At 41.6% G+C, this 561,347-nt stretch overlaps 7 protein-coding genes and 3 pseudogenes across 22 annotated transcripts; 5 read left to right on the top strand and 5 right to left on the bottom strand.

The window, feature by feature from the left end:
* Nucleotides 1-2,112: 2,112 nt before the first annotated feature.
* Nucleotides 2,113-100,016, bottom strand: SP100 (SP100 nuclear antigen). Of its 5 annotated transcripts, none has more exons than XM_079132617.1 (26): nucleotides 99,788-100,016; nucleotides 62,542-62,701; nucleotides 61,504-61,672; nucleotides 59,413-59,475; nucleotides 56,070-56,138; nucleotides 53,183-53,332; nucleotides 52,842-52,925; nucleotides 52,032-52,172; nucleotides 44,830-44,913; nucleotides 42,789-42,872; nucleotides 41,889-41,942; nucleotides 41,115-41,192; nucleotides 40,701-40,745; nucleotides 40,014-40,085; nucleotides 36,830-36,950; nucleotides 22,002-22,072; nucleotides 17,732-17,779; nucleotides 16,395-16,499; nucleotides 14,139-14,281; nucleotides 12,762-12,800; nucleotides 10,024-10,068; nucleotides 5,940-6,055; nucleotides 4,437-4,554; nucleotides 4,095-4,166; nucleotides 3,488-3,619; nucleotides 2,113-2,417 (listed from the first exon to the last, which is right to left on the bottom strand). In XM_079132617.1, exons 1-26 carry the CDS (start codon nucleotides 99,817-99,819, stop codon nucleotides 2,295-2,297), a joined length of 2,418 nt encoding a protein of 805 aa, XP_078988743.1. In that variant the 5' UTR covers nucleotides 99,820-100,016; the 3' UTR covers nucleotides 2,113-2,294. The 5 variants fall into 5 exon arrangements, 4 of the variants coding, with proteins under 4 accessions (XP_078988743.1, XP_078988742.1, XP_078988744.1 ...); XM_079132616.1 differs by having other exon boundaries at nucleotides 52,032-52,178; nucleotides 99,788-99,974; XM_079132618.1 differs by lacking the exon at nucleotides 10,024-10,068 and having other exon boundaries at nucleotides 52,032-52,178; nucleotides 99,788-99,973.
* LOC306658339 (nucleosome assembly protein 1-like 1) lies at nucleotides 45,178-47,576 on the top strand (annotated as a pseudogene). Its single transcript has 2 exons — nucleotides 45,178-45,200; nucleotides 45,415-47,576. The product of its transcript is annotated as a nucleosome assembly protein 1-like 1 (transcript).
* Nucleotides 100,017-108,503: 8,487 nt separating the features above from the next.
* LOC306656974 (nuclear body protein SP140-like) lies at nucleotides 108,504-176,563 on the bottom strand. 4 transcript variants are annotated; one of them, XM_079132620.1, is made up of 25 exons: nucleotides 176,311-176,563; nucleotides 175,610-175,716; nucleotides 166,554-166,731; nucleotides 165,466-165,634; nucleotides 163,668-163,751; nucleotides 162,650-162,730; nucleotides 158,504-158,581; nucleotides 156,567-156,647; nucleotides 149,390-149,473; nucleotides 148,869-149,006; nucleotides 143,902-143,988; nucleotides 143,375-143,491; nucleotides 142,538-142,591; nucleotides 132,328-132,393; nucleotides 130,480-130,599; nucleotides 126,747-126,821; nucleotides 125,456-125,560; nucleotides 124,133-124,275; nucleotides 122,862-122,909; nucleotides 120,268-120,309; nucleotides 117,467-117,582; nucleotides 111,477-111,582; nucleotides 111,115-111,192; nucleotides 110,773-110,919; nucleotides 108,505-110,016 (listed from the first exon to the last, which is right to left on the bottom strand). In XM_079132620.1, the coding sequence occupies exons 2-25, from the start codon at nucleotides 175,639-175,641 to the stop codon at nucleotides 109,918-109,920; spliced, it is 2,328 nt and encodes a 775-aa protein (XP_078988746.1). In that variant the 5' UTR covers nucleotides 175,642-175,716; nucleotides 176,311-176,563; the 3' UTR covers nucleotides 108,505-109,917. The 4 variants fall into 4 exon arrangements, with proteins under 4 accessions (XP_078988748.1, XP_078988746.1, XP_078988747.1 ...); XM_079132621.1 differs by lacking the exon at nucleotides 176,311-176,563 and having other exon boundaries at nucleotides 110,773-110,916; nucleotides 175,610-176,037; XM_079132622.1 differs by lacking the exons at nucleotides 120,268-120,309; nucleotides 176,311-176,563 and having other exon boundaries at nucleotides 108,504-110,016; nucleotides 175,610-176,038.
* Nucleotides 176,564-179,814: 3,251 nt separating this feature from the next.
* SP110 (SP110 nuclear body protein) lies at nucleotides 179,815-206,248 on the top strand. The gene is made up of 11 exons (XM_079132637.1): nucleotides 179,815-179,986; nucleotides 182,178-182,325; nucleotides 183,451-183,619; nucleotides 185,813-186,070; nucleotides 186,375-186,458; nucleotides 188,615-188,692; nucleotides 190,860-190,928; nucleotides 191,800-191,949; nucleotides 203,465-203,551; nucleotides 204,010-204,178; nucleotides 204,917-206,248. The coding sequence occupies exons 2-11, from the start codon at nucleotides 182,179-182,181 to the stop codon at nucleotides 204,945-204,947; spliced, it is 1,242 nt and encodes a 413-aa protein (XP_078988763.1). The 5' UTR covers nucleotides 179,815-179,986; nucleotide 182,178; the 3' UTR covers nucleotides 204,948-206,248.
* A 26,208-nt stretch (nucleotides 206,249-232,456) lies between these two features.
* LOC306657385 (uncharacterized protein) lies at nucleotides 232,457-246,591 on the bottom strand. Of its 2 annotated transcripts, none has more exons than XM_079133321.1 (3): nucleotides 246,348-246,591; nucleotides 235,568-235,768; nucleotides 232,457-233,676 (listed from the first exon to the last, which is right to left on the bottom strand). In XM_079133321.1, exon 3 carries the CDS (start codon nucleotides 233,651-233,653, stop codon nucleotides 232,739-232,741), a length of 915 nt encoding a protein of 304 aa, XP_078989447.1. In that variant the 5' UTR covers nucleotides 233,654-233,676; nucleotides 235,568-235,768; nucleotides 246,348-246,591; the 3' UTR covers nucleotides 232,457-232,738. The 2 variants fall into 2 exon arrangements, with proteins under 2 accessions (XP_078989447.1, XP_078989448.1); XM_079133322.1 differs by lacking the exon at nucleotides 246,348-246,591 and adding an exon at nucleotides 238,475-238,605.
* Nucleotides 246,592-282,401: 35,810 nt separating this feature from the next.
* SLC16A14 (solute carrier family 16 member 14) lies at nucleotides 282,402-306,517 on the top strand. 3 transcript variants are annotated; one of them, XM_079132634.1, is made up of 6 exons: nucleotides 283,048-283,600; nucleotides 286,553-286,909; nucleotides 289,861-290,132; nucleotides 296,201-296,344; nucleotides 298,346-299,323; nucleotides 306,314-306,517. In XM_079132634.1, the coding sequence occupies exons 3-6, from the start codon at nucleotides 289,874-289,876 to the stop codon at nucleotides 306,463-306,465; spliced, it is 1,533 nt and encodes a 510-aa protein (XP_078988760.1). In that variant the 5' UTR covers nucleotides 283,048-283,600; nucleotides 286,553-286,909; nucleotides 289,861-289,873; the 3' UTR covers nucleotides 306,466-306,517. The 3 variants fall into 3 exon arrangements, with proteins under 3 accessions (XP_078988758.1, XP_078988760.1, XP_078988759.1); XM_079132632.1 differs by lacking the exons at nucleotides 283,048-283,600; nucleotides 286,553-286,909 and adding an exon at nucleotides 282,402-282,768; XM_079132633.1 differs by lacking the exon at nucleotides 283,048-283,600 and having other exon boundaries at nucleotides 285,831-286,909.
* A 12,947-nt stretch (nucleotides 306,518-319,464) lies between these two features.
* LOC306657035 lies at nucleotides 319,465-320,606 on the top strand (annotated as a pseudogene). Its single transcript has one exon. The product of its transcript is annotated as an uncharacterized misc_RNA (transcript).
* Nucleotides 320,607-320,724: 118 nt separating this feature from the next.
* Nucleotides 320,725-410,979, bottom strand: FBXO36 (F-box protein 36). 2 transcript variants are annotated; one of them, XM_079132656.1, is made up of 5 exons: nucleotides 372,810-373,059; nucleotides 363,123-363,231; nucleotides 343,412-343,584; nucleotides 327,319-327,528; nucleotides 320,725-321,484 (listed from the first exon to the last, which is right to left on the bottom strand). In XM_079132656.1, exons 1-4 carry the CDS (start codon nucleotides 372,810-372,812, stop codon nucleotides 327,337-327,339), a joined length of 477 nt encoding a protein of 158 aa, XP_078988782.1. In that variant the 5' UTR covers nucleotides 372,813-373,059; the 3' UTR covers nucleotides 320,725-321,484; nucleotides 327,319-327,336. The 2 variants fall into 2 exon arrangements, with proteins under 2 accessions (XP_078988782.1, XP_078988781.1); XM_079132655.1 differs by lacking the exon at nucleotides 372,810-373,059 and adding an exon at nucleotides 410,756-410,979 and having other exon boundaries at nucleotides 320,739-321,484.
* LOC306657384 (large ribosomal subunit protein uL22-like) lies at nucleotides 371,375-372,723 on the bottom strand (annotated as a pseudogene). The gene has a single exon. The product of its transcript is annotated as a large ribosomal subunit protein uL22-like (transcript).
* Nucleotides 410,980-411,331: 352 nt separating the features above from the next.
* On the top strand, nucleotides 411,332-560,701 carry TRIP12 (thyroid hormone receptor interactor 12). Of its 2 annotated transcripts, XM_079132604.1 has the most exons (43): nucleotides 411,333-411,491; nucleotides 448,546-448,692; nucleotides 468,267-468,392; nucleotides 469,215-469,870; nucleotides 469,958-470,017; nucleotides 486,595-486,700; nucleotides 489,835-489,971; nucleotides 495,282-495,365; nucleotides 496,473-496,568; nucleotides 504,613-504,761; nucleotides 510,396-510,431; nucleotides 510,510-510,605; nucleotides 511,499-511,591; nucleotides 511,791-511,952; nucleotides 514,007-514,075; nucleotides 514,168-514,333; nucleotides 516,723-516,840; nucleotides 516,962-517,118; nucleotides 519,012-519,165; nucleotides 520,269-520,497; nucleotides 520,800-520,918; nucleotides 525,173-525,380; nucleotides 527,809-527,909; nucleotides 528,095-528,269; nucleotides 529,315-529,456; nucleotides 530,544-530,735; nucleotides 531,957-532,108; nucleotides 533,546-533,703; nucleotides 534,190-534,263; nucleotides 534,566-534,765; nucleotides 535,384-535,511; nucleotides 536,803-536,954; nucleotides 537,641-537,783; nucleotides 539,018-539,174; nucleotides 540,436-540,534; nucleotides 547,832-547,946; nucleotides 548,235-548,389; nucleotides 549,378-549,542; nucleotides 552,435-552,599; nucleotides 554,081-554,194; nucleotides 555,823-555,917; nucleotides 556,194-556,297; nucleotides 556,837-560,701. In XM_079132604.1, the coding sequence occupies exons 2-43, from the start codon at nucleotides 448,595-448,597 to the stop codon at nucleotides 557,031-557,033; spliced, it is 6,102 nt and encodes a 2,033-aa protein (XP_078988730.1). In that variant the 5' UTR covers nucleotides 411,333-411,491; nucleotides 448,546-448,594; the 3' UTR covers nucleotides 557,034-560,701. The 2 variants fall into 2 exon arrangements, with proteins under 2 accessions (XP_078988731.1, XP_078988730.1); XM_079132605.1 differs by lacking the exons at nucleotides 495,282-495,365; nucleotides 496,473-496,568; nucleotides 504,613-504,761; ... (31 more) ...; nucleotides 556,194-556,297; nucleotides 556,837-560,701 and adding an exon at nucleotides 493,677-495,275 and having other exon boundaries at nucleotides 411,332-411,491; nucleotides 469,215-470,017.
* Nucleotides 560,702-561,347: the final 646 nt, after the last annotated feature.

Here is a 561,347-nt window from a genome sequence, read left to right as displayed (position 1 = left end):
GGGGGGTCTGTTACTGGAGATTGAACCATTAAACCATAATGATTCAATGATTATTAAACCATAATCCCAGGTCTTTTAATTTTTTATTTCAAGATGAGCTCTTTCTAAGTTGCTTAGGGCCTCACTAAATTGCTGAGGCTGGCCTTGAATTTATGATCCTCCTCCCTCAGCCTCCCCAGCTGCTGGGATTACAGGTATGCACCACCACACCTAGCTTAAGTACAGAATCCTGACTATGTGTAGCTATGATACATTCATATGTTTCTGACATGATTTAAAAATCTACATTCATACACTCATTTAATTTTCAAAATTACATATTCCAGTGATGAAATTTCATTATTCAAAAGGTGAAATGGTGTGTTGGGGACTTTATTTTGGCACTAACTGAGGTTGGGGTTCTTGCCTGAAGGCTCTGAACCAGCAGCTAATAGGAATACACGGTGCTCTGGTCCGTAGCTAGAAGACAGCGGATCTGGGAAGCTGTTGGCCAGGCTGACAGATTGTCTGGTAGAGAAACATGGAGCTACCTAGGATTCAGTTTATTACTTGTATAAATAGCAAAATCAAGAAAAAGCAAAGGTGCCAGCTCCCCATGTCCTTTGTCCTCCGTGGACGTGGGTAGCAGTAAAATCAAAGGAGGTGTGTGTGTGTGTGTGTGTGTGTGTGTGTGTGTGTGTGTGTGTGGTGCGCATGTGTGATTGCCACATTCGTGTCCCTGCTAAGCAGTGACCCCTGCAGCTCTGCCCCGTTGGGGGCGAGACAAGCGCCTCAGACCTCCAGGAGCTGGCGGGAAGCTGCCTGCAGAGGGCCAGCGGTGAGCGGAGAGTGACCTCAGCAGCTCCCCTCCGGCAGCCCAGGCTGTCCCGCTGCGGGTCCCGAGGCGCCGGCAGGACCCGCGTCCCAGCGGGTGCAGTCGTGCGTTCAGCTCCCGCGGTCTACAGGGACGTTGGGAGGCCAGAATAGGTCACCCTCAGAGAGGCCTCTGGCATGAGGATTGTTTCGAGCCGATTGATTTGAAAAACAGCAGGCGGAGGAGAAGACCCACAGACGGAGGTGCTGCCGCGAGCCGCCCTCGCTGTCCCAGAGCGGGTGACTACACCACGAGAGGCTCGTCACTGGGGAAGACGTCGAAGGGCTTCTAACAAATCTTGCTCTTGTTTACTACACTTTTCCTAGACACCCCATAACTGGCCCTTCGCCACCCCCCTTCTGGTCTTGGCTGGAGTTGGGGTCTTATTGCCTCTGGGCAAGATGCTCGTTTCCCTGGGAATCTCCCATGTGGAAAAGTCAAGTTCGTATGACGCTACTTATCATGATTTTAGAGTGTACTCCTGCGTATATAAAAAAACAAAGTTCACTCTAAGACAGTGTGCCGATGCAGGGCGTGGTGGTGCTCACCTATCATCCCAGCTACCTGAGAGGCCGAGGCAGGAGGAGCCCAAGTTTGAGGCCAGCCTCAGCAACTTAGCAAGATCCTGTCTCAAAATAAAAAATAAAAAGGGTTGGGGATGGAGTTAGTGTACTTGTCTAGCATGTGTGAGGCCCTTGGTTCAATGGCTAGTACTGCAAAAGAAAATAAATAAATAAACAAATAAACAAATAAATAAAACCTGCCAGCAGCAGCCTCACATCTCATATTTATGGTCTCACTGGATTGCACCAAGAGGCTATGTCATGTGATCAACCCACACCATCTAGCTTTGCTGAAGTACAAAGATGCTCCCACAGAGACAAAATTGCCCGATGATGCAGTTCTTAGAGTATATCTCTGCTATTAAATGACACATGACTGTACATACATGTTAATAAACTGTTTTTCTTTTCTCTTGTTAACCTGTCCATTGTTAACAGGAGACCCAGACAAGTACATCTAAGGGTAGAGGGAAGTTATTTTTTCCTTCCCTTATGCAAGCATACAAGAGCCAGTCCCTAAGAGCCAAGAATTGTCAGAGGCTTCAAACCCTGGAAACTGAAAAAAAAAAAAAATCACTGAAGGACTTAATACAAGATTTGAATCAACGAAAAGACATGATGTGATCCTTTATAGAAAGACTGGATATTTTCAATCATGATTTTCACTCCAAATTACTCAATAAGAAACTTGGATAAGACAGTTTTAAGTTTTATTTAAAAAAATAAATGAGCAATAAGGATAATGAAAAAATTTTGAAAAAGAACGACATGATGTTATTTGCACAGGAGCAGGCAGAGTGATTAGAGGACCCGGAGAGCACCATGTCACTTGTAACATAGCCAGCGGGTCCCCAGGGCGACACAGACAATGGACTATGTTAACAAAACAATGGGCTCAAACTGACGTCGCTCTTGCTTGTTTCTTGGATTGAAAAAATGTTTTTGAATTCCTTCTCGAACAACTCCTCTATGTCAAGTACCAGTGTAAGAAATTTATGGTTCTGGAAAAGCGAAGACAAAGACATGACTAGCCATGTTCAGTGAGCCTAGACTCCCAGCGTCTCAGGTACTCCAGAGCCTGTGTAGACTATTCCAGATGTTCAGTGAGAATCAACCCAGTCAAGAGGAGTTAATATTCCCTGAAAGCTTGATTATTTCTCTTTATTGGGAAGACTGAGAAAAATTGCTCTAGAGGTTGACTTTCCTTCATCTGCTTGGGATCAGAAGTGTTTCAGATTTTTTTTTTTTCAGATTTTGGAATATTTGCATGTACATAAGGAGATATCTTGGGGATGGGACTCAAGCCTAAACACAAACTTCATTTGTGTTCCTTATAAACCTGCTATGGATAGCTCAAAGGTAATTTTATGCAACATATGTACTAACTTTACACATGAAACAAGTTTCATGCTGTGGGATTTTTTGCCTATGCTGTCATGGTGTCCCTCAAAACATTTCAAATTTTGGAGTATTTCATATTTTGAATTTTGATGTTCAACCTGTAGATCATGCTCCAATTCCTGTTCAGAAAGTTGTCAATTTAAGTTTTTAAAAAATTCTTGCTATTTGATTTTTAAAGACAGAAAGTATTATTCATAACAGCACAATAGTGCAGAAATATCCAAGACCACTTAATGGTGTCTTTCTGTTTCCTTCACTGTTATTCTTTGGAAATCCTTGTTAGCTTTTTGATATGGCACCAGAAAACTCTGATGTCAAGAAATCCAAGACTTTGAAATTTGGGAGATTTGATTTGGTATCTTCAATCAGAGAAGAGCAGCCTTTAAAAGGCACTTCCACTTCCTGTGGAAGTTAATAGATCTGCAGCTGCTACTCTTCCGGGACGAGGGTCCACAGTCTGGAAGTGAGCAGACTGGGAGTGCTAGGGTAGTGTTTGCAGTGACATCTGCTGGTTTGTTGTTCTTTCCCCACCGGTGCCACAGGGCTCGTAGAATATCTCCAGAATTTTTGCTGCGACAGGCTTGGCCCAGGAGAGTGCAGCTGTGACTTTACCTGATATAAAATGAAAGGTCAAGTGACCTAAAGAAAACGGTGAGCAGGGACCACTCACTTTGTAGAAGGCCTTGCTGTTCCTGAAGATGAGGCGCATGTCCCGCACGAACCCCTCCACTCGGGGGTACTTCTTCTTAATCAGCCTCTCCTTGACTTTGTTTAACCACATGTGATCCTGGGGGTCTTGAGCCTGTGGAGGACAGCATGGGGGGGAGGGCCACTGGCATGGTCCACGCCTGCCTTCCTCACTTCCCCAATGGTATGGCCTCAATGTTCCTGTCCCCACTTTCTCCAATTTTTGTTTCAAAATGCTAATCCCAGTGTGATGGTGTCAGGAGGTGGGTCTTTGGAAGCTAATTAGGTCACGAAGGCGGAGCCCTCAAGAGTGGGATTCGTGTCCTTATTGAGACTCTGGGAGGCCCTCCCCCTCCTTTCCACTGCGTGGCCATCTGTCATCTCACCAGAACCCCACCAGGCCGGCACCCTGGTCTCAGATTTCCAGGTAAATTTCCGTTGCTCCTAAACCCCTAGTCTGTGGCAATTTGTTATGGTGGCCTGAACAAAGACATCTATCAACAGGGCAGAGATAATGGGAGCTTGGGTTCATGGGATTCAGATCACAAATTCGACAAATTCAAGTTTCTGACTTTGTTGCTGTTACTTACATTATGTGGTTCTGGGACAAAAAAGGCACTTTTTGGATGACAATAGACCTTCAATAGGATCAGCTCACATCTCTGTAAAAGACAAGATTTTAAGGAAAAAGTAACATAGAGAGAAAGAACCAGATGCGTATCTAGAGAAAAGGCATGACTGAAATGATTGAAAGGTCTTTGAAATAAACCTGGAATGGGGATTTTTTCAGGAATATTAATTTTGGTGTGAGGTCAAGTAATCAAGCACATGGTGGGCCAGTGGTTGCCACGGGGCACCATTTCTCCCACCTCTGCCGATCTGGGCTCCTCTGTGTGAACAGAAAGGAGGGGCTTCAGTTCACACTGACTCACCAGCTGTTCCTCAGGCAGTACTGGTCTCTTCAGAACCTCAGATTCCAGATGACGTGGCTGGCTTTCCTGGTTACCTTCCCAGGACTTTGTCCTGCACAGGATGCAACTCCACTGCTTCCTGAGAGGTCAGGTGGAAAGTGAACAAGGTCTGTGAACCAGCCACTGTTCCCACAGCTGCTAAAGTCTTCTGCTCAAGAGTGTTCAGCGGTTTCTGTCATGTACCCAATGACCATAGCCAAAGACATCCCCTTCCGCCAATAGCAAGTGATGGACTCTTATCCACCTGAGAACTTGGAATTCCCATCTGAGCGACTGTGAACTTGATTCTGAGCCTTAATCAACTATTGGAATTTAGTACTTTAAGCACAGAAGGCCTGGAACTTGATGAGTCAATCATAGTTAAAATCAGGAAACCAGCTCTCATTTCTCAATTTGGCCAAGCAAGCACAGAGCTTAAGCTAAGGCAGCCTCTCCTCTCTCTGTACCAGAGTTGTACCTAGAATCTGTGCGGCAGAAACTTCTTGGAAGGGAAATCTACCCACAGGGTGTCACATTTGCCCCAGGATTCATTCTCTAATCTCTTCCAGCTTCTCTGCACTGTGAGGGTCTTGGACACAATGACCCATCCTAGTGATGTCAACCTCTTCTTGGCCACCCAGTGCTTACTCAAGGGGCCCCTTCTGTGCCCATGGTGAAGAGATGGGAGCTACACATGGGTTGGACAGAAGAGCATCTCTATTTTTCTGCCTCTGCAGTTTGCCCAACTGGTTAAAAGCAGAGGTCTACACTGATCCTCTGAGATGTTGCCCTTGGAACAGATGGATCACATCAGTCTCCTCCCACAATAGAAGGGTGGTGCTCTGTCCCCACAGGGACAGTCACATTCCTGGTAAAGATCATTCTCCTGGCCACTGTAATTCTGCCCACAAAACCACTCACAGAACACCTTACCAAACTCTGTGGAGTTATGCACACCATCACCTCTGTCCAAAGACAAGCTTACAGCAAAAGAAGCACATCAGGGGGTTAGCACCCACAGAATTCACAGGTCTTACTAATGTGCCCTGTGACCCAGAATCAATTGGCTTGATAGACTGCTGGGGTGGATTTCTGAAGGTTCTTTACAGAACCAGCTTTATCAACTTTGCAACGTTCCCACAGCAGGTGATACATGCCTAAAATCAGCGGGTAGTTTCTGATGTTACTACCACGTCAGAGTGCACGGTCTGGGAACCAAGTAGACGAGGTGGGAGTGAGAGCCAGCTCTTACTATTATACCTGATAACCACGTGAAGCACTTTTGCTCTCCATGAAATCTACTGTTGCCAGCACCATCTGATACCTCTGGATGATGCTTTTGGATCTCGCTGCTAAGGATCCTGTTCCCTCTGCATCAAGGTGCACCCTACCAGAGACAGAAGCACCCCAGGAGGGTCTGCATGGTGAAAGGAGCTGTAGTGCAGGAGGAAGGGCGAGGGTTGGGGGAGGGTGGGCTTTACCAACCTCTGAGCTTCTATGGGTGGGATGTGGCAGTTCTGGTGATAGGAGTATGGACAAGTACTGCAGAAGATCAGCTGCTCCCCTTGGAGGCATACGTGACATTCATCTGAGTTCTTTTGCTAGAAAGGAAATGGTGTAGACATCACTGGGATCGGTGAGACCCAGAAAGTTGCCATGTTGGGATTCTAGAGTGTTGGCCTTTCCATGTACCATGGTGACACTTGTAAATCTCTCTTCAAACTATTAAGAAACAATATTAAGTGGAGATTTCATAAGAAGACATTCTGGTCTGCCACAAAGTTCAGGAGACAGTTGCTGTGTGTCAAACCAGAAATTTTTTCTTTATGAAAACAGTGATTCTGACCTGGAACGGCTAGCAACAACATCAAGAAAGAATGAATTAAAAATAATCTGATAAACTTATTATGGGTCTGGGAAAAGCTTGTCTGGGAATACAGTGTCTTATCTTGTTGTCTATTTTTAAACTGACTCAAGGTGATTTACTGAGAATTTAATTAGATGGAATAAACTTTTGAGATATCATTGCATCACATGGTCTTGTCCATAAGCGCCTTATGAGTTGAAGAAAGGGCCTGGCGAGAAGGCTCTGGATTGTGGGTTATGTGCCTGCAGGGCCCTGGGCCTGTGGGTCCACTGGGTACAGATGACCAGGTGGCTGCCAGGGAGGACAGAGTTCTTCAGCTCTGGGAGCCTGAGGGCAGGTCCCCCATGACTCAGCCAACTTGACACGTGACGGGTGGAGCACCATTTCTAATGTCCAAGGAGTGTGGTCATGGTAACTGCCCAGGGTTGAAGCCATCCTCTGTGCCCAGGAAAGGATGTTAAACTTGTTCTATAAGAGGAAGATGGCAGGTCCTGGAAAATTGGTCAATACTGAATTTCAGACCAATACCAATATGTATGACTTTTAGCCAGATTTAGTTTCATTTAGTTAAGTGAAAAATTTGGCGGTATTTGTCAGGATTGTGGAGAAACTCACCCATGTTAAAAATGACAGAATTTGTAGGTCATGAAAAGAATTGGCTAAGGAAGGGGCCCACTGACAGGCAGGGAAATCACATTGCCCGTCTCTTTTTTGGTGAAAATGAATGTAGCGATAACACGTGGAGCTTTGCACACTGCAGTTTCTGTGTATGAGGGCCATGTGTCTACGTAGAGGAACACCCAGGATGGCCCCTGCCTCCTCTCCCGGAACCAGCTGAACAGAAATGGAACCGTTTGAGGAGAACTGTGAGCTGGAGCGATGTTTCATCCAATGGTGGTGGCTCTACCCGGTGGAAATACCCACTGTGCCATGGGCTGCAAGGAGGCGCTCACATGAGCATGTGGCATCTAGAGCTGAGACTGGGGCTGGGATTCTGTGGGTGGGGAGGAGGTGGGGAGGCGGCAGGGAGCACCTGTTCACCTCCTCCTTGTAGAAGCACTCTCTCCTTCACTCCATGATACCCCACCCTTGGATTTTTCTCTGAAACTCTGTCTCCCTTCATATTCTGCGCTTCAAATGTGGGAATTCCTTGGGGCTCTGTCCTATGTCCTGTGTTCATTTCAGTCTTCTCAGTGACCAGCTCCTTCCATGACCAAATTACTATGGATCTCCCAGGACTTTGAGGCCTATATTCATCTGATTTGAGCCTCCAAACATTAAAACTTGGCTCTTCATCCTAATGGAAAGTCTTTTGTCATGTCTAAAACCCACCCTGGCACAATTTCCATCCTTATCTTCTGTCTCCAATTTGCTCCTCTTTTACGCTCTTCATCTTCCTCAGCACCCACCACGCACTCAGAAGCCTGGAAGAGAACCCTGATGCCTCCCAGTCTCCATCTCAGGTACAAGTCCCATACTTGGAGTTTCATGGTATAGGAAGCCTGCAGAATCAAGTCTTTCTTTCTTTCTTTCTTTCTTTCTTTCTTTCTTTCTTTCTTTCTTTCTTTCTTTCTTTCTTTCTTTCTTTCTTTCTTTCTTTCTTTCTTCCTTCCTTCCTTCCTTCCTTCCTTCCTTCCTTCCTTCCTTCCTTCCTTCCTTCCTCCCTCCCTCCCTCCCTCCTTCCCTCTTTCTCTCTCTCTCTCTTTCTTTTTTCTTCTTTCTTTCTTTTTGTTATGATAATGATAGAATCCAGGGCCTAGAGTGTGCCAGGCAAGTGCTCTACCATTAAGTTGCATCCCTGCCCCTATCTTTAATCTTTTTAGCAAGAAAATTATGTTCTTTTGTTGAGCAATGGTTTCTGACCTGCTGTAGAATAGAATTGCCAGGAAGTTTTTAAAAAAAATTTAGGGCTGGGGGTGTGGCTCAGTGGTAGAGTACTGGACTAGTACATGAAAGTCTCTGGGTTAGATCCCCAGCAACACACACACACGTTTAGATGGCCTGGGGCTCCATGACCAGAGATTTCAATTCAGAGCATCCGGGTTGGTGGTCGGGACCACATGCTTCAAATGTCTCCAACTGGTTCTATTTGAGTCATCAGGTGAGACCTCTGTCTGAAGCAGTGGTCTCTGGACTGGCGGCAACAGCATCACCTAGACTTGTTAGAGATGCACATTCTTGGGTTCCTCCACCCAGGTGCTGAATCAGGGCCCAGCATGCGACCCAGCCAGCTGTGGCCTGTAGAACTCCAGTGGATCTCACGTGCCCTACAGATGGAGCATCCCCAATCCACAGCCACTCACAACGGGGGCTGTGCTAGGAAACTACCAGGGGAACTTTGGAAAGTCTCCATTCTTGGGCAGCACATTAAACCAATGACATTAGAATCTTGGGGGTGACCCCCACCCCCACCCCCGTGATTGCCATGTGCAGCCAAGGTCCAGAGCCCATGTTCTAAAAGGTTTTCTTCTGGGCAAGGGCTGGGGAGTCCTAGGTAATAGCATTGTGATCAGTCTACATGTTTGGCAGAGGAAAGGGCATGAAGAAGAGCGAGGACATCCTCCCTGCAGCACTGTCTTCTTATCTTCACAGAGGCTTGACCGTGGGCTACGAAAACCATGACCTGCTGTCAGACAAGTTTTCCAGACTCCAGAGATGAGAGCTCTTCAACCACGGAAAGGTCCCTGCTCCAGTGGAGGAACACAGCAGCGTGGGTGAGCCTAGATCTTGCCAAGGCAGTGCATTTGCCAGCAAACCAGAGGGCACAGCAACCCCCTTTTCATCCCTCTCTGTTGGTGTCCTGTGTCAGTTCAGCTGCACAGCATTCTATAACGACAGGTGCCCCCATAGTTGTGCAAAAAGCCGACCTACCTAAAAGGTACATCTTATTGGCATGAGAAGAATCCCCGTGTGATTTGGCTTAGAAAGAGGAGTCATCTATAATTTTGGGAGGTTCTAAAGCAGGCAGTGTTATGGCAAACAGAAAATGGACAGGACCCATGGGATCAGAATAATTTGCACATTATTAAGCACCAGACAAGCAGTTTGAATAAAAGTGCCCTGTGATTTGCTAAGTGGTGATGGTTTCAGTTCTAACCAGCTATAGTACCTCCTGATGGCTCCTTTGAGACTGGCCACAGGGGTTCCAAGAGGGACCTACTTGCTTGTGTGCATTTCTATGCAGGACTAAGGACAGGGTTCAGGTCCACACCTTGAACTTGCCAGTTGGGCCCAGCCTGCTCACTCAGGATGATGCTGAAGGCCATCTTGAGCTCTGACTGCATCTGAGTAGATGTTGCATATTTTCCTTTCCATCCCCCCGCCTTCTTGAAGGTGCCGTTTCCTCTCACACTTGCTACACCCCCTCATCTTCAGGTCAGACCTGTCCTTTCCCACTCAAGCTCTACCCCTAGAGACCCCAGTGGTCTAGTGCTCAGCCTCCCATACCCACTTTTGAGGGGAGATGAGGGCACCAGAAGTTTTCCATTTAAACAGATGGAAAGGATGCTTTCGATGGAGACGCCCAGCCTCAGTCCCATGTTCCTGGCTGGGGGACACACCAGATATTCTTTGTTCATTACACACAGCAACATACTCCAACAGAGAGTAAGCACATTTTAAGGAGAAGCAGACACGATACAGGACATGTACCTGGGCAAAGGTCTGGGCTGTGCTGGGATAGAGCTGGGAATTGGTACTTACATAGGGGTCAACTAAGACATTGTTGTGAGACTCCAGTGCTTTCTTCTGAAAGAGAGAAAGTTGGAGTGAAAATATTGAATGTGATGTTTTACTAACCACATAGTTGAATAGACTTCTTTATTTAAGGGATTTAGGCCATATCCCTCCATTTGCTTTGTTTTGTACCTGATTTATGGGATATTTACATAACTCAAGAATGAGAACACAGTAAATTATGTGTCAGTGATAATTTGGTCCAGTGACAATTCCCCTTCCTGGCTCCAAGACTCAAGGTGAGTTTTTGTGAAGTAGTGCAGGGAATCTGGCGCTCCTTTCCAGGTTGCTCCTGCTTGGAACCTCAAGCATTTTCCATATATCACTAGGTGTCATCCCACCCGGGGGAGCTGCAATGAGAATCAGGCTGAGGACTCATCCTTCAAGGCCGGCACTGACCGCAGGGCCCAGAGTCCTGGAGACCATGCAGGTATTCCACAGAAGGACTCTATTTCCTCCCGCAGCTCTCCAGGAGAACAGTCCTGAAGATAGAATGTGTCCAAGGTCCCCAGGGCTGCATCTCTTCTTCCTGAAGAGAAGGCCTTTCCACTTCTCCGGAAACCTCAGAGCTGGTTGGGTATCTGTGAAATGACTTGTCGTCCTTCCAATCTGGAGCAATGGCGACCTCGACATTTGCCTTCAGCCTGGAGCGGAGAGGCCATGGGCAGAGCACCCAATGTGAAGCAATGACTGAAGAGGGGACCATCTCACTGCCCCTCTGAGTGGCCTGGAATCTGCCCCCCACTGGATTAGTTATTCCCTCAGGAGGACACAGTCCTTGAGGCCAGCTGTCTGGGCCCCCTGACTGCCTTTGGCCCAGCACATTGCCTGGCATCTAGTATTGCTCCACAGGTGACTGGTGCATGAATTCTCAAGAGCATGAACAAATGAACATGGTTATAACTCAGGAGAAGAGGCTTCTTAGTAGCCACTAAGTGATCATCTTGGACTTTTATGTCTTATCAACCCAAAGCGTCTTAGCTATCACCAGCAGGTTGAAACAGGAAATGTATGAGTAGAGAAGATGCCAACAGTAGCACCTGCTGCGTGGTGCAGAGAGTGACACAAGCATCAGAAGCCAAGGGCGGTAGAAGGAAGGCCCTTGGAGACAGAAGCGATGTGGAGGGATCCACTCAACTAATTGTCCCAGACTGAGTTACCCTTGGCTCTCTCAGGCTGGGTAGACAAGTTCAGTCATAATAAATAGATCAAATAATGTCTCTTTCTCCAGAAAACCCAGTCACTGAGTCACTAGGATACAGAACCTAGTCACTGAGTCTGTAGTCATGAAGCCAGTGGAGCAAATGTTCCAGAAGTCAGCCTTGTGGAGACTGAATGCTTGCTGCGGCAGAGATATACAAGGCCACCCATGACGGGGGCTAGGGAGGTGGGAGTTCTTCCATCTCCTTGCTTCACCAGGTTCTCTGGTACATCCAGCCTCAGAGAGGCCATGGGCCTTCCCCAGAGTTCGCACAGCAAGCAAACTCCTGCTCGAACTCCACGGACTACTTCCAGGGAAGAAGAATTCACCTTTATGGGTTGAAATGAGGTCTGCACAGCCCTTCTGGCAGGGTCAAAGCGCCTCTCCACAAAGGACAAGGTTTTCCATGTCCGCAGCTATAGTAGTCCATATCGTCTTACTATAACAAAAAGTCCAAGTCTGCTTTTCTAATAAAGAAAAGAGGTTCTGGGAATTTAAGAGCCTGCATCTGATGATGACCTTGCTGCGGCATCCAAAGGTGGTGCAGGACATCACATGGCCAAAGACGGGGAGTGCCTATGTGTGTATATCATCTGCTCTCTCTCTCCCTGTTCTTATAAAGCCACCTGTACTCAATCCTGCAGGCCCCACCCTGGTGATCTTATCCAATCCTAATCACTTTCTAAGAGTCCCTTCTCTAGACACCACAGTTGGATTCAGTTTCTGTCCTCTTAATACCTCACAATGGGGATTAAATTTCAATACTTGAGCCCTTGGGGAACACACTCAAATGACATCCAAACACAACAGCAGAGTTGCAGGATACTTCTGCCTTCAATCACTATATTCTCAAGTATGTCATAAAGGAAGAAAATTCTCTTGAAGAAGCATGTGTGTGTGTGTGTGTGTGTGTGTGTGTGTGTGTGTGTGTGTGTGTGTGTGTGAGAGGAAAGACAGAACAGAAAGGGAATCTGGTTTCTGCTTCCCTGGTGACATACATTCCAAGGGGAAGTTTATAATAGATCACCTGGAGTGATCATGGGATGTATCTCAGGAAACTTTTGCTCCATTCTTATTTCATTAAAGATACAGTCCCCAAACAACAAAAAACAGTGCTTAAGATGAGATTGCAGAAACAATGGCCATTAGAAGTATTGTTTGGTACATTTCTAATTATGTTTGTTTTTCCAATTCCAGCCCTGTTTTTTCATGTTTAATCCTAATATGGCACTCAGACCTTTTACTCACATACATGTACAAGGTTAGCTTTGCTTTATTGTCTATTTTTAAGGGTTGTTCCCACCTCCATTCATCTTACATGTTCTAATGCTCACAGAAGTTCTAGCCTCTTAGGCCGAGAAATGTTTGAAAACCGCAACCACAACAACACCCTTTAAAAGTCAGATTTTATCATTACGGATCAATTTAAAACCTATAAGGTACAGAGATGGAAAATCAACAATTTGATAGTAGAGACATTGGCAGGAGGTCATGGGATAATCACCTTTTTTCTTGTTACTGGTGGGTTTGGTAGATGCCCTTTCTGAAAGAGAGAAAAGATCAATCAACGATTTGATGGTCCTTGTTTTTGATTTGTGAGCTTGGTATTTCTGACTGCCTTCCAGATATTTCTGCCTGGGTGTCCCACTGTCCACTCAAATTCAGGGTGTTTTGGTGGAGGTTTTTTCCCACGCTTTCCCAGTGATTGAGGGAGGGGTTAGCCTCCTTCTTCTGGCCACACAACCTCTACAACCAGCCCGATGACTGTTGAGCCTCATTGCTTCCAACTTCTCGACACACACAGGAGCAGGATTTCGGGCCCACCTCTTCCCGTTTCTGGATTGCCCCTTTCTACACTGTTCTTGTCAGAGCTGATCTCCTTGAAGACCAGGCTCTGTGCAAACTTTTCTGTGGAAGTGTCCGCGACCTCAGAGCTTTCTAGAAATGACCATTCCATCCCCCAACTACCGTAGCTGTCCCTGCTGGTGCCTCTTGTTATAGCAGCCGCACACCACAGTCCTGCTCTCGTCGTGCGACCCTATCCTGGCTAAGGGCTCACAGGTCGGATGCCCCTGTAGCTTTATATGTTGCTCATTAAATATTTGCTGAGAGAAGACCTTTTCCTTTTTGTTAGAGTGCTACAAGGAAGGGCCACCTGGGATGATGCAGAGTAGGCAGAGTCGAAAGATGTGTTCATCTGCAAGACCTGTCCCTGTTTCCTCCTGATGTAAAGAGGAAAAGTTATCTGAAAGTGCACTCTATTTATGTTCGTTTTTCAAGAGTAAATTTGAGGGGACTGGACTGTCTTGTTCACTGGTGGAGTGTGTGTCTTCCTTCCTCAAAGGCCCTGGTTTTGATTTCCAGCACCAAACACACACACACACACACACACACACACACACACACACACACACCACACAAAGATTGTTAAAGAATCAATTTGAGGTGGCTTAGCAAAAGAAATATTGTTGAAATATTCCATAACCCAGGAACCACCCACACAGATGCATTATTTTCGGGTATGTTATTGTATGATGCTACTTTTAACATTGACCTTCAAACTTCAAGGACTCTTTCCCGCCTCCAATTTAAGTGACTTTCACGTGACCAGATCTCACAGTTAATGAGGGGCAGAGTCCCAGCCACAATTTGCCACCCTGCCTTCAAGGATATGAGCAACTGTGCTGAGAGGACTGGGCTGTAACATAACCAGCCAGGCTACCACCTGAGGGGCACATCAGTAAGAGCACAGGAGCCAAGACCCGAGTAAGGGGAATCACGACGGATTTCGGGACACCCATCTGGAAACTCTGCTGAAGCCTGGTGTTGATGTGGTGGACCGTGCAGCTGAATCTTGATGGCACCATCCATCACAGAATACCTTTATCAGATCTCTGAGGGGCCATCCGTAGCAGCGCACGCTTAGCTTCCAGTTCTTGGACGCTGCGCGGTTTCCTTGGATCTCAAACTCTCTGGGGGTGAACCACTTTCCGTCCTTGGTCTTTATACTTTCCATCTGGATTCCTGCAAGACCAAGGCAAGCTGAGCTCCTGGCTGGGAAACGCTGCAGCGGACCTCCCTTCACCCTGGGCCTGGGGCTGATTTTGGTCTCAGGAAACGGATCCCTCTCAGGTGTCAGGGGCCCTACATCCAGCCTGGAAGGCAAGGACAGAGGGGGACCCCCAATCCTGCCATGCGTGTGCCTTTCTTTGACCTTCGTGCAATGAGAAGGAGAATAATTGCCACCAACACTACCTTCTTAAAGTATTTTGTTCTATCAAAAAAGTAAAAAAAGGAATGTTCTTAATTAATGAGCAAGATTCTTTCTCCTCCTTTCTCTGCACCTCAGGACGGAACCATCCTGGGTTTCAGAAAGTCAGAGGAAGACCCAAAGCCACCTGCTGGGTTCCTGTGAACCCAGGTGTCATGTTGAAGTTGTCACTACAGCCACATCTGCCTCATCCTGTGTAATGCTGTTCTTCCCACTAATGACAACCGATTATATCTCATATTTTGAATTCATGGCTTTGATGTTAAAAGTAATTATGGAAGTGTTATGAAGGGAAAAGCTAAATTACCCATAGGCAGCAGTAAAGTCCCAGCAAACATTTGTGCTTGGTACCCACAGAACTATATTGTGGGAGGGAGGATCAATCATGGGAGATGAACATTGGTGCTACACTTTAATAATTATAATTGGCAAAGTATTTCTGCCTGTTATCTCTTTTTTCCCTCTTAATAATATGGTGAGGAAAATTTTTTTATTCTCATGTTGTAGAGGAGGAAGCTCAGGGTCAGAGAGACTGACCATGCCTTGTTGCCATCCATGCCTTCCTGCAAATGATACAGATACTGTCTGCCATGGTTGGCGGAGACACATTTTAAGTGTGTCTCCCAAGGATTCAGGTGTTGAAGACCTGGTCCTTAATGTGGTGATGTCAGAGATGGTGAGACCTCTGGGAGGTGAGGCTGCTGGGAGGCCCTTAGGGTATTGAGGCCACTGCCTGGGAGGACTTAAAGTAGTTGTTATGGGACCCCAATCATGCTCTGGTTTCCCATCTTGCCATGTGATCTCTTTCCCAACTAGAGGCTCCCATTAAGATGCCATCTACAATTAGGCCATCACCAAGGGCCAAACACATGAGGCTGTCAGATCTTGAACTTTCAGAGTCTAAAACTGTGTGCTTAAATAAACCTCTTTTCCTTATAAACTATCCTGCCTTGGGTATTTCATTATAGTAATGAAAAATGAACTAATACACTGTTGGTACAGCTGAAGATTGAATGCAGGTCTTCTTCTAAGTTCTGTGCTCTTCCTGCTTAAAGTTGAACAAATGTTACGGGAAACAGGCCTGTGAAGGTTGATGTTGAATTTCTCTGATGTGTACATTTTCCACCAGGTGTTGAAATGTTAGTCATTATACAGGGTGCTGGATGGGCATCCTGTGGGCTTTTTCCATGGGTGATAGGGGAGATGACTTGGTAGAATCATGTTTTATGAATTTTAAAAGTGTGAAAATGCCATGTTACCACAGCCTGTCTCAGATGTTGTGCAGTACAGACTTAATATCACAGAAGATCCTTCTCTTCTTAGAAAGGCTTACTTGCAAGTTTGACCCTTGGTTGGTGTCTGGGAACAGGCATTGTGGAAGCAATTCTGCCATTCCCAGGACTGAAAAGGGTGACTCACCAGGTCTAAACTGTCCAAGCAACATGGTTCATGTAGAAAACCTGTTTTCCTTCTGGGAGTTGGAATTTTGGAATGTGCTAGGTGGAGGGTGCCTATGAAATTTACCTCTGGGAAAAAATTCCAGACTCTTAGGCTCAGGCCAGCTGCCCCGGTAGAAGATGCTTCACCTGTGTTGTCACAGTTTGTTGGTGGGAAATGAAGGGCACCCTGTGTGACTCCCCCAAGGAGGGACTCTTGGAAGCTTGCCTTGACTTCCTCTGGGTTTTGCCCAAATGCCTCTTTTCTTCACTGGCTTCACTTTTGTCCTTCCACTTAATAAACCCAGGGGTGGAATGACAACCTGAGCGCTGGAGTCCTCCTGGTGGGTCACCAAACCTGGAGCTGAACCCAGAGACCCCAACACTGGTGCCTATTTCCTGAATGAAAATTGAAGACCATGAAACTCACCTTTCTTGAATTTCTTTGTATATAGAGTCCCCTTCGCCTTACCACAGGTCACAGGAAGTTTGGGAAGGTTGAAATTCACATTGTTTTCTCTGGGAATTCTTGGACCTGGAAAGAAGTCATTTAAAAAAAAAAAAAATTCATCTTCCTCTAATCCTGTGCACTCTGTCTCCCCAACCATCTTGAGGTCCCTCTTTCATAACTCAAAATGTGTTGGATTTCTCCCACAAAGTAGTTGTCAAGGTCCTTCCTTTATGGCAGAGTAGATGCCCAAAGAGACTGTCATCCTCCACTCCCACCTTCTGAATTACTACAGGAAACCTTGTGAGACAGAAGCTGGGCCCACAAACTTGCTGACCACAACTCTAACGCACAGTGACTTTCCTCCTGATGTCTTGGAGGTATATTTCTAATCATATTATGGCTTCAAAGTTCTATATACGGAAAAAATAACTCAAATTTTAGCCTAGTCTCCCGCATTTAAGGCATCACCTGGAGAACACAGCAGGATGGCAAAGGGCACCTAATGGGGTGGCCTCTGTCTGTCTCTCTGCCCTCTGCTCTGCTCCACTTATCCTTCACTTGGGTTTCCTCAGTGGCTCAGGGTGGGGGCTCTAGAAGAAAATTCAAATTGCTCAGGGAGACCTACAGTCCACACTTGGGGTCACTGAAGGTTTGAATCCACTGGCACCAGTATTAAAGGTCTTAAAATGAACTTCCGCCTTTCCAGCCAAGATTTGGGAGATCCATCAAACACACAGCCAGGACTTCTCTCTGGGATGGGGATAGTGGGCTGTCCCTGGTTTTTCCTGAGTCATTTCAGAGATACAGACTATCAGAGTTGGGGTAGCCCTAGTAGGGCCCTTGATCTAATTTACCAAACACACCTTCCCACATCTTTACAAATGAGGAAACGGAGTCCTCAAATGGTACATGACAGGCCAAAGCCACACAGTCAAAGAAGTCTAGGAGTTAGAACGTGGGTCTCATATTACCTTCTGTGCAGTCTACAAGGCAAGAGAAGGGTCCACTGAGTGTCATGCCAATCATACATTTTACGTTTCTTCTTTATATTTCTCTCCTCAAATGTTATTGGCATAGTGAAAGGAGATGCAGGCGGGTGGGGGGCAGCCTGGGGTCTCTCAGATCAACTGACTGAGTGATGGAAGGTGAGTGCACACCAATCTGTCTTGTGGGTGAAACTGACCACCAGCAAAGATCCTGGCATGGGCATGGGCTCCACAAGCCAAGGAGGGAAATTGATTTGTCACTCAGAACAGAGTATAGAATAAGAATTTAGTTGTTCAATTATTAAAAGTCTTTGAATCGCATCTTTTTACCTCTTTTTCTGCCTCTTTTCAAGGGTCTAGAGTTGTTTCTTTTTCTCCCTGAGAAAGATGACAAGCAGCATGAGTCTCACTTGTTTATAACATTGCATCACAAATAACAGTATTTTACAAAAATGCCATTTAAATGTAATTTTACAAGAGACTGTCTAGTACTTAAAGAAAAACATCAAATGCCAAGATCAGAAGTCAGGACCCTTTCTCTGTAAAGGTACAGATAGATGGTAAATATTTAACGTTTCATGGTCCATGATCTCCATTGCAACTCCTTGATTCTGGAGTTGTGTCAGGAAAGCATTCATGGACAATATGTAAATGAAAGAATGTGAATTTATTTAAATAAACATTATTACAAACATCTGGAGTGCTGGATTTGCCCTGCAGGCCAGAGTTTGCTGACACTTGCCTACACTTAGTTATAAAAGTAATGCTGCCAGGTGTGGTGACACTCATCTCTAATCCCAGTGTTTGGGAGTCTGAGGCAGGAGGATTGTGAGTTCAAAGCAAACCTCAGCAATTTAATGAGGTCCTAAGCAATTGTGAGTGATCCTGTCTAAAATGATATATTAAAAAAGGGCTAGGGATGTAGCTCAGTGGTTAAGTGTCCCTGGGTTCGATTTCTGCTACCAATAAAATAAAATAGAAAGTAAAAGTAATACTTCCCTGAGATTCACCTTGTGTTTCTTTATTAGTATCCACAGTTCATCTCAAACACACATGAAACACTGTTTTATGTTGTTTCCCAAGCAGGGTGAGAACAGTAATAAAGTAGACCTTTGCCCCTACTAACTCCTTAGAACAAATCTACTGAACAGGTACTAAAACTATCCTCACTTTAAAGATGAGGAAACTGATGCTCAGAGATTTGAAAAACCAAATTAAATAAAGATAGTGAAGATTTCCTTTGGGAAAGTGAGAAAAAACAGCCATTCAAGGTCTTGGGAAGACCTCAAGGCAGACTTTACCAGTCACATGCCCAAACTTAAACCTGAAAGATTTTTCTACTGAAAATGCTAGAGAAAATGGCCAGGGACTTCAAAATTAAGCCAGTGGAGGGCTGTTCAAGGGGTAATTTGTAGAAATCAAGGCTCAAAGTCTAAGAGTTGTAGAACTGAAGATAGCACAAAAAAATTGACCTAAAAGATATCTCAGAAGAATGTAGAATCTGATTTTATGTGTTGACCTGATGTGCAAAAAAAAAAAAAAAAAAAAAAAAAAAAGAAAAAGAAAATAAATAAAGAAAGAAAAATTGAGTCACTCCATATGCATGTTTAGGTCTGTATCATTCAGATGCATGTGGCTGTTAAAGTCAGGGACACGAGTGACTGCTCGCACTTCCTCAAAGCCTGTGCCTGTATTCTATGTCCTTGGCTGTCATTGTGGGGTACTGATTTGGGCACTATAGACCTTGGAGAAAAACCTCCTTCATACACAATCATAAATATTCTTTCCTATGAGCAGATTGTGACCAGATTAGGCTGGAAAGAGGTCTTTCCTTCAATCTTGCACAAGGAAGCCTTGGGGTGGATGTTATGTTTTATTTTCTGAGCCTTTGTCATAAGAGTTACCCAGAGGCTTTGTTTTTTCAAACCTCATCAAGATAAAAAATGGCCTCAGATGACATTTATGGATAACTCACATCCCAAAATCAAGTTTGTCTTGTCTCATAAGGCATCACCCTTAGGAACTTAATTAAGATATTACAGAAAAATACTGAGTGAGAGATCAGTAACCTTGAATGAAAGAATAACCAACTTGGCTGTTGATACTAAAGGTTTTTAAGAAGAACAAATAAAATGGGAAAATTGGGGTCCTCAAGGAGGTAGATGAACCTTTTTTAACACTCCTTGATTGTGCCTCAGAATCAATCGCTCTCATTTGATCAGTTTCAAAGAATATGATTGGGCCAAATGTGATAGTTCCTGTGGTGGCCAGAGGTGAAAGGTCATCCACATAGGTGTGGTTCTCTGTAGGACTCTCTCCCTGTCACTCATGATGCTGCAGCAACACCCAGTTCTTCCTCTCTGTTTCTCCACCCCTGGTTCCATGAGATGACACCTGATCTCTGTCTGCTCTCTCCTTTCCCATCAGGTGGCCAGACTGGAGCTCCAGCCTTGAATGCAAACTGGATCTTTCCCGCAACAGCAATTATTAGCCTGCATGTATTTTCTTCCTCTTAGTCTCTCTTTGTTTAAATCCTTCTGGGGCTAGTGGGTTGGCTAATCTCTAAGTCAAAACCTATCAAGGGCAAACAACAAGGGCAGGGAAACAAAAGATTACTGTGCTCCCTCTTAGTTTTTGGCATGGAGGAATGTGGACAGAAGACCAGATTGTATGTGATAAAGTGCTGCAGAACTTGACTTGACAATGGACCTTTATGTGTTAGCTTGCTCTAGTACCTTCTTACTATCTTATAGTCAGGAAGGAAAACACCTGGACAAAGTAGGATTTAAATGTTCTTGTGTCTTCCAGTCATAATAACCATTTTATTATTACTATAACTACTACCAGTACTACTACTACTACTATTGTTAAAACTCTATGTCAACTTTTAAAAATAACAATGGAAATAACAGGAAAAAACTATAAGTTATTAAAATAATTTTGTTGATAGATAGGACTAATAATTCTGAGCAGATGATAGGATGTTTTGGTTACTCTTGTTTTCTCTGAGTTCCAACAGATGTCTCAGGATCCAGGAAAGGTGCAGTGGGAACCCAGCACTCCTAAATCCTAGAGCAGAGTGCTAGTCTAACCCTGTTTCACAGCCTGGTTCTGCCAGCATCAGCCTTCCCCACCCCCAGGTCTTATGAAAGAGCCTACATTTCTTTGGAGAGAGTTGTCAGACACCTCCTTCATGTCAAGTGAGAAGTCTTTAAGACATTACTGCATCTGGCCAAGGGGATGTCAGGGAAGTAGACATGATTGGACTCACTCCTAAGAATTGTAAGGGTGAAAGTTATGGCTAGAGGAGTCAGTAGTGGCTGAGGACTGGGCTGAGGGTTTACAAAGGAATCAGGGAAGAAAAGTGATTCCTATGACCTGGTGGAGACCCTGTAGATGGGAGCAGGACTAGAGAGTTTTGAGAAGTACTCTGCCCAAAGTAACTGCAGCAGAGGTGTGGACCTTCTAGAAGGACCATTCAACACTTTAATTTTAAAGCAAGTTGGTCACGATAAAGCATGGACAGGCAGTAAAAACACTGCTTTTGTTATACTAGTGAGAAATTTATAACCATCTATGTATTTATATTTATAAACATGTATCCATATGTTTCTATATACATATATCTATTTGTATACATATTATATATATAAATACACACACACACATACACACACAAATATATATACATATCCAAAGAAAGTTACTTTTAGACTGGCTGAATCACAATGGAGTGACCTAGAAGTCAGACAGATAAATGTCTGTCTTCTTTGTTTCTTTCATTATCCCTTTGCTGCAGCTTTCTCTTGGCTGAAAGAGAAGCTCAGTAGAGTTGTAGAATCATCGGCAATCATTGCACAGGGAGAAAGGGGGCTTTGCATCTTGGAACCTCTATAGATGGGGTGGAAGTGGAAAGACTGAGGATCTGGTTCAGTAGAAACAGATGTGAAGATGTGCAGGTCAGGATGACGAGTTGCTGTTTCCACCCTTCCAGCCAGCAACCTTGGGGAACCTTGGAAGACACTCCACAGGGGCTCCATGTTCCCAGCTTGCCCGAGAGGCAGCTGTCCATGGTGCTTGCCGGGGTGGTGGGAGATTCACAAGTGCAGCCACATACGAACTTGGAACTTGGATGAGCCTTGGAGGGCAGCCAGTCTGACTCCTATTTTTAGGAGTAAACTCAGGCAGAGGGGTGAAGTGACAGACCCAAGTCTACACAATTACCACAGGGTGTCAGGGAAGTGGGGAATGGCTACATCACTTGTGAGTTACAGGTGTGTGTGTATGCATGCGTGCGTGTGTGTGTGTGTGTGTGTGTGTGTGTGATGGCTATTTTGAGCCTCTGAAGTTATCAGCTCAGCAAAGTTATCAGCTCGGTGAGAAGGCTTGGGGGAGGGGTGACAGATTCAACACTAAGGTTTTGTTCATAGTGCTATATCTTTCCTTCTCTGACACATTTTGGAAATTGATAGTATCTTATCCATTTCTTAACAGCACATCTACATAAAGCAGTGAGTGAAAGAAAGAGGTTTGCTACTAAAAATCAAAATAAAGCATGAGAATTTAAATGTTTCTTGAAAATATTTTCTTTTTTTCTTACCTTTTGGCCAACCACTTTTCCTTAGCGGGGCCTTCCTCTGAGTTGAGAGGAATCTGGGTATCTCTCTGTTTCTTCCTGAGAAAAAAGAAAAATGTAACAACAGATATTGTCAAAAAGTTGCATTGTATATAATAGTGTTTTTCAAAAATTCTACTTTAGGGTAATTTTTCAAGTGCCTAATACTTAATGAAGGATACATAGTCCATAGCCTTGCAATCACTAAGCCTGTAACAGTGACCTAGGTTCATCCTAGACTCCTTTTTCTTTACCTTGACATTGATCCTAATTAATTTATTCCCACATTAATTTAAAAAATGACAGAATTTCATTTATATACCAAAGAACAGTGTGAGAATAATAATAATAATAATAATAATAATATCTAACATTAAGGGATTATTATAATGCTAGATCTTAATACAAGATCTTTATTTTTATTTATATGTTTATTTCTTGGCGCCAGGGATTGAACCCACTGAGCCATATCCCCAGCCCTATTAATTTTTTTTTTTTTGAGAAATAAACACTAAGTTGCTTAGGGTCTTGCTATATTGCTGAGGCTGGCCTTGAACTTGGGATCCTCCTGCCTCTGTCTCCTGAGCCACTGGGATTACAGGTGGGCACAACCAAGAGAGAGAGAGAGAGAGAGAGAGAGAGAGAGAGAGAGAAAGAGAGAAAATTTTAACCCCCATTACCAATAAAGAAACTTAAGCATACAAAAATTTTAAAACAAAGTGAAACATTGTAGATTTCCTTCGATTGAGAGGCAGATCAATGGTAGCAACATAAGAATCTGGGTTGTCCAGACCCAGAGAAAGGAGGGTGAGCTACACATATGAGACACTGGCCATCATCTTAGCCCTGGATGAAGGATTTGGGCTGAAAACAAAATGAAAGTCAACAAAGACCTTATTTACATGGGTTTGGGCAAATAGTTAGCATCTAAGAAACTAATCAAAAGGACATCACCCCAGAGGTATTGTAGAGATAAATGTTAAAGTACTAGAAAACCTTAAGGTTAAAGACAGCAAAAAAGGGTTCACTGAAACCCTGTCTCAGGGAAACAGACTTTTGGATTCAGTAGTTAGTGGAGTGTGCGTGGAAAGACAGGTGTGTGCAGGCACATCTCATGGTGCTGTAATCCCTCTTCCTCTCTCCTGGTTCAGCTGTGAACACCTTAGGTGAACATAGACATTCTCTCTCTCTCTCTTTCTCTCCCTCTTTTTATTTCTCTGTGTCTTTCTCTAGTACTGCTGTTCTCATCTTTCACCAAAATATGTTGAGGTCAAACATATTAAAGACATACAAATTGTCTGGTTCAGTTGACCCCAGGTCTCCTCATTAAGAGATTTAGGGCTTAAGACCTGCCAATCCCATAGAGCACCTAGACTTTCCTTTATAGTTGTTCCTACTACATTTTCTTGCTCAAATGCAATTAAGTACATAGTGCCATTGATTGACACCCTACACTTGCTATAGACGTGAGTTAAGTGCTCCCCTCTCCTCAAGTGAAAAGGCTTTATCTTCAAGGTAAATAGCCTGCATCTCCAGGAATTTGGAGGAGCAGAAATATTTACAGACTCAACCCTGGGACATCTACAGGGAGACCATGCTAGGAGCCAGCCACAGGCCCACTGACAGTAGAGCTGTGAAGAAGCACAGTTCTCATGGGCCTCCTGGGGAAAGGAGAAGTTCAGTTAGTTCTTCTCGAAAGATACTCTGTCCAGGAAGATCACTTTGATGGTGACCCCAGCAGGAGTGTGGATCTCCACAGCCAGTTGAAGTTTCTGCATTAAAGGAACTTCAATTGAAAACTTTCCTCTAAATTGGATCTCTAAAGAACTAAAAATGAATGTGGCCCATTCATCTACCATGTCTGGGAGACATCAAGGATTTATCAAAAAAAGGGCCATAGAAACCAGTAGAAGCTCAAAGGAAAAATCTTAGACTTGGATAAGTATAAATTTGGATGTGATGAACATGATAAAGATAGGGATGGAGATGAAAATAATAGAGATATTAGAAGTAATGGAAAGAAAACAAAATACATTCAAAGATGCTTTAACTCTAGAGAAAAAAAGCCCTGCCACCACCACCTATAAATACACTAGAAGTTATTTTATCTGATGCAAATAATGAGCAAAAAAAAAAAAAAAAATGAAGCATGAGAAAGAAACATAAATGGAATGAGGGAGAGAAGGAGAAAGGAAGAGACAAGAAAAGGAGGAATGTCCTAGAAACAAAGAGCTATATACTATGCTGCAGAGAATAGAGCATCACACATCTTCTTCCTCCAACACCCACGCACAACATGGTGTGTGCTCTGAGTCTGGTTTAAGTAACTGTTTCCCAGGCTTAGATTCAATATGGTTCCAGGGCTCTAGCTTCTGCTTCGATGATTTCAGTTCCCACTGACTGTTCCTTCTTCCTCCACCATGCTGCATCCATTAGTTACTATACACCTTCCAAAACTTTCTCCTCTCCTCTCATTTCCTAATCAGGGATGGCACATCTCCGGCCATGTAATTCTGTGCTGCAACCCAGGTTCCAGCTCACACTCATGCCAAAGTTCTCAGAGGTCGAGAAGGCTTAATTCGAACCAATGGAGAGTCTGTTTTCCTCATTTGAAGGAACCACTGACTTTGGATGCAAACATGAAGGGTAAGTAGGCAGGTTGCTACTCGTCACCTACAATCATTCTCTTTCTTCCAAAAGAAGAGAGTTATGGCTGCACTTGTGGCTGCCTGGTGAGAGATTACATTCTCAACCTCACTTTCAGCAAGCTCTGGCCATGTGACCAAGTTTTGGCTGATGGGATTTGAGTAGAAGATTTCTTTCCAAGAAACAAATAGAGGTTCTCCTGTTCCCTTCTCCCATTCCCACTGGTTGGGGGACAGCAACAACTAGGTCAGCCTCGTTGGACCCAGGAATGGTAACCACATGTCAAGAAAGGCAGATTCTTCCTACCGCCCACCCCTGAACTGTTAGATGAAAGAGATACACATTGTTTGGCTTAAGCCTGCATTTGGGGATCTCCTTGTTGCATTTACAGCCTGTATTATAAATAACCCAACAGTTATGCAGTTGTCATGGCTCAGAGGAGACTTAGGGGCTGCAGCAAAGGTGGTAACTGGAAGAAAGATCAGGGCTACTAAAAGTTCAAAAGAGTGAATGCTAACATGTCTTCTTAGCTTTTTGGAGATGGTTTACTGTATGATATCGCCTTTGCCCTTCAAACAGAAAAAAGAGAAAATAAGTCTTTAGAGCTATAAACAGAGCTTTACAAGTTTTATATGTCAGTAACTTTCAAGTATTTTACTTTTAGTCTTCATTCCACTAAGCTTTTGTGAGGCTAAATTCCCAGCTACAAATACCCCAGCTTGGTTGTCATCCCACAGACAAAATTACCACAATGATTTACTCTTTTTTAAAAAAAACATACTCACATGAGGTTTTAACACTCATCATAAAGAAAAATTTTGCATGTTGCTAAACACCATGCAGAAGCTGACAACAGAAGAGGAATGTCAAACAAATACACATGAGATTTCAGACAATGCCAGCACACTTACTGGAATTGAAAATCCAGAGTTATAATTCATATTTAGAGCATGCAGAAATTCAGAAATAAGCAGAATAAAAAACTCATCAGAGCAATGAAGTCAACTTTAGGAGGAAAATAAAGGAGAAGGGACAATTCAGAAATTAAAAAGGACCTAGCTTATAGAATTCAGAAAAGGAAACAAGGATGTTTAATAACAATTAAGAAAAATTAGTGAAAAGAAAAGAGTAAGCAGAAGACCATAAAGAAATCAATGGCATTTCTGAAGGGGGAAAAAAAATAGAATAAATACTTGATGAGAGTCAAGTAAAAGGTATCACATGGAATGTATGTATCACAAGCACATGTATTTTCAACTTGTAGCAGAGATGTGCTACAGACAGTCAATGCTGAGACATATTCCAGAAAATTGATCACACTTCAAAGTTTCAGGAAGAACTGAATGAGCAGCCTAGGCAAAAAGATCAAGGGAGGGGATCTTATCAACAACAGAATTTTCCACAGTAACACTTAATGCCATAGAAAAGTGGACAAAAATCGACAAGATATTTCTAGAAATAATGGGCAAATTGTTTTCCATGTATAATTAGCATAGATAACTAATTTCAAACCAGAGAATCCTGGGAATGTTGTTCCTTTGATCCATTTTTGAGAAAATCACATAGATCAGTAAAGCAAGGCAGCACTGGAAGAACGTTGGCAAAAGGACTAAAATATAAGGAGTGGGGTGATGGCCTAGAATGTTTTCATCTGATGAAATAGAAATATTACAATAATAATAATATCACCAGCAAACAATGTGAGCAGGGGAAATGGGCGGTGGAGCAAGTTTCTTATTTACAGCTAGGAGTCAAAGGGTATTATCTGGACAAAACCAAGAGTAACCGTGAAGCATTTTTAACAGCTGAAAGGCAATAATTATGGTCTAGAATTGAATGGGTGAGAAGAGATGAACAACATGCTGATTTTACAGATCTGGGTGGGAAACTAATGGGTACCATGTAGAAGAGAGAACCAAGCGTGTCATAAAAAGGCAGATCTAAGAGTAGAGACAAGAGCAGAAACAATCCTTCAATATCAAATGTATGTGCTCCTACCAGAGCAAGTAGAGGAAACGGAGGGTCTCAACCATCGTCCCTTTCTAGGCAAAGATCTGAAAGTGGCTCACATTCCTTCTTTTCTTGTACCACTGGCCAGAACTTAGCCACAAGGCCAGAGGCGACTGTAAGAAAGGCAGCAAAGTAGAGTCTCTGCTCAGTGGCCATGTGTCCAGTGGAACAAAAGGCAAACCTTCTTAAGTATCTGAGTAGATGCCAAACCCACACACAATTCATACAGAATGCAGAGTGATAATGCTTCAAAAGTCCCAAAGCACATCTATGAACACACGACCAGTGTGACTCCACATCATGTACAACCACAAGAATGGAAGTTCTACTCCATGCATGTATGACATGTCAGAATGCATCCTACTGCCATGTATTACTAAAAAGAACAAAACAACAACAAGTCCAGAACCCTAGAATTCATATCATAATTCAATGGGACCAACACAAGATCAAGTATCTTGGTGTCAATAAGAGCAAATGTGCTTAACTCATTTTAAAAAGAAAATTTCAGTTTGAATTACAAAATTAAAACCAACCTTTCACTAAATACAAGAGACTTAAACATATATTTAAAAATAATGAAAATAAATATGCAGGCAACAATACATTGAGCATATCTCCACAAGAAATTGGGCTTATGGCTCAAAGAAAGTGTAATTCAGGCCAAAAAGTGTTAAGCAAGGAGAAATCATAGGAGGCACAAAAAGAAACAGAAATATACTATTAGAAGGCTTCAATTTCATTTCCTTAAGCCCATAAGACATCACTGGACAAGACAGAGAAGACTATGAAAGACCCAAGTCACACATTTAACAAGGCAGATGTGATCCCTACGCAAGGAACTCTATAGACAGAAAATAGAGCACATGCACTTTCTTCCCCTCCTCTTACATGTCTCCTGAGACAAATCCAAACTCTAGGATGTCTAGAAAATAATAATATTGGAGACACTACCTTTAAGAACCTATTGAAGATTGTTAATAGAGTGCCTTAAATAATTAGTGATAAAAATGACAGCCATTGAATTAAGCACTTGCCTCAGAAAGGTTAGAAAATATACAAGATATTAGATGATATAATTATATACTCAGAAACCTCCAAAGAAGCAATTAATAATATAACAAGAAGAAAAATCAGAAGATTTCAAAATTATGAATAGCTTTCATATATAGGAGTGGTGACCAGTTAAAAGATATACTGGAAGTAAAGACTGCATTTACAGCAGCAGCAACAAACCTCAGACTAGACAGAAAGACTGCACCATGCATAGGAAGCACCGCTGAAGGCGGGAAGGGTCTGAGCAGGTGGGCCACCTTGCTGTGATCTTGATAGGTAGTCTCAGCATCACAAGGACACTGAGATGACCTGTGAGATCTACAGAACCCTGACAAACCACTTCCCCCAACTCCTGTCTCTCCAGCCGGTGGCCTCCACTGTCATTCTGTAAAGGATGGGTGGAGTCCTGTCTTAGGTCTTTGCAGTGAATGATTCTGCCTTGCTCCATGGCTTAGTCCCTCACCTCATTAAGATCTCATACATAGTCTGGTATGAGGTCCTCCTTATCCCCATGCCTAAAACAAAATGTTTTTATCACTCTATGCCTGCATTCCTCTTTTCCTTTATAGTATTGTCATCGTGTAAAATACTATGTGTTGAGTAAGGAATGTGGCTCAGTGGTAGAGGGCCTGCCTAGCATGCCGGAGGCCCTTGGTTTGATCCCCAGCACTACAAAAACATAAAATATTACATATTTATATGTGTATTTTCTACATATCCACAATTGGAATGTAAGGTTGATGAGATATTTGTTCATAGCTTTATCTCCATTGAGCGTCTTTGGAATATTTGTTGAATGAATAAATGAAGGTTCTAAAAAGGAAAGGATAAATAGTGAGATTGCTCATGTTCATGAATAAGAAGACTCAATACTTTAGAAACATCGATTCTCCATTCCATGTGATTTTGATAAAAATTAAACAGGGCTTTTAAGGGTCAGCAAAATGATATTAAAACTCATGAGGAAAGAGAAAGTGGCCATAAGAGTCAAAACAATTTTGAAAAAGAAAACAGTTTGGAGAATATTAAGATATTAAATACAATTAGAGTCCTTAATAGAGTATGATATGTATTGACACAGAATAGAGTAATGGATCAGGTTTGAAAGCCCAAAAAACAAATCTGTCTGTCTGTCTATCTGTCTATCTATCTATCTATCTATCTATCTATCTATCTATCTATCTATCTATCTATCTATATTCTACCTCTGAGCTACAACCCAAGCTCAATACCTATATGGCTGCTTGATGTAGGCCATGTGTGATGCTACATACCATTGAAGAAGCAGGGACAATTGGTTGCCCATGTTGGGAAAAAATTAGGCCCCTACCTTATGTCACACTAAAAAGAAATCAATTCCAAAAGGACTAAATATCTAAGTGAGAAAATAAATAAGCATGTCTTAGTCTTGTACTCTCAAAAGCAGATCTTGTTTGGTAAGTTGACTTTTGAAATAATCCCAAGGAGCAGCAGTGAGGAACACGGAAGTGGAAAGTGAAGGAAAGCCAATTTGTTTCATCACCCATGTGGCCGACTTATCCTCAGTCTTGCTGGGAACCTTCTGAGAACTACAAATAATGGCTCTCAGAGGAGCTGGGGATGTAGCTCCATGGTAGAGCACTGGCCTAACATGCAAGAAGAAAAGTAAAGAATGACCTTCACACTGTCCGTCTGGGTCTGACTTTATTGATCAAGACACCCAGTAAAGTAGGAAAGGTAGAAAAGCTCTCAGGGAACAACACTTAGACCATGATTTCTTAAATAAGATTGGAAAGCATAATCATAAGGGATAATATAGACAGATAAACACTAAGAAATCATCCTCCGTACATCAAAAGCAAGATAAATGAGGTGAAAGACAGAAAAAAAGGGAGATGTAAAATAGTGTGGAGGAGTTTTAAGAAATGAAGATCAGGCAAGGTCTCTCTGAGGAGGACACTCTGGAGCTAAAACATGAACAAGGAGCCAACTGCCCCAGGGAAGAGCATTTTATTTATCAACAGAGGCTTTGAGGCAGAAAATTGCTTGGTGTGTTAAAGGAAGGCCAGAGTGGTAACCGGGGTGGGGGGTGATAAGATTTATAAGGTGATCAGGTCTGCTTATGTAATGGCAGGGAATTTAAACTTTTTTCTTGATTCAACTGGAAACCATTGAGAGGGTATAGGCAGTTGGGTGGCAGGTTGTTGAGTGAATTATACATAGGTAAGAAGAGGAGCGGGCTCATGGTGGGGAGGACTCTGGTTTTCCACATGCGAGATAATGGCACTTAACCTGGGGGAGGGGCAAGGAGATAAAGAGTGAGAAAACGTGAACTATAGTTTTGAAACTTGATGAGGGATTGAATGTGGAGGGTTAGGAAAAGGGGGAAAGCAGCACATGCCCTACATTTTTTTTTGGCTCCAGCAACTGAAGATATGTATCATTTACTGAGATGAGGATAACTAGATGGCGGATGATAGGTTTGCAAGTAAAAATCAGGAAGTCTGTTGAGCATGCAAAATTTGAGACACCTGTAAAATTCAAGTGGATATTTGGAGAAGAAGTTGAATTTATGACTTGGAAGTTCAAAATAAAAAAAGGGGGAAATATAATTGGCAGTCATTAACATGAAATTTAAAGAACAAGATGGTTATAATGGAGAGAGTATTGTAGAGATGGGAAAGAACCTGGGTCTTCCTATCATGTAGACATCAGCAAGTTGAGCCAACAAACGGCCAGAGAGGACTGTTAGACACTAAGAGATTTTGGGTCCCAGAGGATGAAAGAAGAAAGTGCATTTTTACCCACACGACTTGAAGGGACTATGTTCCCTAGTCACCTGATCATGGTGATGCCAAGGCCTGCCAGATGTTAGAAGGCAAAAGGCAGACAACAACCCCAGCCCTTAAGACCATGATCAGGTAACCAGCACAAGCCACACCAGCTTCATCCTCTTGACTGGAGAACCAGCTTTCTGAGGCCCCAAGCTCCTGGGAGAAGGTCTGTCTCCCCTCACACTATTACCCTCCACACCTGCTGCCTTCCTTCTGCCTCACTTGTGAGACCAAGTAGGGTCACTCACCTATGGCCATTCTGTACATTCATCCTTGGAAGAAGCCCACTGAGACTATGCAGTCTAGACGCAACCTCGCCCCGCAATGAGATCTGCAGAGATCTCATTAGACTGCAGCATTGATTTCTATATCATTATCTATGACAGAGAATGTAGATAATGATGTAGAAAATGGATAACAATAGAGAAATAGATAATGTGGTGAAAAATCACCAGTTTTCTAGTGCGGTAGTTTCCTGACACTTCTGATACATCTTTTTATATTTTCGTTTGTTTTTAAGTGTGTATTTTGTACAATCATATATTTGGATTAAACTTCCACAAACTGGTAGAATTAATTTATTCATGAAAATATTTCATCCAATAGCTATTTATTGGGCACTTATAGCAAATTAACTCCAGGAGCTGAGGATAAAGTTGTGAACAACATAAGGTTCTTACTACATGGAGTTTACATTCTGGTGGGGAGACAAATAATGAAGAAATAAATACATAAGATGACAGAGTGCTATAATGAAAAATAAATCCAAATGAAGGGATCAGAGAGTGGTGGATGAGGCTCTGTGTGTGTGTGTGTGTGTGTGTGTGTGTGCGCGTGTGCACGCGCACTAATTTATATAGGAGGACTGGAGAAGAATCTCTAATAAGTTAACTTTTGAGCAGAGATTTGAAGGAGGTGAGAGAGTAATTAATAGATCCTGTCCTGCATTGGTCAAGATGCCCAGATCATGCCCCTAGGAAAACCATTATAGACTCTGAGTTTACCACCTTATCCTGTGGAAGTAAAGGTCACTGTGACTTGCTCTGCCATGTCTGCAGGCTGACCTGTGGTGACATCTTCTGTGACCAGTGAGACGCTAACCAGTCTTCAGTGTGAACATAAGCTTGAACAAAAGCTTCTGAAGTCTTGGCCTCTCCGCTGAAGACTTTCAAACCTGTTTGGGGAATGCTCTGGTCCTCCCAATTTGGCTCTTCCTTCAGTATCACCAAATTATCTGTCTTATACCAGTAACGATGGGCAATTTTGAAGACCATCTTCACCCCAAAACAGGTACTTTAAATGGAGACCGAGTTTTGGCAATCTTTGGAATATATGTGGTCTGATTTTCCAGGAAAGGAAAGTTGTGGAAGTGTCGAGAATGTGAAATGGGAATAGGACAATAAAGAGGGAGGTGTAACGAGGCCCATAGGAAACTACATTTTGAAAGTTCATCAGTATTTGGAGAAAAAAGAAAGAGTGTAGAAAGTATTTTAATGATGCCAGAAATAATAATTAGCCTATAAATATCTGTGATGATTATAAAATATTATATGATACAGTATTAAAAACATAATAATCATCCTCCCACTTGAATACTGAAATAGTTGTTCACATTCTGTTTTTAGATGAAGACAAGAAAGGAAATGTAAAAATAAAAAGATAAGGGGTCTCAGGCTGGTCCAGATTTAAGCAGCAAGAATGGGGGCCATAGCATAAAAATCTACCTACATCCTTAACTCCTATTTTTAGGTAAAATCCTTTTCAGGCCTTTCTCTTTTTCTGCCAATAAAATTGAGCTCTATGGATCTCCTTTTCTTATAAGACTAACAAATTTCTAGAGACTGATTTTTAAGTCTATGTAACAAATAAAAAGAATTCCAGAAAGAGATGAAAGAAAAATCTCTCAACACAGTTGTAGAAGGAGAGAGAACTTCTGCACCATAAAACTAATAGGATCTGATTCAATGAAGTTTGGGAGAAGTTTTGTAAGAGTCTTCTTCTCTGGTAAAATATAGGAACATGTGTCTACTTATAATTATTATCAGGCTGGGGCTGCAGCTCAGTGGTAGAGCACTTGCCTCAAACGTGTGAGGCACTGGGTTCGATCCTCAGCACCACATAAAAATAAATAAATAAATAATTATTATAAGTTCATTCTGTCCTCTGTTAATATAAATTTGTCATTGAAAGAGTTATTTGAATGTGTACAGTGATGTTCTTCCAAGTTAGAATTATTGACATTTCTGATGAAACCAATTTCCAAAGGAATCTGTAATTCTGATTCATCATGTTACCTGATAGTTTGGAATCATACTATTGTAAGTTACATCTGGATCCCTAAACTGCATAAATATTGTAAGATTTTATATCAAGTCAGGGACTTTCTGATTCCCTCACATGTGAGTAGGTAATAAAATGACTGGATTTTCTATTTAAATTAAGATTTCGAGAGTCTTGTCCTATTTAACTTCATTTTGGTTATTATACAGATGGAAAAATATATGTGTGGTAACATTTATATAATATACACAAAAGAGCAGGAGTTATTTTAAGAAATTTCTTATTGAAAGAATATTAAGTAAATATGAATAAATGGGGAAAAGTATGTCTCATTCCCAAGTTAATCTGCATTTCTAAGGTCAATGCATTTCTAATTAGAGGTTCTGGTGGATTTGTGAAGGGGTGGGGGAAGATTTCTTGAAGTTAATCTAAAATTCACCTCCAGTAAGACATCAGGACGGTTCTGAGTTCCTCTTTCTCTTCTCTAGTGCCTTCTGTTACAAAAGAAAAACTAATATATGAATTGTTAAAGGCACTCTGTGGTCTAAGCAGCAACTTAGATCACAGTGCAATAGTGTAGGCAGTATTATTTAAATTCCCAGCTCACAGATACACAAAGAGGTGAATCCCTCTTTGTGGATTGTAGACAAGACGAAAAATGATCAAGTGTTTCACAAATATAGCACAGAATTTTTAAAATCTTGAGGTAAAAGTGGCTATTGTAAATATGATATGAAACTCAGAAACCAGAGAAAAAGGCTGATAAATTTGACTAGCAAATTCTTAACCTTCTCTAGGATAAAAGATTCCATTAACAAGCCTAAAAGAAAAACAATGAATTGTACAAACTATTAGCAACACACATGACAAAGATTTCGTGTCTATGACTTAGGAGCCTGTCCATGATCATTCAGCACTGGAAGAAAACAAACCAACAGCATCTACAGAAAAGAGATCTGGGAAGTGATCAAGAGCAAATAAAATGAACAAAATGAAGAGCAAAAAAATGAACTTCCTGTTTAGGAAGTCAGTCCTAAGCCAACATGGGGGAGATCAGGGCCTACTTTTTCTTCTATTAGGTGCAGGTCTTGGTTCTAGTGCCTAAGTCTTTGATCCACTTTGGGTTGAGTTTGTGCAGGATGAGAGACAGGAGTTTAATTTCATTCTGCTGCATATGGATTTTCAGTTTTCCCAGACCCATTTGTTGAAGAGGCTGTCTTTTCTCCAATGTATGTTTATGGCATCTTTGTCTAGTATGAGATAACTGTATTTATGTGGGTTTGTCTGTCTTCTATTCTGTACCATTGGTCTACCTGTCTATTTTGGTGCCAGTGCCATGCTGTTTTTGTTATGCTCTGTAGAATAGGTTAAGGTCTGGTAATGTGATGCCTCCTGCTTCACTATTCTTGTTAAGAATTGCTTTGGCTATTCTGGGTCTCTTATTTAATGGGATGGATTCAAAGTAAAAAGCTTCTTCTCAGCAAGGGAAACAATCAATAACATGAAGAGAAAGGCTACAGAATAGGAGAAAATCTTTACCACACATACCTCAGATAGAGCACTAATCTCCAGGATATGTAAAGAACTCAAAATAAATAACCCAATCAATAAATGGGCTAAGGACCTGAACAGACACTTCACAGAAGAAGAAATATGAATGGTTAATAAATATATGAAAAAATGTTCAACATCTCTAGCAATTAGAGAAATGCAAATCAAAACGACTCTAAGATTTCATCTCACTCCAGTCAGAATGGCAATTATCACCAATACAAGCAACATTAAGTGTTGGCAAGGATGTGGGGAAAAAGGCACACTCATACATTGCTGGTGGGACTGCAAATTAGTGAAGCCACTCTGGAAAGCAGTATGAAAGCACTCAGAAAACTTGGAATGGACCCACCATTTGACCCAGCTATCCCGTTCCTCGGTTTATACCCAAAGGACTTAAAATCAGCATACTACAGTGAGGCAGTCACATCAATGTTTATAGCAGCTTAATTCAAAATAGTTAAGCTATGGAATCAACCTAGGTGCCCTTCAACAGATGAATAAAGAAAATGTGATATATATATAAAATATATATTATATATGTATATATATTATATATATTTATATATATTATATATATTATATATCTACATATATGTATATAAAATACACACATGCAATGGAATATTACTCAACCTTAAATAAGAATGAAATTACAGCATTTTCAGGTAAGTGGATAGAGCTGGAGAATACCATGCTAAGTGAAATAAGCCAATCCCCAAACCCAAAGGCTGAATGTTTTCTCTGACAGGAGCATGCTGATCCACAATGGGGTTGGGGAGCTAGGGGAAGAACGGAGGAACTCTGGATTGAGCAGAGGGGAGTGAGGGTAGGGGAGAGGGTGTGAGGGTGGGAAGAATGGTGGAATGAGACAGACATCATTACATGTATGTACATCATTACATGTATGTAATCATACATATGTACATGTATGACTGCACAACTGGTGTGACTACATTGTGTAGTCAGAGGAATGAGAAGTTGTGCTCCATTTGTGTACAATATGTCAAGTGCATTCATGTATAACTTATTAGAACAAATTAAAAAACAAATAAAATAAATTTTAAAAAGAGCAAATGAAAAATTCCAGCTATACTGAAGGTGGGAAAAGGCATGTTGAAGCAGCCCTGAGATGTGATTTTCATAGTTCAATTAAAGATGCTAAATCTTCTTATTGTCTAGCTATGATATTTTAGTTTAAAAAGCAAGAAAAGAATATATTGAATTGCATCATTTAAACAAATAAAATATCCCAAAACATTTATACATGCATAGAAATATTCTTGAAAGATATACATGAACATTTACAAGACATTTAAAATTCAGAACAAAAAACATGAAGATATGAATCTTTTTGAAAAATAGTTACTTTAAAAAGCATCCATTTTTGTCTTATGAAAGGAATAAAAATGATGATAACAAACCTTAGCATTAAAAAAATAGTTCATTAGTAACATAAAAATCAAGTAAATGCTTATTTGTTCTTACTTCTTTCCCCACTGACTTTTCCCAAAGTAGAATTGTTTCCATCATCCACGGTATCTAGAAAGTGAAGGTGGTGGTCAGAGAACTGTGATTTATAAATGAAGTTTAACATTTTTGGCAGTTGACCCTGCGTGGAAGACTGGGGTTGATAATGATGTTCTGGGCATCATTTCTCTTTTCATTCTAAGGAATGGAATGGAGATCTAAGGTCTTCCTCTAGTTCCCTGAGACTTGGAGAAAGCTCTTAATTACTATGTGTACCTGTTTCCTTATTTTTGAAACAGGCATAGCAATGGTAATCCTGTTCAGGTTTTTAATTTTTTTTGAAGATTAGATGATCTCATTGGCCACTTAATTGAAAATCACTATATAAATCAATAGCATATTGGAAGATGATTTTGAAACTAAACATTTTTAGTTTAAGAATAGTTATGTGAGGTCTTTTTCCTGACAGGTAACAGGGTTATTTGTCTTCTTAGGCTCTCCTAAGGCTGTAGCAAAGCTATTCTATTATCTCCCAGATCTACCAGCAGAAGCACACTGTTTTCTTTGTTCTACAGGTAAGGGTGGAAGCCATATAAATCCAACACTTCAGTATTGATATAATATAATAAATAATACACTGCCATTTTTACCAACGTACTTGTATTACACAAACCATGTGTAACCCATAGACCTCGTCCTGTTGAACATCCCTTTCTAATGCTCTCTTGCCTTTCTGCAGTTCCCAAAGGGTCAGGTCAAGCAGTTGGAGAGAACAGGGTTCTGGCATGCTGGACCTGCTCCTTGTCAAGTGCAGCAGGAAATGGGAAATCTGATTCTGGATTCCTGCAGCCTAGGGCCTGGGGCCCACCTCCTGTTGGTGAGCCAGAGTCTTCCTAATGTTCTCCTTGAACTTGATCCCCTACCACAGTACTGCCCAACAGCTGTGGTATTTCTGAGCCACCTCCACCCTGAGACCCTTGAGCAGACTTGCCTGTTAGGTGAGACACTTGGCCATTTTCCATCATTGCTTCTTGGCCTCTTGGCACACATTTTGGGGAACACAGGACACAGGAACACTTCTTATTTCCAGTCCCTTGTGGCCCTGCTCCTAAATCATGATTAGTAAAATAATTTTCATCCATGCTCCTTCCGCTCCCCAAATTTTCTTTTCCCCCAACATTGGTGACTCCTCCTCCTGACTCCTACATCAAAGGATGACTTTACCTCTAAAATCTCTCTTTTTTCTCAGTGCATATATATATATATATATATATATATATATATATATATACATTTTACAGATGACCCCAATAATTTCCTCTTGAAAGAAGGGATTAATCAATAGTGTGTTTTAGAGACAGAAAACACTGGAGGAGGGGAGACTGGTTTTGGGGCAAAAGATGACGTGTTCGGTTTTGGAAGCATCGAGTTTGGAGTGTAAAGGCCTTGAAGACATACAAGGGAAGACTAGAGCCTTCAGGACCTTGGACAGAGGACATTCTCCAACTCACTTTGGAAGACAGTTTGGCTTGAGAAACCACGGGGTGGATGGAATGCCTGAAGCAAGGCTTCTTATTATCTGGGGAGTAAGAAAGGCCACCTGGATACCTGGGCACACCTTACTCTGAAGACTCACTGCTACTGTGAACCATGCCTTGTGCCAAGTTGCTCTTGTCTCATGATCATCTCAGATCCCACGATTTCTGTGTCTCTCTCCTCTTCCCCTTCAAAGTGCCCATCACCATTTTTCTCTCACCTTTCACAGCTTCCTCTCCATGGTGCCCCATCCGTCCTGCCCTTCCTTTATTGTCCTATGTCTATCTCATTCCACATGCTTTGCTGGGCTCATGTCTCTGGATCTAGTTTTACTATTGAGGTGACTGTTTTCTGCATTCAGTTCCCTTTTAGTTCTCTATTTGACTCTAGCTCTGTTTCTCTCCATCTTGATGTTTTTATCTAGATTAACTGTTTTTGCAATGTCAACCTTTGGCTTTATCTATATTTCCTTCTTCTAGGTTCATTTTCATCTCAAGATACTACTTTTATTATCACCAAATGCCAGTCCTTCGACACTGACCAAACAGCCATCCCTATTCCCTTGGCAGTTCCATCTGAGATTCCTATGTTGCAAGTCTTTCAATCAGTCATGGACTTTCATTCCCATGTTTCTGGTATAACTTCTGAGAGGTATCTTGCAGATCATCTCTTTTCTCCCCAAAATTCCCCAACCTGGGATACTTGGATCCATGTCCACTTAGAAAAACTTGAACTTATTCAGCTCTCTTTTCATTTGGTGGCCAAGACTCCCCTTCCCACTTTTTCTCTCAACATTTTCCACTCAGTGACACCTCCCTCCATCCAAGAACCAGTTCTTCTTTCTCTCTCGGTCCTCTCAGACCTGTTGAAAACACTAAGTCTGTGCACAAGTCTGCATGGGTGTGTGTGTATGTGTGTGTGTGTGTGTGTGTGCATGCGTGTGTGCATGCATGAGTTTGTGCATGTTGGGGAGGGAAAGAATGGCTTTTCCCCCATGTAGGCAGGTAAACAAAGGTAATTGGTGATATCATAATTGGCTCCTCCATCGTGTGTCCCTTCTGACTCTTCCACTATGCATTTGAAGAACTCTGCCCCAAGATACTGAAGAGAAATAAGGAAATGACCAGGGAACAAACTTCAGTGTGGTCACAGGGAACTATGTTTAACATTCAGATGAGCTGAGAAAAAAATATACCCACCCCATGACTGTTCTTCAGGTCCAACAGGGCCGCAGTCTCCTCTTCTGCCTGGCCACACCTCATCCTCCTCTCCCTTATTTCCTGCCTGTTGCCCTGACTCTATTCTTTCCTGGCTCCATCTCTGATCCATGAGCCTGTCACTCTGATTTTGCTGGCCTCCTCTGCTGCACTCTCTTCGTCAGTGTTGCTCTTGATCTCTGTTTCCCTTTATTTCTCTATTAATCCTTTCTGAGCTAACTTGATTTTTTTTTTTTTTTTTGGTGAAACTGAGGATCAAACCCAAGGCCTTGTGCATGCAAGGAAAGTACTCTACCAACCGAGCTATATCCCCAGCCCCTCTCTATTAATCCTTTCTGGAGTGATCCTTCTAGGTTATTTTGCATACAGAATATCAGGCTGTATTCCTGTCCTCATTGTCTATCTGTAATTTTGATTTTTCACTCTCCATGGGTATGTCTATATATCTATATATATATATATATCTCAACCTCTCTCTCTCTCTCTCTATATATATATATATATGTAAAAATGTATATGTGCTAATCTGTGCATGTATGTGTACATACACAGCACACATTTTATATATATATAATATATATTATATATCCTATATTATAAAATACAAAGTGTATTTTACATATTATATTTTGATTTGTTATTGTTGTTAAATAAGTTTGCTTTCTTTCATCAGCTACTAACATTTTTCCCTGTGAATATTATGGGTTCCTTATACTGTCTTTTTAAACTCTGATCATGTAACACATGTCTTTTCCTCATGCCTGTTACATACAGTAGTCAATCATGGTTGCTAGGTCCTACTGTTACTTTAGTTTTTTGATTCTTACACATTTGTACATCTGTTTTCTTGTCCCAAAATAGGCATAGTAAAGGTTAACCTGTCCAAGTCTTAAGGCTTTTGTGATGATAAAAACAGGTCTTATTTGTCAAAATACATGGAAACAATACAATATAATCCTATTCCATGGTGAAGAATATCTGTCAAAAACTACAAAAACTATACTAAACTTTGAAAGTGATTGATCTGAAGCTTTTATTTCTGACTATAATTACACAACAGGACCAGTTGTCTTTTTAAGCTTCTACAATTGCAAGTGACACATGACCAATATATGGCTAGAAATCTAGAATCTTTGTGTTAGTAGGCATAACAAATACCATTGTTTTGCTATTTATTTCTTCTGCTACAGCAAAATATATTTACATACATTTAGTTGACAGGACTCATGCTGTTAAACATGAGTTGGTAATAATTTCCTGCCTCCTTCCATTTTCTAAAGTATTGAAAAGAAGTTTCCAGGATAACTGGATGCAAGTCAGTCAGGTTGTTCAAAATAAAAGGCATCTGGACTCAGTGGCTTTTAGTTCAGAGTCCTGACATCCTGCGGGCCAAGGCGTGGCGTCCTAATCTTCTTTACCTGATCCACTTCTCAGGGATTCCTGAGGTTCCTCTTCATGATTCAGCTCTAAAGAGCTGTCACTGTTGAGCCCTGCAGAAAGAAAGAAAGTTCTTTGACAGTCCTAGTCTGTGCCTTAGGATCCAGTCTGATCTTTAAAAGGAAAACTGGCAAGGGGAAGCTTGCATAAGGGGAAGGGATATTCCTGCCACCAGGCCACCCTTTGGCTGCATCTGACCTGTTGGACAAGGCTTCTCCAGGAGCCATCCCAAGGCTGGGACTGGGGCCAGCTTTGCCATGGGAAGCAGCTCTTCTGTCACCATTTCTTACACGTCTTACCTTCCCACGGGTTTGCATGCAGGTCTCTTCCACCTCTGTTTCTTATTGGGGGCATTGGACACAACACTTGAAAGACATCAGCACCCCCACTAGCTGGGCCCCTAAGACCCTGTGAGGGGGAGTGCGTGCTTCATCTGGGGGCTCCTGATTCAAGTGAGTGAGGAAGGACCTTGCATGGAGCTGGCGCCATTGCTATTTGAGGCCTCCGTGTTACACCAATTAATCTGACTCACTGATTATCACAGTATCATGTGAATCATCTAAAATCTCAAAAAAATTTATTTTTATTTTAAAAGATATAAAAACCAAATGAAGCTTTGGTAGCAAATAAAGACATTTATTGCACCAAGAGTTTTTAGTTGCTCTTACTTTGTCTCTGACTGTGTATCCTCCAAGTAGACATGCTGCCAGAAGCTAGAAAGAAATGGAAAACAAAACCAGTGATCGATAACTACTGAGAAAGGATTTGGTCTATAAAGATGCTGTGATGATTATTTCTGTCTCTTCCTTTCTAAAGAAGAGTTCCCTACCAAATGGTTCAGAGACACACATCTTTTAGCTCTAATTATAAAATCAAAGGAGTTGAGAAACTGGTATTTTTTTCCCATAGGTTTGCAGCTAAGTAACTTAACAGTGAATCTGGGCTCCCCGGTTGCCTAACCATGCTGTGGTGTGTGCTCAGAGTAAAACACACCAGGGAACAGGGCTCTGCACTCACACCCTGGATGTCCTGGAGCCCAGGTGGTAGGCTTTACCCTTGGCACCTCTTGGTGCCAAGCTCACCTCTTGGTGTTGAGATATAGGGTGCTGGGGACAACTCCTCCTCACTGGATTCTGAAGAGCCGTAGTCATGTCCTCTCACTGCAGAAAGGAGCAAATGTCCCTTAAGGGCTCAGTGCACGTAAAGGGAACCAAGACAGGAGAATTATATAGAAAGGACACAAGGAAAAACTTGGAAAGCTCTGAAATTCCAGGACAAGAATGTTCCTCCCCTCAGACTTCCATCATCTGCCTTTCAAATTCGTGTGACTTATTGTCACCTAACCTGAAGCTAAGAAAATTTGACCCTTGCTGGGCATCTTGCTTTGCCTTGACCCTGTTTTCTTACATTGCATCTTTCTTCTTTTACTTGTGCTTTATGGATTTATTGTTGGCTTTATATCTGCATTTATAGTGATCCACAACTTTGCCTCTCTTTCAGTACAATCATGGAAGAATGGTAATGAAGACGGGGAATCTTCTATTTGGCTATTTCTCTGACAACCACCAAGAACAGGATCACACCTCTCTCCCCTCTAAAATTCCATGGAATGTTTGCTTGAGAAAAAATATTAAATTTCTATTAAATTTTAAAAAACTTCTATTATGTTTGAGTTATTGATTTCTTTAGGTCCGTACATTACAGTAGTTAGCTTATCTAACTAATATGAGTTGAAAATGAATCATCAGAAATTAAATTTGTCTTTTACTTTGCAGGATAGAACAAAGATCTAGAATGAACCTCATGTAGAGAATATGGTCCATTAATAACCACAAAGAGCTCTTATTTTCTCTTACCTCTTTTCCTAACCACTTTTCTGAATGTAGGTGAGTCTCTGAAATCCACAAATTCTATAAAGAAAAAGGGAATACGATAATTATTCATGCGCACAAGGCTTACAAGTTCTTTGCCTACTCACCTGGCAAGCGGGCTTGCAGCATAAGGACATTTCGTGAGAACTTTCCTCTTGTGCCTTCTACTGAATCTAGTTCTGGCAGCTCAGGGTCGCCATGCTGGGATCAAGCCTGGCTTTCTCTTTAATTCTTAACTAAATTTGTGAATGACTCTTAACAGTTACTGGCTCCAGTTTTCTCCTGTATAATGCTGGGATAACCTAGCTAAAATACATCCTTATTAAGATTTTCGTGATGACAAAATGAAGCGTTATTTACAAAAGTCCTATGAAAAATCACAATGTATACTGATATCTTAACTATAATTTGGGTTAAATATAATTGATGGATGCCATTTTGATCTTATTGATATTGAAACAGCAGCACAAACCATTCTTGGAAGACTTTCTAAACTTGAGACTAATGACAATATTAATGAATAGAAGAACACTTTGCTTACTATGCTTTATAAAATAAAAATGGTGGGATGGAGAATAAGTACAATATTTCAACTCTTTATCAGTAACAGGCATAACGATATGCAGTCAAATAGACTCATTTTATTGGCACATTTTTGCTATGTTTTCACTGTATCAGTCAATTGAGTTTTTTCAGTTAAACAATTGTCTAAAATGCTTTCTTGACACCTTCTATTTCCCATCCAGACCAGGTTGAACCAAAAGAAATTCTAGAAGTGACAGAATCCAGGCATATGGAGAACACTCAGAATAAAATCAACCAGGAAAACAGCTCTGGACTCAGACCCTGCCTTCTGAAGTCCTGAAGGTGCAATTCTAATCCTACCTTGTGTCACCTGGTGCCGTGAGCAAGTGGCTTCCTGGGCCCCTTCTCCATCTCTCAAGTCTAATGGGTCATGGTTATTGATCACTGCACAAAAGAATATAAGTCTGTAGGACTGATGTTGTGACCAAGGAATCGACTCAGTAGAAAATTCCCTAATTAGAAAATTCAGAAAAACCTTAGGAAAAAAGGTAAGCCCACTGTGGTCTGCTCTTCTGATTACCTGCCTAGTAGGTTAGTGACACTCCATACTTATCCCCGAAGTCACAACGCTTTCCTGGCTGGGGCCATCTTTGCACGGCTTGGCCTTTTCCTACACCTCTCCATTTTACTTTCCCCTCCGTTCTTTTTTTTTTCTTTTTTGCAGTACTGGGGATCGAACTCAGGGCCTTGTGCTTGCAAGGCAAGCACTCTACCAGCTGAGCTACCTCCCCAGCCCCTCCCCTCCGTTCTTGTTTCCATCTTCTCTGCCTGTTCTTCATGCAGGGAGACCTTGAAAATCTTATGCTGAAGATGACAAGCCACCTTGATCCACACCCACCTGGTGCTTCCTTAAACCATTTACAAGGTAAAGAAATAATCTTCTCTTGGGTGTGAGTCACAGATGTGTCTGGAAACTTTTTTTTTTTTTTTGCAGCAGTTTGCCCGTATTTGGATAAAAGTTAGAGATATACAGTCTACTGAAGCAAACTCACTTTTTTCTTTAGAAGTTATCATGAGCAATTAGAATGAACATATGGTTTAAAACATTGTTCTTTTGTGATCTCAAGGCCAAATAACATCTCAATTTGCTCATTTTCTAGTATGTTTCCCCTAAAAAGGCATGTTTGTAAAATCCTCTGGATATAGAAAATTAAAAGGAAAAACAAATCATCAATTTGTGCACTACAGAGTTATTGTTTTTTGGAACTAGGTAATGAACCCAAGGGTGCTCTACCACTGAGCTATATCCCAGCCCTTTTTAAAATTTTTATTTTGAGACAGGGTCTCACAAAGTCGCAGAGTTTGGTCTTGAACTCGTGACCCTCCCACCCCGGTCTCCTAAGTAGTTGGAACCACAGAAGTGCATTACTACCCTTGGCCACTACAGAGTTATAAATCTGTGAAAGTACACCTGAGATGATACAACATTTTGATAATCATTTTTATCTTGTATTTTATAAAGGACATAACTCCAAATGCAGGATGCTAGTTTTGTCTTTCCTTTAATTCCCCACGAGAGTCTGGAGAAGACCTTGGCACGTTTCTGGGATTGTGTTGTCTCTTCTGGGAAACAAAGATGGCAATGCCTGCTAACCCTTGAAGTTATTGGAGGGGAAAAATACTATATTATTTGCAAAGGCCACTTGAGAAATCATTCCAAATGCCATGGTTTGCTGAAGAATTTTGTCAAAAAGCATCACTTTGGGTTTCAGAATACATTATTTCAAGTCTGTATTTCTGCTCACATGAGATAGCTGAATGAATTGTCTTTTGACACTACTCAGAGTTTGTGATCAGATGACAATATAAACTTTTAAGAAAGGAATATTCAATGTGAATATAAACTTTTTTTAAAATATATTTTTTAGTTGTATGTGGACTCAATGCCTTTATTTTATTTTTATGTGGTGCTGAGGATTGAACCCAGGGCCTCACGTGTGGAGGCGAGCGCCCGATCAGTGAGTCACAACACCAGCCCCAATATAAACTTTTAATAAAGGAATATTTAGCTTTCTGTTCTGTATAGAAATTACCGGATAAGTCTAAAATTTTGTGTTCATGGCAATTAGTTATTAAAACAAACTCATTACTTTGCTAGCCTATTTCTACTACATATTCAATGCATGAGTGTATATTCTATCTATTCATAATTTCAATCATCAAAAATAATTGTCTGATGATTTCTTGTGTCCCTGTATTTCCCAAAAGGGTCAAATCAATGCAGAGATGGGGGTCTCAGGATAAACTAGATCTACCCCATAGAATGGGTTCAGAAAACAGTGCATCAGAAAACAGTAGCTCCGACTCCTGCAGCCCCGCCGGCTGTGCCGGCCTTCCTTACCAGGACGGCTTCTCAGGGCTGAGCTGGAGGCTGCTGCCGGCTCTTCTGCATCGCTGGGACCTTCAGAGTCCTCACTGCTGATGACTGCACAAAGGAGCAAACCCCTTATGAGTCTCGGGGGTGACCAGGAGCCCATACAGCCAGGTCCCCACAAGAGCACTAGGAAGACCTGGGAAGCTAAGGTAACCCAGGCCCTCTGCATGTGTGTGGCCTGAGGGTTAATCCAGGGCTAACCCCAAACAGAAAACTGACTCTCCCAGTCCACCCACGCTCTGACTCCATCCCGGCTCCACTCTTCGCTTTCCGCTGGGCTCTGCCCACCACCCCTGCTTCTGCCTCTTTCTGGCGATGGTTCCTCTCGATAACCCTTTGTCTTGATGTGTTCCTTTCTCCAGCTCCTCTTGAGAATATCCTGGTTCCCCGAATTTTTCCCTTTTCTTTAATTGCTACTGTCTTCCTTTTTCTCTTCCTTCAAAAAGAGTCCCTCTGGCTCCTTTTTAGCGTCATCCACTCTCAGTGCTGCCTTCTGCTCCTCCCGGCACCACCTGCGGCCTGGCTCCCCAGAATAGAAGCCGATATTTGAAGTTCTTACAACACGGCAGATATTGACAACAAAGAACAGTCTGATTTGATCAAGATTTGGATGAGGTAGAAGAAGTAGAAGAGGAAGCTGGTGAAGAAACAAAAATCAAAGTGCTCAGCTGACTGTTCAGATGATACAAAATCCTCAGATTTTTGCAGCTCTTCAAGAAAGACTTGAGGGTCTGGGAGAAACACCAACAGGATACATGGAAAGCTTGCCTAGGGCAGTTTAAAAAGGAGTGGATGCTCTCAAAAGCCTTCAAGTTAAATGTGCACAGATAGAAGCCCAATTCTATGAGGAAGTTCGTGATCTTAGGACTATGCTGTTCTCTGTCAGCCTCTATTTGATATGCGATGAGGTCATTAATGCTATTAATGAACCTACAGAAGAAGAATGTCAATAGGAACCAGAAGAAGAAGAGGAAACTTCAGAGGAGCTAAAAGAAAAGTCCAAGATAGAAGATGCAAGAAAAGAAGACGATAAAGAAGACCCTAAATGTTCTCCTGAATTTTGGTTCACTGTTTTAAGAACGTTGACTTGTTCAGTGACGTGGTTCAGGAGCATGATGAACCCATTCTGAAGCACTTGAAAGATAGTTAAGTGATATTCTCAGATGCTGGCCAGCCTGTGAGTTTTATCTTAGAATTTCACTTTGAACCCAATGAATATTTCACAAATGAAGTGTTGACAAAGACAGAGATTGAGGTCAGAACTAGATGATTCTGATCCCTTTTCTTTTCATGGACCAGAAATTATGGGTTGCCTCTCAATAACTCTCGATGTGCCAGATAGATTGGAAAAAATGAAAGAATGTCACTTTGAAAACTATCAAGAAGCAGAAACAAGGGATGCGGGACAGTTTGTATTGTAACTAAAACAGTTTCCAAGGATTCTTTCTTTAATTTTTTTGCCCCTCCTGAAGTTCCTGACAGTGGAGATTTGGATGCTGCTGCTGAAGCTATTCTTGCTGCAGACTTTGAAATTGGTCACTTTTTATGTGAGCATATAATCCCAAGATCAGTGTTATACTTCCCTGGAGAGGTTTTGAAGGTGATTATGGTGATAATGAAGAAGAAGGCGAAGAAGCAGATGAGGGCTGTCAGCTCTTTGGAGAAGTCCAAAGCTGCTGTAAACTCAATGTAGGCTGCATAAATCTTTTCAATAAAAGTCGTCTGGATATCTTGAGCTGTGTTGGGAAATTTTTCATAATAGAAGCTTTGTTATCACCAAATTCTGGATTCTTGAAAAATCTGCTGACCCATAGAGTAACTTGTATTAAAATTGCCCTGCGTTATGAGTCATTGCTTCCTACTATGTACCTAATTCATGGATGCATTTTGAACTCTAACAAAGGAAAGGGAAGAGGAAAGAAATGAGGAGAATGACCCAGACCCAGATGCGAAGAAGGATCCAAACCGAGCAGAGTCAAGCAACAGTGAAGCAGGATGGATGTGACCTTGAGGAGAATCTGCACTGTGATAGCCTAGACACAACTATCATTTACACACAGCCTTACGTTTTGGTCTTTTCTTGGTATTCTCAGTCATTTTTTTAAAAGGAAAGGAATTGGTATTTTAAAGACAAATTTGTTCTACCTAGCATTTTAACTATAGCTTTTCTGTCCTATCTGTTGAATGCACAAATTCTCTAACACGTGTTCATTCATTGCTACAGTTTGGTTCTTCTGGAATATTTGCATCATGTAGCTATTGGAGTACAACTATAAAAATTAACTGTTAAATAACTAAATTTTTTTTTTTTTTTTTTTTGCTAATCTTTTTCCTGAAGAGCCAAAGTACTTTTCAGCTGGTAGTAGAGTGAAATTAAGTCTGCTTGCATAGTTGTGCTTTTAATTTATTTGTTACAGAAATGCAGTGATTTTTTTTTTTTAACTAATGTAACTCATCATTTGAGGGATAGAAAAAAACAACCTGTAACAAACATGGTTAAGAATTTCTAATAACTGGAGTAGAGGAGGTCGCTTTCCTGGCTGCTCCGTGGTGTGAAACCAAGAAAGCAGACAGGCAGCTTCTCCACAAGGTGGGTGAACAACAAGAAAAAAAGGTGGTGGAGGGGGACTTTACTAGAACCTGAACTGGACATTCAAAGCAGATTGAGGACTCAGGAGATTGGATATAATAAAATAAGGAAGAAATTCACAGCAACACAGCCACTGCTGCAGCCAGGCCAACAGCACCAGCCAGAGCAGTCTGAAGGGGATGTAGGGGACTAAGAATTGGGTCCCCATCACCGGTGGGACCCAAGGGAACTCCCTGGGTTAAAGTCCTCCAGCATGGACCAGGAAGTACTGGGCACCAGAGGTGTGCTGCTTTAAAATCTCCAGACCAAGTGGCATTCAGCAAAGAGCTTGGAGCACAACTAAGCCTACACCCTGCCTCCAGGAGCTCTGCCCACGGATTCGCCTGTCTCACTCCAGCAGTCCAGAAGATCCCGCCGAAAGCTGCTGAAAAGAGAAACTGAGAATATTCTGAACTTCGACAGAAAAAAATTCTTTAAATTTTCATCTAGACTTTTTGAATTCTTTTTTACTGTTTAATTTTGACCATAATGGTACATGGACATTTATACAGTTTCCTTTTTTTTCCTTCTCATCTCTAGCATTTTTGAAGCTACTTATTTTACATGGATTAGTTTTTGTGAACTAGGATATTTGATTAGAATATTTTAGCTTTGTTTTATATTCTTTTGTTTTTTATTTTTAATTTTTTAATGTAAATTTTTGTTATATATATATATATATATATATATATATATATATATATATTCCCACCTGTTTCCCTTGATTCTCTCTTTTCTTCTGCTAACAGCCAATCTCTATTGTTCTCTTTCACTCTTCCTTTAATCTTTTACTTCTGTCTTCTGTCCTCCTCTCTCATAACCATCACATGCTATATCACTTCTGTTCTCTCCCTGTCCACCCTTTGAAAATGTAAACCTTTTGCAAATTTTCTGTTTTTATTACAGGCATAACTGATCATATCATTTCTGCTTATTGTGATAACTAACATTGTAGGTAACATAGTAGGAAATATTTGGTTTAATGCTATAAATTGTTTGCATTGGTTGTTATTATTTATCTCCCCCTAAACAGTGAGGTACTGGAAACCTTTGGGTACACTATAAATCCACAAGGAAGAAACTCTGTTGCTTCAGATCCATTCTGTTAGATGGGTAGACACACAAACAACATGAACAAGCAAGGGAATAAGCAAATCAAGATACTCTAATAACAGAATCCAATGACACCACAGTGGAATAAATATCAGAGAAGGAGTTTAGAATGTACATAGTTAAAGTGATTAGCAAAATAAAGGATGATGTAAGAGAGCAAATATAGGTAGCAAAAGATCACTTCAATAAAGAGATAGAGATTCTGGAAAAAAAAAAACCAGAAATCCTTGAAATGAAGGAAACAATAAAACAAATTAAAAAAAAATTCAATAGAAAGCATCACCTAAAGACTAGACCACCTGGAAGACAGAACCTCAGGCAACAAAGACAAAAAAGTATATAATCTTGAAAATAGAATTGACCACAGAGAGAGGATGTTAAGAAACCATGAACAGAACTTCCAAGAACTGTGGGATAACATGAAAAGATCAAATTTAAGATTTATCAGGATGGATGAAGGTGTGGAGTTAGGAACCAAAGTAATGCACAATCTTTTCAATGAAATAATATCAGAAAATTTCCCAAAGCTAAAGAATAAAATGGAAAATCAAATACAAGAGGCATACAGAACCCCAAATGTGCACAACAGACTCACATCAAGGCACATCATAATGAAAATGCCTAGCATACAGAATAAGGATAAAATTTTAAAGGCTGTGAGAGGAAAAATATCTGATTACATATAGGGGGAAAGCAATTTGGATCTCAGCTGATTTCTCAACCCAGACCCTCAAAGCTAGGAGGTCCTGGAATAACATATATCAAGTTCTGAAAGAACATGGATGCCAACTAAGAATCCTATATCCAGCAAAATTAAACTTCAGATTTGAAGACAAAATAAAAACCTTCCATGATAAACAAAAATTAAAAGAATTTGCAACCAGAAAGACTGCACTTCAGAATATTCTCAACAAAATATTCCATGAAGATGAAATGAAAAAAAAAAAAAGTGAAAACCAGCAGAGAGAGGGACTATACTAAAGGAATAGTCAACCAAAGAGAAATGAATTCAAATTAAAAACTAGAAATAAACCAAAATGACTGGGAACACAAATCACATCTCAATAATAACCTGAACATTAATGGCCTAAATTCATCAATCAAAAGACACAAACTGACAGATTGGATCAAAAAACAAGACCCAACAATTTGCTCTCTCCAAGAGACTCACCTCATAGGCAAAGAGATCCACAGACTGAAGGTGAAAGGATGGGAAAAAACATTTCACTCACCTGGATTGCTTAAACAAGTAGGGGTTTCTATCCTCTAAAATAGACCAAGCTATGTAAGCTATATAATTGTAATTATATGATAGTGATATTACCTTAATACATTTTTAGCATACGTAAGGTTGTTTTGATAGCTCCCTTTTCATTGATTCTTTTTCTTGATTAGTTTTGTTAGATTTTATCAACTTTTAGCTGTATTATTTCTTTTCTATTTCATATATTTCTGCTCCTACTCATTTTTCCTTTATACTACCTAACTTCAAAATAATTTTATTGTTAATATAGCTTCTTTCTGATACAAATACTATAAGTGTTCATCTGAGTAATATTTCATCCCGAGATTCTGACAGTTTAAGTTTTTATTATCACTCTTTATTTACTTCTCTTGTGCTTTCTTCTTTGATCTGTGAGATATTTATAAGCGTGCCATTTAATTTTGAAGTAGTTGAGACATGGGGGTGGGGGTCTATGTATCTTAAGGTGATTGATTTCTAATGTAATAAATCATGCAGGAAACAGTCTGCAGGATTTCAAATTTTTAAAAAAATTTCTCAAAGCCTATTTTATGACAGAATATAGGCTATCCTTAATAGGTCAAGGTTACTGATAATGTTGTTAAGCCTTCTATATCATTAATCCTTTCAGCAAAGAAGGAGGCTTAAAATCTCCAGATATGATTGTGGATTCGCCTTTCCAGTTCTATTAATTTTTACTTGGTTGTAGTTTGAAATTTTTTTATTAGGCACATACACATTTAGGATTGTTACACTTTCTTGAAGAAGTTACTCTACTATGGTTATGAAATGTTCCCCTTTATCTCTGAAAGTACTTTCTCTTGAAATTTATTTTACATTAATAGCTCTACTTCAGATATCCCATACTTATTTTCCCCTTCTTTTGCTTTTAACCTATTGGTATATTGATATTTAAATGTAACATATGTATAGAGTATATAGTTATTGTTTGCTTTTGCACATGTTGAACATTTATACCTTTTAATTACAATGTTCATATAATTTATATTTAAATTAATTATCAATATTGTTGGGAAAAAAAGAACACCTGACATCATGAGGGTCATTGGAAAATTGGGTAAATGATAGGTTTTGATGATGTAATATTTTGGGAAAAGGGTCAAATAGTCCTGCTGTCAGGCTCAGAGAGAAGATTGTTGGAATGTTTTTGTTGCAATTGTTCATTCTCTCTCATTTATCACATGGTACACGGCAACAGGTTTATATTATTGTTTGTTAACAATTTTTATTTTGCAAATAAAATAATATATATGAATATATATATGTATTATCTCTATATATAGAACATATATATATGAGATTACCTATGGTTATTTATATATATATATATTTATGTAGGCAATCTCTTAGATATCACATTATGGTTTTAATGTGAAGTTCTTTAACAATAAGTAATGCTGGGTATTTTTTTCATATGTTTATTTGCCATTTGATTATCTTCTTCAATGAAATATCTGTTATGTGCTTTGTTAGTTTTTAATTGCATTATTTGCTGATTGTCAAGTTTTCTAGTCTTTGTGTATTTTGTAAACAAGCATGTATATTACAAAAATAAAATAAAATTTAAAAAAATAAAGAAAGAAAGAATTTCCAAACCCAATAACTGTTAGGAATATTAATGGAATATAGTTGTTATAAGAAAGCCTAACTCATGATATTGGTTACCACAGGGAGGTGAAGAAAGCAATTTTCAGAAGGTTATTGACCTGATACAAACATACTTTTAAATTCAGCCTCCATTAAGCACCTCTGTGTGGTAGGGTCTACCTTCTGCTTTCCTGGAAAGGATGAATTTACATCATTTGACAAGCCTATTTCTTATTTTTGTTGTTTATTTGTTTGCTTGTTTTTGTTTTTTGCAGCCTAAAATAAAAATGTCAAATATAATTTTAGTACTCACACACAAAAAGAAAAAGGAAAGAAAAAGCGAGAGTCCCGCTGACCTCAATGCCCATTATTGCCACCATTCCTGCCAGAGCTTCCCAGTCCCTAAGGACCTTTGCTAAGCCAGCTCACTTTGGCTTATCCAGGCACTGGCCTCTTCCCCTAGCTGCCTCCAACGAGGCCACCTGGACTGCCTCAGTGGGCCTTGTGACATGCCTGAGCCCTTCGCCTGGGAACCTGTTACCCGGGAACAGTCACAGATCCTTCGGTCAGCCTTACCTATTACTTCGGATGGCTGGTAGTGGTTAGTCCTGACTGCAGCTCCTTGCTCAACTTTCGTGCCAAAAAATGGCTTTTCCTTCTTTATATCCACCAGACGCACAGAACAGGAAGGCATGTGGATTCCAGGACTGGAGAGCGCTGCTCCTGGCCAAATTGTAATGAATAAGAAAGTTCCTTCTCCTCCCCCAGCAGGACCCTTCCCTGCCATTGATAATCATCTCTTTCAAATGCCAGCCCTCTTCTTCCTGCCGCTTAGTTCTGTACCTCCCTTTGTGCCTCTCTTGATGGTGTTTTGTTTTTAACTATTTTTTTCATTTTTTGGTGGATAATTTTTTTCTTTTTTCTTTTTTAAAAAAAGAGTTATAATCACAGTACATATTAAAGCAGGTTTTGAATGATCACAAAGTATGTCACCTTGGACAAGACACAGATTGCCAACACCCCAGAAGCCCGTTAGGGACATCTCCCAGTAACTGTTCCCACCATCTTTCTCAAAGTCAACAGCCTTCTTGACTTCCAACACTCCCATTAGTTTTGCCTCTTAAGTACTTTTATATAAATGGAATCACTCGCTCTTTCATTCATATATATATACATCCCTGAAGAAGCCAAATAGCCCCAAATTCATATGTGTGTGTACATGTTTATATATACACACACATTAACATGTTTGTGAGACTCATCCATACTCACTTTTGTATAATATGTCAGTTTAAAAAATGATTAAGAAGGTTTAAAAGGCAACTAATAACCAAACAAGGTTGAAGATATGGGAAAAAACAAAATGGTAAAGTAAGTGACCATTACTTTCTCCACTGCAGGGCAATGGGCTGGGTGTCTCCACGCTGGCCTCTCCATTGTCCACTGGGACAGCTACACGTTCACAGGACTCTGAAGGTTGAAAAAGACCACAGTTGAGAACCCGGAGAACCTTGCTCTGCTCTGCATTTTGTATGTTTCACTCTGCTTCTCCTTCCTTCTCATGTTTCTATTTATAGCCCCTTTTGCATACATCGCCCCCTTTGGTTGTGAAGGTGTCTGTGCTTCACTGATTCAGTGACCAGTCCCCCTCTGCCTGCTTTTGCCCTTCATTTCTGTAGGGCCTCTGAGCCCTCCACACGCATGCAGATGAAGTTAGCAAGGCCTACCTCCTGGCGCAGACTCTTGAGCACGTGGTTCATTTGCTTGGTGGCTTCTTCCTGCACCATTTTGGTCTCTGGCCAGCTCTCTTCTATTCTCATTTCTCTGTTCTGCTTCCCAGTGGAGCTCTGAGAGTTCATTTTCAGGTAGGTTTACACCTAAACCACATTTTGATTCACAGGTTTTTTATTTGCCCCTTGCATCAATCAGGATCAAATAGGAAGATACAAATCACACTATGATCTCAATGCAGAGAGAATTTAATCCAGTTGAGAAAAGAGCTGAGCAGTCCAAGTGGAAGAATGTGGCAACCAGAAGAGTCAGCAGTAGGCTGGAGGGGGGCCTGAAGGGGGCCTAGACTGGGAGGTCGGCCTTGCCACGTTGGATAGCACAGGCTGCACCCTGCATGGTGGAAGGTGGCGGGAGCCCCAGGGGCTGCTCCCCCAGGTCATGATGGGGTATACCTCCTCCAACCGCCCAAACTTTTTCTAACGTATGTCATGCTGAATCAAGGAGAGTTGGCCAAGAAAACAGCAGAGGCCAGAAGCTAGAGACAGAGGGCAGCGTGGAGCAGGAGGAGGGCAAAGAACAAACCCAGGATGGGAACACCTCCGTGCCCCTGGCGAGCCTCCCCCGCCCACTACTGATTTCATCTACCCAGGCCATTCTGTTCCCATGAACCTCAATAGTATGTCAGTGGTTAAATATATTTTTGGCAGTTGCAATTTTTTAATTTAGTGCTGCTTTTCTAAACAAAGCGAGTTATGGAAAAATTACTTTAAAAGTTTTTAAGGAAGTTGTAATATGGAATGTGGACCAGGTGCATGTTTTGTGCCACCATCCATAGCTCCTTGGAACTGCCTCTTTGTGTTGTGGGCCTGAGACCAGCCTTTATCCGCCCCCCCACCGCCCCGCCCCGTGCATGTCACCGTCAGTGTCCTCCTGGGTCACTGCTGGACACACTCGGTCACTTATTGTGCTATTTGTGCAACATCTGGGATTCAGGTTGAAATTTCTCTTCATAGCCATCTGGTTCTCATTGCTGAGATGCTCTAAGATGCCATCTCCAGGTAGGGCTGCCCCAGGCTAGATGGAGAGTTATGAAGAATTGTCTTGTCTCTCCAACACTCTCATTGCCCGACTAAATCCCTTCTCCTCTGCTCATTATTAATCACAATTCCATCCATCCATTCCTTCCTGTTCCCGCTATCTGCACTAGTAGGTGAACAATTAAGAACAGAGTGCGTGTTGTATATTTTTATAATTTAAATGTCAATTTTTTGAAAAAAAGTGATTTCTAAGAGTATAATTATGCTTTCAAAAGTCACTCTGAAAGTATTTTCTTTTGTAACAATGTATTATTAATTTTAAAAATTTTTTCTTAAATAACATATCCCATTTGGAAGCTACATAGTAAGAGCCTTCCTCAATTCTGGACATTCCCTGGAGACTTATTTCCAAAGAAGAGTCATGGAATAAAGATTTAAGTTATTCTGTACACATCAGTGTACTATAGGGGTGGGGGGGCTCGATTTCCTAGTCTGAGGTTGGTATTGCTTTGTTCATCATTTCTCCACAATAAACATATATGTCAGACATATAGACAGAGAATATATCAAAATTTGCTGTCATGGTTGGCCTGGTGTGGTGGCGCATGCCTGTAATCCCAGCGGCTCAGGAGGCTGAGGCAGGAGGATCTCGAGTTCAAAGCCAGTCTCAGCAACAGTGAGGCGCTAAGCAAGTCAGTGAGACCCTGGGCTGTGGGGGATGTGGCTCAATGGTTGGGTGCCCCTGAGTTCAATCTCGGGTATCCCCCCTGACAAATTTACTGTCATGGTTAAAAAGTTTAGACTCTGGAGGCAGGTACAAATAGTAATGATAATTAAATTAGTAACAATAACACAGATGAAGTTCCAAGCATGATTGTGAAAGTTTTTCATGGTGCAACTTGTTTACATACATCAACCCTACAAGGTAGGTACTACTATGGCGCCCATCTGTAAGCAATGACAAGGGGATGGGGTCCTTGCCCCCCTCACAGAGGCAGGATTCAAACACAGGAAGCAGGGCACCAGAATTCCTGCTCTGACACTGTTTTACAGCAGAGTTAAATCCCAACTCTTGGTTGGGTGAAAGTACATCAAAAATCAAATTCTCTAAACCAACTCTTTCTCCTCTGAAAAAGAGAGATGATAAACCATCATTTTAAAGTATTTGAGAAGATGAGTGAAGTGTTACCTGTATGAATATATAGGATATTATAACTGATCAGAAAAACAAAATCATGATAATTACTGTCTTCAATGTATAATGTTTTGAATAATTAGATGATATCTTATTAAGAGCATTTTGGATTACAGGAAGGTCAATAGTTATTAAAGTACCAAATGGCTTTTGAAGTGACCCACCTGGTGTCTGCAGCCACAGGGATGATGAGTGAAGGTGTCGTATGAGAGGCACCTTGGGGTCACAGTCTTGTGTGGTGGACCCAAGTGGGAAGAGAGACTCCCCATGGAAGAAACAGGCTCATCACGCCCCTCCAACCACCACTGCACGGGACCCACTGGACACGAGAGCAAAGCACCGCGGCATGAGCCAGATTTAAGCAAGACAGAAAACTGAAGCCAGGGGTTGGGCCAGGTGCCCAGACCCAGAGCTGGTAACAGGACTGGCAGCAAGCATGTGCAAGGGGGTGGGAAGAAGAATCCCTCCAAGGCAATCCAGAGGGTCTTTAATTTAACTCAAGACCTCTGTATTTAATTTCCAAACTTGGAGAAGCTACAGATGCAAAGACTGAAAGTTCTGGGCGATCAGTAACACAGGAAGCAGCCTCATAGCACATTCCAGAAGGGAGTAAGACAGCAAAGGGCCCCCCAGGAGGCAACAGCCACAGACCGTTGGAAGACCAGGGATCTGAGTGTTGTGGCCAGGTCAGTCTTCGTAGGAAAGAGTTCTCACCACTTCCTAGGGGAAGAAATCAGAAGTTCATTTCAGAAACTGAAGGATAGGGGCTGGGGAGATAGCCCGGCTGGTAGAGTGCTTGTCTCGCGAGCACAAGGCCCTGAGTTCAATCCCCAGTACCAAAAAAAAAAAAAAAAAAAAAAAAAAAAAAAAACTGAAGGATAGGTTTTGCCATTCTCACTTTTGTCTCGACAATGCATATGTGAAAGACCCCACCCAAGTGTCAATCCAGGCTCACCTGGAGTTGACAGGTTCCACCTTGAAGTTAGACTTCAGTCCCTAGAGTGGCATCTGGGTCAGCTGCACCCCTGGTGGAGGGTCTCCCTGGACCACCTCACTAGTGTCCTCTGTGAGGCACTCTGGCACCTGGAGATGGCCTACCTGAGTTCCTAGGAGCCCTGGCCGCCTGGTTCCCTCCCCATTTTACACTGCGTCCTCATCTGCACGGCCGAGGCTCTTCCTCGGTGGCCTCCATGAGGATCAGTGCCTGGTCTGCCTCCACTTCCTTTATCGCTTGGCATCCTTCGTTTCCTTTATCTTCCTCTCTGCGTATATTTCCCTATCTTTGTTTCATGTTGCTGCCTTGTTCGTTAGACGCCCTGGGCAGCAGTACGGAGCTAAGCTCCCAGGTTCTGGGTTCAGAATGCCTGGGTTCCCCCTTGCCCATTTGACCCCAGGCAAGTGCCATAACAGTCTCTCCAGACTTCAATGTCGTCCTCTGCAAAAAGGGCATACAAGTGCTACTACTCTCTAATGACAACAGGAGCGTGGAGGCTGCTTTTTCTAAAAGCACTGACTCTTCTCCGAGGCCTGCAGATGCCCAACAGGTAACTAAAAGCAGGGTGGAAGTTTGGCATGTGAGCCTTCCTTTTGTATCTGTCTCCTTTTGTTACCTTGACCTTGGAGTCAGACTCCTGGTCAACTCTGCATATAAGCATGGTAATCGTTTCAGGAGTGTTCAACTAAAACTGGTATTCCTCCCTCTTGACGGCTGAAGGCACCAAGACTAACTCGGATATTTTCAAAATCTGAAACCTTTTTAATCAACAGATGGGCAAGTGCCAGCTTTTAGAGTGTTCTCTTCCAGACTGCCAGAGCCAGGCCCAGAACTCTCCAGTCACTGCCCTAACCCTCCCAGAAATAGCAAGTCTTGCAGGCACATCACTCCCCTAGGAGACTCCACAACTAACTAGGGCGAGAATGTCAGCTGCCCTCTAAGCCAGAGCAATCACCTTTGGATGGAAACTGAACTGCCCCTAAGCAACCATGACTTCCCCAGAGAGCCACAGAACAGTTCTAATCCCATGACCGACCAGACCCTGGCCTGACCTGGACCAGCAGCTGCCTTACTAGCTCTGCGGGCTCCGGCACTGCAGACCCTGCACCCTACAGAAAGCCACCGCGTTCTTATCAGCCAGACCTTTCTGTTCTTCCAAGCGGGGCCACACTGATTAAAGCTCATATCTTTGATCAGCAGCTTGGGCTGGGTGACTGAACCTAGTCCTTTGGGGCCCCCAGAGCCAAGGCCTTTGCCCTAATTCCAGTAACCCAGCGACAGCGTGACGCTGAATCACCACAGTCAGAGCAGACACTCGAGGTGCTTGTTGGTTTTTATTCTTGTCCTCTGGCCTTTCTGCCTCAGGGCCCCTCCTTCCAGCCTCTATGCAGGCACCTGCGTTTTTACCACTTCCTCTCTGCGTCTATGTCTGTTTTCCTCCTCAAATATTCCTGCTCTTGAACAAGTCACTGCACTTAAACCAGCCCCTGCTCCTGCTGTCATGACGTGTGAGACCGTGACAGAATGAGAAGTTGATATTTTGGTCTTCATCCTGGCCTGAGTCCTAAAATCCTTAGTCATTTCCTACGTGACAAAGCGGAGCATTTTTGTTATTCATGACTGGGCCCCTTCATTAGCACCTGCGTTTGTGCTAAGGAGGCGAGACATGGAAAGTTCCTAAGGATGGAAGGCTGGTCGCAGGCGGAACTGATAATGAGACGTGAAGCCCCCGACCTCCAGGGAGTTGACTTAATCACCAGGGGTCAGTGATTCCATCCATCATGGCTGTATAATGGGTTTTCTAGAAAGAAAAATAAAATCCCTATGTGACGGGGTTCAGAGAACTTCTGGGTTGGCAACCACAGTGGCGGGAGAGTGGGGCGCTCGAGCGAGCTCCTGCCCCTGCATTACGTACTCTCTATGTCTCTTCCACTTGACTGGGTTGGGTCCTTCATGATGAGTGGGTGACACAAGTAGAAACTTCCCTGAGTTCTGTGATCCATACTAACAAACCATCCCACCCAAGGAGGGGTCGTGAGACCCTCCAATGTATAGTCAGTTGGCCAGAAACACAGGTCACACCCTGGAACTGGTGACTGTCACCTCAGGTGAGAGAGTCTCATGGGACAGAGTCTCACCGTGGGCCTGCTGACCCTGGCGCAGGAAGGCCTGAATTCATCCCACCACAGGACAGAGAGGAGAGCTGGCGGCGTGAGGTGGACCTCCGCCTCAGGGGTTGGTGCTGTCAGTGTGAAGACGCAGATGAAACAGCCGCTTTTCTCTTGCTAAGCGTCATGCTGGCTGTGGGTCATTGTCCTTAGTTCTTCACGGCTACCTGCTCATCTTCTCCCACGGGGACCTTTCTAAATCACAATTGCTTCCTGGTAGTCAGTCTCCTTAATCTGTTTTACTGGCCTGCTGGGCTCTGGTTCTTCATCTTGGGTCCTGGGCTGGATGTCTCTTGCCATGGCTGCTCCCCCAGCATCCCACATCCTGTTAGGGGCTCCTTAGGGTTTTGATTGTCATTATTCCCCAAAGGCTCCTGAGTTGAAGGATTGGACCCCAGTTGATGACATTGTCGGGGGGATAGTGGAACCTTTTAAGAGGCGGGGCCTGGTGGGAGGAAGTCAGGTCACTGGGACACGTGCCCCTTTTCTCTCTCCCTTGCTCTCTGGCCATCATGAGTTGAGCAGCTACGTTCCACTCCCTCCCTGATGTTCTGCCTCACCAGAGGCCCACAACAATGGAGCCAAGAAACTGTGGACTGACACCTCTGAAACCATGCACCACAATAAATCTTTCCTCCTTTAAGTTGATTTTTCTCACGTGTTTTGTCACAGTGACGGAAAGTTGACTAACACACGGCTCATACATATCTCCCCTCCTTCCATCACCATGTTCCTTCCACATTTCTTCCCTGACTCACAGCCTCTGCTACATGACGCCCTTGTTTCTTTTTCCTCTGAGCAGAGGAGAGACTTTTTATCCACTTGTGATTACCTTGTTGAAGCCTCTCCTCCCTTTCTTCTTCAGTATCTTCTTGGAAACATAGTATTCTCACCTCTGTAAAAGGGGAGGGAGAAGAAGGAAATTAGAGATCTTCATCAGGGATCACAGACAACACCTAAAATTTTAAATTAAAATTTCCAGTCCTCCAGTTACTCAGTTCAGTGAATCCCACATAACACAGTTCACCCTTCACACCCTGGGACAAAGAAGAGGAGACTCCTATGAAGGAGACACTCAGTGGGAGGGGATATTCATCTAAAAAATGTTCAGAGGATAGCAAGGCAGATTTCAAAATAAATAATAAAAGCGAAATGTCTTTTCTGAACTGTTTGAACTGTAGGAATAAATGAAAGTTTAGGATCTTAGAGAGACCTGTATATAAAAGAGAACTTTAAAGATAGGGCCAGAAACAAGGAGGGCTTGGGCTTAATAGGGTCAGGGAGGATAAAGTTTCCAAAGGAGTACATGAGATACAGGGACAGCTGGAATGGACATCAGGGTCCCGGGGGTGGCAGCATGTTCCCTGGGACAAGTGTGCTGGCTGTGCTGGGGGTCGGCCAGTGCTGCCACCCTGGGCCATGAACTTCAGGCTTGGGTCACCCAAACACAGAGAGCGCTAGACATGAACATTGGAGATGTGTGTACTAAGGCCAGGCAGGGGTGTCTGCAGGCCAGGAAGAGGACCAAGCCCCTGAGAAGTGGGCAGTAAGGGTAACACTGTTCCCCTTGTACCTTCAGCCTGGAGCGCATCCTGTCACAAACAGAATATTGACTTGCAATTGGGTGCCTAGGTGTTTTATTTCCTTTGTGACTTGCTATAGAAATTATTTTGTTCTTTATTAAATAAGGTACCTATTGACACAGGTCTACAAACCACAGGTACCTGCCACCTGCTTTTACATTTCCCCCCTTGTTTATAAGTCTGCAGTATCTCTCACTGTCTAGTAAATAAACTTCAACTTCCTCAGCCTTCAGTGGCAGACACTTCAGTCTCTGATTTATCTGAGTTGGTTCCTACACTGCTTCTCATGCTCAAATTCAGCCAAATCTAATTTGTCAGCTCCACAGACATACTTGTGCACATCTATTCCCTCTTCTCCTCAGGGAATGTGTCTGTTTTACTTGTGATATTTCTATCTGGTATTTTGAGAACTTGGATGAGAACAAACTGTTGGAATAAAAAGTTTTCTAAGCAAGTAAAAAAAAAAAAATTAAGAGAGTGTCCTTTTTACTGCATACCAATAGAAGAGTATGAATCATACCTTCTAGGAAAAAGTCAAGAAACAAATCTTTAGATTTGTATAGCACCAAAAAACATTTGTGTTGATTATTTGATGAATGTATGTTTCACCCTTTTTGATTAGAGAGCTAACAAAAATATTTCTTATTCTTTAAAGAAAAAATTGACCTAGAGCTATCTTTCTAACTCATTACTCTGGAAACCTAATAAAGGTGGTCTTTTTACTGGGTACTAGGCAAACACTGGGCTTAGAGTTAAAAAAGACCCATGACTGGTTGACTGAGAGAGACTCCTAAACCTGTAGAAAGCTGTAACTGCAACTTTATGAAGGTCTTCCTTCAGTGGTCACTCATTACTTGGCTTGTTTCTTGTGGACCACCTGAAAGCTAGAACTTTGGAACGCCAGGAGATCTTGACTTCCGTGGGCATGTGGTGCTAACCCAGGGTGAGTCCTGCAGTCAAAGCTAAGGTGTCACTCAAGGTGTGTAGTAGTCAACTTGGTGGACTTCTATGTAGACCACTATGAGGATGTCCAATGAAGAGAAGCAATGATGCTGCCTTGTTGGGAAACTGATTTTAGTTCTATGCTTTTCTAAATAAACCTCGTACTGATATGACTCTGGTGGTCCTGTGAGTCTAAAAGCTGCTGAGTAGACCTCCAGCAGTGCTTACTTACAGCCATTGTATCATTAGCTTCATGATAGCACCTGACGTCTGACTTATTAACCACCATATCCTCATTGCCCAGCACATGACCCATTGGCATGTGGTGGAAGCTCCATATATGCTCATTGAAAAAAAATTGGCCCTGGACGTCAAAATGTGGTAATATACCTAATTACCATTTTCAATGGTTTTACGAACATGAATTAAATCAGGGTATTCCTCCAGGTTGACTTCACTGAACAATGCTTCCATTAACTCCAAGCTGAATGTTTTCTCCGATTCACTGAGAACGTTGTACACCACTTTTTGTACAGGGACCAGGTTTCTACAAGACTCTTGAGAATCCTTTAAAAAAAATTGAATGGAGAAGATTTAAATACAGACTTCCACATTACAGAACAGTCCTAGAAAGTAATTTTAGAATTAATGAATTTTAATTTCTTTACATGGGTATCATCTCATAAGAAGTTTCAGAATTTTTATACTTTTGGATAGCTACTAAAGGAAACACATAAATCCTACCCCCTTAGAAGTACCCAGTGGTAAGCTGAACTCGTCCTTATTTACATTAGATGTAAGGAAAAGCAAAGATGAAAGTGGGCTCATAGTTAACTGACATGGAGCCCCCTAAGAGCCTGGCCAAGGTGCTTTGCGAATAGACTCAGCAGGTGATGAGGGCTGATATTGACAGGACAACCCTGCACTTCCTCCAGTACTGACCTGGCCTGAAGGGCTCAAGGAAATCAGGTGACCATTCCTCCTCACTATGAACTTGGCCATGAGAAAATATATTCATAGGGCAAAAGAAAGACTCAGTGCTCTATCTGCAGCATGACCTACTGGTAAAGTTAAACCCAATTCCAAGACTCCAGAAGTACTCTTATCTGCTTCCCCAAAAAGGGAAGTAAAAGAAAACTGAAAGATGTTGCAGATATAATAGCAAGCATCTACTCTTAAATTCATCCTAACATGACACCAATTTCCTCTGGGTTTTAATATTCTCAGAGCTAGGTAGTTTAAGTTGATATTAGTTGAAAGAAAATGCTGTGCTTATTACTATTTCAATAAATTCAATAAAATCAATCATCAATTAATTACATTTTTACTTACATTTTTACTTCATGTTATTTAATATGAATTATATTGCATGAAAGTTAAGCATCACTTAATTTGGGGCTTGTTTACCAGGTTGTGACATAATAAACTTCACTTACTTCAAATAATTTTTCGGTGATGAGTTCACAGTCACGGAGGCCCTCGAGGAAAGGAAATGACTTTTTTATTGCATTTGAAATATCCACTTTATGTCTTCTGAAGGAATGGAATGCAGCCTCATAAATCCTCTCTTTTCTGTTTTGCTCTTCTGTGGACATCCTAGGGAAAAAAGATACCATAGGAAAATGGTCATCAAGATTCTGAGATGCTTGTAGAGGATATTATGTGTGAAGATTGAGCTATGAAGAACCAACATAAATAAAATAGGTGGTCTGGAGCAGAGTTACCCAGGTAAAGGGAATTGAAGCAATAGAAGAAAGCATGGAGATGTATAAAGCTTTATATAAAAGGATTAAAAAGTCCTGTCTGTCCGGACCAAAGCCTTTGTAAAGATAGAATATTTCTAAAATAAAAAGTTAAATTTCTACAAAATTGAAAAGTAAGCAGGTCATCCATAGAGAAATGAAAAATAATGGAAATAAATGAAATCCAACCTTGAAAATACATCTTAATTAACAACTAAGAGAAAATAAATCTCAGAAAGATAAAAATAGATGTTCCCTCTCTGATCAATAGCTGTTAAGGGAGAAATATTATCCTATACCACAAATTAATTCATAAACGTGATCATGATAATAATAATGATAATATGGTAAGTTGGGAATTCCCAAGAATACCAAAGCTCTTTTCTGGGATATCTGGTTCTGCTTTGTTTTATTATAAATCTGTCTATACTATTGTTATAAATGTTGAACCTTATTAGGAAACTTGAATTTCAAAAATTGTTCATTCCCTATGAAAATAATTTAAAATCTAATTCTGTAATTCTGATTCATAGTTGATGATCTTTTTTTCTCTAATAAAAACGTTTCAATCAACATCTCTGCATTTCTAAATGTTATGAAAACCCAAAGCTTTCTTTGTCAAACTGGAAGAGACCTGTGCACACTTCCCAGGACCCAACACGCAGGGGGAATAAGAATACCACACCCTTGTTTGAAATTCCTGTGAACAAAGTTTCTGATTAAAAGTTGTAGATTGAAGAGAAATTTCATCTTCTCATTTATTAAAACTAAGATACTTAAATGATGAGATACACAAGGCAAAGAGAATGGCAGAGGACGATGAAACAACGAGAGATTTCAGGCAGAATCTGTAAGACAAAAACTAGACAGAGGCGTGTTCCTTGCTGGTGCAGGTGGAAGATGCCCCCAGAGCTCAATCCATCAGTGCGTCCCCCGAGCCCTGAAGAAGAGGCAGCGGAGACTGAGAAGGAGACACTGGGTGATATGTGTTGTTTGAGAGGTCAACACAGAAGAGCATGCCTCACCCCTCCAACCGTGAGCTAACCACAGTCAGCCGCAGCTTCCCAGGCAAGCACTGCTGGTGTGTCTACCGCCACGTGCTCATTTTGCCTGTTTGGGATTCCACAGAAATGGAAAGCCGCACTGTGTCTGCCTCAGTGCCCACTGTCTGGTGCTCATCATTGTGCTGTTCTGTTTAGCAGTAGTTTGCTTCTGTTTATTGTCGCATGGTTGTCCATCGTGTGAATCCACCAACCTGCTCATTATAATTCTTATTTTGGGCTCACGGTTTCTATCGGAAAAGCCTTTTGGATTTTTATTGGGTTTGCAGTGAACCTATTAACATATTTGCAAGAATGACATCTTAACAACATTGAGTCTCCAGTCTGTTCACATTGTATAGCACTCCACTTATTTTTCCTTAATTTTCCCCAGCACTGTTCAGTTTGCAGTATAACAGTCATGCACTTCTTTCATTTAATTATTTCTAGCTATTTTTATTCTTTTTGAGCTACTTTATGTGATATTATTTTTAAATTTAAGTTACTTGTATTTTATGGAAATAGCACTGGTTGGAAAATATTAGACATTTGTTTATGTCCTTGCTAAATTCAGATATTAGCTCTACTAAAGGACTTATAGATTTCCTTTGAATTTTATAGAAAATAGTCATGCCATCAGTAAATAAAAACCATTTTACTTCTTTTCCAACAATTATTTCTTTATTCTTATCTGACTGCACTATTTGTGAGTTGAAATATAATGTGCAAGGGGTGAAAGTGAACTTCCTTTTCTTGTTTTTAATCTTAGGGAGAAGCACTCAGTATTGCCATGAAGTATGTATGATATTTTCACACACACGGAGTCCCGTATCACACAGTGACATTTTGGTCAATAATGAATACACATATGACAGTGGCCCTAGGAGGTTGTGTCTCCAATGGCCAAGCAAAATTCAGAAGACAGAGCTTGGGACCCATGTTTCATGGACATTGGAAAACAGTTCACCTTTCATTTTTCACTCTTCGCACATGCAAAAAATGGACAAAATAAACATACTCTGGATAAATTAGTAAGAATGAGTTATTATTTAATTGTGTGACTTAATAACAGAACTCATCATTCTTTCCCATATGCTTGAAATACGTTATCAATACAGGTCATAATCTTGGCTCATAAGAAGTGTCAGTAAGTTTTAATCTATAGGAGTTACACGGATTTCATATTAAATGAAACCAATTACTTGAGGTTTTGTAGAAGAAAACACTACGTTAGGTCAAAGATGAAATTAAACTTGCAGTTAGAACTTATCTAAAAGAAATAGGAAGAAAATGATGCAGATGAGGACGAGTGAAGCAAAGATCTCAAAATAATCTTACATCAACAAATAGAAGAGAGGAAGTGTGTGATCAAGTCCTTAATGATTTTCAGAGGGAATCCGACAGAACTTGGGAGCTTTCTTTAGTAAAACATCTACACAAAATGAAACCAACCTCATATAACTTCTCCCAAATCAGCAAATATTATAGTAGATATGAAACAGTGAAATCATTTAAACAGGAGAAAAGACAGAGCTGCCTGTCATTACCACCATTATTTTAAATGTATTTTTAGAAGTTTAACAAATGCAGCAGGATATGAAAATGAAGCAGTTTGTGTAACACACAACATGATGTGCCTGTGATTATATTAATAGAAACATTAGAAATCCAGTCAAAACCCATGCAACTAGAAAAAGACTTTGCCAAGGATCATGAATAAAGAATAGATCTATAAAAGTCACAGATTTTTAAAATTAGAAACAACATAAATTGAAAAGAAGGCACAGTAGCAAATATCCACGTATTTATAAACAAACACCTGAAAGATATGAGACCTACATGAAGAAACCAACAATATCTTATTGAAGGAAATGAAACAAGATCTAGTAAATGGAGATATATAAATGCTCCCAGTCAGGAAAACCATAACTTTTTTTTTTTTTTTTTTTCCATTTCTGAGAATTGAACCCATGGCCTTGAGCATCCTAGGCAAACACACTGGGCTGCTTCCTAGTCACAAACAAAGTGATCTTAGAACACTGATCCTCCTGAATGTGTGGTGCTTTTATGATCTGAAATTCAGTGAGAATTGGATAGAACAATGTAGCCAGTTTTATGATGAAGAAATAAGTAAGTCGGACGAGAAAAAGGTAAAGAGAAAATAGCTGGAGGAAGATTCTCCTGCATAAATTGAAATGTTTATAAAAGATATTAAAAGACACTGTAGCAAATATTTTCGACACATTTGACAAAGAACTACTATATCTGATAGATAAAGACATCAGAGTATTAGTAAAAATGGTAACTCAAAATAAATGGATCTGAACAGGCAGTTTAGAGAAAAGAAAATTAAAACATCTAGCAAACATACAAATACTTGAAAACTGAACTATCAGCGGCAAACCCATTAGGCTAGCAAACATAATCTCATTAGGGACCCAATGTTGTGTGGGACAAAATTCAGAGAAGCAGACATTCGAGTCAGTGTGAATGTGAATGACTACAGACTTCAGAAAGTACCTGGCCATGTCTACTAAATGTTCCCTTTGCCCCCTTCAGGTCCGTGTTCCTCTGTCCCTTCAGGGAGGTTTACTTTGACCAACCTACCCAGAGTCACTACCTCAGATCCCCATCCTGCCCTGTACTCCAACCCCCTAATCCAGCTCTGGGTCCTCTTCCCATGTTCTCAGCACTCCCTAACATACTCAGTTAATTACTCATTTAACTTATTATTTATTGTCTCATTCATTGTCTCTCTTCTTCCAAAAATACATATGTCAATGGGCAGGAATTTTGTCTTTCTACATCTATTTGATTTTGATACGTATGAGGTGCTCAATGCACATTGTTGATTAGATGCCCCATAATACACAATTAGGTACTGAAGCATAGTTTTAGTAGTAATGACAACACTGATTCCCAAGGCTGACAACAACCTGGTTGCCCATTCAGCTGAATAGTTAAGAATATTCTGGTAAACACACACTGTTCAAATATTACAGTTATTTATTTGTAGTATTTGGTTGGAAGGTAATAGTTTTTGTTGTTGAATAAAAACATGAAGTTCAGGTTAACATAACATGATTTCATTTTTATATAAATCAAACTAATAAATTCTTTCATTTGTGTGTAAATTCTTAGAATGAATGAATGTTACCACCCAAGGTTGTTGACAGAGGCTTAGTGAACAATGCCAGGGTTCCATCTAGCAACATATCCTTTACTATTTTTTCATTATAGATAAAAAGAGAGATAATAGAAACATTAGAGCAAAAAGAACAAGACTTTAAGTGTATTTCATACTCTCACATCTTTGAGATGATATTGTTTCTTTAACAGAATTACATTAGTCAGCTTTCCATTGCTGTGACAAAATACCTGAAGTTGCCAACTTATAATGAGGAAAGGTTTATTTGGGCTCATGGTTTCAGCAGTGCCAGCCTCTGGTCACTTGGCCCTGTGGCTTTTGGTCCTGTGCTGAGGTGGCATATCACAGCAAGGAGAAAGTGATGGAGCAAAGCTGCTCAATTCATGACTGCCAGGAAGCAAATGTAAGAGGAAGAGACCAGCAGCCCCAGGTCCCCTCCAATGACACACTCCCAGTGACCTAACTTCCTTTCACTGAACCCCATCTTCTCTCAACATTGGCATCAACTATGGACCAACACATGAGCCTTTGAGGGACATTAAAGATCCAAACCATAATAACAATTGACTAGGAAACTTACACATTTAAGAGTTGAGTTTTTAAATCCAAAAATAAAGGGAGACAAAAGAATAAAACTTTAAGGAATGAATTCTATGAATAAGAACTGTATGCTGAAAACTATAAAACATTGCTAAGATAAAATAAGGCTCTGAATAAATGATACATTCATGTTCATGAACTGGAAGAGTCAATGTTTTTAAGATGGCAATTTTCCTCAAATTGACCTATAAACTCAATGCAATTCCTATGAAATTTTCTTAGAGGCTTTTTGCAAGAATTGAGAGGTTGCTCCTAAAGTTTATGTTGACATGCAAAGGACCAAGAACAACAGAGAGAATCTTGAAAAAGAGCAAAGTCGGAGGACTTGTACTTTATGAGTTCAATATTAACTTTAAAGCTACATGAATCAAGACAGTTTTAGGATTGATGTAAAGGCAGATAAAAATCAATGGAACAGAATTGACATTGCAGCTATAAACCCTTATTTCTAATGAAATGATTTTCAGAAAAAGCTCTACAGCATTTCATGAGGAAAAGATAGTTCTTTCAACAAATCATTCTAGGACAATTAAATATCCACGTGTGAAAAAGGTTAATTTAGACCTTGACCTCATATTGTACATGTAACTCAATTCAAAATGGATCATAGACCTAAATGTAAGAGCAGAGTCAGCTCCACATGTATGCATCGTATGCAGTCACACGAAGTCCTGTGTTTGGTTTCATGCTCTGCTGTCAATGTTTTGAAATCCTTAGTAATTTGTAGACAAGGACATCCCTCTTAGTATTCTTCCCTGGAACCCACAAACTATGTAGCTGGTTCCTATGGAAGAATGAAATGACAAATCATTTAGAAGAAAATATAGGACAAAATCTTAGCGACTTTGGTTTAGATATAAAATTAACTACAACACCAAAAGCATGGTCCAAAGAAGAATAAATTGATAAATTGGAATTCAATAAAATTTAAATATTTTGTGCTTCAAAGACACCACAGGAAAAAATGAAAGGCTACACATGGTCTGGGAGAAAATAGCAGTCAATTATATTTCAAATAAACAACATATCCAGATATGCAAAGAATTCTTACAACTAACAAGAAGACAAACAATGCAATTTTAAAATGGTTAATGATTTGAAAGATAGTCTTCCAAAAATATAAATGGGAGGTGATACAATTGTGAAAAGATGTTCAACATCATTAGTCATTAGGAAAAAAAAAAAATTAAAACTATAATAAGACACGAATACACATGACAGAATGGCTACACTCACAGACATACAATCACAAGTGTTGGCAAGGCTGTAGGGCTTACCTAGTGCTGGTGAGAATGTAAAATGGTCCTTTGAAAATGTGGTAAGGTAATTTTTTAAATGTGAGATATAATGTTACTGAAAGATTTGACAATTCCACTCCTTTGTATCCTCCTAGAAATGAAAATATAGATTCAGACACAGACTTGCATACAAATATTCATGGAAGCTTCATCAACAGCCAAAAAGTGAAAACAACCCAAATATCCATCAACTGGCAAAGGGATAAATAAACTTGGTAGAGCCATACAATGAAATACTATTCAGCAACAAAAAGTAACAAAATACAATTATATTCTACATGATAGATGAGCCTCAGAAATGTTATGATCATCAGAAGGCTGAGGCAGGAGGATCATGAGTTCAAAACCAGCCTCCGCAATAGGGACGTACTCAGCAACTCAGTGAGATTCTGTTTTTAAATAAAATACAAAAATGGGCCGGGATGTTGCTCAGTGGTTGAGGGCCCCTGAGTTCAATCCCTGGCATCCAAAAAACTTCAGATTCAGAAAACCACACCATGTATGATTTCAATGTCCAAAAAAGAAAATGTATAGAGACAGAAAGTATATTACTGGTTGCCTAGGGTCAGGGGAAAGGAGTGAGAATTGACTGCAAATAACTGTGAGTGAATTTGGGGGGTGGATGATAATGAAAATGTTCTAAACTTGGGCTGTGCTGACGGTTGCACGTTTATCTGTACGTTTACAAAAAACAATGGATCGTACACTTAAAACAGGTGAATTTTACAGCATGTAAACCAGACCTCAGGAAAGCTGCTAAAAAATAAAAGTGGATGTGCTAATAGCCGAATAGACTCAGCAGATGAATAGTTCAGTGAGCCACATTTTTCTTTCTGGAATAGGGAAAACATGAAGGACAAAGATATACTGCTAAAGACGTTCCAACATTCTACAAACAGGAATCTCAGGAGCGCATAGAAAGTACAAGAATAAAGAAATCAGATAAAACGAAGAAAAATTTTCCAGAATGAAAAGCTAGACCCAAGACCAATGGAGGACTTGACATCAGCCAGGTGATGGAACAGGAAGTCTCTGGCTGCAGTTACCCTCACAGGAAAATCACCAGCAACTCTCCACGGGAAAGAACTGGGATATGAGGCCGAACCGACTCCCTCAGGCCACAGGAAGAAAAGAAAAGTCACACCAGAGGGTTGGGGGGAGCAGCTTCACGCGGACCACGTGCCCCTTCCCCAGGCTGCCTTAGTCCCGTCCAACAAGGGACTCCTGGGGCTAAGAGTTCTTCAGTGGGGGAACAAAACAGAGCCTGAGGGGGACATCTAGCTCCCCAGAAGGCTGAGGTACTTTCTGGAAGGTCCTCTCCTTTCTTGCCCAATGGGGATTCTGCGGGAATCGGCAGGCTAGACCACTGGGGTCCTCCAGAAACAGAGGGTCCAGGCATCACATTTTGGTGACGGCACTGTGTCCCTGCCATCGGAGGCACTCTGCCAGGAAGCCCGGTCAGCGGCTCTGGCCACCTGTAAAGCCACTCTTGTGACTGTCTGTCCAGGGAGCATGCTCAGCAGTTCTCCCAGATCAGTTCCTAGCCAGCCAGAGCCCAGCTACTGACCTCCCCCGCAGGCAGCCAGGCTTGGGACCCTGCCTAACTTAAGAAGGTAGCCTCTGGTTCCACCCACCGACGCAGGCCAGTGACAGCCCCGTCCAGCCCCGGGGCACAGCCCACGGCATCCCTGGGCAGGGAGCCACGCTGGCAACCCGCCTACCTACGAAGTAGACCAGAGAACCCAACCGGTGACCATGCCTGGTCCCGTGACCCAGCCTGCGACCCTGCCTGGACAAGCAAACAAACCAACGACTGTGCCCAAGAGCCTCTCATCCCCGCGGCCAGAGAGAACCAACGGTGAACTTGTCCATCCTCAGAGGCCAGCCTACGAACTACGCGGACAAGAAACCAACCCAGCAACTCTTTCCAGTGTGCGCCAAGCCTCCAGCCCCGCCTGAAGGCCAAGCACAGCCGCAGCCACGCCTAGGCAGGGAGCCTCGCCTGCCATCCTGCCCACAGTCCCGCTCGATGACGTGGCCCAGCACTCACCCCACACAAATGCTGGGCAAAGCTTTCAGCACCATCTGACTAGGAAGCCAGGAGAGTGACACCATCTGGCTAAGGAGCCCAGCCTGCAGCAAGCCAAGTTGTGGGTGCTCCCAGTTGGGGCCCGAGCAATCCCAGCTGACCCTGGAGCACAGCCAGCCACCCCACTGCAGAGGGGAGCCCGTCAGCAACTCCAGCCACGTGTGGAGCTAGACCGCAAAGGTGCCTGACCACAGGGCCCAGCCTGGGGCCCTTCCCACACCAGAGCCCGTCCAGAGGCCTTGCACCATCACAGGGCCCAGGATCCCTGCCCACCTGCAGGGGTCAGTCAATAGCCATCTGAGCTCGGAGCACAGGCCACGACTCTACCAAACTAAAGAGCCTAACAGCAAGCCAGGTGAAGAAGGTCCCTGCCAGAGCAAACCTGTAAAGACCAAGAGGCTCCCGCTTCCTTAAATGACAGACACATACGTAAGGATCTGAGGACAGAAGGCTTGTGAATAATCAGAGGAAATGACAGCACCTAAGGAAACCAATAATCGCCAATAACTGGCTTAAGAGTCATAGACACCTGTGAACCGACTGACCAAGAATTCCGAATAATCTTCAGGGACCTAAAAGAAAGCACAGAAAGAAAACCATATACGAACAAGACGAGAACTTCAACAAAGAACTAGAAGTCATTTTTACAAAATCCTAGAGCTAAAGAATGCAGCGACTGAAATTAAAAACAAAATGTCTGAAGAGCTTCAACAGCAGACTCAATTGAACAAATGAAAGAATCAGTGCATTTCAAGACAGGTCACTTGAAGTTGCACAGTGAGAGGAACATAAAGAAAAAATAATAAAAATAGAGTTATTTTATATTAGATAGAGGGGAGTGCAGGAGGGGAAAGGGAATGGGGGAAGGAATGATAGTAAAGCAGACATTATTACCTCATGTACCTGTATGACTGTGTGACCCATGTGACCCTGCAATATGTATAATCAGAAAAATGAGAGCTCACACTCTGTTTATGTATGACCTATCAAAATGCATAAATGCACTCTACTGATGTACAACTAATTAGAACAAATAAATTTTTAAAAAAATTTTTAAATGAGTGAATAAATCTTATTGGACTTATGAAACACCATCAGGTGAAACAATATACACATCATGGGAAGTTCAGAAGGAGGAGAGAGAAAGAAGAGCACAGAAATCTATTTTAAAAAATAATCATTTCACAATGTATACAAATATCATAGCATCACATGGTACCCCATAAATACATACAATGATTTGTCAACTTAAAATAAATAGTAAATAATGACTTGAAATTTCCTAAATTTGGGGAGAGAAATGCACATCCAGACTCAAGAGGTCCAAAGGTCCCAAAATAGGTAGAACCCAAACTGTCTACACCAAAGAACACTACCATAAAACTGTCAAAATCCATAGAATCGTGACGGCAGCAAGGCCAAAGAAGCCAAAAGGAAAACCAAAACTTTGGGCTGGTGGGGGATGGGGTCTCGCTATGTTGCCCAGGCTGGTCTCCAACTCAGAGGCTCCAGTGGTCGATCCTCCCCCCTCAGACTCCCTCGTGGCTTGCTGGAGCTGTGCCACCACACCTGGCTCAAAATACCTTGAGACAAACGAAAATGGAAACACAACAGACTGAAGCTTGTGTGACACAGTGAAAGTGGTCCTGAGAGAAGCATTTATAGAAAGACTTTCAGTAGGACAAAAAAAAAAAATCTCAAATGAGCAAACTACTTTATACTGCAAGGGAGTAAAACATCGTTCAAAGTTACCAGAAGAAAGAAAAAAAAAAAAAAATACAGATTAGACCAGAAATAATTTAAAAAACAAGCCAACCTGAGTTGGTTCTTTGAGAAGATACACACAATTGACATTTAGCTAAAGTAACACAAAACAGAGATGAGTGAAATAATGTATAAATAATAGAAGCAACATCACAGCTGATAGCACAGGCACACAGAGGATCAGGAGCCTACCAGGGCTGGACCGTAGTTCAGTGGTAGAAGGCTTGCCTACCATGCGTGGGCCCTGAGTGATCTCCGGCCCATCAAAAACAACAGCAGCAACAAAACGAGGATGAACAGTAATTACATACCAACAAATTAGCTTATTAGAAGAAAAAGATAAATTGCTAGAAATAAATAACCTATAGTACATGAATCATGAGGAAATGGAAAATCTGAGTGGACCCATAAAGGTAGGGACATTGAATCTGTAACCAAACTCTCCCATCAAAACAAAACAAAAAACCAAAATAATACTAACACCACCACCCAAGGTCCAGATAACTTTACTGGAGAATCCTACCAACCTTTTAAAGGAAAACGTAATACCAATTCTTCTAAAATGCTGAAAAAAAAAAAAAAAAATGAAGTGGGAGACAACACTTCCTACAAAGATCAGCTTTGCCCTGATACCAAACCCAGATAAATACTACAAGAAAAGAAAACCACAGGCTAATTCTCTGATGAAAACTGGTTAAAAAATCTCAACAAAACACTAGCGAATCAAATTCAAAAGCGCACGGAGAGGACCAGTCACCATCAAGTGGCATTTATTCCAGGGAGGCAGGAAACATGAGTAAGATTCCGAACATGCAGATCTATAAATGGGATGCCCCGGCTGACGCACGGCAGGGCAGAACTCACACCGTCCGCTCGGCAGGTGCAGAAACAGCTTCCCACGAAATTCAATGGCCTTTCATGATAGAAATCCTCAAACGCTGAGGATAGGAGGACGCATCTCAATATAAGAAGGATCATGTACGGCAAGTCCACACGAGCATCCTCAGGAGCACAGGGCCAAAGTCTTCTTCCCTGAGGCCAGGAGCGAGAAAAGGTGTTCACGCTCGCCTAGCCTCCTCAGAGGGATCAGGGCACGGAAAGAAAGGAAAGCATGCAAACGAGAAGAGAAGGAAAACTGTCTATTTGCAGATATTGGGATTGTATATGTAGAAAATCCTGATGATTCCAGAAAAAAAGGAATTCAGTAAATTTACAGGATACAAAATCAGTATATGAAAATCAGTTGTGTTTCTATACTCCAGCAATGCACTATCTGGAAAGGAAATTAAGAAGGCAATCTCTTTTACAATAGCAAAAAAATAAAACTCTTAAGAGTAAATTAAACCAAAAAATGAAAGATCTGTACTGAAATCTATGATTTATAAAATAAGCTGAAGAAGATACTAATAAACTTTTTAAAAAAAAATCCTGGGTTCATGGTTGGAAGAATAAATATCGGTAAAATGTCCATACTACCCAAAGTGATCTATGGATTCAAAGCAATCCTGATCAAAATCCCAAGGGCATTTTGTGGAAATGGAAAAACAATTCTAAGATTTGTATGGAACCACAGAAGTCAGCACGAAACCAAAGCGATCTTGAGAAAGAGCAAAGCCAGAGGCATCTCATCCCCTGATCTCAAACTGTATCATAAACGCATGGCGGGCAAAAAGCACGTTGCTGGCATAACACCAGGGACACAGACCAGAGGATGAGAACCCAGAGGTGGTGCCAGAAATGTCCAGACCACTGACACTACACAGCATTTCCACCAACACACTTCAGGGAAAGATAGTCTCCTCCACAGAGGCGCTGGGAACGCTGGAGAGCCGCGTGCAAAGAAAAGAAAGAAAAAGAAAATGAAGTAGGACCTTTATCTTATGCCACTCACAAAAATCAACCTAAAATGGATTAAAATCATGAATGTAAGACCTGAAGGCATAAGAATCCTAGAAGAAAATATAGAAAAGCAACTCCTTGGCACTGTTCTTAGCAATGAGAGTTTTGTGCATGATACCAAAAGCATAAACAAAAAAAAAAAAAAAAAAAGAAAGAAAGAAAGAAAAAGAAACAAAACAAAACAAACAAAACAAAACAAAACAAAAAAAGTGGGATTGCACCAAACTGGAACCTTCTATAAAGCAAAGAAAACAATAAAGATGAAAAGGCAACCTGCAGAATGAGAGAAAATACTGCAAACCCTGTGTCTGATAAAGGGCTCACATCCAAAGTCAGTGAGGACCTCGTACAATGTGATAGCAATAAAACAAATGATCACACTTTAAGGTATGCAAAGAACCCCAAGAGGCATTTTCCCAAAGAAGACATACAAATGGTCAACAGCTATATGAAAAATGCTCCCCATCAGTAAGCATCAAATCAGACCACAGTGCAGTACCACCTCACACCTGTTAGATGGCTAGTGTCAAAAAATGTGACGTACATATACATATACAGATATATAATGGAATATTACTCAGCCTTAAAGAAGAAATTGTGGCATTTGCCAGTAAATGGATGGGACTAGAGAATATCATCCTAAGTGAAATAAGTCAGTCCCAAAATAACAAAGGCCAAATGTTTTCTCTGACACAGGGATATTAATTCACAATAAGTGGGGTGGGTGGCTAGGGAAGAATAGAGTTACTTTAAATTAGGTAGAGGAGAGTGAAGGAAGGGGAGGGGGTATGGCGGTAGGAAAAATAGAATGAATCAAACATAATTACCCTGTGTTCATATATGATTATATGACTAGTGGGGTTCTACATCTTGTTCAACCAAAAGAATGAGAAAGTATATGCCATTTATATATGAGGTGTTGCAGTGCATTCTACTGTCATGCATAACTAATTAGAACAAATAAAAAATTTAAAAAATCGTGAGACATGCTCTATGAAATAAAAGAAAGGATTGGGATGATTAAATGGCTCCAAAAAAAATAAAATCACCCAAATATGTACTCCCCATTTGCTGTCATACAAAAAACATACAAAAAGTTCCTGTATCATTAGAAAAAATGTTAGAAATAATTTTAAAATTTAAAAATTTAAATTAAAAATTTAAAAATTTAAAAATTAATTTAAATTTAATTTTAAAATTTTAAAATTTAATTCAAATCTATCACAGAAGATTTAACACATACCTTTGATGTCATAAGATGTTATTAAATAAATGCAAATAGCAAGTTTGACAGGAGATAAGCCATCAATTTAGTGACTCCATTGCAGGATATGCAAAAGAAACAGCATTATAATAGAATGTGTATATTGTTGGTAAAATGAACCTAGCACTAAAATGAGTTTAGGTCATTTCTTCTCAGTAGACATTTATTGGAAAATAAATGAAAATTCTGACTCATAACCATTAAAATGTATATCTCGAGGGTAAGAAATAACTGTGATAAAGAAAATATATTCTTGTCAAGTTCTCATGGAATATGTAAAACTTTTCTACTTATCGGGAAAAAAATTTAATAAATTACACACACACACACACACACACACACACACACACAAAGATAAGAGATGCTGGGCGCAGTGGCACACACCTGTAACTCCAGGGGCTCCGGAGACTGAGGCAGGAGGATCACAGTTCAAAGCCAGCCTCAGCAACGATGAGATGCTAAGCAACTCAGTGAGACCCTGTCTCTAAATAAAATACAAAATAGGCTGGGAATGTGGCTTAGTGGTTGAGTGCCCCTGAATTCAATCCCCGGTATCCCCACCCCACACCTGGCAAAAAAAGACAAGAGATAAGTAGTGTTGGCAGGATTTGGAGAAGAGGGGGCCCTTGTTCACTGCTGGTGGGAATGTAAATTCATGCAGCCATCATGGAAAGCATGAGTGGAGTTTCCCACAAAAGTTTAAAATATAACTGTCATAGGATCCAGCAACCAACCCATATCTGGATATACACGGGAAGGAAATTAAAGCTGTATGTTAGAGAGGTTCCAGACTCCATGTGCATTGCAGTATTAATCACAATAGCAACAACATAGAAAGGAAACACCTTTGTCCATCGACAAAGGGATTTAAAAATATATATATACTGGGGGGGGGGGATGTAGATCAAAGGAAATGCAACCAATCCAAAGACAGGCAAGAAATAGTATGAGAGAGCAATAGAAATTCTTGTAAAAATCAAACGAAAGATGAGAGCAAGGATAAAAGCAGAGACTACAGTGATCAAAATAAATGTTGGTGGGACAAATTGATTTATAAAATGTAGAGCTACTTGAGTTGGCTAGGATACACAATTCAGCTCTTCTCTATTTATAAAAGGCACGTAAAAATAAAACAACTCAAGATTAAAAATAAAGGGATTAGAAAAGACAGGCAAATGCGAAGTGAAAGGGGGTTCCGTAGCAAAACTCACCCAGGAATAGGTAGGATTTAGACTGAAATAGAGACAGGGCGGCGCCCACTCAGAGCTGCTATAAGGTGCCTGCTTCCAGATGAGGCAGCAGAAATCATGAGCTGTAAGAAACTGCTTTCAAATATTGAGAGGAAAGTCTAACAGAGGTGCAGGAAAAGTTAAAACTCACAATTGTAGTATAAAATGGTAACATGGTGCTGTTAGAAATTGGCAAACCTAGTGAGCGAAAATCAAATCGAATGGAAGATTTGAAAAAAATCGTGAGCATTCTGGATTCAACAGATGTGTGCACAGAGGTCAAAATTTGTTGCAGCACATTTAAAAATATCTGACATTTTTTCAGTTGTAGGGGCAAAAGGAACTTCCCCTACTTCCTCTGAAAGTTCAATAATTAAGCCTTTGAATCTGTAAGGTTCCATATGCAGTCCGATCCACACCAAAGATGGCCCCTGAGCGGCTTCTTCTTCCCATAAGTCTCGGCTTCCCGCCACCTATTTTCCCGCCGGCGGCAAGCTGGACCAATCAGAAACCCACACGCCACTTTCTCCCTTAACCCGGAAGCCCCAAGAGTATATATGTAAGCCTCATCTTGTAATAAAGCGGACTTCTCCGGTGACTTGCCAACCGTCTCCATCTTTATTGGTGCCGAAACCCAGGACGGAGTTAGCCTTCAACGGCACTCCGTTCCTCTGTTGGCAGGCCACCCTCGTCCTCTTGCTCCGGCGCTAGCTCTCGACACTCAACACCGGCTTCGAAAATTCGTAAGTTTCCCCCTGGAAGAGCACACCTTACCTCAGCTATACGCAGGAGTACTAGCCATGACCGTCCGGTAGCCTCCCGACGCTGAGTTAAGGGGGGACAACCTCCCACCACGACCTTCATGGTCACAGTGGACCCCTGTGCCCTTCCATCAGAACACAAAAGAGGCCAATAGAAGACACTTTATGAGGAGTGAGGAGCTTAATCTACCCCTGGGGAACCCCAGTCACCTTTCCTCTCCAACTGCCTAAATCCAGTACTGGTAACCTCGTGGCCATCCGGGTTCCTTACCCCTTTGGGAATAGCGATCGAGGTGACGATCTCCATCGCGCTTTCCCTTCCGTTCCGTCTCCGGAACCTCCGGATCCTTCTCAAGGCATTGGGGACGCCCTTTACCTTGTAGATTGATCCCCCTTCGGGTCTCTCTCGAGGCATTGGGGACGCCCTTTACCTCGCAGACTGCTCCCTCCTCGCCCAAGGTCTTCCGCTCCCTACACCCTTCTTCCCTCTAACCATGGGGACCTCCCCATCTTCCCCGGTGGCAGACACGCCCCTCCAGCGTCTCCTCAAAAATTTAGGACCTCTTTCCCTTAAGCCTGACATCAAACCCAAATTATTGACAAAATTCTGCACTCAGGATTGGCCCCATTACCCTCTAGATAACCAGAACAAATGGCCCCCTGAAGGCTCTTTAGATCCAAATCTTTTAAGGGACCTTTTCAACTATTGCCAGCACCTGAACAAGTGGAAGGAGATCCCTTATGTCGAAGCTTTTAGGTTACTATCCCAAAACCCCTCACTTTGCACTACTTGCTCTCCCTCCCAGGCTCTTCTGGCATGTAAGATTGCTTCCCCATTGTCCTCCCCTCCCCCATCCTCCTTCCTTGATTCTTTTGACCCGACCGATGAGCCTCCCCCTTATAGGGCCCCTCCTCTCAACCTGATACTCCCGGAGCCACCTTCCTCCCCTCCCCCCCCCCCCCGCCTTGGCTCCCGCGCCCATAGCTCCTACACCCACCGCTCTGCCTATTTCCTTCAGCCCGCTGCTCACGAGCTCCCATGGACCCCCTCCGGTCCCTCCCACTTTTATGGCCCCATTAAGGGAGGTAGCTGGAGCTGAAGGTATTGTCCGTGTCCACGCCCCCTTCTCCCTGGCTGATTTATCTCAGATGGAGCGCAAATTGGGCTCCTATTCCTCCGATCCTACCACTTACATAAAGGAATTTCAATGGATTTTACAAGCCTACAGCTTAACTTTTAAAGATATATTTATGCTCCTCGCCAACACCCTCCTGACCGAGGAACGGCGACGAGTTTGGGATGCAGCTCAAACTCATGCTAATGTAACACATTGCATAGACCCTACTTTCCCTCTAGGGCCTGAAGCGGTCCCAGAAATCGATCCACAATGGGACTACAATACAAATCAAGGCATACAAGCCCGAGATCGGTTTGCCTCGTGTCTCGTTGTGCAGCCCGCAAAGTAGTTAATTTTCAGAAGGTCCAGGAAATTATCCAAAAAAAGGATGAAACCCCCACTGAGTTTCTAGAGAGGCTTACTCAGGCCCTCAGGCAATATACCACACTGGACCCGGACACAGATGAGGGCCGTCATATCCTTATGACCAGTTTCCTAGCTCAGTCCTACCCCGACATTAAGGCCAAATTAAAAAAATTGGAACATGGACCGGCAACTCCTCAAAGTGAGATTCTGTCGCTGGCCTTTAAGGTTTTCCATGGACGAGATGACGAAAAAGAACGCCTAAGGCATAAGGCCAGGCAAACTGATTTACTAATGGTTGCTCAAATGATCAGGGGGACTCCTCATCCTGTTCCCCATTCACAGAAATTCCCGATCCCTACAAGGGCCCCTCCTGGAGCTTGCTTTAAATGTGGAAAAGAGGGTCATTGGTCATGCTCCTGTCCTCAGCCGCGGCCCCCCAATAAACCCTGTCCCAAATGTAAACAAACAGGACATTGGGGCTCCGATTGCCCCTTCTCCCGAAGGGGTGAAGGGCCAATCGCTAGAATGCCCCCCTCTTGTCCTCCGATAGTGGGATTGGCTGAAGAGGACTGACGGAGCCCTGGGCCACACCTGACCCTCAATATCACCACTCGCGAGCCTAGGGTAACCCTTGTAGTGGATGGCCGGTCTGTCACCTTTTTATTAGATACAGGAGCAACCTTCTCACTTTTGACAGAGTTCCATGGTGCCACCACTCCTAGTTCCACTCCTATTGTCGGGGTAGGAGGGAAACGCATATATCCACTCAGAACTCCCCCACTTCTGTGTCGCCTTAAGAATTCCTCTTCACATTTTATCCACTCCTTTTTAGTCATGCCTCAATGTCCAATCCCCTTGTTGGGACGGGACATTCTTCCCAATTCAAGGCGTCTATTTCCTTCCCACTTTTCGATGCCTCTACTTCCTTTTTTATGGCCCTATTGCAGGATCCTACCTCCTCACATCCACGCATCTCCCACCCTGTTAACCCCTCAGTTTGGGACACGGACAATCCCTCCATAGCTCAGTGCCCCCCAGTCTCCATCCAATTACGGGACCCTACCAAATTTACTCATCAGCCTCAGTATCCCTTAACCACCTCGACCCTTCTCGGACTTTCTCCCATTATTTCTGACCTTCTTCGCAAAGGATATCTACGTCCCACTCAGTCCCCCTATAACACCCCCATTCTGGGTATAAAAGAACCCAATGGTTCCTACCGTTTGGTACAGGACCTCCGCTCCATAAATGCCGCTGTCATACCCATCCACCCTCTTGTTCCCAATCCCTACACTCTACTCTCTCTCATCCCAGCTTCTTCCACTCACTTCTCAGTTCTGGACTTGAAGGATGCCTTCTTTTCCGTACCTCTAGACCCTTCCTCACAGGACCTTTTTGCCTTCACATGGACCGACCCCCACACACGACACTCCGAACAGCTCACTTGGACGGTTCTTCCTCAGGGTTTTAGGGACAGCCCACATCTATTTGGACAGACCCTCTCCCATGACCTCAAAAATTTCTACCCCACTTGTCCTCTCTCCACACTTTTGCAGTATGTTGATGATCTCCTTCTCTGTAGCCCTTCTTGGGATATCTCTCAACGGGACACGGCTGCCTTGCTTAACTTTTTGGCCCAACATGGATACAAAGTGACACCTTCTAAAGCTCAAATCTCAGCCTCCCAAGTCACTTACCTAGGGTTCTTACTCACACCACAACATAAATCCATTACTGACAGGAAACAAGCCCTTTCATCCTGGCCCGTACCTAAAACCAAGGCTGAAATTCTCTCTTTTTTGGGCTTAGTAGGGTATTTCCGTGCTTGGATCCCTAACTTTTCTCTTTTAGCCAAACCCCTTTACAATCTCTCTAAAGGAGACCCAAATGAACCACTCCCCTCCTCCCCTAAAACGCCTTTTAATAACCTACGTCTCAAACTCCTATCCGCCCCTGCATTACACTTACCAGATTTAACAAGGTCCTTTCTTCTCTATGTTCATGAAAATCAGGGACAGGCCCTAGGGGTACTGGGACAAATGCAGGGCCCCACATTTGCCCCAGTAGCCTATTTATCAAAACAACTTGACCCCACAGTAAGGGGATGGGCCCCTTGTCTCAGGGTCCTTGCAGCTGCCCAAAAACTACAGCAGGAAACTTTTAAACTTACTTTTGGAGCCCCCTTAACTATATGCTCTCCACACCATCTAAAGGATCTCCTAGCTTACAAGTCCCTGCATACTTTACCCCCCTCACGAGTTTTAGCCCTAATTACTTCCTTTTTAGAAAACCCTTCTATATCCTTCCAATCCTGTTCTCCTCTCAACCCAGCCACTCTTCTTCCTGTTCACCCTACCCCAGAGCCTCCACTTCACAACTGTCTAGAACAATCCTTAGCTCATTCTCCCTCTACCATTGTCGAGGGCCCCTTACCCCATGCGGATCACAATTGGTTCACGGATGGATCCTCATATAGAAGTCCAACAGCCCCCAAAGCTGGTTATGCCATAGTCTCCCTAACAGCCACTGTAGAAGCCCAACCTCTCCCTCCGGGTACCACCAATCAGCAAGCTGAACTTATCGCGGCAACCCGAGCATGCATTCTGGCCGAAGGGAAAACCCTAAACTTATACACCGACTCTAAATATGTGTTCCACACACTCCTCTCCCATTCGGCAATATGGAAAGAGAGAGGATTTATGACAACTCGTGGGAACACCATTACCAATTCTGACCTAATTCACAAGCTATTACAAGCGTCCCAACTACCCACGCGGCTCGGAATTATCCACTGTAAAGCCCATAAGAAGGACAACTCTCCTTCTACACAAGGAAACCGATTAGCTGCTGCTGCTGCCAAGAACGCGGCATTTAGCAAGTCATCTGAGACCCCACCCCCCATTCTTCACTTGTCCTCTCCCAGTCCAATCCCGGACAAGAAACTTCTCTTTCAAATGCTGCATGACCTGTTTCACTCCAGTCCTCAAAGCCTGTCTCGTTTCTTACAATCCTTCTTTCCTCTCACATCCCAAGATAGAGAAATGCTAAAACAACTTTCTCAAACTTGTGTTATATGCCAAAGAACCAACCCTAACAGCACTACAGTTCCTTACCCATATCCCTCACATCAAGCCCGCGGTTCCATTCCGGCGGCAGACTGGCAAGTTGATTTCACACACATGCCTCCTGTTCGCCGACACCGGTACCTCCTAGTTTTCCTAGATACCTTTAGTGGCTGGATTGAGGCATTTCCTACTACCAATAAAGGAGCCTCCACTGTCGCCAATCACCTCCTTACCTCCATCATCCCACGCTTTGGGATGCCTACCTCCCTTCAATCGGACAACGGACCGGAATTCACAGCTCAAGTAATCCAATCTCTCTCTCAACCTCTAGCCTTACCCTGGCATCTACACTGCCCATATCGTCCCCAGGCCTCAGGTAAGGTTGAGAGAGCAAATCGGTCCATAAAGGAGACTCTCACCAAACTTTCCCTAGAACTCCACTTAGACTGGATTCGCCTCCTCCCTCTGGCACTCTTTAAACTACGCTTACTTCCAAAGAAACCTACCAATTTGTCCCCTTTTGAGGTGATGTATGGAAGATCTCCTGTACCCCCCGGAATCGTTCCTACCTCCCTAAACATCCCAAATACCCTCAGCCTTCCTCTCCTTTCTCACCTTAGAGCTGAACTTTTGAAACATCAAGACTGGTTACTTCCCCGTCCTCTTGCAACCTCCCCTCCTCCCTCCTTGAACCCAGGGGATCTTGCCTATTATACTCCACCAACCACACCTGAACCCTTATCTCCTAAATGGCTGGGACCATACCCAGTAATCCTTAGTACCCCCACCGCAGCTAAACTCATCCTACCTTCTAACGAGACCACTCCTTGGATCCATATTTCCAGGTTAAAACCCTGCCCGGCTGACCAAGGAGACTCACCCCCTACTCCTCTGGATCCTGACCCTATAAATACGGGCAAGCCGAACATCTACACCAGTTCCGTGGATCCCTCTAATCCTTTGAAACTCCGTCTCTCGCGCCTCTCACCCATTCAGGAGGAATGATAACTTCCTACCTTTCTGCTTTTTTCCCCTTCTTTTCCCTGACCCTAGCTGGATTTGGTCCACCTGTCAACAAACTGGAACTCATTAAAACCCTATATGGACAACCCTGTGCAACTTGCAAAGGGGCCTCAACCCCGGGAGCAGTGACCACCACAGGGAAAAATTATGTAGTTGCCTCCCTCTATTAGGTCCACTTATTGGAGTTCTTTGCATCATTTTCTTCCTCCCCTGTCTCATAAGGTTCGTTAGAGACCAAGTACAAAAAAATTTCTAACCAAGCCTTTAACCAGCTTCTCCTCAGGAACTATCAACTGCTACCTACTGGGAACAACGCCTGGTGACGTCCTGCTATGATGGACTTCCCCCAACTTCTTCCAAGGCTAATATCCTTTCTACGGACCTTGGACACTGATGCATGGCTCCTCCCCCGACTAATGACTACAATGAATTCCTAGACCAAATTGAGGACTTATGGCTCCAAGGGAGTTTTATGGACTTTACGGGGGACGAAGTAATATATTACTCTGATCTGACATGGCTTATTATACAATATAATAGCCAACGCTTTGTTCTCCCCTCACAACCAACCCCCCTGCCCTGGGCCCCTTGACGACGCCCCTGATCAGCAGGAAGCAGCCAGATTGAAAATCAACGTCCCGAATTCCCATAAACCAAAGAGGGGGGAATGTAAGGTTTCATATGCAGTCCGATCCACACCAAAGATGGCCCCTGAGCGGCTTCTTCTTCCCATAAGTCTCGGCTTCCCGCCACCTATTTTCCCGCTGGCGGCAAGCCGGACCAATCAGAAACCCACACACCACTTTCTCCCTTAACCCGGAAGCCCCAAGAGTATATATGTAAGCCTCATCTTGTAATAAAGCGGACTTCTCCGGTGACTTGCCAACCGTCTCCATCTTTAGAATCAACTGACAAGAGACAGACTAATAGGGATTCAACAATAGCAAATTTATTGCATATTAAACACAGAGCCATGTGCATTTGAAATGAGAGTCAAAGAAGGTCAAGAGGGTTGACCTTACAAAATGCTGCTCAGAGGGACAGGCACTCAGGTCTCTGGGAAGGGGGAACAATCTATGGAGGGTTGGGGGTGGGGGAGTTTCACAGGGTCTTGTTTTGCAAACGAATTTTCCCGGGTAATAGCCACCTGCACTCATCTCTGCTGGGCCAGGTGTCGGATCCCCAATCTCTCCAAAAGGTCTTTTTGGTAGAAAGAAGGACATCAGATGGATAGGCCTAGAACTGCACCTGCTCTATATTGGGGCAGACGGGTGCCAGTTTCATTATGTAAAAGAACAAAGTTCGGGAGGAGCACCTGTGTCTGCAGAGCTCTGCAGTCTCTCCAAATAACTAACTTGAAATATGACAAAACAATTTATTTCAGGGTGGCATACCCTGGGGTTCCACAGAGAGCTCGCTCAGCATCGCTCGCTCCTCTCAGTCTTGATACCTGGTTTAACTCATGCCTTCCCCCTATTCCCTTTAGGACATGGGTCTCACTCTTTTTTATTGCTGGGAATTGACCCCAGGGCCTTGCACATGCTAACCATGTGCTCTGCCACTGAGCTACACCCCTAGGGGCAATGGACACAAATGCTGTGACCACCACTTTACAGGTACCACACAAGGCTGGCCCAGTGTCACCTCTGTGTGGTAGTAGAACTGGAATTCAGATGCCCTCTTCCCAGTCCTCCCACTTGGCCTCTCCACACCTGCTCCCTGCCTCCTCGCTGGCATTGGCTGCCGCGCTGTTAATCATTACACTACTGCCTTCCAGACATGGAGGAGCCTCAACAATGGCCACGCACTCGCCACCAGAGAAACAGGAGGAGGCCTTCAAAACTGGGAAGCCTAAGGAACACATCTTCTACCAAGTGTGAAGAATGATGAAAGTCAAAAGAAGGCCTCCGGGAGACGGTGAAGGTTTCTTAGGCTGGAGAGCAAATCAAATTAGAAATAGCAAGTGGCCCAGAAACCAACGCCAACGAAGACACCACGTATAAAAACCCAGACATTTCCAAAGTGGCACAGAGACATGAACATTCACAGCCTAAAAGGTGTACACTGGTGTATCAGTCAGCATTCTCTAGAGGAACAGAATCAACAGGAAGTATGATTATAAAAGGGGATTTATTAGGTTGGCTTCCATGACCAGAATCTGGATAGTCCACAATGGCCATCTGCCGGCTGGAGAGCTGGAAGAACCAGCAGCTGCGTGATCCAAGGACGGAAGACCAAGAACAAGAAGGGTCAAAAGTGCTACCCTAGTCCAAGACCAAGGTGGAGAGTGAAGAAGCAAGAGTCCGATATCCTCAGACAAGGGAAGCAGCCATCAAGAACCCGGTCAAGAAGAGTTGAGCTTGCATCTGCATCTGCTTCCTTGTTCTTCCAACTTTTATTCCATCCAAGCCACCTATTGGGCAGGGTTGCCCATGTTTAGAGAGGGTGTCCACTTCAGTTCACTATCCCACATTCCAATCATTCCTGGACACATCCTCCTGGACACACCCAGAAGCCTCTTCCTCATCAGCATCTCTTAATCCAATCAAGTCGACAAATCAAATTAACCATTACAATTGGAAAACAAGGAACACAGACAACAAAATTAAGTTTTCAATAAGGCATCAGGAGACAAAAACAAGGTCATCCCCCAACAAGTTTGAAGTAAGGAATTAGGAAAAAAAAAATAAGTAGAAAAATATAATAAAGAAAAGCAGAATTTAATTAAATCTCAAACAAAAAAAAGAGTAGTAGAACTATAAAACCAAAATGTGGTTCACTGAAAAGACCAACCAAATGGAAAGACTGGTCAAGAGAACAAAAGAAAAGGTAAACCAGGGCAGGAACAAGGAAGAGGGTATGTCTCCAGAGAAGCACAAGATTACAACTTTATGAAAGAAATTCTTGCACAACTTTCTACCAAGAAGTGTGACAATCCAGGAAAAATGTTACCTTTGAGGAAAATGTAAACCAACAGAACTGTCTCAAAAGTCAACACAGGGGGCTGGGGTTGTGGCTCAGTGGTGGAGCGCTTGCCTAGCACCCCTGAGGCACTGGATTCCATCCTCAGCACCACGTAGAAATAAATGAATAAAATAAATGCATTGTGTTCATCTACAACTAAAAAAATATTTTTTTAAAAAAAGAATCAACATAGGAAGTAAATATAATTAAAAATAATGAGAAAATGTGTAAAATACTTCCAGACCTACCTGACCCTGACCTCTCCACACATCACACAGTTTCCCACAGTTTTAGGGACAATCGCCAGAACCCCAGCAAAGAGCATGCCTGGATTGAATAAATCATTCTAAAACTTTTAAAAAATTTTCAGATGGCCCCAAATCATTTCATGAGGTGACTTTTGTTCTGCTATCAAAACCAGACAAATACAACATTTGAAGTACAAATTTTAAGTCCAAGCTCCTAATAAATACGTCAGTTAAATCCCATAAAAAAGTAACTGTAAATCCAACCCAGGAATGGATATAAAAGTAGTGGACATGATCAAGTAGGTATTAGCTCAGGAATTCTGAGATAGGTCACATCTGAAAACCTAAGCATGCTTTTGGACAAGCCTGGCAGATTAAACACAACTGCATTTACTGTTGTTCCCTGTGAATGACCACAAAGATGAATAATAACAAGTGTCGTTAAGCAAGTGGGGAAAAGGGCGTGGTGGCACACACCTGTGATCCCAGTGACTTGGGAGGCTGAGGCAAGAGGTTTGCAAGTTCAAAGCCAGCCTCAGCAATTTAGAGAGGCCCTAAGCAACTTAGTGACACCCTGCATCAAAAGAAAATGAAAATTAGCATAAGAATTATGGAAAATAGTGGCAGGGACTTCAATAAATTAAAAATAGAACTACCCCACGATCCATCCAGCCTGCTACTGGCTTATATGTGTATATATTTATATATGTGTGTGTGTGTGTGTGTGTGTGTGTGTGTGTGTGTGTGTATACTCAAAGAAATTGAGACCATTGTAAAGAGATACCTATATTTCCATGTAGACTGCAGCATTATTCACAATAGTTAAGATATGAAAACAACCCTAAGTATCCACAACGAATGAATAGACAAAGAAAATGCAGCAAACCCTGGGCAGGGTGGCCTGCTCCTGTGATCCCAGTGACTTGGGAAGCTGAGGCAGGAGGATCGCGAGTTTGAGGACAGCCTGGGCAAATTAAAGAGATCCGTCTCAAAAAAAACGGAAATAAAAATGGCTGAAGACGTTGGCTCAATGTTAGAGCACCCCCTCTGTGTTCAATTCCAGTTATCCCCACTCCACACAAATAGAAAGAAAATGTAGTGGATATACACACAATGGTATGCTACTTAGCTTTTTTAAAGAAAGAAATCGTGTTATTTGCAACAGCATAGATGAATCAAGAGGACATTATTTTAAGTGAAACAAGCCAGGTACAGAAAGACAAATACTGTGTGATCTCACTTATACATATGTGGAAACTAAAGAAGGGAGACTCGGAGAAGCAAAGCAGGATGACTTTCCATCTCCTGCACACAGGTGCTGAGGGCTGGCAGGTGGGTGGGGAAGGGGGACATGCTGGTCGAAAGGTACTAGGTTTGAGTCGAGAGAAGTAAGTTCTGGTGAGCTTTTGCACAGTATGGGAATTACGGTGAATAATAATGTACTGTGTGTTTCAAATTTACAAATTCAATGCCCCACAGGAACTCAAGGGTTGAAAGTGTGGTCCCCAGTGGAGCAAGGTTCAGTGGCTTTAGGCAATGACTGGGTCGCAAGGGCTCTGAGCTCATCGGTGGATTAGTCCATAGCTGAATGCACCACCAGGAGACAGGACCTCATGGGAGGAGGAGGGTCACTGGGGGACGTGCTCTTGGGGTGGGGATTTCTCGTATTCCTTGCTGTGGTTGTTGGTGGTAGTAGTGTTTTTGGCACGCTGGGGCTTGAAGCCAGGGCTTCGCGCATGCTAGGCAAGTGCTGTACCGTGAGCTACACCAGCGGTTCTTGGAAGGCATTCTTAAACAAGGCACAAGGGGGGAAATACTGACAAACTTGAGTTTGTAACACAGATATTTTGCATGTAATTTGGGGTAAAGATGGGAGAGCAAAAGCAGAATGTAGAATCATCCTTTCTTACCACCCGTTCAAGATAATCTAGGTGGAAATTCATCAGGGGTTTGAGTGATCTGAGGCAGGTCAAAAGCACAATCTAGAACAACTAGAAAACTAAATTTAAAAGTATTTTATTCCCACTGTTTTTTAAAGGCGTTAGAGAGCTAGAGAAGCAACCCAGACTAGAGAGACTGAGATTCCAGAGGCAGAACTTCTCAGAGGCAGCTGAGGAGCGGCGGCTGTTCTCCGCCTGGGACATCTGTTCATTGTGGGAAGAGAGCTGAGTACCCACCTGGGCGAGGCAAGACTGAGGAGTGCGCCCGGGCAGGGAAAGCAGAGCCTGGCGATCATGCAGCGGGGGGAGACTGGAGGAGCCTCACACACACGACTAGGTGCCCCTCCAGGTATGCGGAGAAGTTAATCAAGGAAAGAGGCTAGACAACTGTATCAAATGTCCCTAAAAAGCGAAGCAGAATTACCTGCCGGCCCACCATGCTAAAAAGGCAAGACCATGATGGTAAGGGACAGAGGACATGGAGAGGGCATCGAGAGCCCTGGAGGGACCTGGATCTAGCCCAGAACTCTGCAGGTCCTTTGTCCTCTGTGGGTACTTGTTGATTCCAGACACGGCTGGAGGCTGAGAGTCTGGGCTTGTCACAGTCAGGGGGCTGTGGCCAAAAGTAGAAACACTATGTTTGAAAGTCTTATGGGGCTGGAGTGCCCAGTCTTAGAGACTTCAAGAAACCTAACAACTTGGTTTCCTGTCGAGAACTTTTCTCAGTTCTAAAGCTGCTTGAACCAAGAGACTAAAAATATGACAAAACCTTTGAAGAGCAGAGAAGACCTCACTGCTCAGTCTCCACTGAAATTCCTGAAGATTCTTACCTAGGAGCAGAGAAAACTAAAGATATGCTAAATTTTATTTTTAAAATGCAAACCAATCTTGATTCATTTCATGCCCTGATTTGCTTGAAGTAATCAGACCATTACTTTATCTGCCTAGCATAGAAAAGGGGGAATCATTCTTATGTGGAGGATACTATCTAGAGACTTCATGTCTTTTATACATAATGTCTTCTGACATTCAATAAAAAATTAATAGGAATGTCAAAACATAAGTCCATAAGATCAAAGAGAAAATTAATAGAATCATAGACACAGATGATCTGGAGATGGGAGTTCTCACACACAGTGATAAAAGTGCTTAAGAAAATGGATGAAAAGATGGAGAAAATATATGGTTAGAAAATTCCAACGGAAAGTTGAACTCCACAGAAATAAAATCAAATGGACATTGCAGGCTAGAAAAACACAATTTCTTGAACTAAACTTAATAGAAGGCTTTCACAGAAGATTCAACAGAATAAAACCAACATTAGTGAAGTAGCAATTGCAAGATAGATCAATAGAAAATGCCCAACTAAAGCATGGAAAGTTTAAGAATGGAAAAAAATTTAGAAAGGAGTATAAGAGACATGTGAGACACAGTGTAAATGTCTAACATAGCTTGCACTTCCAGTTCTAGAAAAAGAAAGGAGGAAATAAAGAGAAGGGAAGAAGAAACATTTAAAGAGATGACAGTACTTTTCAGAACAGAAGAAAGAAATCAATTTATGAACTTAAACTGAAAACTCCAACTGGAAAAAATAAGAAAAAAAAAATTGGACACATCACAATAAATCTGAAAGAGAAAAATCTTAGAAGCAGTCAGAGAAAACCTTCTTAAGCTGCCACCAAACCTCAAACCATGAACTTTGAAAAATAAGTCAATCAATCAGTGACCCTGAATCTGTTGAGGGACAGAACTAACCCAACCCAAGGCCCCCACCCATGCTGAAAAAAAACTTTAAAAAGCATTATAAATGTAAATGTTATTAAATCCCTGAAGAAATGAAGATACAGCAAGGATTTACCAGGCAAAATTAAAAGAACTGAAGAAACCCAGGAGATGCCCAAGTGCAGAAGCCACTTTCGAAGGGAGGGTGTTGGTGGCTTCCAGAGAATCAGATCTTAGGTTTGATAGCCTGAAGGTGAGGGGTCAGAAATGAAGTCCAGTCATTATTATGCTATGTGCATGTATTACTCAGGGTTCTCTAGAGGAACAGAATCAACAGGAAGTAGGACTATAAAAAGGGGATTTATTAGATTGGCTTACATGACCAGAAGCTGGATAGTCCACAATGGCCGTCTGCTGGCTGGAGAGCTGGAAGAACCAGTAGCTGTGCAGTCCAAGAGGTGGAAGCTCCAGAACAAGAGGGATCAACAGTGCTACCCTAGTCCAAGAACAAGGCTTCTGGAAACTCCCTGGAGAATCACTGGCAGAGTGAAGAAGTGAGAGTCCAATATCCTCAGACCATCGAAGCAGCAATCAAGAACCCATTCAAGAAGAGGAGCTTGCACCTGCATCTGCTTCCTTGTTCTTCCAACTTTTATTCCATCCAAGCCACCATCCTATAGGACAGTGCTGCCCACACTTAGGGAGGGGCTCCACTTCAGTTCCCTATCCCACATGCCAATCATTCCTAGACATGCCCTCATAGACACACCCAGAGGCCTCTTAATCATCGGCATTTCTTAATCCAATCAAGTTGACAATTCAAAGTGACCATTACAGTGTATATATGATTACATGACCTGTGTAACTCTACATCATGTATATTCAGAGGATGAAAGTTATATTCCACTTATGTATGATGTGTCAAAATGCATTCTACTGTCTTCATAACTAATTAGAATATATATACATCCATACATATATATACATGAAATGAAGTCCCGAGGCCACACAGGGAAGAGAGTCTAATGTAGTCCAGCCCCATTACAGCCAGGGGTGACACACATCCCATCTCACAGTAAGAATAAAGAGGGCTGTGGAGATAGCTCAGCTGGTAGAGTGCTTGCCTTGCAAGCACAAGGCCCTGAGTTTGATCCCCAGTTCCGCAAAAAAAGAAAAAAAAAAAAAAAAAAAGAATAAAAAGAGGGACAGGCCTGGCCTGGAATTGCTTCTCAGTAAATCACTGTGAACTTGATTTTAAGAGTTTCTTGCTGGTGTGCCCAGCCACCTGGATGTAGCAAACAAAAATTCTTTACAAATGTTGTACCTTAACTCTAGGCCTAAATTTTATCTCTAAGTGATTTTTCCAAAGAAATGGTAGAACACAGTCAAAGATAACTAGCAACATCAGTAAAGCAATTCATGAATAGAGTACAGATAAGAGGGTATTTTATTCAGCTTTTTTGCTGCTATGACTAAAAGACCCAACCAGAACAATTGTAGGGGAGGAGAAGTTTACTGAGGGGTTCACAGTTTCAGGTCTCAGTTCATAGAAGGCCAGCTCCATTCCTCAGGGCTCAAGGTGAGGCAGAACCTCACAGCAGAAGAGTATGGCAGAGAGAGGTGACTCACTTGATGATCAGGAAGCAGAGTCTACTTGCCAGATACAAATTTATATCCCAAAGGCACATCCCTGATGCCCACCTCCTCCAGCCACAACCTACCTGCCCTCAGTTACTACTCAGTTAATCCCACCAGGGGATTAATTCACTGTTGGGGTAAGACTCTCATAACCCAATCATTTCTTCTCTAAACCTTCTTGCATTGTCTCACACATGAACTTTTGGGGGACACCTCACATCCAAACCATAACAGGGGGAAATGCTAACTGTATGGCAGAGATGCCCAGGAAACACCACCTCAAGGTCAAGGTTAACAGCACTGGTGAGGGGCCCCTCCTTCCCCCACTGTCTTTCCTTGTCCTGACCAAGAGCTCAGAATACCTTCACTGCTCTGTGGCCAGGACAGTTGCAAAGTTTTCTAAGTTTGAACCCAAACCAGGGTATTGAACATTCCCAGGCTCTGATGGACTTGTTTACCTCTTTGCTAGGGACTGTGAACAAGTCCCAGCCTGAAACAAATTCCTAAACCTTCATATAAACTCCATACCCAACCCAACCTCCTCCTCTTGGGCAAACCTGAGTTGAACACCTCTTACTGCCGGTATGGGGACCACACAGCTCCATGTCTGCAGGTTACCCTAACTGTGGTGTTGGGGGCTTCTTCGATTGGATTCCCAGCTGGCCCCCACCTCAGGACAACTTGAGGCAGTCCCCTGCCTCTGGTTTTGGGATGACTCTAGTGGCAAGTTCAGGTGGACAGTACAACCCATGACAAGTCACACTGATATCAGATATCCCCCCGACAGAGCTGAAGAGAAGGGCACTTCACCTTCAGGGTATTCTTTCATAAAACTCCAAACCCCAGGGTGACTGGGAGAAAAACATAAAGTCAAACCCAAAATGAAAGACTTCCTACAAAAGGCCTGATCGGTACCCTTCAAATGTCAAAGTCACAGAAGGCAAGGAAAGACTTAAGGACACACCCAGAAGAGAACAAGGCAACCTACAGGTGAAACACAGTGTGGAATCCTGCACTGAGGAAGAGGATATTAGTGGGAAGACTGGTGGAGCTGAGAAGCCCTGGGTCCAGTCAGCAGTGATGTACTAGCGTCGGCTGCTTCATTTCGCCAAAAGCACCACAAAAATGCAAGAAGGTGAAATTTCAGGCAATTGAAACTGGTGCAGACACATAGCAGTGCTCTATGTTGCCTGGGTACTTTTCCTGTGAATATAAAGTTATTCCAAAATAAAAAGCTTATTTAAAAAAGTTCCAAGGCTGGATGTAACTCAGTGGCAGAGCATTTGCCTTGCATGCCCAAGGTCCTGGGTTTGACCCCGGAGTGCCACATTAAAAAAAAAAAAGAGAGAGAAGAAAATCTGTGAGAACAAGGATAAACTGCAGAAAACAAGGCCACCAATACTTCCTATTGAAAAATATCAGATGCCAACTATAAAATTTCTTTCATTTGAACAGTGCTTTTTATTTGAAAAGAAGCCAACAGTGGGCATCATCCACAGTAACACAGCGATGAAAGCTTTCCCTCAGTGGGGGATGGAGGCTGCTATCATGACTTCTACTTCACATGACACTGGAAGTCCTAGCCAATGCGACAAGGTCAGAAAAAGAAATAGTACGTGTAGGACTCCACTCATCATTACAGACTATGTAAGTTCATAAACATGCTCTACATCTGTATGTACATCATTAGGACAGCATAAGTTCAATGTCTTTTTAAATCTTAGTGAAAAACAGGTAGCGAATTAATTTAAAATCTGTAGTTAACTATAGCACACATATATCAAATATTTATGAAGAAATCTAGAAGAAGCACAAACCCCCAAAGAGAAAAATATACATCTTATTAGAAAATATTTTGGGAAGTTGGAGGTATAGCCTGGTGGTTCAATATTCACCTAACACATATAGAGTCCTGGGTTTGATCCCCCAAGTTGGGTAAAAACAGATATTTTGTATTTTTGTTTTTACCCAGCGCGGGGGATCAAAGCCAGGCCCTTGCGTGTGTGTGTGTGTGTGTGTGTATGCATGTGTATTTGTTATGGTTTGGATCTGGAATGTCCCTCAAAGTCTCAGGTAGAAAGCATGGTCCCCAGTGCAGCAAGGTATAGAGGTCAGGCTTTTAGGCAATAATTTGATCATGTGGATTCATCCATTTGACTGACAACTGAATGGACTACTAGGAGGTGGGTCTTAGTTGGAGGAAGTAGATCACTAGGGATGTGCCTTCTGGGGCACCTTCCAGCCCCTTCACACCTCTCTCTCTCTCTCTCTCTCTCTCTCTCTCTCTCTCTCTCTCTCTCTCTCTCTCTCTCTCTCTCTCTCCTTCCTGGCTGCCATGAGCTTAGCAGTTTTTCTTAACCACACCCTTCTGCCATGATGTTCTACCTCATCTCAGGCCCAAAGGAATGGAACTGTTTGGCCGTGGACTTAATCCTCTGAATCCATGAGTCAAATAAATCTTTTTCCCTCTAAGTTGTTCCTGTTAAGTACTTAGGTCACAGTGACAAAAAGCTGACTAATACGATTTTTAAAGAATAATACACATACACCGTATTCATGAGATTGAGGACACAATATTGTAAACATATCAATTCTTTTCAAATAAACCCATAGATCAATGCAATCCCCACAAGATTTTGACAAGTTGAATCAGAAATGCAAAGACCTGACACACTTTGAAAGAAGAGAAGATTCATTCTACCAAGCATTAAAAGTCATGGGGCAGCTGGCATCTCTGTGCCAGGTGGTGCTGGCACAGGAGAGGCCACACAGGACAAAGCAGGGAAGTGAGGACACCCAAACACACCTGTTTTAGTCAGCGTCGGCATCACTGTGACCAAAATACCTGACAATAACAACGTAGAGAAGGAAGAGTTTGTTTGGGGTTCACAGTTTCAGAGGACTCCGTCTACAGATTGAGACTCCATTGCTCTGGGCTCCAGGGGAGGCAGTACCTCATGGCAGAAGAGCCCAGCAGAGGAAAGCTTCTCAGCTCATAGTGGGAACAGGAAGCAGGGGAGAGAGGAGGGAGGGACTACAGGAGAAACTACCTTCCCAGAACATACCCCCAGGGACCCACCTCCTTCAGCTCTGTTCCACCTGCCCACAGTTGCCACCCAGTCATCAACACTAGGACAGATGAATTAGGTTAAAGGTCTCACAATGTAATTATGAGACTATTCCTGCAGTAGCAGGAGTTTTTGGGGGACACTTCATATCCAAACCATAACATTCCACTCCTTACCCCCGAAAGCTCATGTTCATATCATAGTGCAAAATGCATGTAATCAATCTCTAAGAGTACCAGGTCTTAATAGTTTCAGTGCTTCCCGGAAGTCCACGTCCAAAGTCTCATCTAAGACTCAAGGCAAACTCTTGGTTGTGAACCCCTGTAAAAGTCAAAAGGAACTTCCATATATCCAATACACAGTGGCACAGAGTAAACATCATGCTTCTAAAAGCGAGGAACAGAGGCATAGGAAGAAGAGATGTGGCCAAAGCAAGACCCAAACCCAGATGGACAAACAGGTCCTCTAACTCCACCTGTAATTCCTCATACGGCATCTAGGACACTTGGCTCTGAGGTGCTATTTCCAAAAGACTTGGGCAAGCTGGGCACAGGGTGCATGCCTGCAAACCCAGTGGATCTGGAGGCTAAGACAGGAGGATTGCAAGTTCAAAGCCAGCCTCAGCAACTTAATGAGGCCCTAAGAGACTCTGCAAGATACTGTCTCTAAATAAAATATTAAAAAGGGCTGGGAATGTGTCTCAGTGGTTAAGTGCCCCTGGGTTCAATCCCTAGTGAAAAAAAAAAAAAAGTCTTGGGCAGCCCTGCCCCTTTGGCCTTGCCAGTGGCAATCCATGTGGCCTCTCTTTTAGCCTGGCTCTCTGCAGCCATGGCTTTTCTTGTCAGATAGTACACGTATTGGCATCTCTTAATTCCTGGGGTCTCCATTCCAGCTTCAACTTCACCTTCACAGCTTCATGAGTCGCCCCCAGCAGTACTCCACAGAGACTGACCTCCAAGACCTTCCTCTGAAATCTCAGCAGAAGACTCCATGACCCCTAACTGTAGCATTCTGCATTCCTGTGGAACCAGCACCACGGGGATGACACCAAGATCTCCTGCCAGCTCACATGACACCTGGACCTCCAGAGCCATGGCTGCGGTGACCTCTGAGTGTCTGTGCAGTTCACAGTGTGAAACAACTTCCCAGGGCCCCCTGCATGAGTAGGATGCCCCCATGATCTCGAAGGAATTTCCCCTTCCAGACCCTTGATCCTGAAATCGGTGTGGTCTAAAATTCCTGAGATACCCTCAAGGTATGTTTCCCTTTGTCTCTGCAAAGTACTTAGAATTTCTTTAGGGGTTATCATCTCTAACAAGCACCGCTTCCTTGACACAGCTTCATTTTTCTCGTCAAAATGCAAGTTTTTCATATCCTTTCGCTCTGCTTTCTGCCTCCCGTTCTCACAGTAAACCTGACCCCAAACTGCCAGCAATATTCATACTACTGACTGTGTTGCCTAGAAATTTCCTCTGCCAAATTAATTAGTCCATTACCTTTAAATGTGGCTTTCCCAAAGTTTCAGGACATGAGCAAAATGTAGGAACATTCCTTGCCAGAATACATCGTGAGTGGCTTCTAGTCAATCCCCAGCAGAGTTTCCACCTTCCTCTAAAACCTCCGAACACAGTCTGCATTCCTCTGGGAATTCTGGCTCCCCCCAGAGTGGCCATCAAGTTCCACCTATAACACTCTGAAGTGTTTCCAGTCTATAAACTTATGAAATTACTCCCACAAACCAGCAGCAAATGTTTCTGAATCACATGGTCAGGTTACTCACAACAACGACCCTACTTCTCAGTCCCAGCTTCTGCTTTCATTAGCTTTTGCATCACTGTGACCAAAATACCTGACAAGAACAACTTAGTGGAGGAAACGTTTATTGGGGCACATGGTTTCAGACATCTTAATCCATAGACAGCCGACTTCATTGCTCTGGGTCCCAGGAAAGGCAGCACATCCTGAGGAAGAGCCTAGTGGAGGAGAGCTGCTCAGCTCATGGTGGGGTCAGGAAGTGGGGGGCGGGCCCAGGAAGACCAGCCCACCTAGGACACACTCCAGTGACCCACCTCCTTCAGCCACACCCCACCTGCCTACAGTTATCACACAGTCAGTCCATTTGATCCAGGATGGATTAGGTTAAGGGTCTCACAGTCTAATCGTTTCATCTCTGAATATTCCTGCATTAACAGGAGCTGTGAGAGGACATCCCATATCCAAACCCTAACAACCCTCCTGCCTATGTGGCCACTCAGTGATCAGTCAATGGTGTCCTCAGAAAGACAGGTGAGCACAAAGCAGAAACTTCAAGTAACTTAGGTGGGAAATGATTCAGTCTCACATAAGACAGGAAATGTGAAAAAAAAAAAAAAAAATTCACTCAGGTTATATCCGAGCAAGCAGGAAGTTTGGGTGACTTGGGACAAACATCAGTGAGATGTCCTACAAAGCCACAGCCAGCACGTGAAAAATGAAGGAGCACAGAATGCAAAATTCAGGCAGAATCAACCTGGAAGAATGACTCACGGAAGACCAGGAGAACATCCCGCAACTGCTTGACACCACAGGAAAACCCAAAAAAACCGACATCGGATGAGGCGTGATGGATTTACAGATCCAGCTTCAAGTGCAGCTTGTAGCGCTGCGGGAGCCAATTAAGATGCCCTCCAGGCACACACACGTGCGTGCGCGCACACACACACACTCAGTTACACACACAGAATATTTTTTTAAATTAGAAATTACAAGAAATAAACCTACTAAAAACCAAGTCATTGTCATGGAGGAAAAGTTGAAGGTAACCACTAGACACAGGAAGTATAAACATCAGAGAGAGGAAAGTATATGGCCCATAAAGGATGTGAAGGCTGAAGTTACTCCAGTGTAAGTATCATTTTGCTTAAAAGGAATAAGTTGTCAGAAATATTCAAAAAGGAACTCCCCCCACCTTTTATTTTTTTGCCCATAAAGGTAGACTTGAATCTGCAGCCAAAAAGGAACCTAAGAACCATCATTAAACACTGAGTGCTCATGGAATTCATCAGTAACTGTCCACACCACTTAATTTATATTGTATAAAATCAATGCCATCATAGGTTTATACCTTAAAATTTAAGTTTTTTTTTTTTTTAATTTAAGTTTTCATAAGACAAAAGTCACCACACAGAGTTAGGACAAGGAAACTGTATTTATACTTTTTCAGAACATCCAGCTAAGTCTCCCATATCATGAAAGAAAGGACAGACACCCAAATAATATCGGCAAAAAAGTAAACCTGCAAGAGGAAAGGGAATTTAACAGTCAACAAACAAGGAAAACTGATCAACCTCCTATTTAATCAGGAAAACACAAGTGAAACAACCTTCGCTCTTTATCTATCACTTTTACAAAGTTTGGCTGGGCGTAGGGAGATGGCCCTTCTCATTTGCTTTTAAAAACATTCATATTTAGTCCCTTACAAAGGCATTTGGCAAAGCTTATGAACAAGTACATATCAATTCCCTTTGCCTCAATGATTCTACTTTTTGGGGTTGTGATACAATAGTGTAGAATTCCAACATGAAGTATATAATCATTATGACAGTTTCCTGAGAAAAGTAAACAATTGAAATAACCTAAATGTTCATCAAAAGGGGACTGGTTTAAAAATTATGGTACATATATCAACCTCATGGAGTAGCACGAAACTGCTTTAAAAAACAAAGTTTAGGTACATATATTAAGGTGAAAAGATCTCTAAGGTTTCCACTCTTAAAATAAGTGGCAAGGTGGAATGCAGAACAATGTACAGTATCATCTCATTTATTACAAAATGAAAACACAAGTCATGTTTTATGATAACAAGTTGTATAGATAAATGCACAGAAAAAGAGAAGACTGAGACCAGACTTCTAGACCCGGAACTGGAGGCCGAAGATGAGTGAGTGGTGGGGGGAATTTATTCCCATTATATACTTCTGTGTTGTCTGGAATTTTATGAACAAGATTGTATAATGCATTCCTTTTGTATAAAAAAAATAATTAAGCCATGTTATTTCTGAGCCCACTACAGGGGAAAAGACACTTTCCGTAGTTTCTCTTGTGGGAGGTGTGACCTACCCTGGAACAAACCGAAGTGAAGAGGCTCAGTCTGCACGAGCCTCTTACCCCCACCGGCCTTTCTCTTTTTTCTTTCTTTGATCAGAGTCAGCAGAGAAGGAGCCCAGACCCGGCCAGTCCTGGGAGAGCCCGGAGCTGACAGCTGACACTTGTCCCATGCAGGTGCCGGACCACAGCACCTCATGCTCAAAAAGAGGCCAGATGTTTACCCTGGAGCTTCTGTGGCCCAAACTCCCCGCTTTGGGGTGACCTGTGAACAGTGCAGGAAGGCGGGGGAGGCCTGGGAGCATCCAGAGGTCACAGGGAAGTAGCCAATCCCTGCCTCCAGGACGGCTGCCGCCAGAGGCCCTGCCCTGAGAGGTCACTGCAGAACAAGAAGCTCATGTCCTGCGGGGCGAGCTGGACTCCCACCAAGAGCCGCCCTGCTTGATTTTAAAGCCCCACTTCCTCTTCCCAGACTCTCACTTTATCACAGTGCAGCCCCTGCTCCCGCGAAGCAGGGCTGAGCCACCGTGACACATCAGATGCCAGCTGGACTCCGGACACTGAAGCAGCAATACTGCCAGAGACAGGAGTTAAAGGAGGAGCGGGGACTCACCTGGTGCTCGGGTCTCCAGCCGTCTCTGCCATCCTCCCACCCTGGACCTGCCTGGGCCTGGGAGGGTGGCCGCTTGTCCCTCAGTGTCCCCTGCCTGTGTCCAGGGTGGCTGCCGACCCTGAGCAGGAAGTCAGCCCTTGGATCAACTCACCAAATAGAGCTCCGCCCAGAAGGGGAAAAGAGAAGTGAAAGTATTTATTCGGTCTCCGATGTGCCCCTGCCAAGATAATTCTCCCTCCTCCCTCAGCCCAGGGGTCCCAGCTCTCCTGAAATGTGCCAGTAGGGATGGAGAGGCCCAGGGGGCAGGGCAGAGGGGCCCCACGGACACGCAGGGCCAGCCCCCAGGTGCCCTCTTGTTTATGCAAAGACTGCAAAAAAACCCACTCAGAGCAAAATTGCTCTCAGCTCCGGCAGCCTTCCAAGAGGGTGGCATAATGCAGGTGGGGTGGGGACCTCCGTGTTCGCCCACTCCCCTAAATGGGATGGGGGCCGGAATAGGGAATTGGAGGGAAAGCTGGAAATTTCTAGTCTTCTCTCAGGCCAGTGGGAGAGACTGGACTAAACTCAGGTAGGTCCACATTCAGACCAGAGCTGGAGAGAGGTAAGGGAGGACTCTCCAAGCCCCTGGACCAGAGGCTGAGCCAGGTTAGGGACAAGGCTGACATTTTAGGTGCCGGGGTTTAAGGTGCCTTGACCACAGCACAACGGCAAGGGCTGAGGAAGAGACACCTGAGTACCAAAGAAGCCCTGGTCTCCTCAGCGGAGGAGGAAGGAGCCCAGGGGGTCTAGACGTGAACGGGCCGCTGGCTCCAGTTACCCTTTTGCCACAGCCGGGGTGCAGCTGGGAGCCAGGGTCTGCAGACTCCAGGGCCAGCGTGGGATGAGCAAAGGGTGGAAGCAGGTGAGGGTTCAGGGGCTGGAAGCGGCCAGAGCTCTGAAGTGACCGCTTCACATCACAGTCCACAGATCTGACATCTGGCGAGAGCAAGGGTGCTCACCCCGTTATGCTGAACCTGCGGGGCGGGGGGTTTCTACCCCTGCTCCACGAATCTGTCTTTCCCCAGAGGAGTGAGCACCAAACTGATGGGCAGATGCCAGGCACTGGTGAGGACATCTTCTCAGTGGGCAGGGTCACTGTGCCGACAGGTACTACATACATGAGAGGGGCTCTCTCTCTCTCTCTCTCTCTCTCTCTCTCTCTCTCTCTCTCTCTCTCTCTCTCTCTCGGGTAGAGGGGCTGGTGAGCCTTGCCTCGCTGGGCACAGCTGTCCTCTGTCCAGCCTTTATGGGGCATGGAGGGCCACACAGACCCCGGCACAGACTTCACCAGCACCATCTGGCGATTCCCCTCTCTGTCCCTGTGTAGCAGGCTGACCGGGGCCAGTGCAGAGCTGGGCACTGACGTCAGCATGCCCGGCTTCCTGTGGGTCTACACAAGCCCCAGGAGCCTGGAAACCGGGGGGCAGGGGGCAGCTTTTGAGGAGGATCTTGGGAACCTCACAAGAGCAGCTGGGGTTCAGAGTGCAGGAGCAAGGAGTGGGGGTGATTCTCCCATCCGGACACCCTTGGGGACAAGAGGTCTCTCTGTGAGACAAAAGCGGGCATCCCAGCCTGGATTGGAGGGCAGGAGTGGCCACCCTGGGCACTGGGGCCACTGGGGCCCAAGTACGGAGACTGGCCTCCCTCGGGTGGGTGTGCACATGGAGAGTGACGGCGGCGGCCTCCCATGTCTCCTGGGAGGCAGCTCACAGGTCAGCATGACACCCGTCCCCTCCCTTCTCCTGGGAGAGACCTCACGGACTAGGTCTTGGTGGACGGGGCGAGTCTCCCCTTGTCAGATCTCTCCATGGTCATCTACCCACAGAGACTGGGGCTCTGTCCACGCCTCCAAGCTGGGTGCACGAGGACAGGGGCAAGCCCGGGGCTGGGCCCTGTGGTTGACTGGCGCAGCTGAGGCCAGGTTGAGAAGGCCACTGCTGAGATGCAGCTTGGGGCTCTCTCTAGTGCCACACACCTGGGCAAGGTCCCCCATCCGCTTTCATCAGGAACAAAGCAGGGTGCTGACCTCCTTTCTGACCATCCCTCAGTTGGGTTAGAACTCGGGTGGGGAAAATGGACGGCACACTGGGGGCCTCCCGCCCCTGACCCTGTGCCTCTCCCCACAATTCTCTTCTCCCTGAGACCAACGTGGGTGAGAAGGCTGGGTCGGAGCCCCCGGAACTGTGTCATCAGGATGCAATTACGCCCCAGGCTTAGCAGCTCCTTGGTGGCACTACGGGGCCTTTACAGGCTGTGGGGAGGCTGAGGCTGACTCCTTCCTGCCCCTGCCCTCTGCCTGGCCGAATGTCAGTGACTGGGCCACCAGCGTGGAGCTCGGAACACCCCAACGGCAAAGTCTGCCAGACGCTGCAGGGATGCGCAGAGGGGGAAAGGGTTGTTTCTATGGGAAGAAGAGAATTTATGGACAACGGATGAATAGGAAGAGAATCCATGGCCCGAAAGGAAGGGGTGGAGGGCAAGGGGTTCTGGGGGTGCAGAAGGGAAGGGAAGTGCTGGAGAATATGGAGGTCCATCTGGTCACCTTATGCGGGCCTGGGGGCCAGCCATGAGAAACACCCCTACAGAAGCCTTCAGCCCTTGTGCAACAGAAGGGAGGAGGGTGGCCCAGAGCCACACCTCCGGTCCCCACCGCCAGTCTGCCTCCTCACCCGTGGACTGCAGGTTAGCCACTGTTGTAGCCTCGAGTGAACAAGGACAGCTATATCCAGGATTCCTGGAGCCCAGTGACACCACTCGTGCCTCTTTCCCATGGTCCCCAGCCAGCAAGGCTGGGCACAGACTGGCCGGGAGCACACAGCAAGGAAGGAGTGGAGACATCCCTCTCATTTTAGCAGAGGACAGTCCCCCTGACCGCAGCCCACAGCACACCTTCCTCCTGAACTTGGCTCCACACTTCCCTCTAGTGGCCTAACTCAGTATTACAGCCTCCTTACACCTGGGTTCTTTTGTCCTCTGGTGGAAGCAGAAACTGGAAATCCTTCTCTTTTCAAAAACTATGCAAGCACTGTTATTTCATTCTAAATGAAGGTGAACCAATTAAGGGATTGAGTTCGGGGACAATTTTAATATTTGGCAGTTCATGAGCATATCCAGGCTTGTGGCCTAGACAGAGACCTCTTGATGCAAATCCTTCCCAGAAAGCTGCATTCCACCTGGGAGCACCGGGCAGCCCTTCCTTCTCCACCTCCCTGAAGGCTGGAGCCCTCAAACCTGCCCACCTCCCTCACCCGGAGGCCCTGCAGCACAGTCCTGAGATCCTTTCCAAGCACGCAGATCTTGTTAGTAATTTAAAACATGTATAAAAAATTCAATAAACTGCAAAACAAATGGCATAGAATGAGCTTTTCAAGGAAGGCATGAAACGTCAAGGAGTGTGTTATGCTAAGGGTTCAGGAAATGCCCTTGCCTAGCCCTGCCTCGTGCACCCCAGTCTCCCTTGGGGTGGCCCTCACCTACTACCATTCAGTGTCCTCAGACTCCCGAAGGGATGGAAGCAAGAGGTCTTAGCTTCACCCAACTGATACTAGCTTAGGGCCCAACCTTTCAGACTGAAAAAGAGCCACCTGCTACAGAGTTCATGATTTTTAAGGTTCTGGGGATTCCCAGTGGAATCTTGCTGTGGTCGTGGGTGAGCGCCAGCTAGCACTCACTGCCAACTCCGAGGTCTGGAACCGGATGGCTCTACACCATTCATACCTGCCAAGATGGACCTAGGCCTGCAGGTTATCTGACCTGCCCTCAGAGAGGGCCGGAGAGACTTCGTCCCACCTATGGTGTCTCCTGGGGAGCCTCAGAGTGTCTGCGGGGCTGGGAGCCACAGGAGCAGAGGAAATGGCATGGCAGGGGGAGCTGGAGGAGGTGGCAGTTGGGGCAGGCAACCACTGGAATGAAGAACGAAGCCTTTTGCAGAATGGCCATGGCTAATATTTCTGGAACGTCCTCCAAGTGTCCATTACTAATGATGGTGAGCTGGACGTTCCGGGATCTTGGGAGAGCCAGGTGAGGCATGCGTGGTCAGAGCCAGGTGAGGCATGCGTGGTGAGAGATGCCTCCACCCAGCCCAAGGAAGGAGACAGCTGGGAATGCCTTCCACTTGTTCTGGCTCCCAAGCGGGTGCTTTTCTCAAGTGGAGAGACCATGGAGGGAGCTCAGTGCTGCCAAACAGAGTAAAGATATGGTGGGGAAGGGAAGGGCGGCTTCATGAGGACTTAGTGGTAGGAGGCGGGAAATGCACTATCCTGTGGAGACTCAGCCATGGAAGAGGATCGATCCAATTGGCCCTACACAGAGGACTGGCATCTTAAGAATGTTTATCCTAAGTATATTTCTAATAAGCGCCAGTGCACTCCTGCTGGCCAGTGTCTGAGAAAAAGGTACAGGGAAGGGGCAGAGGCTGCCTTATCCACGGAAGCACTTGCTAGAAAATGTGGTGGGGAGCTGGCCAGTTGGAACACCTGAACTCTCCCAGGGGCCTGTGTCCAGGGCCAAGAAAGTCCTGCACAGAGAGTAAACCAGCCTTTGTATCCCATGACCCACAGCAGTTCTGACTTGGGGGAACTCCAAAACAGAAGCCAATGAGCTCTCCCCAGGTCATGGAGGACTCTGAAACTACAGTACGGAGCCCCTGCCTGGGCATGTGCTCCTCACGGGTACGATGCTGCGCTTGTGAAGCAGGTGGGCATCCAGACGGGCCCAGCACAGGCTAGCCACTGGGTCTGGCCAGGTTGTGAAGTGGCCCAAGGTCCTGGAAGGCCATGCTGGGGCCCTGCTTTCTGAGCGTCCTTGTCTCGCCTTGCAATTAGGCTTTCAGGTAAGGCGGCTCCAAACCCAACAGGTGGCAAGTTCTTCAGGAGCAGGTGGCCTCCGAGGTCTGCTGGCACTGTGGCTGTGGGGGAAAACACTTGGTGTGGTCGTGTTGGTTCTTGAAACAATGACATTGAAATTGAAAACTCACCATCTCACTTGATATGGACCCATGTTCTTGGAGTACTAAGGAGACAAACAAGAAGTTCTCTGTGATCAGGAGCCATTTCTCAGCCACAAACCAGCTGAGAATGGTCGGTGGTCTCGGTTGACTTGGTGACTTGCTTCCTCCAGAGAGAACGGAGACCCTCTGTACACTCTCACACATACTGCCAATGGCCTGTGGCTCCCTCTCTGAGTAAATCTAGGAGCTGTTTATCCCATTGAACGTGGAGCCATGGCGAATGAGGGGCACACATGTATCTAAGGACTCTGGGTTCAGCTAAAATGACAACAGGGTACCCTTGAACTGTGCCTACCAGAACCAAGCACTGGGAGTCTGGTTCTTACCCACGAAGATGCTTTAGCAGGAGGAACCTGGATTTACCATTTATCACTCAGACAATGTACCATGCAGGAACCATGCTATTTCTTGTATTTCCCAAATAAATACAAAGTAGACAACGGGGGCGGGGGGGTGGGGGGGCTCCTATACAGAACTCCATGCCACACAAGGTTTTACAAAAACTTCTAAGAGCAGACACATCCAGCGGCATACAGAGCATGTCTGCATGCTACGTGCATCTGCTGCAGGCTCAGTCCCAACTGATTGCCATTTCTTGCTTGAACCAAAACAGGTACTCTTGTTTTAGTAGGTAATTCTGGTGGTTAGGCTCAAACTGCAATCTCCATCTGCAGTGGCCAAGCTCAGCCCCCACGTCAAACAGATTTCAGTTTGCCCCAGGTATTAGCCAGAGACTTGGGAGTGTTTATACACATACTTCCTATGACTCTGTCTTTTTTAGCATTTCCCCCTCACTCCCTGGAAAGCCTGGTAACTTTGGGCTATTTCCCTGGCTCTCCCAAGCATAAATTTTTATTTTTTATTCTTACAGACTGCATTTTGATTCATTGTAAACAAATAGGGTACTTTTCATTTCTATGGTTGTACACAATGTAGATTCACACCATTCATGTAATCATACATGTACATAGGGTAATGAAGTCTGTTTCATTCCACTATCTTTCCTACCCCTGCCCCTCCCCGCTCATTTCCCTCTACACAATCCAAAGTTCCTCAACCCCCAAATCCCTTGTGTATTATCATTCACTTATCAGTGAAAACATTCGGCCTTTGGTTTTTTGGGATTGGCTTATTTCACTTAGCATGATATTCTCCATCTTCATCCATTTACCTGCAAATGTCATAATTTTATTCTTCTTTATGGCTGAACAGTATTCCATCATGTATATATACCACAGTTTCTTTATCCATTCATCTATTGAAGGGCATCTAGGTTGGTTCTACAATCTATTGTGAATTGAGCTGCTATAAACATTGATGTGGCTGTGCTACTATAGTATGCTGATTTTAACAAGACTCCCAGAGTGCAAAAAATGAATGCAAGAATCAATAAATGGAATGGATTCAAACTAAAAAGCTTTTTCTTAGCAAAGGAAACAATCAATAATGTGAAAAGAGAGCCCATAGAGTGGGAGAAAATCTTTTTCACATGTACTTCAGACAGAGCACTCATCTCCAAATTCATAAAGAACTTAAAAAACTTTACACCAAAAATACAAAGAACCCAATCAATAAATGGGCCAAGGAACTGGACAGACACTTCACAGAAGAAATACAAAACAAATATATGAAAGTGTTCATCATCTCTAGTAATTAGAGAAATGCAAATTAAAACCACCCTAAGATTTCATCTCATTCCAATTAGAATGGCTATTATCAAGAACACAGCAATAATGTGTTGGTGTGGATGTGGGGAAAAAGACACATTCATACATTGCTGGTGGAGTTGCAAATTGGTGCAGCCACTCTGGAAAGCAGTATGGAGATTCCTCAGAAAACTTGGAATGGAACTACCATTTGACCCAGTTATCCCACTCCTCGGTTTATACTGAAAGGAGAGATTTCCATCAAAGTTTTAGGCCACTGGAGCAAGACTGTTTGCTCTCAGGGTCAGAAGATAGGGAAGAGGAAGTGGATCCCCCACTGGCTACTTCCTCTGAGTTTTGATTTCTCCCCAAAGCCTGCCTACTTGTGTTCATTTTGCAGAAGCCTCAGGCAACTGGTTTTTGAATAGAGTGAGTTTCTAGCTAGTTTGGAACTTTGGAGGGGAAATCCTAGCATGCTCCAAATCCTTGAGTCCCTGAGACTTACCTACATGGCATGTCTCTGGATCTTTGTAAGGTTTATCTGTCACCACCCACTGTAGCTCTGATTTACCAAGGCATTCAGAATACTCAACACTTCTTGCTCATCAGATCCATGAACACACCATCAATACAGTAGACCAATGTAATGAATTGCAGCATCCAGATTATGAGCTATATTGTAATAGAAAGCAGAATTTCTTTTGCCCTAGGGTAAGACTGTACAAGTATACTGTACATATAACTGCTGTGTGTGTTCTGATCGCACATTCAGCAGCTGGGGAAATGATTGCCAGCTTGCTCTTGGACTCAGCACACCCATTACCTCACATCCGTACACTCTAACAGGGGCCATGATTGTGCTTTGTGTCCCCAAATATTTGCATCAACTTCAACCCTTTGTTCAACACACTAGAAAGACCTAAGTGTTTTCCTTTCCTGGCATGTGTTTATTTGGACATGTGGCCACAGATCCCTCTGGGGAATCCCTACTACTTACCCTCTCAAGGCCCTTCCTTCTGAAAACCTTCCTTGACTTCCATTGGAAAAGGGTCTCACTGAGAACTGACTCAGATTTGGAAACTAGACAGGGGATCTAGACTTTTTATTGAGGTGGCTGCCCACAATCTTCTGCTCCTCTATTTCAAGTTGCTTTTGATGATGTATATGAAGCAATATCCTCTTTGGCTGAGATCCCTGAGGAACACAGTTGCTTCAGGCTGGGTCTTGGCACTGTAGAGAGTAGAGCTGTGCTAACATGCCAGCTTCCCTGGGCTTTTGTCCCCCAGAGCCTGCTGTGATAGTTCAGGCATCTCTACTTCCACTTCATCTAATATGTACCACAGTTCTCCTAAGCCTGTAATAGCCACCTGGGGCATACAGAATCACCACCATCCTCCCTGCCAGGTCGATTAAACTCTGTGGCACAGAAGAGCTCTCCTGTATCGACAATTCACCTTACCCAAGGTATCTTACCTTTCTCGTTCCAGGATCTACCACCAAACATCACCTCCTAGCTCCTGCTGGTAATGTTGGCCAGCCCTCCCTCTCCTTGGAAATATAAACCCTCTCTCAACAGCAGCCCCACCCATGGCTTGTCCAGTTGTATCATGCAGAAAGACCTATGCATGGTCTTCATTTAAGCAAGATGGGGGTAGTCATAGTCCCCTCTTACACAAGGGGAAGGGGGATTCTTTTTCATGACCAGCATTTCAGAGGGTATACCAGATCAAAATTCTCATAGCCCCATTTTGAGTTTCAGGGCCTTGACTCTGGCATAGGAGACCACCTGAGATGAGATTAGAATTCAGTCTTTTCTGGAGTTCTGCCATTCTTAAAATTAGAACCCACAATAGGCTGGCCTTTCTCTCTGCTTTCCAGATGCAGATATAAGGGTCTCTTGGCTTTAAGCTGGTGATTACTCTGGGTGTTATTTACTCTGATCCATATATTAGCAATAGCCACCAAACCCCACAGTACTTATTTTCCCCTTCTTAAATGCCAGTGTACATCTTTGCCTGTAGCTCATCTGGCTTTTTACAGTAGAAAGTTCGGCATCCCAGGGACAGGTCAATATCCCACCTATCACCTTTTGGCTAGACAGTGACCCAATTCCAGAATCACATTCTTAAGAGTTTGCTTTCCAGGACCATTATCTTAGGGTGGGTCCCTGTTGTGGTTTGGATTTGGAAAGTCCCCCAAGGCACATGCTTTGAAGGTTTGGTCCACAATGAAGCAGTGTTCAGAGGGAATCACTGTGGGGAAGTGACTGGCTCATGAGGGCTCTGATCTCATCAGAGGATCAATCAGTTGGTAGCTGAATGGACTACTGGGAGGTGGTGGAAACTGTAGGCAGCAGAGTATGGCTGGAGGGAGTAGGTCACTGGGGGTGTGGCTTAGAGGGGTATTCCTTGTTCCTGGCCCTGTTCTCTTTCCTCCTCCTCTCTCTGCTTCTGGGTTTCCACGAGTTGAGCAGTTTTCCTCTGCCACGTTCTTCTACCATGATGTTCTGCCTCACCTCAGTCCCAAAGCAATAGTGTCAGCCAACCATCAACTGAAACTTCTGAAACTGTGGACCAAAATAAATCTTTGCTCCTCTAAGTTGTTTTTCTCAGTGTTATGGTTGAGATGTGGAGTCCCCCAAAACCTCAAGTGCAAGACAAAGCAAGAAGGTTCAGAGAAGAAATGATTGGGTTATCAGAGCCTTAACCCAATCAGTGAATTAATCCCCTGATAGGGATTAACTGAGTGGTAACTGAAGTGGTAGGTGTGGCTGGAGGAGGTGGAATTGGGGCATGGCTTTGGGTATACATTGGTATTGGGTGAGTAGATTCTCTCTCTCGCTTTCTGATCATGATGTGAGCTGCTTCCCTCTGCCACTTCCCTCCTCCATGATCTTCTGCCTCACCTTGAGCCCAAAGGAATGGAGCTGGCCTTCTATGGACTAAGTCCTCTGAAACCATGAGCCATCAAAAACACGTTTCCTCCTCTATAGTTGTGCTGGTCAGGTCCTTTAGTCATAACAGCAAAAAAGCGGACTAAAACACTCAGGTGTTTGTTACAGTGATGAGAAACTGACAACGCAGTCCCCTAGAAGCAGAGTCCGAGGTAAAGTCTCTTAAGACACTGATTTACTGTGAAGATCTCTCAGGAGAAGGGCCAGGGCAGGAACATAATGTGGTGGGGAAAGCTGAGCCAGCTGGAGACTAGCTTCAGCCTGATTCCTTGGGAGCAGAGGCACACCACATTCCTGGTTCTACCTTAAGGCAAGGGAACTAGCTCTCAGGCCGGGAGGTACCTCCAGCTGAAGCTGGCTTTCTGTGGTACAGGAAAATTTGGGATACTGGACTTAGCAAATGACACTCACTACAGCGGGGGGTGGGCAGACCTTGCCAGAAAAAGAGATTGAGCCCAGACACCAAGAGCATTTCCTGCACCAGTTAACTATTCTCATTTGTTTCCTGAATAGCAAACACTCCTTTGAAATTCTTCTCGAATTCGGTCTCCAGTCTCAGTCCCATTTGGCCAAATTCATGGTACTGGAAAAAAAAAAAAAATAAAGACAACAATGAAAATGCTCATCATCAGTGTTGTTAGACACCTTGCCATTGGGAATGATCAGGACACTTGTTAAACATGCTAAGTTACACCAGCCAGTTCAAACTTGAAAACTCATATAGCTGGGAGCAACTTCTGTATCCTGCTAGCATAATTAGAAAGAAATGTGAAATCATTGCCATGCTTGGGGACCATTACTTGTCTGACTTGGATGTTTATCAGAGTTCAATAAGAATTAGAAAAGAAATCTGTGTTCTTTGTAACAATTCAAAGAAAAGAATTGTTGTAAGGTGAGATCAATGGTCTCTTCCCTCCTCATGGCCCCTATGCCTCTATTGGAGTCCCTGTTAATTATATGGTCCTTGAACATATAGTGTGGAGTTTGGGATTCCTGAGAAGTGTGAAGGAAGTCTGGGGGAAGATAAGAAGCACAAACTGACTTGAATATAAGTTCTCTAAGGATGGGAAGAGGGAGGACTTGGCTGTTCTCTATGTGCTTCTGTTGGAGGGATGGCAAATGAGCTCTTGAGAGTCTAGGGCTTTTTTTTGGTTATAGGGACACCTTCTGATTTCCTGTTACATAAGCCTTAAACTGAAAGAATCACTCCCCTCCAGAGCCTTCCTCGTGCAACCTTGTTAGAGGAAATCAAGGGAAACTAAACTTTCCAGGCGCCAGAAAATGAGTCAGAGCCAGTCACAGGGAGGAGATAGAAGTGGAAGCAGAGAGAGCCACCTACCTTGTATGAGGCCCTGTGGTTCTGAAAGATGAGGCGCATGTCCTGCACAAACTCCTCCACCTGGGAGTAGCCCTGTTGGTTCAGTCTTTTCCTGATTTTGTCTAACCACATGGGTTTCTTCAGCCCTTGAGAAGTCTCCTTCATCTGCTGACAAAAACACCAACGTGAGGGCTGGCAGCAGAGTCTAGTGTCGACCTGCTATGGATTCCTACAGAGTCCAGCAGAAATGCGACCAGCTCAAGACCGTCTCACTCCCCAGGGTTGAGCTCACAAGGCCACAGTGCCCACGCCAGTCACCTCGCATCACAGGGCCTGTGATCATGGCTCTCTGCTGTTACTTACATAATAATAATACGGAATCTTGGCAAAAAAGGAGCTCTCAGAACAGCAATAGACCTTCAAGAGGAGGAACTCACATCTCTGCAAGAGAAGCGGGCGGTCAGTGAAAAGCAGTTTGAAAAGGAGGAGCCCGTTCGTGCACCCCACAGATGCATGGCTCCTGGCCCCAGCTTCAGGAAGTCTCTCCAAATGTGTGTCAGGCCTGAGTCAGTCCTTTCTGTACACATGTTCTGGTGTGAGGTCAGCACCACAGAAGTGTCACTCAGAAGAGAAGGCCCCCTTTCGGGTCCATCCTCTGACCCCAGGCCTGCTGTGTTTCTCACAAGAGAGGAAATGAGAAGCCTTAGGGATTTCTGTTGACTCACCAGCTGTTCCTCGGGCTGCATCTGCCTCTTCAGGATCTCGGATTCCTGATGACTCTGTTGGCTTTCTAAGGAGCCCATCCTGCAGAAGCTGCAACTCCATGGGGTCCTGAGAGATTGAGCATAAAGTGAGCAGAGAGCAAGGTCCCTGGAAATAGCTACCGTTCCTATGGCTGCCATGTCCTCCTTTAAGAAATGGCTCATCCACCAGGCTGTGGGTAGAGAGGACACTCCCAGAGGGTACAAGACCCCCACCTGGGATCTTGAGCTGTCAACTCCCCTTTCCATCTGTAGCAAAAACAGGGTGTCAGTTCTTGGAAAGTGGTGTCATACTGACTAATAGGATCTCCTTTCCCCTACAGGGAACACAAGGAGACCCAACGTCGAGGCTCAAGTATAAGAAACTGGGTTTTAACTCCTAAGGATCTTGGGCCTCCATCAGCCCATTAAAGCCTAATAAAATGTGGGAACCAGCCATGTTTATTTCTTTCCTGAATAAGCACAGAAGGAAAAAAACTGGCATTTCCCATTCCTAATCCCTTGGACATGAGTCTCTGCTGCAATACTTTGAGGGAAAGACAATTATAGTATGTAGGCTAAAGGCCCCAGTCACCAGGCAGCCTCTGTGTCCCAGGGGAGGTATTTTTTTTAAATTTAATTTATTTTTACAGACTGCATTTTGATTCATTGTACACAAAGGAGTACAACTTTTCATTTCTATGGTTGTGCACAATGTAGATTCACACCATTCATGTAAATCATACATTTACCTAGGGTAATACTGTCTCATTCTACTATCTTTCCTTCCCCCTCCTGCCTCATTGTCCTCTACACCATCCAAAGTTCCTTCATTCTTCTCCTCCCCTGCCCCACCACCCCGCCTCGTTATGTATTGTCATTCACTCATCAGAGAAAACATTTGGCCTTTGGTTTTTTGGGTTTGGTCTATTTCACTTAGCATGATATTCTCCAATTTCATCCATTTGCCAGCAAATGCCGTAATTTTATTCTTCTTTATGGCTGAGTAATATTCAACTGTATATATATATATATATATATATATATATATATATATATATATATACACACCACAGTTTCTTTATCCATTCATCAATTGAAGGGCATCTAGGTTGGTTCCACAATCTAGCTATTGTGACTTGAGCAGCTATGAACATTGATGTGGCTGTATCTCTGTAGTATGCTGGTTTTAAGTCCTTTGGGTATGAACCGAGGAGTGGGATAGCTGGGTCAAATTGTGGGTCCATTCCAAGTTTTCTGAGGAATCTCCACACTGCTTTCCAGAGTGTCTGCACCAATTGGCACTCCACCAGCAATGTATGAGTGTGCCTTTTTCCCCACATCCACGTCAACACTTATTATTGCTTGTATTCTTGATAATAGCCATTCTAATTGGAGTTAGATAATCTTAGGGTGGTTTTAATTTGCATTTCTCTAAATACTAGAATGATGAGCACTATTTCATGTATTTCTTGATCACCTGTATATCTTCTTCTGTGAAGTGTCTGCCCAGTTCCTTAGCCCATTTATTGATTGGGTTATTTGTATTTTTGATGTAAAGTTTTTTAAGTTCTTTATAAATTTTGGAGATGAGTGTCTGTCTTGAAGTGTGTGTGGAAAAGATTTTCTCCCACTCTGTAGGCTCTCTCTTCACATTATTTTTTCCTTTACTGAGAAAAACTTTTTAGTTTGAATCTGTCCCATTTATTGATTCTTGCTTTTATTTCTTGCCCTATAAGGGCCTTGTTAAGGAAGTCTGGTCCTAAGCCAACGTGTTGGAGATTAGGGCCTACTTTTTCTTCTATTTGGTGAAGGGTCTCAGGACTAATTCCTAGATCCTTGATCCATTTTGAGTGGAGTTTTGAACAGGGTGAGAGATAAGGGTTTAATTTCATTTTACTGCATATGGATTTCCAGTTTTCCCAGCACCATTTGTTGAAGAGGCCATCTTTTCTCCACTGTAAGTTTTTGGCACCTTTGTCTAGTATGTTGGTATGTCTCCATGCCTTCTATCCTCTACCTTTGGTCTACCTGTCTATTTTGGTGCCAATACCATGACATTTTTATTACTATTGCTCTATAGTAGAGTTTGAGGTCTGGTATTGTAATACCCCCTGCATCACTCTTCCTGCCCAGGATTGCTTTGTTTATTCTGGGTCTTTTGTTCTTCCAGATGAATTTCATGATTGCCTTCTCTATTTCTATGAGAAATGTCATTGGGATTTTAATTGGAATTGCGTTAAATCTGTATAGTGCCTTTGGAAGTATGGCCATTTTGATAATATTAATTCTGCCTATCCAAGAACATGGGAGACCTCTCCATCTTCTAAGGTCTTCCTCAATTTCTTTCTTTAATGTTCTGTAGTTTTCATTGTAGAGATCTTTCACCTCTTTGGTAAGATTGATTCCCAAGGTTTTTTTTTTTTTTTTTTTTTTTTTTTTTTTTTTTGAGGTTATTGTGAATGGAGTTGTTTTCCTCATTTCCCTTTCAGATGATTCATCATTTATGAATAAAAATGCTTTAGACTTATGGGTGTTGATTTTATATCCTGCTATTTTGCTGAATTCATTTATTAGGTCTTGAAGTTTTCTGGTGGAGTTTTTTTTTTTTTTTTTTTTTTGATTCTCTAAATACAGAATTATGTCATAGGCAAATAGTGACAGTTTAAGTTCTTCTTTTTCTATTCATACCCCTTCAATTTCTTTTATCTACCTAATTGCTCTGGGGAGTATTTCAAAGATGATGTTGAATAGAAGTGGTGAAAGAGGCTATCCCTGTCTTGTTCCAGTTTTTAAAGGGAATGCTTTCAGTTTTTCTCCATTAAGAATGATATTGATAAGAAACCCAGAATAGCTAAAGCAATCCTTAGCAGGAAGAATGAAGCAGGGAGTGTCACAGTACCAGAACTTCAACTATACTACAAAGCAATAGTAACAAAAACAGCATGGTATTGGTACCAAAATAGACAGGTAGACCAATGGTACAGAATAGAGGACAAGGACACAAGCCCAAATAAATACAATTTTCTCATACTAGACAAAGGGGCCAAAAATATGCCATGGAGAAAAGATAGCCTCTTCAACAAATGGTGCTGGGAAAACTGGAAATCCATATGCAACAGAATGAAACTAAAACCCTATCTCTCACCCTGCACAAAACTCAACTCAAAATGGATAAAGGACCTTGGAATCAGACCAGACACCCTGCATCTTATAGAAGAAAAAGTAGGTCCAAATCTTCACCTTGTTGGCTTAGAATCTAGACTTCCTTAACAGGACTCCCCATAGCACAAGAAATGAAAGCAAGAATCAATAACTGGGATAGATTCAAACTAAAAAGCTTTCTCTCACCAAAGGAAACTATCAGCAATGCGAAGAGAGAGCCTACAGAGTGGGAGAAAATCTTTACCACTCAATACTTCAGATAGAACACTAATTTCCAGAATCTATAAAGAACTCAAAAAACTCTACACCAAGAATACAAATAACCCAATCAACAAATGGGCTAAGGAAATGAACAGACACTTCACAGAAGAAGATCTACAAGCAATCAACAGACATATGAAAAAATGTTCCACATCTCTAGAATAAGAGAAATGCAAATCAAAACTACCCTAAGATTCCCTTTCACCCCAATTAGAATGGCAATTATCAAGAATACTAGCAGGCTGGGGATATAGCTCAGTTGTGGGTTCAATCCCCAGTACCACAAAAAAAAAAAAAAAAAAAAAAAAAGAATACTAGCAACAATAGGTGTTGGCGAGGATGTGGGGGAAAAGGTACACTCATACATTGCTGGTGGGGTTGCAAATTAGTGCAGCCACTCTGGAAAGCACTGTGGAGATTCCTTAGAAAACTTGGAATGGAACCACCATTTGACCCAGCTATCCCACTCCTTGGCCTGTACCCAAACGACTTAAAATCAGCATACTACACAGATACAGACACATCAATGTTCATAGCTGCTCAATTCACAATAGCCAGAATTGTGGAACCAACCTAGATGCCCTTCAATTGATGAATGAATAAAGAAACTGTGGTAAATATATACAATTGAATATTACTCAGCCATAAAGAATAATAAAATTATGACATTTACAGGCAAATGGATGAAATTGGAGAATATCATGCTAAATGAGATAAGCCAATCTCAAAAAAACAAAGGACGAATGATCTCGCTGATAAGCAGACGATGACACATAACGGGGGGTGGGAAGGGGGCAAGAATGGAGGAAGGAGGGCCTGTATAGAGGGAAAAAGGGGTGGGAGGAGTGGGGGAAAGGAAAAAATAACAGAATGAATCAAACGCCATCACCCTATGTAAATGTATGATTGTACAATGGTGTGCCTCTACTTCATGTACAAACAGAAACAAGATGTATCCCATTTGTTTACAATAAAAAAAAAAAAAAAGAATGATGCTGGCCGTGGGCTCAGCATAAATGGCCTTTACAATGTTGAGGTGTGTTCCCACTATCCCTATTTTTTCTAGTGTTTTGAGCATGAAGGGGTGCTGTGTTTTGTCAAATACTATCTTTGCATCTATTAAAATAATCATGTGATTCTTGACTTTAAGTCTATTGATATGGTGAATGACATTTATTGATTTCCAGATGTTGAGCCAACCTTGCATCCCTGGGATGAACTCCACTTGATCATGGTGCACTATCTTCTTAATATGTTTTTGTATGCGATTTGCCAGAATTTCGTTAAGGATTTTTGCATCTATATTCATCAGAGATATAGATCTAAAGTTTTCTTTCCTTGATGTGTCTTTTCCTGGTTTGGGTATGAGGGTGATATTAGCTTCACAGGATGGATTTGGTAGGGTTCCCTCCTTTTCTATTTCCTGGAATACTTTGAGAAGTATTGGAATGATTTCTTCTTTGAAGGTCTTGTAGAACTCAGCTGAGAATCTGTCTGGTCCTGGGATTTTCTTGGTTGGTAGGCTTTTGATGGCTTCTTCTATTTCATTGATTGAAATTGAATTGTTTAAATTTTTTTTTTTTTTTTTTTTTTTTTTGACATACTGAGGATCGAACTCAGGGCCTTGTGCTTGCAAGGCAAGCACTCTACCAGCTGAGCTATCTCCCCAGCCCGATCTGTTAATGTGTATGTCCTCCTGGTTCAGTTTGGGAGGATCATATGTCTAGAAATTTGTCAATGTCTTTGAGATTTTCTATTTTGTTGGAGTATAGATTTTCAAAGTAGCTTCTCATTATGTTATGTATTTCAGTGGTACCTGTTGTGATATTTCCTTTTTCTTTTTTTTTTTTTTTTTTTTTTTTTTTTGCGGTGCTGGGGATTGAACCCACAGCTTTGTGCTAGCGAGGCAGGCACTCTACCAACTGAGCTATCTCCCCCGCCCCATACTTCCTTTTTCATCACAAATTTTAGTAATTTGAGTTTTCTCCTTCTCTTTGTTAGTGAGGCCAAGGTTTTATCTATTTTGCTTACTTTTTCAAAGAACCAACTTTTAGTTTTGGTAATTTTTTGAATTGTTTCTTTTGTTTCAATTTCATTGATTTCAGTTCTGATTTTAATTATCTCCTGTCTTCTACTTTTAGTGTTCTTCTGTTCTTCTTTTTCTATCTAGGGCTTCGAGATGTAATGTTAGGTCATTTAGTTGTTAACTTTTTATTCTTTTCTTAAATGTGCTCCATGCAATGATTTTTCCTCTTAGTACTGCTTTCATAGTGTCCCAGAGATTTTGATAGGTTGTATTGTCATTCTCATTTACCCCTAAGAATTTTTTTTATCTCCTCCAGGGGAGGCATCTTTGATAGCACAGAGAATACTGATAGTCCGCTGAAGCATCTTTCAACAGTCCTCCGCATCACGCTGCTAGATCCTGGTCCCTAAGGCCCCTGCTTACTCCCCGCATCAAGACCCAAAAGGGACACTGCAGGGGGAGCATGCATGGCAGGAGGAAGGGTTCCTAATAGGAGAGAGAGAAGGAATCACTTCTCACTCACATCTCGGGTTTCACTGGTGGAATGTGACAGTCCCCATGGAAGGCTCTGGAGCACGTATCACAGCAGAACAGCAGTCCCCAGCGCCGGCACACCTCACACACATCCGAGTTTCCCAGCTAGAAGAGAAAACAACCACATCATCACTGGGATTGGCAGGACCCCACAAAGTCACTGCTATGGGAATTCAGACACATGGTCTCTATGTGAGCCCACAGGGACACATACGCTTCTCCCTGGGATATTAAGGAACAGCTTGAAGAGATTTCAGACAAGACATCTTCAGTTAAGTTCAGGAAGAGGGGACCACGTGCCAGACCCAAAAACATTTCCTTATGAAATCAGAGATCTAACACAGAAAAACTAACAATAAAACAACATGATGATTTTGAGGGAATCTGTATAATTGTATTATTAACTTGCGGATAAAAGTTCCTAAAACAAAATGTTGAATCCCCTTGCTTGTACAACACTGATGAAATTGACTCATCAAAGTGTGATTTACTAAAAAATGTATATATGAGGGAATAAACTTTTGAAATATCACTACATCCCATAATCGTGGACATAAGCTCCCCAGGAGCTGAAGAAAGGGCCTGGGGAGGTTTTGGATTGTGGATTCTGAATATGGAAAATAATCAAAAATAAAAAGATGCTAATAATCAGTTTGAGGTTCGTTTTGAGCTTTGGGGTGAAAACACTTGTTGGGGGTATTGGGGTCTTGGTCATTTCTTTTTCTTTTAAACATGGTCATATGTGAAAGCGCACAGGGCCCCAAAGGCTCCTGCTTGCTGTCACAGGGGATCCTTAAGCACATCCCCAACTGGAGACGGGGACTGCTATGACTTGGAGCCTTGGACCCATTATTCTTATCAGTACAGACTCATGGGTCACTGTCAAGAAATTGATGACTCCTCTCCCCAAAAGAGGAGGAAATAATGGAGGCAACAAATGTTTCAGAATCTTCCAACCACAATCCTTTTAACAAGATATTTGCTTCCTTGACAGTCCATTAGAATCCTCAGTGAAGAGCACGTAAACTACCGATGTCCTGGAAGAACGAACCATTTGGTCTGTTTTTCTTTAAGTCACAGAATAAGTGTTTCTGTGCATCAGAGGCATTTGGAGCCTTTGAACAAGTCAAAGTTCAAGCCAGTTCAGAATGTCCTCTGGGGGCGGGATCCAGGCAACAATACCTTTCAGACCTTTTTGTGTGATTCTGATGTGCAGCCAAAATTGAGATTCAGCCTGAGCCGAGTCTGGCTATTGAGGCATGGAGATGCATAGGTCAGTGTTGTTCGGCCTCAATATCTATCCCAGGAACGTTAATTTGGGAGAGGATCCCTTTGCTGGGTAGCGTCCCTCTCCTCCTGCCTATGACCCCTGGCTGTGGACTGTGTCCCCAACAAGCCACATAAGTACTGGACTCCAGGGCTATTTTGACTATTGAAGACCCCCCCCCCCCCCATAGAACAAAGGTAAAAACCAGTGTGGATAAGATCTAAATCTGGTTGGAGGATTGCTCTGGAGGTGTGTAAAGCTACTTCTACTGGGAGTCATGACTGCAAGACATCCTTTGCCAGTATTGACCCACAATTGAGTGAAAAGCTGACATGACCAAAAACCTGCATCTCATCACCATGAAAGGAATCCAGGTATGATTCAGCTTATAGAGGGGAGTCATCCATGATTTTGGCAGACCCCAAAGCAGGCAGCCTCATGGCTGAAGAGTGAACAGGGCCCATTGGATCAAAATGGTTTGTGCGTTATTAAGCATCAGTCAGTTTGAAAAAAAGTTCCCTCTGATTTGCTAAGTGGTGATGGTTTCAGTACTAACCAGCTCAGCCTCCTAATGACTCCCTTGAGATTGGCTACCTGGTCTCCAAGAAGGAGGATCCATTTGCTCTGTGTACATTTCTTTCTTTCTTTCTTTTCTTTTTTTTTTTTTTTTGTACTGGGTATTGAACCTAGGGCACTTAACCACTGAGCCACATCCCCAGTCTTTGTTGCATTTTATTTAGAGATAGGGTCTTACTGAGTTGCTTAGAGCATCACTAAGTTGCTGAGGCTGGCTTTCAACTCGAGATCCTCCTGCCTCAGCCTCCAGAGCTGCTGAGATTACAGGCATGTGCCACGGGGCCAGGCATTCTGTGTGCATTTCTATGCAGGAATAAGGACAGGGTCTGTATCTTGAGCTTGCCAGTTGAGCCCAGTCTGCTCCCTCAGGATGATGCTGAAGACTATCTTGAGCTCTGCCTGCATCTAAGTGGATGTCACATATTTTCCTTTCCATCCCCACTAACTTAAAAAAAAAAAAAACTTTATTTATTTTATTTTATTTTTCTGTGGTGCTGAGGATGGAACCCAGTGCCTCACACATGCTAAGCAAGCGCTCTACCTCTGAGCCACAACCATCCTCCCGCCACTGACTTCTTGAAAGTGGTGTTTTCCTCTCAAACGTGCTGCATACCTCTCATCCTCAGGCCACCCCTGACCATCCCCACTTCAAATTCTGCCTCTAGAGACCCCAGTGGTCTACAGCTCTGCCTCCCACACCCACTTTGGAGGAGAAATGGGACAAGGGAAGTTTTCCACTGAAATAGAAGGAAAGGATGCTTTCAATGGAGATGCCCAGCCTCAGACCCATCTCCCTGGCATGGGGACACACCTGATACTCTTTGTCCATCACACACGGCAACATACTACAGAGAGTGAGTGCACTTCAGGGAAAAGCAATCACAACACAGGAAATGTGCTTGGAAATAGGTCTGAGTTTTTGGACCTGGCTGGGAGTCAGTACTTACATAGGGGTCAACAAAGACATTGTTGTGAGTCTCCAGTGTTCTCTGTTGAAAGAAAAATATTGAGTGTGATGTTTGAATCTATCACTTATTTAAACAATCACGTTTCAAGGGATTCAAGGAACAGTTATTTTAAAAATAAATTAATTAGGAAGTCAGGAGGCTGGGTTGGCTTCAGGACCTTAAGTTTCCACATAAATGTGGGGAGCCCAATGTAAACAGTAAGAAGAAATTTTAATAATAAAAAAACTACCAGCTAACCTTTAACCAGTGTCTTTCCACCCTAACCAATTAAATGTACCTTCTTTGTCCTACTTCCACCTTAGACCATGAAGGCTCCCTGCTCAATGCTGCTGTATCGGAGCTCAATGACGCCTTCTCACTTAATTCCTTCATCACTCAAATGAGCTCCCAAATTATTTTGTCTAAAGGTTTTCTCAACACAATATACACTTTATTTCATACCTCTTTATATTGACCTACATATCCATTAGGAGAATAAGAAGTGCCAAACAAGCCCTGTGCAACTAATGAAAATTCCCTTCCCTAGCTCTTAGATTCAAGGAGGGCCTTTGTGTAGCCAAGAAGGGACTCAGGACTTGGTTTCCACAGACTGAGTTGGAGAAATTCTACCTGTCCTGTTGCTTCAAGGGGTCCTCAGCCACTTTCCTTCAACTCGGCTGCCTAGGATCTGTCAGCCTACCCCAGGAGATGCAGTGAGAATCAGGCTGAGGACTCATCGGTCACAGCCCTTGACAACCATAGGACCTAGAGTCCTGGGTCCAAGGAAGCCCCCAGAGACCTCTACCACCTTCTGCAGCTCTCCTAGAGATACATTGCTAAAGATAAAATAGATACAAGGTCCCCAGGACTGAAGCTCTTCTCCCGAAGTTCTATCCAAGTCCCAAGATGTCAGTTGACTGACTTCAGAGGTAATTTTATAGTGCCTTTCCACATCTAGTACAATGAACTGGCATTCTTCCCTTCAGAGATATATGCAAACTCTTACCTCCAGCCCAGGGCAGAGAGACCCAAGGGACAAGACCTGAGAGGTGGCCAGGTCACTGCCCACTTTTGACTGGCCTAGTATCTTCTACCTCACCCCATTATTTACACTAGTTACTCTTCCATGTTTACAGTGAAATTGACACAATCCTTAAGGTCAGGAATAGGGTCTCAATCTTCTCTAGTGACCACTGGACGTGTACAACATGTTCAATAATTATGTGTCATGTACTGGAAAGCTGTCATGTGGTGCTGATGGTGACACTAAAGTTTTCAGAAGCCAAGTGACTCTGAAAGCAAGAGAGTCTCAAGAGGCACTGAAGACCCATCGAGGTAGAAGTGGATCCTGGGATCTGTCGCTTTGGAGAGCATCTGCTCTTACCAACAAGGGATGCAACTGCAGCTTGTAGACCAAGCACTGCACCATGATGAGGGGAGATGGTGTTGGCTGGAAATTTCCAGCTCACTCTCATAATCTGGTCTGAGTTACTCCTGACACCTGGGGAAAGTTAGAGCCACTGGTTTTTAAAGCATTCACTAACTAAGTCAAAACCAGTTTCCTTCTAGGAAACCTACTGGATGAAATGATTGCAAGTTCAAACCAGCGAGACCACTGATATTGCAAAGCTGGGATCTCAAATTTTCATATGAAGTCCAGAGGCCAGTGATGTGTGACCTGTCTTAGAAGTCTGTGAATGTCTTGGGTGGACCTTTCTGCCTACTCTCCCCTCCTCCTTCTCTTCTCGGGTTATCATTCATACTCACTGTCAGAAAAACTGTCACCTGGCCCTGAGTCTACACCACACTAGACCTATTTGTTTGTTGCCTTCTTTCATAGAAGGATAAATCGCTTCTGCCCAGTTCATGGAGCAAAAATGGTAGTGCCATGTAGAAAATTTTCCAGGTCAGCACATGCTATATAGAGATACCTACCTCCTGAGGACTCCGTCTCCAACAGCACTGTCCTTATTTATGAAAGGCAAATAATTTCCCCTTGAGAAAGATTTCTGTGTGCCTGTGCGTGCATTTGGTTGGAAAGTGGAAGACGATGTGAAGGACCAGAAAAGGAATATGTCTCGCTCATAAAATGATATGTGATTTCATATCTATTCAAAAACTATTAGTCCAGGATCATCAAAATGACTATGAGCAAACTTCTGCTCTGTCAGATTTTAGTAAAACTAGAAAAGTGTAAAAATCAATGAAAAAGTCTAGGTTTGAGTTGAAGATGATTCCATTACCTTATTATGAGATGTTTTATGTATTCCATAATCATGTTTGCCTTTCCAACTTTGATACCCTTAAAACAACTGCATATATTGCTAAAATACGTCCATGAGGTCTATTTGGATGACTATCATTTCCACCTCACGGATTAACTTTCAAAGAACACCTAGCTTTATATAAAGCATTGTGTTCAAAGTAGCAACTCTGAAGGTACATGCCCCCCTCAAATGAAATAAAAAATAAAGGAAGGGGTGAAGGAAGTAGAATATTAATTATGGTCACCCAATTGAGATATCATAAAATAAGAAACTGTACATGCAAAGTCAGATGTGGTAAGAACTTGTAGAAAGTTATATAATAATTACCTTTTTTTTCCTGTGATATATTCTTGGAGGATGAGGCAGAAATCCTTCCTGAAAGATAAAAAGATTCAACTACATGGTTAATCTGTATCTGTTTTGTGAGTCTGGTGTAGCCAAGCTTTTCCCAAATATTTCCACCTGGAAACTCTCCTGCCACTTGAGCTTCAAGATGTCTAAATGAGAATCTCTCTCTCTTTCCTCACCTGCCTCTTCTAGATTTCAAAAAATGGTGGTTGGAAAGTCATCTGTATAAACTTTTCCCTTTCTCTTGTCCTCTTTTCTAAGTCCTGAGAGGTGTTCCTTAGACAGCGATTACCTATTTCCATTCCCACAGTATATTCAAGCTTTAATTCCTACACCAGGCTATCCCAGCCGCACACAAATATTGCACAACTTCTGGGTGTCAGAACCTCTAATCGATATTGGGCACACGAGAGGACAAACCCTGAAGGGGTCTAGAGAAGAAAAGAAAACTCAAGGAAATGCAAAGCTGAAACAGTTGGAGAAGAGTCTTAGGGTGGGCACAGAGAGCCCTGGGAAGGAATGAGGAGGGGCTGGGACATTCGGGAGGGGTGACACATTTTAACCGAGCATTCTACGTTCAGTATAGGTTGCTGAGTGCAGAGACAGTGAAGTTGCTTCATAGCTCAAAGGTAAGCGTGCATGCTTAGCGTGCACAATGTCGGGTTCAACCCCAGCACCAAAAACAAGATAAAACTGTTTTAAATGTTATTTCCAATTACAGAAGATTTTGTTGAATCCCTGTTGTCTAAATTACAAATTTGAACTAATTAGCATGGCATTAGAGTCCTCCACAAACGATCCCCAAAATATTATTATTTATTATTATATTTATTATATTTATAATTATTTATATTATTGCACACACCCCACCAATCTAAATCCACAGTGCTACTTCAGTAACGGTTGTGGTTCTCATGCCTTTCTCTGGAGTTGCTTCTTGAAACTCTTCTTGAAAAATCAAGCATTTGCTTGACTATAGATTCCTTTTTTTAATGCGTGAAGTTTCTGCATTCACCCTAATTGGAATGGCCACTCCCTCCTCTGAAGTCCTGCGTCTACCCCTTTGCAACATTGATGTGCTGTACTGTGCTGGAGTTACAAATGTGGGTCCACTCACTTCTGAGTCAAAGGAAAAACACAGTGGCATCTGAACTGTATCCACAACTCACAAACAGTTGATGATGAAAGTGACCTTATTATTACAGTGCAACAATGAGGGGTACATCTCTTGCCCCTTGTCACCAGAATACCTCCAGCAGCCATCGTAGGGGTCGCCCGCCACAGTACACGCTCAGTTTCCAGTTCTTTGATCTTGCGTAGCCTCCTTCAATTTCAAATTCGCGGGGCGTGAACCAGTTTCCAGCCTCATTCTGTATACACTTTATGGAGACTCCTGTAAGAGCAGGGTAAGTTGATCCCTGTCCCTATTTGTCTCCAAAGCTTAGACTATAGCCTCCCACCACACTGAATCTGGAACCATCCAAATTGGGCTCATGGTCCATAGCAGGAGTCTCAACTCTCAGATTTAGGGGACCCAAACCCAGCCCGAAAGTTCCCTGAAAGATTTCCTGCAGGGTGTGTACATTTCTTTGATCTTCATCATGCATGAAGAAAGTAATGATTACCAAAGCAGTCTTTTAAAAATATCTAGGAATCACCTACAAGAGGAAAAGCAAGTGATTCCCAAGAATAAGAGGATTTCAATTTGTTGTTGGGTTCTGGAGACAGAGAACATTGATTATGCTCTAAATAGTGAGTTGAATTATATGTGAATATTTCAGTAAAGCTGTTTAAAAAATGGTCACAATGCAAACATTTATGTTAAATTAACATCCAAAGACCCGTATTAAGAGGGGTCTGACCGGTGTACCTCTACATCATGTGCAATTGCGAGAATTGGAAGTTAAACTCCATGTATGTATGATATGTCAAAATACATTCATTGTCATGTATAACTAAAAAGAACAAATTTTTAAAATTTTAAAAAGGAGAGGTCTGAGATGAAGTCCATCATCATGAACTATTTTTGAAAATCCTTAGAATCTATGATCACAAAATATGTTATGTCAATTCTACACATTAATTCTCACGGCAATACCAGGAGGCAGGTTTTTAATTATTCTCCCCTTTTGTAGATAAGAAATTTCAGGCTCAGAAAGGCCCCCTTCTCTATTGCAAAATAGTCACTCTTGGCACAGCTGAGACAGTAACTTGCATTTCCTGATCCAAACCTAAATCCTGTGAACTTCTCACTAGGTTAAGCATCCTGCCCTGTGATGATGATCCAGCAGGAGGAGGGTATAAAGGTAGAGGCTGAGGTCTCTTCCCTTTTATCTCTAGTTATAAGTAAAATATTTTATTTCCCACCTCTGGGTGGAAGTTCCCTGCACTTCCTTTTGGCTCTTCTGGTATTGCCGTGGACAAGTCCATGTGAGAGTATCTCTTCCTCCTTCTCTCAAGCCAAAATGGAGACCCAACTCCTTGAATGCTGACTAATTCACATGGCTGATTCCCTTTCTTCCTGTGACTCCTTCAGATAGAAGTTACAAATTCAAGAAGATTATGAAACTCACCTTTTTTCAATTTCTTCTTATGTAAAATCCCTTTCAGTTCACCACAGCTCACAGGAAGTAATTGAGCACAAAAATTCATCGTTTCATCTCTGTACTTTCTTGAACCTGAAAGAGAAGAGTCTTCAACTCTGTTTTAGTTTGCAATTGCACATGCCCCCTCCACCCTTATTGAGGTCATTCCTATAGCAGCAGGAGGTACCTAAGGAAATTCAACTCCACAAATCTCAAGAGGTAACATCCTTTTTCAAGTGATATTTTGGCTACCTAATAATGGAATGTCTTCCCCACTTTTGCCTCTCAACTTTCACACAAAATGGAATGCTTTCACAGAGAAACAAGGCTTCAATGAAACTGTCTTGATTCTCAATCTAGTAAGTTCCACCGATTCTTACATGAGCATGAAATATACGGTGACGGTCACTGTTCTGGTGAGAACAACGGCAGTGATATTTTGCCACAGCTGGTAGCCAGAGACGGAGCCAGGGTTGGTGATCCTACCTTCGCATCTAAGCACTGACCACAAAAGTAGGGGGAGGAGAAGGAGGGAGATGGTGTCTGCTTCCTGTTGTTCTCTGCTTCACTTATACTTCATTTTTACTTTTCTCTGTAGCTTAGCAAGGATCTCAGGGAACTCTAGAATAACTTGAAAATTATAGAGGGAGGGGAAATGGAGACCTGACTCCACTGAAGTGTGGGTGAAAGGTCTTGAAACAAATTCTGGGAGGATGAAGAGCTGATCTAGATTCTGACCAATGTTGAGGGGCCATGGTGGGAGGTGGGAGCTGTCCTTGGTCCTAAGACTGAGTTTGGGACAGGGAGATGTTTAATCAGGACTGGAATAGACTGAGAAGGAAGACTGGCCCAATTCGCTCTTTTGCTTAACACATGAGGAAACTGAGACAAAAGATGCCAAGTGTTACACCAAGTCTACACAGTCAAGGGACATGAAAGCCTTGGACACAGTCCTCTGACCGCCACTCTGGCCATGTTGGTGAGCACTCTCAAGCTGTTGCCTTGACATGGCATGATGACCTCCAGCCTTGACTGCTGTCTGTCAGGTGGAGACAGAACTACAGCAGCCCAGGGCCTCTGGAGTCTGGTTTCAGATATAGCATCAAGTTTGTCGTTTCTCTCCCAAACACGATGACCAAATGGGATACGCTGCTCAGTAGTTACTTCAGCTACATGAAGCAACTGGGGAAATGGGTTTATTACAAAAAAAGGCAGAGTCAAGAACTGGAAACCAGACATTTAGCTATTGAAAATATATCACATTCCTCTCCTCCTTTACCTCTCGATCCGACTCTCTTCCGTGCAACTCTCACATTCTGAGTCAAGTGGATTCTAGACCTGCCTCTCCTTCCCCCTGAGAAAACAGAAAAATGAATCACAGCCAGCCAGTCACTGCCCTGACTATGCTAGCTAGCACTTTTCAAGAGTCCTATTTAAATGCAGCTTCCCCAAAACCTGTTAAAAAAAAAAAAAAAAAAAGAATCGTTATCAAGAATCAAATGACTAATCTTAGGCTCATCTTACATTTCATTTTCATATCCTTACATTAATTAAAAAACTTATCAAAATCAGTGTTTCACTTATATCTCAAGCAGCAGTGTGTTAAGTCTCAGTACATAATCTTTATTCTACTAATTTATTTAATATTTGCAACAAATACATGAGATAGAGGTGAGGACTATCTCACCTAGTTTCCCATTACAGAAACTAAAATATTCAAGAAAATTGAGACAAAACTAAAAGCTTGTGAAGGCGTTGTAGGTTTCTCTTAGAGGAGAGACAGGAGCAAATGGAATTCTGTGAGTTAAGGGAAATCTTAGAAGGCGTGCCAGGTGAGATACTTGCTGCATATGACCTTCAATGAAGATGTGTGTACTTTTGTGCTGAAAGTGACAGTAAATGGAACCAAGGGCTTTGCTCATTTGGGTTTGGACAGAGATATTTGGATCCAAGAAACTAACCAGGCGACAGTCAAGAAAATTGAGTCTTCTGAAAAAATTGTTTCAAATAGTAATTAAATGTTAACTTGGTAGGTGCTTCAGAAAGAATATTCTTCCATTTGCAAGTTAATTGGCTGTGGATGGGCATATCAATATATTCTATCACTCAAATTGAGTTTTATTTGCTGAAGAAGCAATATGATTTTTTCTTCTTTCTTATATCTCCCAAGTTCACCACTCACTGACCACCATGTAGTGGTGCTAGTTGGAGTCACGTAGACCCCATGAGAAAATGTTCTCCTGAATATACAGTCTTATGTGCTGTCAACTCGCACATTAGGCTGCAAAATAAAAAGGATCTTTATTTCATTCAAACCCAAAGTGGACCTGGTGCTTGGTAATATAATCCCACTTTCTGTTCTTCAGACTGAACAATTACTGTTATTTAAATCCATAATGGTTCATGGGACAAATATTGGTAATTGGACAGCCTTATCCCAAGACCAAACAAGTTTCATCCTTACCAACTACAACTCCATTAATATTTAATCAAAATAATGGGAGCTCAAACAAGAGTTCTAGGAGAGTTGAATACACTCGTGTAAGAAAGTAGGGTACTGCCAGCTGAGGGTTAAGGAACACCAATACAATGATGGAAGAGCACTCCTCAGGAAGGATACTAATCTGCTTGTTCCGTCTTGCTTCCCCCCTTCGGTCAGCAGGTTCACAAGGCTCTCCCAGGGGCTCTACCCTCCTCTCTCCCCCAAGACACCCCAGGACTCTGGGTGGCAAGGACAATCTCTGGGTGTTCCTCCCACCTTCCTCCTCCTCCTCTAAGGATCCACACCCACAGCCCAGTGAAAAGAGATGCAGACATCTTATTCTTGCTGCTCTTTCTCCTACGTTCTAGCTAGACTTGACATTAAAGCTCTGGCCACAGCCTTGGACAGTCTGGCAAATACAGGGTTCTTTCTTGCTTTCTGTCTCCATCTGGTTACCTCTTTTCTGAGACTGGTAGGTATGCTGGGTTTACCTTTCATCAAACCTGCTTAAGCCTAATACTTGTAGGGGAGAAAAGGCACACAGAGTGAAGTCTACTGTTGCCCTTGGAGCCTTTGGTATAAGGAGATTTGGAGCTTACATCGGCTAATCCATAATATGGCACTATTTATTTTCTCTCAAAACAAAGTGGCCGAGGTGGGCAAGATTCAACTATCATTGTGCCCCTAGGTTGCAATACCCACTTAATAACACTAAAATCCCATCACAAATCCTAATAAATACTATGGTGATCAGAATATAATTTTAAATTATCTTAAAATGATTGTTATGGATGGTATTGATTAAACTCTAGAAGTAAGTGTGAACCAGTTGTCAATTTCCTCCTGTTTCCTCAAAATTTTAGTAGAAGTCCCAATAGTTGGGAACAATTCAATAGGTGCCAAGTAGGGTGTGGGGGCATCCGGAATTCCATCCAGTGCTTGACAAAGATCCTCTGGAGGATGTTTGCAAAGGCTCATCCTAAAGGGAATTGCCGGATGTTTTGCTCCGGAGCATGGTGTTTTTTCTGCTGTGTTTTTCTGATAATATATTACTCATTTCAGTCTGAACAGATTGCTTAAGGGGACGAGGGAAATACAACAAAAATTCCAGAAGATATTACCTACAATCTGAAAGACAATGGGTCTTTACCACTAACAAAGTCAAAAATAATTTTGCAACCGTACAATGAGTCCCTGAAAGCCTCTGGAGAAAATAGATATAGATCTGCCTTTGTCTCCAACAGGCTGGTTAAATTCTAATGATGGTTTTGTTTATGTGTGGTGGTGAGGTAAGAGAATAAGGTCTCACAGCATTCCTTCCTTCCTACAAAGAATAGGTCACCCCTGTAATAAACGTTGGTGCACTATGCCCTGTTCTGGAAAAAAGAGCTACATAAGACAAGGTAATCTATTCAGTAAAAAAAAAAACTTGGTCATGAGAACCACTGTGACCACTGCCCTCCTGGAGCCCTGAACTCAGCAATTTAGATATTAACCAGATGGACCTAGTAGAGATGGTCACATGAGATTACTTGTCTATCACTTTAACCATGAGAATAATAAGAATAGTCTTAGATCACATAGAATTTAGATATTAAGGAAATAAACATTGTATTAGCTCATTGACATAATTAGATATTCTTAAAACAATTGTGATTAGGTAAGGATAATCTGTAAGGTTGCTGTTTTCTGCCTATGCTTTGGAAAACTTCTTTAATTTCATTAACCACAAGACTGCCATTATAGCCTGAAGAAAAATGTATATAAACCCAGCCTTCCCCAGAATAAAGTGGGAGTGATCGCACCAGAACTAGAGTCTGTGTCTTTCATTCTCCACCCATCGCCAACGCTGTCTCCCTGCGCCCCGTTTACCTGTGTGGAACCCATGGACTCCTGCTAGGGCTGGACCCCGGCAGTAGGGTGACCCATTGTCCTGATCTGCTCAGGACTAAGAAAGTGCCCAGGACACAGGAGTTTCAGGGGAAAACCTGGAAAATACAGGCAACCAGAGTGAGTTGGTCACTCCACTTCCAAGCACCTATATCCCAAGACAATGCACCGGCTCATCTGCACAGTGCTGGCAGAACTGGTTGTGCCAACTCATATCCAGGTGGCAGAAGAAAGACTGCATTTCTTTTGAAAGAAGTCAAGTTGTGCCGGAAAGCGTCTCATGCTCCATTGCCAATGCCATTTCAGAGCTGTGCCCGCCACGCAAGGCACTTCCTTACTCAGCTCTCCTGTCTTCCTCCTCCCTAATCCTGGATGGGCCCAAACCAGCAGCGATTGAACAGGGGTAGAGTCCAGAGAGAATAGGAGAAGACACACACTGGCCACCCCTGCTTGGCAGTCAGAGGGGAGGAAAGGTCAGGTCGCAGGGAGGTGAGAATAGAAACACGAACGGTGTGCAGCTCTGGCTCCAAGTGGGTTTGCTTTTGAGATTTCGCTGCTCTCAAATCAACTAGTGAGTTTGACTGCTCAAAAATTAAGGAGGATTTGCATTTCTCAGAACCTTAGCAAAATCTGTACTGACCTGCAAAGCAGAGGGAACGTGCTCCCAATTTCGGCCTGCCCCTGACCTTGGCAGGGCCTTGCAGATTCGTTTCCACCTCCTCTTTGCTGGAGGCCCTGTGGTCATTAGCTGTGCTGTTATCTGTGGGCAGATACGGGAAAGGTAGAGTCCGGCAGAAGGACAATTGACAGGTGGGAACAAAAGGAAGCCAGAGTGTCCTGGGTTTGCTTCAGGATCCCTGTATTCCACACACTCGGACAAGCAAGCAAATGGCAAGGAAACTCAAGCAGGGGTTCAGGACATTTTCTCTATTAGGAGGGTCCACTGTTAAATGGCGTGCAAGATTTTTTTTTTTTTTTTTTGCTACTGGGGATTGAACTCAGGGGCACTCGACCACTGAGTCACATCCCCAGCCCTATTTTGTATTTTATTTAGAGACAGGGTCTTACCAAGTTGCTTAGCACCTTGCTTTTGCTGAGGCTGGTTTTGAACTCACAGTCCTCCTGCCTCAGCCTCCCAAGCTGCTGGGATTACAGGTGTGCGTCACCACACCGGCAACATGCAAGATTTAATCATGCTTTGGAAAGAAGTCTCTTAGAATTTGTCTACATGCACATATACTTAAGTGAAAATGTTGTAATGACTTAGTCCAAATAATTTATTGTTTTGAAAATATCCATTTATAAAATGGATGCAACCATTTTTTTTTCCAAACAAAAATGTACACATCCACCTACAGGACATCCGTGTAATCATCCAGAACATAAGATACATAGTGATGAAAATTTAAAATTCTTAATAAATTTTTTTAAATTTCCTGTTTCAAAATTGACGGTCATCTGGAAAACAAGGGTAAGCCTTCATTATCTAGGAGAAAGGGATTCCTTAGACCTTTTATAAAATATTTGGGGGCTGGTTATGGTAGTGCATGTCTATAATACCAGCAATTTGGGAGCCTGTAAGTTCAAGGCCAGTCTCGACAACTTAGTGAGACCCTCAGCAACTTAGTGAGACCCTGTCTCAAAATAAAAAATAAAAAGGACTGAGATTAAATCAGTAGTAGAAAAGTACCCCTGGATTCAATCTACCGTACAAAAAAACCCACAAACAAAATAAAAAAACCTTCAAAATAATAAGATTTTAGGGATCTGTTTATAAATAATATATACATTGAAGGAAATGCAGAAAACAAAATTGTATAAATGTCCTCCTAGACTTCTCTTTGCATGTATTAAACATTTTTGCATTACAGAAGGTGAGCCTGTAAACACTTTGCCATACACAAATACACTTAAAAACTACAAATAAAAATATAAACACCGCTATTCCATTGACCAAGTGTAACCAGTACATATATTTTTATGGTTGAACTGCCATTGATTTTTCTATATGTTCACATCTATGTCCCTATATATAGATAAATACATATGTACAGATCTGGATTTATAGATTTATAAGTACATACTTTCATAAATATATAGGTTTACACATATGTATTTTTTACAATGCACATACATGCCCACATGCATATGCATACACACAACCTGCTTTGTTCACTAAAGCTTCTTTGGAACATCTTTCCTTATAAGAATTTTTCAAATTAGGAAAGAAAGCCACACACAGAGAATGAAAGCTCCTCCCTATTAACTGTGAACCATTTACTGCTGAACAAGTAATAACATGTATGAGAAATAAATCATTTTGTGAAAGCCATTATATTTGTGGGCTTCTTTGTTACAGCATCTTATCCTACCAATACAGTAGCTAGGAAACTATCCTAGTCTTTGGGAGATTCCAGGCCTCCAAGAATACAATGAGCAGTGCCTTAATAAACTCATAGGATGTATCTACTTCACTTTGCCTGCTTACCTTTTTGATGTATGTTTTGTGGCCTTTTCCTTCTTATTCTTGACCAGTTATGTCCTTTCTTTTTCCCTTCAAAAGATAATGAAGTTAATTAGTCAGAGCTATAAAAAGAAGTCTCCAAGCCTTATTTGTCAGCAGCGTTCAAGAATTGTTTGCAATGGGGAAAAACTCTCAACATCCAATGTAGCAAAGTGAATGTTGATTAGAGAGTAAAATTTTAATTCTGCCTGTGCATTGGGTCCCAAGCGTGGGAGACTATCAGAGAGGATGTTTCTTTGAAAGACCCACAAAGCAGAAAATTAGCTCTTCCCTTCCACTAGATGACAATTGTCATGGTTATTTACCAATGTTTCCTTTTCAAGCGTTTTTGTGTGAATTCAAATGTGCAAGTAGCTCAAGGCTGACGACGTGATGGGTGACAGACTGCTCGGAAGTTGAGGGACGTTCTCAACTTGATGTGGAGCGTCTCTCTCTACTTTTGCCGTTGCGACACAGACCCTGTCACATCTTTGATCTAGCTAGCTCCAGAAGTACCTGAAGCACTTTCAGGGCTTTGTTTTGCTTTTTTTTTTTTTTTGAACTATTTGAATGTGCGTGAATGCATGAAGTCCTCTGGACTGAGCAAAAGGAGGCTGTATGGGATTGTTAGCAACGACAGTGACAACCATCTACTCGAGTTTCATTTGCTAGAATTGAAGGCGTGACTGGTGGAGAGAGGCCTTGTGACTGTCCTGCCTGAGAAGCCCGTTTTGGGTGGGTCAACTCAGGCTCCAGAACTGACAAGGAAAGGTCTAAAAGCACTTTGCTCTTCAGATGGAAATGGTATAGTCAAGAATGCAGGGACTTTGCTCAGTGGCACCTCTGCTTTGAGCCTAAAGCAAACCTCTGGGTCGGTGGGGTCCTCAGCTCACTGAGATTCTCGTGAGGCCTGGGCCTGCTTTACTGACCCTTGGCTAGGCTGATGTCATGTCCACTGGGCTGCCATGGCTGTTCAGCCTCAGACACAGCTATGCAGAGCTAAGAGTGGACATGGTCACCCCTCCTGCCTGGCAGAACTCAATTGGGTTTTGCTTCAATGGCCTAGTTATTTGGTCAACCACATGGGAAACTACAGACTGGCAGATTAAGGACACACTTCTCTGGGGCCATGAGCAATCTCCAGTGACTGAAAGGCCTGGTGGGTCTCTCATGGAAGTGCCAAGTACTGCCTGGTCTCTGCTATCAGCAGCTGATGCGGAGGCTACTGACGCATACTACCTTCTGACTCCTGCTGGAAGTTGACCCATTGTCCCTTAAGGGGGAAGCCAAGGTGCTTTGACTGCTCCTGGGACATTGATCAGGCCCTCGAGCCCCTCTTGGGGCTGTTGACAGTGCTTCAACACCTGCCCCTCAGGTTGCAGGCCAGCTGGCTTTGGTCACACCCTTGCAACCACAGAAACTCAGTGTCCTGCCTGGCTGCAGGGACGATCTGCAGCCTGATAATGACGTGCCCCTATCCGAACAGGTATTCCACAGTGTGCTCACTGCCTGACTCTGCATCCCTCGTTCATATACTGTTCAGGGCAGTTTGTTCACTGAAGTCCCCAGAAAGGAACCATTGCCTTCCTGGATGATGATCAGGACAAAAATGAGGGCTGGGGTCTTTACAGGTGATCTGCGGACCTATTTTGAAAATCCAGGCCTCTGTTCTGACCATTCCTCATTCTTTCCTCTATTAACTTAGTGTTTGCAGCTTTCAGAGTGTCCAGGGGATCCTGATTTAAATCCAGTTACATTAAAAAAAATGCTTTTGCCCTGCTTGTATTAGACCCTTGTGGATGGAAGGTCTTGGTGAGAAAAGGAGATGACTGGGGCAAAAGATGAAGTGACAGCCAGTGGAATGGCAGGCACGGGTCGCATGGCAGTGAAGTAGGAGCCAAACTCCAGGCACCCGGGAAAGGACATGGCAAACCCTAGGAGGTATGCAACGAAGAGGAGTGCTGATAATGTCTGCCTCTCAGAACTGCCACTCGGTCCTTTGTCCCTTGGAAAACACCCTGGTGCGGTTCTCACCGCTGGGATGCAGAGATAAATGCCACCTGGTCACCATCATGGACAGAGGGCAGATTGGAGGGACTCCCAAATCTGTGAATGAACTGGAAACTGAGGCTTACAGTTGTCCAGAGGCCACGGCAGAGACACTGTCCACCTCCCCTCTGCCTAACACGGAGGAGCTCAGTACTTGCAAACACTTCTTTTCCAGGGGACCATGTGTGCCCTGGGGTCGTGCGAAAACCAGGCATTAACCTGTCCCCCTCATGCAAGTATGGTGACTTGTGCTTTAGAGGTGGCTGTCAGAGACCTGTGGTTATGACATTTGTTAAATACTGAAGAAACAAATACAGTGTGCTCTCAGTCGCCTTTGAAAGCTGGGAGTCTCCTGTGCACTGTGTTCCTCAGCTGCCACAGACCTGGGTGTGCGTCACCCAGAGGCCTGCTCCACGTGTGGCCTTTGGTGGATCTGGGATGGGAGGTGGAGAGATTCAACATGTCTATCCTGTATCAGAGCATTTCTCTCCTATGTGTCTATGCAAGAGGCGGGAGAGTGCCTGACCCCGGAAAGACTTCTATGGTTCATTCATAGATGCTTTCCACCACAGCTCAAACTGGAAACTTAAGGCATCTGCAAATTGGAAGCTGCATAGACAAGCTTGGTGAATTAGACCATGCACACCATTTATCAAAAGAAACTACTGCTACACTCTCAACGTGGGCGAACCTCAAAAGCTTTATGCTGAGTGGAGGAACTCTCATGCTAATGAGAATGTGCTGTGAAACCTTCACTACAAAAGAAGTTTTAAAACAACCCAAATTAAATTATCCTGGAAAAAAAAAAAATAAGAGCAGTTGCTCTGATAGGCATGGGGTAGAAAGGGCATTTGGAAGCTTTCCAGGGTGATGTCGTTTTCTGCATCTTGAGAAGGATTTAGATTGTACAGATTATCAGGATTCATCAGATGGTAAACTTGATATTTGTGTTTCATCATACATTTTTTAAAAAGGACTGCAAAAATACTGAACTCCAGGTAGTGACATGAGTGTTGAGTGTATGCGGGAAGGTGTACTGATTTCTGCAATTCTGAGGAGTTAATGGACACAGAAACAGATAGAAATGTGATAAAGCAAAAAAGCAGGAATAATACAATAGCAACTGTGAATTCATGTGAAAGGACACTCACGTTCACCAAAAAATTCTCCCAGGTTCTCTGGATGTTTAAAAATTTCATGACTCAATATTCAACCAAAATGTATTTGGAAAGAACAGATTACTTGCCAAGAATTAACAGTTATAATAAAAAGTATTTTCATCAGGTACACAGTGAAGTTCTGAAGGCAAAGGAGTAATCACTTTACTGAGAAGAAATACATGTCAACCTCAAATGGCCAACTTAGATTTTAAAAAACTATAAAAATAAAGACAATTTGCACATACAAGACTTGGAAAAAAAAACTTACTACTTAGAGATCACTCTCCAAAAGAACTGAAGGATTTACTTCAGGTAGATAAAGAGAGGAGCCCAAGGAAAATAATTATGAGTACACAAAATAATTTTTAAAATTTGATCTAAGTAAATATCAACCACAAAATAATGCTTCCAAATTCATAAATTAAAATTTTAAAAGGTAAAATATTAAATAATGACAGCTAAGTGGTAGAGATGGAATGTTCAATTTCTAGTGAAACCATGGTAAGATCTTTGCCATCTTCTAGAATTGGCATGGTTGATAGATTACAGAAAATTTATCTCTAATTTCCAAATAGCAGGGGAAGCATATAATTCTATATCCAAGCTGTCAGATATATAAACGCGTGCGTGCACACACACACACATGCACACAGAAAAAGAATGGTCAGAAAGATTACAGAGGGCGTGGATCCATGTGCATCAGAAATCTAAATCAGTGTAAACAAAAGAAACTACGATGACCATGGACAATTACAAGAGCTAAGTGTTGTTACAAGGGACACAAAACTGCACTAGAGGGCTTAACACAAGGGAAGTGAGAAGCATAAAAACCCACAATACCAGCCCTCACAAGAGATGTTAAGTATTAAGATAACACAGAACACAGTTAATTGCAAAAGAAAAATTTCACTTAGAAGTTATAACTGTAATGGCAAGCCTCCAAGTATTTAAAATAAACCAACAGAATAAATAGGAGTTGGAAAACAAAAACCAGGTGGGTAAATTTGACACATCTATGTGAATCTGGTGGAAGAACCTAACTTACTATGGATAAAGATTTAAATAAGATTGTGCTTAATAGAGGAGAAGTATATGAAGAAAAGTCATAGCTCAACATAGAGCTCAATTGTGTATTATGTTCAAGTCGTTCAACAATTTTAAAGACTCCATGACCAAGTCTTCATACTGGCCTTCATATACCCATTCATAATTACCTAACAAGACACCTTCATTATTGGAGAGATGGATGTGTCCAAAGAAGACTCCACAGCTCATAGCCTCTCTCGCAGCTGGTGTGGCTACCAGCTTAAATCTGGCCAGTAAGACCATAGCAAAATATCATTGTGGAAGGAGGGGAAACTTCTGGAAAAAGGAATAGACCTCTGAGGAAGATAGCTTTTGCTCTCCATCCTTTCTGCTGGTGGCTGGAACATGGGTACTATGGCTGAAGTTCAGCAGGCACCTGGTACCATGATGTGAACTCATGAGTTGCTGAGCCGAGAGGTGGAAGAAGCTTCAAAATACTCAGGGCTGAAAATACCCATAACAATTTTGAAAAAAACCTCACAAAACTTATGCTACCTGATTTCAGGTATTATTGTTATTATTATGATGATGATGATGTATATATATGATATGATAGCATACATATCATAATATATATAGATATATGTATGTCAAGGTCAGAAATAGACCCACACACATGACCAACTGACTTTCAACAAGGATATCAAAGCAATTAATTTAACTCAGAAAGAATACTTTTTTCAACAAATAGTTCATACGGATATTCATATGCCAGAACAATCAATCCTTCAATCCTTGCCTCATATACCAACAAAAACTAACTCAAAAAAGATCATAGATCTAATACCATATAACTTCTTGGACAGAAATGAAATCTTGAGTTATACAAAGACTTCTTATATAGTACCCTAAAATCACAGACTATAAAAGGAGTTATAAAAGGAGACCTCATCAAAATTTTAAAATTTTGCTCTTTAACAGACAATGCTAAGAAAATTAAAAAGAAAAGTCACAGACTGTAAGACCTAAAGCCAACAAAAAGTTATCAGGAGTATCCAGGTAGCACATTCATGAATTACTAGTGGGGATGTAAAAAGGCACAATCATTCTTTAAAAAGATGTTTTCCTTGACTCCATGTATAAACAGAGAAACAACACGTATCCCATTTGTTTACAATAAAAATTTTTAAAAAAAAGATGTTTTGGCAGATTCTTAAAATAACAAACCTGTATTTACTTTCATGTGACCCAACAGTACCACTCCTGGGCATCTAATCAAGAAAAATGAGATCATATATCGACTCAATGATCTGCATATATTCATAGAGCTTTATTTGTGATAGATGAAACTGGAAACAGCTTGGTGATTATCAACAAGTAAAGAGATAATCTATTTGTGAGCATCCACATAAGGAATGCTTCCTGGCAATAAAAACATGTAACTACTGACACATACAGCGAGATGAGTCTCAAAAGCATTATGTTAAGTGAAATGAGTCAGACATACATAATCTATGTATTGTATGAATCCATTTATATGAAATTTCATAAAAGAAAAACTAATGGATAAAAAGAGATTGCCTCTTGTCAAGGCCAGAGGTGGGGAGATGGACACAAGACAGACTTTGGGGGTAATGGAAATCTATGTTGTGATTGTGGAGGTATTTATATGACTACACATTTGTTAAAATTCATTCCGTTTTACCGTAAGATGATGCATTTCATTGAATGTAAATTACATCTCAATAAAACTGATAAAGAAACTAAAAATGTACAAGATCTACATAAAGAAAACTATACCCTTAGTACCCTTATCAAAGATTATTTGGCCATACATGCATGCCTAGATTTCTGGGCTCTCTATTCTGTTCCACTGGTCTAGGTATTTGCTTGTATGACAGTGCTATATTGTTTTGATTATTAGAACTTCATAGTAAAATGTGTCAAAGAGTGTGATGGCTCCAGCTTTGTTCATCTTTCTCAAGATTACTTGACTGATTTTGGGTCTTTTGTGGTTCCATACACATTTTAGGATCACTTTTCTCAATTTCTATGGAAAACACCAATGAAATTTTAATAGAGATTGCCTTGAATCTGTAGATCACGTTAGATAATATTGACATTTTAATGGTATTAACTCCTCCCATCCCTGTACATGAGATATCTTTCCATTAATTTCTGCATTGTTCATTTTCTTTCATCAATGTCCTGTAATTTTCTGCATATAAGTATTTCACCTCCTTGGATGAAGTCATTCCTAAGTATTTTATTCTTTTTGATGCTATATATAGGGGATTTTCTGGATAGTTTGTAGTTAAAGTATAGAAACACTACTTGGTTTTGTATGTTTATTTATTTTTTATTTTATTTTATTTTTTACTAATTAATTAATTAATTTATTTATTTATTTTTGCAGTACTGGGGATCGACCTCAGGGCCTTGTGCTTGCGAGGCAAGCACTCTACCAGCTGAGCTATCTCCCCAGCCCGTATGTTGATTTTTGTATCCTGTAACTTTATTGAATTCATTTATTGGTTCTAATGATCTTGGGGTAGACTCATTAGGGGTTTCTATTAATAAGATCACATTATCTGAAAATAGTTTACTACTTGCTTTCTGATTTGTATACTTTTTATTTTTTTCTTGCCTAATTCCTCTGGCTAGCACTTCCAGAGGTGTGTTGAAAGGATAAGATGAGATGAGCACCCTTTTCTTGCTTCTGATCTTAGAAGAAAAGATTTCAGTTTCTTGTTTTTGAATATAAGGTTAGCTTAAATAATAGACTACTGTTTCAGAGTTGATTCCAGACACAGATTTGTGTATAATGGGAAAAGTACATTAAATGACATTTGGAAATGTAACCAAAAAGTGTTGGAGTTATTTCTTGTAAATACTATCTCACATCAGACACAAAAGGATGGGTCCTGTTATGTTATCGACTTAAACATTGAAACATACTAAGTACTTCAACTATTCTAGAAGCAAATAAAAATATTTCTAAAGCCTTGAGTTGGAAAATATCCCTGTAAAGTTTATATAAAACCTGAAAACCATAAAGAAACAGAGATTTGACTACATAAAATTTTCAAACTTCTCTAGGATAAAGGTGCAATAAACAAACCTAAAAGAATAACATTTAATGAAACAAAATACAGCAACATATGCGTGTAAAATATACAAGTAGTTCTAGAGTTATTCAGCCATGTTGAAAAAAACAAAAAGGCAAAAACATAACAAAAACACTATCAAGGCATATGTTCCAGATATTTGTAGAAAAGGAAACCAAATGGTTATATCAAATGAAAAATGAACCAAAAATGAAAGCAATGCAAATTAAAACAGGAATGAAATAAAACTAAGAGTTAAGCCAGCAAAGTATTAAATGTTTATTAGGTCTAGTATATGATATACTGGTTTAAAGTGAGGGAAACATAGCAGTATGAATAGATTTATTAGACATACAGAATTATATCTAAATGTGTTAATACAAATATTAAAAAAGATATAGGAAAATATACACCAAAGTGTGTGTGCATTAAAATCAGAAAAATGTAAAGATCTAACCATTTTAAAAACACCAATTTATATTTTTAAAAATCTAATATATCCTGGCAACCACCACTCTTCTTGTCTCTATAATTTTAACTAAATATTTCATATAAATGAAATCATATAGTAAAAAATGTTTAAATCTAATATGACCATATATGGTGTTTTTTTGTTTTAGTTTTTTGTTTTATGAATATACTGGTTTTCTGCTGCTGCCATAATAAATTGCCATAAACTTAGTGGCTTCAAACAACATGATCTTGTTGACTTACAGTTCTGCAGGTCAGAAATCAGCTGCGGGTCCCACAGGCCTAAAACCCAGGTATCCACAGGTTCCTCTTTCCTCCTTGAGGTGCTATGGAGAACCCATTTCTTTGCCCTTTCCAGCTTCTGGCAGCTGCCTACATTCTTTGGTTCACGGACCCTGCTTAATCTTCAAAGCCAGCTACACGGTGCTTTCCTGGTCGTTCTGTGGTCACATACCCTTATGCACTCCTCTTTCCAAAGGAGAAAAGGATCTCTGATTTTAAAACCCCATGTGATTTGACTGGACCATTCAAATAATCCAGAATAATCTCCCTACCTCAAGAACCTTAATTTAATACTATCTTCATTTTTTTTTTTCAACGCTAGGGATTGAACCCAGAGTCTCTTGATTGCAGTGGGGGGAGCACTCTACTACTGAGCCACATCTCCAGTCCTTAATCCTATCTTCAAATTCCCTTTTGCTTCCTACAGTAACAGACTCTAGGTTCTACAGGATGTGGACAACATTGTTTCTCTTGCTTATGAATCTTATGATTCTCCTACATACATTGTAGGCATTCCATTATATGACAGGCACCCCGCAAATCTTCCCTAAGTACCCACATAGTCATGGGCATTACGTTAGACCAGGGGCACCCCACAAATCTTCCCTAGATATTCACAGACATTTTGACTTCTGTTAAAATGACTGAATGGATCTATGAGTCCTGTGCTTCCTCTCTCTCTTCATAGAACCTATTTTCGAATGAACACCCCAATCTCACATGGCTTTCCAGGCACTGGTAAAAAGCCACACACCACAAGCTAGGTCACCCCGCAAAGCACTTTCCTGACAGTGGGGCTCCTAATCTGAGCATCTTTTGCAACCTGGACAGGATGAGAACTTTCCAACAAGCCTTCTTTTCTCTGAGCAGTTCTTCCCTCAATTCATCCCTTTCCTCTTAAACTTTACTATAATTAATTGGCAAAGACAGCAGGATGCACCTTCAAACGGCTTTCCACAGAGTGGCAGGACAGGGTTTCACTGGGCCTTCTGCCGCCACGTAGTGAAGAGCCCCTTCCTTCCAGTCTCCAAAGACACGCTCTAATTCCCTTCTGGGCCTCGCAGTGACACCGGGAATCTTCACATTTTCTCTAGCAGTCTGTTCAGGATGATTTAGGCATTCTCTAGACAACACAGAATTTGTCTTCCACGTTCCTCACTCCCCCTGAGGCCTCTCCAGCAGAGCCCTCAGCATCCATGTCTCTACTAATGAGGTGCCCAAGACATTCTAAGCCTTTCTGTCATGCTGTCCACAGCCTTCCATTCTCTCCACACTGCCTAAATCCAAACTCACTGCCACATTTTCAGGAAAGTGTGATGGTTGTACCCCACTTCCAAGGAGAGTCATACATTACTAAACAGTACAGACACACTCTGAGAAAATCGTTGCAGGTTGTTTGTCTACGCAAACACTGCAAAGTGTGCTTAGGCTAACCAAGAGAGCTACGACGTCAGTAGGTAATGCGGTCGTATGGGACCATCACGTCTGTGCAGAAATCCATTGTGCAGAGCCTGTCTGTACCCAAACCTGATTTGTTCTTAATTGCTTCCATAACAATTACCACACATTTAGAGACTTAAAACAACACAAAATTATTATATGACAGTTATGTCAGTTAGAAATCTAAGGAGGGTGTCACTGGGCTAAAATTAAGGTGCTAACAGGCCTTCATCTCCTTCTGGTGGCTGTAGGGAGAATCTATTTCCCTGAGGTTTCCAGCTTCAAGAGGCCACTCCCACGCCTTGGTCCCTTCTTCCACCTTCAAAACTAGTAGCACTGCCTCCTTCCCTCCATTCCTCCGAAATCACACCTTCCTCTCTCCACAGTCGGGAAAGCTTCTCCACTTCCTGAGGCCCATAAAATTAGATAGAACCCACCCAGATGATTCAAATAATTTCTCCATCTCAAGGGCCCTTGCTTAACTCTATCTGTACACACGTGAGAAAACAGACTACAAATTCCAAGGATTAAGACATGGACATCTTTGGGAGCCTATCATTCTGTCTACCATGACATTGTAATAATAACAGTAATAATAACAATAGGCATTAACAACACATTTGCAAAATTCAGAGCAAGTAAAGTCTCATTTATTCTTACTTCTTTTACGCTTGGGTTTTCCTAAGGTAGCGTTGTTTCCAGTATTCACAGTGTCTAGAAAATAACAAGTGATAAGAAATAGAAATTAATAAATAAAAGTAACAAGTCTTAAGACAATTGCTGACGCAGAAGGCTTACACTGCAAAGATGTCTGGATTATCATTCCTTTCTTCCTTGTGAAAGAATCCAAAAACCTACTGAACTGAGGACTAGGAGTCCAGGATCCATGCTGACTCTTCTTTTTTTCCCCCAATAGGACTTTGAAAAATTGTTTCTTTGGGAACAGAAACAGTTGCCCTACTTTTCTTAGACCTTCAGCTCTTTCTACAGATTCAATAAAGATTTTATGTGCAAAATTTTATAGGCAATGCCTGTGTAAATCAGTGACATGCTGGAGGATGTCAGTAAAAATGCACTGGATGGAGAACAGCTGGTCTGAGGCCTTTCCTCCTGCCAGCTAAACAGCAGGACTCTGCCTGTGGACAGAGACCTTTCGAAGGTTGTGATGAGGTGAGACACAGTAGTCTCCCAGCAGAAGTTCACTTGGCTCCCTCGGGTTCCTGGGAAAATTGGTTTTGGCTACAGTCAAGAATGTACCTGCCATTTTAAAGAGTGCGGTTTTATAGCATGCATACATTCTCAACAGAATCCGACTTGTTAAATGTGACTTTACGAAGATTCCTTGCTTCCCTGCTGTTTCCAAAAGTCTCAGGCCAAGCAAAGGCAGCCAGAGGGATTCTGGGATGGACGGCACCACCTGTCACTACTCCACCGGGGCCTGTGGTACCCACTAAGCCATCCCGAAGCCCTCCCCAAACCATGTCCCCGCAGCCTTACCTGTCATGTCCTGGGCTTGGCTGCTGTCCGCCCTTGCTCCTGGGCCTTCTGGCACATTGTTTGAGAAACACATGACACAGGAACACGTCTCATTTCCCTGTGCCGTTTGATCTGCTCCTGGACCAAAATCAGGATTTCTGAAGACATTCCGTTTGCCCTGTAGTCCTTCTTCCCACACCCTTTTGGTTCCCTTCTCTATTTCTTCCTCTGAAAATTTTCCTTCCGCTGTTTCCCTCTATCTGACACTTCCTTTCAGTCTTGCTTTTTGTCCTCCCTGTCTTTTCCTCTTTCTTTTTTTTTTTTTTTTTTAACCTGTGCTTATGTAAAAGGGCCCAAAATGTTCAGTAAATTCTGAGTAGAAAATAGTTAGGGTTGGAGGGTAAGAATGTTTAAGCAGAAACCATTTTCCTTTCTTAACTTCTGTACCTTAAACACCAGGTAAAACTCAAAACTGTCAGAAGTTAAATAATGTCTCTTCCTCTTTATCAGAACTGTGTCTGTTTTAATTATTTTTAAGTCTTAATTACCTTGTCCATCATAGCAGAGCAAGTTGGGAGTAAGCTCCTCCGACTCTCCTTCTTTATTCGTTTGGTGATCTTCTAATTCGCCGGATACTAATGAGAAACAAAAGAAGGACTGTCCACGGATCCTCAGACAGTGACCAGAGGAGAGTGCCAGGGCTCCCAGGACCCACCCTGACGTTCTAGGCTAAGAGGAACTGCTCTGTTCTAGAGCAAAAGCCCCGCTCCAGTTATCACACCTGAGAGCAGCAGGACCACGCTCTTTCATCTTACACCGGGTTCACCTTTTCTAAAACTTCTCTCTTTCTACTTGTAGCCCAGAAAATTAAAAAAAAAAAAAAAAAAAAAAAAAAAGTTATTTTCTTCCAGAAAAAAAAAAAAAAAAAAAAAAACTAGGTTTTCTTTGGAAATAGAAACCAGCAGAACCAGTTTCAAACTCATCCCAAATGACCAATGACAAACTTACTTCACTAACCACATTTCTGAAAGTCCACCAATCAGAGGCAGCCAGCTCTGCAGAACTGAAGCCAAGTTCATCAGCAATACCCTCTAAAAAGGTGAACCCCAGCTAAACGCCAGCCTATTCATAAACACTCCTGCTTCTACAAGTACCAGGCCCTGAGCTCCTTGCCTTCAAAAACTCTATATAAACCAGCAGTTTCCTGTGTCATAGGGACCTTGCCACACAAGCACAGAGTCACCTCCCACCAGGAACTTTGCTTAGCGAGTTCAGAGAGTGAGCACAGATATTGAGTGGTGGTCTCTCCCTTCAATATTTGGAGTCCCCACCAAGATCTCTGGAAGACTTGCTTAAGAAGATCCAATGGGACCCCTGGACCAGTAGGTGTCAATTCCAGACTTCTTGGGCTTGGGCCCAGCTCAGATGGTCTTCCTGATCCACTACCAAATGAATCAGCCTCAACAACAACTTGAGCTCTGTATTGTTTCACTGGGCTCTGATTTTTGAATGTATCCGATTTAAAGATGGGTATGCACTTAGACATGAAGTAATTAGATATTTTAGTTTGGAGGTACAATATTTAGCAATTATTCCCTCCATTTATGTACTTATTTTTCATTATTTCATTTATTCTCACTCTTGTCTATTTTTAAAAGTCTTGTATTGTCTGTTTCTGATTTTTCTGTATTTTCAGAATATTAGAAGAATGTGATCCAAAGCAAACACATGGAGACAAATGTCTAATAAGTCCTTAATCTAGACAGCCCCCAAACTGATGGATGTGGGTTCATAGACAATAGCCAAATTGAGCAAAGATGTTTGGTCACACCTTGTCTTGGGTTCCTCAGCACAACTTCAAGAGGGCAACTTGGTATCTTGTCAATTTGTAAAACAAAATCATTTCGGTCGTATGTAAACTGGGTTAAATTATTCTCATGTACTTGGTCATGTGTCTCCTTTTGGGTCTCTGGTTGGTGATCCCCGACTCCACACCTGGGCCACACACCATCCATACTCTTAACTGAGAGCAGAGGCCTCATTGCTATTTGTCATGGGACTGTCTTCCTCAAAGCCATAAGTGCCCCAGACAGAACCTGCACTTCCTTTATAGACTCTAACTCCTGCACAAATCTAAATAAAAGGCAAGAAAAGGTAACTGGATTACAAGGAGGGACTTTTGACCTGTCAAAAGTAACACATTTGGGCCAGGCGTGGTGACTCACGCCTGTAATCCCAGCAGTTCATGAGGCTGAGGCAGGAGAATCAAGAGTTCAAGGCCAGCCTCAGCAAATTAGCGAGGCCCTGAGCAATTCAGTGAGACCCTGTCTCTAAATAAAATACAAAACGGGCTGGGGATGTGGCTCAGTGGTTAAGTGCCCTGGGTTCAATCCCCAGTACCTAAAAAAAGGTAACATATTTGGTAAGTACTTCTGTAAAGGAAGGGGGACATCTCCAGACATTCCCATATCGCAACCAGAAACTTACTTTCAGGCCATTATCTTTCTTTTCTTTAGTAACACCCCTAACAAAGGTACTAGGTGGAGATCTATTCTGCAAATGGAACTACCAGATTTAAAAAATGTACACAAGGACTAATTTTAGAAATTCCAAAAAAATTCTCCTATGCACAGTTTATAGTTGATCTGAACATTCATATAGCTAATGTGTGATTCAAGATCTGCAAGCAATAAACAAAATAGCTACATTTCACTTCCATGTAGCACCTAAACCATTTACTATAATCTCTTCAGTCTCATCTAAAGACATTCTTTTCTTTGATGCATTTATGCTCAACTTTCATTTGATGTCCCATTTAATATTATTTGCCTGGGAAAATCAATGGCTCATGGAGACAATTATTTTCTATGGGTTTTGTTGCACACTGTTGTGATAGGCAGAATTCTACGGTGGTTCCTGAGGATTTTCCTCCCTAATCTAAGGAACTATGAACATGAGGTATTATTCCCATGATTAAGTCATGTTATACTGCAGAGTTGGAAAGGGGAGGATATCAGGGTGGGCCTGGTCTAGTCACATGAGCCCAGCTAGCAGCAGAAGAGGAAATCAGAAGTTCAAAGAGTGAGCAGGACTCCACACACTATTGCTCCCTGGAAGATGTAGGGGCCCTGTGTCAGGGAATGTGAGTGGTCTCTGTGGGCAGAGTGAGCGCTATCCAAGAACCAGTTCCAAAGCTGTGACCTCAGCCCTACAACCCGAGGACCTGGATTCTGTCAACAACCTGGATTAACTTGGTCGTGATATTTTCCCCAGAACCTTTGGTTAAGTGCTCAGCCTGGCTGACTCGCCACCTTCTGTCTTGTAAGACTCTGAACAGAAAATAAACTGAGCCCGCCCAGAATTCTGACCTGTGGATCTAGGAGATAATAGACAGGTGTTGAGTTAGACACTAGATTGTGGCAACTTATTATTCAGCAACAAAAACCAAAGATAATCATTCTCTCCCCAATTTTAAATAAGACCCAAGAGACTTAAAGTTCATATGTGCATCCTCTTTGATCGGGTGCATAGGCCATCCCTCTTCAAATCTGTGGATCTAGATACGACCTCACCTAATTATTGAGCTGGCCAAACAAAGAAATGAAACTCGTAATAAAAAATTCCAATTTTGTAAAAACAAAAGGGGGAAGCTATTTTCTTAGTCATACTCCATTTGCTTGAAAAGATGACAATATATGAAGAAATACTGCAAAGTACCTAGAGTTACCCAATTGCTCTAGGCACGCTGATTCAAAACATGACCGACATCAGAGCCCGCGCTCCAGGACACAGCCCATCTAGTTGCCTCAAAGTGACGGCCAATGTCCCTATTAGTCCAGGTGTCTTGAGATTTTGTACTACAATTGCCTTTACATATAATGGGACTGCATTCAGCAATATTCTACTGCTACTTAAAACGTTTCCCCACCTTTTGATCAACTAATTACTAAATATCACTGCTTCTCTTTCCTCCTCTTCTTCCATAGGCATAGCACTCAATCCAGCAGCACCATAACTCTTCATGGGGGAGAATCCTACGAGTTTCATTTCCAGTGTCCTCTTCCAGAAGATGTTTGGCTATGGACAATACTAAATGGCCTTTCTCGCATCTTCTTATTAGGGACTTCCTCATGGGGAAACATTAAAAGTTTCTACAGTCCTAGGAAACTCATTATTCTTTGGCCACATGAACAAATAAAGCCAGAATCTTCCCAACTAGTCAATGATAGCGTCCCTCCAGGACACAGGCCTCTGAAAGCCAGTCAATCACCACATCCCCACGCTCTGACAGTCAGCAGAGCAGTAACAGCCAGGGTCCCGTTAACCTGCCCTCACTGCTGAAGGTCAGCTAGTCCCCAAGCAAGCCCGTTCTGAAAGGTCCTCCAATCCCTGAGCTCCACACTTCCCCAAACATCCTACAGTAGGAGTGCTATTCAGAGAAACTGGACTTATAAGCACACGCTTCCTCAATTAAAAATCAAAGAATTCAGGCTTTGGTTAAACATTAAATGGTTCCCTCTTCTTTTAACAGTATACACATTTTCATAAAGGCCTCCATGCTTCTCCTTGACTTTCTGGATTCTCCCTGACACTTCAGTCTCCATGATTACCTGCCTTTTTCTCCTTCAGTGATGCTGTATGTCTATGTTTTCACATTGCCTCTGCATTCACCTCCTCTGGCTCTATTCTTCTGGGTGTCTCCTATCTCATATAGTGCATTAGAGTCACATATTTTCTGTCTGTGATTTTTCCCCTCTTGTCTCCCTAAGCATTCTTTATTTGCTAAATAAAAATCTCTGTACTTTGCATCCTAGTGGATTCCTGGGTATCCAAAAGCCCCTTGGACTGCCACTTTGGACACTTAACATGACCCAACTCATGCCAGCTTTGCAGAACCCAAAGCCCACGTAGATCTCTGCTCTGCTTTTCTTTCTTGGGACATAGCTTCTTTGCGTCTTATATACATTTGTATTTCTAGTTCCTAAAAACAACAACAATAAATTTCCCACCTGTGTGTTAAGGTTTTTTGAGGATGAAAGAATAGCATAATTATCAAAGTATACCGAGAAAGCACTGTACGGCCCAATGGCATAATGGAGAACTCTGATCCAAAAGAGCATTCGGTTTTATAAATAGCTCATCTGAATTCTATCAACTAGATACTATGTTACTATTTCTTTGAAGGCCTTGTCAAGTTTGTGACAAAACCATAATAAAGATCAACCAGCAGAGACATGCTAAGCTTTTTTATTTCCAGAGAAGATAGGAGTGAGTTGTTATATGAATTCAAATAATAGTAATAATAGTTGTGAAAACATGAAGGCAAAAGAGCAACTCTATTCTAGTGTAATTTTGACGGTAAGTAATATACGAATACCTAATAACAAACAAAAGACTCCTGAATCATGGAGTTCCTGGAGATTTCCTGTCTCCCTGGATTTCCCCAAAAGGCCCTGGGTAAACACGAGGCGTGACTGGATCATTCCATAGAAAAGTGCATTCAGAGTAAACGCACCAGGAAACACCAGCTCCGAATCCGCTCCCGACAGACAGCAGCCAGCATCTTCCTTGCCTCCATTTCCGGGCTCCCACTCTGGGAAGTCTCCCTGGGACTCTTCTCCATCAGACATTGGTAAGTAGGAACTGTTATCTTCTGCAGAAGAGAATGAAATCCCTTAGAGGACTCGGCGTGCAAACCATGGCAGGAGAGCCCAGGCCGAGATGGCGGGAAGCCCAAGGCAGTTCGAGTGACTCACAGTCACGATGTCCCTGGCCTCAGACCCTCCCGCTTTCGCACCCCCCACCCCCTGCCACCAGCATGGAGGCTAAAGTAGCTCCTGTCACTCTTACCAGAGACAAAGGACAGTCTTCTCACCTTGCTCCCTCCCTGAACAGCTCATTCTCTTATTTTTGACCCTTTCCTTTGGCTCTACACATCTCCTTCGTCTAAATGTGTGCAAGCAGCAGGGCGGAATGGGAGACAAGAGGGGAGGAACAAAGATTCCGCAGTTGCTTAGGAGCTGACAACACAATTACCTCCCCCGTCACACGGTGGCTGGCTGACCACCTCCTCTGGCTCTTCCTCAGGAGTCATCTGGGTAGTAACCGGATCACAGGATACTGAAGAGACACAAGGACACAACAGACCATGCAGAGGGACCCAGAAATACACCTTTGTGTGCTCAGATGGCACTAGAAGATTCAGAGAAAAGTACTGGATGTGCAGGGATCCGAATAACTTGTTGAATTTTTAGCATAAATAGACAGAAAGTGAAGAGGGAAGGTCTAACTGGTTAAGGATTGTATGTTTTCTCTCATGTGCAGAAACTAGAGAGGAAAAAGGAAAATAAAGGTGGGGTGGATTCCCTAAAAATCAAAGGGAAGAAATCAGTTGAAGAAAAGAATCAAGGGGTGGATTTTCAAGATGGTGGACTAGAGGGTGGCTGCATTACATGTTGCTCCAGGACTCAGGATTCAAGAAGAGGAGATATTGAGAGACTTGGGACCAACTCAAAGCTGCCGGGTGAGTCCTTCCCATTGGGAAGGCATCCCGGATGGGGCGGTAGTCCCGGAACCAGGGAACTTTGTGAAGTAGAGCTGCCCGGCGAGACACCCCTCCCGCCACTGGAGCAGTGAACGCGGACAACTGGGAGCGTCGGAGAGGAGGCCACTCAACATGACGCTGGGACTCGGAGTGACCCACTGGGACACCGGGAGGCTGCCCAGAGGAGGAGGTGCGCAGCAAGCTGTTTGGACTCAGAGTGACCGCTCCTGAACACCGGGGGCTGCCCGGAGAAGGAGGAGGAGTGCGGCTGGTCGCTTGGACTTGGAGCGGTTGCACCAGGGCTACGGTCGGCTGTCAGGAGGAGGAGGTGCACAGTGAGTTACTTGGACTCAGAGTGACCACACGGAACACCGGGCTGCTGCCCGGAGGAAGAGGCATGTGGCGGGTCGCTGGGACTCAGAGCAACTGTACAGGGCTCCAGGTGGCTGCTCAGAGGAGGGGTGCATAGCCAGGCAATTAGGTGTGGAGCAGGGCCCCAGGACCTAGGCGGCTTCTTGGTGGAAGAGCCGCACAGAGACAAGCTGAGGGGCGGAGCGAAGGTTCCAGGACTGCGGGCAGAATTCTCTGAGGAGAGGCAGCCTAAGGAGACTCATCTGCGAAGGATGAGGCTCCCAGGCCCAGGAGGTAGGGCCGGGCCCCTGGGAACATTGCAGAGGAAGGCTGCCCAGCCCAGGCGGTAGTTGTGGATTGAGGGGAACCTCTAGGAGGGGAACTGACCAGTGAGACCTCCCCACTGGGTGAGTCTTCCCTGCCGGGTGAGGTTTTCCCACAAGGACGGTAAAACCAGAGACACAGGCCCAAACATGCCTTGCCTCAGCCCGCAGCCTAGTTCCCCTATGGATGACCATTGGTCAACAAGTGGAGGCACCTCTGCCCACTAGCAGGGAATATACCCCACCTGAAGGCCACCACCCCTAGAGAGGCAGCTTCCTTGTGGAGCACAGCATTATCAACTTCCTCCAAGACTTCAGGCTGCTGAAGGATAAGAGGGAATATACTAGAAATCTTCAGGGACATTATAAGTCAATAGAGGAAATCTGCAATATCTCAGTGGTCCACTGATACCTGAACGATATGAGAAAACAAGGAAAGAAAATGCTGCAAACAAATCTAGATGTTACATCAATAAAACCCAATGACAGCATGGCAGAAGACATGACAGAAAGGGAGTTCAGAATGTACATAATTAAAATGATCAGGGAAGCAAACGATGAGATGAAAGAGCAAATGCAGGCACTGAATGATCGCACCAATCAGCAGTTAAAAGAGCAAATACAGGAAGCAAAAGATCATTTCGATAAAGAGTTAGAGATATTGAAAACAAACAAACAGAAATCCTTGAAATGAAGGAAACAATAAGCCAAATTAAGAACTCCATAGAAAGCATAACCAATAGGATAGAACACCTGGAAGACAGAACCTCAGATATGGAAGACAAAATATTTAACCTTGAAAACAAAGTTGAACAAACAGAGAAGATGGTAAGAAATCATGAACAGAATCTCCAAGAACTATGGGATATCATGAAAAGGCCAAATTTAAGAATTTTTGGGATTGAGGAAGGCTTAGAGAAATAAACCAAAGGAATGAACAACGTATTCAATGAAATAATATCAGAAAATTTCCCAAATATGAAGAATGAAATGGAAAATCAAGTACAAGAGGCTTATAGGACTCCAAATGCACAAAATTACAACAGACCCACACCAAGGCACATTATAATGAAAATACCTAACATACAAAATAAAGACAGAATTTTAAAAGCTGTGAGAGAAAAGAACCAAATTACATTCAGGGGGATATCCAATATGAATATCAGCAGATTTTTCAATCCAGACCTTAAAAGCTAGAAGGGCCTGGAACAACATTTTTCAAGCCCTGAAAGAAAATGGATGCCAACCAAGAATCTTATACCCAGCAAAACTTACCTTCAAATTTGACGATGAAATAAAATCCTTCCATGATAAACAAAAGCTAAAAGAATTTACAAAAAGAAAGCCAGCATTACAGAACATTCTCAGCAAAATATTCCATGAGGAAGAGATGAAAAACAAAGAAGCAAATCAGCAAAGGGAGGAACTATCCTAAAGGAATTGTCAAATAAAGGAGGAACCAAGTTGTGTCAAAAAATAATAATAAAAAAAATGAGCCAAATGACCGGGAATACAAATCATATCTCAATAATAACCCTGAATATTAATGGCCTGAACTCATCAATCAAAAGACAGACTGGCAGATTGGATTAAAAAGAAAGATCCAACAATATGTTGCCTGCAAGAGACTCACCTCATAGAAAGAGCTACCCATAGACTAAAGGTGAAAGGATGGGGAAAAACATACCATGCACATGGACTCAGCAAAAAAGTTGGGGTATCCATCCTCATTTCCGATAATGTGGACTTCAAGCCAAAGTTAGTCAGAAGGGATAAAGAAGGACATTTCATACTGCTTAAGGGAAGCATAAATCAGCAAGACATAACAATCATAAACCTCTATGCCCCAAACAGTGGCTCATCCATGTATGTCAAACAAATCCTTCTCAATTTCAGAAACCAAATAGACCATAACACAAAAATACTAGGTGATTTTAACACACCTCTCTCACCACTGGACAGATCTTCCAAACAAAAATTGAACAAAGAAACCATAGATCTCAATAACACAATAATTTAGACTTAACGGACATTTATAGAATATACCATCCAACCAAGAGCAAATACACTTTCTTCTCAGCAGCACACGGATCCTTCTCTAAAATAGACCATATATTATTCCACAACACTAATGTTAGCAAATACAAGAAGATAGAGACACTACCTTGTATTCTATCAGATCATAAAGGATTGAAGTTAGAAATAAATAAAAGAGTAAAAAATAGAAACTACTCCAATACCTGGAGATTAAACAATATGCTATTATATGATGAATGGATAACAGAAGATATTAGGAAGGAAATTTAAAAATTCTTAGAGGTAAATGAGAACAAAGAAACATATCAAAATCTCTGGGACACTATGAAAGCAGTACTTAGAGGAAAATTTATTTCATGGAGTGCATTCAATAAAAGAAGTAAAAATCAACAAATAAACAACCTAACACTACAGTTCAAAGCCCTAGAAAAAGAACAGACCAACACCAAAAGTAGTAGAAGACAGGAAATAGTTAAAATCAGAGCCGAAATCAACAAAATTGAAACAAAAGAAACAATACAAAAAATTGACAAAATAAGTAGTTGGTTCTTTGAAAAAATAAAGAAAATTGATAAACTCTTAGCCACACTAACAAAGAGAAGACGAGAGAAAACCCAAATCACTAATAATTCGGAATGAACAAGGAAATATCACAACAGACACGATTGAAATACAAAACATAATTAGAAGCTATTTTGAAAATCTATACGCCAACAAAATAGAAAATTTCAAAGACATCAACAGGTTTCTAGAGACATATGAATTGCCTAAACTGAACGAGGAGGACATAAACAATTTAAATAGACCAATTTCAAATAATGAAATAGAAGAAGTCATCAAAAGCCTACCAACAAAGAAAAGTCCAGGACCAGATGGGTTCTCAGCCGAGTTATACAAAACCTTTAAAGAGCTCATTCCAATACTTCTTAAAGTATACCATGAAATAGAAGAGGAGGGAACCCTCCCAAACTCATTCTATGAAGCCAATATCACCCTGATACCTAAACCAGACAGAGACACATCGAGGAAAGAACATTTCAGACCAATATCCTTAATGAACATCGACGCAAAAATTCTCAACAAAATTTTAGCAAATCGCATACAAAAATATATTAAAAAGATAGTGCACCACAATCAAGTGGGTTTCATCCCAGGGATGCAAGGTTGGTTCAATATCCGGAAATCAATAAATGTAATTCACCATATCAATTGACTTAAAGTCAAGAATCACATGATTATTTCAATAGATGCAGAAAAAGCATTTGATAAAATACAGCATCCCTTCATGTTCAAAACATTAGAATAAATAGGGATAGTGGGAACATTCCTTAACATTGTAAAGGCCATCTATGCTAAGCCTATGGATAATATTAAATGGTGAAAAACTGAAAGCATTCCCCCTAAAAATTGAAACAAGGCAGGGATGCCCCCTTTCACCACTTCTATTCAATATCGTCCTTGAAACTCTAGCCAGAGCAATTAGACAGACCAAAGAAATTAAAGGGATACGAATAGGAAAAGAAGAACTCAAATTATCCCTATTTGCTGATGATATGATTATGTACTTAGAGGAACCAGAAAATTGCACCAGAAAACTTTTAGAACGCATAAGTGAATTAAGTAAAGTAGCAGGATATAAGATCAATATTCATAAATCTAGTGCATTTTTATACATAAGTGATGAATCTTTGGAAAGAAAAATTAGGAAAACTACCCCATTCACAATAGCTTTGAAAAAAATAAAATACTTGGGAATCAATCTCACAAAAGAGGTGAAAGACCTCTACAATGAGAACTACAGAACACTAAAGAAAGAAATTAAAGTAAACTTTAGAAGATGGAAAGATCTCCCATGTTCTTGGATAGGCAGAATTAATATTGTCAAAATGGCCATACTACCAAAAGTGCTATACAGATTCAATGCAATTCCAATTAAAATCCCAATGACGTACCTTACAGAAATAGAGCAAGCAATCATGAAATTCATCTGGAAGAATAAGAAACCCAGAATAGCTAAAGCAATCCTTCACAGGTAAAATGAAGCAGGGGGTATCGCAATACCAGAACTTCAACTCTACTACAAAGCAATAGTAACAAAAACGGCATGGTATTGGCACCAAAATAGACAGGTCGATGAATGGTACAGAAGAGAGGACATGGACACAAACCCAAATTAATACAATTTTCTCATACTAGACAAAGATGTCAAAGATATGCAATGGAGAAAAGATAGCCTCTTCAACAAATGGTGCTGGGAAAATTGGAAATCCATATGCAACAGAATGAAACTAAACCCATATCTCTCACCCTGCACAAAAATCAACTCAAAATGGATTGAGGACCTCAGAATCAGACCAGAGACCCTGCATCTTATAGAAGAAAAAGTAGGTCCAGATCTTCTACATGTCGGCTTAGGACCAGACTTCCTCAACAGGACTCCCATAGCACAAGAAATAAAAGCAAGAATCAATAACTGGAATAGATTCAAACTAAAAAGCTTTCTCTCAGCAAAGGAAACTATCAGCAATGTGAAGAGAGAGCCTACAGAGTGGGAGAAAATCTTTGCCAATCATACTTCAGATAGAGCACTGATCTCCAGAATCTACAAAGAACTCAAAAAACTCTACACCAAGAATACAAATAACCCAATCGACAAATGGGCTAAGGAAATGAATAGACACTTCACAGAAGAAGATCTACAAGCAATCAACAGACATATGAAAAAATGTTCACCATCTCTAGTAATAAGAGAAATGCAAATCAAAACCACCCTAAGATTCCATCTCACCCCAATTAGAATGGCGATTATCAAGAATACGAGCAACAACAGGTGTTGGCGAGGATGTGGGGAGAAAGGTACACTCATACATTGCTGGTGGGGTTGCAAATTAGTGCAGCCACTCTGGAAAGCCCTGTGGAGATTCCTTAGAAAACTTGGAATGGAACCACCATTTGACCCAGCTATCCCACTCCTTGGTCTATACCCAAACAACTTAAAATCAGCATACTACACAGATACAGACACATCAATGTTCATAGCTGCTCAATTCACAATAGCCAGAATTGTGGAACCAACCTAGATGCCCTTCAATTGATGAATGGATAAAGAAACTGTGATACACACACACACACACACACACAATGGAATATTACTGAGCCATAAAAAATGATAAAATTATGGCATTTGCAGGCAAATGGATGAAATTGGAGAATATCATGCTAAGTGAGATAAGCCAATCTCAAAAAACCAAAGGACGAATGATCTTGCTGATAAGTAGATGATGACACAATAATGGGGGGTGGGAGGGGTTAGAGTTAGGTTAGGGAGGGAGGCAAGAATGGAGGAAGGAAGGCCTGTATAGAGGGAAAAGAGGGGTGGGATGGGTGGGGGGAAGGAAAAAATAACAATGAATCAAACAACATTACCCTATGTAAATTTATGATTACACAAATGGTATGCCTTACTCCATGTACAGAGAAACAACATGTATCCCATTTGTTTACAATAAAAAAAGACCCCCCCCAAAAAAAATCAAGAACATAAAAAAAAAAAAAAAAAAGAACCAAGGGGTGGGAATTAGGGAGGGCAGGGGAAGAGCTGGGGAGATATTGGCCAAATTCTGGTGTTACATTGCTTGTGTGAAAATGGAACAGCAAAGCCCGTCAATACAGACAGCTATGATGCACCAATAAAATAATGAGGAAAAGAAAGGGAAAGACAGTCTTCCTTGGAACTTATCACTTTGACCTGAGTGGGGAATGCACATATTCTACCAAGGGTCATACTGTTCCAAACAGAATTCACAAGAATTTCTCCTTGTGTTTCCCACAGAAGTCCAGGAAGTCTCCATGCAAAGAATCCCATCTGAGGACTAGCAGGAGAGGGCTCAGAGTGCACCCAACAGCAGACACCTGGTTCAGCCACCACCACCCGGGGCTGGGCACGCTTCCTCCTGACCTGGTGCACGTGCTGGGGACGGGCAGGAAGCTTCCTCAGGCTCTTCTTTCCCATTCATCTCCCAGCAGGCATCGCTGCCCTCTGCGGAAAAGAAGCGAGACCGTAAGTGGTCTCAGGATACAATGGAAGGGGAGTTGTGGAGGAAAACCTTGCAGCAAAGGCGTGGGAAGCTCCAGCATCTCCTGGGTGGGACGATCCCCATCCAAGACCCTCCCGGTCTGAGCTTTAGGTCTACCTGGCCTGTAGGCAGACCTACTCCTGTCACCACCACCAAGGCCGAGAAACCTGCTGCTCCCTCTCCCTGGCACACCTGCTTCTCTCCCCGCCTCCCCTCCCCATTCCTCAGCACGCGGCCCATCTCCGCCCTTGTTCCAGGGTCTCCGTTGCTTGTCTTTGGATGCACTCCTGTCTCCTCCTCTGCCCCGTCTTTGATTGCACCCTGATTTTTGCTGACCTTCCCCATCTCACGTGGATGGGCAAGATGGATGGGCACACGAGGAAACGCTCATCCCTGTACCAAGAAAATGAGGCCTGGAGAGGCAGGAATTCCAGCGTCAAAAAGAACGTGTTGGTCCCGGGTGGGGAATGTTCAGTTCCAGCCGAGAACCATGGAAGGATGAGCTGGCGAGACAGACCTGCCCGGCAGACACGCCCTCAGGAATGTTCTGTCACCTGAGAGCCGGTGACATTGCTGGAGAGAGGATCGTTTCTCCGAGTGTATCTCTGGGCCACTGCACCTGCGGAGACCTGCATCTGAGGACTCACTCTGGAGGCCCCTCTCCCGAAGGCCCTGTGCTGCGACCCTTATTCCTGCTCAGGCTGCCACTTCCGCCTTCCCCCCCTTGGACAGTTCTCACGCTTCACGACGTTGGCTTGGGTTGACCTCCTCCTCGCCACGTGGCTGTGATCTGTGTCCACTCCCCTCTCGATCTTATTTCTCGTGGAGCTTGCCCGGCCCTTGGTCTCTCACTTCCTCCTCTTCTGTTTCCCTGGGTTTTACCTTGACCTCCTGGACGCCTGCAAGTTTTCTATCATTTGCGGTATTTGCCTCATTGAAGCTCTCTTCTCCCAGCTTGATCAAAGCCCTTTGTTTTCACGAGGACCCCAACACCAGGGACCCTGCCCTCCTCCTAAAGCTCCCTGTCGTGACGTGGTGGACGAACTGAACCCCTCTGATGATGCAGCTCACAAGGCACCACACAGCCCTTCAAGCCTGTTCCTAAGCTGTTCTCCTAGTGCCCACCCCAGAGCACGCTGGCCATCGTCTCAGTCCAGGAGCTGTAGCCAGCTCCTCTGCGTGGTGGGCATCGCAGGGGGGGCAGCGTCAGGGGTTCTTTCTGGTTGTCGGGTTCTGCTCCAGTTCTGCTGCTCCACGGGCTCGGCGCTTCGTGCCGGCTGGAAGTCCTGGCTGTGGGTTCCATCTTGGTCTGTGGGTCTCCACCCCCTGGTGCTCCAGGTGTGCCTGGCAGGTCGGTTGGGCCATGGTGTGCTTGTCCAGCTGTGCCTACACTTCACACTTCTTTACGTCCCCCACGCGACTTTGCTAAATCACAAGATTGCGACCAGTCACAAAACGCAGGTCCTTGCACCTGGTATTTCCAGAAGGAGCTGAAGCAGCATGCCCCCACTCACCGGCCACAACCTGCTATTTGGGTTTGACAGGTACATCATCCAATGCCCCTGGCGCTTCCTCCTTGGCACCCAGCCTGACTCTGACACACTGAGTCCCCCTAAGTTCTCAGCACAAGGGCACTGTCTCTCCTCGTCCCTCTGACAGTTTTGAAATGAAACGGAAGATGCACACAATGCCACCTGTACATAAGCAAAACGAAGAGGAGACAGGCCGCCAGGGAGAAGGGGGAGGCGTTTTCCATTCAGACTAGAAAGCAGAGCTCTACGGAGGTCACTGGGACTAAGCCCACTGCCCAGGGCCTCACCTGCTTGCAGAGGGAGCCCCTCCTCCGGTCCTCCTCCTGCGCTGCGAGTCACCCGGGGAACCTGGGGATCGCGGGTCTCTGTAGAGAACAAGAGAATGATGAGCCTCTGGTGGCTGGACGCAGCCCAGGGTGCTGGGACCTCCTGTGGCGGTCCCAGAGAGGCTTCAGAGAGGCTATGCTTTCAGAGGTCTACTGCTTCTTAGAGGTGGGTCGCTCCTTGGAGGTGTGGGGTGCCGGGTGCAGCGCATGGCTTGCGTCCTGTGACCTGCAACCTGCGACCCCGCCCAGGTGCAGAGAATGTCCTATATACCTAAGGCAGCCAATCAGCTTAGGATCAGCACGATTGGAGCACGCGCCACGGTACCAATCAAGAAAGAATGAGGAACATCTGTTGACCACTAGCGCAGAGGAGACATTAACCATCAGGCAAAAGGTCATGAGAGATCTCGCCGTGTTAACACTAACTATGCGCCACCTCTTGGCCCAATGACAGTCGCCATCTTAGAGCTACTTAAACATGTCTCTACAACCGCTGCCTCCTCTCCCTTCTCAGCCTCTCTCCTCCTCTCTCCCTGCCGCCACGGGGTCCCACCTGACCACCTCTCTTCCCTGCTGTGCTCCTCTTCGACTGTCCGGGCTGCCCTTCCCCTGCCTTCTCCTGCCTCTGCCACCCTGTGCCCCTTTCCTGTCACCTGTTTTGCTCTCTTGCACTGGACCTCAGCTATCCCAGTGGGTGGCTCCAGTCCTGTGCTCTCTGTGCCTGGGATCTCCTCCCCCCCCCACCAACAATATTTTACTTTTTCTTCAAAGTCCTTTTTTTTATTTTTTTTTGACTGATACATACATACATAGTAATGGGGTAGCAGGAAATGTCCAGGCATTGTGTCATGTTTCAGTCCAGTTAGGCATACTGATCTCCCCAGACATTTATCATTTCTTTTTTTAAAAAATATTTTTTAATTTTTAAATTTTGTACAGACTGCACTTTGACTCATTGTATGCAAATGGGGTGCATCATTTTGTTTCTATGGTTGTGCACAATGTAGTTTCATGCCATCTGTGTGATCATGCTTGTAATGATGTCTGTCTCACTCCACCATCTTTCATACCCCCCTCCCTCTCATTTCTTTCTACATAATCTAAAGTTCCCCCATTCTTCTCTCACTCCCCACCCCTCCACCCCCATTATATATCATCATCCACTTATAAGGGAAAACATTCAGCCTTTGGTTTTTTGGGATAGATGTTGGCGTGGATGTGGGGAAAAAGACACACTCTTACATTGCTGGTGGAGATGTAAATTGGTGCAGCCACTCTGGAAAGCAGTATGGAGATTTCTCAGAAAACTTGAAATGGACCCACCTCTTGACCCAGTTACCCCACTCCTCAGTTTATACCCCAAGGGCTTAAAATTAGCATACTACAGAAACTCAGGCACATCAATGTTTATAGCAGCTCAATTCACAATAGCTAGATTGTGGAACCAACCTAGATGCCCTTCAACAGACGAATGGATAAAGAAACTGTGGTATATATACACAATGGAATATTATTCAGTCATAAAGAAGAATAATATCATGGCATTTGCAGGTAAATGGATGGAGTTGGAGAATGCCATGCTGAGTGAAATAAGCCAATTCCAAAAAACCAAAGGCCAAATGTTTTCCCTGATAAGTGGATGATGATATCATTTCTTTATGGTGAAATCTCTCAAAATCCCTTCTTCTAGCTTTTTGAAATTTACCATATGTTGTTATGACAGTCACCACCCCAGGCGATGGCACACCAGAGCTTCTTGCTCCTATTTAACTGTAACTTAGTAGTACAGACTGACATGCGGCCCTGGTCCATTCATCTAGAACTGGAGTTTCCTCTTTCCATGCTGACTCCATGACAGGCCCCTGACACCCGCTAACATCCCAAGATGCTGTGCCCACTCTTCCTTTTGCACCCTGCCCTTACAGAAACAACCTGCACACTGTGCACTGTTTTTCCATCTCCAAGAGAGGTTACACGGTACGCGTGGCCGTGTCTGAAGGCTCTGTGGGAAAGGAGGTCTAGCATGATTCTGACGGCGATTATCAGAAGTCTCGCCCAGCTGTCTCCACCCCTGTCCTCCTCTCATTTTCACCCCTTCCACTTGTCTCTGCCTCTTCTCTTTCCTCCTCTGGGCCTTGCTGATGAGGTCCACTGCGACCTCTCTGTCTTTCCCAGCTTGTTCCCACCTCCCTTTCTTCCCTGGTGCTGGGTTTCCTGCTCTTCCCCCATCTCTTGTCCCATTGCTTTCTGGAACCAAGGATCAGAAAAGGCATCTTGGAGATCATCATGTAGCCTCATGCGCTTTCACCAGCTCAGGGAGCAGGACGGAGAGTGGGAGGGGCCCAGAAGACCAATCTGGATGCAAGGCTAAGCATGTGTAGAGGCTCAGAGGAGCAGGAATCAGAAAATTAAAATCACCCAAGAAGTTTTATACACACTGAAGTAAGAGCAGGAGAGGCAGAAACGAAGCTGGAGATTTGGGGAGGAAAATGGATTTCACCCTTATGACAGCAAGAAGTGATTGACCTCAAGCAGGAAAGCAAAGTTCTGCCAACTGGGATTTTTCTTAGAGTCATCTCATTGGGTTCCACCAAATGGATGTGATGGGACAAGACGGGAGAGGAAATCTGAGACTGGAAGCCACTTCTATAGTCTCAGAGAGAGGGGGAGATGTAGACTAGGGTTTCCGTGTTGGGGGTGGAAAGCCATGGACAGGTGGGAGGTATGTGAGAGGTAGACTCAACCAGACTGGATAAGCTGGGTTGAGGCAGAGGAACCAGTCATGAGCAGCTCCCAGGTTGACAGAGAAACAGTGCTCCATCCTGAGACAGTGAACTCCCAGACAGCAGGCAGGTCAGTGTCAGGAAGGATCGCAGAAACAATTCCTGCAGTGTCTCCTACAAACCCTCTCAGGAGAGGCAGCTGTCACATTGTCCGCATGAACGACGCAGGCACGCGGGTGACAGAGGTCAGAAGCCTGGAGGTGTGTTTGGGGGTCATTAGTTCACAGGTGGGAGTAGCTAAGAACACCTGGGGAAGGCCAGTTGCCTCTGAGGACACTGTGCCACATTAACAGCTGCAGACACAGCAATCTGAAAACTCGCTGCTCATGTAAACACCCTTGCGCCAGAAGCTGGTTCCGTCCCGTGACTTCCAAGCCCTTGGATGCCTCACACTGTCTCTTCTCCTGTGCAGACAATGTTCGCTCTCTGCTAACTTTTCATTCATTGTCCCTTCTCATCACCTCTGTGTTAATCTTGGTGCCCTTCCCCCACAGGCTGTGTCTTAGCATCCTCCCTCTGCTTCTCCCTTAATACAATTTTCTCCATCTTTGAAACTCAGCACTTTGTTTGATGATTGAACTTATCTCCTTTTTTCCATGGTGGGGAAATGAAATTTAAATATAAAAATTTAAATGTCAGTTTTTCTGTCTTCTTTCTCCCATATCATCAAAGGTCTCATCTTTTGCCGTTGACACTGGAGCATGGCACATTGAAAAGGGACACGTCTCCTTGCCAGGTCCATTTCAAAAGTCTTTCTCGAGAGTTTTTTTACATTGCAATTATACCCATTATGTCCAAGTCCCTGACACAACCAAAAAAAAAAATAGGTTGAAAATCATCTCCTTCCCTGATAACCTGTACCCTAACATGGTGACAGATGAATTGCGTGACCGTTTAGGTAAAATTGACAATCATTTGGGAGCTTAATGGTTCCATGTGTATTTTCCATTCTCCCTCTCTTTATGTTCTGTACACAAGAAAACCTCACCAAGTCTGAGCTCTTCCTTCTTTGGCTGTTTGTGTTTTACAAAAGCAGTCCAGAGCTGTGCATAGTTCGTCTATCTGTGTGCACGGCGTGTGAGGACAGTGAATGGTTGGATAAATAGAAGGATAGATGGATTGGTGGATGGGTGGATGGACAGATGGACAAATGGGTGGGCGGATGGATGGATAAATGGGTGAATGGATGGATGGATTGGTAAATGGATAAATGGACAGATGGACAAATGGGTGGGTGGATGGGAGCACAGGAAAGGAAAGAATAGGTATTTATGTTGACAGAAAAATGGAACTTTAGATAATAGGTCATTTAAATTCTTATTACCTTCTGTATCATAAGGTAACAACCTGGGCATGTCTTCTGATTCTCTTCCTTCATCCATTTGTAGAGAAAACTTCTGGGACTCTAAAGAGAGAAACAGGAACATGACAGAGAGTTGACAGTGACCTGGGCACCTACTTGGAAATGGTCATGCAGAACTGCTGCTGGGAGGAAGGTTTGCTGCACGAACCCAGCTCTGTTTCACTTCCTTTAGCACTTTCTAGGCCCCCTGGCCCTTTCTCCTCGCTACCTCTCCGTTTTCTGCCTCTAACCTGTCTTCACACACTACTACATCTGCACCATGAAGCTATTTGTGTCTGGACTTCCTCTTTCTGACTTTAGCCATCTCTTTGCATTTCTCTCTTTCTTCCTCTGTGACAGTCTTAACCTCTTGGCTCTGTTATCTCCCTATTTGTTCTTTGAACTTACTTCCATTTCGTCTCCCTACACTATGTCATTACTCCTAACACTCCCTGCAAGTTAGTTTAAATCATTTCTTTCTTCTCAAACTGCATCCTGCTAGTAGTTGCTCAACACCCGTTGACATTTCAGTCGAGGATGCACCACATGGAAGACAGTGAGTCCATAATATTATGCTGCCTAGTGACATTGCAGCTACCTTCATTCCTGATGTTCATTCACTTCCTGATGTTCTTACAAGGAAGAAATCACCTAAAATTAAATTTCTCAGAAAGTATCCCCATCATTAAGTGACACCTGACTGCATTTATCTTCTCTATTTGTTTAGATGAAAAGGGGCTCCCTTGGGAAACTCCACTGGGTACCCGGATCTCCATTCTTATTACTGTGTGTCCTTAGGTCCTCCTCTCAGAAGCCCCTCTGTTAAGCGACTTACTGTCCGTCCCCAGCTTGCCTCCCACTCACCTGGGAACAAAGCCACGGCTGAACACAGTGTGGGTTTGTGTGAGGGGTGGTGGGGAGGGAAGGGACAGAGACGTCCCTTTCGTACAGACAGGCAAACACCATCAATGAGTTAGTTGGTGGTTCAGATCATAATTACCTCCCCCGCCATTTGGTAGCTGTTTGGTGGCGGCTTCAGCCTCTCCTCCACTCCAGCTCGGGGGGGCCTTGTGCTCACAGGAAACTGAAGAGAAACATGGAAATAACCAGCCAGACCCAGCGAGGAGGGACGAGGCCCAGGACCTTCCTGCTGGTTCTGGCGTTCAGTGTACAGGGGAGCTTCTCCTGGGGGACAGTGACTCCAAGGACCTGACCTGAGGCCCCCAAAGCCCTACTCTCCCCGTTTCCCTTCCGCTCACCCCTGTTGCCTTCCTTCTTCTCACTTTCCTGCCACCGCTGCTATCGCTTCCATGCCGTGAAGACTGATACCCCCGCCCTTGTTCCTGGCTGCTCTTCGGTGCCGCTTGTCCCTGTCCCACTGTGCCTCAGATCTCCTTCAGGTTCTCTTCTTCTAGAGCTCCTGCACCCCACGTGGCAGGTTCCCACCCTACTGTCTCTCTCTGGTTTTTCTTGATCTTGCAACTGAATCCTCTTTCGAACGAGAGGCTCTCTACCTTAGACCCTGATCCACTCCCCGCACACCTGCAGAGCCCTGGGGTCTCCCTGCAGACTCTGCTCAGGGATCCCAGCCACCCCAGCCCGCTGCCACCTTCACACAGCCACCCAGTGAGTCATCAGGGATGCTGAGCCCTTGCTTGACGACCTTGACCTGAGACATGTGAGGCCTAGGCACAGGGGTTAGGGAAGGGGCTCCCCACAGTCCATGGAGAGTATGATGGCTTGACTCTTAAGTGTCCCCCCAAGGCCATGAGTTGGAGACTTGGTCACCAGCCTGTGGTGTGACAGGAGGTGGTGGGACTTTTAGGAGGTGGGACCTGGTAGAAGGGAGTTAGGTCAGCGGGGGGCATGAACATGGCCTCTCTCTCTCTCCCCCACCCCTTTCTGCGTCCCAGCCACCCTGAGGTAAGCAGTTTTTTGCTCTCCAACAAACTCCCCACCATGATGTTCTGCCTTACCAAAGGCCAAAGGCACAGTGCTGAGCAACAATGGGCTGAAACCATGAGTCAAGATAAACATTTCTCTTTGTTTATCTCAGGTGTTTTGTCACAGTGACGGGAAAACTCACACAGAGAAGATCAGAGCCCAGAGACATGCACAGTTCCCTCTGCGCCTGTGAACTGAGGGGTTCCTGGTCGTAAATAGAATATTGACTTAAAGTGAGTGCCTATGCATTCAGTTTCCTTGATCCCTTTCACAGACTTGGATATCACAGTATGGAAATGCCGTAGCTCTTATTGTAAATCAAGGTATAGTTTTCACAAACCAACACACTCTGTTCTTCATACTGACTTCTTCTTTATTCTACTTAAAAATCCTTTATTGTTTTTTTGATTTCCAAATGAAAATCAACAAACTTCAAATTCCTCAACACAGGGTGTCAGGCCCTCCAAAATCAGCTTCCAAACCCATGCTCACAATCCAGCCTCCCAGTTCTGAAAGCACAACCTCCCTGCCACGCTGTGGCTTTCCCCAGCTGTCCTTTGTGACTTCTCCTCTCTCGGGAGAAGCAAGTGACACAGGACTGTGTGTCTGAACGAATCAGAGAGGGCTTTCTCCTTCCCATAAAAGGGCATCACTGAAACCCTATGCTGCACAGCACCCAAGCCAGGTCCTAGGGTTACGGCCTGCGTGCGCTCAGTGAGGCCGCAGGTCACGGACGCTCTTCACGGCTGTGTTCATGCCACGATTCCTCAGCCATGATCTGTCAAGTACTCAGGAAGAGTGAATGGATGAACGAACGGACTTGAACCCCAAACACCACTGAGAGCTTTGGTTACCATTTAGGAAGCTTTCGAGAATTTCCACTAAGTCTGGATAGGCTGTCAGATTAGTGCTGCTGAACAGCACCTTCAGAAGGGACAGGCTGAAGGTCTTCTCCAGCTCCACGAGGACAGAGTACGCCACTCTCGGCACTGGGACCAGGTTTCCACATGCTTCTTGAAATTGCTGGAAAACATTGAATGGAGAATTATGTCACTATGGATTTGTGGGTTATAGAAGACTCTTAGGTGGGCGCTGAGACCATTCCTCCTCTTGTGAAATGTTAGAATTTTGCATGTTTGGGTGACTTCCTAAATGTTCTCTGTGATAAAAATAGACTCTTAGCTTTGTGAACCTGGCTTTCTGAAAAGTTGACAGTTATTTTGAAGATAAAAATGTGTTCAAAGTCAAATGTTGTGTGGGACTCTAAGAGCCAGGCCAGGGTATTTCAGGGAAGGTCCTACAGACAATGAGAGGATGTGCAGGTGACTGGACAGTGACCGCTGCTCTGCCCCCAGGACTGGCCTGGTCTGCAGGGCTCCAGGAAATAGTGACCACCCTCCCCATTATGATCCTAGCCAAAGGACAAAGACCATTCCTAAAGACAAAGAAGCAGCTTGTCCTCAGTATCCCCAGAGAGACCCACTGCTAACCAGTCCCTACATCCTAGAACTCCAGAAATGTCTAAAGAACAGGAAGTGACTTGGAGAGAGAACAGCAAGCATCCATTTCCAAATTTATCCTAAAGTCACAAATTTATCCTAAAGTTGCCCTGTGAGTTCTGAAAGTCTCATGGTCAAGGGTTTAAAGTAAGAGGGTCTGTAATGAAGCACTGCTGGACTCGCTTAACTTACCTTTAGTGTCCGTTAGTATGTTGCATAAAGTAGCTCAGACGCTCTGGGCCTGGGAAGCATTCCTGCACCCAGCACACCCGCCTCCGACGCCCCCCACTAACAGTTACCACAGAAAAAGCAATGTTTTCTATGAGGCCTGCTTCTCCCACCGCCTCCTGACAGGAAGGCAAAGGGCCCCACTCCCACCCTGAAATTTGGCATGATACAGCATGGGGCTGGTTTCCCATCCTGAGGAAATTCTCCTCACTTACATCAAACATCTGCTCGGAGATGAAGGCGCGGTCTCGGAGGCTCATGAGGAAAGGAAACGGCCTCGTTATTGCACTTGCAATCTCCACCTTGTTTCTTCTGAAATGCCTGAAAAGGTGTTTGTGCAAAACCTGTTCCTCTACGCTCTCAAGCTCTGTGTTCTGGAGCTCTGTGGCCACCCTAAGAAATAGGGATACAACAGACACTGAGTTTCCAAGGGGCTGGTGATGACTTTAGAGCTGCGGTAAGGTCAGTGGAGGGCCAACGCATAAAACAAGGGCCCTTGGGGGGACCAGAATGAATGGAATGTTTCAATTCAGCGAATGATCCAGGATGCCAGGGAAGAAAATTGGGATCTTAGGAAAGACCTGGAGGTGGCAAAAAGATTCACCCTGTTCTAACCAACACTAACCTAGGCTCTTTAGGAAAGCATTTCATTTAAAAATGTTAAAACCTTCACAGGTATTGACATGATACTGTGCTGGTTGATTTCACATGTCAACTTAGGGGCAGCTGTTTTTAAATAAGATTTAACATTTAAATTAATGAACTAAGAGTAAGACAGTTTGCCTTCTGGGACGTGGGTGGGCCTCGTTCAGTCAAAGACCTAAATAGAACAAAAAGACCAAGTGAAAGAGACTGAAACGCACCCTCCTGCCGGCCCACACTACAGACTCTGGGCTTGCCAACCTCCATGATTGTGGGAGCCAACTCCTTGCCACAAATTCCTTTCTCTATATACACATCTTAGTGCTTCTAGTTCTCACAGAACTCTAGTACAGTACATGTTTCAGACCAGAGAATTTTTTGAAATGAGGTATCATAGGACCTAACACTGAAAAGCAAGACTTATTAGTTAACAACAAAGAGAGAGAGAGATCAGAAAGATGTAAAGGAACTGCACCTTGCCCATCTGTACCTTCTGAGAGATTCTGCATCATGGAACAGGTTCAGAGATTCTTCTCTGGGGAAGTTTGGACAGTCCCAAGGATATCACTCCATTTCCCTGGTTCAATATGGAGACTTGTACAAACATTCAAAATGAGGACACATTGTTCCGCATCCCACCCATCCGTGGAGGTGATATGATGGAGACCTCTAAGACCGCTGGATTTCAGACTGTAAGACCACGCCGGGAAAAGGTCATTTTTGAACTCAGAAAGGCTTGTAACTCAGTCTCACTGGATCTCTTATTCCCCTTACCTATAATTTCTTAATAGACTTCCCTGTATTCTAAATGATGTCGAGGCTTGTAGCATGTTTGTTTTCAGTCCCACCATAAGAGGGTATTGGGGTTTTCTGTTCTCCAAACATCTGCTAGAATTAAAATGAAGTCCTATTTCTCTGTTGAATTCCCTAAAAAGAAGACTTCTGGTTAAAGACGGTTGATTGAAGACACTCGTTTTTCTCCTCTTCACTCGAGTGTCCCCTAAGATGACAGTCAAAGAACTAAAATCACAATGACACAGAAGGGAATTAGACAAGAAATTAAAGTCTGAAAGAGGAAAAGTGTCTGCAGAGCCCCGATGCTATGTGGGTGCAGGACGCTCCTCTCTGTCAGAAAAGGGTCCTGCAGACTGCCGGAGAGGCGACGGTGGGAGACGGTGGGAGCTGGCTTTCTGGGACCCACCCTCGAGTGTGGGTGAAGATCAGAGCACTGGGGTCTGTGGAAACCTCCAACATGAAGGACCAGAATCAAGATGAGCAAAGGGTGAAACCCGCCCAGCAGAAACAGCAACGTGAGAGTCTCTAAACACCAACTACTGCCACACAGACATGAGAATACCTTGTGCCCACGATGCCACGCAGGAGACAGCTATCTGGAAAATAAGACAGAGGGCCTGGAAATTTGAAATGATGGTTGAATTTTTTTAAAAAAATTAACTAGAATGGCAGTAAAATGAGGCGGCGGGCATTTCCTGGGACAAAAGGGAAGTGCCCTAAAGGGGGAATTAAGAGTAAATTTGAAACCTTAAATGTCAAAAAATACTTATGAAAGTCTATGCATCTAGAGGTGGAAGGAAATGACAAAAAAATGTCACACCTTGTTCCGTTGTGCATGTGTGAAAACAAAATCGATATTTAGCTGTGCCAGGAGCAGCTTGCACCCCCACCTCGCCGGCTTTGAAATGCCTGGTAATGTGTTTGCGCAAACCAGAGAGAAAACATCCCACTCGGGCCCTTGCTGCGGCTCACCCGTCTCACCATGTACTGTCCTCCCAGGAAGAGGAAAGATGGCCCCCCTCTGCCCCGCTCCAGAGAAGGTGCCCTGGCCGCAGCGTTCAGGCCAGCGTCTGGTCAGACACACTCTCCAGTCCTCTACCAGAGCCACAGACGGGGAGACACTTGAGTGGTCAGTCTGGTGGACTGCCGGAGGCTGAGGATGGAGTAGCAGCAGGAGAATGAGAAGTTCCTGGGCCAGAGTCTTAGGGCAGCCCCCAGCTTTTTGTGGGGTTTCCCTCCAGGAACTGCATCGGGTTCTCATTGTGAAGAGCCAAGAAAAATCCCTGGAGGCAGGGGAGGGGGAAGGAGAGAATATCCTCAAATAACCCAAGCTTCCACCCAGGTGCCGTGGTCCCAGGGAAGGGTGGCTGTATATCCAGCCCCTTCTAGCCTTCTCGTGGCTCCTAAATGGGCCAGGGAGAGGGGAATAACTAAGAAATCCTTGGGTGAGTTACAGTCCAGGGAGACGGTCCACTAAAAGGTTGAGACTGAATCATGAGATTACAGATGGCTTCCCCTCTGCCACCTTCTCTACCCACGGACCTCCAGTGTGGACTAAAGCAGAAAGAGCCACAAGGCAGAGATTATTTAGGAAGGAGCTCTTAGGGAAACCCAGAGAAAACAGGAAATGAGAACAAGAACTCCGGAGGACTCTGAAACTTCTGCCACCGACAGGTGGAACAAACATTAAGTATAGCCCATCTGCCAGCCCAGTATGCATAAAACCTCATGTTAAAGGTTTATTTGCCTCCATTCCTATTACTCAGTTCATGGTGTCTAATGGTCTTTGAACAAAAAAAAAGATGAAACATGCCAAACAGCAAGAAAAAAAAAATAGTCTGAAGAGACAAAGCAACCATCAAAACCAGGTTTATATATGCTTTTTTTGAATTATTAGATAGAAATTTAAAATTATGATAGTAATTGATGTGTTAAGGGCTCTAAAGAAAAAAGCAGACAAATGAAAGAATAAATGGTTAAGTAAATAGAGAGATGAAAAATGAAAAATGAAATGGTAGAAATCAAAAACACTCTAACGAAATTAGGAATCCTTTTGATGGGTTTACCAGAAGACTAGACATGGCCAGAAAAAGAATCAGTGAGTTGAACTACGTCAGTAGAAACGTTTCAAACTGAAATTCAAAGAGGGGAAAAAATGAGAAAAGAAAACAGAACACAATATCCAAGAAGGTTGGGTTAATTTCAAGTTATATTTTTGGAATATCAGAGGAGAAGAAAGAGAAAGCAGAGCAGAGGACAACTTCGAAGTGATAATGGTGAAGAAGTTTCTAAAATTAATGAGACCAAAAAAATAAAGATTCAGGGGCTGGGGTTGTAGCTCAGGGGTAGAACACTTGCCTAGCTGTGTGAGATCCTGGGTTTGATTCTCAGCACTGCATATAAATTAATTAAATAAATAAAGGTCCATCAGCAACTAAAAAAATACTTAAAAAAGAAAGATTCAGGAAGCTCAGCAAACATCAAGCTGGATAAACATCAAATAATCTATACCTAGACATACCATATTTAAACCGCAGAAAGCCTAAGACAGAGAAAATGTTGAACGTAGCCAGAGGGGGAGAACCCTTATCCATGAAGGAACAAGACTAAAAGTGACATCTGATTTCTCTTTGGCAATTGATACTGGAGTCCTAGGCTGGGGATCCCTCCCTCTGGGGTTCTCAACAGACCAGGTACAATCACTCAGCCTGGAAACCAAACAAAGGGATGGAGAAAGAGAAAAGGAGTTTATTCAGTGTAGCCAGACTGGAAAGGACAGGGGAGACCAAGTGTCCTCGGTCCTGTGTTTGGAACTGACACGGTCTCTAGGACTGTACAGGAAAGGAGCAAAATGGGGGAGGGTGAAGAAGTATGCCTGGTCACGCAGTCCTTGTCAAACTGTGACCTGGTGGGTCATTATCTCAGCATCAGCCATGCGGGACCTTGTCACCTCAGCGATGAGAAAGTTGCTGCCTTCTGCAGGTAGTTTCAACCCTTGCCATAGATACTTGCTTTTCCTCTTTTTTTTTTTTGGCAGTACTCCGGATAGAACCCAGGGCCGCTCTACCACTGAGCTACACCCTCAGCTACACCCTCAGCCCTTCTTATTTTATTTTGAGACAGGATGTTCCAGGAGAGAATGACTCAGAGAAAAAATAAGTGAGAAAGGTGAGATGATGTTCATTAAGACAATGATTGAGTCCACCTTTAGGTTTAGGGCAATAACAGAATGATTTTAGGCACCAGTCCAGTGGTCTGGAACAGGATGTTGTACAGGTGGTAGCCGACAATCACGCCCCTGCAAATCTTGAAACTATCTTGGTCTCTCTTTTCTTACTGCCTTCAGCCTTGAAGGCACAGGAGCATCGGCTTTAAATGAACACTCTTGAAATGATTAACAATGTCTACCAGCAGAGTTGAGCAGCAATCTAACCCAAAGTAGCAAAGGAGATAGATGCAAAAGGAAGGCAGAGATACCAAGCTTGATCCTGCTTTTAGTTACCCACTGGACATCAGTGAGCCCAGCTGAAGAGTCAGTGCTTTAGCAAATATACCCTCAAAGTCCTGTTACAAAGCCACATAACCCAAAAGTGAAAAATAATTATAATGGTGAAAAAGAAAACCACCAATCTAGACTTCCATTTCCTCTGAAAGCAACTTTCTAAGTGACAGAGAAATAAACAAAAACTGAGGGAATTCATTACCACACGATCTACCTTGCAAGAAATGTTAAAAGAAATTCTTCGGAAAATGATGGGCTGGTCTGTGGCCTGGCACATGTGAGGCCCTGATTTTGATCCTCAGCACCACATAAAAATAAATAAAGGTATTTTTAAAAAAAAGGAAAATGAGATGAGTCAGAAACACAGATTTACTTAAAGCAAAGAGCATCAGAAAAGGAATAAACACTGATACAAGTCATTATTTTTCTTATTCTAACATGACCTAAGAAACAGTGATTTGTTCAAGGAAGTAACAGCAAGTGTGTACTGGATGATTCTAGCATATGGATAAGTGAAATAATTGGGAGAAAGTTAAAAAGGATAGCAAGAAGTTTGTAATTTCAAGTGGGCATGATTAGTGTAAAAATTGTATTGCTAAATGCTACAAATAATTGAAGCAATCTCGTTGGAAGGTAGTATCTATTAAATTCTATCTAGCTTTTTTTACATAATCTATATGTTAAAATAGTTGTCAAAAATTTAATTACCCAAGAGCAACTATGGAAGAATTTAAAGCAAATGTAACTAATATTTGTTTCTTCCTATAAGGTGAAAGATGGTAAAAAGTCCTAAGCAGAAGCTAAACATCTTAGTATGATTTCACGATTATAGAAAAGTTGCAAATAGCAACATTTGCCTTAGCATATTCTTTAATCTCTATTTGTCTGTCTGTACATTTTGTTTCCTGAATTATTGGTGAATAGGTTGTACCTACTGCTCATCCTTATCCCTCAATATTTCCTTGTGTATTTCCTAAGGACCAGGATCTTTTCTGATGTACTATAATATCAAAATCTGGAAATTTAACATTGATAAAGAATGATTTTCTAATCTATGATCCTTAACTATATTTTCTCAACTGTTCACAATATAATATCCAACCCAGGATCAAAAAAAAATTGCAAATGCCAGAGAAAGCATTAAATATGTTTAAAGAGAAGCTCAATTGGTGTGCTAAGAAAAGGAGAGACAATAGAATCATAAAATGCTTAATTAAAACCAGAAAGAGGGGCTGGGGTTGTGGCTCAGTGGTAGAGCACTTGCCTCACATGTGTGAGGCACTAGGTTCAATCCTCGGTACCACATAAAAAAATGAAATAAGTCAATATAATAAAGATATTATTTTAAAAACCAGAAAGGGCAGGAAAAGAAAAGAAGAAATATAAACAGTAAGTACAATGAGAAACTTTACAGACCTTGGTAGATAGGAACCTACCTATATTAATAACCACTCTAAATGTGAATGGTTGAAATACACCACTCAAAAGACAGAGTACATTTTAAAATTCCAACTCTATGTTGTGTATAAGAAAAGTCCCTTTAAATGTAAAAACATACAGGGAGATGAAGAAACATAAGCCTCACCAACACTAATCAAAGGAAGCTGCAGGGCCTGCAACGAGTTCATATAAAGCAGACTTTAGAACAAGGAAACTCGCCAGGGATAAAAGGAGCTCTATGTGATCCTAAAGGCGTCAATTCTCCGAGGAAGCACATGCTGTCTAATGCAAAGAAACTAACAAAGTAGCATCAGAACAGGTGAGGCATAAAGAAGAATGAAATTATGGCATTTACCAGTAAATGAATAAAATCGGAGACTATCATGCTAAGTGAAATAAACCAATCCCCAAAATCTAAGGCTGAATGTTCTCTGTGATTTGCAGATGTTAATACATAAACGGGGGATGGGGGTAGAAGTTCATCGGATTAGACAAAGGGAAATGAAGGGAACAGAGTGGGAGGGGAATGGGAAATACAGTAGAATGAATCAGACATAACTTTCCTATGTTCATATATGAATACATGACAGTGTAACTCCACATCATGTAAAATCACAAGAAAGGGAAATTATACTCTGTGTATATATAATATGTCAAAGTACACTCTACTGTCACATATATCTAAAAAGAAAGACTTTTTTAAAAGTTTTTTAAAAACATGGAAGGCAAAAATTGATTGAAGACAGTGAGAAATAGATAAACTCACTACTGTTGGTGATGTTAATATTTCTTAGGATGCAGTTGACGGGAACAGGAATATCAATCAACGTGAGCTAAGTGCCATTTATGTAATACTCCATTCAGTGACAGAATACATGTACTCTTCAAATTCACATGGAATATTTTCCAAGATTTACCATGTTTTAGTCACAAATAGTACCTTAGCAAATTTAAAAGGATAGAAATCATAAGACGTGTGCTGTTTAACTGCAACGAAATTAAACTAGAAAGCAAAAACAGAAAGATAGTGAGAAAATCCCAAACTATTTAGAGAAAACAACACAGTTCTAGGGTCCAAGGAAAAGTCTCAAGAGAAGTTTTAAGATATTTTGAACTAAGCAAAATGAGAACATAACTAATCAAAATTTATGGGTGGCAGTACAGACAGTGGTTAGTGGGAAATGTACAGCCCTGAATACATATATTAGAAAGGAGGAGGCTGGCGTGGTGGCCACATGCCTGGAATCCCAGCTGCTTAGAAGGCTGAGGCAGGAGGATTCCGTGTTGAAGGCCAACCTGGGCAATTTAGCGAACCTCTATTTCAAAATAAAATGAAAAGGGCTGAAAACGCAGCTCAGCAGTAGAGCAGCTGCCGGAATGAAGGGTTCGATCCCCAGTATTGCAAAAAGAAAAAGAAAAGAAGAACGCTCTCAATCAATAATCTCTGCTTCCATCTGAGGAAACTGAAGAAAAACAGAGCAACTGAAGCCTAATGCAAACAGAAGAAAACAAGCAAGAAAAATTAAAGTAGAAAGTAATGAAGTTGAAGTTAGGCAAAGTGACGCACACCTATAATCCCAGCAACTCGGAAGGCTGAGGCAGGAGGATCCCAAGTTCAGGCCAGACTCAGCAACCTATCAAGGACCGGTCTCAATGTACAAAATAAAAAGGACTGGGGATGTAGCTCCGTGGTAAAGCCCCCCTGAGTTCAATCCCCAATGTAAAAAAAAAGAAAAGAAAAGAAAAGAAAAATTAATGAAGTAGAAATAGGAGGGTATTAGAGGAACCCAGTGAAACCAAAGCAACTTTTTGAAAAGATCAATAAAATTGAAAAACTAAAAAAAGACATGAATTCCTATTGCAGGAAATAAAAGAAGGGACATCACTATGTGTCCTGTGGACATTAAAAGGACAATAAAGAAATACTATGGGAAACCCTCTGCCTACGGATTTGATAACAGAGGAAATGGACAAATTCCTTAAGTCATAAACTACCAAAACTCACAAACTCACAAAACTCCTCTCTCTAGGCGTTCTCTCACTCCTAGAGAGAACAGAACTCTGTCAAAGAAATTGAATCCGTAATGAATAGCCCTGTAAGAGAAATCCCAGGCCCAGGTGTTATCACTGGTGGATTCTATCAAATATTTAAAGAGGAAATGATTTTTTTCTCGGGGTTCCACAGTGCCAGAAGCGGCCCTGGCAGAGTCCCCGTGCAGGGGTTTCCATACACCATCTCAGGTTCTACCAACGAGATGGCCCTGCTGCGTTTGCCTTTCCTTGTGTGTTTAAAAGATCATTTCCATCCTTCTCTAACCAGATGTGTAACCGAGTCTCTTAAAAACAAAACAAAACAACAACAGAAAGCAACACTCTCCCCAGCTCCTCACGTGGGTTGTCGGGGCTCATCTTCTGATTCCCCCAGTCAAGGGTTCAAAGGTCCTGCACCCACTCCAAGGGCTCACGGCCACCCAGAGCAGAGCTGGGCCCAACCATGCAGGCTGGAAAAGCTGAACAACAAATAGCCACTTGATTTGGATTTTAATTTTTCTAAAAAGACTTTTCGCGGAAACAGAGGTATCTTCTGGGTGGGGATAAGGGAAGCGGGGGCTGATGAGAGGGTGCGCAGGTCACGAGGAACCTTCAGGAGGGACCGTGAAGTTCCCACATCGCCAGCCCGGCTGCGTGGACATGGCAAGGAGATGAGGCCATGTGACTCAGTGGCTTTCAGTTTTCCTGAGCCAACCTGCAGCCGTCCACACCTGCTTTCCCAGTTTTTTATTTGTTTGTAGTCTCACTCTGTTATAGATCTGTGGGGTGGGGCTGGGAGACACAGGTAACAACTGCAGAGGTTGACCTCACCAGACACAAGGAGCCGGGGCTGGGACTTACCTGAAGCTGAGATCGCGGCCCCCATCTGCCATCCCCTACCGCTGGCCCCCTGGGCAGGCTCCTGGCTTAGCAGCAGCCGGGTTAGGTTTCCACCGCCTCTGTGCCTCCTAGAGCTCAGCAGAGAAACTCGTTAATTGGTCAACCCCTCCATCCCTCGGGGCTTGCATCAAAAGGGGAAGAGAAAAGTGAAATTGCCCAACCGTGTGACGTGGCTGCACCAACACACTAGCCTTTTGTTATGGCATGATCGCAATAAATCACTGAGTCGATCTTAAAGCAGGAGACAGAACCATCTTTATTCATCAGCCAGTGGGCCCCCAGCTGGTGGGACAAGGACAGACTGCAAGTCTACACCCTTCGACCCCCTCCAAGGGTTAGAGTCCACCTTAATAGTCCAAACCCACATTAATCATAAGTGGCTGTTGCTGTGATTCAGAACTACAAACATCATGAGATCTAAAATCATAAGCAGAAGGGGAAGTGGGTCAAAATGACCAGTTGAGTTCAAGTTAAAGAATGGTTACTAACGTCTAGACAGTCATTCTCTGACAGGGTACATTGTCCAAGAAAAATGGAAACCAAAAAGAGAACAATTTTACATTGTACAAGAAGAACAGAAACATCCGAGCTTCTAAGCAAGGTGTGCTGAACAGGATCAGGGGACAGAGGCGGAGTTTTCTCAGGGGAGAAGCATTCCTTACCTGACCAGGAGTCTCAGGGTAAAATGAAGTCTGTCTGGTCATTGCCCATATAGCCTGGCCCATGACACTCTGCCCTGGGGAGGGGGAGCAGGGCCAACCCCAGGAGTTCCTGGAACACAGGGGACCCCTTTCTCATGCCGAGGAAGGTGGGTGGAAAAGTCCACCCAGTTAAGATGGCCCACTGAGGTGAGATGCACAGTTCACATGGGGGAGTAAATGCCACGCCTGCCCCTTCCCCTTGCCATGGTGGCTGGAACACAGACAAGGGGGAGTCAGGCTTTGAGAATGTTCTCTCAGGCCCTTGGCTGACCAGTCACCTTAGGGAGCCGGGGGGAGGAGCTGGACCTAGTAGTCTGAGGTGGAGCTAGAAGGAGCCCGCTCATGGCATTATAAAGTTCTTAGCCTTTCTGGAAAGCAGCCAGAGGTACGGAAGAACTCTGCCCACTCTTTCCACCAAAGGCAGATGCAGAGAATTGGAGCAGAGAAGCCTGAAGTGGATTCTAAGTGGCTTGTATATCCAGGCACTTCACAACTGCAGCCAGCGTGACTGGGAAAATCAGCTTCAACCATTTCACCCGAAGGAGGGCAGCAGGCCTCTCGTGGGGGGGTTCGGAGCTGATTACCTAGACCTTCAAAGACTCGTGGTGCGGAAGGACAGGCGCATCACATTTATGTTTATGCAGGTGTTCATTTGTTTGCTTGTTTTCCTATAGCTAACCCTCAGTCTATAAAGGATCTAAAACAACTTTCAAAAACAACTACATGGTTATAAAGTTGAAATACAAAGAAATTGGAGTGAAAGACAAATGAAATAAATAAACAAAACCAGAAGACTAGAAACCCAGGCAGGACAATGGGTCTGAGTCAGGGGTGGAAGGGAGCCAGGGTGCGGGTGGGACACGGGCTGAGACAGCTGGGCAGAACTGCCTCTGTGCCTCCATGTGACAGTGGGGCCCAGAGACCCAGCCCGCCTCCTTGCTCCCACCCAGATTTAGGCCAAGTCAGTGGTGATCCCTACGGGCAAGTCGATGGCCTGGAAGAGTCCTCTCCGTGTTTCTGAGAACAGTAGAATTCACACTTGGAATGAGGAGTCACCACAATCTAGCACTCTAACAGAACTTGCCCACTTCAGGCAAAGCTACCAAATTCCAGCTGGTGAACACAAATAGGGTGTTCACTGCCTGTACGTCCAGTTACATCAGGTTACAATCCCAGAGAGACTGCATATCCTTGAAGAAGGCACGTGGCTCACAATTCATTCCCCGGTGCCCAATTTTTTAATCAGTCAGGATTTGGGACACAAGTAATCAAACGGACTCTGGCTAACTGGGGTAGAAAATCAATTTCTTAGAAGCATATAGGGTCACTCAGAATTTATAAGAAAGCTGGGGGAGTGGGCCAAGGAGAGAGGTAGGCTGCAAGGTCTCCAGCCCAGGTCCTTTCACAGGTGACACGGTATGGGCTTGCAGGCATGATTCAGTAATGTTTCCTTTCAGATTAGAAAGGAGGATCTGAGACAGTTTGCATTTACAGGCAACATATAAGAATATTAACTATAATTTTGTTTCAGAGTTCAATGAGCTCACCTGCCCTTTGTCATAATAGATTCAAAAAGATCTGGATCGCCTGACATCCCATAGACCGTGACACTGATGCCTCACCTTGGTGACATACTAACCAGACAGGATGAGCTAGAGGTGGCCAGCACATCAGCTAAAGAGCAGGAAGGAGTCTCAAAAGTACTATGATAAGTCAGAAAAGCCATGCACCCACCCTATGTTTTCACTGACGCAAAACTTTGGTGCAGGTAAAACTAATCTGCAGTCATACACGATCCCTGGTTGCCTGGTGCTGGAGTTGAGGAGGGAATTTTCGGCAAAGGATACAGGAGAACGCTCTGGGGTATTGGAGATGGAATACACCTTCATTGTGGTGGTGCTAGCATTTGCTAAACTTCATCACAAAGTTCACTTAAGATGGGTCCATTTTATATGCCCATAAAATTGAGCTAAAAAGAATTATACATGCCAGGCACGGTGGCACACGCCTGTAATCCCAGCGGCTGGGGGGGGCTGAGGCAGGAGGATCACAAGTTAAAAGCCAGTCTCAGCAACTTAGCACGGCAACTCAGTGAGACCCTGCCTCTAAATAAAATACAAAATAGGGCTGGGGATGTGGCTTAGGGATCGAGTGCCCCTGAGTTCAATCCCCAGTAACAAAAAAAAAGGAATCACACATGATTTTAATAAGCCCTCACTACATAGATCGCTTGCATATGAATTAACAGGCAAGTTTTCCCCCTTAAGATTGTATTCTTGAGCCTGTGTTGCTTAGAATAAACATCTTTTGTCCTTATTCACTCTTTCTCATATAATAATGTTGGCCTGATCTGACATTTTGACATCATTTCCCCCCTTCCTTCACTCCCTGCCTTTTGCCTGTGCCTGCTGTGTCTCTGAAGGAGTCTGAGGAAGTCCTGGGTGCTGGCCTCACCCTCCATGAAAGGTTTTCCAGGTGAAGTGGAGGCTTGAGGCAATGAAGTGTGACATTTAATAAAACAGTTTACTCCCCACCGCCCCGATGCCCCTGCATCTCACAGCTCAGCACACTCCTTCCTGTTGCCCCTGCGTTACTCCGGGCTTGCTGTGGCTTCCGCCTCAGCCCTTCCCACTGCTGTGACTGACAGCACCCCGCCTGTTGCTCTGACTGTCCCTGGTGGCAGGTCTTGCTCACACCTCCATGGGCGGCAGAGACTGCTCTCTGTCCTGCAGGTCAGCCTTGGGTTCAAGTGTTCTTACACCCTAAAATCATATTGCCCATCTTTTTTCCTGAGGGTTTTGTGGGTTACCTGGAATGAGGAACTCATGGGTCAAGGACATTTAAAGTTAATGCTCTAAACAGAGATAGATTTCTAAATTTTAGGGCTTCTCACAGACCTCCATGCCCGTGCACACTGCGAATCTTTAAAAGGCGTGTGCAGAAGCAGCCCGCTCCCTCCTCACCTTGCTGTTCTGGGGTCCTCTCCTGGCCTGGCTCTGCCTCTGGACCCAGCTTCCGAGCACCCTCCTGGCTCCGACAGCCGGGGCTGGGCCTCCTCTGCACCATTTCAGCTGGTGTTTGGGGCCCTTTTACTGTAATCTTCTCATATAATCATCTCATCCTGACAAACTCTAGGCGTTTCTGCCACATCTTTAGCTGTTGGTGTTTTAAAGTAAATTTATTCAATTTAGAACATTTCCATCACCCAAGAAAGTACAGAAGAGGACAAGTCGCAGAGGAATGGAAATGGGTAAGGAAGGGGACAGATTCCCAGTTCCCATGGCTCAGGTCTGGTCCCCTGGCCCCCTCCCCTTGTCCCCCACTTCAGGCTGATTGACGGCAGCCCCTCCCCCACTGGCATGCTGTCCGAGGGGCCTCCCAAGCCCCGAGGTGTGGGAGGATGCAAGCCCTGGGCCTGCTTTTGGCTTCCTGCCTGACGTGCTGGGACACTTTCACTTTCCTTTCCTCCTTAGCCCGCCCGGCCCTGCCGCGGGGCGTGACTAGCCAGGCCGGGCAGGGACTTGCTGTTTCTCCCTGGCGTCTGTCTCCCTGCAGTTCTCCCAGGCCTCCAGGAGGGAACCCTGGCCCAGCCCTGGAACCTGGGAAGGGCCGCGAGCCGGCGGCAGCCAGCACCCAGGTCAGTCTCTGCCTCGCCTCTGCTGCTGTGCTCTCCAGGCTTGGTGACCGGGCGCTTATAACCCGTCTCCTGGCAGTCGCTCCAGGGTGGAACTCAAGTGTTTGAAATCTGAGGTCTTTCTTTGTAAAGGAGTGCTTTCCAGAGGGGTGGGAAGGCATGGGGACTTATCAGGAGATTGGTAAAAGGGAGACACAGTGACGCTGACACACACCTCAACTTTCTTCCCTAAATGCCAGCCTGTTCCTGTGGGTGGAGCGGAGACTCGTCCTCTCCCAGACTCTGATCCTGCGCTCCACCTGCCTGGCAGGCTCACTCATTATCCACTCTGCAAGGGGCTAGCAGAGAAGCTGGTGGAAAAGAGAAAATAAGGAGAGAACATTTCATCTCCTCTCTGACGTCTCATGAACTTTTTATATAGTTTCTTTAAGCATGTTCATCATTATTTCTTTGAAACAAATTCCTAGACGTGGAAATTTGAAAGACTGCTCCTCTTAGGACGTTAGATACTGGTTACCAAATTAGCCTCGGAGGATCTGAGCCTGTTTGCATTTCCGTCCACAGTGTTTGGGATTGTTGCTGTTATGGCTGCTATTATTTTCTATCTTGTCACATTGTCTTTCTTTGCATTTTTCTAAGACTAGCAAGTTCAGCTTTTCACAGATCCATTGCACACGTGGCTTATTCTCGATTGCCTGCTCAAGACTTTTGTTTATTTATTTATTACTTAGATGTTTGTTTGCCTTTTGCTCATTTATTTGCAAGGTCCCTATACATATTACGAATTTGAACATAGTCATCTATGAGATGCAGCATCTTTCGTAGCAAGGAACAGGACGCTGGAGTCAGACAAACTCTGCTTCGCCACTGGATACCTTGGGCTGATTACTTAACCTCTCTGTGCCTCATTCTCATCTTTTAGGATGAGCAGCCTGGTGAGGTTGTTCTGAACGCTGTCGTGTGATGAAGGGTCTTAAGGGAAGCCCTGGGGCCTTGCTCTGCCAGTCAAGCTGTCCTTCCGGCTCCCCTTGACTCTGCACTTGCCCTCACACTGTCCTTCTCGTGGGCGCTGTGGGTCACCCGGCCTCTATCTTCTAGGATTGCTTCATGAAGCCTGCCATCTGTTCTTATTCCCCACTGCTGTTGTGGATTATCCCTTTTTGTAATTTTTTTTCTGCCAAATTTAAAGGAACTGGGAGTGAGGGGAGTCGAGGCAGGCTCTCCACGTGCCACCGTTGTGAATCGCAGTTTACTCCTCTAATGCAAAATGAAGCTGGAGACAGGCTCTTTGTCGCCTTGTCTTTTAAAAATCTCAAGGTGACTGAATCTTCGTTAGTGCTTCCCTGTTTGTGACAACTGGTCAAGAAGGTCAGCTGCGGATTTTCTGCCTGTTGTAACTTACTGGTAATGTCCTTGATCCTAAACGGCTGGTTTTGCACGTGTCTCCGTTGAGACGCGAGTGGTCGGGTAAAATGAATCAGTGAGGTCATCCTTGCTAATCATACTTTCACATCCTTCGTGGTTTTATTTATTTGTTTTATCTGCTTATGACAAAATGTCCTGAGCTGCTTATGAGAGTTCGTAAATACTATCAGGTTTCCATCTACCCATTTCCACCTGGTCCCTTCTCCATGACCTTGGCTGATGGACAGCTCAGGCTGCAGCCCAGGCCATCCGGTTTAACCCGGCTCCGTGTGGCTGTGAGTACAGACCTACACCTCAAAACCAGCAGCCAGCAAGCTGCGATGGTTCCCAGCTCTGCCCCTGCCAAGCCGCACTACCTAGGGCGAGGGTCATTGATTCCTGTGTGTCACTGTGCTCAAAAACCAAGTGGTCAAAACCAGAGTAGCCATCTTGCAAGTGTTGTGAAGATCCAATAAGCTACTGCTTACGAAATGCTTAGAACAAAGTGGTGCGCAGGAAACACTCAGTAATGCCAGCTGTTTTTAATATCCACCATGAGTTGACAGGAGCCCCATGGGGACTTGGGCGTCCTCTCGTCAGACCCTCTCAGCCTCGATTGTTGCTGGGCGCTGCCTTTCCCGCCGTCTCTTAGGCAGACATTGCTTGTGGACGGCTCAGGGGTACCTTGGGAACCAGGATGTCTATCTTGGGTGCCTGTTTCGTGGAGAGCAGCTCCCCAGGCCCCTCAGAGCCTCTCTCCCCTGGGTTCTCACCCTGCCTCTTTCTGCAGGATGTTCACTATCACCAGGGCCATGGAAGAGGCTCTTCTTCAGCATTTCATATGCCGGAAGTTGGAGATTGCCTATGCCATACAGAAGCCATTTCCCTTCTTCGAAGGCCTCCGAGACAAATCCTTCATCACTGATAAAATGTACAGGGTGAGTGGGGTGGGCCCTTCCGCCAAGTGCCCTGCTCCTGAGATCTCACACCACCCACCCCCGCGAGGCCTGGCAAGCATGTCCAAGACCACAGGAGGGGTGGTCGGGAGAGAGGGTGTCAAGGGGCTGCCTTAGTTTTAGGGTGCCACCATGGCAAATCACCACAAACCAGGCGGCTTGAAACGACAGAAACTTATTCTCTCACAGTTCCGGAAACCACAGGGCCAAAATGAAGGTGCTGACAGGGTTGTTCCTTCCAGAGCTTCTGAGAAGAACCCGTTGCCTGCCTCTGCCCTCGCTTCTGGTGGCTGGCTGCCGGTGCGTCCTGATGTTCCTTGCCTTGTGGACACATCACTCCAGTCCGTTCCCATCTCTGGTCACCTTCTCTCTTCTGTGTCTTCTTCCCTTTTCTTTTCTCCTAAGGATTTAGGGCATGTGGAGCCCACCCTAATCCAGGATAATCTCATCTCAAGATCTGTATCTGAATTACAGTCTGCAAAGACACTTTTTGCAAATAAGTTCACATTCGTTCACATCCACAGGTTCCAGATGGAGATCTCTCTTTTGGGGTGGGGGGGTGCTGTTCAGCCCACTGCATGATCCCTATTTATAGGAGCTTGTTGTTCACAGCGCCTGCTGATGTCAGGCAGGTGTGTCCACATATGACAAAAGAGGCCCCAGGTCCAGGTAAATGGCAGCAGTGCTGGACCCTCTTCCCCTCCTCGGCCGGGGTGGCTCCAGCCTGACACACTCCTCAGAGGGGGCTCCTCCGCCCACACGTCCCGCCTTGCACCTTGAAGGGTCAGCTACGGTGGCACCCTTGACTCCACTTTCCTTCTGGAAAATTCTCCCTTCCATTGAAAGTTCCTGAAAGCTAGGTTCACAAGACAGACTTATTTTCAAGAAGGCTAAATTATTTATTTCTACAACTAGGCGCCCAGACATCTGAAGTGACTGAGCAAGACTGCGACCTCTTTACCAGAGAGGATTGGGCTCTATCTTTTACACTAAACTTCTTAAAAGAGTAAACTTGCTTTCCTATAACTTAGAAGACCGCAAATGTATGATGACTCTCCATTCAGTTCCAATCCTCCATACTAATCCTTCACTCCGTTGTCTTTAAAGGAATCACTGGAAGCTTGCACCAATTTGGTCCCTGTGTCCAGAGTGGCGTACAACATTCTCACCAAACTGGAGAAGAGTTTTAACCTGTCACTTCTGGTGACGTTGTTCAGCCAAATTAACCTGCGTGAATACCCCAACCTGATGGAGATTTGGGGAAGCTTCAGAAGCGGTAATGTGGTTGCTTGAATACTTTGTGCACATGAGGGGTTGCTATGCTGGGATTTCAGGCTTGTTTCCAGGGTTGGATGTCACCTCAACCCCTGCTTCCCTCTGGCATGACTGGAGGGCAGCCCTTCCTGCCTCTGTCCCCAACTCTCTAAGATGAATTTCTGGAGGAGATAGGCCATTCTGCCTAACCTGTTCTATGCATTTGGAGGATTGCCCAGTGTCCTGGACAATCTCTAAGGAATGCCTAAGGTGACAGAAAGCAAAGTCAGAGAGACCAAGACCAGTAGAAAGATAAGGAAAGCCATATCGAAAGAGAAAAGGACAGGGACAGATAAGAAGAAGTATCTCTCTTTTGTTAGTGCATTACCCCACATATGACTCTATCATGTGATCTTTAAAAACCCTGTGAAGTCATTATTAGCTGCCCTTGACACACAAGATAATCAAATCTCAGGGGCAACTTTCTCAAGGTTTCTCATCTGTTTAGAAACAGAACCAGAAGTCCTGTTTGGGTTTCCTAATGCCAGGGCTCAAGACTGTAACCACGGTTCTAAACAAGACCAGCAGGACGGCATATTATAAAACTGGAGAATGGAAGAAAGGTAACTGGAGAGGAAGAGAAGGAACATGGAGAGAGTGTGAGAAAGAATGGAGCTTGAAGTATGCTGAGAAAGAGGGAGAGCTGGTGTGTTCTTCAGCTCCCCATCACTACAACAAAATGCCAGAGATAATTAACTTATAAAGAGAGAAGGTTGATTTGGGCTCACAGTTTTGCAGGGGTCCAACCCGTGATCAGCTGGTCCTATGGCTTTGGGACTGTGGCAAGGCAGCACGCATGACTGAATGTGTGGCAGAACAAAGCCACTCACCTCACGGCCAGAAAATGAAGAAAGGAGGAGAGACCAGAGTCCTTCAAGGTCATGCCCCCTGGGACCTAGAGCCCTCCCACTAGGCCCCAGCTCCTAAGGTTCTCACCATCTCCCTACCACCCCACCCTGGGGACCCAACCCTTCACACCTGGGCTTTGGGGAGACCTCGAACACCCAAACGACAGCATCTCAATAAACAAAGGAAAAACAAAAAGAGAAAGGAGCAGGAGTAAGAGAGCCAGGCAGGGGAAGTGGCCAGCTGGAGGGAAATGCTCTGGCCAACCACGTGGTGCTCTTAGGAGAGAATGGTAAGGAAGGGCCACCTGATCACGCTTGACTGTGACCTCGTCATCCCTGGGGTCACCACTGTGCACGGCTGCTGCTCCCTGACACTCCGCCTCCAGGGACCCCTCCCTAAAGGACAGATCCCTTGATCTAAGCGGCAGCCAGAGGAAAGGCCCTCCAGGGACGTGCAGCTGCCCAGGAGGGCAGGGCCAGGAGAGCCCAGAGAGCCACCAGCCTTGGGCTGGGCTCCCATGTCCTCCCAGATCTGCAACTCTCTGATTTGTTCTAGGTCCCTTTTGAAAATGTATTCCTTTTTCTCTTCACTGGTTGAGGTCATTTTACTTCTGAAATAAATAATAGAGAAAAATTGTAACCAAAACCCATCACAAGCCATTCAGAGGAAGAGCATGGGAAGCTGAGAGCCTGGGCTGCTGGGGTCAGGAGGGAAGGTTGATGTGGCCACGTCCTCGCGTATTCGGCTCAGAAGCTGATTCTTCAGGAATGAGCAGAAACCAGAATATGGAGATGCGGATCCATCCTGCCAAGGATTTTTCATTTTATCTTACTTGCTCCAAGGGGGTATATTTATTAAAACAGAGACTTCTGTTAAAATTCTGGCATTTATATCATTGACTAAATTCTATAAAACCAAAATTAAAGAAAGTCAAATCCTTGGGCACAAAGTCAAACTCCTCTTTATGTGTGAAACCTTTCTGGTGGCAGATCAGGGGTTAAGTGCAGCGGTCATAACACTGAATACCAGCATCAAATAAATAAGAGAGAGGGGCCACAAATGGACCAATATGACCACAGATGGGTCCTGTGCCCTTGGGGGAGAATGAAAACCTCCGCGTCCTGCCCTCCCGGAGGTCTTATGTTAAGAAATCCCCTGGGGGGCAGGGATGAAGCTCCACGCAGACCACTTGCCTCCTGTGCTGGAGGCCTCAGGTTCACTCCTCAGCACCAGGAAAAAAGAAAGGAAAAAGAAGTTCTTCCCCAGATATTCCGGGTCCTGATGTGTTCTCCTTCGTCAATCCCAGTGGGTACTTCCTGTGGAGAGAGCAGCAGAGCCACACCCCTGCCACTCAGAGCCCCAGCAGAAGGGAGCAGCCTGCAGACCCTGCTGGCGCTGACCCCTCCCGACCCTCCCTCACCGAGTCATCTGTCCTGTGCGCCCAGAGTCAGAGAGCCCAGAGCGTCCTTGCAGCAAATCCATGTGGCACTGGACGACCTGCCCAGCACTTCTGACCCTGCGGTGACTCTGCCTGACCCAGTCCAGGAAGGAAGAAGCACTCCAGGTGAGAAACAGACCCTGTCCAACACCCTTGATCCCCAGCCTAGACCGCCCATGCCAGGGTGCCTAACCCAAGCCCTGCCCTTTCCATGCACCCCCTACCCACACAGTCCTTCCCAAAAGGATCCCAAGCACTGCCAGGGACCAGGATAAGACCTGGAGCCCAGAATGCCTGCTCCCCGTTCCTGGACATCCCAGTTTCCTGCCCCTGGGCCTGGGTGCTCCATCTACCCTGGGCATTTTGATCACTCAGCGACCTCCTGACACCTAGTCCCTGTAACCTCTAATGATTTTTCTTCCTCCTTCAGTGGCTACTGACAACTTACCACCTGAAATAAAGGAGGAAGAAGACTCACAAGAGACACCCAGCCCCCGCCCTGGCGCTGTGCAAGGTAACAGTGACTGGGGCTGGCTTGGCTGAGCTCCTGGTGGCTGTGAAGGGAGAGCAGGCACCTGTCAACTGAGAGGCTGTGGTAGGACAAAAGAGCTGGGTAAGACAGAAAAGGAAACAGAAGGGCGGGTGGTCCACCAGCCTCAGTGCAAAAAAACGACGACAATCAAATCTCTTCCGAACCGACGTACAACTTGTGCAGCACCCTCCTGGGAGAGACACCCTGGTTCCTCACCCCACCTGAGTACGGGGACCTGCCTCTGCATTTCAACCTTGTTCATTCTCCTTTGGGTTGGATTATAAGAGCAAGGTTATTGAAATTATTAGAAAATATTATTAAATAATCTAAAGGGCCATTGGACCAAAGTTAGCTTCTAAAATTGGGTCCCTTGTCCTCCCCGAATCAAGTCATTTCTATAACGGGGTTTGGTTACATTAAATTTAACTGTGGTCTATTACTATTATTAACTTTATTGTTGTCAAGAATGATATTGTGATTCTGAGCTCTCTGGTACTGATAAGAAAGGGTCCTGTTTGATACAAATCAAGCTTCCTGTGCTCCATGCCCATAAGGTTAACATAATCATCAGGAAGCTCACAACAATGGATGATTCCATCTCGGAGATTTTCAAAAGAAAACAGATACTGTTATTACACTAAAAAGTGTCTAACTGAGAGTAAATGATTGCTCGCGTCTTCACTCTGTCCCAGCCTTGCCAAGGCCTTGGTCACCCATAATTTTTGCTAGTTGGAATCAATGATTCTCTTCTTCCTTTCTCTGGTCCTCACTTGCTGCTCCTGGAATCTAGAATTCTTTTGCCCCCCTCTGGTCAGTGTCCTCCAATGACAAACACACCCCTGAAATAAATGGAAAGGAAGGTGTCATGAAGCACCACACACCCCTCCAGGCCCTATTCCAGGTTATTCTCATTTGGTGACTTAGGTTTGCCTTTGTTTTATGTCCACCAAGAGGGCAAGCCATTTGCATCGTCTTGGGATGGGGCTCTCTGCTCTTCTATGAGCCGCCATCTTGGCCCCTTTCCAGCTACTCATCCAGTGCTTAGGACAGGCAGAAGACTGGAGCTCCTGAATGGAGACAGAGTCCCTGGGGAGGGCCAGGAGGCAAGTCTGGAAGAGGTGGACATGGAGGGGACTATCAATCACGAGGTCAGAAGCCCCACTTAGTATCTGCTAAACTCGGACTCCAAATGCCATATGACATGTGAGTCCATACTACATTTGAACACGTGTCTCTGCCACAAGGGATTGTGGCAGAACCGCAGGGGAGAAGGCCAAAGAACAGAGACTGAGGCACTTCGATTAGGGAATGCTCAAAACCGCCCTGCTAAGATGCAAAGCAAACAGAACACAGTGTAGCCTGAATGGTGAGTGGCAGGGCAATGCAGACCATCCCTTCTCACCTTCACCCTGACTGGGGAATCCTACCCTCAACCCTAGGCATTTCTGTATTATTTGGATTTTTAAGAGTGGATACTATTAAACCAATGTGAAAAGTAATGAATTGTTTCAAAAGTTCAACAGTTGCTTATCAACTCAGCCATATGCTGCTATGCAGGTGGGAATTGGAGACAGATCTCGTAGTATTGTGTAGAAGAGAAGAAAGGCAACCTTATGTGAGCTGGACCTTCATTTATTATCGTTTCAAGTCCTCTGCCTTACTGCTGCAAACCCAGCAGCACTTTGTACATATTTGCTGTCAGCAGGGTGAGCAAGGACAGCCCGCCCCTGCCTTTCCCAACATCGCCCTCCACGGAACTGCACCGAGCCTTCCTGTGCTGTTTCTCAAGGTGAAATGGTCACCAGTAGAGCAGTCAGTGAACATCCATACACAGACACCTACGCAGTAACGTGTTCCTGTGGCCATTAGAACCCAATGTCACCAGTTCCCGCCACTCTCAGCTGAGTTCCCTGAGTAAGGGCTGCTGAGGCTTGACCTTCTCTTCCACCCAGAGGAGGATTCTCTTAAGTGGGTCTGACAATAACCACAAGTTGGCAAAGTCCAGGAAGAACCCTTTGGGCTGCAGATTCCAAGGCCTGCGGAACATGCGCTCTCTCCCGTACAGGTTCTTCCTCTGACTGGGCGCTTTCTCTTCAGTCTCTTCTGAGCTCTGAAAAGAATTATGTTTCTTTTATCAGTGGTACAAGATGATTCTCCAGAGTCAAATGATCCAGAAGAACCCCGGGAGGCACCTAGCACACCTCCAAAGAAGAAAGGTAAGGATGTCCTTTCCCCTGTAGGTGTCAAGAGAGTGAATTTGGAGCTGCTTTCTGTGGTTCTGATCACATTTTGTCAATAGCAACCACATGTCCCTAGTCCTGATGGCCACACTCCACCTTCCTCCAAGGCTTGTATGGAAACTGTAAGAAACAAGAAGACGTTTAGAGATGCTAAAATAAGCATCTGTCAGAATCTACGGTTCTATCCAGGTGCAGTAGCACACACTTGTAATCCCAGCGCCTTGGGAGGCTGAGGCAAGAGGATCACAAGTTCAAAGCCAGTCTCAGCAACTTAATGAGACCCTAAGCAACTCAGTGAGACCCTGTCTCTAAGTAAAATATTAAAACCAAAGGCCGAATGTTTTCCCTGATAAGTTGATGATGATATATAATGGGGTTGGGGAGGTGGGGGTGAGAGAAGAAGGGAGGAACTTTAGATTGTAGAGGGAAATCAGAGGGAGAGGGTATGAAAAATGGTGGAATGAGACCGACATCATTACCTATGTACATGTATGATCACACGAATGGTATGACTCTACATCGTGCACAACCATAGAATCAAAGAAATGTACCCCATTCGTGTGCAATGAATCAAAATGCAATCTGTAAAAAAATTTTTTTGTTAAAGAAAGGGCTAGGGATGGGGCTCAGTGGTTAGGTGCTTCTGGGTTCAAGCCCCAGTACCCAAAAAATTAAAAATAACAGTAAAAAAATTGCCTGTTCTGAAATCATCAGAGGCCTGCATCCACGCCTTCTTGATTTCTTAGCACGTTGGTGGCACCAGTTTCTGGAACTGAAGGTCGTTCCCCGAGCAGAACTGCTTCCTCGTAAGACGTGGCCAGCCCTTCTCTGCGCGCCCCCACCCACACCTGTGGTCCCCACCTCGCAGCCCACTGCCCCATCCAGTCTTGCTCCCCGTCCTCAACCATTCAGTAAACCCCCTTCTCTCCGGCACTGTTTCTGTCGCTCCCCCGTCCCTCCTTGGCTGACCTGGGACTCCTTCTCTCAACTTGGGCCCCACCCTCGTCCTGGACGCCTGCGGCACCCATGAGGACGGCAGACAGGCCACCCAAGGCCCTGGCCTCTCCACCCTTCGTCTGCTCATTTCCAGTGACTTTTCCCTCAGATTCTCGGCCTCCTGTGCCCAGATGCAAGGCGTCGGCCTTACCATCACCCCACAGCCTAATTTCCCAGTGTTGCGAATTCCTTTTCTGATGCCTGTTCTTCACGTTTCTCGTCTGCAGCTATCACTCCACTCCTGGTCTCTCCTTCTCAGCCCGATACTAACATAGTAATGGTAATCTTAAAAGTCCCTGTTCTCTTCCTCACGATTTGTCCCCTCTGCGTCTGTCTGGTGCTTTTGAATGACCTGTCTGCTGGCCTTTCCCTCCTGCAGTCCTTCCTCTGCCTGTCCTCACACGCCTCCTCACCCGCTGGAATCCAAGTCGGCCTGCGCTGTCTGCCCCGCCTGCCTTACCGCTCTGTCTTTCCCTAGAACTCTCTGGCCAGTCTTGGAAGAACTCGCTTATCTGCGTCTGCACACCGCATCTGAAAGCAGGCTCTGCCGGAGAGTCACAGGACCGGCCGCGGGTCCCTGCTGGTCTTCCTGTGTAAATGACCTCACGCTGCGTGACAGCTCCTCTTCCTGCTGTGACCCTTCAAACCTTGAGCTTCTTCAGCTTCTCCTCCTGTGACGCTGACCTACTAAGTAGAAGAGGAGGGTCCCCCCCACTGCCCACAGCTGGCCCTGCCAGGCACCCACATCTTCCTCTGCCCTCCAGTCCTTCTCCTGCTCACGTACCTGTTGTCCCTCCACTTGGCTGACATTCAGGTCTCTTTCACACCAGGACCTGCCTGCAGCCGGTGCTCAGGCCCAGCCTGGCTTCCCAAAGGAACGTCAGCTGCCGCCATAGCTTCCTCTTCATCTCACAGCCAGACTTCTAGAAATGAATTGCCTCAACCTCCTGTCTCCGTTTCTTTTCTTCTCTTTCCTTTGCCTCTTTAGAGTTTTTTCTACTCCATAAAGCAGTATCACCTAAGGTCACCAACGGTCCCCCGGCCACTGTGATTTTAAGACCAAAAGTAAAAACTAAATATCGTTGACATATAAGGTTGGCAGATCTGTATTTATAACTATAAAAGATTCTTTATCCTTTCTTTTTAGGAAAAAAAATTAAAAGGAATAACTGGTCAACTCCAAAAAAGAGAAGTCAGAAAAAAAGCTGCCCAAGAGGTAATATGAGGAACAAAAGGAGGCGGGACCCCACAAGAGCTCACTCAGGGCTGTAGGTCACGCTGGGAAAGAGGGCTGAATTTTATTCTAAAAGCAATGGGAAGTCATTGAAGAGATCTCAGCAGTCAAGTGACCTGACCTGATTTTAAATTTGACAAGACCAATTTTGCTGCTCTGTATGAAATGAACTAGAGATGAACAGGAATCTTTCCATTCAAGTGACAGATTACGTCCCACAGGCAAGGAATGGAGAATGGAGGATTTTAGTTTATATATATGAGGGGGACTACCAACCTTTTCCCTACTAAAGGGAGAATTAAAAAAAAAAAAAAAAAAAAAAGCCAGGCACGGTGCACACCTGTAATCCCAGAGACTCAGGAGGCTGAGGCAGGAGGATCACAAGTTTAAGGCCAGTCTCAGCAACTTAAGTAGGCCCTAGACCCTATCTCAAAAAAAAAAAAAAACAAACAAAAACAAAAAACTAAAAATGAACTGGGGATGTGGCTCAGTGGTAGCCCCCCTGAGTTCAATCCCTGGTACCAAAAACAAAAACTTCGCTACTTTGAGATAAGATGGACAAGATCCTGGGTCCTCCTCACCCTAACCTTGTGAGATTTCCAAAGGACAAAGAAACTACCACCTTTGAGTTTTAGAGCCTAAAGATGTCTTCAAGTCCTGGGCTTCATGGCTCTGCACACGCGAATTCCCAGGAGGAAACTGCTCCGGTTTTCCTGGCACGTTGAGACTTAACCTCGTCTTCACTGCTAAGGGGCCGCGGGGAGAGGGCAGGAAGGAAGGTCGCTAGCCAGGGGAAGAGGCCGCTCCCTGTGGACCCCAATTTAAACTAGTCACAAATCACTGCTTGGCCCAGAGGCAGCCTCACCGGGGCAAGGAGTCCAAAAGAAGCTCCCATGGCTGGATCAGGGGACTCAGAGGAAGGACGGCTCAACCTGGAACTCGAGGGTGGTGACAAGGGCCCGAAGGGCACGGCTGACAGGGGCCCTGGCGTCGGGATCTGAGGGTAAGCCCGGGGGAATGGCCTGTCGTGGGAGGGGCTGTCGTGGAGCAGGTACGGGAGACAGGTAGGGAAGGAGAGAAAGGGCAGGTCCCGGGAAGGACCACCCAGCAAGGACGTTGGCCTGCGTGGGTGACGGACAAGAGCGGCTCAGCCCGGCCTCCGGCTCACCTCCCCGAGCCACTGTTCTGTTGTGATTGGCGGAGGCGCCAGTACTCCACGCAGTGTGACGAGCGGCCAGCTCCTGCCCACCCCTGTTGGGCTCAGGATGGGCCCGAGCACGGGGTTATTTCTTAATGGTTCACTTCTAGAAGTGAAATTGCTTGGTCAAGTCTGCGCATCTTAAATCAACACGTGTGGATCGCGCAGTTGCCCAAATTATTCACACTCCTGTTGGCCTCACAGAGATCCCCTTGACCCTGCCCCTTCACCAGCACTACAAATAGCACAAACAGGAAACCACAGAATGATACTCCCTTGGCGTGTTCCTTGAGTTTCTTCACCTGTGCCTGTGGTTACAGGTGTGGTAGGTACCGGGGTCCACCAGTGTGCCTGGGCGGCAGCCTCAGCAGGTGAGACACCCAGCCTGCGCGCCCAGGATGTCCCGTGCCCTGACTCCGCCAAGGAAGTGCAGACCAAAGTGAGAGGGTCACTTCCATTTTGAGAGCCTGCCTGTCCTCTTTATCTACACGGAGAACAGCCGTGCTCTGTGGCCAGGAGCCTGGAGCGTCCATGGTGCAGGGCTGAGCTTCCTCTAATCTGTGATGAGCAGGGAGCACAAGAGAGGAGGAGTGAAGCTTTGTTGCTGAAAAACAGCACTTGGCAAACTTTTTCCCAGTAGGGCCAAATGATTGCAGCTAGGCTTTGCCGACCACGCCGTCTCTATCACAAACACTCAGCTCTGCCTTTGTAGTGTGTAAACGGCCAGAGACAGATGTGTAGGCAAATGGGTGTGGCTGGCTTCCAATAAAAGCTCACTGGTGGCAGGCCAGTTTGGCCCTCAGGCTGTAGTTTGCTGATTTCTATAATAAATTGCTGAAATTCATGAGACGTATGAATTACTGTGCCATCATCCAGCCTGTCTTTACTAATTGGCCTTTAAAAAAAAATTGTCAGTTTTTTCTGTTGAGCTTCATCTATTTATAGTGACTAATTTTTTTTGCATAGAACTATTCATTTCAAGCTTTAAGGAATTAGTCCTCTGTAACACATCCTGCAATTTGTCTTACTTTACTTTTTGTCTTTTACTGGAGAAGCTTTTGGTGGTGGAGACTATTTTATTATCAACGTAGGCAAATCAGTTAATCTTTAGCAGTGTGGCCTATGACAGTCTCTCGACCTTGGCAGCTACTAACATTTTGGGCCAGATAATTGTTCATAACACAGGCAGCCCTGTGCCTCAAGGGATGCTTAGTAATATCCCTGCCCCTGCCCGCTAGATACCAGAAGCAGCTGCCTCCTCGTCCTGACAAACAAAAGGAGTTTAAATGTTGCCTGACATCCTGGGGGAGAGGGGTCAGAAGTGGCTGTGTCTGGGAACTGCTGCTCCGTGCATGTACTTCTTCCTTTTAAAGCCCTTTCTAGACCTGGGCACAGTGGTAGTGGCACTCAGCTGTGATCCCAGCAACTCGGGAGACTGAGGCAGGAGGATCACAAGTTTGAGACTGTAAGGCCCCCAAAAAGGAAACCCCAACTCTGTCCCATGGATGGACGGCAACCCCAATCAACCGCAGGAGGCGTCACTTGATGCAAACCGCAAGAGGTGTTTATTCCAGCGCGCTGGGACCCGACTCATGACTCACACAGGAGTCCAGGAGTCGAGTCCCGAGCAAAAAATCTTGTAGGTTTATAAAGGCAGTGACCACACATCGGGAGGGGTCGCACATGAAATGGAAAAGGGGAACAAAGCTGCCGGGAAATTTCAAAGGGGGTCTGGGTTTGCTGATAACATACAACATGTTTCACAATGTTTTACAACAGGGCGTAGATTCTGGTGTCTTAACTGCCTGAATACTATCTTGCTCCAATTACTCTTTTACTCTCTGTTTGGGGCTGATTCCTGGAACAGCTTTAAGGGCTTTGTTCCCAGCACTGGGAGGGAGACCTTAGGGAGTTGAGATAAAATAGACAGCTTAAAAAAAATGTCCATTCTTTCATTTCCCCATTTTCTTTTTTGGTAAGTTCTAATCATGGAACTTCTGTCTCTATATACTCTTCTCCAAAGCTATTTCCTTGGCAGAGGGACTGGTATTGTTGCCTGAGCATTAGTACCTGTACAGCACTTACTCTCTCCCTGATGAAGGTGACTCCGTGAAGGAGATTGCCAGTAGTCTCATACCCCCATGTGGAGCAATAATAATGGTCTTTACCTCCGCACATCCTTGCCATATTCTGTGACCTCCCATCCTAGGGCAGACATAGAAAGGGGTCTGTTTTAGATTGTCATGGGAGCGTGGGTACATCCTGGGTTGTACCCTTTAACTAGGCAGTATTCTGTTCCCCCGAAAGGCCTGGGTGATGATGGCCAACGTCTACGGGCTTCCTCAGAAGTCAGGGTAGGGATATCCCAATTATCTAACCCAGCTACTAAGGCTCAGATGTCTGGGGTTAGGGACGGCCACCAAGCCCAAAGGGGTTTCTCCCTGGTGGTGCTCCATATTATATCTCCAGTCTGGGAGAGGACTTGCCATGTTAGTCGTTGGGGGGCATGAGGGTTGGGGCTACTTATTGGTAGGAGGTGTGTCAAAAGGAGCAGGAACACGGTGGATGCAGAGCTTGAGGGGGTTGTCCAATTTTTCCACTTTCCACGTTGGGTCTGGTGGTGGTGCAGGCTTGACATGCGAAGCGTGAATCCAGGCTGCGATGCCATCGACTTTTGAGGCAGGCAAGGGCCCAGGGGGCACCAATTAGCAGCCCCTTGTTTGCAGTCCTTGATAAACAGTCCTTGATAAAGGCAAGTAAATTTGGTAATCAATGGCCTCTGGAGATCCTTGACATTCCATTCTTCCAGGGGCAGTCTCCAACTTGCAGAGGCAGATGACTTTATGGCCTCTACTTCCTCGATTTGACCCGATCCCCTATTTCTACACTAACTACTTGTTCCCAATTCTGGCTTCATTCCCCCCTTTAGCTTTAGGAACCCCTAACTGCTTGTTAAGGAAATGAAAAGGGGCATTGTTCGTTCTGGCTGCTTCGAAGCTGAATGGGGGCAGCGAGGGGCAAGCAGTTTGGAGTTCCTTTTTTTTTTTTTTTTTAAATCGGGTCAATCAAGGGGTCCCAGGAAGAAGCCTGGTTGGGGAAGAGCAGGTTGTAAAGTCATCTGGGGGTGGGTGCTTCTATGATAGAAGAACAAAAAGACATGAGTACTGAAATGAGATTAGTACAAAATAAATGTTGCAGCATCTGAAACATGCCACTGAGTATCATGAAAATGACAGAAGTCAATCTCTCACCAGGAGGTGGAAAAACTGAGAAATTGTTCCCATAACTAGGCCTAGCAAAGGCTGGAGAGGACAAGGCCTTTATTTGGGGACTTTAACATTGTCCAGGTTATCAGGAATGTAAACACAACATTTAACTCTTAATGTCATAGGTGTCCCCAGAAAATATAGTTAAGCTACTTAATGTCATCTGATTTTGTAAAATATCCCTTTATTGGTATAACCTGTGTTTAGTAGAGATCTCTATACTTCTGATACTTAGGAATAGATAATCATATGAGCAAACATAGATTAAGTCTACCTGTGTAGCTTAGGAAGGTCTGCAGGCCTTAAACTGACTAAAAACTTCTGACTGGCAGTTTCTCTTGATAGTTATCAGGAACATTTGCTGAAGAATCTTTCTTTCATTTGTAGCTTCCAGTTTTTATTCTAGTGGGCTAATACAAGTGTACATCTTAAGTTACATTTAACTATTATTTCCTTTAAATGCCCAAGAATGGCTATATTTTGGTTTTAACTGTTTTGCTGGGTGTCTAAGATCAAGCTGGTCAAATTGACCTGGTTCCTGTCTTGTTAAAGAGTCAGCTGAGTTCCCACAGGGGTCACTCATACAGAACTTAAGAGCGGCTTCCTAGTTCCACCAGTGACTTTGGTTAGGCAGGGTCTCTTGATGAGCTGACTTCCTTTGGAAGCATCAAGGGATGTTTCCCTTTTTCCATGACCCTCCTCTGCAGCAGATGCACTGAGTGATTTTTCATCCTCTAGTCTCAACAATCCCCTTGATCAGGAGGTTGTGTGACCCAGAGTTGCAACACTCCTTAGAGAAGTTCTCTTATTCCCTGGGTTCAGGCTGACGTTGAGGGCAAGACCCAAATATGGACTTTTCTTGACCTCTGTATTTAACTCCAATCTCTAAGTTTGATCTTAATCATCCAGCAAGCCAGTCTCACCAGTCATAAAGTAAGAGTACTGGGCTTTAACTTCAATGTCTATAACTTTACAGTTATTTACCCTTTTATCTAACTGGAGTCTGTATTAGTACTGGAAGTTACCATTATCTGTTCCATAGGTGATGGCTTATTATCACAAGTTACCTAGGTTGTGTGTTCTTGAAGCAGCTACTTCTGCAAAACATTAACAGGTAACAGTTTTACAAAATAAAATTAGCAAGAGTAAAAATATATTCAGCTTGTATAATAGCTATCTTGAATTTTGATTGAGAACCACATTCTATCCCCTATTTGAGATCACAGTACTTTTACAACAAGAACCAACTTTTTGACTATAACTTTAAATAAGCTGAAGTCTGACTTATTTTGGAGTCACTCTAACATGCAGTAAGGTGGGAGGCAGAGCCTTATCTCAGGTAAGGCGTGGCTTTTTTCAGATCTTAAGTGTTCTAATTCTGATGTTGAGCTTTGCTTCTTCCTTAAATACCATTAAGTAGTTTACATATACTGTTTCCTGAGTCTATATAAACTTTATAATTAACACAATTTAACATAGTATCTAAAACATGAATCAAAGAAAGGCTGAGAGAGCTTTCAACTTTCCTTTTAGTGATAAAGTGGCAAAATGTTTTCATGTTTCTTTCATGTTTCACAATATTAACCTTTAAACAAATCAGACTCTAATGTTTAGAAATACATTTACATTTGAAATTCTTTATCTCAGTGTAAAAAGTGACAAATTTTACACATACCCTATTGATAGCAGGTCCTATAATAGAACATTAAATGATAGAAATAAATTCCCAATTAAAATTTACTCTTTATAAGTTTAAGATTACCATTACAGACAAGTTTAATCTGGAGAATAGCAGAGCTTAATAAATTCCTTGCTTTAAAAATTTGTGTACCTGAAAAATATGAACACATTTAATATACAACTAGTGACCATTTCACAATTACCTTGACACTTTTATCTTACCAAATTTAGTTTTTAAAGAAAAATGTAGACTCTGTAACATAGTACGATACTCTATAACAGTTGTTTAATCATAATTGTATACACCCCAATTTTTAAGACTAATTGTTCTAAAGAATAAAACTTAATAGACACAAAGTTAAGAGTAAATTAGTGTTTCAAATCCTTGTCATTTTACCATGTCATTCTACCATATAGATTAAACTTTGGCTTATATCAGAATATTAGTATTTCACCTTAGGAAAAACCTTCAATAGCTTTAGCTGTCTCACATACATATAACCAACTTAGTTACACACAAACTTGTTGAAACTTGCCCTTTACTTACACAGACTTTCTTAGCACTTACTTAGACCCTCATGTATTTCATCACACAAGCACTTTCTTACCCAGAAACATTTCCTTTTCCCTTTTACTAAATATATTTCCATACCCAGAACCTTTTATTTTCTTTTTTCCTTTCTGTCGACACCTTTTTGTTTACATTCTGAAACAACTCTCATGAAATTTTTGAATTTAGATAAATTACTCCATTTTAGCAAGATAAAATACTTTGTTGTTATAGTACTCTAATTGAAACACTGTGAGAGGGGAGATGGTAACATTAAAACCAAATCTAAGAGCTCCTTGGAGCTTAGCAGATGGAACCCTCACCCTCCAGGTTGGGGTTTTACCTGTTAGGACATAACTCTTAATAACCTAGTTTTTAGTAATGACACAAAGCAATTTTAAACCCTTTTATTTACCAACCTATGAAAACACCAATAATGTTTAAGTATGATACCCCATGGAATTTAAGGAGTTAAAAGTACTCGATGTTACTTAACAATTAGCATTTTAACTTTGTAAATTAATCCGATGTCTCTACAAACACATTTGAGTAATCCCATACATGTTAACTCTAATTCACTTATTCTGTAAAAACCAAGATATCAGACAAGTGTCCTGAACAGTAATTGCTGTCTCTTTCCTGTTGAAGAAAAGTCCTAGAAACAATTGATATTAGACACTTTATTAACATCAATATTTTATTAGCTTGACCACCTAGAGACTTGTGAGTTATTTTCAAAGACATTTTGCTTTTATTAGTTTACCCAATTTGAACCTTTTTAAATCACGTGAATTAAAAGTATCTGGATCCATTTTTAAATTTTAATTTTAGGAGCGCTCAGTTTTGATACAGACAAAAGATGACATCAGACAGCACAACATACAAATAACACAAAATTAAAGGCCTTGTAACTTTATAGGTGAATCTCCATTGCAATGTAACAGATGTTCAAAAACTCTAGTTGAATAAAAAATAGAACCGATCAAAAAATCATGAGCTCAAAAAAACATATAATTAAAAAAACAAGAGTCCTGGAAAAATGATACGGCCGTTAATTACTTTAGTGAAGTACCATAGCATTTACTTTGCTGGAGTTTTAAAGACTCTTTTTACCTTTTCTTTCCCTGGGTTTGAGACCGGTCTCCTACTGAGCCTTTAGGCTTCCTTTATTTACATTTCAATGTAAGCCTTGACTGAGATCTGGAAGGATCTAACAGGTTTTAACAGAAACTTTGTGTCTAAGGCATTTTAGCCATCTCATCAGGACAGGTTGGATGTTAAAATTATGAGACCTTATTTTTCATTACTTTTGAGACTGAAGCTACTTTGCTAAGTTACCCTTCAGGGCTGTCGGGAGGGGGAGTCCGGAGAAGGAACCTTTGGGGTCCACCTGAGAGTAGCCCAGGCCGAGAACCCCGCAGTTGTTCCAACCCTTCCTCCACTTTGTCCGCCACAAACACACAACAGAACCAGAACCAGACGGGCGCCAATCTCTGATCCACCAATTGAACCCCATCAGCGCCCTTACCGATGGAGACTACCAGGCGTCCCTGGCTCTCCTCCACCCTTAGGGCGTCCCCCAGGGCTGCAACCTGTGGCCCTCCAGGCACGTCTACCAACCACTGTTCGGTCACTCTCACGAGTCACCGAACGGCTGCCACCGAAAACCGAAAGCGTGCTCACAGAACCAGACCAACTAACAAAATACAAGACAAAGACAGACAACTTCGGGGTACCCCTTCTTACCTCCAAGGTCAACTCCGTGGATGAGGGGGGGCCGTCTTATCCCGGACGAGCCCCCAAATGTAAGGCCCCCCAAAAAGGAAACCCCAACTCTGTCCCATGGATGGACGGCAACCCCAATCAACCGCAGGAGGCGTCATTTGATGCAAACCGCAAGAGGTGTTTATTCCAGCGCGCTGGGACCCAACTCCAGGAGTCGAGTCCCTAGCAGAAAATCTTGTAGGTTTATAAAGGCAGAAACCACACATCAGGAGGGGTCACACATGAAAGGGAAAAGGGGGACAAAGCTGCTGGGAAATTTCAAAGGGGGTCTGGGTTTGCTGATAACATACAACATGTTTCACAATGTTTTACAACAGGGCGTAGATTCTGGTGTCTTAACTGTCTGAATACTATCTTGCTCCAATTACTCTTACTCTCTGTTTGGGGATGTTTCCTGGAACAGTTTTAAGGGCTTTGTTCCCAGCACTGGGAGGGAGACCTTAGGGAGTTGAGATAAAATAGACAGCTTAAAAAAATGTCCATTCTTTCAAGGCCACCATCAGCAACTTAGTGAAACTCTTGGCAATTTAGAGAGACCCTGTTTCAAGATGAAAAGGACTAGGGATGTATCTCAGTGGTGAAGTGTCCCTAGGTTCAATCCCCAGTACCAAAAAAGTGGAGGGGAGCCCTTTCTACATAAGATCTATCAGGCTTTATGTAACGTATGTGTATGTGTGTGTGTGTGTGTGTGTGTGTGTGTGTGTGTGTAAATTTGTGAAAATGTGGCTTCTGAATACTTTTGGCCTTGCGGTCTGTGAGCGCAAGCTTGCTGTCATTTCCCTTTCCTGGGGACCACATCTCACAATGGAGGTTGGTTGGACATCAAATGCTTCACCTCCTGCCTGCCTGGGGCCTTCTCTCCTGTCCCCTGCACTCCCCGCAAGACAAATCCCCCCCTCCTCCCTCTCTTTGCTCTACACCCTCAGATTCCCCCCCCTCCCCCCCCCTAAAGGTCCCGACTATAGGAAAGCATCCTCTGTCCCAGCAGTCAGGTGGGTCCCCACCATGCCCTCCGAGCCGGATCTTTTCTGCCTGGTGCTTCTCACAGCTGTGAGTGATAACCTGCGCACCACGTGAGCGTCACGTGAGGTTGCTCAGTCTTGCTTGTTGCTTCACTCCTCTGTGCCTTACAGTTTAGACTTAAATAATTAATAAATCAAAATATTACTTATTCTTCTTCATCAAACATGAACACCGTCCCGTACCAGGGCCAGTCACAGTGCACAGGTGTGAACTGGCAAACGCTTCTTCCTCAATCTGCCTGTCAAAGTGGAGTCTTGAAACCAAGCCCTTTGCTGCCCTCTGCTGGAAGACTGACGTACTAAGCACACACATGGATTGTGTTTCCGATTGTGGAATCCTTGCTCAGTGCACAACCCAAGACACCTTGTGCAGACACATCATTTTACAACTGGCAAAGCATTTTTCTACCTTTTCTCATCTAATCCTTACAATAAATGAGTGTTAGCCCATTCTACAGATTCCATTAAAGCGTAAAAGACATGCATGAACTAAAATCAGCCTGGGTAGTTCCAATCCAAAGTCCTTTGTTCTTTACGTTAGAAAACTAAATAAGCAAACCCAAATGCCTCTAGTTTTTTGATGAAACCCAGAAGAAGCCGGGGCCCAGATATATGCTGATGGTGGCCTCTGCCTCAGCTTCTCCACCTCCTTGGCTGTCACACCTGCTGTGTCTTCTTGTTTGACCCCGTGTGTCTGTTTTTGGCCATGTGAGGTGGTCTTGCCAAGGCATTTCTCTAGTCGTGGGACAAGCACTGGACAATTCCGTTGCCGGTGCACCTCATACACTGTGGAGACCACCAGAATTCCCTCCCCAGATCCGAGCCACAGTCCGCATCTACACAGTGAGGACAGTTGTCGCCTCCTCTTCCTTACCCAGGGTGTGAGCACGGGCGACACAATGTGTGCTGCTTCTGTTTCCTTGACTGGTACTTTTCCAGCCGCCCCCTCCCACCTCCTCCCCGGCTCCCATCTTCCCTGGCCTCTCAACCTTCCATGTGTAATTCTCACCTCGTGCTTTCCTCTGAGATTTCCGGGAGTTAGCCTTCAGCTCGCTAATTGGGTTTTCTCCATCCTGCGGCTCCTGGCTCTCCCAGGCTTTGCTGTTCCTTGTACAGCTCTCTCCACTTCCACCAACTCTCGTTTGCCCTTTAATTGCTTCCTCCCAGGCTCCGGGCTGCTTGCTCACGCTTGCTCAGGGTGAGCCAAGCTCCCCTCAGAGAAGGGCTGGTGTTCCTGGGCCACAGCGGTTCCATCTTCACCAGCTGTTTGCTGAGATGGGCAGGTGAGGCTGGGCCAAACAGCACTCCCAGGAACTGACCAGAGGCTGCCCTTGGGGGTAGGTGGGTGGCTTTGGAAGTCCTCGGGCCTAAAGGCCCCAACTCCCTGGGTGGCCCACCTGCAGCAGACGCAGGAGGGAGACCTGAACCTGGGCTCTTCAGGTTGGCTTGCTGCCCACACCCCGGAGCCCCCTGCTGCTCCCTCATCCACTGAGAGCACATCCAGGACATCTGTGTCATGAGAGCACATTCACCATTGGAGTTAGAGAAGGCATTTCCGTGAGATGGAGAGCTGTAGGGCGCCATGGCGAGCTCAGTCCCCCAGGGCTACCTGTAGCTCTGCCTTTCACCCAGATGGGAACTGCTCAAATTCCAGTTAGTGTGCCCAACAGGGAGCGCGCTCAGGAAGTCATCCTAGGGCTGCAGAGGCCGCTCACAGCCCCCCAGGTCTGGCTCCCAGGGCCAGGTTCTCACCCCCTGCACCGTATTTAAGTGGAGCCCGGAGACAAACAGGGGAGTCAGCCACTCCGTGAAGAGTGCTGGCCGACACTTGAAACCAAGTCCTTCCCCCTCCAAGTTCCCTTGCGCCCAGACCTAGCCCTGCCACCAGCCGCTGCTCCGCCAAGACTGGGCACTTTGGGCTGGGAAACCCTGCCCTCACTTCTCAGGGGCCACTCTACATTCAGTCTCTCAGTCTCTCCCTCTCTCTGTCTCTCCCTTTCTCTTTCTCGCTCTCTCTCTCTCTCTCTCTCTCTCTCTCTCTCACACACACACACACACACACACACACACACACACACACACACACACCTTTCCAGTAATTACCAGATCCGTCTACTGATGCTGTCCTTTCCTTTTTGCCAACAACACCTTGATCATTCATGTGTCCTTCTGCTCTTCTGTAAGTTTGTGAAACAGCAGAGTGTTGGACCAGAGCTTCCCTCTGACTCATTCCAGGTATAGCATCTTCCAGAACTCAGCCTAAGGCTTGGGCAGCCCTTTCCCCTCTCCCCTAAGATACAGCCCTGCAGAGAATTCCCCCACAGTGAGGTCTGAGGGTTAGGGAGCAGGAATTTCTGATATTTATTTTAAACCCTTGTGCAACTGCTTCTTTTTAATCTGAATCCAAGATCCCTATTTTGGGGATCTGCCAAATCCCCAGGTGCAATTCGCATGTTAATCCAGAACTCTCTAGAGTTTTCTTTTATTCATAAAAGAAGGGACAGGGAAACCATGAAATGAAAAGTGACAGAAAACTATAAAAACAGACACTGTCCCCCGGTGCTGACCTCACTTACCCGAATCTTCGTTTAAATTAGGAGTAAAATTATGAGTAAAGACTTTTTTCTCCAGCTACATGATCACAAAGAAATATCCTAGATGGGAACTTCCATGAGCACAGAGATCAGCAGGATTCGGTGGAATACTAAAGAACACTGGGCAATGACCCATTAGCTTGCAAGTTAAAATATACTCAAAAGCTGTCCTGTGAGTTCTGCTGACATGCTCTGTCTGGTGTGGGGTGATGGTGGTGGTGGTGGTTCATTGACTGTCCACCCAGCTGATCTGACACTCAGAGTGGAGGACTCCCTGTGGAGTAACTGGAGAAGCTTCCCCAATACCATTTACATTCCTGTTTGATATTATTATTGGAATCCCAGGGAGGGGAGCTTCCAAGAGGAAGAGTGAATGAAGGCTAACACGAAAATGTTCTCTTCTCCTTTCTGAAAAAACTGAAGATGACCTTGTGGATTTTCTCTCTCCTGAACTTCCTGTGACCTGCGGTACAGCGACAGGGATCTTATATAAGGAGAAAATGAAGCCAGGTGAGTTCCTTGGTTCTTCTGTTCTGAGGACAGCTGGGCCAGGCGTTGTTGGAAGGGAGAGAGCGCCTGGTGTAACAGCTCAGGACACGGACCCCGTTGGCCAGGCCGCAGAGACTGAAATGCTTCCTGCGAAGGAATTTCCAAATGTTCCACATCACAGTGTGTCTGCCAATCGGACCTCGCCAGTCCCTCATGGAAGTCATCCACGGACCCCACAACCCACTGCACAGAGGTGTCACATAAAATCCTAATTCTGTCGCACTCCCTACACTCAGGCGGGTCTCAGCTTCCTTCAAGCCTAGAGAAGAGGAACCCAGCCGTCCCTGCTCCTGCCCCAGCCTCCCAGCAGTCCCTTGGGACCCAGGAAGCCGGAGCACCACAGTTAGGAGCTCAGAGGTCTGGGGTGAATTCTCAGAGGGTAGACATGGATCCCAGAACGGGCTGTCTTTTCCTTACAGGCTCCTCAGAGAAGTGCATTCAGGATGAAGACGGAGCGTGGTTCACACTAAAAGAATTTGCGATTAAAGGAAAAGGGAGACATGCAAGAAACTGGAGGTGGACTGTGCGTTGCAAGGGCAAGACCCTGAGTCAACTGCTGGAAGTGTTGCGCGAACCAGAGACTGACAGGTGAGGGCTGACAGGTGAGGGTCTGAAACCTCGGGAGGATGAGCTCCAGCTCATTAGGTTTCAGCAGCGTGATTTAGAAAGAGCTAAGTGCTCACAGGTGACAAAGTGAGGAACGGGCTTGATGATGGAGACCCTCAATGCCAGGACCGCAGGCAGCGTGAGGGTTTAAATGCAGGGGACGGGGAAGAGGTCTCAGGAGCTTAGGCTGGTGTCTGGGTAGGTTGGAGAGACCGTCGCTGAAGGCATGCTGATTTGAAGAACCTCCCTGTGTCCTCTGCCCAGTAAGCCCAGCCCACCTGGCCCCTCCAGGAAGTGTTTCCAGGCCACCCTGTCTGTGGCCACTCTCTCCTCTGCACTTCTAGGGCACACTATTCCTATCCTGAGAACAGCTGCAGAGGGACTAGTCTTTGTGATCCCAGAACCCAGCACAAAGATTCTGATACTACTCCAAAAGATGATGGGGATGGACTCGTAAGGATTTTATCTAGAGAGGAAGAATAGAGATGGAAAGGAAGGGCTGGAAAAGAAGCCCTGACGTCCTGGGGTTAAGTAACGGGGGAAATGCTTTTACCCCTACGTGAAGTCCACAAGGACTGAGTGTGGGAGGCAGCTCATTTCACTTTTGCTTGCCTTGGGTTGAGATCTAGTGGGATCTCCAGCTGCAATATTCCTAGGAAGCGGGAAGCTCACTGTTAGCTTCCATAAAAGCCTCATTCGTTAACTCCTTCTCTCTTGCAGAATGGACTTTAGTTCTGTCCTCCAGGAATAAACCTCAAGAGAGAAGTAAATGGCAGGTGTTCCTACCACATTTCTGGTCACCTGGTTGCAGAGTTTCCACGTCTGAACTCTGAGCCCCTGAGCATCCCAGCTCAGAGCCACCTCCTCACTTGGGCAGGGCTACTGCACACTGCTGCTGCTTTCATAGTTAATTTGGGATGGAAAGTAAATGACTCTTTAAAATGCAAATTGGGAGGACAAAAGCCAATGCTGTCCATGTGTTTTAGAAAAAGTTCGGGATCATGGGATGACCATCCTTGACCGAACACCAGAAACTGCTCAATGCTACGTGCTGGCTGCAGTAGCGCCAGGGTGGACGCGGGGTGTTTGAGCTCTGCGGTCCTCTGTGAGGCCCCCTCCAGGCGGATGGCTGCACCACCCTCTCCCCTTCCACCCTCTCTTGCTTACATGTGTTCTCTAGGCTCAGGTCCCACCCATCAGCTTCACATTAGGTGTGAACTACCACCTCTCCTGTCTTGCCCAGGAGTCTGGCCTGACCCTTGGCTAGATTCATTCGGAGTTTAAGACAATGGTTGCAATGACAACTGTTGTAAAAACCATCTTTTCCAAGCTGATTTGAAGCACCTGGGGCATCGGGGATACTCAGTGTAATAGCAAAAATTTATGGAAGAACACAAACCCCATCAATGTTATAAAATAAAGGGCTACATCTGCAGAATGAATTTTTTAAAAATACGTGGGTTCCTAGATATTGCTGTGGTTTGAATGTCCCCAACCAAACTCCTGTTGAAAATCAATCTGCATTGTGAGGTGGTTAAAAGGGTGAACACTTAATCCAACTATGGTATTTGGAAGTATGACCTTTAGAAGGTAATTAAGGTTAAATGAGGTCAAAAGGTGGGATCCTCATCCAGTCGGACTGTGACTTTATAAGAAGAAGAGGGGAGACCAGAGCTAGGACCCTCTGTCTTACCATGTCAATGCTGACTTGCCTTTGGACTCGCCAGATGAGGCCCCCTAATCTCATCTTGAATTTTCAATCTTCATTCACTGAATAAATTTTCACTCTATAGATTGCTCCATCTGGGGCATTCCACTGTAGCAACAGAGAATGGGAAGCCCACCAACAGGTTTTGAGTTGAGATCTTCGGGAATCGTATGCTGGTTATAATGTGCACGGAAGGAGCCCTGCTTGGTTTATATATCTGAAAGAATCGACTGTAGTCATTCTAGGGTCGGATTGCAGGGACATTGGCTTTCAGTGTCACACATTTCGGTACAGGTGAAATTCTTATAATGACTGTATTATTTCTGCAACCACAAAAAAATAAAGATCTTGAAACTCTAGAACATTAATTAATAGCCTCAATATTATAATACATTCTAACTCTTATAATGCCACACGTCACACACTTGACGGGGCCTCTTGTCCCACTACTGGGGACCACACTGGATCAGGAGAATGAGCTTCGTTCTGTCCAAGGATGGACTCATGCAGGTCTGTCCCCAACCACACCATCCAGCATGTTCTGCTGCTGGCAGCCCACCCAGAAACCTATTTCTTTGTTAGTGTGTGGATGCTAAGGAGATTTCTGGAATGTCCCTGTAGTTAGTTCCATAGTTGTTATATTTGCCAGGCTGGGTTTTAATGTGCTGTTCTTTATTTGTCTTGCTTGGGTGCACGAAACCCTTTCAGCATGCTTATAGTTCTTTTTCTGCTTCACTGATTCTTACTAATGCACTTTTTCCTAGGTTTACTTTTGAGAACATGTCTTCTCCATGTGCTGGCTCTCTGCTTTCTGTCCTTCCTATTCTGCATTTGGTGGGGGAGCCAAAATCACTACTCTTCTTAGACCTTTAGTATGAGACTTAACTATAACTTATGCAATTGTAATCTGATGGTCAACATTTTAAACCTAATGAGTCTTTAGCTTTTTGATAATGCTACTTGCTGTCTCTTCACCAAGACTCAAGGAACAGAAACTTTGCTTAACACTTTCCTCAAGACATAAGGAGGAAAGTATTGCAATTAATGAAGTTGTCCCACCTGTGCCTCGGACTCCTCTTTTTTATTTAGTGTGGATGGAGGAGTGACACCTCGGAGCCCCACCCACACCCCCTAGTGAGGCAGAACCTGCCCGGCAGGCCTCCTGGTCTCCCAGTGAGGCATGGGAGGAGTGTGTTGGAGTTAGCAGATGTCCCAGACTAACAAGCAGAATCTCTATGGAGGTCCCCTTAGGTCCTCACTCCCAGCGTGTCCACCATAGTGTGACCATGACATAGATCCAGGAAAGAGCAGAGGTAGCTTGAGCACTGACTCAAGAAAAGATGTAATAAAACAGAATTCCCTTCATTATGTGGGAAGACGACAAATACGACCACAAAGACTGCCACTCCAGATGTGGCCTGGGAGGGTGAATCGTGCCTCCTGGAGAGAATTCCATCAGCTTAGGCTTCAGACTTCCAAGTCCTCCAAGAGGCACACCCAAGGTCTGCGTTCCTAGCATAATCCAAGTGCATTTCCCAAAGGATCCCCCTGGCAAACTTGCTCTGTGTCAGAAGATCTTGTGTCTGTTGACCGGTGGTGAGTTCTGCTCCCTCTAATGTTGAAGTTTGAACACTAGAGAAGCCGCCAAGCAAGCATATTAAGCAGGTTTTATTTAAAGGTAGTCATAATACAGACTTCTCCCAGGAGGGAGAAGGGGGCCATGACTGATGTTCTAAAGTCCCAAGAAGTGAGCGCACCCTCCATCTTTTATAGGTTAAGGTCTCTTTTGTCCTCCAGTTCTCTCCCCCCTTATCTCTCCTTCCTGCCTAGGTGACTAGGCCTGGTTTTGCAGGTGAGATGTAAAAAGTGAGAGGTGATGGGGCAGGGGAAGGGCCAAAGTGATTCAGCCAGGCAGGGGCCCAGGGGGCGTTAATTAGCAGATCCTTGCTTACAGTCCTTGATAAGGGCAGGGAAATTTGGTAATCAATGGGCTCCAGAGATCCTTGACATTCCATTCTTCCAGGGGCAGGCTCCAACTTCCAGAGACAGATGGCTTTCATGGCTTCATTTCCTTAATTTGACCCGATCCCCTATTTCTACACTAACTACCTGTCCCCAATTCTGGTTTCACTGTTATAGTTTGCATCTGGATTGTCCCCAAAATACCTGTGTTGAAACCATGGTCCCTGAGATTCGGCCTTTAGGCAATGACTGTGAGCCAAAATACATCTTTGCTCCTTTAAGTTATTATTGTCTGATATTTAAGTCAGAGCCACAAAAAGCTAACTAACAGATATCCATCTGTGACCCTGCCTCCGTTCTGGCACTGGTAAGCTGATCCAGGTCTATCTACCTGTCAACAACTTGATGCTGGGCTGCTCTATACCTGGGGATGGGGACACTAAAGAGTCATTTATTGCTTTCATGCTGGAAGTTTCCATCACTAGCTGTTCAGTTGCCATGACAACCAATATCCCCATCCCTGGGACCCTCTCTCCCTTTGGCTTCCTTTTGTTGCTGCCCTGCCCCCCAGTTTCCAAGCTTTTTCTCCCTTCCTAGTTTTCTTTTACTGCTTAGCTCCCCTGAGATATGGGCTCAGGCCATCCCTCTGGGTCTCCCCTGCCCAGGCTTCATCCCCTATTGTCAGGTCTCCTGGACATTAAAACTGTTTATGGATCCGGTGTTGGTGACATCCCTGCAGACAATGCCAATTGTCTGTCCTGAGGGATGGGCTGCATCCCCTCCCCCAGGCAGTAGCTCCCATCCTGCTCCAGCTGGCTTCCATTCCTGCCCCTCCCGCCACCGGCCAGGACCTCCAAGAGCCCACCTCACTCAGGACTGTCTCCTCCCAAGTTATGCCACAGGAGGTTTATTTATTAATTTTATTTTCTGGGGGTACTGGGCATTGAACTCAGGAATGCTAGGTCACTGAGCCCCATCCCCAGCCCTTTTCTGTATTTTATTTAGAAACAGGGTCTCACTGAGCTGCTTAGTGCCTCACTTTTGCTGAGGCTGGCTTTGAACTCTCATCCTCCTGCCTCAGTTTCCTGAGCTGCTAGGATTACAGGCCTGGGCCACCACACCTGACACAGGAAGGGCAAATTCTGCAGATAATTCCTCTGTAAAATGGCTCCCTGAAGGGTAAGGAGCCAAGGCTGAGAACACTGAAACCAAGCAAATCTTTGTTTAGTGGGAGTGACCGGAGGAATTCTATGCAGATGTTTCCCAGATGTGCTCCAAGTTCAGCAGAGCCAGCTCATGCCCACAGGTGGTTAGGGGAGTCTGTGTCCCATGAGCCCGGCCTTTCCCCACCCCTTCTCTGTCCCCAGGGACCCTGGCTGCTTCTCTTTCCTCCTGAAATATCCCACTCCATCCCATGTAATTCCTCTCCTCCTGAAATTGATTATGTGAGCTGCAGAAGTCCCAGCTCTCCCTTCTGTCATTGTGTCTGGATAAAAGAAAAACCCAGACTCTGTTCACTTTAACAGTCACATCACTGGAGAGACAGGAGGAGCAATGAAATCCAAGAAGCCATGGTCTTGTCCACCTCTCCCTACCCTCAAATGTGCCTCCGCCTCTTGCATCTCTGAAGCCCCTGAAAAAGGAACTCTACCCGTGAAGTCCCTCTGCTGTGGACACGACAAGACGGCACTTGGAAAGTGGGAGAAATCAAACTTTATTTTACGCCAGCGGGCCCAGAGATTAGCACTCCAAAATTCCAAGCCCTGATTCACAGTTTCTTACGATATTTACAAGTTATTTGACGTCATTGTAGACTCATCCTATCATTGACCTTTTTTCTCTTTTTAAAAAAAATTCCTGATCTACGTGGCTGAAGGCCTGTGCAGGGTCTCTAAGATAAAGCTGCTCACAGAACAGACAAGAAGAAACGGCTCTTTTCACAGACACCTATTACATTTCAGGAGGGAGTAGTCAGACTCTGAATGCAATTATTGACAATGCAAAAGGTAGGGACCCTCCTGGAGAAAGTCTAAGAGGGGGAGAGGAACTGACCCCTCCCCAGGCATTGAACCCTTACCATAACGTTTTTGTAATTTCATTTCACAACCAGGTCTGATTTAGCCACCACACCTCCAGCACGGGACTTTTCTGGGCAGCGTGCTACCACGTTGGACAAGAGCAGAGTTGAGTTGCATTGGCACAGGGACAGCCCTGGTGGGGGGGGCTATTAAACCCTGGCCTTTCTGTCCTCAAGCAGGGGTTCTGGAAGCTAGAGAAAGGTGTGCAATGAAGTTAACAGGCACATCTTTGCACTCAGCAGCAGAGAGAATGGGAGAGGCTCCAGTACATACTATATCCTGGGGTAGCTGAATCCCCTCCTCCTAAGAAGGCCGAAGAATTGATCCCAACAAGCACAGCAAGTGGGCAGCAGGAGGCAAGTCACTCTGGCGTCCACAAATGCCAGTTCACTACATCTTCCCAGCAACCAGTTGGTCAGATGTGGATGTTTCTGTATCTGAACCTTGACGCAGTTTCTATTGATAGCCAATGCCTAATATCGGTATCATTCCAGCTTCCAGTTCTTCCCAGTGGTTGACCCTCCACCCTCCAGACCTGGATCTGAGCTGATCGGAGAGTTTAGACAGAGCAGCAGACGTAGAAGAGGTTTTCCTTTTCTTCCAGGGCAGGCACAGAACTCAGCTCCAAGCAGCAGGTACCCTGCGCATCTTCAAAAATACTGTACAGTGCAGCCCCACCACCAGAGGGCAGTGTGATGGTTGAAAGGAACTGGGTAATTAAAATTCTGCAGGAAACTGGATACTGGGGACAGAACTCAGGGGCATTTTGCCACTGGGCTACATCCTCCGCCATTATTATTTTTTATTTTGGGACAAGTTCTCGCAAAGTTGCTGAGGGTCTTGCTATATTGCCCAGGTTGGCCTGGAACCTGAGATCCTCCTACTCAGCCTCCCAAGTTGCTGGAATCCCAGGCCCCTGCGCCTAGCTAATAGTAAAACCTTTAAAGAAGGTGAAGATGCTCTCAAGACCTCTGTCACTGAGCATCCAGAAGCAGGAGAGCCAGCCAAGAACATGGGGCAGATCCTTCCAAGATTAGGCTGGCCAGGGCCCAGGAACTGTGGTGGCTAGGCACAGGCTTGTCATGAGTTTAAAACCCCCAGCTAGCGTAAGGGAACAGCTGAGATGCTATCCTAGGTGCAGGTGCGAGGAGGGTGTGCCATCTGCTTTTCATTTAAACAGGTTGGGGACCCGTCCAACAGCTAGCTCAGCCCTGCGTCCTAGATCCTCTCATTTGCATTGACTTCTCACTGTCCCACTGTCCAGGCATTGTGGGGGTTGGTGGTCAAGGAGGGGGTCGAGTGAATGCTGTTCCCAAGGGATGAAGGGAGAGAGGACTGGGTTTGGGGTGGGGTGCTTTGCCCTAGGCCCCAGCTTCCATCCTACAATACCCAAAATCGAAACCCTCCATACCCTGAAGAATGGATTTCCTCCCAATGTGCCGTCCTCATCCCCAGGGAAGTCCCAGCGCTCCGTAGCAGTCGGACCCTCCTGCTTCACTTCCTTCGGTTTAGCCTCTAACCTGGTCTAGTTCACCAAACATCATGTTTTGGGGCTCCTAAACCTGGCTTGGCTCACTAGGCTAAGAGAACAACGGCCCCAGCCTTGGGTTACACAAGGTTTTCTTCCACTGACAGCAAGGAAAGGGGCCCAAACCGAGACGCTTCATCTGAATTCCTCGGAAGGGAAGTGGAAATGCCATTTGAGTCCCCGACTCAAGCCAAGTGCCTGCACAGCAGCTGCTCAATGAAGCCATCTCGCCATGGTGTGAGATAGGGAGGGGTTCCCCTCCCTCCCGCTGCACTGTCCCAGGGTCCACCCCACTGGGGACCCTGCAGCTGAGCTCCCATCCTGCCGCCCGGGCACCACAGCACAGGTGACCCACTTCTGCCACGCTGGATGGAATCAAGGACCAGGAAAGGTCAGACAGGACGATACCCAGAGGGGGAGACTGTACGCCACCTGGGTAGACCGAGGGGCGTTCCCGAGGGTGGGATTTCCGTCCTTGGGGACAATAGGAACCCTGTGGAGAAAGGGAGGTGGGGGGGCCATGTTTCTCAGAGACATTCACAGCAAGGCCTCATTCCCCCCTTCCACCCCTTCCCTCTCCAGCTTCCCAGCGTGGAAATGCCTGACCTGTTCAGGCCTGGTGACAATCCAGACTTGAGGCAGGAAGCTGGCCAACAGCCCCAGCCCACCCGAGAGCTTGGCCGTGTCTGTGGGCCCCAGTTTTGAGAAACGTCAGTGTAGGACTGGCCACTGTTCCTCACCCGCACAGGAACTCACCCGTGCCTGGGTTTCACCGTGGACTCCTTGGTCTTACTGCTTCCACCCTGCCCGGCCCTCATCCCAACAGCCTCTCCCATCCCCACCCCAAAGCCTTCTCCCCACAGCGACCAGAATGAGGCTGCTGAGCCCAGGCTGGCGAGCCTCCTCCCCTGCCTTCCCCACGAGAGCCCAGGGTTCCAGGTAAGGGACACCTGCACTCCCCATCCCTCTGTCCTTCTCTTCCACCTCCTGGCCTCCTCCTCACCGTTCCCAGAAGCACCAGGCCACTCCTGCCTCGGGATCTTTGACACCAGTGACTCCCTGCGTCTAGAAGTTTCTTCCCCTGGAAATTCCCATGGTTCACCCTCACATCCTTGAAGTATTTGCTCAGATATCACCATCTTGGGGGACCCCCGCCCCAACACATGCCCAGCTCTCTGATCCCATCTGTGCTGGGTTTTGACTTGCCCTTTATGGTGTCCCGACACATGATGACGAGGTTTTTGTTTGGTGTCTGTGAGTTGTCACGATCACCTAATCCCCACCAGGACAAAATCCTTGTCTCTTTTGCCTGCCGGTTTACCTACCTCCCAGCTCAGAAGTGCTTAGTCAGCGTTGGTAGGACTGTTCTTGCCTCTCAGCTAGCTGAGCAGCCTGCGGGCTCTGGAGCAGCCACCCCCCTAGCGTGTCCGGAAGTCGGAGTCTCACACCTGGGCACCCAGGCCAGGGTCCACTGGGCATCCAGGCTCCCGTGCTGGTCCTGGCCACATCCTCTAGTCACTTCCCTCCCTGCCCAGGGCCCTGCTCCACCCTGGCAGACCCCCATTGCTGCCTGGGTGTCCCCCACTGCTGCCACGTCTCCCTGCCCAGCTGAGCCCTGACTAAAGGTCTTCAGAGCCTGACAGAAAGTGGTAAAAACTGGATCCAAAAATTGGAATTTTAGCAACAGGGGAAAGAGAGCTCAGTACAGGACTGGGCTCAGCTCCGGATTCAACAAGAACAAGTAGGGATTTGTAGCCCAGGAGCAGGTGAGGAGTAGGGTCCATGATAGAAAATTACCAGGAAGAAACATCAGGAGTCAAGAGGGATTCTGGTGAAAGAGACATGGTGGGATTCCTGCTGAAGGCAGGGCAGGGTGATCAGACTTCCCAAGGGAGAGGTTCTCTCTGACCTGCCCCAGAAGGGTGTTTGCCAAAAATGGGTGACACAGCCCCAACGAGGACAGATCTGGAAGCCCAAGACAGAAAAGAAAGAGGGGCCCAACTCCAGTTCAATGGAGGAGACAGTCTGTTCCTCCCATGGAGAAGCAGAGCCCTTGCTGGCAAGGCCAGCCCCTGAGGCCCTGCAAGGTCCGGTTCCTGCCTGGCCTTGTTCTCCTGCCCCACCTTGAGTGCCAGGCAGGCCCAGAACAAGATGGGGTTAAGAAATCCTGCCTACCCGAGGACCTGGCTTCCACCCAGCCCCCGCGGTGCCCACCACCCACACCCTCCAGAGAGCACTGTGTGTAGCAGGGATGAGACAGAGGCAGGTTCCCCTGATCCCGGAAAGCCAGAATGCCCCTGCAAAGTTTCCTGAGGACAGCAATGGGGGAAGCCCAGGTGCCCGGCCACACTCCGTCACCCAGGGCCTTGCCAGTCCTGGGTACCCTCAGAGGAAATCCCAGGGGCCACCTCAGTCCCAGCCTCTGCTGCTGCCCCCAGTTTTGAGGCCAGCTTACACAGAAACCTGAGGCTGCTGTGCCAAATATTCTGCAGGAGACACAAGAGGCTTTAAACTCAGCAAGCTTGGCCACTGCAACCCGCTCTTTCACTTAGGAAAGATATGGTGTTACGGCTTGGATACAAGGTGTCCCCCAAAGCACCTGTGATATGTCGGAATACTCTTAGGTGAAATACTGGGATTGGGAGAGCCGTAACCTGATCAGTCCATCCTAGTTTGAAAGAACTGACTGGTAACTGTAGGCAGGTAGGGCATGGCTGGAGGAGGTGGGTTGCTGGGGATGTGGCCCCTTACTCCCCTCCCTCTCTGCTTCCTGGCTGCCATGAGGTGAGCAGTACTCCTCCACCACACCCTTCCACCATAATGCTGTGCCTCATCTTGGACTCAAAACAATGGAGTCGGCCAACCATGAACTGAACCTCTGAAACTGTGAACCAAGATAAATTTTCCTCCTCTCAGTTGTTTTTGTCAGATATATTGCTCACAGCAACACAAAACTAACATAAATGGGTAAGAATTCAAGAGTCCTTGCCTCAACCATTGGTCTCTCTACCCTTTGATTCTAAACACAGATGGCCTATGAGCCAAACTGGATGATGGCACATCACAGGCTATTCATTAATCCCTGCAGATGCCATGACCACCAAGAGAGATCCCCAGGGGTACAGCCTCAACATGGGCAAATTCCTATCTTAAGTGGCACGAGCTGTGGTTCAGGATCCTGTCAGACACACCACATGCCACACTCCACACACCACAGGACCTCAGACACACCACATGCCACACTCCACACACCACAGGACCTCAGACACACCACATGCCACACTCCAAACACCACAGGACCTCAGACACACCACATGCCACACTCCTCAGGATCCTGTCTGTGCCCGTAGTCCCCCACATCCACGTTGCAGCTTTGAATAGTATTTTTTTTTAATCAGAAACTGGAAAATACAAAACATATCTGATGAAAACGAGAATACTAGAATAATTAAGAAAAAGCGCTCAAATTTTTTTAATTGGGGAAGGCAGAAGATTTGAACAGACATGTCACCAAAGAAGATGCACAAATGGCAAATTAAGCACATAAAAAGGTGCTCGACATCACTAGCCCTCAGGGAAAGGTAAATTAAAGCCCCAAGAAACAGCTGGGGTACAATCTCCCAGCATAGATCAGCAACTGCCAGGCCCTTGCGGTGCATTAATGTAATATATCCAGAGTAGGTTTCAATGTGATAAAGCATGTGGGCCTCAGTAGAAGTAAGCCCTGACTTTGGAAGCTCCACTTACGGGAACTCATCTCACAAACCCAGCAGAGTCTTCACCCGGGGATTGGAGCTGATGGTACTTCCCATTCCAGCCTACCTACCTCTTACTGCCAAGAAGGGAAGCTGAGAATTTGTCAACTCCAACTGGCATCTTGGTGAGCAACATTAAAAAAGAAAGGGTTTGGCAGCCTGTGGCCCCTACTCTCGCACCCAGTACATACCGCAAGAAGAAGGAGAAAGACAGTTGGGCACAGACAGCAAGCATACATTCTCCCTGACTGCTTTGTCCACCACAGTGGAAATAATTCCTCCATTTGTCATCAAGATCCTCTCGTGTGTGTGTGTGTGTGTGTGTGTGTGTGTGTGTGTACTGAATGATTCATGGACATTTATACATATACATATTTGCCTCTGTTTTCTCTATTTCTAGCATTTTTTGAAGGTAGTTATTTTTAATTGCTCTGTCTTTTCAGGATTAGGATTTTGGATTGGTATATTTAGGTTTTGTTTTGTATTGTTTTTTCACAAGTCTGATTCCCTTGTTGCTCTTTCTCTCTTTTCTCTTGCTAACTGCGCTCTCTTTCACTTCCTTTAATTTTTTACTTCTATTTTCCTTCTCCCCCTCATTACCATCACATCCTACATCTCTTTTGCATTTTCCCTGTTCACCTTTTGAAATTGAAAACTCTTTTCTACCCACCTATCTTGTCTTCTTTCCTCTTAATTAATTCTATTCTTCACATCTTTTAGCACTAATTGGTTTATACAATGCCTTTCCTCACCACTAATGCTGTAGCAATTATTAATGCTGTGGAAGTCATAGATAACACCTGTTTTTGTGCCAGACCTAATGCATGATTACTTACTGTATTTACTGATGGAAATTGCTGATCCTACCATTTCCGTTTATTGTGCCAATTAATATTGTAGATGTCATAGTAGGAACCAAGTATTTAGTTTAATGCTATACACCATTTGCATAGGTTGTTGCTATTATTTGTCTCTCCCTAATCTTTGAGGTACTAGAAACCTACAGGAACACTATTAGTTCATAGGGTAGAAACTCTGTTGCTTCAGATCCAGTTGAATAGATGGGTAGACACACACAAACAATATAAATAAGCAAGAGAACAAACCATCCCAAACAACAGACTCCACTGACACAACAGTGGAGGAAGTGTCAGAGGAGAAATTTAGAAAGTTAATAGGTAAACTGATCTACAAGGTAAAAGATGATGTAAGGAGTGAAATCAGAGAGAAAAAACAAGAAGTGAAAGATTACTTTGATAAGGAGATAGAGATTCTGAAGAAGAATCAATTGGAAATCCTCAAAATTAAGGAATCAATAAACCAAATTAAAAATTCAATTGAAAGCATCACTAATAGAATAGACCACTTGGAAAACAGAGTTTCAGGCAATGAAGACAGAGTTTATAATCTTGAAAATAGAGTTAATCATGGAGAAAAGATGTTAAGAGACCATGAAAAGAATTTTCAAGAATATGGGATAACATTAAAAAGGCAAATTTAAGATTAATTGGGATAGATGATAGCTCTGAAATACAAACTAAAGGAATGCATTGTCTTTTTAATGAAACAATATTATAAAATTTCCCAAACCTTAGGAATTAAATGGAGAATCAAATACAAGAGGCATACAGGATTCCAAATATACAAAATTGCAACAGATCCACTCCAAGACACATTATTGTGAAAATGCCTATCATAGAGAATAAGACTAGAATTTTAAAAGCTAATAGAGAAAAATGACTGGTCATGTTTAGAGGTAAACCAATCTAGATCTCAGCCAGTTTCTTAACCCAGACCCTCAAAGCTAGGAGGTGTAGGAATAATATATAGCAAACTCTGAAAGAAAATGAATGCCACCCAAAAATACTATCTCCAGCCAAATTAAGCTTCAGAATTGAAGAATAAGTAAAAACTTTCCACTATAAACAAAAACTAAAAGAATTCACAACTAGAAAGCCTGCACTAAAAACATACTCAATAAAATATTTCATGAAGAAGAAATGAAAAGCAGTAGAGACAAAACTACACTAGAAGAATAGTCAATCAAAGGAGATCTAAATTAACTTAAAAAGTAGAAACAAATCAAAGTGACAGGGAATAAAAATTATCTCTCAATAATAATGTTGAATATAAATGGCCTAAACTCATCAATCAAAAGACATAGGCTGGAAGATTGGATTACAAAACAAGACCCACCACTATGCTTTCTCCAAGAGGACTGTTCTCATAGGCAAAGACGTCAAGAAACTGAAGGCAAAAGGGTGGGAGAAAACCTTATCATTCACATGGATCTTGTAAACAAGGAGGGATTTCTATTCTTATATCAGATAAAATGAACTTCAAACCAAAGTTAATCAGAAGAGACAATGAAGGTCATTTCATACTGCTTAAGGGATTCATACAAGAAATGATTCAAAACAAGAAATAACAATTGTAAATATTTATGCCCCAAACAATGGAGTATCTATGTACATCAAACAAACCTTCCTCAATATCAAGAATCAAGTAGACAACAACACAATAATAGTGGGTGACATCAACACACCTCTCTCATCACTAGATAGATCTTTCAAACAAAAACTAAAGAAGCTACAGAACTAAAAAATACAATTAATGATTTAGACTTAACAGACATACATAGAATATTTCGTCCATTAATGACCAAATATACTTTCTTCTCAGTAGCACATGGAACATTTTCTAAAATAGACCATATTTTAGAAACTCTTCTCAAATATATAAAAATAAAGTTAATACCATCACATCCTATGAAATCATAATGGAATGAAATTAGAAATCAATGATAAAATAAAAAATAGAAACTACTCTAACACTGGGAGACTAAATAAAACACTACTGCATGATGAATGGATAGCAGAAGAAGTTGGGGTAAAATAAAAAAACTACTTAGAGGTAAATAATATTGATATAACATATCAAAATCTCTGGGACACTATGAAGGTAGTTTCAAAAGGAAAGGTTATAGCATTCAGCTCATACATTAAAATAATAGAAAGAAACCAAATAAATTATCTAATATTACATCCCAAGGCCCTAGAAAAAGAATCACAAATTAACACTAAAATCAGTAGAAGACAGGCTTAAAAATGAGAGCCAAAATCAATGAATCTTAGATTTTTAAAAATTCAAAAAATCAACAAAACAAAAAGTTGGTTCTTTCAAAGAATAAACAAAATTGATAATCTCTTAGGCAAACTAAAAGAAAAAGGAAAAAACTCAAATTATTAAAATCTGTGATGAAAAAGGAAGTATCACCAGAGACACTACTAAAATACAGAGGATAATCAGAAGCTATTTTGAAAGTTTATACTCCAATAAACTAGAAAATCTTGAAGATATCAAAAAGTTCCTAGAGACATATGACCCACACAAATTGAGCCAGGAGGATATAGAAAATTTAAACAGATCAATTTCAAGTAATGAAATTGAAGGCATCATTAAAAGCCTACCAATAAAGAAAATCCCAGTACTGGATGGATTCTCAATTGAGTTCTACCAGACCTTTAAAGAAGAACTAACAGCAATCCTCCTCAAATTATTCCATGAAATAGGAAAAAAGGAAAATCTTCCAGACTCATTCTATGAAGCTAGTATCACCCTGATAAAAATCAGACAAAGACACATCAAGAAAAGAAAATTTCAGATTAATATTCTTGATGAACATAGATGTAAAAATTATTGGAGATCCAAGATGGCGGACTAGAGGGAGGCTGCTTTCCTTTTCACTCCATAACTCAGGTTTCAAGCAGAGGAAAATCTGTTTCTCTATGGGGCTGTCTTTGCTGCTCATGGATCCCCTGCTGTTTATACCATTTGTCCACCTCTGTCACCTGCAGTCTGCCAGTATATCGACTACTCTTTGAGAGCAGATCGTTTACTGACTGCTGCCTATCATCTGCCTCTTGCCTGCCCATTGCCTGCCTTTCACCTACCCATCACCCACCGCCCAAGGTCCACACACCGATCATCCACCAATAGCCTGCAGACCACCCGCAGACTGCCAACGGATTGCCAGCTGCCTGCTGTAGCCTGGAAGTCTATTGTCACAGTACCTGCAGGTTCGGTTACACATGGCTGCTGCCATTTTGGGACAACAGCCAGGACCTGCAAGAACCCCAACCTGACCAACTGCACCCCACCTCCAGGACTCCTGGCTCAACCAACTACACCCCACAGAGACTCAGCACCCACGCCCCATGCTGCAGCTCCCCACTTGCCAACATGTCTGGAAGCCAGTGCAGCCATCTTGGATTATCCTGGAAGTGGAAGCTGCCATCTTTAGGTGGGGAAAATCCCATCCTGAGACCCTTGCTGGAGACTGGAAGTTCATTGTCAGGTAACTCTCGTGCATCAGGCTACAGAAGACTGGGAGATTTGAATAGTATATGACTGTTAGAGTGTAGATTTATTTTTCTCCTTTTTGAGAATTTTTAATTTTTTATTCCTTTATTTTTCTCATGCTATTTTCCTTTTGTTTATCTGTTTCCTCAAGTCTCTTTCTCCCTTTTCTCATGCTAACAACAAATTTCTTTTGATTCCACTTTCACTCTTCCTATGATCTAGTACTTCTATATACTCTTTGTTTATCCCATTAACAGCTACATCCTACACCCCTACCCATCTTCTTTGTCCTCCATTAGAAACTGAAGACCTCATTGCAAATCTATTTGCTATACTGTAGATAATAATTGAACTCATCCTCTCTGTTTATTATGACAATATTGTTAACATCTTCATAAAGGGGGCTACTTGACTTAGGGCTGCATATTGTCTGCACTGGATGCTGCTAATATTGATCTCCCCCATAAAGAAGAGGTTTTGGAAACCTGCGGGGTCACTATAAGCCTATAGGGGGAAATACCCCAGATCTGCACTGCTAGAGGGGAAGATACATGGACAACATGAAAAAAAAAAAAAAAAACAGGAAGAAAGTGTTCCAAACAAACCAAGATTCTATATTAATAGAATCCAATGACAGCATGGTAGAAGAAATGTCAGAAAAGGAGTTCAGAATATATTTAATTAAAGTGATTCATGAAGCAAAGGATCAGATAAGAGAAAAAATGCAGGCAATGAATGATCACTCCAATAAGCAGTTGAAAGAGCAACTGATCACTCCAATAAGCAGTTGAAAGAGCAACTGCAGGAAGCAAAAGATCATTTCAACAAAGGGATAGAGATTCTCAAAAAAAAAAAATCCTTGACATGAAGGAAACAATAAGCCAAATTAAAAAAAAAAAAAAACTCAATGGAAAGCATCACCAACAGACTAGATCACTTGGAAGACAGAACCTCAGACAATGAAGACAAAATATTTAATCTTGAAAATAAAGTTGACCAAACAGAGAAGATGGTAAGAAATCATTAATGGAAACTCCAAGAACTATGGGATATCATGAAAAGACCAAATTTAAGAATTATCAGGATTGAGGAAGGCACAGAGATACAAACCAAAGGAATGAACAAACTATTCAATGAAATAATATCAGAAAATTTCCCAAACCTGAAGAATGAACTGGAAAATCAAATACAAGAGGCTTACAGAACACCAAATGCACAAAATCACAACAGATCCACACCAAGGTACATTATAAGGAAAATGCCTAACATCCAAAATAAATAGACTCCTAAAGGCTGTGAGAGAAAATCATCAGATTATATATAGAGGGAAACCAATATGGATATCAGCAGATTTCTCAGCCCAGACCATAAAAGCTAGAAGGGCCTGGAACAACATATTTCAATCTCTGAAAGAACATGGTTGCCAACCAAGAATTTTATACCCAGGAAAACTAACCTTCAGATTTGAAGATGAAATAAAATCCTTCCATGATAAACAAAAGTTAAAAGAATTTACAAATAGAAAGCCTGCACTACGTTCTCAGCAAAATATCCAAGAGGAGGAAATGAAAACCAACAATGTAGGTTAGCAAAGGGAAGAACTACCCTAAAAGAAAAACCAGTCAAAGGAGAAACCAAGTCAAGTTAAAAACCAAAAATAAGGTCAAATGACTGGGAATACAAATCATATATCAATGATAACCCTGAATATTAATGGCCTAAACTCATCAATCAAAAGACATAGATTGGCAGAACGGATTAAAAAGAAAGACCCAACAATATGCTGCCTTCAAGAGACTCATCTCATAGAAAAAGACATCCACAGACTAAAGGTGAAAGGATGGGAAAAAAACATACCACACACAGAGACTTAGTAAAATAACAGGTTTTTTCACCCTTATATCAGATAAAGTGGACTGCAAACCAAAGTTAGTCAGAAGGAATAAAGAAGGACATTTCACACGGCTTAAGGGAAGCATACATCAAGAAGATATAACGATCGTACATATTTATGCCCCAAACTACAGTGTATCCATGTACGTGAAACAAATCCTTCTCAATTTCAGGAATCAAATAGATCACAACACAATAATTCTAGATGACTTGAACACACTGCTGTCAGAATACATGAGAAAATGCTTTCCCCTCCAGATTCCTATCAATAGAGTATATTAGCTAACTTATAATTTTTGCCAATGGAGAGAGAGAAAATGGTCTTTCATAGGCAGTTTTAATTTATATTTCTCTTTTTTAATGAGTGAATTTAACTATCTTGTTGTTTATTAATAGAAAATTTTATTTCCTTTTTTATGTTTCAAAGGGTTATGATTTTGTCAATTTACATGTTAGGAAGGAGAGTTCTTTGTGATATGAGCTGTAAATATCTCCCTTAGTTATCTTTTTTAAGTTTGTTTATAATACTTCTTTCCATAAAAAATTGATTTTTACATAACAAAAAGTACCAGTGAAATAACTTATGACTTGGGGATTTTGAGTCATGAAAGGTAAGAGAGTTCTTTCTAATTCCAGATTTGTAAAGAAAAAAATTCCAAGTTTTCTTATTATTATTTAATGGTTGTGTTATTTATAAACTATCTTTGGTACATATGGAATTTATCATGGTATATGAGGTAAGGCAGGGATATTACTTTACTTATCCCTATAACATTTATGACTACTTCTTTTTCCCAGTGATTTGAGATAATGTCCTTTTAATACATTCAATTTCTATATGTATCTGAGTGTACTTACATCTGGGCATTCCGTTTTGTAATAGACCAGTATGATACTCTTAAATTATTTAGGCTTTTAAAAATGCCTTAATGTGTTTTAGTGCCGGTCCCACTTCTCTGTTTATTTTTTCACTAAATTTAGCATCATATGATATATCTTAAAACTTTTAAGTGAGATTTAGTTAAAGTTATAAATTAATTTGTACAATAATATGGTCCTATTTGTAGAAAGGCTTTTTGTTTGCCTTCAGTTGTATTTTAATTTTTATTTTTAATAGGACTCACATTTTTATTAACAAACAAATTTTTTTGTTTGTTTGTTTGTTTTTTTGTGGTGCTGGGAATCAAACCCAGGGCTCTTGTGCTTGCAAAGCAAGCACTTTAAGAACTGAGCTATCTCCCCAGCCCTAACATATTAATATTTTTTTTGTTACTGTTATATATGAAATGTTTTCTTCCATTAAATCTTCCAAAAGATTGTTTTAATATATGTTAAAAAAAAAAAAAGAAAAAGAAAAAGAATCAGGATTTCTGGGTTCCTTATGTGTATGTTTAACTTTGTGAAAAACCGTAAAACTGTCTTTGTGGAATGGCTATATAAGAGTGTATTTCTACCAACCATGTGTATAATAGTTTGCATTGTTTGCATCCTTGTTAGCACTTGGTATTTTCATTTTTTGGTTGTTTGTTTATTCATTCTAATAGGCGTGCAATGATATCTAATTGTGATTTCAGTTTGCATTTCCTTAAGGAATAATGATGTCAACTACATTTTCCTATGCTCATATGTCTCTCATACATCTTTGTAGAAATTCTTTGTCCATTTTTTTTTTTATAATTGGTTTTTGTTTTGGTTTTTGTGCTGGGGATTCTTCTTTTTGTTTGATTTACTTTTAAGTCTGTGTTCCACTTTGAGTTAAGTTTGTGTAAAATATGAGGTAGAAGTAAAGTTCACTTTTTGCATTTGGAAAAAAATTCTTAATACAATACTGGCAAATTGCATACAAAAATACTTTTAAAAGATAGTGCACCATGAGCAAGAGGGGTTCATTCCAGGGATACAAGTCTGGTTCAACATATGGAAATCAATAAATGTAATTCCTAAATAGACTTAAAGACAAGACTCACATGATTATCTCAAGAGATGCAAAAAAAGCATTTGACAAAATATAGCATCCATTCATGTTTAAAACACCAAAAAAAATAGGATTAGTAAGAACATACCTCAACATTGTGAAATCTATACATGATACACACAAGATCAACATGGAGAAAAACTAAAGCCATTCCCTCTGAAAACAGGAACAAGAAAGGGATACCCACTTTTACCACCTCTATTCAACATAGTCCTTGAAACTGTAGCCAGAGAAATTTGACAAAAGAAAGAAATTAAAGGAATATGAATAGCAAAAGAAGCGCTCAGACTCTCTTTTTGCAGAAGACATGATTTTATATTTAGAAGACCCAAAAAAAAAACTCCATCAGGAAACTTCTAGAACTCATAAATAATTCAGCAAAGTAGCAGGATATAAAATTAACACCCATAAATCAATTGTGTTCCTATATTCCAATGATGAATCAGCTAAAAGAGAAACTTAGAAAACCGTCCCATTCACAATAGCCTCAAAAAAAAAAAAAAAAAAAAAAAAAAAAAACTTGGGAATTAATCTAACAAAAGAGGTGAAAGACTTCTACAATGAAAACTACAGAACATTACAAAAAGAAATTGAGGAAGACCTCAGAAGATGGAAAGACCTCCCATGTTTGTGGATAGGCAGAATTAATATTGTCAAATGACCATACTACCCAAAGCACTATACAGATTTAATGTATTTCCCATTAAAAGTCCAGTGATGTTCTTCATAGAAAAGGCAGTCATGAAATTCATTTGGAAAAATAAGAGTCTCAGAATAGAAAAAACAATCCTTAGTGAGAAAAGTGAAGCCGAAGGTATCATAATAGCAGACCTTAAATTATACTAATAAGCTGTAGTAACAAAAACAGCATGGTATTGACACCAAAAATAAAGACTCATGAAGACTAATTAAATAGAATAGAAGACACAGAGACAACCCCACATAAATACAGTTATTTCATTCTAGACAAAGATACCAAAACATACATTGGAGAAAAGATAGCCTCTTCAACAAATGGTACTGGGAAACTGGAAATCCGTATGTAGTAGAATGAATTTTAACCCCTATCTCTATCTCTCTCTCCTGCACTCAAATCAACTCAAAGTGGATCAAGAACCTAGGCATTAGACCAGAGACCCTGTGCCTACTAGAAGAAAATGTAGGCCCAACTTTCTATCATGTCAGCTTAGGAAATGACTTCCTCAACAAGACTCTAAAAGTGTAAGAAATAAAATCAAGAATCAATCAATGGGATGGTGTCAACTGAAAAGCTTCTTTACACCAAAGGAAACAATCAAGAATGTGAAAAGGGAAGCCCACAGAGTAGGAGAAAATCTTTGCCACCTGCAACTCAGATAGAACATTAATCTCCAGAATACATAAAGAACTTAAAAAACTTAACGCCAAAAAAACAAATAACCCAGTCAATAAATGGGCAAAGGAACTGAACAGATACTTCACTGAAAAAGAAATACAGTCAACAAATATATGAAAAAATGTTCAACATCTCTAGCAATTTGCAGAAATGCAAATTAAAACTGCACTGAGATTCCACCTCACTCCAGTCCGAATGGCATTTATCAAGAATAGAAGTAACAATAAATGTTGGTGGGACTGGGGAGATAGCTCAGTTGGTAGAGTGCTTATCTTGCAAGCACAAGGCCCTGGGTTCAATCCCCAGCACCGCAAAAATAAATAAATAAATAAGTAAGTAAGTAAGTAAGTAAGTAAATAAATAAATAAATAAATAAATAAGTAAGTAAATAAATAAATAATAAATGTTGGTGAGAGTGTGGGGGAAAGTTTCACTCATACATTGCTGGTGGGAATGCAAATTGGTACAACCACTCTGGAAAGCAGTATGGAGATTCCTCAGAACACTTGGAATTGAACCACCATTTGACCCAGTTTTCTCACTCCTCAGTATATAGTCAAAGGACTTAAAATAATCTTACTACAGTGACACAGCCACATTAATGTTTATAGCAGCTGAATTCACAATAGCTAAAATATGCAGTCAACCTAAGTGTCCTTCAACAGATGAATGAATAAAGAAAATGTTGTATATATACACAATGGAGTAATACTCAGTAATACTAAGACAATCCGAAGATTGATCCCTACTCTTTAAAAAAAAAACAAACCCTACATTTTCGTCCCACCACTGCATGATCCCCTAAATTAATCATTCTTAATATTTGTACTTTCCAAGGTAACAAATGTATTTTCTAGACATTTCCTGAAAATCTCTCTGTAGTGGAGGGCCCACTGGAAGAAGCCATTCCCAGAAGCACAGCAACATCAAGAGCCCACCCACTTTAACCCAGGGTAACGATTTAGAATTCACTGCCGACTTCACTTCCTACTGTCCAAGACTAACTTGACAGAGGAGTTGAGAACTTAAAAGAGAAGTCACACAGCTGTCTTGACTTGGGCTTTTGTTCTGTGTATTTATCCAAAAATTCCACAGATGCACATTCTTAAGCAAAGGCCCTTCTGAAGAAATTCTTACAAGTACTGACAACAGAGACCTCAGAAAACAAATTCACACAAAGTCTGAGCTTCTTTGGCTGTGGTTACCCTTCATAATGGAAAGAAGCCCTTCTCAGAAAAATTAGGAACACCACCTGCCCAAGGGCATGCCTGCTGTTCACCTGTCCAGGTATTCTAAGCTGCTAACTGAAATCCAGGGATGCCCCAGAATAAGATCAGGATCTTGATGCTCTTGCTATCAGAACCACATGGTAGAAATCGGTCCTACGTTGTGTTTACTCTGTCAACTGCCAGCAATGAGTAAGTGTAAGAAAGCTTCTGACTCAGAAAACCTTTTAACCATGATTAGCTTTTCAAAGCATTCTCCAGAAAATCATTCCTTCTTTTCTTTATCTTTCGTGCAGCCATATTTCATTGTGTCTAAGACGTCATAGATTGCGTAAGATAGGAAAAGAAGTTGCAATTAAACAATGCCCCCATGACTTCTTACTTCTTAGGAGTCGCACTGTTCACTTATTCAAAGAGCTTTTAAACTTATTCAGACAGGTTTTTTTTTAATCCTACTTCACCTTTGGGCACATGAAAAAATACATGCAATGAATGTTAACTAATTAGGATGTTCCTTAAATGTATGGGTCCAATTTTTCTGAATCACATCTCATTTGAATTCAAAGGCGTCGAATCTCATGTTTTGTCAGACTCTCCCGCTTTCTAGGTTCAGGGTTGGCAAACTTGCTCTGCAAAGGGCAAGATAGCAATTAACTTAGGTTTTTCCAGGTTGTGTGCTCTCTGGTACTTATTCAACTCTGCTGTTAAAGAGCAAAAACAGACATAGACAATGCTTAAATGAATGGCACAGATGGGTATGTTCACCCCCTGAAAAAAAAATCTTTTTTTTTTTTTTTTTTTTTTTTGGTACCAGGGATTGAACCCAGGGTCTTTCAACCACTGAGCTGCATTCCATTATTTTTTATTTTGAGGCAGGGTTTTGCTAAGTTGCTGAGGCTGCCTCAGCCTCCCAAGCTGCTGGGACAAAAAAAAAGAAAAAAGAAAAAAAAGGCCACATTATTTTTGGAGATGAAAAATTACATTTCATAGTTTTTTTCATATTGTGATCTCTTATTCTTCTTCTGATTTTTTTCAGCTATTTAAGAATGTAAAAACATTCTCACAGGCTGAACAAAACCAGACAGTGAGCTGAATTTGAATGATGGTTTGCCAACCACTGCCCTAAGCCATTGGGAGCATTGCTAATGCAATATGTATTTTCAAAGATATATACTTAGTTTCCAGGATTATCTTTGGGCCACTGACACCTGGTATATAAATCTGAATAACTGGAACGTTTCACCAGGATAGGCAGGGTTGTGCTACAATAACAAACAGTCCCCAAATCTCAGTGTCTGAAAAAAGAGGCTTATTTCCACTCATTCAAGGTGCTCTGAAGGTTAGGGCTGCTTTCTAGGGCAGCCACCCCCATGCAAAGATTGAGTTTTGCTCCTCCATACAAACATGGACCTCCTCAGTATTGGCAGGGAGCAAGATTGCGGGAGATCACACACCAGTTTAGGCTTTCTCCAGGGGTGACATATGTCACTTCTCATTGGTAAAACCAGCAACGTGGCACTGTGGTTTAAAAATACATCTGCAGATTTGTTGCTGTTTCTACTTCCAACCAGAGCCTAAATCCCATTCCCTTGCAGCTGGGCCAGGCAGAGTGCCTCCCTGCTGGTACTGTGTGACTTGAGAAACTGCTTCACTAAAAGGATACCTGGCCTGGCCCCCACCCCCGCTCAAATTGCTTATTCTGGTGAAGGTCAGCCACCGTGGCATGAGGACACACAAGGAGTCCCTGTGGGGAGGAGCCAGCTCACCAGTGTAAACTAGCTGGCCAGTGGATGGGTCCTCCAGCCTCAATCTAGCTCTCAGGTGACTCCAACTCTCAGGCCTCAAGTCCTTCACCTGGACCCTCCGACATAGCCAGGCAGAGAGAGGCCATCTTCCCCACATCTGTGTCCCGCCTGAATTCCTGAGCTACACAAATGATGAGAAATACATGATTGTGATTGTTTTAAGCCTCTGAGTTTTGAGGGCCATTTGTTATACAGCAATAGACAAGGATGCTCATGGCTTTCAAAGTGGTAGGGAAGTTTAAGTTTCCCCTTGCCCTAGTGCAGGGAGGAGCTAATTGATTGTAAATGTCTTGATCTAACACAAGGTGTCAATGAGAAGTCTTCAGACGAAAACCTGAACTCGCTCCTTTCTCCAGTGGCTGGCCCAGGGGCTTGACTGAAACATCATGGGATTGCTCTGATCCCAAGTTACTACCAGGTATGATAGCCAGGTCAGAGATATTCAGGCAATGTCACTCACGCTGGATAGCACTTTTTAAAAGACTTTGTTGAAAAATACTCTTTGTTTTTATAAACATTAAAATATAAAAAGAAAGGTATTTGGGAATTCCTGGAAATGCTTATTACCAATTTTTCATCCACATGCGATCTTATTTTTGCCTCTTGTGGTTATTTGCTTCAACTAGGAGATCAAAGGTAGGAGATTTGGAGATGAAGTGGGAACACTGGGTGCTGGGGGTGCAGCTCAGTGGGGGACCATTGCCCGTGTGCCTGAGGCCCCGAGTTCCATCCCCAGCACCAAAATGAAAGAGAAAGAAAGAAAAGGAGAGCATGGGTAGAAGTTCTCACACCCAAAGCAAAGCAAACAACAGTGAGTTTTCTAAATTTAAAAATGTACATGATACCACATAAACCATAAGTATAATCATTGTAAGGAATCCCACGAAAACCACGCCGGACACGGGAAATCACATAAGGGAGTGTATTAAGCAAACAGAGTGTCTTCCTGCAGGGTAAGAGAGAAAATGAGAGGAAAAGAAAGGGAACGAGAAAGGGCGCGCGCTAGAGAGAGAGTGGAAAGCAAGAAGGAGAAAGAAAGTGAGTCAGGGGGAGAGAAAGGCAAGAGAGAAAAGATGGCGGGTAGCTCCCCTTAAGCAGTTGAATTCCCCCGGGCTAACAGGGGACCAATAACGGAGAAGGATACTTGCAAGCTGACTGATGAACCAATAGCTAGCTAGGATGTTCAGATTGACAGTAGTTGGGAGGCGGGGAAAGGGCAGGGGAGCAGCTTTGTACATTACAATCATAACTACGGTGTATCTGACCTTAACTCAGTTTGAAATATGAATTTTCTTTAAATCCCTCTCTCTCTCTCTCTCTCTCTCTCTCTCTCTCTCTCTCTCTCTCTCTCTCTCTCTCTCTCTCTTAATGTGGTGCTAGGGATTGAACCCAGGGCCTTGTGCATGCAAAGCACACACTACCAACAGAGCTACAGCCCCAGCCCTATGTTCATTAACCAGTTCCACATTCGCCCATCTCCCCAGCCTCTGGCAGTGCCCACTCTACTTTCTGTTTCAATGAATTCGCCTACTTTAGGCATCTCACACAAGTGGAATCCTATGATATTTGCTTTTTTTGTGGCTGTTACATTTTTCTTAGCATAATGACCTCAAAGTTTATCCATGTTGTAGCTTGTGAGAGGATTTCCTTCCCTTTAAAGACTGCATAATACCCCACTTTGTTTATCCATTCATCTGTGACATTTGGGTGGCTTCGACTGAATTCTTGTTAGTTATGAACTAGCTTCAGTGAGTACAGATTTGTAAATATCTCTCTGAGACCCCGCTTTAGATTCTTCTGGATTTATACCCAGAAGTGGTGATACCGCCATTTACCGCTGAGGAGTCTTGCTTCCTCAGGTGTTGAAGTATAATGCCAGAGAAGCTCGCCCAGGCAAGTGTAGAGTAGAAAGTAAGCTTCATTAAAGAAAGTAAAAGCAGACTTCTCCCGGGTGGAAGAAGGGGACCCAAGGGTGGAATCCCTGGATTGAGCAAATCTTGTCCTTTTTATAGGTTTTATTTTCCCACTCTTTCCCCTTATCTCCTTCTTGCCTGCCTACATGATTAGGCCCAGTTTTGCATAAAGTGAGAAGCGATGGGCAGGGGGAGGCCAAGGTGATTCAGGCAGGTAAGGGCCCAGGGGACATTAATTAGCAGCTCCTTGCCTGTAGTCCCTGACAGGGGCAGGTGAACTTGGTAATCAATGAACTCTGCAGGTTCTTGACATTCCATTCTCCCAAGGCAGTCTCCAACTTCCAGAGGCAGATGTCTTTCATAGTCCCCATTTCCTCAATCTGACCCAATCCCCTATTTCCACACTAACTGCCTGTCCCCAATTCTGGCTTCAGTGGGATTGCTGAATCGTATGGTAGCCATGTTTAACTTTTTGAGGAAACTCCATACTGTTTTCCATAGTCATTGCCTATTTTATAATCCCCAAGAGTGTACAAGTTTTTCAATTTCTCTACAACCTTGCAGATCCTCGTTATTTTTTTTTTTAATGGTAGTCATCCTAATGGATGTAAAGTGATGAAACCAGAATTGGGGACAGGCAGTTAGTGTAGAAATAGGGGATCGGGTCAAATGGAGGAAATGGAGGCCATGAAAGCCATCTGCATCTGGAAGTTGGAGACTGCCCCTGGGAGAATGCAATGTCAAGGATTTCCCGAGCCCATTGATTACCAAATTTCCCTGCCCTTATCAAGGAGTGCAGGCAAGGAGCTGCTAATTCATGCCCCCTGAATGGGCCCTCCCCCTGCCCATTTGCTTCTCACTTTATGCATCTCACCTGCAACACCAGGTCTAGTAATGCAGGAAGGAAAGAACTGGAAAACAAAAGAGACCTTGTTGAGAACGGGGTGCCATCCGTGCAGCCTTCTTGTATAAACAAGCTATTTTGTGAACCAGGAAAGGGTGTGCAATGCGTGCAAGCACCGAGGATGCCGGCAGCCACAGCGGTGCCTTCGAGGGCCAATAAGGGTCAAATGGGATGCGCTGGGCCCCGGGCTTATGAAGGCTGTTCAGAGATATCTACCTGAGGAATGTGCAGCTGTCCGGAGACCCCATCTATCAAGGACAGGGGAACCTAGCCCTGGCTCCTCTCCCTCATAATTCACTCCTTCCCTCCTCCCTGCTCCCTCCAGGACCATTAAGTTTTGGCGGGACCCAATAAGATTCAAATAAAGTGGCAGGACCAAACCAAAAGAGGACAAGTATTTAGCTGTGTGAATTTTAACCAATAATGTACAGGTCCTTGTGTATGAATGCTGGAAAAAGCTCTTAAATAGAGCGCTTTCTCGCCCCTCGGGGCCGCTCCCTGCCCCCAGCCATTGCATCGGTCTGAGGGGCTGGCTGCGGTCCAGGCTCGAGCTTGCTTTAATAAAACCTCGTGGTGTGATTTGCATTACCGTGTGTTCACTTTGACTCTCCAGGGATTAGTCGGAATGGGACCCTAACAACCTTAACCTATAAAAGATGTAGGGCTGCTCACTTCTTGGGATTCTAGAACATCAGCCATGGCCCCTTCTCCTTTCTGAGAGAAATCTGTATTATTACTTTTAAATAAAACCTGCTTAATATGCTTTCCTTGGCTTGCTTCTCTAGTGTTCAGACTTCAACATTAGAGGGAGCAGAACTCGTCACCGGTAAACGGCGGTATCAGATTTAAGGTTTCTATTGGGCTTCCTCGACTTCCAGAATGCTCGTGACTCCTCCAGGGTTGGGAGATGGAAGTTTCAGGAAAGACCATCCTCAACAAAGGCAGACGCTCGCATCTTCTGGTAAAGCAGATTCCAGTGATGATTCTTTTTCTTCTGTAGCACTTGGTGGGGTCTTCAGTCAGAGCAGTGCTTGCATCTGGACAGATGTTTCTCACTCCATTTTCATCCTCTGCTGCCAGGGGTAACCAGTCCAATTTCCCAGCTGAGTTAGAAGTTTTAGAAGCAAGAAGATGTTTTGTAGAACTCCTATAAAGTGTCTTTAGAAGAAGGGTCCAATCCTTTCTTTGCTCCTCCTTCCTCCTTATTAGCTGGAGTGTGAGTGCAATGACAGATGCACTCACAGCCATTCTGTGTGATGAGGTAGTACGCACATCATGGCAGAGCAGAAAAGAATGAGACTGTTAACTGCAGAGCTGCCCCCGTCTAGGGGAGCTGGGTTCACTGTCTCTGTTCAGCAAGGAATTGAGGAACAGGACAGAGATAGCAAGCAAGAAGTCAGTTTATTGTAAAAGCAACAGAGATACAGAGATAGGCTTCTCCAGAGAGGGGGTCCCAGAGCTGGGAATCTAGCGGGGAATTTGGGCTTGGTTTTTCACGGTCTCTGGAATTTCCTCCTCTCCTTATCTCCTCCCCGTCCACTCGCTCCTCAGTATTATTGACTGATGCCCCCTCTGTTCATGTGTCTATTTTAGTTTTTCTACTGGGTCCCCCTTTTAGGAGCATGAGTACAGAAGTGTCTGTCCCAATGGGTCCCCACAATCCCGTCCAGCAGATGGCCTCCTCAGAAGTCCCTCTCCGTGCTCCTCTGCTCTGGCCCTGCCCCACCTCCTCCCCGCCCCCCCCCCCCCCCAGCTGTCTGGGGCCTTCCACATCTCCCTCAGAGCTACCCTGACCCTGGAGGCCTGGATTCACTGAAGGGAGACTGTCAGAGATGCTGATCTCGGTTTAGAATTAAAGACACTGAAATGATTTCACAGAGGCCAGTTGAGTGGATGTGGCGGAAGAGTTTGCAGGCCAAATGGATACTTTGGTTTACTCAGAGTACTTGCATAACCAAATAAAGATCCCAGTTTGGGGTTGCGTCAAAGGCAGGTCCCCAGCCCCTGCTTCTGTGTCTGTTAGCACTGGAGTTATCCATCTGAAGTGGCTGAGTTTGTTTAAACAGGCCCTCTGCTGCTCCTTGTGTGACCAAAGCCCAGCCAACAGCACATGCCCCGATACAACCTGCTCCTCAGCTCTCTGTTCCAGAGCCCGTAGACCAGAGGGTTAAAACACTGGGCAAATGCAAAGACACCAAAAAGCACCAGATTTAGAGCAAAGAAAGACACCCCACACCTCTTCCCTAAACCTATGATGATCAGAGTTGGAAATACGTGTAAACTTATCTGCACTAAATGAATAAGAACGGTTTTCCTTGCCTTGATGTTTGACCTATTGAAATGGCCAGCTCGTCTCCCTTCTTGGAATATCAGAGAGTAACTTATAAGAATGATGAACAAAGGAAGGAAAAGGAAAATCATGCCCGTGGCTCTGGCCGAAATGCCATTCAAGGTCACCGGGCAAAGGGGTTCCGATTTAAAAACGGCAACAGGGGTAGAGTTAGTGACCTCGATGAGGAATAAGCCCACATTCTTGAGTATTATGGTCGTCCAAGTCCCAGCCAGAATCCTGTACTTAAGTGAACCTGCGAAGGACAGAGATTTCAGTGGCCAGCAAATGGCCAGGTAAGTGTTGAGCGCCATCAGGGCCAGAGTGAAGAGAATCCCTTCTCCAACACTTAGCTGTGCCCCAAACACTGCCCAGCATATCAGCAGCGGGCTGTGGGTCTGCAAGGCCCGCATTCCTTGGAAAATAACCCCCAGGCCACAGTAGGAGGAGATGCACAGCAGGTGGTGGCAGAGGAGGATGTACCGGACCTCTTTCCTCAGTTTCAGATCCTGTGACACTATTGTGATAATAAGGACAGTGATGAACGTGGCGAAGGAGAAAGCAACCAAATACACAGAGGCCTTCACGGAGGCTTCCAGCCTCAGCCAGTCTGATATGTTGCAATGCTCAGAAGACACATTCATGGTCTTCAGGGCTGGCTCAGCTCCTGGAGGGGAAAAGGACAAGAATAAGTGACTCTGTGCTGAGGCTTCTCGTGCGACTCCCCAGCTCACCCATCTGTGTAAGGTCTTGAGGAACAGACTGCATGTCCTTTGGGACAGAGGAAGATAATTTCAGAGAGTGTTGCTAGGGATCAAAGAAACAGGAGAAATCATCCGAAGTCTTCTCTTTGATTGGGGGAGGGGCATACAAGCAAATCATACAAAAAGGAGGTTTGAGAGATGTGTTCCGAGCACTCAGCAGCTCAGGGCTAAAGCTCTAAAGCTTTCTGCACCCTTTTCTTTCTTGGATTGTGAGAATTTCTTGAAGTAGGAGCATGAAGCCCATTATCACGTCAATGGAGTAACCACTAAGCACTAGTTAACACCTAGTCCCTGCCCAGATCTGGGAAGAAGTTGGGGCAGGAGCTGGAGGAACGTGGAGCAGCCATCCATTCAGGGCCTTCCGTGAAAGGGAGGTCAACAGTGACCATGGCCATCAGGAGTGACACTGGCCGGACCTCTCTAGGGGTTAACACCTATTCTCAGAGCATATTCCAAAGGGACCACAGGTATGTTTTATGTCTCGGCAAGCAGTTTTATAATGCACTCTTGACAAATGGGATAACTAAGACTCAGGAGGGCTAAGAATTATGGTTTGGATCTTGACTCCGAAACGCTCACGTGTTAAAGACCTCGTCCCCAGGATGGCCCTACTGGGAGATGATGGGGCCTCGTGGGAGAGCTTTCATCACTGGGGACGTGGCCTTGAAGGGGATGTGGGATTGTAGGCCCCTCCTCACTCTCTAGCTTCCTGGCCTGGAGGTGAGCAGGTTCTCTCTGCTGCGTGCTCAGTCCATGACGTGCTGGCTTACCATCAGCCCCAAAGCACTGGGGCCAGCAGTCATGGACTGGAACCTCTGAAATTGTAATTTATCAGTCGACGACCTCACATATTCATTATTACCGTGACTGAAGGTCAACCAGCACACAGCCATCTCCTCAAGGCTATGTGGCTTTTGCCTATTGGAGCCAGAGTTCAGATGTGGGGGCCCCTCTCCAGAACCGACCCTCTCAATCACTACAGGAAGCTCATGTCAAATGCGGGGTCAAATGCAGGACCAAATGCAGGTTCTGCAGGTTCTCCTATACCAGTGTCCTTTACCAGCCAACTGGACGCCATTTGTAGGAATATTGTTTCTATTTTGAGGAAGTCAATAGTCTGCCCACCCAGGAAAGCGCTGGAATCTCACGGTTGATGACAAATGACGAAGCAGACACAGTAGCCTCAATAAACCTTCTCAAGCATGAAGAGCAATGAATGGCAGACTGTGTGTTGACTGGGGAACCCTCCAACTACCGTGTCACCATTGTTGCTGTGAAGCCTGTGGTGGAGATAGCAGCTGCGGCCTGCCCACCTGTACCCCATCCGAGGCCATGTGCCCTCCGGCCCTGGGTGCCCAGGTCCTTTTTGTTGGTCCATAACAGCAACTGAAAACCATTCTGTAGATTGCACTGAGTCAATCAGAGTCTGTCTTTTAAAAATCCGACCCAAGGCACACAAGAATGTGGCCTGGGAGTGCTGTTACATAGCTAGCCTGCTATTCGAATTGTAGCACGAGCAAGCAGAAGAGACAGAGAGACGGGTAGGAAAGAAGCAGGGATAAAGGAAGCCGCGGAGCCCTTGAAAGGCCACGAAAGCTCGTGCAGCCTTCTCTCTGGAACTTCTGATCTCACGGAGATGTCCTGCATGTTCCATCTCTGGGCTCTGAGACATCCCTCTGTTATTTGAGCTAGCTTGAAGAGGTTTCTATTGCTTTTTTTTCTGTCCTCTAGAGTTGAAAGTAGACAAAATGTTCCCTGAAGAGGTAGAGCAAATTGATTTTCCAAAGGACTTACCACAGTGGACATGCCCCTACTCTGACTTCCTGAGCACCTAAATGCCACAGCTCTGCCTGAGATCCCTCACCGAGACAGAGCTCCTTTTTGCTGGGTATTGTGTCGTCACCTTCTATGGAGACCTTTCCCAGAGCTGATGGATCTTTGGTGCCATTGTCGTGCTCATAAACTCCAGGCATTTATGTTCTCTTCTCTCCAGTTCTACAGAGAGGAATAGAAACTGTAACGGTGGCTGTCAACCTCAAAGCCGTTGACTGTCGAGCTTTCTTTTAGTGGCAGATTTTCAATAACAATCTTACATGAGAACCCCTCAGTATTCAACAGAAGACTGCACATCTGCTCTGATCAAAAGCTTCTTCCTTAATGCTTCCTCCCTGACCAACGGACACACTGTTTTCCACTGTTCTCAACCAACCCTTATTAAGCACTGAAACACGGAGTGCAACCTGAACAGTGAGGTTATAAGGCAGTAAGAGCCGCTGACCCCTGGAACTCAGTGTTCAGTGCATGACACAGATTTCGATTTAATTAGATAGCGCGTATCAAGAACATCATGTTCAGCTTTACTTAATCACCAAATGAGCAAGAAGACCAGTGTGAAAATAAAAGCGATCACTGTGGTCCAAAGAAGTCAGAGAAGGCTTCCTGGAGGACGTGAGGCTTGAATCAGGCCTTTCAAGGATGAGAACTAACAAGAAACAGGGACAGGAGTGAGGAGAGAGAGGAGCGATGCTGAATCCAGGCAAAGAGAAACAGCGGAGCCAAGGCAAACCACACCTGATGCTTCAGGGCAGGGTGAGTAGCTGGGTTTTATGGGACAGAAGTCTTGTTCGGGGCCTCAGGACCAGACTTGGAGGACCCGCATACCATTCCAAGGGTTTAAGCTTATTTTGTGAGCAAGAAGTAGCCTTGCCAGTTATCAAGAATACAAATAATAACAAATGCTGGCAAGGATCTGGGGAACACCTCCACTCTTACATTGCGGGTGGGGCTGCAAGTTAATATGACCACTTTGGAAAGCAGGGTAGAGATTCCTCAAAAAGCTAGGAATGGAACCACCGTATGCCCCCTGTACCACTCCTCAGTATTTATCCAAAAGAACTAAAATCAGCATACTAGAGTGACACAGCCACTCAATGCTTATAGCAGTGCAATTCACAACAGGCAATTGATGGAACTAGCCCAGATGCCATCAATAGATGAATAGCCTAAAAAAATGCAGTATATATACACAATGGAGTTGGCCATAAAAAGAATGAGATTATGGATGGCATTTGCTGGTAAATGAATGGAACTGGAGAATATCATGCTAAGTGAAATAAGCCAACCCCAAAAATCCAAAGGCCAAATATTCTCTTGAATATGTGGATGCTAACTCACAATAAAATGGAGGGTGGTAAGGAAGAATAGATGTACGTTGGATTAAACATAGAGGAATGAAGGGAAGGGAGGGAGATCAGGAATAGGAAAGATAGTGGAATGAATTGGCCATTATTTTCCTATAAACATATATGAATACGTGACAAATGTAATTCCACATCATGTACACCCAGAAGATTGGGAAGTTATACTCCATATACGTATAATGTGTCAAAATACAGTCTACTGTCATGTATAACGAAAAGAACAAATTTAAAAAAAAAGAAATTATGGAATTTGCCAGTAAGTGGATGGAATTTCAGAACGCCATGCTTAATGAAATAAGCCAAACGCAGAAAATCCAGGGTCAGATGTGTTCTCTCATATGTGGAAGCGAGAGCAAAATAAGGGGGAAAGGGAGAGGGGTTAGATATCACAAAGACATAGGGCAGATCAGTGGTACAGAAGGAGATGGAGAGAGAAGGACAGGAAAGGGAAGGAAATGTGGAGTGAAATTAACACAATTACACAATGTGCATGTACCAGTATACCACAGTGAATTCTGCCTTTATGTTTATTTATAAAGCACCAGTCAAAAATAAACAAACGAGTGAAAGGAAGACTAGTAGAGGAGAAGAAGGGTGGGAGGGAAGAGTGAAGAGAAAATGGGGGTGGGGGGACCAAAATGGAATAAAGCAAATTCCATGCATGTAATGTCTTGTTGAAATGAACCCAACTATTATGTATAACTCTAATGCACTAATAAAATAAGAAGAAAAAGGAAGCTTGTAGATTCACGCTTTTTATCAGATTTTTTTTTTTTTTTTTTGATACCAGGAGTTGAACTCAGGAGTGTGGCAGGCGAAACCTGGGGCCCAGGATTACGCCATGTGCATCTAAAGATGGCGACTGGCAGAGAGCAAATGGCGTCCTGATTATGCCTGGAGAAAGACAGGAAGCGTTTACAATTGGCTGTATGATAATCAGTTCAGCCGCCTAGTGCGTGGACAGATATACTTTACATGTATGCTTGAGCAAGTGATCGCTTGACCTTTAACAGGATTAGATGGACATATCTGGTTACAATTGCTTATGCATGAGACTGCTTATATATTGAGGGTGTGTTATATGAATAAACAGGAAGCTGCTTCATGAACTTCGGAAGAGTACGTGTCTTTTGTCCCGCTGGTCGGGCCGAAAGAGCAAGAAGCAGCGGCGAGCCGCTTGAAGCAACCTGGGCAGGAAGCAGCAGTTTTCCGTACAGGAGCACTCCACCACTGAGCCACATCCCCAGCCCTATTTTGTATTTTATTTAGAGACAGGTCTCACTGAGTTGCTTAGCATCTCACTTTTGCTGAGGCAGGCTTTGAACTTGATCCTCCTGGATCAGCCTCCTGAGCAGCTGGGATTACAGGTATGCACCACCACCATGCCCAACTTTATTATCAGATTTCAAAGTACTTGGATACAAGTGGATACAAAGTGGTACCTATTGTGATTTTAATAAAGACATTACTCAAATAAAATAAGAGAAGAAGAATAAGTAACCTTGCACATTTAAAATTAGGAACGCATGTCAGAGGTGAAGAGCCAAGACAAGGTGCGTCTGTGCAGGTGGTATTGGACATGCAGAGCAGGTGGCCCAGCAAAGGGGAAATTGGCACAGCAGACACTTGAGCCCCAGCATGTGACTTAAATATTTTCATATACATGAACTTCAAGAGGGTTGGAAATCTGCAAAATCAATAAAGGCAGGTTTTATTACCTTTAGTTTATTTGTGAGATCTCAGGAGGATCAGTGCTTTCTTTAGGATCATACATCCAGCATCTCCCAGCCTCCAAATCCATTCCTTCTCGGAGTTATATTTGCATACCAGGAACTTGTGGCAGCCAACTGACTACATGGGTAGCCAGTTCCCCTTTCTACATATTAATCCCATTTAGTGATAGTGCTTAGAGCCACTTTCTGAACTTCTAAAATGGAGAACACCTACTTCCTTCCAATCCAAACTATTACTTTGACTCCAGTTTGAGATAAGACACTGGAGCAAGGAATTACATTATTATCTCCAAGCACTCTGACAAAATCAGAGCCAGCCACCCCCACTCTCTGCAAAAGTCCTGTGTAGCAGGTGACTAAGCACACCAGGTGGCCTCCTAAGAGTCTTGTGCAGGGCAAATCCTGAGGACAACATGCTCCCCTTGCAGAGAGACAGAATGTAAGTAGAAATGACTGGGCCATACACAAAAATAAAACTCTGGCCTACCACCTGCAGCAACCAACCCAGGAACCCAACCCCTTATCTGTGCTGTCAGGCTTGCCAGAAGTCAGACTGCTATCTCCAATGACAGTCCAGGAAGCCAAATGATAAATCCTGTAAAAATTGACCCCAAAGAGCCAAGACTTGATTACTAACTGACACTTTTCCTAATTTCTGTCCTGCATTTTTCATCCTTGGGTTCTAAAAACATAACACACCTGGGACTAAACAGGGAAAGTCAAATATGCTCCCCTATCCAGTCACGTAGGCTGTCCCCCTTCTCTTTAGCTTGTCTGCAGCCTCCCCATGCCAGCAGCCTCCAGTCAGAGCACACCTGAAGCCTTCCTTTTTCCCGCTGTAAAGCTTTTTCGTTCCTCTGCCTGCCCTCGAGTCTCTGCCAAAACACGAGCTCTGCGTAAAGAGTCTGCCTATTCTCGTTTGATTGGTCTTTGGTTCTACATCAGCATGAAAAGACGGTGAGAGTGGCTTCTCAGGAGGACATGTGCTCTGAGCCCAGTTTCCAGGAGACTATGAACTGTGGGGGTCCATGCAGCTCCCCATCCCATGCCCTCCTGGTCAACAGCAGGGCCATCCTGGGGACTTGGGGCAAGTGAGACAGATTGGAGGGTAACCACTACCTTGGTCTCTGGATCTTGGGCTCTGGGTCACTGAGCCGGGAGGATTTTCCACTTCTCTCACCTCGGAGAGTCCACAAGGCAACCCTGCTGAACAGACATCCCACTTCAGACAAAACCCAAGGGGGTAACAGGGCTGAACTGGAAGGGAACATAAGAGAAGGGTGATGACTGAGGACAGCCTGATTGACTGTATCCTCTGAGATGGCTTAGGAGGTACCGATCTCTTTAATCCATGCAAACAGCCCATGAAGTCAATACTACCATATTCCCCAAAACTGGGGGATGAAGGAAGGAGTAACTTGGCCAAGGACAATGAACTTGAGGTGGTGATCCCAGAATCTGAACCAGGCAGTCCAACTCCAGGTGCCCCTCGCTAAGCCCCTGGGCCAGGTGCACCAAGCCGACACCTAACGGTTGTGAAGGGGCCCCATGTGTGCTTTCACTGGCTTCCCCCAACAGACTGCAGAGAGGGGAGCAGGCCATGTTTTCATCCTGCCTCCTGAGAGAAGGTGAACACAGAACACTCGAGGAGGGAGCGGTGGGTTGATGGAGAAGCCCCACTTCAACCCCAGCTCTTCTGGTGTCTGAAGCCATGTTTTGGTTCTTGTGGTTGGTTCAACCTTTTTTCCCAACAGCACTAAGGCTGGGTAAGTGAATTGCATTAAAAAAAAAAAAAATCCTGGGTGTCATAGAGTTATGTCCCCCTAAAACTCCTATGTTAAAGTCCTAAACCCCAGCACCTTAGAATGCGACTCTGTTTAGAGATAGGACCTTCAAAGAGGTCAATAGGTAAAATGATTTTATTAATGATCCCTGATCCAATCTGGTGTCCTTGTGTCCTAAGAAAAGGAGTTGGGGACATAAAAAGACAGACATTGGGATGTCATTCACAGAGAGAGAAGTCCAGAAGGTGGTGGCCACCTGCAAGCTAAGGAGAGACACCTCAGAAGAAACCAACCTGAGGACACCTATCTTGTACTTCTAACCCCCACACCCTGAGAAGCGTTGTCTAAGCCACCAGCATTTTGACTTTTGTTATGCAGCACAAATGCACTGCTACAGCAGGGAGAAGCAGCTGCCAGCTGCCATCTGTGTCTGGGTGGCTGAGAATAGCTTCCCATGGGCCCAACTAGACTCCTCCCAGGACCCACATGTGGACTTCTGAAGGAAGAAAGATCTATGATCTCTGAGAGGAAGGAGGTTCTTTAATTTTTAGGTGTTTATGGTCCTCTAGGCAGTGCCTGCCACCAAGGTCAGAGCAAGTGTCTGAGTAATTGCTGATGGGCAGAACCCATGAGCTGACCAGGAAGTACAGAAATTATGTCACGTGCTCAGGGTTACTGGTGGAAGGTCAAGAAAGAGAAGCAGATGCTTCCAGAATGCTCTTAAAACCTCCCCTGAGGATCAGACCTCCTCCTCTTCTGCAATAAACATGCCCCTTCTCGTTAAGGACCTCTCCTTATATTTTGCTCTGTTCTAGGACCTTACTTCTTTGATATTTTGAAAATCACTCCAGTCCATAAAACTTTGACAACTTCCTCTGTTGTTCTTCTCAAAGAGAAGGAAGAGAGGGAATGGGTTTTACTTATCACCAGATTCTCGACATCAAGAGGAAGCATTTCTAAACATCAGCTGTGACTGTCAATCATCTGGAAAGAGCTCACAGGGTGACATGGAGGCCTGGGTGAAATCAGAAAACCTCCTTAGGTATTCTGGTCACTTCTGAATTCAGGAAAATTACACATTTCCCTAATGAGAGGCTCCCCAGACAATTAACTTTGTAAGCCTTAACCTGCCTTCTTCACATGAAAGGAAATTCTCCAGCTTCCTTCTCTCCACTTTTTTCTGACCAAAATTTTGATCTACAAACATTCTTCTAAGTGCTCATGAGATTGGTTATTCAAAAGAGTCACTCTGGCTTTAATAGAATGCTTTCTTTCTCTAAAATACTTACATTTAAAAACACATCTCTAAAAGTAACATGTACTTGCATCTTTACCAAACCTAGAACATAAAGAAATATTCAAAAGGGAAGTACTGGAAAAAAAGGTAGCTGATAGCAATGGTGAGGGCGTTTCTTCATCTTACAATTTAATGATAAGTGTATGTGGTTATACCTTATCACTAACCATGATATCTGTAGGAACAAAGGATACAATCTAATGACACGTTTCAATCTTCACTATATGTACAGATAAGTAAATAAAAATAAGGTGTAGGGGTCATTCCAGGATTTCAGAAAAGATTGTGCAACACTAACTATAATAGCAACATGTATGACAATTAACATATTTCATGAATTTTATGAATCTCAATAAAAACTTAAGTAATGAATTTATCAGAAATTACAGTACTCTAGCTAAAATAAAACAATCATCAGAGTTCTCTGCACTGGCATTGGACAGGTCAAGGAACAAAAGAAGCTGTCTCAACAGGTATTTATTCAACCAATTAGTGAATTTTAACTACTAAGTACCCCCAGCAGGGATTCAAGTGCTGAGACAACCTCAGGAACCAGACTGACATCATGGAGTTTGGCCAATCCTCAATCCTGTGAGTGACCTGATCTTTCTCCCTTCTTCCCTTTCTCCCAGATGTCAAAGGCAATGTGATGCCAATAAGCCACAAAGAATGAACATCAATCTGTACATTACCGAGCATGTGATTCATTGCCAATACTATATTCCAGAAGCAGGGAAGATGTTGCCTTTGGGCCATTGGTTTGTCTCTTGAGTTCATCTTGTAGCATTTACTTTGAAATATGCTGATGCTATTAAAATGCTGCATTATGGCAAGTTTTAAGCTAGTTAAAAGTTAATTTGCTTGTGTAGGACCTTAGCATTATTAAAGCCTACAATACAACACATCACAGCCTATGTGTTTGATTTGCTAGTTGGCCAGCTTCTCTCAAAAGTCAGCCATTTTCATTCACTGCACAGTTAAGATAGCGGCCCCACCTACAGCAATAAGACAAGCCCTGCCTGTCTCAGCAGAACACACCCAGTTTTAGCCATAAACCAGGTGTTTTATTGGTGCAAGTCTTAGAAAAGCTGAAATCAGCAGATTCCATGAAGCTCCTTAGTTTTCTCTCTCTGAGTTAGCTGTTGGGATTATTGGAAACCATCAGCTATAACTTTATAAAATAAAATATAATTTAATTATAGCTGTTCTTACTAACATTTTTTATATCCTGTGATTAGTTCCACAGATGAGAAACTAAGTTTTGAAGTGTAAATTTAAGATACATGGCTTAGTTTTGAAGTGTACATGTAATATGCATGGCTTGGTTACATGTTTTTATCTTTATTAGGTGTCTTTACATGGTATATGATATACTTGATTGTATGTGCTGTGCAAAATTGTTCTTCAGATCCAAAAACTGTATGATTTTAAATAAATACTAAAATTGAAACTGAAAATTCATGGAATAATTTAACCTTTGCCTTCTTTGAGTACTTCTGGCACATACTAGATTATGAACTTGAACTTTTACTTAATTACCATATAATCAATTTCTCCCAATTGTAGGAGGCCTATATATTTATAAAGTTACTTTGGAAGAAATATAAGCCCATCGATCATATCAAATTCTATTACCATGTCGATGGACTTGCATTTCTCCATAGCAAAATCCATTTATGCAAGTTACTAAAGTTTTTGTCATTTTCATTAGTATTTATATTTGTCTTAGATGATTATGAATTAGTATAGAATTCTGAATCATGCTTAGAGAGCAAATAGCTGTTTCATACTTATCCTTGTGATTTTTTTAAAGCTCAACCATTATATTTATCTTTTTTATTTAACAGACTTCCCAAATAGAAAATATACTTATTGTTATTAATGCCATTTTTGCAATTTGTAAATATAGTTTGTATTTTTCTAATGCTACTTACATTCTCAGTATTGATGACAAAGAATATTACTAACTTTGAAAACCCCAGCTATCACTAAATCATATTTGAATGAACAAATCATTGAGTCATTTGGAATTCAATTCATGTCCATGTCCCATTTTCTCCATGTATACAGTCCTTGCTCACTCATTCACTCATGTGCTCATTTGTTCACTCAAGGAGCATGCATTGCGCACCTACCCAGTGTCAGGCACTGTGCTCCATGCCGAGCCAGCAGAGACCAGTAAGATAAGCTCACTGTCCTTGAAAAACTTCACTTCATTGACTTGAGAATGGGGAGCAAAAATTAATACTAGGACAGTTTATGAGAGAAAAGGCAAAAACAGACTAATTTCATATTTTAAAAAACTTAAAGTTGGAGAAAATGTATGAAAACTACAACTCTTTGGTTAGAGAAAGGAGAGTTCATTTCTTTCTCCCAAGAAGAGGATCTGGAGGAGGACCCTTCCTTCTCTTGCATGAAAGCCCAGGCAGGAGATGTTGAGATGAATCCTAGTCAGCACAGACATGGGGCTAGAAGAAGAAACCTGCTGGAAAAAACCAGGGCCCCAGGATGCTTAGTGAGGCTGATGGAGGAAGAGACAGCAGGTAGAGGCCCTCTAGGGCCTACGATGGTGCCAAAGGCTGGCTAGGAAACGAGAGCGAAGGAGATAAAGGCGGGCTTGAACCCCATGCCTGCAGGAGGGAAATGGTCAAGTGAGAACCTCACTGAACATGACGGAAGGAACTGCAAGTGTCGAAGAGCACAGTCAGCGAGGTCTTGACCCTGGCTAAGTTCATGACCAGATCCAAATAACTAACAGGCTCAAAGTCACCGGGATTCAGGGTGTGGAGAGGCCACCCCATCACAGGACAGATGACAGTCAGTCATTAAAGGGATTCTCAGTGTGCACTACAATCGAGCAGATTCAGATGACAACGCAGGTGCATGGTGCGAGGTCTTCTGGGAAGGGAGGTGGACCTCCCATAAGGGATAATGGCCGGGACACATAAATCCCATGGTATGGACCCAACAAAGGCAGGGCTATGTCACTCCCATCTAGTGAGAGTTGCTCCAGTGCTCAAAGAACCTTTCGGCATAACCATAAAGTCCCTACCTTCTTTTCACCAACTCTTTGGCCACTTAATCCATCCACATCAATGGGCTCAGATTCACATAAATTAACAGAAAATGAGGAATCTTTGGCAGTAGCAAACTCTACCTAAGAATCAGGCTGATGTTCTCATTCTCTGGTTGGGATTATTACCCATGTGACCTAACTGGAGTATCTACTTTTGATCTTTTATCCTACCCTGACTTGATGTGTTTCCCATTTAGTCTACGTCTTGATTTGGGAATTGCTGGTCTCAAAACATTGAATATTATTTCTGAATGATGAAGAACTGGAAGTCACATAGGTCATTTGCTCTTTCAGAATGGTTATAAGGGTGACATGCCAATCCCTACCTGGAATTGAAGGAAGAGTAATTTGATTGAAGGGCAAGGGTACCATCAGAGGGAGTGCATGCAAATGGAGAGCCCTAGACAGTAAAAGAAATGAGCCAAAAGTAGGTGGGACAAGACTGGGGGCTTCAGCTTGTGTGATCAAAGCTGTCAGAATCCATGTAGCCCAAGACCAGTGTCGAGTCTCAAGGAGACCCTCCTGGAAATAACATACCCTGCGCCAAGACTTACAGATGGTTTGGTGCCTCTTTATGTAATATCAGGAGGTGGCTGATGATCCCAGAGTGTAAGTGGGTTCAAACAAGTATAGAGAGTATTCGAGTAACAGCTGAAAATTGAAGGGTGGCTGTTCCCTTAAAATGCACAAAAAGCAAAGAGCAAGAAATTGTTAATGCATTGTCAACACTGAAGAAGCAGAAGGGCACTTGTCATAGTCTGATCCACTTGACAAGTCTGTTCCTCAAGGTGAGAAGCATTTGCAGCCCTGCCACAGCAATATGATTTTATTCAATGGGAACCTACTATGCATCAGGCACTGCACAAATGCCTGCGGGCAAATGGAAGAAATGATGCAGAATCACCACATTGGCAGAGTGTCATCTCTCAGGGAATACATAGGGAAAATATTTCAACATTATGAGTTAAGCATTTCAACTTAAAGCACTATGGAAATTCAGAAAAGGAACTCCAATCTTTCTAGAATGGTCATAGAAGACTTCCCTTAGGACACTAGCCTTCCGCTCATTCATTCATCACGTGTTGAGCATCTCTGACTGTTCTAGATGCCATGGAAGCAACACTGGATGAGAGAAAGACTTCTCTCTCACGAAGTTTATGTCCTGTGGGGCAATGACATTACCAGGAGAGACACAGAATGGTTCCTTCAAGACCACCCAACATCTACCTCCCACCTCTTTTCCCCCAGCATGTGTATTTTTCTACTGAGACCAGAGTGTCTTAACCGTCCAATCTGGGGCAATTCCACCCTTTTGGTAAAGCAGAGCTCTAAGTGCCAGGCCCATTGCTTATCACCTCGGTGAAATAACTCCCAAGGGACATGATCACACAAGTTCAAGTACTGAAAATGCAGAGTTGAGAATCAACGTCAAGCAGAAATCAAAGAGGGCACACAGGGCCCAGCCTGACGCAAGATGTTCTTACCTTAACTCACCGTGGAGAACTCTTCTGCCAGTACGAGTTCTCTTTCCCATGAAAAAGGACGTGGAAAAGTGACAGAATTCTCTCTGAAATTCCAGGCAAAACTTCCAAAACACAAACTCCAATGGCAGTGAACCAAGGGGTGTGACCCACTCTGCTTTTACCCAGGACCCTGAGCCTTCAGACCCGAGGGTCCCCTCTTCAGTGCCTGCTGCCAGGGACACACTATGATTCACAGGGTATAGGGCTGTCGGGTGGCTGAGAAAGTCAGGGATTCTGGTGGCCACTTCCTGAAAGAAAGTTCAGCCCCTCTGTCTAAAAAGGAAGTGGCAGAACTCAGAGCCATGGGCTTCACTGCTGCCCGCAAGGTCCCGCTGTAAAGGGGCACCTGGTTCTGCATCCCTTTGGGCTTTGGGCCCACTTTAGGTTGTTTGTTGTTTTTTGTGGTGCTGGGGATTGAACCCAGAGGTGCTCTGCCATTGAGCTATACCCCCAGCCCTTTTTATTTTTTATTTTGAGACAGGGTCTCACTAAATTGCCCAGGCTAGCCTCCAAATTGCAATCCTCCAGCCTCAGCCTGGGATTACAGGAATATGCCACTATGCCTGACCAGTAGGAGTCTATGCTTTTAAGTCAACAACTAGCCTTCACAGATCTCAGATCATGGGCTCAGGTCGTATCTCAGTGGTAGAGCACTTGCCTAGCATGAGCAAGACCCTGGATTCATCCCCAGCACCAAAAAAAAAAAAAAAAAAAAAAAAAAAAGATCTCCGATTACTATAGAAGCCACTGCAATTTCACAACAGGGGCAAGAGAAAGGCAGTTAGATTCTGAAAATTGTTATTTCCTGTTTGCCAACACGTCTGCTTTAAATCCCTCAAGCTGCTAATGACATTGCATGCCACCTTTGGGTCATATTTAGAGCCTTCATTTCTCTTTGAAGTTGTTCAAATAATAATTTTCTGTAAAACAAATGTTAAATATAACCACTGTGATTTACGCCTTCCAGTCTTTTTCTTGGGGATGACAGGTTTGAGGTGGTCCAGGTCCTCAACATCATTTCATTGGAGAACATTAGGCAATTTTATTGGGATTCACTCCATCTCTACCCCCAGCATAAGATCCTACTCTTGAAAGTGTTTATTCTAGGGACAAGCATCTAACCCAGACCTGAGTCAATCAGTGCTTGACATGAAGAGGCACATATCAAGATGGTCCAATCTGAGGACAATCTAGGACTCCTCTGGGTCTGGAGGATCCAGTCCTGGATGTTATTAGCCACCATCTTGTCACCCCAAAACTAAGCAGATTTAGAATGAAGAGGAAACCCCAAAAGGCAGAAAAGAGATATAAAGAAAAACCAGGTCTTAAAGAACTTTCTACGCTACTAAATTAAGCTAACACTGAAATCTGTCCTACTTCTGGAGTTTCTAGTTATGTGAACCAACTAATTTTCTTGTTTTTTGAAGCCAAGTTAACGTGAGTTTTCAATTCCTTGTAACTGAATGCATCCTAAATGCTTCCTGTAGTTATTTTTATAAAAATGCATTGCCCCATTTTCTCACACCCACACACACAGAGCATAAGACAAAGAAAATTGCATAGAAAACTTGAACATTAAATACTTCAGACATTAGGATTATAGAAGTTTGTGGGGAAATTATGAACTTTTCAATGTTGATTTATTTGAATTTTTTAACAATTAAGCTGCTTATTTTAATAACTCTGGGTAGCCTTCATTCACATGCCTCCAATGGTAAAACACTTAAAAAAAATAGCATCTTTCATTTAAGTTGCAGCCCTGGTCTTTATGAGTGGAAGAAAAGTGTTACTGAGGAAAGGGTGCAAATTTACAGCAGGTGAAACAGTCACCAATTCTAATAGGACCAACTAAAATTGGAACTGTATCATTGTCATGGTTTAGATATGAGGTGTCCCCTGAATCTTACGTGTGAGACAATGCGGGGATGTTCAGAGGTAAAATAATTAGATCATGAGGGTTGTGACTTAATCAGTGGGTTAGTCCATTTGATAGATTGAAAATCTGAGTGAATTCCTGGGAGGTAACTGTGGGCAGGTAAGGCATGGCTGAAGGAAGTAGGTCACTGGAGACATATTCTTGGGAAAGTATTTTCCCCCCAAGCTCCTAACATTCTCTCTCTCTCTCCCTCTATCTCTCCCTCTCTCTCTCCCTCCCCCTTCCCCTCTCTTCTCTTCTCTTCTCTTCTCTTTCTCCCTCTCTCCTTCCTCACTGCCATGAGCTGAGTAGCTTTCCTCTGCCATGCCCTTCTGCCATGATGTTCTTCTTGCCTCACCTGAAGCCCAAAGCAAAGGAGTCAGCCCACCATGAACTGAACCTCTGAAACCACAAGACAAAATAATTGTTTCCTCTTCTAAGCTGCTCTTTTCAAGTGTTTTAGTTTCAGAGACAAAAAGCAGACTAACATAATCAATAGTAAATATGTGTTTTACAGCTACTGTGAACCAGTATTCAATGACATCACTATTTTTCTTTTCAGATAAACATTTTTATCTTTTAAAAAAGGTTACTGGAAAACTATTGCAGGACTATCTACTGGATTCTGAGAAATGACATATAATATGTATCTCAATATAATATTTTTCCATAAATGAAAACACTTTCAAATGTACATGACAAAATTCTTATATGAAAGTTTTTGTAAATTCTAAGTATGTATTCACCTGTGCCTAGAAATGTGTAAAAAAAGCTGTAATTCTAAAACATACTTACATACGTCTCTTTCATATATAAAGATCTGAAAGGATACACATCAAATTGATGACAATGGTTATTTCCCATCTAAGGGGTTGGGTTAGCTTATGGGGGTGCTCGAGGAAAGCTGACTTTTTTTATTAATCAGGTCTGTTTGTACTTTTATGACTTAATTAAGATATTGAATTTATAAATTTGAAGTCAATTTTTAAAATTTAAAAGAAAGAATGGGAAAAAATATGTCTTGTGATTTTTCAGGAATGTGTCATAACTGTGTGATGGGAATGGCTGTATTAGATAAGATGACTTCCACAGTATAAAACAGAAAGCTTCCGTGCAGGCTGAATTCAGTAGCCACAGACAACCTGTTTCTCACGTAATGAGACAGTGTCCTCAGGGCTCAAGGGCTGGTTACTCTGGACACCCGGAGGTCATCCAGGCGCAAGATCTCTCTGCCATTTTTCTACATCATTGCCTGCTTGCTGGCTATCTGCCCCATCTGGTTGTTTTCACAAGATAATGGAGACAGTTCCTGGCATCATATCTAGACAATACCACACCCAGAGAAAGAAAGGGGCCCCTCTTCCTGTGAGTTTCTAAGGCTGAGGTGTCTTTCCGGAACTGCCAGAACCAATGTTCCCTCTAGCATCTGACCAGAATTGTCACACGCCCTTTCCCAACCAAGCATGACAGGAGGAGGGGAACTGCCACGTTTGGCTTAGAACAACCAAACCTGAGAGAGAAACATGTCAGAATAGGGCAAAGCAATGAGACTTCCCCAGAAGTATCTGTTCATGGACACATTCCTAAGTGAGAAAACTCAATATTGTCAAAATCTCAACTCGCCCTAAATGGATCTATAAATTCTATGCAATTAAAATCAAAACCTCAGCAACTCTCCTCTTAGAAACTGACAAACCGATTCTGAAATTCATATGAGAAAACAAAGGACCTAGAATACTCAAAATAACTTTGGAAAAGGAGAACAGGATTGGAAGAGTAACACTACTGGACATAAAAATTTACTCTAAAAGCATGGTGTTGGCAGGAGGGTCGACCTACAGATCAATGAAACAAAATAGAGTCCAGAAAAAGACCAAGCAAATATGGTCACTTGGTTATTGACAAAGGTGCCAAGGTAAAGGGAGTGCCGACTGCACGCCTGTGGCCCCAGCTACCCAAGGGGCTGAGGCAGGAGGATCACAAGTTCAAGGCCAGCCTGGGAAATTTTTTTTAAAAAATTTATTTTTAAGGGCTAGGGATGTAACTTCGTGATAGAGTGAGTGTCCTGGGTGTTCAATCCCTCGTATCACCAAAACAAACAAACAAACAAACAAACCTAAGATGAAATTCTGACACATGCTACAATATAATGCACCTTGAAAACATGCTAAGTAAAAAAAGCCAGAAACAAGGGCCATATAGTATATGATTTATCTCACATGAAATATCCAGAATAGGCAAATCTGTAGAGACACAAAAATTACCTCTTGCCAGGGTTTAGGAAAAAAGAAATGGGCAGTAACTTCTAGCATGTTTGGGGTTCTTTTGGGAGTAATGAAAATATTCTGGAATTAGGTAGTAGAGATAATTGCACAACTTTGCACATATACCAAAACCAGTCAATTGTACAATGTAAAGGGGGTGAGTTGTATGGTAGGTAATTTCAATTTCATCTTTGTTTTTGAAAACATAGATTTTAACAACTTCTTCTTCTTCTTCTTCTTTTTTTAGAGAACTAAATTAGCTTTGCTAAGATTGTCTCTCCTTGTTCCTCCAACCTGGTCACAATTCGTTCAAAGTCTGGCAGCCTGGAAGGATATTTCATTTTAAGTGTTTCCACTTCCTCTCAGAGTGGGTTGCTGGGAGCAGTGGTGGGTAGATCAGAGAAGAAATCAGAGCCAGTGCTAAGGAGTGTGGCTGTGGATCCAGGCTCTGCCCACACACGCTCTGTTCCCTTTCCGTTTCCCCTCATCATGAACCTCCCTCCTAGCAGTCAGCATCTGCCTCCTTGGAGGACTGCCCCCAGGCTGCCAGAATCCACCCCCCACTGCACCTGGCAAACCAGATGTTCCTGGGAAGAATCCACTCCCCCTGGGGCAGCCCTCGACCAGTAAGGAGTCCACAGAGGAGCAGAAACACCTCAGCTCCTCTGCCTCTGCTGAGGGCAGCTCCTCCGTCCGTGTCACATCAGTGCTGTTCACACTGTGATGCTCGTATGAATGGACTGGGGATCAAGTTCAAATGCAGGTTCTGAGGCTTGAGTTCTACAGTTCTTCAGTTCTCAGAAGTTCCCAGAGGATGCCGGGCCATCCACGGCAGACTTTTAAGCAAGCAAGAGCCTCGTTGTCTTCAGAGTTCCCTGCAGGATCTAGCCAGGCAAAGCTTCTATGCCTCTGTGGACTAGAGCAAGAGTCGATAAAGAGCCCAGGGTCACCCTGCACAGATGTGGTCCACAGTTGGGCTAGAGAAGGACTCTTACCTCCAGATTCCAGAGTGCTGGCAGGAAGATTAGGGTCCCTAGGCTCTGTCAGACCAAGTCACAGGGTATATTAGGACAGTCATGGATCTATTCATAGGACAGCTCTAGGAAGCAAATATCGGATAGGGCGCCCCAGTTCCGAAGCTAGGAAACATCCTCCTCTGTGCTCCTCTGGCACATTGTGCTACTCTTGGTTTAGTCTTTGTAACTACTGCTGGAACAGATTGTGTAGGACTTTATAAGCTAGAGTTAGGTGGTTGGTACTGATTTGCTTTGGTTTGATGTTTTTTCCAATATGGTAGCCGGCATCCAACATGGGTCCTAATAATCCTAATGTCCTGGTGTCAGACCCATGTGTAGGTCCCTTCCATACTGCCTTGAGGCTAGCTGGTGTGAACAGCAGTATCAAACAGAAGTGATGGAGCAGAGCCACCATTAGCAGGTCACAGTGTACGGCAGCTCCTGCCTTTGTCTTTATGATTGCTTGCTTCCAGGGCAGGCCGGCACTTTATTGTGAGGTCAAGCAAAGCCACAGCCAGGAACCAACTGCCAGCAGCAACTTGCCGGCCACAGGAGTAGGCCACCTTGGAAGTGACCTTCCAGCTCTCAGAAAGTCTGATGACAGTGGCCTCAGCCAAAATCTGTGACCGAGAGACTCTCAGGTGCAGCCATCTGATAAGGCCACTCCAAAAAATATGCATAAATGAACTTTAATCATAAATTGCTTGAAGGTAGTGTCAAACATCAGGACACTTTACCTCAAAATACTGAAGCATGCGTCTCCCAAGAACAGGGAACTGCTTCTAGGTAATCACAAGAAGATCACCACTTCAGAAAATTAACAATAATTCTCCACAACATTCTCTAATATCCAACCCATATTCAAATTTCCCATTCAACAAATATTTCTTTGAAAGTTTGGATTTATTTAAATTGTGAAGATAATCATGAATAGGTCTTATGCAAGAGACTGGTATGGTCTGGTTTTCACCCTTGAAAGTCACTCTGGCTTCTGTGGAGAGAATGGATTGAGGGGCTGCTTTAGTTCCCTTGAGATGCTTCAGGTCCAGTTGTTCTAGGGCAGTGGATGGGCTGCTGAGAGACCGAAAAGAATACCTGAAGGCTGGGGCCCTAGCTCAGTGGCAGAGCACTGGCCTGGCACGTGTGAAGCTCTGGGTTCCATCCTCAGCACCACATAAAATAAATAACTAAAATAAATGCATTCTATCTATCTACAACTACAAAAAAAAAAAAAAAAATGCCTGGAGACACCACGTGAGATATAAGGCTTATTGAAATGTGTTTATGGAGAAGGTCCAGGGATGAGACTGGACAGGTAGCACCTCCATCCCTCACGCTGCCTCCCAGAAAGTCCAATGGTAGCCAGCTGGCTGAGTGGCATTTATCCTCCCCACAGTGCTCTGCTCCAAACAAGTTGCCACAGGAGAGGGATTTTATAGGTTAGACAACATAAGCAATGACATCATTCACTTACTTTGTTCCACTGTCTGAACAGCATCCCAAGAAATACCTGTCTTGGCATATTTGCAAGAAAGCAGTTTCCATGATTAACACTAGTTTCCAGAGGGAGGGAGAGAATCAGTGTCTTTCAAGATAATACTTACTGGACATTCAAGTCTGTTCCCATTTTCATTGTTCTTTGGTCTTGTCCAGGTTCTTGGGAATGGGGTATTTCAGGGACATAGTTCATTTTGGTTTTTTGCTTGTTTTGTTAGGGATTGAACTCAGGGGCACTTAACCACTGAGCCACATCCCCAGCCCTTTTTAAAATATTTTATTCAGAGACAGCATCTCCCTGAGTTGCTTAGAGTCTCGCTAAATTGCTGAAGCTGCTTTGAACTCGTGATCCTCCTTCCTCAGTTTCTCAGGCCTCTGGGATTATAGGCATGTGCCACCACACCCAGTGGGACAAGGTGTTTCACTGTCCTTTTTTTCCCCCAAGAATGGCATGGGATGCTGTAACCAATTATCACAAACTTGGTGACTTAAAGCAGAGGAATTTATTCTCTCGTGGATCTGGAGGCCAGAAGAAGGAAATCATTATCTCCAGGTGTTGGCAGGGCTGAATTCCCTCCAGAGGCTGTAGGGGAGAAGCTGATCCTTGGCTCTTCCAGCGCTGGCAGCTGCTGACATTGCTTGACTTGTGTCCAGTCTCCACTTCTGTCATCATGTTGTCCTCTCCTCTCCTCTGTGTCCAAGATTCCTCAGCTTCTCTTTTATAAGAGCGCTTGCGATGGACTTTAGGACCTACCTTGATAATACAGGATAATCTCCTGACCTCAAGGTTCTTAATCATGTCTACAAAGACCCTGTTTCCAAATACGGTAACAATTACCAGTTCCAGGAAATAGCATCTGAGATCTTCAGCAAACATTATTCAGCTTCCTACAGGAGCCAAGACTGAAACTAAGGAGACCATCAGCAGTCACTGTCACAGGCCAGGCAAGAGATGTCTGGGTCTTGGGCCAAGATGGTGGTACTGTAGAAAGAGAGCCACACACAGATTCAGGGTAAGTGTCTGAGCCCCGATTGCTCTTAGGTTTGATGGGGGAGCTGTTATGGTGGGAAGAATGGGAGAAATAAAAGAAGCCCCTGAGGCCTAACATGTTGGGTTGTCACTTAGCTCTCTAGGGGTCTTTTGATATCTAAACACCTACAGTGCTCAGCCCTGAGTTTCCCTTGTACTAGGTCTACAGAATTGTTCAACTGAATTGAAAAAAGATAGAGTTCAGAGCATCAATTAGCATCTTCTCCAGAGTGTAGCAATGCACAGAAATGTCAGAAAGGCTGTTTGGGTTCTTTGAACGTCAATGACTCAGTTCAAAACTTTCAAAAGAAACTTGCTCTCAAATTTTGGTCCAGTTCCTGCCTCCACCCCTCCAATGTGGTGAGTATGGTAAGGAATCCCAGATAAATCTCTGAGAGCACAAGGTCGGCAAATCACAGGATGTTCTCCAGGACCCCTGGATGATGTGGGGTCCTCAGGCACACCCAGCATCAGGAGAATATCAAGGCAGTCCATATGCAGTTACCGAGTACAACCTTGTGCTTGTGCTACACAGGGACTCACACCATGACCTTGGCCCCTGGAATGCTGAAGCATGCATCAACCACAAAACACCCTCTTTAGCTCCATTTCTCCAGAAAGCAATCCCCCCAAGAGGGGAGATGAGAGTCACCAACAAGCAAAAGCAATCTGAGGGTTTTTTAAATACTGTCTTCATTGCTGTTATCATGTTTAAATTTATTGCCTTACTGATTGTTTCAAAACCAACAAGGATAGGCCGTGAAAAGCACTGATAAGTGTATCATTTCCTGATAACCTTCTCCTTACCGTAACTGTGACTTAAGGCCCTCATCCATTTTTATACCGTAAACAAAGAAGTCCAAGGCAAGCAGAAAGAGAACTGGGGATGTACTCAGGGGTAGAGTGCTTGTCCTGTGTGCATGAGGCCCTGGGTTCAGTCACCACCACTGCAGTAAACACACAGGACAAGGAAAGACAACGCTCAACCACAGCCAGACTCTGGGTCGGCACAAACATCAAGTGCATTTACTCACTTCATCTTAATGATAGTGAATCAACTTCCAAAAGATGATTAGACCCTTATCTTGGGTCAATCAGTGCTGTCTGTTTTCCTTGGCTTTTATTAAAATAACTCCAAAGAAATGAACATCTGTTTCCACTTACTTACTCTCGACATATATGGATTTGTCTCTGGTGTGAAGGTTTGTGTCCCTCTAAAACTCAGAAGCTGAAATCCTAACCCTCAGGGGATGGTGTGAGGAGGTGGGGTCCACAGGAGTTGATTAGGTCGTGAGGGTGGATCCCGCATGAATGGAAGCAGCCACCCTGTTGGTGGTCCCTTCCACCACGTGAGGCTAAACAGACAGCTGTCTGTGAGGAAGAGGGTCTTCACCAACACCTAGTCTGCTGGCACCTTGATCGTGGACCTCCCATCCTCCAGAAGTGTGGGAAACAAATGTCCACTGTCAATGGCTACCCAGTTGATAGTATTTTTGTGTAGCAACCTGACTGGATTAAGAAAAGTACCAAAGAGATTTTGTTTCAAAGCAAATCTCCTGCATGGCTTTCCCCAGTTGGGAAACCCAGTCTTCCTCCCAACCCTTTCTTCTGTGCAAGTCTCCTGGTGGCCCCACAAAGCCTAGAGACCACAGAACAACAAGAGGTGGTCCTGCTTCTCCCAGGCCCAGACGACATTTCAAAATACGGGTCTACTGCCAGTTTCCTCATGTGACTCCACCCAGTCAAGCAGGAACATATGGAAGGACAAAAAACCCATACTGTGGCCGACACCCCTCTTGCTCGGGCCACCAATACCTGCCTCGCAAATCTCACTGCTCCTGGCTCTTCTTCTCAGCCACTGATACTAGACCTGGCTCCTTCTGGCCCTAAAGAGCCATTTTGGAACATCTCTGCAGCTTGGGTCTCAGGGCTTGGGTCTCAGGAGTCCCCTGAGACCTAATCCAGGCACTCACTCTCCTTTGCGAGTTCAGGTCAGAGACCCCTGGGCTTTCCACTGGCTCTCCAGGTGATTCCCCAACTGGAATCATCAGGGTTATGGCCCCATCGTGCAAAGCCATGGGAGAGACTGCTGAGAGACTACAGGAAGTACTCAGAGCCAGCAGACAGGACATGAGGTCAATTTAAACTTGCTCACAGCAAAGGTCCAGGCTGGACAGACAGCACCTCCATCCCTCCCCGAGCTTCATCAAGTAGTGCCTCCATCTCTCATGACAGTGCTCCAGAAAGGCCAGAGGCCATCCGGCTGAACAGACAGCATCTCCGTCCCTCAGGACACCTTGTCCAGCGGAGGCTGGCTGCATAAGGGGCACTTATTCTCTCCCAGAGCCCTCGATTCTGCTCCAATTACCCCCAGGGAAAGCAGTTTTATAAATTAGGCTACAGAAGAAGGGACATCACTAGCCTTGTCCCATTAGATGACCAGCATCCCAAGGAACTTTGTGAGCAGGAGAGCGCATTCCTACAGTTCACACTAACTTGCTCTGATTCCCAGCACACTGAGAGAAAGTCAATGTCCTCTGAGATAATATTTGAGCATTCCATCCAAGACCTGCTTTCATCGTTCCCTTGACAGCTAGGTTCTTGGGAATGGAAAGGGGCATTTCGGGGACATGGTGTTTTATTATCCTTCTTTCCTCTAAGGATGACACGACAGGGAATTGGGGAGTAGAGGGAACAGGAATTAGACATTAATTATTCAATAAACACTGAGGTTCACTGCCTGCCCAGGGCTCGGGGGTTCAAAGGTGAAGTAGGGCAGAGCCTCTAGGAAGGGGGTGGGGAGGCGCCATGAGGAGTGACCTTGTCTGGTTCAATCAGTGCAACTGGTGCTGGATAGATGGAAGCAGGATGTCCTGAAAAGTATTTACTGCTTATCTGAACTTCAAGCTTAATAGGGCACTTTATTTTTCATTTGCTACGCCTTTTATCCCTGCAGCCGGGTGGCGGTGGGGGCTACCCAGGAGAATGGCACCCTTAGCCCATCATATGCCTTTCAAGAGGAGCTGGTAAAAAGCCCTCCTTACCCCACTTCATCTCCTCTTTTTGGGCCCTCTAACATCCCTCATCTGCTCCCTTTATGGGAAAATATCGGTTCCAAAACTCACTAAGTTACCCACCCACACTTATTTAAAGTTCATCTAGGACGTGGCTTCCCTGCGCGAAGGCGATGCTCTCTTCCAGTGAGATTCGGGTGTCTGGTCTCCCTCCTCATTACTCCACAGCCGCAGCAGGAACCACCTGGGGGCTTATTAGAAACGGAATCTCCACCCCACCCAGACAGACCTGCTCAGTCAGACTGCATAACAAGATGCCACCCAATTCACAGGCAGATTAATGTCTGAGAAGCTCAGCTCTGAAGACCTCTGAGGTTTTTGTTAGGACAATCCTAATTCTCCCTTCAACGCAGAAAGGTGGAAGAAACTTCCTAGTTCTGGCGTGGGGGTAGGGAGGACTCTGTCCTCTCATCACCCTGGGTGTACACCTGAAGTGACCATTTTCATTTCCAGGTCGTTCTCCAGGTGCCACGAAGCCTGCTAGCAAAAAACTTGGAGAGATGAGAAGGAGAAAAGCGTATCGATAAAATGCTTACTTTGACCTAGTTCTGCCCATGACCAAAGGCCCTTCAGGCTAAGAAGTCAGGTTTATGCTCAACTCAATGAAAGCAAAAGAGGAGGGGTTTACATTTCTGCCCCTCCAGGGTGCCTCTCTCTCTCTTTCCCTCTCTCTCTCTCTAAAACAATCAGTACTGCCCAGTAGAAAGTAGAACCTCAGGAAGAGGGGCCACCAGGGACAGGAGAGCAGGGGTGGCAGTAGGTGGAGAGGTGGAGGGCTGGGATTAGCAGGACACTTGGTAAAGTGTGACCTGCAGCTGATGGTGACCATTCCTGGGCCCCACCTCTCACTACTAAATCAGAATATTTAGGGACAGGGCTCAGGAAGCTGTGTTTTAACAAACACCTGCAGTGATTTGATGCAAATAATATTTAGGTGCATTTATAGCATGAGAAAATGGCTCTTAAACTGTAGGATGGAGAAATTAGATCCAAGGCATGAGAGGCTTGCAAACCTCAGCTTCTGTGCGTTGCCTAGATTATCTGGACACCCATCTGGACCAGCTCCGGACTGAGGGGAGCCGGGCCGTCGGATGTCAATCCCAGAGAAGCGGGCTAGCAGACAGAGCAAGCACGCGACCCGGCTGCCGTGCCTTCCCGGAGGTGATGGGTGGGAGACGGGAGGTGATCGCGGGTCAAATGACCACTCGGGGGGTGGGTACCTTAGTTTGAGAGATATATACGTATACAGCTGCCTCATTCCTTCATAAAGTACAATATTGCAAATTTTACTTCTTTGCTAAGTTCTCCCTTTAATTTTGATACAAATCTGAATTGTATCAAGTTACAAAACAGCTTAGTCATAAACAAATGATGAGTAAGAAATCTACTTTTCCCCTACAGGCTCTTAGCTGTTCCTTTGAAACAGCTTGCCAAGCACTGGAACTGCTGGTACAGGTCAGAAATATTTAAGTATGATTCAGGGGTTTATGTATTTTGAATTAAAAGGTTCCCCTCCCACCCCCTACCCCCCGCCTCCCGCCAAATAACTACTCAAAAGCTCTAAGAACCAGCTTAGTCTTGAAAAAGACATGGGAAGAAAAGCGTGTGGCCCTGTATCTGGGGCTGCACAAGATGGCATAGGCCATTCTCTCCAGAGGTCTAGGGCCAGATGGCCTTCTTAGAATAGAGGGATGATTTCCTATAGAGAGTGAAAAGTGGGTTCTCATACCCTTCTGGACATTTTCCAAAAGACCTTCCAGAAAATGATCAATTGCCATCTGTTGTCATCCAACCATGATATAAATATCAGGAAAACAAAGCTGTTGTACAACATGCAATAGAGAAAATAATTGTACCAAGTCATAAATTATCAATGTACAGTGAAACCAAATGGCACTGCATTGATGTCCAAGACTACATGGATGTCAGAGGCAAGCCAGCATGTCCAGATTGACAGTTGCTACCACTGTTACGCAAGAAGGGTGAGAATCATGACGTGGGTCCACTCTACCCATCAGATGTTAACACAGAATCAAACCAACCTGTCTTCTCATGACAGCCCTCCATGTTTCCGAAGATGCGGGTCACATTGCCTTTCTAGGCTAGATGCCTTTCCTTCATTAGTTAGTTCATACTTCACTCGTTAATTTGTCAACGTCCCTCTCAAATCCCAGAAGTGGGGAACAACCCCAAACAAAACAATCTTTGGCCACGGACTGATCAGCATAGTATAAGGGCTCTCACTTTGTCCTGGATCTCCAACATCCACAAATACATCCTGAGAGTGGATTACATTTTTAAAACCTTATTTTATTTTGAAATATATCAACTATGCAGGGGGACACCAACAAAAAAGGACAATTCAATAAACCAAAAGCAAACATCATGTAACCGCCACCCAAGTCAAGAAACACAACATGGATCTCTTCTGTCTGCTCTCAATGACCATCATCTCTCTGCTCCTAAGAGAACTTCCAGTCTGACTTTTTTTTTTTTTAAGGTAGTGGGGTAGAACCCAGTGCTACCCAAGTGCTATACTGTTGAGATACACAACCAGCCCTTCTTGTGTTTCTTAAAAGTCGTATCTCCTAAATCTGTATCTGAGTTAACACTCTGGTTTTTCTGGGTTTTATATAAATAGAATTATAGAAATGGGGTGGGAAAGAAGAATGAAAATCGATTGAGAAGAGAGATACTGAGGAATAAACAGTGGGGAGAGTTTGTTTTAAAGCTCCTCCCGCCTGAGTTACTTTGTGTGGGGCACACTCCTGAAGAAGCAGGAGATGCAAAACCTGAGGCAGATGGCATTTTCCAAAGATGGTTGTGACCATTATCGCACATCTTACCTCCTTTTCTACAATGGGACTTGCCATTCCTGCCATCAGAAGGTGGATCCAGTCCTCTTGAAGCTGGGTGGGCTCGAGACTGCGCCAACTGATAGGGAATGCTCCCCGCCACGTTCTGGAACACTTGCACTCAGAATCTGAGTCAACACATAAGTAGTCCAAAGGCACCAGGCTGTGGCGCTGGAGAGGCCTGGAGTCGGTGTCCCAGTCCGCATTCCAGATGAGCTCCCTGCTGACAGCATCCGTTGTCCACCATGCAGGTGGGCCATCTGGTAGTTCCAGCCCAGGAGACAACTGATCATGCCCCCATGAGAAGCCCCAAACTAGAATCACCCATCTAAGCACTTCCCAAATTCCTGATCTACTAAATTATGAGCCAAAGTAAATGGTGATTTCCAGCTGTTAAGTTCTAGAGTGATTTGTTACACAGCAATATTATAAGGAATTATATCCAAGTGAAACCCTGAATTCACAAAAACCTCAGACTCTTTTCTTCTCTTGCATAATTATTTCTCTTTCTCTGGGAGAGAGATCAGAAACACACTCTTCATGTGTGTGGGTCACAGATATTATGAACTGATCACTTTCAAAAGACTGAAAGGGAACAGTGAGGGGCAATTAATTCCACCCCAAAGGCTCAACCTAGAACAAAATCGAATCCCCAAATTTTCAGAACTAGGATGGACCTTACAATGGGGAGAAAAGAGGCCATTCCCTGGGTCATGTGGCTTGAAAAGGGCATTTCTTCCCTTTCCTCTCACTGCGGTCTTTCCAGTCTGTAAAGGTGTTTGTAATTCTGCCATTAGAAGTTAGTTCTCCGGGATCACTTGACTTTTTAGTTTTCCAATGCAATGGTAGTAAAAAGAAACATAAGAAAGCAAATGCAGCCAAGGGTGGTGGTGCACACCTGTAATCCCAGCAGCTCGGGAGGCTGAAGCAGGAGGATTCAAAGTTCAAAACCAGCCTCAGCAAAAGCGAGGTGCTAAGCAACTCAGCGTCCTGTCTCTAAATAAAATACAAAATAGGACTGGGGATGTGGCTCAGTGATCGAGTGCCCCTGAGTTCAATCCCAGGTACCCGCCCTCCTCCCAAAAAAAGAAAGCAAATGCAGTTTAATATAGGAAAGAACCTTCTAGAATTAAAGGGCTGGTGAGTATTAGGAAGGGGGAGCTCTCTGTCACAGAAGGTGTTCAAGGATTGCAGTCACTTGGGAAAGGAGGTAAATGATGTTAGGCTGGATCAAGTGTTGATGAACTTTGAAAAGGAGTAAATTAATATTTTCGGCTTTGCTGGCTATATGGTCAGCAAAGGCAGTCATAAACAAAATGTAAGTGAATAGACATTGCGTTTCAATATTTTATTTCCCCAAAATGGATATCAGGGTGCATTTGGCCTAATTTGCTGACCCAGGTATTGGATAATCTCCAACATCTTTTCCAACCTTGGGATTCTTTGATAAGTAACTTTCAAAATGCCAGCACATGATAATTTAATGTCTGATAAATTAACTTTCTAATAAGTTAACTTTTCTTTCTTCTTTTTTTTTTTTCTTACATACATGGCTTGTTTATTCATTGAACTTCTGACAAATTAACTTCTAAAATGTCAACGCTGATCCCTTAACAGTTGAACATTAGCTTGCAATTAAATTTCAATCCAGGTCCATGAGGACTTCCACAAGTGGTTGCTGGGGATGTATGGGGAGAAGTTAGTGTGCAGAGGAGAAGAAAGGGCTGCCGAAGGTCCTGTGTGGCCTTCAGGGTGTGGGTGACTTAAAACGTCTGTATACGTCCACTTTGCTCAAACCCTTCTCCCTACCACGTGCAGGTCAGGAACACAGAGCGCTCCTTGCTTCAACCCCTGGATTTTGGCATGAATGACATGAACACACGTTCACAGCACGAGCAGAGGGGAGGTCAATTTCATCATCCCAGTGAAGAGGACACTTGAAAGTCAAGGCCCCTGACTCCCTGGAGAATAAGCCCCTCCACTGTGTGGACTTGCAGGGTCGTGCAGTCAATAGGGAGAGTGTGCCCTCTAAGAGCCGCTGAGACGGCCCACGGGCGAGCCAAGCAGCTCTCCAAGGGTTAATAACAGGGAAAACGCAGAACAGAGCACTGTTTTCCTTTGCCTTCTTTTACTCTTTCCATCTTCTGCCTTCATTTTATGACATTTCAAACTGAGTAAATTTCATCCAAGGATAACCTGTGCATTTCAGGGCCGATAAATAATTCAGGACAGGAGAGAGCTTTAACTGCAAAGATGTCAGAACTTGGGAAAAATCTTGACTCCAAATGCCCGGGCATGAGAAGGCTCTCCCTAAGTCCTGCCAGCCAGTCAAATGCCACCACCTATACACTCTGCTGCACATCCACCTCCCTCCAAACCTGCAGTCATCCACCAGACCCGGAGAAATCAGTGCCAGTGACCTCCTCCGTGGGTTCACTCCATGAATGGCTTAGTCATCTGCAGCAGGGCCTCAAAAGCCTGTTCAGAAGCTCTGGACCTCCAGATTGGAGAAGCACCTGCCACACGCTACACTCTCCATGCTGCCTGCTTATGCCCGGGGCACTGCTTGGTCCCCTAGTGAGTAAGGAAGAGAGCTCTTTTGGGCTTGGCTACCATGGTATGTCCACATTGTCTTCCTCTTCCTGTTTCTCCTCACTGTGGGAAGGGAGACTGAGGCTTGCAACCGTCTGAGCTTCTGTGGGGTGAAGTGTGCCCAGGTGGGGGTGCATGGCCCTTACCTGCATCATATCAACCCACTAGAAGTCTCAACATTGCAGTCACTAAAAAAAAGTATGAACTTGCAGCTAATAGTTTAACTCAGTATTTTTAAATGTCTAAATATATATATAGATTTACAGTTATTTTATGCAGCAATTTCAGGCATCCTAGGAGTAATATCCAAAATATTTTATATGTGGTAAGGCAAGATCACCCACTAGTCAGCACAGACTCGGCTTTGGCAGGGGACAGGGAGGGTGTAATGGGGAACAGAAAGCAGCTATTTATTCACCTCCTTACCAATCACAATATAAATATGTCAACATTTTAATACCCTGTGACTATTGACCACACTGGCAATGCAACCTTGCTGTCCCCCAAAAGGTCTGGAAGACAGTTCGGGATATATTACATGACAGTGAGATGCATTCTGGTTAAGTATTGTTTTCCTAATGCACAAAGAACTACCTCAGAAGGGTAAATAGCATAAAGACGTTTTAAATCTACTGACATTCACAAATCTATGCTACCTCTACTTAGATTCATAGTATGACCAAGTTCAGGCAAGATAGGACGAGACTAATGTTAAGGTTTGGATATGAGCTGTTCCCCCCAAAAGCTTCTGTGTTAATGCAGGAATGTTCAGAGGTGAAATGGTTGGATTATAGAGCTGGAACCTGTTCAGTCCATTCAAGTTTGGATGGACTGGGTGGTAACTGTAGGCAGGTGGGGTGTGACTGGAGGAGATGGGTCACTGGGGGCTGCCTCGGAGGCGTTCTTCTGCTCTGTGGTCCATTTCCCACCCCGGCCCCCACTTTCTGGCTGCCACGAATGGAGCAGCGCTCCTCCACCACGCCCTTCCACCATGATGTTCTGCTTTACCTTGGGCCCAGAATAATGGAGTGGGCCCACACGGACAGAGCCTCTGAAACCATGCACACAGTAAATGCTTCTTCCTCTAAGTTGTTCTTGTCGAGCAATGAAAAGCTGACTAACACAACTAAGCCTGTCTGGGCTGTTCTTTTATCTCACTCCTCTCCCTACACACTCACTCTCTCCTGGCCTTGGCCTCCTTCCACTTCGCATGCTCTGTTCAAGCATGCCATTTCCTATTAGAGATGGCTCCATGGCCCTGAGAAGCATTTCATGTTCCTGACACATTCATTTTATATGAAAATGTCACTGCCCTGGGTCTGAAAGCTCTCTCAGTCTCCTACTTTCTGCTGAAGAACCGAGAAATGAACCTAGGTTTAATTGCTTTCGTTGAAAGAGGGTTTCTCCCAGTGACATCTGGTTAGAAAAAACTGCTGTAAATTTGCCCAAAAGATAAGTTCTCAAGGGCCCCTGAAGGTGATCTTGAGGGGAGAAAGAAAGGGGGTTAGTTCTACCCGCCATGTGCAAAGTTTGTCCTTCCCCCTGGACACATCCTTACTGAGCCAAGTGCGTTTAAATTGGGTCAATACTTACAGTGCCTCTCTGGCCATGCCCCTGGCACCGCCCACAGCAGGTGTTTCATGTCACCTGGGCACTCCAATAGTGGAAGGCTGGGGTTGTGTCACTTCGCCAGATCAAGCATCTGAACCTGAGGACGTGGACTTGAGATCAAGGGAGCCCACCAGCATATGGAATGAGGAGGAAGAGGTCGCCGTCCTGTCAGAGACCTGAACCCAGCGAATCATTAGAGTTCTTCACATTTCCAGAACCACGGAGAACCAACATAGCCCTTGGGAAATGTCATCTTGGCCCATCCTTCATTCTTCTGTCCATCGTTCCCGAACGTCTTGGGGGCTACACAAGTTATCTGCAAGCCGCACCACGTGAGAGTGGTCCAAAGCCTCTGAGAGCCCCTGGGTTCCCCCACACCGTCCTGCCGTGGTCTGCACCCATCCCTTCTCCGTGTCTATCACTGTCTGACACTTGCCCTCCCTTTGCTTCCTGTCCCCTTTGCCCTCTCTCCAGCACCACCTCTTGAGGGCCGCGACCTGCTCGTCACTGTAATGCTGCTACCACAAGTGCCTGCCCCATGATGACATTCTGGGGGTGCTGTGGGGTGAGAGTAAGAAGGTGGTGGTCCCAATGATGATGACGGCAGTGGCAAGAGGTGACGCCGTGAGCAGTGGCCCTGAGCCAGGCCACCATGAGCAGCGGCCCTGAGCCAGGCACCAGGCGTCTCTTTACACGCTATCCTACCGACCTCCACCACAACCCACACGGGAGAACCGGAAGCAGGGTGAAGCTCGGCACCCCTGCTTTCGTTTAGCATGCCTCCCTTATTACCTTAAGCTTGGACTCTGCGCACAGGCATTCTGATCACTTAAGGGGTGTGATAAGAGGCTTATTAGCCCTAAAGGTACCTACTCTATTCCGTCTCCCTTCAAAGCTGAAGACACCAAGGTAAGAGTGACCAAGATATTTTCAAGACTTGCAGGAACACTTAATGCCAGCTTTTATAATGTCCTGCTCCAGACTCATGAGGTGGCACCCAGACACCTCCGGCCATTGCCCCACACCTTCTAGGGAAAGCAGAGCCTCTCAGGAACATCACCCCAGGTTGAGACTGCCTGTCCCCCCTAAGCAGGAGCAATCTCATGGGAACCCAATGACCCCCTTCCTGACTCACAGGCCTATAGATGAACATCCTGAATAGCAAATGGGAACTGTCCCCTCACATGAGAAAGACTTCCCCAGAGCCATCTCATAGAAACAGAACCAGGATAATGAGAAAAACAATGCAGTCTCATCAAGACTGTGTGATAATGCACAGTCTCTGCCCTTTCCCCAATTCTTCTGCTATTAAACCTAAAGTTCGTTGTCAGTACCCTGAAGACAGGGTTGAGGTGCTGGATCTCACTTTGCCTTCCCAGTATGGCCATGTGGATTAAAGTTCCTTTCCTGCTTTTCATCATAACTCTTCCATTTGGTTTCGGTGCGGTGAGTGGCTGGACCTGATTTTCTGGGACATCCCCCTGACCCCAGGCGTGTCTCTGGCCTAGAACTCCAGTAACACTGTTATTGTTCTCATTTACTCCAAAAACCTGTGATCAGAAACGTTAAATAAAATGCCCAGGGTAACACAGCTAGTGAGTGGCAGGGCCAGACTGCACATCCAGGCAGATGGCTCCAGAGCCCAGGATCAGTCACTTCAGTGCACCACTCTGTGAGGGTGAGAAAGCCTGGTCCCCGAAGGAGAGGTCCTGGGGGACATGAAACATGAGGACGAGGAACTGTACCACAGCCAGTCTGGGACAGACGCTGTCAGAACACACAGCCCAGCCAGGGGCAAGGAGAACAGCCTTGCCAAGAGGGAGCACAGAGTCAGAGTGTCCTTCAGGTGTGGGAAGGACGGATGGGGGGAATGGGGGAGACGGGCATCCCAGGAAAAGGGATGACAGAAAGCACACAGGTAGAAGATGGAGGGCCAAATTCAGAGAATGGGGGAGTGAGGCAGGAGGAGCCCTGGCTAGAGCCCAGGATGTGCAGAGGCCCAAGGGCTGAATGGCAGGAGTGGAGGCCGGCGAGGAGGCAGATGTGGGATGCGGCCTGCTCTGAGGCCAGGGTTTGATTCAGCAGGGTCTGAGCCACAGGGCTGTAAGGTGACCTGGCACTGCCCTCTGAAATGCCTCTGTTCCAGCTGGCCGACCAGGAATACTGGTACCACTGAGACCTTGGGGACTCAGGAGACAGGCGGTTTGGGCAGGTGAGGATTGTCATGTTCAACAGTGTAAGGGAAAGGGTGCTGGACATGATCAGAGGACCAACTGACCGCAGTGTCTTGATGGGTGAGAAGCCACCCGGAGAGGAACAGCAGGGGTGGGGAGTTGGGCCACTGAACTGGGACTGGACTGGGCTCCAAAGTCCCAGGGGACTTCATGGCTTTGCCCTGGACCTCAGGCCTTCATGCTGAGACTCTCGCTTTCTTCCCCTTGTGGTTCAGGAAAGGCTCCTCCTCTGCCTCCCGCTTTGTGCCTCTCACACCTTTGGATATCCTGCTAAATTTACAGAAAACACAGATATTACTGGCTGATAAGTCATGATGGTGTCTTAACTGCCTGGAGACAAACTTCAAGAGAAAGCACTCCCTTCTAATCCCCCACGGGAGTCTTCCTAAGAAACAGGGAGTAGATGAGCTGTGAACGTGTGAAAAATGGTTTCCCATGGCGACAGAATTTGCTGTCATCAATTAAGAAAGGTCTGATTTCCAGGGAAGGAAATAGAAAGGACACAAACAGCTAACCAAAGCATGTTCTCCAAGGCCCCTAGAACAGTGTAGGACCCTCAGGTATACCCAGCAGCAGGGAAAGAGTCATACAGGTGACCAGCTCAGGGATGCACAGAGAACGGCCCCCTGGGACGCAGAACCATCCATCAATCACAATATGCCCACTTCAGCTTGCCCAGGGCAACACCACAGCCTGCAACTTACTGGCCCACAGTAGGCTCTCAGTAACTAGCGCTATATAAGTGAACAAATAAAGGAGACCACAAATAAGTTCATGAAAAAGTCACTATTATGAAAGTCCAGCTAGATGGGACTGCTTGCTGTTTTCTCCTCTGATAAATGAGAAAGCCATTAAAGATCTTCAACTCTGGAGATTTTCTCCTTGACTAGTCAACAGATCGGAAGAGAATTGTGCATGCACGTGTTTATCACTGGTTTGTCAGCACTTAGAAATAGTGTCTGGCACCTGGGGGAGTCAATAATATTTCAAATGTATGAAGGAGACTCAAATGTTGGTCACTGCTAGTTGGTATCCATCTAAAATCACCAGTGGTCCCATCTCACCCTGAGAGGTATTGCCTCACACTCTTCTGACACCCAGTCTTGAACCAAGAAGTGCAGCCTCCTCTTTCTGCAGCCAGTATGACCTCTGCGAACAGTGTCCTTCTCCCTCTCAAGTTCAGACCAGTCAGAGAGGACCAAGCTATCTTCTCATCCTGCCCATTGGCAGACCTCCCTCCGTGGAGGTTTAAAACCACATGAAGCACATTTCACTGTGAAAGTACCCTGAAGACCCGCCTGTGGTTTCAGTGGGCGGGACCCCAGCTGGTTATACATCCACACATAAAAAGTGCTGGCTTTATCAAGCAACGAAATAGAAGAAGCCATTAAAAATCTACCATCCAAGAACAGCCCAGGACCAGACAGATTCTCAGCTGAGTTCTACAAGACCTTCAAAGAAGAGCTCATTCCAATACTTCTCAAAGTATTCCAGGAAATAGAAAAGGAGGGTACCCTACCGAGCTCATTCTATGAAGCTAATATCACCCTCATACCCAAACCAGGCAAAGACACATGAAGGAAAGAAAATTTTAGACCAATATCCTTGGTCAATATAGATGCAAAGATCCTTAACAAAATATTGGCAAACCGTATCCAAAAACATACTAAGAAAATCGTGCACCACGATCAAGTGGGGTTCATCCCTGGAATGGAAGGATGGTTTAACATCCGTAAATCAATAAATGTAATCCATCATGTCAATAGACTTAAGGATAAGAATCATAAAGTTATTTCAATTGACGCAGAAAAAGCGTTCGACAAAATATAACACCCCTTCATGCTCAAAACACTAGAAAAAATAGGGATAGTAGGAACATACCTGAACACTGTAAAGGCTATTTATGCTAAGCCCATGGCCAACATCATTCTTAATGGAGAAAAACTGAAACCATTCCCTTTAAAAATGGGAACAAGACAGGGATGTCCTCTTTCACCACTTCTATTCAACATTGTCCTCGAAACTCTAGCCAGAGCAATTAGGCAGACCAAAGAAATTAAAGTGATACGAATAGGAAAAGAGGAACTTAAGCTGTCACTATTTGCTGATGACATGATTCTATATTTAGAGGATCCAAAAACCTCCTCCAAAAAACTTCTAGACCTCATCAATGAATTCCGCAAACTAGCAGGCTATAAAATCAACACTCATAAATCTAAAGCATTTTTATACGCAAGCAATGAAACAGCTGAAAGGGAAATGAGGAAAACAACTCCATTTGCAATAGCCTCAAAAAAATAAAATACTTGGGCATCAATCTAACCAAAGAGGTAAAAGATCTCTACAATGAAAACTACAAAACATTGAAGAAAGAAATTGAGGAAGACCTTAGAAGATGGAAAGATCTCCTGTGTTCTTGGATAGGCAGAATTAATATTGTTAAAACGGCCATACTACCAAAAGTGCTATACAGATTCAATGCAATTCCAATTAAAATCTCAATGATGTACCTTACAGAAATAGAGCAAGCAACCATGAAATTCATCTGGAAGAATAAGAAACCCAGAATAGCTAAAGCAATCCTTAGCAGGAAGAATGAAACAGGGGGTATTGCAATACCAGAACTTCAACTATACTACAAAGCAATAGTAACAAAAATGGCATGGTATTGGGACCAAAATAGACAGGTAGATCAATGGTACAGAATAGAGGACACGGACACAAACCCAAATAAATACAATTTTCTAATACTAGACAAAGGTGCCAAAAATATGCAATGGAGAAAAGATAGCCTCTTCAACAAATGGTGCTGGGAAAACTGGAAATCCATATGCAACAGAATGAAACTAAACCCCTATCTCTCACCCTGCACAAAAATCAACTCACAATGGATCAAGGACCTTGAAATCAGACCAGAGACCCTGCATCTTATAGAAGAAAAAGTAGGTCCAAATCTTCAACTTGTTGGCTTAGGATCAGACTTCCTTAATAGGACTCCCATAGCACAAGAAATAAAAGCAAGAATCAATAACTGGGATAGATTCAAACTAAATAGCTTTCTCTCAGCAAAGGAAACTATCAGCAATGCGAAGAGAGAGCCTACAGAGTGGGAGAATATCTTTGCCACTCATACTTCAGATAGAGCACTAATTTCTAGAATATATAAAGAATTCAAAAAACTCTACACCAAGAATACAAATAACCCAATCAACAAATGGGCTAAGGATATGAACAGACGCTTCACAGAAGCAATCAACAAACATATGAAAAAATGTTCACCATCTTTAGTAATAAGAGAAATGCAAATCAAAACTACACTAAGATTCCATCTCACCCCAATTAGAATGGCGATTATCAAGAATACAAGCAACAATAGGTGTTGGAGAGGATGTGGGGAAAAAGGTAACTCATACATTGCTGGTGGGGCTGCAAATTAGTGCAGCCACTCTGGAAAGCAGTGTGGAGATTCCTTAGAAAACTTGGAATGGACCTACCATTTGACCCAGCTATCACTCCTCGGCCTCTACCCAAAGGACTTAAAATCAGCACACTACAGAGATACAGCCACATCAATGTTCATAGCTGCTCAATTCACAATAGCCAAACTATGGAACCAACCTAGATGCCCTTCAATTGATGAATGGATAAAGAAACTGTGGTATATATATACAATGGAATATTACTCAGCTATAAAGAATAATAAAATTATGGCATTTGCAGGCAAATGGATGAAATTGGAGAATATCATGCTAAGTGAGATAAGCCAATCTCAAAAATCCAAAGGACAAATGATCTCGCTGATAAGCGGATGATGACACATAATGGAGGGGTGGGAGAGGGGCAAGAATGGAGGAAGGAGGGACTGTATAGAGGGAAAAGAGGCGTGGGAGGGGTGGGGGGGAGGAAAAAATAACAGAATGAATCAAACATCATTTCTCTATGTAAATGTATGATTACACAAATGGTATGCCTCTACTCCATGTACAAAGAGAAACAACATTTATCCCATTTGTTTACAATAAAAATAAATTAAAAAAAAAAAGTTCTGGCTTCTCTCACAATAAAACTGGGTCGCTATGTCGTAGGTAGGAGCAGGAAAATACCAAGGTAACCACAGCATCCAGTCCACTCATCCCAAGATTCAAGTGGCCGACTGCAGGATTTAGCCATCCACACACACAAGGATTCTGAAAGACAGCTCTCTTGTCCTTGTCTGGCTGTCTGGGTCCCTAGGGAGTTATGCACCCAATGAACTGGGAACCAGCACCGGGTGTAAGTAGCATTTTTATTTACCACCCTCCCTATCCCACCCGATCATCCCAGTCCACAGGGGAAGGACCACTGTAGGGTATTCAGAGGTCGCCTCTGGGTGCTGTGCTTCTCTGTGCGCACCGCTCTCCTTGCGCAACACGAGACTGCTCTGCGCGGCGGCGAGTCCCATCCCACCCGTCTGCCGGCAGGGCCAGATCCTCTCTCCAGTCTCAACGCGCTGACTTGAGGCCCTTAAGCGGGGACTGGCTGGGTAAGGAGAGCAGGAGGAAGCAGAGGGCGGAGGTGTGACGTGCCAGCAGAGCTTTCCTGTGTTCCCCAGGACAGCAGGACATCCGAACCAAAGGCAGTTAGATTGGCCCCGCTAATCGAAACGCCCTGCTGCATCGTCGGTGAAGGTCACGGCAGCACGGAATTCGGCGGCTGCAGAAACCCAGTCAGAAACAGCAGCAGGGCCTGTGCCACGTGTGATTCTGAGAACTTGGTGTATTTTTGGTAAAATTGTCCTTCACTCCTTAATATGTTAGCAGGCACTTCCTAAAAATAAAAAGGGCCTTCTTTTACATACCACAGGACTCTAGTTGTGGCTTTTGAGGCTCCAAAAATTAAATTCTAATCCTATCACCCAACCCCCAGAACTTCCTCAGATTTAGCCAGTGGTCCCGCCATAACCCGCAAAGCAACTCAGATCACACGTGGTGTTTAGGCCTCCGTCTCCTTTAATCTGGGCTGTTCTGTGACTCTGACCTTGAAAAGTACTGCCACTGATTTCATAGAATGTTCCTTATTACAGTTCGTCCGATGCTTCCTCATGTGTGGTTTTTGTCAAGAATCCCACAGGAGGGATGTTGTGTCTCTCCGTGTGTCACATCAGAGGACAGATGTCCATTGACTTCACAGGCTTTAAACCGCACACCCTCCCAAGAGGTAGCAGGTATCTTCGTCTTTATTATTATTTTCTGTTGAGGTCTGAATGTGCCCTACACGAACTTTTTCATACAATGAACCTCTAAGGTGACAGTATCAAGAAGTGGGAATTGGGAGGTCATAAGGGATGACAGCATGGTCCTCTTGAATGGCATTAGTGTCCTCATAAAAGGACCCCAGAGAACTGCCTTGCTCCTGCTACCGTGTGAAGACACAGCGAGGAAACACCATCTGGGAACCAGGACGTGGCCCCGATAGACACTGGATCCGCTGGTGCCTCGATCTCAGACTTGCAGACTCCAGAACTGCTGTCACATGTGGGTTGGCCTCTCGGGAAGGGAGTGCGTGCAACGGTGCCCCTTAACTCAGACACCGGGAGCAGGTTCTGTGGCGCAGACTCGATTTATTCAGGAAGTGCAATAGTTGACATATGGAGTGAGGACCAATCATCTTAATGAGACGGCGAGGCCACTGCTCAGGTTACACGCTTACAATGCCGAACTACAGGGGACAGCAGACTTCTACTGGGCACCAGGGAGGCCCAAGAGGCACTGGGTCATCACAGAGTGTTCCCACGGGACATGAAGAGAGCCCAGTGTTCTGTGCTCAAGCCCAGTCCACGCCTTGGAGCCATGCCTGGTACACCCAGGATTCTCCTCACAGAACTGTGAGAAATAAATCTCTGTCGTTTATGAGCCACCCATGGGGTTTTGTTATAGCAGCCCACACAGACTGAGGTAGTCCTGTTTCACAGCAGCTCACACTGAGGTATGGAGATGCCCAGTGGTTACACTGGGGGCGCAGTGGTGAGCACTGGGATTTCAGTCCTTGGCTGGACTCATTCACGCAGCCTCTCAGAAGAGTGCTGCTGCCGGGTGACTTCACCTCTGCACTGGAAGCGTCCGGATGCCACCTTATCCCTACTCTGGAAGCCATGCCCCAGAGGTATGCCAAGCACGGTGCTTCACCCACGTTCTCACTGAACCCTTGCATGACTCTGTGAGGTACCTGCTGTTAATATACCTCCTCCGGCAAATGGCCGGGCCTCACTGTTACCCAGTGGAGCAACTGGCCTTCCAGCTCAGGTGAGGCCGACCTCAGGCTCCAAACACCCAAGCCCTGTGCACTCTTGGCTTCTCCACGCATGCTCTGCTGCTTGGCTTTCGTAATCGCTGATGGCACAGTCCTACATGTTTGCTAATGTTGGCATTCGTCCTTCTCAAGATATAGAAATTGTCTGATCCTCTCATGTGGAGGAGCCAGAGTTGGCCCAGCCAGAGACCCAGCCCAGCGAGCTAGGCTTCTGCAGAAAGCTTGGGGCTGGAAGGTCCATGTACCTACAGGGATGTCTTGCATTCATTTAGATCTTCTTTAGTTTCTTTCAATAACATTTTGTGATTTTTCAGAGTACAAGTTCCTTTAACTTTGTTGTCAATTTTTTTTATGTTTTTATTTTTATTCTTTTTATTTTTACAGACTGCATTTTGATTCACTGTACACAAACGGGGTACAACTTTTCATTTCTATGGTTGTACACAATGTAGATTCACACCATTCATGTAATCATACATAGGGTAATACTGTCTGTCTCACTACACCATCTTTCATACCCGCGCCCCCTCCTCCCTCTCATTTCCTTCTATATAATCTAAAGTTCCTCCATTCTTCTCTCACCCCCGACCCACCACCCCCATTATATATCATCATCCACTAATCAGGGAAAACATTTGGCCTTTGATTTTTTGGGATTGGCTTATTTCACTTAGCATGATATTCTCCAATTCCACCCATTTATTTGCAAATGTCATAATATTATTCTTCTTTGTGGCTGAATAATATTCTGTTGTGTATATATACCACATTTTCTTTATCCATTAATTTGTTGAAGGGCATCTCAGCTGGTTCCACAATCTAGCTACTGTGAATTGAGCTCCTATAAACATTGATGTGGCTGCGTTACTGTAGTATGCTGATTTTAAGTCCTTTGGGTATAAACCGAACATGGGATAACTGGGTCAAAAGAGTTCAACATCTTTTGTAATTAGAGAAATGCAAATTAAAACAACTCTAAGATTTCCTCTTACTCCAATTAGAATGGCTATTATCAAGAACACAAGCAATAGTAGGTGTTGGTGTGTATGCAGGGTAAAAGACACACTCACATTGCTGGTGGAGTTGCAAATTGGTGTAGTCACTCTGGAAAGCAGTATGGAGATTTCTCAGAAAACTTGGAATGGACGCACCTTTTGACCCAGTAATCACACTCCTGTTGTCAATTTTTAAAAGTATTTTTAATGCTATTGTAAATGTAATTGTTAGCATGTAGAAAGGTCATTGATTTTGTACATTGATCTTATATGCTGAAACTATTGCACTCAATAATGAGTTCTAACATTTTCAGTGGATTCCTTTGGATTTTCTCTATATAATCACATTATCTGAATATATAGAGATCATTTTACTCTTCCTTGTTTTAATTAATTAATTTTTGCCTAATCACAATGTTCAAAAGAACTTCTGATAAAACATCAAGTGGAAGTGGTTCAGAATGAACATCCTCATGATTCCAAAGGCTTCTCCCTTTCACTATTTGAGTGTGATGTGAGCCCTTTTTCAGGTTGAGGAAATTCTTTCTATTGTTACTCTGTTGAGTGTTTTTAATCATGAAATGGTGTTGGATTTTATCAAATGCTTTTCCGTGTCTATTAAGATGATCATGTGGTTTTTGTTCCTTTGACACAGCATATTACCTTAACTGGTTTTCAGATGTTAATCCAACCTTGCATTCCTGGAATTGCTACCTCTGATCATAGCTCCTTTTAATAATGAAGTATGTGTCTGTGAACTCAACACCCAGACAAAAGCTAGGAGCATGACAGTAAAGCACATCCAGCAATCCCATCCCATCTCCTTGCCCCCACCATCCTGATAAGTCATCACTTATATCTCAAGTTCATCCCCAGCTTCTTGCTTTATATAGCTGCATTGCATCTAGATGCATTCCTAAAAGTATTTGGTGTTGTTAGTCTCTTAAACTTTACATAAAAAGTGCTTTTTTCAACCTAATAAAAATAATATTATATGTTATATGATTGGTCCTTTTGATTGCTATATAATATTTCACTGTCTTTAAATTATGTAAGCCTCATTAAAGCAAAACACGAAGTGGTTCAAATCTGAACTCCTAATATCTCCCCCAAACCAGCTCCTCCTAAAGTCTTCCCATATTGGCTAACGGCAGCTCGACTCTTCCTTTCTCTTGGGGCAACACGTCATCCTTGCCTCCTTTTTCTCTCTCACCTCACACTCATTGTGTGAGAAAGATCCTTCGGCTCTGCCATCAAAGGATATTCAGAATTCAATCCTGGTCCACCATTATGGTTCAGGTAGGCATCCTTTTGCTCTTGGATGGTGCCATGGTCTCCTAACTGGTTTTTCTGCGGCTGCCCCTGCTCCCACGCAGACTCTTCTCCATCTGTCTCTTTGCTGGCGGGACCTTGGCACACGTCAATCTGCTCCAACCCCCACTCCGCTCAGCATTCTCCAGTGGCTTCTCATCACTGAGTCAAAGTAGATTTTCCTTCTGTGATCTTCTAGGCTTGGGGATGACCCACAGGCACTTCCTGTGCCTCCGGTCTGGGCACGCGCCACGTCCTCTGCTAGAGTTCCTCCTGGCCGTCACATGACCCATTCCTGCAGGCCGCACATTCTTGTTGGAACGTCGCCTCCCTCCCAAAGCTTCTCCCCACCATAGTTCTTCAGACTCCCCGTCCTAGCTGATTTTCTCCCCCTTAGCACTCACCACAATGTGACCTGCAACACACACACACACACACACACACACACACACACGGGACTTCTTTATTGTTTCTCTCTTACTCACTGGAGAACAGGCTCTGATCATTTCTGTGTCCCCCGTGCCTCATAAAAGCCCCTCACAGACACTGAGCAGGTATTTTTTAAATGAAAGAATAAATGACCAGCTGAAAAGTAACAATGAGCACATGCAGTTTGTGGAGCAAGCATGAATATGAGCCCTTGTTAAAAGCTGAAAACACATTGGTGGGGCACTTGGAAGACATAACCAATGCCATCCTGGTGTGGCCATTGTCACAAGATGCCAGCCTGCTTCTGTCCCCACCGAGCCTGCTGATGTCTGAAACAGCAGCAGGAAAAGTGGGAAGACGACTGACAACCCCATGAAACTGGCGCCAGAACTGGGGACAGAACTGGAGACAGGCAGTCAGTGTGGAATAGGGGCAGACCGAGGAGATGGAGCCACGAAGCCACCTGCCTCTGGAAGCTGGAGACCGCCCTGGGAGAATGGAATGTCAAGGACCTGCAGAGCCCATTGATTACCAAGTTCACCTGCCCCTGTCAGGGACTGCAGGCAGGGAGCTGCTAATTCATGCCCCCGGGGCCCTTACCTGCCTGAATCACCTTGGCCTCCCCCTGCCAATCGCTTCTCACTTTATGCAAAACCGGGCCTAATCATGTAGGCAGGCAGGAAGGAGATAAGGGGGAAAGAACGGGAGAATAAAACCTATAAAAAGGACAAGATTTGCTCAATCCAGGGATTCCACCTTTGGGTCCCCTTCTTCCACTCAGGAGAAGTCTGCGTTTACTTTCTTTAATGAAACTTACTTTCTACTCTACACTTGCCTGGGCGTGCTTCTCTGGCGTTACACTTCAACACCTGAGGAAGCAGGACTCCTCAGCGGTAAACGGTGGTATCAAAACCAGGGTCCCCAACCAGTAAAAGGACCCACACTTAAGGGAAAAAGAATTCATTCAGTGACAGATGATAGGTGGGCACAGGCTGACCTTAAAGCCTAGAAGTGCAAGGCTGCGTTTGTGGTCCTGTGTGGGACAAAGCATTTCCTTCCTCCTTTCTAAAGCATTGTCAGCTGTGCCATGTACCTTGCCTGTGAATTCTGAGTGCAGCGACATTTCAGTGCAGGCACTCTGAATTACAGTCCTTGCTCTCCCTCCATTAAACCCTGAGCAGTAGGGCAGGGATCCAGGAAGAAGCTGCCTGCGGCCTGACGCGGACAGGGGATGTCCCTGGAGAACCACGCAGGTTTCAGGCCACATGCATATCTGGACTGGCTGGTTAAGATGACACTTCAGGGCACTTCTCTAAAATCCTCTGTGCCATATGTTAGTGATGTCCTCAAAATCAGACTCTCCATGTCTAATCCACGCCACTCAACCAGCAACACCGAGGCACAGATGACCAAACTCTTAGTTCCACACCAGCTCCAAAGAGGGAGCCGTGAAGTCAGTTGAGTGCACGACTGGAACTTGGAGGAAGGCTAGAGAGGCAGCACGCCAAGCATGTCACCTTCCTCATGGGCAGAAGTGTCACCCAGCCAAGCTCAGTTCATGGTAGGACACAAGGTTCTGTGCCTAAAATCAAGAGATGACACCAGCCTCCTGTCCTTCACACATGCGGGGATTCAGTGCCTGTCACTTATGAGGTTTTCTATCCATTCAACCCCCAGACATTTTTTTTTTATTGTAAACAAATGGGATACATGTTGTTTCTCTGTTTGTACATGGCATAAAGGCATACCATTTGTGTAATCATAAATTTACATAGAGTAATGTTGTTTGATTCATTCTGTTATTTTTTCCCTTCCCCCCACCCCTCCCACCCCTCTTTATCCTCTATACAGTACTTCCTTCCTCCATACTTGCCCCCCTCCCTAACCCTAACTCTAACCCTAACACTAACCCTTCCCTCCCCCCCATTATGTGTCATCCTCCACTTATTAGCGATATCATTCGTCCTTTGGCTTTTTGAGATTGGCTTATCTCACTTAGCATGATATTCTCCAATTTCATCCATTTGCCTGCAAATGCCATAATTTTATCATTCTTTATGGCTCAGTAATATTCCATTGTATATATATATATACCACAGTTTCTTTATCCACTCATCAATTGAAGGGCATCTAGGTTGGTTCCACAGTCTGGCTATTGTGAATTGAGCAGCTATGAACATTGATGTGGCTGTATCTCTGTAGTATGCTGATTTTAAGTCCTTTGGGTATAGGCCAAGGAGTGGGATAGCTGGGTCAAATGGAGGGTCCATTTCAAGTTTTCTAAGGAATCTCCACACTGCTTTCCAGAGTGGCTGCACTAATTTGCAGCCCCACCAGCAATGTATGAGTGTACCTTTCTCCCCACATCCTCGCCAACACCTGTTGTTGCTCGTATTCTTGATAATCGCCATTCTAATTGGGGTGAGATGGAATCTTAGGGTGGTTTTGATTTGCATTTCTCTTATTACTAGAGATGTTGAACATTTTTCCATATGTTTGTTGATTGCTTGTAGATCTTCTTCTGTGAAGTGTCTATTCATTTCCTTAGCCCATTTGTCAACTGGATTATTTGAATTCTTGGAGTAGAGTTTTTTGAGTTCTTTATAGATTCTGGAGATTAGTGCTCTATCTGAAGTATGATTGGCAAAGATATTCTCCCACTCTGTAGGCTCTTTCTTCGCATTGCTGATAGTTTCCTTTGCTGAGAGAAAGCTTTTTAGTTTGAATCTATCCCAGTGGTTGATTCTTGCTTTTATTTCTTGTGCTATGGGAGTCCTGTTAAGGAAGTCTGATCCTAGACCAACAAGGTGAAGATTTGGACCTACTTTTTCTTCTATAAGATGCAGGGTCTCTGGTCTGATTCCGAGGTCCTTAATCCATTTTGAGTTTAGTTTCGTGCATGGTGAGAGATATGGGTTTAGTTTCATTCTGTTGCATATGGATTTCCAATTCTCCCAGCACCATTTGTTGAAGAGGCTATCTTTTCTCCATTGCATATTTTTGGCCCCTTTGTCTAGTATGAGAAAATTGTATTTATTTGGGTTTGTGTCTGTGTCCTCTATTCTGTACCATTGATCCACCTTTCTATTTTGGTACCAATACCATGCCGTTTTTGTTACTATTGCTTTGTAGTAGAGTTGAAGATCTGGTATTGCAATACCCCCTGTTTCACTCTTCCTGCTAAGGATTGCTTTAGCTATTCTGGGTTTCTTATTCTTCCAGATGAATTTCATAATTGCTTGCTCTATTTCTGTAAGGTACGTCATTGGGATTTTAATTGGAATTGCATTGAATTTGTATAGCACTTTTGGTAGTATGACCATTTTGACAATATTAATTCTTCCTATCCAAGAACATGGAAGATCTTTCCATCTTCTAAGGTGTTCTTTAATTTCTTTCTTTAGTGTTGTATAGTTCTCATTGTAGAGGTCTTTCACCTCTTTTGTGAGATTGATTCCCAAGTATTTAATTTTTTTCAAGGCTATTGTGAATGGGGTAGTTTTCCTAATTTCTCTTTCTGAAGATTCATCACTTATGTATAAAAATGCGTTGAATTTGTGGGCATTGATCTTGTAACCTGCTACTTTACTGAATTCACTTATGAGTTCTAAGACTTTTCTGGTGGAATTTCCAGGTTCCTCTAAATATATAATCATGTCATCAGCGAACAGGGATAGTTTGAGTTCTTCTTTTCCAATTTGTATCCCTTTAATTTCTTTGGTTTGTCTAATTGCTCTGGCCAGAGTCTCAAGAACGATGTTGAATAGAAGTGGTGAAAGAGGGCATCCCTGCCTTGTTCCAGTTTTTAGGGGGAATGCTTTCAGTTTTTCACCATTTAGAATGATATTATCCATGAACCCCCAGACATTTTAACCCAGGAACCCCAGGTAGGCCCCTTTGTGGGGCAACAGGGAGGGCATAAAGCTGCCCTTAACCTACCTGTGCCAATGAAAGACCACCAGGCAGGAAGGAGCATGCTATCTGTGAAGACAAAATTCTCGGAAAAGCCTTCTGCTATGGGGCACAACTTACGAACAGACTGATCACCACTGAGAAATCCAAAGTTGAGAGTCTTTATTAAGCCGGCCGGCTGACTGTCTCACACAATGCCCCAAAAAATGGCTATTGGGAGAACAGCCCCGACAACAGGGTTGTAGGGGTTCTTATACCATAAATCACATTAATCATAAGTGTCTGTTGCTATGATTCAAAATTACACATTAACATCATGAGATCGTCAACAGAGGGCGGAGTGGGTCAGAATGACCCTTACGTGGGTACAAACCAAAGAATGGTTACTAACATCCACACAATCACTGTTCACATGGTACATTGTTTAGGAGCAAAAGGAATCAAAAGAGAGCAATGTTTCTTTACATAGGAATTGTCATTCTGTATTTAAACATGTCACACTAAGTAACTGATGATGGGCACAGAGGTAGGGTGTTCTCATGGGAGAAGCTTATTTCCTACATAACATGGAGTCTCAGAGCAAAATGGAGTCTGTTTAGTCATGTCCCTTAGAGTCTGGCCTGTAACATTCTCATGGAGCCAGATCTGTCAGCCCATCACACTTCCATGAGCTTTCTAGATGTACAGCATCCACGGTCCAGGGTGGAAACTTCTGAGAGAGCCGATGAGAGGTTGCCTGGGATACTGAGAAACACATTACAAAGGGGCATTAAGAAAGTTCTGGAGTTTTTTGATTTAGGTTAGGGTTCCATAGACCTATGCTGAAACTCCTGAGTGTGAAATTGTTCCGTTGTGCAGTTCATTCTCTGCCAGTCATACCTCAAGGGGATGGAGAATCCTCTGTGGACTGTCATACTTAGCACTTGTTCCAACTAGGCTTTTGACAGTGAGTCAGGACTGGGGTTTGTTGTGGTTTAGAAGTGGTGTCCCCCAAAACTCATATATGAGATGATGCAAGAAAGTTTGGAGGAGACATGATTGGGTCATAACTAATCAGTGAGTTGATTCCCTAATGGGATTAACTGGGTGGAAATTGGGTGGTGACTGGAGGCAGGTGGGGTGTGGCTGGAGAAAGAGGTTCCTTGGGGGCAGGCCTGCGGGTATATATTTTTGCATCTGGAGGGTGGAGTCTCTCTCTGCTTCCTGGCTACCCGAGAGCTGCTTCCCTCTGCCACACTGTCCCCCAGGTTGCTCCTGCCTCCCCTGGAGCCCTGAGGAACAGAGCCGGCTGTGTGTGGATGAGACCTGGGAAACTGTGAGCCTTTGAGATCAACTTTTCCTCCTGAAATTGTTCTGGTCAGATCTTTTAGTCACAGCAGCGAAAAAGCTGACTAAAACAGCATTCCTGGCAGGTACCTCAGGTATAGAGACGGAGACAAAAAACAGACTTAAAAATCCTACAGACCTCTTTTTTAACAAGATAGATCATCTGTACCTCAGGTACTGGCGAGGAACCCCGATCCTGACTTGCCGTCAAGAGCCTCGTTGAAACAAGTGCCATCTGCTCCTGTTCTCATCAGCTACAGTAAAGTATTCAGACCACCTCAGCCGAGGGCCTCGCCAAAATGTCCTCATTTAGCCAGAATTCCTCCCAATCCTCTCAATGATTTTGTAAACAAGAAACAATGTAAAATACATGTGGCTTTCTTTTTTTCCCCCAAGAAAGTAAGGACAGAAGAAAGAAGGAAGTCTGTGCTAGGTAGAATAATGGTCCCCCAAAGATGTCCACATCCTAATCCCTGGAGCCTGGGAATACGTTACCTCACATGGCAAAAGAATGAAGGCAACACGTGGAACTGAGGTTGCTAGTCAGCTGACCTTCAAGGAGGGAGTTGTGTGTGATATCCAGATGGGCCCACTTATCCCAAGGGTCCTTTAAAGTACAGGGGGGACAGCATAGAGGAGGTGGCGGGGGGCCTGCTATGGAGACAGACCTGGAAAGGGCCATGTTGCTGACTGGGAGCACCAGGAAGTGGTGGTGAGCCCAGGTCCTGGGCAGCCTCCGGAAGGCGGCTCTCTGCTGGAGCTGCAGAAGAACTCCAGAGGTCAGTACTGCCATTTTTAGCCTGGTGAGTGGCAGTTCTGGTCTCCAGAACTATGAAATACCGAAGCTGTTGTTTTGGCCACCATGTGTATCCTAATGGACATCAATGACAACAGAGGGCTGCAGCGCTGTTCCAGCCAGGAAAGAGAGGCTCACTGGCCTCCTTCAGTCTCACAATCACTTGACAAATGTTGGATGCTTTTCCTTTTCTTTACCTTTTTTTTTTTTTTTTTTTTTTTTTTTTGTACCAGTGATTGAACCCAGGGGTGCTTAGCCGCTGAGCCACATCCCCAGTCCTCTTTTAATTTATTTTGAGGCAGGGTCTCCCTAAGTTGCTGAGGCTGCCTTTGAACTCCATCCTCCTGCGTCAGCCTCCCAAGGGGCTGGGATTGGAGGCGAGCACCTACCCCCGGCATGTTTAACACTTTCCGAGAGCCAACCGCTGTGTGGGCTGCCCTGTTGGGAACAGGGTAGGAACACAAAGATGAATCTTTACGTGCCTGTTGCCTATGAATGTAGGTAATAGACACTGCAGAAAAATAGAAAGAGGTGGCGTCCAGGTGGGACAGAGGATGATGGGTTTTCAATCCTTTGGGACTAAGAATTTTGCAGGTCCTGCCCTTCTCTTCGCTGTGCAAACTGCTATATTTTGAGCCCTAGACTTAGGTAAGGGTCCAACTGACCCTCGTGTCCTATCCTAGAGGAATGGAAGATACTTCTCACGTGCGTTCTGAATGAGAATAATGGGCTTTTCCTTGGGTTACACATGAGCAGAGCCATCAGCGAACCTCAGCCATAAGCGATAAAATTCAACCGGCCACAAGAGTGTGCCTGTGAGGTGACTGCAGATTTTTTTTTTTTTTTTTTTTTTCCCTTGCCAAACCAGAATTAGCCGGTACAGGAATGAACCAGCGTGTGGAGATTTGAAATTGCACCGATTGAAAGGAAGCTCAGGTTAGGCAAGGACGCCTCCAGATGCACCCTTTTTAAAGCCACCCGGATTGAAGCATCGAGCCTTCAGCTCCGCAAAACGTTCACCTGGCCGGGCAGCCGGCGGCGGAGGAATCCGGGAGCCCCGCGCCGAGCGCTCGGAGCCGGGCGGAGAGCCGAGCGCGGCACCCGCATCTCCAGGATGGTAGGCGACATTGCAGCACAGCTGCACACCCAGCCGCTTAGGGGGCTCAGAGCGGAGCGGCAAGTTCGGGGGTCGGCGCCCGGAACCGAGTGAAAGTGCAAGCCCGGCGGGCGGCGCGCGGTGAGTATCCCGGGGCTGCACGGAGCCGCCGGCCCAGGGATGGCGCGGCGCGGGGCATCTCGGAGCTGGGACTCGGGCGCCCGCCGCACCCCAGGGACCTTCGGGAACGGGCGCGCCAGCCCGGGGCGGGGTCGGGAAGGCTGCGCGGGGCGCCGAGCTCGTGCCAAGGCCGCGCGCCCCGGGCTCGCGAGCTGCGGGAGGCGCCGGGGCCACCAGCCGGCCCAGGCGGCGCGCCGGGCGGAGCGTGGGACGCGCGCCTCGCTCCCCGCGGCCGCCCCGGCCCCGCGCGCGCCACCAGGGCACCCCGCGCTGCTCTCCGGGGAGCGCGCTCTGCCCGCGCCCAGCCCGCTCCCCCGCCGCTGTCCAGGCCCGGGTTTGGGATGGGATGGGATCGGATGGGACCCTGATGGGCCCAGAGGAGACCCGGCGCTGCGGCGAGGGACATTTGGGGGCGCGGAATTTCGCCCACGCAAGCTGCGGGCACTGTGAACCGCCCAGCTTGCTCACGGAGCCGCCGGGTCCCGAGCGCGCCCGGGGGCGCGGGGTGCCGGGGGTCGGGACCGGAGGCTCGGGGTGTCCTGGCCTGGGCGGGCCCTCGGAGGGCGGGGCACCGAGGCGGGTCCTGCGGCGAAGACCTGCCTGGCAGATGCCGTCCACCCTTAGCGGTTCCCAGGAGTCTCCTCCCGGGAGGAACCGAGGGACCGAAAAGGGGCGAGCGCCCGGGGACGGCCATTTCAGGGCTCAGTGTCCCCGTTGGTGCTTCAGGAGCTCGACTCTGCCGTTTTCCTTCTTCGGAAAAGTTGGTTCGCGATCGTGAACACGGATGACCGAGGTTGTTATTTGGAATTAGAAAGAGTCCCTTTCGCCTTGGTGTGTGAAAGAGACGTAGGAAGAGGGAGAGGGGCTCGGAGGAGAGGCTTTGAATCCTGCAGGCCTGGTTCAGAGTTGGGCTCCACTGTCCAGTGGTTTGACCTCTCTAAACGTCTATGCTCCCATTCGACAGTTGACTCAGTTTCTTCCTCTGTGAAATGGGGACGTTAAAACCAATGGGCAAGATCAATTGTAGTGGAGAAGCCACCCAGCAGTCCCCACCCACAGGAGGCATTTATATGTTTAGATTCCAAAATTTGATATGAAGTCAGCGGGGGTTCCTGGTTTCTGTCAGCTCGACCCAGCTGCCCAGCCTTCTCTGCTCCGGCTCGAAAGCCTCTTGACCCCAACTGCACCCTCTGCAGGCCCCCAAATTCCTGTACACTCCCTGTTTGGAGAGCAAAAGTACCCAAAGAGGGCCAAAGTGAAGGTGAACCCACCTCACCCGTGCATCTGGTGAAGAACAACCTCCCGTTGCTAAGTCCACCTTTTGGTAAGACTGACATATTAGTTTTATCCTGAAGTGTACTTTATCCTTTAGTTTTATCCTAAAGTGTACTTTGTCCTTTAATGTCTCTTAATAATGAGCTCATCACATGCACATAATGACAATAGCCAAATTAAAAATGAACGACTTACTTATAAAAACTTGCTGTCTTAACAGAACTGTGGAAAACTGAATTTTGTTTTAAACTCTGGTACATTCCAGAAAAAGCTGCCATAGCCAGGTGTGGTGTGCAGCCAGGTGGCTGTGCAGGTGTCATCCCAGTCACTGGGCAGGCTGAGGCAGGAGAGCCACAGTTTCCAGGTCAGCAGCCTTGGCAATTTAGCTAGCTGCTGTCTTAAATAAAAATAAGAATAAAAATAAAAACGGACTGGGGATGTGGAGTGACTCTGGGTTCCATCCCCAGTATGGGAAAAAAAAAAAAAAGCTATTTTTATTTTTGCCCATTACTACAGCTGACCCCATTTCCTAGGCTACTCATGTTACTTTATCCTCTCCCCCTTATGATTTCTTCTTCACCATTTACAAACTCACATTTGGAGAGAATGGAAAGCTCAAGGTAGGTTCTATACTCTTCTCATTTCCTTCCTTTGCCTGTTCCAGGATGAAGCGCCACTGTTACATGCTGAGCTTCCAGCAGCGGGTGTGCCTAGAATGTACATTTTACAGGTGGATCCTTAGCAGTAGCCCCACACTTGCTCCTCCATTCACCCCAGTGTGCCGCACTCACGTGTCATGTGTCAGGACGCGGAAGCAGTCGGGAGCTTGAAGGCGACACAGTGGAGAAAGACATGGAGCAGGGCAGTCCAGATAGATACCCCCTCCCAGCTCTGTTCTCTCTCGGTGTGGAGGTGTGATACTGAATCGATGATTTTATATCTAATAACTGTATAAATGCTAAAATACTAAAAGCAGACTTGGAGGAAGGGGATGTCTTAGTTTTCTGTTGCTGCAAGAGAATACCACAAATCAGGTAAATTATAAATAGTAGGAGTTTATTCTGCTCACAGTTCTGGAAACTGGGAAGTCCAAGATGGAGGGGCCCACAGCTGGTCAGGACTTCTCATCTTAAATGGTGGAAGGGCAAACAAGCATGCCCAAGACAGAGAAAAATCAGGCAAACTCATCCTTTTTATCAAGAACCCATTCCCAAGATAACTCACCCACTCCAGGAGTAATGGGTTTCATCCACTGGTGCGGGCAGAGCCTAGTCACCTCTTAAAGGTCCCACCTGTCACTTGCCTCACAATGGCAACTACGTTTCAACCCATTTTGGAGGGGAGTTCAAACCATACCCAGAGATAAGCCCTCTTCTGTTGTCTTTTGTTTTAGCTAAACTAGTTCGACAATAAGTTAACTGAGATTAGTCAGAGTAATTATTTTTATAGAGATTTGTGTATAAAGTCAAATGACTGTCTTGTCTGGCAGAGCTGTAGGGCCCCCCACCCCAGAATCTGAACGAGCTCCTTTTCTGCCCCCCCCTCTGTTTTCCATACTGTATTCTTCACGTACTCTTATGCCTCTTGAATAAAATTTGTCCATTAAGTGTTGCTCAATGTCATTTATTTATGAACAGATAAGGAAATGCTGAGAGCAGTTCAACAGCAACTGCATCTTTTAACCCGTAGAATAAATAATTCAGTAAGAATATAAAGTTCTGCACATTGCTTTAGAAAAGTGCTCAATATTTCAAGCACTTTCCCACGGGTTGAAAAATTACAAATTGTTGTTGTTACTTCAGAGACTCAGCTGTAAGTGGACTTTAGGAAATACCAAGTTGTTGCATTATCTTATTCAACATAGCTGAGCATCGTCCCACTGAGTGTAAAATGATGTTGCTCCTGTGGGCCATTCGCATCAAGCCGTGTGGTTCTCTTTCTGGCTCCTTGGGATTCAGCATATGACTAACAAGGACGGGGAGAATACAGCCACCAACCACCCCTTGGATCCCTTCTAGGCTCATCCCTGGGCCTCTGACTGCGTCTCTTCCCTGTGTGAGTGTGGGGGCCCAGGGCTGCCCCTTCTGCTCTAGCACCAGGCAGGCTATGACATTGGGAGGAGGAGGTGGAAGGTGGGCGTAAGGACACACGGTCTCTTGCTCACTTACCCACTGTTGCCCTCACAGGAACCTGGAGCCCAGGGCAGACGGGATGGTTTCCCAAGACAAATGACTCTTGAACTGTCTATTTTTATTTCTCTTTTTATAACTTTAACCACTAACTTGCCTGAGTGGAAGAGATTGAATAGATATATAAAAGAAAGGAATCTTTATTTTCTTATGTTTATTTAGAATTTCTTAACCAATAAGATAAATGCAAAAGAAAGGAGGAATTCCTTGTAAGACTATCATTCAAAGAATAATCTCCATCAACCCCTTTCTTTGGTTCATTCCACTCTTTTCTCCTGCAGACACGTGTTTTGGACAACAGCAAGCACAAAGGACTGATTGCATCTGCCCGTCTTGTACCCCTGGTGCAGAGCTCACATTGACCGTGATCACCTCTCCGTGTCTTCAGAGAGCCCTGGCGGCAGACTGGCCTGTGTAGATCTACCATCCTCGTTCAACAAGCACACTTCTCTGATGTTGTGTGTGAGAGGTGTTTCCAGATTGGTTCGTTTGGTTTTCGCCTTAAGTTTAATGCAGTTGAATCTTGAAAGAAGAGCAGAAGAGAACCGAGCTGGCTAGGAGAGGAGCCTGTTCCCAGGACAGGGAAGGAGAGACGTCCCGCCCTGCTGCTGAGGAGACTGCTGTGTGGACAGCTGCAAGTGCTTCAGGGCAGAGGGCAGAGAGCAAAGGTCAGGCGGGGGCAGGAGGTGACCTGAGAAGAGCCTGGCAGCAGCCGGCTCACCAAGGAAGGGGAGCTCCGGCAGGGTGCCAAGGATAACCTGATGGGTCGGGAAATGCCGTGTAAGCGGAGCCCGGGAGCATTGCCCATGTGGGGGAGCAGCGAGGCACCTGGGCAGGGCAGTGGCTGAGGATAATTAAAAAGATAAAAAATCTTGGTGAGAACAAGGTGTGAGCGACAGGAAGCCGTCAGGATGAGCCCAGGACAGAGCCACCCTGCCTCTCCTGGTGTCCTTGATTGCCTGAGCACTTCTCCCCATCAGACCCACCCAGTTTGCCCTTAGAACGAATGCTATCTTCAGGGATCCGCAAAGCTTGCCTCTAAAGGATCAGGGAGAAGGTTAAGCTGGAGGATGATGCCTGTAATCCCATCAGCCTGCGAGGCTAAGGCAGGAGTATAACAAACTCAAGGCCAACCTCGAGGACTTGGAGAGACCATGTCTCATTATCTGAAAAGAAGGGAAGAGCTGGGGATGCAACTCAGTGGCAGACCCTGCGGTTCAACCCCAGCATGGGGGTGTGGAGGAAAGGAAAGGGGAATAAGAATAATTTGTAGCTCAGGTGTGGACAGACACAGGCTGTGACCGCTGGGCAAATTGCCACCATCTGCTTTTCTCTTGTCAATATGAATAAAAACAACCACCAAGGGAGAGATTTGATTTGAAGTAGCAGGGCTTTGCATTAGAATACACATGCCATGGCAAACTGTGGCTTATTGAAGGAGGTCGGTGCAAGAGGAAGTTCTTAAAGATGAAAGGAGGAGGATCACATCGGGTATTTTGAAACAATAAACCTTGCTGAGAATGCTTAATCGAAAGAGCGGCCTCGGGGAGGTTGACATCTTTGTGGAGGTACTTCTTGTGTACGGTGGCAGTGGCCACTGCAAGTCGTCTGGCAGTTTTTGTGGTAGTTACTGTCTGGCAACTGCATGTGAGAATGCATCCTCCACACCCTCCTGGCTTGGTCACTTGTTTTGGTAGTGATGACATGGCGACTCCATTTTGGTTTTGACAGCCTCGGCATGTCTTTCACACTCTCCCACCTTCCCCCGCACAGTGCTGCTGAGAAGGTGCCACAGCTGGCTTCCTCCTGTACTGGACCCCAGAGGGGTCTCTTCTTACACCCCCCTTGCCCCGAGCCGCAAAGCGATTCTCATTGATAACTGTGGGACGTCATCTCCACTTTTTTACATGTTCTTCTGTTTTATGATGAAAAGGAGAGCATATTTCAGTTTTAAACGTGGTATTGAAGTTGAGTAAGAGATTTCAGATACAGTGTCAACTAAAAATGTCACTTTCCAAACCAAAGTTTTGTTTTTTCCCGCCTCAAAACCTTGCGCTGTTTCATGCTTCCAGCTTTTGAACAAAAATATTATCTCAAGTGGGAACGTACAGTGACAGAAGAAAAGTCACTCGAGTTCTGGTTCTTTGTCTCTCTAACAAGTGTGCGGGCAAAGCTCATCTGGAATGTTCTGCTGAGGGCACAGTCCATCTTCAGCATTCCGTTAGGGGCAGCAAGGGGAAGTGCCACAGTGGCTGCAGACTGCAGACACGGACTGTGCCCCCCCCCCCCCCCCCCGGGCTCCACAGTTCTAAACTCTTAGGGGCTTACTTCCACATGAATGTGTGGCTGGGGCCACAGCTATACAGCTATGTAGGGGCAAGGGTAAAACTAGGGGTTCTTTGAAATAGCATCCATTACAAACAGAGGAGTAATAGAAACAGCCTCATTTGAAGCATACCTGTATATCACTGGACTCAACAGAATTGTTTGGAACTTAGCAAAACAATTTTTCAGGGAAGAGTGTTTGTTGCTGTCATTGTCTGGAGTCGCTTGCACATAGCGATGATAATAATAATTTTTAAAAAGCACACCGACCAGTAGTCATTTATTATTGTTTTAAATTCTCTGTGAAGCCAGGCATGGTGGGGCACACCTGTAATCCCAGCAGCTCAGGAGGCTGAGGCAGGAGGCTTGCAGGTTCGAAGCCAACCTCGGCAACTTGGTGAGGTCCTGAGCAACTTAGTGAGGCTCTGTCTCCAAATAAAAAACAAAAAGGGCTGGGGATGTGGCTCAGTGGTTAAGCACCCCTGGGTTCAATCCCTGGTACCAATTAATTAATTCTCTACGCACCAGGCTCCACAGCATTCTGAACACTGGGCAGCAAGCTCCCTGGCTCTGACCCCGGCTCTGTCCCCATCACCCATAGCTTGGAGCAGCACCCCAACAGGGCTCATTTTGGCCTTCGGAATTGCCCGACAACCACTTGTCATAGGCAACAGTCTGTTCCATTATCTTAAACACAGAGGCCTCCACACATTCTCAGCTGAGACTTTAACTCCTAGTTCACCAAAGAGAGTAAACAGCGGGTACACCTTTCCATCCCACCACCCCCCACCTCAGCCCATCCCGCATCCTTCCTCCAGGCTTTCGCTGATCAAGACTAACCATCCCTCCACCCCTGGGATTAGTAGTCGTAGTAGTCCTCCTCCTCCTCCTCCTCCTTCTCTCTTCCTCCCTCTCTCTCTTTCTCTCTCTCCCTCCGCCCCCCTCTCTCTTTCTCTCTCTCTCTCTCTCCCATTTTTCTTCTTCCTTCTTCCCTCTTTCTCCCTACTCTCTTACCCTCCTTTCCCGCCCAGGGAAAGTCACTTCACTTCTGTTTCTCCGATTATAATGCTTATGCATGGGATGCTTATGTATGGGATGACTGCAAGGTTTCATAAAAGCATTTAATGGCAGGAAAAAGTAAGGCATGTTCCCAAATCTGCACAGATTAATCTGAAGGTCTGAGGTGACATTGGAGCCACTATCCAAAGAAGACGAAGATCATTTTTTTGTTTCGATGTTCAGTTAGTTGTTCTCTGTATTTCAGGAAATCTTGGAAAATGTACACAAGTCATGAAGATATTGGATATGATTTTGAAGAGGATCCCAAGGACAAGAAGACAATGAAGCCCCACCCAAACATTGATGGCGGGTGGGCTTGGATGATGGTCCTTTCCTCCTTCTTTGTGCACATCCTGGTCATGGGCTCCCAGATGGCCCTGGGTGTCCTCAATGTGGAGTGGCTGGAGGAGTTCCACCAGAGCCGCGGCCTGACAGCGTGGGTCAGCTCTCTGAGCATGGGCATCACCCTGATCGTCGGTAGGTGGGCAGCGCGTCCTGCTTTGACCCTGAGTGCTTGGTGGCACTCCCCACAGTGAGCGGCACCTCATGTTTGTAGATATTAGTGATGTTGCTGGTTTAATTGTGGTAAAATATAGAGAACTTAAAATTTACCCTTTAACCATTTTTAGGTATGCCGTGTAGTCCCTTTAAGTACACTGAAATTGTTTTACCAACATCCCTGTGTCTCCAGAGTGTTTCCATCTTCCCACATTGAAACTCTGGTGGTTCAGCTCCCCAGCTCCCCATGCCCCCTCCCAGCCCCTGGCCACTGCCATTTTCTCTCTCTTGACAACACTAGGAATTTGACTCTTCCAGGCACTTCAGGTAAGTGGAAGCACACACACAGTATTTATGCCTTTGTGTGACATGACTACTCAAGTGTTGAACAATTTAGAGCATTTTAAAACTAGAGTTCAAAAACTCTTTTATCAGCTGTTTTCATAATTGTTTTAATTCTTGATCTGTCATTACAAATAGCTGCTTATTTAACATTTATGATTTTTTTTAAAGGTAAGGGGCTAGACATGCAGCATAGTAGTAGATCACTTAGCATAACAGTAATAATAATAATATTAATAATAACAATAATAAATTATTAGTAAAGTAGGAATCTTATTTTAAAATCCTAATATTTTAAATTTGAAACATCATGATCATCTGTTATTCTAAAAATCTATTAAACTGTTTTGAGAAAGGTTACTGATATACCTAACAGGAAGAAGTAATAAAATATTCTTGTGTTTTCTAGTTAAATCTGACCACACAGCAATCTAAAAAACCAATTCTTACATAGTTGGAGCTGCTAACCCAGGAAGTTATTATAAATATAATGCTATTATGGCAAATGTGTTTCAATTTGGAAACCAAATGACTTCTACCATCGACTAATATTTAATAAGCACCCATCATACACACCAAGTCCTTTCTGTTACATTATCTCATTTAATTGAATTTAATTCTATTTGATTTTATTAATCCTTTGAGATAGTTAGCACTGTACCTTCATGTTTTCAGTTGTTTTACCTAAAAGTAAAATGATGCCTTACATCAATTTTTTTTTCATAAATACAATACAATACAATAGCAATTTTATTTGCTATTTTCAGGGGAATGGTAAGCTGATAAAATACGAATACCTAAAGAAGTATAAAAGTATAACTATCCCCTTAGAATAAATCTTAGTGAATTAAGTCTTAATATCTTTAGTACAAAAACAAAAACAAAACAACCTACAAGCCTGTCTATTATGTCAATGTCAAAATCAAAAAATGCTAAGCACCCAGCAGCTCCCGAGGGCCAATGCAGGGCCCCTTCCCTCGGAGCTCTGCTGGGGAGGCCGGGTCAGCCAGTGGCTAAATCTGCCCTATAGGAAGGTTTTATAAACCGTTTAAGCTGAACCTTTGACAACATACAAGAGGCCTTACGAAAGGAGGAGGTAAATCCTAGATGCTGGAGAACCTGGTTAATCAGGTTATTGGCAAAGAAGAAAAAAGGAGGACCTAGGCAAGAAGTTTCTGGAAGCATTAATATGAGCCAGTGTCAGAGCCTCTGACCTCACATGGGCAAGTCCAGTGATCAGTCTGCACAGCTCCCCTGGGAAGCAGAGATCAAGAGGCAGAGCTTGCTCAGTGCGGCCAGGCCCCCTGCCCCAGCTAAAGAGCCTGAGCCCACAGTGGGCAGCCTCTACAGGAATCCCAGCAGCCCCAATGGCACACTGGTCACATCAATTTTTAATTTAAAATATTTATAAGTCACTGGGCATGATGGCACATGCCTGTAATTCCAACACCTCAGGAGGCTGAGACAGGAAGATTGCAAGTAGGAGGCCAACCTCAACAACTTAGCAAGACCCTGGCTCAAAGTAAAAATAAAAATAAGAAGGGTTGGGGATGTAGTTCAGTGATAGAGTACCACTGAGTTCAATCCCTGATACTGCAAAAAATTAATTAATTAACTTACTATTTATAAATCATTTTTGTATGTAACATTATTGACTGATACCTTTAGTTCTGCATTCATCTTGTTAAAACTGGAACTGTTTGTCATATGAAAAATTTAGGCAAGACTGGCATTGTGATACCCCCATGTTATTCCAGCAACCTGGGAAACAGGAGGCCGGCAAGTTTGAGGCCAGCCTCAGCAATTTAGTGAGACCCTGTCTGTTAAATTACTGTTTATTATCCTAAGCTTCCTAGTTTGAGATATCTGCAGATAGGTTGAAGGTAACTTGAGGGAACCTTTGCAAACCGAAAACTGCATAACAGTTCTCCTTTATTTAGCACCTACTATATACCAAGTACATGTTGTATGAACAATCTCGTTCATTCTACAATACTGGAGGCAGACCATCTTCTCTGAGATGGGAAGGTCATGCAACACTCACATTAAGTAACTCACCCAGGTTGAACAACTTCAAACCTAGTCTGTTGGGCTCCAGTATTGTGTGCTACTACATCAAGTAAGAACCAAAAACATATTGGAAATGAATAAGTATAAATTGTTTTCATTTTCAAATCATGGTAAATATATTTTGGTTTACCAACATATTTTGGTACCTCTTTTTTTTTTTTTTTTTCTTTCTTGGTACTGGGGAGTGACCCAGGCGCCATCTACCACTGAGCTACATCCCCAACCCTTAATTAAAATTTTTATTTTGAGCTAAGGGTCTCATTCATTTAGCAGGCTGGCCTTGAACTTGGACCTTCCTGCCTCAGCCTCCTGAGTCACTGGGATTACACATGTGCCTTACTGTGCCTGGCACCTCTTTTAAATTTAAAAAAAAAAAAATCATTAATTTTATTGCAGCACTACGTAAAAGTCACCCCTTTCTTCATCAACAATTTACACATGGCAAGTGCAATAAATATGCACTGTTTCCTTCTGAAAAGATGGATTTGCCAGGGTCCTGCAGAAGGTCTCATCTTTTAATGAAATGTGATCATTTCATACCTAGGACAATTTTGTGATGACAGCTCTTTGAATAATTCTCAGTGGGGGATCCATAGACTTCAAAGACAATGTACTTGCTAAGCAGATTGAGAACTGCAGTTGTCAATCTTGGCTGCATATCAGAACAACCTGGGGAGCTTTTAAAAATCCTGATGCTCAGGCCACACCCAGACCATTAAACCAGAATCCCATGGGATAGGCTCCAGCCCTGACAAGTAGTCCAGTGTTGAGCAATGCAGACGGCCATTGGTTCAGAGGCACTGGACTCTTGACCCTGCTCCTTTGCTCCTGGCAAGACTCCTTGGACTTCCTCCAGCCATCAGATACTGCAGCAGGCCAAGTGTGCTGACCTCCTGAGGGGTTTCCTGCAGCGATGGCACTGTGCGATGCAGGCAGTGTCCAGGATTCAGACTCCTGGAGAGGAGAAGTTCTGATCATGTGCATAATCTCATTCCAAACCACCGAACTATGCTACCAAGGGCTGTGTCTCAACGTAATTGCTCCCTCTCTCCACAGAGCCTGCAGGGAGTTCTTTTTATTTGGGGAAATGGCAATTGGATCTTGGTGATGCTGGCTGGACCCCAAGCAATAGTTAGGAAATAAAACTGAGCCAGAGAGCTTGGGTTTGGGTTCAGATTCCATTTTTAAATTTTTAAAATTTATTATTATTTTTAAATTTTTAAGTAGTTGTTGTTGCTGTTGTTGTTTTTGATACTGGGGATTGAACATAGGGGCTCTTTACCTTTGAGCTATGTTCCAGACTTTTGATTTTTTATTTTGAGACAGGGTCTTGCTAAGTTTCCCAGGCTGGTCTTGAACTTGCAATCCTCTTGCCTTAGCCTCTCGAGTAGCTGGATTAGAGACATGCACCACTGCACCTGGATAAATCCCTTTCTTTGTTTTTTTGTTTTTTTCTTAAGTCTACATTTCAAAACTATAGAGAATTTGCAGCATTTCTGGTCTGACTCTGCTCATCTTTGAATCATAAATGTCTGAAGCTTCATTAAGAGTTGAGTACTCAACTACATAGCCAGACTGTTATCAACTTACTGCCATCAACTGTTATTAGCTTAATATTTTTATCAGTAAACAGTTAACACTTCCTGTCGGGTTTATCAATTCCTCCCAATGTGAACATTTCACTGACTTGGGAATCTCCTCCTTTTTCGTTTCCCCCTCAGATGTCTTCTTAGTGCATTATTTCATAAACTGCAGTATCTGGGAAAGACCTGCTTCTGGGCCCATTCTGTAATGTGCTGCACTGTGACCTGTGGACTTTTCACATCTTAAAAGGGCCACTGATAGCTAACACATGAATCATGCATTTTTCCTTTTTCACCCACTCATCCAAGTTTGGCATGGTCAAGTAACCAGTGGTTTAGAAAAAGAAACATCTTCAACTTATGGTGTCTGATTTCACTTACCCCAATGGTTGCATCAGATGTTTATACAAATGGGTTTATTTTACAGTTTAGACAATTTGCATATTTTGTAATAGATAGCATTCACTCTATTTATATGAAATATATTTAATATATATTATATCATTCTGAGAGGTTTAATCTACTGAACTACTTGCTGTAATGCAACAGGGCCAATTAAATTAATAAGTCTTTATCTTCATCCTCATAATGTTCAGGATTAGGCACTTTTGAAAACACCAGACAGGGCTGAGGGTGTAGCTCAGTTTAGGATGTTTGCCCAGCATGCCTGACCCTGCGTTTGATCCTAGGACTGCCAATCAAAAAACACTAGACAAAATAAACTCATTAGTAGACAAACACAGAACTTTAGAGGAAAATTTTACTTGTTTGGCTGGGTACAGTGGAACAAGCCTGTGATCCCAGCAACTCTGGAGACTGAGACAGCAGGACCACAAGTTCAAGGCCAGGCTCAGCAACTTAGCGAGACCCTGTCTCAAAATAAAAATAAAAATGACCGGGGATGTGGCTCAGTGGTAGAGCACCTTGGGTTTAATCCTCAGTTCCAAAAATAAATTTTAAGAAAAGTTCTTTAAATTTTAGTTTGGGCTAAAAGGGGAAGCTCCTTAGAGCTCAAAAATTTTTAAATTTGTAATATTCCTACCTGCATATAGAATTTCATAACCATAGAGAGTAATACCAATCACAAAGGAATCATCTTTCTGAACATTGAGTATGAATTACTATTTGAGCAAGGAATCATTGATCACAAGTCCAGCATTTGGCTTCAGAGACATTAGAAATTACCACAAAATCATGGAGAAAAGAAAAGTTAAGAACTAAAGCATCAAAGTAAAGAAAGCAGTCTGGGTGGCTGTCATATAAAGCTATGCCGTGCATGCTGTCACATCTCGTGCCTTTGGGTGGGTTCCTGAATCTCCACAGCGTCGTAAAGGCGAGGCCTGGCGAGTCCTCCCGGGCTGGCAGTGTCGGGAGGGACTGAGTGGCTGGAGGATGAGAATGAGGCCTTTCAGCATGCTTTGCACTGGGTGCCCTCGGAATAGCAGGCCATAGGCTCCCTGTGTGATGCACAGGAGTTCTGAGAACCTCTTTTAATCCTGAGTCAAAAACATAGTTGTGTAAAGAGGCCAAATAGTCTAGACTGGCCAAATGGACAGTGTGCGACCCAGTCAAGCAGGGGTCCAGCCACCACATGCCCCCTGCTGATCTCGGCTGTGTGGGAAGGTAGTATGTGTTGCCACTGGATTTTTTTTTTTTTTTTTTTTTGGCAAATTCTCATAACTTTTAAATGTTAGCAACCAATTTCAAGTATTTTCAAACCTCATTTGGGATCGAAATGCACCTCTAGGCTGGATACCACCCCTATTCCTCTAGTTAAGGACGTCTGTTGTAGACAAGAGAGATGAGCCAGTTTATTCATCTCTTTACTTCAGGTCTGTCTACCTTGAAAATCTAGAACTTTGCACTCTGATGAGATCTAGTTATATCCATCTGCGTGCTGGCAGGATTTTGTATGTAAAACTGTGTTTTGTTGTTGCCTTGCAAATAACAACTCTAGTAGTGTTTCATTCTTTGTCTTCACATGGGGATTCACTAAGAAAGCGCGAATATGAAGTGCCACTAGTCAATTCCTTTTCCAACGCTCTGTGACAGGACCGTTCATCGGCTTGTTCATTAACACCTGTGGGTGCCGTCTGACTGCGACCCTCGGCGGGCTGGTGAACTCCCTGGGCTGGGTGTTGAGCGCCTACGCCGCAAACGTGCATTATCTTTTTATTACTTTTGGAGTGACAGCTGGTAAGCATGTTGTTTTTAAAATTTTGATTTAAATGTTTTACTAGGCATTTTGGCAGTGGATTTAATTGTGGAGAAAAGAGAAGCATTAAAACATTCTGTTGGGTCTTCTCCGTCCCACCCCACCCAACACTCCAGGAAACACTTTTTAATGTAAGATGCTAAATGCACCTTAAGTGTAGGAAACCAACCTAACAGCTGCGCTGGGCCACCCTAATAGAATCAGAGCAAGTTTCCAATACGTGGTTGTAAATGGGAGCCCTTTCTCCTGTGAAGAACAGGGAAAGGAGGCCTGCAGCACAGACTTGGGTAAATAGACAAAGGTTAAGGAAATTAATAACCTTCTCTCATTTAATAGCTGTAGAATCAAGCATGAATCAGAATAATCCTTTACTCTTTCAGCCCTGTTCAAATTAATGAAATAGTGTAAAGCCCACATACACGTGGAGATTGGGAGAAGCGAGCTCGTGCACAGTTAGGTGTTGTTACCGAGGGAGCAGGTGACGCTGACTGCTGGGCAGTGTGGTTTGCATATCCGCTCTGCAAAATGTATTCCCGGCTGCAATTTCCTTTATCCCCAGGTAGTGGGATTCTCGAGATGAGCAGTCACTTCTTTGCACAGCTGTGTTTCAGTGAACCTGGTCCAGCCTGTCTTTTTTTGAGTCCAGAGCTGAAATGCTCCTAATAAATGACACATTTTGTGAGAGTTAAAAGTTCAAGTTTGGAGTGCTGACCCTTTTTTTTGACTACTTCCCTGTGTGACTTTGATCCAGTTACATAACCTGCTTACTTACCTCGATTTCCTTCATTGCAAAGTAGAGAGATGAATAGTGCTTAGATCACATGGTTATGGAAGGGATTGAATGAGATAATTTATATGAAGCCCTTAGCACAATGCTTGGCACATAAGAAAGAGACAGATGTTAGCTAATATATAAGTATGCTATTTGAAGTGTAATATAAATATTTTATTATAAGTTAATTAAGTACATGCTTTGTGAAGCAGGGGGTGAACACAAAAACCTGCTGTCTCTGTGAATGGCCAAGTTATTTTTCTGAAATTTACTTTTACACATATACACACATAAAACACTTTTGTATCCTTTAAAGCACAGTTTGAAAACCTCCATATGAAAGACCTGATAATAATTCTTGGTGGTGCACACCTGTAATCCCAGTGGCTTGGGAAGCTGCGCCAGGAGGATCACAAGTTCAAAGCCAGCCTCAGCAACTTAGTAAAGCCCTAAGCAACTCAGCAAGACCCTGTCTCAAGATAAAAAATAAAAACGGACTGGGGATGTGGCTCAGTGGTTAAGTGCCCCTGGGTTCAATCCCTGGTACCGACAATGATAACAACTTAAGATGTTTTCCCTGGGTGGTTTAGAAACTTTTTTCCATAATACTCCAATGAAAAGAGCCAGGCAGCACTGAGAATTTTTTGGTTATAAATAAGGAAATTAAATACTCCTTTACTGAGAGGAAAGAGAACCACACCGGGGTCTCTGGGAGGACTCACAGGACCCCATATGAACTTGATGTGGTGGAGTTTGGTTAGATGGTCTATAACTTGATCCTCAAAGCGGGAACTTGAGATTTGTTCTCATCATTTAGAGATTTCAATGGTTAGACTGTGTTTAAATGGGATTTTATTTATTATTGTTAATTGCTTATTGATCCTCAAGTAACCTTATGTCCACATTCGTTCATGTTATTCATTCATCTCCTCAACACATATTTATGGAGCAAGGAAGTAGCTGTTTTTGTTTTGTTTTGAAATGCTGGGGATTGAACCCCGGGGCTCAGCCCTTTTTATTTTTATTTTGACACGGTCTCACTGAGTTGTGAGGCTGGCCTCAAACATGCCATTGATCCTCCTACCTCCCCTCAGAGCCACAGGGATTGCAGCAGTGTCGTGTCCGGATAGCAGGGATCTTTGAGTGCTGCACGTTCTGGCTGTGGTCACGGAGGTCACGTGGTGTGCTTTCCCCCCCGCTCGCTCTGCAGGCCTTGGCAGTGGGATGGCCTACCTGCCGGCAGTGGTCATGGTGGGAAGGTATTTTCAGAAGAGACGAGCCCTGGCCCAGGGCCTCAGCACCACAGGGACAGGATTTGGTGCATTCCTGATGACCGTGCTGCTGAAGTACCTGTGTGCTGAGTACGGATGGCGTAACGCCATGTTCATCCAAGGTGCCGTGTCCTTGAACCTGTGTGTTTGTGGGGCGCTCATGAGGCCCCTCTCTCCTGGGAAAGGCACCACCCTGCCAGGAGGGAAAGAGCCCCGGGTCCTGCCAGCCTGCTCTACAGAGTCTGTGAAGTCAGCTGGACCACTGGGCAGAGCAGAAGAAAAAGACGGCGGGCCCGGGAATGAAGAGACCCTCTGCGACCTTCAAGCCCAGGAGCGCCAAGGTCAGGCCCGGCACAGGAAGAGCGTGTGCGCCCTCCGGGTTCTGAAGACCATGAGCCAGCTCACCGTGCGCGTCCGGAAGGGCTTCGGGGACTGGTACTCAGGTTACTTCGGGGCGTCCTCACTCTTTACTAATCGAATGTTCGTAGCCTTCCTTCTCTGGGCTTTGTTCGCGTACAGCAGCTTTGTCATTCCTTTCATCCACCTGCCAGAAATAGTCAATTTGTATAATTTATCAGAGCAAAACGATGCTTTCCCTCTGACGTCGATCATAGCAATAGTCCACATCTTTGGAAAAGTGATCCTGGGCATGGTGGCCGACCTGCCCTGCATCAGCGTCTGGAACGTCTTCCTCCTGGCCAATTTCACCCTCGTCCTTAGCATTTTTATTCTGCCATCAATGCACACGTACGCCGGCCTGGCTGTCATCTGCGCGCTCATCGGGTTTTCCAGTGGTTTTTTCTCCCTGATGCCCGTGGTGACCGAGGACCTGGTAGGCATCGAACACCTGGCCAATGCCTACGGCATCATCATCTGTGCTAATGGCATCTCTGCCTTGCTGGGACCGCCGTTCGCAGGTAAGCTCCCCGAGGTTCTAAGAGCCTAGTGTGCTTGCAGGTAGGCAGGGTGGGTTCCCACTGGTGATGAAGCCCAAGATCAGGTAGGAAGGAAGTTGCTATGTGTACAACCTGCTCCTTATCTCTTCCCGTTCTTGCCTTCCGATTCTCACTTATAAATCTGAGCAAGTTAAAGGCCATTCTTCCATGTAGAATGGAGGTGAGCTTTTGCTCCTCCTCTGTATGATCAGTAGCCAGGCCAGAGGAGGGAGGGCCCTGGCCTCATCTGAAGAAGCAGCCCCCACCAGGGTCCGGTGCTGAGAATGGAACTGGAGGTACAGCTCAGTGGTAGAGCACGCGCCTAGCATGATCAAGGCCCTGGGTTCTATCCCCAGCTCTGCGGAAACAAGTTAATTAAATAAATGAAAACAAATACTGAGCCATTGCCAGATCTTACAATTTTACTTTTTTTTCCCCCTCGGCAGGAGCTAGGAGTCTGGATTCTTAGTTGGCATTTCTAGATTTTCAAAACACCAAGTAGGTCCGTGTTGGATCTGTCCATGTGTTAGTTCCGCTGTTGCTGTAATGAATTGCCATAAACACAGCGGTTCCAAATGATTCAGATTTGTCCTCTTACTGTTGGGGAGGTCAGAGTCCAAAACGGGTCTCATGGGCTAAAATCAGGGTGTAGGCAGAACTGTGTTCCCTTGGGGGCCACCTGCATTCCTGGGCTTATGGCCCCTGCTTTGCCTTCTAAGCCAGCAGCATACTGTCTTCCATCTCCCTCTGAGAGCCTGCCTCCTCCTTTTACTTATGAGGGTGTGCACCTGGGTGATCCAGGGTAATGTCTCCCCTCAGCTTACTCATAGCTCCTATGGTGAGTGTGAGCTCCAAGGCCTGTGGGCATCTTTAGGGGCGAGGGGGTGTTTTCTGCCCACCACAGCCTAGAAGCCACCTGTTGACCACATCTGGGGTAGCATCTCTCCCAAGCATTGCCTTCATCTCATTAGAGAATTTACTCCTCGCACTGGCCAACCAGAGTCATGGCACTGAGGAGCCCTGTGTCCAGACCAGACCCTCCCGAGACTGATGTTTGAGCAGGGCTTAGGCTTTGTGGAAAGGCCTAAGCGTAGGCAGGTGGTCAGTCTCCCAGACTCCAGGTGCTGGGTGGAGCTGACGAGGTCTATCCTCGGTCCAAGAGCAGGAGGCAGAAGTGCAGATCAGCGGGACCAGACACTACCACCAAGGCGCTGCTGTCGAGGTGGTGGGGTGGCCTGCTCGGCCGGGGTTGTAGGAGCTTCCAGAGGCTGAGTGCAGGGTCCCAGGCTGACCTGAGCACCACCTCCCAGCCACCCTCACCTGTCCAGCGTCTCCAGGCCCTTCGTTCTCAAATCCTCTGGCACAAATAGCTCCTCCCAGTGTCTGGAGAATCCACCTGGGTGCAGAACAAGGCCCTCCTGCCCCTCCCTTCCCAGCCTTTCTGATCCTAAAGTCATCTCCTCTCTTGGGCCCCCACTAGCAAAAGAGCTTGTGCCAACAAAGTCGCCCTTGGAATTGGAATTTGTGGATTTTGGGCTCATAGAGCTGAGAGTCCTGGCAGCTGGCTTGCTGAGGACTGAAGGCCCAAGAATTACTTCAGGAAACCCCATGGAGACATATGGGGCTCCTGCAGGATCAGCTGTTCCCGTTCTCTGCCTATGCACAGGATGCACATGTAGCATATTTAGGTGCTAGTGAATAACCATGGCAGTGCAACAAATTATTCTGGCAGCCAAAAGCTCTAAAATTGCTCAAGATCTTACTGGGCAGAATTCTCAATCAGTTAGGAATGTATTTTTATAACCCCTGTAGTTTAAACACAGATTTAATTGTTTTACGTAACCAGAAACAGAGTCCAGGATCTGGATGATACTGAGGTGATGTCCCTGAAATCCTCTTGGCCTTTTCCTCCTGCTGGTTGCCTGACAATCTCACAATAGCTTCTGTTACTCCAGCCATGCACCATTGTTTGTAGCAGAGCGGGAAGGAGGAGGGCAGGCTCAGTCCTAGCAGAATTTTACTTACAGCTGATTGGCTAGAACTGCAGGGAACTGGTGATTGGAGTATTTCACTCTTCAGAAATCTGTTTGAGAGAAAAAAAGAAAATAATTGGAGTTGCAGGGTGGATCAGCCAACCAGTGGTACCTGCAGGAATGTTAAGTATCCACTGAGGGACATTAGTGGTGGCTGCTGCATCCTCTTGTTGGAGGTCCTTTGGATATATCTTATGTGCAAGTGGAAGCTGCTGTTGGGGGTTCTTTGCATGACCCAGGGGTACTTTCCGCTTCTACTGGTCAGTCTGGGTTTGTCTTTATACCATCACATTTCAACAGCAGTATCACAACAAAGCATGGGGTATGCCAGGATTCATGATCAATACCGAGGTACCAAAGTTTGCCGGTGTGCTTTCCTTATCGGGTTCCATGTTGGTTTCCTTTTCACTCATGCGCATTCCAGTGGGCCACCTTCTGTGGAAGAGAAAGGAGTTGCAAGCAGAGGACAGGGAGTTCTGCCCAACGCCCAGTCATTGGCCTTATCTCTGCCTGCTTCAAGGTTCCTCCCCGGGAGCAGATTCTGTAGCAGAATATGTTCCACTCTGCCATGTGATTCCACCATGCTTGGTATTAATGGTTGAGAACGCCCATGAGAGCAGAGCCGAGCAGATCGCCAGGCTGGGGGTTCAGAGGCAGTGTTCTGGTGTGGCTCTCTAGGCCAGCAACATGCAGGGACCTTCCTTTCTTCATGTTTGTGGGTTTCCTCTCCTCCCACTGCATTCATGCACTATGCAGTGGTGAATGGCATTCATTGGCTACTGCGTTGTGTTTAATTCTTTGGCTTTTCAGGCCAAGAAGCCAACATTGCAATGAGATGCAAACCCAGCATTTATGCACCATAGGGTCAGGGTGACTGGCAACAAGGGTGACGAAATAACCACATTAGATTCTTGCTAGAAATCCATAGTGGGCTAGAAATTGCTACTTAACTGAGTATGCTGCAAGGAAAATTACTTGTTCACACATTACTTTTTTTTTTTTTTTAAATAAATGGATTCAGAAATAAGTGTTTCCCATTGCCCAGAGAATTTTCTTCTGGCATTAAAAAATCTGATATAATTCAGTACCATGTTAGACAATCACACATTTTCACTTATGAAAAGAATGTGCAGTCCAAGATACTGTACAGACATTTCGACCACGTCATTTAGCAATGGGAGCTTCTTTATCTAAATCATGTTATCCTATTGCTGAACATTGGCTTCATCTCCTTTAAAGATGCAATGTTAGCAGATACTTTCTAGATGTTTCCAGTGTACAGTCAAGCAAAACTTAGCTACCAGCTTTGGCTGAACAAGAATCCATACATATCTCCTCCATGCACATGGAATCGTTAATACCTTAATGATGATTTGCAATGTTTTCCACCAATAGCTGGCAGCATTTGATAAGAAAAACAGCTGCCATTTCTCATCTGAAAAGGAAATGAAGTTTAATAGGGAACCAGATTTTACCTTGAAGCTGTTGATTTGAACTAATGGTCAGATCAGGGTTGTGAGGATCCCAAATTCAAATCAGGGAACTTAGATCAGAACTCTGAAGAGGTGGTGGAGGATGAAGGAGGAGGGTGGCTTGTCACATCTTCTCCAGGAAAGAGAAGTGTCCATGCATGCCAGGGGTGAAAGCTTATAGTTAAGTCCTGTCTCTCCTGACCTGCTTTGTATCTGAGTTTGAGTTCAAATTTAGCAGAAATATTAAAACATTATTTAGAAATAAATTCTAAAGTCAGATTGGAGGAAACCTGTGGGATTAACTGAATATAAATTTGAGGACTATTCCTACAGTTTGCACCATGTTAAAATGTTTGGTAAAGTTGGATGCACCTTAAAAAAGCTGACGTGAGTAGTTTTGAAGCTTGGAGCACATGGGGATACTTTCACAAACACTAATACTTTCAGCAGAAAGATGCAAGATTTCAAAAAAAATTAATTCAACTTGGGCTATAACATTATGTAATATATTTAACAGATTTTCTGTATTCTGTAGAGGAAAGATGAGGGATGGGCAAAGGGAATGGGATCCTAGGATATTTTCAGAGTAGTGTGTATTATGAATCTTCCCCTCCCCACCACCAAAAGGGGAAACGTACACACACAGACAAGGAGCCAGGAGAAGTTCATTAGAAACCCCACAGAATTCAGCATTGTTAGTGTTGACGAGTAAGCACAGGCAGCAGTGTGGAGCGGGAGACGGGGGCCCCGTCACCAAATCCTGGAGCTTATGAGCAATCATTTCAACAACGAAGGAGATGAATAGTCTGAACTAAAGACAAATTCGTTTTGCAACCAGGTGGGATTTTTGTCCCATTTCTGAAGTTCATGGTAAGCAGCAGTCAGTTCGAATTGTTTCAGCTATCAGTATTTGTCACTTGGAGACACCGTTTCTACTTTCCAATCACTTGGCCATGGGAAAAACAAGGACTTAACTACTCGAAGGACAAGGCCAGCTGTCATCCGGGATGGGAAGACTATGAGACCTCGTTTTTTGACATTTCGGGAGTTGCTGGGGGCTCAAACCCAGGGCTTCATGCACGCAAAGCATATGCTCTACCTCCAAGCTACGTTAACAACCTGAGTTTCCTAGATCATAGGTGGCAGCTAGGCCCATGTATCCTCAGTGTCACCTGCAGGTGACCTACTCGCTCCACTTTGTGCACAGCTGTCCACAGTTGCCAACTGGTAACACTGAGCAGAAGTTGGGTGTGTTTTTATGCTGGTGTTTTTTGCCTTTCAGACTCAATTCTGAAGCTGAATCATTATTTTTGAATTCTGTGTTTGATCTTTGTCCTTCTTGTCTGAGATTACAGATTAAGGGAAGACCACAGGGTGTTTTACCAAGCCCCATCTAAAGAATGTGACAGGGCTGTAGCTCAGTTGGTAGAGTGCTTGCCTCGCAAGCACAAGGCCCTGGGTTCAATCCCCAGTACCACAAAAAAAAAAGAATGTGACATTTTTCTGTCCTAGTTTTATATCAAGTAACAAATTAGAGAACTTGAAGAACCTTTAAAATATATGCAGAATTCGTAGCAGTTACCTCAAGAAAAGAAGGACTGTACATTTTTATGGTATTGTTTGCTTTTCTTTGTGATGCCTTCACTGATCCCTGTCAACAGATAACCAAGGCTCATCATTTATTCACTTGGTATAATAAACAGATATAGGGAACTATCAAGAGCCTGAGGGACTGATTTACACCGTGTTGCTTTTGTGTGGTTAATTGTTGGTGGGTGAAGGTTACCTTGCATTTAGGTATACATTTGCCAAATAGATACTTTTTAAAAGATATTTTTGAAAAGCATACAAGAATGCTGTTCAGTCATTAAGTCATTTATGTGGCTGGAGGTGTGACTCAGTGGTGGAGCCCTTAGCCGGCATGCATGAGGCCCTGGTTCCAGCTCCACTAAAAACAAAATAAAACACATCTTTTTAAAAGTTTTTGCTAATCAATTACCAAAGTGGAAGAAGTGAATAATCAAAATTTACACTCTACCATAAATAAAACTTATAGTGTAGCTAAGTCTTAGTTTGCATAGTTGGCTCTGACAGATCTGTGGCCTGAGACAGGCTCTCAGAATTAACCACTCAAGTAACAAAAATATATTTCACAGTTTCTGAGACACATTTCTTTTTTACATTTTATCATCTCTGAAATTAGAATGTGTTTTTAAAGTCCTAAGAAAAGTCCTAAGAAAGCATTGAGCCATACTGAATTGACAAGTATCTTTCTTCCTAAGAAATGAAATAATGGCATATCAATATCTTAGAATCCATTAAATTTATAGTAGCAGCTTAATAAGATTATTATATAGATATGTTGGGTTATAATATTAAGTTAGTATTTGAAAAGAACAAATACTTTAGTCAATATCTAAGGATGTATCTGGATATTCAGAGTTTTGAATTTTTAAATGTTTAAGTTTAGGGCTTGGGCTATAGCTCAGTTGGTAGAGTGCTTGCCTCACATGCACAAGGCCATGGGTTTCCCTGGGCCCCAGCATCGGAAAAAAAAAAAAAAAAACAAAACTGAAGTTGAATAGTTGGGGAAAATTTGATCAATGGGTGTTAAGTTGGAGTTAGGAGCAAGAAGTTCTGGTTGTCTCTTGCACAGTGGGATGCTACAGGGAACAATGGTGTAGTGTACATCTTAAAAAGCTAGAAGAAAGGAGTTTGAAAGTTTTCAACATAAAGAAACAATAAATGTTTGAGGAGAGATATGTTTAACCTTATTTAAACATTACAGTATTTACATTATCAAAACATTACATGGTATCCCATTTATAGGTAGGTTTTTATGTATTGTTAAAAGAATTTAAAATATAAATAAATTTTTTGTAGCTGTAAATGTAAATTTTATAAAAGCTGGAAATGTTGATTCTTTCTAGAACAGATGTTCACCCTCACATACTTCAGAATGAATGAAAGTTCAAATGTCTTCTCTTCTGCCTCTTTTAATGTGCACTAGACACGTTTCCTGAAGAGTCTTGAGGGTTTTAGAGTATGTACTTGTGAAGAAGAAAATCATTAGGTTTGCTTTTAACTGTTGGCTTTGGCCAGCCTGTAGGCTAACCTGAGGGCAGAGAGCCAGGGGGCTCTCCTCAGGGGCCAATGGCCACTGCACCCTGTGCCCTCCCAAGTCCTCAAGTGCCTCAACAGCCACTCGCAGGCTCTGGGAACACAGACTTCCAACACAAACTCTTAGAAATGGCTACACAGGGCTGGGGGTGTGTAGCTCAGCAGCAGAGCACTTGCCTAGCACAGGTGAGTCTCAGCTCCAAAAATAATGACGATGATGATAATGATGAGTAATAATAATAAGTCAACTCCTATGTTTATTGCAGTAGCAATAAATGCCTGTTTTGGGTTCTTGAGTTTATTCTATCAACTGTGTTACACTGATTACGATCTTTTTTGTTTTGTAGGGTGGATCTTCGACATCACGCAAAAATATGATTTTTCCTTCTACATATGTGGTTTGCTTTACATGGTAGGAATACTCTCCTTACTCATCCAATCATGCATTCAAATTATAGAACGATCCAGAAGAAAATACATAGATGGTGCACATGTTTAGTGTCACGTGACTTCAGGCCAGATTTCATTTGTGGTACTCTCGCCTACCTCCTTGGCTGCTGTGAGGAGCTGTGACCGCGTGGGGAGGAGCTTGGTAAATGCCATCGTCAATGCTTTCTGCCAGCAGCACTGCCTCTGCTGGGGAGGCATTGCCGGAAGGTATTAAGGACCTTAGAGAAGACGTGTTTACAGCTTATCAAACAATAGGTACAAATGCCCTCATAAAGCTACTCTCTCTCCTCATTCACTAGGACTAGGGTTCTAGATACAAACACAGGGAATAAAGGCTTGCCAACTCATCTACTTCTTTGTAAGGCGAAACTCAAGTATCTGTATGCTTCTAGAAAGTGTATGGATAAGTGGGTTTCAAGCACAAGAATACGACTGGATTCAGATATTAATTATAGGGAGTTATCGATCACCAGTAGAATGCAAAGATAGCCTCCAATCTCAAAGGTAATACAATTTAGTACAATTAAAGAAACATGGTTTATATTTTTACGAAAAGAATTCTACGGTGAGGAAGTGCGATCTATAAATCTTCCCGTAAGAGGCGGCATTTGCCACCAGTTCTAATTCAGTTATTCAGTATTGAGACGAGTTGAGCGGTAGGCCGGATCCCGAGGCAGCCTCAACGAGCTGCTGCCGCCAGTGATTTCCTCAGCGGAAGCCTCACTAGCACACAACCATCCAACCAAGGGCTACATTCAAGCACTTTATTCACATCCTGGCCCGTCTTAGATTATGAGCATGACCCAAGGCCTTGAACACCTTTTTCTGAGTTTCTCTTGCCCAACAAATAGAGAACTAATTGCTGATTGACATATAATGCTGGTGATTTAATCACTTGTAGAGCATGCTGCTGAATCCAGAACTCCGGGCTGTCAAGTCGTGAGGGCGGACAGAACGCCCTTGGTCTGGATGATGGTGCACCTGACGCTGGAGCGGTGGTGACCAGCGGCCATCCCGGGGCCTCTGGCTGATCTGTAGATCAGTCACTTGCCTGAGCTGGGCACAGTTTTAAAAATAATTCTTTCATTGGTCTCATACACAAGATGACTGTGATTCATGACATAAAATAACGCCCTCCTTTATCTGAGATGTCTATTTTTCTAAGCCAAACCTTTTTCAGACTGCAGAATGTTTCTTCCAAGAATCATTTTGAAATTTCTGGCTGCCTTACTTGTTTACACATACCTTTAAACTATTGAAATTTCTACTTCTGGGGCTGGGGTGTAGCTCATAGGTAGAGTGCTTGCCTAGCAAGTACAAGGCCCTAGGTTTGACCCCCAGCACTACGGACCATAAATAAATAAATTTCTACTTGCAATTTGCTCATCACACAAAATCAGCCCTTTAATATCATTGGCAGTGTCTTGAGTCATATTTGTCTAAAATGAATAACAGCCCATTTTCAATCATCCTTGGTAATTAGAAACAGCAATGCTATTACAGTTCACAGCACAGAATACTGCCCCATGCCTAATTAGCAGCAGTCGCCACTGTACTCCAAGCCCCTCCAAGCCGTTCAGTGATCAAATGGACGCGTTTCCTGTTGTTCCATCTCCGTTATTGCCTACTCTGATGTCAAGTGGGAGGCTTGTGGACTGAAAAGAGCACCAAATAACAGGGATAATAAAAGGCAGCTAGTAGAAATAAAAGCATGGCTGATAGACACACTTGATATTTCCTCCAATGATTTGAGAATTGCCTGTGAATTATTATAGATAATAATTTGCATGTCAAACTCCATTTGGTTTAGTTGTTATTACAGCTTTGGCTGCTGTTACAAAAGCCTGCCCTCTCTGTTTTGATTCAGTAATCTTAAAAGTTGAGGCAATGCTATATATCTGTATTTACCCTAAAATTAGGATAACTAGATTGAAAACATGCTGTGTGTTCTAAAAACTACATTACTTCATTACTTGCATTTTCTGACAACACCGAGTGAACAAGAGGCAGTGTTAAATCTTCTGAATGGTGCTATAGCCCACACGTCAGGACGCTCACACTTTGGGTGGTGCATTGTAAGTGTGAACTTTTTAATCCACTGACCCAACTGTAATTACTCCAAGTTAGACCTGCTCACATTCAGTTTGTACACTCATTTGTTGACTGACTGTATTTATGATCTACCAAATCAGCAGATGTTCCCATTTTACAAAACTGGAGTAAGACCTGCTTGCAATATTCATGTTGACATTGGAATATTAATATCAAGAATTACAGCAAATCTTTCCTGTTCAAGTTACTATACACAGTTCTTTGAAGACACTATAAAGAGTTAATTGTATGTTCATATCATGTGCTTTATAGTTTTCTCCTCACATGCCCAGGTGACTTTCATTTACATATAACTAAATAAAATTTGTCCTCTTTAAAGATGGTGAGTTTTCATAAAATATCTCTATTCTTTTGTTCTCAACGGGAACATTCCTAAACTGTAGCTGAGGACTAATCATCTGTTTTGCTCTTCCACCTGCAACTGTGTTTCTTCAGGCCTGGTCACAGAACCTCCTGGAAGGAATCATTTAGGATGTTGTTGTGTTGTGTTTGTTTATATGTAAGTTTAAAAATTTAAATTCAACTTTTAAAGACAGAAAAATAAATAAAATAGATGTATTAAGAAGGTTCTAGCAAGATTGAAAGAATAAAAACCTATGTCCACACAAAAACTAAAAAAAGTGTCCTCATCCAAATGTTAAATTTAAAACACAACTATTGCATTTCTGAAGTTTTTATCTCTTGCATATGAACAGACACTAATGAATGAAGATATTTTGCCTTGTTGCTTTTAAATTAAAAATTGGAAACAATTTACATGTTCATCAGTAGGAAATAAAGTGCAGCGCTTAGTAAAATTTATGCAATTATTTGGAAAAAAAAGACTTCTATATGTGGAATTGGAAAACAGTCTTCAAGATATCCTTGCTAAAATAAAAAAAAAAAAATCAAAATAGAGCAACATGCCTTTTGGTTTTTTACTTTTGTTTATTTTGTAGTGCTGGGGATTGAACTCATGGACTCATAATCCCAGCTGAGCAATATGTTTAATATGTTTCCAGTTAGGTTTGTTTTTATGGTACTGGGGATTGAACCCAAGGTGCTCTACCACTGAGCTACATCCCCAGACTTCTTATATTTTATTCTGAGACAGGATCTCACTAAGTTGTTGAGGCTGGCCTTGAACTTGTGATCCTCCTGCCTCACCTTCCTGAGTTGATGGGAGTATAGGTCTGTGCCACCATATCCAGCTCCAATTATGGTTTTGTTAGCAACAAAAAATCATTCATACATATATAGGCTTATATATGTGTAAAACATTTCTTGGGGGAAAAAACAAGAAAATAGCAGGGGTTGACTCTAGGAAAGAAAATTTGGAGTCTGGGTGGGTCTTTTTTTCTAGTGCACATAATGCCTTTTCAATTTAAAACATGTATCCAAAATAATTTTAAATGCAGATTTTGGGGCCTACCTAAAGCCAAGATAATTGGAAACCTACTGAGTGGGACCAATAAATCTGCTGTTTAGATAAGCTTATCAGCCAATTCTTAACCCACACTAAAATTGGAAGCCCACTCTTTCAGTCAGCTTAGCGGGGCTGTGATCAAAAGACCTGACAAGAATAACTTAGAGGAGGAAAAGTTTATTGTTGTTGGTGTTTGTTTGCTTGTTTTGAGTAAAAGTTTATTTTGGGTCACGGTTTTAGAGGTTCAGTCCATGGACAGCCAGCTCCATAGCTGTGGGCCCAAGTGAGGCCCGACATCATGGTGGAAAGGCATGGCAGAGGAAAGCAGCAACCAGGGAGCAGAGAGCACCACTCATCAGGGACAAAATATCAATCCCGAGCACAACCCCAGTGACCTACTTCCTCCAGCCACAGCCTACCTGCCTACAGTTAGTACCCAGTCTAATCCACTGATTAGGTTCCAGCTCTTGTAATCTGATCATTTCGCCTCGGAACATTTCTACTGTCTCACATGAGCTTTTGCGGCGACACCTCATATCTAAACTGTACCCCATCCCAACATAAGAAAGAGCAAAACATTCCAGTTTCAAATATTTGTCCCGACTGACATTTCCTTTTACACGGCATTCTGGTCAACTGCTATCTATGGAGCACTTTTATTCTACTACCAAGGCTTTCAGCTCTGTCCTTTTACAAGTCAAAAACACAAGCTGGGCTCCTGTAGGCACAAGGCAGGTTGCTGTGAAGTCCCTGCCCTCAACAATCTGCCTGCCCCAGTAAGCTGCTACTCCCGCACACCAAGGGTGTCAGCGATCACAGAGCCAAGGGAAATGTGTCTTGTGACCTGTTCCAATGAAATTGCCATTGGTAATAAACAAGATGCAGAGAAAGTAAAAACAAAACTTTGACGAACTATCACTAGGAAGGACCACTCGTCAGACAGACAAGGACCACAGGTGCTAGACTTGAGTACTCAGACTCTTGGGTCACAAGTCTTCCTTACACTTTTTAAAAACACCTGTAATCCCAGTGGCTTGGGAGGCTGAGGCAGGAGGATCGTGAATTCAAAGCCAGCCTCAGCAACTTAGTGAGGCCCTAAGCAACTTAGTGAGACCCTGTTTCTAAATAAAATACAAAAAAAGGGCTGGGGATGTGGCTTAGGGGCTAAGTGCCCCTGGGTTCAATCCCTAGTACCAAAAAATATAAACCAAACCAAAAGGGATGGTGATGTACCTCAGGGTTCAAGTGCTGACTTAGAATATATGAGGCCTATGTTCAGTCACTGCAAAATAAATAAATAATAACAAAAACCAATGAAGACCCAAAGATACTTTGTTTTTATGGGGTATTTCAGCAATATTTACCATACTAGAAATCAGAATTAATTTTTAAAATATGTATTCTTTATTTTAAAATAATAATAATGAACTAGACCTGATGACACATGCCTATAATCCCAGTAACTTCAGAGGCTGAGGCAGGAGGATCACAAGTTCAAAGTCAGTCTCAGCAACTTAACAAGGCTCTGAGCAACTAGAGAGATCCTGTCTCAGAATAAAAATTTTTTTAAAGGACTAGGGATGTAGCTCAGTGTTAAAGCACTCCTGAGTTAATCCCCAGGACTAGTACCCCAAACAAATAACAACAAACAACAACAGCAAAATAATAATGAGCATACTATGTCACTATAAATAACTTTTGGGTTTTGGTGCTGGGGGTCAAACCCAGAGCTTTAATAAATAACATTTTTATGAAAAATAACTATATTTTTTAAAAAGTAAGAATAGTAGCATTGTTTTACCTTTAAATTTTTGTGGTTGTAGTTGTTATCTGCTTTAAGGAAAGGAGGGTGGATTCTCATTCTCGCTTCTGTAGATATGTCTTTGATACCACACAAACTCAGTGATTGGCCTTTTTAATAGTGGAATCTGAAACCATATAAATGAACTTTTTTGTACAATGTTATATTGCAATTCATTGAACTAGGTTACACTTTGGATGGGTCTTTAGCCGATTTATAATTTTGTAACTGAATGCTTTGGTCATTTGGAAAATACTGGTCTACTTAGTTTTGTAGATCTTCCGAGTGTTCTCAGACAAGACCTTCAAAATGACTTTGTTGTTATGTGTGTAAAAGTCACAGCTATTCCATTTACATGTGAGGTTCAGAGTAGGCAGATTCACAGACAGAAGATCAGTGGTGGCCACAGGATGAGGAGGAGTGGGAGCTGGGCAGGGACTGACAGGGGTCTCCTTGGGGTGCTGAAAATGTTCTGGAACTACAGGCAGGTGATGGCTGCACAACTTGATCAATACAGAAAACCACCACATTGTGCTTCAAAAGGGCGAATCTTACAGTACGTGGATTATGCGTCAGCTTTTTAAATTGCGCATGTCTCATTAGAAATGTGAAGGGTTTAAAGCGTTGGAAAGTAGCAAACTCTTGGAGGTGGATGTAAGTTCTCCAAGATTCTGTTTTCCTTTGGAAAGTGTGGATCTTATTGTCATTGGCCACAAACTATTTTCCTTGAAGAGGCAGCCTCCTCTTCAATACTGTGTCCGCCATGCCTCGACACGGTGTTCCATGGAAAAAGGAGATGGGCTTTCAGCTGGGCCTCATGTCTGCCTTTCTTTAAGACAAACGTTACACTTCCATCTGCAGCAGACACGTCGCATGCTTCCCATCTTGCCCTCCACATTGTCAAGAAGACATGGGCTCCAGGTGAAGCCGTAATGACTTTTACTCCTTCATGGAGGCTATCCGGAAGCGGGTCTGGCTATGGTGAGACCAAGGGCACATGGCGGTGAAGAATGCCATGCCACTAGCACCTCTTGGTGTCACTGCTTTGACTTGAGCTCAGGCACCAGCACTTTTACCCCCTATTTTTGCACCGTCAAGGTGAACATGAACACACTGCTCCAAAATCAACCATGAGTGAATAAAGTTGGTAAGCACGCACTCCGAGGGTTTCTGTACCACTGTGTTGATTTCCAGGTTTGCACATAAAAGACTAGTTGCTGCTGGGACCAGTTGAACACAAGACACGCAGTAAGTCCCGCTGTACCTATTGATTTGGTCATTTGTAAGACAACAGTGTAGTTCTGTTGCAGTTCGACCTTCAAATTCATAGCCAAATCTTCGACTTGACAAGCTACTGCACCACTCGAGAGTGGCACCGCTGTGGCTTTCTTTTGCTGACTTTCCACCCAGCAGGCATTCAGCAGTGTCAGCTGTGCCAGCTTGGGTGCCTGTTGCGCCCCGAGCTCTTCAGCGCAGTAGCTTATCCTGGGCAGCACTTCAATGGCTCTTTCATTTCTGCTTTGAAAAACTGCTAATGATCAATTTTTGGCTTTTAACAAGCTCATCACATCTACATTTAAAATATTCAATTCCTTTTTTCCTCAAACCCTGAATGATTCCTCTCAAAATGATATCACAATTTAAGAAGTATCAGAAAGGTGAAATTTTTACATCATAAAGCCAAGAAAAAATACCTTTTGAATCGTATTTGTATTTTTTAGTATGCTTTTTCTCTCTTATATGAAGTGAAAACTCCAATATATTAGTTTCATCTTTTTCAGCATCTTTAGTCTTAGTGCAGCTGTGGGCTAAAAGAGAGTCTAATCACCCTTTATAAAGCTGTGATCCACCTGGCACAGTGGCACATGCCTGTAGTCCCCAGTTACTTGGAAGCTGAAGCAGGAAAATCACACACCTCTGGGTTCAATCCCCAGTATCAAAAAACAAAAAACAAAAACAAAAAAAAAAAAAAACAACCTATGTATGATCCATTCTTAAGTATAATAAAAATGAATACATTTAAAAATATTGAATTCTAAAACTACAGTTGGAGCATAGTTTAAAAACTTGTAAACTATCTTGCAAAATAATCCAACAGTATGCCTACCTCTTGTTTTTCTACATAGGAAAACTTAAGGATATCACAATAATTGGATGCTAATGAGGTAACATAAGTTACAGTAGGTATCATAAAGATAACTGGCAAAGGCACAACAGAAGTACCGAGAACAAACTGAGCCCCTAAAAATTCAGCATGCTGCAGGGCACCGTGCTGCACCCCTGTAATTCCAGCAGCTTGGGAGGATGAAGCAGGAGGATTTTAAGTTCCAGGCCAGCCTTGGTAATTTAGCAAGATCCTGTCTCAAAATAAAGAACAGATAGGGCCACTGATGTAGATCAGTGACAGAGAGCCCCCAAGGCCAAACACACCCAAAAATAAATCCAGCTCAGCATAACTAAACCTACTACTACCTTAGAAAATTGTAGGAAACACAAATATGCATAGTGCAGACATTTGAAGACATGTGGCAAAAGCCGCGGCTCCTGAGGGGGTGCAGCAGCAGCATGCACTCTGTGTCTTGGTGGCTTTGGGTTCACCAATGACCCTTTGGGGCCAAATCTGGGAGCACTTGGAGGAAGGAAGGACTGTATAGAGGGAAAAGAGGGGTGGGAGGGGTGGGGGGGAAGGGAAAAAAGTAACAGAATGAATCAAACAACATTGCCCTATGTAAATTTATGATTTTTAATTAAAATAAATAAATTTTTTAAAAAAAAGGAGCATCTGCAGCACATTTCGGCCTGGGAACAGAGAAGAATCCTTCAGAGCTGGAAGAAAAGGCGCCGAGGGACTGGAAGTAAAGCGAGAAGGTGTTAATGGACTGAATTGGCCTGTGTTTGCCTACAGTGATCAGCCCAGAGCCCAGCACAGGGACCAACACAGCATTTGAAGATGAATTAGCAGTGAGAGCTGAGAAGGGTACTCAGGCGCATCTATGGGGGTAGCTTCAGAAGACTGCAGAGAGAGGGGTAGGAATGGCAGGAGGCAGGGAGTGCAGGAACTCAGCAGCCCGGGGAAATACAGAGAAATGAGAGACTGAGAAGCACAGAAGGAACAGGGGAGACCTTCAAGGGGAGACCTGTGTTTTTAAGAGAAGAAAAGAAAGATTTAGTGGAGAGAGCTGGAAGATGGAGGAGAAGAGGAAGGGACACAGGACACCTAAAGATGGGGAGAGGTGAGCAGTAGGGAAAGGAGACTCTTCCCTCTGGAGGCAGAAGAAGAGGCAGGGCAGAGGCCAGGGATGTTCACAGCCAGAAAGAAGGGAAGCTGTGGAGTCCACCACTGAAAAGTTTAGTTTCTGCAAAATGGGAGATAAGGTTTGAAGATTCACAGTGAGAAGTAGAGGAAATAGATAATAAAATGTGGTGAAGGCAAAGGCAGGAAGCCAGTAAGGCCAGTCTGGTTCACTAGTGTGCCAAGCCATCATATATTAGGACACTGTCCACCATGTTCTGCAGTCTGACTGTAGGCAGGAGGAAGGGGATAGCTACTCAGGTGAGACGCTAAAGGGCTAAGGGGCATTTTCAGGTGTTGTGCTTATTGAAGGTTTCGATCCTGCAGTTCAGACAGCAGACAAGTACAGCCTGCAAGGGACTAGTGGATGAATGGGAAGAGACTGGTGGTAGGAGGCCCTGGTTAGGGCTGTGTGTTAGTCGACTTTCTGTTACTATGACACAATACCCGAGAAAATCAATTTAAAGAGAGATGTGTTCATTTTGGCTCGTGGTTTCAGAGGTTCCAGTGCATGGCTCCTTGGCCACTTTGGCCCCAAGTCAAGGCAGAGTATCATGGCAGGAATCCATGGTGGAGCAAAGCTGCTCACCTCTTGGAAATCAGGAAGCAGAGGGGGAGACAGAGGGGAAAGGTTCCTATAACCCCTTGGAGGGCATGCCCTCTGGGACCTCGCTTCCTTCCACTGGGTGCTGCCTCCTCATGTTTCCACCACCTCCTAATAGCAAGCAGCTAGTTTACACGAGGGATTTTGGGGAACGCTCCAAATCCAAATCATAACTGGCAGAGGACAGAGTCAAGACTCAGTGATTATAAATAAAGTGACACCTTAAGAAGATAGGGAGGCTTCCTTCAAGAAAGAAGGATGATGTCAGAGTGGTAATGGTCCTGAGGAGGGGCAGCTGTCCAGTGGTCATGGCAGGAAGAAGAGAGGGCCAGGTGTGCAAAGTGCCAGTGAGCCACAGTCAATCCTGGAGTAGTTCTCCAGTACAGTGCCTGAGGGTCGAAGAATTTACTCCTGTTTTTAAAATATACTTAAGACACTGTATAGAGAAATAGGAAATAGTTTGGTTTATTGTTATAGTTTGGATGTGAGGCAATGCAAGAAGGTTTGGAGGAGAAAGGACTGGGTTGTGAGGGTCTTAACCCAATCCATCAATTAATTCCCTGATGGGCTTAACTGAGTGGTAACTGAAATGGTAGGTGTGGCTGGAGGAGGTGGGAATTGGGGCATGGCTTTGGGTATATATGTGTATTTGGCAAGTACAGATTCTCTCTCTCTGCTTTCTGGTCCCATGTGAGCTGCTTCCCTCCACCACAGTCTTCAGCCATGATGTCCTGCCTCATCTTGAGCCCTGAGGAATGAAGCCTGCTATCTATGAATTGAGACCTCTGAAATCATGAGCCCTTAAATAAACTTTTGCCCCTCTATAGTTGATTTGGTCTGGTTTTTGAGTCATGGCAGCCAAAAAGCTGACTAAATCATAAATTGGTACCAAGAAGTGGGGCCATTGCTGGGACTAACCTGACCATGTGGCTCATAAGGTTTTGGAGCATTTTGGAATTGGTGGAAGGAACTTTGAGATGCTCAGCAGTGCAAAACGATGGCAAGTGACACCTACTACTTTGTCTTTCTCCTCCTTTACCACCCTCCCCTGAATGATCATCTCAGCCTAAATTCTTAGGCTTACCCACTTAAAAACAAACAAACAAACAAACAAACTTTTTGGGTTCTTTATTACTGAGATGTAATGCATGTACTATGCCAATATGTTCAGGAAAAAGGTAGTAGAAGTTGACATTATGTGAAATATATTTTTCAGTTTATAAGTTAAATATTCAGGGGCTGGGAAGATAGCTCAGTCGGTAGAGTGCTTGCCTTGTAAGCACAAGGCCCTGGGTTCGATCCCCAGCACCAAAAAAAAAAAAAAAATTAAATATTCATATTTGCTATGTTAATAAACTATTGATCTAGGGCTATAGCTCAGGGATAGAGCACTTGCCTAGCAAGCAAGTGCCCCAGGGTTTGATCGCCAGAACCACAATAAATAGAAATAAACAAATTTTATAAAACTAACTATATAAATCATCAGAAAATATCAGCAGTATATTTTGTTTTATTTTTTGTGGTGCTGAGAATTGAACTCAGGGCCTTGTGCACGTGAGGCAAGCGCTCTACCAACTGAGTTATACCCTCAGCCCCAGCATTTTATTTTTATAATTACAGTGGTGAAAGATAACACACTTGACCAATAAGAGGACACAGGGAAAGATTATAAAATGCTGTAACATTTCACTCTGAAGTGTGATGTCATCTACGAGCAGATTTATCCATCTACACAAAAGCTGTTAACAGAGGCCAGGTCAAGACCATTGCTGCCTATAACTGACCAGTGGGTTTGCAGCTGAGAACTCAGAAGGAAAGGACTCCGAAGAAAGGGCACAGCGCTCCAGCCACTAGGATGCTGCTGACATGCAGGATGTTAGGTGGATGATACTGTCTATATTCTGGCAAAAATAATTATGATCAAATAGTAAGGCATGCATATCATTAAGGCAAGTAATGACTGAAATAGTAACCTATTTTATTTTAACTATTATGTAACAGTCACTGTATTAGCCCTTATTTTAAAAAGTATTTTTTTAGTTGTTGATGGACCTGTATTTATATGTGGTGCTGAGACTCGAACCCAGTGCCTCACACATGCTAGGCATGCTAGAGGCAAGCATTCTACGACTGAGTCATGACCCCAGTCCCACTATAATAACTCTTATTATTTAACTGTAGCATCTATTTTTATATACTGTCATATAGTATATGTTACATGTGATATATGAAATAATTACATGTGACATTACATTTGTAACAATATATATAACAAAACTATACTGTAATATTACAATATAATAAGGTTTTCAAAGGGCCATATTTATGTTCTTCTTGATTGATGTTGAATCTAGATTATTATGCATGTCTGTAAACTTTCAGAATCCCAGTTATTTGATAAAACACAGGAAACTTAAGCTGCTGACATTTTTCATTGATGCTACAAATGAGTTGTAATTATATATTTGTGCAGTTACAATGACATACCAGATTGTGGTCATGTGTGCCCTCATGGTTCAGTCATAAAGAAGAATAATATGGCATTTGCAGATAAATGGATGGAATTGGAGAATATCATTCTAAGTGAAATAAGCCAATCCCCAAAAAACCAAAGGCTGAATGTTTTCCCTGATAAGTGAATGTGATATATAATGGGGGTGGGGGGGTGGGGGTGAGAGAAGAATGGAGGAACTTTAGATTACGTAGAGGGAGATGAGGGGAGGGGATATGAAAAATGGTGCAATGAGACAGACATCATTACCTATGTACATGTATGTTTATACAAATGGTATGAATCTACATTGTGCACAACCATAGAAATGAAAAGATGTATCCCATTTGTGTACAGTGAATCAAAATGTAGTCTGTAAAAATAAAAAAAAAAAAAATTAAAAAAAAAGAACTCAGCCATGAATGAAGTGGAAGTCTAGGGAGAGACCAGATGGCAGAAGCCACACAGCACATGACCTGTGCCCTTCGGGCTGCTACCAGCCACCCTGCACCCAGCCAGCATACTCTCCAGGGATGGGAGTGAGGCCTCGGTGTCAAGGAAGTAAACTCTGCTCTGTGCTCGGACTAGACCATCATCTGCCAGGAAGCAGATAGTATGAGATTCCACAGATGTCACTGGAAACCTAGGACTGGTGGACCTCCATCAGCAAGAAGCTCAGAGGATCTCAAATTGGCATCTAGGAACACGGTGACCGAGTTTTGAGGGTGTGTAGATGAGGGTTAAAATCTGGTTTGAGGGCTGTGGGTGCAGCTCAGAGGTAGAGCACAGGCTAAACAAGAGGCCCTGGGCCTCCGTTATAAAGTGGTAGCTCCACATGCCTTCCAAGAAATGACCGGTTTATTAAACAATGGGGAGTCCTGAGAAGTGAGTGCCTGATGGTCTGAAGCAGAACATCTTGACTTCCCCAGCTCTGTCACAGCAAGGGGACAGAGCCTGGCCCACAGGATGGGATAGAATACAAACTTAATGGAACAAAACTGAGAAGGCACTTACCTGGAGCACCTCCCTGGCTCCCACCCCTGAGTCCTCAGTGGGGACCTCAGGCACCTACTCAACCGAGGACTGAGGTAGGATAAAAGGCATGAGGACAGGAGGAGACATATGGGATGAAATGAGAGCATCCATGATTTAAAGTCCACTTTTATGTAATATAAAACTCCAGATTTAGATTTCAATTCCACATATTTTGTTCACAAATAACACTTAAATCAATTATCAGACCTTATCTGTAGATAAGGTCTTATCCGTAAATAATTTCTCTCCTGACTTAGACCTAAAACAAAACAAAAAACAGACAAACAAACAAAAAAGCAAGTCTAGGACACATCAGTCAGGAGGCGGAAGCGTGGCGGGGGCGGGAAGGTTGTAGTTCGGCACCTTGAGCAGGCTTGCCTGTCTCTAGGTGGTGTGTTCTACCTTGACAGCTGCGATCAGCAGCGAGGCCTGCCCAGCGCCCTCGCGTCCTGGGTAACTGTAAAGTGCTCATCAGTTGCCTCTGAATATAATTGAAACAGAAAACAGGAAGATGGCAGCAAATCCTTCAGGACAAGCATTGCCCTCTCCAGACCTGCACTTAATAAGGACTTCCGGGATCACGCAGAGCAGCAGCATATCGCAGCCCAGCAGAAGGCAGCTTTGCAGCACGCTCACGCACATTCATCTGGATACTTCATAACTCAGGACTCTGCATTTGGGAATCTTATTCTTCCTGTTTTACCTCGCCTTGACCCAGAATGAACAAAACATCTGTGATGAAAATGACTTCGTGATGCCAAATGCCAAAGCTACTCTCATTCAATGCTGTACACACTGTGACATTCAGAATTTTGGTGAACTTACATTTTTTTTGCTTCCTTAAAAGAAAAGGAATATGTAAGTGAGAGCAAAAAGCAGGTGGGGGGACTAGGATGATGAGAGCTTCAGAAGCTGTATCGTCTCAAAATTCGATTATGCTGCCTGTGACTTTATCTTTTTTGTAATGCCATTTGATTTTTAGCTCTAAATCAGACTGAATTAGATAGTTACGTAAAATCAGCCCCTAACAACTGACTATGTTATGTCCACGATAGCCTTCCAGAAACCATTTGTAGTATTTAACTTTAAAGGAATGAGGGTGCTTTTGAAAAATATAAATGCATAGGATTAAATAAGTTAGGTTTGTATTTGTAGTCCACAGCATTGATGTCATGTAGTATACAGCTTTCAAGTTTACAGATAAGATTATCATCCAGAAATACTCTTTGTAAATGCATAATTATTCTCATATTATTTTAAAAGAAAAACCAAGATAAAACTAAATTACCAAACATCTTTTATAACTATATTCCATTATAAATGATGTGACAGTGCTATTCAAAACAATTGTAAAGAATGTGGTGGCTTAAACATTTGTACATGCTCTTATTTAGTGTCACTACATAAATGGTATGTCTATGTGGTTTCATTGTTCATATTTTATCTGATTAAAAACAAAATAAAAAAAAAAAAAAAGCAAGTCTAGGATGGTTTGCTCAATAAATAGATTTTCCTGTGATTTCTATTTTTAGGATCTGACGACTGCATCTCCGTGTCACAATCTCCATAGAACTCTTGATGAAACACAAATGTCATCCTGTTTAAATTCACAGAGCACAATGATGGAGGCCCGGTGTGAGGAAACGAATAGAGATGTAATGATTCAGCCTGTCACATGACCACACCATGGAGGCCGCTCGGATCACGTCTACGACCACAGATCTGACATGTACAATCGGCCCTCACTCGGGGGACTGGCAGGTCCTGGCCGACACCACACTCTGCCGTCCCCAGAGGCGCGCATCTTGTGTTCTCTTAATAAAACCAGTGTGCACCTCGTTGTGACCCGTCCTTTAAGCTCCTTTCTGATGAGATCAGGGCCCTCTCAGGCTGAGTTGAGGCCCACCTCCCTTTCAGGGCCTCTTTAGGACCCCTGTCCCAGTGACAACTCAGATGACACACACCAGGAAAGAATTCAAAAGTCCAGTCACCCATTTGAATTCTACAAGCAAGAAATACGGCAAAATCTGCTAATAATCTTTTATTGTCTGTTGATGTACGGCTGAAGCGCCTGTTCTGAGCAAGTCAGGGGTTGGGAAGGCAGCGACCTGCGAGGCTTCCTCGTCTTGCCCTCCTTGTTCTAGGGCCGAAATCTGGCCCTCAGTGTAACAGAAGGTGGTTCCAGCAAGGCACTGGGGGGCCGGGTTCTGCATTTGTGCACAAATCCTCTATTCTTTCCAAAAGACCCCTGGGATCAGTAAAATGTTGTTCCTAAGAGAAGAAGATTTGGAACTGAAGAGAAGCACAGAGGAGCCTCAGAGCTTCCTGCTGTAAGGCCCCCCAAAAAGGAAACCCCAACTCTGTCCCATGGATGGATGGCAACCCCAATCAACCGCAGGAGGCGTCACTTGATGCAAACCGCAAGAGGTGTTTATTCCAGCGCGCTGGGACCCAACTCGAGGAGTCGAGTCCCTAGCAGAAAATCTTGTAGGTTTATAAAGGCAGAAACCACACATCGGGAGGGGTCACACATGAAAGGGGGAAAAGGGGGAACAAGGCTGCCAGGAAGTTTCAAAGGGGGTCTGGGTTTGCTGACAACATGTTTCACAATGTTTTACAACAGGCTGTAGATTCTGGTCAATAGTTTCTGGTAATCCTACTGTTTGAGCACTATTTAGTCATCTAGCCCAATTTACTCTTTTACCCTCTGTTTGGGGCTATTTCCTGGAACAGCTTTTAGGGGCTTTTGCTCCCATCACTGGGAGGGTGACCTCAGGGAGTTAAGATAACCAGGAGGGTGACATCAGAGAGTTAAGACAATGGGCAGGAGACCTTAGGGAGTTGAGATAAAAAAATGTTCATTCTTTAGAACAGCTTACAGCTTAAAAATGTTCACTCTTTAAAACAGCTTAAAAAAATGTTCATTCTTTCATTTCCCCATTTTCTTTTCGGAAAGTTCTAATCATGGAACTTCTGTCTCTACATATTCTTCCCCCAAATTGTTTCCTTGGCGGAGGGACTGATATTGTTGCCTGAGCATTAGCACCTGTACAGCATTTACTCTTTCCCTGATGAAGGTAACTAGGCGATTTCAGGCAGGCAAGAGCCGAGGGGGCGGGCCACCAATTAGCAGCCCCTTGTTTGCAGTCCTTGGTAAACAGTCCTTGATAAAGGCAGGTAAATTTGGTAATCAATGGGCTCCGGAGATCCTTGACATTCCATTCTTCCAGGGGCAGTCTCCAACTTCCAGAGGCAGATGATTTTATGGCCATTTCCTCGATTTGACCCGATCCCCTATTTCTACACTAACTACCTGTTTCCAATTCTGGCTTTATTTTCCCCTCTAATCTCAGGAACTCCATGCTGCTGGGGAAGGAGGTCGATGACCGCTCTAGCTTCTTCGAGCTGGAAGTGGGTGGCGTGGGGCAAGCAGCTTGGAGTTCCTTTTCTAAAAATCGGGTCAATCAAGGGGTCCCAGGAAGAAGCCTGGTTGGGGAAGAGCAGTTTGTAAAGTCATCTGGGGGTGGCTGCTTCTATGATAGAAGAACAAAAAGACATGAGTACTGAAATGAGATTAGCACAAAGTAAATGTTGCAGCATCTGAAACATGCCACTGAGTATCATGAAAATGACAGAAGTTAATCTCTCACCAGGAGGTGGAAGAACTGAGAAATTGTTCCCATAACTAGGCCTAGCAAAGGCTGGGGAGAACAAGGCCTTTATTTGGGGACTTTAACATTGTCATAGATGTCCCCAGAAAATATAGTTAAGCTACTTAATGTCATCTGATTTTGTAAAATATCCCTTTATTGGTATAACCTGTGTTTAGTAGAGATCTCTATACTTCTGTTACTTAGGAATAGATAATCATACTAGCAAACATAGATTAAGTCTACCTGTGTAGCTTAGGAAGGTCTTAAACTGACTAAAAACTTCTGACTCTGGCAGTTTCTCTTGATAGTTATCAGGCACATTTGCTGAAGAATCTTTCTTTCATTTGTAGCTTCCAGCCTTTATTCTAGTGGGCTAATATAAGTGTACATCTTAAGTTACATTTAATTATTATTTCCTTTAAATGCCCAAGAATGGCTATATTTTGGTTTTAACTGTTTTGCTGGGTATCTAAGATCAAGCTGGTCAAATTGACCTGGTTTCTGTCTTGTTAAAGAGTCAGCTGAGTTCCCACAGGGGTTACTCATACAGAACTTAAGAGCGGCTCCTTAGCTCCACCAGTGACTTTGATTAGGCAGGGTCTCTTGATGAGGTGACTTCCTTTAGAAACATCAAGGGATGTTTCCCCTTTTCCATGACCCTCCTCTGCAGCAGATGCACTGGATAATTTTTCATCCTCTAGTCTCAACAATCTCCTTGATCAGGAGGTTGTGTGACCCAGAGTTGCAACGCTCCTTAGAGAAGTTCTCTTATTCCCTGGGTTCAGGCTAACGTTGAGGGCAAGACCCAAATATGGACTTTTCTTGACCTCTGTATTTAACTCCAATTTCTAAGTTTGATCTTAATTATCCAGCAAGCCAGTCTCACCAGTCATAAATTAAGAGTAATGGGCTTTAACTTTAATGTCCATAACTTTACAGTTATTTACCCTTTTATCTAACTGGAGTCTGCATTAGTACTGGAAGTTACCACTATCTATTCTATAGGTGATGGCTTATTATCACAAGTTACCTAGGTTGTTTGTTCTTGGAGCAGCTACTTCTGCAAAACATTAACAGGTAACAGTTTTACAAAATGAAATTAGCAAGAGTAAAAATATATTCAGCTTGTATAATAGCTATCTTGAATTTTGATTGAGAACTACATTTTATCCCCTATTTGAGATCACAGTACTTTTACAACAAGAACCAATCTTTTGACTATAACTTTAAATAAGCTGAAGTCTGGCTTATTTTGGAGTCACTCTAACATGCAGTGAGATGGGAGGCAGAGCCTTATCTCAGGTAAGGCAGGGCTCTTTACAGATCTTAAGTGTTCTAATTCTGATGTTGATCTTTGCTTCTTTTCCTTAAATACCATTAAGTAGTTTACATATACTGTTTCCTGAGTTTATATAAACTTTATAATTAACACAATTTAACATAGTATCTAAAACATGAATCAAAGAAAGGCTGAGAGAGCTTTTAACTTTCCTTTTGTGTGATTAAGTGGCAAAATGTTTTCATGTTTCTTTCATATTTCACAATATTAACCTTTAAACAAATCAGACTCTAATGTTTAGAAATACATTTACACTTGAAATTCTTTATCTCAGTGTAAAAAGTAACAAATTTTACACATACCCTATTGATAGCAGGTCCTATAATAGAACATTAAATGATAGAAATAAATCCCCAATAAAATTTACTCTTTATAAGTTAAAGATTACCATTACAGACAAGTTTAATCTGGAGGATAGCAGAGCTTAATAAATTCCTTGCTTTAAAAACTTGTGGTCCTGAAAAATATGAACACATTTAATATACAACTAGTGACCATTTCACAATTACCTTGACACTTTTATTTTACCAAATTTAGTTTTTAAAGAAAAATTTAGACTCTGTAACATAGTACAATAATCTAGCAGTTGTTTAACCATAATTGTATAAACCCCAATTTTTAAGACTGATTGTTCTAAAGAATAAAACTTAATAGACACAAAGTCAAGAGTAAATTAGTGTTTCAAATCCTTGTCATTTTACCATGTCATTCTACCATATAGATTAAACTTTGGTTTATATCAGAACATTAGTATTTCACCTTAGGAAAAACCTTCAATAGTTTTAGCTGTCTCACATACATATAACCAACTTAGTTACACACAAACTTGTTGAAACTTGCCCTTTACTTACACAGACTTTCTTAGCACTTACTTAGACCCTCATGTATTTCATCACACAAGCACTTTCTTACCCAGAAACATTTCCTTTTTCCTTTTACTAAATATATTTCCATACCCAGAACCTTTTATTTTCTCTTTCCTATTCGTTGTCCCCTTTTTGTTCACATTCTGAAACAACTCTTATGAAATTTCTGAATTTAGATAAATTACTCTATTTTAATAAGATTAAATATTCTGTTGTTTATAGTACTCTAATTGAAACACAGTTGAAACTTTTGGGACCCTTTGTATATAGAATTGCACTTGTTAGGACATAACTCTTAGTAACCTTGTTTTTAGTTTAGTGATGACACAAAGCAAGTTTAAACCCTTTTATTTACCAACCTATGAAAACACCAATAATGTTTAAGTATGATACCCCATGGAATTTAATGAGTTAAAAGTACTCGATGTTATTTAACAATTAGCATTTTAACTTTGTAAATTAATCAGATGTCTCTACAAACACATTAGAGTAATCCCATACATGTTAACTCTAATTCACTTATTCTGTAAAAAAAAAACCAAGATATCAGACAAGTGTCCTGAACAGTATTTGCTGTCTCTTCCCTGTTGAAGAAAAGTCCTAGAAACAATTGATATTAGACATTTTATTAACATCAATATTTTATTAGCTTGACCACCTAGAGACTTGCAAGTTATTTTCAAAGACATTTTACTCTTATTAGTTTACCCAATTTGAATCTTTTTAAATCACGTGAATTACAAGTATCTGGATCCATTTTTAAATCTTAATTTTAGGAGCGCTCAGTTTTGATACAGACAAAACATGACATCAGACAGCACAACATACAAATAACACAAAATCAAGCCCTTGTAACTTTATAGGTGAATCTCCATAGCAGTGTAACAGATGTTCAAAAACTCTAGTTGAATAAAAAGTAGAACTGATCAAAAAATCATGAGCTCAAAAAAACATATAATTAAAAATATAGCATTTACTTTGCTGGAGTTTTAAAGACTCTTTTTACCTTTTCTTTCCTTGGCTTTGAGACTGGTCTCCTACTGAGCCTTTAGGCTTCTTTTATTTATATTTCAATGTAAGCCTGGACTGAGATCTGGAAGGATCTAACAGGTTTTAACAGAAACTCTATGGCTAAGGCATTTTAGCCATCTCATCCGGACAGGTTGGATGTTAATATTATGAGACCTAATTTTTCATTACTTTTGAGACTGAAGCTACTTTGCTAAGTTACCCTTCAGGGCTGTCGGGAGGGGGAGTCCAGAGAAGGAACCTTTGGGGTCCACCCGAGAGTAGCCCGGGCCGAGAACCCCCCAGTTGTTCCAACCCTTCCTCCACCTCCGCCACAAACACACAACAGAACCAGAACCAGATACAGACGGGCGCCAATCTCTGATCCACCAATTGAACCCCATCAGCGCCCTTACCGATGGAGACTACCAGGCGTCCCTGGCTCTCCTTCCACCCTTAGGGCGTCCCCCAGGGCTGCAACCTGTGGCCCCCCAGGCACGTCTGCCGGCCACTGTGTGGCCACTCTCACGAGTCACCGAACGGCTGCCACCGAAACCGAAAGCGCGCTCACAGAACCAGACCAACTAACAAAACACAAGACAAAGACAGACAACTTCGGGGTACCCCTTCTTACCTCCAAGGTCGACTCCGCGGATGAGGGGGGGCCATCTTATCCCGGGCGAGCCCCCAAATGTAAGGCCCCCCAAAAAGGAAACCCCAACTCTGTCCCATGGATGGATGGCAACCCCAATCAACCGCAGGAGGCGTCACTTGATGCAAACCGCAAGAGGTGTTTATTCCAGCGCGCTGGGACCCAACTCGAGGAGTCGAGTCCCTAGCAGAAAATCTTGTAGGTTTATAAAGGCAGAAACCACACATCGGGAGGGGTCACACATGAAAGGGGGAAAAGGGGGAACAAGGCTGCCAGGAAGTTTCAAAGGGGGTCTGGGTTTGCTGACAACATGTTTCACAATGTTTTACAACAGGCTGTAGATTCTGGTCAATAGTTTCTGGTAATCCTACTGTTTGAGCACTATTTAGTCATCTAGCCCAATTTACTCTTTTACCCTCTGTTTGGGGCTATTTCCTGGAACAGCTTTTAGGGGCTTTTGCTCCCATCACTGGGAGGGTGACCTCAGGGAGTTAAGATAACCAGGAGGGTGACATCAGAGAGTTAAGACAATGGGCAGGAGACCTTAGGGAGTTGAGATAAAAAAATGTTCATTCTTTAGAACAGCTTACAGCTTAAAAATGTTCACTCTTTAAAACAGCTTAAAAAAATGTTCATTCTTTCACTGCCACAGCAGAAGGTCCCTAAAGTAGCTGCTTCTCTCTGCGGCTGTCCTGTATTTGCTTCCTCTTGCGGAGCTGCCTCTGCAGCTGGAACTTGTTGGTGAAGAACATCTGTCTCCAGCCTATGTCCTGTGCCAGGGCCCTCATGTCGGAAGTGATGGTGTCACAGGAGGATTGCACTATCTGCTCCCACAGCATGTCAGACGTGCACAGCTGCAGGTGGAAAGAGCAGAGGTGGGTGATAGCACACGTGGGCTCAGGGAAGTCATTCACTCACCCACGTGGTCACCACCAAACTCCTGCTGCCTGCGACACACTGTACCAAAGGCTTCGAGTGCAGGAAGGTGTGCCAGACACAGGTTCTGCCTCAAGAGACCTCCTCTTGCTGGGTGCGGTATTCCCAGTGATTTGGGAGGCTGAGGCAGGAGGATCACAAGTTCAAGGCCAACCTCAGCAACAAAGCAAGACCCTGTCTCCAAAATACAAAAAGGAGCCAGGCCCAGTGACACACACCTGTAACAACAGTGACTTGGGAGGTTGAGACAGGAGGATCGCTAAGTTCAAGACCAGCCTCAGCAACTTGATGAGGCCCTAAGCAAGTTAGCAAGACTCAGTCTCCAAACAAAAAGCCGAAAGGGCTGGGGAAGTGGCTCAGTGGTTAAGTGCCCCGGATTCAATCTCCACTACCAAACACACACACACACAAAGACTTGCTAATGAATTAGATTGTTTGTACCAGGAAAAGAGAATTCGGGAGGAGTTTTGTGCCTTGAGCAAAATTAGTGATGACAATGACCAGGAAAAACAGGGCCCTGAGAGAGGTAGATACGATGCAAATAGGTAAGTGTGTGGGGAAATCAAGAGGTCTGGTCTGGTTTTGGACTTTTTCGGTTTTGTTTTGAGAAGCTCATTCCCTCCAAAAAGTCTCGTTTGATGTGTTAAATTAAAAATGGCTGTAATGTATCTAAGTGGGGTTACTGAACATGCAGTTAGGTTAACAGTACGGAAGGAGTCCAGGGCAGCAGCGTGGGCTGGACACAGGTCTGGAGGTGGTCAGTGTGCAATGGTCTTTAAAGCCCTGGATCAGGGGCTATCACCTCCACGTGCCTGAAGATGGAGAAGATGGTCTAAGGAAGATTCCATGACATTCCACGTGAAGCACCCAGGAAATGGCGAAGTTTTCAACAAGGGAAACTGAGAAGAAGGAAGAAAATCCGGAAAGTAATCAGAACATCAAATGCTACTGAAAAGTCGATCGAGAGGTGAGCTGAACACTGACCGCTGGGGACTGAGGGAGTGGCCCAGCGTCCAGCACGCCCAGCACCCACAGGCCCCAAGTCTGACCCCAGCACTGGGGAGAAAAACGGATCGGCATGTTTTGCGAGATGATGTACAATGGCAACTCTGACAAGAGCTCATTTCAGTGGCAGAGTGGGGATGAAGGTCTAGCTACCCGAGCTCCAGGTAGAAAGAACAGCAGAAGAGCAAGAACAGAGAACGCCAGTGAGGAATCTTGCTGGAAGAGCAGAAAGAGGGGTGAGGACTGCGCTTCCACCCCACGTTCATGGACCCCTCCAAAGGCCAGAGGAAGATAATGGTGCACAGCAACAGCCGTCCTTGTGGTACCTGCCTGGTGCAGCCTTGTCTGTGCGGGAACAAACACATTCCCATGCCTTTTCTTTTCTTTTTTTGTACTGGGGATCGAATGCAGGGTTGCTTTACTACTGAGCCACATCCCTAGGCCTTTCTGTGTATTTATTTTTATTTTGAGACACGGTCTCGTTCAGTTACTGATGCTGGTCTTGGACTTGTGATCCTCCTGCCTCAGTCTTCCAAGTAGTTGAGATTAAAGCTGTGCACCACCATCCCTGGCTACACTCCCATATTTAACTCCCTTGACAGAACTTTCCCCTATATTCTCAAAGTTCCCACACAGACAAGTTAACTAGCAAAACTATTTGAATTCCAGTCCTGCCACTTAATAAAGTAATCCTGGACATACTGAATTTAGCTGAATCTGTCTCCATAGCTGATCTTGCATTTGGCCATCTGAATGGCAGAATATAGTGATTCAAGGACATCAGTAGGGCTGGGGATGTACCTTAGTGATGGAGGACCTGTCTCACATGCCTGAGGTCCTGGCTTCTATCCCCAGTATTAGAAAAAAAAACAGCTATGGAGTGAGATTTCCCAGTCTCCGTACCTGGCTCCATTGCTTCCTGTGAACTTCACCTAAGCTCCTGTCTCCTCCTCTATAAAACCAGGACAAGAGAGCCCCTCCCCATCTGACAGAGCTGCTGTGGGAATTACAACAGAATTTATTCAGAGCTTAGTACACAGTAGACATTCAATAAACAGGAGCTAAGTTACTGTGATTATACAGAAATTAATAAACTTTTACCACTGAGAGGATTAGCAATAACACATGTAAAGTCCCTGGAATCTACACTATTAATGAGCAAGAAGAGGAGACAGAACAGCATGCTACCAGACCCATTTGACAGAAGACACTAGAAAGAAAGGCCCTGAAGGCCACTGGCTTCTAGGTGGAGATTCAGCCTTCAGCTGCTATGACTTGGAGTCCGGGTAGGTCAGGAACAGCCATCAATTCACAGGATGGAAATTAGAAGTCAAATACAAATACAGTGAGCCACAAATTTGTGGACAATGACTAATGTGACTGATTCACTCATGTCCACAGAATTTAAGACCAGGAAATATACCTTCTCTTTTTCAATTTGTCATGTAGATGAAGTACCAATTCATCTGCCTATCCTCCTTCCATCAGAGACAATCCTTTAGAACCTGTATTCGCTAGGCATGGCGATACCAAGAGAAGACTGAAGAAGACAAATACACGAAGAATTCCCGTGCTCTGTTCTAATGATGGAAGAGATCTAAAGATGGAGTAAACCAAAAAACCCAACCCTTAAAAAAAGTAAGGTAGATTCAAACAAAGGCTTGTATCAATTACAATTTTGACCCTTGTTTCAGAGAGTTCTAGAATGTCCTACTCTTGCAGATCATAGTGACTGGACTGAGGAGAACTGGACTCACCCAAGCTGTCATAAGGCATGACCCATCCCAGAAATTCCTCTGAGCTAGCAGGCCTGGCCCAGCGAGGGGAGGAGAGCAGGAGCTCACCCCTGCCCCCCACCTCCCGTCAACTGAGGGCGTGTATGTAGAAGGAGCAGCCTTGCAGCTCAAGTGGAAGGCCCCAGGCACTGCAGAGGCCATGCTGGCCCGGAGCAACTTAGGGGAAGTCAAGCTGTCCTAGGCTGTGGGATGAAGCCTGCCATTGCCCTCACCACACACTCTCTCTCTCTCACACATACACACACACACAAACCACCATTCATGGGAGCTGAGCTCTGTGCCTGCTTCTGTCCTGCTCTGCCTGACCAAACTGCAAGGCCACCTGAATCCCGGCGATTAGATGCCCCCTTTCAGCTATCTGAGGGAAAACTAATTGTTCCGATTGCTGTCCTCTACAAGGGGGCCTATCTGGCCTCTCCCGGCCTCTCTATGCAACCCCCAATCCCAAACAGCCATGCATCCCACCATCACCTACCTTCTGGGTGGGTGCACCCACCCATCCTGGCTTGTTCCGGAGGAGGAGGGAACCTACAGTGTTATCTTCACTTCCTGTACCATTACTCCCCTTTTCAACAGAGAGCAGCTAGCATCCCTTTACACTTCAAGCACTCTAAAAGTACTCAAATAAGGGGAAAGAATGGATTGCAAATAGAAGTGAATAGTGTCATGAAGCATCATTGCTTAGATCCTTTCTCAAGAGCTTTTACGTCCACATAATAAAGGTTATCGTTAAACAGTGACATCAAATCATGTAGTCAAGCAGGCCATTCATTATCCTATCCCACCTTCAACAGTCCTTCAGTGTTGAATTTCTCTACTCAGATTATGTAGTCTAAATATGAACAAGTAAAAACTCTTAGGAAATGTCTTAATATGAAACAACAAAACAGATTGCCTACACTACCTTTCAAAGATCTGAACGCCAACTCTGCTACTACTATAGATGACCTACCCATTACTAGCACAATACATTTCAGGACACCAGTGTCAGTGTATCGTGCATAACAGAGATTATGGGAAAAACTACAAGGTTTGGGGACAAAGGAAAGAATTTCAAAACAGTCAAATTTTCCACTAGAGCAACTTCATTTATGGCCCAACAGATTTCAGACTAAAAAATATTTGGTTTTATAACAGGTCTACAAAATGCCTTCATCTAAGACTCCCAAACTCTGGAGATCTTTTATCTGCCAGTTCCCATGGCAAAAAGCAAGGTATCCAGCCTGTGGCTCTAGTGACTGATCCTAAACACAATCGAGAGCTTAATGCCCTCTGGTGGTGGGTGGTGCATCAAAGTTAAAATACATGAACTATCAGATGGAAAGGAGTCCTAGGGCTTATCTAGGTAAAACCTCTCCTTCAAACGGGAAAACCAAGGTTGAGAGAGAAAAGAGTGCTGTCCAAGGCTTGTGGTGGGAGGGACTGAGAGAACCCAGCTCTCTGGCCTAGTGCTGACTGATTGATCTTTCTTTCTCTCTTTCATGTTTTTTTGGTGGGGTGGAGGGTTTACTGGGATTTGAACCCAGACGCTCTATCATTGAATTTTCCCCTCAGCTCATTTTTTTGAGACAGGATCTCACTAAGTTGCTCAGGCCAGCCTTGAACTTTCATCCCTCCTGCCTCAGCTTCCCAAGGAGCTGGGATTACAGGCATGCATCGTAGCACCTGGCTTCTAGTGCTCAATTAAATGCACCACAGCGCTGTGCTCAGTGAAGGCAGGAATGGCAGCTCACGAGATTCCAGCCTTTTATTGTCTCTTGAGACGTTTTCTTTGGGATGGGAATGCTGGGAGCTGAACGCAGGGCCTAACACATGCTCGCACAAACTCTACCACTGAGTCACAACCCAGCAGACATTTTATCCACACGATTCTAAATCAACTGGTAAACTGGGTGTACTGGTGCATGCTGGTTTATTCCAGTGACTCAACGGGCTGAGGCAAGTTCAAGGTCAGCCTTAGCAACTTAGTGAAACCTTGTCTCAAAAAACTAAATAAAAAGGGCTGAGGGTGTAGCTCAATGGTAGAGCACCCCTGGGTTCAATCCTTGGTATTACGAAAACAAACAAAAATCAAAATTATCTTCAAGAATTCCGGTCAAATTCTTGGACTGAGCCCCTAGAATCGGGTTACACAAACACACAGAAAAAACACAGATACTGGGTCGACCCCAGACCTCCCAGATAGGTTCTTTGGTGATATGCCTGGCACCTGCATTTCCACCTATTCCCTAGGTGCTGCCCCTACTGGGCCAGACTTGGGAATCATGTTCACAGAGGATTGGTGGACACAGGGAGAATCTGTCTCTTCATGGTCAAAAAGTGTTGGGGGGGAGATTTCTTCCTCCCTGGGTGTCACAGTGATTCCTGAGCCATAAGCAAGATGATAAAATGATGTCCCAACGGTGACTGTACCTTCCCTGTCTTGGCCCCAGTCTCTCATCCAGCTGCACTGGAGATTTCTTCTACAGTTTGCAGAAAACGGACAGCACCAAGGCCTGCTACCACCTGGGCCAGACAGCAGGCTCCCAGGCAGGTGCCCACGACCCTCATTGAACTGGCTGGGCCTCGGTCCGATAATCATTGGACTGGGCCTTTCCAATGTACCAAGACACTGGACTCCCTTTCCATGGCATCCTGGTGTTAGCCAAGCTCTTAGATAGTTTTTCACTGAAAAATATAGTCATCAAACCTACCAGATCTTCAGGTACTCATCCATGGAAGCACCCCTGGGGCTTAGTCAACATGGAATCAGAGAAAGGGAGGCAGTTGGATGATTCTGATTGCTGGTGGCAGTGAGAATGACAAGTGGCTACTTCCATCCTCCACTGCGGGCTGGCACTACGACTCTCCAGAGCCAGGGCCCCCTTGCACCCCAGGGACCCCACACAGTCCAGATCTTGAGTGTGACTTTAAACTTCCAAAGTAGATTCTTCACTATGGAGTCAGGTTTGGTCTTGGGAACCTTTCTGTATTCAAACATCTCACACCCATGCTTATGGGTACACAGAACGTCTCTAGAAGGACACATAGACCATTGGTCATATGGTTGTCACTACAGATGAGAATAAGGCATGAAGGCCAGAAATGGAAAGAAGAGTTACTGTTTACTATATATTAAAGGATATATAATTTTTAAACATTTCTGATCTGACCACTGTAATACAAATGAATTTTCTCTGTGGGGAGGGGTACTGGGAATTGAACTCAGGGGCACTCAGCCACTGAGCCACATCCCCATCCCTATTTTGTATTTTATTTTGGTCTCACTGAGTTGCTTAGCAACTACTTTTGCTGAGGCTGGCTTTAAACTCTTGATCCTCCTGCCTCAGCTCCTAAACCGCTAGGATTACAGGTGTGTGCTACTGTGCCCGGCCAAATCAATTTTCTTTTTCAAAAATATAAACAGAATGGATACAGCCCTCCCTCTATGGAAGCATTTGAGGACCACATCCTGGAAGCTGATTCTGGGCTAGGCACTCTGCTAAAGGTAACATAGAAACTTCAGTGACAGCATCTCACCCTTGACCTTCGTGAGATGGGGCATGTTAGTGCAAATATCACTTGAGGGGCATTTGGAAGGTCAGGGTGGGGGGCCAGGAGGATATTCCTAGAGAAGGGAGCAATGTTGCATAATAGAAATGTTTGGGTATGACTTGAGAGTGTCATGTGTGGAAATGTAATTGACACTGTGAGGTTCTAAGAAGGTGGAAACTTAATCTTTCTAGAGTCTTCTGAAGGATGAGGCTGATTTGAGAAAACTAATGTACAGAGAGGGGAAAAAAAGAGTAAGAGTTAAAAACCCACTGGGCATAGTGGCATACACCTATAATCCCAGCAGCTCAGGAGGCTGAGACAAGAAGATCGAGAGTTCAAAGCCAGACCTAGCAAAAGCATGTGCTAAGCAACTCAGAGAGACCCTGTCTCAAATAAAATACAAAATAGGACTGGAAATGTGGTTCAGTGGTTGAGTGCCCCTGAGTTAAATCCCCTGTACTCCCCACCTTCTGCAAAAAAAAAAAAAAAAACAGTTAAAAACCCAAACTAAAGAGCTGTGTGTGGTGGTGAACACCTGTATCCCACTACTTAGGAGACTGAGGCAGGAGGATCACAAGTTCAAAACCAACCTCAAATACTTAGCAAGGCCCTAAGCAACTTAGCAAGACCCTGTCTCAAAAAAAAAAAAAAAAAAAAAAAAAAGTGAATTAAATGTAATGTAGTAGCCTAGTTGGATTCTGAAACCGTGAAAACACATTAGAAGCAAAACTGATGAAATCCAAATAAAGTGTACCTTAGCTAATGGTATTGTACTACCATTAATTGCTCAGTTGCAATAAATGCTTATATAAGATGTGACCGCTGGAGAAGCCTGGTGAAGGGAGTGTTACCTTTGTAACACTTTTATAAGTCTGAAATTATTTATAAATCAAGTTTAAAATAAAACAGCAACAACAAACAGTAGGGAAAGGAGATGAGCGAAGTCCTGGGCTGGGCCCTGGAACCAGGCCTGGGGAGGGCTGACTTGGAAGAAGAGCCCCCTCCCTGAGCGCAGAGGGAAACATCTCAATTTGGTAATAATTTTTTTTCATTAATGAGTAGCTAAGTGAAAATAATTGATAAATGAAGGGACCCAGCAGGAAAATGGAGCACAGATAGCACTTAGCTGGACCACAGAAACATATGGCTCATGTCACACAGACCTCAGCCCTGTTGTCTCCTAATAATTCTTCTGTGCCCAGACACGGGAAGCCTGACTGCAGAGTACTGGGTGAGTGACTGGCTAAACCAACGCCCAGCGTGAAAGGCAGAGGGAGAGAGCAAGTGAAGGAGAGAAGACAGCTGCGCCACGTGAGGAACAGTGAGGGACAAGGGCTGCAGACCTGCAGGGGCCTGGCAGCAGCTTTGAGCAGATCCCCCATCCCCGTGTATTTTATTTACTTAGGAGTTTCTAATTCTTTTGTCATTGTTGTTGTCGATGGACATAAACCTTTGGTTTTTATTTATTTATTTTTATGCGGCGCCAGAGGATTGAACCCAGTGCCTCACGTGTTTGAGGCAAGCGCTCCACCACTGAGCCCCAGCCCAGCTCCAACCCCAGCCCCAGCCCCCTAGGAGTCTCTAATTTTAAGGATGAATAAACAGCTTCTCACCAGCAGCATGTGCAACATCTCAACTTTAATACACTTTTTCTTTTCTTTTCTTTTTTAACATTTTTTTAGTTTTCAATGGATCTTTATTTACTTAATTAACTTATTTATTTTTATGTGGTGCTGAGAATTGAACCCAGTGCCTCACCCATGCCAGGCAAGCACTCTACCATAGAGCCACAACCCAGCCCCAATACACTTTTTCTTAATGGGGAAAAAAAAAAAGCTGGGCATGGAAACACGTGTTATCCCAGCGACTGGAGAGGCTGAGGCAGGGGGATGGCAAATACAAGGGCAGCCTCGGCCACTTGGTGAGAACGTGTCCCAAAATAAAAAATAAAAAGGGATGGGGACGTTGCTCAGTGGTACAGCACCCCTGGATTCAATCCCCAGCATCACACACACACACTCACACACAATTATGATTACTTGTAATACTTGTTTCTGGCCTTCTATTTTTAGGGGGTAAATCAAGTTAAAAAAAAAAATATATATATATATATATATATATATATTTTACATACATATATATATATATATGCACATTTCTATACTCCAAAGAAATTATGTATAGTAAATAATACATATTATACGATTTTAAAGAAATTTTAATAAAGAAGAAATTGCGGAGATCCAAGATGGCAGACTAGACAGAGGCTGCGTTCCTTGTCACTCCATAACTTGGGTTTCAAGCAGAGGATATCTGTTTCTCAGTGAGGCAGCTTTTGCTGCTTACTGATCCCCTGTCATCTACCCCATGTGTCTAGTGGGATCACCTGCAATCTGCCAACATATCAACTACTTTTTGAGTGCAGATTGCTCACTCACTAGCACATATCATCTACCATTTGCCTGCCTCTTGCCGCCCATTACCTGCCTTTCACCTACCCATCACCCACTGCCCAAAGTCCACCGGCCGATCATCTGCTGGTAGCCAGCAAACTGACTGCAGACCACCAGTGGATCGCCAGTTGCCTGCTATTGCCTGAAGTCCCCTGTCACAGTACCTGCAAGTTTGGTTACATGTGGCTGCCACCATTTTGAGACAACAGTCAGGACCTGCAGGACCTCCAAGGCCGGACTGATCTGACCCTGCCTCCAGGACCCCTCAACCTGATAGACCACACCCTGCCTCCAGGGCCCCCAGCTGTACATGTCCACACCCTGAGCTGCAGCTCCCCATTTGCCAACGTTTGGAAGCCAGTGTGGCCATCTTGGATTATCTTGGGAGGGAAAGCCGCCATCCTCAGGTGAGGCAAATCCCTTCCTGAGACCCCTGCTGGAGACTGGAAGCTCATTGTCAGATACCTCTCATGCATCAGGTCATAGAAGACTGAGAGGTTTCAATATATATGACTGTTATAGTGTAGTGTTTCTTTTTTTTATTTTATCCTTTTTGAAAATTTTTAAGTTTTTATTTCTTTACTTTTTTCGCTCTGTTTTCCTTTTGTTTACCTGTTTCCTCAGAGTCTCTTTCTCCCTTATCTCATGCTAACAACCAACTTCTTTTGATTATACTTTCACTCTTTCTACGATCTAAAATACTCTATTCTTATCCCATTAACAGTTACATCCTACACCCCTCCCCATCCTCTTTGTCCTTCATTAGAAACTGCAGACCTTATTGCAAATCTATTTGTTTTATTATAGATAATAATTGAACTCATTCTGTTTATTATGACAATATTGTTAACATTTTCATAGGGGCTATTTGGCGTAGGGTGCATACTGTCTGAATTGGGCACTGTTAATATTGATCTTCCCCTTAAAGAAAATGTTTTGGAAACCTATAGGGTCACTATAAGCCTATGGGAGAGAAACTGTAATACCCCACATCTGCACTGCTAATGGGGAAGATACATGAACAACATGAAAAAACATGGGAAGAAAATGATCCAAACAAACCTAGATTCTACATTAATAGAATCCAGTGACAGCATGGTAGAAGAAATGTCAGAAAAGGAGTTCAAGATATACATAATTAAAATGATTTGAGAAGCAAAGGATGAGAAAGGAGAGCAAATGCAGGCAATGAATGATCATCCCAATAAGTAGTTGAAAGAGCACCTGCAGGAAACAAAAGATCATTTCAACAAAGAGATAGAGATTCTCAAAAAAAAACCAAAAACCAGAAATCCTTGAAATGAAGGAAACAATAAACCAAATAAAAAACTCAATGGAAAGCATCACTGACAGACTTGATCACTTGGAAGACAGAACCTCAGACAATGAAGACAAAATATTTAATCTTGAAAATAAAGTGGCCAGAACAGAGAAGATGGTAAGAAATCATGAACAGAACCTTCAAGAACTATGGGACATCATGAAAAGACCAAATTTAAGAATTATCAGGATTGAGGAAGGCACAGAGATACAAACCAAAGGAATGAACAAACTATTCAATGAAATAATATCAGAAAACTTCCCAAACCTGAAGAATGAAATGGAAAATCAAATACAAGAGGCTTACAGAACACCAAATGCACAGAATCACAACAGATCCACACCAAGGCACATTATAATGAAAATGCCTAACATACAAAATAAAGATAGGATTTTGAAGACTGCGAGAGAAAAGCATCAGATTACATAGGGGGAAACCAATACGGATATAAGCAGATTTCTCATCCCAGACCATAAAAGCTAGAAGGGCCTGGAACAACATATTTCAAGCTCTGAAAGAGCATGGTTGACAACTAAGAATCTTATACCCAGCAAAACTAACCTTCAGATTTGAAGATGAAATAAAATCCTTCCATGATAAACTAAAGTTAAAAGAATTTACAAATAGAAATGTTCTCAACAAAATATTCCAAGAGGAGGAAATGAAAAACAACAATGTAGGTCAGCAAAGGGAAGAACTACCCTAAAAGAAAAATCAGTCAGAGGAGAAGCCAAGTCAAGTTAAAAACCAAAAATAAGCCCAAATGACTGGGAATACAAATCATATATCAATAATAACCCTGAATGTTAATGGCCTAAACTCATCAATCAAAAGACATAGACTGGCAGATTGGATTAAAAAGAAAGACCCAACAATATGCTGCCTGCAAGAGACTCATCTCATAGATAAGGACATCCACAGACTAAAGGTGAAAGGATGGGAAAAAACCTACCACACACATGGACTCAGTAAAAAAGCAGGGGTTTCCATCCTTATTTCAGATAAAGTGGACTTCAAGCCAAAGTTGGTCAGAAGGGATAAAGAAGGACATTTCACACTGCTTAAGGGAACCATAAATCATGACATAACGATCGTAAATATTTATGCCCCAAACAACAGAGGATCCATGTATATCAAACAAATCCTTCTCAATTCCAGGCATCAAATAGACCACAACACAATAATTCTGGGTAACTTTAACACACCGCTGTCACCGCTGGATAGAGCTTCCAAACAAAAACTAAACAAAGAAACCATAGAACTCAATAAAACAATCAATAACTTTAGACTTAGCAGACATATATAGAAGATTCCATCTATCAATGAGCGAATTCACTTTTTTCTCAGCAGTATATGAAACCTTCTCAAAAACAGACCATATGTTATGCCACAAAGCAGCCCTTAATAAATGCAAAAAATAGAGATACTACCTTGTATTTTATCAGATCATAATGGAATGAAATTGGAAATCAATGACAAAATAAAAAACAGAAACTACTCCAACACCTGGAGACTAAATAATATGCTATTGAATGAAGCATGGATAACAGAAAACATCAGGGAGGAGATAAAAAAAAAATTCTTAGAGGTCAATGAGAACGATGATACAACATATCAAAATCTCTGGGACACTATGAAAGCAGTACTAAGAGGAAAGTTCATTGCATGGAGTGCATTCAAGAAAAAAATAAAAAGTCAACAACTAAATGACCTAACATTACAGCTCAAAGCCCTAGAAAAAGAAGAACAGAATGACACCAAAAGTAGTAGAAGACAGGAAATATTTAAAATCAGAACTGAAATCAATGAAATTGAAACAAAAGAAACAATTCAAAAAATTGACAAAACAAAAAGTTGGTTCCTTGAAAAAATAAACAAAATAGACAAGCACTTAACCACACTAACAAAGAGAAGGAGAGAGAAAACTCAAATTACTAAAATTCGTGATGAAAAAGGAAATATCACAACAGACATCACTGAAATACCTAACATAATGAGAAGCTACTTTGAAAACCTATACTCTAACAAAATAGAAAATAGTGAAGACATCGACAAATTTCTGGAGACATATGATCCTCCCAAAATGAACCAGGAGGACATACACAATTTAAACAGATCAATTTCAAGCAATGAAATAGAAGAAGCCATCAAAAGCCCAGGACCAGAGAGATTCTCAGCTGAGTTCCACAAGACCTTTAAAGAAGAACTCATTCCAATACTTCTCAAAGTATTCCAGGAAATAGAAAAGGAGGGAACCCTACCAAACTCATTCTATGAAGCTAGTATCACCTTCATACTCAAAACAGACAAAGACACATCAAGGAAAGAAAATTTTAGACTGATATCTCTGATGAATATAGATGCAAAAATTCTTAACAAAATCCTGGCAAACTGCATCCAAAAACATATTAAGAAGATAGTGCACCACGATCAAGTGGGGTTCATCCTGGGAATGCAAGTTTGGTTCAACATACAGAAATCGATAAATGTAATTCATCACATCAATAGACTTAAGGTTAAGAATCATATGATTATTTCAATTGATGCAGAAAAAGTGTTCAACAAAATACAACACCTCTTCATGCTCAAAACACTAGAAAAAATAGGGATAGTAGGAACACACCTCAACATTGTAAAGGCTATTTATGCTAAGCCCACAGCCAACATCATTCTTAATGGAGAAAAACTGAAAGCATTTCCTTTAAAAACTGGAACAAGACAGGGATTCCCTCTTTCACCACTTCTATTCAACCTCGTCCTTGAAGTACTAGCCAGAGCAATTAGACAGACTAAAGAAATTAAAGGGATACGAATAGGAAAAGAGGAACTCAAGCTGTCATTATTTGCTGATGACATGATTCTCTATTTAGAGGATCCAAAAACCTCCTCCAGAAAACTTCTAGACCTTATCAATGAATTCATCAAAATAGCAGAATATAAAATCAACACACATAAATCTAAAGCATTTTTATTCATAAGTGATGAGTCATCTGAAAGGGAAATGAGGAAAACAACTCCATTCACAATAGCCTCAAAAAAAAAAAAAAAAAAAAAAAAAAAAAAAAAATTGGGAATCAATATTACCAAAGAGGTGAAAAATCTCTACAATGAAAACTACAAAACATTGAAGAAAGAAATTGTAGAAGACCTTAGAAGATGGAATCATCTCCCATATTCTTGGATAGGCAGAATTAATATTATCAAAATGGCCATACTTCCAAAGGCAGTATACGGATTTAATGCAATTCTAATTAAAATCTCAATGACATTTCTCATAGAAATAGAGAAAGTAATCATGAAATTCATCTGGAAGAACAAAAGACCCAGAATAGCCAAAGCAATCCTGGGCAGGAAGAGTGATACAGGAGGTATCACAATACCAGACCTTTAACTCTACTATAGAGCAGTAGTAATAAAAACGGCAAGGTATTTGCACCAAAATAGACAGGTAGATCAATGGTACAGGATAGAAGATATGGCGACATACCCACATAAGTACAGTAATCTCATACTAGACAAAGGTGCCAAAAACTTACAATGGAGAAAAGACAGCATCTTCAACAAATAGTGCTGGCAAAACTGGAAATCCACATGCAGAAAAATGAAATTAAACCCCTATCTCTCACTCTGTACAAAACACGACTCAAAATGGATCAACAATCTAGGAATTAGACCTGAGACCCTTCACCAAATAGAAGAAAAAGTAGGCCTGAATCTCCCTCACGTTTGGTTTTGGACCAGACTTCCTTAACAAGATCCCCTTAGCGCAAAAAATAAAAGCAAGAATCAATAAGTGGGATAGATTCAAACTAAAAAGTTTTTTCTCAGCACAGGAAACAATTAATAATGTGAAAAGCAAGCCTACAGAGTGGGAGAAAATCTTTTCCACACACACGTCAGACAGAGCACTCATCTCCAAAGTTTATAAAGAACTTTAAAAACTACACACAAAATTCAAAGAACTCAAACAATAAATGGGCTAAGGAAATGGGCAGACACTTCACAGAAGAAGATATACAGGTGATCAACAAAATATATGAAAAAGTGCTCATCATCCCTAGTAATTAGAGAAATGCAAATTAAAACCACCCTAAGATTTCATCTAACTCCAATTAGAATGGCTAATATTAAAGGTTGGTGTGGATGTGGGGAAAAAGGCACACTTTTACTTAGTTGGTAGAGTTGCAAATTGGTGCAGCCACTCTGGAAAGAAGTATGGAGATTCCTCAGAAAGCTTGGAATGGACCCACCATTTGACCCAGCTATCTCACTCCTCAGTTTATACCCAAAGGACTTAAAATTAGCATACTACAGTGATGCAGTCACATCTATGTTCATAGCAGCTCAATTCACAATAGCTAGATTGTGGAACCAACCGAGATGCCCTTCAGTTGATGAATGTATAGAAACTGTGGTATATACACAATGGAATAGTCACCACCATAAAGAACAAAATTATGGCATTTGCTGGTAAATGGATGAAGCTGGAAAATATCATGCTAAGTGAAATAGCCAAGCCCAAAGAACCAAAGGCCAAATGTTTTTTTCTGATAAGTGGATGATGATATATAACCAAGCGGGGTGGAGGGGGAAGAGAAGAATGAAGGAAGTTTGAATGGTGTAGAGGAAAATGGGGTGGGAGGGGGTGGGGGCGGGAAGATAGTAGAATGAAACAGACAGTATTACCCTATGTATATGTATGATTACATGAATGGTGTGACTCTACATTGTGCACAACCATAGAAATGAAAAGTTGTGCCCCATTTGTGTCCAATGAATCAAAATGCAGTCTGTAAAAATAAAAAAGATTTTAATAAAAAATGTTGAATTTCAGACAAGATTATGGGGCAAATCATCTTGGAAAATGCTGTGTGTTCTTTCGGAAATGGACACTACCCCCACACTTCACAGCTAAACGCCCAGCTGCTCGAGTTTCTTCTGATAAAAGCAACGATCTCCAACTCTGTGAACTTGGTCAGTAAAGGACTTAATGGAGAGTGAGTGTGGTCGTGGGGAGGGGGTCTAGAACTGAAGTAACAGATGAAGCCACAGGACCAAGGATCTGGTCCTGCCTGGCTGAAAGCGGCACCAACGTGTTCCATTCTAGTGTGAGTGCATTCTGGAAGGATGCAAAGTAGCAGCAGCGGAGGGGAAGGGCACCGTGGGCCACGCAGAGCACATGGGTAACTCAGCCAAGGCTGTGACTGAGGGGACCGGAGTGGTGTGCGTATCACTCCTGGCGTGTTTCTGCTAAGCCGCCAAGCCTCGGCCTGAGTTCTTCCTTGCCTTGGAATGTCCCCAGTCGACCCAACTACTTATCAAACTCCTATTTTCCACTTGAAAACTGATAAAGTAACCCATTTCTGTGAAGCCAGGCAGGACATCACTTGGTACTCTGTCACCTGTACTGTAATCGCTTGCATCTGTCTGATTGTCTCCGACTAGACCTTCAGTTCCCTCGAGAGCAGGAACAATGCTTCATCATCTGCTGCTGTGCGCCTCGGACAAGTTCCGTCAGAGTGGGCACTCAACAAATGATGGCTGAAACACAAGCAAACAGGGGCCGGGGCAGAGCTTGGGGAAGCGCACTCTCCTGCGTGCGTGAGTCCCTGGTGTTGGGTCCCGCTCTGCCAAAGAAGAAAGTAGCATGAGAATGCATGGAAAATTCTATATAGACACAAAGTAATGTTACCTTTGCAAATCTGCGGGATGTTTGAGAAAGCCTGGCAACATCTTCAAGATCCAGATAAGAAATGATACTCAGGAGCAAACCATCTGAGAGCCGTTCGAGGAAATCAAATTTACCTTCACACAAATTGAAGACATAGTCTAATATCCTTGCACCAAATATTAAGGCAATTTGAACTGCAAGTCAAAGAAACCAACAAACCAACACAGTTATTATGTTCAATCACCTAGAAACTATAATAAGCAGTAAGACACTAGCTTTGGGGCCTTTCTTCCCTCGAGAGTGAGTTGCTAGACTGATGTCATTTCTACTTTCACCAAGTGGCCTTTGGAACAAATGACTTAACGGGGGTTTTGTTTGTGTTTTGCAAAGCTGGGGATGGATCCCAAGATCTCAGGCTGCTAGGCAAGCTCTTTACCACTGAGTTACTACCCCCGCCTCATGGCTTGAATTTCTTGAGGCAATTGTTTCTAATTTTTACTAGATCCAAATTTGGCTACTTGGGCTGGACTGCCAATGACTTGACAGACAAGGTGCTGGGGGAGGGAACAGCACCTTTATTGGAAACTAGCAGACCAAGAGATGAAGGCCCCTGCCATAAAGCCCATCTGCCTCCCTCACCCTGCAGACACTTAATGACCCTGCTCTCTTCTTGCATGTCAGCACCTGTGGAGGTGGACCTGTCTTGTGCCGGCATACACACTGACAGATAGAAAGCCTGTGGGTGGAGAATTTAGCACTAAAATGAGTAAAGGGTCACTCCTGATCAAGAAAACAGAGGGCGCCACATGGATATTCTTGAATGCCTACAGTTTCATCACCGAGGGTGAATTTACATCTTATCTCTACTTTGATGGGTACCTTATTATGTGCAAGCAAACCTCAAGACACGATGTGACACTACCAGAGCAAGCTGTGAGTTACAACCATGTGCTAATAGAAAAAGGAACATTAAAGCACCACTAAGAGAAGTGGAAACAAAAAATCGCCTTTTTTTATGTTACAGATCTCCATCATCGATTTATTTCATCACATAATCATACATGGTGAGAGTGAATAGGGAATAGGGACTTTGAATTGTTCAGCTCCCTCCTGCTGGCTGGGAGTATGAGGGGGACAATAAGGTATGGAACAAATGAACTGCTCAAAAAATTCTCTAGTTCCTTTTGGTCAGAAGGTGGAGATTTATTTGCTTGTTCCATGTTCCTTTCTGTGTTACCTGATATCATAACGTTGGCTTTAGGTACATTATTCTTCATATTTTTTCCCTGAAATTCCTCTGTCATAATAACGATCTGCCTCCTGGAAACCTGCCAATATGCATCGCTGATAATGCTCAGTCCTAGGCAAGTGCCCATCATTTGGGTTCCGACCAGGACCTACGGGAGGGATGGCCATATTTGGTTCCCACATTTCTGCCAGATTTTTCTGATGGAGACCACCCACTTCCTCCTGAGACTTGTCAATCACTAATAGCTTTTCACCCACAGTTAGGAGACTGTTCATGACAATGACAGCCTGCACACCTGCCCAGATTGGTAGATATGAAGCAGTTTGCAACAAACAGTCCATTATCCTCTGTGGGTCACCCTTGAATGAAGGGAAGTTATTTTTCATTAAATCTGGGCTGGGGCTGTGGCTCAGCGGTAGAGTGCACGACTAGCACGTGTGAGGCCCTGGGTTTGATTCTCAGCACCACATAAAAATAAAATAAGGGTATTAAAAAATCATTAAGCCTGAGATGGAAAATGGTCTATGATCCCCTAAGAATGCAACTGGCTATTAGGCATCACATCAAGGGAACTGCCCTGCTCCAATTTACAGGTACCCCCGCCCAAACCAGGTGCCCTGTCAGGTCTTGCAAGGGATCATTTCTGCCTCTGGACAGGTTCATTCTGCGGTGGAACTGGGCTTATCAGGAAGTGGGGATACAATATTTTTTGAAGAGGGGGTTCATTCTTCTTCCCTCCCTTCCTTCATACCGTGAGCACTGAATTGCCCTTTCTTCTTCCTAATGAAGGCACATAAATGCTCAGACACAGGGATTTCTTCCACCTTGCCAGCCTTCTGACAAAAATAGTTGCCACTGGATGATGGTTTTATGGGGGAACAGACAGGCATGAACGTGAGAACATGAGGCCGAGGGAATCATTCTGTAAACTGGCTCCCTGTGCTGACCCTCTCACATGCTTTCAGTTTTCTTTTTCTTTTCTTTCTTTCTAATTTTTTTTTTTTTTTTTTTTCAAAAAAGCAGTTTACCTGAAGCCTTGCTTGGATTAAGTTGACAGGATATGTAACATTCCTTGGCAAACAATCCATTGTCTGCAGGAGAAATGCAGACCCAAAATGCCAATAAAAGGTATACAAGTGACCCTTAGACAGAGCAGATCCTAGAACTCGGGGATTTAAGGAGAATTCCCCCAACCATAAAATCCGTAAGAACAGATTCCAATTAGAACCCGGCAGAATGGACCAGAGTGACCTAGAGTTGCCACAGCAGTGGGAACTGCAAGGTCGGCTGTCATCCTGCTGCCAGTCGAAAGTCAAAAGGCAGACCTGCAGGAGGTGGGCAGCGGTCTCGGGAGGCATACGCCTTCCTTCTTTCTCTGAGAAGTCCCATTCTCCCTTGAGAGAGTTCCTTTTCCCTTTTACCATTCCTTCTAACAAACTCAAGCCTGCTTGCTCTGAGCAACATGGTACCTCTCTGGCCTGACTGCAAGAATGGAGGCGACAAAGGACTGCCATGCCTGCCGAGGCACGCTGCTCAAACACGTGTCCTCGACATAGCAGACCCGACACACAGTCCAGCACTGTCTTGCCCTGCAGCAGTTCCAGAAGCAAAATGCAGCAAAGCCCAGATCGGCCACAATAAAGCCCAGATGCATGAGATTTCACCCGCTGAGGGAACCTAAGAGGCAGAAAAGTAGATGGTGCCAATGGCACATGCCTGTAATGCCCGTGAGGAGGCTGAGGAAGGAGGATAGCAAGTTTGAGGCCAGCCTCAGCAACTTAGCAAGGCCCTGAGCAACTTAGTGAGACCCTGTCTCAAAATAAAAAATAAAAAGAACTGGGAGTGTGCCTCAGTGGTAGAGTGCTTCTGGGTTCATTCCCCAGTTCCTTCCCCTCCAAAAGGCAGAAAGTCCATGAGCCACCTGTAGTCCTATCAGGAGGCTGGGGTGGGAGGATGCTTGAATTCACCAGAGCCAGACTGGCCTGCCACCATAGCAAGACCCTAACTGAAAAAAAAAAGAAAAAAGAAAAGTCCAAATCCATTGGGCTTTACCTAATGGAAGCAAACTGGAAAAGCTCAATTGGCAGTGCCCCCATGCAGGTCAGAGTGACTCACCCAGTGAGGACCCTCCACTCTCCCGGACACAGGTTCCTCGGATTCCTTGTGCCCAGGGTAACTCATGACACAGCTGGAAAGAGGAAGGGAACCCCAGGACCAAAATGGTGGCCCAGCAGTTTCAGAGAATCTGAGTGATCTTTGTGGGGCCCATTGGCCACACACTGCAGCCAGGTTGTGGCTGGATCCCAAATTTGATTGCTATTGACTCCTTTTTTCTTCCTTTTTTTTTTTTCTTTTTTAACTTTTTATTTTGAAATAATTATAGATTTACACAAAGTTGTACAAATAATATAGGAAAAATCTCACATACTGTTCATTCAACTTCCCCCAAGAGATACATTGTAGTAACTATAGCTACTTAAAACCAGGAAATCTTTTTAAAAAAATTTTTTCATAATGTATATAGGTTAATAATGCCTATCTCATTCTACCATCCTTCCCATCCCCACTACCCCACCCCTTCCCTCATTCCCCTCTGTACAATCCAAAGTTCCTTCATTATTCCCTATCTACCCCCTCTATGGATCAGCATCCACTTATCAGAGAAAATATTCAGTCTTTGGTTCTTTGGGATTGGCTTATTTTGCTTAGCATGATATTCTCTAGTTCCATTCATTTACCTACAAATGCCATAATTTCGTTCTTCTTTAAGGCTGAGTAATACTCCATTGTGTATATGTACCACATTTTCTTTATCCATTCATCTGTGGAAGGGCATCTAGGTTGGTTCCATAGTTTTAGCTATTGTGAATTGAGCTGCTATAAACATTGATGTGGCTGCATCGCTGTAGTATGCTGATTTTAAATCCTTTGGTTATAAACCCAGGAGTCAAATGGTGGGTCAAATGGTGATTACATTCCAAGTTTTCTTAGGAATCTCCATACTGCTTTCCAAAGTGGTTGCACCAATCTGCAGTCCCACAAGTAATGTATCAATGTGCCTTTTCCCCCACATCCTTGCCAACATTTATTGCTTGTATTTTTTTATTTTGTATTCTTGATAATTGCCATTCTGACTGGAATGAGATGAAATCTTACAGTACTTTGATTTGCATTTCTGTAATTTTAAGAGATGAAGAACATTTTTTCATATGTTTGTTGATCAATTGTATTTCTTCTTTTGTGAAGTGTCTCTTCAGTTCCTTAGCCCATTTATCAATTGGGCTATTTGTTTTTTGGTGTTAAGTTTTTTGAGTTCTTTATAAATTCTGGAGATTAGTGCTCTCTGAGGTGCATGTGATAAAGATTTCTTCCCATTCTGTAGGCTGTCTCCTCACATTATTGATTGTTTCCTTTGCTGAGAAGAAGCTTTTTAGTTTGAATCCATCCCATTTAGTGATTCTTAACTTTACTTCTGGCACTTTAGGAGTCTCGTTAAGGAAGTCAGGTACTAAGCCGACATGATAAAGATTTGGGCCTAATTTTTCTTCTATTAGGTGCAGGGTCTGTTCTAGTGACTAAGTCCTTGATCCACTTTGAGTTGATTTTTGTGCAGGGTGAGAGATAGGGGTTTAATTTCATTTTACTGCATATGGATTTCCAGTTTCATCAGCACCATTTGTTGAAGAGGTTGTCTTTTCTCCAATGTATATTTTTGGCACCTTTGTCTAGTATGAGATAACCGTATTTGTGTGGGTTTTTCTCTGTGTCTTCTATTCTGTACCATTGGTCTACATGTTTATTTTGGTGCCAATCCCATACCATTTTTGTTACTATTGCTCTGTAGAATAGTTTAAGGTCTGGTATTGTGATGCCTCCTGCTTCACTCTTCTTGCTAAGGATTGCCTTGGCTATTCTGGATCTCTTATTTTTCCAAATGAATTTCATGATTGTTTATTCTATTTCTATGAAGAATGTCATTGGAATTTTAATAGGAATTTCATTGACTCTGTATAACATTTTTGGTAGTATGGCCATTTTGACAATATTAATTCTGCCTATCCAAGAGCATAGGAGACCTTTCCATCTTCTAAGGTCTTCTTCAATTTCTTTCTTTATTGTTCTGTAGTTTTCATTGTAGAGGTCTTTCACCTCTTTTGTTAGATTGATTCCAAAGTATTTTATTTTTGTTTTATTTTTGAGGTTATATTGAATGGGGTAGTTTTCCTAATTTCTCTTGCAGTGGATTTGTCACTTATGTATAGAAATACATTTAATTTATGGGTATTGATTTTATATCTTGTTACTTAGCTGAATTCATTTATGAGTTTTGGAAGTTTTCTGGTGGAATTTTTCAGATCTTCTAAATATAGAATCATATCATCAGCAAATAATGGTAGTTTGAGTTCTTCTTTTCCTATTCGTATCTCTTTAATTTCTTTTGTCTGATTGCTCTGGCTAGAGATTCAAGGACAGTGTTGAATAGAAGTGGTGAAAAAGGACATCCCTGTCTTGTTCCCGTTCTTAAAGGGAATGGTTTCAGTTTTTCTCCATTAAGAATGATGCTGGCCATGGGCTTAGCATAGATAGCCTTTACAATGTTGAGGCATTTCCTACTATCCCTAGGTTTTTTAGTGTTTTGAACATGAAGAGGTGCTGTATTTGTCAAATGCTTTTTCTGCATCTATTGAGATAATCATATGATTCTTGTTTTTAAGTCTATTGATGTGATATATTATGTTTATTGATTTCCATATGTTGAACCAACCTTACATTCCAGGGATGAACCCCACTTGATCATGGTGCATTATCTCTTTAATATGTTTTTGTGTGTGATTTGCCAGAATTTTATTGAGAATTTTTGTGTCTATGTTCATAAGGGATATTGGTCTGAAGTTTTTCTTTCCTTCATGTGTCTTTGTCTGGTTTTGGTATAAGGGTGATACTAACCTCACAGAATGAGTTTGGAAGGGTTCCCTCCTTTTCTATTTCATGGAATAATCTGAGGAATATTGGTGTTAATTCTTCTTTGAGGGTCTTGTAGAACTCAGCTGAGAATCTCTCTGTTCCTGGGCTTTTCTTGGTTGGTAGGCTTTTGATGGTGTCTTCTATTTCATTGCTTGAAATAGAAGCAATGAAATCTGATTAAATTGTGTATGTTCTCATGCATCAGTTTGGGTAGAACATATGTCTCTAGAAATGTGCTGATGTCTTCAAATCTTTCTATTTTATTGGAGTATAAATTTTCAAAATGGTTTCTGATTATCTTCTGTACTTCAGTAGTCTCCGTTGTGATATTTCTTTTTTCATCACCAATTTTAGTAATTTGAGTTTTCTCTCTCCTTCTCTTCATTAGTGTGGCTAAGGGTTTATCAATTTTATTTATTTTTTCAAAGAACTAACTTTTTGTTTTGTCAATTTTTTCAATTGTTTCTTTTGTTTCAATTTCATTGATTTTGGCTCTGATTTTAATTATTTCCTATCTTCTAGTGCTTTTGGTGTTGTTTTGTTCTTCTTTTTCTAGGGCTTTGAGATAAAATATTAGGTCATCTATTGGTTGACTTTTTATTCTTTTAATGTATAAGCTCAATGCAATGAATTTTCCTCGTAGCACTGCCTTCATAGCGTCCCAGAGATTTTGATATGTTTATTGGTGTTCTAATTACCTCTAAGTATTTTTTTATTTCCTCCCTGATTTCTTCTTTTGTCCATTCATCATTCAATAGCATGCTATTTAGTCTCCAGGTGTTGGAGTAGCTTCTATTTTTTATTTTATCATTGATTTCTAGTTTCATTCTGTTATGACCTGATAGAATACAGGGTAGTATTTCTAGTTTTTTGTATTTGCTGAGAGTTGCTTTGTGGCACAAATATGGTCTATTTTAGAGAAGGATCCACGTACTGCTGAGAAGAAAGTGTATTTGCTCGATGATGGATGAAATACTCTATATATATCTATTAAGTCTAAATCATTGTTTTATTTAATTCTACAGCTTCTTTGTTTAGTTTTCATTTGGAAGATGTATCCAGTGGTGAGAGAGATGTGTTAAAGTCTCAGTATTATTTTGCTGGGGTCTATTTGATTCTTGAAATTGAGATGGGGTTGTTTGATTATGTAGATGCTCCATTGTTTGGGGCACATATATTTACGATTGTTATGTCTTGTTGGTGTATGATTCTCTTAACTAGTATGAAATGTTCTTCTTTATCCCTTCTGACTAACTTTGGTTTGAAGTCCACTTTGCCTGATATAAGGATGGAAACCCCTTGTTTACATGTGAGTGACTTTTTTTCCCAACCTTTAACCTTCAGTCTGTGGAGGCAGGCCTCTGGGATCCGAGAGGCAGACCTCTGATTTCAGAATGGCTGGCAGGTGTGGGCTGGATTTCCGTAACAGCCTGACTCTGCTCACTTGAAAGAGCCAGATGTTGGAGTCTCTCTCAAACTGGCTAGTCCAGCTTTCTCAAGGCATTGAGGGTTTAGCTGTTCCTCCATGCCAAGAGCTTCCAATTCACAGCACCTCTAAAGTGCACAGGCTTTCTTGGGGAAAAATAACCCTGTTACAATGCAGCCTGAAACGGTAGATATCGGGGAGAATCCCTGGCCCACCAGCAGAATAAGAACAAAAAGAAATGACTTATTCATTTTTTTTAATTAGGAAGAGAAAAAGTTGGTGACATGATTGGAGTTTTGTGTTTTGAGCACTTTAAAATTCCAAGAAAACATGCCCAAAGCTCAGAGGTACTTTAGGAAGTCTCTGCCAATGAAGTGTGGTAGGGAAGTGTCACATTTACTCTTATCCCTCTTAAGTTTAGATAATTTTATGAAATAAACTGACAATACACAGATAACAAAAAGAAAGAACATGCAAACTTTTTACATCCCTGATAAACAAGAGTGTAAGATGGCTGAGCCTGAGACCGAGCCTCCTGTGAGTCTGGGCTGCAGTGGGTAGCTCAGTGGTGGGACACCCCTCCTGCCTGATCCCCAGCCCCAAGAAAGAAAGAAGAGAAACAAAGGAAGGAAGGAAGAGAAAATGAGCGAAAGGAAGATGAAGTCACCTGAATGGATAAAACACCTTCCTATGAAGATAATGAAGATTGTGATTAAAGCGATGTGGAGCTGGTGAAAGCCAAACAGAGCACAGGAGCAAAACAGCCCTGGACATGACAGGTGCACATTGGAACCTAGATTATGAAACAACAGTATTGCAAAGCAGTGTGGGGTGGCTGAACTCTCCTTTACCTGAACGCTGCACATCCAGCAACTCAACAAACACCTTCTACACACTTGACTTTGAAAAATAAGTGAAGATTTATTGTTGCAAAAAGGTAGAAATCACCTAACTATCCTCAGGAGAGGAAAGACTTGAATAAACTACAGTTTATAGTACAATAAATACTATAATCCAAGCCACTGAAATAAAAGCACTAGATCTGAGACAGCAGAGAGGAAACACAAGGTAGGATGGAGACTAGGGGAACGACTGGAAACTGTACCCTCAATCTGAGAGCCTGTGCCAAGCTCCCCACCACTCCCCTCCCCAAGTCGTTCTCTCTCCCAGGCCTGCCTCCACATCTCTGAGAAATCCACAGATCTTCACTCACAATCTGAAAGTTACTGGAAATTCATTTATGAAAACTGCCTTAGCCAGGTATGTAGGCGCACACCTCTAATCCCCGCCCTTTGGGTAGGCTGAGGCAGGAGGATCGCAAGTTTGCAGACAACTTAGTAAAACCCTGTCTCAAAATTTAAGATATTCAGAATATTCATTAAGTTCAAATTATATTATAAAGAAATCTTCTGGGATGATAAAGTGACAATAACATCACCAAATAAAAAAAAATTTAAGATATTTTTTAAAAGGGCTGGGATGTAGCCTACTGGTAAAGTGCCTGTGCATTTAAACACCAGGATCCCATGCGCACATGCAAAACTGCTGTTTGCACTACCAATAAGCCACAAATACATGAAGTTTTAGAATAGCTTGAGCAGAAGCAGATACAAAGCAGTGCTTTCCCTGTGTTTCTGTGGATCAGATAATGGAGAAGGCAACAACCTAAGGACCCTGAGATTCCACAGACCACCAGAGAACCAAGGTGTGCTCACCAGACTGATGTCATCCCCACATACCTACCCAGCAAGTTTCCTTTGCTTTTTTCAAAAAATTTTATTGGTACATTATGGTCATACATAACAGTGGATCGGTTATGCCATATTCCTATAAGCATATAACATTATCTGACCAATCTCACCCCCAAATCACTTCTCCTTCCCTTCCCCCTCTTCCTCCATCCTCTTGCCTACTCTACTTTGTCCCTTCTAGTATTATTTTTAATTAGTGCATTGTAATCATATACATAAGTGATTTATTACGGTATATTTGTAAATGGAAAGTTTCCTTTAAAAGAAGAGCTAGAGGCTGAGTGAGGAGGCCTGTAATCCCAGCAACTTGGAAGGCTGAGGCAGGAGTATCACAGGTTCAAAGTCAGCCTCAACAACTTAGAGAGGTCCTAAGGAACTTAGTAAGGCCCTGTCTCAAAATGAAAAATAAAAAGTGTTGGGGGTGTGGCTCAGTGTTAAGTGTCCCTAGATTCAAAAAAGAAAAAAGAAAAAGAAAGGAAGAAAAAGAAGGGAAAAAAGAAAGAAAGAAAAGTGGTTAACAAAAATATGAAAAATCCCGGCATTAGGGAAACACAAATCAAAACCGCACTGAGGTTTCTTGTTGTTCCTGTCAGAACGGCAGTCATTCAGAACACAAACAACAGGGCTGGGGTGTGACTCAGTGGTAGGATGCTTGCCTAGCACAGGAGAAGCACTGGGTTGGATCCTCAGCACCACATAAAAATTAGTTATCTAATTAGTTAAATAAAGGTATTGTGTCCATCTACAACTAAAAAAAATTTTTTTTTTAAAGAATAATACACACTGGGTACAGTGGCTCACAACTGTAGTCCTGGTGATGCGGGAGGCTAAGGCAGAAGGACTGCAGGTTCAAGGCAACTTAGAGATACCCTGAGCAACTTAGTGAGACCCTGTTTGAAAATAAAAAATAAAAAAAGGGCTGGGGATGTGGCTCCATGGTCAAGTACACCTGGGTTCAATGTCCAGTATCAAAAAAAAAAAAAAAAAAAACCCAATAATAAATGCTGGAGAGGATGTAGAGAAAAAGGAACCCTTTGTACTGTTGATGGGACTGTAAATTAGTAAAACTACTATGGATATCAGTATGGAGATTCCTTAAAAGTCTAAGAATGAAACCACCATATGTCCCAGCTGTACCACTCCTCAATATTTATCCTGAAAAATTAAAGTCATGCTACAATGATTCACGCATATCCATGCCTCTGAGAGCAGCACATCCACAATATCCAAATTATGGAACCAGCCTAAGTGTCCATCAATGGATGAACAGATAAAGAAAATGTGATATACATATACACAACTGTATTTTATTCAGCTGTAAAGAAGGATGAAATTATGTCATTTGCAGGAAAATGAATGGAATTTGAGAAAAATATGTTAAGTGAAATAAGCCAAACTAAGAAAGTAAGGGTTGTATGTTTTCTCTCATATGTGGAAGTTACAGAGGAAAAAGGAAAAGAAAGACGGTCATGGGGGAATCTCATGAAAATTGAAGAAAGATCAGTAGAGCAGAAGGAAGGAACCAGGGAGAAGGAAGAGGGAAAGCTAAGGGGAAAGACTGGGGAATGATATTGGCCAAATTATTTTGTTATATCAGGTGCATCTACAAATATGTAACAATGAATCCCCCAGTCATTTCCTCAGATCTTTAAAGTTCTCAGAAAAAAGATTCAAACTTCAGAGACAAATGGACAAAGGATGCAAACAGACAAATTACAGAAGGAACAGAAGTGGCAATTAAACATGACAGGATGTTCAGCTTGCTGGCTATCCATAAAAATGCTAATTAAACATGATGCTATTTTTAACATCTGGTTGGACAAGATTAAAAAGAATAGCAATATCTAATTAACAATGGCAAAGGTGTAAGAAAATAACTATGTCTTCCTGTTGCATAAAATGTAATGCATACAGCAATCTTTGGGCAGAGCAATTTGTGAAGCTAGTTAAGTGACTGGTATTATATAAGTTCTGAATTATTCAAAATTGAAATATTATGACATCAAAATATTAATGAACCTCATATTAGGCAGAAATGTTGAAATAATGTAAGCTCCTTAATGTAAAATTCTTTCAAAAATAGTCTGAAGCTGGCATAATTATAAAGGTCAAATGCACTGCTTGTAGAAGGTGAACGTGCTGCCTCCCACCGCAGTGTCACAGAGCCGGTTAACAGAACACCACCCTTCATCAAGTCGACCTTGAATTATGCAAGGTCTTCAGGAGTTCACCCTCAGACAAAATCCACTGAGACATATGATGTACAGAGCTTGGGACTTAGAATTCTATGTGATTTCATTAAGCATGCAGATATATACGTCACAGAATGTACCTAAAGGCTTCTGTATGGATAGCAAAACTAAGAGACCATCTGAAAATGATTATCAAATGAGGGTTGTATATCTATACAACAGAATACCATAGAGTCTTAGAAAAGTATGGGCTACTGGTTCATGTACAATAACAATAAAGTGCAACAACTTAATGAAAGATAAAATCTAAATATATATTTTATATACACATATATACAATTCAAACAGAAAGAATTCAAATGCAAATGAAATTGCTTATAATGGATATCTCTAGTGAAGGGATCTTGTAAGACAGAATTCTCACTTTAAGATTTTTTAAAGTATAATAGCTAGAATTTACTGAGTACTTACTATATGCCAGGCAGATTCTAAGCACTTTATTTAATCCTTTAAAATACCCTATAAAGTAGATACTGTCATTATTTTCATTAACAACAGTTGAGAAAACTGAGACACAGAAAGATCAAATGATTTGCTCAAGGTCACATGTCTAGCAGGATTTAGGGTCAGGATTTCACCAAGGTAGTTTGTATTAAGCGACATTCTTAATCACCATGCCAACAGTTCTACATACTTTGTAGTATATGAATGACTATTTTTCTTTCAGTACTGGGCATTGAACTAGGGTGCTCTACCACTGAGCTATATCCCCAGGCTTTTTGATTTTTATTTTGAGACAGGGTCTCACTAAGTTTCCAAAGCTGGTCTCAAACTTGTGATCTTCCTGCCTCGGCCTCCAGAGTTGCTGGGATGATAGATATGTGGCAGTGCATGTGGCGTATAGAGGTTACTTTATACCTATCTGTACAGAAACATGTCTATTCCACAATTAAATAAAGTATGTCTGCTTTGATTTTTATTCAAGCAGAAGTGGATAGTCTTTCCATGACATGGTTCTTTTGCAGCCAAAGAGTTTATAAACTCTTACTATAAGGAATTCATGATATTGTACACATAATAGTATGATATTGGAAGCAATCAATCCAGACCTTTAACTGATAAGTCAGCTTATCATTGCTGTGCAAAATATCTGAGAAAAACATCTTAAAGGAGAAAATATTTATTTTGGCTCATACTTTCAAAGGTTTCAGTCCATGGTCAGCTGACTGCATTATTTCTGGGCCTGTGATGTGGCAGTACATTATGGTGGAAGAGCATGGTGGAGCAAAGCTGTTCATCTTATTGTAGCCAAGAAGCAAAGAGAGTGAGATAAAGGGGCTAGAGACAAGATAAAGTTCCCAAGTGCACATCTGCAAGGACATACCACCTCCAACTAGACCCTCCTCCTACGTTTTCCATCACCTATCAATAACTCATGCAGTTAGTATTCCATCAGTGGGTTAATCCATTGAGGAGGTTGGAGTCTTCATGATTCATTCACTTCCCCCAAAGCCCCACCTCTAAACATTGCTGAACTGGGGACCAAGCTTTCATCACATGTGCCTTGGGGGACATTACAGATCCAAACTATCACATGGCCCCTATAATGGTTTGGACATGATGTGTCCCCCAAAAGCTCATGTGTGAGACAATGCAAGATGGTTTAGAGGAGAAATAATTGGGTTATGAGAGTCTTAACCCAATCAGTGAATTAACCCCTTGGAGGGGATTAACTGAGTGACGGAGTAGTAACTAATGGTGGGTAGGGTATGGCTGGACGATGTGGGAATTGGGGTGTGCCTTTGGGGTATATATTTTGTATCTGGCAAATGGAGTCTCTCTCTCTCTCTCTCTCTGCTTTCTGATCATCATGTGAGCTGCTTCCCTCCACCATACTCTTCCTCCATGATGTTCAGCCTCACCTCAAGCCCAGAGGAATAGAGCCAGCCATCAATGGACTGAGACCTCAGAAACTGTGAGCCTTCAAATGAACTTTTCCTACTCTACAATTATCCTGCTTGGGTTTTTTAGTCACAGCAGAAATAAGAAAAAAAAAAAAAAAAAAGCTGACTAAAACAGCCCCCAAAGACTCATATTCATCTCATCATGTAACATGCATTCAGTCATTCTCCAAGAGTCCCAAGAGTCTTAACTGTTCCAGCATTGCTCAGAAGCCCAAGTCTAAAGTCTCCTCTGAAACTTAAGGCCTTTCTTAACTGCGAGCCTCTATAACACTCAAAAGGTAAGTTACATGTTTCCAGCATACAGTGGTGGGATAGGCACAGGGTAAACGTTCCCACTGCAAAATATGAGTTTTTTGCAGAAAGGAGAGATGAAACAAAATCAGACCAAACAGTAAATCCTGTAGCTCCAAGTCTGGCAACCAGGGCGTATGAACTCCAAAGGACTGAGGCTGCCCTGCCTGTATGGCCTTGCCAGGTGCAGCCACATGACCTCTCTCCTTTCCTAGCTCTTGCGGCCTGCAGCTTTCCTCAGCAGATATTCCACATGGCTGGCATCTCTTAATTCCTGGGTTTGCCACTACTTCAGCTTCCCTCTCAGGGCTTCACATTGCCATCTCGGGGCTGCCTGCAAGGATTCTACCCTGACATATGTTGCTTGGCCTCCCAGGCCTTCCTTTAGAAATCTCAGTGGAAGGCAGGTGTGTTGGCTCTCAGCAACTCAGAGGGCTGAGGCAGAAGGACACACGTTCCAGGACAGTCTCAGCAACTCGGAGAGACCCTCACTAACTTAGCAAGATGTTCTAAAAATAATGTAAAAAAAAGGTCTTTTCTCCATTGTATATTTCTAGCTCCTTTGTCTAATATGAGGTAACTGTATTTATGTGGGTTTGTCTCTGTGTACTCTATTCTGTACCACTGGTCTGCCTATTTTGGTTCCAATACAGTGGGAGAAAATCTTTTCCACCCACATTTCAGATAGAGCACTAATCTCCAAAATTTATAAAGAACTTAAAAAACTTTACACCAAAAATACAAAGAACACAATCAAAAAATGGGCCAAGGAACTGGGCAGACACTTCACAGAAGAAGATATACAGGCGATTAATAAACATATGAAAAAGCATTCAACATCTCTAGTAATTAGAGAAATGCAAATTGAAACAAGTCTAAGATTTCATCTTAGTCCAATTAGAATGACTCTTATCAAGAACACAAACAATACTAGATGTTGGCATGGATGTGGGGAAAAGGGCAAACTTTTACATTGCTGGTATAGTTGCAAATTGATGCAGCCACTCTGGAAATCAGTATGGAGAATCCAGAAAACTTGGAATGGACCCACCATTTGACCCAGTTATCCCGCTCCTTTGTTTATACCCAAAGGACTTAAAATTAGCATACTATAGTGATGCAGCCACATCAATGTTTATAGCAGCTCAATTCACAATAGCTAAACTTTGGAACCAACCTAGATGCTCTTCAACAGATGAATGGATAAAGAAAATGTGGTACACATGCACAATGGAACATTACTCAGCCTTAAAGAAGAATGGAATTATGACATTTGTTTTCCCTGATAAGTGGATGATGATATATAATGGGGATGGGGGGTGGGGGGTTAGAGAAGAATGGAGGAACTTTAGATTACATAGAGGGGTGGATGAAAAATGGTGGACTGAGACAGACATCATTACCCTAAGTACATGTATGATTACACAAATGGTATGAATCTACATCCTGCACAACCACAGAAATGAAAAGATGTACCCCATTTGTGTACAATGAATCAAAATGCAGTCTGTGAAAATTAAAAAAAAAAAAAAAAAAAAAAAAAAGGTCTGGAGCTGTAGCCCAGCAGCCTGTGTTCAGTCTCCAGTACAGAGAAGAGGTGGCATCTTGGTGGAAGCCTCCACGACCTGTAACTCCTGTGTTCTTCGTGCCTGGAAGACCAGTGGATGAAGCCCAAGTAGCTGGACCTACTTGGACCATGACTGCAACAGTCCCGAGTGCCTGGGCAGCTGACACAGTCAAAGGAATCCAGGAGAAATGATTCACAGGTGGCCCTGTGCAAACAGCTTGCCCTGGAGCTGTCTTTTTGAAGCAAAGTCTTTCAAATGAGTTTACATTTGAAATTCCAAAGACTTTTATTAACCTACTGATTGGGTTATGATTTTCATAATCTAGTCATTTTACCTCCTGCATTAGCATAGGATCTTTGGGGGATCACCTCGTATCCCAAAAAATAACACTGAGGTTACAGGTGTGTGCCACTGTGCCCAGTCTTGGCTTCTTTTTAGTGGCACTAATTTCTTCAGCAACTATCTCCTCCTTAAACCCAATTTTGTGGGTTTTGTGACCAAACTGCAAGTTTTCACAAACTTTTTTTTTGTACTGAAGATTTAATCCAGGGGCACTTGACCACTGAGCTACATCCCCAAAACTTTCTAGTTTTGACTTGAGACAGGTTCTTACTAAGTAACTGAGGGTCTCACTAAATTGCTGAGACTGGCCTTGAACTTGTGATCCTCTTGCCTCAGTCTCCTGAGTTGCTGAGATTGCACGCATGCTCCACTGCATCCAGCTGTTTTTCAAACCTTTCTGATTTGTTTTTTGTTCTTCATTCTCACAGTAAACCTGGCTAAAAGCAGCTAGTGATATCCATGTTATTACCTGAATGCTTTGCTGCCTTGAAATTTCCTCTACCAGATTAATTAGTCTATTGCCTTTAAACTCAGCCTTTCACAAAGCCTCAGGAAATGAATAAAATGTAGACAAGTTCTTTGCCAAAATGTAATATGAATGGCCTCTAGTCCAATTCTTGATAGGGTCCTAATTCCCATCCAGAGTCTCATGAGCACAGTCTTTACTGTCTGCATTCCTATTAGCATTCTGTTCTTCCAAGATCACACCAGAATCATCTATTAAACTCTGTTTACAACATTGTAGGGCTTCTCTTACTGGACCTCCAAACCTTTCCAGACTCCTCCCACAAATTGGCTCTGAAGACTTCTGAACCACATGGTCAGGCAAAGTCACAGAAACAACCTTATTTCTTGGTACCAATTTTGTAAGTCAGCTTTACAGCACTGTAACAAAACACCTGAGAAAAGAATTCATTCTAGCTCATGGTTGCAAAGATTTCAGTCCATGGTCAGCTGGCTTCTTGGTTTCTGAACCTATGGTGAATAGTACATTATGGCCAAAAGGTGTGGTAGGGCAAAGTGTCTCACTTCTTGGCAGACAGGAAACAGAAAGAAGAGATAAAGGGGTCAGGGATTAGACAAACCCAGAGTCTGACTCCAGTGACCTAATTCCTCCAATTAGACCCCATCCTACATGTTTTACCACCTCCCAATAGCCTATTCAATTATAGTACTGAATTGGTGCATGGATGTACACACCTGTAAACCCAGTAACTCAGGAGGCTAAAGCAGGAGAACCACAAGTTCAAGGTCAGACTCAACAATTTAGTGAGCGCCTCAGCAACCTAGCAAGACCCTGTCTCAAAATAATAAAAAAAACAAGTAAATAAAAAGGACTGGGGAATGTACCGCAGTGGTAAAGCACCCCTGGGTGCAATCCTTAGTACCAAATTTTTATTTCAAGACACTGTTTCAAAATAAAATTTTAAATTGGGCATGGTGGTGCACACCTGTAACCCAGAGACAAAGGAGGCTGAGGCAGGAAGCTTGCAAGTTCAAAGCTAGTCTTAGCAATTTAGCAGGGCCTTTGTGAGACCCCTGTCTCAAAATAAAAAATAAAATAAAATAAAAAGGGCTGGGATGCGACTCAGAGGGTAAGGACTCCTGCACTCAATCTCCAGTACCAAATTAATCAAATTAATTAACTAATTAATTAAAATTTTACAAAGGGTTGGGGATTTAGCCCAGTGGCAAAGTGCTTGCCTAACATGTGTGAGGTCCTGGGAACCACTCCAATTACTACTATATCATCATCATCATAATCAATGACTAGATTTGACTTTTTTGACTTCTCATGCTTAATCCTGGCAATGTCAATATTTCCCTATAAGACCTTGAAAAGTCACATTCTTTCTAAATCTCATTTGTGAAATGGGAATAATATTTATCTTATATGGATATTCTAACAATAAAATGAGAACATTCACATGAAAGTACTTGATATTAATAACATTGCTAACTATATAACTAATAAGAATTTCTAGAGTGACTCCTAGGTTTAAAATTTTAGTATTAATGGGCTGGGGATATAGCTCAGTTGGTAGAGTGCTTGCCTCATAAGCACAAGGCCCTGGATTCAAATCCCCAGCACTGCAAAAAAAAAAAAAAAAAAAAATTTAGTATTAAGAAAAAATTATTAGAGTTTAGTTGAAAAAAGTTTCTTTAGAGACACACACTGAGCCAGACACACGTCTGTAATCACAGCAAGCTGAGAGGCTAAGGCAGGAGGCTGATAAATTTAAAGCCAGCCTCAGCAACTTATTGAGACCATCAGCAACTTAGTGAGATCCAGTCTCAAAATTTAAAAACATAATCAGAGGGGCTAGGATGTAGCTCAGTGGTAAGTACTCCTGGGTTTAATCCCCAGCACAATAAACAAAAAACAAACAAATAGGCAGACACATATTGAAGTAGCTTAAGAGGAAATGATGCAACAATGGAATTTGCTTCAAAATAATCTAGAGGGAACAAAGGACTCATTTATAGCTTGTTTGGCCATATGGTATGTTTCTTTGAGACTGGGCTATGGGTACTTGGGAGTTCATGAAAAAAAAAAAAATTCTGTCTTCTTTTTATGTTTGAAACTTTCAAATTGAGGAAGGTTAAAATAATTGGGAGACCATTAGGCAAAGAGAGCTCCAGTGCCCTGACTTCACACCCAAGCAAATGGAAGCCCGGCTGGGAGTGAACGGTCCTAGCCCAGGAAAACAAAATGTAAGGTCAACTAATCAGCAACTGGAGAATGTACTAATCAGACACCGCCAACTTACCTCCAACTGGGACTTTCCACTTAAACCAGTCAAATATTTTCTTTGTTTTACCTCTACGAACACCTTATATAAGTTTTCCCTTTCTGCCCCCATGATTGGGCCCAAACTGCTTGTGGTTTGCACCACCCAATTCATGAACTGCTACCTACTCAAACCCTGTAAAATGTTAATGTGTGCCTGTTTATCTTTCAATAGGAGGAAGAAAGGAAAAGAGAAATTGTAAAGAAATTTCTGTTACTTAGTCTAACATTCTACTTAAGACTACTTCTCCAGAAAATCTTGATATAAAAGGAACAGAGGGCTGAGGTGGAGCTCAGTGGTATAGCACTTACCCAGCCTGCTTGAGGTCAGGAAGGAAAAAAAAAAGAGAGAAGAAATGGGAATTTCATTTTATTCGTTTTTTTAATCTCTATTTTCTTATAAACAGATCTTAAATGACTGGCAAGATGCATAAGAGTTCAAGCATTTGATAATTTCATTAAGTTTTCAAATAACCTTTTAAGATATATTTAACTAAAAGAAACTCATTTTATTTAATTATTTTATGTTAATTTATTTTTCTGATATGCAAAGTTGAACCCAGGGGTGCTTCACCATTAAGCTACATCCTCAGTACTTTTTATTTTTTATTTTGAGAGAGGGTCCTGCTAAGTTGCTGAGGCTGGCCTCAAACTTACAATCCTTCTGACTCAGCTGACATTACAAGCATGCACTGTTATACCCGGCTAGGAAAGTCATTTTAAAAAAACTATAGCAAAAAAAAAAAAAAAATTAACATTTGTTAATAGAATCCATGTTAATGTGGAACACTTTAAGATTTTTCCCAAAAGAAATTTCAGAATATTTTAACAATTTTCTGCTTTTTAAGAATCCAATATTCTATATTAATTATATATCAGTTCTTCCAAAGATGATTTATTTGATACTTCTCTGACAAAAATCTATCGCTGGGCTCAGGATGTAGCTCAGTGGTAGAGCTCTTGCCTAGGATGCATGAAGCCCTGGGTTCCATCTCCAGTACAAAAACAAAAACAAAAACAAAAAAAAAAAACATGAAAAATCTGTCACTGGGGCTTGGGGTGGAATGGTAGAGCATTTACCTAGCATGTGTAAGGCCTTGGTTTCAACCTCCAGTGCAATAAATAAATAAAAACCTATCACTAACTATAGAGAACTTAATAGCAATAAGTACATAATATGTTCCCTTCCTTACCTTGAAGGTGTGAATTCTCTAGGAAGTCTTCATGAGTTTCTTTTATTTCTCCAGGTTTTGATGATCGATACTCACTCCTCAGAGATATCTTCCACCATCTAAAGATTACCTGCAATTGAATAGAAAGTGACATGTTAAAACTGATTCCAATCCCACAGCTATGCTGTTTGGGGTTTTGGAAGATCACTGCGGCTTTTTATTTTTTATTTTGCTAGAGAGTCTTGCTAAGTTGTGAAAGATCACCTCCAGGCTGAGGCTGGAGGATCAGACGTTCGAGGCCAGCCTTGGCAACTTAGTGCAATCCTGCTTCAAAATAAAAACTAGAAGGAGCTGGGGGTGTACCTCAGTGGTGGAGCACCCTTGGGTTCAATCCACAGTGCTGAACAAAATCTGTCAAGTCCATGATGATGAAATCACCCTCTGCCAAGTGGTTGTTTTCTTGAGAACAGAGATGCTCTAACTTGGGGAGCAAGCTCCAAAGTAATTGCTGGGCTCTCCTACTTCCTTCCCAGGCAGCAGGGCAGACTCTCATGGATAATTTCTTCCAAAAGCATGACAGTTACATGAGTGGGACAGGAAAAGCACTGTTGTGCTTTGTGTGATGCATGAAAATGTGTCATACGCGGGACACTTTTTGGTAACAGATCTGGATAGTGTGTTCGACTTCTCTGAGATTTTGTTCTTCTGAAGCAAACCTCATTCCCATGGCACCGGATGTCCTTTCTTAGTTGGTTTCATGGTGGTGTCAACTACTGGGTCTGCTGAAAGCCCCTTGAAACAGACCGGCTTTGGTCATGTAAACCAAAAATGGAGCTGGGTAGTGAAACGAGATGACAAAACTTCTACCAACTTGAGAACCAGACTGTTTTCTGCACTTGGATGATGACGTGAGAGGAAAGGTGGGCAGTCCAGTCACATTGGGGGTCAGGGCATCAAGGTGAGGACTTGGAGGCAAGGAGCCCGTCCTGTGGCACATATCTAATCCCAGCTGCTGGGGAGGCAGGAGAATTGAAGGTTCAAGGCCAGCCTGGGCAGCTTGGTGAGACCCTGTCTCAAAATAAAAATGAGCAGGCTGGGGATGTAGCTCAGTGGCAGAGCACTTGCCTAGCCCTGAGTTCAATGCCCACTACAGCAAGCAAACAAAAAAGAAGGTGGAGGGCAGACAGTCCAGTCCATAACCAAGGGGCATTACAGAAGAAACTGCATGCATTTTTGAACAATGTAGTCTGGATGATTTATTTAATCTCCTTACAGCATACCTTTCCTTTCTCTTAAATATTAATACTAAATATTATAAATGATATTTTCTTTCTATTGAATGAAGATACCAGGCAGTCTGGATCTAACGTCCATGAGATTTTTCACTTTGTTTTTTGTTTTTGTTTTTTTCAGTACTGGCGATTGAACCCAGGCTTGCTCTACCACTGAGCTATATCCCTAGCCCTTTTAGTTTTTATATTTTGAGACAGGGTCTCACTGAGTTATCAAGGCTGACCTGGAACTTGCCATCTTCCTACCTCCATCTTACAAGTCTCTGAAATTACAGGTATTCACCACCATGCCTGGCAATCTAGAATTTTAGGGACTGGGAAGTAAAAAATAATGTAGTCCAGCTAGGCACATGCCTGTAATTCTAGCAACTCAAAGACTGAGATAGGAAGATGGCCAACTGGAGGCCAGCCTCGACAATTTAGTGAGACCCTGTCTCAAAACAGGGTACAGTGGTACAGCACCCCTGGCTTCAATCCCCATTATCACTAAATCTCTCTCTTATATTAGTAATAATTATTATAATTTAGTCCATTTCCTACAACCATCCTGCAGATGAGCAAAGTTTCAGAGAGGTGTTTTATGCTAGGTGTTTTATGACAGTGGGAACAAGTTCAGACTGAATTCCACCACAAGAGCAACAGTGCCATGGAGGTACCACAAGAGCCCAAACTCATTCCTGGAAGTCCAGCAGAGACCCCCACTTGCCATTCCCCCAGGTGCTTTCTGGCTACCTTTGCGTAACTTCTCCCTTAGGCAGGTACCCCCATGTTATAATGAAAGGGTCAGCTGCACCTGCTGATCCAGAGCAAGCAGCAAAATACCTGGTTAAGGCAGCGTTCTGGAAAAAACAGTTCTAGAGCCAAACTGGATTCTCCAGATGGGTGATGCAGCCTTACCTCTCGCCGTGTTCAAAGGCAGGCAGAGAGGGTTGTGCAGCTTGGTATCCAGCATTCCACTGACTTCACCCGACATTCCTGGGCCTGACTCAGGAGGCGATTATTTACAGTGTCTGTCACAATGCTTGCTGGAGGGGTGATCCCTGGGGCCTGGATTCAGATTAAGGCACACACAAGCTTCTCTCAGTCTCCCCTGAGGGGTTTAAATTACCCAGAATGAATCACCTGCCTAAGGAAACTGGCTGGCAAGGACCAGAGTCCTCCTTGCTCCTGACGTGGGAGTTCCTCCTTCATATACAACTTGCCCTCTGCAGTGAAGCTTTGGCCTCACAATTCCGCCTCGTCAAGACTCAGGTATGTCCTGTATAATATACTTACCAGAAGAGGAAAATAGATATTTTGTGCCATGTATTTTCTCTTGGATTGGTAATGATTTTTTTTTTTTTTTGGTAAGTGATAAAACACTATTTTGGTGAGGACAAGGGAAATGGAGAGTCCCTGAAAATCACTGAGAGGAGCAGGTGTGGTAGCACACACCTGTAATCCCAAGACTAGGGAGGCTGAGGCCAGGCTGGGCAACGTGGTGAGATCCCAACTTAGAAAGAAAGAAAGAAAAAAGAAAAACAAACTGCCCAGCTTGCCCAGCATGAGTGAGGCTCTGGGGAAGATCCCCGGTGTGGCGAGGGGCGTGGATTTCCTTAGGGATTTGGACACACACCACCCAACCAGTTCATACTCCTCCTAGTGTTCTCTTCAGTGCTGGGGGTCAGAGCCAGGACCCCTGCATGCTAGGCAGGCACTCCACCACTCAACTCCCTCCCCAGCCCTTTATTTTTATTTTTGTTAAATTGCCCAGGCTGGCCTCAAAGTTGTGATCCTCCTGCTTTAGCCACCTGAGTCTTGAGGTCACAGGTAGGAGCCACAGTGCCCAACTAATATCCATTCCCTTTGATGTATATATTCTATTTTAAGAATTTAACCTATGGAATTTTATCAGAAAAAAAAACACATTTTTAGAAAGATTTATCAGAGATGTGTACATTTTTATAAGGATGCTTATCATAGCTGAATTATGATAATGAACAATCAGAATCTATCCAAGGCTCAATAGTGGGACTAGTTAAGTAACTATCACACATTAGATGATGCAAAGAATACTCTGCAAACAACAAAACAACTTCTGGAAAAATAATAACACGGGTATCTGGGTGTGATGGCACATACCTGCAATCCCAGTGATGTGGGAGGCTGAGGCAGGCAGATTACAAGTTTAAGGCCAGCCTCAGGAATTTAGCAAGATGCTGTCTCAAATTAAAAAAAATTTAAATACAAAAAGAAAAACGAAAGGGCTTTCATGTAGCTTAGTGGTAGAGCACCGTGAGTCCAATCCCTGGTACTACAAAATAGAAACAAAAAAGAATAACGCAGGACAATGTTAATAATCATTTGGTAAAGGGCTCAAAAGTGTATGCATGACTGGTTCAAATATTCAAAGGAAAATATTTATTATACAGGAGGAAGGAACATTAGTTGTGGCAGTAAGTGAACTGTGTCACACAACAGATGACAGATGCAGCTTGAAGTGAGCTTGACTGAGAAGTGCCACCCCAGTACTTATAAGTAGGGTGGCATCTATTATGGTATTAGCATATTTTAAATCATATATACACATACAAAGTTGTCATCATATATTTCGTCTCTTTGGAAACTTTATAATGTATCAATAGTGCTTTACACATTTTGGATCTTATTGACTTGGAATGTTCTATTAGTGTCTTATTAGTATGCCTGCAAGAAAAGCCACAGAGGAGCTCCCTGCCAGTTTTGCAAGACTGTTTACATCTGGTAGAACACGGAGTCCACTGTACTCGCCCCAGGTTTCAGACCTCTCCCAACCACCTATGAGCCATGTGAGACTGTCTTTTCATGTGTGAAGAAAACCATCCAGTGGAATTAGACAACCTGCAAGAGCCCCCCTCTCCCAGGTGGGGGCTGACCTGGAGTCTGTGCCCGTTCACTGCCTCACCCTCCCCAGGAGAGGCAGCCACCATGATAGGACCTCATGATAGGACACTTGCTTTACTATAGGAGACACTCCAATATTTGGTATCCTAATAGAAATCATGTGGCCAGGGGTAGAATTCTTTAAAAAGTATATACCTAGCCTATTTTTGGACTTAAATATTTCCAGAAAAATCTCTTTAATAATCTTACTAATTGAGTCTACTTTTAAGAGAGGTCTAAGACTCCTCATTGATCTCCTTGGTCCATCCTCTGCACAAATGACATGACAGCAGGAGAGGAAGCAGGCTGGTCGCTCAGCGAAGGCCCCTGACATTCCCCACCAGCTGGCAGCTCACGAGGCAACTTGCAAGGAGGCACAGGAGAAATGTCGGGCCATTTAAGTGTATTTGGAAAACGCACACCTTCTTCCTCCTCAGCCAGGCACAAGCCTGTGACACACTCACTACTACCTCTCAGCTGGAAAATCCCGTTATGGGGGCAAAGTGTAGACTCTGGAGATTAGATGAGTTGGGTTTAAACCCCGGACTCTGTCACTTCCCTGGGGCAAACGGCTTCGTCTCTTCTGGCCTTAGTTTCCTCATCTCATCAATGGAAATGATGATGGTGCCCAACTCCCTGGATTTGGAGAGATGCCAGGAGACAGCATCCAGTGCCCAGCACAATGCCAGGCACAGAGAGTATGCTCCATATACATGTCTTTCTTCCTTCCCTCTGTTCACTCATTGACCAGTCCTTCATATTTATACCGACAAATTCAGCTCCAAATGCTGAGATAAGAACCCTATATCCTGGTGTGGTGTTGCATGTCCATAATCCCAACTCCCAGGAGGCTGAGGCAGGAGGATCACAAGTTCAAGGTTTGCCTGGGCAATTTAGGAAGACCCCGTCATGAAACTTAAAAAATGGATGTAGTTCAATGGTAGAGTGTTTCCCTAGCACATATGAGGCCCTGGGGTTCAATCCTCATGTCTCTGTCTCTCTGTCTCTCTCTCTCGCTCTCTCTCTCTCTCTCTCTCTCTCTCTCTCTCTCTCTCACACACACACACACACACATCATCTTCTTTCTCATCTACTAACAATATTCAACCATAATTCTACTTTGCCAGGCATGGTGGCACATGCCTATAATCCCAGCGGCTTGGGAAATCAGGAGGATCACAAGTTCAAAGCCAACCTCAGCAACTTAGCAAGGCACTAAGCAACTGTAAATAAAATACAATAAAAGGCTGGGGATGTGGCTCAGTAGTTAAGCGCCCCTGGGTTCAATTTCCAGTAATAAATAAATAAATAAATAAACAGGATCCGAGATGCAGCTCAGTGGTAAAGTGTACCTGGGTCTGACCCCAGTTACACACACACACACACACACACACACACACACACACACACATACACACACACACTCTCACACATTTCATTAAGGTCTACTTTTCTAATCATATTCTCTGAAGATATTTATTTCAGCTTTTCACTCAGATCTGGTATTTATTTTTCTAAATCATCTTTAATTATTAACCCTATTATAAATGTTTTTCTAACTGCAAAATTGCAAAGAATCATCTAGACATCCAATTAATAAGCTGCTCATAAAGCAACAGAATGACTTGTCAGATGCCACATACTAAATGGGGCCTTCTGTATCTCAGTCTAGAAAACACGTTTGTGATTCAGTACGCAGCTGAGCTCGTTTCAGCTCTGCTTTCCTGGGCCACACTACGATTATGCTACAAAATCAAAGTTTTCCTCTTTTTTTTTTTTTTCCTCCCGTTTTTGGTTGTTCGTTTGTTTGTTTTTTGTACCAGGGATTGCTTCCAGGGAGCACTTAATCACTGAGCCACATCCCCAGACCTTTATTTTAATTTTAAAAATTTTGTTATTTAGAGATGGGGTCTCGCTGAATTGGGTAGGACCTGGCTAAATTGCTGAGGATGGCTTTGAACTCGAAATCCTCCTGCCTAAGCCTCTGGAGCTGCTGAAATTATATGACAAATGTGCGCCACAGCACCTGGCCTTTTCCCTGTTGGGTAAGTCATGTGAATTAGGGGATTTCACACAATGGGCTTGAAATATCATCACCTGGAGACTTTATGAAATTAGAATTTTTACTAGGTGAAGAAGGATCTTGAATCTGAACAGTCGACTGAGAAGTGGAGACACAGCTCACCCAGCACTGGCATTCCAAGAGGTGAAACAGATTTTATTTTCCTAAAATGAATTATGAACATTAATTAATTAATTAATTTTTGCCGTACTGGGGCTGAAGCTGAAATGAGAATGAAATAAACTGAATTTCCTTTGTGGTTTATTTCCTAGTTTTGGAGGAGCAGATCCTTCGAAAATATTTCTGAGAAAAGGACTAAATTTTCTATTTGGTCTGGTACCAGGGACTGAACCCAGAGGTGCTGTTCCACTGAGCCACATCCCTAGTCCTTTCCATTTTTTATTTTGAGATGGAGCCTTGCTAAATTGTCCAGACTGGCCTCCAACCTTCTAACCTCCAGCCTCAGCCTCCCAAGTCACTAAGATTATAGGCTTGCACCACTGTGCCCAGCTTAGGAGGTAAATTTTTGTCTGAAAATGTTCATATCCCCTTTGGAGCCCGGTGGCCAGTGCACACGAATTCTAGCTGAGTCCTCGGGTCAGGTCCTCCTTACTGGCAATTATTCAGGTCTGACTCTCACTCTGAGGTCGGTTTCTTGCCTTCAGCATGCTACACGCTGCTGTTCCTGTGGTAGCCATGCCCTCTCCAAAGATGTCTGAATCTCAACCTTGTGGGAGAGAGAGGAGGATCTCCTAGTTCTTATGTTCCTTACCGCCTCCTCTCCTCCAGCTTACAGGTGATAACTGTGTTTTGCAGCTGCTACTTCTGGACTCTTAAGAGCCCACTTTACTTACTTCCTTTAAATTCTTAATCATCTTTTGTCAGTTAACAGTGGGTTTGTAATGAATTTTCCCAGGAAAATAACCTATGAGGTTTCTATATTCTGAATAGACCTGGTTTGAGATCTTGGTATGATCATCATCCAGGGCATTTAATGTGACAAAAAGTCCGGGATGTCCTAAATTAAGTTACAGAGGATGAAGGGAAGGAAGAGATAAGGGGAGTTTATTCTAAACTGAGAGCATGTCGGTTGAAGATCACCCACCAAGGTGACATCTTGCTTCTGCTGTAGAACCAACACCAAGAAGCAACAAGCTCTTCTCCAATGGGCTCCTCCTGTCCCAGGCACTGTCCTCTTCCTGGTGTCCTACCCCTCTTATCTGCAGCCAGTGCAGGTTCAATGTAGATGATTTATGCTTTCTCCTTCCCAAATTTTTATGATAAAATATTCCAGCATCTCGGACCTGGTAGACATTTTTCCATCGGCTATCTGGGCATGCAGCTGTTGGCTTAGGGAATCCATCTCAGGACTGGTCTTTTTACTTTGGGCTAGCATCTGTAATAGCTCAGAGATCTCTTTTAAGTTTTTGGTTTAACAGAGGTTAGTTTTTCCTCACTGTGACTAAAAGACTAGACAAGAATAACTTTTTTAAAAGAGAAAATGTTTGTTTTGGCTCATGGTTTCAGAGGTTCAGTCGATGGTGGGCTGCCTCCATTGCTGTGGGCCCGAGATGACGCACAGGGTGTGGAGCAGGAAGCACTGTTCACCTCACAGCAGCCGGGAAGCAGAGAGGGAGAGGAGGAAGGGGCCACAAGGAAGATGAGCCCTTCCAGGACACATCCCCAGGGACCCACCTCCTCCAGCTGTGCCCTACCCATAAGTTACCACCCATAAGTTCATTCGGACTGGGATGACAAATTAAGTTACAGTTCTTACAATCCAATAATGTCACCTCTGAACATTCCCACATTTACACAGGAGCTTTTGGGGGTACTTCATACCAAAACCATAACACCACCTGAGAGCTTTCATTCTGGGGATATATACTTCGTATCTAGGGATTTTTTTGGGGGGGGTATAACTATTTTCTGGAACTGTTTCCCTCCCCATCCCCAACCCTTTCCACAAATAATGGATCTCTTGGTCTAATTCTCTAATATCTTATCTTTTCCCTATATTGTATATCTCTCTTTTTTCTAGGAGATTTTCTTCAATTCTATTGAATTGTTCATTTTTTCTATCACATTTTTATTTTCTAAGAGTTCTTTTTAATCTTCAGTGTTACTTTTTAATTATGTGCTATTCTTGTTTCATGAATGCAGTATCACTTCTTATCCTTTTGAGGATATTACTAGTGAGCTTTTTATATTGTTTGTAGTTTTCTCCAAGACTTCACTTAATGTATTTGTTGTTGATTTGTTTTGACTTTCCTCAAAAACCTGCTGATTCTTAGCTGTCCACTTGTATTTAGGATCGGGGTACTGTGAAACTAAATGGACAATGGGCATCTAAGCAGGACTTATCAAAGAAAGTACTCAGTACAGGGAGACCACTGGGTTCTGTGCTTGAAGGATCCTATTAATATTTTTCTAAATATGACTTTTATTTGCATTTATTTTATGTTGAATTTATTCCTGTGCCATAAGTTTTTGTTTCTTTATTTTCTTCTGGGATATCGTTTTTTTTTTTTTTTTTTGTGGAACTTCCTCTGCTGGTGGTTCCTTTCCAATGGGGATCATCCCAACGTGCCAGGGGAACTCATGTACGGGTTAATCTAACCATGAGTTCTGTAAGTACAGTGGCGCATCATCTTGGGTGCCTTGTTCACCTGGATATGCTCAATAACCAGCGAATCCACATTTAAACCCTTAAGTTGAGCATTACTTTCTGCAGTTTTAAGCACATGCAGTAAAAATTCAGCACTCTTTGGCCACAGACCCTGTGTCTAGCCCCACTCTTTGGCCTGGACACACCTAACCACTCCACCACTGTAATTCCAGAACGGCACAGGTTGCTTCTTTAAAGTTGTCTCTTTCAGCTACTTGGTGGCTTTTTGGATAATGCATGCTTTTGATGACCCAGGCAGTCTCAAGCATGTTCCTAAAGTGAACGTGAAGATTTGAACCTCTTCATTTGCATAAATTTTATGGAGTTTTCTGGGTCAAGAGAGTAGCAAGCCATTTTCAAAGATCACCTCAGGCCACTTTTACAGGTTGAGCTTAATACCTTGACATCTCTTGCACTGATCTGACTCCCCAGAGAAAAATCTTCCAGCTCAGTGCCTGGAGTTTGTGAGTCTAGTGGCTCAGAACTTCCTGGGATCCAATGGGAAGTCAAAAGGAATCTCCTAGTACAACGTGTAGATTTTAATTCAATCCTTTGCCATTTAAAAAAATATTTTTGGTAGCAGAGATTGAGCCCAGGGGTGTTTAACCTCTGAGTCACATTCCCAGATCTTCTTATATTTTATTTAGAGACAGAGTCTCATTGGGGTGCTTACGGCCTTCGTTGCTGAGGCTAGCTTTGAATTTGCAATCCTCCTGCCTCAGCCTCCTGAGCCACTGGAATTTTGGGCATGTGCCACTGTGCCCTGCTCCTCTACCATTTTTTACCATTGAGTCTATGTACTAAGCTGCACAGGTTCCTAATGGTTTCTTCAGCTGACTCTTCCAGAGACCAAACTTCCAGTCCTCTGTGGGTGGAGGGTAGTTGTTCCTTGCACCTGGTAGGGAAAGAATGAAGTGGACGGTGGTTCTAAACAACGGGGAAGCAGAATTTCAGATGTTACTACAGTTTCAGCCTCTTCTTTACTTTTTTTTTGGGGGCGGGGGAAGATTGAACCCAAGGGGACTCTTATCACTGAGCTACATCCTCAGCCCTTTTAAAAATTTTATTTTTTTAATAAAATTTGAGACAGGATCTTGCTCAGTTGCTGAGGCTGGGCTTGAACTTGTGATCCTCCTGCTTCAGCCTCCTGGTCACTGGATTACAGGTGTGTACCACTGTGCTCAGCTTTTCACTCTCACTTTCAAAAAAACCTACTTGCACTCCTTCCTAAGGCAAACTGATTCTGGAATGCAAACCTTATCACTCTTCTACTTCCTTACCCCTAGGGTGAATTTTAGCTTATTCAGGACTGCCGAATGAGCTACAACTAAGTGATCTATTTTCTGTCTTGCAAATTTGTGTGTGTGCATGTGTGTATGTGTTACTAGGTATTGAATTTGGGGCACTTAACTGTTGAAGTAATCCCCAGCTCTTAAAATTTTATTTGAGACAGGGCCTAAGTTGCTGAGGCTGATCTTGAACTTATGATCCTCCTACCCTGGCCTCCTGAGTTGCTGGGATTTCTGATGTGTGCCAGCACAATTGACTGCCTTGGAATTTTATTGCCTTTTTTACTTCCTTAATTTTCTTATCTTTATAGTTTATGTTTAAAAAAAAAAACAAACTATAATTATAATTTTTGGTGGTATTGGAGGGAAAGTAAAAAGTCTTTTATAGTTTGATTGCAGGAATACAGATTGAAACCAGAGCCTCAAGCAGGCTAGGCAAGTGCTCTACCACTGAGCTCAGCCCCACCCCTTTTAAATTTTATTTTGATAGAGCATCTCACTAAATTGCCAAGGTTGGCCTCAAACCTGGGATTCTCCTGCCTCAGCCTCCCAAGTAGCTAGAATTACAGGTGCACACCATCACGCCTGATTCTCGTATAGGCCTACGATGTTTAAGATGCTACAGACAATGTGTCATGCTATACCAAGGACTTAGACTTTCACTCTTTCCTGCAAATATCTGATAGGTGGCTTAAAATAGGATTAAAGACCTGGCATCTCTGCCTCCATTTTGCATCTATCTCCATTCCTCTGACTCACTTTGGATTCCAGGAAAAACAGATCAGATAGATAAACATCTTATGCTGAGCCTAAGCTACCCTTCAGGCAACAGCAACTTTCTTATTCCATACGAGGCCCTGCCTGAACAAACGTGAGATAACTATCCGCAAGACCACACCTGATCAAGGTCACTGCTTAGGCAGCTGTACAAAACCTCCAGCTAGGAAAACCCCAAGGCCTGCCCTCATTCCCCTATAAATAACCTCAAGGTCACTGTCAGCCCTGGAGGGCAGGACTGAGGATGAGGGTCCTGTCGTTTTCCCAGTATACTTCACTGGTCGAAGCTCCTCTCAAGCTTGTGAGGGCAGGGTAACAAAGTATTTCCTTTCACGCTTCTTCAGTATTACCTTCTCTGTTTGGTTCTTGTGGCTCCTGGCCAGACCTGATAGGTTGGGTCCCCAGGGCCAGGCCTCTGGTCCAGGACTCTGGCAACAATACTATACTTGTCACTTTATTTTTTAAACTTTATTATGTGAGCCAGGTGTGGGGGTGCATGTCTAGAATCCCAGCGACTCGGGAGGTTGAGGCAGGAAGATCTCACGTTCCATGTCAGCCTCAGCCACTTCGCAAGGCCCTAAGCAAAGTACGGAGACTGTCTCAGAAAACGAGAGGGCTGGGATGTGGTTCAATCCCCAACACGAAAATTAACTAATTGATTAAATTAAGAAGAGGCTGGGAATATAACTCAGTGCTTGACTGGCATGTACAAGGCCCTGGGTTTAACACCTAAAACACATGAAAAAAATATATATATACATACATATTTGTATGCATACATATATATTTATTTATATGTTATAAATATATATTTATATAAATATGTATGATACATATATAAATATAAATGTATATATAATTTTTTTAAGTTTTAAAAGGATAAAAGAGGGTTAGGGCTGTAGTGCAGTGGTACAGTGCTTGCCTAGCATGTGTGAGGCTCTGAGTTCAATCCCCAGCAATACACACACACACACACACACACACACACACACATGCACATGAATCATACTTTTTAAAAAAAGTGTAAAAGAAGCTGGATGCTGTGGTGCATGCCTGAAATTCTAGCAACTCAGGATTCAGGAGTCTGAGGCAGGAGGATCCCAAGTTGGAGGCCAGCATTAACAACTTAGTGAGACCCTCAGCAACTTACCAAGAACCTGTCTCAAAATTATTATTATTATTATTACTATTATTCTGACACCAGGGATTGAATGCAGGCTCTTATCCACTAAGCCCTTTCCCCAGTCCTTTTTATTTTTTATTTAGAGACAGGATCTAACTAGGTTGCTTACAGCCTTGCTAAGTTGCTGAGGCTGGCTTTGAATCTGCGATCCTCCTGCCTCAGCCTCCCAAGGCACTGGATTACAGGCGTGTGCAACACACCCAGGCTCAAAATTTAAAAACGATTTTTAAAAAGTACTGGGAATGTAGCTTAGTGGTAAATAGCCCTGAGTTAAATCCCAGTACAAACATATAAAAATGTAAAAGAGTTTGATCTACACTTTTCAGTTTACTTTATCTCAACTTTAAAAATCCTTGATCTGTTAGATTTGCAATTATGTCTCATCTGAATTTTTTTAAAAACATTTTTTGTTGTAGATGGACATGAAACCTTTATTTTATTTATTTTTATGTGGTGCTGAGGATTGAACCCAGTGCCTCACACATGCTAGGCCAGCGCTCTGCCACTGAGCCACAGCACAGCCCTCCTTTGATTCTGAAGTACTTGAGAAAATCAAATATGCTACATTTTTGTGAATACAGACTGAAATGAGTGAGAATGATTTTGGGGGTGCAACAGGATTGAACTCGGGACTCCAGTGTGCTAAGCACATGCTCTAGTACTGAGTTACACACGCAGTCCTCACATGAGATTAAAAATATCCATTTAATGAAATTGGAGAATATCATGCTAAGTGAGATAACTCAATCTCAAAAAACCAAAAGACGAATGATCTCGCTGATAAGCAGATGATGACACGTAACGGGGGGTGGGAGGGGGCAAAATGGAGGAAGGAGGGACTGTATAGAGGGAAAAGAGGCGTGGGAGGGGTGGGGGAAAGGAAAAAATAACAGAATGAATCAAACATCATTACTCTATGTAAATGTATGAATATGCGAATGGTATGCCGTTACTCCATGTACAAACAGAAACAACATGCATCCCATTTGTTTACAATAAAAATAAATTTTAAAAAATCCATTTAGGTATAAATGATTTGGGAAGCACTAGATGGCCTTTTAAAAAAATGATTCATGACTCATAATAGAACCAAGATCTGCATGTGAAAAAAACGAGACCATCCAAGTACTAGAAGGAAAAAATAGTAAATTCCTTTATTTCCTTTCTGTGTATCAAAATCTAGAAACCATGAGATCTGACAAATCTCACTGTATAAATATACAAAAACTTTGCACAGCCAAATCTCCAGAAGCCTGTATAGAAATGTTTAAAGCAACTCTGTTCATAACAGCACCAAATTCCAAACAACCAAAATATTCATCAATTAGTAAATGGATAAAGGACATTCACATAATGAATTATTCAACAATAAAAAGAAAGAGTAGCTGGGCATGGTAATGTGCTCCTGTAGTCTCAGGGACTAGGGAGGCTGAGGCAGGAGGATCTAAGTTCAAGACGAGCCTGGGCAACTTAGCAAGACCCCGTCTCAAAATAAAAACAAGATCTAGGGGTGTAACTCAGTGGTAGAGTATCCCTGGGTTCAAAACCCAGTACTGCAAAGAAAGAAAGAAAGAAAGAAAGAAAGAAAGAAAGAAAGAAAGAAAGAAAGAAAGAAAGAAAGAAAGAAAGAAAGAAAGAGAGAGATACTGATGCATGTAATAAAATGGTGAAATCTCAAAAGCATTATGCTAAGTAAAAGAAACCAGATATCAAAGGCAAGTTCTGGGGTTTGGGTGTGTGGTTCAGTAGAGAGCACTTATCTGACATACCAGAGGCCCTGAGTTCAATTCCCAGCACTGCAAAAACAAAACAAAACACAAAAAGCAGCTATATTCCATGTGATTTCATTTAGGGCATGCTGAAAAAGATAAAATAGAAATCTGGTCAGGGATACTGAGGCAGGGGGAGGAGAGGAGACTGACCACAAAGGCCCACTTTCAGGCTTAGTGATGGGATACTTTGTTAAATTCATAGACTCTGAAAGGGTAATTTTTCCTACAGCAAAATCCTAACTCAATAAATATAATTTAGTGTAATCCCAGCTACTCCAGAGGCTGAGGCAGGAGGCTCACAAGTTTTGTTGTTTTTTTGGGTTTATTTATTTATTTTAACCTCTTGTTCTGGGGGTTGAACTCAGGGCCGTGCATCTGGGGGGCAAGCACTCTAGCTAGGAGTGACATCTCCAACCTTGATCACAAGTTAGAGGTCAGCCTGAGCAACTGGGCAAAAACCTGTCTCAAAATAAAATAAAAAGGGCTGGGGATGTAGCTCAGGGTAAGGCCCTTTCCTAATACGTGCGAGGCCCTGAGTTAAAACAACATTAAAAAAAAAGTAATACACATATCCTTTATTCCTAATATAATTTATATTATATTGACAATATCAGTAGTTAGAAATGAATATGGGAAAAATACATCCCATTACTATAGTTCAAAACCACAAATTACCAAAAATAATGTGAGGATTATAAAACCCAACAGTCAGCACATGGTACACACCTACAATTCCCAGACACTCAGGAGGCTGAGGCAGGAGGATCACAGATTCAAGGCCAGGCTAGGCAACTTAATGAGGCTGTAACAGTGTCCACTTTATGCTTTGAATATAACCCTTGCTGCCCTGCCACTGCAACTGATTTTTAAAATGGACATGTTTCTTTCTCTTCCTTTCTGTCTGCTCCTCCCTAATCTCCCCCTCCCTAATCTCAGGGGACACAGGATCACCTCTCTTCCCCATCCTAGGCAGCGCTATCTGTCCCTGAGCACACACCCACCACAGGAATGAAGTAGTCCAGACTTTGGGGATGGCAGCAGAAGATCTCAGAAATGATAACTGAATTACAACTCCAACAGAGAACACACGGAATGTAGCCTTTGAGTCACCTCTTTAAAAGCCCCCTGTTCTTGCTGATGGGCAGAATTCCAGCCTCTGGGACAGGAGTCCCCTGTGTTTCTCCTTTGCTAGCAAAACAATACACCGTTTCCCTTTTTCTCAAAACCGTGTCCTCATTGCATTGGCACTAGGGACAAGGAACGAGCTTTTAGCAATAAGACTATGTCTCAAATTTAAAAATATAAAGAACTGGAGGTGTAGCTCAGTGGTAAAATATCCCTGAGAAAACAATAATAAAAAAAAAAAATCGTGGTGACACAATAAGCCATACATTGACAACAAATAATTTTAACCCCTACCTCTCACCAATTTAAGAATAACTTCTAAGCCAGGTGTGGTGATGCACACCTGCAATCCCAGTGACTTGGGAAGCTGAGGCAGGAGGATCGCAAATTTGAGGCTGGCCTCAGCAACTTATGAGACACTGTCTCAAAATAAAAAATAAAAAGGACTGGGGATATAGCTCAGTAGTAGAGCACCCCTGGGTTCAATCCCCCATAGAAAAAGAGAAAAAAAGTTATTTTCCTCAAGTTGCATCCATGACCACAATGCCAGATCGTCAGCCGAGCTTTCCTAACACTTAGGCGGGTGGCCCTCAGGCTCAGCCAGCTAGAGCAGCCTGTTCCTTTCCACTCAGGCTCAGTTGGAGTTAAGCAGAATCACGTGAGCGCATTCAACAAGTCGTGCATTTACATCTTCCCGCCTTCTCGCCGGGACAGAGTCCCTTCCCACCGCCACCTCTACCTCACTGCAGGTTCCCTTGCTGTGTCCCTCGATTGCCATTTTAATGTCAGCTTCCTCCGGGGCTCCCGGCGGCACTGGAGCTATGTGCTAAGATTTATTTCTCCCGAGGCCAACCTGCCTCCAGTTGGCGGCTGCCTGCGTGTCCCCTCTTCTGCAGAGGCCAGCTTTTCAGCGTCTGAAAAGCACGCTCCCAAATCCCGGGCCAGTGTCCCTTCAGCTCACTACCCGGCTCCACCCTGCTTGCGACTCGGCTGAGTCTCGCAGCAAGAGCCCCTCAGTGGTTCAGTGGGACGCAGTCGTTCACTCAGCTGGTACTTAGCGAGTGTCAACCGAGTGCCACACGGTGCTCCAGGTGCCTGGCGGACGCCAGTGCAGGGAAGAACGCACCGTCCCAGCGGGCTGGCCTCTCGGTAGCAGGCTCGGCTGACGTGCGGACTGGCCGGCACTGCGGTTGGACGCAGGCTGCTCTGTCGCCGAGCTGCGCCCCAGCCCTGTTTATTTTTTATTTTGATGCATGGTTTCACTAAGTTGTCAGACTGACCTGGAGCCTGCCATCCTCCTGCCTCACTTTCCTGGGGTGCTGGGGTTACAGGCAAGCACCATTGTGCCCCCTATATTTTACTAGTAGTTTTTGGTGGCGCTGAGATCCCGGGACCTGGTGCACGCTGAGCACGCACCGCATCACCCCCTCTGATCGTCCTTATCCCAACCCGTCACCCAAGACAGACACCTGAAGCCTTGTGCTTCTTTATTCCTAAATCAGCCACCAGATGCAGTTCAACTCCAGAGTCCCTCTCCATCCACCCTCCTCTATGTACTGGGTTGGAAACCCAGAGGTGCTCTTCCACCGAGCTACACCCCAGTCCTTTTTACTTTTGATTTTGAGACAGGGTCTCCTTAAATTGTCCAGGCTGGCCTGGAACTTGTGATCCTCCCGCCTCAGCCTCCCCGAGTTGCCGGGATTATAGGATCCACTGGTGCCTGGCTCTGGTTACGGACCTCAAATCTCTTCCCCTTGGAGAGTGCAAACGTCTTCCGTTTTCTCCACCTGATAATTCAACGGCCTGGAAGTCTTCCTTTGTACAGCCGCTACCAAAGTCCTCGTAAAGCACCAACGCAGGAGCTGGGACGAAGCTCAGAGGTGGAGTGCTCGCCTGGCACGTGAGCTCTGCGTTCCAGCCCCAGGACCACAAAATATCATTTAAAAAAAAAGAAAAAAAGTTGGAGAAAACATTGACAGCTTGTCAATCCTTAGCCTAACATTCAGGGTGCTGACCCCTTTCAAGACGTGACACTGTATACAGAGCTGGGGGAAGTGGCACGCATCTAAAATCCCAGCATCTGGGGAGGCTGAGGCAGGAGGATCTCCAGTTCAAGGCCAGCCTAGACAATTTAGTGAGACCCTGTTTCTAAACAAAAAACAGGGTCGGGGTGGGAAAATAGCTCAGTGGCAGAGCACCTGCTTATCATCCTAGAAGCTCTGAGCTGGAATCCCAGCATCCACATAAATAAATAAATAAACAAACAGGGCTCAGGACATAGCTCAGCTCCCTTAGGCTGAGAGTTCACTCCCAGTACCTGGTTGGGGGGAAGCCCTCCTGGAGAGGACAAGTGTCTCCTCTGTGCATGTCCAAACATCTGCCACACAAGCCAGTGATGTGAACGAATGTAGACACCTCATTCATGTGACACAGAGCTCGGCAGGGTGAGATTCAGAGGGTGAGTTTCACTGAACAAGGGCACACAGCCAAAGAGACTAGAATTCAGATCTAATACCCAAACTCAAGTTCCTCCACTTATACAGAGGTAGGGTAGGAGAAATAAAAATAGACTTATTTTTATAGGAGACATAAAGGAAGGACAAGGAAATAAAATTTTAATTCAGAAGTTCCACGTACTTTTCTAGGCTTGTCAGTTCTAAGCCAGTCTCTCCCAGGCCTGTCACTCTAAAAGTTTCTGGGAAATCTGTAAATCCACTTATGCGCCATTGATTCACCCCACCCTACAAGTAGATTAAGTAGACAGATTTAATATTTTGAAAAACCTACAATCTCAGGGACTTCCCAGCGTTTCCAGTGATCAGATAATGAAGACCACGAGGATCCTGAGAACGGCCATCTTGGGCCTTCCTGAGACCACCCGACTGACATCTTTCCTGCATACCTTCCCATACCTGCCCTTCACCAAGTCTCCTTCAAACGAAGTCGGGGAACCCCAAGAGCGAACCCCAAAGGCATTGCTCTCGTGAGACTGCCCACATATTCCTTGGGTGTGTATCTACTTCCCTACATAAACCTCTGTCAAAGCCTCTGGCGAGCGTGTGCTTTAGTCCTTTGCTATCAGGTAAGACACGGGTCCTGCTGGGTTCAAGTCCAGTTCCAGTTGCTTCTCACCTGTGACAACACCGCCTCTGACAGTGTCCACTTTATACTTTGAATATGACCCTGCTCGGCCACCGCAGCTGATTTTTAAAATGGACATGCTTCCTTCTCTTCCTCTCTCGTCCTCCCAACTCTGTCCCTCCCCACTCTCAGGGGAGTCACCTTTCTTCCCTATTTCAGGCAGATTTACCTGTCCTTGAGTACATACTCCAATAGGAGTGAAGTGATCCAGACTTTGGGGATGGCACCAGAAGATCTCAGAAATGACTATTTCCCAAATTAACAAGTGAGTCAAAACCCCAACAGAGAGCACGTGGCGGAGTGTAGCCTCCTGCGATGAGCAGATTCACCGCCTTTGGACCAGAGTCCCCTGTGTTTCTACTCTGCTGGCAAAGAAATAAACCTTCTTTCTCCTTTTTCTCAAAACCGCATCATCGTTATTGGACTGGCACTGAGGACAAGGAGCAAGGTCTCAGTAACACTTCCTTCCATTTTATCTTCTCCCCGTTCATTGGTTTCCTCCCCTCAGTCTTAAACAGATTTAGACTTCTCTTTTCACCATATTTCCCCTACTTGAGACCTCTTATCTTTTCCTTTATAAACAAGTTTCTTCAAAAGAGCTATTTTCCTTGCTTATATCTCCTGTACGACCTGTGTGTCTGTGGTTCAGTCAGTATGAGGATATAGGCTTTGTTAAGTTGGAATAAATAATTTTCCTCGAATGGACTGACCAAGACAATGAAAGAGACAATGCTAGCTCTTTGTACATAAAATTATAAAAACCTTTAAAATATTCATACCTTATACTCATTATGCATTTATAAACTTATTGACCCTAAAATTCCAAAAGAACAAAGATATAAGGCAATCTGAACAGTTGAGAAATATTTTGTTATAAAATTACCACAGAAGCATTTTTTCTGTCAATGAGTGACGATTATTCTCTAAGTGAAATTTAGTATTTTAATCATATTTAATTGCATTAATTACATTTAAAAAATGAAGACTAATTCAGTAACATCTTCTGTTTTCCAACAGACAAGGAGCTACAATAAGGGGCCAAATAATCCTTGCCTGTTGCTTTTCTCCTTTTCTGAAATGCTCAGTGAAGACAGGTGCTGAGAAACCAGTGTGATAAAAGCAAAGAAGAAATTTTCATGCAGAGCTGCTTAAATGGTCATAAAAGAGGAAGATTAAGTTCCATAAAAGGGCTACAAATGTTGCAGGCTGGGCTTCAGATTTCTAACCAAACTAGCAGGCAGGCCTCGGTAACAAGGGGGTGACAGACTATTACACAATTTTAAATCCTGAAGTACTGGGGTAAACAAGTCTCAAGTGAACGGACTCCAACAAGTAGCCTTACTTGGGTGCGCCCTACGATGAGATTTCCATTGAGTTGCTATGAAGTACGTAAATGTGGCTCATTTCTTTTTCTTCTTTCTCTCTTTCTCTTTTCTTCTTTTGGTGTTCTGGGGATTGACCACAGCCTCATAAATACAAGGCAAGCTCTGAGCTCCACGACCAGCCCTTTTTGGGACAGGGTCTTACTAAGTTGCCTGTGCTGGCCTTCAAGTGTGGTCCTTCTGTCTCCCTTTCCTGGCGAGGGATTATGTGGAAGCCACAAGCCTGGCACACCTCATTTCTTCATGATTTTTGTAATAAAAAAATAGGTCAAATTTTAAAAATATCTAAATATAAATATTTTTTAAAAACCAATAAATGACCATAAGTTGGGGTAGGGAGATAAATCGCCTGGAGTCACTTTGTGGTTGAGGCCTGTGATATTGTGATAAGACTCTGGTTGTCCTCTGTGACTCCTGGGTCCCTAACTCCCTCCCCAGGGCAGGCCATGGAAGATGGAACTCCTTCCCCAGGGCAGGCCACAGACACTCTAAGCTCCCCCAGTTTTCTGCTGGGAGCTGGCAGGAAAGAAGTTCTCTGACCTTGGGACTGGGGAAGTGGCTCAGGGTAGAGCACCTGGTTAGCATGGAGGAGGCCCAAGGTCAGATCTTCAGCTCCAAAATAATACAAATTTTAAAATTAGCTGATTTCCCTTGTCCGACAGTAGTCCCAAAGACACTCATTTTAGAAAGTTCTGTCTCATACCCAGGAGGAAGGAAGCTACAGAGTGGTCAGGAAGAGTCTGGTCTGGCCTTTCTAAATGTGCCCTTTCAGACTATTAGCACTGGATCATACCCTGGGGTTCAAAAAGTTTCCATGAACACCTAAAAGGACAGCAGGAGCCCAACAGCTGAACTCGGAGGTTCTTGGCAGTGTTATGCCGGGGACAGGGAAGCCCCACATCGCTTCCTTGTACCTTGCCTTATGCGTCTCTTCATCTATATACCTTATTTTACTACTGAGGATTGAACCCTGGGGTGCTTTACCACTGAGCTACATCCCCAGTCATTCTAATTTTTAATGTTGACATGGTCTTGCTGAGTTGCTGAGGGTCTCACTAAATTCCTAAAGCTGGTCTCAAACTTGAGATCCTTCTACCTCAGCCTCCTTTGTCTGTGAGATCACAGGCCTTTGCCAGTGTGCCCCACTCATCTGTATCGTTTAAAAGAAACAGGTATCAACTCAGGAGGCTGAGCCAGGAAGACCTCAAGTTCAAGACCAGCCTTAGCATCTTAGGCCTTAAACAACTTTGTGAGACTCTGTCTCAAAATAAAAAATAAAAAGGGCTAGGAAGTACTCAATGGCAAACTGCCCTGGGTTCAACCACTAGTACCCCTACAAAAAACAAAAAGTAAAACAAACAAACAAACAAACAAACAAACAAAAAACCACTGGTATCCCAGACTCAAGAGGTAGAGGCAGGAGGACTGCAAGTTCAAGGCCAGTCTAAGCAAATTAGTGAGGCCCTAACAACCTAGTGAGACCCTGTCTCAAAATTAAAACAAAATTAAAAAGGACTGGGGATGTGGCTCAGTGGTAAAGTGCCCCTGGATTCAATCCCGAGGACCAAAACATAAAATAAACTGGCAAATGCGTCACCTTGAGTCCTATGAGCTGTTCTAGCAAATTAATAGAACTCAAGGAGTCGACGGGTCAGAGGCTCAGGAAAGGCCACCTGGGGCTTGTAACAGGCATCTATCGTGCTGGGAGCAGGCGGTCCTGGGACTGAGCCCTTGACTGGTGGGACCTGAGCTACCTGTGGGGAAAAACAACCCACACAAAACCGGTGTCAGAAGAGATCTGTGTTGTCAAAGCAGGGCTGGGGACATGAGTCTTGGTTGGTTTTCCTTCCATATCTTCAGAACCCATGTTTAAGCTCAAGATTTCAATGGCATTAATGAGTTCTTATTCCGTGTGCATAAATGAATGTCTTGTTAGGTTTACTAATGATTACTGTGGCTATACTTCTAAAGAAAAGTGCTAGGAGTCCTAAGTGAGTGAAGACTACTCAAGCCAGAAACAGGATTTCTTTCCCCTCCTCAACCCCCCAGATCTGAAAAAACTAAAGTGGAGGAATTGCAATATATTACCCCCCAAGGCGGTCAGCAAGGTTCGAACTGTTTTAACAGCAGAAAGCTCCAAAACCTGCCAGCAAGGACGTCTCCACCTTGTGTGGACACCGGAACAAGGGGAGCCAGTTTTCCTGGAGTGTATTTTCATCTGTTTGATTTTTTGCGGGCATGGCCACACCTCTTCCTGATCAGTTAGCTGGCAAACCCCCCTATATTATTTTGTTAATAATATTGTTTTTAAAAGGAACATTTTTTAAAACTTAAAAGGCTTTATAGTTTTAATAACTGACAAAGCTCATCATAACTAGTTTAGATAATAAAGAACTTGGGGAGAAAGAAAAAAGAAATTTAAAACTCTATTTCTAGAGCCTTGGTGGCACACGCCTGTCATCCCAGCGGCTCAGGAGGCTGAGGTAGGAGGATGGCAAGTTCAAAGCCAGCCTTGGCAACAGCGAGGCACTAAGCAACTCAGTGAGACCCAGTCTCTAAATAAAATACAAAATAAGGCTGCGGATGTGGCTCAGTGGTTGAGTGCCCCTGAGTTCAACTCCTGGTACCCCAAAAAAAAAAAAAAATCTATTTCTAGACATTAAAGTCTCTCTTTTTTTCTGTGCTGGGGACTGAACCCAGGGCTTGTAGTACTCTAGTCGAGGACTCTACCACTAAGCTAGATTCCCATCCCTAAAAAGTGTAGTCTTGCATATTCCATCAGACATTTCTCAGGTCTGTATTTATGGATAGACTGTGGGTGCGTCTGTCTGTGTGAGAGGGTTGTTTTAGAGGTGGGGCTGCACCCGGGGCTGCGCTCCATCCCCAGCCCTGACGGGTGGCAGTTTTGCACGAAGGGATAAGGAAGCGAAATCAGCTGTGATGTGTCTTCTCTCACTCCTTGTCAGGCATCTACTTATGTCATGTCCAAGTATAACATCGTCATTTTTAGTGGCTTTACTGCTCTTTTGTACAGAAACATAATTGACCACTGTCCTGTTGAAGGTTTTTAGCTGCCTCCCCACATTTGTGTGATCACTCTCTCCCTGAGGGGGAGCCTGGGATAAAGACGTGAGCATCGTGCCTCTAGGTTTTGCTGTCTAGACTTTGGGAAGCAAGTTGAGTGTGACAGAACACCAACAGGGGCTCACACAAGACAAAAGTCTATGTGAAAGAGGCAGTGGGCCACCCTGGGCTCAGGAGCATTCCATTTTGGTAATTGTCCTCAGATTTGACTTTCTTTCAGGTGTTTGTTTTGTTTTAAATACTGGGGAGCAAGCGCAGGGGTGTTCTACCACTGAGTTACATCTTCAGTCCATTTTATTTTTATTTTGAGAAAGGGTCTTGCTAAATTGTGGAGGCTGGCCTCAAACTTGTGATCCTCCTGCCTCAGCCTCCCCAGTCACTGGATTATAACGGTGCTTCAACATGCTGGGCTTTGGGCTTCCTCTTTATGGTGCAATGGCTGCTCAAGTCCTAGTCATTGAGTCTGCATTCCAGATAGTGAGGAAGAGGAAGGAACAAATAAGGGTCCAACTCCTAAGCACTCCTTTGTGAGGCCACACTCGTCACCTCCACTGACATTCTATTGGCCAGAATTTGGACATGTGGCTAAATGAAGCTGCAGAGGAGGCTGAAAAAGCAGTTGCTTGTTTACTCTGAAATTCATGTGTTGGAAAATCTTTCAAGTGCAGAAAAGGGAAATTGGATATTGGGGGCTACTAATGGTTTCTGCCACCAATTTGCCAACTTACACTCCTATGGCCATCATGCAGGAGAAAAATCCCCCCCATGCTTTTACCAACACTCCCCATATTATTTTAAATGCATTTCATTATTTGTAAGGAAAAATATTTAGCCTATCAAATAATGTATGTAGCTTATGATACCAGTATTGGTGTATACTTCCTCCCCTAAAGAAAAAAGGGATGTGCAAATGTCATCACAAAACATGGATCACAATCAGTTCCTATTCATTTCACCTCTTTCGCATCCCTTGACATTCTTGTCATCTCCGTGGTTCTCCAGAGGATCATGGCAAAATCTTTTTAGGGGGCTGTCCCCACGCTTGAACCCAGCTGGCTTAGCCGCACATTGCAGCAGAGACTTCTTGCTAAGCTGTGTATGTGGATGTCATCTTTCTTTATTCTCCCATGGCCAAAATCCTGGGGTGGTATGTAAGGCCCCAGCAATGACCCCTGGCCACCTCTTCTTCAGCATCGTCTCATACCTCCCCCAACTCTGCCCCACATTTCAGCATATCACCTACTTCCACAATCAGAATGTAATCCAGTGACTGCTAAAATGGACCTCTTCTGCTTAGAACTGTTCCTTCTATGCCCTTCTTTCCCTGGAAAATAGCTACTCCATTTTTTTTTTTTTTTTTTTTTTTTTTTTCCTTGCGGTGCTGGGGATTAAACCCAGAGCCTTGTGCTTGACAGGCAAGCACTCTACCAACTGAGCTATCTCCGCAGCCCCTGCTACTCCATTTTTTAAAGACTCAGATCCTATAGTCACATCCCACAAAAGACCTTTCCTGACCCACTTCCTTGCTTTGTGATATTTCTTTCAAAATATTCCAACAAACAGGACTAATATTTGCTAATTCAACAACTACTTACAGAATCCACACTGTGTTGGGCATCGTGCTAAAAGCTGGATTCATGACCCTATGCAAGCCCAGCAGAGGCTGTAGCTCTTAGGGCCTTCAGTCCACACAGCTTACATTAATAAAGGCTAATTTCCATTCATCATGTCCTGTTTGCTAGATGAGAAATCCTCTCTCCCCTATCAGTCTCAACAAGATGCTAAGAAACTGATGTTGCCTGTCAGACCGAGTCAAGAGGCATTCAGATGTTCATTTATTTTTGCTTTTATGACGCCATGTTTTAGGCTGCCACAATTGAGTCACTGGATTTTAAGAGGTAAGAACTGGGATAACCTTTATTTGTCCTATTATTTCCTAAGTTTTCTCCTCAAGCTCATCTCTGAAAAAGGCCAGACTAAGTGACTTCCTGGCAGTGACAAAGGAGAATCAGGATAGCCAAGCACAGATCAGGAAAGGATGTTCCAAATGGAGAAGTGTCCTAAGACTGAATGAAGGACCGAGGTGACACTGGGCGAGTTCCAGGGAAGACATTCTCACAGGGAAAAGCTACACTCCCAGCCTTGTAATTTCTCATTTTGAGACAGAATCTCGCTAAATTGCTGAGGTTGTCCTCGAACGCGTGATCCCCCTGCCTCCGCCTCCTGGTGTGCGGGGATTACAGATATGCCACTGCACCCAGCAAGAACCTGAGTTTTGTGGGGTTCCCCTGCAAAATTTCTACTCCTGCTTTACTTTTCATCTTCCCATTCCCAGTTCCTTTCACTGTCTACCCCACATAAGAATGATCCTGAACTTATGAGATCTTAAGGATAGGGATGGGCATGGTGTACACACCTGCAATCCCCTTGTTTTAGTCGCTTTGCTGCTGCTGCGACTAAAAGACCTCACAAGTGTGATTTTAGGAGGTGATGTTTATTTGGGGCTCACAGTTTCAGAAGCCTCAGTCCATTAAGAGCCGGCTTCATTCCGCGGGCTGAACATCCTGGCCAAAGAGTATGGTGGAGTCATCACGCCAGGGAGCAGAGGAAGTCTAAGCCCTGCTCACCGAATGCGCACCCCAGAAGCACACCCCAGCAAGCCACCTCCTCCAGCCACACCCCACCGCCTGCAGTTAGCATTAGTTCATCCCTGTCAGGGCCTGAATTTAGCGGTTGGATTACCCCTCTCATAACCCATCGTTTCTCTTCTCAGCCTTCTTGCTTTGTCTCGCACATGAGCTTTTGGGGACACCTCATAGGGAAACCATAACACCCAGGGACTTGGAGGCTGTGACACAAGGATGCAAATTCAAGGTCAGCCTTGCATTTTAGTCGGCTCCTTCACCACTGTGACCAAAAGGCCTAGCAAGAACAATTAGAGAGAAAAAGTTTATCTGGAGGCTCACATTCTCAGAGGTCTCAGTCCACAGAAGACCAGCTTCATTCTCTGGGGCTCCAGGTAAGGCAGAACATCTTGATGGAAGAGTGTGGCAGAGAAAAGCAACTGGGAACAGGGCACCAGCAAGGACAGGGACAGCTCTGCTCAGCAAGGACAGAACATAAATCCCAAAGGCACACCTCCAGGGACCCACTCTCCAGCCAACCCACCTGCCTGCAGCTACCACTTAGTTAATCCCCATTATGGGACTAACGCACTGATTAGCTGAAGGCTCTCATAACCTAATCATCGCACCTTTAAACTTTGTTGCATTGGGCTTTTGAGGGATACCTAATATTGAAACCATAACACCTGGGCAACTTAGCGACACCATGTCTGAAAAAGAGGAGAGAAAAATGACTGTGGATGTAGCTCAGTGGTAGAGTGCCCCTGGGTTCAATGCCTAGTACAAACAACTTCTTAAGGACGGATGATATACAGAAGGAATTTCAAGTACACTAAGCTCTGCGCAAAACAGGGAGAAGCTTAGGAAGTAGAGCAGTGAGAGTGAATTCCTGATAGATCAGAACGGCTTGGGCGTACTCAGTCAGCTGGACTCAAGAAACAAAAATTCACCAGGGCATGGAGGTGCTCACCCAATTCCAACTACTCCGAGGCCGAGGCAGCAGGATAGCAGGCTGGAGACCAGCCAGGGCAATTCAGCAAGACCCTGCCGGAAGACCAAAATTTTAAGAAAGGCCTGGGGGTGAAGACCAGTAACAGAGCACTTGCAATTTTGAAGACCCAAGTTCTGCAAAACAAAGTCCCCAGTCCTGCAAAACAAAACAAAAACAACAAAAAAGAGAGACAGAAATTCAATTTCACATAATTAAGTAAGAAGGCAAGTGTGTTGGGTTCTATACCTTGGGAAGATAGTGGTGTGGCTGGCCTCAGGCACAAGAGGATCCAGAGGAGCAAAAGGACACTATCAGATTATCAGCCCATTCTTTTTCCTTCTGTTTGCCCTCCCCTCGGTTGCTGGCTTTCTTATCTCCAAAGGCAGCAGTGTGCTCTTCATGCAGTGGGGGGACCTGACAAGGCTCAAGCCTTCAGGATCCCCATAGAAAATCCAAAGATGATTTTGAAAAATCCCAAGAATGATCACAAAGGTTTAGAATGGAACTAGTACCCAGTCTTCTTGGAAGTAGGAGTATTTAAAGATTGGTCAGCACTGGAGCACTGGGATCCCTGAAAGGAATGGGCAAGGAGGTGTAAAGAGTGGGGTGGGACAGTGGCTGAAATGAATTGGGGGGGGGGCAGGACAAAAATAGTTCATTTGATGAGAACAGAAACTTTGTAGCAGGGTATGAGGAGACCAGTTCTGAGTGTGAAGTGGGTCCAGATTGTACAGGTCCAATCTCCCATATGTAAAATGAAGCACCAACCATCCTGAAAAGCCCATGAAGGTGCACAGCTGATTCTCATTATTCATGGTCATTACACTCTATGAAGTCACTGCAAACACTGAATCAGACTGTGAACCGCTATACTGGGAGAAACAGCATTAGGTTCCTGTGAACCTCTGGTCACATCTTCATCAACCGATTAGTACATGACCTTGCTTTATGTGTTTCTGTTAAAATAAATACTTCATTGAATATATCTTGCTGGTTCATTGACATTAAGCTTGCAGGCAGCAGCACTGCGCTCAGGTCCAAAGGGAGAAACACAGCTATTTCCCTAAGGCACCTCTTGTCCTTTCTTGTGCTTAGGGAACTAGATAGCACTTCAGTACCAAGTTCACAGACCATGTTAAACAGCAAAACTGCCCACAGAAAGCACAAAAATGTGGCCCTAAGCATAGCATGGAAAGGATCCCTGCTTATAGGTCAAGTTGAGAGAGAAACGAAGTGAATCTTTGCAGGAAGGAGCTCAGTTGGGAACTTGCTGGTGGGCTGCATCTTTCACAGGGCCCAGCACACGTTCAGAAATGACTGGAAAGCCCTGGGAGTGTTGGCTCAGGGTTACAGACACATGTTAGCGAGTAGGCAACTTCAGAAATATGGAAGCTGTGGATACTTAGGATTGCTGTTCTTCCACTGCAGTGCATTTCACAGGGCAGGATGGAGGAGGGCGTGGGATTGCTGGGCCCAGGTGGGAGAAGCAGCAGGGCCACTGTGTCACTGAGGGCCTGCGCTGGGGAGGAGGGATGACACAGGCAGCAGGAAGGGTAAGATTTGATTTCCAGCAGGGCCTGAGGGGAGTAAGAGGACTAAGTTCAGCAGGAGGGCGGAGCCAGATTCTGGAGCCTAGACAGGGAGGGGCACCTGTGGAAAGGAATCTCACTCCAAGGGGCAGGGTAACAATTCCAAAATGAGTCTCTGCTTTTGTCAAATCACGTGTGTTCTTCATTTAAGATTTATTTATTTTTTAAATGTACATTCGTAACTTAAAAGTAATGGGGCCGGGTGCGGTGGGGCAAGCCCGTAATCCCAGTGGCTTGGGAAGCTGGGGCAGAAGGATCGCAAGTTCAAAGCCAGTCTCAACAACTTAGCAACATCATTTCTAAATAAAATATTTAAAAATAAAAGACTGGAGATATGGCTCAGTAGTTAAGTGCCCCTGAATTCAACCCCTGGTACCAAAAAATAAATAAATAAATAATGGGGGACTGGAGTTGTGGCTCAGTGGCAGAGCACTCATGCGTGAGGCACTGGGTTCAGTTCTCAGCACCACATATAAATAAATAAAATAAAAGCCCATTGACAACTAAAAATAAATAAATAAATAAATAAATAAATAAATAAATAGCGGGGGCTGGGTACAATGGCACTACCTATAATCCCAGTGACTGGGGATTCTGAGGTAGGATCTCAAGTTTGAGGTCAGCCTGGGCAACTTAGCAAGGCCCTGTTTTAAAATTTAAAAAGTGGGCAGTCTGGGGTCGTGGGGACACAAGAGGGTCAGGGAGGGGGGAGCTGGGGAGGTCCGGGGTTTCCTGAAGATCGCACTGGAAGATTTTATAAAAGAATTTTTGTGGGTGGGGGGATAGTAAACTTCCTGGGCCACTTGGGTCCCTCAGGAGTTTCTCTTTGGGCAAGTTTTTTTTTTCTTTTTAATATATAACTATAATATATATGAATATATAAACATAACTAATGTATGTGAGCATGAGGCGGACACGCCTGAGGTGCTGGGATCAGAGTCCTTCCCTGACCAGCAGCTCTTCCCCCAGTGTGGTCTCGGGGCAAAGGGGTGCTTCAAAGTCAGATGGAGTGGCCTTTGCAGTCAGATGGCTGTGAGCTACCTTCACTCAGAATTCATACCTGCCATTGGGAAGACCCCAACCTTTCCCATGCTGGGGCAGCCACTTAGCAGCTGCAGGAGAGGCCCCAGAAAGGCCCTCTTGGCATCATGGGATTCTCCCTGCCCCCTAGCCCCATCAGTGCTGTGCCTAGATGCTTCATCTCCTCTGCTACCCCTGATTGTTGATTGTGGTCCCTCTGGTGGCTTTGCATCTGGGTGTGAAAGACTTACAGGACTAAAGAGCTGACTTGGGTCAAAGGTGAGGCTCTGCCCAACGGGGCCCTAACTGTCCTCTCCCTGGCTGTCCCCTGGGCGCCCAGCCTTTACCCAAGTGTGTCCAGGGTTGGAGGAGCTGTACACAGGAGAGCTTACCTTTGGGTCGAGTTCCTAAATCAAAATCTCATCTCACCAGGGTGAATTTTAATTTAAAAACATAAAGAGACTTTTCTAACTTCAAAAAAAAAAAAAAAAAAAATTAAAAAAGTGGAGGGCCAGGGCTGGGGACATGCATCAGTGGGTCCATTCCCAACACAAAAACCAAACCAAACCCCAGTGAGTAATGGGTTCTGCTCTTGGTGCAGCGGTACCTAGTGCCTCTCCACTTCTGATCAACACCTCCTGATGACCACAGGTCCTACTGCATGTGCCAGGCACTGTTCTGGGTCCTTTCTACTTAGTTCATTTCTTTCTGGCAACCTGTGAGGTGTGATTAGACTGTTTCAGAGGGAGAAACTGAGGCAGAAGGAAGAAATTGCCCAGGGCCCAACAATGAGTCAATGCCTGTGTTCAACTACCAGGTGACACTAGTATTTTCGACTATGATTCACAAACTCTCTTTCAGCACATGGGTGCCAACCTGCTGCCCTCTCCCCACCACCCCCAGCATGGAGCTTTGCCAGTATTGCTCACTACTTTTCATCTAAAACACAATAATAAACTACCTAAATTTCTTAAAATAAAAAGATTTTTAGCTGCCCAAACCTACTTCAAACTAGCATACAAATCCCTAAATCCTGTTTCTTTTCTGAATAAACCTAACTAAATTCTTTATTACTATTTATGTATCTTGTGGTGCTGGAGATGGAACCCAGGGACTCCTGCATGCTAGGCAGTGCTCCAGCATTGAGCTATGCCCACAGCCCACTACAGTCTTCACTATTTTGTACTTTAAAATGCCAGTTTGGGTAGCCTCAGCTATCAGAAACTTATTTTTCTTTATTTAAAATAGTAACAGGTCTTTTTTTTTTTCCTCTTATACCAATACTGGGAATTAATTCCAGGGGTGCGCTCTGCCATGGAGCTACACCTCCAGCCCTTTTATTTTTCATCTTGCCAGGGTTTTATTAAGTTGCCCAGGCTGGCCTTAAACTTAGGAGTGTCCTGCCTTGGCCTCCAGAGGGGACAGGATTACAGGCATGTGAATATAAGGCTTTTGGCCTAAGCCACGCGTCTGATTTCCTCGTGTTTAAAGGGGTGACACCATCCACAGTTGAAACACAGCAGTTCTATCTATAAAACAATTGTAAAGTCCAAAATGAAACTGTTAAGTAAATGTGTTTCAATGAAAAATTGTGAACTTGCCTAGACCATCTACGCAAATATCTCGTTTGCTGCTTTTATTTTTGATTTCATTTTACTTCAATTCCCCAATACTACTGCCTTCCAAAGCGCAGTGTACAGGAGAGGCAGTCTCTGAGGAAAGCGGGAGAGATCTCATTCAGTCAACACATACTATTCTCACCAGCGCCCCGATGCTACACAGACTCATGAAGTTTTTATGAATGGATCTTGGGAGCTGTCCCCATCAGCAGTTTATCTAGGTTCAAGTACATGCCTGGCCACAGCAATGCGTCACTGGGCCAAGGCTCCAGGACAGCACTCGCTTCTTAACTCATGCTTTTCAAGGCTATTATTTTCTGGTTTGATTTCTTTTTTGGGAAGTAGGATCTCAGAACCACAGCACTGTGACTTATGAACTCCAAGCTTATCATCTTTGCCTTTTATACCCTTATTTATTTGGAAAGGCTGGGTGTCAAACAACCTGCCCCAGAGCCATCTCTGGGACTGACGTTTTTGAACAACTTGCTCTGCAGGGAACAGCTGGCCTGCTACTCCAGCCATGGCTGATTAGACTAGCGTGGCCATCTGACCTCGGTTAGTTAGGGAGTTTTGAGGAAAACTCTCTTAAACTGAGTTGGAGGAAAAGAAGAGGACCATACTGGTTTATATAGATGTGGTGCCCCGCTGGCTCCACAGGCTCAAATGATGCCACCTTTGTTTTACCTGCTGGCTCTTTCCCTTTGCAGGTAGGCTCTTCATGGTGGTAACAAGATGGCTGCTAGCAGATCCTGGCTCAAATATCACTAGTGTCAAGTCCGGGGACAATGAAAGGACACTTTCTCATGAGTTCTGGCATGTAATTGGCTTGGATTGGCAAGTGGGCCATCTCTGAAAGACTATGACCACTGAAAATGTTGGGTATGGCTACTTGAACCATTTGGAATAAGTTTGAAGGAGGTAATTTCCCTTTGGAAAATTACCACAAGAAGAAAGACTGAGTCTGGTGGACAAAACATCAGCCAGGCATGGTAGTAGCGCCTGCCTGTAATCCCAGTTACTCAGGAGGCTAAGGCAGAAGAATTCCAAGTTTGAGACCAACCTCAGCACATTTGTAAGGTCCTAAGCAACTTAGCCAGACTGTCTCAAAATAAACAATAAAAAGGGCTGGGGATGTGGCTCAGTGGTTAAACGCCCCTGGGGTTTAATCCATGTACTGTACAAAAAGCAAACAAAAAATCAAAAACTGTAACACCAGCTCCTACATGAGCCAGACAAGCAATATATAGGCTTGAAGGTAGCCAGAGAGGAGGCCGAGTGAGAATGGTCTCTAACAGGAACGCGTGGCTCAATGAAAGCATCAGACCCCTTCTCTGGAGGAAAACGGAACTTGAGGCTCAGAACTGAGCTCTTGGCAGTGGCAGCAAAAACAGAAAGACACGGAGCCTGGCTCAACCAGGGGCTTCTGGTCCTTGATTCTCTGAGGCTTGGCTCATCTGCCAAGTGTCCTTATCATGGTGCCCCATGTATCTCTCATGAAGAAGATCCACCATGGTGCCAGGTAACTGGGTCCAAAGGTCCTGACCAAGGCAGGGGAGGCGAAGAAAACAAAGAGGAAAAGAAACAAAAAGGCAACAGGAAGAACAGGAGAGAAAGGGGGTAGGACAGAAGGTGGTTGGTGGAGTGCAGGGTGCTACCACCCCAAGTGCTCTAGAGCGCTCCACTCCGAGAAGCCAGAGGCATTGCTGCCTACAGTCATCACAGGAGTTTCTTTTCTCTTTTGTTGCTGGGGATTGAACCCAGGGGTGCTTAACCACTGAACCACACCCCCAGCCCTTTTAATCTTTTATTTTGAGACAGGGTCTTGCTAACTTGCTTAGGGCCTCACTAAAATGCTGAGGCTGGCCTTGAACTTATGATCCTCCTGCCTCAGCCTCTCTAGTTGCTGGGATGACAGGAATGGGCCATGCTCCTGGTTCTTTCTTTTCTTTTTTTTTGGTGGTAACTGGGGATTGAATCAGAACCACTGAGCTACGCCCCTTCCCTTTTTTTTGGTATCGTGGATTGAACTCAGGGGCACTCAACCACTGAGCCACATCCCCAGCCCTATTTTGTATTTTATTTAGAAACAGGGTCTCACTAAGTTGCTTAGAACCTCGTTTTGCTGAGGCTGGCTTTGAACTTGAGACCTCCTGTCTCAGCCTCCCGAGCCTCTGGGATTACAGGTGTGCCACCATGCCCACCCCCTCCCCACTATCACTTTTTATTTTGATTTTGAGATAGGATCTCACTTAAGTTGCCCAGGAGAGGCTTGAACTTGTGATCATCCTGCCTCAGTCTCCCAACTAGCTGTGATTATAGGCATTCGCAATCAGGCTCCTGATGAGGGTTCCAAGCAGCTAGATGAATAGACCCATCCACAATCCACTCGGCTTTCTGGTGCTGAGGATTGTTTCCAGGGTTTGTCACAAGCTAAGTACACTACCACTGAGCTCCACCCCAGCCCCAGTTTCCTTTTAAGGGAACTCTCAAGTCGTGAATACTTACTGCCAGGAGTTGAGGGCCTATAGTCTTTCACTGGGCGGCATTAAGCCCAACCCCATCGGGGTTCTCTACTAAGAAGCGAAAATGGCTGTAGAAAGGGGACATCCAGTTCCAGCTGCACATCCCCCCTCCGGGGTCATGTCCTCTCTCTGGGCTGTGCCCTCCTGCTCGTCTTGCATCAACTTCATAAGCTTGCATAAACTCCAGAATGGCCACTTGGAGCCTCCTCTGTACCTGTCTACTTCAGTCCCTGAGGCTAACCCTGCAACTATCTCCTTTTGAGTCTCTTGGTTTTAGTTTGGAAGAAAGTTCACCTTTCCGCGGGAAGCTGTACAAGTCCTGTCAGTGGAGACACTGAACTAATCAGCCATCCATTCTTGCCTCAAATTGCTAGGGCAAGAGGTGGGCCAGGGGGATGGTGCCACAGAGGTGGTGACTCATCTCCAGTGGAGGCGTGGTCAGTAGGAAATGCCCATGGGCAACTCGTTTCTTCCTGATATAATTGGGTGAATCAGGTAGGTGGGTCACAAATATCTTTACCTACTGTAGTAATTTCTTAGGGCTGTCCTAACAAAGCACCACAAACAGCGTAGCTTAAAACAACAGAGATTTGTCATCATGCAGTTCTGGAGTCTTGAAGTCCAAAATCATGCTGCTGGCAGAGCCATGATTCTTCTGAAGCCTGTAGGGGCGTCCTTCCTGGTCTCTTCTCAGCTTCTGGGGATTCACTGACAGTCTTTGGCATTCCTTGCTATATCACCCCGATCTATTGCCTTTTGTATGTTTGTCTTCACAAGCCACTTTTTCCCCCCAGTACAAGGAACTGAACCCAGGGGTGCTTTGCCACTGAGCTACATCCCCAGTTCTTTTTTGTAGTTGTTGTTTTGAGACAATATCCCACTAAGTTGCTGAGGCTGGCCTCAAACTTGTGATCCTTCTGCCTCAGCGGTTCAGGAATCGCTACCACCTCAGGCACATGCCTTCTTCTTTTAAGGACACCAGTCATATTGAAGCAGGGGCCCACCCCACTCCAATGTGAACTCGACTTAATGAATTACACCTGGAATGACCCAGTTTCCTTCTTCCTTCCTTCCTCCCTCTGTAGTACTGGGAATTGAACCCAGGGGCATTTCACTACTGAGCCAAATTCCGGCCCTCTTTCTATTTTTAATTTTGAGGCAGAGTCTTAGTAAGTTGCTGAGGCTGGCCGAGAACTTGCAATCCTCCTGACTCAGCCTCCCTCCCAAATAGTTGAGATTACAGGCATGTGACACCTTGCCTGGCTGCAATGACCCTGTTTCTAAATAAGGGCGCAATGTGAGGAACTGGGGATTAGGACTTCAACATATCTTTTTTTGGGGAGGATGCAGTTCTATCCTTAATACAGAACTATGTTGGTCATAGAGACTATTTTCTCACAAACCACATAAAACCTCAACACTATAGTAGATCTCCCAAATGTAGATGCTCTACCACTGAGCTACATCCGGAGCCCTGAGGTTTGTCTGTTTGTTTTTAGTTGTAGACGGACAAAAATACCCTCATTTTATTTTTTATGTAATACTGAGTATTGAACCCAGTGTGTCACACGCGCTAGGTGAGCACTCTACCACTGAGCCACAACCCCAGCCCCCAAGGCCTAGGTGTTAATTTTTATTTTTGAGACAGTCTTACTAAATTGCCTGGGCAGGCCTGGAACTTGAGATCTTTCTGCCTTGGCCTCCAGAGTAACTGGGATTACAGGCGTGCTCCACCTTGCCTGGTTTAGGTAGAATTTTTTGTTCCTATTTTGGTGGTAAGAAAACAAGCCCAGGGGCTGGGGTATAGCTCGGTGTAGAGCAATTGCTTGGCATGTACAGGGCCCTGGGTTCAATCCCCAGCACGTGTTTCAGGAAAACAAGACCACTTTCCCTCTTTGTTTTTCTCGGCAGTTTCCCTGTTTCCTCCCATTTTCTTGTCTTGACCAGAGTCACAGTTCTCTTCTGTGACTTTAATCATTTCATTCTGTGTGAAAATCCTTGATGAATCCCCATGTCCCAGACTAGCAGTTTTCTATTAGATTCTCCAAGGAGAACCCTTTAAGGAAGCTCTGTACAGATTTTATCAATACCCACATTTATATCAATTTATGCTTTTTTATTGAGTAAGTGGGTATTTTATGAAGATAAATTTTTTTAACTAATCCAAATGAGTAGAGCCAGATGTGGTGGTACATCCCTACTGTTGCAGCTATTGAGGAGGCTGAGAGACCAGCCTGAGCAACACACTGAAATCCCATCTCCAAACCAAACCAAACCAGATTAATAACATTTACTTATTATAAAGTTTGTAAGAACAAAGAAACTGTGTGGATAAAACGAAAGCTTTGAAATTTGGCAGTGAAATGTAGATGAAAATTAACATTAGAGTTCCTCAGCATCAATAGTTAATATCTGCATTTTATTATAAAGAAAATTCTGATTTGTGCACATAGTCATAAATGTTTCCCATATTATATTCAATGTGATCTTTTAAAAGTGCAAACCTGACCACCATGTCATCAGCTCTAAAATGCCATCCTCCTCAAGATGCATTATTGTTTTACATATAGCCCAGAAAGGAAGAAACAAAGAAAAGTCAAACTTTGATTTTAAACATATAAGAATATAAAGAGAAAGCATATCTCACAGTCATTAGGATATGGTCTGCCACCACCTCTGCTGCTCAAAAGCCAACGACTCTTCCCTCAGCTTCAGACAGTGCTCCTGATGATGTTCTGGGAAGTCTCACTACCTGCTCTTCCGTGCTCCAGCTGGGCTGGATAGCTTCCCTCTCTTCCAGTCTTCCAGGTCTGGGGTCAAGCTTCACTCTCTCTGGAGATCCTTCCCCAAGGCCCCTGAGCAAGGTCACATCCTGCCCTAACACAGTCTGGAGCACTGCCCCCCACTGCCTGGATTGAACCAGGGCCCCCTACTGTATGCTGGGTGAGCAACATTTCCAGCCCTCTGGGATATCTTCTTTTAATTTTTTGGTACTGGGGATTGTACCCAGAGGTACTCAAACACTGAACCACATCCCCAGCCCCCCGCCTTTTTTTTTTTTGAGACAGGGTCACTAAGTTGCTTAGAGCCTCGCTAAATTGCTGAGGCTGGCTTGAACTTGTGGTCCTCTTGCCTCAGCCTCCCTAGCTGCTGGGATTACAGGTGTGTGCCACTGCTACTGACCTTATTTTTTAGTTTGAGACAAGGTCTAGCTAAATTATTTAGAGACTCACTAAGTTGCCAAGACTGGTCTCAATCTTGCCATCTTCCTGCCTAAATCTCCTGAGTTGCTAGGATTACAGGTGTGACTGGCTGGGGTAGCTTCTTGATAGTATTTACCATGGTGGATGTCTGAGCCTGGTTTATGTTTACCTAATGAGTATCCATCTCCTCCACTGGACAAGCTATATGAGGGCACAGATAACGGACTTTTGCTTCCAACCATATCCTCAGTGCTTGGCATACACCTGGTAGCACCTGGTACATAGCAGACACTCAAACATTAGTTGAATCTACTGGGGATGTAGCTCAGTGATGGAATATGCACTTAGTTAACATGCACAGGGTCCTGGGTTCAATTCCCAGTACCACCACACACACACAAAAAAATCAGTCAAGTGAATGAGTTATGAGTGAAATCAATCTTCTAAAAATAATTCATGTTGCTGATTTTAGATACTTTTCAATTCTAAAAATCCAAAAGATCCATAAATGTGAGAGTGATAAGACTTTTGTGTCAAGAGCTGAATCATGGGGTTGGCAATATAGCTCAGTTGGTCAAGTGCTTGCTTTTCATGCACAAGGCCCGAGGTTCAATTCCCCGGCACCACAAAAAAAAAAAAAAAAAAAAAAAGAGCTGAATCATTTGAATCATTAGCCACATCCACCAAATTCTTTTCTCCCTATCACAAATGCCAAATTTATACCAAAATCACTGAAAATTCCTTAGTATGTGTAAACATTCTTCCTAGCTTGATATTATGATCTCAGAGTGGTCGCTGTGTTTTTCTGAATGGTCAGTGTTCCACAACCGTGTGCCACACTGGAGTGTCTGAACCTGCCATGATCTGCAGGCTTGCTCTCTTCTCCAATTACACCTGCTTTGTACCAGCAGGAATTCAGAGAGGGCCAGTCAGAGTTCAGTGTTCCCAAACAATGAAACACTTGTTTTTTTTGGTGTTGTTGTGAAACACTTGTCTTTTTTTTTGTTGTTGTTGGTACTAGGGATTGAACTCATGGGCACACTACCACTGAGCTCCAACCCCAATTCTTATTTTCATTTTGCAATAAGGCCTTGCTAAATTGCTGAGGCTGGCCTTGAACTTGTGATCCTCCTGCCTCAGCCTCCCAAGACAGTGGGATTATAGGTGCACCAAAGAACCACATCCCAGCCCTTTTTTATTTTTTGTTTAGAGACAGGATCTTGCTAAGTTACCTAGAGCTTCACTAAATTGCTGAGGCTGGCTTTGAACTTTCCATCCTCATGCCTCAGTCTCCCAAATTACTGGGATTATCGTATGTACCACGGCACCCAGCCATAATCTGATTTTTAAAAAACCTATAGTGTAGGTTTTTAATTTTATAGAGAAATATTAAAAACCTTCCTCATAAGTTCATAAGTAAGAAATGAATGGATGACTTTCATTTTGAAATTTCAGTGGAACTCTCAGTCAACACAATAAGGCAAGGATAAAGAAGACATGAGGATTAGAGAAAGAAAAAATAAGTCATTATCCAGAGATGACATGAATATATCATAGAAAACCCAAAAGAATCAACAGGTAATGTAGCAAGATCATTAGACAAAAGGAAACTTACTAGAAACAAAAATCAAATGTGTTTTGCCAGGTGTGGTGGTATACAACTATAATTCCAGCTACTCAGAAGGCGGAGGCAGGAGGATCAGAAGTTCAAGGCCAGCTTGGGCAATTTAGCGAGACCCTGTGTAAAAATAAAAATGGTTGAGGATGTAGCTGAGGGGTAGAACACCACTGGGTTCAATCCATAGTTTAAAAAGAATGAGTATTGATTGCTAGCTATGAACAGAAGATACAATTTTGAGAGGCAATATTGTTTATAATAGGAAAAAAAAATACCTAAAAGTCTAAAAAAGTAAATACGAATATGTGCTTACTACAGTGTAAGAGATAGTTGAGCAAAATTAAACAATATCTAAGAGCTTAGTAGTAGAGCACTTGCCTAGTATTTATGGGGCCCTGGGTTCCCTCACCAGTCCTGTTAAACAACCAAACAAACAAAAAAAGGCTATAGCTGGGCATGGTGGCTCACTGTGATCCCAGTGACTTGGGAGGCTAAGGAGGGAGAATTGCCAAATTTGAGGCCAGCCTTGGCAACTTAGTGAGACCCTGTCACCCTGTCTCAAAAACGAAACAAAACAAAACAAAACAAAACCAAAAAAAAAAAAAAAAAAAAGAAAAAGAAAGAAAAGAAAAGAAAAGAAAAAGGGGCTGGGGAGGTGCTCATTGGTACTGCACTTGCTTATCATGCAAAAGGCCCTAGGCTCCGCCTCAGTACCCCAAAAAGTAAAACAACAAAAAACTTAAAACGTTCTAAAAGGGAGGTTTTGTTACATTTGTGGATTGGAAAGTGAACGCTGCCATACATCAGTTCACCACCACTTAATCTATACATTCATAGCAATTCCAATCAAAACAACAAGTATCTTGGTTTTGGAGGGGGTGCTGTGGATCACACCTAGGGTCTTGTGCATCGTAGGCAGGCACTGTACCACTCACTAGCTATACCCCAGCCCTTTACTTTAGAGAGAGAACTGCTGAATTCCCCAGGCTAGTCTTGAATTTGGGATCTTCTTGCCTCAGTCTCCCAAATGCCTGGGATTACAGAGTAGCCGAGATGAGGTGTGTACAACAGCACCCAGCAACAAGAGATATTTTTGTGGAAAAGTAAGCTATGAATAAGTAGGGGATAGCTCTGTGGTAGAGTGCTTGCTTGGCACTTGTGAGGCCCTGGGCTGCAGCCCCAGAACCACACACACACACAAACTAAATAAAGTAATGCAGTTGTGAGATGATTAAAGGTTTCCTATGACATTCTCATGGGAAAGGTGGAGTTGGGCTTCTTTGTTACTGGTATTAGGCAAACATCTCTTTGGTATTTCTTTGGTTTCACTGATATGTACTAGGGATACTGTTGGGTGTTTTCTGAAGAGTGTTCCAGAGTCTTGGTCCCTGGATCTTCAGGTCAAAGAGCGTTCTGCTGTCACATGCCTTTAGTAAAAGTGTCCTACTGCATTCTCATAGGAAGGGAATTCGTAATGCACAGTAAGATTTTGAAGGCTCTGAGAAATTCCAGAGAAAAGAAGCAATTATAATTTGTTTCATTTAGTATTCTCCTATCTTCCTTGATCATGAAACTTCCCTTCGAGAAACACTGGCGTGGAGTGATTTATATATATATATATATATATATATATATATATATATATATATATATATATGTATGTATGTATTTCTTCTTCTTGCCCTATCTGTGAAGTAGCCAGGGGCTGAATTGTTTATTATATGGATGAAGAAATGGGTGGCTAAGCAAGTGAAGATTCACAGAGCTATTTTACAGAGCTATTTGATGCAAACTCAATTTTTCTAAAGAAAAAAAATTCCAGTTCTTTTTCTTATATCAAACACTACTTTCATATGAAATGCCATTTTAGAGATGGAATAAACCTTAGTGAGCTCCTAGACTAGTAATCTTATTATGTGGATGAGGTAACTGGGGACCAGACAAATTAAGTGCCTAGCCCCAGGTCAAGAGCTTGCAGACTAGCAAGAGGAATGAAAGGATTCATGACTCAGTGACTCCCAATTAAGTGCTCTACTGCCCCACATAATTATGAAGCAAATCTGTGTCAGTGTAGGGTGAGACCAAATTGACTGCCCAGATTGGGCAGGTGCTCATAGGTGCTGAATGACTTACCTGGAAAGAGAGAATACTGGAGCTCTGCCCAGGTGTCATGTAATTTTGAAATGAAGGATCCACTTGGTGACTGGGTTATGATATAGCAAAGTACTGACTATTGTTTTTTTTAAGAGTTTAATCGCTTTACTTGTATCGTGTCATTCTTCTCTTCCTCACTTCGAATGGATTTAAAGTTTCTGATTAAAAGTGATTTCACAACTCTAATTAGGTGCATCCTGGAGTGTCACAGGGTTGGGAATAATTTTTCCAAAGTGTGTCAGACATGAGAAATAGAAGAAGAATAATGCAGTTTATTATTACACACACCTGGCCTAACCTGCAGGGCAGGGAAGGGCATGTTTACGGCAGTTGCTGCTGTCAGGAAGTGCAGGTGAAGATGCGAAGGAGGAAAACCAAAACACACCTTGAGGAGGGGAGCCTGGAAGGTCCTCAGAAGCAGTGAAGAAGGGCAGAGAGGAGGCGGGACCAAGAGACAGACAAAAAGAGCTGGAAGGAGGAGGGTAAGTCAAGGCACAAAACACGGGAAGAAGAAAATAAGTGTGCACAAGTCTCATACTGGCTTTTGGACATTGAAAGGAGCGGCAGCAGTTTTTCCTATGTGGAAACATTTGGGCTGTGGCTGGTGGCCAGTGGTCAGAGTGGACATCGTGGCTTGAAAATCTGTAGGCTTCCGCCCGTGGGCAACGGCCCCTTAGGGACAAGGAAAAAGCAGGCAGAAGCAAACAAGGCATATATGCCTTCTCCATACCCTCCGCTTCACTCTCTAGGTGGCTTTTGGGGACCTTTTTTGTGAGTGTGAATGCAGTGGTGGTGGCTGGAGCAGAGTATGATTTTGGGATTCCAGGGTCCCCTACGAAAATACTGACTTCAAGCTGATTGCACCCCATCTAGCTCCCAGTGTGTGCACTCTAGTGTTTATTTAATGTGGTTTCAAGTTGCTTGAGAAAATCTGTTAAAAGCAATCTTCCGCGGGGCATGGTGGGGCACGCCTGTAATCCCTGTGGCTCAGAAGAGGAATGAAAGTTCGAGAACGGTCTCAGCAATTTAGGGAGGCCCTAAGCAACTTAGTGAGACCCTGTCTCTAAATAAAATATAAAAAGGGCTGGGGATGTGGCTCAGTGGTTAAGTGCCCCTGGGTTCAATCCTTGGTAGCAAAACCAAAACAAAACTAAATTAAAAAAAGCAATCCTTCAATTTCTCAAAAGTAATCACCTATTCTGAGTCCAGTGGTGCACGCCTGTAATCCCAGCAATTTGGTAGACTGAGGCAGGTGGATCACAAATTTGAGGCCAGCCTCTGCAACTTAGCAAGATCCTGTCTCAAAATAAAAAATAAATAGGGCTGCGGATGTAGCTGGGTGGTTGAGCACCCCTGGGGTCAATTGCCCCAGCACTGCAGGAAGAAATAAAAAGGAAAGAAAGGAAAGTCATTACCTACAATTAATAAAACTACAAGGGGGCCAGGCATGGTAGGTGCACACCTAGAATCACAGTGACTAGGGAGGCTGAAGCAGGAGGACTGCAAGTTTGAGGACAGCCTCGGCAAGATCCTGCATCAAAATAAGAAATATAAAGGACTAGGAATGTAGCTGGGTGCTGAAGTGTCCCTGGGTTCAATCTCCAGTACCAAATAAAAATATTAATTAATTAAAAAAAAGGAAACAGTAAAGCGGGGGGGAGGGGGGATGTAGATCCTAAAACTAAAAATTTTACGAGTAATCATTACTCCATTTTTTAATTAATACCTCAGTTTCTAGACTAGAATTATTTTCTGCCCACTGAACAGCAGTGTTGGGGATCTACCTGTGGATGCTGCCCAACATTTAAGACAGGAGGCAGAGGTGGCACTGGTAAAACAGGGAAGCTGACCCGGAGAGCAGGGCTATTGATACCTTCACTGGATGTTCTTTTGTGCGTGTGGTACCGGGGATTGAACTCAGGGTGCTCGATCACTGATTTTCACCCACAGCCCTTTTTATATTTTTATTCTGAAACAGGGTCTCGCTAAGTTATCCAGATTGGCCTCAAATTTGCCATCCTCCTGCTTCAGCTTCCCCAGGTGCTGGGATTACAGGTGTGCACCGCCTCGCCCAGCTCATTTAAAATCTTTATTACTTTTCTCTGGTTATACAAATAAATAAATGCCTATTGTGGAAAATTCAGCTCTTTCAGAAATATGAATGCAGAAAGTGAAAGCAAGCACTCTGTCCCTGAGAATGAATCACTTGTTTTTCCCTCTAATGTTTATTTGAAACTTCAATAACATTTATTTAAAATAACTTTTTTTCTTAAATGGGACCATATTATGTCTAACAGCAACTTGCTTTTCTTTCTAAAAATTTTATTTGGTCAACTGAGTAAATAGAAACCTACCACATTGTTTTTAAAAGATTGCATAGTATCCTATGGTATGAATGAATCACAGTTTTTTAACCACATTTCCACTAATGGAAAGATGTTTTTACAATTAATTTTCTTTGGTGAGCATTCTTTTTCGCATATCCTTGTGTGTGTGAAAGCACTTTTGGACATAAAATCCTAGAAATGGATTTGCAGGGTCTAAGGGCGCATGCATTAACATTTTTATTAGACTGCATTTAAATTTTAAATTTCCACAATCGTCTGTAGTTTGAAATGGCACTAGCACAGTTCTTTGTTGTCTCTCAAGCAGCCCTCAGCAAGCCTAGCTTTAATTCCTTAGTCAGAAGTCACTGAAATGATGGTTTCCTGCCACAGGCTGGCATGTGACCTTAGGTGTTTTTAGTTAGCACTTCAAAACCATTTGCACTAGGGCTGGGATGCTGAAGTCGCCTAGCATGTGTGAGGCCGGGGGTTTCACTCCCAGTACCAAGAAGAAAAAGAAAATCATTTGCGATTTTTAGTGGTGGAGGGGCTTGATTCTTTCTTTTTTTCCTCAGAATGACATTAGCTTCAGAAATATTTTTAGATTTCTGAGCTTCGTTTTTTGTTTTTGTTGTTTTTTAATGGTATCAGGGATTAAACAAGGGTGCCCAACCACTGAGCCACATCCTCAGCCCTTTTTTATTCTGAGACAGGGTCTTCCCTAAATTGCTGAGGCTGGCTTTGAACTTGCAGCCTCCTGGGCTGCTGGGGTTACAGGAGCGCACCACTACGCCAGGCATGTTTTCAGAGTTCTGAGTAGGATTAAGTAAAACAGATGAAACAAAACTAACTTATCGTCCAGTTCTTACTTCTTCCATCGGCTGGACTGTGCATTACATGTTGGTGTCCTTGGGAGGGTCCCTGCGTTATAAGCTGCAAAAGGCCACACCTGCCAATAGCGTACAGTTAGTTCCTAAAACTTTTCCAATATTAAACCTAAGTCATCAGTTTTGGCTACCTTAAGTCACACTTCCATTTGTAGAGGACAAAGAAGACAAAATTACTTTCTTTTAGGGGTGCTGAAGATCAAACCCAGGGTCTCCCTCATGCTTGGTAAGTGCTCTCTCCTCCAGCTACATTCCCAGAACCAGATGAAATTAACAGTGATTTTTTGCTTCCTATGGAATATATATACATATATATATATATATATATATATATATATACACACACACACATATATATTTATTTATATATTTAGTACTGGGGATTGAACCGAAGGGCATTCTACCAGAGTGGAATCCCCTGCCCTTTTTAAATTTTGAGACAGGGTCTTCCTAAATTGCCCACGCTGAACTTGAACTTGTAATCCTCCTTCCTCAATCTTTAGAATACCTGGAATTATAGGCATGCACTACCATGCTCATTTTGGATAATAGATTTTAAAGTGTCTGTACTATTTATTAACTTGGCGATTACTAATGAACTTAGTGTTTAAAAAAAACCACACACACAAAAGTTGAACCATTTAATTGTTTATATAAATCAAATACTGTATTATCTCTACCAGATTATATGTTTCATGAGAGGAGGGACTTGGTTTTGTTCACTGATAGTTCCCTAGCTTCTAGAATAGTACTTGGCATATAAAATATGTACCAAGAGGTGTTTGGTACATATGTGTTGAATGGATAACACAGTCTTTGAAGCCAGAAATATCCTACATTTTGTGTCACTATAATAAATGCCAATTTGTTGCTTAAAATTAAGGAAAAACAAATCCTCATTCAGGGACAGAATATAATAATTTCTTAGAAGCTCTGTGTAAAATATTCCTGGTCTATATAATATCCAAGATTGTTTCTTGACAATATACGATGAAGCTACTAGTTTTCAAAGAATTGAAATTCAATATAAGAATATACACACACCCTCACACACACAATTAAAAACTAGAATAAGTGGGTGAATTTCATTTTTTCTTTTTTTGTATCACTGATTAAACACAGGGGTGCTTAACTTCTGAGTTAAATCCCAAGAAATTTTTATTCTTCCTTTTGGGACAGGGTCTCGCTAAGTTGCTGGGATTATAGGTGCGTGCCACTGGGCTGGGCTAAATATTTGATTTAGAAAGCAGTGCATTGTTTTTTCTTGGTACTGGGAATTGAACACAGGCACAGTACCTCTGAGCCACATCCCCAGCCCCATTTTACTTTTTAATTTTAGACAGAGTCTCGCTAAATTACTTAGGACCTTACTAAATTGTTGAGGCTGGTCTCCAATTCGCAATCCTCCTGTTTCAGCCTCCAAGTTGCTGGAATTACAGGTATTTGCTACACCAGCTGGTTTTTCTAAGATTTGAAGATCATTATTGTAAATATTTGAGAATTAAACTTCTTGGTCTCAAGCTGGGGAGGCACTGGGGTTTGAATTCAGGGGCTCCATATTTTATTTAGAGACAGGGTCTCACTGAGTTGCTTAGCACCTCACTTTTGCTGAGGCTGGCTTTGAACTTGTGATCCTCCTGCCTCAGTCTCCCGAGCTGCTGGGGAAAGTCACTTTTTTTTTACAAAGCAAAAAATGCTCATGAAAATCAACATGGCAACAAATTGTTAATAGAGAATGCTCTAAAAGCATAAAAGTGTACTTTTATTGTTGCTTATACAAGAAATAAGGCAAAGAAGATATTTACATATTATATTTATATTCTGGACTAGTCTAACGTTATTCACACAAATACGACACAAATGAGATAGTTCTCCTCAATTACGTATGACATGGATGAGATAGTTGCCCTCAAATTCGTGTCAAATGTGCAGTTATTTGGATTTAAAGCCAACAACAACAACAACCAAAGCAGGGAAAGAGAGACCAAAAAAAGAGAAAGAAATCTTCAAAAAGACAAGGTCCATCTAGACTCAGGGCTTATATTGGATAATAAACAGTTTGTGGAATAAAGTCAGAAGAGAAGGGAGAGAAATGTACAAGTAACAATTTTAGGAAGTCCATTTTGTAAAATAGTCTAATTCTAGTTGTTTAGTACTTATTTATGTCAGACCACCTCTTACTGAATGTTGAGTTTCCTGTACTCAGACTTGGAAAAATTATCTTGTGGTTTGAAAATAGTATATTCTCAAGATAGTTGACTGAAAAGTATATTTTTGGCTTGCTTTTTTTTTTTTTTAACAACAAATTCTACTTTAAAATGAGGGTGAAATTAACCAAATTTGAGCTTAACTCTCATCGGTAGAACTATGGGAGATTTATGCACTGTGCTTGATAAAGATAATGGATCAGATTTTCTTTTTGGGGGGGTTATCAAGGATTGTATACAGGGGTGAATAACCACTGGGCAACATCCTCAGCCCTTTTCAAATATTTTATTTAGAGACAGGGTCTTGCTAAGTTGCTGAGGCTGGCTTTGAACTTTCCATCCTCCTGCATCAGCCTCCACAGTTGCTGAGATTATAGGCATGTGCCACCATGCCCAGCTAAGGATCAGATTTTCAAAAGCATTTTATGCATAAATCATTGACAGAAAGAAGAGGGCCTGAAATAAAGAAGAGTTTTTGATCTGTTAACAATTTTTTTCAAAATTTAATTTTAAAATTAATTTTTTTTTTTTTTTAAATTAAAGAATGTTGGGAAACCAGGTGAGGTGACACATGCCTATGATCCCAGTGACTCAGGAAGGTTGAGGCAGGAGAATGGCAAGAGTTCCAGGCCAGCCTGTCCAACTTAGCAAGACCCTGTCTCCAAAAAAAAAAAAAGGAAAAGAAAAAGAAAAATTGGGGGAGTAAAGGGGAAACTTTCATAAAACAGAGTAGAGGAAGGAATGTGCTCAAGTTAAAGAACAAAATCTGAAGAATACCAACAACAGAAGCATTCTGGAAGAAAATAAATGCCAGTAGACCTCCCAAGAAGTTACTAAAATTAAAAGATAAACAGATACTCAACTCTTTGAGGCTTACAACATCAGTGTACAGCATACTTGTGATACCAGACACTCAAGGAAAAAGAAATCCTCAAAACAAAGATTTTAAAGAGTTTGGAAATAACTATAAAGTAAAAATTTGAACATTCTAATTTACTTGCAATAAATAAAAACAGAAATCATGTAGAATTAGAAGATACTACATTTTTGATCATTCATCTCAGAAAGTGAAGAATTGTTACGATCATAGATCTTAAAGTCAGTGGAAAAGTCAATGATCCTTCTACAAATATTCAGAAAAGGGTACATTTCAATATTTAATAAATCCTGAATTAAGTGTGTAAAAAATATGTGAAGAGAATTTTAAAAATCAAAAACATGAGAGGCTGATATTATGCTTGTAATATTTCTAAATCTTATTTAAAAATAAATGTGAACATTATTCCTTCTATTTTAAAAGATATACGAAAAATCACTCTTGTTCGGGGGCTTCTAGAAAAACTTATAGCATACACAGTATCCACCCCCCCAAAAAAATAATATATATATATATATTTCTAAATTTGTTCAGGGATGATCATCTCTCCAAGCGCAAGGTGCATGAAGGGCTCAGGGACAGTCCAGGAAGCAGACACACTCGGGCCGCTGATTCGTGAGCGGCCATCCGAGAGCCCCCTCCCACGGCTGAGGGCCGTGAACAGGCCGGGGTCACTCTACTCCGGCGATAACACGGTCCCCTTCTTATTGTTGAGAAGCAGATGTCATTAGGGTGGGGCCGACGCGCGGAGCAGCCCCAACACTTGCTACCACCCCCGCCCCCCGCACACTTTCAATGGGATCGACGGGCTCCGAAGAGGTAAGGGGAGCGCTCCAGTCGCCCGTTCCCGCCGGCGTGGAGTCTCGGCGCGGCCGTGGCGCTCGGGGAGGCCGCCGGAGACGTTAACAGAGTCCCCGTAACCAAGTCCTACCCGCCGCAGGGACCGTCCCTCTCCCCTCCCCTGCCGGCTCCTCCTCGGGACACTCGGCCGGGTCTTTCTTTCCCTCCTTCCCACGCTGAGGTGAGGCGGCACGCAAGCCCGGGACGCCTGTTTTTCCCTGCGTGCGGAGGGAACGCTGCGGGTAGGAAGCCGGGGAGGCGGGAAGGGAGCGGGCGGCATTGTGGGCAGGCAGAGAAGGCTCGCCGGGGAGGAGCCGGGCTGGGGGAGAGCAGGGACACGAGGGCCGTCGGCCGAGGTGAAGAGGGAAATCTCTGACTCGGGGCTGGGACCGGACGCTTCCGGCGGGCCACGGTCGCTCTCGGCCTGGCGCGGCCCACCTTCCGGGCCCCTGCCGGGCCGGGTAGGGGGTTAGGAGAGAGGGTAAACCGCGGCTCGCACTTGCCTGAGAGCGGGTGACCAATAATTGATAATAGTCTTTGCTAGGCGCCGGGCCTTGTCCTACGATTTCGAACAGTGTCTCCGGCAACCACGACGCCATCTTGGGACGCCACCGCCGTCGCTAAGACAACCAGGAAGGGGCGGGGCTTGATTGGGGTCAGGAGGCCAAAGCCCTAGTTTAAACCGAACCACGCTTTCGAGCTGGCTGGCGTGTTTCTAACTCGAGGAGACCGTTCCTTCTTCCAAGGGTCACAAGGAACCCTGGTCCGTGAAATTTCCACGTCCAGGTCTTGGGTGACCCGAAGGGGAATTAGTTCCTGCTACCACAGAGGGGAGGGGGTGACCCCGGCGGAGGGATATCAAGCGGAGTCCCACAGTCCCCTTCCTGGTCCCTCGAAGGGATCGGGAGGAGATCGGAGGCCGCTGGGAGAGTCGAGCCGAGGCCTGGGGAGGGAGGGGCGATGTGATGGCCCGCGAGTAGGCAGCGGGACCGGTCCCGCGGACGCGCTTGCGAGCCGGACCGAGGGGCAAAGTAGTTCCCGGAGGGTGTTGGAACGGGCGGGGAGAGAGGCGGCGCGGGCGGAGGCGCACGCCGGGCGCGGTGCTGCGGCTCAGCTGATAATTGAAGGGACCCGAGGAGCCGCCGCCGCCGCCGCCGCCGCCGGGGGGGGGTGGGGGGAGCGAGTGGAAGTTACTGCCGCGCCACCGAGTCCGGACCGGAGACTTTGGGGCCTAACTAGGTAATTGGGGCGCAGTTCTGAGCGGCAGGGGCAGGCTTGGGGGGAGGGGGCCGTGCTGCGGGGTGGGGGGTGACTAGGCGGGGAGGAGCTGGAACAGAAAGTCCCAGGAAGCCCGGTTGTGTCATCGCCGCGATTCGGCCCCCGCTCGGCCTGCTCTCGGCGGTGGCGGCTGGGCCGCGGAAGGACCGGGCAGGGGGTTGACGGGCGAGGCGCTCGAGGAAGACCGCGGCCTGAGGGACCGGGGCCGGCGGGAGGGGGGGGTCGCCGGGTCCCCCCTCCGGCCCCCGGCAATGAGGGGGGCCCTTCACGGAATCGGGGTGAGGCGTGCGGGTCTTGGGGAGCCCGGCGGGGGTTGGGGGGGCCGGAAGTGGGTTTTGGAGCTCGGAGGGCGTCTAGGAAGGGAGAAAGTGGGGGGCCGGAAGTGCAGGTGGGGGGTGTGAAGACGGCAAGGGTTCCCCGGAAATGGGACTGGGGGCCCGGAAACCGGGAGAGGGGAGGCTCCGGGCCGGGGACGGCCCGGAAATGGAAACTAGGGAGCTGCTCGAGTGACAACAGTTGTGGGAAGCGAGGGTCAGAGGAGGGAGAGGCCCGAGTGACTTTGGACCGCAGTAAGGGGTTTCCTGCCGGGGAGCGGTTGGGGGCGGGCGAGCTCGGAGCCGGGGCCGCGCCGGGCAGTTGTTCGGCCGTGGGAAGTTGGGGCTGAGGGACGGTGACGTCGAGGGCTTGGTAGCGGGCATGGAGAAGGCCGAGGAACTTGGCTGAGGGGAGCGGAGCCACATCCTTTCAGACTGGTGAGAACGGGGATGGGTGGATGGGGAGGGAGGTGGGCCGATTGTCACCTAGTGGTATGGCGTGCCCGGCGGTCGGGCGAGTGATTTATATGGACGTGGATTACATAAAACCTGTTAGCGCGTCTGTCCCTCCGCTCGGCCCCGCGGTGAGCGGGGTTCCAGTGCGGGAGCAAGTTGGGAGTCCGAGGGGCCAGCGTTGTGGAATCCCCAGTCCTGCCTCCAGGGCTCTCGGCTCAGGACTAGAAACGCCTAAATAGCCAGGAGCGGGGTATTCGTCAATTTAAAAGCTCACGCGCACTGGGAGGGGTAATAACTTCCACCTTGGAACTGCGAGGCTGCCTCTGGGGGCGGGGGTAGGCAGGGGCTGCTGCCCAACCTTGAGGCAGGTTTGTTTTTGATAAAGCCTTTACTGTGGGGGAGATGGAGCCGAACAGGAGCCTGGCGGTGGGGATGGTGGGATCGCGTCGTTACTTAATTGGGGGCGGGTCTGTGTGTGTAGACGTGTGCCGTGGGGGGGGGGGGGGGCGGTGCTGACAGCGCTGAGTGTGCTCCGAGTGGACGTCCAGCTGCCCTCTGCTGCCTCCCATCCCAGGCCTGCGCTCCCAACCGTTCCTGGGCTTGCCAGATCACCCGATCTCCAGGCTTTCCTCCGTTTTGTAGGCCCTTAGTGTGTGTTCAAGTTTTATTCCTCTCGAGAGTCTCATTAGATATTTTTGGCATTTCATTTAAAGACCTGGCAAGTTGAGGCTCAGAATCTCGTCTAAAAACAAGACAGAAATACATGATAGAAAGTTGAAAGGACTATTGAGTGGAGTGAAAAACGGACGCTGGGAACAAAGGTCCTAGTTGTGTTAGAAAAAAAGGCAGGAGGCCTGTGTATGAGGCCTTGTGTGTGTTGCATGTACTGGAGGTGGGGACAGACAGGGTTGAGGAGTGGAGTTACCACAGGTTTAGAGACAACAAATTTTAGGGGGTTTTACTGAGGCTTATTTTCATATGCATGCCATGCCATGACATCAGTGTTAAAGGTTGGAGTAAACATCAATATTTAAGTTTTGAAGTAAACACAAGTTCTCATTGACTCCTTGTTCCCTGTTCAGCCCTACCAGTACATAATTGATGTGGGTTCCTAATCTTGTGAGATTGGAGAGTTTTAAATTTCATTTACTTTAAGCTTAAGAGAGAGCACATTAACATGGTTGGGTTTGTGGGCTTTGTATATGTCTGCCTTTCTATGAAGGTACCAATATCCAAAAGAATTGGAAACTGTAATTAAGGTTTATCATTGTTTCCATCTGCTCCCCCTTTTTTTTCGGGAATGGGTGGGTATTAAGTTCACTCAGCTGATGTTTACTATTTAATTTGTGTCTGTGATCAGGTATTTAGTTTCTTTTTTTTTCATTTTCTAAAAGTTTGAGAACTCTTGTGATATTCAGAGTTCCAGAAAGTACCTTAGTAAAAATATTTAAAAAATGAACAGGATGCCAGACTAGGGTAAAATCTGCTTTCACCTGGCAAAGTAAATTTGAAGTAATGCTTACTTTTCCACTCTTTTAAGATTACTATATTTGTTATTTAGATGAGGTTTTATCCTATTTTAAGAACCTTATCCTAGCAAAGAAGACACATCAATATCTTGGAAATCCACGCAATGCCAGCTATTAACTCTCTGACCTTGAGCTAATTACCTAACCTATCTGCCCTCCATGTATTTTAACTGTAAAGTGGTGATGGATAATTACTGTTTTGCCTCACTGGGTGGTTTTGAGACCTGATGATGGCTGTGAAAAAAGCCATAATGTCAAATAAGTACTAGATATTGTTAGTTTTACACAGTTGCATTAACTATTTTGAGGTAATTAAAAAAAAAGGTGCAGCTTCTCACCAGTGGGGGTCATCATGTGTAAGGTATGTTGAAGATATGAAATCGCTGTTTGACTGATAGTGGTATTTGGGCACAAATTTTATCTGTTAAATTAATTTTTAAAGGTTTTGCATCAACATGCCAGATACTTTTTCACATGTCCTACTGAATAAGCTTGTTAAACATATTTAGCGAAACTTTAGACAAATTTTTTGTTTTATTATTGACAACATTTATACCTGTTCTGATTTGTGGTTCTGATGAAATTGACTTTATAATGTCAGAGATTACAGTGAAGGAAAAAAGTTTGACCCTTGGTTTCTGTTTTCTTTACCCAATGTAGAAAAGCGTCCCCCCACTCCAAGTTGTGTACGGTCATTTTGAGCAAATGTGATACCAGTTGCTCCATTATTTTTCCCGGTTTGCAGAAGTAATTTGATGGATTTGAGTCAAAACAGCAACTACTTGTTGCTTTCCATTTTCACTCAAGTTGTTTCTTGGCTGTTGCTGACAACATGCACTTTTCCCTCATCTAAATCAAAACAATGCCCACTACATAGTAACCTAGTAGCCAGAGGAGGTAAAGAACAACCTCATCCCTTTAGCTAGCTTCCTCAAACTTCTACCCTAGGAGTTTTTTATTTGTATTTCTTGGTTATCTGTATATACTTTTCTGGATTATAGTGCTGCATTTGTTGAAATGTTGGTTTTGTTTCCCCAACTGGATTATAGGCTTCCTGAAGGCAAGAATTATTTCACACCATTGTGGTAATACATGAAGGTGCACTCATAAACCTGACTGAAAAATAATCTCCGTTTCATTCCTAATCCAGATCAGTAATGTTAGCCTCGTCTTGCCAAACATGCAGTCTTACACTTGGAAGGATTCTCCCAGTAGATTCTTCAGAATGCCTCCTGTGGTTTGATTTGGTGACGGTGGCCTCTTTACATTACCCTAATATGTTATATGAGTGCCTGAGTAGATGTTGATTGTCACCTACATGTTTCGGTATTAAGCCAGTGGATTATTCTGTGCCTCTTTTTTCTATAGGCCAAGCCACAATTAATAGAGCCAAGCCTGAAGGGAGTCCAGGCCAGATAAGATGGAAGAGTAAGAATCTGGTGGCTATTACACAATAAGTACAATTTGTAATTGTTGATTAATCTTACTGCTTATAGACTTTTTTGGTTTTTGCTACTGGGAATTGAATCCAGGGCTTCTTTACCACTTGCTGAGGTATATCCTCAGTCCTTTTTATTTTGAGATGGGGTCTCACCAAGTTGCCCAGGCTGGCCTCAAACTCTTGATTCTGTTACCTCAGCCTTCCCAGTCACTGAGATTATAGATGTGTACTACGATGACTAGCATAGGTGGGGTTTGGGGGAAGTATCTTGAGGTCTCTGACATCATTAAATTAATTCATTGATGGATTAAAAAATTGACATTAATTAGATGTAGAAATTGGGTTATGGGCAAATGGCTGAGATTGTAGGCTTGTGCCACCACACCCAGCTCATTCTCTTGATTTTTAAGTAAAATTTAATTTTGTTAATGTTTTGTCTTTTAAAAAGTGTGATTCTTTGATTAAATCTAATACTTCATTGATTGTTTCAGATTATTGGCAGAGGTTGTTTCCTGGATTGAAATAAGTCTGTTTAGTAGTTTTTCTCTAAGACCTTCTGTAGTTTGGTTGTTTCCCATGAATTCTTTAAACTGGATTGGCCAGAAGAAAAAGTAGTTTATTATTCAGGCTTATTTGTTTTGAGTTTGTAGAAGCTTGGTAAGTTTCATGGTTATACTGATTTAAAAAGTCATAGCCTACAATGAAAAAGCTGTCTGCTACTCTTGTGTTTTTGGTACTTAGCAGTATTGTTCAAGTGAGTTTCCTATTTGAAGAGAAAAGGTTCCTGTTCTACTATGCCCTATCTATCTTTGTGATCATGGCCAAATAATTTAACTTCTGTGTGTTCCAAGTACCTAATCTGAAAAATTTGGCTATACTACCCACCTAACGTAAAGTTAATGGTTATTTACATGCTGGTCACTATGTTTAGATTAGGCTACACAGGAGGATTAGAGTACAAGGCCCTTCTTAGAACATACCTTTATGAATGTGTATATATATATATACACAGACACATATGTAACATATATTCTATTTGAAAATATTTAAGTTTATAATAGTATTCCTTAGTCAATTATAAATTCTTTGAAGTTAGTATTCCCACTTTTTTGCCATAGTATCGTATCTTATTGGACCATGACAGATATTTAAAATGTTTGTTGAAAATGAGCCTTTTGAGAAAAAATAAGATACTGTAGGAAAAGTGTTTTGTAATTGTGTGTGTCTTTTTTGTGGCGCTGGCTATTGAACCCCCAGGCTTGTGCATGTGAGGCAAGTACTCTACTAACTGTGCTATATCCCCAGCCCTATTTTGTTTGTTTTGATCCACATTCTGCATCATTGTTAATGCTAAAATTATCTTGGAAGGTTTTTTTGTTTTGTGTTTTGTTTCTTTGTTTTGATACTGGGATTGACCCCCAAGGGCACTCTGCTGCTGAGCTGTGTCCCCCAGCCCTTATTATTTTGAGGCAGGGTCTTGGTAAGGTGCCAAGGCTGCCCTTGAACTTGGAATCCTTCTGCCTCAGCTTCTCTAGTTGCTGGAATTACAAGAATTTGCCGCTGTGCCCGACCGGTTTTTGGATGTTCTTAATCAGTTGAGTATGTTTTAGGGACTGCAAGTGCTTTTAAATAATATATTTTTTAAAAAAATCATTAACAATTTTGATTGTCTCAAAATAAAAAAGGTCTGTGGAGTGGAAGTAACTTACCAGCAGTGTGCCCCTGGGTTCGTTTCCCAGTACCGCATACACACAAACCAGAAGAAGCCATTTCATGTTATTTAATTGCCTGTTATTTGCAATTAAAAGTTGATCTTTAAAAAAAAATTTTTTTTGAGACGGGATCTCATGATGTTGCCCTAGCTGGTCTCCTGCGGGTGGGCTCAGACAACCTTTCTGCCTTAGCCTCCTTAAGTAGCTTGGACTGCTACTACCTTCATCACCATGCTGGGCTTAATATTCGATCATTTAAAAGGTACGCTGAGGACCTAAATATAGTTTTGGTACAATGCTAAATGATGAGTGTTTCCAAGCAATTTGTAATTGTATTAATCATTTTAGTTAATCCTTTCTTCTTTTTTTGGTACTGGAGATTGAACCTAAGGGCACTTAACCACAGAGCTACATCCCCAGCCCTTTTTATTTTTTATTTTGACAGGGTCTTAGTAGGTTGCTTACAGCTTCACCAAGTTGCTGAGGCTTGCTTTGAATCAGCGATCCTCTTGCCTCAGCCTCTGGAGCCTCATGGTGGTGTGGGCCACCATGCCTGGCTAGTTTATTCTGTTTGTTTCTTTGTAGAGAGGATGTGTTTATTTCTATAAATAAGGTGTTATTACCCATACATGGTTTTTGAAGACTATTTATAAGCTAAAGTGTCCTTCAAACAAGCCTTCAAGAGTTGAAGTTACAGCATTTTAATGTGTGTGTTAATCAACTTGGCTGTCATAACCAATGAGGTTTGTTTTTTTTTTTTTTTTTTTTTTTTTTTTTTTTGCGGTGCTGGGGATTGAACCCAGGGCCGACCAATGAGTTCTATCCTGACTTCAAGACTCCTCACTCTACCTGTGGGCGGCACTCTGAATAAATGGATGTACCTTGTGTTATCTTCTTAAGGTCAGATTAACTCAACTTGAAGTTCTTATGTTGGTAAATATAAGTGGAAACCTGAAGTGAGTTTTTATGAGGACCTTCTGAGGTTCACCATTGAATTACAATTTAAGCTACTTTGTGTCCTTAACAGGTTCAGGGAGATCTCATAGAGGGCCTCCCTCTTGTTTTTTTCTCTCAGAAATCAAGTTCTTAGAGTTCTTTTGTAAATAGTAAATATGTAAAAATGCTCTTAATTTCTAGGGCCCCAGTATCCTCTTAGTTTTTTTTTTTTTTTCCCCACTCTTGCCTACAGTCAAGAAACTTCTCAGCATTTTTACCCTTGCTTTTGTCTGCCTGAGTTGATGTTCTTCCCTTGTCTTGTACCTGGTATAGCTACATATGCATGCTTAACTTTCTTCTGGTAGCTCCTTAAAAAGATTTTTGTTTATTCTCTACTCTCTGTTCCCTCTCAAATAACATTTTATTTAACTTACAGCTTTTATAGTATCTCTTATATAATCAGTTATTTATACTTCTTAAGTAGATCTTTGGCTGCCCTCCCCCTACCCCTTTTGTAGTGGGAATTGAACTCAGGGGCACTTTACTAATGACCTATATCACCAGTCCTTTTTATTTTTAATTTTTATTTTGAGACAGTCTTTCGAAGGTGCTGAGCCTGGCCTCAAACGTGATCCTGTTGCCTCAGCTTCCCGAGGTGCTGGAATTAGAGGTGTGTGTGCCACCATTCCTGGCTAGATCATCTTTGGCTTATTTATTTTTGGTAGTGGGGATTGAACCCAGGGGACACTTTACCACTGAACTACATTTCCAACCCTTTTTATTTTTTTAAGTTTTGAGACAGGGTCTCCTTAAAGTTACTTAGGGCCTTGCTAAATTGCTGAGGCTGACCTTGAATTTGAGATCCTCCTGCCCTAGCCTACCAAGTGCAGGGATTAAAAGCACATCCCACTGCATTGGGCTAATCTTTGGCTTCTTGAGGATAGAGATCTGTTATGCTCACTCAAAGTGTCTGGTACAAGGCTCCCAACATAAACATTATGTGGTGTCAGTGACAAGTTTGTTTTGCTCTGTCAAAGGTCCTATGTTGTTAGATCATTTTAGCATTATTTGTCAAAATTTACTGTTAACTTGCTTATTTTTATATTTTCAGGGATTGGTATCTAAATGTACAAATTTTTCAAAAGTAGGCCCATTAAAATTAATTACTTTTAAAGAATTGTTAAGGCACTAGAATATTTTATAACTTGGTTACAACCAATTTAGCATCTGGGGATAATATTTATTAGTAGATGATGCTTTATTTACTAGTGCATATTTATTAAGTGCTTAATTTTTGCTAGAACTGTTCTGGAGTGCAAAAGGTACTTAAAGCCAGTGTGGTGATGTATGCCTGTAATCCCAGTGGCTCAGGAAGCAGGAGGATCTTGAATTCAAAGCCAGCCTCAGCAGCTCAGCGAGACCCTGTCTCTAAATAAAATACAAAAAGGACTGGGGATGTGGGTCAGTGGTTGAGTGCCCCCGGTTCAGTCCCTGGTACCAAGCAAAAAAGGTACTTAAAACTTAGTCCTTGAGTTAAGTGTGGGAGTGCACCTATCAGTAATCCCAGCTGCTCTTGAGGCTGAGGCAGAAGGATATTAAATTTGAGCCCAGCCTCTACAATTTAGGGAGATCCTGTCTCAAAAAATAAAAAGCTAGGGATGTAGCTCAGTGGGGAGCTCCTTTGGGTAAAAACAAATCCTGGTCCTCTTAGTTCTGTTATGTTTCATATAATTGATACATATTTGATCATAACTTGTCTACAGCTGTTTGTGCAGTTGGTGATGTATTTGAGTGGCAGTGAGTTTGCTTGTTAGTATGGATGACACCTCTGGGTTCAATCCCTAGCAACAAAATCCCCTCCAAAACACCTAATAAAAAAGCCCCAGAATTCTATATGACATTTAATATTGTGTGTATTTGTTATTAAATACAAAATTGAGTTTTATGAAGTGGACACTGAGAAGCGTATAAATTCACATCTGGGAAGAAGTTATTGAGGAAGACCTGCAGAGGAGGGGCTTGAACTGGCCCTCCTACTTTGGGGTAGATCCAGGAAGAAAGGAGAGCTTAAGGTTGTGATTGTAGCAAGGATCCAGGTAATGTTAATGGACCCTTTGGAGTAGGGAATCAGTATTTATGAAATAACAGAAATTTGGGTTGAGATTATTGAGGTTCTTACAGATAAAGAAATTGGATTATTTTCTTTTTGCAGTACTGGGGTGTTGGGGTTTTTAAAAATTGAGAGTACTATTTAGACCTAATACATGATTTTTTGAGTTACCCACTTAGTAATTTGTCAGTATTACATAGAAGAAGCATTTGCTTAGCATAATGTAATAAAGAAATGATGTCGAAGGGGCTGGATTTGATCCTCAGCACCACATTAAAAAAAGAATAAATAAAAACTATTGTGTCCATCTACCACTAGGAAAAAGAAATAATGTTTAAGATGAGTGAATAGTTGTACCCCACCCCCCACCCCCTGTGCTAGGGATCAAACCTTTGTACCTTGTGCATGCTAGGTGAAAATTTATATACTTTTTTAAAAGAACAAATTAATGTTCCCAATTTTTATCCAATTTTTTTGGGGGTGGGGCCAGTTTGGGGGATTAAACCCGGGGTGCTTTACCACTAAGCTGCATCCCCAGCTTTTTAATTTTTTTATTTTGAGACAGGGTCTTACTGAATTGCTGAGGCAGGCCTAGAATTGATTTCGCCTCCAAATTGCTGGGATTATAGGCATGTGCCACAGTGTCTGGTACCCTTTTACTTTTATAAAAGTATGTATCCTAGCAGCTTGGGAGGATGAGGCAGAAGGATCGGAAGTTCAAAGCCAGCTACAGCAATTTACTGAGATCCTGTCTCAAAAGAAAAATTAAAAAGATCTGGGGATGTGACTCAGTGGCGAAGTGCCCCTGGTAACAACAACAAAGTGTGTATGAGAGGATTTTATAATTGAGGTTAGATCATGGCTACCAGAAAACTAAAGAAAAATATTTAGCTTTCTTTAGCAGCTTTTATTTGCAGCATATTCTTGAAGACTTTGCTGGTGGTAGTTTGAACTGACTTGATTATTTGGAAATAGCAGAGATGCTAGCAAGCTGTTAGTATAATTTTTTAACTCAGTTATTCCTGTTTGTGGAATCAGGAAGGTTGTATAGTCCAATATTTATGGGGTTTTGTGGACTTCAGAATCAGAACATGTGTGAAATCTATTTTACTGCTACAACAGGCAAGAGGATCTATTTCTGTACAAAGCTTCATGTGTTTCCTTTGCAAAGCTTTTGTTTTCATTTCCTACCCACCTAGGGAAAGCAGCTTAGTCTCTGGAGGGAATTCCTTCTTGATCCTTTCCCTTTCCATCCCAAGTCCAAATGTAGTTTTTGCCTTTCTCTGAATAGATGGGAAAAATTAATCTGAAATCTGAGAAAAGTTTCATTTTTTGTGATCGCACCTGTTTGCTAATTATTTGTCAGTTATAATTAGGAACACATTTTGACTTAAATACTTTTTAGAAAATTAGTGTGTTAACTATAGAGTTTATCTTCCTTTTTTTACTGCTCACTTTGCCTTTTAAAAAGTTTGGCCTTCCAGTTGCTGCTTATGAGGTAAGACTTAGAGAATTTCAGCCTTTGGTGTGCGCTGTAAGATAATCTGCCTCTTCTAACCATCTAGTGTTACCTTTCAGCTGCCTGTACGTTAGGCTGGTCCATTTTTTTTCCTAGGCATTTTCTTTTTACACAAACTAAGGATTGAAAGGAATTAACAAAGAGATAATAGGCCATTTGTTATCTTCTTTGTGGCACTGTTTTAATTGCTAAATCTCTTGCATTATCAAAGAAATTGGTAAACTCAGGTTTGCTAGAGTGGAATTTTTTCTTTTCTGTAGGATGTGCCTACTACTTAATTCAAGTGTTTACTTATATTCAGCCATGTGTATTATTTAATAATTTATCCTTAATAAAAAATTAAGATGACTTATAATTGCATGATAATCTTGAGAGTTTACTATATTTGAGAAGATTAGAACTTTTTCATGATGCCTCTACTTGAGTTTACTTAAATTTTTAATGTGAGAGTAAAAAATTGGGAAGTTTCTATTTTATTATTTTTCTTTATTTTGTTTCTGGTGCTGGGAATTGAACCCAGGCCTTGTATGTACTAGGCAGGTGTTCTACCACTGAGATTCATTCCCAATCTTCTGTATTTCTTTCTTTTTTTTTCTTTTTTTCCCCCAGTACCTGGTATTAAATCCAGGGTTGCTGTACCACTGAACTGTACTCCGATCCCTTTTTTATTTTTATATATTTGTTTATTTTGCAGTACTGGAAATTGAACCCAGGGGTGCTTTACTGATGAGCTACATTCCCAGGCCTTTTTATTTTGACAGAGGGTCTTGAAAAGTTGCCCAGTCTGGCCTCAAACGTGCATTTCTTCTTCCTCAGACTCCAGAGTTGCCTGGATTACAGACAGGCAGGCACCACCATGCCTGGTTTTTTTTTTTAAGTCTGACAGGTTCGAGAAGATGATTTCTCCCTACCATCTTGGAGTTAAGTGGTAGAGCTTTAAGGTGGAGGAGATCATGAGAGTATTAATAGGATATATAGCAAGATGAACTTGGATTGTAGTTTACTAGTTGATTGACCTTAAGCTAGTTACGTAATATATAAGTTTTAGAAAAATGTGCTTCTTAGGTTAGGATTCTTCTGAATTTTCATGAGAAAAGTGAGGTCCTTAGTATAGTGCTCACAGTTATGTGATCAAATAGCAGTTGTTAAATTGTAGTTTTTTCTGACTAGTATGTTGGATCCTAGACATAGTTTAATAGTAGTTTTTATCCTTTTAAATGATACCTTATTTGCATAGTTGATATAAAGGTATAAATTATAGTCAACAGAGTTGCAAGTTCATTATTTTTAAGGTGTAATTTAGGTGTTCAGAAAATTTAATGGACGATTAAAACTAAAAGATTAAAAGAAAAAAAGAACCTGAACTGGATTAATGTTAGGTGCTTAGAAAAGTTTTGGGGGGGGCCAGTGGACTACATTTGATCAAGGTTCAAGTATTTATTCATTGCTAATTATAGTATCTTGACTTTCAAGTGTTAGGTAAGTTTAGTGTTAGCAGTGTTACATTGCTTATTAGTGTCTTCATTTTGATAACAGACTTTAAAATCTTATGAAAATAACATAAGGAATATCTCATATTCCCCTTTCCCTAGTTTAAGGTAAGATATTATTTGTTGTTAGATGAGAAATACATTAGTTTTAAAAATTGTTTTTCCATAAGAAATGTGTTAAAAATCTGTTTAAAAAGATCAGTACAGTGAACACTTTGTTTTACATGTCTCTTTAGAAGTCGTCATATACTTACTGACTTAGCAGAGTATTCTCTGAATGTTTGGTTATATCTTTTTCTTTATCCTTGGTCATTATTGCTGTATATTGGTTTATTATACTGACCCTTAAGACTCTCATTGGCGATTGAACTTTCAAAATGACCTACTTTTTCTTGACTTTCCATTGTGCAGTGAGCATACCCTCTCTTATTAGTTGGTGGGTTTCAGTATGTTTAGACTGTGTGTCACATCTACCATCTACTTGTTGAGTTGCAAAAGTGCTTGGTACATTCAGAGTGAAGGTTTGCATGATGTGGCCGAGAGTGATGATTTTGATAGCTCAAAGGGTTTTTTTTTTTTTTTGCGGTACTGGGGATCGAACTCAGGGCCTTGTGCTGTGCTTGCAAGCCAAGCACTCTACCAGCTGAGCTATCTCCCCAGCCCTTTTTTTTTTAAATACCAGGGATTGAACCCAAGGATGCTTAACCACTGAGCCACATCCCCAGCCCCCAACCCTTTCTTTCTTTTTTTTTTCTTCTTCCTGTGCTGGGGAATTGAACCCAGGGCCTTGTGCTTACAAAGCAAGCACTCTACCAACTGAGCTATATCCCCAGCACCCCCCCTCCCCCCTTTTTTTTAAAGTACATTAGTTCTCTGCCCTTTTCTTAAAGGGCATCAGTAGGCTTTATTTTTTATTTTTGATACTGAGGATTGGACCCAGGGGCACTTTACCACTAAGCTACATCTCCAGCCCTTTATTTATTTCTAAATTTAGACAGGGTCTTGCTAAGTTGCTTTGGGGCCTTGCTAAATTGCAGAGGCTGGTCTCAAACTTGTAGTCCTCCAGCTTCAGCCTCTGAGTGGCTGGGATTATAGATGTGTGTCTCTTGACGTGGCTTCTTTGGTAGTGGGTATTGAACCCCGGGACACTTTACCACTGAGGTGCATCTCCAAGCACTTTTAAAAAAATTTTTTTTTTTTTTTTTTTTTTTTTTTTTTTTTTTTGAGACAGGGTTTTCCTAAGTTGCTCAGGGCCTCAATAAATTACTGAGACTGGCCCAAGAACCTTCTTTCTCTGTTGCCCCACCCCTTTGCTATGATTACTGGTGTGAGCTACCATACCTTTTTTTTTTTTTTTTTTAAGATGCTTTCAACCTCTTGTTTCTGAAAAATTGGATTTTAAGAGATTGCAGAGAAGAGAATAAAATAAGTGAGGTCCTTAATCTATAACAAGTGAGGGTCTACCATGTGCCAGCTACACATTTTGGTTTATATCCTTTGGCCCTTAATCCCCGCCCAGTCCTCCCTCCCTCCCTCAAACAGGTTCTCTACCACTTAGCTGCATCCCAGTCTTCATTTGAGACAGGGTCTTGTTTAGTTGCCCAGGCTGGTCTTGATCTTATCTTCCTGCCTCAGCCCCCTAGGAGCTGGAATTACAGGAGTACACCACTGGCCTGGTCCAAAGCCAAGTATTGAAAGTCTTAGCTTTTGCATTAAGTTGGGAAATGTTCTCACATATCTGAGGGATTTGTATGTGTTTGTGGCAATTCATTGGGAAGGATCTGAAGGTTCCTTTGAGCTACAAGTTCCTATATGTTCTTGACCTGTGTCTACCTCTCTCACAGTGACTGCTGTTCTGGGCTACATATTCTTCTTGCTGCCTGCAGTGTCTGAGATTTTACATGTTTGTCTCATGTAAGGTTTTAGCTCAAATGTTTCCCCTCAAAGGTGACTTTATGGATAATGATTGATCTGTTTTCACCGCAAGTAATAGAAAATTTGACCCACAGGGCCTTAAACTGATCAGTTTATTTTTCCTCATAAGGTTCACCTGTGTAATGACAAAGACAAGGATCTTGTGTGTTTCTACTTTGCCATTCCTAGCAGGCGATTCTCATGATCACTAAGTGACTCTCCTGGCCTGAAGTCATCGTGTCCGCTACATTTGAGAACAGGAAGGGAGGAAAAGATTTATCTAGAAAGCAAAAGTATTCCTAGAGACGACTAGCATACCTCCCATGTGTGTCTTCCTGCTGAGAACTAGGTCACACATTTGGCCCCCTAAAAAGTAAAAAAGGATAATGGTGCTCTGAACCCAGACAGGTTTAGACTCTGGTTCTTAAATTTTTTTGATATGCAGTCAGTGAGAAGAAATGCCATACATAAGCAGTGTTGAATCATTTATGCATGCTGCCATTTTCTAATATGTATTTAATTGGAAAGTTCTGGTTAGAACTTTTTTTTTTTTTTTTTTTTGGTTTACCCAATTTGAACCTTTTTAAATCACGTGAATTAAAAGTATCCGGATCCATTTTTAAATCTTAATTTTAGGAACGCTCAGTTTAGATACAGACAAAACATGACATTAGACAGTACAACATACAAATAACACAAAATCAAGGCCTTGTAACTTTATAGGTGAATCTCCATTGCAATGTAACAGATGTTCAAAAACTCTAGTTGAATAAAAATAGAACTGATCAAAAAATCATGAGCTCAAAAAAACATATAATTAAAAATATAGCATTTACTTTGCTGGAGTTTTAAAGACTCTTTTTACCTTTTCTTTCCCTGGGTTTGAGACCGGTCTCCTACTGAGCCTTTAGGCTTCTTTTATTTATATTTCAATGTAAGCCTTGACTGAGATCTGGAAGGATCTAACAGAACAGAAACTTTGTGTCTAAGGCATTTTAGCCATCTCATCAGGACAGGTTAGATGTTAAAGAAAATTATGAGATCTTATTTTTTCATTACTTTTGAGACTGAAGCTACTTTGCTAAGTTACCCTTCAGGGCTGTCGGGAGGGGGAGTCCGGAGAAGGAACCTTTGGGGTCCACCCGAGAGTAGCCCGGGCTGAGAACCCCGCAGTTGTTCCAACCCTTCCTCCACCTCCGCCACAAACACACAACAGAACCAGATACAGACGGGCGCCAATCTCTGATCCACCAATTGAACCCGATCAGCGCCCTTACCGATGGAGACTACTAGGCGTCCCTGGCTCTCCTTCCACCCTTAGGGCGTCCCCCAGGGCTGCAACCTGTGGCCCCCCAGGCACGTCTACCGACCACTGTTCGGCCACTCTCACGAGTCACCGAACGGCTGCCACCGAACCCGAAAGCACACTCACAGAACCAGACCAACTAACAAAACACAAGACAAAGACAACTTCGGAGTACCCCTTCTTACCTCCAAGGTCGACTCTGCGGATGAGGGGGGGCCGTCTTATCCCGGGCGAGCCCCCAAATGTAAGGCCCCCAAAAAGGAAACCCCAACTCTGTCCCATGGATCGACGGCAACCCCAATCAACCATAGGAGGCGTCACTTGATGCAAACCGCAAGAGGTGTTTATTCCAGCGCGCTGGGACCCAACTCGAGGAGTCGAGTAGAACGTTTTTTTGTTTTGTTTTGTTTTGTTTTGTTTTGTTTTGTTTTTGGTACTGGGCATTGAACCCAGGGGTGCTTAACCACTGAGCCCCATCCCCGGCCCTTTTTATTTTTATTTTGAGACAGGGTCTCACTGAATTGCTTAGGACCTCACCAAGTTACTGAGACTGACTTTGAACTCAAAATCTGCCTGCCTCCCGAGCTATGAATTGGAGGCTTGCACCATTGCACCCAGCTGGTTAGAACAGTTTTAAGTTCAGGAGTTCTTAACCTTTTTGTAGTGTGGACCCTATAGCAGCTTGTTGGTGCCTCGAATTTTTTTTTTTTTTTTTTTTTTTTTTTTGTACTGGGACTTGAATCCAGGGATGCTGAACTGTTAAGCCACATCCTTGGCCCTTTTCAAGTTTTAGAAAATTTTGAGATAGTGTCACTCAGTTGCTTGGCTCTGCTAGGTTGCTGAGGCTGGCTTCGAGGTTGTGATCCTCCTGCCTTAGCCTCCTGAGCTGCTGGATTACAGGTGTGTGCTACCATCCTGGCATCAAAATAATATTTTTAAACTCAAAAAATAAGTTCATAAGACTCAAGAAATCAAATATATCAAAATGTTGACTTCTAGCTCCCAAACTTTTAAATTTGTTTTAATAATGTAAGTAATATATTTATTAGAACATTCAGTAATGTGGTCTAGCAGATGTTTAAAGTAATGACAGTGTAAATGATATTTCAAGGTATCTGCGCGACACTTGTGATATGATGATGTCTGTGCTTTGTAAAGAGAAAGGTACTGGAAATAATGCTGTTTCTTTGCCTGTTAATACTAAAAAAAATGTTAAATTTCAATTAGAGGTTAATGAAATGATTTCTTTAACTCTGAACAAACTCCTGCTTATGAATGTATGCTCAATTTAATTTCAAGACTTTAATTAAAAAAAAAAAATTGTATTGGGGATTGAATCCAGGGGTGCTTCACCACTGACTGAGCTACATTTTCAGCCATTTTCATTTTTTCTTATTTATTTTTGATGATAGGGACTGAACCCAGGGGTGCTTTACCACTGAGCTACATCCCTAGCCCTCCTTATTTTGAGACAAGTTTTTACTAAGTTCCTGAGGGTAGCCTTAAGCTTCTGATCCTCCTGCCTCAGTCTCCCCTATTGCTGTGAACACAGGCTTGTACCGTCATGCTCTCCCTCTTTCAGTTTAGTGTGCGTATATCTCAAATAGTTGGTAAAGCAAGAGCATTGGTGTTTCTTGCTAATTTTTACAGGAAGAATGAAAAAATTACCCCCAATAAGAAAGGCATTATAAGGATATTATTCTTAATCTCTCTAGTTTATATTTTGTACCCCTCTCCTTTTAATTTTAGGACCATATACTTTCCTTTCATTGAGCAGTCTTACCTTTTTAATTTTATTTTTATTTTTACAGACTGCATTTGTGTACAACTTTTTGTTTCTATGGTTGTGCCCGATGTAGGAAACTTTATTAATGAAAACGCTGAAACAATTGCTTGCTATCATGAATTAGAATTTTGTTTCAACTTGGGTGATTAACCACCCCTCATCTCCATACAGGGAATTGAACCCAGGGGCACTCTGTTATTGAACTACATCCACAGCCCTTTTTATTTTTGTCAAGGTCTTGGTAAGTTGCCCAACCTTTCTGCAAATTTGTGATCCCCCTGCCTCAGTCTCCTGATTTGCATTCTGGAATTACAGGTGTGTGCCACTGCACCCAGCTCTTAGTTTTCTTAACACATCAGTGCCTTTTTGCACAGTTGGACTGCAAATTTTTGTTGATTGGATATAATTTTTTTCTGATTTACATGTCTACTTTGAATAACCCTCAGATTTGGGTTGTTTGAGGGTTATTCAAAGCTGACACATAGTATCTGATAGAAAATTAACTAGTACTTTGTTTCACAAGGTTTAGTGAGTCCTAGAAGAACTTCTTTTGAAATAGTAAGTGATGTTATCCATGTTGGGTTTAATTTGTTTTAGAAAAATGAAGTTTAATATTTAGTTACCATAGACTGTAATGGATATTGTAGACTATAACTGAATTTTTTATAAATACTTCTGGTTTTCAGTTTTTTATTTACTGATAGTGTAGGAAGCAAAAAGATGATTGACTTTCTAACCAGTATAATACCGAAGGGGAAAAGGTTAGGAGGTAAAAGGTTAGATGGTTAAAGTTTATTTAGTGTCCTAAGCTTCAGAAGGGAATAGAGTTTTAGAGTTTGTGGGGGAAATGGCTGCACATTATGGGACGTGGAGGGTGAAAACACAGGTAAACCAAGGTTGACTTATGCAGATAAAGCCTTTTAGGTAGTAGCACAAAAGAATAGGTGAATAGGCTATGCTAAAGTCTGTTCTGAGCAAGGCTAGTGACCTTTAGCATTCTTTTCTTTGATGAGTTGATCTTACCTGGTTTGATAAGACTGTGGGGAGGGGAATCATGATAGTTCGGTTCTACTGTTGAACTGCTTTTAGAGTCAGACATGGGAAATTTTAGAGACACCCTTCGGGAAGAGGGTGAGTGACAGGTGGCCAGAGACCTTCCTTGTCCTTTAGTTCAAAGTGCTCAGCATTAAAAAAAAAAAAAAGCACTCAGCGTTCGTTGCCAAGGTGTCGTATTTTGGGGTGTGTTTTTCTGAATCTCAACACAAGCATCATTACTTTATTAAAATAGAGAACAGAAAGATATGGTACAGGTAATTAAGGACATCAGTCTATCAGTTTAGTAACTGCATTGACAAATGCACTCTATTTTGTAGGATTTTTTCATTCTTAACAGATGTCTTTAAAATCAGTTTGGGAGCTGGGGTTGTAGCTCAGTGGTAGGTAGAGTCCTTGCTTAAAATGAGGGGTACTCTGGGTTTGATCTGCATGACTACAATAACTAAAAATAAATAACATTAGTAAATAAAAAATTCGTTAATTGATTATGGTATCTTGTTTGGAGTAGAGGTCTGTCTGGCGCATTCACATTGTTGGCATAATTGAAGGTTCAAAATCAACAATTTAAAGGTTTTTCTTATGTATTTTTTCTTTTTATGCACTTTTGAAGTCAGGGAACATTTTCAGTGGAATTTTTTTTAAAACACTTTATTGAGATTTAGTTCATGTGATATATTCATTTGAAAGTATGGAGTTTCTAATAGAGTTGTACATTCATATCATCACTAGAAAATTGTGTATTTTTATCACTCCAAAAAAGAAATCCTATACCCATAGGTTTGTATTAACTTTTAGTTTTGTTGTAGAATTGACAGTTTTGTTGTAATGCACTATCTTATCTTTTTAGTAAAACTTGCATGGACTAGGGAGATAGCTCAGTTGGTAGAGTGCTTGCCTGGCAAGCACAAGGCCCTGGGTTCAATCCCCAGCACCGCAAAAAAAAAAAAAAAAAAAAAAACTTGCCAGTTAGGAGGGAAAAAAATCTGTAGTTTGGTACTTACTACAGCTGGGATGACTAGTTCTTTTTCTTTTGGCAATTTCAGTTTACTGTTTCTACTTGAACTATTTGAATTTAAACATTCTGCTAACTAGAATATGCACTTATTTGTTGGCTGTAATGGTGTCATTTCAAGAGGGCTGTGTAGGATACTCTTCATGGAAGATGCCAAATTCACTTCAGAACCAAACTTGGAGTGGTGGTATTGTTTCTCAGGGAACATTTTTTTATTTTTTAATATTCCAAGACTGTAGAAGTCCCAACTAAGAGATAAAAAGTTAAATATATGATTGTCTCTTTAATTTTTGGTACTAGGGATCGAACCCAGTATTGGCATTCTAAGTTCTCACTCTGCCACTGGGCTACTCCCTCAGTTGACTTCTAAGGTATTATATCTACTTTCTTATTTCCAGGTTTGTAGGGAAGGTTTTGTTTTAAAAGTCTTATTAACACTTTCTATATTTAGTATGTAACTTACTTTTGAAGAGTGTATGTGTGGCTGGGCTTGGCACATTTCTGTAATCTCTGCTGTTTGGGATGCAGAGGCTGAGGCTAGAGAGAGGATTGCCAAGTTTAAGGCCAGCCTAGGAAAGCTAGTGAGACTGTCTCAAAATAAAAAGGCTGGAGATGTGACTCAGTGGTAGAGCACCCCTGGATTCAATCACCGGTACGAAAGGAGAAAAAAAAAAGGATAAAGAGGTTTAGGTGTAGATTTTCTTTTTAGAGTTGAGGAGGTTTCGGGCTTTTCCTCTTGAGTCCCATTCCCAGCTATTTCCTGTACATTTATTCATGCCTCTAGGCTACGCTTTTCTGAAGTTGTTTCTGAAATGCATTTTGACACATTGTACACGAATGGAGCATAACTTCTAATTCCTCCCCTGTGGTGCTAGTAGTATTTAGGGTTAATAATGTCTGTCTCATTCCACTGTCCTTCCCATCTTCTCTGCCCCACCTTCCTCACTCTCCTCTCCACAATCCAGGGTTTCTTCATTCTTTCCTGCCTCGCCACCCCCCGCATGGATCAGTATCTGCCTATCAGAGAAAACATTCGGCCCTTTAGTTTTATGGGATTGGCCTTATTTCACTTAGCATGATATTCTCTATCTAGTTCCATCCATTTACCTGCAAATATCATAATTTCATTCTTATTTAAGGCTGAGTAATGTTCCATTGTGCATATGTACCACATTTTCTTTCTCTTTTCATCTTGGAGGGCATTCTAGTTGGTTCCATAGTTTTAGCTATTGTGAATTGAGCTGCAATCAACATTGATCTGGCCGCGTCACTATAGTATGCTGATTTTAAGTCCTTTGGTTATAAACCGAAGTGTGGGATAACTGGGTCAAATGGTGGTCCATTCCAAGTTTTCTGAGGAATCTCCATAGTGCTAGGAAAACCCCTCTAACAGTCATTTGAGATCCTTTACTCCTGGGGGAAATACCTTTTTTATCCATAATGGTCTATATATTTCATCCCCTGAGAGATGTATTTCCTCCACCAGGACTTGTGGACTCTTTAGTAGTAGTACTTACGGTAGTTTCTTAGTCCATCACCTTTTACTCCAGTTATTTGTTTGGTTTTTCATTGATCTGGGCTTCCAAAATTCTTTTAAACCTTGCATGTGTCCTACCATAGACTTTTTTACTACGAGCTCATTCTGTGTGTGTGTGTCTGTGTGTCTGTGTATGTGTGTGTCTGTCTTTCTGTCTTTGAGGTGCAAGGGATTGAACCCAGGGCCTCTCATAAACTAGGCAAGTGCTGTACCAGTGAACTATACACACGCTTAGCCCTCTTACTCTTTATTATGGCCCCCAAACCCCTCACCAAGGAGAAACATCATTGTTTAATTTTTTAGATTTTCAAAGTATGGTGATACCTTATGTTTCCACTTTTCCTTCCAGTTTGTTTTAGCTGGTTTTCTTTGAAGGTAAGAAATGATTGAGCATAGACATTTCATGGTTGCAGTTTTGTTCAGTCCCGTGTCCCCCCCCCCCCCCCCCCCCCCCCCCCCGGCTTTATGGATTTAGTCTTCCTTTTTCTTTTTCATCATTTTGGCAATAAGGTCTTGCTATTTTGCCCAGGCTGTTTTTCTAATTCCTGAATTCAAGCTTCTTTCTACTTCAGCCTCTTAGAGTCCAAGGCACTAAATGCTGTGTACCATCAAACCTGACTTTACTGGTTTCTTAATAGTTTTGTTTCTAAGAACAATGGGAACAAAGGATACTGAACTAATATTTTATGATACTGATTTAGTAATAATTTTGGGCGATGTTATTTGGTATAACTTTTAGACACAAATATTTTCATGATATCGTTACGTGTTATAACTTTAAAATGTTGATTTTTTTTTTCCATAAATGGTTAGATATAGCATTCTGCTAATGGAAAGTTGTAAATTGGATTTGAATTTATTCTTTTAAAGGCCAGTGTCTAAGAAAATTGACCTAAGAGTCAGGACAGAGGAGTGCTAATGTAACTTTTAAGTTTAGAATACTATACTTTGGTTAGAGTTACCTTTAAACTTTTCTTAAATGAATAATGCTTATTCTTAGTATACTTTGGAGGCTTTTCGGGTTAAAGACAGTGACATATTAGAAATATGTATACTATTATTACTTTGTACACTGTGACTTAATAGTTTTGTCTTTGTTCTTTGGGGAAATACTGAGACCATAAATGAGTTTGGTTTACAGTATTATCCATCTTGCGTGGGAGGCATTAAAAGTAAAGTATAACTTTAAAAAGTTCAAAACATTAATTGAACACTGGGTTACCTAGAATTATTACTTGAGATTGGTTATATATGTCTATGTCTAGTGAAATTTTTAAGGATGGAATCAGGCAGCTAGGTTTTAGGAACAATTAACTAAAACCAAAAATGCAGATAATTTTACATATTGTCTCTGTATATCTGCTTCATCTTTCTCTAAAGACTACTTCCTAATGTGACTATCTTAAATATAGCCATTCTAATGCCATTACTTTGTGCTTTACAACTAAGTACCAAAAGAATTTTGAGGAAGGACTTTGATTAAATCATCGTAGGTTGTTTGTTCAGTTTATTTTTATTTAATAAATTTTTTTTGGTAGTTGTAGATGGACAACATTCCTTTATTTTATTTTCATGCAGTGCTAAGTATTGAACCCAGTGTCTCACGTGCTAGGCAAACACTTTGCCACTGAGCTACAGCCCGAGCCCTCAGTTGTTCAGTTCTGACTCTGGTTAATTTGTGGTGGATGTTGTGAATGTATAAAGTATCATCATGTACTAAGTGGCAGCTTCCCCGGCAGTTGAGAATTCAGGTGGAGAGGTGGATGAAACATGGAAATAAAATTACCTACTTGAAGTAGCATCTAATGAAATGTTGAAGTTTGTGGAATTTGATGGAGCTCTTTTTTTTTTTTTTTTTTTTTTTTTTTGTATCATGGATTGAACCCAGATGTGCTTTTCCACTGTCATGTCCCCAGTCCTTTATATTTTATTTAGAGACAGGATCTTGCTAAGTTGCTTATTATGACCTTGCTAAACTGCTGAGATTGTCCATGAACTTGGCCCATCCTCCTGCCTCTGCCTCAGGAGCACTAGGATTACAGGTGTGCACCACCGTGCCTGGGCTTGATGGAGCTCTTTAGAGTAGTAATATGTGGAAACCTTGTGACTTCTAAGGCCGGAGGATTTTGTAAAAACTACAGTGAGTTATCACTTTTTGGTCCCTGGTTATATTAGTTATTAAGTGTTTTAAAATCCACTCTAGATTTGTATATTTCTAAAAGAAAAACACTTTGCAGCCTTGTATATAAATTGTTTATAAATTAAGAATTGGTATATTCTTTTTGGGTATGGTTGCACATGCCTGTAGTCCCAGCAGCTTGGACAGCTGAGGCAGGATGATCACAAGCTTGAGGCCAGCCTCAGTGACTTGGATCCAATTTAAAAATTAAGAGAGGAGGGGAGGAAAGAAAGAAGACTAGGATTGTAGTTCAGTGGGAAAGAGAGAGAAAAAGAGAAGACTAGAGATGTAGCCCAGTGGTAGAGTACCCAGGGTTCAGTCCCCAGTACTCCCCTGCCTACATACACAAAAATTACTGTCTTCCTGAATTAAATCTTTTATCATTATGAGGATATCCATTTTATCATATCCCCCATCCTTGTTTAAAAATTTTTATTTTTTTAAATTTTGAGACAGGGTCTCATTAAGTTGATTTGGGCCTAAGTTGAGACTGGCCTCAAACTCCACATCCTCCTTCAGCCAAGTTGCTGGAATGACAGGCATGTACTACCATGCCTTATTGATCTTTTTCAATAAGGGCACAATTCTAGTCTTATAAGTACTTGTTTTAGAAACTTAGCAGGTTTGGAACTGCAGCTCAGTACAGAGTACTTTCCTAGCATGTGCAAGGCCTTGAATTCAATCACCAGCACTGTAGGGGGGAAAAAAAGAGACTAAAACATTGTATCTAACAGAGTAATTAGTATAGCTTCACTACTTGTAGAAAATACACTTTAGAATAGTAACTCAGCCTACCAACTTCTTGAGTTTAAGGTATTGTCATTGTACTTTTACCAATTAGAAATCCCTTACTGGGCATTCTTCTATAGTGTTAATGTTCATTTGTATTTATATTTGCTACTTTATTTTTTCTCACATCTCAGCACTATCCAGGGTCACTTTTCTTTTGCTGGTGGAAAAGCCACCAGTTTTAATCTGTCAGAGACTTTGTTCATAAAAGATAATTTCACCTCCTGTAGGATTCTTTATTGACATGTATTTTTAGCATGCTGAACAAAATTAAAACTCTGTCTTCTGGTTTCTTCCATTGCTTTTGAGAAATCAGCTGTGTTTAAAAAATAGTCGACCCCCACTTCCCTTTCTTTAGTATTCTTTTTCATCTTTGCTGTTTTGTATTTGTGTACAGTGTTTCTAAGTGTAAATATCTTTTTTATTTATCCTGTTTGGGTTCATTTGACCACTTGAATCTGTGAATTTGTATTTTTCATTAGTTCTAGAAAAATGTCAGCCACTGTGTGTTTAGATAGGCCTTTGTTGTGTTTTCACTCTTCTGATATCAGTTTATTCTGTTCTTGTGCTATATTTTGCACAAAATATAGCCTTCTACTGAGGACTATTTTTATTTATTTACTTTTGTGGAATCACCTCATCACCTCATGCAGGTACCCTACCAATGAGCTATTCTCCCAGTTCTGAACTTTATTTTTTCATACTAGAATTTGTTTGGTTCTTTTTCAGATTAATGTCACTTTTAATGGTTTTTAAATTTCCTTTTGGGATTTCAGATTTATCCTTTATATTTGTGTATGTCTGTGGAATTGAGGATTTGGACCTAGGGCCATGTCCTTGCTTGTCAGGTAAGGCCAGGCAATCATTGTCCTGGCCCTTTTTATTTTGAGATAGCATCTTACTAAGTTGCGAGGCTGACTTTGAACTTAATGATCCTCCTGCCTCAGCCTCCAGAATCTCTGGGATTTGCACCCAGTTGACAACATGCCTGACTCCAGCCCTTTTTACATTTTGTTTTGAGACAGGGTTTTACTAAGTTGCCAAGTGTTTGAACTTCCTGTCTTGGCCACCTAAGTTCTTTGGGTTACAGATTTGCCCCATTGTTTTAAGATCTGATCATTCTGATATCTAAAGTTTTTGAAACTGTTTTTGCAGATTTGCTTTGTTGACTTGTGTGTTGTCCATACTCTGTAGATTATGTATTATTTGTAGAATTTCCCAAAGGTTTAACCTTTCCCCAGGAAAAGTTTACCTACTTAGTTTAGTTGCCCTAAAACCCCTATATCCAGCATGGTCCTCAGGCTAACAGGGGAATTTGTTAGAAACATTGAGTTCTATCCTGTGTTGTAAAAATAATTAAATTTTAACAAGATTTCCAAATGATTCTGAGGCAAGTCAGTAAGATTTGAATTTCTTGGCTTGAAGGTTCTTAGGTCATTCATCTTATTTCAAAATATGTCTACAGATCTTGGTCAGGCATGTACAAATTTTTGTATATAGGTTTTCTTTTTCTCTTCTAATATCTGCCTCTGTTCTCTTTATTAGTTTAGCAGTAAGGCAACTCTCCTAGCAAATGGGGGAGGTGTAGTCCATAGATTTCTCCCCTTTAAGTTTGAAATTGGGTTCTTGAGTATTTTGGGTTTGGAAAGTATAGTTGGGGAGGTCTTCAAAGAATTCATTATCACTAGGAAAGTATGACTTCAATAAATACCCCCCTGCAAGCACATCAGAATGTTTAAAGTTCAAAATACTGACACTACCAACTATTGGTGAGGATATGGAGTAAATGAAAAAAATTTTGTTTATTGGTAGGATTGTAAAATAGCTGCTTTTGAAAAAGATGTGGTTGTTTCTTTAAAAGTTAATAATTCTTATAACTTAGTGATTCCACTCTTAGTATTTACTGAAGAGAATTTAAAGCAGGTACTTATTGTAAGACATACAGAGGAATGTTTGTAGCAGTTTTAAACTTAATGGCCCAAATTTAGGAATAGTTGTTGGCTCATGCTTGTAATCCCAACTACTCAGGAGGCTAAGGCAGGAGGATTTCCAGTTTGAAGTAAGCCTGGGCAATTTAATAAGACCTTGTCTCAAAATAAAAAGGGTTGGGGATATAGCTCAGCAGTAGAGCACCCCTATATCCAGTACCACCAAACAAAAAAACAAAAAAACAAAAAAAACCAAACCAAACAAAAAAAAAAACCCTTAGAGTCCATGTGTCCATTGACCGAAGAATGAATGGATAACAGAATATGATATATCCATACAATAGAATGCTATTCAGGACAAGAAGGTATAAATACTGATAGACTCAGCCACATGGGATATTATGCTGAAACAAGCTGAATTCTAAGTATGTAAGTGGCAGGTTTTGATTGTGGGATATAGGAGAGTCATGTAACTATTGCAAAGGAATAGAAGATCATATGCAATTACATATAAAATACATATATGAGAGGATACATAGTTCTACTTGTATAAAGTTCTGCAGTAAACAAAACTATATAAGATAAAAATAAAATCAGAACTGTGATTTCAGAATTGGAGGAGAAGGTGCAGGAATTTATCAGGGAGGAGCATGAAGAAACTTGGGTGGTAAACCTCTCCCTTTTTGTTTGTTTGTTTGGTACTAGGGATAGAACCTGAGGCCAAGACTTCACACATGCTAGGTGAGCCCTCTCCAACTAACCTACACGCACATATCTCTTTTAAAAATTTTATTTTGAGACAGGGTCTTGCTATTGCACCATCTGGCCTGGAACTTGGAATCCATCTGCCTTAGCCTCCCAAGTAACTGGGATCATAGCATGTACAACTGCACATCAAATCTTTGATAAGGATTTGGTTACACAGGTTTTTGTTGGTCACAGTTCATTGAGTTTTACACTTCAGATTTGTGCAGTTGATGCAATTTAACTGAAAACATGAAAAAATTGAACACTTATTTTATGATACGCACAAAGTGTAACAATGCCTGCCGCATACTTTGAAATATATCTAGAAACTGAATGAGTGGATAGGCAGGTGGCATAAATGAGTAAACATGGATAAAGTACATGTAATAAACTTTTTCTTCTTGGTATTGTGAACCTAGGGATGCTGTACCACTGAGATACATCCCCAGCCCTTTTTATTTTTTATTTTGAGGCAGGGTCTCACTAGGTTGCCAAGGCTGGCTTGTGATTTACGATCCTCCTGCCTCAGGCCTGTGCCACTGTGCCTGGCTTTGTAACAAACTTTTAATTGCAGGAGGTAGGTGATAGAATTAGAGTGTTGAGCTGTCCTCAACTATTAAAAACATTTTATAGGGCTGGGGAGATAGCTCAGTCAGTAGAGTGCTTGCCTTGCAAGCACAAAGCCCTGGGTTCGATCCCCAGCACCCAAAAAAAAAAAAAAAACATTTTATGGGGAAGATAACGAGAAGTAAAATAATTAAAATGAAAGGTTCAGAAAGGAAATTGGATTTATATAACTAGCCTGTTTTATAATATTGTTTGTTTCTGCCCATTTGAAGAATGGTAACTGTAGTGTTGTTGATTTGAACGTGGACATGTTTTCCCCTCTCCACTTGGGCTGGTCCTCACACGACTCTCCCACTGGGCCTCCTACCCCTGAACATGGCTTTTAATTTTTTTTAAATTTAACCACTTTACTCAACTGAGAAAATTTTAAGATTAGAAAACTTGATAACCACTGGTTCTTAACCTACTTTTGTGTAGCAGAGACCTTTGTAGTTCATCATTATTGCCATATGTATACGTCTCTACATATGTAAGAAAAAGATCTAGTGCTTGGTTTCTGAAAAACATGTTGAGCATGGTGGTACCTGCCTTTAATCCCAGCAACTTGGGAGGCTGAGGCAGGAGGATTGTTCAAAGCCAGCCTCAGCAACTTAGGAAGGTCCTAAGCATCTTTTAGCAAGATCCTTTCTCAAAATTTTAAAACTTTTTTAAAAAGAGAAGGGTATGTGGCTCAGAGGTTAAGCACCTCTGGGTTCAATCCCCAGTCCCCCTGCCCCACGGTAATATAGTTTATATATCTGTGCAGTTTGATATATAATGTCTTCATATTTTAATACATGGGTGATGTATTTAAAGCACTGCTTAATTATTATTTAGGAGTTAGAAAATGTCTGAAGTTTAAGTGGAGATGCTTTGTCTCTGGAGAGTTTTTGGGTCTCTGAAAAGAGACCCATGGGAAGATATATATATACACTGTTATTCTGGTGATGTTTCAAATGGGTAGAAGACAATTTATTTTTCTGTGTCTTCACCTCTGAAAGGCATGTTTTCTTTGATAATCTCTCAGGGTGTTAGAATTGGGAGACGAGGATTTAAAGGATGAATTAATGAAATGTAGGTTGACACATTTAGGTCAAGGATGATTTGTTCTATATTGAGAAGCTTAACTTTTCTTATTTTTGATAAAAGTGAAATCTATGGATTTTTTTTAATGAAGCAAGTGGTTTATGAATGACTCTTTGAAAACAAGAGCATGTTTCTTTCTTCCAAAGATAGTAACAACTTATATTTAGTGCTTATTATTTTTAAGACTTTATTATATAGAAGATTTTAAACATACAAAAATAAAATATTCTTTCAGAGAGCCTGAACCCAGAGTAGCTTTTCCTTCCTCCCTCCCATTATTCTCTGCTGCTCTTTCCCCTTTTCATCCTTCATGGCACTTAGTACAGTGTGCCAGTAGTTTGATTATTTGTCTTCCCAGTTGTGTGTGAGCTCCATTGTTGTAGATGATTGACACCTGTTACGCAAACCTTCAAATATTTGTTGAAGGAATTATCTGTGTTCCGTGGTTGGATAGCAGTCCAGTGTCTATTGTTCTACCTCTTTAAGTTCCTGTCATTATTCTGTAGAGTTGATACAGTGTACTTATGAAATATTCCCTTATTGAGAACATTTGGATCATCTTCATTTCTCCTGTATGACATATCAGAGTGAGTTATGATTACATAATTGTTGTGTATTTATGCAAACACTATAGCTTAGGGTAGAGTACTAGAAAATTCTTAGAAATTGCTGTGTATTAAGTATACAAGTGGCATTTAAAAATTTGGGGGTTTAGGAGAGTCTCATAAAAATGACAAAGGAATAGATGCTGATATGTAATTATACCAAAACAGTGGCATAAAAGTGCCCTCAAACGTAGCTGATAGGAGGAAAATAAACTGATTATTCTGATTTTGAAAAACAACACTTGGTAACAGGCTACATATTCATTGTTTGGAAAAGACTGCACCAATCTATGATGATCAGTGTTGAAATATTGTTGCAAAGCAAGCATAGACTGTGTAATATGAGCCATGTTAAGCATATTTAACTCAATCATCTCATTATTGTGTTCACAGTCGTGATAAGAACATGTGTTGAGACTATTCTGAAAACACTGCCTTACTTTGTGTCTTTATGCTCTAAAGGTCATTTGTCAAACGTAAAAATTGTTTTTGTCCATACAGATCACCTTGCTGTAATCTACAAGGTGTTTCACTTTCAGTAATAGTGATTCTTATCCAGGAACCATCAGTCTACCCCATGGGGCAGAAATTTGTCATTCTCTCTCCCCTTTCTCAGTAGCTCACAAGATCGCTGTGCTTAATAAGTATGTTACTAGGCCTTTATAAAGAAGAATTTTTAAAGTACTCCATTTAAGAAAAATTGAAATAAATGTTAGTCTTAAGTAAAATGCAGAGGCGAATAGAATTTGAGAGACTGTGTAGTCTAATACCCTTTTCCCTTTTGTATATTCATTACTGGGTAGTTGTAACAAACAGTTAAGTAACAGTAAGTACATCTTTAAGAGGATGTACTAAAAATGTTAGTGATAAGCTGACCTACCACCTTCACTGACTGGCTAATTATGGTAGCCAGCAGGATTGCAGAACTGTTCAAACCAGATCTAAGAGCCATTTTTTGCCACGTGGGCTAAAAGTTGCTGACTCTGGTCTAGTTTTTGAGATCTTAAGAAGAAAATATTAAGTGCAGTTAGTGTTTTAATGATTATACAAGCTATATGACCTAAACGATTTATATGAGCGAAGGACTTCCTCTATATTTTAGAAATAGCTGGGCATTGTTAATGAGGAATGATTGATCATTTTATAGTATTCTCAGAATAGACTTTTGGTCTGGTTTGGACTTCCCTTGTCTCAAGTTATCTCCTTTCTTCTTCCTTCTCATATCTGTTAACTACAGATGAAAAAAGCAAGGCAAGCCAGGCATGGGGGTACATGCCTGTATTCCCAGCTACTTGGGAGACTGAGCTGGGCAATTTGCAAATTTAAGGATAGTCTGGGCAATTTAGCAAGACCCAGTTTAAAAAAACAAAAATAACTGGGAGACAGCCGTGGTGTGCAGGCCTATAATCCTAGTGACTCCAGCATCGTAAATTCGTGAGACCAGCCCCTTTCTTGTATACAGTTACTTAAGAGTTTGACATTTGATTTGTGAATATACCATACAAAGCGGCTGATTTTCTATTGCCTCCTTTGTAAGTCCAAGTGAAATAATATACTCTCCCAAATGGTTTTGCAGATGTTTTTTGGCAAATTTTCTTTTCCAGTTCCTCTCTCATTCCCTATGATGAACCTATTGTCATCTTTTCTTTGAGATTCAGTTATTTACTTATACTTAATAGGCACCCATTGGGTTAGGGGATTTAGATAATTGATAGAATACATGCTTTTAGCATGTATAGGGTACTAGGTTCTATCCCCATCGCCACACAGAAGGAAAAAATGGCAGCCATCATGTTAATAATTTGCACATAATGGAGAAATAGAACTTAGATGAAGGTAATATTCGTAGATCTCATTGGGGGTATTAAGTAGCAGAGCTGGGATTTGAGCCCAGTAGGGAGATACAGAGCAGTGAGCTCCTGGTAAGCTAGAATTGTCTTGCTTGCCTTTATATCTCAATACCTCTCAAAACAGAAAGTTTTCATTCTCATTTTAAAGATAGGTGTACTTTAAGTCCTTGGCATTTTCACTTAAGAATGATTTCTGTCATAAGCAAAGGTGCTTTCTGTTTCATTTTATTATAAAGTTGTTTAATTTATGCTGCCTTTGTGTATGTAACTTACCACACTTTATAGGACATAGTCATTTCCTTCTTTATATAGTGTGGGTGGTTGTTCAGATCTGTAGTACCAGATGTCATTTCTGCCTTGTAGTTGGAGGGTCTGAATGCCATTACTTGTTTCATGCAGGCTTCTAATTTTGTAACACTTAGTTTCCTTATTTGTAAAATAGGAATAAAGCAATGGTTCATAGGGCCCATCGGCACATTTAAGTTTACTCTTACAGTAAACAAATCAGTAAAACATTATGCAAATTATATTTATTACTGTTGTTACTTAGCTCCAAGTTCATAATCTGAATCCAAACCTAGTCTTGAGAAGACTGCATTGAAACAGAATGCATAAGATATTAGTGGAGACACATTGGAAAAATAAGATTAATTTTAAATGTCACTTGTAAAAGTGGAAATTTTTTGCATATTCTGCATGGGATGTACAAGCATTTTTATTTTTAATGTTTATTGTAAAATTAGTACAGTTTTCCTTCAATTTTTAGAGTTACCTGTCAATTTGGTGATTGGTAGTGATGGCATTTATGAATATATGATCTGGCTTTGGGTCTGTTCATGACTCTGCTCTAGGTTACTAAATTGGAGATTTGTTCTGCAGTCTATCGGATATCATTCCTGTGACTAAAAATTCTACATAAATACAAGCACCACTGTATCCCTTCCATACTTTGGGCCATTTGACTAGGAACTATACCTTTTTTTTGGGGGGGGGGGCTGTAATTTTCTTCCCTCTCTCCCTCCCCACGCTCCCTCCTTCCCTCTCCCCTTCCTTTCTTTCACTCCGGGGTGCTCTAGCATTGCCCCCCCCCCCCCATAGCCATTTTTACTTGTTAATTTTGAGACAGGGTCTTCAGTTACTTAGACTGGCCTTGAATTTGAGATCCTCCTGCCTCAACAGCCTGAGTCACTGGGATTTCCTTTTGACTTTTTAAAAAAGGAAGGATTGGATTAAAAAAAAATTTGTTTTTCTCTAGCCATAGTAGTCTTAAAATACCCATAGTAGTCTTGTGTTTAGCAATTTGAAGAAAATTAATTTCCAGAATATGTGGTTGAGGTTTTCCTTGAAGGACTATCATATTCCACTGTATAATCATCACATAATTTATGCCCCAATTATTTTTTCCCCCCAAGAGTGGGGTGTGACCATTATAAAGCTTTTTTTTTTTCCCAATTGTGTCAGTATTATTTAAAAATCATTTCATATTAAACTCTCTTTGGTGCAAGATTAGGATGCATAGAGTACTACAGTGACAGTGATTATATGGTGAAATAGTTTTCTTGTTATTAAATTTTTTTTGCATTGCTGGAATTCAAACCCAATGCCTTATACATGCTGTGCAAAATACCCAACCCTGTTTATATATTTTTTAGTACTGGGATTGAGCCTAGGGGCATTCTACCATTCTCCAACTCTTTATATTTTGTTTTGGAATAGTCTCAAAAATTGCCATGACTGGCCTTGTATTTGGGATCCTCCTTCCTCAACCTCCCAAATGGCTGGGATTACAGGTGTGTGCCATGTTACCCAGTCTTGTTATAAATTTTTAAGATTTAATTAAAAATTAGATTAATATACAATTGTTTTTATTTAAATTTTTTTTACAATTCTGTTTTTCCTGTGAAGTTTTCCTATAAAACTATTTTTCGCTTTCAATTCACAATGCCATTCCTTTTACTCAACTATTAATTTTGTCATTCACTTAGGACCACAGGCAAAGTTGTTGTAACATTGTTTTCAGCCATGAAGATGCCCGTTGGCCTTTATTATTAATTTTTGGATCATGGGATTAAACCTAGGGGCACTTAACCCTGCTCATTTTTTAATTTTTTTATTTAGAGACAGTGTTTCGCTGAGTAGCTTAGGGTCTTGCTAAATTGCCAAGGCTGATTTTGAACTTGACATCATCCTGCCTCAGCCTTCTGAGCTGCTCGGATTACAGCCCATTAGCCAGCCTGCCTCTCTTTCATTCTTTCTTTTTCTCTTTTGTGTGTGTTGTATTTCTTTTGAACTCAGTGTTGTATGCATCATCTATTTTATTTCAGTGTTTTTGGATTTAATATTGAAGGTTTTATGTGAAAAATCTTGATTATTCCCACAGAAATGAAGAGTATGTCCATTGTTAGAGAGTAATATGTTTCATGACTTAGTGGGAGAATATTAACAGATTGGGCTTAAAATTTATTCAACATTATGTAGAAGGTAGCCTATTAAGATGAAATTTTGAGTTTTGTATGTATTTCAGATCACCAAAAACTTAATTTCTAGCAGTATAATTTTTTTTTTTTTTTTTTTTTTTTTTGGTGGTACTGGAATTGAACTTGGCTTTGTGCACGCTAGGCAAACACTATACCAGTCATTTTGTTTGTTTAATTTGTTTTTCATATTTTATTTTGAGAAGAGGGTCTTGCTAAGTCGTTTATGCTGGCCTTGAACTGGAGATGCCTCTGACTCAGCCTTATTAGTAGCTAGGATTACACCAGTTTAGTTTTTATATTAGTATTAATCTCAATTGTGTGTGTGTGTGTGTGTGTGTGTTTAAAAGTAATAGTAGGCGTAAGTAATTGGTTAAGACAGTACAGAATATACATGTAGCAAGAAGGAAATCATGCCAGGTTCAGTGGGACACTTCTGTAATCCAGTGATTTGGAAAGTTGAGACAGGAGGATCACAAGTTCAGGTCAGCCTGGGCAATTTGGTGAGGCCTTGTTTTTAAAAATTAAAAAGAACTGGTGGTGTAGTTCAGTGGAAGGGTACCCCTAGTTTCAACCCCCAGTACCACCATAAAAAGAAGAAAAGTCATTGCATGGTGAACTATTTTAGCCCTTCAGTTTTTTTATCTGGAGCCAAGGAGGAGTTTTATTTTGATTGAAATTGAGGTGATGATAATCTGTGGAAGGTGTAGGTCTCCTCTGTATCAGGATTCAGAGAACTACTTCTGCAGAAGATTTCTTGAGCTCCATTTGGATTTATCTTGTACAGTAAGAGGTGAACCTGACCATCCTAGGGGGCCCTTCCAACTCTTTATTTTTTTGTTATCTGGTAGAGGGGAGATTGTATATCATATGTTAATGTGAATCTCCCACTTCCTTCACTATATATGGAACCCAGGGCCTTGGGCATGCAGCCCCACCCTTATGTTAATCCTTTATTTTGGGACTGAGTCCTGGCTTAGTGGTAGAGCCATTATCCAGCGTGTGTGAGGCACAGAATTCGATTCTCAGCACCACATATAAATAAATGAATAAAATAAAGGTCTATCAACTTCTAAACTTTCATTCTAAATTTTAAGTCTAATTTCCTTTCTTGAGAATGAATTTTGACTTAAAGGCCGGTAGCACTTTGATAAACAAGTGTGTTCCTGTTTGCCATTCTTTTTCTTTCTCTTTTAAATCTCAAGAATTATCCACAGATGGGTTGTTGACTGATAATGGTGCCTTTGACACAAAGAGGTATTAAGGTTTCTTTGAAGACTATAAGTCCAGATAACTACATTTATTTGAATGACTTAATACCCTGTGACATACAGTAGGTTTTTAATAGCAGAAGGTAGGCAGGTGAGAACTACCGATCCTGTTTAATTATAGCATTCTTTGCTTTTCAGAGTGAGAATAGCAGTATTATGCTATTCTCTTGTATCTGCACTGTTTAGGGGTAGGGTCTAGGTGAAATGATACTGAGATGATGTTTTAAATAATAAAACTTGAATAACTCTGAAAAATTGGCCTTTAATTTCTTTGATGTGGTACAGTTGTTTTGTAGTGTAATACAACCAGGAAATCACTTAAATATGTTTTCATTCCTTACACCCACAAAATGAGAATCACAAAATGAGAATCTCAAAATATAGGGGCCAGGCATTCGTATTTTAACAAAGCTTTCCTGCTGATTGTTGTTTGCCCTATTAAAACACTATTGAGTGTTTTTTTATAGCAAAAATTCACTTTTGAAGTAATTTTGCTAGAAATTGACCCATGTAAATGGTGGGTTTTATGGTCAAGTTTCTACCAATTTGTTACATTTTTGTTTTTATTACAGTATTGTTTTTATTCTTTCAAATAAGTGTACACAGTTATAATTCACTGAATCCTTGCCATAAGATCAGTATTGTGATCTTTACCTGAATTTTTTTATATGATCCTTACGACTACTCTGTGAGGTAAGTTTTTTTATCCTCATTTGATAGAGTAAAACCCGGAGAAGTGTATACACAAGGTTATTCAACTTGTTGGTGTTGAAGTGAAAATTTTCAGGAAGTTTAACTCCAGAGCTCTGCACTTTGAAATGTGCTAGAGCAATCTACATTATTGTTTAAAAGTGAGTAATGAAGATTCCAGACTTCAGCCAAAATTCTCAAAAAGTGAAAACCTGTTTTATGACTCCTTCCATTTTTTTTTTTTTTTTTTTTTTTTTTTTTCCTTTTCCCTTCTTTTTCTCTGGTGCTTGGTGGGGATTGAACCAGGACCTTGAGTGTGCTACAAGTATTCTACCGAAGTTAGGCTCCTGGCCATTTTTAAAGTTTTGAGACAGGGTCTTATTAAGTTGCCCAGGGTGTTCAGCTTGAGATCGCTTCTTTCCTCAGTAGATTCCTCCCCACCGGTCCCCCAAGGGCAGGGATTACAGGCCTGTGCACCACATCAGGATCATTCCATTAATTTTTTTTGGGGGGGGGGGCGGGGGCGGGGTGTGGGTTTGGCAGGTGGTGAGGAGGTGGAGGGTGGGGATTGAACCAGGGCCTTGTGCATGCTAATTGAGTTCTGAGCTACATCCCCAGCCCCATTCCATTAATTTTTTTTTTTAACATGTGGACAATATTAAAAAAAAAAAAAAAGGCAAGTCTTATATATGCATACAAATAAGAGTTTTATATTGTTTTTCCCCTAAAATATTGTGGAGAGATGCTGAGCTTCTGTATTTTAGTGTTTGTAAATTTAACCTTTAACTTCCTTTGTTTTCTGATTTTTTTTTTTTTTTTTTTGCCATGCTGGGGATTGAACCCAGGGCACCCCACATGCTAGGCACATGCTTTTACCACACTGAGCTACATCCCTAGACTCGTCTCTCTTTTTCTTTTTTTTTTTTTTTTCAACAGGGTCTTGCAAAATTCCCAGGTTGGCCTTGAACTTGTGATCATCTTGTCTCCTGAGTAACTGGGATTATAGGCATGTACCACCATGCTCAACCACCTCCCATTCTTTTCATATTTGCAAAGTATTTTGTCATTTTTATTTCTGAAATTGACAATACTTAAGTTAATAATTTGAACTTTCTGTTCATAGTTTATTTAGTATATTAAATTGATGTGGGCATATGTGAAAGAAAAGAACAATTCTTTTTTACTGAGTAGGGTCAGCATATAATTCAAAAAACCTTTTCCTGTTAACTCTTCAAAAACTCTTTAAACAAAATCAAGTATCATACTTTGTTATCATTCTTGGAGCCAATTTCTATAGTATATGATCATTTTTGCTCTGCCTTCCCCAGTAAATACATATAATGAAACAACTCTGGTTCAAATTTGAATGGAGGTTTAAGGCTTAAAAATTGTGAAAAGTTGGACTGATGTAAGTAGTACTTTCTTTTCTTTTCTTTTCTTTTTTTGTACCAAGGATTGAATCCCAGGTGGCTTAACTACTGAATCACATCCCCAGCCCTTTTTTTTTGGTTATTTTTATTTTGAGACATGGTCTCACTAAGTTGCCGAGATTGGTCTCAAACCTGGTAGTTCTGCCTCAGCCTTCTGAGTTGCTGGGATTAAAGGCATGTGTTACCTGACACAGGAGGTACTTTTTATGATTGTCACTTTTGGTCTGTTTAATCTGTTAAACTAATCTAAATATTGACATTTTATCTGTACAACAATTTCTTATAAAAAACAAAGTTCATACTGGTGAAGAACTGTTCTGAGCTCAGTCGATATGAAATACATTCATGATTTTCTGTTTCTGAAAATCCTGTAAGATAGGTAATATTCTGATTATGCAGAAGAGGTAAATGAAATCTAGAGATTCATTTATCAAATACTATGGTCAGCAGAGCCGGTGTTAAAATCCATGATACCTAGGACCTTTGCTCAGTTTATTGTACTTCACCTGCCTTCTTTCTACGTCTGCACTAAGATAAAAATAGTTTTGCTGGGTGTAGTGGTACACTCCTGTAATCCAGCTACTTCAGAGGGGAAGCAGGAGAATCACAAGTTAGAGGCCAGCCTCAGCAGCTTTGTGAGACCCTGTCTCAAAAACCAATAATGGAAGGGCTGGGGATGTAGCTCAGTGTTAGGGTACCTCTGGGATTAATCACCAATACTTGGGGGGAAAAACTGTTTTTTAGTTTCCTTCCTGTTTCATTTGTTACATCAGTACTGTGAAGTAGGCATGACTATGTTGTTCTCAATTCTTTGTGAGGATTCCTAGGCTTAGTGGATGTGATTTTTTACACAGGCATACTCCTTTAATTCTTGCTGTGTCATAGGACTTGAGGGAAGGTGTTTTGTCGTTAAGTGCAGTGCTCATTTCTGTTGCACTACTAAAGATGCAGGTCTCTGTATAATACTAGAAATGTAGAAACAGGCATCTCTACCTGTTCTGTTTGTTGAATCGATAATTTCTTGGCTATTCCATGAAAAATTTTGGGTGCTGGACCACATTCTTTGAGTCTTTTGTTTTCCTGAAATTTTATAACACATTGATCTCTCATATCTCAGAGTGCAGCATTGATGAATATTGTAAGGTGAAGTTGTTTGCATTAAATTTTGTCTTTGGTACTCATTTTTTCTCTGTGTTGAATCATGTACATCTTATTAATTTTGTTGCTTTATTTTTCTTTTAGTGAATGGTAGTGTCTAGAAAGGGTATGTCCCTTCAAGAGAGAGGTGCCAATGTCCAACCGGCCTAATAACAATCCAGGGGGGTCACTGCGACGTTCACAGAGGAACACTGCCGGGGCCCAACCACAAGACGACTCAATAGGAGGAAGGTATGTATTTCATGGTAATTTGAAAAGGAGTTGGGAATAAAAGGAACCTTTTTTAAGGACTAAAACTTGAATAATGACCCTGTAAATGGCTACTTTTTCCCAATTTCCACGAAACACGCAATTGAAACTCAAAACTAATTTTTAACTTTTTCCCTAAATATGTAAGGCTGAAAAAATAGTTTATCATCATTGACATATCAGAAACCTAATTTAGGGTTGTAAGCATATGCTATGTTGTATTTGCCCTTTTTGTCTACTCCAGTACATGCCACAGTACATCTTTCAACCATTTAGGTCTTCTTTCTTCCATGTTTTGACTTAATGAAACTTACTGAGAGGAAGTTTGATTTAAGACCTTGTGACATCTGGTTTTTGGGGTTTTTCTTCATCATACCATTTACCACATACAAATGTGTTCTGAATGGTGAGTAGTTTGTTAGCATGTAACTGTCTTCTTTCCCTGGCAATCTGGTATTGATCTTCTTTTAAAATTGGAGTAGTTTTACATGGAGTGAACAGTCAGATGTATTCTCTGGAATATAAAGATCTGGTTCTGATTTAGCCAAGGACTTATCATTCTTGTAAAAATTGCTCAACTCTGCTTCTAGTTCTCTTGATGTAATCTGAAGCATAATCATGTATGTAATTAATTTGGTAAATTATTTGAACACTTTTTTAAAGTTCAAATGTAAAGAATAAATTGAAACATACCATGGCAACATCAGACTTCAAGTGGTTAATATATGGACTTTGGACTAGGAAAGTTTTATGTGATTTCTGCCTCTGCCATTAAGTAGTTTTGTGTATTCTGTATATGGGTTTCAGGAAATCTTAGTTTATTAGTTTGAACAATGGAGATAACTATTTTATAGGATTATTGTTTTTGTTTTTGTTCTTGTACTGGGGAATGAATATGGTGGTACTTGACTACTGAGCTACATCCACAACCCTTTTCATGTTCTATTTTGAGATGGGGGTCTCCATAAATTGCCCAGGCTAGACTTGAACTTGTGATCCTCCTGCCTCAGGCTCCCAAGGTGCTGGGATTATAGTTGTACACCATTGTACCCAGCTTCTCTTTTACTTTTTTATTTTGAGATGGTCTCACTAAATTGCTGAGGCTGACTTGGAACTTGTGATCTTCCTGCTTTAATCTCCGAAATAGCTGGGATTAAATAGGCCTGTGCCACTCTTCCCAGCTTTTTACAAATAGTATTTTTGTTTTGCTTTTGAAGTCTGGGAATTCAACCCAGGTTTTTGCACATGGGAGGCAAACGCTCTACCACTGAACCACATACCTAGTCGAGGTTATTGCTTTACTTAAGTATGATACTATGCTAAGGTTTTAGCACCATGCTTAGTAAAGAGTACTATTCTGAAATTTTTTAGCTTTTTCTATTCAGGTTATTTTTTGAAGCAACCACCTTGATTTTATGCTGATTAAGAAACATTCCTTCCATTTATTATGAATAGTATTACATTATTAATTTTACTTTTTTTGTGTGTGTGGTGCTGGGGATCGAACCCAGGGCCTTGGGCTTTGCAAAGCAAGCACTCTCCTGACTGAGCTATCTCCCCAGCCCCCCTACATTATTAATTTTAGAGAATTTTGAAAATATAGAAAATTGAAAAGTAAATTACATTTCCACATTCTGTTTACTGTGGTTGCTTTTTTTTTGGTACCGGGAATTGAACTCAGGGGCGCTCGACCACTGAGCCACATTCCCAGCCCTATTTTGTATTTTATTTAGAGACAGGGTCTTAATGAGTTGCTTAGTGCCTTGCTTTTGCTGAGGCTGGCTTTGAACTCAAAATCCTCCTGCCTCAGCCTCCCTAGCGGCTGGATTACAGGTGTACGTCATTGCGCCTGGCTAGTGTGGTTAATATTAATACAGCAATATATTTTCTCAGTCTTTTTAAACTATGACTATGTGTGCATATGTGTGCACATAAGTAACTTGAATATTTGTAATAACTAATTTTATACATATTAATCTTTAGGTTCTACCTGGGTGCGTACACATGAACTGAAAAACATTTTTTGGCTAGGTTCAGTTCCCAGTACTGCCATCCCCCCCAAAAAAAATAAATAAAAAGGTTCTTTGAAGAATAACTTTTCGAATTTTTATGTTCAACTGTGTGGCCATAGTACAATTTAGTAGTAACTGTGGATATTTACTATCCCCACCCCTGCCACCACTGCTTTTTTATGTATCAATAGAAGAAATTGGAATTGGGCCAATGAACCTTATCAAAATAACTAAGAATGCAAATTAGAAGTAATAGAATATCATTCTGCCTTCTTACCTTAATTGTTTTTCTGACATTAAAATCTCAGAGTAGGGAAGGAACTTTGAAGGTCTTCTCATCAAATCCAGACTAACATTTGCAATCCCTGTAGAATGTTGTGTACTAGCAGTTACCTAATCTCTGGGGAATGAAAGGATTTGGATTATTTGGGTAAGAAGAGTTACAACTATATTTTCACTCTCTTCATGTGATTCCTATTGGTCAGATTTCCTAAGTAAAATGCTATTATGGTGGTTTCGTTTGTTTCCTGAAAACAATGACTGTGCTTGTAAAAATATTGATAAGACACAGTGATCAAAATAATGATTATAACAGGATGTTACCACAATAGTATTAGTGGAGTGTTTTGCATTTAAAAGAATTTTAAACATATTCTTTTAGTGGAGATTCATAGAAACTGTGTACAAATACGTGGTCTCTATTGTATAAATGCAGAAGCTCCCACACCGTATACTGTGAGTATATAGTCAGGACTCACTTCCAGACTGTTTGACTTTAAAGTTCGTCTTTCTTTTCATTATGCCAACCTGTTTCCACTGCACAAACACTTGGTTCATATGATGAAGGGCTTAGAATAAAGTACTTTCAATTGAAGAATATTAATTTATTCAGTTTAGGATTTAAGAAGTAGGTTTCAAATATCCTTTATAATAAACCAGTGAAAGTGAAAAAAGGAAAAAGAAGATTTCTCTCTACTAGAAGTAGAATTTTTGGATTAATTCATTTTGATCTACTATTTTCTTCCATATCTGTATTAAGCTGCTGCCTTTAGAGCCTCCCTTCACTGACCACTCATGCCTTTCTCCCAAATCATGGTCACTTTTTTAGAAGAATAATTTACTTATTCATCCTTACGATAAAATAAAGTAGAATATTTGGAATATATTTAATCTCTCCTGATTATTCTCCTTTGCTTTTTTTCCCCACACATCCATCATAACCATCTTAATTTAACTAGACATCTTACTCCTTTCCTATAATTTTTCTCTTTCCCTTTCCTCTCTTGAGTTTTTCGAATGATAACTGATCTGTTCCTCTCTATTCTCTTTCGTTTCTTTAGGAAATTGCTACCTTCTACTGCCTCTCTGTTGGCTTGCTTTCAGGGATACTTTTAGCCTTTTCCACTTCTATAGCACATGTATTTGTAGGTTACCTCTTAGTTTTTTCATTATATTATGTGTTTTCCACCTCTTTTTCTCAAATATCAGTGGTGGGATTGAATTCACTTTTATAGCAATTTTGCTTAAAATTCATTTAGTGATAGTTTTTTTTTTTTTTTAAAGTGATAGTTTCTTGAACATTGTTTTTATTATAAAGGTAGTGCATTTGGAGAAAATAAAATTGGGAAGCTTCAGGAAAATTAAGGAAAAAATTAATATGAATCCTACCACTCAGATCATGATTCATATTTCTACTCCATGTTGTTGTAGTCTTTTCTGTATACATACTGCCAACTTTAAAATAGCAGAGATAATATAGTAGAGTAACCACTTGTCACTAAATGTATTTTCTGCAATTCTGTGAAAGTTTTCCATAAGGAAAATTTAAATGGCTCTGTAGTTTTCTTTAATATGAAAGCCCATGTTTCAAAATTGGGCATCTAGTCTGGCTCTTCAATTGTTTTACTATAAGAAATATGGTCATTCCTGTTAGATTTGAGTGAGATTCTGGTTCTGTTAAATTCCTAAATACGGATTTGTAGGCTCTAAAGGTATGAATACCCTTAATGCATGCCAAATTGTCTCTCAGAAAGATCAAACCAGTTTATGCTCCTAAGTGCTCATTTCTCCAAGTCCTAATGAATAAATAGAGCATACCATTTTAATTTTTCCATATTTTTTATTGGTGTACTATGATTGTACATAATGGTCAGATTTGTTGCTATTTATACATGAACACAATATAACAATATAATTTGACCAATATCATTCCCCAGTATGTCTCTACTGAGCTTACCATTTTTAAAAGAACAGTTTGCAGGAAGAAAGGATCCCTTTAGCTAAAATTAGCATTTTTTAAATTACTATAGAATTGAAAATCTTGCCATATGTTGGTCATTTTTATTTATTTTATAAGTTATTTGTTGGTGTTCTTAGTTGTAATTTCAGAGGTATTGATGCTGCTTTTTTTTTTTTTTTTTTTTTAATTGCAATCCTTGGGAACTTTACCAAATACTTTTTCCTGATTTTATTTTTCTGTTGTTTTAATTTACAGAAGTTTAAAAAATTAGATAATCAAGTCTACCATCCCTGTCTGTGTTCTTTCTTTGCCTTCTCCATACCAAAAATAAGTTTTCTTCTCAGTTCCACTATGACTTATTTTTACATTTGACTATGATCTACTGAAATTTTTTGTAGGGTGAAAGGAAGTGGTTGAATCCAATCCACCCAACCTCTTATTCCCTTTCAAAATTTGCCTACAAAAATTTAATAATTATTCATATACTATGTCAAAAAGGTACTTTGTGAGAACTATAGGTTATGACTTCTCATTAACATTTTCAAAGTTGAGGTTTTTAAAATCAGCATTTACTATAAACAAAGAAATAGATATATTTTTATTTAAAAAAACAAATTCAAAGGGATGAGACATGGAAAAGTACAAGAAGATAAACATCATCCAGAGATAATTCTGTTAACATTTTGCTTTTTATTTCTCTTTGAAATACAGTTTGGCATGTAGCCGATTATATACAGTATGCTGTCCTCTTTTCACCCAGCATGGTAACATAAACATTTGCCCATGTCCTTTTGATCTTTTGGTAATTGTTTATAAGTGAGCACGTAACTCACTGAAAGAATATGGATTTCCCATAATTACAGTTCCAGGTTTTAGATAGTCATTCACAGTGGAAAAGCTATTTGCTCATGCTTAAGTGTTTGTATTTCAGACATGTCTGCAGTACAGGCTCCTGGAAGTGAAATTGCTTTTTCAAAAGAAGCCCTTCATGATCAACTTCTTTTACGTTTCTTTTCTCCAGTTTACATTATCATCATCAGGAAGAGTAATGCTGTTTAAAATTGTTGTGTTCATGTTATCTCCATTTTGTATTTTTCTACTCGTGTGATAAGGGGATAAAACCCTCAGTTTTGTTTTACTGGTTTACTGGTTTTACTTAGTTTTATTTCCCTAGTAATGAGGTCAAACATTGAAAAAACTAGAATTAAGGGGTAGGTCTGGCTGAGGTTTTCCAGGTTGACCTCCAACTTTCAATCGTACTATCTCAGCATCCTGAGTAGCTATGATTGTAGGCCTGTGCCACCATGCCCAACTGGGAATACAATTTTTTTCTCCCTCTTTTTAAAATAATAATTCTTAATGCATTTAATTGCACAAAGAAATGGGTTGCATTGTGACAGTTTATAGAAATATATATTTTATTTGTATCTGTCCCATTTTCCTCTTTTTCACCCCACCCCAAACTTCATTCTTCCCCAATAGTCTTACTCCTACATTGGTGTCATCCTTCCTCCCACCCCCAGAATATATTGTTATATAAATATTCTGACATCTTTGAATATGTTGTTTATCTCCCTTTGTGCTACAGCAGAATCGATCTTTTATTTTGTTCAGCTGATATTTATTGGTTCATTGTATAAAAACTATAGTCCTAGTCCCTAAAGATTGGCTTGGAGAAGTGTAAGGCAGTCTTATTATTTGGCAACATAGAAATTACAGGGTAGAAAAGAAGTGACACACAACCTATAGGAAGTGACGACTTGAACCCTGTAATTCCAATCTGTTTATAAGGATAAAGAAGAGTTTATAGAAGGGATAGACTTTGAGTCCTTAAAGACAGGAAGATTTGAATAATAGGACATTCATCATAACTTTAAATTTGTATTTGAATGGATTGATTTCAGGGGATGCTTTACTACTGAGCTATACCCCCAACCCTTTTTATTTTTTATTTTAAGACAAGATCTCACTAAGTTGCTGAGGCAAGGGATCCTTGTGTCGCAGCCTCCTGAGTTGCTGGGATTATAGGTGTGCACCACTGCACCTGGTCATTTCTGTCTTTTGTTAAGATAAGAATATTTTATTATACTGTCACTTGCTATCTTTACTAACTGTATTGTACAGATTTTTTACATGTCACTGTCAGTAAAATGACGTCATTTTAATGTTTGTGTAATTTTCCTTTTATAGATGTGCCAATTAATGCTGTCACTCTTTTTATGACAAATTGGTTTCAGTTTTTTCTTATAACAAGTGCTACTGCACTGAGCATCCTTATTATCACTGAAAACTTGTATTAATTAGTACTTCCTTAAGCCAGGGTATCACAAGTGGAATTGTTGGGGTAAAGAAGTATATTTTCAAATTTTTTTGCTCTTTTTTAGAAAGTTGTCTTCTAGTTACTTAACTTGCATAATATTGTATGTTATGCTAGTATTATTAGTTTTTATTTTCTCGTTTTAATCATCGTATTTTGTCTTTTTCTTTTTCTTTTTTTTGTATTGGAGATTGAACCCAGAGGCACTTAACCACTGAGACACATCCCCAGCCCAATTATTGTATTTTCTAATGCATTCTAATTTTCTAATATTATAAAGAAAATTGGGATGAAACTGTACTTATATTTGAATTAGGTTGTGTCTAGTGAAAGAGCAAAACTGTACTGAAGACTTACTCAGGTCAGGCTCTGTGTACCCAATTTAATTTCCTCTCATTTTCATTTTTGAAAAAAATAAATACTGTAAAACATGTTTTATATAATGTCTGATACCAAAGTTAAGAAAGATCATTGTGAGATCAGAATTTGGTAGTTTTTAACCCTGTTCTTACAAATAGAAATAATTACCATTTACTTAAAATATGTTGTAATTTCTTTCTTTCTCTTTTTAATGCATGATCATTTAATGGGTACCTCTGAAAGCAGAACCACCAGAGTTGTGATTCTGGTTCATATCCCCCTAAACCTATCTCAGACATTGACCCAAGGCCACATGTGCAGATTAGAGAAACAAACCCACCTGGAGAGACTGGCAAGCCCCTCCCTGGGGGGCGCTCAGCAAAGCACACTGTAAAATGGAAGCATTACAAGAGAGTCAGAGGAAAACAGAACCTCGAGAGGGAAACCATTATAAAAGGCAGTGACCCTCACTAAAACCAAGGTGTCACATATGCTACACCTAAAATATTAAGTAAAAATATTGTATTTAAAACATTAAAAAAAAAAAAAAAGTGAAAACCAGATGTTAGGTGTTGTGGGTCATGGTTTTCCACTTGGCCTTATAGTGCTTTGGGGCTCTAATGGCATGGGGGTGGGTCCACCAGGCCAAGATTAGCAGGATGGCACAACCCACTCCAAGGCTCAGTTGGGCAAGTGGCTGCTTTTGTTGCTTACACCCTTCACGGCTCTGGTCAGTGTTGCCCACAGGAGTAGCCAGGGAGAAGGGTCATTCTTCTCGATTCCCTGAACATGATGCAAGGGTGCTTGAGATATATGGGGAAGGCACAGGTAAAGTCTCCTGCACACCCTCCTTGAACTCTAGGCTGAAAGCAGCTCTTCTGGAGTTTGGCCTCCCACTGGGAACACTGGGTTGTCCTCAGAAGCAGAAAGGGGCTAGTCATGGTGTATGGGCAGGTCCTCTTGGAGCCCATAGACTGGTTGGCTGTGGCTGTGCTTGGCCTCTTTGATGTACAGCTCCAGAAGAACACCAGCAGGCTGACCAGTGAGAGCTGCAGCTCTGAAGGTACCACTGTCAGCAGGTGTGCTGCAGGCCCTGAGTGAAGAGCACATCCTCTGGTGCTTCACACTTAGGCACAGAAGGTGGGGTGGTGAGAGCAGCTTGGGCGGTACATGGTAGATCCAGTTGAGCATGCCCAGTTCACACACCAGCTGAATGCCCTCCTTCATGGTGGTCCAGGGACAGAAGGGCAGTTCAGTGGCCTCAAAGTGCAGGAAGGAGTCCCAGTACTGGTACCAGGCCTTCAGCAACCAGGTGAGCAGTGTCTTGCAGCTGCCCCGTAGGGTCTTGCAGTGGCAGTTGAAGATAGCATTGTGGGTTAGGTCCTCTATCAGTACCAGCTGCCTGGAATTCAGGTACAGAGCTGGGGTGCCCTTGGTCATACACCCACAGGATCCAGGTGATCATAAACTCGTTGGAGTTTTGCTTGAAGCTCCAAGAAATGGCCAGGAGCAGAGAAATAGCCCGTGTGTGTATAATAGCAGTCTCCCTGGACCATGTGGGTGGGCATCAGCACTGTACCAGCCATGATCACAGAAGGAGGGAAAGCAGGACAGCAAGACAGCTGGAGAAACCACCAAGATGGGATGGTGGTAGGTAGGCCTTCTGCTAGAAGATACATCTTGTCCAACCACTCTGCAAAGTGTCCTCCTTTAGTATTTTTGGTCATGCTGTTCTCTTTTTAAAATGTTTGCCTTCTATATCCCAGGCCTTATATTGACATGCTACTGGATTTTCAAGGTTCAGACAAAAGTTTTTCTTTGATGTGGATTATACTCTGCTCCAGTCTCAGAAATCTTACAGATATCCCATAGCACTTGGAACTGCATTTAACATGTTTATTTTTGGTACCATGTCGAGGATACCCAGGAAGTACAGACAGACTCAGTATCTCTCTGGCTACTTCCATTCTGTTTCTGTCATTATTGTGTCCACGTTTCTCTTTACCATGTCTTATCAAGACATTTTGCTGTCTATTTATGCATCTCATTTCTTGTGCCTTTTTTGTTGTTGTTGTTAAGGCTTTTTAATTTTTACTTTTGTTTCATACTGGGGTATGATAAGCACCCAGGGGTGCTTATCATTGAGCTGCATCCCTAACCCTTTTAATTTTTGAGACAGGATCTTGCTGAGTTGCCCAGGCTTGCCTTGAACTTAAGATTCTCCTGCCTTAGCCTTCTGAGTCACTGGGGGGATTATGTGCCACTTTGCCAGGTGTTTTTAGGCTTAACTTGAGGTCTCTCATCTGCTCAACATAGGTCAAGTTCTCTTTGCTTTTGAGTTTTTGCAGGCATTATACTATTTGCATCAGAGGGTGTGTAGATAATAACCTTGATGTTCTGTCTGGCTTTTCTTTTTGTTTGGGGGGGGGGGGGGGGCTTTTCTTTTGTAAGAGTAAAGTTCTTTTCTGTGGGATGGTGTCCCGTACATTTTGAATGGAAGTTACTTCTCTTCCAACCCAGTCTTTCTCTGGCTAGCCATTGCTTAGATTTTGACCAGAGTTGGGAGAATGTACAATACCCCATTTTTTGAGTACAATAATGGAACTTGTGTGGTCATATGATGAAAGTTGGGTAAAATTGGAAGCTTTAGCCTATTGCTTTCTGCTTACAAAGGTGGGAAGATGTGAATCTAAAGTTGGCAGTTGGCATTTCTCCTGTGTTACTAAAAGAAGTTGGGCTGGCAGAGAAAAGCAAAGATATTAAGAGTGTGTGTCTGTTAAAGTTCTGACAAGTTTCAGTTCCACAGGAGTTCTTTAGAACTTGGGTCAACTCTTGCCTTTTTTAGGCTTAATTTTTCCACTGTTTTAATTCTGGAGACATGTAATTTTAATAAACCTCTTTTAGCAAGTTAGAATCCTACCTAAATATACTTGAAACACAAATCACTATAAGATTATATTCATTCATTTGTGGCATATCATGTACAGTGCTTCCTAAAGCATTGTATTATATAGTAGTTACAGAAATAAGAGTGTACAGTATCTTTTGACATAGCAGTTCTAACCTGAAAGGGGAAAGGTGTATGCAAGCTGCTACTAAAGCCTGTCAGTCAGGTGAGCAACTTTTCTAGTGTTAACCTTATTGATCTAGGCTCTGAACACTGAAGTAGTGTTTAAAAAGCTGTACATAGTCTTAAGTTGTCTTTACTTGATAAGTGGATTTTTTAATTACTTAGAGAATTTGTATTTTATTTCTAGGTGTTCAGAAAATACAACGGGGTTAGAAATCAGATTTGTTTTCTCAGCGCTTCTAGGCACAGAAATATGGGGTCGGGGGTGTGAGTGAAGAGTGTGTGTGTGGGGGGCGGGGAGGTTGTTACCTAAAGTTTAATGAAAATGATTGCTGGTTCTTGTGGCACACACCTGAAAATCCAATAACTCTGTAGGCTGAAGCAGGAGGATTGCAAGTTCAAGGTTAGCCTCAGCTACTTAGCAAGGATTCTTTCTCAAAATGAAAAGGGATGGAGCTGTAGTTTAGTGGTGGAGCACCTCCAAGTTAAATTCCCTGTACAGTAAACAAAATCTGATCAACTAGAGTGAAAGCAGAATTGAAATTGGACAGTTAAAATGGGCTGTGTAATAACATGGGCTAGAACAAATAGCTTCTAAATGTATTAGTAGTTTATAAGCTAGTCCCTGAAAAGTTGTTTGTCCTGTATCAACTGAAGCTCTAATTCCATGTTTGAACCTTAAGATTCTGAGATACCTTGGTGTGTTGCTACTTTCCTTGCTAAGGCAAGAGAAGTTGGTAAATAACCTCACTCTACAATATATTCCCTAGAAATTATTCATTTCTGCTTACATTCCTTTGACCAAGGCAAGTCACATGGCTACATATGATTTCTAAGTGATTTGGCAAGTAGAAACCTATCATTTGTTTGGAAATGGAAGAACTAGAATACTTGTGATGTATCTATAACAGGTTAACAATTATTTTGTGTTCTTATTTGCATATCTGTGATAATTTGCTTCCCTAAATGCTACTTAATGAACCATAGCCACAGTTAATGGTATGTTCTTTTTTTTTTCCCCCCTTAACTAGGATGAGTGTCTTTCAAATTTTATATTCTTTGTGCCTTCTTTTTTCTTTTATCCTGCCCTTTATTTTCATTTGGACGGAAGTTCAAGTTTCATCTGGTTGGGGAGCAGGAGTGTTCAGGGGGGACAGAGTGTGATATGAACATGACTTCAGTGCCTCATGACTGAGTTTGAAGCACTTTTAAGAACAATTTGTGGTGGAATTAACTGGGTAACTTGTAGCTTACTCCTTTTTCTGTTTTAGGAAATCTCAGTACTGTAATTTCACAATGTGGAGTTTAAGCTATGGAAACACACACTTTTCTACTTGAAACATTGCTTTGGAAATGCTGAGAAAGCTAATCTGTCCCATCCAGCCTTGGAGCCCAAAGACAAGATGGTTGTATTGTGTTAAACACTGGCATTGTTGCCTTGGTCTATAAAGGAACAGAGGCCATTTTTCTCTAGTAGGAATTTGTAAATATTTGCTTCTTAATGGTGTCTGTATTCAGGTCTTTTCTTGGGCCTACTAAATAATATCAACATTTTAAAAAAGTTTTCTTGGCCATATATACATTTCCTGCTTTAATCATCAAAAGTGAAATTGGAGGGACCGAATGGAATGGACTAGCAGAGTATTTGTGTAGCATGGGTGAAACCCTGAGTTCTATCCCCAGTACTGCAAAAGAAAGAGGGGCTGAAGTTGAACCTAAAACTTGTATCATGAAAATGTATTAACTTAAAATGTTATGAGCTCTCATAGAATATTTTGTGTCCTTTCCTGAGGATTTTTTCATTCTTTCAGTTTTCCATACTCAGAATGTCTTCCTGGAAAGGTTCAGTGTGAATATATACAAGTGCTTCTTAACACTAAATAGCCTTTGTATCATATTTGCGAAGCTGTTTTCTTATAATACAGAAAGCAGAATGGATGCTTTCTAGAAGATTTAAAGAAAAAACCTGTTGTTTTTTCCTTATGTAGTGTCTCTAAACTGTTAAGTCATTTATTTTGACCTATATACAGAATGGATAGGAAATATTTAATAATTGAAGATGCAGGCCTTTTGCTTTGACCACTGAGCCTCTAGTTTTAGCTGTACTATTGCAGAATTAGGGAGTCAAAAACCTGGGTTCAGTCTCCCCTTTCCTGCCTAGGGGCTATGTGTGGTAAGCCTCCCTTCTCACATCCTTAAAATGGCAATTAAAACTACTTTGGGTGCCGTTTGAGAATTAAGTTTGAGGACTGGAGTTGTGGCTCAGTGGTAAGAGTGCTTGCCTGGCATGTGAGGCCCTGGGTTTGATCCTCAGTACTGCATATAAATAAGTAAATTTAAAAGGTCTATTGATAACTAAAGATATATTTTAAAAAATTGTTTGATAACATTTAATATAAATGTAATATGTCCACATCCTGACAATATTTATCCTGTGATCATCTTACTTGGTTTTTACCCAAGCATCTGTCAGTCATTTTAGTTCATGAGGTACTGAGTATTGCATCACTAATTTATCACCAATCACCTTCTGATTATTTAGCTTTTTCTGCCCTACCTCCCACTACTTTTCAAATGTGAGGTTGCAGGGTTCCAGCCTTTTTAGGGGAACATCTTTTCCCATGGTTTTGATTCTATACAATCTCTCTACCTTTTTTCTTCCCACAATAATGAAAGTTGTTATAGTTTATTCATGCGTACTCATTGTACCCAGGTCATTGAACATGTCAATTTGTTGCTTTTGCACATTGCTTCTAGCCCTGTCAATCTTTTACTGTAAATCATCATCACAGACAAAACACCTAGATCCTTCCATAAGGCAGATAGAGACCTTCCTTCCCTGTCTGGCCTTAGCCTTTTTTTTTCAGCCTTGTTTCCTGATGGATTTCTGTGCTCAGGGCAATTTATATCATTTGCCAGGTGACATGTGGGTTTCATAATTTGTCTCTTCTTTGGCCTATGTATTCTGCTTTTGATCGGAATCCTCCTCTTTGTATCACTTCCTCTGTCAGTGCCAGGCTTAAAAGCTCTGTGGACTATAAAACCGATATTCTCTTGTTAGGGGTATTTTTTTCCTCTCTTGGAAACTTTAGTAGAGTACCTGGTAGATTTGTTTTATGACTCTGTCCTCTTTGAAGACAGCTACTAGACTCTTACCTGTATTTCTTTGAGTTGTCATGAATTGTACATATTTGTTAGTGAACTTCTCTTGAGTGTCTTGTTTGTTTGTTCATTGGTTCTCAACTCTTGGAGATCAGTGTACTGTTTGTAATGTATATAATAGAATGTAAATAATGAGTTAAGAAAAAATAAAATGCCTGCCTACATATGGTTTAGAAATAACGATATTATGTACTAGAATTTTACAAAGATAAAAGTAAACAAAAGGAAAACAATTGATAACCAAATCCTATCTTAGTAGGTGAATGCTTTGGTATGGTAATACAAGATGACAACGTACTCAGGTGTTTGCATCTGTATTTGAGTTCATTGAATATGACAAGTACAATAGACTTAAAATGTCATAAGCAGGATTTTTTGGGTAAACTTTAAAAATGTTGCATTACTTGGCAGTAATGGTGCATTATTCTGTAAAGCGACAAGAAACCAGATTCTTTTTTTATTCTCATGCTTCCCTAGAAAATTTAGCATATATAAAAATCAATGAGAACACAAATATAAGCTAAGAAACTGCAAGCATATTTTTCATCTACGTCATTGACATACTTCCACGTTGTTTTACAAGGTCTTCATGCATTGCTTAGCAAGACCATTTGAAATACGTGGATCACAGAAGGGTTGGTTCCTCATAGTGTCTGACATTTTGTTCTTTTCTGTGGTATTGGGAATTGAACCTAGGCTTTGGTCATGCCAGGCAAGCACTGAGTTATACCTCTTTACTGTTCTTGTAGACTGTATGGTGTGTGTATATATATATTTGGTACTGAATATTGAACCTAGGGGTGCTATACCAATGAGCCATATCCCCAGCCCTATTTATTTTTTATTTTGAGACAGGGTTTTGCTTAGTTGCTGAAGCCAACCTCATATTTGTGACCCTCCTGTCTCATCTTCCCAAGTCACTGGAATTATAGGTGTGTGCCACCATGCCCAGCAAATTTAACATTTAAACCTATAATATAAGGAATTAGCCAACTATAATTAGCCACTTTTTTCAGTTCATGCAAAGTGTAAGTCTCTTTTGTCTCCTCTGGGTTAGAGTTGTGTGTATATTTTTTATTTTTTATTTTTGGATGCTAGGATTTGAATTCATAAGCATGCACTTTATCACTGGGCTGTGTCACAGCCCCTAGAGATGTTTCTTAATCCTTTCGACTACTGAGGATTTTATTAAATAGCAGTAAAAGTGAATTAAAGTTTGTAGAAGGATATGGGCAATACTGTGCCTTAAAGTCAAAAGGAGGCACTTGAGACTTGCTTTCAAATGATTTTCGAAGCAGGGCAATACTAAAAGAATTGAATTCCGGGTCACCACATGGTTGGCAAGTGCTGTGCCACTGAGTTATACCCCCAACCATTTTTAATTTGTTTTGACACATGAACTCACTGAGTTGCCCAGACTGACCTTCAATCCTCAATTCTCCTGCCTCAGCCTCCTGAGCGACTGGGATTAGTAGGCATGCATCACCAAGCCTGGCTTTCCAATAATCTTAAGAGCACATAAACCAGGGTTATTATAGTCTGTTCTTTTGCATCTAATACACTTACTAAATAGGAAAATGATGTCAATATAATGTGGAAGTAGTTTTGGTCTATAGCAATTTCCACAATGTTGATACATTGACTAAAATGGGGAAAAACCTTGCAATAAAAGAGGAAGATGTGGTAATATATGAAAACCTTCCAGAACCCTGCAAGTTTTGCAGAATTTATTTAAATATATCATTTAATATAAACCACAGCTAGATCAGGGGCTCCCAGAATCAGTGTAACTTTATGCTGCTAAAACTATGCTCCTGGGGATGTAACCCAGTGGTAAGAGTGCTTGCCCTTGTTTTGATCCACAGCAACACAAACCAACCAACAACCAAAAAAATATCAAAATATTTGCCGTTGTGTTTATAAAGAAGGTGGCAGAAAAGAAAGTTTACCCAAGAGGAGTTGTTTTTAATTTTGTTGAAACTTGTCTTAAAATTTCTTTAAAATTTTATATTTAAATGAGAAAGTACAAACATAAGATGCCAAAGGATGGATTGACCGATAACTCTTGCATATGTTAGTAGAGGTTTAATCTGTTAATCTGTTTTATTGGGTGTGGAGGTGGTGGTGCTGGGGATTGATCCCAGGCCTTGTTCATGCAAGCCTAGCGTTCTACCTTGGAGCCACCCCCCAGAGCCTGAGATTTGGTCTTATATTAAAATTGATGATGATTTCATTAGGATTCTCACTGTGTTAATAGGTTTGAGTGCTTTGTGTCCAATCTATATATACATCATATAATTTTTTTTTTTCTTAACAGTTTTTTCAGGAACATTCACATGCTATTGCAGAAGCTCCTGAAAAAAACACACATACACTTGAAGCTGGATTTACTGTATGGGCTCACTCTAGTGCTCATTAGGGTTTTGTGAATTTTACTATGCTGTTCTGCAAAGTTGATTTATAGAGAGTATAAGTTTTACTAGATCTCAAAGAGATTATGCTTCTTAATAAAAATTAACGTGGAGCATCAGGACATGATAAATAAGGGAATTGGAAAAATGACCTACAAGGAGGCAGCCAAGGCTTAGATAGATCTGAATACTATGGTGTTCTAATAGACTATTCCAAAGTGGACATCATCAGTTTATAAAGGTTTACCTGGCCGTATTCTGAGTATTAGTACTTTATAAGTACATATAACAAAAAGAACCTCATTTTCAGAGGCCCAGTGTTGTCACTTCATCTGGCTGTTTACTTCCTGTTCTAATCCAGGATTAGAAAAATACAGCCCATGGACTGAATCTGGCTCTCATTGCTTGTTTTTGTGATTAAAATTTTAGTTGGAGTATCTCTATGTTCATTGGTTTGCATACTGTCTGTTTATCTGTTTCTGTGATACAGTATTGCCCATAAAGTTAAAATATTATCCTTTACAGAAGATATTTAAGACCCCTTTAAATGTGGGCAGAAATATGATAATATTTTGATGAACAAAATATTAATACTAAACAGTAAGTATATTTTGAAAATATGTATTAGTCCTCAGGAAGATTATCATACCTTAGAATAATTTTAGGAAAGATAAGGGTGGAATTTGGGGATTTAAGCCAGTTTTGTGAATTTTGGTTATCTGGAACAATTGAATATTTTATTTTTTGGTTATCTGATGCTGAGATTTAACCTATTAAATTTGTCAGTGAATTAGTAAAGACATGAGAAATGAGGGAGATTAGATAGATATAAATTTAGATGTAGCCCTTGATTTGATCACCATCACTGCAAACAAAATAGGCAACCAAAAGTCAGATATTTTAAGAGTAAAGAATAATTTATTTTTGTTAAAAAGATGAGAACTGCTTTGTCTGTAGTGGGACCAACCTTAGTTGATGTACATCAGTTTCTGATGACAAAGAGAATGAGGTTTGTTAAGGACATATAATAACATTTTTTTTTATAACAACATTTTTTGAAGATTTTAACATTGTTTTAAATGTTATGTTTCATTAGGTTATCTAGTTTTGAATGAATAATTTTCCGTAACATGACTTTCTTGAATTGTAAAACTTTATGAAAATAAGAATGTTAGAGGACCTGCTGGGCATGGTGGCACACACCTCAGTGACTCCAGAGGCTTAGGCAGGTGCATCACAAGTTTGAGGCCAGCCTCAGCTACTTAGCAAGGCCTAAGCAACTTAATGAGACCTGGTCTCAAAAGAAAAAAACAGGAAAGGGCTGGGCGTGTGGATTAGTGGTTGAGTGCTCCTGGGACAAAAAATGAAGGAATAAAAGGACCTTAATTCCAGAATTTGTAAATATTCTTGTATGGTTATTGAATTCTGTACCCTGAAAATAGAACATTATAACTTTTAAAATACTTATGGAATGATTAAATTTTAACATTACTCGTGGAATGATTTGAAAAATCATATCTCATTCCTAAAAAGGAACAGAACTTTTGATATCAGTAGAATTATAATAAAAGCAGGTCTTTTAAATTTTTTTTTTTTAGTTGTAGGTGAACACAATGCCTTATTTTTATGTGGTGCTGAGGATTGAACCCAGTGCCTCATATGTGCTGGGCAAGCGCTCTACCACTGAGCCACAACCTCAGCCCCTGAAAGCAACTCTTAAAAATTAAATCTCTCTAAGCCAGATGCTGTGGTGCACACCTGTAATCCCAGCTCCTTGGGAAGCTGAGACAGGAGCATCTTGAGTTCAAAGCCAGCCTCAGCAAAAGCAAGGTGCTAAGGAATTCAATGAGAACCTGTCTCTAAATAAAATATAAAATAGGGCTGGAGATGTGGCTCAATGGTTAAGTGCCCCTGAGTTCAATCCCCAATACCAAAAAAAAATCTATAATCAACTCATGGGTCAAAGAAAATTTCTTAAAAAAACTCTTAGTTGTCAATGAACATTTATTTTACTTACTTATATGTGGTGCTGAGAATCAAACCTAGTGCCCCACACATGCTAGGCAATCGCTCTACCACTGAGCTATGGTCCCAGCCCTCAAAGCAAAAATTTTAATCTTTAATGGACAAAAATATAAAAATTCAGTGTATAAAAATCTTACAAGGTTCAGCTTGGATTATACCTTGAGATAGGAGATATCTTGCAGGGCGGTGGATAGGGGAAAGATTGTGGAGTTGAGTAAGAGCCTGAACCTTCATTACTAAAGTAAATATTTAATACTTAAAATGTAAGTGGTATTAGACTCTTGTGGTTCTGGGCCTGCAACCCAGGACCTTGTGTACACTAGGCAAGTGCTATATACCACTAAGCTATATTCCCAGTGGAAAAGTGGTATTAGAGATCCAAGAACTGTTTCCTTTTATTGAGAAGCTCATTTCTTCAAGAATTCATTATTGAATTCAGAAAAAATAGAAGAAGAAATAAATATATTGAATGAGAAACCTTGGGTGGTCTTTTTGAGGAGATGGTTGTACATCTATGATGTTGGGGATTTATGGCATCAGAGTTATCCCTGAGAGAGGTTCTCACTGATTTATTGCTAACCTCTTTTGAGATGGTATTTGGAATGAAAGCCTTTAAAAATTTGCTACTATGTATTGAACCCAGGTCTTCCTGTGAAACCCAGGCCCTACCACTGAGCTACCTGCCCCCATCAGAAATTTTTGTTTGAATAAAGTAAGCATTTTTGCTTATGGATGAAACTTTGTTCTAAATTCTTATTAGTATACAGTCTTTTATGTGGAGAATTGATGTTTGCTGTGAATTATATAAATTGCATTTATTATATGAATATCTCATGTGCATAATACCAGTTTTTCTAGACCTCTATTAATGCATACTTTCTTTTTATTGCTTATGTAAATCTCCTTTGATTACTGCCTGTGGTTTAAAAGATCCAAATTGAAAACAGAACATCTGTTTTTTTCAAACTAACTTTTAGACCATTTTTGGCATAAGACTGATTTGTTATAAATATAATGCAACCATATCAAGGATGAAGTCTTTTAAATGTGTTTGGAATACGTGTGGTAAATTCTTAAAGGATCTATGTAGGATGTTTTCTTTACGTACTTTCTGTTGATTTAATACTTTAAATTCTTAGCAAATGTTATTGTCTTGATTTCACGTAAGTTACTATTTCGCGCTTCTAATGATTTTCTGTGTTAAATCAGTTTGGGAATTGGTTTATCAGCCTCTGCATTTACTATGCTTATATGATTTTTTTTTCTTACCCGAATTTTAATGTACAAATTGGAAACCATTATCATTGTGAATCACAAACTGCCTTTTCTGTAAAATTTTAAATATAATATACAGCCATACTACCTATTTAAAATTTTTTTAATTATAAATTTCAGTTCAATAAATAAAAATAAAAGTGATGGGGTTCCATGTGATGTTTCCATATGTGTTTACATTGTGTAAATGCTTAAATCAGGTTAAGTGTATCTGTCTCATTTATCATTTCTTCATGGTGAAAATATCCGAACTCCCAGCTTTTTGGAAATGTACAGCACATTATTGTTACTTGCAGTCATCCTACTGCAATATCACATGCTGTCTATAAGAAGTGGTGTTTGGATCCTAAGTCTGGATTTGCTGTTTGTAAATATGTAGCATATTTTAATATCTGCAGTAAAATTGCTGAAAATTCATTAAGTTGCCTTAATACTGCACAATTATGATCACTGGTAGTAATAAGAAACCTTAATTTTTAGGTATGGAATAGGGTTTGTTCTAACAGGGCAATTTATTTTGCTGTATTATTTGGTAGAATAATCATTTAATTACATGATATTTAGAAGAAGGGTAGGTCAATAATGAAGAATTGAGAGGCTTTTTTAATGTAAAATATTTCACTTTCAAGTTTGTATTTGCATCTCAGTGTCCTGATAGATTTCTGTTTTGATTTTCTGCTGACAGGTCACATTTAGGGCAGGCAAAACATAAGAGATATAGCCCTCCTGAGAGTAGAAAATCTAATTCTAAGGCACCCAAAGTGCAGTCTAATACTACTTCTGAACTATCAAGGGGACACCTTTCTAAAAGGTAAATCTTCACGTTGCTTATACATTTTCAAGGCAGAATTTTTTGCATTTGAATTATTACATATATTAAAGTTTACCAGGTTATTCCAAACTGTTAAAACAGGTTTTCATTATTCTTTTGCATATAACTTTTAGGATTAATAGTTTATCTCCTTTGTAGTGGTACCAGTACACTTTGCCCCAGACAGTGAAGTTCTTCCTTGTTTAGAGAGCTGTGAGGGTTGCCATTTGCTTAACAATTATGGGCATCTAAAATGCCTTTTTACCATTTTCTTTAGTATTTGTTGGAGCCGTGGTTTAGGTCGGTGATCCTTAAGATCTGATTTGTAGGAGTCTTTCGAAAGGAATGTTACTGTGATGATTTGATTGTACTACAAAATAAAACTTTGTAACCCTTGTTTTGAAAGTGCATATGTTATATCTTATGAACTTTGACAGTTGTGTTTGTGAATGGAGCATCAAGATTCTAGTTTCTATTGATTCTGAACCACTAAACATTTTTTCTTGTGATCTTAACTCGTTTTGTGATTAGTAGTGTTTAGTGTCATTAATCTTTGTGCTAAAGAATACCCTATTCTCTAGTCTAGAGTTTTTGCCATCCAAAATCACACCTTTCCCTTCCATCTTCCAATTTTGAATGATTTGAAAACCTGTGTATTTTTTAATACTGGACTTAGTAGGAAAACTTTGCTGCCAAGCTGGTGCGTCCCCCCCACCCCCCACCCCCAAGCACTTACTTCCAGAGGTTTAAGAAGTTAGGAAATGAGTGTTATATGATAGGTTTAAAGGCTGTTATTAACTCTTTTCTTATCTAACTTCTTAGAAGCTGCAGTTCATCATCTGCTGTCATAGTCCCACAACCAGAGGATCCAGACAGAGCCAATACTTCAGAAAGGCAAAAAACGGGGCAGGTGCCTAAGAAAGACAATTCTCGAGGAGTGAAACGCAGTGCTAGTCCAGATTACAACAGGACCAATTCTCCTAGCTCTGCGAAAAAACCCAAAGCACTTGAGCATACTGAGTCTCCCTCAGAAACGAGTAAGTCACATAGTAAGTCAAAGAAGAGACATTTAGATCAGGAGCAACAACTGAAATCTGCACAATTGCCATCAACAAGCAAGGCTCACACCAGAAAGAGTGTGGCCGCTGGCAGTTCACGGAGTCAAAAAAGAAAAAGGACAGAGAGTTCTTGTGTAAAGAGTGGTTCTGGGTCCGAATCAACTGGTGCCGAAGAGAGATCTGCAAAACCTACCAAGCTGGCTTCAAAATCAGCCACCTCAGCCAAAGCTGGGTGTAGCACCATCACTGATTCTTCCTCTGCTGCCTCTACTTCCTCCTCGTCCTCTGCTGTAGCCTCGGCCTCTTCCACAGTACCACCAGGTGCCAGGGTGAAACAAGGAAAAGACCAGAACAAGGCCAGGCGTTCCCGTTCAGCATCTAGTCCCAGTCCCAGAAGAAGTAGCAGAGAAAAGGAACAGAGTAAAACTGGTGGCTCTTCAAAATTTGATTGGGCTGCTCGTTTCAGCCCTAAAGTTAGCCTTCCTAAAACAAAACTGTCTCTTCCAGGGTCTTCTAAGTCAGAGACATCAAAACCTGGACCTTCTGGATTACAGGCCAAATTAGCAAGTAAGTTTATGGAAGATCTTTTCTTTAATTCAAGAAAATTTCTCTTGGTTTGTCAAAAGTGATTGTATTTTCAAGTTAGTTTTGTTCCAGTCTGAGGCAACTTAAGATTTATTACTGTATTTATATAACAGTACTTGATAATTGATAATACGTTTAAACAGATGAAGAATCATCCTGCCAGGCACAGTTACCCACACCTGTAATCCTGGCAGCTTGGGAGGCTGTGGCAGGAGGATCTTGAATACAAAGCCAGCCTCAGCAATGGCAAGGCACTAAGCAACTCAGTGAGAACCCTGTCTTTCAATAAAATATAACATAGGACTAGGGATGTGACTCAATGGTTGAGTGCCCCTGAGTTCGATCCCTGGTACCCTGGTACCCCACTCTCTACCCTTGCCCCCAAACAAAAAAGAATTTCCTTTTTCTTTTTGGGTGGGGGGTAATGCAGGGGAATGGGGGCAGTGTTTTACCACTGAAATCTGTCCCCAACCCTCAAATTTTTTTTAAATTTTGAACTGGTCGCACTCATTTGCCGAGTCTGACCTCCAGTTTGTGACGTGCATCAGCCTCTGAAGTCATTTGGATTACTGGTGTGTGCCACTGAACCCAGCACAGTGCTAAACCATCACATTTTAGTGTTTGTATCTTTTTTTGCCTTTGCAACATCTGCTATTTCAGTTGTTTCCTAATATCAGTATGGGACATAAAGTTGGATTTTCTTCTGTACTACATACAAAATTGTCAGTTTAGTTCTGAGTTGGTTTTCACAGAGATCAGAGATCATATTCTTGATATATGATAATAATAAATTAGGTTAGTAGAGTAAATGTGTCCTGATATAAATTAAATATAAATTAAATCTTACTCATGTGAAATATTCTATGGCTTTTAAGGAGCTTAGACTAAAGATGAATGCTTTATATACTGCTTTGGGTCCTGAGTTACTGGGAAAGAATATTACCCTTTTGATAATTGGAATTTAAAGAACAAATGTTTGAGGATAATACATTCAAGCAAAGAAGCAAACCAGATGGGGAAAACATGGTTACTTACGTTCCTTTATGAGCTAGGCTTTGAGATCTTTAAGTACTTTCTCTTCTGTTTTTCCTGAAAGAATTTTTCAGGAAGCTTTCTCATTAGAATGGAGTAGAACTAGTGATGACCCCCTTCACTTATGTGCTTCCCAAAGTGCTAAAATAGTTTTCTTTTTCTTCTAATATTTGGCTTTTTTGCGGGGATGGGGGGATTCTGTTTTAAGAAATCTGAAAAAGTACAATAAGAAATCACTTAATGCAGTTTTGCAGTTTTGGGGATGAAGCCCAGAGCCTTGAATGTGCTAAGCAAGGCCCCCCCCCCCCCCCCCAATCCCCAACACACACGTGTGCGCGCGCGCCTCTCGCTCGCGCTCTCTCTCTCTCTCTCTCTCTCTCTCTCTCTCTCTCTCTCTCTCTCTCTAGCTCTCCCTCGCTCTCCCTCCCTTTCTCTGTACTGGGGATTGAACCCAGGGGTACTTAACCACTGAGCTAGGTCCCCAGCCCTTTATATTTTTTATTTTGAGACAGTCTTGCTGAGCTGCTTAGGGCCTTCCTAAATTGCCAAGGCTGACTTTGAACTTGAGTTCATCCTGCCTCAGCCTCCCAAGCCACTGGGATTACAGGAGTGCAGGAGTGTACCAGTGCACCTGGCTATTTATCTCCATTTTTTAAAAGCACTGAATTTTTGTTGTATTTAATCAGGAATCTTGTTTCTGACTATCTTTTCCTCTTCTGCATCCTTGTAGAAGGTTGTGGTTTCAAATCTGTATTTTGACAGGGAAATAGAGCCTTTTCTTGGTTATTTGAACATTTTACATAATGGTCTACTAGCATTCTTGTAGTTAATATTGAGTCAGTCTAACCTAATACTGAATTAAAAACTCTTAGCTCTCTTTAACTATAAAATAAATCTCTTAACTACTTTCGATTCAATATTAGCTGAATTTTAATGAGGATACTAGTAAGCAACATTTAAACTGTATCATAGGGTTATCGTGAAGGTAACATCTTTTAGATTGTTAAAACTTTCCTCTGGTATTTTAAATGATACCCATCTGTATAAAACCTTTTCAGTTTCATATAATGGATCAGGACTTGCTAGATAGCAATCTTAAGCTTAATAGGAAATAAAAGGCCAGGCTAAAAAGGGACAACAACTGTCTATTTGTTCTGCCAAAGTTTTCTTGATAATTGAAATTATTTATATCAGATCTTGCCTCTTCTTTTCACTTCTTTTAAATAAAGTAGAAGTATGTCTGTATCTCTATGTAGATGTGTGTCCATGTAGTAGCTGTGTAATCTCCATAGCCAGTGAACCAAGTTGAGTTCATAGTAAGTTCATGGAATTCACTCTTCCCTTTTTTCCGGTCTAGTCTATCTCACTTGAAGAGTGTAAGTTTTTTAGGTCTTATTTGTTGGAGGGTTCAAGTGCCAGGTTATAGCAGATAGTACTAAAGTGTCATGACTTTGACTCTTCTCAGAAGTCATTTAGTTTCTTATAGTCTATTAACATGCTTTAAAAAAAAAAAAAAAATCTGGTCCTATCAGTTGCTGTTTAATGGGGTTTCCTTGGTCGTAAGGGAGCATTCAGGAAACCCCAAGATTTCTGGCAGTGCTACTGAGCTAGTAAAAGATCAGTCCAGAGAATTCTCTTAAGTGTGTTTTACATGCAGTCAAAAACTGATTTAGTATTTGAAAACTCACTTCATAATGATTTTCCTTTCACAGAACCTCTGTTCTGTTGTCACTGTATTACTTTTCTAGTCTCACTGCTACTTTTCTAGTTCTGATCTCTATTTATAACCTAAACTGCTGAAACAAGAGAAGGAACCAACCAGAATTTGTTTAGCATCTAATAAGTGCCAGGTATTTTACATATGCAGTCACATATACTTTTCAAAATAATAGTGTTTTAGAATAGTTATTAAATAACTTTATTCCAAGGAGGTGAAATAATTTCTCTGAGTAACATATCTCATAAGTGGCAGAGTTAGGATTTGAAGAAAGTAGTGTATGTGACTTTGAATATTACCTGTGTTTGTTTCTGTAGTTTACTGTTGTAGCATAATTGGGTCACTTGAAAATATTAAAACCCCAGAGGAAATTAATTTTATTTGCTCCTTCTTTGCTCCTGTTGGTTAATCTTCAGGAATGAATAATAGGTGAACCCAGGGAGTCATACCATACCATGTATTTGCTTCTTTACAAATAGATGAAAAACATTTTAAAACAAAGTAATAGCAAATACTTACTATGCTTATAAGTGCTTGACAAGTTATTCTAAATGCTTTGTATGGGGACCTCTTATTTATCCCTCATCATCCCTGTTTGGCAAGTACAGATAAGGAAACTTGAAATCATTGGTCAAGTTATCTGTTCAATGGCAAAGAACTAAGAAGTGATAGTCAAGAGTCAATCTCAAGCTGTGTAGATTGCACAGGAATAGCAGATCAGGGGAGCTAAATCTCAGAAGGATTCTTGAATTCATACAGGGTGGGATGTTATCTTAGACAAGATTAAATGCATTTCGTCAGAAATAATTTATATGAGAAGTCTTAGAATTGGCAGGTAAATTCTCTGGATTTGAAATATTGTTATTTGAGGCTGGGGCCGGGGCACAGAAGAGTACTTACATGGAGCTAAAAGTCTTGGATTTGAATCCCATATTACCATGTTGCAATCCTGGGAAGTTTGTAATTTTTTAATTGTTAAATATGTACAATAGTATTTGAAGAATAAATATGTGTAGTGACTTGGCATAGTGCTTGGTACATGGGCATTATAAATTTTAGGATGTACAATTGAAATTAATCTCTTAAGGCAGAAAATATGTAAAACAACATTTTGTGAATGAGGGGTTGATTAATTCTGACATTGATCAGTTTAAGTTGGCTATTTTTAGATTTTTTTTTTTTTTTTTTTTTTTTTTTTTTTTTAGATTTTGAAGACCCAAATTCAAAGTTACGTTATCTTCCGGTTTTGTGAGGTTGTGCAAATAATTGAACTATAGTTATGATGCTATTCTTAATTGCAAAGTAATAATACTTATTCTTATAAAACATAAATACAAGAGTAAATATGAGAACAACTTCATGGAATTAAAGTATCATGTAATCTACCAATATAAAATGGTGTATGAAGAATTCTGGTCTTGTATATGAAGGACTTTCTATGCATCAGGGTTTGTTGGTGGTTTTTGTTGTTTCATTAATCCAAGGGGCAGTATTAGTTTTGATGGAGAAAAGTTGATAGGTAGATTTCTTTCTAGTAGAGATCTCAGCGGGAAAAAATGTGTATAAAATAAAATAGGCCACTTAGTGATATATAAAATACTCCAGATTGAATAGTTTATTTTTTCCCCAGATGTCATTTGTTTTCTTCCAACTTTTAAGATTCAGTAAATCTGTTTCTTTGATGTTAAACCTTTCTTCAGGTAAAGACTCATGTTAAGATATGATTGGTTGATTGGTTAGCTTCAGCTTAAAGGAGAAATTTTTTTGGAATTATAGACATAATAGTACCTTCAAGATACTTTCTGAAAATGACTTTTCATGGTCAAGTATTACTCAAGGAGATTCAAGATATACATTAACATATTATAGACTGCAGGAAATCTCCACTGTTACTTCTGCTTAACACAATTTTTTATAGATTTATTTGACAACTGTTCTTATTTCGGAAGACAGCAGTGGATTATGGAATACACTTTGGGAAGTGATGCAGTGCATTTAGTCAGGACACTTAAGCAGGAAGACTTGTTGCAGTTTGTGTTTTTTTGGGAAGGGCCGATAGGTTGGTGAACATGTTCTGGGTGAGAAACTAGAGCTGGCAGGAGAGCTGGTGAAATTTGCTACCTTAGTGATAGGTTTTCTGAAGCATTGCTGCTTGCCAGCTGCAGCTGATCAAAATAGCTCAGTGATAGAGGTCATTCTGTATCACTTGGTAGAAGTCTTGAAACTACCCCAGAAAGGGTAGTGCTGTGTGATAATTTTTAATGTGTTTTGGTAAATTATTATAGCTATTATGTGCTATTTAATCGGGTAAACAGACATTTTGCAAATTTATATAGTACAAATTAAAACCAGTAGGATGGTTTTAAAATATCATATTTTAATACTTTAAATAACTTAGTTTGACATCAGAACATTTTGCTAATCTGCCTTCTTTTAAAAATTAAGCACAGTTTTTTAAAAATTGCAGTAATTTCAAAATGTGAGTAGTAAATGGTAGCACAGAATTACAAGACACAATTGGTGATCAGAATTGGAGTAATTAAGAAACTTATTTATAGAAAATTTTAAAGGTATTATATTTCCAGTCTGATGTGTCTATTTGTAGCTCTAATTTACTCTCCATTATTTAAAGTGGACATCATGTGCATATTATTAATAACATGGTCAGCGGTACTTACCAACTTATTTCCATCTTGAGTTTCATACTCTGTTGGTGACTTGCATACAGCTTGTGGCCATTATTAGCACTAAACAAAATCAGGCAAGTGATGATGAATTCTGGGACGGTAATTCTGCTTGAATTGAATCTCCTTCCATCAGTCTGAGACATTGTACTTTTCATCTCTAGCATAGGGGGAAGAAGTAAGAATGAGTTGAATAGGAGAAAAGAATTTAGAAGTCAGATTCTTGATTTCACCTTTTTGTGTCTTGTAGAATCCTATCTATTGAATTGAAAAAGTTGTGGGTTATCTTTGAGCCTTGTGGAGGTATGCGGTGGGAGCTTCAAAGGAAGAGTCTTGAGTGTCAGGCTTTTTCTGTATTACACAGCAGCTGTTAAAACAACTTAGCAAGTTAAAAATTTAATAATTCCAATATGTAACCACTTTGAAAAGTTACTAACAAAGAATCTTTTTTGAGACTTTAAAAAATGTCAGTAAATTAAAAAGAGATGCCAGAGTTTTAAAAGATCAGTAAAAAGAAACATATCTTTGTCCTCTGTTAAAAAGACTTTGCTTTGTTTTACATTCCTTATGAATTATAAGTAACCATGTTAAGTGTTTGAGTTAAGAACTGTCAAATTAATTTGATTGAATTTATGTTAGTTAAAATCGGTCTTTTCTACTCTTGCCTCTGTGTTCTGTAATATTTTTTACCCTTCTAATTCTAAAATATGTTATTAAAAACAAATCCAGGAGACACAAAATCTACAAAGAAGATGATGTCACTTTCAATTCCATTTATAAAGGGCTACTTTTTTTTTTTTTCTTTTTTTTGGTGTGTATCCTCAAATTTTTCTCTTATTAACAATTAAGAGCAGTTTAGTCAGGGAGTTAAATAAGATTTCTTATTAAAAACAGCAGTCAAAGCGTCATGCAGGGGTCAGGGGTGTGTATCTCTCATTCAACTTACTGAGACTCTGTTTCAAAATATAATAAAAAGGGCTGGGGATGTAGCCAACCGGTTGCCTGTGAATAAGGCCCTGGGTTCAGTCCTCAGTACTGCAAAACCCCCCAGCAGTTTTCTCATCTCATATTGTTTTTTCCCTGTAGCTGATTATCTTGATATTTACTTGACTGTAGATTAGTACGGTACACGTCCATTTGTTGATTTTTTCCCCCTACTTTGATCTGTATTTCATCTGCTTTATAGGATTTTTGCCTTCCAGCATCATCCTGTCTCCTCTCCCAGCAAACGGATAGTGCACATGCTTCTCTCTCAGTCATGACCAGTACAGACAGTGTTTACGTTATCATGGGCCTGTAAATGTTATCTACATGGAGCGACGTGGGAATGTTTCCTTTCTTATTGCATGTTTGTTTTTCCTAAATTTAATGATTAATTTTTTTTGTTTTCCTTTTTTTCAGTTATACATTACTTCCTCACTCCATGCTGCATTCTTATTGTTTAATATTTTCTCAAGTTGTCTTCATGGCATCTGCTTTATCTTCCTGAAGACCTGAGACCTGGGGATAATTGCTGTTAAGGCCTGGTTAAAGTACCTGTTTTCGCTTTGGGGCTTTCTTCAGTCTTTCCAGTTTATTTTTTCTAGATCTCTTATCTGTTTCTTGTTTGAATGGAATATATCTTCTGCTTGCTTTCTAAGAAAAACTACTTAGTGAGATTTTTTTAAATGCTTTGTCCTATTTTCAGATTTTGAATGCTGGGAAGTTTTATCACCTTGTTACTCGCTGAATAGATTGGTTAGATGTAGAGTTTTAGGTCAGTAATTATCTTCCCTTCAAAATTTTTGAAGAACAATATTTCTGTTAGTTTTCAATGCTTGAACCCTTTCTATTCCTGACCACTTGTTTATGTAATCCATTTCTATGGAAGCTTGCAGATCTTTACTTCCATTATTTAGAAAATTCAAGATATTGCCCATTGTTAGTCATTTGCTTTCATCCCTTCTAACCAGTTATCCTGGTTCCCCTTGGTCTGGGGTGCCCCCAAGACAGGAGTTTCAGCTCCCAAACCAGAATAGTCCCAGACAACCCAGGATGGTTGTTCAGTCACTTTTAACTTTGTTTTCTCTTTCTCCATTTCCTGTTCCATGGGTGTGATTGTCTCCTTGAATGGTCTTAATCTGACCTTTTTTCTCTTGCTTTCCTTTTTAAAATGTTCTATTTCTGTTAGGTTTCTTCAACCTTTCTATTGATTTTGCTTTTCCCACCCCTTGTTTGCTATCTTGTTTCATTTTCAAGAGCTTATTTTGTTTTCATTTTTTTCCCCCCATAGAATCCAGTATTTGGTTTAGGGATTTTTTTTTTTTTTTTTTTTTTTTTTTTTTTTTAATGACATTAATAACTTGCTATTTAGGGTTTTTTGGAGGTGATTTATTTTGAGGTTGGTTTTTGTTTTTGAACTATGAAGTTTCCTCAGATTCTGTTTTATTCCTGGTTGTTTCCTCATACTCAAGTGTGAGACCAATAATCTAATTTGTAAAGTTTGGAGTTTGAGAGTCATTGTCTACTGATCTGGTTGGGCTGTTTTGTTGTAGAACCTCATTTTATTTTTAGATTTATTTATGTTTTTGCCTGGCAAAATTCTGTGGGCAAAATTCCTTTAAACTCCTGCTTTAAGGTGAAGGCTGAAGTACCTGAGTGCTGGGGGTAACCTTGAAGAGGTTTGAGAAAGAAGTGGAGTGTATGTCATCTAGTATATGTGCACTTGGTCCCCATCACTCTGCATTTATGGTATGGTGCATCTATTTGCAGCTATGTATTTCAGGAATTGCCTGTGTTTTATACTTTGTAAAGAATAATGGTCCTGTGTTTTAATGTGTCAGGAGAGGCACAGTTGCCCAGCTATGCAAGTGGGGGAGGGAAGCTGGGAATCTCCCTGCTTCACAAATACCCTGTCAGTTAGTTACTCCTCAGTTTTAACACCAAAACCGCCCCCAGAGAACCTTGTACCATCAGTGCGTGAGCCTTTTTTTGGGTTTCTGTATTTTATAGTCTGGTAACTTATTTTAGTTTTATGCTTAGAGCTTTTTGGACTTTGCAAGGCATATAACTCTGGGAGTGCAGTCTCTGTTAACGTTCTTTTCAACAGTGTCGATTTAGGTTTCAGATTTTTTTTTTTTTTTTTTTAAAGATCTTCTCTTGCCTTTTTGCCTATTTTGCTCTGTCTGGCCTCTAACTTCTGATTCTTTTGCCTCAGTCTCCTGAGTGCTGGGATTAAAGGCATGTGACCCTGTGCCTGGCTATCTCAGATTCTTTTAGTTCTGTTTAATAGTATTTCATGAAGGGGCAGGAGTAAATGCACATGTGTTCAGTCTTCTCTCTTTAGCCAAAAGACGGGCACTTTTTTGTGTACGTGCACATACTTTCTCAGAAGTAGTATCTTGCCATACAGGATGGTAGAACTGCTTTTCAAGTGCTTGCTTTGTACCTGGCTCCATAATTGATACTTGACATATACCAGATTTCATCCTCATAATGAAAGAATGAAGTAATATCCATGTTTTAGGTGTAGAGACACCAAAATTTTTTCCTGTTCAAATCAGACTTTTTCCTGTCAAAGAAACGATAAACTACATCATATTAAATGACTACATCTGGCTATATCTTAATTAGTAAATGAGCATTTACACTGTTATAAATTTTTAAGTTAAATATAGCTTTGTAATTGTCATCATCATTTCCTTGTTTGGTCACTGGTTATGCTTCTTTAAAGTATTAAATAGATCAATAACTTTGTACCTTTCTACTATTTTTAATATTACCAAATCATTGCATTGACTATGAAATAATACTTTGGTTTAGAAAATTGTATCTGGATTTAGTTTCCACAAAATCAATCTTTTATTACTGAGTTATTTAAAAATCTGCGATATCTTTTTATATAATTTCCATTTTGTGAATTTATTGTATCAAAGTAAACTATTAATAAAAATTTGTATGCTTGAAGGTAGTCATAGCATATTCAAGGCTTGCCAGATTCTCATGATTCTGTTGACTGTGTCGGGTATAAATGCCCATTGACTGATGGACTTACAGTTGTTTACTGAAAAGGTACCCACAGTTGTTTTTCATTGCTAGGTTTTCTCAGCAAAGTGATCCTAATATGAATGGTAAGTTAAATTCCTGATAGGTTGTAATAATCCAAGGAAGTGAATGATCTTTATAATGAAGATTATAGAACACTGATGAGAGAAGTTGAAAAGGACACACACAAAATAGACATTTTATGTTCATGGATTGGAAGGTTTATGTTTTTAAAATGTCCATTTTATCCAAAGTGATTTGCATTGAACATGCAAGTCAAACTATTAGTGACATTTTTTACTTAATTCTTCCTAAAGTTTGAGATATTTCAGATCAAATATTGCATACCATTTTTCCTTTTTATTTTCAAAGTTCAGCTCTGAACATTTTCTGTAAAGGGCCATATAAGTAAGTATTTTAGGCTTTGCTCATCCCATGCAGTCTCTATGACATCACCATCATCTTTTATTACAACTCTAAAAATACAGAAATTGTTCTTAGCTTGTGGGCTGTATAAAAACAGACGATCAGTTGGATTTGGCCTACAGAGTACAATTTGACAACACCTATTCTAGAGTGAAATTTTTAATGTAGTGATTGTACTCAGCATTTTGGGGGTTTATATGATGCTCAACTAAAATTAAATGGGAAAGGAACTCTGGTTACATAACTGGTAAAGCCAAGAGGTTGGCTGGCTTCAGGCTTGGTTGAATTCATGAGGTCAAATGAAGATGGCCTAACAATTCCAAACCTGTGGCTTAAGGACCTATCACCTCCTCTTCTCCAATAATCCTCCTTTCAGTTTGTGAATTTGAGGCCAGCCTCAGCAACTTAGAACCTATCTCAAAATAAAAAATAAAGGACTGGAGATGTAACCCAAGTTCCCCTGGGTTAAATCCCAAGTACTGAGGGAAAAAATTTGGAAAGTTTTAGTAAATTGCAGTGCTAGAATATGTGATAGCAAAGGGCTATGTAGTAGATCTGAGATAAGTATATTTCATATAAAAGATCAGCGTACCTTCAGTAGAGATGATGTAAGAATATGACAGTGAATATGTATTGTGTAGTTGTTAATTTTTAAGTAATTCAGCAAAGTTAAGAGCAGCCATATAGTGTCTATCTTGGTGGCTCCTTTAATAGGCAGACACATAACTAGTGTTTGTTTCTCTTACAGAGAACAGTTGGAATCATGTCACAGTTGTCTATTTAATAAGAAATCTTAAAAGTTTTCCAGTAGAAAATAAAAGTCAACTGGGCCCAGGGGTGCATGCCTATAGTTCCAGCAGCTTGGGGGAGACTGAGGCAGAAGAATCTAAGTTATGAGAACAGTCTCAGCAATTTAGTGAGGCCCTAAGCAACGTAGACCCTGTACAAAAATAAAGTCTGGGAATGTTGTTGGGGGCGGGTGGAATGCCCCTGGGTTCAATTCCCAGTACCCCATACCCCCCTGCCCGCCCCCAAAAAATAAACTTAACTAAAATGCACCCAAAAGCATGTTAGCTATTTTTGTGTAAATTAAATATCCAGAAAATGTCTTGGGCCATTGTCAACACTTATCTGTTGATTCATCTAAAATGTTTTCTCTCAAAAAAAAAATTTTAGATGGATGGATAAAGAAACTGTGGTATATATATATATATATATACACAATGGAATATTATTCAGCCATAAAGATAATAATATTATGGCATTTGCAGATAAATGGGTGGGATTGGAGAATATTATGCTAAGTGAAATAAGTCAGTCCCAAAAAAACCAAAGGCCGAATGTTTTCCCTGATAAGTGGATGATGATATATAATGAGGGTGGGGGTGGTGAGAGAAGAATGGAGGAACTTCAGATTACGTAGAGGGAAAAGAGGTGGGGGTATGAAAGATGGTGGAATGAGACAGACATATACCCTATGTACATGTATAGTTACATGAATGGTATGAATCTACATTGTGCACAACCATGGAAACGAAAAGATGTACCCCATTTGAGTACAATGAATCAAAATGCAGTCTGTAAAAATAAAAATAAAAATAAAAATTTAAGCCCATAGTCAATACATATGCAGTTTAAATGTTTCACATTTTAAAAGCCACCCTTTGCAAAATGCCTCATTTTTTAAAAAGGATGAAGCTATGAGCTTGAGAAAATCAGTTTTGGTCTAGGAATGCACACTATTTAAAACAAATGTATATTGTAGAACAAACTACAGTTTTGGATTTAGCAGTATCACACTTTAAAATTCTTTTTTAGAATATATGACAGTGTATTTTGACATATACACATGGAGTATAACTTATTAGGATCCCATTCCTGTAGCGGGGTATTCATATATCAACATAGGAAAGTTCTGTCCCTTTCATTCTACTGTCTTTCCTATGCCCATCTCCCCTCCTTTCATTCCCCTTTGTCTAAATCAATGAACTTCTCTTCCCTTTTCTTTTTGTGTTAGCACTAATTACAGTTTTTGAGAGAACAATATAACTGCCGATTTCTTTTTATGTAAAACAATAAAGATTATAGGAGCAAGTGCATACATTCTTGTTCCAATATAAGGTCAAGAACTTTGAGAAAAGTAGCATGTTTGCATTTATTCCTAACTTGATTATATAATGACTTTGTGGATAAGGCTATATTAATCTGACCAGTGATAATTCTGGTTGCTTTTCAGAGTGGCATCATAAAAATAAATGCTGAATATATTTTTTCTGCATTACAGAGCTTGGGAAAGAAATGTGTATTTGTGTATACCCATGCACATGTGTTTTATTGATTTTCAGTAAGTTAATTATTTCTTCTTCTATTGAAATACTCTTGCTTGGCTAGTAAAATGCATGGAAACTTCTCTACAGATACTGTATTTGTTTATGGATAGTTCTAAAATTTTTATTTGAACCAATAAGGTAAAATTTTATCACCTTGCCAGAATTATATTGAAGATGTAGCACTCTCTGTTCTGCTTTAAAATAAGCTTAGGGATCATGAAGTTGATTGGATTACACACTTTTAAGCAAATCACTAGATATTTTTGTGTTCTAAGTATCAGAATCCTCATAACTTCATGTCTGTAAGTGGTTTTGAACAACTCAACGACTCTATAATTGTGAGGATAGTATATTGGAGCAGTGTCAGTTGGTGAACAGGCAAAAGAAAGTTAAGCTATATTTTTTCTAAAAAGCCATCTACCAAACTGCAAACAGTGATGTCCCTTTTCCACTAGAGAGAGCATTACATACAGCAACTCTTTTACAGGCAAATGTATATTCTTTCCGAAAACAAAATGTTTGGGGTTAGCTCTCTCAATTTATTAGGCTAAAGGGGGTCATGACAGTTAGCCTAATTAATTATTTTATATTATGGTATGATTATGACATCAGCTATAAGTGTTTTTCTGTCTACTCTGCCATTCTGGTTTGTTCTTCTGTCCTACCCCACTGCAACTTAGACTGGTGATCTTAAAGTTTAATACCACAAATGGATAAGTGGATTGTGGCATGTTAATGCACTCAGGAATATCACTTAGCTATAAAAAGGAATGGACTAAAAATATGTGCAAAAAGCCAAATTCACTTCCCAAGCACTACATGATTACATTTATGTGAAATTTTAGAATAGGTAGAATAGTAACAGAAAGCATTGATTGTTAGGGGATTGAAGTGAGATAGGGAATTAACTGCAAGGAACAAAGGAACATTTTTTATTCCTGACATATGTATTTGCAGTGTACAGTGTGATGTTTCAGTATATGTGTACATTGTGGAATGATCAAATCAAGGTAGTATCACCTCAGAATGTATCATTTCTTTGTGATGAAAACATTTATAGATCCTCTTGGGTATTTTGAAATATACACTGCATTATTATTAACTATACCATGCTTTGCAACAGAACAACATAACTATTCCTTTTATGTTAATGAAACTGAAACTTTGTACCCATTGACTAATATGCCCAATATAGGACTTTTCTTTTAACTCTGTTTTTCCTTGCCTGCTCAAAAGGTTTTTAGTTTGATGGAATCCCATCTGTTTTTGCTGCTGTTTCCCTTGATTTTGGTATCATAACTAAGAAATTACTCCTCAGACCAATGTCATGGGAACCTTTTTCCTCTCTTTTGTTACACAGTAGTATTATAATTTTCAATCTTGCCTTTCAGTAATTGGTCCATTTTTATTTTTATTTTTATTTTTGTATATGATGAGAGATAGGGGTCTGATTTCCTCCTGAAAACAACTATCCAGTTTTACCAGCACCATTTATTGACAAGACAGTCTGTTTCATTATGTGCTCTTGGTGTCTTTGTGGAGAATCTTCATGGTTCCATGTGAATTTTAGGATTTATTTTTCTGTTTTTGTGAAGAATGACATTGAAGTGTTGATAGGGATTGTGTTAAATTTGTACATCACTTTGTGTGGTATGTATTTTTTAACAATATGAATTCTCCCAGTACATCAACATGGATATCTTTATTTACTTGTGTCATCTTTAGTTTCTTTTATGAATGTTTAATAATTTTCAGTGTATGGATCTCTTACCTTCTTGATTAATTTTATTTCCAAGTTTTTGTTGTTGTTGTTGTTGTTGTTCTTGTTGTTTTAATACCAAAATGCCAATATTTTCCTAATGATTTCTGTTCAATGATTTGTCCAGTTTTGAAAATGGGATTTTGCTCTGTTTCTCTTCAGATCTTTTAATATTTGCCTTATGTATTTAGGTTTTCTTAAATATGCTTAAAATTGCTACATCTTCTTGAAGAATTGACTATCACTATTTAATGACCTTTTGTCTCTTTTTATAGTGTTTGACCTAACGTTTTGGATGAATACCTTTGTCACTCTCATTGAACCATACACATAAAATGAATATATAATATATATATAAATTAACTTAAATAAAGATTAAAAGAAAGCTAAATTCTAAAGTCTATCTTATCTTTGTGCCTGAAGAGTGAAAGCATAAAAATGTTTTAAAAGCATACCATGCCAGGTATGGTGTTGCACACCTGAACTCCTACCTACTTGGCAGGTTGAGGCAGAAAGATCACAAATTCAAGGCCAGCCTGGCAATTTATCCAGACCCTTTCTCAAAATAAAGAGGGCTGGAGGTGTAGGTTAGTAGTAGAGCACTTGGCTAGCATGCATGAAGCCTTGGTTTCAGTCCCCACTAGAAATCAGCAGTATAGCAGTAGCCTACAATGCATTTATTTAAATATTTTATTTTGATTTCACTAAATATGAAGATTTGTGCTTCTGTCCTTTACTGTATCATAGTATATTATAAGGGTAGTTTAGTGTTACATGCACTCATTACTGACAATAATAGAAGGGTCTTAGAAGTGATTTATTGCAAGTGATAGCTCTTCATTTTGGGAATGCTTTAATAGAATTTGTACTTGTTGGTATTTTCCTCAGTACTCTGTTTTTTGGTTTACTTTCACCTCTCCATAAAGTTCAGATAAGTATAATTAAATATTCTGAAATATTTTTAAATGTTTTTAATATTTAAAAATGCTGATACGAATTGACCAACGCAATAAACTTGCTCCTTTGCTCTTTTGTGTTTTCTGTGTGTTTCTCAGGTGACCACGGTGTGTGCCAGTGAAAAGATAGAATTAGAGTAGGATAGGGATATCAGGCACAGGTATGTGCTTACATCAGGTAATTCTGGTGATAAGCTGTATAGAAAATCAACCTCAAATTAAGTTGAAATTTAAACTTTAAAGCAAATCTTATTTTGCCAATTAACATCCTCCACCCCTGCCACCACCCTTGAGATGGTGTTTCACCTATGTTGCTCAGGCTGGATTTGAACTTGGGCTCAAGTAATCTTCCCACCTCAATCTCCCAGATAGCTAGGACTACTTTTACTGTGCCCAGTTAAAGTATAATTCTATGAACCTTTTATGTGAGCTTCAGGTGTCCAGCTAAACTTCCACAAAAGTTGTTTTGGGGGGAAAAAAGTCCCAGAAACTGTGGTTTTGATTTCTAAATGATAATGCCTATCTGAACACATGGTTTTGCTTTATAGCTTGTGTTCTATGTTTAAAGATTCTTGAATAACTTTTCACTTATCAACTTTCCTTATATATGGTATAAAGACTATTCCAAGTCAAGATGTCTAGAATCGTTTTTACAACTTATCTCTCAGACCTTTCACTGGTGCTTTTAACACAATCAAGAGAGGAAAGACTATCTTGCCTTTTTACTTTTAAGCAATTAAAACTTTATGAAAAAATGCAGGTGACCTGCAGGAGTATATAATCTCTGAAGAAGTTCACATCCAGTTAAGATAATGCCATCGTTCTAGTGGAAATATGATTGCTGACTATAGAGATCTTTTACTGGAAGTCTTTGTTCAGACAGAGCCTAGTGCCCAGAATGACATCATGTATGTAGTAGCATTGTTTGTAGAGTTGGGAGGGGGAAGGGTGGATTAATGCTTCTCCCTTATTCATAAAATAATTTTACTCAGTTGCTATATCTTTTTAGATATTATATACCCTCCATAAGCATTCGGTAGCTTCCAGAAAAACTTAAGAAGTGTGCTGGATTGACTTTTCTTCCTAATTATACAATGGTCTACAAATTGAACATTTAACATTTATTTGAAGCATGTTTCTTGTTTATGAGGTGGTATAAAGAAAACATTTTTTCTTCTCTCAATAACCTTATTGACAAGCCTTATGTAAACTGCTGAAGTGGAACAGTTTAAGAATAATATAACAAATTTACTGAAATTTGTCAAATTCTTGAAATACATAATACATAATACAACAATTCCTTGGCCTTAGTGGGGAAGAGTAGTAAATAAATAGGAACTTTGAAAGAGGATGGTTTGGGAGAGGAGACTCCCATGACAGTGGAACTGTCATGCATTTTATGGGAGAGCTTGAGTCAAAGCAAGAAGACTGATCTGAACTGGAATGCAAAGTACCATTAGCTTTCCCATTATGAGTAGGCTAGGTCAAAACCTAACTTGATCATCATGCTAGATAAGTCAGGTAATGATTCTGTGTACTTTTAAGCAGGGTGATGACCAGGAGAATTTTGTAAATTTTAATTCACAGTAGCCTCTCTTCATAAAGTTTTACTTTGGTATTTTCCATATATAGGTTTAAGAAAATCTACCAAGAAGCGCAGTGAGTCCCCACCTGCTGAGCTCCCCAGTTTGAGGCGGAGCACACGCCAAAAGACCACGGGCTCCTGTGCTAGTACCAGGTAATTAATTTTGTTTTGTTTTCAGTTAACATTCTCATTTACTTTCTCTTGCTCAGCTCTTTTAAAGTTTTGTCAAAATCTTTATTTCTAAACTTTTTTTAAAAAGTCAATAATGTAAAATTTTTTCTTGGGGTATTGAGTAAAGACATTTTTTCTAGCATTACTATTATTTTTGTGAATTTCCCTCCAATATTTATTCACATTTTTACTAAGTTTTAGTCATGCTAATTTTTAGCAACACTTAATTTTTGCTATACCATTTGCACAGTTACTGCGTTTCTCTTTTGCTATACTATCTTCCCAGTTATTACTAAGTGTTGGAGATGTGGTAGTTTTTGGAGTTGTAGTCTGCCAAATACCTCTAAAAATACCTTTATGCAGATTTGAGTTGTTTTTTAAAGGTCATTATGTTTCCCAGTGGTGTAATAAATGAATCAAAAGAGATGCTTTTTTTTTTTTTTTTAAATCCATTGGTTTTTTTTTAATTATACATAACAGTAGAATCCATTTTGATATAATTATACAAGCAAGGAATATGTCTTATTCTAGTTAGGACCTCATTCTTTGGATGTTCATGATGTGTACTGTGATGTTTTCATACATGTACATAGGAAAATTGTGTCAGATTCCTTCCAGTGTCTTTCCTTTTCCAATCTCCACCTCCCTTCCTTCCATCCCCATTGTCTAATCTACTGAACTTCTATGCAACCCTCATCCCCTTATTGTGAGTTAGCTTTCACATATCAGAGAAAACATTTGACTTTTTGGAACTGGCTTTATTTCACTTAGCATGATGGTCTCCAGATCCATCAATTCACTGTCATAAAGTCATTCTTTATGGCTAAATAATACTCCATTGTGTATACACATTATCCTCTTGGGAAGCCTATTTTAATGGTTGTAGTATCACCTAGTTTCTAAAAGCATTGGCACTGGATGCTAAACTAAATGGGAAGGGAGAAGAAAGTCTTAATTTTTGTATTTCAACACCTGCCTATCTAGAGAAAGTGTAGTCATTTTGTGTGCTCTTCCTCATCTCCAATTCCTGTTTTTCCCAGTTGTTGTGGATATCATTTTCAGACTGTCAACCACCTTTGATGTGTGGAATGGATTATTATTTCACATAGTTTTGTTAACTCATTGATAATCTTAGGTTAAAGTTAGACATCTTTTTTCTGTAATTTTCTCTGAGACTTTCAAGCTTGGTTAGTTGGTTAAGTGCACTTGTGCTGATAATTACTCAGTAGACAGATGTGATTTCTTCCTCTTTCATATGTAGTTGGTTTACCCTACTAAGTGCATCAAACCAGTGATGAGGCATTGATTTTTAGCTTGCCTTTTTCTTACCCTGACTCATGTAAGCAGAAAGATTTTAAGCACTTAAATTGCTTCTTCTATTTTGATTGTTGTTAGTGGTGATCAAATAAGGAAATAGTATGACTGATCTGTAAGTCATAAGAAATGTCATAAGAAGTCATAAGAAATGCCACTTTAAATCCTCACTTCTTCACTTTTTGGTTTCGTTTCCCCCCTGGTTTTGGTGCTGTAGTTTGAACCCAGGGCCTAATGCATACTGAACTCATGCTCTACCAGCAAGCTACATTCCCAGCCCTTGCACGTATTTTCTGATTCTTTAGATTGCTTAAAATATCTAGAATTAGTATGCCTGCTTGGTTTTGAAGTTTCTTAGTAATACTTTGATGAGGAATTCTGAGAAATTCTTTGAGTTTTAGTTCTATTTGGACTGAATTCTGACTCTTAACTTACCAAAGGTTTATAGTCTGAAGTATAAACTGAATCCACTGTGGTTGAAAATTGGTTTTAACTTGTATGTGAAACCAGGTAATTTAGTGTCTTACTCTGCCTTTTCTCTGAACACAGAATTGATGCATGTTAGATGACTTGCAGTACACATGGTCATGCTGTGCACAGGCCATCTAGCCCACCTGCCTGGAACACCTTTCCCTGGAAACCTTTTCTGCATTACTCACTTAAATTTAGTACCTTGGTAGCCTACTGAGGTTGTGTCTCTGTCGTTAAGCTAAAGCTCCTTGAAAGCGGCAGCTGTGTATATCCACAGCAACTCTGTGTATCCAAAGAGGTCAGCCCAGATGATTGTGCAAATTAGATGTTGAGTGAATATGAGTCCTTGTAATTTGTAGCATGATGAGTTGGGTTTGAAATGAGCTGGGTTGTGTGTGTGTGTGTGTCGCTGGGGATTAATCCCAGGCTAAGTCCCCAGCCTGAAATGAGCTGTTTTTACCTGTGAAAGAAAGGTTAGTTAAACCAACTCCTGTTTTAGGGAGGATTTTTCACTATAAGAAAATAAACTTTTCTAATACCCTGAAGTAATTCAGAGCCTTAATTTACATATCAATTTTGCCTGCTTTCTTCTTTAGGAGGCAGAATTTAATTTCACTAGTTTCTTAGTCTGAAGCATTTCAGTAGGTTTATTGAGTATTTCCTAAAGTAATTTGGTGAGTTGCTGTTTAAATAAGAGGAAAGATCATGAATCAAACATAATTTGTTTCATGAAAAATAAATGATAGTTCTGTTTTCCATACCTTATTCTATGCTTTTATTTAATCTAAACAAATGTGTTCCCAAAAGCCATCTCTATTGTTTATAAACATTAAGCCTGTCCTTCATTTACAGGATGGAGTTATTGTCCATTTTAAGGGTAGTTATTTTTGGATGATTTAGATAATCTGGAACATAGAGAATGGGAATGTTCTATCCTCCTCTTCCATTGTCAGTCTGAGTCTTCAAATCAGTGTATAATAGTCGACATTTTAGCCCCCAAGTAGGGCTATATTTTAAATCAATTGAATTTTTCTCTTCAGGAATAATCACTTTCCCCATTTATTTGGTAGTGTTTGAAAATCGAAAATTTCTGCCTCTAAGGATGGCAACAGCTGCTAGTAACACAAAAGCGGGTATTGTGAATACACTATAACTTCGAAGAATTTTAAATATACAAAGTCTTGGTTGTTACACATAGTGATTTTCTGCAGCAATTTTTATTTAAAAAGAAGAAACTGGCTTTGTGCTTTATGAATCTGAGCTTTGTGTTGTCTATATGTTGCTCCTGGTTCACTGGTTATACTGCCTATGATGACATTTTTCTATTTCAGTCGGCGAGGCTCTGGCCTGGGCAAAAGAGGAGCAGCTGAGGCTCGGAGGCAGGAGAAAATGGCAGACCCTGAAAGCAACCAGGAGACAGTAAATTCTTCAACTGCCCGGACAGATGAAGCTCCCCAAGGAGCTGCAGGTAGATTGGCACTTCTTAAAACACATTTCTATGTCTTATAGTTTTATTTAGACCTAAATAATTTTTTACCTGAATATAATGAAATGGAAGGAACATAAGTATGCTGGAAGTTACCACCAAATTTTTGTTCACATTTGTTTTACCTTATAGACTTGGTATTTAAATTATTGGATTTGTTATTTTAAAATTCCCATTCAGTCCAAGTTTCTACAAATGATATTCAAGGGGCTTTCAGAAGGCATTAATTTGTTTCTACTAAAGCTACTTATATATCAACTCATGCCTATTGATTGAAAGAATTTAAATTCATAATAAATGTAAGGATGTGGCTTGAATTACTTAATAAATAAGTGAATTTTAATTCAGAATTTTGTAACCCCTAAAAATAAGTATTCTATTTGTACTTAAGCTACTTTAATAATAGTATTTACTTTTTTCAAACTTCTTTTTGATATCTTAGAACAATTAAGTTTTTTTTTTTTTTTTTTTTTGTTCCTTGATTTAACTTTAAATATGTATCCATTGCCACTACCAAAACAAAAACTAATATTCTTAGCTGTTAATTATGGCTAGTTTTAAAATGTAGTTTTTCATTGATGTTTCTTAACAGATAAAAAAAAATCTTATATCATTATGGGCTTATGAGTATGAGTTCCTTAAATGAAGGTGATATGCACAGGTTTAGATTTAGGTATGTACCCACTTTGAACAACGGTATTTCATGCACTGTGTTTCAATATTAGAATATGTGCTAGTTTTCTTCTGTGTATGTGTGTGTTGGTACTGGGGATTGGACCCAGGAGTGCTTTACTGCTCCCCTGCCCGCCCTTCCCTCCCTTTTTTAATGCTTTACTTTTCCCCCCTTCCCTCCCTTTTTTAAAGTTGTTTAGGGCCTCACTAAGGCTGTCCTTGAAATTATGTCCTCCTGCTTCAGCCTCCTAAGTTGCTGGGCTCAGAGGCATGTGACACTGCCTTCTTGGCTGTACTAGGTTTCTTTTGTGCCTATGGTTGGTCATATTTCACAATGATTTGCCGGGAGGGTTCTGGTTTACCCACTACTCTTCTTATCCTGTCCACCTTAGCACTTTCTTTCTTTTTTAAAAATCATTACTCTTTTCCAGTTTGCATAGTAAATTACATGGTAGATTTATGTAGGGCATCTCTTCTTGGAGGGATTAATTTTTTTTCTCCTCATACCTTTTCCCTAGAATAGTCTGAAGTTAACTGATAAATATTTGAAAAAATACAGGCCATTTCATGTGCAATTCATCAAAGCCATTCATGTTTCCTTCCCACTGTTGTACACTTTCCAGTCTTTTAGTGTTTATTTCAAGTCTAAATATGAAAGTGTGGAGCATTTTCCAAGTGGATGACAGAAATGGAGCTGCTGAATGTGTTGTTACAGGAGACTCTTTACATTAATTATAATAGCTAACATTTATAGAGCATATACTCTATTGCAGGTACAGTATTAAACACTATTCATATATTCTTGTTTACTATTAAAAGAACCTGGTGAAGTGTGAGTGCTGTTATTGCCATTTTATAAATGAGGAAAAACAGATGCATTGCTAGTTAAGCATGCCTAGTTTTTCAAGTTAAGAAGTGACTCTCAAATCCAGGTCTTAGAAATCAACTGCACATTTGTAACAGCTGTCGTTTCCTTGGAGTTACAGTAGTTTAATTCATTTGAATGTAATTGAAGGCTAGAATGAGGCGGGGAGAATATAGTGTAAAATTTTGTTGCTGGTATATTACCTAAGAAAATAAAAGCTTCAAGGGAATCAGGATAATCAGCTGTCTTCCTAAACACATGAATGTGTTTCACAGTCATTCATATTTGAAACCACAATGTGATATAGGTATTTTTCAAACTGCTGCTGATAAAAGGTACATGTGGGGTGCTCATTGTTATTAAAGGATCAGTGGTTTCATTACATTTGCTGGATCCCTTATGGATCATAGGAATTCCTCTGCTGACTCACAAAGTATTTATGGGGAAAGGAGTGAGTTACTCATCAGCCTCATATTAAGTTCTTCCATGTATTGTGCTTTAGTTTCTCTGTCTATGAAAAACAAACTTCTAAATTAGTGTAGAGTATAGATTTGTACTGGTGGCTTAGACTACCTTTTGATGAGTATCCAGTTCTCTGACAGTGCTTCTTCAGTTGGTATAAGACTCCCTTCCAAACAACAAAATGGCAAGGAAAAATAGGCATTGTTCTGCTGATCTGTCCTTTTGCATTGAGAATCTTCATAATTTCATAAGAAATGATCAGGGTCAAATGATAAAAGAAAAATCAGCCCAGTTTTGCAAACCTTTCTCTCCCTAATTACTTCTGTTTGGTACCACTACAAATTATGTCATGACCATATGACCTAATGATGGAGCCGATGATAAGGGATAATTACATTGCTATTACCATTCTTCTAGTCTTATGTTTTTGTGACACCAAGGGTGAGGGTAGGGGGGATGACACACCATCTGTTGCCTCCTATCCTTATGCATTTGGCAAAAGTTTGCAGTTCCTAGTAAGTAAAATCTAATTCCACAAGCTTTCCAATATCTTGTCTTTGCTTTTTGTGTAAGAGGTTGCATTGGTTAAAGAAAAAACACTTGGTGTTCTTTGATAGAATTTTTTAAATTAGTGCCTTATTAATTATACATAATAGTAGGATTCATTGTGCATATTCAGACGTTCACAAAGCAGTTTGATCAGTATCATTCCCAAGTATATAATAGAATTTTTGTGTTCTGATTTAAACAATATTTTCTCTATTGTTTTAATTAAAGTATTTATTGTAAACTATCTTACATAGTGCTGTGAAGATACGGTAGGACTAGATGGGAGAAGTACCTGGCTTAACGAAAAAGAAAGATCAGTCCTCCTGAAAATCTGGTTATACTCACATTTTCACATTTGACTCTGTAGACAGATTTACACATGTGCTCAAGGAGGTTTGAAGTGATGACTAAAGAACTTTGTAATTGACTCCTTTTGATTGATTACATTTTCTTACTTGCTGGACTTCACAAAACAGCCTCCTCTCTCCTCTTAAACTGGCCGTGTCTTTGGACTAATTTAATTATCTTTTTTTTTTTAAATATGCATAAAAGGAACAACAGTGGACAAATATTTCACACTTGCCATCAAGAGGGTTGACGGATCCTTCTTTGTCTCTAGTAACTGGTTTTCTGTCAAAACTGGCACCCCCATTCCCACTGAAAAAACAGACTGCATCTCCCCCTTTTTGTAGTGGTTCTTTAATGAACTCCTGAAGTTTGCAACTCCACTACAATAGAATCTAACCAGCTCTTTTATGTACTTTTGCAAATTTTATGTCTTGTTTAATTTATGTCTTTATGGCACTGCAATTTGAGATATTCATTATGAAAGTCATTAGTGTGTTTAAGAAAGTAAGTAAGGTAAAGTAAAACCTTTAATGGTTGTAGATCTGTAGGACATTTTAAAGTAACATCTAATAAGCCCTCTTGTTAAAACAAACACCCAAAACTTTAAAAACCAACATTATGTTAGTGAGGTTTGGTGGAGTTTTTTGTTTGCTTTTTAGTGTTCCAGAGTGTGGTTTAAAAAACCAACCATTTCATTTATTAAAACTTCGTATTTGCTTTCCACATGCCAGGAAGAGTAACTTGAATAAACTCAATCATTATTGGTACCTAATACCAGTATTTGTTAACAGGGGCTCTGTATAATGTGAAGAAACAACTGTATTTGAATTAAAAAATTACTGCTGAAGAGTATGTTATGGATCTTAAGAGTACAGTCAGTGAAGTCAGACTGGGTTCAAATCTCTGGTCCATTTGGAGTTCTCTGACTTGGGCAAGTACACTCAAAGTCACAAAGCCTCAGTTTCTTCATATGCATGATAAATCTTAACACCACTTTCTATAGTGTGAGGAGACAGACAATTTCTGCAGATAGTTAGCACTTAATAAATGTTGCCTATATGTGGCATCATACTGTGCAGTTACTGATTAATCTCCTTTTTCTTCACCAGCAGTATGGATTTTGCTAAACCTTCATACCCTTTAACATTAGCATTAACATTTCTGGTTAACCTGTAGCTCTAAACCATGAAGTCGTTAACTTTTTCTGTAAGTGGCAAGATAAATGTTTTAGACTTGATATGTTTTCTGTTAATTTACTTAGTTCTGTGATTGTATCATGAAAGCAGCCACAGATAGTATGTCAACAAATGAGTATAGTTATATTCTAATAAACTCATGTGTACAAAACCTTGGGATGGACTGGTTTTGGCCTTTGGGCCATAGTTTGCTGACCTTTGTTCTTTCCAACCCATAACTTTTTCTAAGAATTAAAAAAAATATCACTGAAGTTAGAAAAAATACTCAATGGTGTGGGAAGAAAGGTATTATAAAAATAGAGTTGGTGACTGGTGCATTGGCATCTTTTCCTTCAGAAAAGTTAATCATTAGATTCACTTATGTTATTCATGTGCCTCTTTAAAAGTCTTTCTGGCTTGCATCCTATCACTATCTTTCTATTAAACAGGGCTTTTAAGGTATTATGAGTTATGTGATTATATGTATATAGATCAGTTATCTGTTTAAAAAGACTTAGGACTCAGCTGACTGATGGAGGTATAGCCGACTCCTAGTTGTGCAGGAACATAGTTTCATTTTTGGTCAGAGTTATAATAGAATTCACCTCTGTTAGCTTACGCTGGGTTTTTTGTTTGGTTTGGTTCAGGTTAGCATTCTGTAGTAGTATTCTTCTCAGTCTTAATTCTTCATTCTGCACTAAGTGTTGATATTCTTAGTTGCCCTCTTTTCTGTGCTTCATAGCAATGCTTTGCAGCCATCCATTAGTGGTAATATGTATTTCCAGTATTTTGTCCTAAAAATAAGAGTATATGATAGTTTTGCACTCCTGAAATTAGAACAGATAAATGACTGTCAGCTATTTATGAAATATCACAGTGGTCTTAGCAATGTTTACCTTAATTGACTTCTGTTAGATGAGTCCAGGATAAGACTTAATTCTAGAGGAGTTTCAAAGGCATGAGGAGTCTGTCAGAAGCCATATGTGAATAAAGTACAAAGGTTGTATTTTCATACTTGCTTAATACTAAAGTAGTTGAGTGCTGCTTTTGTTCCTAAACACTATAGAGTGGTGTCTAGAACAGCTGAGTGCAATAGAAAGGCAAATTTAATTGCCTTTATTTATTGTAGTCTGTAAAACTTCAGTTTTTCTTTTTTAAAATAAGCCAGACATAATGAGTTTCAATGCTCCTCTCCTAACCTCACCTTCCCCTTCCCCCAAGCCTCTAGTTCTGTTGCAGGGGCTGTTGGCATGACCACCTCTGGGGAGAGTGAATCAGATGATTCCGAGATGGGACGATTACAAGGTAAAGACAGGCATTGAGCCTACAAGAAAGAGTTACCATGGGCTCTCAGTTACTACTGTTTTTTATTGAAATTAGTTCACATATGTTCATTTGAATATCATCTAGTAGTGCCTGCTTCTCAAAACAAAAACAAAAAATTCCTTCTTAGTGGTGATTTAATGATTTGGATTCTGAAGATAAGCTATCTGCATCTTTAATCGTACTGTGTAACTATATAAAACCTTATGTATTTTTCATGTTTTTAAAATTGTCTTCATGTGATTCTTGTGCAACTGATTTTAATAACAAATTACAAACAGTATATTAAGCTACTCCTTGGGAAAAAGCTTAATATATTGTTCCTGTATCTTGGAAGGAAGGTATTTTGGTTTGAGTGTTTTGTTTTTGCCATTTTTTTTTTCTTTTTGGTCACCTCCTTCAAAATCAGTTGTATAGTAGTGTATACATGAACTCCAGATTTTTAATATTGTAAGAACTTAAAAAAAAAAAAGCCTTAAATTATGTATACATTACAACTATATGGCCACATATTTTTATGTCAGAGACTTGATTTATAATCCCAAAGTGAGGCTTACATTGTAAGAAACATCATTTTTAAATCACTTTCACATTGCTTTTAAATTCCTAGGGAAATAGCAACTGTTTTTTGAGTAGGATTTTCATGAACACATAGTTTTTCTTAATGTTTTTGGAGGGTCTCGTGATCAACATCTGATTTGGGGAATATTATCAGAGGAAAAGTGGGGCAAAGGGGTTTAATACATAATTTCTTCAAAATAGATACAACCTTGTTTTTTTCTTGGACTATTAAGACAGTTCTTCCTGGCACTGGGGTCTTAAAATTCTCCATAAAACTTTTAAGATACTTGAAGTCTGCACATGTATATTTTATTTTATGGCACATGTATATTTTATTTTGTTAATTATATTAATATACAAGGGTGGTCTTGGAAGTTTAACATAACTTCTCTTAAAATTCAGAATGGAAAGTGACATTGGCTAACTCAGTTATGTGAGATGAATCAGTTGCTTGGCATTCTTAGGTAAGATCAGTTGCATTAAATCAACTCAATTACTCCCCCTCCTCCGCCCTTCTTTTTTCTTTAGCTCTGTTAGAGGCCAGGGGTCTTCCTCCTCACCTGTTTGGTCCTCTTGGTCCTCGGATGTCACAGCTTTTCCATAGAACAATTGGAAGCGGAGCTAGTAAGTGAATACTTTTAAATTTTTCCTCCCTTGAAACCTCTTAATTAGTTAAGTGCTGTTTTTAATATTGATGTAAATAAGTATGAGGACGTTTTCATGAACTTCATATTTAAAAATAGGGCTTTTGCACATTCTCACTTTAAATACAGCATCTTCTGTACTTTTATTTTTGATTGCTGAGTTACAATCATTAAAAATTAGCCATATTTTATAGGAAGAGGGACTCAATTTGAACTGTAGAAAAGTAAAGAATTTACATTGAGTATCATGGTGGTGTTTGATTGCACAATTTCAGTTGTTTTTTATGGTTTGATAAACTTTAACCTGTAAGACAATTGGAGATTTAATACAAATCTGAAAGATTTTTAGCAGAACTTCTGTCACTAGACTCATATCAGATTAATGGTTTCTAACCCACAGTGGTGACACTTGAAGTCCCAATTTTAGTAACTAAGAATAATTTTCACATTATTACGAATCAAGTTAAATTATTTTTATTTATTATCTTTAGCTTCCTTAAAATTTATGCTTAATTTTTGTTAGAATTTCATTAATAATGTTTCCATAAAATCAGTAGGTTAATTTGTAGACTGAAGTCTTGCTTAATTTCAGAATTTCTGAAGTGTTATTGAAGCTTATTAGCTCTGACCTTATACGTGCCTTTATAATTTGCCATTAGATATTCCAATTTTTTTTTTTTTTTAAAGCAATGAAATGTGTGGATCTGCTTTTTTAGTTCCTGGCCTTAATATTTGACAAAGAAATTGATAAGAAGCAGCTGGTATTTTTGTTTCTCTTTTGTTTTGCTTTTGCTGCCCTGACACTCAAATCTCAGATAACATACCCTTCTGTAAAGTTGTCATAAACTCTTGAATGTGGATATGTATGTACTCCTATTTGGGAGGTGCCAGGATTGTACTGAATCCTATAAATATAATGTATCTGTCTATCTTATAAACAAGATAAACAGCTGTTTTTCCCTGGAGCTTCATTCTAGAGGGTGACCCTGGCAACAAACAGTAAAATAGTAAAGTTTCAGAGACCAAAGTGAAGTGAGGAAACCAACCATGCACAGGTCTGAGGGAAAGAATATGTGCACCCTAAACCCATAAATAATCACCAACCCATATGCAATTATTTCTTTATTTTATAGTCTGAAGATTAGTTTTAAGTCAGTCGTAGGCATGATTTGATCTGCTTATATTTGAATTTATAACTTAAAAAAAAATAACTTAAAAAAGAAAACCTTGTGGTTAAGAAAAAGTATTTACTAGGTTATGATGTCTCTGTCCTCTCATAGGACATTTTGTTTCATTGAAACCGAATCAAAACAATTTGTACATTGCAGTCAATGCATTTCTTAAGGTTTTATTTTTTTTTGATAGAAATTATATTTATTTCACTACTTCATATATTTCTTAGAGAACTAGGAAGAAAAATGATTGCAGGGCCTACATAAGGGTATTGACATCAAACACCTCAAATCCATGTTTAGGGTTAACTTTACCCATGAAATCAAACTATTAGATTGGAACCAGAGTAGAAAACAATATCCTTTTTCTTTGTGTCCTCGACCTGGCTTCAGCAAGTCCTAGTTCATGTCTAAATATTTAGCTTTATTCTTACCAACATCCTGTTCCCATATTGGTTTGAAATGAATCCCAACTGTTATATACTTTTGTCTATAAACATTTTATCAATAGCTCAAGATACTGCTCCTTGAAATCCACATTATACACATACACACAAAGATTACTGTTAGTAATCACACTTGAATACTTCCTTAATAGATGCACAGTGTCAAACTTCCATTGTTTAACATGTTTTAAGTATTTCTTTTAAACTGATAATTCTAGAGGCTTTTTCAGATTTGAGTGATTATTTTTTTTCCACAGGCGAGAAAAGTCTATTCAAAAGTGATAGTGTGTTCTTATATTAAGAATCACATATCTGATTGTCTCTTAACAAAACTCAATTTCAGGGTAACAGGGGTTAAAGAATAGAAATACTTTAGGTTGAATAATTACTCTTCATTTTTGAGAAGTAATTTAGTAGAAATATATTTTTAAAATCTTTCTCTTCTATATTATAGTCAATATAGGAAATATTACTTTTCCCCTTCATTTTCCAGTTTTCAAAGTAGTGGTTTCGATGTCCTCTGTAGGTGCCAGACTTAATTGAGAGATATTTTAGGTATTTCAGTGACTTTCATTGATTCTTAAATTATTTCATCATCAGATGATAGGATCTTTTTGAAATGTGCTTCTGAATCTTTTTGACATTGCCTTAGCAGTTTTTGATAGCTTACTTGCTTTCTGATATGACAGAATGTACCAGGTTCAACTGACTTTTCCCCATCCCTGAAATTGGGCCTCTTGCCACAGACTCCTGGTTTCTTCTATATGAAATGATATTTATAGACCATAGTCTGGGCATAATTATATTTTAAACCCCCACCCAAGTTTATACTGATCATGACAATTCAAATTTTGGACTGCAGGGTTTTTATTTATCTTAATTGCTACTATATCTTTATTCTCCCATGATAAAAGTTTTTGTTTCCCAATGATAATTGCTTTATCCCACACTAACTTAGTAAGATTCCAACAGAATTATTGTGAACATTGAAACAATTTTTTATAGTTATTTTTGCTCTTGAAATACAAGAATACTTTGTGATCAATTTTTTGTCTTTTATACTCATTTATTGGGATTCCTATGTTTGTTTATAGCAAAAAGTTGATTTGGTTCATTTGCGCATCCGCGCCCCCGCCGTCCCCCAATTTTTTCCTTTCTTTTTGGTGACAGGTAGTAGTACCTACTTGAGCTTCATCACCAGCCCTTTTCATTTTTTATTTCAAGACAGGGTTGCACTAAGGTGCCCAGGCTGATCTTGAACTTAGAATTTTCTTGCCTCAGCCTCCCAAGTTGCTGGGATTACAAGTGTGTGCCACCATGTGTGGAGGTTTTGATGTTTAGGGATTGCTTTTTAAAATTTATTTTTTTTAATTGTGTAATATTTATATGGTTCTAGAAGTCAAATCTGCAAATAAGGTACATTCAAAAATTCTTTTGCTGTCTCTTTTCCCTTTTCCTTCTTCCACAAAATAATCTTCTAAAATGTATGGCTTGTCCTTCTGTTAGTTACTTTAAACAACAACAGCAAAAAAAATCCAAATTATCCACTCCTTACACACTGCCTCTCTTAGATAAGAGAGGTAAACCTTGTATACTTTATATACTCTCCCAAGCTGCTCCTCATATATTGGGGGCAGGAATGAGATTCCCAATTCCTTTTGTAAAATTGTCATATTGCTTCATTGTGTGGATATACATAGTTTATTTGGCCACTCCCCACTGTTGAACATTTGGCTTATTTTCAGGTTTTTTGTTTGTTGGTTTTGCTATTGGTTGTGCTACAAGTGTGATAGAGCTTTTTCGTTTTTTCCTATATTCAGACTAGATTTTCAGAAGCTACATGAAAGTGTTAAATGCATTCACAATTTTGGTAGATGTAAGTCTCCCACTATTGGAATTATACCCCCAAATTTTGTATTTTTACGGTCATGTGTGATAACAATATGGTGTCAAACTTTTGGATGTTTGTTTTTTTAAAATTTTCTTTTTTATTGAGTGATACTGGGGCTTGAACCCAGTGGTACTTTCCCACTGAGCTTACATATTATCATGTTTTTGAGACCGAGTGCCTTCAACTTTTTTTCTGCCTCAGATTCCTGAGTGGTTATAATTACACTGAACTCAGCGTACTTTTGGATTTTTATGAAATACAGATGCAACATGGTGATTTGTAATTTGGGATTAATCAAAGGATTTTTTATAATTTTTTTCCTCTTTGATTCTTTTCCTTGTATATTTCTTTAAGTAGCTACCCTAAAGATTATACCCTAAAGATTACATGTCCTAGTTTATTGTAGCCTACATTAAATTAATACTTTTTATCATACCCCAAACAGTGCAAGAACCTCTTTCCAGCTTTTATATTGTTGTTTTAATTTGTTAGACTTATACATGTATTAGAAACTTGATAAGGTACAATTGTTGTTTTAGACATCTATATTTGTTGGTCCACTTATTTACTCTTTCCAATACATATTCCTTCTATCAGTTCATTCTATCAAGGATTATTTCCCCTCCAGCTCAAAAAACTCTTTTTCAAATAATGCAGGATTGTTAATTTGTTTTTGTTTGAGAAATTCTTGATTTTTTCCTTAATTATTAAAGGATATGTTCCCCAGGTATAAAAATTCTTAGCACTACAGAAGTCTTCTGGCTTCTGTAGTTTCTCTTCAGCAGTCTAGCAGTCTTCTTGATCTTTAGAGAATTTTTTTCCCCTGACTTTTTAAAAAAGATTTGCTTTGTTAACTCTTTTTTTTTTTTTTTTTTTTTAAATGGTTTGACTATGTTAGGATGAGGTGGCTTTTCCTTGACAATTTGCTTGGGATTTACATCCTGTGAATGTGAGAGTTGGCATTTTCATTAATTTTGGGGAATCCTTGACTGTTACTACATCAAATATTGTTTTCTTTGATTATCTCTTAAACTATTCTGCTTTCCTTTTAAAGAGTATCAAGATCATACATGCTCACACTCTGTACTATATCCAACCTATCTTTTGAACTCTGAGAATTTTTCTGTCTAGTTAAACACTTCCTCTTGACCATTTTTCAAATTCAGTAATTTTTTTTCCTGTTTGTCTTCATCTTTTGTTAAACCCATCAGTGAGTTTTTAATTTCAGGTGTTTTCCCATTCTAGGTAATTCTTCGATTCTTTCATTGTAGGTTCCAGTAGTGTTAAAATTTCATATGCTGTTATTCCCGTGACCCCTTTTATTATTTATTTTGAAATAGGATCTTACTCAGTTGCCCATGCTGGCCTTGAACTTGGATCCTCCTGCCTTAGCTTCCCAAGTAGCTGGGATTACAAGTGTGTGCTACCACAGTTGACTTTGTCCTTTCGTTCTAATGTTGGTCTTTTATTGTCTCTTTTTCCACCTTTTGATCTTAGTCCCACATTTCTAGCTCTTCATAAATCTACATTTTGTACAAAAGAACTGAAGTGATCCCCACATGATGTCTTCTGCCAATGATGGTTTCTTCTTTTTCCTTTTGAAACATAAAGGGTCAAGAGCTAATCACTTTAACTCCAATCGGGATTTGAGTTTGCTTTTAACAGAATTGCAGTTTTAGTGTGACTCACTTCACCTATGGCTCAGGACTGTTTGGTGTGACACCCCACCCCCACCCCAGGATTTTAATTCAGAAACTTGCAAATCTGTGTGCTCAGGGGCTTCAAATTTGATAGGTATCTTGGGCTATCTGGTGCTGGCTATGTGCATTTGAGGAAGGCCTCCTCTCACTTTGAGAATACAGATTTATTTTCTGTTTATCAGAATGTTTTATGTAGCCCCTGTCTTTTTTCATAGTTCCAGAACTCAGCAAATAGGTCTGGTGGGGTCAGTTCAATTCAACATATTAAGCTACTGTGACAGGAATCAGCAAACTATTGACCAACTGCCAAATCTAACATCCTGCACTTTTTTAAATATAGCCCGTGAATTAAAAATGAACTTGACGTCTTAAGTGGCTAAAAACAATTATTTAAAGTAATTTGTGTCGTGTGAAAATTTAAGTAAAATTTCAGTGTCCATTAAGTTGTTTTGGAACATAGCCATATTCTTTTGTTTACATGTTGTTTATGGCTGCTTTTGAACTACTGTACCAGGAGTCAAGTAGTTGCAATAGAGGCAATATGGACTGCCAAGTCTAAAATAATTAGCATTTGGCCCTGTATAGAAAATATTTGCTTGCTAACTCTTGACCTACAGTAGTGTTTCTCACAGAGTGTTCTCAGTTTTGGGTGAGGTTCCATGATATCCTTTCATGAAATAAGGTCAAAACTAGTAATAATAATTACTTAAGTTTATCTTTTTTCTACTTTATTGATGTTTAAACTAATTTTGCAAAAGTATGTTGAGTAAAACTACTGGTCACATAATCAAAGTAGTGAGCCCAAACCTGTCCTCAGTCATTATATTTTTCAATACTAGATTGAATGCAATCTTTCATTGCCATTCCAATAAAAAATAATTCCAGTTTTACTCAAGGATGTACTTGATGAAACAAGTTGATTAACTGAGTTAGGTCTTTGCTTGTGAATCCTTGTTTTAATAATCTTTGTGACAGAATGGGGTGTATTTTTCCATATATTTCATCTCAAATAGCATCACCACAGATTGAGTTTAGGAGTACCCAGTTGTACTTTTTTAAGCCTCACATTAAGATGATTTGCCACAAATATATAATACTGTCCTCTGTTTATTTTTTAAATTTTTGGTACCAGGGATTAAACCCAGGGACGCTTAACCACTCAGCCACATCCCCAGCCCTTTTTGTATGTTATGTAGAGACAGGGTTTCGCTGAGTCAGTTAAAGCCTTGTTAAATGGCTGAGACTGACTTTGAACTCATGAGGAGCCTCAGTCTTCCAAACTGCTGGGATTACAGGCATGCGCCTCTACACCTGGCCTATTTATTTTTTAATATAGTCATTTTTCACAAAATTCTGTTTATTAATCTGTAATGAATTAATTGGCAGATACTAAGTTTTTTTCTGTTTTAATTCTAAGCACATTTTTAAAATATCAGTAGACAGCCCTCATAAATAAAAGTTTCTCATTAATTTTTAAGAGTATAAAGTGGTACTAAGTTCAAAATCTAATGATCTGAGTTGGATTTGCTTTACATATCAGGATATATTGTTTTAGTTTTGACTTTCTTTTATTTTCATTTTGGCATGAGTTCTTTTTATCCCATATGGTATTGATGATATTGATCTTACTGAAGAGATTCATATACTTTGAATTGCCGACCCAGATATTATAAGACCCCTATTGTAGGGCATCGTGTATCAGTTTTTCCATTCTAGGTGATTGTGCTATTGATACACTTGATATGAATTGCTTCATCCTTTTAAAATGAAGTTAGAAGCAACTTAGAATTCTTTTGTTTTCACTACTTTTCATTTTTTGCCATCCACATTTATTTAAATACAAAACTTATATAAGTACTCTAACTGAAAGTATTTTCAGATCAACAAAAGATAGGTAGGCAGCAGTAATTAAGAAATTCATTAACCACCACAGAGAAGACATATCTTCCAAGGATCACCGTGTTTACTTTTTCTGTCCCCTGCAAGATTACTGAAGCTTAATTACAACAAGAAACATTTTAGGTTTTGTTCTATATTACAAAGTAGTTAACAGTTTCCCAAAAAGTGTCCAAATTCTTCGTATTTCAACAGTAATAATATGGAGTGGAAAAATTTGATATACAAAGAGTAATTTGAAAAGGTGTAAGAAAAGAAAGGGCTTGAAACATCAGCTTTAGGTTTGATAAACATTAATTGCAATTAATCATGGTTTCATGTAGGAAAATGCCCATAAAAAATGAAATACTTTTGTAGACTTTTTGAGTGTCTAATTAAGCTTAGTGAGAACTTATTTCTCTGGTAGTTGAGTCTCAGTGTTTGCCAGTTGTTTGGATCATGAAATTGAGTCTTAAAGTGGGAAGTACTGGACAGCGAAAACCTACACATGAAATGAAAGAAGATGGTAAAAACCGTTTTGATGTTTTTACAGAATTTTTTGTTCTTTTCCACTCTTTGTTAGATGCATTGTTCTGTTTGTCTTTATTTTCTTGCCCTTTCTCTGTTGCTTATGTCCCATTTACTTTGGGGGCAATATGTTAAAGCTGCCAGGTCATAGTATTTGATTTTGCTGTTAAAAACTAATCAACTTATCTCAAATGACAAAGATATAGGAATAACTGAGATCATAAGGTAGAACAGATTCAGCTAATTTGATTCCTCTTTGAATATGCCAGTAGTATGTCTTGACCTACACTAAACCTAGCCTTTAGTTGCAGTCCAAGAAAGAGAAAGCAGCCACTTATCAGTTAGAGTCACATCTTAAACTGAGCAATACTTTCCTTAAATGTTTAAATATATATATTTTTTTTCCCTGAAGGTTCTAAGGCCCAGCAGCTTCTGCAAGGACTACAAGCCAGTGATGAAAGTCAGCAGCTTCAGGCAGTGATTGAAATGTGTCAGCTATTGGTCATGGGAAATGAGGAGACACTGGGGGGCTTTCCTGTCAAAAGTGTCGTTCCAGCTTTGGTAAGCATACAGTTTCTCTTTATTTTATTGTAATTGTCCTTTGAAGACTCCTGAGCTTATTAGTGTCTTTATAATTTTAACATGTTAGAACTAAGAGATGAGTCTATGGCTATGTGCTTTTATCTTGTGTCTACAGATATTAGCAATGATGGCTAATGATGACTTAATGAAATTTTTTTGAAGTTCTTGGGATCAAACCCAGGGCCTTGAGCATGGTAGGCAAGTGCTCTACCACTGAGCTACATCCAGAGCTGTACTATTTTTTGATGAAGTCCCTTGGTATTTGATACTTAAATGACTGGTTTTCCATTTTAAATTGTTGGTCCTGTTAATAATACCTTGACTCTTACTGTGTAAAATGTGTCTTTTCTTTTAATCCCCTGGTCTGTGGGACAATAATAACAAGAAACTCACTTTGGGTTTTCTTTGTGGACCAGAAAGGTTTAGTATTTGGTAAGTATGTGCATGGCAACAGTGGTCAAGCCAGTATGCCCTATAGAGTCTTCCAGTTCAAAAGGTTTTCATGTTTAAAAGGCTTTATGTTAAGGGAAAAATAAAGAAAAAAGCTCTCCCCCCATAAAAATATATAAAAAGGTTTATATTGACTCATGATTCTGGAAGTCCAAGATCTAGGGATCACATCTAGTGATGATAGCCTTTTTGCTGCCAGAGTCTTAAGGAGAGACACGAAGCTATCTCCCTCTTTTTTCCCCCCCTCCATTTCTTTTATTGATGTGTTATTGTTATATATTTGTATATGCACACAATATAACAATATAATTTGGCCAGTATCATTCCCCAGTATATCTCCTTTCCTTCCTTTCCTCCCTCCCCTTGGTCTTTACTATACTGATCTCCCTTTGATTTACATGAGAAACTCCTCTGTCCCTTTTCCTTTTTTTTGTTTTTCTTTAGCTTCCATGTGAGAGAGAACACACAACTCTTGACTTTCTGAGTTTGGCTTATTTCACTTAACATAATGGTCTCATGTTCTACCCATTTCCCTGCAAATTTCAGAATTTTTTTTTTTTTTTTTTTTTTTTTTTTTAATAAAACTCCGTTGTATATATATGCCACATTTTCTTCATGCATTCATCCACAAATGGGCACATAGTTTGGTTATTGTGAATTGTGCTGCTAAAAACATGGGTATGTATGTAACACTGTGGTGGTCCTCTGTACCACCACCCGTGTAGAGGAGAAGAGTTTACTGCCAGAGGAGGATGTTGGCAGTTTTTCTGTTACTCAAAAAACTTATCTACTCAATGAACACACGAGAGGCAATACTCTTTATATGAGAGGGGGCTTAACGGGTCTGGCCTCTTAAAACAACATGGAGTCGCCCAACTCTCCTTCATTTATAATATACAGGTAAAGGGGGATAGGACTGGGAGGAGCTTCTTCTGTGATGGACAAGATAGGGTGGAAGTAGGGGAGCCATTCTCTTAAAGGGAAAATTCCAGAAGGAGACAGGGAACCACTCCCATGCAGCACCACATGCTTCCCTGCAGTTCTAGAAGCTAGGCCTCTGCCTCCCATGTCTCACCCTGTCCAATTCTGCTAAATAAGGATGGCTTCCCACATATCGCTATAGTATACTGATTTTGATTCTTTAGGATACATACTGAAAAGTGATATAGCTAGCTCATAGTGTTTCATTCCTATTTTTTTGAGGACCCTCCATACTGATTTCCATGGTGGTTATACTAATGTCCAATTCCTCTGGCAGTGTTTTTTGTTTTGTTTTTGGGTCCTGTTTAGACAGTGTTCCTTTTTATTTACATCCTCTCCAGCTTTTATTATTTCTTTTCTTGATGGCTGCCATTCTGACTGGAGTCGGATGTGATCTTAATATAATTTTGATTTGCATTTCCCTCATTGCTAGGAATATTGAACATTTTTTTCATATATTTGTTGGTTATTTGTTTTTTTTTGTTTTGTTTTGTTTTGTTTTTTGAGAATTGTCTGTTTAATTCTTTGCCCAGTTATTATTTGGGTTATTTGATATTTTTGGTGTAAAATTTTGGAGTACTTTATTCCAGATATTAATTCTCTGTCAGAAGAATAGCTAGCAAATTTTCTCCCATTCTGTAGGTTCTCTCTTAGATTCATCATTGTTTCCTTTGCTGTGCAGAAGCTTCTTAATTTGATGCAAACCCATTCATTATTTCCTGAACTTTAGGGATCCTATTGAGAAAGTCATTGCCTATACCTACATATTGGAATGTTGACCTTATGTTTTCTTCTAGGAATTGCATAGTTTCAGGTCTAATTCCTAGGTATTTGATCCATTTTGAGTTGATTTTTGTGCAGGGTGAGAAATAAGGGACTACTCATTTTCTTTTCCATATGAATAATCAGTTTTTCCAGCACCATTTGTAAGGCTGCCTTTTCTCCATTGTGTTTTTGGTACCTTTGTCAACAATGAGCTTATTATAACTGTATGGGTTTGTCTCTGTGTCTTTCATTCTTCAGTATTGGTCTATGTATCTATTTTTATGTCAGTACCATGCAGTTTTTGTTATTGTAGCTCTGTAGTATAAATTGAAGTCAGGTATTGTGATGCCTTTAGCATTGCCTTTTTGGCTTAAAATTGCTTTGGTTATTCTGGGTCTTTTTATTCTTTTAGTACTGTCTTTTTCTAGTTCTCTGGGGACTTCATTGAATGTGTATATTGCTTTTGGTACTATATCCATTTTTAACCATATTCTTCCTATAAGTGAATTGGGGGACATCTTTATATATTTTTGTCATATTCAGTGTCTTCAATGTTTTATAGTTTTCATTATAGGGGTTTTTTACCTCTTTGGTTAGATTTATTCCTAGTTTTTGATTTTTCCCCCCCTCAATTCTCTCTCATCACATTGATTATAGGTGTATAGGAAAACTTTTGATTTTTGTATGTTGGTTTCATAACCTGCTACTTTACTGATTTTGTTTATTCTAGCAATCTTGAGTTTTTTTTAGATCTAAGTATAGGATCATATTATCTGCAAACAGTGATAAATTTGACCACTTCCTTTATCCCTTTTATTTCCTTCTCTTACCCAATGGCTCTGGCTAGAATTCCTAGTACTATATTGAACAGGAATGGTGATGGTGGACATCCTTATCTTGTTCCAAATTTCAAAGGAAATGCTTTCAGTTCTATCCCATTCACTATGATGCTGGCTTTGGCTTTGTTGTGTATTAGCCTTTTTGATGGTGAAGTAGATTCCTTCTGGGCCTAGTTATTTCAGTGTTTTTATTATGAATGGGTGCTAAGTTTTGTTAAAGGCTTTCTTTGCATCTATTGCAATGACTATTTTTTTTTTTTTTGTCCTTAATTCTGTTTATGTGGTAAACTGAATGTGTGGATTTGCAAATGTTTAACCATCCTTGAATCCCTGAGATAAAACCATCTTAATCTTGATCTTAATACGTTGAATATGATTTGCTAATATTTTACTAAGGACTTGTGTGTCTTAAGTTCATCAGGGATATTGTTCTGTAGTTTTCTTTCCTTGATGTGTCCTAATCTGGTTTTGGTATGAGGGTGATCTGGAAGTCTTCCATCTCTATTTCATGGAATAAGTCGAGGAGCAATTGCATTAGTAGTTATTTTTTTTGGCGGGGTGGGGGGGTGCTGGGGATTTGAACTCAGGGCCTTGTGCTTGCAAGGCAAGCACTCTATCAATTGACCTAAATCCCCAACCTCTCATTAGTTATTCTTTAAAGGTCTTATAGAAACTATTTTTTTTTCAATGTATTTTCAGCATAATTGTGATTTGGTATTTTGGATTTATTAATATCTTAAATATTTAAGCCTTTTAATGTGAAAACAATAGACAAAAAAAAAATTTACCATTACTCAGTGTTGGTTGCTTAGCATAATATGGCTTTGAGTGTTTTAGTAATTTCCTTAGGCCAAAATTAAAAGAAATTCGTCAGAATTTCAGATTAAAATTCAAGTGTGAATAAAATACTAACAAACAACTACATTTATAGCACATTTTGTGATGTGCTATAAACACAGCATCATTAGGTTTATAGCACATTTTATATTAAATAAATACCACCTAGGGTAGTAAAACTGAGAAAAAAAATGAAATTAGGGTTAGTTTATCAGATTGTTTAAGTTGATCACTTATCAGATTATAGGCAGCTGATTTTTGAGGCGACAACTGAGCAAAGGTGTCGTATACAAGATGAGATAATCATTTCTCTGCCTGTATGTGAGATATCTTGCTCCTGCTGGGGACTGATAAAAGACAGTCTAGATTTTTCTCCTTCTGCCAATCAGACCTCCAGATAATAGAAATCAGTTCTCAAGCCTTAACCAGTTTCATTTTAGTAAAAGGTTTGCATGTAACTTTTTGAGTATTTCTTGAAAGCAATATTCACCTTTGTACTTTTAAATTTTGCCTATGTTAATATCTATTCTCAAGTTGCTGATTTGTTTAATTACTGGCTTCCATGACCCAAATTCAAATCTTTTGTTTCATTTTTTGTTTATTCAAGAATAAAAAGCAATAATAGTCACGTAGTTGCTATAGTGCATGCATGCTATCCCAAGTACTCTGGAGACTGAGACGGGGGATCACAGGTTTGAAGCCTGCTTGGGCAATTGGCAAAACCCCTTTTTTTTTTTTTTTTTTTTTTTTTTTTTTTTTTTTAAAGCAGGGAGTGGGGAGGCTGGGGGTTGCTGAGGATGTAGCTCAGTGTAAAGCATCTCTGGGTTCAGTTCTCAGTAACAAAAATGAATGGATGAATAAAGCAACAAAGACCTGGGCTTACCTTTTGCTATTTGCTATCTACAGTTAAAATGCAGTTTTTATTCACCAAATAGAGAACTGTTTTAATCAGTTTCTGTTGTGATCAATCTTGTTTTCAGAATTTTAGGCTGAGATAAATGATGGTTTTCTTTTTGGAAAGTTTGTTCATAAGTGTTGTAAGCTGTGATCCTGAATCTGGGCTGACATTTATTACTCTTGTTTTTGTGGTGCTGGGGATTGAACCCAGGGCCTCACGCACGTTAGGCAAGTTCAAGTTCTCTACCACAGAATCACATCCTGTTCCTGTGCTGACATTTAATTTAGCAAATGTCAGTGCATTGCTTGTCCCTGTGCATTTATTTAGCAAATATTTATTAACACAAATAAGTCTCCAGTGACATATTAGTGGTTTCCTGAAGGTTGATCCACCCAAAGGTTGGTTATAAGTAAGAGGAAGGATTTGACTTTGACCTGGGTCATACAGTGATGTTTAGCAACATGCTCAGATTAGAGCTATAGCCTGTAATGAATGTCATCCTAAGTGTACTTATATCTTGTGTATGGCCTTCTGGGTTTTATCTTCATGTTATTTTTGTGAGGTTTAAATGTCTTGGATTAATGCTTCCCAGCCAGGCGCAGTGAGTGGTACACTCTTGTAATCCCAGTGGCTTGGCAATCCGAGGCAGGAAGACCTCGAGTTCAAAGCCACTCTCAGCAGCTTAGCTGCTGACTGGATATGTAGCTCAGTGGTTATGTGCCCCTGGGTTCAATCCCTGGTACAACAACAACAAAAGAAATCTTTCCGTTTCAGTTGAAGAATAAGAAATGTTTCTAGGGCTATTCTAAGAATGTAACTTCTACTTTGTTGTCCTTTTAACAGATAACATTACTGCAGATGGAGCATAATTTTGATATTGTAAGTATATATTGTGTTTTTAAATACACTCTAAGTTTCTCATTTGAGGTTTTGAGTAAAAGCCCTCTTGCTTTCTAGATGAACCATGCTTGCCGAGCCTTAACGTACATGATGGAAGCACTTCCTCGGTCTTCTGCTGTTGTCGTGGATGCTATTCCCGTCTTTTTAGAAAAGGTAGACCTAGGAAATGGTGTTTAGAATTCTTGAATTCAAGCTTTCATTATACTAGAGTATATTTTTTTGCCAAGATTCCAGAAAAATACTTTATGTTCAACAGACCAGTAGCTTAAAGTTGAAGCCAATAAATCATTTATAAAATCAGCCCCATGTTATAATTTTTAGTAAGAGCAGTTATCACATTAATAACATCTTTTAAAAGAACATCCAAAAGCACTTGGTTAAAAAATAATCTAGTTTCTAGAAAATACACCAGTAAGGTTGATGGTTGTTTATACCCTCATTTTATAGCTGACAAGGTCGAGGCAGAAGTGCCTTGCTCGAGGACATAAAATTAAGTCAGTGGAGAAAGGACATTTGTTTTTCATATGGTGTGTGCACACCGTGCTTTTGGTTTGTCTTGCAAGTCTTTCTTTTGATATAGGATCTCACTGTGTGACCTAGGCTGATCTTGAACTCCTGGGCACAAGTGATCCTCTCAGCTTACTTTCAGTGCTCAAGACTGTAAATGCTTGCCAATAGGCCCAGCTTACAGGCCTTCTTTTGGTGTCCGGTAAAAATTGCTTTATTTGATAAACATGGAACACAGCAAAATTTTAAACCTTATTTTACAAAGTTGTTATGCAAAATAACTTACCTATTTCAAATGTGAAGATTTATTCTCTATGCAAAATGTATTTTCAATATCCCAAAACAGAGTAATCGGTAGGAAACTGTTAGTTGGCTCCATTTTATAGCTTAAGCTCAGGGAACTTGTTTCTTATGGTGGGCTTCATGTTAGAGGCCAAGTAGAAGGGTAAAATTAAAGAAAATTCTGTGTTGTTCATGTAGAAGTTAAGCTATTAGAAAAGAACTTATAATAACTTTGTTACTTATTTATATTTTCCCAGCTGCAAGTTATTCAGTGTATTGATGTGGCAGAGCAGGCCCTGACTGCCCTGGAGATGTTGTCACGGAGACACAGTAAAGCCATTCTACAGGCAGTAAGTGTTGTTAGTAGGACTATATTTCATTCAGCATTGGATTTTAGATCTGGATTTGTACTGGCTCCTTGATTTCAGTTACTATAAGACACACATGTTGTTTCCAAAGTAATGAGCTAGACTTTTTAGTAGTTTTTTGTTGTGATTGTTGTTGCTACTGAAGGATTTTTCTTCACCTTAATAGTTTTCTGTATTTTAGGGTGGTTTGGCAGACTGCTTGCTGTATCTAGAATTCTTCAGCATAAATGCCCAAAGAAATGCACTAGCAATTGCAGCCAATTGCTGTCAGAGTATCACACCAGATGAATTTCATTTTGTGGCAGATTCCCTCCCATTGCTTACCCAAAGGCTAACCCATCAGGTAAAATATGAACCTATTTTATGTGTCACAGAATAATTTCATTATGGTAATTTCAACTAGTGCCATAAATCTTCTAATGGAATGTATGAAATCGAAAGTGTCCTGATCCATACTATCCCCCCTATATTATCTAGTCAAATACCTTACTAGGTTACTCTATAAAATTTTGGTGGATTTACCCAAATTAATAGTCATGTGTGTTTGATATTTTTGAGTATTTTGATTTTAAGGAATTAATTTGTTATTGCAGCAAACATTAAGTGTTTAATATGTGATATGATCAGAATTCAATCTAGAAAGATCACCCTTTCTTGAAAGGCATTGGGATAAGAATATGGGAACAGGAGAATATGGATTAAGATAGACCAGAAGAGAGACAAAAATGTCCCAAATAGAAATGAAAAATGTAGACTGAAGGTGTTTGTCATTAGCGAAGAGTAGTCATATAGAAGGTAGAATCAAAGGACTAGAATTGGAGATACAATATGAAAAGCAGGGTTTTGGTTTTTTTTGTTTGTTTTTTTTTGTTTTTGTTTTTGTTTTTTTGGGTGCTGGGGATCGAACCCAGGGCCTTGTGGAAAAGCAGGGTTTATGTGGCTAAACGTCAAGGTTATAGAGAAACTGAATTTTATAATCCATCAATAAATGTTTTAGCATAGTTTTTACACCCCACTGGTAGAATATTGTATGAGGCCTGGGGTTCACTCTTCAGTATTTTCTTCTGATTTCTCTCTCTCTCTCTCTCTCTCTCTCAAAACACACACACACAAATAGCAATAAAGTAATATTTTACAGTTTTGTTATTGCTGAAGATACTTTCAGAAATCTAGCTTTAAAATTACTTTCCAGGGCTGGAGATATAGCTTAGTTGTTAAAAAAGGCCCTAGGTTCAATCCCCTGCACCACCAAAAAGAAAAAAAAAAAATTTACCTTCCAACATATGCTAAAAAAAATGTGGAGGAGTGTAAGTACATAAAATGTTTGAATAAAATAAGGATTTATATAAGATAGATAAATGGTAATGCACATTGAGTCACCTCTGGAATTTTTGTTGCTAACATGATCAAAACAGAGTAATGCCATTCACTTTTCTTCTTCATTTTTAAAAACATAGTTAACTGAGGTAATCTTTCTATAAGCTAAAAATACATTCTCTAGTTTATTGTGATAATCAGTAGTATATAGTGTCCTTATTTAGAAATAAGGCATAAAAAAAAATCAGAAAGGTTAAATTGTTGGCCATCATTTGGCAGCACTCTTTCCAGACTTACACAGTAGCACTGAAAGGTATAGGGCTTTTGTAAACTTCAATTTCTATTTTTATAGAATTAATTAAGTCTAGCCACTTATAAATTAGGATAAAAGAATGTCTATCAAAACATTAGTGAAACCAGTAAAATGTTCTTTCACTTATTATGAGGATTAATGTTTTCTCAGTGAGACCACTGTAATTTTTAAAGTGAATAGCAAATTGTTTTTATAGTGAATCATTTCTGATTTTCTAAAATTGAGTCTTTTCTAGAATGTTTTTATAGGGAACATAGCAAAACCTATGCACAGGTTTTTATATTATAAATACAGGTGTCCCTTGGTATTTGGGGGGATTGGTTCAAACCGTCCCTACCACCACTACCACCATCACTGCATTCCAGAATTTGTTGATGCTCAAGTCTGGGTGCACTCCTGGTTCACAAACTTACACTTAACTACTTCTACCTTTTTAGTGTGTATATATTTAAATATTTTAAAATATTTATTTGTTGATAACAGCCTTTGTTTTAGGTATTGTGATTTCATAAGCACAACATTTACTCTTTATTTTTGCTTTCATCTACTGTGGCCTTTATGGATGAAGGTGGTTGTTAAATAAATGATTTTCTTTGCTTTTAAATCTTGATAGTACCAACTATACCTTGCTTAGGTTCATTTATGTTGAATAGCTCATATCTACTAATTGAGGTTCCCTCAAAGAATTAGGAGTTAGAAAAAGATAATGGATGACCATGCAAATGTTTTATATTAATAAACTTTATTTTTCTTCTTTAAAAAAATAGGACAAAAAGTCAGTAGAAAGCACTTGCCTTTGTTTTGCACGACTAGTGGACAACTTCCAACATGAGGAGGTAATCAGCATTTTGTCATGGGTGGCACTTTTATAAAGTGGTTGGCTACTAAATCACAATTTAACAATTCCTTTTTTCTTGTGTTCATGAAGAATTTACTCCAGCAGGTTGCCTCCAAAGATCTGCTTACAAATGTTCAACAACTGTTGGTAGTGACTCCACCAATTTTAAGTTCTGGGATGTTTATAATGGTAGTTCGCATGTTTTCTCTGATGTGTTCCAACTGTCCAACGTTAGCTGTTCAACTTATGAAGCAAAGTAAGTGCTGTTTTAATCAAAAAAAGTTGATGGTTTTTCACTAAGTAAATTCAACATAAGTCAAACAAGGAGAAGAGATTTTAAATGGCATAGGATATTCAAGAAAAATATTGGACTGGGTATATAGCTCATTGGTAGAGCACTTACTTAGAATGAGCAAGGCCATGGGTTCAATTTTTAGTACAGGGATGGAGCTGGAAGTCGGGGAATATATTTATACACACACATATATATGTAAGTTTGTGTTGGTACAATATATTAATGTTTCTCACACACAATTTTATTAGTTAAAAATTTTTTTAAATTCTGGTGATCTAGGGCTGTTGACTCAAGATCATTGATTTCTTTATAATATTAGTCTTTTATTAGAATTTTGTGTTTTTTGTTACCAATTTAACTACTTGTATGCAGTTTTTAGGTACTAAAATCCTTTTTGCCCATATTAGATTTTCTAGCAGTTTATCTGATTCTGGGATGCTTCCTTCCCTCAAATAGCTCAAAAACTTGGACTTTATTTATTTATAATGATGATTATCTTTGATGTTTGCTAATTTTGTGTTTTCGTATTGTATTAGTATTGCAGTTGACTGATTTATGCCTTAAACCTTAGATTTCACAAATTAATGTCAGGATATTGGGACTTCAGAAAACATGTATATTTTGATTATTTCTAGTATTGATTATATTTTTTGGAACACCTATAATTGTGATTAATTTCATATCCATAATTCTAATCTCAGAGGATATTATTTGGGGAGTCAGCAATCATATTCACTGATAAAGTAGCTTTTGGCAGTATAATATTTTCTTTTGGGGGAAACTTTAGTTTATATGTAGTTGCATTTCTTGTGAATTAGTGTATTGGCACAGAACTTTGTAGAATGACAGTGATGTTGAGGAGACTAATTGAAAAGATTAGTCTTTCCTAAAGTTAGTACTTCAGAGAAGACCATTGTGTCATGAACAGTGAGCTCTTTGCCTAAATAAGATTGAGAAAGGTTCAACTCCTTCTTGAGTAGTCTTAATTTACTTATTATTAAAGTCCCCAGGAGCTCTTGAACCTTGCTTTAGCTCAGAATTTCATGACTTTTGAGTGTAGATTATCTGTGGCTACTATGTGGTATAGTAGTACATCCCAAAATACAAGTTTGGGAAATCACTGCTTTACTTTGTTTTAACATTTTGGAATTTTTCTTTGAACATGATGCATATTTTCACCTCCTTTGGATACTCCCGAGAAGTTTCACACACATTTATCATGGAGGCTGCTGGGACATAATTTTTTTCTATAATGGTATGGAGAAAACATGGACTTTTTCTGTTTATCTCTGTTCCTGATCATTTGATTTCTTTTAAAATAATTTATAAAGCACCATTTCCTGTGTGTGTGTTTGTGGGTTGGTTTATTTGTTTTTGGTACTGGGGGTTGAACCCAGAGGCACTTTACCACTGAGCCACATCCCCAGTCCTTTTTAAAAATTTTTTTAATTTGGAGACAGGGTGTCAGTTTCTGAGGCTGACTGGCCTTAAACTTTTGATTTATGATTCTCTTTCCTTAGCCTCTGGAGTCACTGGGATTACAGGTGTATGCCATCATGCCTGACATTTCACATTTCTTGATAAAGAAAAACTACTTTTTAAAGAGACTTTTAGAACATTGTAATCACTTCCGAAAATTGTGCATTTTTGCATGTGTGTAATAGTTAGAGAAACACAAACACACACCAGCAATCAACAAAGCCTCAGCTCTGTCCTCAGGTTTCAGCCATAGAGTAACTAAACCTGTGGAGACTGGAAGCTCCTTCTACTCAAACTGTCAGTGTATCTAAGCAGTTTTCACACAGCATCCTCCAGAAACTGATCAATGTCTTCTGAGAATGGAAACTTACGTAGAGAATTATTAAAATGAGTCTGTATATCAAAAGATGATATGTAAGCAATGTCACATAAGGCAGTGACTTTCCTGATCATAGTAGGTAAGCTCCAGATGCTTCCGGGTACTACATTAGATCCTATTGGACACTCATTTTTATTATATTTGAATCAAAGATGTATATATCGATGTTTATGAATACAAGTATGTTGTGTGTCCTTTTGTACAAAGTGCTGTACTCCTCAAGGAAAATCGTAAAAAAATTCTTGTTCTCAGGTTAGATGGGTAGAATTCCAGTTTGGATTCAGAAGTGAAGTCCTCAGAAAGAAATGATTAAAATCTACATAAAATTTCTTCTTAGGTTTTTATTGTAGTTAATTTGGATTTTTTACTTTAATTTCTGTATTATGTTATTTTGTAAGAAAATGGTTGTTTTCCCCTAGGGAATGATTATCTCTTAAATTAGGTACTACAACTAATTTAATAGGCTTTCGTGTTTTCTTGCTGGTTTCACAGATATTGCAGAAACTCTTCACTTCCTTCTGTGTGGTGCCTCCAATGGAAGCTGTCAGGAACAGATTGATCTTGTTCCACGGAGTCCTCAAGAACTATATGAACTGACATCCCTGATTTGGTAAAGATGGGGCTAATGATAATTCTGTAGTTTTGTGTGAGGTTATTTTTCTTTAGAGGCCTAACATTCACCTATAGTTCAGGAGGCTACTTATTAAACTAATTATACTTTTTGTTTTCAGTGAACTCATGCCATGTTTACCAAAAGAAGGCATTTTTGCAGTTGATACCATGTTGAAGAAGGGAAATGCACAGAACACAGATGGTGCGATATGGCAGTGGCGCGATGATCGGGGCCTCTGGCATCCCTATAACAGGATTGACAGCCGGATCATTGAGGTAGTAGTTTCATTGTACCATTTAAATATGTCTATTTTGGTGGAGAGTGGGTGTAGGGATGGAATGGGAGGTGGGTGTGTATACTTCAGTGTGCTCAATTTTGAATTAACTCAAGATTCTCTCATTTTGTCTCCTGAGAACAAGGTCCTCATTTCTGTTCAGGTCAGAAAACATGATGTTCTAGTCCTGCTTCTGCTGCTAACTACCTGATTGACTTGGAGCAAGTAATTTAAGTTCTTTGTTCCATAGTTTCCTCATTCCTGAAAGGAAACATTGGAGAAGTTAGGCTACATGCTTTTAAAACATACTTCTACTTCAATTTGAAAGAAATCTCCCACAAACAAAGATTTACATACCTCAGTATTTTTAAACAGCAACAACATGAAAACAAGTATCTAGCTCTGTGTGAATTATAAAGAAATTAAGATACACTACATAAACTCAGTTTTGTTACTATTGGAATAGATTTTGATGACTTAAATGAAAAACATGATACAGAAATTTATGTGAATCTTTTGGGAACTTGGTAAGAGAGAAGAATAATACAAAAGGAGAGGAATGTACCAGTATATTAACAGTGATTTTCTGTACTAATTTGTTTTAATTTTTATTTCTATACTTAATGCTTGCACTGAAATATTTTTAAAAATTCGCAAATCAACATGTTTGCCCTAGCTTTGAAATATTGCATTTGATGCCATGCATCATTTTCTAATATTTTCAATATATAAAATACCTATAAATCTTATTTTCTGGTTTCAGCCTTTGAAGTTCGAATTTTCTTGGAACATCACACTTCTTGTAAAGGCATCTTTCTTGAAAGATGTCTTCCAGTTATTGTCTAAAAATGAATTTTTGAAATAAATTTTAGCCATTGACTTACTTTATAAAATCAAAAGTTCTCTTGAAGAAATCTAAATTCATAGCCAGGCTACTATTATGTGAAAGTCAGCTTGACTCTTTTGTACACTTAGCCTTAGAATGTAAGCAGGCTATACCTACTAATGGTCTTTATCTCTTAAGTGTTCTCTTTAGCATTTCCTGATAATTGTACCTTGACTATTAGCTTACTCTCCTGTGATTCCCAGAGAGTCCTTTCTTCCATTCAGCCCTGCAGTGTCAGCCTAAATTGGACTCTAAATATGAATGAGTAATCTATGGCTTGTAAGACTATCTGAAGTCAAGCAGTGTTTGGTCTGATGCGTGCAACCTTGGAGATAATCTCTTAGTTTTAGTTGTGTTCCTTTCAATCTGAGAGTACCATTTAAGTGTAAAGTCTTCTTTGTGTACTCAAGGACAGTTTTATAGGATATTTTCTTTAACGGAGGATATTGTGTATTGCAAAGAATTCATTATATAAAAAATCTTTCTGATTTAGGAATTGGATTCTAAGATTATGGATAATAATTTTTTTTTTTTCTCTCAGCAATATCTTAAAAGCTTTCTTTAAGTTGGGGTTATGACTCAGTGGTAGAGCAATCACCTGGCATGCATGAGACCCACCCCAGCATTGCAAAAAACAAAAACAAAAGACAAGCAAACAAAAAAAAAAAACCAACCTTTCTTTAATGCAAATGATGAAATGGTATCTTCTTACCAGTGTTGCTACATGGCTTAATGTTTCATCAGAATTTTATATGCATTTATGTCTAAGGGTGCCTCATAGGAACTTAGGTGTATATCTCTGTTTAATTAAAAATAATTGGTTGAATAAATGAATATTGTCATGTCCACCCTTATCAAATCTTCCATATTCTGTTATTTCATCTTCTAAGACCTGATGTTTGAAAAAATAAAAATAAAAAGATAATATGTATGGAGGGTCTCCGCTGTGTCTTAGGGTAATGAATTTCTCCATGTTTATATTCAAGGTTTCTCTTTCTTTGCTCTCAGGCAGCCCATCAGGTCGGTGAGGATGAGATAAGCTTGTCCACTCTGGGACGAGTTTATACTATTGATTTTAATTCTATGCAGCAAATCAATGAGGACACGGGAACAGCACGTGCCATTCAGAGAAAACCTAACCCCTTAGCCAATACTAACACTAGTAAGTACTTTGGGAGTTAAAATAGTGCTATTCTATAGTGTGAGTGGTGTTTTCTGTTTGCATAATAAATAATTGTTTCATTAAGTGTCCTTATTCAGCTTAAGGCACTTGCTAACAGTAATTTTTTTTCTTTTTAAAATTCATGTTCCATAATTGATGAATGAACCATATTACACAGCTGGTATCTTTCCCGCAGTGATGTCTCAGAACTCCAGTTAAAACTAGCCAATGCAGGTGTTTATTAGATTCTATTAACCCTGCTCTACCTTTAGTTTTATCCATCTAACAGATTAGTTCTTTCCTGTTGTTTTTATTTTATATCTTCCTGACAAAATTCTCTTAACTAATGAAGAAAACAGACAATAGTGATTTTTTTTTTTTTTTTTTTTCTTCTTCATGTTCCTGACATTCCCCACCCACCCCTTAATTTAAGAATTTCTCTCTGAATTTCCCCTGGGATTCAGTTCATTGATTTTGCAGTGGTCAGTGAATTTTTGTTCTGAAATGGGCCAGAGAGTAAATATTTTAGGTTCTTTAAATCATAATTCTCTATACTGGCCAGTGCCTTTGTAGTTCCAAAGCAGACACGTATACTATATAAACAAATGTGCATGGTTCGTTCTTACAAGATTTTATTTACAAGCCACGTGATAGACTGTGTTGGACATACCAAACTTTTCCACCTCCTGTTTTCCTCAGTTACTTTTTCCCTATACTTATTTCCTCTAAGCAAAGTGGCAAAATCCCCTTGTTTATCCATTTTATATAGCTTTCTGCTAAGTACTGTCCATTTCTTAGACTCTGCTTATTTCTTAAGAGTGTTTTAGTTTGTTAGGATTGATGTTTCCCCAATAGTTCTCTGAATTATGTTATTAAAATAAAGAGATATGGTGTGGCGATACCTCACAATCTTCAACTGTTTATAATAGTAGTTTTTTGTGTCTAAATTTTGTCTTAATACTGCCTTTAGTTTGTAGACCACAGTTGAATGAAAAAAAGTTTCAAGCAAATAATTACATTAACTTAAACATGTTTCATTGTATATTGTGTTTCTGAAGTCTTTCACTTTAGAACTAACTGTACTTTTTTTTTTTTTTTTAAAGGTGGATATTCAGAGTTAAAGAAGGATGATGCTCGAGCACAGCTTATGAAAGAGGATCCGGAACTGGCTAAGTCTTTTATTAAGACATTATTTGGTGTTCTTTATGAAGTGTATAGTTCCTCAGCAGGACCTGCGGTCAGACATAAGTGCCTTAGAGCAATTCTTAGAATAATTTATTTTGCGGATGCCGAACTTCTGAAGGATGTTCTGAAAAATCATGCTGTTTCAAGGTGTGTTCATGGTAATAGTAAAAACATTTAGAAATTCAGGTCTTTGCAAATAATTTCAGGAACCTTCAAAATCAGACTACAGAAAAAAAATATGTACATCACTAGAGTATATTGAGTCCTGTATTAATAATCAAACTTTAATTAAAAAGTATAAAATATAAAAAATAATAGTTTAAGAAAAATGTTACAATGATGAAGTGATTTCATGACAAAATATTTTGTTCTCAAATTTAAGGTAGTATGGCCAAAAATAATGTTAAGTTCAGACAAAGTTTTTATATATGAATGCTTTCTTTTTTTAGTCACATTGCTTCCATGCTATCAAGCCAAGATCTGAAGATAGTAGTTGGAGCACTTCAGATGGCAGAAATTTTAATGCAGAAGTTACCTGATATTTTTAGTGTTTACTTCAGAAGAGAAGGTAATGCCATTCCTGGTAACAAATTAATGATCAATCATTTAGTCAAGATAATACTTCAGTAGAAATAGTTTTAAATTTACAGACAGTATGAGCTTTTTGAAATATCAGATATTTATATACTTAGAGCTTAAGTTGCTGTAGAGTGTCTTTTATGTATATGTTTGTATATCATGTAAATGTAGGTAGTATGCACATTACTGTACTCAACTAATGAATACTTAGTATTTTTCAATGAGCTGAATGTTTCCATAAATACTTAATCCAAAATCAATCGTGGACTTTTAACATATAGGTAATATATGGCTACCCATAAAGATTGCTTCAGAAGGTCAAATGTTGCTTTGTTTCTTAGAATCGTATCAGTACATCAGAAAAACTCTCATGTGAGAGGATTTATTATTGTGTAGATACTGGGATATTTTAAGGCTTGCAACAGTCTTCTAGAATGCAGTTTGTCTCATTCTTCAGTTTGCACCATTTGAATGTCAACCTGGTAAACCTGATACTTTTCCATTTTTCATGAAGGTTTTAGAGATAAACCTGTCAAAATATTACCTCATTCATCAAGAAGTTCTTTCTCAACTGAAATTTTTCCTTTTTCCTTTTTTATTTATATATATATATATGTATATAGATATAATATATATTTTTTTATACATGGACAGCTTACCTTTATTTATTTATTTTTATGTGGTGATAAGGATTGAACCCAGTGCCTCACACATGCTGGGCAAGTTCTCTGCCACTGAGAGTTACAGCACCTGCCCCAACAGACATTTCTTTAAACCTTTCTGGTCTTTTAAGATATTAAGGTCTTATGGGGACATGAGAAAAATATATTTTCTCCCTCAAGTAATTTTTTAGTATTATCTTCTTTTCTGGAAACAATTGAAATTCTTTTGTATATGATCTGTTTTGTTTTCTTTTAACCACCTTTTCTTCAACTTTGTTCTTAATTTCTTCATATCTTGAGAATGCAATGGACAGTCAAATATAATAGTATTGAGCAGAATGAGAAGAGGTTTTCACCATTAAAGTAGGTTTTATTTAAATAACACTTTGAAACAGCATTTATTTATATGAAATACAAAGCAAACTTTATTACTGTAGGGTAACTATTAGAAACAAGTCAGGTACATATAGGAATTGACATTTGGGGCTCAAAAAAGCATTGATATGTCTTCTTATTTTTAGTCTCAGATTATGTTATATTTTACATTCTGTATTAGTTTTGATATTCTTTTTGCAGAGGGGATTACTCTAATTGTTTAAACTTTACTGGTTTGGGGAAATATTTGAGAATTAGGGGAGGGTTTTGTTGTTTTCCCACTCTGATAGGAACCTCTTGTGCCATTAGGTTGTATTTCCCAACCTCAAATGTTTGTATAGCAAATACATTGTGAAGTTTATGGAGAAGTGTGAACTGGTATTGCTTTTTTGCATTTGTCTTGGTCCTAATGGTCTTTCAGATTTCAGCTTAAATGTCACTTCTTCCTGAATATGCTTGCTTTTTTTCCCATTTCTTTTTGGTCCTATACTGTATGCTCCAGCAGCACTGTAATATTTGTGAAACATTTGTCTGAAGTTTAAATTCATTCTGACATCTTTTTCCTTTTTTTTTTAAATTTATTTTTATTGTAAACAAATGGGATACATGTTGTTTCTTGTTTGTACATGGAATAACAGCATACCATTTGCATATTCATACATTTACATAGAGTAATGATGTTTGTTTCATTCCGTTATTTTTTTTCCTTCCCCCCCACCCCTCCCACCTCTCTTTTCCCTCTATACAGTCCCTCCTTCCTCCATTCTTGCCCCCCTCCCACCCCCCATTATGTGTCATCATCCACTTATCAGTGAGATCATTCATCTTTTGGGTTTTTGAGATTGGCTTATCTCACTTAACATGATATTCTCCAATTTCATCCATTTGCCTGCACATGCCATAATTTTATTATTCTTTATAGCTGAGTAATATTCCATTGTATATATGCATACCACAGTTTTTTTTTTTATTGTAAACAAATGGGATACATGTTGTTTCTCTATTTGTACATAGAGTCAAGGCATACCATTTGTGTAATCATAAATTTACATAGGGCAATGTTGTTTGATTCATTCTGTTAATTTTTTTCCCTTCCCCCCACCCCTCTTTTCCCTCTATACAGTCCTTTCTTCCTCCATTCTTACCACCCTCCTTATCCCTAACCCTAAACCTAACCCTAACCTTAACGCTAACCCCTCCCACCCCCCATTATATGTCCTCATTCACTTATCAGCGAGATCATTCGTCCTTTAGTTTTTTGAGATTGGCTTATCTCACTTAGCATAATAATCTCCAATTTCATCCATTCGCCTGCAAATGCCATAATTTTATCATTCTTCATGGCGGAGTAATATTCCATTGTGTATATATATGCCACAGTTTCTTTATCCATTCATCAACTGAAGGGCATCTAGGTTGGTTCCACAAACTGGCTATTGTGAATTGAGCAGCTTTGAACATTGATGTGGCTGTATCTCTGTAGTATGCTGATTTTAAGTCCTTTGGGTATAGGCCGAGGAGTGGGTTAGCTGGGTCAAATGGTGGTTCCATTCCAAGTTTTCTAAGGAATCTCCACATCGCTTTCCAGAGTGGCTGCACTAATTTGCAGCCCCACCAACAGTGTATGAGTGTACCTTTGTCCCCACATCCTCGCCAACACCTATTGTTGCTTGTATTCTTGATAATCGCCATTCTAATTGGGATGAGATGGAATCTTAGTGTAGTTTTGATTTGCATTTCTCTTATTACTAGAGATGTTGAACATTTTTTCATATGTTTGTTGATTGCTTATACATCTTCTTCTGTGAAGTGTCTGTTCATATTCTTAGCCCATTTGTTGATTGGGTTATTTGTATTCTTGGTGTAGAGTTCTTTGAGTTCTTTATATATTCTGGAAATTAATTAGTGCTCTATCTGAAGTATGAATGACAAAGATATTCTCCCACTCTGTAGGCTCTCTCTTCTCATTGCTGATAGTTTCCTTTGCCAAGAGAAAGCTATTTAGTTTGCATCTATCCCAGTTATTGATTCTTGCTTTTATTTCTTGTGCTATGGGAGTCCTGTTAAGGAAGTCTGATCCTAAGCCAAGAAGGTGAAGATTTGGACCTCCTTTTTCTTCTGTAAGATGCAGGGTCTCTGGTCTGATTTCAAGGTCCTTGATCCATTGTGAGTTGAGTTTTGTGCAGGGTGAGAGATAGGGGTTTAGTTTCATTCTGTTGCATATGGATTTCCAGTTTTCCCAGCACTATTTGTTTAAGAGGCTATCTTTTCTCCATTGCATATTTTTGGCACCTTTGTCTAGTATGAGAAAATTGTATTTATTTGGGCTTGTGTCTGTGTCCTCTATTCTGTACCATTGATCTAGTTTTTGTTTTAACAATTTGATGGAAGCTCTGAAGTCTTCCCCAGCACAATGGAAATGTGTGCACTTTCCCTCAGATTCATTTCAATTTATATATAGTTTGCACAGGTGTCCTTGCCTTTATGTACATAAACTTCTGTGATCCTAGCCCAGATGAGAACCCCTACTTCACAAGTTTACAGTTTTAACTTTCCTCATATGCCTCCAACAGTAACAGTCACCACCTTGAACAACAGTGTCAACTTGTAGCACTTTGAAGTTATAACAGTCCTAGGTACCTCCCCCTTCCCCTGACTGATTATATCATAAGATGTACTGTATTTCTGTAATTGATTATTGTTTTTATAGTGAATATTTTGAACTTTGAGTAGGACTTGATTTGCGTCCCTATTAAATTTTATATGATCTGGTTGTTTTTGGTTTTGTTTTGTACAATACTAGGGATTGAACCCAGGGGCACTCTTTCACTAAGCTTCATCTCCATCCCTTTGTACTTTTTATTTTGAGGCAGTTTTGCTGAGTCGTTGACGCCATTCTCAAATGTTTAATCCTCCTGCCTTGGCCTCCCAAGTAGCTGTGGTTATAGGTGTGTGTACCCTGTCTGTGATCTAGTTTTAAAGCTGAGAAGACATATTCAGTATAAATATCTTGCTTTAACTTTGAATTTTTACATTTTTCTGATTGAGTCAAGTTGAAATCTGTGACCTCTAAACTTTCCTCCATTGCAAGCTATTGTTTGATCATTCTGTGCATATTGGTGTTAGCATTTAGGGATTTTGTAATGGTACGAGGTGGCCTTTGGTCCTAACTAAACCAACTCCTTTTTATCCCCATTGTTATAAAGGTGTAATGCATCAAGTAAAACATTTAGCAGAATCAGAGTCTTTGTTGACAAGTCCACCAAAGGCGTGTACAAATGGGTCAGGATCTTTGGGGTCCACGACATCAGTCAGCAGTGGAACAGCCACAGCCGCCACTAATGCTACAGCTGATTTGGGATCTCCCAGTTTGCAGCACACCAGAGATGATTCTTTAGATCTAAGCCCTCAAGGGTAAGTGAGACTTTCACTAGGATTTTTTACGCTCTTTGCCTTTAGCTGTCCTTTGGAACCTGAGACTCAAACAGTGAGTTAAATAGTGAAATGTCAGATAGTGGACATTTGTGTTTTTATGACTTTTGTTAGACACTTAGTAGGTAAGAGGAAAACATTTTGGGAAATCTACTTTATTTTTATTTGACCTTGCTCTGGAACTTCAAGAGATACATTGCCATTTCTATTGACATTAAAAGCTCAGAGACCTTAGTAAATTGCATAATATTACAGATATGGGATTTCAGCTTTAGTTTCTGATTTCATAATTATGTGATTGTTTACTGTATTGCTGCATATGTACAACCTTTGAGACATCCAGGTATTGGTAGTGTGAAAAATATTAACAACTGAAGTTTTAAACAAGGCAGAAATACCTGATTTCCCATTTATCTTTAATTAGCAAATGGAAGCAGATACCTTGCTTTGTTAACAAAGGAAAATGGTAGTTCTTAAAACCTCTCCTTCCACCAATTAATCTCTTTTTTACTATTATTAAGATTGTTACCAACCCTTCATAATGATTTTCATATTGTTGAATTATAAACATCACACTTTTTTAAAAGTGTTTTTGTTTCTTTGGAGTTAGAAACTTTAATATTGCTATATGAATGGTAAATGATAAAGACCAAATTCTGAAATTTAGAATGTTCTCTGTGTAATTTTGCTCTTTTTTTTTTTTTTTTTTTTTTTTTTTTTTTGGGTGCTGGGGATCGAACCCAGGGCCTTGTGCTTACAATGCAAGCACTCTAACAACTGAGCTATCTCCCCAGCTCCAATTTTGCTCTTTTTTAACTGAAAAGTTAGTCTTGGTAAAACAAACAATAAGTGGGGTTCAAAAAGTAAAGCTTGTAAACTTCAGGGTCCTTTGTCCTATGTGACTCACTAGTTGTAGAGCTAGATACAGAGAGCTACTTTTGGTGCCACCTTCTGGCAGTTGTCTATGCTAGCTTAAATGTGATTTTTGGCAGTTCTAGGGCTTGTATTAAATTGGGACTTCTAGTAGGGACTGTTATTTTAGGAAAACTACTTAAAGTTTAGGTGGCATCTATATTGTTGGCCATGTTTAAGGAGACTGGGAAGAATAATGGGGGTCCTCCACCTTCCCAGTTCTGAGGTTGCACATGTGCATGTGTTGTTTTTCCCTTCCAGCCAGGTTATCCCTTCTCCTTCCTCCCCAGTGTGGCCGCAATAACCCTGTTGTTGTAGATAGGTTTCGCTGTATGATGCAGGAATGGTGTGTGAGACACCCATCCTAAGTGTACAAGTGAATTTCAGGGTCCTGGGATATAAGTCAGATAAATGCAGTATTGTTGAGCCACTTTAAGAAGTTGATTGATTATAGAATCTAACAATTCATGATTCCAAAGAAAGAGAAACTTTAAAAATATTTTGTTTTATATTTCAAGTGAAAAGTTCATTAATTTCATTTTTAAAGTAGGAAATGATTGATCATATTTTAGATTTATCATTTGAAATTCCTTTTAACTTGATTATCAAGCACATTTGAACACATTTTTAAGCTTATGCCATAGAAATGTCAGATGTGGAAGAATTTTCCCCAAATTTTTTCAGTTTTACTTGAGCCACAGACCAATTGAACCAGAATATACATACTTACATACATACATACATTCATTGACTTTTTTGGTGCTGAGGATTGAAAGAACCAGAATATTTCATCTTTTTCATCTTATGTAGTTTTGTTATTTTAAGAACCTGATGCTATTTAAAATTATTTCTAATGTTGTTAAGAACAATAGCTATATACAGTTCAATTTCATTCATGGTTCTACTTAAAAATAGGTTCCTTTACACTGTCACTTAACTAGATACATAATTTGTTTTAAGAACCCCCATAAGTAAGTGCACTCATTCAAGATGTTATTGCCACTGATACACCATGAAATTAATTTGGGTAAGATATTATAAGCAGTTAGGAAAGTATTTTGATTTTTGTGATCACTAAGTACCCTGAATATTTTACTTGTTATCATTTAGATTAGGAAAGAAATTTAGTACTCACATTTGACACACACTTTCTCGTTGGTGATCACACAGCTTTTACTAATTTGGTTCTTTGTGTATTTTTTATATACTTTATGCACTACATTTTTAAATAAAGCTGAACACATAGAGGATTAATCATATATCCTAGTTTTTAGTTTTAGTATTAATCATTTCCTTTATTAGTACATATCTAGAACATGACTGGTACAGAATCAGCTTTATTAAATAATCACTAAATGATTTTAATGATTATCACTAAATGATTATCACTAAAAGATACACTGTTTCAGTAGTATTTCGTTACTCATTATTTCTGCTGTTTTAGCTTACTGTTTAATTGGTTATTACTAAACTTATCCCATATTTCCCCACATATTAGTCGATTAAGTGATGTTCTAAAGAGAAAACGACTGCCAAAACGAGGGCCAAGAAGGCCAAAGTACTCACCTCCAAGAGATGATGACAAAGTAGACAATCAAGGTAAGACATTGTACTAAATACCCAAGTTGTTAGAAGATCCAGTGATGTTACTTTTTTTGTTGTTGTTGTTGTTAATTAATGTATTGGGACTGTGTGAGTCTTAAACTCAGTTGGTTTTCATCAATTATGCCAAAGCGATTAACTGTATTTTTGTTGTTGTTGTGTTCTTTTTTGTTTTTTCATAGCTAAAAGCCCCACCACTACTCAGTCACCTAAATCATCTTTCCTGGCAAGCTTGAATCCAAAAACATGGGGAAGGTTAAGTGCACAGTCCAACAGTAACAACATTGAGCCCGCTCGAACTGCAGGAGTTAGTGGTCTTGCCAGAGCTGCCTCAAAGGACACAATATCCAATAATAGGTGAAATGGGGGGGGCTAATTCTGTATTGCTTCTATTCTTTTATCAGAAACCTTAACATTGTTTCATTCAGCACATTTATTGTATGGAGATGATTCGTGGACACAGAACTTTAATTTGTTCTCAGAAGTGGCATAGCTCAAAGATGAGGTATATTCTAAATTCATGAATCCTGCATCTGGCTTTTTCCTACATTGCAGTCTTCCATTTCAAAACCAAATTATGTTCCTGATGGAAACTTTTCCATAGTTTTATTCTAGACAAGGACAAGCTGGCATTTTCTGTCCACACATATGTTTTTATGACAGTTTTCTTCCCATTCCAATCAAATGTAAGGATTTTGGAGGAGAGCCTATTTCATATTAATTTACAAATTAACTTCTAAGACCTTTGGGGGTTATTTTCTTTTTGACTCTGAATATAGAACACCAACATGCAGAACTTCCTCTGCAAAGAATAAATTTCAAAAATTAAATGCCATTGAGAAAATACACATACTTTTTAGAAATTTTAGTTGTTTTAGTTTTTTTTCCCTGAGTTCCAGTTAATAAAAATAATTAAGCAAATATATTTCTGAAGCCACCAGCCCTTGTAAATTAAAATCCAGATCTCATTTGTCATAGGTTATCACACATCTAAAAGGGTGCATGATTCTCAATAGTTTTACTTCAACTTTCCAGGGAACACAAGTAAAGACGTGTAGATATGTCTGTACTTTGAGAAACAATCATGTAAAATTGCATTTGGGTGAACACTTTAGGAAACCATTACATTGTAGAGTAACAAGAAATTAGAATATCTTGTTCACTGTTTCCTGTAATGACCCGAAATGTATTTTAAATACCTGTGTAGTTCTCTTGGTACATTATAGCCCATTTTCAAACTGAAACTTAATTTGATTAGTATACAACCTGAACTTATTCATCTAAGCATAGACCAGAAAGGGTTTTAAATGTAGTTATTTACTTTCCTGTGATCAAAAGTCATAATGTATACACTGAGAATGTAATATCTCACTTTTTTTTTTTTTTTTTTTTTTTTTTTTTGAGAAAAAATTAAAGGTTGGATTAAGGAGCAGGCACATAAATTTGTAGAGCGCTACTTTAGTTCTGAGAATATGGATGGAAGCAACCCTGCACTGAATGTCCTTCAGAGACTTTGTGCTGCAACTGAACAACTCAACCTCCAGGTATCACGTTCAGTGCTTTTGCTACTCCTTTCATTCTCTTCCAGCATCTCTTTATTCTTGCTGTTTCTTTTCTTGATGACTCTACCTTTCTGTGAATTTAGCTATCATAGATTTACTTTTTTTTTTTTAAACCAAATAATGTATCTTACCCCTAACGTTTCTTTGACTTGTCTCTTGACTGTTGTGATTTATCTTATCATGAAATGTACTAGAAAGTTCCTCTTTGACTTTCTTTTCTTCACAGTCCATCATTTCTTCACCCCCCCCCCATCATTTCTTGATATTTTAGTAGTGTCCCCCAAGCACATCTCTTTTCTAAATTCCTTCGAACTGGTAATAATAAAGTTGGTTTGTCTCTCCTTACCTTTCTCCATCTGAGGTCTCATAATAGTTGGGAGAGGGTAGAGGCTTAATATTCCTTTTACATTTCATATGTTTTTTTTTTTTTTTGCGGGGGGGTCTTGTTTTTGATGTACCTTGAGCAACTTTGGTTTAAATTTTCTAAGAAATGGTCTATGTCTTTAAGATTTTGCTTGTGTTAACTTGAAGCCATATTTTGTATTCTTATTTCATCTTTTCATTCTGGTGTTAAATTCCCTTACTCTTTAATTTGTATTCTTTATCTCTTTTTTCTCTAAGGAAAATGACATTGGTTAATTATATAAATGTTTTTTCCCTCGTTATTTTGAATACTTTTTTTTTTCATGAAATGTATAACATTCTGTGTATCTTGGTGTCAGATCCTGTTTTTCAAGCCTACTCCCTTGACCACTTTATTGCTTTCTGAACTATGCGGGGGATGGAATCCAGGGGCACTTCACTATTGAGCTACATCCCCTACCTTTTTTATTTAGTCTATTTTTGCAAATTTTGAGATAGAGTCTCAATAAGTTGCTGAGGCTGGCCTCAAACTTGTAATCCTGCCTTGTATGGGATTATAAATGTTCAGCCCTACACCTAGCTTTATCCTCCTTTTTCAAAGGCATTGAGAATATATTTAATTCCTCTGGGGAAATGTGAATTTTGTGTTAGTGTTGTTTAAGTCAATATAGAAATACTATTCACAACTCTCCCCCATCTCCCCTAGGTGGATGGTGGAGCTGAGTGCCTTGTAGAAATCCGTAGCATAGTCTCAGAATCAGATGTTTCATCATTTGAAATCCAGCATAGTGGATTCGTGAAGCAGCTATTGTTATATTTGACATCTAAAAGCGAAAAGGATGCTGTGAGCAGAGAGATCAGATTAAAGAGATTTCTTCACGTATTTTTTTCTTCTCCAGTAAGTTATCTAATAACGTTTGTCTATCTTAATATCAGAATCAGTGTTTACTAGTATGTTTTTTCATCCCAGTAATAAAATTTCTGCTAGGTGTTGGTCAGGATATCAAGAGAAAGTTTCTCCCTTGCTTATGCAGTTAGACTTCTTGGATTGCTATATATCAAAGTAAATAGTAAAACAATGAATTGGTGATTTAATGAAGCCCATGTTACTTTGTGTGATCATGGTATCTTGAAGTGTGTTTTTTTTCCTTCTCCCTAGAAGACAACCTGTTAGTCCTCCTACCTCAGTATATTTTATTCTCAACATTTATTTTAGTTTTCAATATCTATTTTTAGGAAAATAGGTGGACATAGTGTATCTATAACCATAAGACAGGGTATACATATATTTCCCTTTGGAAATGTAAAACAGGTCTAACGGTTCCATTCAAGGGTACTCCTTCATCATTTATTATGTAGATTACATAACCAGAAACCACAGGCTGGCTCCCTGTACTTCACACACTCACTGCATATGAATGCTGTTTGACTTAACATTCTCCTGTTTAAATAGGTGCTTTAGAGAAGGCATTGAATCCTCAGGAAGTTTCTGGATTATCATGTGTATTGGGCCTAAGGGTTACTCTCTGTATATTAGCAGAACTCCTTAACCATGCCCTTGCAGTGTTCAGAGACATTTGAGCACTTCTTATATTCTTTTAATTTATGGGACTACCTAAAGCACAGTTGATGCTTATTGGAGATTTAATAGATAATGTGACATCATTGGATATAGTTTTATACCATGCTTGAGATTATCTGTTGGTCTGTAGTCTTGTTATCTGAAACTTCTGGGGCTGGTTGGGTTTCAAGAGTTTGGTGATACAGTATGTTAATAATCCCGGCAGATTCTTAGCAGCACTCTATGTCATTCACGTTAATATTTTTGCAGCAAAGCACAGATATTAACTATAATCAGGTAAATAAAGATTGCAAATAATGTGGATCTGTCTGGTCAGATTTCACCACCAAATGACTTGTGCTTTCAGAGACGTTTGGATGTGACAATTGTGAATAAAGGATTATGGGCTGAACAAAAATAATGTCTTTGTTGAAATAATGTATTTAGAAACATTGTCCCAATCAAATCTTTCATAAAAGATAAGTGCTTATTAAATTTTCTTGTGTAGTACCATTCTCAAAAGACCTCACTTAACTGATGGTTTATTTATAACTTTAGCTTCCTGGAGAAGAACCCATTGGAAGAGTAGAACCAGTGGGTAATGCACCTTTGCTGGCATTAGTTCACAAGATGAACAACTGCCTCAGCCAGATGGAACAGTTTCCAGTCAAAGTACATGATTTCCCTAGTGGAAATGGGACAGGAGGCAGGTAAGGACCATTGCTTGGGTATGCCCTTACCACTGGAAATTTGGTGGTTATTTTGAGGTAAAGTGGCAAGGGGTCTGGTAAAGTTGTGGTCTGCCTAAATAATATTTTTCTGTAATGACTGAAGAAACTGAGTATCTAAAGAAAGAATCAAATGCTTTTTATCTTTTAAGATTATACCATGTGTCTTAAACCTCTTTTAAAAGTATGTAAACCAGTGACTTTTGGCAACTTTTCTAAGAAACTTAGTTTTCTTTAAATTGATATACCTTAGTATATAAAACTTACGTAAGAATGTTGTGGATAGGAATAATAAAATGTTTACATACTTTGGTGATTCCATATGTGATATAAATTGTCATAATCTTATATTTTGATGTTTCAACAAGTAAATGTAATTTAGACGTTTTATTAACAAAAATTGCTTTTTTTTCTACAGTGTAGATGTAAGAATTTGTGTTACAGAAATAATTAATTGTAAAAGTTAATATGTTGTGTGTTATGGAATGTTACAGACTTCGTGGAATATTGTGATTGAAGCTTAGACGATAAGAAATTTGTTTCATTTTAAAACTCAGTCTGGTGTTTTTAAAACATTTTTAAAAATTTGACCAAAAACAGCATATATTTTTGAATAAAGCTATCACAGCATAGACTAGGGTTGTTTGTACTGCCTTTGAAATTTAAAATGTAGTGTGTGACATATTCATTTTGGATTGTTATACTGTCCTGGAATAACTTACGACATAAAGGCACATTTTCAACTGTGCTTAAGAAGCACAGTTGAAGCTTTTAATTTTTGTTGAAAATTTGTATTAAACATGTATGCTTAATATAGGTATAATAATAAAATATTTCACCTCTTTTTGCATGCTTTATAGAATCTTACAGAGAAACACATTTTGAGTTTGTCTGTATTTCTATCTGTTGCTAGAGCTTTTCAGGAATGAGATATTAAGCATCATTACCAGATTTTAATTGCAATAGCTTAAACTGTTTCATTCCAAAGTATGTGGTAAAATAAATTTCAAAGGTTAGTTTTTAAAGTAAGTTAATAGCTAAAATCTTTGAAGGCCAAAAAGAGGCTTCTTTTTGTTTTAAAATGGAATTTAATATGAAAGGACAGAATATTGTGCAAGTGGGTATGCTCAAATAGTTGAGTTTTTCTTCTACAGAAATATCCAAATATCCATGGTACAATATTTCTGCTCACATGGATTCATAGTGGGACACATTGAACATTGATGCGTACATGCATACACACACATTAGCTTTTACTAAATTACTTGATTTATTGACTTCATCATTTACAGAACTATAAATGCTTTACTTTATACTTTAGAAAAATGAATAGTTTACTTTTTGAATAATGTGTATCAATTGTGGAAAATAATAGAATAACTTTTTTTCATAAATTATTTTGAGCTTTTCTCTCAACAGAGGATCACAGGCTTTAAAATTTTTCAACACACATCAGTTGAAATGCCAGTTACAAAGACATCCTGACTGTGCAAATGTGAAGCAATGGAAGGGTGGACCTGTCAAGATCGACCCTCTGGCTTTGGTACAAGCTATTGAGAGATACCTTGTAGTTAGAGGTACTTTCCATAAATGCTTTTGTGTGTCTGTGTATTTGAGATGGAATTAGTATTGAGGGATATATATATATGGAAATATATTTCCATATTTAATGCTGCTTCTGATAAAATCTAGATAGTCACAACTTGCGTTTCTTCTTTTTCCCTTCTTTCCTTTTTGGCAGTGCTGGGCATAGAACCTGGGCTTGTGCATGCTAGGCAAGCACTCTATCACAGAGCCACTCCCCCAGCCTGTTCCTATCATTATGTATAGGCAGATGTTGGACTTACTAGGGGTTGAATGCTTACTTGAGTGAAGAGCTGGTTTCTCGTGTTGGAATGCAGTAGAAAGGTCATTTTTATGTTTGAGACTTTTCTTAGGTGTTTGTTTTATAGCTCAAGTATGAACATGTCTTTTCTAAGAAAATATCAGTTTAACCAGTAGATACAGGCTTTTCTTTGACCCAGTAAAATTGTTAGACTTTTAACATTCTCCTGTGCATTTAGGGTATGGAAGAGTAAGAGAAGATGATGAAGACAGTGATGATGATGGATCAGATGAGGAAATAGACGAGTCTCTGGTAAGATACCAGTCCCACTGTGCTGTACTTCACAGTAGTTAAGCATTGTCAGCCACTGTCTGAAAACATTAATATGCAAATATCTCAAAGTTTGAAGAAGAAAAAACATAGAAATCTGAAACATTTCTAGTTCAGAGCATTTCTGATAAGAGAACTTTGGCCTGTATGGGGTTCAGTACTATCTGCCATTTCTAACATCCACTGAGGTGCCTGGAATGTAATCCTGACAGATAAGGGTGGTCTGCTGTACAAAGGCCAGTACCTATAGCTTTAATGGATTTTTTTTCCTTTGCTTTATTCAGGCTGCTCAGTTCTTAAATTCAGGAAATGTAAGACACAGGCTACAGTTTTACATCGGAGAACATTTGCTACCATATAACATGACTGTATATCAGGCAGTGCGGCAATTCAGTATACAGGCTGAAGATGAAAGAGAATCCACGGATGATGAGAGCAATCCTCTAGGGAGAGCTGGTATTTGGACAAAGACTCACACAATATGGCAAGTGTGAAAATTATTTCTTTTGGTATTTTACGAACTTTGAATTTGTTTATGTGTCTTGGAATTCATATTGAAGTCATGGTTGACTTTTGTAAGGAAAAGAGGACTTTAAGTCCTATATTTTAATTATGAAAAGCCACTTTAAATATTTAATCATGTGCACATATATATGTGTGTTTGTTGCTTCCCCATTCAGTCTATTAGAAAACTTACATGGCAATAATGACAGTTTATCTTTCTAGATTTATTTCAGTTCTTCAATTGAGACAGAAATGTCTCCATAACATGATGTTCCTTTAGGTAATAGGAAGTTTGGCATCTTTAAGTTCAGAGGCATTTGGATGTAACTTGCTGCACTGCCTTTTATGTGAGCTACTTATATTAGAGGGGAGCCATTCTTCCAGAGCCACTCTTGGAGATTCACATATGGCCCCTCCTAGGAAAGTGGTACCTGGGTGATCTCTTCTAGGAAGCTGTGCCATTGGTAATTCTCTAAATCCATACTACAGGGAGAGACCATAGACCACACAGAGTTCAGGGTACTCTGTGTTTGGCTTTGTAGAATAATTTGCAGTTTTAAAATCTACATTTGTTCTACACACTTTCTTGTCTCTTTAGGTACAAACCTGTGAGAGAAGATGAAGAAAGTAATAAAGATTGTGTTGGTGGTAAAAGAGGAAGAGCCCAAACAGCTCCAACGAAAACTTCTCCTAGAAATGCAAAAAAGCATGATGAGTTGTGGCATGGTAAGATGATGCGTAGAAGAGAATGGAGTCTTCTTGTGTTTGTGGTTTTAAAGTTGTGATGTATATCTAGTAAAGTTTTACTGAATATAATTTAGAAATGAATTACTCCAAACAGTTTGATTACTTTGAATCAAATCTTTGACGTCAGGATATAGAAAAAGAATCCACAAAATTAAATGTGAGAAGTTAGGAAAAGTTTATTCCTAATTCTTTGAGAACTCGTGAAACAAATTTCACTAGTAGAACATACTCACTAAGGAAGAGACTGGTGACTGGTTATTGGTAGATTGGCCCTTAATTTTTATTGTCATTTATTATAATTATATAATCTAACAGATAATAGACTATAAAAAGTGATGGCAGATGATAAGTTTGTTCTATTTAAAAGACACAAAAGCCAAGCATGGTGGCACATTCCTGTGATCCAAGTGACTCGGGAGGCTGAGGCAGGAGGATTTCAAGTTCAAAGCCAGCCTCCGCAACTTAGCAAGGCACAGTGAGACCCTGTCTCTGAATAAAAATAAAAATGACTGGGGATATAGCTCAGCTGGTAGAGTGCTTACAGTGCATGCACAAGCCCCTAGGTTCAATCCCCAGCACCACACACACCCCCGCCAAAAAAAACCCACTTAATTTTGAGATTGTTGTTATGGTGGTGTGGTTTTTTGTTGTTTTTTGTTTTTTGGGGGGGTTCTTTAAAAATGTCTTTTTAATAAAGCTATGGTATTGGGATTTTTCATTCTTTCACTTAGTAAAAATAAATGGCAACTATTTCACTTTTTTCAGACTTTTTTTCTTTTAAATGCAGTTATTGAAGTCTAAAAATAAAGGTATTACAGATCCTACTTAAAAATTATCACAATCTCTTGTTAGTACTAAATCTTGGATTAAGTAACTAAATCTCTTACAATACAATTTGGGGATACTTATCTGTCTTATGTGACAGTTTTCAGTTGTATATGAAAAATCCAGAATATTTTCTTAACAGTAAATTTAGATTTAAGTGGTTTGTTTTCACTACTGTTGGCCACTATTTCTGGTATAAAGGAGAGATGTAAATGAGTCAGTTTTTTTTCTTTAATGTTTGAGTATTGGAGGTGAAAATGAAATTTTTCATAAGCCTGTTTTCTGTATAAGATAAAAAGGGGAAACTGTCTATACTCTGATAGCTTACCAGTAAGATATCAAGAATTAAATGTCACAGCTTCTGGCTGCCATTTTAGCCCTGACTACACTGGCTTAGTAGTTGGACTTTAATTAAAAATTAAACTTTGGTCTTCTTATTCTCTAGACGGAGTGTGCCCATCAGTATCAAATCCTTTAGAAGTTTACCTCATTCCCACACCACCTGAAAATATAACCTTTGAAGACCCATCATTAGATGTGATCCTTCTTCTAAGAGTTTTACATGCCATCAGTCGATACTGGTATTATTTGTATGATGTGAGTACTGTTAACCTTTTTATGAAGCTGGTCTGTTATTTGACCTATAATCTTATGGGTTTTGTTCAGTTATAAATCTGTTAACCTAGAAACAGTGGTTCAGCTAACTAAATGCAGGGATCCTAGCCCAGTGAAGTACAACGTACCTATTCATGGAAACTTTATCCCCACTTCAATTTTTCCTAGCCTACATTCTTGGATTAGTTCTCTTGGCAGATTCTAAAATATTCTCTAGGTATAAATTTATTAAATTAAAATACAACATGAAAGTTAAACTTGAATTTATTAGCTAAAAAAATTTTGGGTATATTTAGCCAAAGGTTCATTTCTTGAAGTTATGATGTATATCAAGTAAAGTGTTGGGTAGTAGTTGTATGCTGTTTTTAATATTTATATAATATGTAGGGAAGACAGGAGGAGTTTGGCCTCCATAACTGAGACAGTGCCTGTGGCTTCATGGAAGTGGGCAAGTGTGAAAATTATTTCTTTTGGTATTTTATGAACCGTGTCATGTCAGCACTGTGTCATGGGAATTGTATTAGGACACTCTAGTAAGAAGCTATATGTTGGAAACACAGAGATGAAATCTAGGTGCTCCGCATATGTTTCTCCTGATGAATAAGAAATCATAAATATAATCATAATGTTTTACTACATGTAGACTTTTTGTTTTTAACATTTTACAGAATGCAATGTGCAAGGAGATTATTCCGACTAGTGAATTTATTAACAGTAAGTTAACAGCAAAAGCAAATAGGCAGCTTCAAGATCCTTTAGTAATCATGACAGGAAACATCCCAACATGGCTTACTGAGCTAGGAAAAACCTGGTAAGACAATTACTTTGCTGGTCCTGTGAATGTTGTTATTGAGTTTTTCTTTATATATTGTAATGCAGAAACATTGTCTTTAGTGGACCTATTCAGATGCTTTTTAACATTGTCACATTTGATCACAGCTTGCATAGTAGTGTAGCTTTAGCATACAAACTAGTCAAGTTGCAATTAGTACTGTTTCTCTCTGAAAGTATTTGTCTAAATTATATGTGAAATGAGAGCTTACCCAAGATACTTGATTGAGAAAAGTCAAATCCTCTGCCATCATAAAATCGAGACTCTAAAAGTATAGTTGCTTTGATCTCAACCTATTTGATCTAGAAGCTATAAACCTACACTGATAAATATATTGGCCACTCAGCAGATGTGGCTATTTACATTGAAATTATTCCAGTGAAATAAAATTAGAAATTGAGATTTTCAGCAGCATCAGCCACATCCTCACATGGCCACTGTACTGCCCAGAACATCAGATACAGAACATTTAGGTTTTCTCATGGGGAGTGCTCTTGATAGCAATGTTAAGAACTCCCAGGATCTACATCAAGAGGTGACAGAACTTTGGTGCAGTAGTGCTGCAGCATTCATTCTTTGAAAATGAGTAGCTGCCTTTTGACAGTCTTGATGAGTTAAACAAAGGCCAAAGCCGGAAGGAAAAACCATGAAGTAGTACAACTGTCATTTATGTTTATGTGGCATGGTGGGCTTGGGTTTGCTGAATTCACTTTCCATAGGGGCATTGATAGCCTCATGAAATGGTGGTCTTATTTTAAAATTTACTTGAAAGCCTTCAGAAATATTAAAGTTGATCTTGGATAGACTTGATTTAAGTGTGGAATTTTAAAGGTTGAATTTTAGATTTTATATTAAAAAGGCTACTTATTATTATTTGTGCACCTAGAAATTTCAGCAAGAGCCAGGTGCGGTTTTGTGTGCCTGTAGTCCCATCTCTTCAGGAGACTGAGGCATGAGAATTGCTTGAGCCCAGGAGTTTGAAGCCAGTTTGGGTAACATAGACCCTGACTCAAAATTAATTTTTTAAATTTTTTTTAAAAAGTTTCAACAAGAATCATGAAAATTCATTATTTAGACTAGACTACTTCATTGGTTCTATTTATAATTATTATTCTGTATTATATGAGACGTTATTTCTAGTACAGGTTTTGATTTTTTTAAGTGGCTTGTGATTCTTATCCAGATAATAAATGTATATTGCATTTTTTTACAGCCCATTTTTCTTTCCTTTTGATACCCGACAAATGCTTTTTTATGTAACCGCATTTGATCGGGACCGGGCAATGCAAAGATTACTTGATACCAACCCAGAAATCAACCAGTCCGATTCTCAAGATAGCAGAGTTGCACCTAGATTGGATAGAAAAAAAGTAAGTCTCTCCCCAAAATATTCAAAAGTGAGCTTTTCAAAACAATGGAAACATTAGAAATGGTGCCATACGTAATTATGTCTGTTGGTATTGGAGGCCCAACTTAGCCACAGCCATCTCTTTATCTTTTCATCACCTATGTTAGCATTATTTTCCTATCCCCTGGAATTGGGCTATCTGTGACTCATTTTCTTCTAGTGACAGTCCTTTCCCTGCAGTTTCTGAAATAATTTGTATAGTTCTTTTTTCTTCTAGTTATCCTGTTTTGCCAAGACAAGATTCTTTTTTTTTTTTTTTTTTTTTAATTAGGAACTCAAACTGTATAGCCTCCCTTTCAAAATAGTTCCTTTTATAAAGAATCACATCAATTGATCCTTTTCACTCCATTAGCAAATCACTCCAATGAGAAAAAAGACTGAAACAAAATCCTTAGTATATTTTGAGTCTTTGTACCAGTCAGCTTTAGTGTTGCTGATTTCATCTCCTGTACTTTTAATCTTGACTTCAGAGTCCAGAGTCATGACTGAGCTGTAGCTCTAGCCATTTCCATCTGAGACCCAGTCCTACACTTCTGACCTGCACTGCCTTTTAAAGTCTCTCTTCCAAAAGGTTTTATCTCCAGAAGGTCTCATATTACCCATTAGCCATTACATAAAAAAGAACTCTGTGAGGACTGTGGGAGGAGTCTGTGATGAGAAACAAAAGGAAATAAGATACTGTACTTAAAAACTATGCTATTTCTTTCTTAATTTGTCTCAGGATTTCCTAAGCAGTGTTGGTGTTGCCATAACTTTAGAAATTGAAGGACATTTATCATCCTCGAGAATCTGTATCTGTAGTATGCTGTAGGACTTTGACAGTCAGAACCAGTAGGTTTCCAGCTCCCCGTCTCTTCTGCCATCTCTATATCTGTTTTTTTCATCTTCTAAATATAAACATACATAGGGAGATTTCTTGAAGCTGCAGCCCTGGATTGCATTGATGTTTGTCAGGGTTACAGGGACCTTTTTTTCTCCAACTTGAATTTTCTGAATTTGTCATGGGCTCAAAATAGACTGGTAACTAAATCTAGCTTTCCTTTATGTTTGCCAGGATGCTGATGATGTTTGTAGCAGCACAACTACCTTTCCTGAGGTGTGCATTTAAAGTAAAATAATTTTTTAACAGTTGGGTTTTCTTGCACTTCTGGAAATGCCACCTAATGATTGAAATGCATTGTAAGCAGAGAGATGGTTTGCTCATTTCTGTACTTTCTTTGTAGCGAACTGTGAACAGAGAGGAGCTGCTGAAACAAGCCGAGTCTGTGATGCAGGACCTTGGCAGCTCGAGGGCCATGTTAGAAATCCAGTATGAAAACGAGGTGAGCTTATAAGTCCAGTGATGGTGCTCTGCTTGACTTGTGCTCTTGATAACATGTCATTCAAGTTTCTTAATGCTAAGAAATTCTGAATGGCAATTGGTAAATTCACCTTAAAATTTAGATTTGCTCTATTATCTCTTAAATTATTTGTTCAAAGCTCTTTTTCAGAAGTTCAAGTGTGTAATTAAAAGCATACCCCTCATCTCCTACTCCCACATTAAAGCATATTTGTGCAGTCTTTAAGTTTGTACAATGAACAGATATTTTAAGGATCTAATAACTTCAGAAATGCTTGACTGCTTTTTTAAAAAATCAGGTTTATTGTGACCTGATAATAAACGGCACACTTTTAAATTGTATAATTCAAAGAGTAGGGGGATAGTTTGTGACCACATCAAGTGAAAGTTTCATCAGGCGACTTTGCTATCTGTCCCCTCCCCATCCTCTGCTGTAGCAGTGTTGATCTTTTTTCTGACCCTGTAATTTTTCTTGTTTCCAGCTCAATAAATGGAAATGTAGTCTTTGTGTCATTCATCTTCATTTAACAAAAAGGCTTATGAGATTCATGCATCTCATTATTTACCAATCACTAGTTGATGCACATTTGAATAGTTTTCAAGTTTGACTTGAACATTGTGTTCAAGTCCTCCTGTAGACATATTTTTAGTTCTCTTGGTAAATTCCTCAGAATTGAATTGCCAAGTCATTTGGTAAAATATTTTAATTTTATAAGTAATATTAAATGGCTTTCCATTTAATATCATATATGTGTATGAGTTCTAGTTCCTTCCCATGCTTACTCATACTTGGTATTGTCTTATTTTATTCTAGGGGTTTTATAGTAATTTCTTATTGTAGCTTTAATTTGCATTTCCCTGATAATTCATGATATTGATGACCTTTTCATTGCTTATTGATCATTCATATTTCTTCTTTGGCGAAGTCCCCAAGAATTTTGTCCAATTTTTTCATTAGGTTTTTGTTTTATCATTGTTCTTTTTTTGGATTCAGGTCATTAATAAATAAATGGTATAATTTTTCATTTCCTTACAGACTGTTTTTGGAATGCAAAAGTTTTTAATTTTTATCCAATCTAACTTATCAGTTTTCTTTTCTGGTTTGTGCCTTTTTGCCATTCTAAGAAATTTTCCTCTAAACCATGGCATAAGATATTTTTTTTCTTTTTCTTTCTTTTTTTTAAAGTCTTATAGTCTTAGCTCTTGGTCTCTGATCCATTTTAAGTTTAACTTTTACATATGATTTTAAGAGCTGAGTGTCTTCTCCACTCCCCAAGACTATTTACCTTTTCTAGGATCATTTGTCGAAAAGACCATTCTTTCCCCAATGAAATTACCTTAACACATCTGTTGAAAATCCAATGATCATGAATTTTTTTAGTCTCTTTCTAGATGTTCTATTCAGTTCTGTTATCCTGCATCATCTTGATTAATGTAGCTTTGTAGTGAATCTTAATTAAAATAGTGTGAGTCCTCCAACTTTTCTTTTTCAGTTGTTTTGGTTACTCTTAGTATTTGCATGTAAATTTTAGAATAAGCATATCAGTACCTACATACTGTTTGACAGGGTTCTGATTAGATTTCATTGAATTTTGATCTGCTTGGAGAGAACTAACCTGCTCACAGTACTACTCCTTCTGATGCAAGAACATGGTGTAGCCTTCCACTTATTTGGGTTTTTAATTTTTCTTTGTATTGATTCATGATTTCATATCTAAAAGTCTTTCTTACGTGCATTTTGTTAAATTTCTCTCCAAACACTTTTTTTTTTAATGGTGTTGAAAAATGGTACCATTCTTTCATTTCAGTTCTGTTTGTTTTTGGTTTATGGAAAGACAGTTGAGTGTTGTATTTTGATCTTGTTTTCTTTGACAGTCATAAACTTTATTAATTATTTTTAACTGATCATTTAAGATTATTGTGGACTCAGGGCTTGGGAAACTTTTCTGTAAAGTGCCAGATGGTAAATATTTCAAACTTTGTGGGTCATACGGTCTTCATTACAACTGACTTATGAAAGTCACAAGACAGTACATAAATGAATGAGCTTGGCTGTGTTCCAGTTAAATTTCATGGTTATGAAATTTGAAGTTCAAATCATTTTCACACATCTTGAAAATACTAGTCAAGATTTTTTTTCAACCATTTAGAAATATAACAATCATTCTTAGCATGCAGACGTTACAAGAACAAGCAGTGGGCCAGAGCTGTGATTTTTGACCACCAGCAGTAGGTTCCTGATATGGATTATAGACAGCCATGATGGCTGTGAATGAAGATGGCTTTTCTTCCTCCTTTCCAATCTTTGTCTTTTGAGATGATTTTTGGTAGGTAAGACAGTATGCCAAAAGTAATGCTGCTTTTTTTTTTTTTTTTTTTTAATTAACTACAATCATAAAAATAAAATCTAGAGACTTTTGAGTTCTCTGAACTTCATATGGTTTAAAACAAATTTCCCATACCAGTTAATTATTTACAGTAGCAAACTGCTCTGCCCCTTAGTTTCCTTATCTGTAAAAAAAAAGTGGGTAGTAGTAAAACCTCAAAATTGTGACTTAGTTCATTTACCTGAAGAGCTGTGAAGTACATGGCTTGTAGTAAGTACTTTGTTTGGTAGATTTAACTGTTAATTTACAGTATCATCTGTAGATATCCGAGTAGTTTAAATCATGACTGTCCTATCATTTTCTCATGCATCTCCTCCCCATTAAAACTTGAAAAGAATATTAAATTGCCAAAATTAAAACTTAAGTTTTTGTTTACTGAGAAGTACATAGCATGGTAGTGATCCAGGTTATGGCAGAATTTCCACACTCAAAAAATTAATGTAGTTGGGGAGACACAAGACAAAAGCACTAAAGGGCATGTGGCAAGTGAGTGATATGGGTGCCAAGTGATAAGGCTTTCACACAAGGGGTCCTGTCCTGGGACTGTGGGGAAGAGCTTATGGGAGAGTAAGATGTTCAGTTAGAACTTGGTGGAGGGATGGGAGTGAGAGCACTGGCTTCCAGCTGTAAGGGGACTGATCAGAGATCCAGAGTGGTGGTGATTGGTGAGTTCAGCTCTGCAAGTGTCATTTTGTTCTGCATTCCCCTGATCTCAGCTGTTGCTCAGAGGATATAGTTCTTATATAGTCTCATTTCTTACTTAAATACTGCAAAATCTTTGCTCTGACCAACCTGGTGTGCTTGCTTTGTTTAAGTATGCTTTCTACTTTTTTATTCCAATATACTTTTATCTTGCCAGGAATATCTTTTCCATCCTTCATGGTTCTGTTCAAATTGCATCTTAAATGAAACCTAAACAAGCTCAGAATGGCCTCACACTGACTGTTCTAAGACCAGGATTGAAATGTTGGTGCAGAAATCAAGGTTCTATGATCTTCCCTGGTTGGTCTTACCTATTAGTGTTGAAAAAGGTTGCAGGAGCTGGCTTTCCTGGGGGAGGAGGTGCCCCCCTATTCTTCAAGCACTGGCTTTGTAGATGTATAGGGCTCTGAGACTGTGGCTCATATTCATCTGTAGAAATTACTTTAGGAAGATTTTCTGACTAACTCGAAAAGAATCCTAATCTGAAATACCACATCAACATAACTTCATCTTGAATTGGAATGATGAGTAAGCCAGGGAAGAATTAACCAGTCTCTGGGCTTCAAAAGCCAGCCAATTCCTAGGAATTAAGTCTACAAATAACTTGGTCTCCTTGGGGTGGTAAAAGGTTGGGAGCATACATTGTGAATCCTGGTGTCTCCACTTACTCTGTAGTCAGGCAAGTTCCATAAACTCAGCATTGTCCTCATCTCAACCATGGGTGTAATACAAGCACCCACTTCATTGTCTTGGTAGAATGATTAATGATCTAAAAGATGTAAAGCAGATAGACTACTGCCTGTTGTATAGGAAGTACTAGTATACAAGTGTTACTTTTAAGGGGAAAAGACTTGGGTTTCAAGGCAAGTTGTCGGTTTTTGTTTTTGTTTTTTGTTTTTTCTCAGGAGCCTTAATGAGTTCCTTTCCTTTAAAAATAGAAATGAAGCAGAACCAAACAAAGTAGCTACCTGTCATGGAGTGGCTGGGTAGAAGAAGCTGCCTAAAAAGATTCACATGGTCTTGCAGGGTGCTGGCTAGCCCCAGGTGGGCCATGTGTTGCCAGAACGGTTGTCACCTGGGCCACCTTCCCCTGGAGACTCAGAGGGAGCACCTTAAGTTATACCTGTGGGATTTAATATTTTAAGTAAAGCCTGTTTTAGTATGTGGATGAAGGAAATAGACTAATTGGATCGATGACTGCTGCTTATCTGGGATAATTTTATGCCAAAGGAGAATGAATTAACTAGTTTTAAAGCACCATCTGGTGGATGCCAAGTGTTACTACAGGGTTCTTTGCTTTTGTCTTACTTCCTTTCCCCCTCTTTCCTCTAACGCTTGGGATTCAGTGGAGAATAAAATATACAAGACACCTATTGTTATAAAGAGTTCCTTTTATTTTGGGGAGGCAGACATTTATTCACGTACACATGTATATTAGGCCATGTGGTCAAGTGATGGTAAGGTGGTCTAAGGTGACATTTGAGTGCCATGTGGGAAAAGAGTGGCTGTAGCAAAAGAACAGTGAGGCAGCATCCCTGGCCTGTTGGAAAATGGGGGTGATAGGAGCGAGGGTGATGTCTCGGTAGAAAAGGTCAAGATCAGATGTTGGGAGGAAGGAGGAGAGAAATCACAGGATGCCAGGCCACGGTGAGAAATTAGCTTCAAGTAAGGTGGGAAAACATCAAGGTGTAAAGGAGTGCTGTGGGCCTCTGTTTGCCAAGGTTCTCTCTTGCACTGTGAGAATGGGGTGTTGGGTTGGGAATGCCAGTACACAGGTCATTCACAAGGCTCTAGTAGACCAGATAGGAGAGGAGGCAGCTAGGTCAAGTTGGCAGTCATCTTAAACTATTTTTGAGGACAGAGCATAGTGTTCAGATTGTGGGGAGCAAGGAAGAGGAGAGTCAAGGAAGGCTGCAAGGTTTCCATTGGAGCATTTGCTGTGGAATGACTAGTGATGCCATTTACTAATATGGAACCTAACAAAGGATCGGGATTAATCAAGAAGTCATCACCAGGTTCTAGCTGATTACTCTTTTGAAAGTCATTTAACTTTGGTCAACTGCATTTAATCTTTTAAGCTGTTTTGTTTCATTTTTCAAAGTAAATATAACCAGGCATGGTGGCACACACCTGTAATCCCAGTAGCTCGGGAGGCTGAGGGAGGAGCCAGCCTCAGCAAGGCTGTAAGCAGCTTAGCTAGACTCTGTCTCAAAATAAAAAAATAAAGGACTGGGAATGCGGCTCAGTGATTAAGTGCCCTTGAGTTCAATCCTTGGTGCCCCCCAAAAAGTAAATGTAATAAGGTAAAATAGTGCCCTTTGTGATGTCAACATTGATACCTGGAAGCTAAGGGGGAGTTGGCAGGGGAAGGGTGGGGTGCCCAGAAAGTTCCAGTCAGAGGCGGGGTGCTAAAGCTCAGAGCTTTTGAGAAGCCTGGAGGAGGAGGGGTCCCAGCCATGTGGGCTGGCATTTGGCTATACTGTGTTGGGCAGCCAAAGGTGCTGAGGGAAGCCGCTGATCTGACTTGACTTTGTTTTATATTATGGAGAATATGAGTCTAATTAATCCCTATCTACCTGTAATCCACCTTGGCCAGCCCACCTCATCTTTACTCCCACCCGCTTCCCCCTCTTCTGTGTTAAAGTGAAGCAAAGCCCAGACATCCTGTGATTCTACCTATAAATTTATATTTCAGTGGTATCTCTAGCAGATCAGGATTTTAAAAAATAAAACTACCATGCACTGTCATGTCTAAAACATAATAAAAACTGGGGCTAGGGTTGAGGCTCAGTGGTAGGGTGCTTGCCTAGCACAGCACCACATAAAAATAAAGTACTGTGTCCATCTATAACTAAAAAAAAAGTTAAAAAAAAATGATAAAAACAATTTATCATTAAATATTCAGCCAGTGTTCATACCTCCCCTTTGTCTCAAAAATGTTATGTTTCCTTAATAAAAACAGTGCCCTTTGTTTACACATAGTTTATAAGTGAAATGTAACCTTGACAGATTTCAGTTAGATTTAAGCTATAAACTGATATGAGCTCGTCATTAACTGCAATCTTTTCATTATGATCTAAGTTGGTAGGATTTTCCTATGAAGGAGTGGTTGAAGCTGTGAACATTGCCCCAGCCATTCTCATGTTACACATCTTACAGAATGGTGGTTTCATTCAAGGCTGCATGGTCACTTTTGAAGCTTATTTTTAACATACCAGTACCCAGACACTAAACCAGATCAGCATCTTTTATGAAGTGGCCTTCCCTCCATTGTGAATGATGATAAAGCTCTTGGGGACTTAAGTATACTATGGGGCTTAAAAAACACTGGTGTCCTGTCTGTGGCTATTGACCCTATGAGAGCTGGGGATTCAGATCTTCCCTTATTTGTATTTCCATGTACATCTGTTAAATGGCCACCATGAGCTTTGCACTGCAGGGAATACAAGGTGACTGAAGTATATTCTCATGTGAAATATGTAAACTTAATGAAATTGTGGTGAAGTAATGTAAAGTGCTGAAATATAACCCCTGAGATGAAGGGAACATACTGTTTGGCGGCAGATAGGGAAACTTCTCCTGAGAAGTTAACATTTGTGAGATAGTTTTAGAATAATAACTAAGAGAAAAATGGGGAAAGAAATTTATACCCAGCCAATGCAACACTGTTCCCTGAAAGCCAAATGTACAGCCATGACATTATCATCAGTACTTTTATCAGTATATAGGCTGAAAGCTGTACAGCTAAAATATTGACCATGGGAGTAGGAAATATTATGTAGAGTTGCTAATTCTTGTTCCAGATTATCAGGACTGAAGAACTGTCCGATTAAGACATTTTGAAAAATCTCTAATGCATCCTGGTAAACAGTTGCTGATAGTATCCACATTGCCAAGAAATGAGCAGGTGGAGAAAAAAAAAAAAAAAAAAAGACCTTAATTTCTAAAATTTGAAATCAGTTGGCCAGGCATGGTGACACACCCCTGTAATCCCAGTGATTACTGGAGGCCAAGTCTGAAGGATTTTAAGTGCAGTGCCAACCTCACCAACTTAGATACGTCTCAAAATTAAAAGGGCTGGGGATGTAGCTCAGGGTTGAAGTGCCCCTGGGTTCAACTCCCAGTACCAAAACCAGAAAACAACTGAAAGACAAAAAATTTGAAATCACTTTACTTTTGTTCTTTTTGTAGGTTGGTACAGGTCTTGGGCCTACACTGGAGTTTTATGCACTTGTATCTCAGGAACTACAGAGAGCTGACTTGGGTCTCTGGAGAGGTGAAGAAGTAACTCTTAGCAATCCAAAAGGTAATTTAATCTGTGAGTGAGTCAGCCAGTGTGTTATTCAGGTAATGAACATTACAGTTTATGATCTTTAATTTCTATTGAAGAACCATGTTCTCTGCCCTTGATTTCTTTTAGCATTTGTTTTTTTCTCATTAACCAAATAGGGAAGGCCCTTTAGCTCTAAGGACTTCATTCAGTGATCTGCTTTCCAATTTTGAGAACCCTGAATTTAAGTGCTCTTGGTTTTGGTTTGGTTTGGTTTGATTTTGGAACTATCATCTGAAGTTTGGTGAATTGCTCGTTTTACAGGAAGCCAAGAAGGGACCAAGTATATTCAAAACCTCCAGGGCCTGTTTGCGCTGCCCTTTGGTAGGACAGCTAAGCCAGCTCATATCGCAAAGGTTAAGATGAAGTTTCGCTTCTTAGGAAAATTAATGGCTAAGGCTATCATGGATTTCAGATTGGTAAGTTTAGGATTATTTGCTTTTCTACAATATTGACGTACAATGTTATGTGAAAGTACCTCAGTCCCCTAAATACAATGCTATATTTTAGAGCACTACTCAGACTCTAAGGTACCTATGGATACTTGGGGATTAAAAATGTGAGTTCTGATTCAGTAAGACAGTGGTGAAACTGTCTTGATTGCCCAGGACAGTTTCAGAGCAACATTTAAGGGATGTCAGTTCCATTGTGGACCAATTCTTGAGTAGCTAAGGGTTCAGAGTATCAGATAACATTAACAGTAACATTAATGATATTTTAAAAAGTGTTTGACATTGCATTTTTAATTTTAAGCATGAACACATAACTGAACCTTGTTAAATTTTCATCAGTGCACTCTTATGAAAATAATTCAGTCAATATTCATGGAGGTTTGAATATTTCTGGACTTTTCTTCATTTCCTCTTCTTACATTTTCCAAGATACTTTATCAGTATATGTAAGACACTTTCATCTGACGTCAAATTCACAAGTTTACATTTTATCAGTTAACAATTTATCAGTTATTTTAGAAGTTCCATTGTTTTTGTTTAAATATAGTAAATTCTTCACCTAAAATCCTTGTTTCATAATATTTAATAATACAAACTACAGTGGAATTGAGTTTGCTTGACTCAAAATAGAGTAAAATTCTCTAAACACTTTTTGTTGTTTTATAGGCTTTCATGTAAAGCATGTTACAGCAAATATATGTCTGCCATTGGAAGGTTCCTTTTTAGTGCTAGTGTTTAAGTAGAAGTCTTCAATCTTCTAAATTCTTTTGCAATGATTAGGGCCCTGAATTGAATTAATCAATTTCATGTAATGGGAGAAAACAGTTCCTAAGTTATTTTCTTTTGGGACCATTATTTGACCTTTAAAATGACCTCTAGAAGTCCCTCTTAGAGATTTGAGGTATTTACAGAAGCTCATTATGACAGTTTAAGTGCTTTGCATGTTCCATTTCAGGTGGACCTTCCCCTTGGCTTACCCTTTTATAAGTGGATGCTACGGCAAGAAACTTCCTTAACATCACATGATTTGTTTGACATCGATCCTGTTGTAGCCAGATCAGTGTATCACCTAGAAGACATTGTCAGACAGAAGAAAAGACTGGAACAGGATAAATCCCAGGTAGGCTTAGCAGAGGTGGTCAAGAGGATCAATTCTTTATTTTAGGAAGATGAGACTTTTAAGTGGTTTGTAATTGACCCAGTTATTTTATGTTGAACTTTATTTTAAAAGAGATTGTTTAATAGTATTATTGTACTAACTAAAATTCAATTTCGCAGTCAGTCAAATAATCTTTAACAGCAGGGAATAAGCAAACAACTTGATTTCCAAATAAAGTACACTTCTAAACAAAACCATAAATAAAACCTTTTGTTTATTAAGTATAATTTATCAGACTGAATCTAGAGATCTTAGAAGGTCATGATAAGTGTCCACTATTTCTTGGTAGCACGGGTTAAGAATTCTCTGTTATCTCTCATGGATAATCTTAAACTTCTTATCGTTACTGTATTTTTTATGTACGTATTAACAAAAAAGTCATTTGATGCAATCTGAGATTATTAGCAGTTCTGTATCTTATTAGAAGAAATAAGGTCTTATTGTTTTTAAAGTGGCACAGTCCCAAATAGCTTCTATTTGGGCAATCAACTCTCTTTATAAAAAGTGTAGAATGTGACAGTAACTAATTGAGATTCTGAATCAAGGGAGAGTGTCACTTGTCTCGATGAGGTAGAAAGGAGCCTACAGTAGGACAGGGTTTTAGAGTGCTTTTTTATCAAGGAGATGATTAGTAAAGAGCTTCATATTATCTCCCACATTGGTAATTATTAACTGATGCTTTCTTGGAAAAATGGTTAAGAGTAGTTAGTGTTTAAAGAACGCAAGTCCATTTTTTCTCATACAAGATCTGATGTCTTAGGATTTTTAGAACTATTTAGGTTTACACTGACCAACTTAGCAGGTTGTAAAGGACTGCAGTGCTGTTTAGGATAGTATCATAGATAAATAATTCCCCCACCCTCCTCTGTAAAAAGGAGGGGGAAGGAGGTAAAACTCATGAGCCTTACATGTATGAATTTCTTTAATCCTCAAAACCACCCTGTGAGATTTAGGTATTGTTGGTGTCTCAGTTTTACAGGTGGGAAACGGAAGGCAGATCAGTTGAAGCTGGAATTCAAGCCTAGACTGTTAGATATCCCTGTCATTGACTGTGTGCTGTGCTGCCACAGCTCTCTTCATAGTGGTTTCCTTTTGATGTTTGTTTTTCTACCCTTTATTATTCCTGATGTTGTCCGTTTAAAAATATAAAATTGCATAGTACAGATTCTGTACTCCAGAAATTTATTTACTGTAATAACCGACTTACAGCCAGAGCATGGGAAATGGCAGCATTCTGAAAAACCCTATCCTATTATTTTATAAAGTACACAGATGAGACAAGTTGTCCTGTCTCAGATTCTCCCTGGTAGTTAAATTCTCAAAATTTGCATGGAAAATGTGTTAAAACTTAGCTTTCAATTTAACCTATAAGGCCTAGAGAAACAGTAAATTTCTTCGAAACATGCCCTGGATGTATTGTATATTGTAGATTCCTATCTGTTGATAGCACTTCATATTTCATAGATACGTATTGCATAGACACTTCTCTAAAAGTAGCCGCTATGAGGGAAGAGACTTAGATTACAATAATAGTGACCACCTTGACTGTGACTGGAGGTGTGGAGACAGTCTTGAGAGCTTTCTAGTGGGTGACCATTAAACAGGGAGCTCCTTCTTTAATTTTTTAGAATTTTTCTGCTGAAGAAAAATGTGAAATGAAAAAGCCTCTCTTTGGGGGTCCTCAAATGACACCCCTAAAATGGAGAGAAGCTTAACGTGGGTTTTTGTTGTTGTTGGCAGGGAAGTAAAAGTGCACATAATCTTCAACAACTACATTAATCTTAAGTAACCTGCTACTTCCTTGGTTTTCTTGATTATCTGATATCCTAAACAACTTTTGTTTCCTTCCTTCCTCCTCCACTCCCTCTCTTCCTCTACTGGGGACTGGGATTTCAACCTGTGGCCTGGTGCATGCCAAGGAAGTGTTACCACTGAGCTATATTCCCACCCCAAATTTCCTCTAAAAATGTAATTTATTAGCCAGAACTTCCTAACCTTCCCAGGTTAAATGACTGATTTTCTGCACTATAGCTGCTTAGTCTGTAGGAATTTCGTGCACAAAGGCACTTCTACTCTGGAAAGCCATTTACTTTCCAGACATTCTCTATAGAATGTCTTTATTTTCAGACAGAATGTGCATTCTTGCACATTGGACTTTCATTCTTGATCTAAATTTACAGTATTTTATATAGGCCTTCTTAAAAGGTGAGTAGTAGTCTGTATGGTTTGACTTTTTTCTTAGGACTTTCTTGGAAGCTTGTTTTCTTTTTTTCCTTTTTCTTTTCATTGCAGCATTAATGTATGAATACAAATTGATTATGCTTGGAGGCCAAAAATATTTGCATAAAGCATCTCCAAGGTGTTCTTTAGAGTTGAGCTTTGCAGGGGGTAAAGTTACTCACCATTATTAAATACTACATTATCTAATTTTACAATTTCCAAACTATTACTCATTATGTGTTATCTATTTATATTAGGTTCATCAAGATTAGCTTAGAATTTACAAAAAGTTTATCTAGGTTTTTTGGTTCACATTTTTTAGATCAACCATTATGCAAACTCTGACTGTGAAATTTGATTTGTGTGTGCTTAAAGGAAGCAACAATATCTATGTATTGCTTCAGGGTAGCAATTCTTTTTCCTCATCCAAAAATAGTTGAATTCTGCCACACTTAACATTACTTCTTTCTGATAGCAGATCTCAGTGACTTGGTCATGTGTAGAGCATGACCAAAAATAAGTAAGTAAATAGGCTTAGGAGATGGAGGAACTCATCATCTGTATTGGATTACATTGTATTTTTATAACAGTGAACTTTTTGTGCTTGTCACCTTCTTTCTTCCCCACCTCAAGACCAAAGAGAGTCTACAGTATGCATTAGAAACCCTTACTATGAATGGCTGCTCAGTTGAAGATCTAGGATTGGATTTCACGCTACCAGGGTTTCCCAACATCGAACTGAAGAAAGGAGGGAAGGATATACCAGTCACTATCCACAATTTAGAGGAGTATCTAAGAGTACGTAATCACGTGTCTTTTGAAGGACAGGTCAGCTGTGGGGATTGGTACTTTGCCTGTTGTACTCCCCTGAGGGGTAAGAGAAGGGGCCTCATTTGGTGAAGCCTGGCCACTTAGCTTCTGCCTACACAGACTGTGACTTGAGTGAGATCTTCCACATTCCTGGGGCCATTCACAAAGGCCACTTTTTTTGTTTCTGTTTGCTTTTTAAAGAACATACCAGCTCTCTATGCCTTTTATAACCTAGATCACCTGTCCTCCAGCTTGGATGTAATACAGTAACTTCACATTCTCTTGAGGAAAAAGTCAGTAACAAGGAGCTGTCACTCGTGTTCTCGTGAAAGTGTTTCTGGCTGTCCTTCAAGCCAGCGAGATGGACAGAAATGCCTCCAAAACATACATGTGCATGCATGTGCGCACACATACACAAACTTCTGTGTTTGTTAAGGCTGTGAAATTATTGACTTGTGGTCCTTGACTATTATTTGCTAAATTGAGGGAAAGTAATTTTACATCAAAGACAAGTTTGTATTGCTAGTGTTTGAAGAGTTTGTTTTGATTTGATCCTGGCACTGGGTAGAAATAGCACTGAATTCAAGCGAAAATACACATGTACACCTAGACCTCACTTTTCTAGCTTATTCATCAAGTTCAAAGAAAAATAGTATCCAAGCACCTGTTACCCATCAATTTCATAATTCCTAAGTAATTCCTTTTAATATGTAGTAGGACCATCTTCTTATTACTATTTCTTGTGTTAACTGGGAAAGCTATTTTTCCAACTTACTAGCAAATAAATAATGCATAATGATGCTTGTATTTTTCTATCAACAAAACACTAATGTTTTCATTTTTATCTGAGTATGTTCTCTTTCTGTAACCAGTGGATTAGCCAGGGCCATTGATAGGTAGAGTTACTTTCTTTTACCCTTAATTTTTGTGTATTTGCATGTCCAGGCTCAGACCTACTTCTAAGAGGAAGCACACACTGCAGAAAGGTTGGGTTCCCAAAACTTAACTACATTTAAAACTAAGCATTCCCCATTGAAAACCCTTATTGGTAGCTAATTGTGAATCTTAAAGCATTGTCTCTAATTCTTGATAACATTTTATCCTCTTGGGAGATCTTACAAACTCCTTATCTGTTAAGGTTATATGAATATACTATGGGACTTTACATAAATGAATTTTTAAAACACACTACATGTTAAATGCCTGTGGCCTTTTTTTTTTTTTTTTTTTTAATATATTTTCTTATTGATCAACCTTGAAGTTGACCTGACTGTCCTTTTCCTCATGCAGTTTTCTGGGAGATAGTTTCAAGACTGAATAACATGGTTTTGGTGGTGGTGGTGGTGGTGGTGGTTGGTTGTTTTTAAAAAAAAAAAAAATGTTCCAGAAGCGTTGTTTACTTTACTTTGCCACATATTAAATAGTAAAAGATGTAAAATCTTGTTTTTAAAATCCTTTTCTGTTTGCAGCTGGTTATATTCTGGGCACTAAATGAAGGTGTTTCTAGGCAATTCGATTCATTCAGAGATGGATTTGAATCAGTTTTCCCACTCAGTCATCTTCAGTACTTCTACCCAGAGGAAGTGAGTAGCTTATGTCAAATAAATGGCCATTTCTAGTTTTGGGCCTGTAATATCTTAGTAGAATGTTTTTATGCTATCTAATCAAAGACCTATTGTTCAACAAAAGAAAAAAAAAAAATGGGATTTGAGAGCAGGGGATGGAATTTGGGGAAAGGCAAGGAAATTTCCTGAGCAAGGACAAATACTAAATAGGTGTCTCCTCTAGGAGTGGGGAGTGGGTCCTTGTGCCGTAGAATAGGCATAATACCTCTGTCAGCATCACCCTTGATGCTTTTAGTAGAGAGTGGAACTTGGAGTTGTGTGAGGCATTTCTGCATGTTAGGCTGCAGGGACATTCTTACAGTGAAGTGACACTGGGAAAATTTTAAATTTTAACTAAAATTTCTGGACTAGATGAAACATTATTTAATTACCTAAATTAATACTTAGGCTGGGAATGTTGCTCAGTGGTAGAGTGCTTGCCTAGCATGCATGAGGCCCTGGGTTTAATCCCCAGTAATGCACACACGCACACACACCTCAGTCCTTAAAGTGCAGCAAGATTCTTAAAAACTACTTAATTGATAGTGAGATATCATAGAAAGGGCCCACACTTATTAGGTTTCACCAGTTTAGAAACCTTATTGTTTATTTTTAAAAGGAGTTTTCAGAGTGCACATTTATTACTAACTGACTCTCAATCTTTTGAGTGACTTAGTATTATTTTTATGTCCACTTTGATTTGCTGCTTATGCAAGTGTATGGTGTGCCCTGGCACTTATAGGTACGGCGTGTCACCTGGAATTGAAAACAGCAAGTATCGTCCCTGGAATTGAGGCCTGGTCCTCATACATCACTTAGCTACAAAATCTATCTAAGTTATTGTATATGATATGAGTGTTTCATCTGTAAAATTGGGATAATCCCTATCTTACATGAAATTGGAATAAACCCCTATTTATAGGATAATGAAAATTTAACAGAGACATAATATACCAGATAGCGAATGACACCTAGTAGTTATTAAACTTCATTTCCTCTGAATTGGATTTTCTCAGACTTGCAGTCTTCCACAGATGGGCAGTTAACCAGAGGAAAAAATTGCTTAATTTGAAACTTAATGTTCCATTTGCTAAGGAAAAATATATTTCTTGCTTTGTAAAATTTATAGGTTGCTCCCCAAACTAACATCCATGTGGCAAAGATGTACCTCTCTTTACAAAATATAAAACCCAGCCTGTTTTGCTATGTCCCACTTCAGCTTTCTTGTCCACTCAATTTTATATCTCTTGACTTCTGTTACTGTGCTTCTGAAAGCCAGATTTATTTTTTTAAAAAAATTCCCCTGGTTGGAAGCAGGTTATCAATTTAAAGCCTCTGAAGTAATGATAAAGGATAGGAAAACTGGAATTCAGAGTGTCAGACCTTTCTCTAGAATCCAGGCCCTGCAGATGGGCAGGATACCTATTAACATGCAACTGAAGAGGAGAGGGCATATCTGAGTGTGTCAGAAGAGCACAGTCTATGAAGAGGTCCTAAGCAGAAGGTGTCAGTACTGAAAATGGTACTCCTACTTGTGCGCACACCTTTATTTTCACTCAGGTATACATATTCTTCTTTAATAATTTTGTGTCCTACTTAAACTCAAGCTGGATCAGCTCCTGTGTGGCAGTAAAGCAGACACTTGGGATGCAAAGACCTTGATGGAGTGCTGCAGGCCTGACCATGGTTACACACATGACAGGTGAGCCCTAGGTCTGCCAGTTCTTATTCTGATAGCCAGACATTTGGAAGGGGTGTGTGTGCAAACAAAAGTTTACAGCTGCTGTCATTCTTTGTACAGATTTCAACTGTAACAGCCAAACAAATTTGATTTCATAATGAATTGTAATGGGAATACATATGCACCCATATCAAAAACTGATCATCTAATTATCAGGGGTTGCAGTCAGAGATTGGGTATAATTTAAGAACTGTATTTAAACATGAAGAAATAATTTTGGTATATTTCTTTTTGTAGTCGGGCTGTGAAGTTCTTGTTTGAGATTCTCAGTAGTTTTGATAATGAGCAGCAGAGGTTGTTTCTCCAGTTTGTGACTGGTAGCCCACGATTGCCCGTTGGAGGTGGGTATGATATGATATTGATACTTAGCTGTTACTCTGCCTGTGGTTGTATGTGTGTGTAAACTTCAGTACCAACATAGAAGATTCTTGGCTATCCCAATGTCATAATGTACTAAGTTTTCAGTTTGTTTCAAGTAGTACATTAAGACATCACTGGTTAAAAAAAAAAAAAATTCAGAGATTGTCTTAAAAATATTAAAATCACATGTAATGCTGCTTCAATAAAATACTGTGGTAGTTGTACATCATAAACTTTTAGTTGACTTAGATGAAAGTGGATTATTAAAATAATTGTTAATTTAGTACTCTGTTTTAAAAAATCAGAAAACAGAGAACTGTTAGGCAATGATTTTAAAATGATACGTAAATAAAGCATGTTCCCTGAACATGAATTAAAAGTGTAATTGGCAAGCAAGAAAGAATGCCTCGTATGTGTGGTGATGTCATACAGCAGAGTAGTGTAATGTTTTCTGAGAGTAGTAGCATTGAAAAAAAAACTCTCCAAGTTCCTTGGTCTGTTTTCTTTTTCTCTTACTCAGGATTCCGAAGTCTGAATCCACCTTTGACAATTGTCCGGAAAACATTCGAATCAACAGAAAACCCAGATGACTTCTTACCCTCTGTAATGACTTGTGTGAACTATCTTAAGTTGCCGGACTATTCAAGCATTGAGATAATGCGTGACAAACTGTTGATAGCAGCAAGAGAAGGGCAGCAGTCATTCCATCTTTCCTGATCACAACAAGAAGTCAGTGTCTGCCTGTTACAGCAAAAGAAAAAAAAAAATCATGATTTCTTTTCTAACTGTATCACCTGAGTCAAGGAAACATGTTACGCCTTCTTGTTGTAGGAAAAACGGCTTGCAGATTATAAAGAGACGCTTGGTTGATTGATATTCATTAATGGCCCCATGGACTTAAAAGTGATCAGGCCCTAAAGCGTTGTTGTGATGAGGTTTCTTTAGCAAGTTCTTGTTTAAATTATCATTTATTTGATGAGTGAAGTTTTTAACTTGCTTTGCTGTGTGAAATTTAAAAAAGGGATGTTTTTCCAGGCTGGAACAATAAATGTCGCTGTGCAGTTTAATTCTGGGCTGTGTGTATCCATCTAGCTAAGTCTGCAGTTTTGTTTCCTCCAGAGACGACTCTTCTACATTAAGTGCAGAAATTAAAGTTCACATGTATTTGACAACTATAGTTGAGTAGACCAGTTCTCTGTGCTTTTAATTCCCTCTAATTTTCTCTCCACTCATTATTCTCTGTGCGTTTCACACAGGGTTTTTGTTGTTGTTGCTGTTGTTGTTTTAATAACAACACTCACAGTTGTTACATTTCCTGAGCTGTGGGCTTTTGTTGTCCCATGTTCTCTCAAATTAAAATATAATTTAAAATTCATTAAATTGAAATATATTGTCAATATAATTCAGCCTTTGTAACTAGGTAGACTTTTCTTATAGCTTAGTTTTAACAGAGTTGTAGGGTATCACTGGCTCTTCACCAGTCATTACACTAGGGCTATTACATGGCAATTCTGGCAGCAGTAGCCTCTGGGATGGAGAAAAGGAAGGTTCGGTTCACTAATTTCTTTTGTGTAGGTCAAAAAGTCTACACTTGGGCTGACCAGTATTTATTCTACGGCCAGAGCATTTTAAATTAATGTAAAGTTTTAAACGAATAAGCAGTTTTCATTTCTTCTTGGAGTAAAAAGTTTCTATCCCTTGTCCTGTTTTCATTTCTGTTCTTGGTCTTCTTTCTTTCACTCTTCTCCCCCTTCTCCCAGTGCTAATTTGGGAAAAACAGTTCAGCCTTTGCCTCCACACAGATAAATGCACCTGTAAGTGATGCTGTCCATTTGTTTTGTGTGCTGACTTCTCAAATCTGCAATAATTCATCAGGTTAATGTTTTTACCTGAAAATAAATAAAGTTTGCTTCACCTTTTCGTTTATAGTTCTGTGCTGTATGCATAGTGTTCAACTGTATAGATGTATACCAGTGCAAGTAAATCACATCTCCATGATTTGTGTCATGGTTGATTTCACTAAAATAATTTATAATAGTAATTTAAAGATCATAAAATGTGGAAAGAAAATAGGAGATTCCTTCCTTCCTAAGATTAAAAATTAAGCCTGTTTCTGTTATATAAATTAGGATTCTCCATACTTCATCTCTTTGAAAATGATAGATGAGCCATTTTTTTAATTGAACTTTTGAGAGATCAAGTTTACTGACTCTTCCAAAACTCTTACTTAATTTACACAGAAGCCCTTTTCCCCATCCCACCACCCAAGAAGAAACTTAATGGCTTGTTTTACTTAGGCTACTTCATTCTTTTACACTTATGGCCTTGTATGGAAAAGTCCCTCCTGAGAATTAACATGGACAGTGACCCCACTAAATGGGGAGAAGTTGACAGAGGAGTTGGGGGCTGGGGAGGCTCCTGTCCTTGCAGAGGCTGATGAATGCATACCTTTGCCCTGAAATTGGAGTTGGGTTTCTGCAGTTTCACCACTGACAGCATAGGAGCTGAGCAGCTTGGGGGGTGAAATTAATTAATGACTGCCTTTGTTATCAGTTCTGATATCTTTTTACAATTAAACACAGGTTTTTGTATGAACATAGCATTTTTCTCATTTTTAAAAGATGTGTATATAGACAAAGTAATGCTTCATATTAAAACATCTAGATTTGCATTTTACCCGTGGTGTGACCCTGGTAGATTTGGTCTCGTTGATTCCCGTATCTAAGGAGTACATATATGGTTTTGACTCAAACTCTGGAGTCTGAGTGTTTGAGAGTCAGTAGTTAACCTGTTTAAAAGTTTTCGGTCGTTAGTTTATTACTTCTTCCATGGGAGAGACTTTTGATTAATTTGGATCAGGAAAACTCTTCCTGTTTTAAAGCACTCTCTTGGCAGAGATTTTAATGCCTCAAAAGGAAAAAGCATGTACTTCATTTGCTGTTTCTCCAGCAAATGGAGTTGATGTGCTCAACAGTCCTCTTAGCAAGCATCAACTTCTAGTATGCTTTAAACATGTAGACAGTTGGGTAGTGATTTTCCTTTAATTCTTGCTGAAATGAAGTCAACCAGATGTTATTTACAGCTAACACAAAATCTGTTGTCATTTAAGCAGTTGCTCATCTATCTGCTTTATAAGAACATTTTACCTGTTGCACTTAGAAAAGGAAGAGGTGGTTCAATGTCAGCTCCTTTCCCTGCCCACCCCCAAGTGAACTGTAAGTTCTGGTGTCTGATGGGAGCAGGTGTACAGGTGCCTTCTAGATGTCTTATCACACCAATTGTATCAGGATTGCAGATGCCTCCTCGCATGCTTGGACTATGGTTCCCCATGTTTGTAATCAGAAATTTCTTCTATCTGTAAGGAAGTAGTTCCTCTTTTCTGGATTTGCCTGTTCTCTTGAGTTGGATACCCTGTGGAAAAGAGTGATGTGCTGATTGGGACACTTGTTTCCTATTCTGGAGTGACTTTCCTAGAGTATCTTGCAGAAAGGCCAGAAGGCCAGGGAACAGAGCACCAGCTTCTACTTCCAGGAATTACATCCAACTCGATTTTCCACAAGAAGGGTTATCCCATGTAAATTGTAAGTTTTTGAGGGTTTCCCTGTGGTTCACGATGGGTTGAGGCTCTCCTCTCAATTCCTGTTAGTAAGTATGAGCTCAGGAAGTGGGAATTGCCATTGCTAATCCAAAAAAAAAAATGTGGAAAAGCAATGAGTTCATTCACAAGCCAAATCCCTTTTGGGTGATTCTGGATGCCGTTCATTCTCCATTAGCAGAAATTATCACCCTTTAATTAATCAATTCTGGCCGTTTTGGGGGCGGGTGCATTTTGTTTCCTCTGTTGTAATGAGAACATTGTTTGATGGAAATGTCATTCTGTATTTATAATTCTCTGAGAAATGGTTTTGTATGAGTCGGGTTTGACACTTAAGTAGTTGGCACACACAGTACCTTAAGGAGAACCTAGTGACAAATCACTGAAAATTCATTACCTCAAAAAAAAAAAAAAAAAAAAAAAAAAAAAAAAAAACTAGACAAAATAACATTTATATGGAGAGAAAACAGAATTGGCCACTTTCCAAGAACTTCAAGTTAACAATACTTAAGAAAAAGTTCTGAACTCTTGAAGACTTATTCTGCATAAAGGAGGCATTCTTTACTAATGGAAGAGGTGGTTTTATTTTTACTACAAGCCTACTCATTACCAAACCTATTACCGATTGCTGATCTGTGTAAAGTGGTTTTTTTTCTTTAATCTGAAACAGTGATTTATATAAACTGTTGGAATAATGGAACCTCAAACTACAAATGTGTATGTAAAATTGCATAAATGCACTGACTTCCTTCTCCCTGACTATATTTTTAATAAACAGCATTATCCTACATGGTCAGTTTTATTAAATTATGCACAACTAGAGGGTTCTTTGGAGGAGTGGTGTTGGTATGGATGGTTTGGGGGAAGTTTATTTTGCTAAGTAATGTAGCAATCTTCACTTTTTAGGAGGCAGATGGTGAAGAACATTATAGAAGACATACTTAAAGAGATGGCCCTGTTTGTGAAGAGAGATTTGGACTTGCATAAGGTGCTCCTATGAACTGGTGAAAATGTGCAGACAACTCCTGGTTGGAACAACATGAAGTCAGCCTTCACAACTGGCTTGTCTCCCCTTGGCAAATGTCTGGATCAGTCTGTTGCTGAAACAGAAAAAATAATTGATTTAGAAAGTGAAAGATGAATTTTTTAAAAGTAAAAACTGATTTCACTTTATAGAGGGTTTTTTTTTTTTTGCTATTGAGAAGTAAATGAAAACGAACTGTGTATACACACACACACACACAAACACATATTGTCTTGGCATAACCGCCTAAGGAAACAACACATTTTTCCTTTGATGCAACTCGTGGTCTGTGAAAGACAATCATTTCTCCTCTGAACCTTCTTGCACTATCTCACATGGGAGCTTTTGGGGGACATCTCACATCCAAACCATAACAATGAGACCAGGTATAGACGTCAAGTGCACAACCTAC

The sequence above is a fragment of the Sciurus vulgaris genome, assembly GCF_902686455.1.
Source record: "Sciurus vulgaris genome assembly, chromosome: 3".
Taxonomy (NCBI): Eukaryota; Metazoa; Chordata; class Mammalia; order Rodentia; family Sciuridae; genus Sciurus; species Sciurus vulgaris.
The sequence above is the reverse complement of the archived record's forward strand: the minus strand, read 5'-3'. Positions and strand labels throughout refer to the sequence as shown.

Excerpts from the sequence above, each read along its gene's own strand:
- SP100 (XM_079132616.1), bottom strand. The coding sequence starts at position 99,819 with ATGGCAGAGACGGCTGGAGACCCGAGCACCAG. Across the intron at positions 42,873-44,829 it reads AGCCCTGAGAAGCCGTCCTG|TGATCAATAACCATGACCCA; the intron begins GTAAGGAAGGCC and ends TCTTTTGTGCAG. Across the intron at positions 12,801-14,138 it reads CCCTCAGAGATCTGATAAAG|AAAGGGCATCTACCAAACCC; the intron begins GTATTCTGTGAT and ends TCTCTCTTTCAG.
- LOC306656974 (XM_079132620.1), bottom strand. The coding sequence starts at position 175,641 with ATGGCAGATGGGGGCCGCGATCTCAGCTTCAG. Across the intron at positions 125,561-126,746 it reads GAAGAGAGTCGGATCGAGAG|GTTCAAGAAAGTACAGAGAT; the intron begins GTAAAGGAGGAG and ends CTTCTCTTTCAG. Across the intron at positions 124,276-125,455 it reads TAAGAAGAAATTGAAAAAAG|GAGTCTCCATAAAGTGTATA; the intron begins GTGAGTTTCATA and ends CTGCTCTTACAG.
- SP110 (XM_079132637.1), top strand. The coding sequence starts at position 182,179 with ATGTTCACTATCACCAGGGCCATGGAAGAGGCTCTTCTTCAGCATTTC. Across the intron at positions 188,693-190,859 it reads CACACCTCCAAAGAAGAAAG|GAAAAAAAATTAAAAGGAAT; the intron begins GTAAGGATGTCC and ends CTTTCTTTTTAG. Across the intron at positions 191,950-203,464 it reads CCTGGCGTCGGGATCTGAGG|ATGACCTTGTGGATTTTCTC; the intron begins GTAAGCCCGGGG and ends AAAAAACTGAAG.
- LOC306657385 (XM_079133321.1), bottom strand. The coding sequence starts at position 233,653 with ATGAATGTGTCTTCTGAGCATTGCAACATATCAGACTGGCTGAGGCTG.
- SLC16A14 (XM_079132632.1), top strand. The coding sequence starts at position 289,874 with ATGTACACAAGTCATGAAGATATTGGATATGATTTTGAAGAGGATCCC. Across the intron at positions 290,133-296,200 it reads GGGCATCACCCTGATCGTCG|GACCGTTCATCGGCTTGTTC; the intron begins GTAGGTGGGCAG and ends GCTCTGTGACAG. Across the intron at positions 299,324-306,313 it reads GCTGGGACCGCCGTTCGCAG|GGTGGATCTTCGACATCACG; the intron begins GTAAGCTCCCCG and ends TTTGTTTTGTAG.
- FBXO36 (XM_079132655.1), bottom strand. The coding sequence starts at position 410,851 with ATGGCGTCGTGGTTGCCGGAGACACTGTTCGAAATCGTAGGACAAGGC. Across the intron at positions 343,585-363,122 it reads AGAGAATTCACACCTTCAAG|TTCAAATTGCCTTAATATTT; the intron begins GTAAGGAAGGGA and ends TTTGACTTGCAG. Across the intron at positions 327,529-343,411 it reads CATCCCGCAGATTTGCAAAG|CTGTGCACGTCTGACATGCT; the intron begins GTAACATTACTT and ends TTCCACCTGCAG.
- TRIP12 (XM_079132604.1), top strand. The coding sequence starts at position 448,595 with ATGTCCAACCGGCCTAATAACAATCCAGGGGGGTCACTGCGACGTTCA. Across the intron at positions 469,871-469,957 it reads TAGCAGAGAAAAGGAACAGA|GGTCTTCTAAGTCAGAGACA; the intron begins GTAAAACTGGTG and ends TGTCTCTTCCAG. Across the intron at positions 520,498-520,799 it reads AAAAATCATGCTGTTTCAAG|TCACATTGCTTCCATGCTAT; the intron begins GTGTGTTCATGG and ends TTCTTTTTTTAG.